The sequence below is a fragment of the Cavia porcellus genome, unplaced genomic scaffold (assembly GCF_034190915.1).
Source record: "Cavia porcellus strain 051 isolate PalLab524CR breed Dunkin Hartley unplaced genomic scaffold, mCavPor4.1 scaffold_15, whole genome shotgun sequence".
Lineage (NCBI taxonomy): Eukaryota > Metazoa > Chordata > Mammalia > Rodentia > Caviidae > Cavia > Cavia porcellus.
Window position 1 is genome coordinate 53502258 of NW_026947498.1, and position 543251 is coordinate 54045508.

The window sequence follows — 543251 nt, forward strand, 5'->3', positions numbered from 1 at the left end:
CTTTTCCTCTCTTTTGTACAATGACTATTACACATTTTGGGTTTCATTGCTCCCACGGTTCTTATTGCTTTTTTGGAAGAGAGTAAAACCAAATGAGACATAACAAAACAGAATCGGTCAAGTCAAAAGGGTGGACATAATAGATAATATAAAAACATAATACAAAGTGATCAACAATGGTTACCATAATGCCTCCCGCTATCTCTAATAGAATTGCCTATATCATTAGTTATAATACAATTGAACAAAACAGTAAAGAACAAAACCGATAAAACCAAAACATTGGAGACATTGTAGGTCTTCAAAAGTAGATAAAAGTCAATGAGAATGGGCGTTATAATGAATCTCATTATCTTCACAGCTGATGCCTAAACTTTCGAACCAGCAAAACAGAATAGGGGAACATCAGTCAAAAACAAGATGGTGAGAGTAATACAGGGCTTCAAATCGAGATAATAGAAAGTCAAAGTGGGTTACTATATTATATCCTGCTATTTTTTTCCCTTTAATTAAACGGATAAAAATAAAAAAGTAAATAATGGAGTGGAGATTGAGAAAAAAGAGGGCATAACAGCGAAACAGCGCAGATCAAAACATAACCATTTAAGCAGAATACTGTTTCACCACCAGATAATTCCGACCCAAAAGAAGCTACTGACAGAAAAAGAGCTCAACAGAAATGAGACAGAGAAGATTGGATGATAGGAACAGCTATTTTGGAGAAAATGACATCTTAATAGGTAATACTGATTTAGTATCATCTTGTTTTGAAGTCTCATCTAGCTTTTGTTCTTCTGTCTCCAATGGTCTAAACAGGTTGTATCTTATTGGATTTTATTATGTACGATAGTATAAGCAAAAACCTTTTAAAGACAAGGAGATTATACAGAAACCATTGTTCATTTTCTGTTAGTCGATTCTAAATACTCTGTAATGCTGTCATTCTCTTAAATGGTTTTACATTGTTTTGATATACTTAATGCTACAGTATACGAAGTTGTACTCAAGGACTTCAAGGAAAGAGTCAACATTTAGTATTTTATCTCACTCCATCAACTATAAAGAATTCCAGACAAATAATGAATCAAGTGACAAACCAAATACAAAAGCTCAGACCAACTCTTGATTCCCCCATTCAATGATAGTGTGAGAAGTATAAGACCTGGTATGAAACTCCCCTCTTGGCTTGGGCATTCAACCAATACCCCATCTGCAACAGCTATTTGCCAGCCTTTAATTGTGTACTTTATAAATAAGCAACAATGAAAAAGGATTTGGAAGGAATCAGGAAGGATAAGTTTAAGATCAATAATTTAGTTCAGTTAGGAATACTTATACGAATAGACATAGTCTCTAAGGGTGTTCTGTTTATTTAAAAACAACATTCATCAATGTTTATTGAAATCTGACTTTATGCCAGGAACTAGCTGAGTGAGGCATGAACAGATAGAGGTGAAAGCCACCAGTTCTATCCTGAAGGATAAACACACTTTTAAACAGTGTCCTTTCCACTTGCCAATTATGTTAGCCTGTTGCTTAGATTTAAATCTTAAAAATCCACATGTCTCATGTGAAACTTTTTGTTTTTACAGACTACATCTTAGGTCCCATTTAGAAGGAAAAATTTGCTATTCCTAAAAATTTTAAGGTTAAATCTTTATGCCAGAAGCATTTGACTTTTTCTGTATTACTCTGTACTCCAAAAGAAAAGGACTATGCTTTGAAACTTCAATTGTAAATCTTTGATTTACAACTCGCAATGCATATCACAAGGAAATAATATTAGAGTTGGATTTTTGCCCACCCATAAAAGCTGATTGAACTGTAGTACCTGAAATAATGGTGTTACTGAAATTACAGAGGCAAGCTTCTGTGTGTTCCCATGCCAAAGTATATTCTGAGAATTAGCTGCAAAGGCAATAGGCCTGATAGCTGGATTAGGGCATTTATACGTACGTTGAAAATACTATAAAAGGCAGTACCTCTTCAGATAATTTAATCAAAAGTGATTGCTAGAAATTTTCTCCATTTCTCAGATATATTTTAGCTCCTAAGAATCTGGTCAAAATTGGAAAGGCTCTTGACAGAACTTTTCCAATCTTTTCCTTTAGTCAAGAATTACATGTATTTATAGATGCTTTATAGATGATGTTCCTAGCTCTCATCTAGGATAGGAAAAGAAAGGCATGATGTTGTGGCCAGATGAATCTGATTCTTTCCACTAATTGTATCAGAAAGGTTGTTCTCATAGGCCACTATCCTGATGGAAGATGTGACAGATCTTTCAGATACCAGGAAATCGAAATGTGGGTGCCACTCTCACTTATAGTGACCCTCAGTCAGCTTATGCTTGCCTAATATAAAGATAATAATTGCTTGACTTACAAGCTGTAATTGGATCACAGGCAGCTGTGACATAGTTATTTGTTGCTAGAGAAATATTAATGAAATCATGCCTATGGCAGCCCAATTAGAGGAGTACTAACAGTGACCCAGCTGGCATTTTCAATATGTTATCCCAGAAGTAGAATCAAAAGATAAATCAGAGCTGACTTAATGAAGTTTCTGATCGGAGGCTGCTGTGAAGACGATGAAATATTGAAGGAGACAAAGAGGAGCTGATGACTAGTAAATTTATACAAGAAATCAGAAAACAACAAAAATCAATGGAAATTATTAGATTCAACTTAGTGCAAGTGATGGCAATAGAGATTTTCTCCTAAGCAGCAAGATCTCAAAGTCATAAAAGATTACTCATGAAAAGAAACTTAAATTTTATCAGTACAGTAATAATTCAACTGGAAGAATCCCTGAACCCAGCTTTTTAGGATCATCATGGATTGGGAGATGTCCTTCCTTATTTAAGAATGATGACAATAAGGGTCACATAATGTAGAGATGAAAAAGAAGCACTTAAATGTTGGATATGGGTACTATGTGACTCACTAGGTATGTGATCTTACTGGATTTCCTAAGTTCTCTGAGTCAATTTTCTTGTCTCTGCATGAGAGATAATTATAGACTGTAACACAGAGTTATGTGCAAGCATGAAGGAAGAAAAATGCTTAGCTCAGCACCTGACACATAGTACAAAGTTCCATGTACTACTCTGTCTACTACCACTACTACTATTACTGCTGCCACAACTACTACTGAAGAGACTTGGCAGCAGCTGTAAGTATGCAGTGTTGATGCAGGTCCAAAGAAAGCTGGTCCAAATCACTGAGGAAGAACCTGACCAGAAGTGCAAGTGATTTACCTAAACTTACCCATCCTGTAAGAGTCTGGACCAGGCTCCAGAAGGTAGATTTCATGTCCTTTAGACTACACCAAATCCTTGAATTCTAAACAGCTAAAACAATAGCTAGATACAGAGGAAAATGCACTGCTCTAGAATTCCAAGGTCCATTCTACTATACCTCTCCCACTCTGAGTACTATCTCTAATATTCTGCAAAGGGGTAATGATAGTAGACATTCTTGTCTCGTCCCAGATTTTAGAGAAAAAGTTTACTGTCATTCCCCATTTAATGTGATGTTGGCAGTAGGTTTTCATATTGGCTTAAAACAGATTGAAATAAGGTCCTTCTGTATCTATTTTGTTTGCTTTTTTAATCATGAGTGGATGTTAAATTTCATCAAAAGCTTTTTCTGAATCTATTTAGATGACCATGTGCTTTTGTCCTTACTTCTATTTATGTATGTAATGAATTAAATTTATTAGTTTGCATATGTGAAACCTTCCTTCTATAGAATGAAGCTCATTTGATCATGATAGTGATTTGTTACATTTTCATTGCTAGTATCTTCTTGAGGAACTTTTTCATTTATTTTCATTAAAGAGATTGGTCCATAGGTTTTGTTTTAGTTGAGTCCTTGTCTGGTTTTAGAATCAAAGTAATGCTAGCTCCTAGGAATGAGTATACCAGTATTCCTCCCCTGTCAATTTCGTTAAAGAATTTGAGGGGTACTGGCATTTGATCTTCCTTGGAGTTCTTGTACAACTCAGTAGTAAATCCATCAGATCCTGGGCTTTTCTTAAATGGTAGGTTTTTCACTACTGCCTCAATTGCATTGACAGTTATTGGACTATTGTGAGGTTCTTATATGCCCTTGGTTCAATTTTGATATTTTCTATGTAACCAGAAATTGATCCAATTCTTCTGGATTCTCCAATTTATTGTAGTGTAAGATTTGATGTACATACTAATAATCTAAATTTTGGTGATGCTTATTGGGATTTTGTCTTTTTCATAGACTTGCATTGATTAGGCTCTTTTGCTTACCTTTTTTTCTTTTTTTTTTTTTGCTACAATTAGCTTATTTAATCTTTAACAAACATCTCTTTGCTACACTGAGTCTTTGTATTTTTTTTGTACCAGGGATTGAACTCACAACCTCATGCTTGCCAGGCAGGTGCTTATTATAAGCCACTGAGCTAAATCCCGGCCCTTGTATTGTGTATTTTTAATCTCCATGTGTTTTCATAATTTTTGTTATTTATTTTGCTGTTTGACTTTGAGTTTTATTGTGCTATATGTAATAATATGCATGGGGTAATTTCAATTATTTCATATTTATTTAACCATGTTTTATGAGTTAATATGTGGCCTATTTTGAAGACAGTTCTTTGTGCTCCTGAAACGAATTCATATTCTGTTGTTGGGTGGGACACTATAGATGTCCATTGGGTTCCTTTGTTTGATGTTGTGGTTCAACTCTGATATTTCTTTGTTGATTTTGTCTAGTTGCTATGGCACTTGTGATCATGTCGAATTAATATCCCCAACTATAATTGTATTGATCTTTGTCTGACTTCTTTTATGTCCAGTAGATTTTGTTGCATGTAGTTGGGTATACAGATAGACGTTCAGTACATATGTCTATTTATAACTATTATAGTTTCCTTTTAAATTGTTCCCTTAACCAATATGTTATGAATCTCTTTGACTTTTCTGAACAGTTTTAGCTTGAAGTTCACTTTGTTTGAAATTCTCAGTAATTCATTAACAGAAAATAAAATTAAGGTAGTAGTAAAAAAATCCAGGATCTGATGGATTTGTTATTGAATTTTACAAGAACATTAGGACTTAATTACCAGCTGTCTTCAAATTCTTTATAAAAATTGAAATAGTAACATTCAACGCTTCTTTGCTTCTGGTAAAAGCTTTGAATGGTTTCTCTATGTTACAGTATTTTTAAAAGTTGAAAAGATATATAGAATGTGCAATAACTTTTATAAGTTTTAAAAGGTAATGATAACACTGCAAAACCTGTCATTCAAGAGAACAACACAGTTTGACAAGAAACATGTATTAATATCTTTAACATAAAACCTAGTGTACCACTCTTAACCTGTTTTACTTCTTGCCATGATCTTTAAAGCATTCCTCTTTCCCCATTACTTTTCTTGAGTTTTTGATAAAGTGTTATTGTTTCTATAGCTGGGTTTTCCCCACCTTTTTCCTCTTTATCTTTCCATATGTTTCTATGTCTCTTCTGCTGCCATGATTTACATAAACATATGATTTATGTAGCCTGATGGATGATTCTTGTCAGAGATCAGAAACTGAAGATGTTGATAGGGATATACACAATAAAAACCAGGGCTAGGAGGTTCAGTTTGGAACAAGGACTGATTTGAACTTTAGGCCATGTGTATTGCACTCTGATAGAAAATTTATCTACACTGTGCCCATGTACTGATAATTTGTGGGATACTGAGATTAAGGGCAGGAGACTAATTAATATAGTGAAAGAAATTTCAAGATGGTGCAATGTTAAGATTGTCGCATGAGTACTACTGACTGCTTTTTGCCAGACCTAGAATGAGAATCTAGAGAAAATGACAGTTAAATGATTTTAAAGTTCACAGTTTCACCAGAAAAAAAAAGCATCTGCACAGTTGGGACAAAGGAAATCATATTGCTGAAAAGATCAGCGTTACAAAGAAGCCAGGTACTTGGCAAAGAGTCAACAAGATAGATGCCTTGAGAGCATCTCAGAAATCACCAACACATTATATTTTGAAGGATGAAAAATTGTAAATTTTTCATTTAGAAGACATCCATAATCTTCTTGTTCAAGCAGAGGCAGAAGAGGAAGTACATCCTCAAAAACAATCATCCAGACATTCAGAGGCCTCTGCAGCCATTATGCAAAGACTCAGCTCAAGCTGGCACAGACCTTGGTCTCATTCATGTGGTGCTGGTTTTTCAGGCATGATGCAGAATGTAAAAGCCAGGGGAGCATAGAGACTTATACCTAGATTTCAGAGGAAATCCCGGCAAAAATATATGATCCCAGATAGAACCACTGAGGGAGGGCAACACACAAAGCCATGAGAATGGGGAGGCCAAAGATGCAGTGGATATACCAGCAAATTGGAGATATCAGGAACATTGACCATCTGCTAAGGAAAGCTTGGCAGTGAGTAGAGTCAATCTAAGTGAGAAGCTATGTTTGATGAAACTCCCAATGCCATAGGAGGTGGTGTACCCTGAGGGTTCACATCTTACCACAAATTGCCCCAGGTACTAGACATGGAACTACAATTCAATGTCTGTCTTACTATGTTTTGTCTTGATTTGGTCTGATTGCTTTCTATCCTCTTTTTCCTTCCTTTAGCAATGTGAGTATTTATACTGTGGCTCTGTGTGTTGGAAGTATTTAACTTTCTTTTTTGTTTTTACAAGAGCCCACAGCTAAGAGTTTGCCTTGAGTCTCAGGGGATACTTAAGCTCTTTAGCAATGCTGGAACTATTAAGACTTTGACAACTCTTAGAGATAGACTAAATGCATTTTGCATAATGAAATGGACATGAGCCTTTTACAGACCAAGACCAGAGTGCTATGGCATAGAACTAAAATGGTCCCCCAAAGGCTCACATTTGGAAGTCTGGCCTGGACAAAATGAGCAGGTAATGGGAGGTGGGGTAACATGGAAGGGTATATGCTTCTTCCTCTCCCTTCCCCGTGCTTTCTTCCATTCCCAACACTTTCTTCCCCTCCTTTCTCTTCCCTTTCCTTTTCATCCATCCCATCCCATTCCATCTATTCTCTCTGTTCCCTAGCCATCACCCAGTGAACAGCTTTTCTCCAGGATGCTGTTCTGTCATGCCATTTCTGCCTTGGAGCCAGTCAGACTTAGACTGAATGCGCTCAAACTGTGAGCCGAAATAAACCTCTATTCCTTTGAGTTACAGTTTTGTCCTAGTAACTGGAAAATAACTAATACACTCAACTTCTTCCTTCTATCTTAATTTTTCTCAGGATATGTGTAGCTGTTTTGTTCACTTATGTCCTCATATACCAGTCAAGATCATATGTAATTGTCTTTCCTCTTTCCCTCCCACTCATTTCCCCTCAAAGGAACTTTCAGTGCTCAGACTACCTTTTGCAGGCTGATTCTCTGTAGTGATCCTTGGCTTCCTGTTTCAAATTCCTCTTGTGTTTACTATTGCATCCATTTCCAAATCCTTATCCTCAGATCCTAATTTCTATGTCCAAATCAGGACAGCAACCACAATTCATTGTCTGTTCATCTTCTTTATATGCTGTACAAATGTATATGTCTGATCCTAGAACATAGCTTCTCTGTAAGGAAGGAGTCCACCTCTTGTGAGTTTTCAAATAGGCACTAATCACTTGATTTTTTTTTTGCCATTTTATCTAACCTATTCTTCTCATACTTCATTTCTTTTCTTTTTTCCTCTCCATTCTATTTTTTCCCATGGAATTTATCATATATAGAATAAAATTTTACTATAAATTTTATTTTGTGTGATGGAGATACTTGAAATATTCTTTAGTCTGAATTTCAAAAGCAAGTGAGTCAAACAATCTTCAGTTTAGTGAGGGAGAAAATCTTCAGCTGTAATTGTTTTTACTTATTGCTACTTTTCTTATAGTCTCTTGAGTTAAGAAAGAACTCTTCAACCTGGTAAAATACATGAAAATGGGTCTTAATATAATATTTTTCTTTTATTTGCTTTAATATTCTGGCCCCTTTGTGGTTTCAAACAAATTAATTGTTTTAATTTCTAAAGAAATATCAAAGTTTTGGGATTGTTAGTTCATTGAAAATGATTGTTAGAATAAGTATGTTTTACAAAACACTGCTTATAACTCTGTCACCTGTGACAATGAAATATAAGAAATTCGAGAATAACACAGACATAATTATACAAAATTTCAGAATATTTGTAAATTGTCTAATCTGAGACAAGATATCTTGTGAAACTCCATTTTATGCTGTTTTAAAAAATGAAACTATGTTGAACTTACACAATAGTAAAATTAATTTCAATTTATTTATAACTGTGGGAATATTACACAACTAAATAGCCTAAGGAAGACTGAAAATGTAAATATTCAATTCATTTTTATACCTGCAAATGAAGCAAAGAACTAGGTAGTCTCAAATTCATTTCTCTTTCACTTTATTAAAATAAGCTCAGCTCAAAGACAAATGGAATTTTTAATCAGGAATGAAATTTGCCCAGCCAAGTATTCTGGTGCCTCATTAACTGAAAGTGCAGAATATTCTTTCGGGGCATAAAGACTTGTGTCAACATGGTGAACCTGAATTACTTGTGATTCTCTTCCATATTGTGTTCTTCTGAAATCCCTAAATGAGTAAGCATTTTGAAAATTATTACCATACAAAACTCCTCAATTCTAGGTGTTTCTCTTAAACAGATACTTCTCTTTTAAAAGGACATAAAAATGTTATGTCTTTCTCCCCCTCTATAGATATTAATCATTTTCATGTGCCAAATCAACCCCAACTCCAATGAAAACCAAAGTTGAGCAAGGAATTTCCAGCTTCTTACTTCTATTATCTGTGGTTTATTTTGTCATGTTTTTTAAAAATACTAATTTTAATTAAAATCTTAGTTATATAATGTAACATTTTGATACATGTATACAATGTAAAATGATTAAATCAAGCTATGTGACAATCCATCATCTCACTTACTTATCATGTTTTGTGGTAAGACATTTGAAATCATGTGCTATGTTTATCCTTGGTTTTGACTGACAGCTTTGTTTTGCCATATTTGACTTTATTCTCTCTCCCCCCCCCAAAAAAAGTAATAAGAACTAAGGAGTAATAAAATTCAAAATGTGTAAATTTTGTTGTAAAAAAGAGAGGGAGGAAAAAAAAAGAGCTCTAACGGATATAACAGCAAGTGTGTTTAGGGGTGTTAAATAGCTGACTATATTAATGTTTTTGGATCATTGAACACAGCTGTTTGCAGTCTCTCTGTTTGAATGTCTACTTTGTATTCTTTGATACTGTGATGTGAGCAACTATTTCCAAGATGATAATATGTAATCTATTAATAGGTGATTTCTGTTATGTTTTTTTTGTAGTTCTGTATTATGTATAACCTTACACCACTTTGTTTTGTTTTGTGTTTTTCTCTTTTTCCTCTTAAATAAAATTTAAAAAAAGAAAGAAATTTGCCCTGTAAGTTATTTTAAGTCACAATGTCCTCACGATACTTCTATTTTTGAGAAACTTCCATGCTTTTCTATAACTTACTAACTCACAATCCTACTAGCAGTATACTAGGGTCCCAGTCTCTACATCTTTGTCATCAGTTATTTTTTGTCTCTGACAAGAATGAATCTAACATGTGTGAGGTGGTATCTCCTTGTTCTAAAGTGATATTTAATTTGCATTTCTCAGATGACTAATGATGCTGAACATTTTTCATATACATTTAGGCCATGTATAATTCCTCTTTTGAGAAAAGTGTGTTTAGGTTCTTTGCTCATTTTTAAACTGAGTAACATATATTTTACTATGGAGTTTTTTATATTAAGCCTTTATTAGATGCATGATTTGCATTATATGAAATAAAAACTATTTTCATTCTGCTGACAGTACCCTGTCTCACCATGTTCTTAGGTGATTTCTTTATAATTATCACTGATAGTTTATATATGACAGGTAACATGCTAAGTTCTTGGTAATGACCTGAAGAGTAAAACAGGATTTTCTTGTTGTCTGCTGTTCATCAATTCGTTTATTTATTTTTCTAGAGATCCTTAGCCAAATCATGTTAGGTCTGAGAAGCAAAACGAGCATATGTACTACATAGGCATCATTGTCCTAACAGTCCCCATTTCCATGTTAGCAGACTGAAATATATACAAACCTACATCAAATAAGATTATAGCATCTTATCAAGTAAATACTCAACTAGCAGGACGACATCCATAAGTGCTGCCCTGTATGTTAATCTTCCAGTTAAGCAGGTATTAGTGTCTAGCCCTAGAGATATATATGCAAATGGATCTCAGATCACTCAGATTATTCATTCTAGAAGAGAATCATGCTTAAAGATTTATTCTAGACTTATTATCCTTTTCTCCTGTTACTAAATAAAAGTGTTCTCTATCACAGGAAGATTAATGACACATGCTGTGAAATTCATCTTCTCCACTTTTCTGGAATCTCCCCCCACTGGGTAATATCCTTTATCTCTTACATAACTTCAACCTTTCCTCCTTTAATGGACCCTTTTCACTATCATCTAAATGCACTATCATCTCTCCTATCTTAATGAAAGAAAAATACCTCAATTTTACTGAGCAATAAATCTTCAGTACAGTATTTTTATTCTCCCAATTGTAAAATATATCGCTGTAGTTTCAGTTTCTACTGCTTTATCCTATTGACTGCTCACATGTAGCTTTTATCACCTAAATTATCTCACCAATAATCTGTATATTGCCATATTCATTGGTCTCTTATCATCTTTTGCACACAGATTTCCTCTTCTCCCCTCCAATAACAGTCTCTTTCCTCATTTCACGTCTTCTCATGACTCAACGCTTAGCTCATTTTATTCTACAAGGCTGTCAATCACCTTCGTGGACTTCTTTTCATGTGGGCCTTCTTCTAGCTCTCTCCACTTTCTCTCCCAAAATGATCTCATCTATTCTTGTGTCTTCAAGCACTATATATAGTCAAAGTTTTCACAAGTGTATCTCCAGTCCTGAGCACTTTTCTGAGTAACAGACACATAGGTCCAAATGTTTACAAAATCTCCAAATGCCACACTTTAAAGCATTAAGAATCTCTAATAGAGGATGCTCCAAAATCAACTTAACATCTGTAACCAGCTTTCTTGAAAACTTTTTTTTTCCAAATTTTGCCCTACCTAGTAAATGATACCAATATCCTCTCAGGTGCTCCATCCAAGTCTGTCCTTCATTCAGTGCTCCCTTTAATGAGAGAAAAAGAGAGACAGAGAGAAGCAGACACAGAGAGAGACAGAAAGAGAAAGAGAAAATGTACCTGATCCTGCCTCCTAAATTAATGTTCTTTGATTTTCAGTCACTACTACCTGTCACTTAGACCACTCAATTCACTTTTCCACTAATTTTTCTTACGTCTACCCATCTTTCACATACCAATGAAGATAATCATTTAAAATGTAGATCTGACCAAATAAACTTTATATTTAAGTCATCAAATGACTTCTCAATAGTAAAATCCAAAATCCTCCTTTTAATTTCTTGAGCAAAACAAGCTCTTTCTTGCCTCAGACATTATATATGCCTTTGCCAAAAATGCTATTTCCTTCACACTGTGTACAGTTAGCTCTTACTCATCTTTCAGGTATGAGCTTAATTACTACTTTCTTAAGGAAATCTCTCCTGGTTTATTAGAAATAGTATTAGCTTCCCTTTTGACTTTGATATCATCCTGTGACTTTCAATTATAGGACCTGTCACCATAGTAGTTAAATCCTACTTGTGTGATATTTAGTAAGAGACACCCTAACTATGAGGGTAGGGATTGGGTAAAATTCGCTCACTGATGTGTTCTGAATGGCATCAATGAATTGTAGAAGGCAATTGATAGATTCTTAATCCAATCCCAAGGTGTTTCTGGTGCTGCAGTGATGACAACATTGCTGTGTGGGACCTACACAGCCAGACGCTAGTGAAGTAAGTCCAGGGACACACAGATGAAGCCAGCTGTATTGACATTTCTAATGATGGTGCCAAGCTCTGGACAGGTGATTTGGACAACGTGGGACCTTCATGAGGGGCAGCAGCTGGAGCAACATGATTTCATTTTGCAGATCTTCTTCCTGGGCTACTGCCCACCCAGGGAGTAGCTACTATCCAACCAGGGAGAAGGAGTCTGACAAGCATCAACTGCATATCCATGAGACCTGCATGCTCTCCCTAGAATTTGTTGATTGTGGTAGATTGTGAGTACAAACGGCCCCTGCTGGAGCCAGTGTATTCTAGCCCGAAGAGTCCTGTGTTCTTACCTGTGACATCTCTATAGATGATAAGTTCATAGCCACCAGCTCAGGCAACAAAAAGGTTATTCAGTCTTAAGAATCCATATATGAAAAATATTATATGGCTTAACATTTATAAATGAATTGGGCCAAAGCATTTTGAATTTATGTAAAGTGAGAAGTTATAACTTCCAAATCTGTAATTGTGAGATTAAGTCAGAAAAAAAGTTGAAGCATGACACTTCAAAAAATACAAGTGCTGAAAGGTCACTCTATATCCCTGAGGTCTGCTGGCAAAACATTTGAGAATAAAATGATTAATGTGTAATAAGAGACTACAAGGAGGAAACCCTACTAAAGAGGAAGAAGTCTGATGAAGACATAAATTCTGAGAAACTATCAATGATTCTGATTTAGTGACATAAAAATATTATTGCAGACAGAAGAGGACTAAATAGAGCAAATTCTCAAAACTAAGTCTCTTGACATTTTTCACTGGGTAATTCTTTATTGCATGGGGATAATCCTGTGTGTTGCAGGATATTTAAGAAAATCTCAGGTCATTATCCAAGAAATCCCTTGGGTTCAATACCCAGGGCTGCAAAACAAAATTACCTAAAAGATGCTAACAGTAAGTACACTCAGCCACCTACCCTCAAAATAGTGATACTCATAAATTTCTCCAGGCATTACTAAATGATCCTAGGGAAAGGGATAAAATTTTCCCTGATTTAAAGCCACTAAATTGAGGAATGTCTAAGAGACCTGTGAATTAAAAAAAAACAGATTTTATATCATTCAGTGATTTATTGATCCTATATATTTATTCATTTATTTAACCAGCCAGAGTATGCAGTACACATTCTAAAAATGAGAAGAGCATAGTTTCCATTAGGAAAGCCTACTAAGAGATAGGTCATTGCCTTAGAATATATTTGATGGACATGCAGTCATGTGAAATTTAGGTTTTAATGCATAATCAAAATTAACCTCTAAAACTCTTAACCTGACTTAAAATTCTCAGTGTGCCGGGTTATAATGGAATTGCATTCAGCATCCAATTCAACTTCCTGAGTGCCTTCCTAACCAGTATCAGTTGTGGATAAAGAACTACTTTTTCCAGAATTTCTTGTTGCCAGATTTCTGGGGCAGGGGTGTGCCAGTCATTTAGTTGAATTTTCTTGAAGTTGAGTCCACAAGTGTGGACAAGTCCATCTCCTTGCTATTCGTTGCTCCTGGGGATTTTGGTTTTTCCTAGCAGTGTCCAGTGTCTAGCCTCAAGCTCTGTGGAAGGCCAGCGATAAGAACAGTGCAGGTAGTGGCTCCTGTACAGAGTGGTAGCCATGTCACTGTACTGTTAAACTCAATAGGTGAGTCATGCACTTCTAATTCTATCCTTCTTTGAAAAGAGAGCAGTACTTTGCCTCTAAAATATCTTCTGAAAGATTCAGTCTCAAATATCTAGTTTTCTGAAGAACTTCATTGGGCCTAATTTTGTGCATTATAGTTCATCCTGCTTAAATTATCTAGAATCAGACCTGTTGTTTTGCAAACTGAGCCCTGCGATTTTATACAACAAACTGTAACAGTTCAGTGAATCTCTTACACACAGTGTGATCTTACACTTGCAGCATAGAAATCGATCATAGTTTCCTCAGTTAAGCATCAGATGAAGAATTTGGCTCCTATGTAGGGGCCATGCTGCATGAGAAATCTGTTTGCTTTTGTTTGTGTGTTGTTGAATCTATGCAAGTAAAAATATAAGATTGCATTCTAAGTGCAGTGCCAGAAATATGCACAAGGTGCAATATGGAGTTGGAATACAGTCAGAGAAGATTGTCTAGAGAAGTGATGTCTGAGCTGAGTCTTGCAGTACAAGTAGGAGTGATCCAGGAAAATTCACTTTAGGGTGGGGAAAGGAAAAAAGCAGACTAAGCAGAGGATGTCTTTACATACAAAAAGTTCAGAAAGTGATGTATATCTGGAGGTGAAAATTGTTCAGAGGAACTGGATTATACAATGAAAAGCAGAGTATATGGAAAGATCATTCACAAAGCAGAGACCAGATCAGGGAAGAAGGAAGGTAATGCAACTTCCACATTTTCTGGAGTCTCAGAACATTGTTGATAAGTGACACCACCTATTTTTCTAAGAGTTTTCAAGGGAAAAACAGAAGCAGTACACTAAATATACACACTTCTTTTAAAATTAAAGTATTAAACCTACTGTTTTTATGACTTAAATCAGAACTTGCTTCTAAAACTTCTTATATAGAATGCATAGAGATTATTTTTCTTCACTGTTGGTCATTTCTATTATATTTAGCTTTTCACTGGTGCCTGTGGTCTTGAATTTTTAAAAGATTGACAGTATATTTTAAGCCATATCAAAAATATATTAGGGCTTCTTCCTCTTCATTTCCTACTTGGTTAAATTCAGTGGGGTTTTTTTTCTGTGATCAAACTACAGATTACTACACATCAAATAGATTTTCTTAAAAATTAGCCAGAAATTTTTGATGTTGATATTCCATAGATGAAGAGTTGTCCTCTGTGAAAATACAAATAAATTTTAAAAACATTAGCTTCTCTGTTTTGAAGTCTCTGGGGCTGGGTTTGGACCTCAGCAGTAGAGTGTTTATCTACCAGGAGCAGCACCCTAACTCAATCCCCAGTGGGAGAGGGTGCAAGGATGAGGAAGCTAATGATCTGTTGCAAGAGATCTGGTAAATTCAACATCTTTAACAAATTGTCTAGTACATGACAGCCCATTTTTTTACAGAATTTATTTTTTATCTCAATATCACATCATAATACATCCTTGGGCAGAGATTCTATGCAAAAAATTAGCAACCCAAATTTAAGTTTTAGTTTGATCCCATAGAGGCAATGAAAAAACTTAGCTATAAAGTACCAAGAGCATGAAGAGCTACCCCACTGCACAGTTTACTTATCTACTCAAGAAATGACAACTGTCAGAATTGTACACCTCTTTTCTCTGCCTGGAAACTGTAAAATTATTTTGGCTGTAAGGATTTTCCTGTCCTCAGCAATCGTCAAATGTATGGGAAAAGATTTCTGGAAATTATGTTCTGGAAAAAAGCCATGTGCACATAAAAACAAAAAGTAAAAATTAAAAATTTAAAAATCCCTCCCATTCTTTTTCTTTCAAATCAGGAAATATGGAAGTGGGTAAGGCTAATAGGCAGATGGTTTAGCTTGAGAGACAGTAGTAGAAAAGGAAGAAAAGACAGCTATTTGCTTTTATAGAAGGGATGATTTTATTTTAAAAAATGTAGCAGGCAAATGACTAACCAAGGGACACTTGCATATGCAAATAATATGTCATTCCTTCAATCTCTAAAACATATCTAATGTCCATTTGAATTATTACCCTACTAAATTTTTTTCTACTTTAAACTATCTTCATTCACTTTGAACATTTAACCTACAGAATTGTGTTGCCCTACGTAACTAGTTTTAAATTTTCCTTTGCATAACTCATTCTTATCTTCAGATTTCTGCTCTTGCTTCTTCATGTCCCTAAAATGACATAAAGAACATTCAAGGACCATGTTATGTTATAACATAGACCACAAAGCTCTCTTCTCATTAATTTTTCCATGTGTGTTTTATATAACATGTAAGGTTGCTATGCAGTAGGCCATGCAGTGACATGAATCACGTGTACTTATGTTCCATTGGCCAGAAACCATTTATATGCATACACAGTCAAGGAGGCTGACAACTGTAGCCTGGATGTATCTCAGTGGAAAAACTAATGAGAAGAAAGCTTTGTGGTCTATATTATAAACAAATGAGAACCTTTCTGATACTGAGAAGAAACACCAAACTCTGAATTCTCTAAGCCCCATATTTTAATATTCTAAGGTCTTAATCTTCTAAACTATTGCCTTACTAAAAGCCTTATTTTGAAGCTTAGATGCTGATAGTAACCCTCTTTCTTTGAATTTATGATGTACTAAATGTAATCCTACACAGTAACCTTCTCTAAAGTAAGTTGAATTGCAAAAATTAAAGCACATTAATACTTTCAAAATACTCTCCTTTATTTAAAATTTGTTGCACTTAATATTGCTTCTAAGACCTCCAATGACACCCAAAAAAGCTGCAGAACTGAACTTATACCTGAAGGAAGCTAAAAATCTGTCTTCATATTCCACATAATAAATTAGTTTGCAAACAGAGCCTGAACTCAGCTCCAAGGCCATCTCAATACTAATCAAGTGGATCCTCTTTATCTACCAATCTTTTGTCATATCCAGATTATCCCTACCTCAGGCCTTAGAGTAGTACTTGCAGGACTTGCTAAGATTTTAGATTTCTACCCCCACAATCTACATGAAGAGTTGCAAAATCATATATACATTTTTGGGAAATTTAGAGAGTGGAGGCTTGAATTCAGGTACAGAGTTGATGGCAGTGATTCATTCAAGAATAAAAAACGAAAGTTATAATTCTGTTAGTAATGAAGTATATGTATTAGATGAGTTGAGTATGAGAAAAGGGAAAAGACCATGAGGATGACTTTAGATTGCCAAATCAAAAGACTAGGACAATGGAGTTAATATTCTTCAAAATATCAGGCAAGTAAACTGAAAATAAAGAAATATGATGAATTCAATAGTAGTGAAATGTCTGTGGTATATCAAAGAGAAGATGTTCATTGGGCACTTTGCTATGTAGACATGGAGCTTAGAACTGGTCCAAGCAAATAGAATGGATTTAAGAATCTTTAAAATATTAATAGTAGTCAATGTTATGAGAGTAGAAGAGGTCAGCCCACCAAAGATGTGTAAAATTAAAAGGAGAATAAGGAGTACTTAAAGAAAAGTTAAAAGAATGTGCACAGAATAGGAAGCAAAGACTAGCAATCAATATTCCAAAGAGTAAGGAGATAGAGAATCAAAGAAGAAACAAATGTCATTGAGTTATCAACTAAGATCTCTATTCTGATTTTTTAAAAAAAGAAGCAAATAAGGGGGCATGTTTCATATCATCCCCACATGTGGGGTCTTGGGGACCTTGAGCTGATTTCAGATTTGCTATTTCTCTAATCTGGTCCTAGTTCTCAAAGAATCTTTCTTCTTGAATAGATGTTGAAAACTAGTAGAAAGAGGAATATGCTCACTTAGTGAGATTGGACTGATATTGGGTTCCATCAAAGTCTTGCATATTCTGGAAAGTCACTGTCAAAGGCAGAGCTTGGACCAAAAGAAATCCCTACTAGCTTCCAAAGGAAACCAGAAAAGTTCTGGGATAGGACTCCCAGAACTCCCCTCTGCTAAAGCCCTAGAATCTTTGACAATGCATCCCAGTGCTCCTTTTCTGAGGCCATTCTCATGCCTGGCTGGAATGGCCCTTTGTGGTCCAGCTATCCCATAGCTTCCTTACCCATTTCAATATCTCCATCTTCAGTACATGTTAGGAGAGATGTAGTTTCTTTTGAGAAGTCAGGGAAAACAGCCTTGCTTTCCGTAGTGACGTGTCCACGAAGGAACCATTGGATTTTGTAGAAGAAAAGAACTTTGGGTTTCTCTTTCCCATCTTGTCACGTTCTTCCCCTGAGGTACAGAGCTAAAAGGATTTATGTGCTTGAATTAAGAGTGAGAGAGAATGCTAAAGGTAAAAAAAAGGGAACTAAAATATTCAATCAGTGGGAAAAAATCTTTTACTATATAAAGGATAGATTTACTCACACACAAAACTTAGTGTGTTTAAAAAATGACACTTGGACATAGTACAGTAAAAACACTTTGACAAAAAGATAAAATGGCAAGACCAATAGGGGTATAAAATACTTCCACCTTTTCCTCTGAAAAAGCAATCAGAAAACTGGATACAGATAAGTATTAATTCTTAAAGAGATGGATATTTCCAGAATCAAACCTTCCCTGCCCATACATCTCAAAATTCACAGCTTCACATAAGACACTGGCTCTGAGCTTCATGGCATACTTTAGAATGAAAGAGTCAGGCTGTAGATGTAAATGTCTTATCAGTCGTTATGGACCAGTTTCACATTACTACTTCTAACAACATGGCTGTTGATTTTTTTTTTTCCTGAGAGATACTATTTCTCCTTAGTTTCAAGCAGAACAACTGAGCAGGGCCACAAGTGCATAACTTACAAGAGTGAAAGTACCATCTACCAAAACTATCCCTGACTCTGACCTCATTACACACAAACTGCTAGAATCCTTCTCACAAGAAGACATTGGGGGTGATCAAAGAATTCCTTATATGTCATAATGTACATGTTTTTAAACATGTGCCTTCCTACTTTATCATAAGTTTTTACCAATGATATTTTTCCCACGTCATTACTTTATGTTTCAGAGGATCAGAAATACTAATCTATATCAGAAGGGAAATATTCTGAAATACAGAAATTGGGGGTAAATCTCATTTTCCTAGTAGGATTCTCTTAATTAGAAGCAATTGTGTATCAAGATCTGTAGAATCACATTGGTTGAATTGAGAACACAAAATTACAGCTCTATGACTTTGAACATGTTACTTAGCCTCTCTAGGTCTCAATTTCCTCCTCTGAAAATTTAGAAATAAGGCCTAACACTATTGCTAAAACACCAAATCTCTTATAACACTGCTTGTCATGTGGTAAGAACTTGGGCTATTTTATCAGCTGACCAGTATTTTATACTCTTCGAAAGCTTTCAGTGTGTTACCTTAATTTTATCTTAGTAATTCCTTTAATACTAAAGAAAATAACTAGTCATTGGTAATGATGATAATTCAAATGATGAAAGTGAATTTAAATAAGACCAAAGGAGGGCTTAGGCTTTTGGTTTTGAGTCACCTAAACATCTTGAGAAATGTATTGTTGGAGAATCTAACACCTTTCCTGACAAACTAGCAGACAAAAAAGAATTCAGTGTTTATAAGAATAACACTAGCTCTCAATAACCTATTTGAGTCACATTTTAATTAGCTCAAACAATCTTATCACGTAATAGTTTGCCACAAAAATATTTCAGCAGCTAACGAATGGTGTAATTTGTCATAATATAACATACTAATTTGATGTACTTTCATAACAAGATAAGAAACCAATTGACCCAACAAATGCAGTAACAAATTCATTAAAATAAAAAGTGAAATTAGTATTAATCTGATATCACAAAATAATTTTTTCTGAAGCATTTTTACAGTGTCTACAGAGAGTAAAAATGGACTAGACAACTAAGTCCAGTATTGGAGATTAAGGTCAGGGTGCTGCTTTAATGAAATTTTTATTATAAATGAAGAAATATGTAAGATTTTTAATACACAGGAACAGCCACTCTGACACTTAAGCTCAAAAGGCTAAAGATAAATATCCTTACATTAACCTAACATGGTGCTCTCATTACTCCTTTAGTCATTGTAATCCTTAGCTATTAGCTGACATATAGATTTTTATACATGAGGATATTACTCTCCTTGTGAAATAAATGCCTTTAGAAACATTACAGATAATTTATTATAAAAGCTTTTTGGTGCTGCTCGGGGGTAGTGGTAAGAATGTGGAAATAGAGCGAATGCTATTTTTAAGATTCTGAAATGACTTTTTGATGTGAAATATAAAATAGCCTAATTTGAACCTGAAATTTCCAGAAGGATTTCTTGTTGAGACGGGGTTATATTCTCTCTTGAGGAATTCCATATTTAAATTAAAATATCAAGTTACTGGATAAAATCAAGGTGTGTGATAAACCCTGCACATATACACACACATAAAACATGTATATGTTTGTGCATATGTGTTACACGTGTCCATGAATTGTAGCTGTGTGTACATGCTGTGGTGAGCCACTCAGATCCACCCTTCATAGCCCAGCTGCACATTTTTTCAGCTTCTAGGAAACCTGGTTGCAGACCTCCCACAGTCCAGGTCTCTCTAGCAGCTGTCTTTTAAAAAAGGAGATGATTTAGTAAGGTTTGTGCCCATTGCCAGGACAGCCCACATCCAGAGACTAACCAAAGCGGCCGGGGGAAAGCTGCACACCTTGGCCCGGATTCAGAACAAGTCTAAAGGACTGTAACAAGCTGAGGACTCCCTCTGACTGGAGCTCAGGCCCTTCTTGCGTCTACATGGCTTTCCTCACTCTCTCACAGGCTTGTTCTGAAAAGCACAGCACAGTGAACTTCCTGAACACAAATCTCCACCACAGAGTCTGTGTCCCAAGGGCCCAAACTAAATAGTAAGCATTTATTATTTAGCATTATTTTTAGCAAAAGGTTAATTTATTGACTTATAGATGTTGAAGGGAGATGAAGAGTAGATCAAATTACTCACAGACAGATTTACGGTAGAAAATGAAGAGGTAAGATGGTGGGATTTTTGTTAGTCTGTATTCTTATAGGTCTTCTCTCAGTATAGATCCCTAGATAATTATCTAAATCACTACAAAACAAAGACTTTCAATCTAGTTATGATCATTACCCCTCCAACCACTTATACTTTCAAAGAGATAGTAGCACCACTGCCTTTCAAAAGACAGCAGTATAGGGATTGAATGACCCTTTGAGAGTAGCAGAGTTTAAATTAGGAATAAGCAGATAATGCTGCAAGGAAGAATAGTTTAGATTTTTTAAATAAAAGAGTTGTAACTGTCCAACACAGTGATGCACAATATGTGATACTTTAAACAAGCAATTAATGACAAAGAATTCCAATAAGATGTTATCAAATAGTATCAGTCATTAAATCTAAATTGAGAGCCTACAAGGTGTCTTGCCCTCTGGGTAAATGATTTGGAGGTGACAATGCACAATGTATGTACCATTGTTGCCCCTTGGTTGACGTGTTTTGAAATTTTGTTGTAGTTTTTTTTTTTTTTTTTTTTTGTCTTTTTCATTTTTATTGGTACCAGGGACCGAACTCACAACTGCCTGCTTGCAAGGCAGGCGCTTATGCCGCTGAGCTAAATCCCCAGCCCCTTGTTGTAGTTTTTTTTTCCTCTTCTTCTTTTTTCTTTTCTTTCTTTATATCCATGAAATAAAATGGATTTGGAAAACAAAAACAAATTGAGAGCATGCACAACTTACCAGACAAGCAGCTTATATCAAAGATATCTAGAAGCAATACAAACATAGATCTCAAGTACAGAGCTAAATTCCAAACGTGGTATATAAATGAATGGCTTAGGATTAAGTTTTAGTGAGAGAATAAGTATCTAAAAGAAGCCACCACTTGAGTCTCTCCAAAGTTCTTCAATAATGTGGTCTTCTACCATTCTCTCAAAGCATCCTCATCATAGCCATGATCAGAAATTTTTTAAATACTAACAATTAAGAATTTCTGAAGAATGAGAGCCCACTTCTATAGATCTACCTGTTTAGATGCTCGAACTGGAGCACAGGCTGGCAGATTTCTCTTGAACAAGACAGAGCCTGGTTGTCAAAACACATGCGCAGATAGCAAGAGTAAATATATCTTAATCAAATTCTTTTCTGTAAGAATAAGATTGATGATTAATCTCAGACCCTGAGCCAGGGTAGAATCTCCGGGTGTAAATCATATAATCCCAGCTGTGGAAAAAGGAAGCATATGAGAATGAGCCAGGAAAAATATCACACAAGGACAAAAACAAGACCTGTAATAGTAAGCAATTGCCAAATATTAAAGGGTACTGTGGACTGGATGTTTCTGTACTCTCCAACTTCATACTGTAAAATGTAGTCACCAATATGATATTAGGAGGTTCAGCCTTTGGAGGTGATTAGAAATGGGATTAGAACTTTTGTGAAGGAGATGCAAAGAGCTGTCCTTGCCTTCCCACCACGTGATGGCACAGTAAAAGCACTATATAGTTATGCATAGAGGAGGCTTTTGCCACAGTTCATGTCTACAGGTTCCCTGATCCTGGACTTTACAAAATTCAGAATGGTAGTAAATAAATTTGTTCATAGCTATCCAGGTTATGGTATTTTATTAAACAGCCCAAAATAAACTAATACAAACAGAAAGGAACTATTTTGAAAAAGGGAAAAAAAGGTATTGTTGCAAAGCAACTTTGAAAATTTTCTTAAAAAAGAGACTTTATGCACAGCAGGAAATTAGAATGCATGCATTCCACTTACTGCTTATGAAAGATAACTTTGCTCACAGGCAAAGCAGGCATCATTTCTCATATTCAAACCGCTGAAGGTTTTCACTACTGATTTGTTCTCTGTATTTATTCACCACCCTAAAGAAATTTAAACTCATTGGTTCTGCCTCACCCGTGGTTCTGCTAAAACCAAAAAATTTTGTTGCACTTAATCTTCATTGCTCTAAACATTTTAAAAGATGAACTCTGAAGATAACGGTGGTGGCACCTTATATGTGTTTTATACTTGATAAAACTGATCATACATCATTTGAAGCATGTGTACTGCTATCATTATTTTATAGATGTGGAAAACTGAAGTTTAAAGTGATATTATCAGCAGACATCTTGCAAGGAATGTATTGGAACCAAGACAAAACAGAGGTAGGTCTCAGGACTCCTAAATTAATTCTCATCACACAGTTCTCTAGAACTTCTCTAAATCTATAACACCAAGGCAGAGTCAGATACACCATGAGCAGTCAATAAATGTTAATTAAAGTAACGCTTTGTGGTTAATATTGTTTACCTGTACCATGATATTTTCTGCCACCTAGTGGTTTGCTACACCTAAACATGTGAGTTTACCTTTCAGGATTCAGGATCCAAATTATAATCTTTAAAAAAGTCAGAACAAGTATGTTCTAATATTATTTTCAGGTATAAAATCTAAAGGACTTCATCTCTACACTTTACCATCTGTAAGTGTATAGAGGTGTAGGGGTGTGTGTGTTGGTACAAAAGATTATTGAGATTTTTTTAAAATTTTATTTAAGGAGAAAAAAAAGCAGAGAAAGGGCACAAGTTATACAGATTTACAGAAACAAATAAACAGTAGGAAATCACTAGTTAATGGATTACATAGTGTCATCTTAGAAATAATTGTTCAAGTTACAAAATTAAAGCTTATAAAGTGGACATTCCAACAGTGAGACTGCAAACAGTTCTGTTCAATGATCCAACAAAACTCAGTAATATCATTATCTATCTTATACACTTAAATATACATGCAGTTATATCGTTTAGAGCACTTTCTTTTCCTCTCTTTTGTACAATGACAATTACACATTTTGGGTTTTGTTGCTCCCACAGTTCTTATTACTTTTTTGGAAGAGAGTAGAACCAAATGTGACATAACAGAACTGAGTCAGTCAAATCAAAAGGGTGGACATAATAGATAATGTAAAAACAAAATACAAGGTGATCAATAATGGTTACCATAATGCCTCCCGCTATCTCTAATAGAATTGCCTATATCATCAGTTATAATAAAATTGAACAAAACAGTAAAGAACAAAACCAACAAAACCAAAACATTGGAGACATTATAGATCTTCAAAAGTAGATAATAGTCAACCAGAATGGGCATCATAATGAATCCCACTATCTTCACAGCTGTTGCCTAAACTTTCGAACCTGGTACTATCAAGCAAAACAGAATAGAGGAACATCAGTCAAAACAAGATGGTGAGAGCAATACAGGGCTTTAAATCAAGATAATGGAAAGTCAAAGTGGGTTACTATAATATATCCTGCTATTTTTTTTATTTTTCCCTTAATTAAAAGGATAAAAATAAAAAAGTAAATAATAAAATGGAGATTGAGATAAAAGAGGGCATAACAGCAAAACAGCGCAGATCAAAACATAACCATTTAAGCAAAATAGTGTTGCACCACAAGATAATCCCAACATAAAAGTAGTTACCATATTGTCTCTTTCCTTGAAATCTTTGAGTATAGCTTCGTATACTGTAGCATCAAATATATCAAAACAATGTAAAACCATTTAAGAGAATGACAGTATTACAGGTTATTTAGAATCAACTAACAGAAAATGAACAATGGTTTCTGTATAATCTCCTTGTCTATAAAAGTTTTTGCTTATACTATCATATATAATAAAATCCAATAAGATACAACCTGTTTAGACCAATGGAGACAGAATAACAAAAGCTTGATAAAACTTCAAAGCAAGATGATACTAAATCAGTATTACCTATTAAGATGTCATTTTCTCCAAAACAGCTGTTCCTATCATCCAATCTTCTCTGCCTTATTTCTGTTGAGCTCTTTTTCTGTCATTAGTTGTCAGTTTGTCTTAGTTACTCTTCAGATGCACTTTCATATTTTGAGAGAAATGTGAGTTCTGACAGGTTAAAATATGTTTCTATTGAATTAAACAGAAATCCTCCTCTGTTCTTAAGGGATACTTGATGATTAAACCCTGGCTACACTTCTTATACCAATAGTTATTTTGTCTCCTATGAATTTTCTATTCCTATGTATGCTTAGAGGCATATGTAGTTAATATAACTTTCTAGTCCTAGTTAAAAAGGTTTATCTCATATGACTGTTAGTAATATGTCACCTACCTATACTGATACAAACTATGGAATGGAGTTTAAGGCAATTAAAGTGCATCTAAATTTGTATTTGTAAGTCTAATTGTTCATAAGTGGAATTACTCTTAATTACAATGATATATGTATAAATATATGACATATAAAACACCTGGCTCATATCATTTTATAGCTTACTGCTTTCATGTGCACCCACGGAACATTTTGTGCAACATTTATGTGACCTTTAAAGTCATCCCCACACACTTCATTCCTAGGCTATTGAGTGGCTCTTTTTGTCATAAATTCTTTCCTGTGATATGTTACAAATACAGCCCACAAATTTTAGAAATAGCCTACTACCCAAAATATCCCACCCCAATTTTTCTACAAATCTAAAAGTGCAGACTAATAAGTGACCTTAGTTATGTTAAGTGTCTAAAATTCCAAAGTAATCTGGAACCATTTGAAGCCTAAGCCATTTTTCTTCATTAAAAATCAGATGAACAATCAGAATCATTTGGCTGAATCTCTTTACCTGGGAGTACCATGAAATCTTAGTTCTGAAAGAGATTTCAGAAAATTGTTAATTTAGATTAGCTGTGTCTATTTAATTGTTGCTGTTTGTCTCTGCTAATGAAAAGTGTATTCATTCCTACAAATCACTTGATAGAGTGAAGGGAGAAATGTTTAAGAAAATAGTCCTATTTGTTCCTGAGTTTTTGCTCCTTCTGAAATTACGACTGATGTTCAGTCTACGAATTACTGCTCAGACTAACTGTTCAATGTCATTTCATTTTCACATGCCTTATTTTCCTTGTTTATATATTTGCTGGTTTTTTTCCCTTTCCAAATGTCACCTACCATTATTTTATCTTATTTTCATAGATTCTTTGATTTAATTTTTTACTAATGAAGTCCTGATAATTTATGAAGAAAGCTTTTACTAAAAATAATATATTATTCCATGTTTGAAACTTTATCAATTACATTTCCTTAATTATTTACTTTTTCTGAATTTACTCATGAGTTTATGGAGTTTTATTTTAATTTATGCTAATAGTTTCATAATCTGATTTTTATCTTACTTCTACTTCACTTTCTTTGTTTTCTTCTATTGATTTTTCTCTATGATTTATTTAATCAATAGAGGCCAAATAGAACAAGTTCTTTGCTGCAGTTTACCTAATTGATATATAATAATGTAGAAGAATAGTACATTTATAAGACTAAATGATAAATTTCCTACAGCCCATTTTATAAAGTCCTAAAAACATAAAAATAAATGTTGTAATGTCTTTCTAAATGTTAAAATTAGCATGTAATTTAAACTTCCATTTGTGTAGGCATTTGAACAAATCTAAAAGCTCAAGAAATACTGAGATACAAATAGATGGCTTTCATAGTATAACAAAGAATTATTTGACTGTTTTGCTTAGTCATAATTGAGTTGAATTTCTCTATGATGTTATAAACAGGGACAAGACACCATTATGACATACACATACGTATATAAATATTTATACATATTTATAAATGAATTGCTGTATTAGATTAATTCTTCTAAGAATGCCTCAGAAATTTGTGGGAAATTCTTGAGGAATCAAAACATTTAAAAATAAAGATAGTTAGGTGAGAAATTTAATCCTTCAAGCAATATAGAAGTTACAAAAATTGACTGCAAGGTTTTTAACTTTTTTTTCTGACTAAAGTATTTCAAGAGACTTTTTGATTTGATAAATTCTGGTAGTAGAGTTCAATGCACTTATTTTAAAATAGACAGTAGATACAATTGAAACTACTTAGTAGAAAATATCTTTTCCATATATTTCTGGAAAATAAACTGACAGACGCCACTGGGCAAATGAATTTCCTAAGATAGATCTAAAAGACAAATACTTCCAACTGCTCTGGATATATACTTCTGGAAACATCTTATCATAAATTTCCCTTCCTATCTATATCAAAATTCAGCAATCAGAATAAAACAAGACAAATCAAATTAAACCTCGACTAAGAGTCCTATGGAGATATGAACACAAGAGGTAGTTGAAGTGAAAATTCAGTGTAACATCCTATCTTCTCTTTGGCTCCCTTTGACCCTGACCTTATTTAATCTGGTCTGTGGGTAATTCCTCACGTGTATGTTTATACAATTTAATGCCATATCCCCAAAGGCTAATCTTTGATAATCAGAGTAGATAAGCTTACATTTTATTTCCCAAAATGATCTTGACAGGACTATGGATTTGTGATGCTATGGTTTGTGCATAGAGTTAAGATCTATTTTATCACCAAACCAGGCTATTTTTGAGAGTATAATTGGGCTCAGTATGACTAGTTACTGCATCAGTTACCTATTTCTGCTTAAACAAATTACCACAACATTATAGAAACTTAAAACAATAAAAAAGTATTATGTTACAGTTGTAAAGGTCAAAAGTCTAAATCAGTCTCACTGACCCAAGTCATGGTATCTGTAGGGCTACTTTTTCTGAAGGTTCTGAAGTGAGAATCTGTTCCTTTGCTTTTTTTGGCTTCTGGTGCTGCCTGCATAATTTGGCTTGTGGCTTCTTCTGTCATTCTAATCTCATGTTGCCATTATCACATCTCCTATTGCTTTTTTCAAAAGCATTCTGGTGATTACACTAACCCACTCAGATAATCCCACATAACCTCCTTAGTTTACAATCCTTATTTCTATCAGAATTGTGTGATCCCTTTTACTGTAAGTAAACTGTAAATAAAGTAACAAACTTACAGTTTCCAGGGACTTCACTAAGGGATATTATTTTACCTATTATAACTGTCATAGGTCAGAAGGTATAAACTGGAACAATCCAAACAGGATTGGGATATGGGGTCACTCTTTCTAATGAAAGGTCAGATGGGACATCAGCAAGATGATGAAGTAGGATATCTCAGCCTTGAAGTCCTCCCCTGAAAAAAATGATAAAAGAAGGACAAGATTAGAACAAAGCTTGGTAAATAAAGAGGGAAAGGGGTTGAAGGGAGAGGAGGGAATTGGAAGAAAATAGGACTCAGGATATATCATGTACAAGTACAAGTTTCCTATGATGAATATACCGTTATATATATCTAAATTGCACCAATAAAATTAATTTTTAAAAACTGGAAGTACCCAGCTGTCCAATTAATGAACTGCAACAGCACAGCAGAGCAAAAATCTCAAGAAAAAAGGCATAAATAGGGAAAACAATTTCATTTTGCCTGTATCACACTATTCCCATGCCCAACACCATCAGTGCTAAGAATGAACTTTCAGCCCGTGAACTCCCCTCATATGAAAAAGAAAAACAGAATAAATGAACAGTTTCCCCAAACTTTCACAGCACTGCTTGAAGAACCCACCTTGTGGGCTAGGGATGTAGCTCAGTGGTAGAATACTTGCCTAGCACACACAAGACCCTGAGTTCAACCCCTTATAACACACACACACACACACACACACACACACACACACACACACGAAGCCACCTTGGTTATACTCCACGCAGATCACTAGGAAGACTAGCATAGCTAAGGTATCTGAAGATAGGAATAAAGAAGTTCATTAGTATTAGCCATGCGTCAGGTAACATCACTGTCCTCAGAGAACTGCTCTGCAGATAACCCTGCAGCCCACACTGCTAGGACTTTAGCAGTCCTAAAAGCTGCTGCTGACTCTTTGAGCTTTTACTATTGAGAGCCCTCAGAATACGCTATCATGGACGCTGTCAGTCTATTCCAGTGAAGACCTCAGCTGGCTTTGAGACCACAGTCTCTACAGACTCCAACAACTCAGCTGCCATCCCACTCATCCTGCCCAGAGCTGACTTCTTGTGGTCAGACATGTACACCTTGCCAGCCCCAGCCAGCAGCTGCATAGGCACTGGTAGCTGGTCCCCACTGCCACCCATCTTAACTTTCACCAGCATGCATTTGCCTACAACCAATCCTTTCACCGCGCACACGTCTCCAGCTAGTCCCCGCAGTCAAGTGCATGTACATCACTGTCTCTTCTTCACTGCTACCTGTACTGGTCCTTACTGCTGATCTGAAAGTTCTGAGGAGGAACCCAACAGCCCTCGCAGCCACTATGAACACTTTATAGCTCTCATAGGGATCATAGTTGTCATTGTTGTAGAACCAGCTTTCTAAATAGACATCATACCTCCTAAAGCCAAGGCTTTAAATGTCCCAACACACTGATCTGTCCTACTAGACTGAATAGCAAAGCATACTCCATTATGCCCCCATCCCACTCATGAATATCTTTCCTTATCAAAAAATAGTCTGCAAAGTCTAGTAAAAAAAAAAATCACTGTTCTTTACAAATACGCAGACAACTACAAAAAGCTACAAGAACAGAGAATCATGAAAACACACCACCAGCAAAGGAACATAATAAGCTTTCAATAACCAATTTCAAAAATTTAAGAAGTAAATGAATTGTTTGACAAAGAATTCAAAATAATATTCTGAAAAGACTCAATGAGCTATAAGAAGACCCAGATAAATTATTCAACAGTGCTAGAAAAATAATCAAGAATATAATGAAAATTTTGACAAAAATATGAAAAAAAAAACTAAGAATACAATGGCTGGACTAAAAATGCCACAGTTTATATAGTAGACTTGATCAAACAAGAGGAAAAGTTCCACAAACTTAAGGAAAGTGATTTGAAATCAGAGAAATAAAAAGAAAAAGAGTAAAAAGAAATGAAGGAAGTCTGTGGGGTGTGTGTGATGCCAGCAAGGAGCTAACCCATCAATTATTAGAGTTCTACGAGAAGCGAGAGAGGGAGCAGGGACAGAAGGATTGTTTAAAAGAAATAATGGAGCCAGGTTTGGTGGTTCACATCTGTAATCCTACACTCTGGGAGACTGAGGCAGGAAGATCATAAATTTGAGCCCAGGCTGGGCAACTTAGTGACTTAGCAAGACTGTCTCAAAATGAAAAATGAAAACAGGTTTAGAGATGTAATTCAGTGGACATACCCAAGTATAATCCCCAGAAGAAAAAAAAAACACGTAAGGAGAGACATGGATATCCAAGCACATGAAATTCAAGTGTCCAAATAGATTTGACCCAAAGAAGGCCTCACTGAAACACAAGAAATCAAAAACAGAGAATTTTGAAATTAACAAGAGAAAGGTTTTTACACATACAAGGCAGCCCTCAAAAGACCATCCAAAGATTTCTCAGTAAAAATCTAAATTCTAAGAGACTAACAGAGCCAATGTTCAGAAAGAAAGAAAATCTACCAACCAACAATACTTTACCTACAAAGCTGTCCTTCAGAAATGAGAAAAGATAAACACTTTCCCAGACAAATAAAAGCTGGAAGAGTTCATTGTCAAATCTCTGACTTATTAGAAATAGCAAAAGGCTTTCTTAAAAAAAAAGATTCTAATTATTAATATATGAAATATATAAAAATATAAAGCTCAATAGCAAAGGTAATTATATAGTTAAATTCTGAATACTTTAATATAGTGTGGTAGTCTGTAGGTTACTTATAACTTTAGTGTAAAGGTCAAAAGACAACAGTATTTTTTTTTTTGTCTTTTTCGTTTTTATCGGTACCAGGGATCGAACTCACAACTGCCTGTGTGCAAGGCAGGCGTTCATGCCACTGAGCTAAATCCCCAGCCCCAAAAGACAACAGTATTAAGAATAGCTTTAGCTATCTGTTATTGGATACCAATAGAAAATTATTTTAATTATAACATCAGAAAATATGCAATGTGGAGGGACAGTAAAAGTGTAGAGAGCATTTGTATGTGACTGACATTGCCAGCTAGAAACTTATTATTGTAACTGTATTATATTTTGCATGTCTCTAATAACCACAGAACAAAAACCTATAGATGAAGAGAAAGGAAGGAAAGCATGGCCCTACAGAAAAATCAAATCACAAAGGAGGAGAGAAAGATGAAGAAAAGAACAAAGGACCCACAAGACAGCCTGAAAATAGGCAGAAAATGGCAATAGTCACTTCACGCCTATCTGTTATTACTTTAAGTCTAATTGTAGGTCAGAGAAAATGCATGGTCTGAGCACCTGTTTCCAGCTTCCCTCCACGTTCTTGCTCCATACCACTGCCAAGTTATGAATGCCCTCCTTCCCACCCAGAACTCCATCTCTGGACCACTTCCTACTGTCCCAGGTCCCTTCCAAAAGCTAGCTCTGCCATGTGAACTACCCCGTCGAGCTCAAAATTACTTCTCTCTTCCTTGCTCATTTTACAGCAAGAACTTATACCATCTCCTACTGTATTTGTCACTATCTGCTTAATTTAATATAAATATTTTGAGAATTGCTCTCTTCTTCCCTTCCACAAGTGAGCTCTTGATGGCATGGACAGTAAGTTACGACAAACGATAGCTGCAAATAGCACGCTGTATTCAGCATCTGCCATGGAAATACGCCCTCAACGTTTCCCAGGCTTGTGCTATGAGGGCAGCCGCTCCAAGCCAAATTCCTATCAGTTTATCTTGTCATCTAACCATGTACAGGAGTCATTTGACACACTGGACAACTGAAGAGAGATTTCTACACTCTGAACAGAATTTTTCACTAGAAACTTCCTTCAGACTGCATTAAAGCCAATATTTTGATAAAGTGACTTTAATCAGCAAGATTCTGCCACTCATATCAGATATCCTGGTTCTTCCTCACACAAACAACAACAATGGGCATTTTGAGCAATTTATTTATAAACCAATTATTTTCACATGTGTATCAACAAAACTCAGTAGCATTATTTTCTTGGGTTTTTTTAAATGATAAAGGATAAAATTTAAGTCATTTATCAAAGGAAATGGCACAAACTGTTAGAAATTTATTTAGTCAGGAATTTCTCTGGAAAGTATGTGTAACAGTACGGATGATAGTGGAAACCAAAAAGAATTATGCTTATTTGATGGCCCCCAACCAAGTAACCTCACATACTGAAATAACCAGAAGTAGCCCCCAGATAGTTGCCTCATCAGATAATCTACAGCACAAACTCACAACACTTTATTACGCCATATACAAGTGTACCAGAAACCGGGGAAGTAGTAGACATTGCATAATTACTTATTAGGAAAATAGCTTGGAAGTAATTCAGACCACTTTTTTTTCTTTCCCAGGTTAATTAATCATTCTTGGGCTCACTCACAATCCAGGAAAGGAACGATCAAAGTTAACCACCAAATCATCCCATTGTGGAACAGCAGCTTCTGGTACATGAAGACAAGCAGACAGTTGGAACTCCAAATGCAGACAGTAAGCAGACATTAAATTTAAATAGTAATCATGCTAATCACCATTTTTTAGCAGATGTGTTTCACTTTGTACCTTCAAAGCACTGTATCATTAATTAATTAATTAGCTGTAATCATGATTGGAGGGGCACAAAGTTGTATGCAAGATTAACAAAAGAATCATTTAATATAAAGGGCAGTGAATGAGTTAGGTTTTCTCTTTTTACTCTTACTGTCTTTTAAATTTGTTTGCTTCTTTTTCTATTGAACAGGTCTCTTGCTCTTCCGCCTGAATTGATCCTGCTCCTTCTAGCTATAGCATTGTCAGATAACTGCTGTTAATCTGTTAGATATCATCATACACATTCATTTCTCCTAGAGAAAGTTCTCTAGCCCAATTGAGTTATTTTAGGGACTCCTCTGCTCCCCTCTCACTCAACCTTGCACTCTCTGTGAAATTTCCTGTTTAATTGTGTAATACACACAGTAAACTGCGGGTTCCTTGAGAGCAGAGGCCATGTTAACTTGTTCACCATTCATTCCATCCTTAGCACAGTGCCTGACAATAAGTATTACACAATAAGTGTTTCTTAAACAGTTAAGAAAAGCTCTCTCATAAGCTTTCCCTCATTGGGATGAGAAAAATAAAGAGAGTCAATTTTTTTCTAACATGAGGTCTCATTCTAGAAAAATTAGTCTGCTCAGACTGTTTGATCTCATTTGATGCTCAGCGTGTTCCTTTTAGGTATGAACAAGTTCCTCTGTTTCATGTAAACAATCTCACAGAACATCAACATCAAGCAAGGACATTCAGAGACCATTATGAAGTGAGACAGAACAAGGACACATCATTATTTTGACTAAGCACTGACCGAAATATGGTTGCCTTGAAAATTCCACAAGATACCAAACACACCCCTCTCTTGGTTGATATGAGCTCCTCTGCTTATTTACCAAGTATAGTTTTATATTTGTCCTAATTTGCCTTCTCCATTGATTTGTTGAGAAAGTCATGAAGCTGCCCTCCCTGATTGACAGCAATCACGTAGAGGAAACTTTTCTTCCTTAGAACCTTCTCAAAGTCATCCATCCAAAGCCCAAATTCTTTAATAAGTGTTTTCAAACATCCTCTTACTGAAGCCTTTCATAGGTCCCACAATGTGTATTTTCCCTTGCTGCAGTTAGAAACTTTTATGCAACCACAGAATGTTCCCAGTGTTTTCTGACTGGCAGTGAGCTATAGAAGACAATTCACTGGATTAGAAAAGTAAAATGTGAGAGTCTTTACAGTTTTTCCATAAAAGAGTAAGAAACACTCAACATACTATATAAACATTCATCCCTCCACCTGTGAGTTGGCAAAGTAACAAATAAGATGACAGAATAACTAGAGGGTGACAAGGGAAAACATATGAGTCTATTTATGTGCAATATCTAGAATAGTCAAAATCATGGAAACAGACTGAATAGTAGTTTCCTAGGCTGGAGGGAAGATCAAATGGGAAGATGTTACATAAATTCAGAGTTTTGGTTTTATAAGATGAGAAAGTTCTAGAGAGTTTTGTACAAATGTAATTATAAATAATAATGCTATACATATATGCATTACAATGGCTATGATAGTAATTTTCATATTTTACAATTTTAAAACACTAGAAAAAAATTATGATTCTAGAAATGAAAGGATTTATCAGAACAGCCATCATCTTTAGTTCACTCCTGGATACTGCAACACACTGCAGTTGACTTGTGCCCCACAGCAAAGTGTGTAGTTTATGCAATTAGTCACTTATAGCACCCCATAACAACTGAAATTTGAACCATGTTTTGGGGTTACTTGTGTGTTCACTTTTATGAAATTCATTTGACTCATTCACCAGCATTACACTCAAAGAATCCAGTAGTATGTACTATGTTCCAGAAAACATACACAAGAAGGGCAAAGTGCCTCACTTCAACACATTTACAGTTTAATGCAAGCCAGAAATCTCTTTCAACGATGATGCAAAAGTTCACAGATGAGTAACATGCGTGCCCTTAGTCAAGGGACTAAAAATGAGATAATAAAACCAATAGCATGGGGGACAAACATTTTAGTTATTCTAATGGTTATACGACTTTCAATCAAAATTTTAAAATTATGTTTGATTTTTCCTGTTTTTCAAATGTCATTTCTTCCTGTTATAAAAAACATAATGATGAATAACTCTACATTTGGGGTAACTTTGAAATAAAATAACTGGACAAAGTGGTATGAAGATTTTTAAAGGTCTTGGTCCATGCTCCTGGCAGTAAGGTGTTGATTTTCAAATAAGACAAGGTTCAGGCTCTGCTTTTGGCCCCTTAGTGAAAGGTAATTTCACTCACCTTTGAGCTTTTATAGAATCTTTGATGTTATATTATTCTATATCTAAAATGTGGGAACAATACATACAAAGTATTAGGGACCCATTTTCTGGAGAGTCAAATTGGAGAAAGCACAAATTACTTACTGAATGTCAACAATAAAAGTTGTTGCAGAGAACAACAGTCCAACAAATGATTATTCAAACATTCTAGGATGACAATCCACATGGAAAAATTAACAATATTGGTGAAATATTTAATAGCTCAGGAACATTTTGTTATTTCAAGAACTAGAAAAATCTTGTGGCGTTTCAAGGAAAGAAATTAATAAAGAAACATAATCGACCTATGATGGTTTATATCTAGATGCTTTCCCAAAGCCTCATGAACTCATGAACATGATGGGTTTGGGGGAGGTGAGTAGATCATGGAGGTGTGATTCTCATCAGTGGTTTAGTTCACTGATGAGTTTATAGCTAAATGTGATGTTGGGAGGTGAAGCCTGGTCAAACAGTGCGGTCATGGTCAGGGGAAGGGTGTACCTCCAACCCGCATCTCTCTCTCTCTCTCTGATTCCCATCACTGAACCATTAGCTCTTTCTCCTCTAACATCATGCCCTGCCTTGGATCCAGCTGACTACAAACTATGAGCCAAAATAAACCTTTCCTCTTTTCGGTTATGGGTGTTGGATATTGTGTCTCAGCATGATGAAGCAAATAAGACAAACCTTGTGGGTTTTTCTTTTATAATCAGAGTTCCACACGGCTAACACTAAGGGCTTTAGAAAAGAGTCAGGGTATACATTGTGCAGGGTAGCCTTTAGTGATGCTTGAGGTTGTATCTACCTTCACATCTTATGACTTCACAAGTGCTATAGTCTGAATAAAATTAATGAATTGGGAACTTAACCTTCAGTGCAACACATTGGGCGGTGGGGCCTATTTAGGTATTTAGATCATGAGGACTCCATCCTCATGAATGGAGAGTGTTTGCTCCATTTTTGCCCTTCTGCTCTCTGCCATGTGAGGATGCAACATTCCTCTCTTCTAGAGCATTGGCTCCCCACTCCCCCAGACACACATGCCTGAGCCTCTGGTTTAGAACCCAGAAATGCAAAACAAAACAAAAGTGTTATTGGAAAAGAAATATGCAGCCAGACAGCAAAGCCTGCTGGCCCTTGAGCTTCCCAGCCTCCAGAACTGTGAGAAATAAACTCCTGTTCCTTATAAATTAGCAAGTCTATGGCATTCAGTTTTAGCAGTGCCAAGAGAATAAGAAAAAACAAAACAGAATTTAAGGTAATAATGATTGAGATTTTTCCCAAAATAATGTCTTAAATCATACTACAGAGCCATGAAATTCAAAGAACACCAAGAAAGATAAATGCCAATATAAAATTTTAAAAAACAAGCCTGGCATGCACACCTGTAATCTCAGCACACAAAGGAATAATAAATTCTAGGCAAGTCTAGGAAACTTATATAGATCCTGTCTCAAAATAAAAACAAAAAAGGGATGGAGTTGGAGCTCAATGGTAGCCACCCCTTGGTTTGACCATCAAAAACAGCAAACAAACTGTATGCGGACATACCATATTGAAACTTCAGAAAATCAAAGATAATGAAATGTATTTTGAAAAAAGCCAAAAGGAAATTATTAAAACTCCTCACCTGCATAGGTGAAAAGAAGAATTCATTGAACTTCTCCTCAAAAAACAGGCAAATGAGAAGTTAAATGAAATATTTAAAGCACTAAGAGAAATAAAGCACCAATCCAGAATTCTGCACCCTGAAGAATTCGCCTTTAACAGTGAACAAGTGTTCCCTTCTGATGTGACGCTGAAAGGGGGCAGTCTGTGCATGTGTACAGACAGAAAATAGATGAGATCTCTTTGTATTTCCTGTTCAATCATGCTGTGCAACTAAAACTTCTATTAAACTGAAAGGATTGAAAGTATTGGATTTAGTAAAGTGTCTACTACTGAAAAGAGTAAGTGTCAATATAGGAGACATCAAGGCTATAGAGTAAAAACCAAGAGAAAATGGTGAGTTCTGTTAACAGCTACAGTGCAAAGTAAGAATACTAACTCATTGTAGAGCTTGTCGTATGAAAAAAATAGTCCTAACATGTCTGGAAATGTAAAGTTTGGGATCTTGAAAAGCCAGTAAAGCCTCTGTGGGACTAGAACTCATAAGTACAATGCCAGTGTAAACTGGCACCACTTATATACTTGGTACAGAACACAGAGATAAGTAAAACTGATATAAATTTTCATCAAAGCATTTATAATTCCACTGGGATGTATTTGGACATTGATACAAAACCTAATAGGGAAATATTTCATTTTCAAGAGAACTTTTAAACAGACTTTAAACTGAATAGAGCTGTATAGTGCTGCTACTCCAAAAATTAGTTTCTCTTCACAGTTGGTGAAACTTTCAGAGGTCTACAGATTCCCTTAAGACTTTGTAGTTTCTGGCTTCTTCAGAAGAACTATAATCTAGGTATTTTCAGAAGACAATACTACAAATCAGCATGGCTACGTTCTGTTTAACTTGGTTTCAATTAGTCAAAATAAATGATGAATTAGCCCCTGAGCATCAACACTGCTAATGGTTGTTGAATATTTAAAATATCAAGTCTAAATATAGATGCCATGTCAACTTTCACTTTTTAAGTAACAGTTTGGTCCTCTGTAATTACCTTTTGATGTTTGTGTCTTTATTTCCTCTGTTAGTTAATGAATACATACACACCCATACACACACACACACACACACACACACACACACACACACACCCTCCAAAGCTTACTGCTTAAAGTGTAAAAAAATCATTTTATTTTTATTACTAATATATTCATTCCAAAATCTATTAATGCTCTTTCTGATTTAGGTAATATATTAATTACTGACCAAAAAAAGATAAGTTTTGTTACGTGGTCTTCTTATCTACACTGCATGTGGACAGTTTCGCTTGTCTCAACAGCAACAGAACGGATTAACAGCTACTTGGCCACTGAACATGGCAACTGACAGTCATAGGAAACATCATCCTGCTTCTTGTCTGTTCAAATTTGCTACTTGCCAATGAATTCCAAATGTAATAACATACTTCTTTTTTCTCTCCCCAGTGTTGCCAAATCTTTTTCTTACTCTCCTGAGTCCTCATCATAAGTAACTGCTGGTCAGCAGGCAGCAGGCATGTATCCCTCCAGGTATGTGACTCAATCGGAGAAGCAGAAAACGCTTGCTGAAGGGACTTTCCCATCCAAAAAAACGACACCTTCACAAAACTCCTAGAGTTCTGGCACGTTAGTTAGCTATCACTTAGTCACTGAAATACTGCCACCTTCAGGAAGAAATGTGGGAATCTACAATCGCATTTTCAGGGGTACCCTTAACGTCCAAACTCCATTTCCTACTCTTTCTTTAAGTGTAGCTGTGAATTTACCTGTTATTTTTCTATGTATCTAAAATCAGTAATCTATTTCTGTAGATGTTTTCACCTAACTAATTTTCTATTTCCAAACAACTAGATACTACAGGGAAAAGTTGTCCCTAAATATTAACAGGAAGAAAACTCACTATTATCAATCAGATGAAATTATAAGCATGAAAAATAAGCTTTAAAATACTTTCTGTGCTCAAATAACAAGTTACATTAGGAAATTCAGGGACACTGCTTTAAAAAATAACCAATACCAATTTAGACATTTTGCAAGAAAAGTATTTTAATAAATAAGTTAAATTAAGAATTGTAAAATACCCTTTCCTCCTTTTCATGTTAGACCTTCCCAATAGCTCTGTGCTAACTTTCTGATGTTTGGTTGATTGTTTCAGTTTATATTTAAAATACCTTCTATCTCTCTTTCTCTCTGGTGTTTTTGTTTACATTCAGCTTGTATTCTATAACATGTTCTTTATCTAATATTATTACTTTTCTTCCCCCCCCCCATCTTCTTTCCAAGCTCCTCTTCTTCTGTTTTCTTTTCTTTTATATAGAGTCAAATTGCCTGTTCCTTTTATGTCCTATGATCAATGTACTCCATGTTCTTTGTGCTTTTTTAAAATTTAGAGTCTGTTTGCCTCTATCAAAAATACCAACGCATACTTTTCAAAAACAAGAGATTTTTTTCAAAGCATCCTCACCGTGAAATGTCACAAAAATTTTTCAAAATCTAATCATACGGTGTGACTGGAAACGATATATGCACAAAACCTTATTTTAATCCTCTAAAGCAGTTTGACAGTTAAAGATATCAGAACATTTCACACTAATTTTTAAATTGTATAAATCAAAATCCCATTGTGATAATTTTTAGAAAAAAGCAAAACCTTATGAAATAATATGAACATTAACCTGCAAGTATCTACTGGAAATAGTAATCACTAAAAATCCAGTTTCTGGGGAAAATATTATTATAGTGCACTGTATACCACAGTATCAGATATTAAAGTATATAAAAAATTATGAAAACTACTTGGACACGATGCCTGCAATGAGGAATACAGCAGAAAGTGATCCTATATATTTATGAATTTAGTGGATGCTAAAGATACATTTTTTAAAATGTCAAATATTTGGGATGAAATACAATTATAAATTCTACTTCATAAATAAGCCAAAATGAATCCTAGAAAAGCTTGAATAAACTATTTTTAAATAAGGTCTTTTTAAAAAATTTACTTTATTACAATATAGATGAGGATAATACAATAAATTAAAAAGATATATTAAAATAGAAATTAAAAGAATCCAAATTGGGATTGATGGACCTGCCTGTAATCCCTGCACTCTCAGAAAATGAGGCAGTAGGATCTCAGATACCATATTTAGTCTGTCTCAAATAAATAAATAAATAAATAACAAAAAAGCACTGTAGCACCCTGGGTTAAATCTTCAGTACCATAAGATTAACCAAGTAAATAAATAAACAATAAATAAACTATGTTTAAAACATCACATATTAAAAAATAAATTGTAAACTTGGAAAACTATTTTCAACAGCAGTGCCAGGTAAAAGTTTGATATCCTTACATCTAAAAACAAACAGTAGCATAAACACCTACACATTAAAAAGTGAGCAAAGGTCATGAACAGACAATTCAAAAGAAATATTCTTGTCTAATAATTGTTTTTTCATGGAAATCTCACTAGTAACCAAAAAAGAAATTAAAATAGTAAGTTTTCCCTTGAAATTGGTGAGCTTTTTTAAAATTATAATACTCAGTTTCAACAAGGTTACTACAAAACTGGCACTCATGTATTCCCTTTGTAGGTGACAATTTAACAACAAATATCCAAAGTCTTAATGACCTTACCAAGACTCAGCAATTTCCCAAGACACAGTACTATATGTTCAAGGGAAATAACTAAGATGTAAAAGAAATATATATTCAAGTAAAACAGATTTGAGATTAGTAAAATAAATGGTTTGTGCATATAATGGAATGCTAGTCGGTTATTTGGTTAGTTTTTTAAAATAATAAGAATTTATTAAGTGACTAGCACTTAAACTATATTACAGAGTAGTAATAGTATACAAAATAATCATAAGACATACTGATACAAAGAAACAAGATATCAAAAGCAAATTGTTAGCTCATTTTTAAGTGAGAAGACCATACTTAATTTCTGTACTTTTTAAAAATACTTTTTTGTTTGTTTTCTGATTTTCTACAATAATGTGACATTTTTAGCAGAAGAATACTTGTCTTTAAACCACTGAATATTCACTTAATTCCACTTTTAAATCAACTTATAATAATGGGACAGCAGCAATGCCATACGTAACATACATTTAAAAAACTGATTCCTTTATCCAAATACACAGAATATCCAATATCAAGAATAAACCCTAATGTAATCCAAGATGTCAGTGTAGATTCACCAGTTGTAACAAATGTACGGCTCTGATGTGGGAGGCTGGCAGTGAGGGAGACTGGACATGTGTGGGAATGGGTGTATGCAGGAACTTTATTGTTCAATTATGCTATAAACCTAACACAGCTCTAAAAAATAAAAGTTAAAAATCTCCCAGAATGCAAACTGGATGTAAGGTTGATCTGGTATTGCATAACACATAAATACAAAAACAATACTGATTTAGTAAAGAAGCTTTTGAAGTAGGCTGAACTGGTTCCTAAAAATCTGGGTGCTATCAACTGCTCTGAGCAAATATATATTTCATAATGATTATAAAAGTATGATACAATATTTTTTATTTGCCTTCTTATCCTTTAGAAGAAAGGTGTTCTTACAAAAGCACTAAGAGAAATATAAAAGGCACTTATGTAATTTTAAATTATCAAGAAGCCAACGTTTAAAACAAAGGAATTGAACAAAATCAATATTAATAATATATTTCATTTAACTTACTATATCTAAGTATAATACTTTCAATATGTAATCAGCATTCAAATAACATATTTTATCATTTTTATCATGTTAAATCATTGAAATATAATGGGAATTTGACATGTCCATATTTCAAAAAGTTTTCTAAATTTTCATTAGAAATGCTTGATTAGTATACAGATTTTATAAAATTTACTGTGGCAAATTTTTCTAAACATATGCTTTCTATTAATTAATTATAAATTTGTTTTTATATTTAACCATTTACCAATCCAATTATTTAAATACAGGATGATCAAAAACAGCATTTTTCATTAATTATTATAAGACAATATGGCAGAAATAGTAAGAAGGCAATTTTATCAAATGTATTAAATATAAGAATCGAGTGGCAGAAATGACACCTGCCTGAGCAAGGCTCAGGAATAGTCAGCATGTAAACAAATGGGCTGCCCAAGTGATGCTTGAGGTAAACTGTTAAGTGGTTAAATGGAAACAAATTAAAATTAAATAAAATTAAAAATCGAGAGTCTCAGGCTGGTGGTGTAGTCCACTGGTACAGTACTCCCTAGCATGTGTGAGGTGTAGGATTCAAAGCCAGTACTACAAAAGAAAAAATGATTCTCAGCTGTATTATCCACAATTTAGGGGCAGTCAGAGCCTATCATATTGGTCATGGATCCTCTTCAAAGGGATTAGCGCTGAAATATTGACTACTTCTTACAGAATCCACTTACTACACAGTCAGTTCCAGTCTAAATTTTATTCACGCAAAAATGTAAATTGTGTATCATTACCTACTTCCATGGCTTCTATTTACTGTCCTGAATAAAATGTATATTAGGTTATTCTCAGCAAATTCATGTACAAAAAACTAGTATCTCACACTGAAAATGAGGTATTGCTCTCAGTAATCAGTTGGTTGAACAATTTCTCTTTCCCTTGCTGGATTAGATGATTCTGCTACTATACACTATCTAATGTAAAGAACAGAGCGTAAAAAGCAAACAACATAGGCATATTTCTATTTATCGTAGATGAATTTGTGACTTCACTGGCAACAGATTTTGTCACAAATTTAAGAGGTCTTGCATGGCCCAAAAAGTAGAACTAATGAAGTTCCCAAAGCTCAGGTGTGTTTTTAGCTTATCCATACAAATTGGACAAGCCCATTATGGTTAGAACCCATTCCTCTGATGGTGCTAATGACTGCAATATTTTAAATCCACTGCAAACTGGACTTAAATTATTATACAAGGGTATGTGAAATTGTATCCTGAACACTAGTAATAGAATAGATACAATGGAACTCACATGAGCCTAACCGCCAATGAAGTTTGATGTTTAGGAAAATTATAACATGCCATGACCAATGTCCAATGCCTTCTTCTGAATAAATATATCCCCTTAAAGGCCATTGTCCTACTTAGTAAGATAAGCAAAAAGTAAAGTGTACTAGGATATAATATATACCATAAAAATGTACATAAACTACTAATTTTTAGATGTTAATCAATCACTGAGAAACTAGCTGTACCTTGTGCAGGGCACTTTAGCAGTTATCAAGAAACAACTATATAAATGGTATAGCTTATAATAAGGGAGATTAGGTCTATGGACAGCAGAAGACAACTAATAATGTAAGACAGCATGCAGTTAAATTACCAACAACTGATCCAAATACAATTCTAAGACTAGGCCCTGGTTCCCTGACACTTGGGGATTCCGTGAAGTTAAAGCTATTTTCATTAAACAAGATGTCACTGCTTTCTTGCTTTGTTAATGTTTTCACTGATAATAGATAAAACTGCCTATTTCAGCACAATGTAAGGTAGAGGTATCAAAATATATTACTATAGTAGCTCCCCCATTCACAGGGTATATGTTTTAAGACCTCCTATTTAATACATGAAACTCTGAATAGTATCAGATCTTCTACTTGCCATAGTTTAATATATACAAAGGTAAAATTTATAAAATAGACACATAAGAGATCAACATTACTAAATGATAATTCCAATATACAGTATATTAAGGTGAACTACGTTTTCAATTTAAGAACCACTTTGAGGATTAGTAAGCACACTTCTGGGTACAGGTGATGGAGGTGTAACTTTGGGTATTATATCTGGTCCTGGCCTCTTGTCTAGGCTGTTCTGCTCTGCTTCCTGGCTACCAGGAACGAAGCAGCTTTGCTCCACCATTCTCCACCACAATGTTTCTATCTTGCATCTGATCAACCATAAACATAACCTTCCAAAAACCATAAGCCAAATAAGCCTCTCCTTTAAATTGTCAGTGTCAAGTATGTTGTACCAGCCACAGAAAAGCTGATCAATACACAGTATAATGTACTGCAATAAAAGTGGTATGAATATGTTCTCTCTTTCAAAATGCCTTACTGTACACTTGTGCTTGTTATGTGAGATGAAACGATGACTACATACATTGATAAAGTGAGGTGATGAGGTAGGTTTGTGGCATAGCATCGCACTGCTAGTACATAAGGGTTACTTAAACACAAATACTCCAGTACTGAAACAATACATGACTAGTCAGTGATTAACAGCTAGGTAGTTTACTCGGTGTGGATACACCGGACAGAAAAGTGACTCATGTTTCAGGTAGGACGGGACAGACTGACACAAAATTACATCGCGCTATTCAGAACAACACACATTATGAAACTTATGAATTGTTTATTTCTGGAGTTTTCCATTTAATATTTTCAGACCACAGCTGACCTTAAGTAACCAAAACCACAGAAAGCAAAACTTCAGAAAATAAAACCACAGATAAAGGAGTACTGTGTAGTACCTGGTTTTTCATTAACACACATTTTCAGTAACAAAAAAGCAGCCAGTTTTATTCAAGAACGTGATTGACAAAGCAATAAAGATAACTAATTTTATCAAATCTTAATGATCCTCACTCCACTCAGGGAACATCTTTTTAATATTCTGTGGGATAAAATAAATTGTTTCTGCTATACAAAACTATGACAGTTGTCTAAGGAAAGGGCTGGTACAGTCAAGCTCAAGTTTAACTATTCACTATTTTATAGAACATAATTTTTGTTTGAAAGAACTGATTGACAGACAAACTATGGCTATTCAGCTTTGAATATGTGGCAGATATTTTCTCAGAAATAAACAAAGTGAGCCTGTTCCTTCAAGGAAAACAACTGCCAATACTTTATACTAATAATTAAAATTTTAACTTATGGGCAGGCAAAAATGAGAATATTGGAAAATTTGTATTATCCTAATATGTAAAAATTTTCCTAATGAAAATTATATTTTTAATAATGTGCGGTGAATCACACAGCATTTTGAAAGATAAGCCTAATTCAGTAAACCGATAATTTCCAAATGATCAATGTGTGCAAATGATCAATGTATTCCAAATGATCAATGGATTATAAACAGTGCCTGGACGAGAGATACAGTCAATGAACCACTGGCTTTTAACCTAAAAAAGTATGAAAAGTTTACTGATGTAAATTAAACTCCCATATTGCAACAAGTTTTTTTAAATTACCACTTGGAGGATTTGGGAGTAACATCAAAGACTTTTCACTATTAGGTGAAAGAGCTATTTAAATATTCCTTCCTTTTCAACTGTATATCCTTTGAGACCAGATCTTTTTCATATACTTCAGTCTACACAACATACCACAATATACAGAAGACAGGCACAAATACAGTAATGCAGTTGCCTCTGGTAAATCAGATGTTAGAGAGATTTGTAAACGGAAAATGACATTTGCTATAGTTTGTATTAAAATGTTCCCTCAAAATGTCATTTGTTTTGAAGTCTTGGTTGCTGGTGGGTTTTTGTTTGTTTGCGTCTTAATCATCTCTTCCCTTTTCCTTACCTTTCCCTCCATCTCCTGGTCCCTTTCCCATTTGTAAACACCTATTTCTCTGTATTCTATCATCTATCTTTTATTTTTCTCTTTATTTGTATTTTGGGTTTCTCCTATAAGAGATACCACTCACTATGTAAGCTCGTGTGCCTGGTTTATTTCTTTTGGGAAGTGATTGTATTATGAAGCCCTTAACTTCATCAATTACATTAATGTGTTGCTAAGATTATAATTTGATGGTATTACTGGGAGGAAATGGAGAAGTGAGGCATGGAGGCATTACCCTGGGGATAACTTCTGGTCCCTACCTATTGAGATTTTTTCTGTTCTCTTTCTACTTCCTGACTACCATAAGGAGAGTAGCTTTCGTCTACCACGTCCTGGCGCCATGATGTTTCTGCCTTATCACAGGCCTAAAAGCAATTGGGCAGCTGACCACGGAAACTCTGAGCCAAAATAAACCTTTCTTCCTTTCAAGTCATTTATGTCAAGTACTTTGTCAGCGCAATGAAAAGTGAACACAATATTTTTTTCAACTGGGGGAGTGAACATAGTTATTTTTCATAAAACATGGCCTTTTATTAATATGTAATAAGCTTATTATAACTAAATAAATATGTTAAACATTTTTAGAATTTTAATTTCTAATGTAGATAAAATCCACATAAATCCCTAAGCAAAATCTGCATTGGATTCTAAAATGCAATATTTAAGAATCACCTGCCCAGAGAAAACATAGCAATCAGGTAGTGCTAGCAACACTGTATCCTATTGCTTGATTTCCAAACTCCATCCCTATATAACTCCAAATGCAGGTAATTTAAATTTGACAAATTTACACTAGTGCTCTTCACATAACAATGTGTTGTGTTTGTAAAAATACAATATAAAATTCCCAACCACAACAAAAATCCTTTATATGTAGAGATCTTCTATTTAGAGGCAAAACTAACATACAGGATAACTATCGTAATTGATTTTTCCATGTATCAGTGTTTCCTTTTCAGGTCCAAAGTCTCCCCTTTAATATTTAATATCATTTTTATAAACCTTCCATGGGTCTAATATAATTAAAAATAATTGTCTAACAAACAAACTACATTTTTTTCAAGTAACAATTTTTTTCATATTTTAGATTGACTGCATAGCTCTTTATATAATAGGCAAAGCAAAATATAGAATCTCTGCATACAGTAATCGTACTGTTTCTGTTTAGATTTCTGAAAATTTAGAATAAGTGGAATCCTTCCTACCTCAATAATACTTCCTAAACCTTTTTATACAGAAACTCAGAGTTGGAATCCTCTATGGCATGGAAGAGTTTTGTCCCATTTTTTTAACTTGGTCGTAGACTCTTCAAATAAAAATAAGTTTATTTTTGTTCAGTCACTAGACTTCTGAGAATACAAAAGCTGCTCCCCAATACAAGGATACATTCCAATGTTAGGATAGTGTAAAAGGCCTGGGCTTTAGAAGAAGAAAATGCAAATTTAGCAAAGCAGCTTAAACTCTCAGAACCTCTATAAAACAATATCTTCCTTATGTGTGGCACAAGAAATGATAGCAATTATGACTAACAGAAGCCACACTGTGTTATAAAACAAGATATTTCTTTGCACGTTGAAATTACTGACAATTCCTGTTATTGCCAATTGGTGGCAAATTTTTTTTAAGGAAAACATTTGTGGTGGGTACTTTGGTAGAGTCTTGCCCCTGTAAAACATAGACTAAAATACCCACATGCTCAGCATGCAATTGCTTATAGGCAGTGTTGGTCCATGGCAAATTTAATTACTATTCAGGTTTATCTTTAGGTACAAAGAGCAGTCTGCATTCTCAGATCCTACTTAGAGCCCTAGCCGAGGCGTCAGGGGCTGCAGGGCTGTCCACAGGAGCAGCTGCACCTCTGGTTTCTCCCATGCATTTGAGCCCAACTTGGAAATCCTCTCACTTGGATTTACTCAGAGGTCACTCCCCTACCTGGACCACAGGCTAATCTTTTCCTCATCTTCTGTTTTTCTCCTGGTCCCTCTTAAATATTTTTCCTACAAATTGCTACTGCCTTACTTGTAGTATTATTTAGGAAAGGTCTGTAATCTTACATCCTGTTAGAAACCTCCTGTGTTAATGAAATTTCTGACAAATATGTTCTCAAAGTCTTCCTTTGGTTGTATTTCTAAAATTGCTGCATTTCTAAAATTGATTAGAGTATCAGAAAAATTACATTAAAATTAGACATCATCAATGTTTTGTTCATCATTGTAATAAAATATAATCACCACGGTGTCATAGTGTTACAAATTCTGTAATTACAGAATGATTCTTCCCTTTACTTCCAAAGGTATTTCAAGGATTAATTAGGTTTTTTAATTGTACATGAGATTTATAGAAGAAAGGCACAATCTTGCCTCTTACATACTTTTTCATTTGGATAATTTAACAGTTACCATTTTTCAAAGCTATTTAGAGACGACTGTACTAGTCTCTAAATTTTTACAAGAGATTTTTCTTTATAAAATATTGCCCTAGTAAAATAATTTAAGAGTCGGAGGGAAAAGTGCTCATTTTGAGGAAATGTGGATTTGGAGAAGATGCATATAATGTGTCTTCCACAACTGAGAGCACTCAGTGTTCTGGCATACCAAACGCGGGAGGTTACAGGAAGATCCAGCGCCCTAGCAATGTGTCTGGGTCGAAACCAATCGGCGCTGCCCCAGCTCCGAGCTCCGGAACCGGCTGCACCACCGACGCTTTGCTGCGCTTGCTCCCGGGCAGAACTGGCTTCATCCGCCCAGTTTCCACTTTCGAAATGCCTCGGGATCCTTCCCACGGTGATCCAAGGACTCCCGGATCAGAAGTTCCCAAGTACTTCTAAAGAGATAAGATAGACGCCCTTCAAAATTCAACACAATTTAACATATTTCCACTATCACCATCCGTACAGACTGTGCTGGCTGTGATTTAGGATTAAAAAAAAAAAAAAACTCTAGTTGATTGTTATATTTTATTAATGACAGCATTTACATACCTCTGAATTTTTGCTGTACGCTAAGTTTACAGGCGCTGGTAGGTGCATAGATGGCTTGGCCCATTCCTGGCTCAAGGAAACCCAAGGTCGCAAGGTCAAGGTTGTGCAGCTGCTGCTGTGCACCTCGAGACTGTAGGTCTGGCTTTCCACCCTAAACCTTCAGGGTAGCCCGATCACCAGGGCCAGCAGGGCGCTGTTCCTGTACGTCGCCGGCTGCTGCCCCCTTTCGGCTGAGAGAACAATAACCCGAACCCAGTTAGAATCCCCTGGCAGAGGCCTCTTGAATAAGAGAATGTTCCAGTCGCTAGAGGACTCCCAGGGAGCCTGTTCCAGGCAGTCAGCGCCGACTACCTCGTTTGAATGCGGTTGTCCGCAACTGACGTTAAAGATGTTGGACCAGAAAGAATCTAACTCTGTCTCAGGGGGGAGAGGACTAAGACACCGGGGTCCAGTTTGTTTTCCATGCTCCTGTGCAGCACCCTACCTCAGCCTTGGGAGAAGCGCCTGCTAACCCCGCGGGTGGGGACGTTCATCAGAGCACAGTGCTTTCCAAGCAGCCCCACGGGCTAGGCTACCTGTCGTCACACCCTCGGTAGCTGTGCATGGGTGACCTCGGTTCAGAGGTGACAAAGCCCCCTCACCGAGCCCGGCTCCGGTTTGTGCAGAAACAACCTTCTGGCCCTGCTGCCTCTCTGGTTCCTTTACTAGAAATGCGAGTATACTTCAGAAAAGTCAAACACATGCTGAGACGAAAGCTCTCGTCTACTCTGCCACCACCAATGCATGTACATAGGAGAATTTCTCCTGGACCAAACATTCAAAAATCGCCTCTACTTGGGCAAAGCCGAGACCGCCCGCAAGCCAGGAACACCGCGTGCGTGCTTGTGTGTCTGTTTACACTCGGGCATGTCTAATTTCATTTTCATTATTTTCTCCCACTTCATTACCACTCCTTCCCCCCACACAGTCTTGGCAGGATCCTAACTTGTTCGTTCTTGCCTACGTTTGCCTTGGAGTTTTTGGGAAGAAGGGGCAGATAAGCGGAGGTGATGGAAGAAGGGAGGGCGGGGAAGAGCAGAATGGGCTTGCAGGGCAGGCTGCGTGAGCCGGAGTGGGACACGGGTCTCCGGGTGGACAACGGAAAGGCGCCCGCAGCGCAAGCGCAGGAGCCCCCCAGTATGCTGGTGGCAGCTGGAGATCCGGGACCCCCGAGGTCCCCGCCGGTCCGCGACGGTTCTTCCCGCGTGGCCGCCAGTCTGGGGAGGAGGAGGCTAGCCGGCGCTGCTCGCCCTCCCAGCCCGCAGCACAGCAATCCCTGGCCAAGTCCCGCTCCCGCTCCCCGGTGGCCGCAGGTGCCCAAGGGGCGCGTTCCGAACGGGAGCGGAAAGCGGGGCTAGCCAAGCCTCCCCACATCCAGCCCGGAGGCTCGGCCCCTCGGCCAGGGCCACGGTGGGGCGCTCCGGGTTTCCGCACGTCGTGGGCGCGGCACGCAGGGACGCGGGCGGGCGGCGGTGGCTCCGGGCGGAAGGCGCGGCTCACCAGGATCAGGGCAGCCGCCGGGTCTCGGGCGGAAGCGAGGGCCGAGGGGAGGCGCTCGGCCCCGAGAGGCGCCCGCCCGTGCAGGACCGTGGGCCTGGCCGAGCTCCAGCAGGTTCAGCCCGCGACTTGCAGCTAGCGCGAGGCCAGAGCCCACGCGCGGCTGCTGGCTGTGCGTGTGCCACTTGCGCTCGCTGAGCCAGTTCGCATCCGCGAGGCCCGCGCTGCAAATCTGCCCCCTCTGGGACTGGAGCGGCTAGACCCAGCCTCCCCGCCAGCCGTGACTTCCCGGATGGGGCCAGGCTTTTCTTCCAGGACAATCGGGGCTCCTCCCCTCGCAGCGATCTTTCTAGGAGGCCACCCTCCAGAGATTCCGAGGCGATTTTCTCCCTGCCCCTGCTAACTGGTGACTGCTCTCACTAAAAACGCCCAGGAGAGTCAGGAGCTGAGTACACCATTGGGCGACGTGCCACCAGCGCCGGGGGAGTGGGGAGGACACGCTTCAATCTATGTGGATTGTTTTGATCATGGGGGATAGAAGTTCGCTTCTTTTTTTTTTTTTTTTTTTTTTTTTTTTTTTTTTTTTTTTTTTTTTTGCTAGCTTGATTCAAGCTAGCTTTTTAAAAGTTACGTTGTTCTGTTTTCTGCTTGATCAACAACACGGAAAATGGAATATTGCTTTTGTGTATGTGCTTCAAAATCAATCGTAATGACAGTGACTGAGAATTTCACGCATCTTGTGAGATAAAATGGAGCTGTGCAGGTAGGGGATGAGAGTCATCCTGTGACACGGGCCTCTGGACTGACTAACGGACTGCCTCCCTGGATCGCTCGCTGTCCTCACTCTAGAGGGAGTTTATCATTTAATTATTGTTTAATTATCGTGTGGCTCACAGTCTCAGGGTAAGCACAAGGCAGAGATTGAGCACTGAATTTAAACAGTTCTCCCCATTTTATCTTTCTTGGGGAAGTAATTCTTGAGAAAACAGAATTTCAGATTTGAAAACAAGAAAAAGTTAGCTTTAAAAAAACCTTAAATTATTTATTCAGCTGATAGTAATGGAACCTGTCCCTTGTACCAAAGTCTACCTATTATGATCTACATGAAATTAATAACATAACATCTGTTGAATGCTTGTATGTGACAGTCGTGTTACGTGGTTTTTTTTTTTTTTGTCTTTTTCCTTTAAAAACATTATATATTTTACTCTTGCAGATACAATAGGAAGAAGATACTGTTAATCCTGCTATACAAAAGAGACAAATGAGATATTGGAGATTTGAAATAATTTGAAATAAATTGAAATAAATTATCCAAACGAAGTAGAAGGACAGGGATTAAACTCAGACAACCTGAGTAAAGTCCTACCTCATCCAGTACCTTATAACCCAGTCAGATCTGGGCAGTTATAGTTTAAAAGCTACCTCAGGTGAATGTGATATACCCATAAAACTTGAGGAGCACTGATACAATCACACTTCCTCCTCATTCTCCTGAACAGAAAACACCAAATATATGGCTGAAGGAAATGAAATTATATCAAAGAGTTCCATGTTTTTTTGCAGCAAATATTCACAGTAACCAATATATGGAATCAATCTAGGTGTCCATCAACAGATAAATGAGTAAGGCAAATGTAGTATACATTCACAATAGAATATTAGCCATAAAAAAGAAATCCTGTCAACTATAAGAGTATGAAAGTTTCCAACACAGAAATGATTAACGTTTGAGGAAATGAAAATGTTTATTACTCTGACTTTATCATTTTACATTGTACATATGTGCTGAATTATAGTATACTCCCAAAAGACATACAAATATTATGTCAGAATTTTAAAATTATAATAGAAAGACAACTCCAAGAAGCAGTTTGTCCTAAGACATGCAGTGCAGAATGAGACTTAACAGCCACCTCCCAGTCCCTTAGCAGTGTCCTTTAGTGCATCTGACCACGTTATCAGTCCAAGAGGAGTCAAAGCATGTAAGGAAGCCAGAAGTTATAATAAATGTGTAGTCAAATCTGGAGTATCCTTTGCTTCGTCTTCTAATTGCTTTCCTTCTGGATATTTGGCTGGTATAAAATCTCTCTCCCTCTGGGAGAGAAACCTAGTGAAACTCAATTATTTCCTTTCTGCTAGTGTTAACTGGTTAGGAATTCTAAAAGGATGGGGGCTGGTACCAGAGAGGGTTGGTGGCAGAAATGGCTAGAGTAATTTCCTAAAATAAGGTCTGGTTTTGGTTTTCCAAAGATTTTGGTTTTCCAGGGTACCAGGAGCCTATAGTTACAGTGAAGGCTGGACGTGACACCACCATACTCCTCATCCTGTGCTGCATTCCTCCACCCTTCTCCTGCCTGCCCATCCTCTCATAGTGTTGATACCTGAGAAGCAGGTAAAAGAAGAAGAAAATAAGTGAAAGGAATGTGACAACTTACTCTAGAATGGTTTATCCCCTTGTTTTGGAGAGTAAAAGAGGTATAATACCGGGAAAGAAGTCATGCTGAAGTTCCTACAGCTTCAGCCTTAAGGACTGAGTATGGATAATCATTATGTCAGGATTAAGCAATAGATTTACCTGGCTTTTAACAGTCCTACTTCTATTTTTCACTGTTTTTAAAAACTTACTTGAACAGATAGATGTTGAAAGTCTGTGCAAAAATCTTAGGGACAGTATACTGCCTTTCCTCAACAACTCCCACCAAATTAATTCCTCTGCTTAAAATTATTTGCTGTTTCCACACAAACTCTGCAAGGTAAAATTTAACTTATTAATAAGATGGACAAAATATTCATGATCTTATCCCTACTTTTCATCACCTACAATTCTGTCTCATTGAAATTTACGAGCAACAGTAAACAAGCTATAGTCCTCTGAACATACAACACTGTGCCATTGTGATTTTGGACCATGCCCATCTTTCACCTAGAATTTCTTTCCCACCTGTCTTGTTGGTAAATACCCAAGGATGGCCCACGAGCCTTGCTCAGAGAGCAGCACACCTGTGGATTCTTTCCTTGGTGTCTTAGTTACTTTTCTCATTGCTGAGACAAAATACCCAACAACCAAAGTTAAAGGAGGAAAGGTTTATTTCACTTATGGGTGTAGAGGCCCATAGTCACCTGGCCCCAGGGCAAGAAGGCCAGGCAGAGGCGGGTCACACAGAGACAGTTCACGGTACATAGAAGACAGGAAGGCGCAAATCAGCCAACTGATGAGAAAGCAGGCAACAAGCAGTGACCATTTTTGTGTCCATTTTTATATCTTATCCAGGATACCTTAGGGTAATATTCACACATGAGGTGGGTCAGCTTTAATCCTAGCATCAGACCATGAATCAATTCCAGCATTACATCCTTGATTCCAGCATCACAAACCCTAGATCAAGTCACCTCTGAAAAGCCCCACCAATGACTGCATGAGGTTTTGGAAGGGTAAGTAGATACCACCCGTTAACATTGAAGCCTCTACCACATCCCTGGCTAGTAACCTCTCACTGGTGTTGGAGGCTATTTCTGTTCCTTATCTAGTCCTATTACAATTCTTAGTCTCTGTGATGATTTTCTTCCATATTGTTCTCTTCTGCTAGACTGAGTTCCTTGGGAACCTGAGTATGTAAACTTTGTTGTCTGTATATAAAAAGTTAGGGAAAAATATAAAAAGTTAGGAAGCATACGGTAAACTTATTTTTAAATAGAATATTCATTACATCTTTAAAATAATGTAATCAGTATATTTAAATAATAGGTCCATTTTCTATACATTGCAGGATATCTTAAATATAAGGAAAGAGAAGAAAACCATTTATTTATTATGCTTTTTCACACTATCCTACTTTTAAATTCAGAGACACTTAATCTTAAAAGTTTTCTGGAGATTGAAGAAAAACATCAAATGATTATTTCAAAATATAACTAAAATACTGTTGAAATATAAATTATGCCCTATTTTCTTATTTTGAGAAAGACAGCCCGTTGTCCTGGCATCCTACACTGTGGCGTATTGGGTTATTCTAAACGAAAATCAGCAGCCAGTTGAAATATCCATTTGCAAGGGGCTTCGAGTTCTAATTCACTGCTATTGCATCTTCTGTCTTTTTTTGATGAGCTCTTATCAGCTTCAGTCCTGTTGTCACTCACCCTTCTGCTTTCTGTCTTTCAGTATGTGTGGATGCTTTTGGCTAAATTATAATTACTCACTTTCTTTTAAATTTATTAATGAAGTAAGTCCCCCAGAATTTCCACTAGTGACATAAGTTACTGTGGAATGGAGAAAGTACTGGTCCAGATAAGACTTCCACATTAGCCAGTGGAACATTAATTCACTTATTCAACGAATACTTTTTCTGGAGTTCATTATAACAGATGATGGCTTTCCTGATGTGCGGAGGAGTGCTGTTTTATCCAACATCTCAAATTGTACTTCTTGCAGAATTTTCTACTGCCACAAAATTTCTGTAATGCAATGCTCTCTGTGTCACCTGTGACCACAAGGGTTTGCCACAGCCCACCAGTTGAAGTACAGGTTTTGCATGGATAAATTTTCCATGTCAGGTTACTCATTAGTGAATAAAGAAATTTGTGTGTAGTTATACAGAAGTCAAAAATAATTGGAAATATTTAACATTTTAAAATACTTAATAGTACCTCTGGAGCACAAATGCTTTTACCACAGGCCACTTCCCTGAAAAATGGTCTCATATTAAACAATCAGTCTCTTATAAGAGATCTACATCTCCAGACTTCATTTAGCATTGGATACAATACTGTCTATCTTATATAGTTGTTTATTTAAATAGACATAATATTCATAGAATGCAGATAATTAATTAGGAATAAAGCCTGGAAGATGATATGTACAGTGTCATTTTTTAACATCATTAAATGAGATCTTGAATATCACTAGGAAAGAAGATCTGTAACTTTGGGTTCTTTAGTCCTGAAGAAATTAATGTGAGATGTGGCAAGCTATGAAGAATTAATGAAGTCTGTATTTCTGAGAAAAGATTATATTCTCTAGTAAAAACATTTTGGGAAATACTGTTTCAAGAAACATATCTTTACATATTTGAAAAATAATGGTTATATAATTTTCATTTTTCAGAAATATAATTTGGGATTATTTTTTCTCAGCAATACTCAGGTTATGTTTCAAGTTACAAAGCAAGTTACAAACCCCTTCAATTGTCTGAGTACTTGGGTACTCATATAAACAGTTTAAATTCCCTCACAGTTACCACCATGATAATTATGTCAGCTTAAAGTAGGAGGAAACAGAATATACTGGCACTATTTGGACCCAGATGTTCTGGGTTCAAATTCTGACTTCCCCATGTATCAACTCCTGAACCTATCATGTCTTCTTTTCTATTTTGGTTAGCTCCTTTGTAGGACAGGTATATTTCTATTTCCCTGCCTACTCTTGGAAGGGCTGTGTGAATCCAACAAGATTCTAGATCTGAGACAGCACTGTGAACTGCATAGCATTTCAAATATATGTTTCTGATATAGAAATTTTCAATTAAGAAAATTTTCAATTAAGAGAAATATTCTTTAAAATATAATAGAAGAAATATCCAAATTTATTCTTGGAATCACACACAGAATATAATTTTCTGAATTAGATACCAAAAAAGCATTTTCTCAAATATTTGTTTATTTGGTTTTGATTTATACTACGTCAGTAAAGCGAGTCCTAATACTGCTACAGCTACTACTAATCTTTACCATAAACTAGTGAAGAAAGCACCCATTTAGTGACAAAAATTATCAATGACTTTTTTGCCAGTTTACAGGATTTATTTTAATGTGAGTTTACATAACTTTTGTTAGTGTCCTGGATTTATTATTAATATTTATGCGTTAGCCTTCCAAAAAATTTATAGGGGAAATAGATGTAGGTCAAAGGGTACAAGTTTATAGTTATGTTGGATGGATAAGTCTAGAGATCTAATGTATATCATAAAGTTAGTAATTATAGTTAATAATATGTACTGTAAATTTGTTAAAGAAGCAGAGTTTAGGTGCATTAATCACACTCATAAAACACACAAAAGTAATCAGATAATGGATGATATGTAGTTTGTTTGACTCTGGGAATCCTTTCACTGTGTGTGTGTGTGTGTGTGTGTGTGTGTGTGTGTGTGCATAAAAATTCACGTTGAATACTCTAGATAAATACAATAAAAAATTTATAAATTCTGCTGCCATTTATCTAAACTTTTGGGGAGGGCAACTCCTGTTTCTGAATTTCTGTGGAAGGCAGGGGAAGAAAACTAAGGAGCAAAAAAATTTTCTTTTCCTAGATTGTCACATTTGATTATAAAATCCTTTTTCTAAATAAAAATTATGAATTCATAAGTTTTAACTAGTGCTGTTCAAACTGGAAGTGAAAGATATATAGACATACTTTATACATTATATCAAGCAACAAAGGGACCACAACTCAACAACACTCATTTCCTTCAGTTAAGTCTCCTTAAACAAGACTTGTCTGCCTCATATCCCTCCTCCGCCTTCCCATATCATCTTGGCGATTAATGATTGAGATGAAAGTCCTTTTCATAACAGCTGCATTAACATGGCCTTCCTGTTCATCCTACCTAACTACTATAGTGAACACAGGAAGAATTATTAAAATATGAAAATGTTTTTAAGGACTAAATATTTTTCTGTTGTCATTTATCTTGGGTCAAGAAAAAGAAAATTTAAGCTCTATAGCCCCAAATGAATTGCATTAAGAATTATACATAAAACTCACTTCCCTACTGTTTCTTAAACCCCATGAAGTCATGTCTATCCTGAGTGAGTTACTGGATAGAGCCCCTCCATAGCAAGTGAAGAACCCAGGTTTGAGATGATTCTGGATAACCCTGCACTGGTGAAGACAATAACTGGAAAGTCCTGTTTCTTTGCAAATAAGAAGCAGTGTTCTCTGGAGGTTTCCCCGAAAAGTCTGAGAAATGCGTAATACATTGTGCCTGGGTTGCAAAGGTGTGCAGGGGTTTATGAGTCTCTGTCTACGTGGGCATGTTAAAGAAATTCTTCAATGGCTAATGTTCAAGAACCCTTGAAAAAACACCCACTGAAATTACTGATGCCTCTTCAGTTTCACGATCATATTTTTCTGATTAGCTTGGTAAATTAAACTGTCTTTTCATGGAAAGAATAAAAGATATGTATGTGTCTACACAAGAGTATTACATATGACAAAAGAAGAGGCCTCAAGATACAGTGTCAATTAGTGAATTTCATGAGGAGAATCAATTTCTGTATCACAGGAAAAGAAAGATGAGGAGGAGACAAACCCTCCAACCACTCCACAGCGCCTATTCATTTATAAGCTTATGTTTCTAGTCTTCTTTGAAGAATAGGGAGCTTGATTTCATATTTTTTTCTACTTCGGTCCTCTATGCCATTTGGAAGATGGGTTTGTCCACAAGAGCCCTATTATCCACTTGTTGAATAGAATTCAACAGTGTCACCAGAACCTGGAAAAGATGGACTTTATTATGTAACTCCTTGGAACCATGCATCTTTTTCCTCATAAATGTGGCTTCAGACTTCTCTTCTGGTGCTGGTGACGAAAATCTACACGATGTATCTTTTAGTACATGATTTCAAATGCTGTACAAAATTTACACCTTCTGGGTGTGATGGAGCATGCCTATAATCTCAGCATTTGACAGGTTGAGCAGGTGGAACACCATGTGAGGCCAGCTTGGGCTGAGTGAGTTCAAGGCCAACCTAAAATATAGAGTGAGACCTTATCTCAAAAACAAAAAAATTTCTAAAGTTTACATTTCCCTGGCTCTCTAGAAAAGTTCTAACCATATCTCTGAATAACTAGCTACTCTACCTTCAAAGAATTTCTCTATAGCATATGAATTAATAATCAGTAAAATTTAGTAATAGTAAAATTTTGCTGAGCAGTTAAAACTTAGTTAATGCTATTCAATATTTTTTCAATGATGAATTCATTTAACAACAAATTCCTGGAACACTGCTTTCTGTCAGGCACTAGTCTAGGCCCTGAAAGTATAGAACTGAATGATAGGACAAGCATGCAGAAAGACAGGAGCTATTGCAGCAGTCACCGTTAGAGGTGACGGCAGCCAGGGCTGTAGTCGAGGGAGGGATAGGTGGCCTATGTATCTTGAAATAGAGCTCACAGTGAATAGCATGGATATGGGGTGTAAAAGAATGGGATGATTTTAAGCAAGCAACAAATATCCCTGACTTGGGGCCTGAAGAACTGAAAAGCTTAGTTATCACCATTTGAATTGAGAAAGTATACATGAGGAGCAGGTTTGGACTAGAAACTAAAAGAATTTTAAGTGTATACTGGGTAAGGAATTGGATACCCAAATCTAGTGTTTGGGGGAAAGTCTGAGGTGGGATATGCATTGAGGGGTTTATTTAATGCACTGAACACAACTGCAAAGTTTCTATTTAAAGCATTTAACAGCCAGTGCAGTAATGGATCTAACCAATCTATGGGTTGCATGTTAATCTTTTAGAAACAAGACCTTGGGTGTAACAGAGAGTCCCAGAGTGACACAGTAGTAGAGTGGGCACAGAAAGATGTGCAGAACAGCACTTTATTACCCCAGTGAAAGAGTTTTGACAGCTCATCAGGCAGTGTAGCAGGCCAGGCTACAGCAGTCAGAAACTAACACCAAAGGATCAAAGGGAAGAACAAAGGTAGACAATATTTCAAAACCGCTAGAAGGATCTAAAGATTCCCAACATGTAGAAATGATAAATTTCAATTACTCTGATTTGATCTTTATACACTATATACTTGTACCAAATTATCAAATTGTGTCCCAGACATATTCACACGTAATATTTGTCAGTTAAAATGTTTAACTAATGATGGAGAAATTTTCACCAAATGGGTAGAAAAAGAAGTAAAAGATTAAGTCTAAGGACCAAGCCTTAGGTCAGGCCAATATTTAGAGTCTGTGGAGAAGGGATGGCCAACAAAGAAGACTAAAAAGGGATAGGGACAGAGACAGGGAAACAACAGGTCATTGTGGTGTCTAGAACAGGAACTATTTGGGCCGGTTTGCCCAAGACAGTCCAAGTTGATGTCTGTGTTTCAGTATAATTAGTAGTAGAGCCAATCGTTCACTCTCAGATATGTCTATTCTAATGATAAATTATATGGTTTCTTTACATAGAAGCCAAGTAAAGAACGTGGTTTAAGTGGAAAGCATGAAAGTACTTAACCATGATGTTGCTAACGGAGTAAGAGGCGGGCTGAGGACTAGTTACTGGTGTTACTGCCGTGGAGGTCACTGGGCAGCTATCACTGTTACAGCAGCATGCAAACCCAAGGAGACGGGAAACGGGAGAAGAGCTGATGACTCATCTTTTAAGTAGTTTTGCAATACAAGAAAGGCAGAAAATTGATGGGGAGAGGGTGCTGGAAAAGAAGGCAAATCAAGACAGACTTTAGGTTAGATGGAAGAAGTGTGTGGCAAGCTTGCCGAGGAGGGATGACCAAAGGGAAGGAGGAAAGTGATTCTGAAAGAGAAAAAAGGCAGCAGCAATGTTCTGTGTGAGCCCTGGCGACTTGTCATTATGGGCTCCTTCCTCCACAAGATAAATAAGTAAAAATACGCTTTTTGACTGTGATATGCAAAAATGAATGTATCATATCCTATGCTTTGTGTTTTCATTTATCAATCTATCAGGTTGATAGATTTATCAATCAGTTAGCACTTTCATAATTGTTTATGTATATCCACTTTATTTTCATTGCTTTTTTTTTTTTTTTTTTGTCTTTTTTCTTTTTATTGGTACCAGGGATCGAACTCACGACTGCCTGCTTGCAAGGCAGGCGCTTATGCCACTGAGCTAAATCTCCAGCCCCTTTCATTGCTTTTTTTAGAAATATAAATGGACTCCCAATTGAACTCTGTGAAAAATTTTCTAGATACATTTACAGCGATGGATTTAATGTGAAATTAATGTAGCTCAATTTCACAGATCTTTTCCAGGGATGCTAGGTAATGGTTAGCAATTGGTTCTCATGTCATAGTATTTTGTAAAATTTGCAAGAGTAAGATACTTCAAACACAATTGGTAAAGACTGCAGTTTATTTCCAAATATACATACCACTTTCTCTGCTTTTACATGCCGTTAGGGAAGCTGCAAAGCATTCAAAAATAAATATTCATTTCTAACTTAATTCATTTCTCAACAAATATGCATTTTCATAACTAATTTTGTATTTTTTTTTTCTTAAGGAAGGGCTTCAAACTTGAATAAACTTGAAGACCTGTAAAATTTGGATGTATCCCAACAGGTTTATCAATTGTCGTGTAATGATTTATTTCTTCAGGATGTCTTAACTTTAGGCTACTTGTGGCTGCCCTAAACATCTGTTACTAAATCATACAGCAAAGGTTTCTCTTTCCCTTTTCGCCACCCGTGACCTCTTGAGAGTCAAAAGCCAAAGGTGACCAGGGCACTATAATTTTCCTGCATGTCATGCCCTGTAGACCCAAAGCAAATTATTATGGCATCAGTCCTGTATACCAACTTGTATAAATTTATGAAATCTCAAATTGACTTTGGGTAGTTACAAAAATTTGCTAACAACTCCAATGGCTTCCAACAGGTCTAGTTGGGGATATTTATTTCTATCATTGTTGCGTTAATCTCTATATCAAATCAGATAATTAGTAAATCACAGTTTTAGAGATTTAGAGATCACTTGAACCTATACTCTCATTTTATAGCTTTGAGAGCTCAGGCACAAAATAGAAAGACCTTTATCTGTTTATAATAATAAGGGAAAAGATAATAATTTCCTAAAGAAGGACCCTGTCCACTGTTAAGAGTAAGGTGAATAGATCAAGTGAGGCAGGTCCCAGCTTGGAGACATGAAGCTGCTCACTGCATAGTGTTATAAAATTCAAACACATTCTTCTTGCTAACATGCACTAATGACTATAATAAATGAAAGAGGGTTTAGTTAGGCAATAAACAATTACAGTTGACACAGGGTGTAAGCTTAATGTCCTAATTAACATATTAACCAATGGATCTCTGGAGGTTAAGAACTCTGGTCTCAATTCAGCCATAATATACAGTTATTTTTAATATGTACAAGGACAGAAACATATACAGTCTTTAAATAACAGTCGCACAGAGCACAATATTAGGAAGACAGAGAGGCTCAGAGTAAACTCAAGTTTTGTCACACTTTCCTCTAAGAGTGATGATACTTTGACTTATTTTATAGTATTAGGAAGATTAACAAGATTATGCCTCTAAGTAGTCTAAACTCTCTGGATTTAAAAACTGAAGTTGAATGCCAATAACATTTTCTTTATGTCTTGTCTGTGTGGTTCATTTTGTAATGAGATATAACTATAAAGTAAAGAGACTAATCTTAAACAAGTATATCCTGTCATGAGGCATGTTTCCAAACCTGCTTTGTCTTGACATGTGGTTACATTGGAGACTGTTTATTCTGATGGGGCTGCCATTGTTTATTTTCTGAATTGCTCTTTAGGAACTGCCTTGGAGCCAGATTATAAAACACAAGAGAAAAATAGCATTTTAAAGTTTAGGGAAGTTATGGAAGTATATAGTAGTCTTTAAAAATAACATCAATTGATCTGCTGAGGAGTTCTATGTATCTAACAAAAAAAGCATTTGCATAAGAAGACACACGCAAGATTAAAATTCCTATTAAGCTATTACAAGGATCATCAGAAACACTTTTACGCATGTCTATGTTTGTGACATTCTCCTGGAAAACAGGAAAAACAGACTTTTATTAGTATAAAAAGGCATGTAATGTTCTATTACTTGACAAGTCATACATTGGCCAATGATTTTAGTAAGTCTGACTATCTCAGTACTACATTAGAACTGTTAAAACATGTATATTGGTTCATTTTATATTCACAACAATCCAAAGGTATTACAAAGATATTATCACCTTTATTTTGCTTATATAAAAATGAAAGCTCAAAAAATGAAAAAACGAGACCAGGTTGATGCAGTTAGTAAGCAATCTGCTCTCAGACCCATTCCTCTAATTTGTCACCCTGCGTGCCTTCAACATAAAAACTAGTATTAGAATTCTAAAGTATATCATGAAAAATTCTAGGATCCTGATGTGGTCCTTTAGTGTTCTAAAAATATATCTACAAATTCTGTGATATTAGTCTCTTCAAAGTTAGAGCCTAATAAGGAGAGAGGCCTATGTAACCTAATCCTCCTCTTCTTGTGTTTAGGATAGATTTAGTGACTTGTTGGTAAAAGTGATGCATATGACTTCTGAGATAGGTGATGGCAGGCACTAAAACTTTCTCCCTGCTCTTTATATCATTTCTTCTTGGGGAAGGTAGCTACCATGTCATGAGGCTATTTGAAGAGGCCTTCTCCCCATAGTTATGTGAGTACACCATCTTGAAAAAGATGTTTCAGACATGGTCAAATGTGGAGCACCATCTGATACCTTCGTTACAATCTGAGGAGAAACTCTGATGCACAATCACATAGCTAAGCCACTTTCAGATTCCTGCTTCTCAGAAAGTGTGTAAGAGGATAAATATTTGCTGTTTTAAGTCAATAAATTTGGAATAATTTATTTTTCAGTAATAGGTAATACATCCCTCAAAGAAAGTGTTCTATGGTCAATTAAGTAAGGGAAAACTTTGTACAATCAGCCTTCCATATTCATGAGCTCTACATACATGAATTCAACCAATTGTAGGTGGAAAACATTTTGTTAAAATGTTGTCTGCACTGAACATGCACAGACTTTTTGCTTTGTCAGTATTCCTTAAACAGTATAGTATCATAATTATTTGTATAGAATTCACATTGTGTTTAGCATCTTAAGTAACTTACCAATTATTTAAAATGTAAGAGAAGGTATGTGCCAGTTATACACAAGTACTACACTATTTTGTATAAGGGATTTGAACATACCTGGATTTTGGCATCCATAGGGGGTTTGTGTCTAATTTCCCATGGAAAACCCACAGGTAACTGTATTCTGTAATGCTTTTAAAGATGAATAACCCTTACTAGTGTGTAAAGGCTCTTGAGAAGCCCTGCAGCAAAGAAATTTTTGTTTATAATATAGCTCCAAGTCCTCTATAATGAACAACTGTCATTCATATCCCCTTAGAACTGGCTTGGTTGCAATAGTTAATCAAATGCTAGCAATTTAGTTACATATTTCTAAGTGAATATTTAGAAAAAATATCAAAAATTGTACTACAAATTTGGTATATGTTTGGGTTTCATTGGATATTCTACAAAGCAATAACTTGGCTTCTTTTAAAATGTCAGTGTTGTCAAGGATTTAGCTCCAGTGACATAAGCTTTTGCCTGGCAAGTGGCAAGGTCTTGAGTTCAACATCTGGTACCTTAAAAACAAAAAGAAAGAAAGAGAAAGAAAGAAAGAAAGAAAGAACCAACAAAATTGTAAAATGAAGTGTCAATGTCATGAGAGACAAAAAAAAAAAGTTTGGCAAAACTATTACAGGTAAGGGCCAGGGATTTAGCTCAGTTGTCTAAGTGCCTGCCTGACAAGCACAAGGTCATGACTTTGATCCCCAGTACCAAAAAATAACAATAATAATAATATAGCTGAGTAATAGTCCGTTGTATAAAAACTATTACAGGTAAAAGACTAAAAAGTCAAGTCAAATAAATATATCTTGATGTTTGATTGGATTCTGGATTCGAAAAAAATAGAATATATATGTAGAAGCCATGAAAAATTTTGAGGAACTTAAAATACTAACTATAATCAGACAATAGTATAGTATTAATGTCAAATTAGCTGAATATAATAACTGTACCATGACACCACAGAAAAATGTTCTTTTTCTTAGGTGATACATATGCTAAGATTTATAAAGCTAAAATGTCATAATATGTGTAACTGTCAAATGACTCAGTAAAAAGCATGTTGGGGGAAGGTTGGGCAGAAATGAGAAAATATTTGAGCCTGTATATAGAAGTACAGCTATACAGATAAAATATGCTATAGACTATAAAGTCCCTCATCCTAATGGCTGAATTTTGGGGTCTCCGCTTAGCGACAGCCCTGGCAAAGAGATGAAGGAAGTCAAATGCCTCTCGTTGACTCTTCCCCTGGCTGAATCCTCAATCAGGATAAAGCATAAACCTTTCTACCTGACCACCCCAGTATGGGCTTCTCAGGTACTCCTATTCACAAGCACCCTGAAAATCTTACACTTTCTCAGTTTTAAATTTCAAGTATTATTGTTCATACTTTGTTGTTAATCTTTTTCTACTCAACTCTGTTATTTAGGAACATGAGTCATATCTCTCTTATTTACCATTCTCTTTGTTCCAAAGTTTGGCTCATAATACTCCCTCACAATATTTTTAGAGTAAATTCATGTCCTTTTCACCCTTTCTTTCCTTTATAGTAGTCATACTGAAGACACACACACACACACACACCAGTGTTACTGTCTCACATGATATGATTACTTGTCTCACTACTAGATTTTCCCTAGAAGTTAGCTGACTACCTAATCTTAATCTAGCTCCAATATATGGTATACTAGGTTGAATCGTCTCTCACAGAAATGTATGTCCTCCTAGAACCCCAAAATACAATATTACTTGGAAATGTAATATTTTCATATTAGCTAAGCTAAAATGTGGGCATACTGGATTAGGAAATGTTTATAAAAGCAAAGAAAACAGAGACCTGAACACAAGGGAAGACTGCTGTGGGAAGATGAGGCCAGTGACTGCAGCACTGCAGCTGCAAGATGGGGAACACCAAAGAGTCCTGGCATCCACCTGAAGCTAGGAACAGACAAGCAGCAATCCTTCCTGGATGTCACAAGAGCATGGTCCTGCTGACGTCTTAATTTCAGACTTCTAGACTCCAGAACTAAACAATAACATTGTTCTAAACCATTCAGTTTGTGGTGATTTGTTATAGAGGCCTACGCAATGAATGCAGATGATTTGTATTTTATAAAACTCTACCAATATGCCAGGTGTGTACCTTCAGGTAAACTTCCACTGTAAACCTGTAAACCTACCGCAGTAACTGGCCCTATGAGTCAACTGCACAGCAACAATGGAAAGGGTTTGATCACAAATCCCAGCCTACTGAGTTGTTAAATAGGGGTTGACAATTTATTTGTCATCCTTTCAGAATATTTGCATTTTAATAAGATACTTAGTCACTCAGTATTCATGGGTTTATTTGCTCACAAGGATTTACTGAGTGCCCACTATGTCAGGCATTGTTACAGGTCAGCCAGAGAAGTATTTCAGGAGGCAGAAGCAACTTTCTCTGAAGGCTTCAAATCACACCCTAGACATCTCCACCTACTCAGTGAACTCAGGGAACTTACTAGATATTTTTCCTATGGAATACAATGACATGTATATTTTTTACTGAAGTAATGTTCTACATAAGCACACTCTGAAAAGACATAAACAAGAAGCAAAGAGGGAGAAAAGTAAGCAATGATACAACCAGTCAAGCAAAGGCCAGTTAAGGCTAGAGAATGCAAGTGACACTCTCCTGCATCTGCTTCTAGTTCTCTGTCCCCTGGTTCTTTACGTCCTCAGATGTTTACCCACCTCTGTTTATCCTGCAGATTTCTATGTTCACTTCCATTTTGTCAATTTGTCTTCTCTTCCACATACTCTCCCTGGATTTTGCATCTGATTGTACTGGTCTCAATTACCAGCCAGTATATAAGCTGATGTCTCCCAATCTTTTATTTTAAACCCAAACTTCCTGTTAAACTTCACACCATTAAACCCAACTGCTTCCTGGACACTTCCCTTGGATGTTCCACAAATATCTCAAATTCAACATTTCAAAAACCCAACCCATTGACTTCATTATCAGTCTTGCCTTTCTATCAGTATTAACCAAGTTACTTATGTGGAAAAACTATAGTGTAATAAGCTTAATAATGTTCATAATATATTTTCTTTATTTTTCATAAATTTAGTTATTGAGAGGTCTTCAAGGAGAATTGTAATTTAGGTATCTCTGATTTTGTAAATATGTTTTTGTTTACCATTATTGATCCATTACTTTTTCCTTTGACACTCTGAAGGCTGTAATAATAATTTTGGTCTTCTAAGGAGCAATCTTGTAGTCAAGGGTTGTGAGGAGAACAATTAGAATCAGGACACATAATTTATTTTATTATTTTATGATGATCACCCAGAGTTTAACACAAGAAAGTGCAGGAAATCTATCCACAACACTAAGACAGAATATTCAGCCAAGATCTGAATCCCACAGCAATGTCTTGCATGAATCCAGATGTAAACCTAAAGCCCATGACAATGTCTCCCATAAGTCCAACTGGAGGTCTAGAGCCCAGGAGAAGAACACACGCCAGTCTATTTTATGGATCTATGCTGGGAAGGCCCAAAGATCATCGGTGGAAGTTAGAAAGTCTATGCCAGCAGGGTGAAGGAGCTGTGCTGATAGGCTGAGGGTTCTACACTGGAGCAGAGAAATCAAGCTCATGATAAAGACCAGGGTTGTCCTGAAAAGCACCACAGCCATCCTCAGCGACACGGTAGTACTGAGCTCCTCCAACTATAAGAACAGTCAAGCTCACGTCAGAAATCTAGCAGGGTTGAGGATTTAGCTCAGTGACATAAGCACCTGCCTTGCAAGCAGGCAGTCGTGAGTTCGATCCCCAGTACCGATAAAAAGGAAAAAGACAAAAAAAAAAAAAAAAGAAATCTAGCATGACAAGTTTGTCCCGAAGATTAAGCAGCACATATCTTCCCCTCCGGGGCCAGGAAGCTGTGCTCGATGTAAGGACCAGAGCTCCCCCAAAGTGAACCACAGCCATTCTCACCAACAAGGTCCCGCGCTCCTCCAATGACAATGGTTGAACTCACACTGGGGAAGCTAGTCATGATGAGCTCCTTGGGAGAACCAACAGCTCAAACAGCAACACTTAGAGAAATACACAACACTTAGCTTCTCCTTCTCCACATCTCTATTTACCTAGCAACTTTCCTCAGGTGGAACGTCTATGCTTAGTACCATGCTAATTTAATTCAGCTGGTGTTAAGCTGACCACCAATTTTTTAATCCCTAACAAATCTAAATATCTAACAATAGAGTTCTGGTTACCAAAATTATTACACCTCAATATGATGAAGTATTACAAACAAAGTTCTACACTAATATTTAGTATTCTAAGACATATTTATGATTTAACATTATAAAAAGAGAATTTAAAAACTATGTAGAACAAGGTAATGACTTCTGCCTCAACAATATCAACATTGTATGACCATGATAACCACATAAATATTGCAGACTTACATTTACATTTACTCCTTCTAAAACCCCACCAAAAGTAAAATTGCATGAAAAAAATGAAGGTGATAAGCAATCATAACTGTAGGTTGTAACTTTGAAAATGCAGTCAGGGAAGATTTCTCTTTGACAATAGGAGGTCTGTCCTCTAAAGCTTTAAAATAAGCTGCTGAATGAAAAATTGGAGAGAAGGATACGAGAATTGGCAAAGGACTTCTAGTTTTTGAAAAAGGAAGATCAAGAAAAGCCTTTCATAGGTTTCAAGCTAGAGAGAGACATGATATGAATTATGGTTTGATCTCCTACATGGTAAAAAATTCTACTGGAGCTTAGTAAGAAAAGAAGTAAGAAGCTGGTAAACTCACCCCTATGAGGTGAGAGATGATGGTGCAGGTGAAGGGTGATGTAGTTTGGACTAAGGGGAGTTGAGATGAAATATCGAGATCCTTTTGCCAGTGTATTTTGATGAAATACTGAGATGTTTAATGACATATCAGATATGTGTTGGTAATCTATCCTACTTGGGTAATAGCATTTGAATTTGGATGTTGAACAAAAAGAAGTCATATAGATCTTTACAGTCAGCAATGTGATGAGGACGATGCCACTTATTAGGATGGCATCTTTATATTCATGGACTCTATTATGATGGAGCAGCAAGGAAATATCCCTTTGTGGGAGTAGGAAAGTTTCTTCCTAGCTACACTTTGGGCAGAAAACTACTATCTAGAATAAAGAAATCCAAAAAATAGATCCCCCAAAATAAAAGACCCAATCAAACAATAGGTCACTTAAATGAATAGACATTTCTCAGAAGTGCAAATGGCCAATAAATACATGAAAAAATGGTCAACATCTTTGAGTTTGAGAGAAATGCAAATTAAAACAGCACTGAGATTTTGTCTTACACTAGCAAAAATGGCTATCATCAAGACATCAAGTAAGGTGAATACTGGCAAGGCTACGGGGAAAAAAACCATTTCTACATTGTTGGTGGATATGTAAACTACTATAATCATTATGGAAATAAGTGTGGAGATTCTTCACAAAACTAAAAATAGACATTCCATTAAACCCAGCTATTTCTCCTCTAGGTATCTTCCCAAAAAAGTTGAAGATATCATACTATAATGATACATGCATTCCCCACGCCTATAGAAACACAAATCATAAGAGCTAAATCTTGGAAGCAACCTATATGACTATCAACAGATTGGATGCATAAAGAAAGTGTGATATTTATCCCAATAGGGAAGGATAGATTTGAGTCATTTGTAGAAAACTCAATGCGCTTTGAATCTATCATGTTACGTAAGATAAATCAGACATGTAAGTTTAAACATCATATGGATTCTTTTATATGAGAAACCTAAAGTATAAATAACTTAAAAAGCACAATGTTGATAGGAAACAGGGTGACAGATCTTTTGCAAATGGGAAGCAGATGAAGAGATGGGGGAATGGGAGGGGAAAGAGATACAAAATAAAGATGTGCTGTGTATATGTTCCAACTTCACACAATGTGTATAAAACTATATACTTAAGCATGTACTAATAAAAATAAAAATTTGACAAAGAAAATTACATCACTCACTCATATCTAGAAGTATAAAATATCCATTACTTGCAAAAAAAAGTCTTTCAGTTTAGCTGGTATGGAAGCACAGTGCAGTAACTGTAGCTCTTGGGAGGCTCAGGCAGGAGAATCACAAGTTCAAAGCCGACTTGAATACACAGTAAAACCTTCTCAAAAACAGTAGAAAAACAAATAAAATAAAATCCTCCCATTCAGTTAAAAAAGTGCTTGGAAGAGAATTCCTAGTTATATACAGAACTAACCATATACATAGCTTTAAAAGGAGGTGCAATAATGTCTAAAAAGTATTGTATCATAATTTGCCTCATTACTTTATAAGAACTTGTCCTTAGAAGCAGATAGATTGAGTTGCAGAAGTCCAAATTTAAGTGGCAAAGGGACCCATTAATGGGCCTCTGCTCTGCTCCCCAAGATGCAAAGTCAAGTAGACTCTGAAGGGTGGACAGCTGGTGCTGCCTAAGAATCAGGAGCTGAAACTGTCAAGTAGGTCCCTGAACCAGCCTTGAAGAAACAGCAGCTCTCAACAGTGTGACTATGGCTAGCCATGATGACACAGTGACATATTTAGGGTTGGCTGTGGTGAACAATAACAGAATATCTGATTAGAACTAAGGTTATAATTTCAAACTCCAACATTACAGTCACATTGTTGGATGACAGACATCCAGCCCAGCGAGAGCATCACACAGAGAAAACAAGTATCTGTTGCATTTTGTGAACAGCGTTCAACAGTGACATAGTGTAACAGCTGGAGGTGATTGTTCAAGAATGACCCTAGGTACCAGCTGAAGACGGCAATCTTAAAGCAGTTGGTCATCCCAGATCTCTTTATATCCAGCACTGGGATCAGGAATGACTCTGCCCATCACTCCATCCTCTACACTGAGTAACTCTATCCCAGTATCCTTGAGGAACTGGATAAAACAGAGAAAAGGGAATTGACAAGGTTAGTGGAGAGGCTCTAGAGGGATGTTTTAGACTTCCTGATAACTTAGCAGCTTGAGTTTGTTTCACAAATAAATAAGAGATGCACACAAACATTTATACTCAAGATTGTAGGACAAATTATTCTAGCTTTACACATATGAGTGGTATATAAGTGTATGTATGTGTTTAAATTCCAAAACTATTAAAACCCTGTTAGGCCACGAGGGCTCTTCCATCCTGAATAAGACCTTATAAAAGAAATTTCCCACTTCACCTGCCCTTCTGCACACTGCCATGTGAAACACAATACAGAAATAAGGCCCTGTGCAGGAAGCAGAGAACGGCCTTCACCAAACAACCAAGTCTGTGATGTCTGGATCATAGTCTTACTCGCCTCCAGAAGTGGGAGAAGTAAACTTATTTTCTATACAAATTATGTAGCCTGTGGAATTTTGTTATCACAGAACAAACAGACTGCGATAGTTCCCTAGATATACTCATGTCAAACAGTTTCAAATCCACTTAGAGCAGCCTCCCTTCGTGTGGTACATAGGCCCCCATGTCAGCCTTTCTAGAAAAGTCGTGGCAAAAGCCTTAACTCCTGCATATGCTGCATCAAATGGAGGTCTTTGGATTCTAGAATCTTAGTGATGAGTTTTTAATTCACTTTAAACAATTTTAACTACAAACTATAAGCACTATCTCATCATCAAAAGTTTCCTAACATCTATCCTTTTTCGTAAGAAAAGTAGGTCCTTTTTCCAGGAAAGACAGAAAAGTTATTTTGCAATAATGCATGGCATGAGTCATGAAAAGAGCTTGAATAATTTGTAGATATGTTGCTATTGAGTCATCATAAATGATACAGGACCACTAGAATACTGATGAAGTTAAATCCTTTATAATCACAAAAAATACATTTACTGCTACTTATTTTATTTTACAATACTTGATTTCAGTTTTACCCTAATGAGATATTGGAACTAGATATCACTGGTTCTTATTCATCAAGGAGGAAACATTATCTAAGAAGTTAAGTAGTATCTTAACCTGAGAGGAAGAATTTGAGGTATAATATGAAGTTTAATATACATATTACCTTCCCCAGTCCAAAAGATTCCTTCCTTTGTAATAAGTGAAATATTGCATTCAAAAGCAAACTGCTCCTTTTGTGGTTAACATACTCAAAGATCTCAGGATTCTAAAAGTTTTAAGCAATATGACTGACAGTATTTGATGGGTACATTGGAATGCCCATGATTGATTATATAATTTAAGTGCCCATCTGTGCAGTTGGGCAAAAACATAGCTGATGAAAATATCAGCTGTCCAGCTGTTTTCTCTGCTCCATAGAGGTCATGAAGATTGCTTTTCTGGCTGCCTTCACCACTCTAGCAACCTGTCATAAGAATCCTTCATTCCATACTCTCCTGAAAAAGCAAGGGCAGAAACATTGGTGTTTAATCCAAAGAAGATTCCAGCTATTTTCTGGGCTAGTTGCAAATTAATGAGCCTTGTCACTGATTAAATAAATCATTCTTTCAAACTTTGTGTCATACTACCTTGTCTGCCAGATAGCTAGCTTAGAACATGGAAGAGTTGTGATCTGACCTAGTCTCTTAGGTTAATTTTCTGGTTCTTTACATTTGCCTTTTGGCACTTAAAAAAAAAAAAAGAAAAGAAATTATGCAACACCAAAACCAGGCAACACAACATTACCTTCTGCATTAGTCAGGGCACTCCAGACAGACAGAACCAATAGGTGACAAATAGATATATGAAAGGAGAGTTATTAAGAAAATTGGCTCACACAATTATGGAGGCTGAAAAGTTCTGTGGCAGGTTATCTGTGAGCTAGAGCTCATAAGATGCTAATAGCATGACTGAGTCCAAGTCAGAGGCCTTAGAACCAGGGAAGCCAATGGTGTAACTTAATCCAAGGTTAAGCCTGAGAGATAATCCAGGAGCTACCAATTTCAGTCCTAGAGAGTAAAGGCCAAGGATCTTTGAGCACTGGTTTCCAAGAACAGAGGGGAAGAGTGTATCCCAGCTCCCACAAATATATACACAAATACATTTGCCTTCTCTGTTTTTGTGCTCTTTGGGAACTCGCTGACTGGATACTGTTCACACTGAGTATTGATCTTACCTGCTTAGTTCATTCAGGCCTATATGCTGCTGTCCTCTGGGAATGATCTCACAGACACACCCTGAAAAATTGTCAGGTTTCTATGTATAATTTAAGGCAGTCAGGCTGACTATCACACCTTCCCACTTTCTAGGAACCTTGTCTGTTCCCCAGGGCTCTGAGGCTTTTGACAGTTCTATAGGAACTGAAGTAGCAAACAATAATAATTTCATATGGGTCTTATTGTTCTAATACAATTTGCTTGAACCATGTGGTTGTTAGAACCTTATTTACTGATAGCTGCTCACCAAGTATCAGGTATATATATATATGGTAAGTACACAGGATATAGGTGTAATCACGAGAGAAAGGTAAACAAGACAATAGGTTGTTGTTGACTGGTTAAATAACGCCAGAAGAAAGAATTACAAATATATGTTATTTATTTAAATATGTCACAGGTGTAGTGATATTCAGACTTCTTAACACAGTAACTTGGACACACACTTGATAATGGAGGAGCTATGATCAGGCTGACATTGATTTCACAGCCATTGGCCCTTTTAGATGTCTGTTCACAATCATATATAGCAATTCTGATCTGAGTGCCAACAGCCCAATAGTATCCTCAAATCAGTTGGGAAAGGAAGTGTCTTTATCTTGGCCTCTGACCTCCTATGCCATCACCTGCTCTGGCTGTCAGGAGTAGCCCATGCTCCAAGCCTAATTTGCCACTTTAACTACACAGCCAGAGGAGGCCAAATAGGAAGTGGTTCAAGAGTGAGCCAAGTCTTTAAAATCATTACGCAAAAATAGAAGAGCCTTTTCAATGTCAGTCACATAGGAAGAGGTCCAGTTATTTCACTGAGTTTTTGGGTTCTGAATTTTACCCTGCAATTCTAATGCCTTAAGAACAGCCTCTAAGTGCTATGCATATTACAAAGTATTTAACTTTTTAAAAAGAACAGACTCTATAAACTAGGCAAGCAGGATTTCTTCAACATTGAAATTCATTCCTGTTAATCATATAAATTGTTAATGATTAAAGTTCTTCTAGGTAACTTGGAACAAACATATACCCCTAGGATGGTAAGACTTAAGTAAAGCCAAGCAACAGAAGACAGTTCACTTATATCAGGAATATTTTACACTGATTCTCTGAACTTGAGAGACTCTTACTTTGGAGGGAATGACACAGTTCTGGAAGCTTCTCTTCAAATTGCCCTTTAGCCTATCACAAAAATGATAAATAACATTTGAATGGCACTTTACAATTTACAAGGAATTTTAATATTTATTTGTTCATTCTTACTCCACTAATAAAGATGCTACTGCTCCCTTTTTACAGATGATCGGACAAAGGTTGAGAAATGCAGGTATACCAATGGTCACCACCCAAATCCCAACTTCTTTCCAGCATCTCCTGAGGCTGTTTAGGTTCTTTCACTTTAATTTCTGGCAAGTCTTTTACTTAGACAGTAAATTCTTAGGTAGGCAATTGTAAGTTCAATACTTCATAAGCAATACCAATACAATTAATTAAAAATAAGCTCATAATTACTTATTTTTTCTTGCTCACAGGCTTGAATCTTATGCATATAATTACTCAAAGCAAAATTATGGGCATGAAAAGGAAACATGTGTAGCCCTATTTGTTTCCAGTGACCTAAAATTCTACAGCCTTGACGTATCAAGCATGTCAATAATGTAGGAAGATCACTGCTAGCGAGTGAATAGTGTTTCTCCTCCCCTAAATTAACATATCGAAGTTCTCAACCTCATTACCTCAGAGCATGACTGTATTTTGATAAGATCTTAAATAGATAACTAAGTTACAGTGAGTTCATTGGAGTGAATCTTACGTGACTGATGTTTAAATAAGAGAAAATTTGAACATAAACATGTACAGAGGGAAGATCTGATGAAAACATAAGGACAAGATGCCCCTTTATAAATCAGTAAGAGAGACCTCAGAAGAAAGCAACCCCTTAGACACTGGGATCTCATAATTGTACCCTCCAGAACCATGAGAAAATAAATGTCAGTGCCTGTTACACAGCCCCACCAAACTAACACTATAGCTAAGACCGAGTCCTTGTGTAGGTTAGTTAATGTAACTCATTTTCAAGATAATATATGAGAGTTAAAATGCCACTATCCTAATTTTTTATTAGTACATACTGTTTGCATTCCTTCTGTGGAGTGGTACATATACATAACATATTTTAATTCCTTGTTTCATCTCCTTTCCCTTCACTCTTCCCTCTCTCTCCATCTCTTGATTCTTTCCCTATGTGAGAAAGATCTATCTCCCTACATATCAATTTCTATTTTTTATTTTGCTGTTTATAATTTGAGTTTCTCAAGAGAAATCACGCAACATTGCAGCTTGTGTGTCTGATTTATTTTATTTAACATTATGGTATCAAAGTATATCTGTTTTCCTATAAATGATTCAAGTTCATCTTTATGTACAGCAGAATAGTACTCTATTGTGTATAAATACCACATTTTCTTTATTCATGCATCTGTTGATGGACATGTAAGCCACTTCCAAGATTTAGTAATTATGAATTGTGCTGCTATAAACATGGGTGCCTTAATTATCAGCATGTTTATTGTGTTTTTATCAGTGGCATTATCCAATAGCAATCATAATTATTTGTATGCAAGTTAAAAGAACATACATGATGTTAAGATTGAACTGGCATCCATATTTTCAGGAGATGAAGTCTATACAGGCTGTAAGACTTTTCACTAACGTGACATATTTATACTGCACATTAAGAATTGATAAGGTTCTAGCCAAGTTTGATAGCGCACATCAATAATCCCAGCACTCAGGATGTGGAGGCCAGAGGATTAGGAGTTCAAGACCAGAGTGGGATATGTAGTGAGTTCCAGGCCAACCTGGACCACATATCGAATTCCTGTCTCAAGAAAAAAGAAAAAGAAAAAATCAAAACAAAGAATAATGATAATATAAGTAGCTAAGGAAAGAGCAAGGAAGAGATAATGAAAATGAAAAATCATACATGACTCTAAATGGGCCAATTTGGCTGAAGCAAAAGTGAGGAAACTAAATCAACTAGGCTTCTGGGAAGACAGAATTGCAAAGACTGAAGGATAATCACATGGTGACAGTAGGAGCTAGTCACATCCACCAGGTTCCACTCAGGAACCAGCTGTTAGCCTAGTTATAAAGAACAACCTGCTGGGGACCAAAGGACCCATCCCAGGTCTGCTCAAGCATTCAGTGAATTCTTTACCAGAGACACCCAGAGAAATAGATGCTTCTTCCTATGGTAGTGTGGCTCTCAGAAATACAGGAGGGAGTCTTTAACCATTGTCGCTATCCTAGACATAGTGAAACAGAATCTCTCTGATAGTATTTCACCTGAGTAACTTTAATAAATTGTGATACCTAGATTACAATCAAAACCAACTAAATCTGACTTACTGGTGGTAGACACGAGACATCTGCATTTTTTAAAGCTCCTTAGGTAATTTCAGTGGGTAGCCAAGTCGGAGACCAACTGCTACAGGAAATAAGGCCCTGATATTTGTGCTTTCAGTGGGCTTTCCAAGTGATTCTACCCATGAAATCCATGAAAAACATTTGATCCTTAGCACTGAAGTATCCATTTTCTATTGCTTGGTTAGCTTTCTCCAATGCCCTAAGAAAAAATAAACATGTTTTTTCTCTTATTTCTCTTTTTTTCTTGATAAGAGCTTCATCCTCATTTAGCTAAACTTATTTCTTAATTTAGCAGCATAAAAGGAGTGTTATACACACAGCCCAGAATCACAATTTAGGAATAGGTATGACAATGGTCTTGATATCAAGTCCTTTATCAGCTATACTATGAAACAATAAGTTTAGAATGTAGTATATTATAGTAAAATAGACATGAGCCAGATTGTAGACAACTAGTTTTTCAACTACAGAGTCAACTGCCTTGAAAAAATCAGCAAGATCAATACATTTTTTAAGAAAATCATAAAGAAGAGAGCAACGGAACAGAATAATGTGTGTTATGGTTTGTGTCTAGATGTCCCCCCAAAGACTCATGCAGTCATGGGGGTGGGCTTTTCAGAGTTGGTAGAATCTATAGTTTGTGGTTAATTCACGGTCCCATGCTTGGACTAAGGGTATGAGTGCTGTACCCGTCCTAGGGCTAGTGACCTGAACACAATATAAAGGACAGAAAGAGGCTTTCTCTCTCTCTCTCTCTCTCTCTCTCGCTCTCTCTCTCTCTCTCTCTCTCTCTCGCTCTCTCTCTCTCTCTCTCTCTCTCTCTCTCTCTCTCTCTCTCCATCCCTCCCTCTCTGCTTTTGCTGTCTTCTGCTGTTGCTCCTCTACCATGTGCCACTCTGTCTTGGAGTCAGCTGATTATGGACTGAAACTTCTACAAACTGTGAACTAAATAAATCTTTTCTCCCTTTAACTTTGAGTGTCAAAGTAACCCAGCAATGAAAGAAGTGTAACCAAGATGATATAAAAGACAATGTAAAGAAAACAATTGAACTTGACTGAAAAATTAGGTATGTGCAAAAGGTATAAGGGGAACTAAAGATGTAAGTCTGAAGTTGTAGGCCTGAGTAAGAGAAAAAAGTTACAAAATCAGGAAGTGAAGAGAAGGGGCTAAATTTCCTAGGGGGAAAAGTGAAGAAGGAAAGAGGTCTGAACTGTGCTTCACACTTGTCTAAGAAAATGTGGCATTTAGAAAATAAGGCCAGTCTAGAGAAAGAGATTTGGCATTGTTGTACTCAGAGTTTAAAAGGGATAATTTAATACAGGACACATGATTTATAGGATTATTTTATAATATTCATCCAAAAAGTCAAATGCAGTAAGGTATCAGAGATCTGTCCACACACTAGAAACCCAAATGATGCAGCTGAGGGCCTATAGCAATATTCTCTACAAGTCCAGCTGGAGGTCTAGAGCCCATGACATGGGCTCATGAAAGTCTATATCTAGGATCTGCCCTGGGAAGGCCAGAGGTCACTGGTGGAAGCCAGAAAGTCTGTACCAGTGGAAGAATAATCTGTGCCAATAATCCAGTGCCGAGGGATCTGCACTGGGTCCAAGAAGCGACACTCAAAGTAAGGACCAGAGCTCCCCTGCAAAGAACCAGAGTCATCCTTAGTGACAGTGAGGACCCTGAGTTCCTCCAACGATGAGAACAGCTGAGTTCATATTAAGATAAACCAGAGTGACAAGCTTCTCCAGGAAGATGCACAGTGCACCATCTCTCTTTCAGTTCTCTCTTTCTGCTGTTGGCAGCAATCGAAGGTGGGCTTTTCATCCCCCAAACCACACTGATTGAGTTCAGTTGAGTGTTACAAGTTGATCACTAGTTAATCTACCATAGGTATCTTTTGCCAAGGAATCCCACTTTTAGATGAGAATTATCAGGAAAGGTGCAAATAGAACAAAAGACAGCACTTTGGGAAACAGAAGGAAAGTAAGTGGAGCCAATGAAGCCAAAAAGATGCATCTTTTAGAGAGACAGCAAGAGAACCTGGATAAAGTCACAGAACAAGAGAAAAGGAGAAGGAAAGTGATCAATGGGGAAGGTGGGCTGGGATGAGAGACGTAATTATTGTAGTTTGTTTATCTAATTTTTTTATTTTATGAAAAAATAAACAAATGTTCATAACCAAATCATAAGATAACATCAATAGTTAAAATACAGTATACTGTTATCATCAAAGTAGTTATCAGTGGAAGACATAAAAAATTCTGACAAAACGGATAATAACACAAACTTTCTATTCAACAAAGAAAGATAAACTGTAAGTATACATGAAGCTAATTGGCATATTCTGTCTTACCATTGCTCATTTCATAGCAAGGCCCAAGAGCCATCATTGACTTTCCATTACACGCAGGTTACTATTAGCCTCACGGGAAAAGACCTTATAAATTATGCTCTACTATATCTCAGTCATGCTTTATCTCCTAGCCTCACTGAGCTACCTAACATTCTCCATACTAGTATGTTCTTTTGGGCTTTTTTGTACATGCTGCTTTCTTTGCCTGGCAAAATTGTACTTATTCTTCAAGATCCAAATCATACTGCTAATTTCGCTGTGAATCCAGGTATCCACATCATCTCTAGCCAAACACCATATCCTGAATGCTTTCTCAATGCCACCACTTCAGTTGCATGTACCTTATGGCAGCACTGACCACAGGGTGTCCTTTTATCCATCTATTTCAGTTATCCATTTCTGTGTAACAGACCACTTCAAAACACAGTGCATTAAACAATAACTAATTCATCATCTCTAAAGTCTTTGGTTTGACTGAGATTAGATGTGTAGTTTTAGCTCCATATTTTGTCAGCTGTAGGGACTGATGAGGCTAGAACTTGCGAGATGATTCACTTCGGAGTCTGTGCTATTGTTAGGATAGCTACAGAGCTGGGCTCTTGCTGGAAATCTGGGAAAGCTGAGCTGCTTCTGATCACAAGGTCTTTCCTCATGCTCCCTTCACATGGTCAAGATGGTCCACCTTCTTATGCAGCATTTTAGGGTTTGCAATGAATGACTCTGCAAAAGGAAAGAACCAGAAACTGCCAGTTCTTTAAAGTACAAGCCATCTACTGCTGACACAGAGACCACTAAAAAGCACGGAGACCAGGCATGGTTCCATGGGGACCACCCTTGGAGCACTCTTCTTTACTAATCCGTTACTTGCTTGCAGGGAAAAGATGGTGTTTTTTTCATCCCATAACCCTGGTATCTGTTACGGAACCTAACATATCCCAAGCTGTCATTAAATGAGGGGTGACTGAGAGAGTTGAGGTTGAACTGGAGGTCTGAGACACAGGCTAAGTTAAGATCAGTCAGCGCCAATGGAAAGTAAATCTTCTGTGAGGTCCAAATGAGACCACATATTCTGCCATAAGTTTTGAATCTGAATTAAAAATATTGAGTGTACACATTTAAAATAAATCATATTTGTGAAATTTTGTTTAGCATTTCTGTATTTTTAATACAAAAGCATCCTGAACTTTTCCAGGCAGCTGAGTTCCCAGCAATAACCACTGTTAAGATGTGTGTAAGGTAGCAACCTTTAAATTGTGTTGCTAAAAGACACCCGGAGGGACCAGTGGAACTCCCTTGGGGACCACTTTAGAGGGGATGAGAGAGAACGGACTGAGCTGGTTCCAGCACAACCTCATCCCTACCTAACCAGGAAACCTTTTATTGATTTCATTTTTTGACAACAAATAAGGTTTTACTGATGAAATAAATAAAAGTGGACTTGTGCTCCCCCTCCTAAATGAATTGTCAAACTTACATGCTAGGAAAAAAGCGATAAATTAACACTATTAACCCTGAAGATTTAGCTGAAGCTGGACACCCTACATCGGGGGTTGGGCAGATCGGCACAGTCTTTTTTGGCAATTTAGAGGAGATTAAAGTGACCAGGGAGGCTGGGGAGAGAGAATGTGGGAGGAGGAGTGTTGCGTACTTTGAGGATAGAGCCCAAATGTTATTGCAGATTTGTTACTAACTGGCTCTCTAACCTTGGGTTGGACACGTAATCTCTGTGAGGTTAATCTTAACCTCAAATTTCCTCATTTGCAAAACAAAGCCATCTGTTGAACAGCTTCTAAAGTTGGGTTTTCTGTACTAAAGCTATAAGACTCCAGAGAGGTGATGAAATAATGTAATGACTGACAGTGATTTCCAGGTTGTAGCTGTTCTTCAGTAGGGTCAAAAGAAGCTCATTATTTTCAGGTGAGAACCAGAAGGGAGAGAGAAAAGGTTTAGGAGTTCGATGTTGGAGTATAGAGTACATATCTCATATTTTACCTAAATATTCATTAAGAACTGATACTGTAGAAAACACTCTGCTTATAACACAGCATTTAATTCTCAAAGCATCTCTATCAGATAAGTACAATTATTTCCATTTTTAAAATAAGGAAATGAAGTTAAGAGATTGTCATCTGCTTATGGTCATACAACGAACAAGAGACAGAGCTGGGATTCAAGTCTGGCCACTTAAATGCATATTTCTATCCTTCTCTATTCATATAAAGTGCATCCATATTGCATTATAAAGCTCATCCATGCTATCATATAAAGCCTGCTGACATTATATTGGAAAGTCCTAGAGAAGAAGGCTTGTTATCAGCTTAACTTACTTTGTATAATCATAGCACATGGTTTTAGAAATATAGGCACTAGCAGGCATCTTTTTATAATGATTACCCTTGCCAGGAGTGGTTGCACATGCCTATAACCCAACGCACTAGGGCACTGAGGCAGGGCATCATCAAGAGGCAGGACACTTGAAGCCAACCTGGGCTACATAGTGAATTCAAGTCTAGCCTGAACTACATAGCAAGAACCTTGTCTCAAAAAAAAAAAAAAGGGATCATCCCAGTAATACTGACAAAATTAGTGCTAATGAAGGATTTATCTTTAAAATGAAAATTAATGAACCAAATCTAGAATTTTAATGTATTTTAGGAACCACACTGCTCCCAAGTAATTCTATAAAAAGTTTTACTGCTTAAAAGTAACTATATAGGGGCTGGGGATTTAGCTCAGTGGCATAATCGCCTGCCTTGCAAGCAGGCAGTCATGAGTTTGATCCCTGGTACCGATAAAAAGGAAAAAGATAAAAGAAAAAAAAAAGTAACCATATAAGAATGGAAGCATTTTCAGAAAAGCTCAAATACTTTGGATTCTTCTCTATGAATTAAGTATAAATGTTAGGTCACAGAACTGTCAAAAATACTTAAAATATTAGGAAATTATAAAATAGGTATAAAAATAGAATAATAACACCTAATATTTGTAAAACATTTAACAGACCACAGAGCTCTCTCACAGATACTCTGTTAATTGTCACATACCCATGAATATTATTATCCCCGTTTTAGAATTTAAAAACTGAGACTTATTAAGATTAAATTTTTTTTTGCCCAGGATGATACAGCTGGTAGCAGAAGTGAGCTTTAATCTTCAGATTTCAAGTCCAGTGCATTTTCATCACAATACCAGCTACTTTATGAAAATGCACCTATCACAACCAAATAAAATAGAGCTGGTAATACCCGGTAGAATAGAATTGACTATTTCGCCCCCTAGAGGAGGAAATTATATCCTTTCCTGAAATTTGGTTACTGGAGGCAATAACTTGCAGTTAAAAGTGTTAATACTATGATAATGTTTAAAAATGTGGCTGACACTTTAAAAGAAGTGAATATAAATGAACATCAGATACATATTTTTTAAAAATTAAAACAACAGAGAGGCACTGCATACTACTCAGTATATAGGATTGGTTTATCTATTATTATTTTAATAACCTTGTGATTCTAAATTTACCCACTATAAAAATTAGTCAAAAGTGTCAATATTTATCATTGGACTTTAAGCCACTGGTGCTTTTATTACTTAAGGAGCTTAATTTTCTTGATCTCAGTATGAAAGACTATATACAGCACGTTCTTTAAACCCAAGCAAATCTGGGATTTCTTCTAACTCTACTGTTAACTATCTATGTGACCTTGAGGAAAAAGAATTAACCTCTGACTCTAAGTTTCCTCAGCTGCACAATTCCTATATCACTAGATTGATCTGAAAATTAAGCATGAAAGTGTAAACAAAGCATATAGCAAAGGCTATGACACTCCAAACAATATAAGTTCTTTACTATTAAAGAAGGTTTTCCTTACAAGATAGGCAAATGTTTGTATATTAGGCTTCACATGTCTGCTAAAACAAAACACACACACACACACACACACACACACACACACACACACACACAAACTTCCCCCCTCCCCAAAGAAACCCTTCACCTCCACTTATATCTGACAGTAAGAATGAGCTATTTAGAATCCCTCTTTATATCTGTCTCTCAGGCAGGGACTTGGTAGGCATCTAAGAAGTATTAGCTGAGTTAAACTGAAATCAAATTACTCAACCCTCTGGGGTCTCACACGTTCATAGAAACCCACCATTGCCCACGGCTCATTGGCCAGTGTTCGGTTAACATACAAAAGGATGTTGTTCTTGAAACATTCCTTCTTGGTTTCTGGGTCCTGCCTTTTTGTCATGGTTCATTCCAGCTGAACTAAAATTTCCCCAAACATGACTGAAGCAATGGGCCGAATCTAACAAGATTAAGTTTAATAGGGATAAATGTAAAGACTTATACTTCAGTCCAAAAAGAATCCTGCACAAATGCTAGATGAGGAATATGGGGATTAGCAGCAACGTGTGTGAAAAAGACTTAGAGGTTTTAGTTGATATTAAGCTCAATTACTCAACACTGCTTTCACTAACAAGAAAGTTTAAGAGAACTGAACCCCAGTCTTGGGATTACACTAGTACACTAGTTCTTAGATGTGAGATTTAACAGAAGCACCCAGAAGGCTCCTTCCCATTGCATCACAGATTACAGCTCCAACTCCAGAGTTTCTGATTCAGCGCTGCTGGGGCCCGACCTCAGAATGTGCATTCCTAATGAGTTCCCAGGCCTGGGCCAGGGATACTGGCCTTGGGATCATGCTCTGGGTACAACTGCCCTCTGATATCCTGCCTGCTTGGGTGCACAGTAATGCCAGTTGCTTGGGAGTCGGAAGGATAGTGGAAATGTAAGAGGGACAGGAGAAGAGGAGTTATGTGCTGTCATACTATTAGAACAATTAATCATAACTAACATTTGTTGAGGCTTTACTGTGGGTTAGAAATTCCAATGAACGTATCACATGGAATTTATAATGGAATAATAACATTACCCACTAACCACACAGCATTTACTGTGTCGAGCTTTGTGCTATGCACTTCACATAGTTAACCCTTTTAGTATCAGTATCCTAAAGCACATTTGCTACTAAGTACGAGGAAACTGCAGCCCTAAGAAGATACCCACAAAGACCACATTCACCCAGCGACGAGAGACATGACTGGGATCTGAACACACATGTACTGGCTACATTACTCCTGTGGCATGAAGAATGTAAAAATGTAGTTTGGCTTAAAGCAGAGACGACTAAAGAATATAAAGCTTGATGGTGGATGAATCAATAAGCAGGATATAGTTTATCCATGAGATTGCATACTAACCAGCAACAAAATGAGACAACTCATAAGCTATGCAACGAAAGGAAGGAATTTTTAAATAATTCTGGTGACTGAAAGGAGGCAGGACGCCCCCACACACAAAGAAAATTTAGAGAATGTTAACTAATCGATAATGACAGAAAGCAGATCACTGGTTGCTCCAGGATGACAGAAAGGGTAGTTGAGAAGAGGCGGAAGAGATAAGCAGTACAAGGAAACTTCTGAGAGTAATAAATGTGTTCATTACCCTGAATATGCAGATGCTTTTGAGGATTTCTAAATATGTCAAAATGTATTCTACATTTAAAATATGCACAATATATTTTATGTTGTCATTCAAAGCATCTATTAAAAACACATTTGCACTAAGCATCCACAAATCCTATGTAGACCAGTGTTGTTATTCTATTAATAACTGATTAAAAATTTTATTTGCTATAAATTCATATCTATAAAACAGGTAACATTGATAAGTGATCCTTTCATTACATCTAGCATACAATCAATTATGTCTCACCTATTTCCAAATAGAAATATCAACTAAATAATAACTTAGATCTCAGTAGAATGTTTATTACTAAATTACAGCTTATTAAAAAAAACAACTTGTTCTTACATGGTCAAGGATTCCAAAAACTAAAATAATATTTAAATATATTTACAATACGGAAATAACAGTAATAAGATAAGGAACACTAATGCCTTCTAAATTCCCCATTTTAAAAAAATTTCTGCTGGGTATGGTGGTGCATTCTGTGAACCCAATTACTCTAGAGGCTGAGACAGGAGGATCACAAGCCTGATGTAACTCTGGGTATTGAATGGAGAGCCTCTTTAAAAAAAAGTTTAAAGGGTTGGGTCTCTAGTTCAGTGGTAAAATATTCCTGAGTTCCATCCCCAGTATCAAAAAATATTTTCTATAAAATTCATAAGAGGATAGATAAAATTACCCCCATTGAATAGCTATTAAAATTTAAACTGTCAAAAAGTGCCTTCTTCACAACTTTTTTCGTAACTGCTTTGGTAACAAGAATTATATCTGAAAACCTGTTCAGCATCATAACATAAAACTCAATCGAATGTTCTCATTTGTAACAGGAAATCACCAATGAACATAATAGACAGTGCAGCTTGCTTTGCTGTGTTTCACAGTACCAGGAACTGAACTCAGGCCTTCACACTGAGCTGCATTCTCAGCCCCTACCCTTTTTGTAAAATTATGAGACAGGCTGGGCATGAATGTACCATCCTGCTTCAGCCTCCCAAAGTGGTGAGACTATGTTTGTGTGCCACCATGCCCAGCTGACAATGCTTTTCAAAGTCACTGAATTAGAAAAATTACAGAAAAAATAATTCACACAATGTATGCATTTTCAGGGTTTAAAATAAGTATGATGTCAGTATGCAAAGAATTCTAATCAAGTCTGAAGACACTCCTACAGAACTATTCAGGTATGTAGGTGCACTGTAATCGAAGCTTCTTGGTAGTTTGAGGTAGGAAGATAGCAAATTTGAGGCCTACCTGGACCACTTAGCAAGATCTCAGGTGAGAGTTGTAGGGGGAGTTACCCTTGGGGTTTCTCGGGATTATTTGTGCATGCTGTTCTCAAATTACTTGCAAATTAGTAGATGAAAAAAAATAAGAAATAAAGAAAAGAAAAGAAAAAAAGACCTGTCTCAGTATTGCAAAACCGAGTCTTTCAGCATAAGTAGGTTGCATACCCACAACATAATGATTCTCACTTCAAGAGAAAATCTAAATTGTCCTATCCCCTAACCATATTCCCAGATAGAATAAAATGATTTAAGTCAAGGATAAATTATAGGATAGAGCTGCAAGATAAGGAAAGGAGCAGGGAAGAGGAGTGAAAACCAGGTTCAGCGACTCAAACAGAACTACCCTTCTCCCTCTGCCGCCCAGAGGGTCCCGCAGAGGAGGAGGCCAGAGGCCTTCTGTAGACTACGCAGACCTGCCTAGAGGGAGGCACTGAAGTAAAATTAGGAGCTACAGCTTCTGTTCCCGCAAGGGGGAGAGAGCACTGAGCGACATGTAGGGAGGGCAGTGGTGAAATAATAATGTGGCTGCATTGCCACTCCTTCCTCGTTCTCAAACACCACGGGGTGGTTGAAACCTCAGGATTTCAGGACTGGGGTCTTGGCTCTAACTACTGACAATCAATTAGGAAAGAATGCAAAAATATCCTCCCAGGGTTAATTAGTGAAGTACTACTAAAACTGTGCCCTAACCCCCAAATCTCTGATGTTTCCCATTGTGGTTTGGGGAGATATTCTGACGTATTAAGAAATCACAAGCCAATTGGGTACTGTGTTGAAAACATAGTCTCAGGTACTTAGGAGGATAAAACAGGAAAATCACAAGTTAGAAACCAGGCTGGGCAACTTAGGGAGACCCTGTTTCAGAAATTTAAAAACATAAAATAAAATCCTAAGTACTGCAAAAAGAAAAAAATCAACAACACATTTAGATAGTTCCTTTTCTGTTGCTATTATAGAGCACGTGAAATTGGATTATTTATAAACGTAGGTATATTTTGGTTTATAGTTCTGGAGACTTTGGTCCAGAGTTCTAGGGAGTCACATCTGACAAGAGCTCACGCTTTTTCAGCTTGCAGCAGAATGCAAAAAAGTCAAGGAGACATATTGGGAAGAGGCAAAACACTAGCGCTGTTTCACTTTTTGTTTTTGTTTTGTTTTGTTTTGTTTTTGGTACCAAGGATCAAACTCATGACCTTGGGCTTGCCAGACAGGTGCCTATGCCACTGAGCTAAGTCCCCAGCCCTTGGGGTTGTTTCACTTCACAATAACCTGCCCTCATGGTGACTCATTCATGGTGACTCATGAGGGCAAGAACATAGTCTTCTGAGAAAGCCGTAAGTCCACTGGTGAGGGCACTGTCCCCATGATCCCAATACCTCCACATACTACTAACCCCCACCTCCCAACACTGCCCTGGTAAGAAATTTAGGTTTTCAACCCATTATATTTTGGGGAACACACTGAAAATATGGAAAGGTTCAATCTAAGTTTAGAAACTTAAAAGTTCTAATTCTTCCAGGGGCATTTCACTTAGTCAAGAACCATTAAGAATCAAGCTGGTGGGGAAGGCTCACGATAAAAGGGAGATAGAGGCCTGGATTCCCAGGCACAGGACTCATACAGGTGCACACCCCACCACCACCACCTAGGCTTAATGCTCTACTATGCTGAAAAAAATTCTTAAAGGGACAGGGGGGTGTTAATGTGGTATAAAATAATTGCTAGCATGTGCAAGGACCTGGGTTTGATCCCCAGCACCAAAATAAATCTAACAAACTTTGATAAAAGAGTTGTGCGTTTCCATACTGCATTCGGCAGCACATGATGTACCAGTTAATGAAGGTAACAACGTGAGATCCGGATCACTGATCTCTCCCTGTTGGTCGATTATCTTCTGCCTGGACATCTTATTTCTAACTGCCATATTTGTCAGATAATTTTCAAAACAGAACGTCATTCAAAGCTACTGCTCCTCCCTTATGAGCCATGTGTTCTATTGTTGTTTAATAATAATTTTTAAAACTTTACAGGGTTCAATGTTTTCTAGTCCAAATTTTATTTTACATGAGAAGAGTGCTAGAAGCATAGTCCCGTGAGTATTGTTTCACGCTTTTCCTCTGTGTACATCTGCACTATCTCTGCGTTCCTTTCAGGACAGTAAGTGCATCTGAATCGCAGCTATATTCACAAGACCCCCCAGTCGCAGTCATATGCCCAGTCTATTCAAAAGTATTCAACTGATTTTTATCTTATCATGTAAAACTATACAAATACTTTGATCATCTAAGAAGAAAAGATCTCCACTTACAAGTACATACTGACCCCTAATTTGTCCCTTCTTAGCTGCCAACAGCATTGGCAGAGGAAACTCCAATGTTTTTCCCCAGAGGACAAGGTTGAAGGGAAATTCTGACCTATTAGGACTTATTGATGATTAAAGTAAAACTGAAATTCCAAACACAGAAAGTCGCTTCATAAAAATGATACGAGTGGGTCCAGGCCTGTACAACATGAATTTTTTTTTTCCTACAATCGTTTTTGTGCTATTTTGCTTCCTTTAGCTAAGCTAACTTTAAAAGGGTTGTCTACAGCAGCTTAGGGAACACACACAGCTGTGTCCGATACAGTGAATTAGATTTTCTGGATGCAGGAAAAGTTACAAGATCTGTAGATGACTTCTTTGCAGGGAAGAGATGGAGAGTTAAATGTGAATAAATGCTGAAGCAGAAGTGGTGGGGAAAACGAAAACTAAAAGAAGCTGGAGGATGGAAACTGCTGCCCCCCGAAAGAAAGAAAGAAAGAAAGAAAGAAAGAAAGCAATATGATTGAACTCAGTTTACCTTTCTGTAGTGGGCACAGAAATAAGTAGTATAAATATGATTATTGAAAAATAAACAAATTATATTTTAAAACATTTAAAGCACCCTGGGGAACTTTATAACTCTTGGCTTTATTAAAACATATTTTTCAATTTGAGCACATACTGTGTGTAAGACACCAGGTGAGGGGCTTTTTTTTTTTTTTTATAAAGAAATGTAAATAATCAAAGACCTGTCTTCAGGAAGCTTAGAGACCAAGAGATGAAACAAGACAGGAATATGAAACATGACTCTAAATGCCAGACAACTTGAAAAGTATGGAACGAAGGTTATAGATAACCTGCTCTGTATTCAGGGCAGCGCTCCTAAGGTATCATTTGGTCATAGCTCTGCTGCAGATCTACTGCATTGAAATTTTTAACTTTTTCCTTAAGTACTAGTACTACATACAGATGTTTCTCTTTTTTTTTTAAAGATATTTCTCTTTATTGAAACATTTTCATTTATCTTTAGATGTTGAGCACCAACTTCAAGTAAGTGATTGTATGAGGCATTGAAAGAAATACACTGGTGTTAACCATTTTCCCCAATGAATATTTCTCAAGCTAAATGAAATTCTAATGAGAAAAGTCAAAGCAGCATGTTACAAAGGCAATGTGTTACCTTGGGTTCCCCTAGAAGCTGACCCCAAGATAAGGATGTCATCATAATTGGCTTACTTTGGAGGTGATCCCAAAAAGCACCAGGAGGGGAGTAGCAAAGTGAGACAAGCAAGTAAAGTAGCTGGTAATAAAATGAGCATTGCTGAGTGTATTCCTGTTGTGAGCGACTTGGTCCAGTCCTGCCGGGGGAATTTTGGGACACTGCACAAAATGGCTCAGTTAGGCACCTGATGAGTGAAGGCACCGGGGTTTTTAATCCTCCGATTTGCTTTCTTCATTGCTCAATGGCTACTCCAGAGGAATTAAAACTCCTGGCACTTGTGGCTGTTCTTTCCAGTTGGAAAGGAAAGTCCTCAGCCAGCTGTTCATAGCTGGAAGCCCAACTGTGTGCCTGGAAAAGATATTCCTCAGGAGAAAAGGGCACCATGCTAATAGTGTCAGCTATAGAAAGGTGAAATATGATCCAGATAGGATCCTTAAAGAATGTTGTGTAAGAGGTGGTATTTCAAAAGAAAGCAGACAGACGGAGGTGTGGAGCAATGATGATTCTGATAGGAGGGATCATAGGCCCCAAAGCATGGAGATGGGGAAGGGCGTGCTATCGTCACTCAAAGTATAAAACCTGGAGAACAGCATGTAGGATTCACGAGAGGCAGAAACAGAGGGAATACAGCTAAAAATATAAACCGTAACCAGGATAAGGCTGTATGTCCTATGATCCTGGAAGAATCAGAGCTACTAAATAGATTTGATTACTATACATGACCAAGTACTTATTTTAGCAAGATTGCTCTAGAAATTTCTGAATGCTCAGGATGGCCCAGAGCGAGTGAACAGTGTGAAATATATTTGGCTGTGGTACAAGGATACCAACAGAACACAGAAGCAATATAGACCTGGGCACTTTGAACAAGACTCCCAGGCCTGACGACCAGAGAGATAAGGAGAAGTTTGGATCTGTTGAATTGGGTGTGGGCTTTTATTCTGGAGAAACCCAGCATCCCATTTTAGAAAGCTTTGTCTGGAGCCTCAAGAGAGAGCTGGGGCCAAAGGGACACATTTGGGATTCCTTACAAGGAAGATGATAAAATGAGACTAACATAGGTTGGCATTCAGAGCCAGTGATGTTTTCCTGAAAATATAATTAGTAATAATCATTTCTGGATGTTCACTAATCAAGAATTTGCCTTCCAAAGTTTTTTTTTTTTTAATGTGGCAGTAAAAGACTTATAGGGCTATAAAATGTAGTCTTTTCTTTTTTAATATAATTTATGTCTATGAATCAGGATATAGAAATTATACGTGTAGGTTGAGGATAAGCTACAGATGCATTGTTTGGGTCTTTGAAAGCACCTAATCACTGTATCCTGACAGCAGTGATTGACTGATTCCAGAAATACTCCAGTTGTGTTCCAGGAGGAGGGCCCTAATTTTAAAGTATTAAATAAAGCGGTTATCCAATTCATAGACGCCAAGTTCCTCTGATTCAATTCTCCTTTCCATATCCACACCTGCAGATGCTCTGCAGAGTATTTCTTGAGCAACTTTAGGCTACCTTTCTGCTATTTTCTTTACTAAACTCTAGCAGAAAATTCATATGAGGAAGATATGTGTTGAAGTTTGTGGAGCCTTAATAAATAACAGATCTGCTTTCTTGAGATTTGACTCAAAGGACATTAGACCAACAGAGAACAACACAGCACCTTTTTCACTGTCGTCATCATCATCACTATCACCATCGTCATGAGAAAGGCCAACTTAGAGGCTGTGGTTTTTAGGGAACAACGATGAATATCCTAATGCTGAGTCTGAGTTAGCTTTATCAGCCAAGTCACCTGCAGACGTGGGCAGCCACATTCTCCCACTGTGGGAACCCACCCTGAAAAACAAACTTGAGGGATGGAAAAGCCAACCAGAACTCATGCTCCCAGAGGTTTATTCTCAAAGGAATAAGAAAAGAAAAAGGGCAGAGCCATTATTTCTAGTTCCTTACCCCAGATCAACAAATTACCTGGATATTCCACTGGCTGAAAACACAAATCTTTTTGAAGACATTTTTGCCTTCTTTTGTCAACTCATTGCCTTTGACAGAATCCCACAGTCCAAAGGCTGAAGAAGAGTTAGAAATGAAACACAGTTACAAAGTTCACAGTCTGACCCACAGGGCAAACAAGTGAAGTGACTTGCCCAAGGTCACACAGTTAGAGGAACATCTTAAGTTACTATCCCTTAAATTCTAAAAAAGAGATCTGGGAACTATGCTTTTATGTTATTCTGTAATTTTGTATTTAACTCAAAGGTGCCTTTGAGTAGAAACATTAGCCAGATGGTGATACAGTTTTCAAAAACTCGCTAACCCAGAGAGGGAACTTAATGAAGCAGCAGACTTTCACACGGCCCCTATTTATCCTGATCTGAGCAACGCATTCTGAGGTCACTGTGTGTTTCTTCTTTTATTCTGGAAAGCACAGGTCTTTCAGAAAAATTGCAAAAACCTGATTCTATTCATTTGCTTGTGTGGAACCATCTCTCTAGTAGTACAGGAGCTGACATTAACAGATATTCACAAAAGGATCAATGATGAGTAAATAGAGGAATAAACAAATAACAATATTTCATTTCCTTTCATAAAGACATAGGGGATGAAAAAAATCAGTGCTCCTCCAATTATGGCAATCAAAAACACAATAAAGAAATGCATCAACTTACTAAACTGTCAAAAATATTTTCTAAACTTTTTGCCCTGAAATGAATCCAACTATTAATAATTATCATTCATGTTGATTTATTTGGAAAGAATGAAAAGAATCATCAGGAAAGACCCAAATTTTTAAAAAATATATAAGTACTTGGGATTGCCTCATTCTTTTTGAGGGACAATCCTAACCATCACACAAATTTCAAAAGAACGGTGAGCACTAGACAAAGTTTATTCCTAAACAAAATGCATTTCTTATGAATTCCAACTCCAGAACAGTTAAAATTTATATTTATGCTAGGAACTTTACATATCCTATTCTCTTTTAAACATCGCCACTCTGTAAAATAGGTATTATAGACTCTAACCTATGAGAACATTATGCTCAGTGAAATGAGCCAGACACGGAGAGAAAAATAGTGTGAGCCCACTAATGCATGTGCACAGGTTTGAATGTCCCATTCAAAACACGCTGCAATTGAATTGTCATTGTGACGGCATAAAAGATGGAACCTTTAGGAGGTCATCAATACTGCCATGGTAGGAATAGTTTAGTTATTTGGAGAGAGGTTTTGTTATGAGTTGAGCTTCCTCTTGCCTCTCTGTCTCACCACGAAATGGCTTCAGTTGTATTGTGGGGTAGAAAAAAGGTCTTCATCAAATGATGAGCAGTTGCATGCATGCCATGCCCTTGAACTTCCCAGTCTCCACAATGGGGACCAAATAAACTTCTGTTCTCTACAGTTGCCCAGTCTCATGCATTCCGTTACAGCAGCAAAAAACAAAGAAACTAAAGTTTTTTTTTTTTTTTTTTTAAAGTCAGGTTTATAGAGATAGAGAATCAAACAGAGGCTACAGAGACAGAATAAAACAGAAGCTACAGATTAGAATAAAGCAGAGGGAGGCCAGGAAAGAGGCAGGTGTAGGGTAGAGGATACAACACGGCAGATCTGTAAGGTTAACAAGTCTGGAGATCTAATGTACAACACGAGAATTATAGAGAATAAAATTGAACTGTATTTGGTATATCTGCTAGATGTAAAGATTTTAGCTGTTCCTGTTCCTGCCATACAACAAAGAGATAACCGTGAGTGATGGGTATGTTAATTTGCTTCACTGTAATAATCATTTTACTATCAGTATGACTCCAATAATGTCATCTTGTATACGATAGAAATGCACAATAAACCCTATTCTAAGAAAAAAATTTCATCAGAAACTACGTTATATATTTTCACAAGTGTTAAATTATTAAACACTAAATTTATATAAGCTTTCTTCTTTCCCCTTTAGTTAAAACGCTTTGCTCTTATATATTCACACATCAACGCATTAATTTAGAAAGGATTTATTGAACAATAGGTGGGTGGGCCAGATGTCATAATGCATTATAATCCCTGCATTCTGGGAAGCTGAGGCAGTTTTCTGGAGAGGAGTGCAAGTTTGAATCCAGGATGGCAACTTAGCAACACGGCAAGACACAGTCTCAAAATAAAAAATACTTAGCCGAGCATGGTAGCTCACACTTGTAATCCCAGCAATCAGGAGGCTGAGGCAGGAGGATCTTTGTGAGTTCAAGACCAGCCTGGGCTACAAAGTGAGTTCAAGGCCATCCTGAACTGCATAGAGAGACCCTGTCTCAAAAAGAAAAAAAAAATCACTTAAAATAAAAGGTCTGGGAATGTAGCTCAGTATGACAGCCTTATCTCTAATACTGCAAAAATAGGTGAGCTAATTATATATATATATATATATATATATATATATATATATATATAATATGAATTTGATGATGCTATTCATTAATGAAATTAAAATAAAATCAAAATAGCATCACAAGAAAAAAACACTAGAGAATAAATTTGACAAAAGCAGTTCAAGACTTAGACACCAGAAATCACAACAGCAACCTAAAGAAGATCTTAGTAAATGGAGAGAAAGTTCATGTTTATGGAATGGAGGACACAATATTATTTATGTAACCATTCTCTTGAAAAATTGGTCTCTGGATTTCATTTAAATTTCAGTGTGCTTTTTTTGAGGAAATTGACAAACAGATCCAAACATTTATATGGAAATTAAAAGCACCTGGAACAGCTAAAACAAATTTTTAAAAACCACAAAGTTAGAGGACTTTCACTTACTGATTTAACGTCTTACTATAAAGTTAGTTATCAAGACAGTGTGCACTGGCATGAGGATAGACGGAGAGATCAGAGGAACTGGACTGAGAGTCCTAATATAAATTACTATATGCGTATTTGACTGAGTTTTGGCAAAGGTGCCAAGGTAATTTATTGAGAAAAGGATTCTGTTCAACAAATGAAGCTGGGAAAACCACATACCCACATGCAGGGTAGATAAATGTAAACCCTTACTTCACAATATATATAAAAAATGGAACAAAGATTTAAATGTAAGAGCTAAAGATAGAACTTTTAGCATAAAACAAAGGAGAAAACCTTCAAGACCTAGGGTTAGGCAAAGATTTCTTAGCTATGACATCAAGCCAGCCCATACAAGAAACTAAATGGGACTAGCCACGATGGTGCACATCTCTAACCCCAGTACCCAGGGGGCTGAGGTAGGAGAGTCCTGTGAGTTTGAGGCCAGCCTGCATTACATAGTAAGTCCAAAGTCAGCCCGAACAATATGGTAAGACCATGTCTCGAAAAAATAACACCCAAAAAATAAAACAAACAAGACTCACCAAAATTTAAAATATTTGCAATTAGAAATGCATCATTAAAAATGAAAAGATAAAAAAAAAGCTACAGATTGGGGAGAAAATGTTCATAAAAGTCATATTAAAGTAAAGCCTTTGTGAAGAACTGACACAGCTCAAAAAAAAAGGCAAGAAAACAAAAAAAAATCAAAACATGCAAAAAGGATGAAGAGTTATAGACAGCCCTTTCACCAAAGATACATGAATAACTCTTCAACACATGAAAAGGTATCTTTATTCATTAGGCTAATAACAAATGAAAACCACAATGAGCTACCATTGCATATCCATCAGAGTGTTTAGAAGACAGACAATAACAACTGATGAAGATGTGTATCCTTGCTGGTAAGAATGTAAATGGCAAGGCTACTTTTGGGGAAAAAAAAAAATGGGCCGTTTCTCAGAAACTTATTCTTAGGTATACCACCAAGACCAATGGAAACATATATCCAAATGAAGACCCGAAGCAGAATGTTCATACCAGCAAACACTGGGAAAAATTCAAATATCCACCAGTTTGTATATATAGACAAATTACAGTTTACCAATATAACAGAATAACATTTAGCAATGGAAAAGGACAGACATGCTACATGGAGGATGGGCTTCAAAACCATATGAAGTAAAGTAAGCCAGACAATGAAGATTCAGAGTATGTGAATCTTTATTCATATGTAATATATATGCTATATATACATATAATATGTATAATGTATGTATATATTACATATATGATATGATATATAATATGATATGTATATATAATATATACATATTACATATGGAAATTTTTAGAGAAAGAAACCATATCAAGGATTGCCTGGTAGTTAAGGTCTGAGCTGGAACTAATTGTAAATGAATATGGGGAATCTAATTTGAGGGACAAAAATGTTCTATAGATGACTGACAGTGAGAGTTGTACCACTCAGTTAAGTTACCAAAAATCACTAAAGCTGAGCGAGGGATGCATGCTTGTAATCCCAGCGCTCTGGAAGGCTGAGGCAGGAGAATCACAAATGACAGCCAACCTGGGCAACTTAGTCGTAGGCGCTGTTTTATTTATTTATTTATTTATTTATACCAGGTAACTCATGCTTGCCAGGTAGGTGATGCACCACTGAGCTAAATCCCTGGTCCCAAGAACCTGTTTTAAAATAAAAAATAAAAAAAGAATTTTGTTACAGTTCAGTGGTAAGACCCTCGATTCAATCTCTAATACCAGAGGAAAAAACATTGGACTGTCTGTTTTTAAAAGGTAAATGATATATAAAAACAATCACCATAAAGTTGTGCAAAAATACTTAATGTTAAAACAAATTAGTAAAAGTTAATGCATCTTTTGATGCTAGATATGTTTATTATTTGCTCAAGCTCAAACCTTCAGTCATTATTGAAATATTCCTAGTCTTTGGGCCATTATAGACCAGACAGCAAGGCTTTTATTCATCAGGTAAATGCTATTACAATGAATTCATTTTTAAAATTTCCTTTCTAATGCTATCTCCCTAATACAGGTTTTCTTTCCTTTTCTTACTTAATTTTGTTACAATTCCAGATGTTTGCTCTAACTCTACTTACTTCCTCATTAATTAATTACTAGATTAGTAGTCTGGTTACTTTGGCTTCATCAGGCTACACTCTACTCAAATTTTCTCGCTGCAGGCGGGACACTGTGTGGTGCTTAATTTTAGGTATCCACTTGACTATGTTAAGGTACACTCGGCTGGTAAAACATTATTCATTAGCATGTCCTTGAGGGTGTTTCTAGAAGCTTCTGAATCAGTAGACTATGATGACACATCTTCACCCATATGGGCAGACATCACCAATCTACTGAGAATGTACACAAAACAAAAATGATAACTTTTATCATCTGGCATATCCATCTCCCATTGCCTTTGAATATTGGGGCTCTCCTGGTTCTTAGTTAGCTTTAGGCCTGGGCATAAGAAGTATACTACTGACTCCCTAATTCTCGAGCTTGCAGACAGGAGATTGTGAGAAAACATGAACTCCAAAGTCAAGTGAACCAATTCCCACAATAAATTCCTTTGCATTCCATTTGACCCAGATAGTCCTCTTCTAGGTGTTTTCCAGAAAGAGTTAAAGATGTATTACAATGATATCTGCATACCCATGTTTACAGTAGCATAATTCATAAAGCAGCCTATGATTATCAACAGATGAATAAAGAAAATGTTTTATTTATACTATTCTGCCATAAAAAAGGATAACTTGAGCCATTCGTGGGAAAATAGATGTACCCTGAGAACATAACGTTAAGTGAAATTAATCAAACATATAAGTTTAAATATTGCATAATTTCTCTTAAATGAGAAACTCAAATTCTAAATAAAGAGCAAAATAAAAAGATAACAGAAAGCAGGGAACTAGATCTTTTCAAATAGGAAGGGGACCAAGAGACAGAGAGAGAAGAAAGGGAGGGAGAGGAGATGAAAAAAACAAATTCAGATGTGTTATATCCATGTGTCAATTCCATATAAGGAATGCCAACATTAAGTACTGCAAACATACACAAAAACAATAAAAAGTAAATTCTTTCTTGCGGATTTCTTTATATAACTTTTGGTTCTGTTTCTCTGGAGAACTTTAATACACTGTTTGGACCCAACTTGGAGTTACAATTTTATTTTTCTCTCTGGTTACAATTTCTTTTACTGCTTTGTTTCCTTGTTGTCTCCTGTGTTAGTTTCTAAAGGCCGCTATAACAAATTGCCACAAATCATGTGGCTTAAAACAACATGTGCTGTTCTCTTAAATTGTGGTGGGAGGAAGCCTAAAATCAGCAGGTCTCTGTAATTCCTACAGCATGGACCCTCTATTGTGACACCACATCATGCCAATCTCTGCTTCTGTCTTCACAAGACATTTTTCGTTCTCTCTTCTCTTCCAAGGCTGCTTGTCATTGGATACAGGTCCCACCTTAATCCTCTTACATCTGGAGTTCAATTTCCTTCTCAATGAAACTTCCAAATTAGATTACCTTTGCAGGTCTCCAGTGGACATGTTTTTGGGGAGAGAATCAGCCTTCAATCCACTACCTTCCCCTTGGGCATGTTATTTCCACATTTGAAGTTTCTCTTCCATTTTCTTTTCAAAGCCTGCTCAGTTTCAGTGGCCAGCCTCTGATAAGCTGAACACTGTATTCATTTCTTCTTCTGAACTCCTATGGCACCCCCTGTATTGTTAATTTGTGCATTGTTTATGCCTGCGCGTGTGGGTCCTGTTTGCCAAACAGATTTTAATCTCTTGCAAGAGAATCTCAAACTCCAAAGCAGAAGTTTCTCAACTTTGGCTACATATCTGAATCATTTAGAGATCTTTAAACTACTCAAAGAGGTTTTAATTTAAGTAGTCTAGTGGTGAAGGGGTGTCCCAACATTAGTATTCTTTAGGAGTTTTGAGTTCATTTTGATGTGCTGTCCAAGTTGAAACTCCACTAATTTAAAGCATGCTTTCTCAACCAGAAAGGACAAAATTGTTTCTTAGTGGGGAGGGTATGCAAAAATCTTTGATCGTGGTTTGTCCTCTTTTAAATGGCCAAGTACATAAAATGATATATAGTACCACATATGTAATAGTATTAAAATTTCATGAGAGCACTTAGGGAAAAATATCTAAAATAGCTCCTTAGGGGGGCAATAATGAAAAATAGTCTGAGAAATACTGCTCTAAAGTATATCAAAATCACCTGTGGAGCTTGATAAAATGCATCCGACTAAGCTCTCAGGGATTCTGAGTTAAGAGTTTCAGTTATGCCCCTGAATTCAGTATAATTAATAAGAACTAACATTTATCACATGCTTACTATATGCAAAGTACTGTACTGAGTGCACCCATGTTTCGTCTTCACGTTCATTGCAGACACAAAGAAACAGAAGCACAGACACCAATTTGCCCAAATTTGGCCAGCTCATAAGTGGCAAAGAAAGAGTTGAGCACGGGCATTCATATTTATGTAATTAATCCCTAATCATTGGCCTTGAATATCAAAGCTTGAAAGTTACTGTCCCGCTTTGAATATATCTCAAAGTTCTCTTGCTTTCTACAAATAGTAGAATGCTTCATACAGAATCAGTGACCAGGATATAAGGAAAGGACCAGGGAACTGCCAATTTAGACAAGAGCAGAGCTACAGGGTACATAACATTGACTTCACCAGCCAGGACCAAAGGAGTTAGATTACATGGGCTGTCAGGTTATTAAATACATGAAAATGAAGAAGCCTATATCCGTGGTCTAAGAGGTGTAGGCAGTACTTTGGAAGCTTCCAGTGTTTTAATGGTAATGATTAACAGAGTTAAACCAACCAAAATCGCAAAATATTCATCGTTCCACAAACCACTGGATTTGGGGTGCCTTTGAAATGAGTGTTTCAAAGGTTTTCAGTACTTCATGTTTGTTTGTGTGTTTGTTTATTAGTACTCCATGTTGATCTCAGGGGTTTCCTGCCAGTGAGTATAGCTCCAGTCCTTTTTATTTTGAGACAGAATCTTACCGAAATATGCAAACTGGCTTCAGATTTGTAGCCCTCCTGCCCCACCCGCTGGAGAGCAGGGATTACAAACATGCACCACCACACCAACAGGGTTAACTTTTCCTAAAGTCCACAGAATTCTTCAGAAATCCTATCTGAAGTCATATAATATATAATTAGAAAACAATCTGAGAAAGGTGAGCTTTATCTGCTCAGAATATTTCTCAATGTATATAATCAACTTATAGGATACAAAGGTAACCACCTAGATTGATTTAGTTATTAAAATAATTCTAAAATGTGTGGTAGGGTAATAAACTGTGTTTTTATTAACATTTTTAAAGATCTAGTGACAAATCTAAAAACAACTTAATCTGAAGTTGTGATGAATGTAAATGGTATTTCAAGCTATTCATAACAACTAAAATGTGATAACTGAAATATCTGTGATTTCCATCGGTGACAGAATCATAGGTACTGCTAACACTAATCTGACTTGTTGCCAAATCATAGCAGACAGAAATGCTAATTTGCAATTAGAGATTAGTGAAAACAAAATGCAAATTTTTCCCACGCTTGAGCACCTTGTTGGGATGTATGGACCTGTGGATACCTGGTTAAAAAATCCATTTATGGCACGAAGAACCCTAACAGCTTAGTCCTATCTGCTTAACACTGTCCAATTTGGCCCATCTTGACTTAAAGTAACTCCTTAGATAAGCCCCAGAACTTGGTGTATCTTTGGCTAAGATTTCTCCAGTTCAGGACAGTCTCTTGACACTGCAGTACTTTGGACACGTTGACCCATATAATGACAACAATTAAGCTGGGTTGTGGGAATTAGTTAGGAAAATGTTTCTGGTTAAGAAAGCAGCTTTCATGTTTCTTTTGCTTAACAATCAACTGAAGATTGTATAAAAAATGTAGCTTCTCGGATTCTGCCCCACCTACCCCTACCCACGCCCTGCTCAGAGCTGCCGCTCTCAGTGTGTTTGCGGCAGGGCCCAGCAATCTGCACCCTAAATGTTTATGCAGAAGATTAAGCAGCTGCTGCTCACTTACATTGGCCTAGCACTGAGCTCACGGGAGACCTCTTCTGAGAGCAGTGTGTGTTTCTGAGTGTGAGAGAATTTAACAAGCAGCCCAGCCTTCCAGAGCCTTTCCCAACAGTTATCAGGTTACCCCGGCAGGTAGATGGTCTGCGGCTGCTGCAGCTTAAATCTGAGGACTCATTTTGAGGGCAGAGAAGTTCATGGTTCCCATTCTCCATAAAATCTTTGGAGAGAAATTTCCTCTTTTGTAAGGAATATTCTCCCTCCTCTTCTTTCCCGCCTCTTGTCTTCTCCACCACACACTGACCCCATAGGCTGCAAAGATGAAGAAGAATACCATCATTCACAGTGAGCCTTGAATCCTCAACAAAGCTGACAGATAAATTGATGTTTCAAAAACCCTGTCATTTGGAGTCCTTACCCTATGGTAAGGACTTCTCTGACTTGAGAGGCCTCCTCTCACAGTGTATGGAATAACTCCCCCTAACCTACCTGTACAGACTCTGGAAGATAACTTCAGACTGTTAGAGGACAATGACATAAGCCTCTCTCATCATTCGACCCTTGACCTTTCCTGGAAAAGAAACACAGGAGGGAGATGTGTGGCTTCCTGATCCTTTTATATTTTTAGACTCTCCAGTCAAGACTTTACCAGAAACTTAACTAAACATCTCTGGCAGCCAGGCAAGGGTCTTCATCTAGGACTGAATGTATCTAAACTGACAGGTTGAAACTGTAGTTCTTGAGTGTTCACAAAGAAACAAAGTTTCTTAACATATTAAATATATTTTTTACGTAACATTATGCTAAATTACATTTCTTAGCAATTATATTGTGATTTATTTTCCCCCTCTTGTAAGGCTATTTATAGCTCTTGGCAGTTAATTTCTCAGTGTTTTAAGTTTTTAAAGCTTCCTATTTAATAGATGATTGGTCAGTGAAATACATAGATTATAAACCTGTCTCTAAGTGTTCCATATACCTTTCACAAATAACAATAGCACTAGTTTTGTAGGTGTTTTGTCTTTCCCCAATATCTCACCAGTGTTTAGAACAAAATCTGACACAGACAACATTTATTGAAGAAATTTTCTGCCAGACACTGTACCTATTACCTTACTGTAGTTAATCTCATTTAATCTGATTAATTAAATCATCCTCAGCAAATTCTATGAGGCAAATTAGAATTATTATCACATTCCCATTTTATAAACTAGAAAACATGAGTCTAAAAAATCCTGAACGTATTTCCAAAGTCTCAGGAAATCACTAGAAGGCCTACCGTGAACACTGGATGTTGGTGAGGCCTACAGGTTTACACTGCATAGTCCAGGGGTCAGCATCTTGAAGCCAAGGTTAAATTTGGGCCATCACTTGTTTTATTGGACCTCAACTCATTTACATATATTATAAACGAATGTCTTTTTCAGTGCTTTTACACCCAAGGACAGAGCTGAGAAACTCTGTTGGAAGACACTAATAGTCCACAAAAGATACAGTAGTTACAACCAACCCTTTTACAAAATGTTTGTCAGCTCCTGGAAAAGGCCACTCTGCAAGATGATCTGAAACAAGAATATTATGAATTCCAAATCCTTGTTTTTTAAACAATAAAGAATAAATAAAATGTTTGGTATCCTTTGTATGCTAACAGTATTTTACTAGATAGATGGTATTATGTTAATAAATAGAGGGTTTTATTTTTTCAGTTGTAAGGCTCAAATTTAGAGCCAGGTAGATAGCAGGCAAGTACTGTCACTGAGCTAAATTCCCAATCCTAATTCATTTTTTAATGCTCTGTCCTGATGTTTAAGGATCACTTAATTTTAAGAAACAAAAACACTCTGGAGAAAGCTTAATTGAAAACCAAATCCAAGGAAATTGTAGAATCAAGGGCAGAAAGAATCACTGAGTCTCATAGTTGTGGACTGAAAATGACAAAGCTTTTTGTACTCACTGCCAGTTATTTCTCTATGTTTTCCTCTTTCCAATAACACTCATCTCTGTGGGCTCTCTGCCTGCTTATCAAACACATGCGACCACAATTCATGCCCCTTGCTGAAGACCTCTGTTGCTGTATGACCTACTGGACCAAATTTCTGGTTCAAGCAGCTAATGCACTTATGGTTAAAGGAGTAGGTGGACAAAGGTCTTTCTCGATACTGTGGACGTCCAATATTCTAAGTAACTATGTGAAGGAGAATAAATGTTATCAATATTAACATCTCTAATTGCAATGATTCTCAAAGTGTGAGTAGGTATCTTCAGGATAACTTCTGTAATGACTGCTATTACTCATGGAAGCATATTGTATCCCTCAATGTTGGTTATATAGGTAAAATGTAGAAAACTACACTCTTGTGTGACTTATAATAATTTACCAGGCTAACAAAAACTACATACATTTGGAGCTATGATAAATGTTGTTAAATACCAACTAATAATTAAATAGAGTTGTTGAGATGATAATTAGCATTACTTTGATATGCTGTAAATGTAATTTTCTTTGGCTTCTTAATCTGACCTACATATTTGCTTACTTTCTGCTTACTGTTTGTAATATTTATGCTGAGTAAAACAAGAATGTCAGTAAGTGCCACAACTTTATTATGTTTACCTTTCCACACAATATCTAGTCTGTTGGTGGTCTTTAATGATGTAATAGTATCTCTATTTCAGTACACCTTGCATTGATTTTCCAGCGCATTCCTGGGATCATATTTACAATGCAGATTAACCCACTTGCACTCACATCTGACATTATAATGTTGATCTGCAAAATTAACAGTATATTTGGGCTATTCACTTAATCACTAAATATAATTGTTCTGATGCACGTACTTTCTTCTATATGTAGAAATGACAATCCTTTTCCAAATGAACTTACACTTGAATTGTTTCCTTTAGGAAAAAGGATTCACATTTTTAAGTCAAGTAATCCAGATTGATAGTGTTTTCCAAATCAAAGAATGGTGTCTTCATCTATAATATTTTAGTTTATTCTGGAGTGAGACTGCAATTTTAGACTATGAATTATCAGGTAAACATTTCCTTAACACTTGTAAAGTTAAAATCATTGGGCTAGAAATTCAGGGTACAAAATGGGTAAGATGGTTACTGTCCTCAAAGAGCTTCCATTTTTTAGGAACCAAGCACCTCAACATTAATTGTGTTGTTATGATTATTTGTCACTTTGTTATAATAGGCTACAGGGATTAAGAAATGTCATGTGACAACACAAGAGGAGCCTATTTTATTTTTGGGAGAAAGACAGGAAATTTTCCTTTGATATAATCTTTGAATTTGGTTTTGAATAAAAAAAGAAAATTCTAGACAAAAGAGGAAAACATGAAAAAATATGTGGAGCTAGGGCAAAATAATTACATTAGCAACAGAATTAACTATGATGGCTACCATACACCAAGTAAAGATGTTAAAAATAAGACTGGATAAATTCAATGAGATTATAATATAAAGGCTTTAACTGGGCATAGTAACACATGTCTGTAATCCTAGCAATCTGAGGCAGGAGGATCATGAGTTCAACATCAGTGTAGTCTACATAGCAAGACTATCTCAAACACAAACAAACAAAACAAAATAACAACAACAAAAAAAGACCCCAAAAAGTTACCACAAAGCCTTATATGCCACTGTAGAACAATGAAATGAATGATAAAAACAATGGAAAACTATTGAACATTTACTCTGGGGATTTACAAAAGCATATTTGTGTTTTTAAAAGATAATACACGTGTCAGTATGGAGGTCTCGATCAAATAGCAATTGTTTCCATCAGTGTTTATTGAGAATCGGTTTCATTTTCTCACTGGACAACTAATATGTTATTATATTTATTTACCAACTCACTCATTTCACAACTCTCACTTGCTAAGAATCCTATTTCGAGCTCCTACAACCAAGTCTGTATCAGTTACCCACCTTAAACTCTTCAGGCTGTGCCTGTCCCATTCTGTCGCTCATCTCTCGCTGCAGGCCCAATGTGACGTGTATCTAATCCTCCATTCAATGTCTCTTCACATTTTCTTTACTTTTAATAATTTATCTCTTCACAAGCTTATAACTCTGTACTACATTTTGCATAATTTTCAATTCTATCTTCCAATTTACAATTTCTGACTTCAAAAGTATCTAATCTGCTTTTAAATCAACCTATTAAATTTTTTGAAGAATTAGAATTTTCAGGTCTAGAGGTTCTATTCGACTCATTTCCCAATCATCTTGGCCTTGTTTTAGTCTTCCGTTGTTTTTAAACTTATATTAAACACACCAATTATCCTGATAATTCAGATAATCAAAATTTTTGCAAATTTATTTATTTTTTTGCTCACTGTGGCCTGGATCCTTTTGTGATTTGTGATGGTGACCTGGTAATTGTTGGCATTTATCTGAAGCCTGGATTGAAGGCACCTTTCCTCTATGAGAATGTGTTAACTTTTTCCAAACCCTGCAGGAACACTACAAACCTGGCATTACTTTGAACTTAATTTCACCTTGAAGTTTTCCAGACCATGTGGGTGGTGTAAGTTCAGGCTGTAAGCCTCCACTGGTTGATTGCTTATGGTTATAAATTTTGAGCAGAGGAATTTCCTCCTTCAGTCAGTGCCAAAATGTAAACCCTGCAATTTTCTTGGAGTTTTAGGAAATGGGGAGTAAGGTGGGTTTATTTGTCATCCTAAGTAAGTATACAGATTTATCCTCAGTGTCTGGTTTACTTTCACATTGAGTATGCAAGACTTAATGAAGTGTAAGAATCCTTGATTAGAGAAGACCTTGGAATTAATCTTTAGTCTCCTGTACTCTAAAAGACCCCAAAGTAAGAGTTTAAATTCCTATTATATGACAAATACTATCAAAATGAAAGACTTCTTCAAAGTTCAAGTTATGCTTTCACTTAGTTATGGCATCTTAAATATGCATATTCCTTACTTTCCTGCCATATTGCTAAAGCATTTAAAAACAAGTTTCAAGGGGTTGGGGATTTAGCTCAGCAGCATAAACACCTGCCTTACAAGCAGGAGGTTGCGAGTTCGATCCCTGGTACCGATAAAAAGTTTAAAAAAAAAAAAAAACAAGTTTCAAACAGATAGATAGATAGACAGATAGATAGATCTGGGACACTTGGTTTTGTGTTGTTGTTTGTTTTATAGTGCAAATGGACATGTTAGTCTGGTTATCTCATGTATCATGCTGCCTGATACAGAAGTCCTTTTTATGTCTTTTCTTGTATTCCCACTGGCTAGATCACTCTCAACACTGTGCCATTTATCAACTTACTGCCTCAGTTCCAAATCCACTGCTTGCTGTGTAAAATGCAGCTGGCCTTTTAAATAGTTTTTATATGCCACCTGACATGATGCTAACATCTCTTCCTTGAGGGCAGTAAAATGATCCTGCAGGAGGCAGGTTTCCCCTTCTTCCTCCTCATTCTGGTGTGTTTCACAAGCAGCTTCTCCAGCTCTAGGTTCCTCCCGTGCACATGGCTGTCCAGGCGCTCACCTCTTGGCCTGCGGGTGGCTCCTAACAGGCTCCTATTGCTCAGCAGCTTGTCTAGTGCAGGGTGTCAGCAGAAACAAGGAGCAGGCAGCGGCTTCCCCAGACACAGGCTTGGGCTGTTTCCCAGTAGTGCTCTCTGCAAACAGCTTTCCTGCACCCCAGGAGGTGCGCTTCCAGGATTCCACACAGCAACTTTCCAGCCATTGAGGGAGGCATAGCTGTAACCTCTTCCTCAAGGACTCAGACTGTGGCAGAAGGGTAAGGAGCTCTTCCTCGCGTGTTTTATCTTAGTGCTAGGGCCACTCCACAGCTGAGTCATATCTGCGATTTCCCCGTGCTTTAGAATTCCGCTTTCTTCTTGCTAGCCAATCCCTTGTCAGTAAAACCTTACCATAGTTAATCATTCTTTACGTTTTCTCTGTTTAATTTACTGTTTTGTCTCTTGATTTTAGACAAACACCTTTTCCTGACAACCTCCTTTTTCATCAACACTCACCTCACTGTTACCATCATTTGGGTTTGGGTGTATTAAAATGAATCATATGAAAATGTCATTTTTGTAAGTTAAAAAATAGCGCAATATTGGCAATTTCAAGTGCCTCAAATTAATATTTTCTGTGTAGTTCCTACTTCATACCTCTACCCGCCCTCATTTCAGCACTGACTGAACTGAAAATATCAATTCTTGAAACAATGTCACCTACTATAAGATCTCAAAGTCTTGGGAACAATTTTTAATCTTTTATACCTAATGCCTAGTCCAATTCATAATTAATTTCTATATGCTCAAAAACGTCCTTGTTGAACTGAATGAATACTGGAAAGTCATTTAGTCTCTCTAATCTTCAATTTCTTCCTCTTCTTACTGGGATCATTAACACTTCTAAATTCTTTTAAGTGGACTAAATGAATATTTATTTCTAATTCCTTAGAACAGTTGAAGGCAGACTATGCTACCAAATGTGCTATTTTACGTGGGCAAAATAACTGAAGAGCTGGAGATTTAGCTTAGCAACGTAAGCGCTCACTGGGCAAGTGTCAGGACATGAGTTCAATCCCCGGTACAAAAAACAAACAAACAAACAAACAAAACCCCCAACCAAATACCATATATAGAGCCGGGGATTTAGCTCAGTGGCGTTAAGTGCCTGCTTGACAAGCACAAGGTCATGATTTCAATCCCTGGTACAAAAAAAAAAAGAAGAAGAAAGAAGAAAGAAGAAGAAGAAGAAGAAGAAGAAACTTTTAATATCAAGGATCGATTTTCAAATACAATCAATTGTAGGATTACTTGAAAGACACACAAACTAAAATTAATATTATTCAAAAATCTATTAGCTACATATAAAACTATTACCATTTTCACATAATTATTTCTAACGTTTTTGTGCACATTGTAAAAAGCTAAGGTTGTTGAAAAATCTTTATATATAGTTTTTTGTCCTGTTTTTTCCATTCAGTAAAATTAGGCGAGCATTCTCCTCTATCACTGAATACTCTTTGAAAAACATAGCTTTAATATTTTAATTTTTTACAACTGTAACAGTATTAACATAAATATTCTTATAAATACTTATGTACATTTCTCATTATTTCCTTAAAAGAAATACACTAAAGGATATACTTGATCAAAGCATAAAAATATCTCCATGGTGTTTTTCAACCATTTACCAAATTTCCTTCTAGAAACCATGCACTAATTTGCACTACAACATGAGAACAGCATTTCTGTGCATACTCAACAATAAAATGATTTGGGTAAAAAATACCAATTTGCTTGTTAAGAATACCATTTAATTTCATTTGTATTTCTTTTAATTTTGGTAACTATTATGCATGTTTTCTTGTTAACTGACCTCTGTATTTCTTCTGAAGTATCTATATGCACCTGCTTTTAAAAACTGTGATCAATATATTTTACTTTTTAAAACTTCTTTATATACTATAGCTATTGACAAATTTTTCACATATGTGGAATTTTTTCTTATTTTTATTTGAAGTTTTGATAAGTTTGTGAAGGTTTTTTATTTTTGTATAGTGGACTTTCAGGAGTATGTTTTGATATGCAATCAATTTTTTTCCTACTGTTTCTTGGGCTGACTTTTTTCTTTTTTTAATCTTTTTATCAGTACCGGGGATCAAACTCACAACTGCCTGCTTGCAAGGCAGTCCTGATGCCAGAGTCATCTCTAGTCTATGCTTTGCTCTCTGGTCTTACAGATTTTACTATTTCAGTTTTGGTATATCACATTTTAAAAAATATAATAATTATTATTTCATATTCTGAAAGTTAGTAAACTTGTAAAATCTTTGAAAATACTGTCATTTTTGAAGGGATAGAGATTTGGAGAAGTTGAATCATATGCCTCAGAATTAGTAATAAATATGATTTTGCTTATTTGTTTTATGATTGCCTGATAAAATTTATAATGTCCATAAATATCTAGTCTTTAGAAGTCTTTTATTATTTATGATTTTTATTAAAGAGGTGATTCTTTTCAACATGAGTGGATCTGTCTGCTAAAGTGAAATTTCCTAGCTGATAAATGTTAGGCATGTTAATAATCAACTATCTTTTGTATTTGAAATATCGTCTTTCTGGTGTATGTGTGTTAATATGAGGCAGTAATTCCAATGTACAGTAGGAAATGATAACTTTTCAAAATGCCCCTTCCTATCTCATTCTTATGGCTTCCAATATACTTTCATTTTGTTGCTTGCCACAAAAGATGACTAAAAAGATTATACTTTTGTCCTCTCAACTAGCATCCTACACATCCAGGGTTTTTGGTGGGTTGTATAGGGACAAAGGAGGTTATAAATTGTTCTTCTTAGGTTTAATATATACCGTCAAGTGATGCATTAGAAGACCCCAGGAAATTTTTGGACCTTCCCTACCATCCTAGGAGTCTACTGTACACTTCTCAATCAATTATCCTTAGGATTCTTTGAAAATATAGAATAAAGTTTTTATTAGAAGAAACAAACTGCCTCTCTAGCTAAATTACTCACAAAAGTAATTTAATTTTTAATTTTAAAAGCTAGTTTCATGATATAATTGCCACTGCATACCACTCCACCAGGATGGATTATGAATGGTCTCTGACTCTTCCTGACTTTGACTTAGAGTCCAGAGGAAGTAAATCTGATTGGTGGAATTTATATCACAAATTCATAGCTGCAAGGGAGGTTTGCAGAGTAAGTCTGCTTTTTGTTGGGGTGCCTAAGACTAGAGTTGCTCATTTTATGAGCAGCAGATTTGGATGTTAGACTGACATAAAGAAGTGAGTGTCCATTTTCTAGACTGATATTGATGAACATCAGGTGCTTTTATAAGAATCAGATTTTAGGTAACCAGAATTCTCAGAGAGATTGACAGTATTGCTACATACCATTTTAACTGTTTATTTAACAAATATTTATTAATAGAAATACAACATATGCAAAGCAGCACTCAGATACTAATGGAAATGATACAATGTATAAGAAACTCTTATGATGTTCAAGTAACCACAATTAGTTGTGGAAGCAAGACTAATAACAATCAGACCTTGAAACATTGATTTAACTAAAATATAAGGGCAATCCAAAGCACTGCAAGCTTGTGGTGATACTTTGAGCTTCTCCCAAAGCAGAAATTTTACAAGACATCAGGGTGTAAAACTTGGTAAGTTTGGCTATGCTGAAGGGCATTGTGCCCCCATGGTTCAGTTATATTCTATTTCATGTCATACAGTGACACTGCACTGGGGTTATACCACTTAGACATCTTTCAAATGTTTGTCACCTCAAAATATTTCCTTAATGAAAGTGGTTTCAGAGTACTATAACTTCTGATAAACTTAACAGTGATTAGTTTTAAAGTCCTATATATTGAAAACTCAGGCTCTGATTCTGATAAAATAAGCTATCACTGCTGAATAAAAGAGGTGATATATTTTTCCCTCTGAATTTTCATAGCCGCTTTAAAGCACCTGTAAAATAAAAATAAAGAAATGTCTCTGTATTTAGGAGCCAAAAATTATGTCAATTTATACACTGAATAAAGTGTTTCTAATCTTAATGTAAATGTAGGTTTATTCAGTCATATTGTTTTATCTCACTTATTGCAATAAATAAAATCTAATTACATTGGAAGAAATGAGTATCCATTTCTCTAAAAGTATATATGACATTTACTTTACCTAAACCAGAGTTCCATGCTCCCTTCTTATTTTAAACAAGGGAATTCTGAATTCAAAGTAACTCACGTGTGAATCCCTCTGACATAAGGCCATCTGGTGCCCCCTTCCCACTCTCACACTCACACTGAAATGGGACTCCGCACTCCACTTTTTTCCACTGGAGCAACCTGTCTGTGGAGGTTGCTCAAACTAGTACCTGGCCTCATCTGATGACAGCACAGAAAGGCACGAAAATTCCATGTCCTGAAGCACACTGCTCCTTCCCCCTTATCTTTCTCAGGTCAGTGATGGCCCCATGGAATTCTGTTCTTCTCCCCTAATTCCTTTCTCTTTCATAAGCAGGTGACAGTTCATTCCCCGAGAGAACTGCTTTTGGGTAAAGGTCCTTTTAGATGCCCTTCTGCTTTTGTTGGCTTTTCTGACTTTTGACAGATTTTTCAGTAAAATCCCTACCTCTCCGCTCCACGAAAGGAGGTAATGTTCTTTAGTGTAAATCGTAAACTGTAAAAGTAATATACAAATGCAGTTTATTGTTATCATTCATGATCTCTCCAGATAACCCAACTCAGGCCTGCTGGGGAGTGCTCCCAGTATGTCTTTCCAGAAAAAAAGACAAGTTCATGGTTTCATAAATAAAGTTTCCTTTCTCATTATAAAATTACACATACTAATTGAGCAATTTAAAAATCTGTAAAAATAGAAAATAGCCTAATCTGACCATCAAAATGCAGAGAGTTACCTTGCTTTCTTCCTCCTGTCTTTTTAGCTATAGATATTTTCTTGCAGATATGGTCATATTCTGTCTATAATTTTGTAGTCTATCTTTTAAAATAAAATTACATAAAACATTTTATGTTATTATGTGTTCCATAATATCATATAAAAATATTTTATTAAAATTTTATATAACAGAAGTTCCAGCATCATTAACCTCTAAGCCTTTGAAGACATTTACAAGTCTCATTGTAAAAACCTATAAATTTCTTTAGCTAAATATACCCTCTGATTAAAACCTCTATTCAAATTCATTATTAAAAATAAACATTGTACATTAAATAGATTAATTGTATGATACGAAACTTTTGTCTTAGTACAGTTTTTATTTTTAAAATACAATAAAGTCATACATAAACTTAAATATTTCAGTTTCTCTTATATGAGAAGCTCAAGCTAAAAATAAAGAGCAAAATAAAAGATAATAGTAAACAGGGAATGAAGAGATGGAGGTGGAGGAAGTAAAAACAATTAAAATGTGGTAGATACATGTTAACAATCCCCCACAATGACTATAATCACTATGGATGCCAAATATATCCTAATAAAGTTTTTAAAAATTTAAAATACAGGGCCAGGGATTTAGCTCAGCAGGCTCAACGCTTGCCTGTTAAGCATGAGGTTGTGAGTTCATCCCTGGTACCAAAAAACCAGTCAACCAACCAACCAAACAAAAATCCCCCAAATTTAAAATACAATAAAAAACAAATATGGATGCATATTCTGTTCAACATGATTATATATTTAATGACTTCATACTGAAGCAGAATGATTTATTGAAATATTATTTTGTGTTTTGGGCCTATGCATTTTCTGTCTTTAATCCCAAATGTTAGCTTCAAGATTTTGTATTTCCCTTTTTCAGAGATATTTATATGTCCAATAAGTGTGACTTTTGCAACCACTGTGGAAATCAATGTGGAGATTCTTCAAAAAACAAAAACTAGAGGTTCCATTTGACTCAGCTACCATCCTTCTTGATATCTTCCCAAAAGAATTAAAAGCATCATACCACAGTAATATATGCACACACACATGTTTACAGATACACAGATTGTAATAGCCAAATCTTGGAAACAACCCAAATGCCCATCAACCAAGGAATGAATAAAGAAGATTTGAGGGTTTTTTTTTTTTTAAACAATGTAGTACTACTCAGCCATAAAGAAGGACCTGAGACTTTTCTAGGTAAATGGATGCACCTTGAGACCATACTCTTAAGTAAAATAAATGGACACACATGTGTAAATGTTGCACTGTCTGGTGTAAGAAACTGAAAGTGTAAATAAGGACCAAAATGTATGATAGATATTGTGAAATAGGAAGAAAATGTTCAAATGGGAAGAGGAAGTAGACAGGTTAGGAAGGAAACAAGGAAGGGAAAAGGAAAAAATGGGAATAGAAAGATAAATGCAAATAAAACTTTTGAAAATAAGGAAAGGAAGAGGAGTTCAAGGGAGGAGAGGAGAATGGGAAAAAAAATCAAAATATATCAGGTACAGGTACAAATTCCCTACAATGAATGTAACTATTATGTATATCTAAAACATACCAATAAACTTAATTATTTTTAAAAAAAAGCTACATGAAGTAAATTTTCTCTCAATTCGGATAAAAACTTAAATTCAGCAAAGAGTTAGTGCAAACCATCCCAGAGCATGACAAGAAAAAAAGATATTTTACAGATTGTAAGGGGGAAAATGAAGGTTGTCGTCTATCCTGGGTAGAAGTTAAGGATAGAGGAGGAGCAGAACTTGGGCATATGTGGCCCTGGATTGGGATGCAGTACAGGACTGAGTCCCAGGCCCACACATAACCAGTCTCAACTCCCACTGAGCTAAATCCCCAGCCCCGGTCTCACCTCAGTTTGCCTTGTGTGAGTAGTACCACCTAAGCACTGACCCCAGAACCACTTCATGGGCTGGTAGCTTCCAGGAGAAACCTGGGTTGGCTCTAGGGTAACCAGAGTGGTTTCCCAGGAGCTTTATGATTTTAAGAGAATCTGGAAAGTTTACATGAATTTGCTCTCAGATGAGGAATTCCAATAATCACAGACCAAACATGCTACCAATCCAAAGGAACACTACTGTGGACCCAGGACAGAAAGAAATGCCATTGTTTTTACTAAGGATTTTCATATTAAGTATGAGTTCTGCAATCATATAGGTTGTAATTATTTTGTAAACATCACCTCATTGATGATTTTACTAATTAAATTTTAAAACGAAGACACTGTCCCTAACGATGGAGTAGTATTGATACATTTTAAATCTGGAAGGGATCTTGAAGATCTAGTTCAACTCTTTCATTTTACAGATTAAACACTTGAACCTTTAGAAGGTGAGGTGAATTCTTCAGAGTCACAGAGTTGAGCTTAGCTAGGTAGCGTAAAATTTGGAGTCATGACATTAAAGTACTTGTAAGTACTTGGATGAGTTATCTAGTCCTTTTGGCAGGCTTGTAGTTGTCTACTCAATGCATACAGCTACTAGGCCACATAATCATCACATGAAGCTTTGTGATAAAGCTTGTCTTTATTGCAATACATGAGGATCATGGCCTTTCAAGTTTGTAGAGTTCATCAGAAGAATGTTATTGCTAACCAAACTGCACATCTACCATAGCACTTCTTCACACAACAGAAGGAAACAACTGCCATCATTTTATACACCATATTTTAAAAATACCTTATTCTTTTATGTGCTCCCAGCACTTCTACAGTGACATAGTAAAGACATATTTTGACCTACAGTTTTATTCTTTCCATAACATGGCAGTGATGTAATTCAGAAGAACCAACAGAAATAAAAACAAAAGATGAAAAGGGTCAGAGATATTGTGAAACCAAAGGCATGACACATTGTGCAATGGTTAGTTTTACATAAGGATATGTACTAACATGAAAGATTAAAATGCAGTAGATGTTTTCCTTTGTTTTATGCTGGTTGGAAAAATCGGTATGGAGTGGTATGTGTATAGTTTATTGTGACATATGCAGAACTATTCTCCTTCTTGTTATCCTTTGCCTGCTGGTTAAATATTTGTTACAAATTTTATAACCATTTAAGTACTTTTCTTACTCACTAACTTAGAAGCAATTGAAGCAATTTTAAATTCCAAATCTGGGAAAATTACACATGTTTACTGTGATTTATTCCTATCTATACATATTAATTCAAACATATTTTTCTGATTATCCTTTTGTTCAATAATTGTTAATATACCGTATGCTTTTTGTTGAAGAAATCAAATATAATCATTATTTAGTAATGTTACTATATTTTATATCATGGGGTTTATTTTTTCTGGTTTTCTGTATGATAGTGGTTTTTCTCATCATGAAAATAGAAATGTGTTAACAGTTCTCTTTAGCAAACAGATCATTTTATGAAATTACTAGACTACAAATGCTGAAAATAAATCTTGGTAAACAGGGACATCAGAACCAGGTAGTCAACCAGTTACCTTGGTCAAGACCTCATTAAGGTCAAAAGATCTTTGAGAAATTTCCTCAGCTCAGAACTAGTTCTTGAGAATTGTATTATCAGTAACACGATTTTCTTAATGTACCCAGATTTGGTCAATTCAAAGAAGTAACTCATGTTGTTAAATTCTGAGGGGACCGATCTATAAACCTGATGCAGATTTACTCCAGTGTAGTGATAAGATAAACTTGTGCTACAAAGTCAGCAGAACTGGGTCTGAATCAGGTTAACTTATTACTTACTCCAAGGGAAACTTGCTGAATTTCCTTTGAGACAGAGTCTTTATATCTGTCAAGTGCACCTATATTAAGGGTTATAAGAAACATGTAAAATACCTAGCACACAACCTACTGAATGGTGAGGAGGCCCTTGGTGATAACACAAAGGAGGAGGAGGAGGAAGACAGCAAAGGGAAAAAGGAGGCTGCCAGAATCACAGGAATAAAAGACTTGTGCTGATATCCGTTGGATTTTCCAACTTTCCAGGGTCTTCAACCCACTTTTATCTTCAGTCTCAGAGCTTAATGCACTGCCCGCTCAAAGGTTCACAGCCTGGCCTCCCAGGCCTTCTTGTGAACTTTAGTAGACATCTTCCTGACCTCACAACTCTTGCATTTGCATAACTGTAAAACCAGCATCGTGTAGATGTTGTCAAGATCTGCTGCCAGCTCCTGCAGTAGCCAGGCCCAATTGGGCCAAGTTAGGCCATAGCTCCAGAGGCCTCAAAATGCCTGGAGGACTTAGCACTATGAAGCATATCCTTGTAAACAACTCCCTAGGCTGTTGTTCTGGAAAGCAGTTCCCTGGGATTCTCTTCCCAAAACAAAGTCTTTCACTTTTGCAATTTTGAACCTGCAGAGGTTGGACTCTTGCTGATTATTGATTTTCTCATAAGTCATTTTTTAAAATTTTCCTGATCCAAGTGCTTGGCTTCTCTTTTTTAGTTTTTATCATTTTTATTTATGGTACATAATGATTACACACATTGTGGGGAGTTGGTTCATAAACATAGCACATCTTAATTCTTTACATCCCTCATCCCCTTCTTCTTCTCCCTTTCCTCCATGTCTTGGTCCTCTTTCCACTTGCAAAAGATCTCCCTGTTTTGTATTAACTGTTGTTTATTTTACTCTTTAATGTATATATATTTATAGGTCATGTTTCTCATAGAAACTATGAGATATATAAATTTGTGTCTGATTTATTTCACTTTACATTATGATCTCAAAGTGCATCCATTTTCCTATGAATGACTCAAATCTATCTTTCTTTATACCAGAGTAGTGTTATATTGTATATAAACACCACATTTTCTTCACCTATTCATCTATTGAGATATTATGCTAATCTTTTCAGCAACCAAATTTCCTCTGCTCCATCTTTGCAGGTGAAGTCTTTCTGACAAAATCGGAAACTTTAAAATGAATGTTTGTTCCTGATTTTCAGTATAAACATAGCTAAAATCTCTCAACAGTCTCCATGCCATATCCCCAATATTGGGCTGTCTTAAAATTTACAATACCAGATTAATTAGTCCATTTCCCATAGTCTTAGTTTCCTGCAGTGTCTCAAAATATAAGCAAAATACATACAAATTTTATTCCAAAACACACATAGTCTCAAGTCTAGTTGTCTTTCTTTTCAACTGCAACCTCCTGAGCCTGGTCTTTACTGTCATATTAGTATTCTGATCTTTAAAGTCTGACCAGAATTTCCCATCACTCAGCCTCTAGTATTCTAGGGTTTCTCTAATCAGCAACTCTAGATCTTTCCAAACTCCTTCAAACCACTTCCAAAGGCTTTTGAACTACACAGTCACATAGTTTTATAGCAAAGATCTCACTTCTCTGATACAAACATCTATTTTAACCACTTTTCTCCCCACTGGACAAAATATCTGACACATTGTAACTTGAAGGAGGAGAGATTTATTTTGGCTCATATGTTAGAAATTTCAGTCCTTGCATGGTTACCTGGTTCTAGGAAGACGTGGCATGGTAGAAGGGTCTGTGGAAGGAAATTTCTCACTTCATGGCAGACAAGAAATAGGAAGAGTGAAAGAAAAAGCTGGTAAAGCAGATATATTCCAGGTCATGCATGCAGTGATCTACTTTGTCTGACCAGATCCCATTTCCTAACACAAATCAGATATAACACCCCACTGTTCAATCACTTTCCAACAGCCCTGCCTATGACTGCATAAGGTTTTGGGGGATATCTAGATATGAACCATAACAGAGAATCATAGTGGTTTTTCTTTTCTTCACTGAACATTGACTGATACAGGTCTTGGAAACTACTGCTTTGACATGAAAAACATGTCTCCTTTCTCTTTACTCTATTCTTCTTATTCTCAGTTCAAGTATCTTCTTTTCTAGGAAACTTTCCCCAACCCATCAGCTAAGGTGAGGGCTTTTATTCCTATTCCTTTCTGTTACCTTTCCAGTCATAACTGTATGATGGCAGTGTCTACTACTACCTAGTAACTGTCAATTATTTGTCAATTCAAGGATACTAATAAAGCTACAGTTTTCCAGTAAGTTGTTCCAGGTATGTGCAGCATAAAGATTGTGGAGTGAATGAATGAAAAAAGCATGGGAATAATAAATAAAAATGTGTAATAAACCCACAAAGGATGTTATATTAATAGCATGAAAAAAGATGTGTAGTTTTCTTGCAAAATGGTACTATGAACAAATATATGTAAAATAAGGTTCCCATGAGTCTAGATCAAAGATCAACATTTTTTTTCTGTAAAGGGGCAGAGAGCAAACATTTTAGGATTTTGGAATGCTACGTTCTATATCACAACTACTCAACTTATCCATTATCATGAGAAAGCAGTTTTACATATACAATAGATACTATTATAAATAATGAATGTAGCCATGTTCAAAAAAAGTATCTCTGAACATTCAACTTTGTATTTAATATAATCTTCATATGTCACAAATATTCCTCTTCTGATTTTTTCAATAGTAAAAAAAATCTCAAAATCATTTAAAAACACAAGACAGGGAAAGAAGGCAAAACAGGCAGATGTGGCCTACAGGCAGTGATTTGTCAACTCTCAGTTTAGAAGATTAAGTAAAAGTTTGGATTTACAGTGTAGAGTGGTTGTTTTAGTAAATGAACTTTGCATTTCAATTTTTACCATATAAAGATTAGAGCACATTACTTATAACATATTGCTAATATAATTAAATCTGATATAACAATAGTAATGACAAAAAGGGCCTGAGAAATGGAGGACAGGTCTGGCTCAACTATAAGTCTCTGTAAATTCATCAGTACTGAAATATTTTAAGTGTTTGACAGGCTAACATCTGATGGCACATCCTTGAAGTTCCAAAAATGAAATGAAAAAAACTGCTGATGAGCAATAATATGTGGTAAGAATACTACATTATCCCCTTCATTTATGGCATGAAAGGTAAAAACAATAACATATTGAAGATTATCACTCTATTTTTGTGCCTATGCAAAAGTGGACAAATCACATTTATTCCAGTTATTAATAAAATAGAGGTCAAGATACTATTGCTGTACACATTATACCTGCCTCTACAAAAAGATTTTCTTGTAGTTTTTTCAAAGACTCATGAAATAGAATTAGAAGGAATATCTAACATCTCAAATTCTTGGTTGAGAAAGTCAGGGGCATAGAAATGTCTAATGACAGTGGCAGGGCTAGGGCTAGACCCTGTCTTCAATCCCACTGCAGTATTCTTTCAAATTAATCAAGTTTTAAAAAACTTTTTACATAAAATTTCCCAAGATTAAATTTAATCATATTTTATTAGTCAGCTTTCCTGTACCTATAACATAATAACTGATTCTTACAACTTAATAGAGCAGGGGTTTTATTTGGCTCACAGTTGCATGGGATTCAGTCCATGGTTGGCTTGCTCTAAGATGAGGATATCATCGTAGGCATGGCACCACAACACTGCTCCATTCATAGAAGCTGAGAAGCAGACCAGAACAACTGTGCCAGAAAAAAAACAGTGAAGGACTAGATATAGACCCCAAGGTCACACCTCCATAACTTACCCAGACACACCCAAAAATGTGCTTTACTAATCTCCTAGGCCAGTGGTGGTGAACCTATGGCATGTGTGCCACAGAAGGCTGCTTGTATCATTGAAAGCTTTATTATTGTGTGTATTTTTCTACTGAACTAGTTTTTTTTCCTAAACTAAAATCATAGTATTTAGGTTTAATTGTAGGATTGGCAGTTTGCAATACATAAGTAGGTTTTGGGTGAGTTTAGGCCCTTGGTCTCCAAACAGTTCACCACAACTGCTCTAGCAGTTCCCAAGTCAATCAAATTGACACAATTAAGCTTAACTGCCACACATGGACTTAAATTTACATCACATATGTCTGATTTACAAAGCATTTTAACTTTATGATAGAGAAGACATAGTTTTATGTTATTTAAATTACATGTTACAAAACACATGGAGATAGATTATAAGTAGCTCTAATTCCTCATCTTTTACTAAACACATTCCCTATCACCCAAAGTACTGATATGTGAAAACCCAAGTGGGTAAGAGTTGAACATTTTCTAACTTTAAACAATGGAGAAAAATGAGGTCAGAAAGAGAAAATCAAACAGAAAATGGTTATTACCATTTCATGTCCAAGCACTACCAAGATCCTTCTTGCTGCATCCCACTTGCATTTGAAAAATTAAGGAATGATTACTCAGTGATTTTAGGTATTCTAGCTTCCCTCTTTTACCTAAAATTGCCAAGATAAACTAAAGTCTGTACATCTTCACCAGAAAGCATTTCCCATGTCCCTTTAACAATTAAGGAGGTCTAGCCTGACTGTCTTATTTGTAATTGGAACACCTTTACACCCATACCCCATGTTATGGTTTAGATCTAAACTGTCCCTCTAAAAGTCTCATGTTTAGAGGTAGGGCTTTTTGAGGGTAGCTGATACTCAGGATGCAATAATCATTAGAGGATTATTTATTGATAAGTTCACAACTGAATATGCTGTTAGGAGTTGGGGTCTGGTTGAAGGAGGTGGGCCACTACAGGCATGTCTTTGAAGGGTCTCTCTCCCCATCATCTTATTTTTTAAATTAATTTTATTGGTACATTCATACATACATAAAGATCACACTCATCATAGGAAATCTATACCCATAAATAATGTATCTTAATTCTTTTATCCCATTTCCTTCCATTTCCAAAGGTAGATCTCTTGCTCTGGATATTGATATTATTCTGCTTCCTGATTGCCACAGATTTAGCAGCTTTCCTCTACAACACCCACTAGCCATGCAATTTCTATCTTGGATCCAATTGACCATGGATGGACTAAAACATTTAAAACCATGAGCCAAATCAGCTTCTCTTTCTAAAACAAAAATCAGTACCAGAAACAGGGTTATTGCTGTGACTACACCTGATCATGTGGTTCAGAAATCTTTGGAACTGGCAAGAGTTTTGAAACATTTGGAGAATCAGGCTAGAAAAAAGTACTAGCAATCTATAAATTGAGATTAATGGGTAATGCTTGTCTTTTTGCAATGATGTAAGACTTTTTTTTTTTTGCAATGATGTAAGATGCCATATGCACCTGAATTTAAAGGTGGCAGACTATTTTGGCAGAGGAAATTTGGAGGTAGTTCAATGTTCAAGTAGTGGCATGGATACTACTGCTGCCTACTTCCAATAGATTTTCAGTGAGAATCAGGACCAAACAGAAAAGTCAAAGGACTGGAAAATTTTTAGTTTGATGAAAAAGGAGGCACATGTAAAGGTAGGGTCATAGAAAGTGTGGTTGCTAAACAGATTGACACCACTAAAAGAAGCTAAGTATTATGCAATAGTACAATAAAAAAAGATGGCTTAAGGGATTTCTGGAATTGGTCAACCCCCACCCATCACAAATTCAAGGAGATAAAAAGAAAAATTCCTTTTAAGAAGAGAACCCAAGGCTGGGGATATAGCTCAGTGACACAGCACCTCTCTGGTAAGCACCAGATCCTGAGTTTGATTCCTGGAATTAAAAAAAAAAATCATGAAGAAGAAAACTCAAGGTTGACAGATCAATTAGGAATATCAGGGAATTTTCCCCCAAATTCACCTATGCAGGTGCTCAGAGGCTACTGCCACTGTGCTTCCATGGTGTCTGGCTGTTTCTTGAGCTGTTTCTTGAAATTGTTCATGTGATGGTAGTTTTTGCAGGCGTGCAGAGTACAAGAGCTGTAGGGTCATGGAGGCTTCTACCCAGATATCAAGGGAGGATTTGGAGGTTAGGAAAAGTGCCCATGAGAAGAAAGTACAGAAAGTTGTTAAAATAAAGCCAAATGTGCAATAAAGATTCAAAAAGTTTGGAGATCCCAGGAGCATAGATCATCTAATCAGGAAATACATAGGCTTTGAGTGGAGTCAGTCCAAGAGAGGAACTGCATGGGCTGCAACTAGAAAAGCCATGAGGTGGGGCTGCCCGAGCCCTCTGGAGCTCATATCCTACTATAATGTGCTGTGTATGCTCCAGGGATGGGGCTCTAGGAATTAATATTTGCTCTGATAAGTTTCAGTGTTGCTTTGGTCCAATTCTTTACAATTTTCCTATTTCTCCTTTTTGGAATAGGAATGTTTACTCTGTGCCATTATATGTTAGTAGAATTTAACTTTTATTTTTATAAGATCTTATAACTAAGAGTTTGCCTTGAGTCTTAGAGAAGACTTTTTACATAGAATTTTAAGTAATGCTTAACTTTTTTAACTCTGAGAGATGAACCAAATGCTTTCTGCATAACATGGACACAAGACTTTGGGGGACTAGGGTTGGAAATGTTATCATTTAAATCTAATATGTCCCCCAAATTCTCAAGTGTTCAGAGGTAGGCCTTTGGAAAGTGACTGAACCATGGGGGCACCACACTTCCAAGTGTGTTAATCTGTTGATGAGTTCGTAGTCTAATACGGTATTAGGAAGTGGAACTTGGCTATAAGTGGTGACCACTAGGGCTACACCTTTGGAAGGTGCATCTCTTGTTTTGGCTCTTGATCTGACTCTGCTTCCTGGCTCCCATGTATTAGACAGTTTTCCTCTGTCATACACTTTATTCTGCCTTTTATGTTCTGAAGCCAGCTAAAACCAGGAGCTAAAACAAATCTCTCCTCATTAAATTGCAGGTATCAGCTATTTTGTACCAGTTATGAGAAATTTGACTAATATACTATGTCTCCATAATTTTATTTTCTAATAATAATCCCACTTTGCATGCTGCAAAATTAATTTGTTTACTTTGTTGTCTATTATATTTTTCCTCTCCACTAGAATGTGAACTCTATGACAGGAAGGATTTTTGCCTGGTTTGTTCTCTTATTTAGAAATGTAGAATGGTGTTTTACATGTAGACACTCAGGAAGTATTTGTTAAATTAGTAAATCTGAGCAAATAAAGAATATTAGGATCATTTTGATATATTACAGGCTTAATTTTGAAAAAGAATTATTTAGACAAGATTGTGACTATAGAATCATAATATGACAAAGGAGAAGAAAACATTGAATGCCGGTATAGGGACAGCAGGGACAGCAGTAAGGGCCTTATATCTATTATCACATTTTTCTCACCAGTTATTATTGTTGTTTAAAGATTATGAGACTCAAGTCCAAGTTCAAACTAATAAGAGTTGGAGCCAGAGTAAAACACTCCACCACCCATATTTGTGAGCAACATTGCTCTGGAATATATTATTTAGAGCCACCTCTGTGACCCAGTGAGTACAGTGGGAGTCATCACAGCATAGAGTCCATTTTACTAAAGTTGCCACCTGGATGGGCATCTTTTGTGGGACTTGTGTAGTTTTACACTGAAGAAATTTTGCTTTCCTGAGTTGTAATCTCCATACTTAGAACATAAAGAATGTTGCTTTCATTGAAGCAAGAAGTCTCCCCCAAAAATGGCTTTAATGAAAAGCAAATTAGCAATGTTACACTCACAAATCAATCCTCAAACCATGAAACTTTAAATATAAAATTTTGTTTTTTTGCATGGGCAGAAAAAATAAATTTAACAAGCTACATACAGGTAGATTCAACATATTGGAACAGTAGGTATTATCTCTCTGTCTCTTTATCTGTATCTATTTAAGGCTAGCAACATAAAAGCGGAGATTTTTTTCTCTGAATTTATAGGTGTCTTTAACTTTCTCCTCCATTCACTCATGTTGATACTTCCCCACATATATTTTCTCTATTTATAAATTATAATATGGAAATATAAATTTAGAAATATAAGAAATATAAGCTAATAAATTTTTTATAATTATAAATTTCTAGAAGCAGAGAATATAGCAATCACAGATAAAAATGGGTTTGGGAAGTAGAATCAGGACAGAAATGTCCAAGCGTAATATAGGTTGGAATGTAAGGGAATATATGCCAGGGATGTATGAATTTTAGACATTAGAGAGAAGCAGCAGTTTTACCAAGCTGAATCTTGGAAAGGTATGCACTCACCAGGGAATCTCTATGGATCTCAATATACAACTTTTCATTTTTTTTTTTTTTTGTCTTTTTCCTTTTTATCGGTACCAGGGATCAAACTCATGACTGTCTGCTTGCAAGGCAGGCGCTTATGCCACTGAGCTAAATCCCCAGCCCCACATTTCATTTTAACCCACCTCCACCTTTACTTTTTAACTAACAAGACAAGTGAACAGTTTAGCTTCCATAATCAGCAGTGGAAGACAATTGTTTCTGAAGACTCTGAAGAGAAAGTAAATCATTATTTTTTAAGTGATTTAGAATTGATAAGACATAAAGAACAAAGAGTTTTATGTCCTATGAAGGTATCAGTGTGTTCACATAAATATTTCATACAAGTCACCATTTAAATAATAAGCACAACCTGTCAGAGATCCTAGGGATTACAGTTTATTTGTGGAACCCTATTAGTCATATGATCTAGTGATAAATTCACACATTCATAAAAACAGTCAGGTTGTGGGGGTAGAATACAGCTTGGTGGTAAATGTTATTGTTAGCTTCTGTAAAACCCTGAGTTCCATCACCACATTGAAAAATCAGAAGCTGGCTATGGTGGTGCACACACATAGTTCTAGCTACTCAGGAGGTTGAGGCAGAAAGATCACCAGTTCAATGTAAGGCTGTACTACACAAAAAGCTACACAGAAAAAGCCTATCTCAAGACACACACACACACACACACACACACACACACACACACGTCAAATTGGGTACTTATTTAAAATTCAGAAATTTCCTCAGGTGCCAGTGCTAAGAATCTGAATTTTTTTTAACAACTTAACTGGTTGATTCTGATGAACTATGCTTTGAAAAACATTATCATTAGATAGGAGAACTCTAAGGCTGTAATGGAGGCTCGGCGCTAAAATTGAGTTCTGATCTACTGTAGACACGAAAGCTAAGTGCTTCAAATAAGTACATAAAAATGTTAGAATTCATCGTTACCTAAATAATTAGGAACACTATTGTATTTTGTAAAGAAAACAAAATAAAATACACTGTTCATCCCATCCATTATAGTCACTTTGCAACCATATTAAAGTTTAATAGTTGTCTTAATTTTCTTTTGTTGCTGGAACAAAATGCCTGACAACCAAAATTAAGGGAGAAAAGGTTTATTTCGATCACAGTTTGTGGAGGTTTCAGTCCATAATCAGCTGGCTCCAAGGTAGGGAGGCATGGCACAAGGGCAACAGTTCAAGGTGGTAACAGATAACAAAGTAGCAAGAGCAAAAGTGGGAAAGTAAGTCTGTTTTTCTCCCTCATCTTGCAAACATGCTACCATATATCTCCAGACTGATGGTGTAGCCACACCATTTCCAAGCCCTCCTATTGCATAGAATGAGGATGTTTACAAAGTGAGGATGCTGGTCCCCTACTGAATTCTTCAAACCTCTAAATTTCTCAAGTTTTTACAATGTATCAACCATTACAATACACCCCTTGTCAACTTGGCAACCAGACATATTTCTTTAAATTAGTTTCCAAACACATAGACATGCTTGTAATTATGCCTAACATGTTGTAACTATCCTGCATACAAACATTTTGTAATTATGCTGAATACAAACTAATTTCCTCACCAGAATAGACTGTAAGTTTTCCTTAGGTGATGCTTATTCTTATCATTTTACAACTTGAACATTATGACACAGTTTAACAATCCTTAAGAACCAGTATTAAGTCTAACATTATATTACATTAAACTATTAAATCAAACATTTCCCCACTACCTCCCCGAAGAAGCATGCACATCCCTTTATACAAAAGGCAATTAGTCCATCACAAGAGTTGCCAAAGTCCTAAACAATTTCAGTACTACTGAAAAGTCCAAGTACCAAGTTTCCTCCAAGATATAAGGCAAACCCTTAGCTGCAAAGGACTGTACAAATAAAAACAAAGTTAAACACTTGTAACATTCAATGGCACAAGGTAAACACTTGCATTCCAAAAGTTACAAAGGGGAAATACAAAGGATTGGGACCAAAATAAGTCCAAAATCCAGTTGGGCAAACATTAAGTCCTGGAATTCCTTGTCCAGCATCTGAAGCAATCTGTGGCAATTGTGAGCTCCAAGGGCTTGAGTGACTCTACCCCTGTGGTACTTCTGGTGGTTACAGTTCCTATGGCTTCTCTGTTAGGCCTACTTTGTCCTCGCCTTAGAGCTTTCCTTAGACAATCCATGTTTCTGGTTTTTCTAAACCAATGCACCTTTGGCTTCACCCTCTCAGATTCACACATTGCCCTCTCAGGATCACATCGCCTGGTCTCCCAGGCCATCTGAAATCTTGGTGGAAGCCTTTTTAACTCCAAGACTCTTGCATTTTCTATGAACCTAAAACCAGCACTACAGGATAATGTCAATGACGGTTGCCAGCTGGCACAGCAGCCAGGCTTTCCTCTCTTTTGGCTGTAGGGCTTTAGTGCCTGGATTGCTGGGCACGATGAATCCAATTCTGAGGGAACAAATTTTCTATGCTGCAACCATTCTGGAACCTGCTGTAGCCACTGCCATTTTGGAATATGATACTCTGTGGCTTTCTCCTCAAAGCAAAGTCTTTCACTTTTGCATTTTTGAGGCTGAAAAGGGTGGAGATTTGCTATTCCTTGTGATGCTCTCAGACCATCTTTTATATTGTCCTGTTCCTTCTTAGCAGTCAAGATCTCCTTAGCTCTATCTTTACAGTCCACAGCTTTAATGGAGCTTCCATTATGGGAAAACTCACAACATTTTAAATCACCCTGCTGGGCTCTTTGGTCTTGATTCTCAACGTAAATCTGGCTGAAAGCCCTCAACAATAGCCAAGCTATCACCTCAGCTTTAGACTGCCTTGAAATTTCTTCTGCCAGGCTAATTAATCTGCCACCCTTAATTTCAGTTTCAGACAAAGTCCCTGGATGGAAGCAAAATGCTGACAAACTTTCTGTCAAACCATAACACACACTATGTGGAGTCCAACAACTGATACAGTCCTTCTTCCTAGCAGAAACTTCCTAAACCTGGCCTTCAGTGGCAGGAGCTCTACCAAACTTGTGGTCTTCTGAGCTCTGAACAGCATCTGCCATACAAGCAACTCAAGGCATTCCAGCACTACTCTTTCAAGTGACATCTCCAAACCTTTCCAATCTCTTCCCACAAGCCATGCTCTTGAGCCTTCCCTCAAGGCTCTTAAAACACATGGTCAGTAATAGTCACAACAGTGACACCACTTCTAGAACCACATTCTGCCTTGGTTACTTTTGCTCACTGCTGAAACAAAATACCTAACCCTCAAATTAAGGATGGAAAGGTTTATTTAGCTCATAGTTTGTGATGGTTTCAGTCTGCAATCAGCTGGCTCTAAGGCAGGATGTCATAGTGGGAAACAGTTCAAGGTGGCAGAAAGGAGGAAGAAGTCTCTTTGCCTCCCTTCTATTGTAAGAATGTTACCCCCTCCCACCAGGGCAGGTGTAGCACTCATACCATTTCTGTGCCTTTCTTTTGAGGATGTTTACCAAGTGTGTACCCTGGCCCCCTGCTGAACTGTTTAAACTTCTAAAATTGCTACAATGTATCAACCATTATAATAGTCTTCAAAGAATGCTAACCCTCCCAAAAACTCTTAAGTATTTTAAGCTTAACCTTAGTTGGAAGATAAAATTTCTATTTATTGTCCAAAGGTCCATATCACTAGACACTAACATAATTCTATAAATAACAAGTGACTCATACGAGTTATTTACTGTTAAGAACTGTTTTTATATGCATGATATTATTTAATATGATATTAATCCTTAGAAATAAGAATCATTATATCACACATTTTATAGTTTAGGAAACTGAGGCCTAAGATTTGGCAGGGTTAAGAAGCTTGTTGAAGGTCTCATAATTAGTAAATAGCAGGGCCAGTTTTGGAATTCAGATCTTTCTCACTCCAAAAGTACAAGTTCTTAAGCTTTAAACAATTCTGTCTCCATTGGGAGCCTTAGTTCACCCACACTCCATGAACACGCAGAGATAAAGTGAATATCAATACAAACCACATAGCTTATGGAGGAGACACAATCCCAGTAGAATAACAGGTCTGTTCCATAAGAAATGACATAAAATCAAAATGTAATTATGCCTCTCCAAAATATAAACTAAAATCTACTTTGATATCTAGTGTTTGTCATTCTTTCCAGACATGCTTTAACTATGGAAATGGTCATTCTTATGCCATCATGTAAACTATTTTGTTCTGTGTAGCTTCCACTTGAAATCTCCAGTGTGTAATATTTATGTGTGTAATATGCATATCTCCTCATAATACTTATACTTTATTTTTTGCTGAAACTGCTAATACATTTAGCCTGTTAAGTAGAATTTTGGGGGCAACTGAAATAATCTCTTTCAATCATTCAGTACTATGCACAAATCTGAGTTTAAAAAAAATAATAATGGCCACACAAATCATAAAACAAGATGTCCTGAAGCGACATTTTCTTTTACTTAGAATATAGAACCAACCTAAAAATCTAAAGATCTCATCTAGTCTTTTACCTTAGCCAACTAAGGAAATGCTCTCTTCTCTTTAAAACTAAACTTTTAGCACCCTTGAGGGTTGGTCTTGTGCTTTTATATTCCTCCAGTGTTGTAAGTTGTCATGCTCTGCCTCCATCCTGTTTTTTGTTTGTTTGTTTGTTTGTTTGGCACTGGGGACAAACTCACAACCTTGTACTTGCCAGGCAGGAAATTATGTCGCTGAGCTAAATCCCAGGTCCATCCTGATTCTTAAGCGCAATCTGCATTAGGTCACATGTTACAGCTGACTCTGCCGCTGGACCACAAGGTCCATTAGCACAGGGATCAAACATGTTTGGGGTCTTTTGCAACAACTACAGTAGCTGGCATAGAGAAGCGTCTCAATAAATGTTGTTGAGTGAATTAATGAACAAGTGACCCATGAAATAGTGGTTTCTGGAGCTCAGTTTTCTTCCTCCCTAGGGAAGTAGCTTGAACTTTATTTACTGGGTGTCAGAAAACCCTAACCCTGTTAGGGTTAGCATTAAAAAGTCATGAGCTTCTCAGCTGATCACAAAGACTTTTGATCAACTCTTTATGAACTACGTTGAGATCCTTGAATTGTTAACTCTACTTCTTTGTAAGTGCCACAGGAAATGTCAGTCTATGAAGGCCGAGAAGGCAGATTCGGCCTCCCAGTTAGCATGAGAAGCCTAGGTGGGGCGAGGGCTTTCTGTTACCTGCTTTTCTTCTCTTAACAATAATTTTAAAAAAGATAGGAATGGAGAGGAGGAGGAGGAGGAGGAGGAGGAAAAATGAGACTCTGTTCAGAAATTAAGATTTAGAAAGAAGAACACACATTTAAGCGACAAGGACTAAAAGAGGACTTGACTAGATTTGGTTATGTCTAGAACACAAGAGGATTTAAAAGGCAGGCAGCAGAACCCTTATTCCTCCAACTGCTGAAAATGCTTCAGGAATCTTGTCCCTTCTCCTAGCTCAGATTTATCTATTAAGGCAAAGGTTTCTTCTCCACTGCACCCTCCCCCTTTCCTCCTCTAGTCAGGCCACATTCCTCTTTCCTCCTTACTTTATCCCTTATATTGTGACAAGTAAAACGACTTAGTTCATTCATCCTTCCCCCAGCAGCAAGGGCCACAGTCAGCACCTCAACAGAACTGTGACAGACAATCTGATATTTGGGAAGAGAACTGTAAGTAAAACAAAAAGTTAGAAAGTTCTGTTTTTAAAAGAAAAAGAAAATGGGATTTTAAGAAAAACAGTGGAGTAACAGATAGCTAACCATCCTTCATTGTAAGGAGAGTTCAGACTAATTTCAGAAATGGTACCTAAAACCTTTTTTGATACTGTCACATTCTTATTTAAATTTGCTTGTTTGATTGAGACAAGGTCTCACCATGCAGTTCAGGTAGCCTTAAACTCCCTACATAGTCCAAGTTGGTCTCAAATTTGTGGGAATCCTCAGTCTTCTAAGTCCTGGGATTACTGACACAGGCCACCTCGTCTAGCAACATTCTTTTTAAAACTGTCCTTTCTGGTAGGCCAGCTTCAATATACAGCGTTATCTCAGTTCACAAACTTAATCTGCTCTGCAGTTTTGTAAAAGATCAACACATTTGTGCTTGTGTGAGAGAGATGGCTGTGTTCATGTTTGTGACCCGATACAGAGATTGCAAATTAAAACAAAATTTTGCCAAATGTTTCTGTTGCAAACCAAATTGTTTGCAAATAAAAGTGTTCACAAACTAAGATACCACCGTATTTGCTATTTGTCATGAACATTATAATATATGATGGCAATGAGCCTAAGAGGTGAGTCTACACAAAAATCATCATTTAAGATCATCTCTCCACCTTTAGTTTTAGGTCTTCCACCTCAAAACATCAGTTTGCCTCAAAACACTCTGTGGCTGAGGCAGGAGGACTGCAAGTCTTACCAGCAGTGGTAATTTGGTGGAAACCTTGTCTCAAACATTAAATAGATAAAAGCTAGGGATATAGTTCAGTGCAAAGGCATTGGGTTCAACCCCTACTACCACAAAACAAAAACAGAAGCAAACATTATTGTTCTTGTAACTTCTCAATTATATGTGTCTCCCGAAAACTATAGGAAAATACTGCCTGTCTAGCTAGTTGTAATTCTGTATTGCAATTACACATTCAGACATACTCCTGGTTTATCATGTATCTCTGAGACTTGATAATTTTACTTCATGTGGGGTTCCAGTTATAGATTTCTGTTAGTGTGTTCCTTGCAGTAACATTACCTATGTAGAGTTTCTAATAACTCTTTTTTGTTGTTGTTGGATAGTTTGAGAGGATTGCTGTGGAATGTAACAGGAAGTAAACAATACGCAAAACCAAACACATTTTTGAAACTTAGATACAATAAATGAGTTCAGGCTTCTTAGATCCATTGACTAATACCTGACAGTCTTGGCAAAAAGTATGTTTAAGACTGGATTGCTGAATACCAATAGAAATGTTTTCTAGAAGCACTCAAAGAACAGAACAAACATAAAAATATTTTATTTCTGAGTAGCTGCAGGTGTAAGGTCAGGTTGTAAATATTCTGAATGATTATAGCTAAATGTCTTGGAGTTGGGGGAGAGAAGTAAATTATAGGTTGCTAATTGAGACGTGGAGTCTAGGTAAGATTCTAGAAGGTGGTGCACTCACCACATTCTTCCATTTTTATGGTTACTTTTCAGGACTATGACATACAAACATCAAAACAGCAGCTCTTCCTCACAAGTGAATCCTTGCTTTTTACCTGGTGACACTGAGGGGCTGTGCTTTTGTTTCCATGTTTGATTATCCTTAATGTCCTTGAGTTTTGTAAAACACTGCAACTGTGGTACAATTAGTTTTTTTTTTTTTATTGAGCTTATCTGAATGGCTTTATGATCACTGAAACTAAATATGTCTAGACGGACAAATGGAACAAAGATCTGTGCCAAAGACAAAGTAATGGCCAGCTTGGCATAACCAAGACTAGCCCAAACCTATTTTTCTTTTGTAACAGGGTTAATAAACTAATGCCTCAGTTGTACTGTGGCTACTGGAGATGGTACAGAACTCTTGTTTTTATCTGTTCAATATTCTTTTGCCTTCTCTTGGTAGCACTGTTTTACATTGGGAGCCAAAAAGACTTCCTTGCATATTGTCTTTTTTCCATTGTTTTTCTTAAAGATCCATTTTATTTTTAAATTATGTTTGGTATATATCATAATGTACCATTTATTTAAGGTATGAAATGAATGCTTGAGAGCCCAATACATCATACCATCTAAATATGTATGTTCTCACTCTCCTGTCTTTTCTGCCATTGGCCCTCTTCCCTACACTAAGTAACTACACAGTCTTAGTGGGAGGATCAAAAAAAAATGTCTTCTTTACCTTACTTAAAAACATACCACCTTGGAGAGGTTAATTAGACTTACTCATTTTTCTCTTTTTAATGTTGTGGAGAAAAGATGGAAAAGAGTTGGAGTAACTACACTGAAATGAAGGAATTGTAATCTAAAATGATTTCAATAACTAGGGATAGCAGTGTTCCAGGGTGTTTTAAGACTTGGTTCTCTCTGTATCTCTAAGAGCTATCTCGTATCCCACCATAATAACTCTATTTTCATTTAGCCAGCACTGTTCTACTCCCATTTCCAAACGACTTCTCTTTTATAACGTTAGTAAATGCAAATTTCATAACATCTTTTGATAAAACTACTCAAGTATTTTTATGAGTGGGATAAAAAATATGTATAGGATGAGAATGAAATTAGAAAATAATGGTCTCAGGAGGATTAGAACAAGAGTGAGGTTAACTGATTCTGCAGTATTTTCTTTCTTATAAGGAAACTGTGGCAATACAACTAGATGTAATAAAGCTCTTAGTTGATCACTACCTCATATTATTCTCTATAAATTTCTTTTGGTAAATAACAAAAATTTAGGGGGAAAAAAAACCCCGGCTCCATGATAGGCTTAATAACTCTTACCATAGGAAAGCTGATTAGCAGATGAATGTTAACTTACTAGGAAGCATCTACTTTGGGTTCTATTTTGGACAATGCTCCAAAAAAATTACTTAGAAAAATGTGAAAAGACAAGATATCTGTGAATAAATCAAAGATAGTGAGATTAATAGCAAGTGCTGAATGAACTAGTAAGCATATGAAATAATGCTGTCGAAGTACATTCTGGACTGAATCTCATCAGGAAAAAGAAAACAAAATGCTACCATTGATGTTATGTTTATTATATGACAAGCAGTATGCATATACATATACTATTATAAAATATATTACATATTATTTTATTTAGCCCTATAAGTTTTATGAAACAAATCCTTTTTTCTTTTATACTGTATGTACATGAGAAATGGAAGCAAACAGAGGTAATAGAATTTGTCCATGTCCACCAAGTTAGTGTTTTTATAAATCCAGATTCTTTTTTTTTTTTTTTTTTTTGGTACCAGGGATCGAACTCAGGACCATGCAATTGCAAGGCAGGCACTTAAGCCACTGAGCTAAATCCCCAGCTGAATCCAGATATTTAACCCTTAATACTATACAACATTAGGCTCATGCCTCAGTTTCTTCCCAATAAACTATACAATGTAGAATGGAGAAGAAACATGGCTGACTAGTTCATGCTCCTCCAAAAAATAACTTTTTTGATACTAAGTACAATACTAGTAAGCAGAGACTGTCAAAAATTTAAACTCTCTCCGGTTGCACTACAAGAAACAGTACATCAGGAGCCTCTGTAATGCTGCTGTACACACAGCACCCGCCACACTCATCTCCATATCTCCCTTGAAGAGCACATCCACAAAGACCACTGGCAGGATTGTGAGAGAACAAGGGTCAAGAATGATGTTCTAGGGGGCTGGGGATTTAGCTCAGCGGCATAAGCACCTGCCTTGCAAGCAGGCAGTTGTGAGTTCGATCCCTGGTACCGATAAAAACGAAAAAGACAAAAAAAAAAAAAAAAAAAAGAATGATGTTCTAAATGAATAAAATAAAAGAGAGGTGATGAGAAACAAGACATTGAACTTTTGGAAACAATAATGGGAATCGGGAAGGGAGAGGCAAAGGTAGGGGGATTGAGGGATCTAAAATGATCAAGGTATGTCACATGCGTGTATTAATTCCTCAAAATGAACATCACTATTCTGTAGTACAAACATATGCTAATAATAAGAGAAAAAGAAAAAAAATTTACTTTAGAAATAAATGTGTTAAGGAACTGGAAGAGATACAACTCAGCACAGAATGGTCACCGTAGCTGTCTTCACATCTTTCAAGGATCAGCTAAAAGGATTGACATGCTCTATACGCTCCTAAGGAGCAGCAGGAAAAATTAAAACAAAAATAATGGGTAAAAATTAAAAGAAGAGAAGTTGCATTAAGTGTTGGCATAGTTAGTGATCAAAAGTGTCAAGATGACTGTTCCCTCTGGGGGAGAGGGGATCCCCAGGAACTGGATGCTACATGCGGAAGTTCCTTACCAGAGATGTTGAAGTTCTTAATGTGATAATGACTTAAAAGACTTCTTTGCTACTGTTAAAGCTAATGATCAGCTCATTGTGTAGAGACTTCTACAGTCCATTGTTGTATTTCTTTTTTCTCCCCCACTCCCAAAGAGAAACAGAACCAGGAGGTCTAGAACCTTTGTACTAACCCCAGCTCTGCCAGCTTGGCTACTGGCTGAATGTTGAAAGAATAATTTAAAGTTTGTCTGTTTCAAAGTTTTCATCTTTTAAAAAGAGGTCTAGCTGTCTTACTACCTAATGTGGGTTTTAGTGATCACATTAGCTTTAATTTAAAATGATTAAGAAATTAAAGCATATGTGCATCTACAACTTATGACGGCTATACTGCAAGTCCTATTTACTATTTATCTGAGAACTAAACCTTTTTTTGACATTTCTTGTCCCTGGATTCCTTTTCAGCTTGCTTAGAATTTATGGTATTTTTTTGTTTTTGGGTTTTGCTTGTTTTATTTATTTTACAAAATACAGGCAATTTTATTTTACATAATACAGGTAATGTGCTAGCTGCTGTTATCATCACTGTTGGAAAACAGAATGTGGAAGGAGATAACATTTTTCTCAAGGAGTTTGTTGTCACTTAAAGATATCTGTCATTATATCAATAATGTAATGCAAGACCAAGTATTTGAATGCCTTAAGAGTACTTCAGATAAAATCCTTATAGAAGACCACAGGACAGTGAGAATTCCAAAATATTTCCAAGTTACGAAAGCAGGGTGGTCGTCTTTCTTATTCCCAACTCTGCTGGGACTCCATACAAGCTAGTTTATGAATCTGTGAACTGGTGTTGAGATGTGGTTTATTTGTACAAAGTCCAATTTTTAGCCCATATTCATTAGACCTAAGAAAAATAGTATGATCTTCCCCTATTTTTTTCTTACAGAGGAAGAAAAAAGTGAAACTCGGAAAGGTCAAGTACAAGTCATAAACTGTTATGTAAGACACTGTAGCTACCTAGAGTTGAATGTGTAAAACAAGGCTTATTTCAAAAAATGACTTATTGTCATGGTTGGTTTTCTAGGTGTTTAACAATGACTACCTAATACACTGTTTGCTGTACTGTGGGATGAGGCCGATACTCTTTTCTTGCAGAGGTGTTGGAGCTGGTAGAGTGTAGGCTAAGGGGCAATTGCAAACACTAAGTAATAAATTGCAACAGGTCCCATAAACTCTATTGATGTGACAGTTAAGACTTACAAAGCAGCTGTCATTGACTTGTATGTATTAAAGACAAATAAAAATAACACTGATTGACTGTTTAGTATGTTCTAGGCTTACCATTTTATATGTATTATTGAATGTATTATTACTTTTATTATCTCCATTTTGCACACAAGGAAACTGAGTCTTAGAATGATTAAGAAAATTTTCCAAGTTTATAAAATATGAAGTAGTAAAGTCATTATCTACACTAGGATTGGATAATAAAGTAAAATAGAAATCATGAAATTACAGATACATACCCAAATGATATACACACATATATACATGTTCACACACATTTAAATTTGCCAAAATTATTTTATGTAGCTTACTATAGGGGACTCTAAGATTAAGAAAATAGACAAGGCATGTTAATGATGTAAATTCAACTTCTGCTGATCATCAAATGGGAAAACAAAAGACCACTCTTCTTTTTTTTGGTACTGGGATTAAATCTCTAAGGCCTTCACACTGAGCCACATTGCCAGCCCTTTGTTTTATTTTTCATTTTGAGACAGGTTCTTGCTAAGTTGCTATGACTGAGCTTGAACTTGTGATCCTTTTGTCTCAGTTTCCCAGAGTGCTAGGATTACAGGATTGCACATTATGCCCGGCTGTGTTGGCTTTTTTCAGTGTCATTTTACCCAGGTAACCAAGAGTTGCTTCTATTTTCATAACCGTACATTACAAAAATTAAGCTCTGTGCAAACTATGACTTTTAATTTTTGAGCACCAAAAATGGAATTTAAAGTTTCTTGATAGTTATTCTCAAATGAAATATACAAATAAAAAAGTATTTCTAAAGTGGTAAAATATTACATTAAAGTTAGCTCTAAGCCCTTTTTTTGTTCACTTACTTAGTCCTGAGGCCCTATCACACATGAGACTGGAATTCTTTTGATTCACCCAGGAGTAGGTAATTTTCCTTTTCTAGCATTTGGTATGCATAAGTGCCTAGCACATAGAATAAATTTCAGCAAAAGAATACTGAATAGGCCTCAAATGTAACATGATACTCAATACAAATGTACCATCGTATGCAATATGTATTTTTTTTAAGTGTCATTTTTCCAACTTTCAAGGTTCTGTAGACATGCCAGTTTGTCAGTGAGTTACCTCAATGTAGTTATGTGCTTGTGTGTCAGTTCTGGTAAGGTAGCAACCCACACCATCACACATCTACAAACTAAAATGAAAAACCTGGGGTATGATGTGCTAAGACTAAGTCACAGACATCCACACTCAAGTGGACTCTGGAAGAAATTAAATCCCATAATTTTCATCAATTTCATTTTTCTTTCATGACTATATGCTTTATAATAATATATCTACACAGTATGCATAAATATACATACACTAAGGCTATGTGTTCATTTTACTGATAACAGTAAGTAATTTAAAATTTCAAGTTTGTAGCCCTAAATAATTCTGTTAAGCTAAGCATAATTTGACAAAAATATTTTTGCAACCATAATAAAATAAAATGTGCTTTTTTTGGGTGCGGTTTTGGGATCCAAGGCGGAGTACTAGTATATAATTCACAATCTTCACCCAGGAATATAGCAACTCTTGTTGATTTTTTTTCTCTTTAACAAGGAGCATGTGAAATCCTAAGAAAGTTTTTCCTCCATCTGCCTCTTATCCCTGAAGTTTTTAATTTGGAAGGAAGGGCTGTCAAGTTACTTAGAACACGTGCTGGGTATTAAAAGTTCTAGGTTTAAGTTTCTTCTTTACTGGTATTGTGTAATATCAAGCAGCTTATCTAGATTGGTTCCTCCATCATTTCTCTTATGAGTAAGAGAGAAATAATAATACTTATCAACTACTTTAGAGCAACGTAGTGTGGATAAAGGACACTCTGTTCTTTCTATAAACTAAACGCAGAAGACTGTAAATTTTTATACTGTTTCTTTCAAAAATTATTTTCCTTTTTTTAAAAAAACCAAAAACTCATCCCATTTCTAAACACTACTTTGTTTTCTAAACTTCAAAAACTCAGATTTTCTGTGTATTTGTTTCTCTTTTCCACTCTTTAACAAATACATACGCAAATACTCATTTGATAGCTTTACGGTGTGAGAGAAAAATCTTAAGATCCATCAAGGAAATAAAAGGAGACTAGAAGTAAGTTTTTGTATTCAGTTTTAAGTTTTAAAAGCTATGCACCTAGGTTATTAAATCATAGTGTTTGTTTAATCTTCAAAATGTTCATTTTTAAGAATAACTCACTGCTAAAAATAAAGGACCCTAGGAAAACATTTGGGTTCTCAGATAATGGCTGGCACATAGTAGATGTTGAGTAAACATTTAATGAAGTGACTCTGGGAAAATTTTATTCTAATCTTAAAACAAAAACTAAAATTAACTCTAATCATTTAAAGAAACTAAATTATGTGCTAAACTACTGAGAATTGAGTCTAAAATGTATTCCCTCTAATATCCAGTTTTTGCTTTTTCCCAGCAACCTGTTGACTTATTTATATCAGACATTAAACATAATGTACTAATGATGCATCATAAAAAAGCTTTAAAACCAGGTATCAGATCAGTGTCTCAAAAATTCACCCAACGTAATATTCACAAATGATGGGCGATATGTATATATGGACATATGCTCATATCCATACATACTATAAAAATATAAATCTTGCACATATTGAACCAGAAGGCCTATTTTTAAGGCAAAGTGTCAACAGTTAACGTTCCATGACTTACTCTACATTACGGTACAGTTTGCATACCCACACAGGTGATCTCGGGCCTCTGACTAGCTAAAAGTAGACTATTTTAGCGAAGTGTTTATCTTTGTTTCTGTCTGAGGTATTGATTTTCTGAATTTACCTACGAATGGGGGATTAACAACCTCAATGCATTATAGTCCTAATAAACTTATCATGCACTATTTTGGCCTAAGTGATAGCTAACCCACTGACAAAAGAAATCCAAGCTGATAAAACCTTTCTTAGCCACTTGTTAGCCAAGCCAGTCTGTAAAATCATAATACAATGAACGCCTCTTTCAAGGGGCACCATAAGGCAGCGATCAAAAAACCCCCTTACTTCCATATCCAGTGGAGTTGTAGTTTATTACCATAACCCTCCCAAGTCAAAAGGACACCAGATCCAAGCCTGGCAACTTGGCGCAGACAGGGTTTCATCTCTTTCCTCCACTCTGTTGGGCCTCTCTACCTGTCCTCTTCGTACTGTCTACAGGTCCCGAACATTAAAAAATAGAAAATGTGATGATCTTTGTGTGTCTCTGTAAAATGTGTGTATGTGTGCGTGTGTTTGGGTGTAACGGGCCTTCTGTTTGGCTGCGCGGCCTGCCCGTCACGGCGAGGGCCAATGGCAGGCTGCCTTATATAAAATGAGTGTTTTCAGTCTCTCCGGGTTGCATGTACTGTATGTGGAGCAGTGTACAGTGAAGCGGAGGCAGAGCGGCTCCGCGAGCTCCTCTCCACTTTCCCATAGAGAAACCCTGACTGGCCGCCGAGGGTGAGCCACTCACACGCCCTCACGCCCGGCGAGCCCGCGAGGTAGGCGCCCCCCATCCGCAGCCCTCCGCGGGCGCTCTCCTCGCACTTTCTGTTTTCCTACTCACTTGCGAGCAGCCGGGCTGCAGCCCCAAGGACTCCGCGGTAGGAGCAGCGGCGGCAGCCGGTAGGGTGGACTTGAGGAAGACGGAGGGAACCCCGCGCGTCCTGAGCCGCCGCCGCCAGCCGGCCCGCGCCGGGGCACTTTCCCCCGCCGCCAAAACTTTGGGTCCGAGCGAGAGGTCGGGGCGAGGGTCGCGGCCGCGCGGCGGGCCCGGGGGCGGGGGCGCGGAGGCAGTGCCCCGCGAGCGCGAGGCTGGGGGCCGGGCTGGGGAGGAGTAGGCCAGCCGGTGCCAGGCTGCGTTTGCAGGCAGCACCTCTCGGCGCCCGGGCAGCGCCGCCCGAGGGGGCACGGGGCTGGGGCGCGGGCTGAGCGCCCGCCTGAGGAAAACAACAACAGCCCTCCCGCCGGCGGCAGCTCGTGGCCGCCCGGGGAGCCCCAAACTTCATCTCGGCGAAAGTACGTGAAGCCCAGCCCGGGCTCGGCTGCCGGGGAGGTGGGGCCTGGGGCGCAGGGGCAGCGGAGGAAGGTACGCGGAGCAGCCCTCTCGGGCTCGTGCAACGCTTCGTGCACGGTGGTGACCGCGAGCAGCAGCCCGGCGGCTCTTTCATCTGGAGAGTTGGGATTTGGGTGTTCCGGCCCCGCGGATCGGTGCCCTCTCACCCCCACCCTAACCAAATGCGCGGCGAGTAGAGAAAGTGCTGTTTTAGTGCCAGAATAGCCTGGAGGAAGAACTGGAGAGAAGGGGAAGAGGGTGAGAGAGAAGGGGAGAGAGGGGAGGGAGGTAAGGGGGGGGGCGAGAGAGAGAGAGAGAGAGAGAGAGAGAGAGAGAGAGAGAGAGAGAGAACGGGAGGGAAGAGAGAGGAGGGGGAAGAGGAGGAGGGAGGCTGTGTCAGGATTTTGCTTGAATGTGGGATTATGTTGTGTCAATAAGTTTAAGGTGGAGAGAGCCAGGCTGGGGGTGGTGGTGGAGGGGAGGAGGAAGGCCTTGGATGTTTAAAGTCTCATTTCTGAAGGTAAGTTATGGCATTGCTTAGTCGCGATGACAGAAAACTTGCAGATCCTTTATCCGGGGATGGGGTCGATCCCTCTAGAAAGAGCTCCCAGCCCTCTGAAGCTCCACTCGTGTTACACTGTTATTTGCTGCGATCCGGGTCGCCTAGTAAATTACAGAAATCAAGACTCGAGGTTTCTTTTCCTCCACCTAGTCTTGCTCACTCACCCTCAGAAATGTTATTTATTTTTTTAAAATTATTTGGGGGTTATTGGATGAAACTTAACTGAGCTCAAACTCAAGTCCTGTAATTTACAAGGACCCTTGAATTCAAGAATCTGGAACACGTTTATGTGTGAAATATCCGCGATCATTTCTGCTAAATGAGGAAGGTAAAACGAAACGATGCAAAAGCTAAGACACAACATGTACGACAGGGAGGGGGGAGGGAGAGACAGAGAGAAGCTATTTTTTGCTTTCCTTTCTGTAGAAAGGAAAATAAAGCGTGCAATCCCTTCTTTCCCAGTGTGTAGGGTCTAGTCAATATTTTAACTGTCGGAGGACAAATTAGTCCAGGTGGATCTTGTTGAAAAGTTTCGCGAGGTGGGGTGGAGGTGGCGGGGACCGAGAGGGAGGTGGGTGGAGGTTGTGGGGGATGGGGACAGAGCGAGCTCTGCCTCGGCTAATGGTCATTGGCCTGGGGCTTTGAAACCATTGCCTGTCCTGCTAATGACACGTCCAGTTCTCGTCTCCCCGCCACGGACGCCGGGCTGCTGTTCCCGGGGTTGGCGGACGGGGACCAGGGTACTTTCCCCGCGCGGAGAGGGGCGCTCTTCGCCATCCCCAGGGGCTGCCCACTCGCGGCGTGGGGCCTCCCCACGCGCGCCTTCTCTGCTGCGCGCCGCCGCCACCTCTGCTTGCTTGACTTTCGTAGCCAGGCGGCGGTCTGGGGTGCAGGGGTCCCCGGCGCGGACGTCCCCGCGAGGCCACCCGGCGCCTAGCCCCACGCGTGCCGCGCCGCGCCGCACGGTCCGACCCCGGAATGGTAGCGCCGGGCCGGGCGGCGGCGGTGTCTCCCTTGGGGGGCAGCGGAGGTTGAGGCAGTGGCGGCGGGATCTTCGCCGGGCCCGCGGGAGGAGTGGAGGAGGAGGAGGAGAAGGAACAGGAGGAGGAGGAACAGGAGAAGGAGGAGGGGAAGGAGGAGGAAGAGGAGGGAGGGAGGCGTTTTCTGCCCAGACCGCCGCCAGTTCGGGCGGGCACCGGCACGGGGACACCCCACTCGTTGCTCCTCCGTTGTGGAAAGGTGTTTAGTTGACTTTTACGCCCGGAGTGTGGGATTTGCACTTCATTCTTTCTCTGCCTCCTCTTCCCCAAAGCAAGATGGACTCTATTGCCTTTCTCTTTCTCTCTCGGTCTCTGTCTTGTCAGCCCTTAAGATCGACATTTTGTACTAAGATGCAAAGTTGATGGTGACCAGCAACAAAGCCAGGGTGGGATCCCTCGCTCCCTTCTTTCCTCCCCGTTTCTTAGCTCCCCCCACCCCACCCCGACCTCGCAGACCTGGTGGCCCTGCGCTTGCTTGTAGCCGTGGGCTCTGGCGAATGTTTTCCCCGTCGGTCGGTTCCGATCTCCTATCTCAGGGTTGTGACCTGGCCAGGCTTTTGGGAGATGGCTGCGGGCCGCCGGGGTCTGCAAGGCTGAGGACTGCAACACCTGGACCCGCAGGCAGCAGGGCACCTCTGCGGGTCCTGGGCGAGGCAAGGCTGGGGCTCCCTCTGGATGCTATGATTTGGTTACTGGTATATCCGTCCAAGGGGTGGTGATCACTTACGCAAGTTGATAAATGAGCGCTGTGTGGGTTTTGCATTTGCAGAATAGATGAACTTTCTGCCTTATACTGACAAGGGAATAGGAAGTAAGGGTGCCAGAGATATCCTGGAATGCCAGCCTGGCTGCCTCTCATCCTCTGCCCTTGGAGTAGGGGCCGCCACTTTCCCTTTCCTGCCCCTAAGGCTGGGCTCTTGCCTGGGGGAAGGTGGAAAACAGAGGAGGGATTGGTAAGACGCTGGAGTTCTGAATTTTGGTGTCCTTTCTTCATAGGTGGTACAGGACTTGGAACTCTGCTATCCTAAAGCCATATCATACTGATGTTCCTTTATTTGATACTTTATAGGTCACTATCATATGACAGAGGCTTTGCTGCAGGTCATCTTCCTCCCTGTGTACTGCCATTTACCTTCCTGGGTAAGTATGTTAACTCTTCATACAGGAAAGTTCAATGACTATTGGTAATGACATGAGAGTCCTTATTGTTCACATAGCAAGATGCTTTATTGAGGTTAAAATACCTCAGAAATCTTATCTGGATGAGTTTCTTACAGCAGGAGTGAGTTGATGATTCTTAGTCTTTAAGAGTTCAACTGTAGGTTACTATTATTTTAAGATCATTTAAATGTTCATTTCCTATTTATCTGCGAGCATCATTTAAAAACTTATTTTTAAAGCAATGTCTTAATTAATAATGAAATTTTATATGAAGTTGAAGGCCTGGTGAATTTGTTGGACAATACTATAAAAACCCAGTGATGAAGTGTTGTGCAAAAGGCCTCTCTAATTGTAGTGATTGATGTTTGATTCTTTTCTTCTAAGTTCTCTTCTTGACTAATCTGTTTTTAACACTTACTGTTGAGTTAGGAAAGGTTAGATTGAACAATGTAGAGAACTGGTACTTAGTGCACTTGATTCAAAATTGACCATTATTTCCTTCAAAATATATGTATTCGGAGAAATTAGGAACATATTGAATAATTAGCAAATTTGAGATCTGTTAAGTGCCTTTTTCCAATAATGTATATGCCTCCAAAATGAAAAAATAAATGAAATACACATAGAACAGACAAACTTTCAACTTTGATTCTCCATTGTGAAGAAACTTCAGATATTCTTGGTTGCTGATATATTAAGAAAATCATTTTATAAATCAGCTGTGGTGTTTTGTGACATTATCATAGTGAATTTAGAAATTGTGTTTTGTGAATGGAAATGAACTTGTATTCAGTTTTCCATGGAGTAAAATTCAGAGATCATATTTTTTTTTCCTAGCTTGTGTACATTAGTAAAATGTCTTAGTATTAAGGGAAATTTGAATAACAGTCCTTAGTAATAGTCTCCATCCTGCTAAAATATGCTTTGATATTAATGGGGACTTTAGATAATCTGTATAAGTCCTGTGTCCAACATTTTTTATAGAATGTCCATGTTAAATTATTATTCATGATTAGATAGTTGATTCAATTAGAGATCTCATGTCACATGTTTAACAAACCAGTAGGACGGTTGGGATGAGGTTGTTCTATAGGATGAATTTAGTGTACACCAAAATACATAGATTTTAATGCTTTTGATTTTTTTTTAACACTCGTTTGGAAGAAAAGTTTTTCGTGTTTGAACATAGGGTAATAATATTCAAAATGCATTCTTAATTACTAAAGAATACCACTACACTTATATATATATATAAGGCATATTATTTTGTTCACTACAGCAAAGTTTTAATGTTCTTTCTTTCCCATGGAAATATATTTGATCAGTTCAGACATTTATATGGGAATCAGTATCAGAATAAAAGCATTCCAATGAGCTCTTGCCAGTTCTTCAAGATATCAAATGACTGCCTCATTAAAACTATTTTCAAAAACAGTATTAGTCTTTGAAGTCAGTGAGGTAGTTTTGAGAGTGTAAAACTCTTTAAAAGTCACCTTGCCAGTGAAGTAGCAGTTATTTTTGTCTCAAATGTATTTACTAGATATAAAGCTTACTTATCAAAATAAGAATTTAAAGTTTTTGCTTCATCAAGAGTTTCAGTTTATTCTGCGTATCTATTCTAAAACTGAGGTTTTAATTTGAATTTCAAATTTAATGCTAGCTATTAGAAAGATGGCTCACCTATAGTTTCCTAATGTTGAATCTTTGGAGGTACTGGAGTAATTTTGGGAGGAACTTTCTATTAGAGAGATTTAGATATTTTGAAAAATTTGCAGTCTGTAGACTTAAAGTATGTATCTTGTTCTTTGCATGCATTTTTTAAAAGTGTCAGATATAAGAGCTTGTGAGATGTCTTGGCCTTTAATATACAAAGACCAATAGGTCCGAAAGTAATGGTCCTCTTATTAGCTAAATTATAATGAAGCTGTATTTTTCAGTATAATTACAGTACTTATTAGTTGTTAACTAGCATAAAGTATCTTTTCCTATGTTTCACAAATCACATGATTAAAAATTATTTAGCTCTTGCGCTGACCGTCAGTTATTTTTATACTATAAGTCCCGTAGTACCGCTATTAAAGTAATAATGGTTTCACAGCTCAATTCTATTATAAAAAAATTTCTTCCATATTTTTTTTTTTTCGTATCAGGAATTGAACTCATAACCTTGCACTTGCCAGGCAGACACTGTGCCTGCTGAGCTTTATCCCCATCCTAAAAACACTCTTTGGAAATGATCTCATTACAGATGTGCCTTTCTTTCAAGAAATCCCTGACATTACTATTAGTTTCTCACAAAAGTGCAGACAGTGTTTATAGTTGTGATATTCAAATTAGTGTAGGCAGTTACTGCATTATCACCAAGCAGAGTACCTGAAATTTAAGATACAAACTTAAGCGGGTGCTTGATTTAAGACAGAGACATCATTTGAACTTGTAACTTGAAGTCTACCTCACTTCCTAACATTTTCTCAGCAAGAGCAGCTGTTAAAATAGGTCTGAGTAGTACCTCGATATTTTTAGTGAGATTGTTTTTTCTTACTATGAAAAGAAAACGAATCCAACATTGGTGAAATATATATGATTTCACCGCATCATTTGTAATACGTGGCCTCCGTAAGTCAGATATGGGTCCTCAGGCTACACTTGGAGAAGCACTGCATGGGAGGAAGTAGGGGCCAAGGCTAAGACTCTGGAGCTTCTTCTGGCCTGAAGATTTTGTGACCATTATTCAGTCAGTTCATTTGTATTACCCCAAGGGCAGTTATCACGTACTGTCTCGAACTGCAGATATTTCTATATTTTTAAGTCACACCTGAGGAAAGTGCTCTGTACAGTTTTACTCAGTATTCATAAGTCATCACATTATCCTTTAGAAGGCAATTACAGTTCCCTGCACTACCTATACACTGTACATCATTTTAAAATTACAGACATACAGCTAGAAAATCCTCGTATGTTAAAGGGGATTGTTTTCATTTTTTTTTCAAAGGGAAAAGATATGGTCGGTTAAGTGCCAGTTACACAAGGGAATGCCAAAGAAAGCAAGCCAGTAAGCAGTTCAGCAGTTCTATCTGAAAGTATGTTAACAGAAGAAGAAAGAATGAAGGAATGAAACACTTAAACATTAAATACCATGAAGCATTGACATGCCTACGAGAATATAAAGTTAAATTATATGAATCAGTTCAGAGACGTTAGAGGTGAAGTAATATCATGTTAGAGGTGAAGTGAGGAGATTGTGTAAAAAAGTAAAAATAACAAATTGAATTTTTGAAATCTTAGAAAAATGTAAAATACTGTAAAATGTTGGTTAGATAATTAAACCAATGGGTAAGCATGGTCTTTAGGTGAAAAGTTCAGGAAGCACAACAGAAACTTTTGGAATAGAATAAATAAGATCCTATACATACAAAGTTGTATTTTATAAAATGAATAGTTAAGTTTTTAAAAAGGTAACTTATTTAAAAGGACAAATGAGAATAAAAATAGTCTTAAGTATATTTTACTGAGATGTATGGTAACCACCTTTTATATCCCAACCCTGAAACAAGTTTCCTGAAACAGCATAAAGCATAGTGCCCTCTAATATTTTCTACTCCTGCATAATCATAATTTGAATCTGTTCCAAGCCATTCTTTTAAATAAAAAGTACTATCATCTGCTAAATTGAACTTAATACTTACAGTTTGAAAAACATCTACCTAGAGTAACACTGGAGGTCTGTAGGCCCCATCTCCAGATCCTGGGTCCAGGAAATTATATTTTAGCTAGTGAAGCAGGTAGGAGTTTAGAGTGTGACATACTTTGAGAAACTTATGTAAGGGAAAGATGGCTAAAGATTGGATGGAAATCATGCTGCGTTCGTTGACTGCTGAGGTCTCTTCCAGTTTCACTCTTCTGTGGCTGTATTTCAGCCAGCATAGTTACAACGTGGAGAGAGTCATCAGCACCTTCTGCAGAGATTGCCATAATAGCAAGTATAGAACAGAGAGTAGAATGCTAGATTCTACTTCTTCCTCAGGGACTTTGAGCCTGTCACTTCATGGCTCTGAAACTTCCGTTATTGTGTGTGTAAAGTAATGTGAGAATTAACATAAGCCAATAGTATAAGTAATGATACTTATCCATAGTCACACTTAGTACACTGTATATACTGTCTGGCTGTGTAGTTAGTAACTCAGATTCGCCCGGCCCCCAGTGTCTGAAATTTGTACAAGCTCTGCTTTTTCACTTTTATTTTTTCAACTTAGGTATCAGAAGAGACCGGTGCTTTTTCTTTTTTTAGCCTGATGTGAGGTTCTGGATAAGTAGTTAGAGAAGGAAACAAGAAGAACTTGGCGGAAAGCACAGTGGGAGCATATCCTATGAAAGTACAGTTGCTCCTTCAGGTGAGGGGCGTGGCTTTCCCACCTCTTTAAAAAAATCCCAAGCACAAGGCAGGAAACAACTTTTTATGTTTCAAAGTGGTTAGCTGACAGCACTGATTGTTTTCTGTGGTGACTGTGATCCATACTGGGGTGGCTTAGAACATCAGTTCTCAAAAGTCCATCCGTCAAGATGTACACGACTGATGCTTACACATTCCTAAGGATTTTAAATACGGGATTGTGATGCTATTATATCCTTGGTCCACAGAGTGAATTTTATCTGATATTCCCACCCATTTAACCTGATGAAAATTTTTGCTAATTTTGATCATTGCTCATCTGAATATTTTGAATTCATTGATAACCAGCAAATTCCAGAAGAATTTTAAAAACAATCCTTCAGCTGAATCTATTGAAACCCAGTGGCTCCAAATATGAGTTTGAGACTTAAAAGTCAGCTAAACAAAAAAAGTAGTTAACATCATTTGTGTCCACTAAATTGAGCAGAGTGAAAGTCTCCTGGATAAGGAAAGCTTAAACACACACACAAAAGCTGAGGCCCGCATTTAAATAAGCCTTAGATATTCTGTTTTGGCACTGTGATTCCTTAGTTACAGCTTTTAGTCATATCTACAAATCCATGTAACATTCAAAATCTCTGCCATATGATATTGGGCAAAATTCAGGCTACTCTTTTTATAACTTGTATTAGAGGCTTTAGGAGAGGGTGATATTTCCTCTATTGTATTGCCACTTGTGTGCATTTCTGTACATCTATCAGAAAAATAAAATTAAGAAGTGATTTTTGCAAATTTAATTCTCAGATGAGGATGTTTTTGGTTTGTATTATTTTATGTTCTTTTTTTCAACAATTAAGTAGACAATCTTGCCTTTGACTTTAAATTTGCTTTAAAATCACCATAGAAAATTGAAAAGAATGTTGTGAGGAAGAGTATATACACCACTGTAGCAGCAAAATAATAGTTCTATCTGATTGTCATTATGGTGAGACTTTAATCAGTCTTCTTTTGATATATAATTAAATTGTTAATGCTAAAGAATCATGTTGATACAACTTTCATAATTTATTGACATGATTACCTTCCTTGGTCTAAGAACTCTGGAGGTTGGCTAATTCCAGAGAAGTCTTAGTAACAATTTAATATTAAGAGTTGCTGAGGTAGTTGTTTGCAGCTCTGGTGTACCACTTGAAACTTTCCCAAGTGTAGAGATCTGATTGACTTGATGGGTAATAGATGGAGCATAGAACAAAATGCTAATATAAATCTTAAATCCATCCTTGAGTATCTTAAAATCTTAAACTGTGATTATCTTTTAAGTTGCTGAAACTTGTTTTCTTTCTTCCTTCCTTCCCTTTCTCCCTCTCATCTTTGCATTTCTCCCTAAAGTCTCTCCCTAACCTCCTTCCTCTTAACCTGCTGTGTTCATATCTGTGATAATGCCTGTAAATATTTTAGAATGGGAAGGGGGATTTGTAACTTTTATTTGACTTTAACAATTTGTAGTTTTCGAGTCCTTTTAGTGTTTAGCATTACCCATATAATAAATTTTTGATAAATGAGTCTGAGATTTATAAATTCCCAACATATGTCAATTAGGAAGGTATTATGACGGAATTGTTAGTAGGGCTGTGTAAAGACACTTGTTTTCCTGAAATAAATTGAACTAAATTCCTTGCCCTATCCCTATCTAATGATTTTGAGATGACAGAATAACTATACAGTTTCATTCATACTTAAGGGACAGTTGAATGTGATGGGGAATGAGTCTCAGGTTAAATCACTGTCTAAGGTCACACATTTAGTAACTGATCTTGCCAGGCTGGCTGTCTGCATTGCCATCGTCAGCTGGGTTTTTTTTTTTTTTTTCTTCTGGATTTACTTATCATTAGGACTGTGCTTTAGGAAGTTAAAAATGAAAGATTGGGCAACTGTTAGCCAAGAATCCCTCTCCATTTATCTTTTTCTTAAGAAAAATCTTCACTTTGACTGTTCTTATCATTTTTAAGGGATTTACATGTGAAAGTCTGATCCAGAATCTGTTGTCAGTTGTCATCTGTGAGGTCACTGTCAAATGCTAAAGGATCTCTGTACTTTGTTTACAAATTTATCTTCACTTGTTTATTTTCAGTGTATCTTACATGTTAATATCAATATCAATTGTTAGTTTGGTATTTAGTAATTCTTCTGATAAATTAGTAGAAGTCCTTTGTTCTTTCATGAGTTTTCCTAGCTAAATAATCTATGACTTATTGTGAATATATTTCACATGAGAACTTTAGTGATATAACATGAATAGTATTTTAAAACAGTTGTCTAAGGTTTACTTGAAAAGGAATTTCAGTATTAGTAGAAAAATTAATAAATAGATTTACTGTGGCCTTCATAGTATCTGATGATCAAACATAAATTAGATATAGGGATCAGTCAAACGTTCTAGTTTACCATTCCAGAGACTAGTTTAAGGATATACACATTCAATTTATTTTACTTAAACTTTCATTGTGCTAAGTACAATAGATTTTATAAATTTTACCCTTGTAAGAGGTAGCAAATCAATTAGAAAATACAAAGTAGCAAGTTGCTTTTTGATACTGAGTCTTTTTCATCTGAAGCTAATTTTTTATCTTTGTAAATTCAGCAAAGTTAGAGCCTAGTTCAGATGCAAACGATTTAAAGGTGTTTTTTTTTGTTTGTTTTTTTTGTTTTAATTACCTTTTCCTGCATCCTCATCCATGGAAGTATGTTAGAGTATGTTAGCAAAGTGTAGTGTTTAAGGATCATGATTTTGTTATAAAATTGCTCCACTTGTGTTATAGCCAAAAATGCTTTATAAAATGTGCTGGATTTACATTTATTTTGTTTCATTCCCTCAAAGTAAACCTCTTTTGTATTGTTCTCATTCAAGTAGGTTGGTAATTTGAGTTAGCTTAAGTTTTGTGGATATCTGACAGCTTTCTTTCATCTTGTTTTCTTGAGTTTGAGCGACATTTTCCAAATTAAATAATTTAATCAAATGCTAGTGAGACTCAAGAAGCAAAAAACAGTATCAGTTTATTTTTATTTTTTAATTTTGGTAAAAAGGAAAAAAGAATTTATTCAAAGCCAACTCCAAGGAGCTGGAGGGACCCGTTTGCCTTACTGTCTTACTGGGTAAAGGTGTGTTAGGGTCTTTTACGGAAAGAAGCAGTGGCGAGGGGAGCACAGTGAAACGATAGACTTGTTCAGGCTTATTTCATCCCTTTCTGGACCCAGACCTCTCCTTCTCTTGCCTGAGGAAATGAAATTGGGCTTGACCTCCTGGTGCCAGCATCTGAGTGTTCTTACTCAAGTCTGATTCTCTGGGCTGAGACGAGGTAGGGGTAGCTGTTTGTGCCCTAGGCCTGCGAAAGTTTGCAGAAACCATGTTCCTCGAAGGGAGAAAATCTTAACTGGTACCAGTTACAGCTGCTCCTTTGCTTTAGTCCAGCACTCAGTCTTGAGGGCTTTGGGGTACCGTATTAGCTGGCTGGCTGTCTCGTGTTGGAGTGGACATAGACTCCACCAAAGGTAGCTGGAGCATAAGCAGAGTGGAGCCAGGTACTTGAGTTTGAAAAGGTATCATAAAGATTGTGAGATCAAATATAAAAGAAAGCCAGATTCAGGAGCTACCTAACTATAAACTTTTTGCTTTGAGGCAATCATGTATAAAGGACCTTCTTTCATAATCTCTGTAGCTCTACTTATTTTTGGTAGGATTGACATACAGGTAAAAACTGTTAAATTTAATTCATCAGTCATAGATTGAGGGTCTACAGGGTGTTTATGCTTAACCTAGATTTTGGGACATAAGGTGAATATTGAATAACCCTTATAGCAACCATTCTACTGGCTCAAAAAAGCTAGTAAATATAAATACCATCATGTGCGTTAACCTGAGCTCATTGTTCTAATAAATATGGCTTAAATATAGTGAGTAAACAGCAGTGAAAAATAGGCCATTTAGAGCATAGGAGCTGGACACTGACATATGGGGGGGATCTTTTACTGAAGCATTATGTTTGTCCAAACTGCTATTAAGATTATAAAAGTAGCTGGATATGGTGATGGATGCCTGTAATCTAAGCTATGTGAGAGAATGAGTTGTAAGTTCAAGGCCAGTCTGAGTAGTTTTGAGACCTTCTCTCAGAAAGGATGAGAAAAAAAGATCTGGGCATGTTGCTGAGTAGTAACAGCACCCAGGTGCAGTGTTCAGTACTGCCAAAGTAAGACAGGATTATAAAGCTAGTTTGGTGAATGAATCAGTTTTTAAAATCATAATTTTAACTCTAAATTTGCTTTTACTTAAACATTAGTGCATGTTTTTGGCTTTTCATGTATTTATGAGGCCACTGACAATTGTTGATAAAGCTTTTAGTTTATGTTAAGGTTATATTTCCCTGAAATCTTTTGGACTTCCTTTTTATTTATTACTGTTAATGTAACAATTTGTAATAACACTAACCAAAGGGGGGAAGTATTGGCATATATAACATCTCAGAGAGGATTTTGCATATACTAAATAATGTTAAAAGCATTTTTAATAGAATAATAAGTTTGAACTATGTGTAAAGGAGTCCAAACACCTGCCAGTACAAATGTTACACACTCCTGTAGCTAATGCTTCTTTTTACTTAAATTGTATTCATTAGGAATATATTATTAATAAAACTTCCAGTACAAGTATTATCATGGGATTCTGAGGAGGTGAAAATGTGTTTTTTGTTTTATCCATGAAGGGTGATAAATTATGCTTAATACTTCATCAAACAGTTTTTAAGTTTTCTAGCATGTTTTCAACCTATCCTTAATGGTCTCTCTCTTGGTTTACAAAGCCTTGCCATGGTCTGAACAGCTCTTAGGAGTTTGATACTTTTTATTTATGCATGGTGAGCAGGGTCTAGTCTTTTAATTATGATTTGTGTTCGTTACACCTCAGATTTTATATATTTTCACTCAGCTTTATTTGCAGTGCTGTTTTGGCTGGTTACTTGTGAATATCAATGCAGGGTAGATTAAAACTTTGTTTCTAAAATACTGTGCTCAGTGTTCCAGTTGCCAATCCAGGGTACTTCAGTAACAAACACTTTCATAAGTCAAATCATGAAGAAGAACTTGACCTGAGAAAAGATTTCTTGGTAAGTTTACAGCATGGATAATGATCCTACTATTTACATTAAAGTAGCAAAGAGGAGCAGAGATAACAGATTAATAATTTGTAAATCTTTCTTCCATTACGTGTCTTGGGGCTGTTTGTTTGGATCTAGTTATTTACCAGTCCTCATGGCAGTAATGAATTTCCTTTCAAGTTTCATATGTGAATGTGCATTTTTATCTCATTTGAGGCAGTGTAAGCTTAGACCCAGACAGACAGCGTGTTCAGATTTATTGTAAGACCTGTTTTTTTTTCACATTAATGATTTCTTACATATAATCTCTGTATAACAAATGCAAATCTGTGCAAATTTTCTCTAGCTTGAAAGCTTCTGAGGAACAGGATCACACTTGAGCACTGAGGACCTGGTATCACACAGTGATGAGTTTATTGCACAAAGAATTATGATTCTGAATCAGTTGTTAGTATTTTCCTTTTCTTTAATTTTCTTAAATATGATCTTATGTGTCATTTCCAGCATGTATTTCAAATGCAGCTAGCTGGCTTTTAAAAAATAATATACAGATCTCAGGAATCAGGAAGATTTGCACTTTTCTTCATTAAGTAGATTTTTTTCTTAAAAAGTTTTGACTTCGTTTTTCAAAATGGAACTGCATTTTTATTGACATTATATTTTGGTAATACTTCATATTTCATGTTTATCTTCAATCAGTGGCTATTGATTTTACTGATTGAAGTTTTACTATTCCCAACTTCTTGGATTAATCAATGATTTGCACGTATATATATATGGAGCTGTGTAAATGAACATGTATTAATTATTTTGTGAAGAACAATTTTGGGTGAAGCAAATAATTTCCCTTTATTGTATCTATCTGATAACTCTAGGTTCATACATTGAGTTACCTTTATTTTATGCACAGTGTATTTATTGAGTAGTGATAATGCATAAAGCTGGATTAAGAATTTTGTAGTTTGCAGAATAGAAACACAATGTCTCTGATCTCAGGATATTTCTAGTACAGTAATGACACACAGTTACCAAATGAGAAATAGAAAGTAAAGGTGCCATAATATTCATGAGATATAGGGCTGGTCAATATATGGCAATAGAAGATGATGAGGAGAAATTGAAATGGCCTTGAACTTTGAATTTTAGTTGTAGACATCTTCTCAAAATGCTTAATCTGAAAATGGCTTGAGTGCGGGACTCAGGCTAACCCTCCCTGGGTCAAATACCTCACCTGAAATGTATGATCATGTAAGCCATTGGTCTCTTTATTTTTAACATGTTATTCTCTTCAGTAAAAGAATTTAAGCATTTGTTCTCATTACATATAGATTTACTTATACTTTATGTATACTAAACTATTAATATGTTTATAATATACAAATAGATTAGAAGTGTACTAAGATAAGATGTATTGAATACGAAGAAGAATTTTAATACTTACCTTTCATCTACTTCAAATGTATTATCTTGTTTGCATTTTGGGGTTTGAGAATCTGGTCAGAGTCTGGCATTGTCATCCTAAGTTTAGATAAGTTCTTTCAGATCAGAAACTTTGTTATTGCTGTAACCCAGCGCCTGGAATGGTGGGGTCAGATCTTTGGCATGCATTCTGCAGCAGGCTGTTTGTATCATTGAAAGCTCTAAAAGGTTCCTTGTCCCTGACCTAGAACATGCTAAGAGCTCAGTTGATACTGTTGGGTGAATATGCAGAATTCATCTGGCTAATAAAGATGTTTAGCTTAGCATAAGGAATCAGGTAAGAATAAGAACATTTTTTATTCATTGCTCTACCTCTTATGTGTAAAAAAGTAGGCACTCAGTAAACATTAAGGGGATGCATGTATGTGTTGTTCAGCCTAAGGGGTCTGGAAGAGACCATGGATCTGTGGACATGAAAAACTATGTTCCAGGAGATTTCCTAAGGCAAAGTAGTATATAGAGATAGGATGACTAGAGGTGGATTAGCCTATGGGGGTCAGAGTATTAGCAAGAACATCTCTGAGGAGTGTCTTTAGTGACCTTTGTGCTTAAAGCACTTACACTTTAAGTGGTGACATATGGATCTTACTCATCTTTGTACCCATGTATAGTGGACCTTTGATGAATTTTTTGTTGAATTACTTAATCGAGTCCACAAGAGTAGATCAAAGTCAGAATTAGGCCTAAGAATGAGTCCTTACCTGAGTGAAACAAAGCTAGATGGTTTTTTGTTTTGGTACTAGAAGAGATCAAACCTGTTAAGCAAGTGTTGTACCGCTGAGCTACGGGCTCAGCTCTTTTAAAATTTTGAGACAGAATTTTTCTAAGTTGCCCTTGTCGGCCTCAAACTTAGAGTCCTCCTGCAGCCTCCTTTGTAACTGGGATTACAGGCCTGTGCCTCTACCCCCACTTACATATTTGATTTTAAGGCCCTGGCAGTGTTGCCTGTACAAACAGAGGAGCTCTAGTGATCAAAACTGCTATTACCCTATTCCTTCTTCTCATCACTAAAGCTGGGATATGTTATAGAGCATCCCAGCCTTACACCCTGTTATAGTTAGGACTGAATTTAAGTATAAATCAATCAAAGGAGGTGTTTTACATTTTATCTCCCCCTTTTCCACCCATTTTAAATTTAGGTAGTAGGAATTATAGTTTTATGGTCATCAAATACGTTTGTCTTGTTGTATTGAACATCATCAGAGTCGGAGGCAGGAAACTTTCTGAGAAGCAGCTGTGGTGTTAACTCTTTTAGAAGCTAGCTACGTGGAGGCATCTTTCTTTAGTGATGCCACACTGGCCAAGATTGCGACATGTTTACCTAAAGCAATTTCACATTTGCATAACTAATAAATTTCTGTATTCTAACTTTTTTATGCCTTGTAAATGTGGGAACTTACCTTTGTCTTTACCTTACAATGTAAACTCTGCCCAAGCTTCCCACAATTAAATGAAAATTAAATTTTCTAGTAGAACCTTCATACACCTTTGCCATAGTCTCCAAATAAAGGCTTGAAAGAGCCAAGACATTTTAGCTCTCATTTTGTTAGTCATTAAGTCCTGAGATCTTTATTGTAAGGCTGTGACTAATATTGTAGAGTAGTAATAATATCTTGCACTCTTTATTGCATCTTAGAGTTTGCATTGTGATTTCTTTGAATTGTCTTATTTGATCTTTATAACTGTGCTGTAAGGATGTCATTGTTTCCATTTTTCATGTGAAGATACAGGCTCAGAGTTAAATAGCTCAACTGAGTGTTCAATGGGTTTTCTGAAACCAGAACCTACAGATTCTGGCTGTCAGTCTAGGAAGCTGCCCTGGTGCAGCACAGAATTTACCTTTTTAAAGTTCACATTTATTGTTTCCTTTTAGTCATTTTCAACTTGTTAGATTATTGTAAATACTTGGGACAGTGGTGATTTAGAAGATTTGTTTAATTTGTTCATACTCTCTGGGCTATAAAATTTGAATGAAATCAGCTCAAAATGCCTCATAGACTTAGAACTGTTACATATTTAAATAAGTCTTCTAAGATCATATGGAAAATCTATCTGTTTGGCTTAACTTTTTTTAAAAACACTTGTGGTGGAACATTACCTGTATGGGAACCTCGCACTTACAAAGAATGTACTTTGAAGTATATAATTGAGATTTTGATTGTGGTACTAGGATAATTTGTTTCTCCATGAGATTTTCTAAAATTGCAATAAAAATTAACTGGAAAATGCAATTTGATATCTATATATTTGACCTGTTCTTATTTCCAAAACATGTTCTTTTTGTAATATGATATAGACTGATGTTTTCAAGGAAGGTAAGACAAGTGATAGTGCTCTTTCTTTTTAAATTTAAAATGCATTTTAATTTGGCAGTTTGTAAAAGGAAAGGTTTCATAGACTACAGAATCTAATACAGTTCTACCAACTATAAAAGGGAAGGCATTTGTGTCTAAAAGTTATCTCAGAATCAATTATTCAGTAACATTCTATATAATACAGAGCTTTTATTTCTTAGGATTTTATCTTTTAAGTTCCCCAACAGCATAAAGAGATCTAGTAATTATTTTTCTATGGGAACATGATAAAAGATTGACTTCATTAGAATTATAGAAGTTTTAAATTTAAATACTTAAAGTTTTGCACATTATTTAGGATGTTTGTTTATACAGGTTTCCTTCAACTAATTTTGAGAAGCTATTATTTCAGTACTTATGCTGTCATTAGGACATGGTATGATAGTGACTAAAGAAGTTTCTGGAGAAATTATAATTTGATAATTTGAGAAAGCCAAAGCATGTGTTTATTGAAGAAGGTTTATAATATTGAAAGGGAGTGAAACCAAGAACTTTCTCTTTAGCTGGACCTTTCCTTTAAAATGGAGTATGAGCGTAAAAGTCATGAGGATAGTTAGGCAGAGTTCTTCCCTAGCCTGTTTCTAAGCAGTGTTGTGTAGACCATGAAATCAGCGCTCCTACTCCTCTTTCTGGCTTACAGCTAACTGAAGTAGAAACTATTATCTCCATTTTAGAAGCAGGAACTGAGCCTCAGACTTGCTAACTGGCCCAAGGTCATTCTCCCGTGTAGTGATGCTGGCCTCCCATCCCAGCGCGTTCTGCATACTGAGGTGACACTCAGGGCACTCATGACCTTATCCTGCCTCTTGTGCTTACCACATGGCTTTTGCACTGTTCCGTGGTGTGTGGGTCTATCTGGATACCACTGAATTGTGATCCCTCATGGGCTTAAAGCATGGCTTTCCAACTCACCATAAAATGGTCTTTTCACTGTTTTTGTTTTTACAATATCAACTAAATTGCCATATACAGAACTGTTCCCTGGCAACTTTTCTGTCCCTGTCCTCTCCTCCTCTCTCTCCTTTTCTTTCTTCCTCTTCCTTTCTCTGTCTTTCCCCTTTCTCCTTCTCTTTCTTCTTTCCTTCCTTTTATTTATTATTTTTTTCTTTTATGATACTGGGGATTGAACTCAGGGCTTTCACACAAAGCTAATCCCCAGTCCTTTTTTATTTTTAATAATTTTTTAAAATTTAAAAATTTTAAATTTAAAAAGGTCATGATAAATCACTGAGTTGATTAGGCTGGGCTTAAACTTCCAATCCTCCTGCCTCAGCCTCCCAGCTGTTGGGATTACGGGCGTGTACCACCACACCTAACTAGCAATTGTTTCTTGGATAATTCCAAGCATAAAGTAACTTCTCAAGTGAAAACAAAACAAAACAAAAAGTGAGTACTATATACAGATGAAATAGCTGTCATTTAAAAAATAAACATGTCACTATATAAAAGAGAAAAAAAAAAGTAGCTTTAGAATCAGTAACTTTAAAGAGAGTCAAATAACCATAATTCTAAGTGGGATATTCAGATGATCTCAGAGTAATACAATCTATTGGTTTAAGTTTGAAGCAGTCAAGCCCCTGACGAAGGAACTGGAAACCCAGGCTAAATGACAGAACTGAGTCTAAAACACGAGACTTCTTGGTTTGGTGTTTTCCTATAGAAGAAATCTGCTTAATTCAAAATGATGCAAACAACATTTTTAGCCAATTTATGATACTAGCTACATGGCTGGAATATATGACTTACTGTTTATAAATAGTTAAAAAGATTGAAGAACTAAAATGTGTATTGTTAGAATGAAGCTGTATGTAATACATTATTTTTATTACCTTAAAGCCTATCTTAAGGATTGATTTCTAATTTACTTAGTGGTGTAATATGATTTTGGTAGCTAACACATAGTAAATTGGAACATGGCTTTGGTGAAGCTCCCTGAGTCCTGTGAAAACAGAGCAAGAATTTGCAAAACAATAGCATTGCTAAATGACATGCTAGTTTATCAAGAGGCCCTAAGTTTATTACAGTCTGATATCAGGAAAAAACCATCCCAGCCTCATAGCAGCTCACCCTAATCTTAAGCAAAAGAGCTTTAAAAAGCTCTTTTGTTCTAGGGCTATTAGGTTTGTTCTATTCAAGAAAGTTATTATAAGAGGGAGTGAGTTCACTGATTTGTGTGTTTTGCCTCATTGTGGCCATATTAAGAAACTGCTGTAATGAGATCTAGCGACCTTGTCATTGTGACTGAATCTGTTTACATATATATGGGCTGGACTATTGGTGAGTTAAGACCCCAGAGAATATTTTTAAGGTTAGTATTTTTGTAAGTTTCATTTGGCAGAAAATAACCTGTGCCCTGTAATTCAGAGCTGCTTGGTGTCCTCGTCCGACAGAGTGCTGTCCTGGGAATTCACAAGGGAGAAACCATCGTTCAGTCCTGAGCTCCCAGAGTTGGAGGTATGTAGCTTTGGCAGCTGCTGTCTTACTCTGTTTCTTAGAGTATATTAGAAAAAGGGACACTTAATTGAGATGCTTTATTTCCAAATGTTAGACAATTCTCATAATACTGTGGACTGATTTTCTTAGAGTAAGACACTGTACTGCCTTCTGGCAGGAGGTTGTCATGGGAAATATGCAGACTTACCTCTCAGATGTGAGTGGTGCCTCCTTGGTTTGTACGTAGCACAGCTTGCGTGGGTGTGTACGTAGACCCTGAAGACAGTTATATCTGAGGAAAGCACGTGTGTACACATCAGATAGTGAAACACCGTATCCAAAATCTATAAATATGTTATAGTACTTGAATATGAAATGCTTGTTATTTATGAAAATTTAGAAAATTTAAACATTTTAAACCTAAGAGATAATAAGACAATAAGAAGTGAAGACATTACTTCTGCAATTCATTACTGACAGCAGGCTCTACATTCTATTACACATCTCGTGGAACACCTGGTATTATGTATTTTCAAAGTTAGTCTATCTTTTACAGTATGATTAAAGAAGAAAATTTTCTGACCTTTGTAAAGGAATTTTCCTTTATTAGATGGGTGGTGTAATAGAATGCAGAATGACTTTAAGCATCTACCTCTTTTATCCATCATTAACAGTTAATTGTCACATCATGTAAGTGCAACTTGATGGAGTTTTTAACATACCCAGAAATTGGCAACCTGTGATGAAGAAAGTATGCTCTGTGAGGATTTGAGCTAAAAGAATGAAAGAAAAAAATGAACCTTTTTAAATCTTAAGTAGCAGCTACATGGAAATAAAAGCTTTTAACTTTTGTGGGAGAATGGTGATAGCAGATCAATACCTTACATTTAGTTGGAAGCAGAGGCTTCAGACTGTTGCCTGTCTCACTCTAGGGTGGCTGTTTCGGCAACTGAAGACTCTACAGAAGTAATTCCTTGTATGTTGGGAAAGATAGTATTGTCATCCTTGGTGCTAGGCCGTGGATATTTTTTAATTTTTAAAATTAAAATTTTTTTTGCTGTACTACAAATTGGGCACAAGGCTTCATACATGGTAGGCAAGTGTTCTGCTGTTTAGCTGCATGCCCAAACCTTTGAAGTTCTTTTCTTTTTTTAGGCCTTGCTAAGTGTCCTAGCTGGTCTGGAACTTGCCTTTCTCTTTTTCAGCCTCCCAAGTAGCTGGGAATAAAGGCATATGCCTTTAATTATTTTCTTAACAAGGGCAATAATTACGTTTCTAAGTCTTTAAAGGCTGGCAATTGGTAGGATATTCAGCAGGAAATCCATTACCCTGTCTGTGGCTGGGGTAGTTTGTGCACTTCCCTGGTCAGGTTTGGACCTTGCTACATAGGTAGTGATGCTGTGTTAAGTGGTTAAAACCATAGATTTACTGTTCTGCTGGGGCTTTCACTAACTCAGTGACATGGTTATAAAACACAGGGCAAAGATTTTGAAGTGGTGCTCTTTTACCAGTTTTCACACAATTTGGTAGAAAGGGCAATAAAATGTTGCTGGTTTGTTAAAAAAAAAAAAAAAAAAAAGTCTGCTTGTGCCCAATAGTTTAAAGGTGCTAATAGTTTCTAGTAGGAATATCACATGTGAAAACCCTGTACATTACTTTTATTTCAGTCCCTTAGCTAATGATCACTTTTCCTGCCCTGTAATACCTAACCTATCTTCAGCTTTCTCATCATCTTCCTACTCTCAGCAGACTGATAATGTTTGTTTGAATCAGCACACTCTTCTACACCTTTTGAAAATCTAGGTCTAGGACCTAGAGCTACTGAACATCCTTATTTTGATATTTAACTCAGAATTTGTTAGGATGATAACTCTTCTCTAAATGCTCTTGCATGTAATTATGCTAGTAGTTAGCTGCTTGCTTTTGGCTATATAAAACTTAGGATTTTTAAGATTCATGATACACAGGGCTAAATGTTTAAATAAAGCATTATCAAGTGATTTTACGGACAATTGTTTTTTGGCACGTCTTATTTTACATGAGACAGGACTTCCATAAGAAACTTGTACCAGAAACTTTTCTTGAAGTTTTATTACCTTTTTATTTCATAGAAAGGGTTGAAACTGCTGAGTTAAATACCAAAAAACCTATTTAAAAAACCCCCATAGTAATTATGATGTTAGTCCAATGTTAATTCAAGAAAAATATTTTTGTTAAATATAAATTAGATGTATAAATTAGATATTTGATCGTAGCATTTGGGACCTGAAAAACTATTACATATAAGTGTACACACACACACACACACACACACACACACACATATATTTATGTATACATTTATGTTTTGGGGTTTTTTTTTGTACCTAAAAGTGATACTTGGATCCTTTATCCATCCCAATTATTACTTTGTTTTCTTTTCTTTTTTTTTTTTTTATCGGTACCGGGAATCGAACTCATGACTGCCTGCTTGCAAGGCAGGTGCTTATGCCGCTGAGCTAAATCCCCAGCCCTATTACTTTGTTTTTAAAAGGTAATTATATTGATTTGCTGAGTAATTTCTTACCCAACCAGCTTCTGTTATGGTTTGTTAACATTACTGCTCTGCTAGTTGATTTATTCTGACTTGAGAGTAATGAGTATTTTAGGTAAGCTTCATAATGTTCAAGATAGCTTGAAAGATTAATCAATACTTGTTTTTTGCTTTAAAAATGTGTATCAGTTATTCAATTAACAATTACCTAAGCAAGTTGTTTTTCATTATAATCAGATAATACAAGAAAGTATTTCCCCAGAGAGTATGAAACAAAGCACAAACATTGTGAAGATTTATAGCTTTGAATCTTAACTACAGGTTAGGATGATGGCATAAATCATAATATACTGCATAATTACAAAAAAAACTGGAAAGAATTTATGATGATTCTAAAAGATTATCCTTAGTAAATTAATGGTCTTGGTGGCCATTCACTAAATACCTATTCAGTAAATGAAATTATCTTAGTTGTAGAGGTGATGATTGTATCTACCTGGCTTGCCAGTACCTAATGAAGTACCTGTTAAGTAAATGGGCATTCATGGGTGAAAGAAATACAAGACAGAATTTAGTTGTGTAGATTCTTTGAGCATAATTTTAATGTCCAATCAGAACTCTCCTAGATTCCTATGAAACCTATCACAGTTGTTTTTATGTCTGTCCTACCTTTCAAGAAATGTGTAAAATATGATTCTAAATTTGTTATTACTACTTATTTGTATACTAGGCCCTCTTTGTATACTTTTAAATATTCCATCTTATTAAAGATCCTGACAAATATTAGTACTAGCCATAATCTATCCAGCCTCCTCTCCTCTCATCTCCTGTATTCTGTTTGCTGTGTTCTTGTACACGTTTGAGCCTGAGGCCCTAGGAGGATGAGCTGCTTATCTGGAACCACACTGAAAAGGCTGGCACTCATCTAAATCCAACACCACCTGGCTTTCCACTGTCCTTGCTTACCTAGCAACTTGTATACCTAGACTCTTTGAATATCTAATTTCTGAGGCAGTTGCTTATTTTCCCCGTTTGCTTGACTTTTTTTTTGAGTTTTGTAAAAGTTTTGAATTTGACCATACTCTTAGAAATCTAATTAGGTTGGACTTTTAAGTATCTACCCGTGATGCAGTGCATGCTTCAGACCACTCCTATTTTAATGTCATCTATGCCAACTCTTACAGCTGTGTGAGTATTTGGACGAAACATTTTAACTTCTTCATATTCTAGTTTCTTTGTCTATAAACAGAAAATAGTAGTTGCCTTTTGAAATGATTTTGAAGACAGATACAACCCATGAAAAACATTCAAATGCCTTGCCTTATATAGTGCTTAGCATTATAATAGAAATAAATATATAATATCAATTATAAATGTATGTAAGGCTTAGCATGATAATATAAATAAATATGAATACATATTTCTTGTAGAAATGACTCGTATCATGTTAGATAGATGTGTTAGATGTATTGCTGTCTACTCAGAAGTGTAATATATGATCTTACAATTTTGAATGAAGAAAACTAGATTCAGAAAACAAGTAGTTTTTTGCATGGTGAAAATAGGTAGTAGAATACCTATAAAGAAAATAGTCAAAATTACTGAAATAGTAAAATAATTATAGCATTTATTCATCAGCCATTACTGTGAGCTAATCTTTGTTCTACTGTCTAAGTCTGTGGTAATAATAAGGTGGTTAAAAAAGTTGTCCTTATGGAGTATACTTTCTAGTGCAGGAAAAAATAGTCTATATATAAGTAAGCTGTGCGGTATGTTAGGTGGTTATATGTTACAGAAAAAAAAATGAAAGTAGGTAAGGAAGAAAAAAGAGTGGCGGTATTTTGTGATCAGATAGGGTCCTACACTGTATGGAATTGTACAAGTCCAGGAGAGGTGTGTCCAAAGGTGGTAACCGTGGTGCTGACCTCAGAGATGTCCTGTCCTCCTTTGAGATCTGCTTGTGTTTTTCTTTCTTTCCTTCTTTTTTTAATCAGTACTCCGGACTGCATGCTTGCAAGGCAGGTGCTTATGCCACTGAGCTAAATCCCCAGCCCCCTGCATGTCTTTTTCTACACAGATTTTAGAGTACTTCTGGCTCTTTTGGAGACGTTCATGTTCAGTCTGAAATGTAGTGCCAAAATTGTTCCTGGTGGCAGGCTTTGGTAATGCATTGTTACATTTGGAAATGGATGCTTGGTACTCTGGATTACTTTCTATATAGTTGGTAGAATTAGGGGCAAATCATGTGCATTTATTTCTTGCAGCTAGCTACTCAATTCTTTTGTTGTTTTGTTTTGTTTTTTTGTTTTTGGAATTCATGATTGCAGTCAAGTGAGCACTAAGTAGGCCTTCTGAACTGAAAAGCATCTTAAGTAAGTGTGCTGTTCTTAATTGCCTCTTTTTTAAAAAAAATTATTACATGAGTAGAAAGATACATTTAAATTTTAAATAATCTACAAAGAGCCAGGACAAAGGAGAGGCAGATTAGTGTTGAACTAATATGTTCTTTTCAGAAATCCTTATGGAAATAAGTATTCTGTTTCTTATCTCCCATTCATTCATTTATAGATTAATCTGTTAATTCTTTTTCAGCATATGTTTATTGAGTGTCTACTGTGTTCTAGGCACTGTGAATGTTACAGAGCAGATAAGCATAAGTAAGGTACACCCTTGTGCACAAGGAGTGTATAGAGTAGTAAGGCAGAATTAGTACAGGAATAATTTTGTTGGGAGATCTTAATGAGATACAAGGGGAAAAATCTAGCACATGTACGCCTATAGTAGATGCTCAATGTCTGCGCACACTTGTGTTGACTCTTGGATAAAATAGTCATTTAAGAGATGTAGGGGACAGTATGGTAAAGCTCAGGTGTAGAATCCGGAAACGTTTGATGTTACTACAGCAAGGGCCTCATGGAGACTTGAAAACAAGCTTTGAAGATGAAATAGGATTTGAGCACTGTGTTGGTTACATTTCTGTCACTGCTGAGACAAAATATCTGATGCCCAAGAGTAGGGAGGGAGAAGTTTATTAAGTTTGTGGAGGTTTCAGTCCATAATCAGCTGGCCCCAAGGCAACCTGGCTTCAAATAGGGGCGACAGTTCATGGTGGCAAAGACAGCAAATGCACCAAGAGCACAAAGGGAGGAGCTTGAGAGCAAGCTTATTTTCCTCCAGCATGTTGTAGACAGGCTCCCTGTCTTAGCGTGGGTGTAGTATTCATACCCTTAATCCCAGCACTAGACAATGAGTCTGTCACAAACTCTGGATTTATCTGCCTTCAAAAAGCATACCTCCATGACTGCATGAGGCTGTGGGGGACATCCAGAAACAAACCACAGTAAGTGTGTTCTCCTGGGTATGGGGAGATGAATTGATTCAGTTTTGCATGTTTTCCAGGCAGTACTGATAGGCTATCCATCCTTGTTACATGAGGGTCAGATCATGGGGGTCATAATTGCCAGGCTGAATAGTGGCGGGTCTAGCTTGCACTGGTGATATTGCGGCAGGGATGGTTGGCAGCATCCTCAGAGGAGGAGACTATTACTGTATCAGAGCTGGAAGTAATTAGGAACTCATCTCAGGTGGCCACAGGGACTCAAGAAGCATGTTTTGAGCCAAGTGGTATTTTAGAAGCTGAATTGACAGCATGCTAAAGTACTTCAACTGTAGTTCAGTGGAATGATTTTAAATGCCTTCTTTTGCTATAGGAACTCTTTTCGAGAAAATGAAAGCATCAGATCAAATCTACTGGAACAACTTTTCTGAGAGTTTAGCACTGCCTAACTCATTCTCCCAAGGGTCCTTATAAACATTATGAAAGAAAAAAACGTTAAGTAAAGTTGTTATATCAATGTTTAGGTAATTTACTGCAGAGTTCAATTTTTATATACTATAAATATATTTTTATAGTGCATTTGGTCCTTTTATATATTCTGTGTTGTACAACACACACACACACGAAACACACACACATATACTAGAAAAGGTAAGAAGAAATACAGAAGTAACTACATAGTAGTTACTTATTTGATGCTGCATCTTGGATAAGTAATGAAGCCCAATGATAACATTTTGTTGATTTTTAGTGAAAATTATTTGTGACCATTAATCTTGTAAAGCGGTTTCCCAGAAGCTGAAATACTTTTTTTCTTTTAAAGAAACATTTAGAATCACTATGTTGTTTAAACTTTATTTAGTACAGTAGATTTTTGAGCATCGACTGTATTCTAGGCGCTGTGAATGTTAAAGCGTATAAGGGTAGGTAAGGTATGTTCCTGTGCGCAAGGAGTGTGTGTGTAAAACAGGAAGGGAGAGGAAGTACAGGAATAACTTTGTTAGGAGACTTAAGGAGAAACAAAGGAAGAATGTAGCGCAAAACATTCTGCCAAAAAAATCTTAGTTTGTGCCTTTACATCTAGTAGAAATCCTATATTGTCAGAAGAGACAATATAGGAATACAATGTATATGATCCTTTCCAGTATCGCAAATCTCAATATGATCATGTGTAATAGTATATAATTCTGAAAATTTATAAGCTCAAATTCTGTATAGGGCTTTTGTAATACTGAAGTACCTTGTGCCAGACATCTTATTCAGCAGAACTCAGTTTCCCCCTCTGTAATAGTTCAGCTTGGCAGTGATCAGGCATGTCCCCTCAGAAGTAATTTCCTGAAAGTGCCCCATCAGAATCACAAGGAGAGGAAGCTCCCATGAGCACAGACAAATTGTCATGTCAAATTCAAATGATTTGGTATTCTTCACAGATTCTGAGTTGTGTTTTCTTTCATGTGGGAAGGTGAAAGACTCCATGTTTACTTTAGTTGTGGGGCTTGAGCTTTTCTAAGCAGAGCTTACAATGCATGGAAGATACCCCAGTAAATAGTTGCTGGGCTTGTCTCTGGTGAGACACAGGTTAGTATGCTAGTATGCTCTTGGATTTGGTCTGATCCAGTGCTCATGTGTGAGAAGCAGTTGAAACAACTCTTACTGCGTTCAGAAGTAAAATCTTGAATGGGTGACCATAAAGTCCATTATATTCACTGAATGAACATTTAGTGAAATCCTACCCTTTGCCTGGAAAGCATGGTCATATAAAGCCGTAAGAGTAAAGTAAATTAAAATAGGTAGGCCTACCCCTACCAACTTCTATTACAGTAGGAAAAAAAAGGCATCAGAGCCTTGCTACTCCGGTATTACAGATGGAAAAATCTGAAATCAATGTTAAATCATTTTTGAAACTAAAATTATATTTTTTAAAATGTCCAAATCAGTAACAGTACTTGAAAAAACTAAGATAATAGGACTCATTCCAGATTTCCAGATTTCCCTTAACTAAAGGTTATTGCTCTTGAGATAAGATGATGAATTCTCATCTGGTTTCTTCTTATTTTCCTTGTTCAGGTCTGAATAACAGGGACATTTCATCTAGTCTCAACAATCATGATGAGAGTCAGAGAGATAGGTAATTCTAAGGATATTGCAGCTCTAGTTACAGAGGGATTTATAGCTTAAAGCCATCTTTATTGAGGTAACAAAGGCTTGCCTACCCTTTAAGTGCTGTACTTCATAAGGAAAAAAAACTTGACTTCAGAAATTTTATTTTGGATAAAAAAGTGAGATCATATTCTTAGGGGTCTGCTAAATTGCTAAATTTGCTGCATTTGTACTGAATAGCAGTCTGATTACTTAGAGAAGTTTGGCATATTTGGTGTTTGGATGTGCCATTCTCATTGGATTATGGTGATGAATTTAATCATTTTTAATAAATTTTCTATATTAGTGTATCTATCATTATGTCCCAGACTGTATAATAGATACTTCAAGTCATTTGATTTAAATTTATAGTAAGATTATGATGGGAAATAATGTTCATGTATCTGATTTCTATGTTTCAGGATTTCAGTTCTAGTTGTTCTGACTCTGGACTCTTAAGTCAGTGACGAGTTTGCACTTTTCCTCCTGTGCCAAGAAGTTGTGGCTAAAATCTAGGTCTGTAGTTTTCAATGCATCAACTGAAGGACAGATTGAATAGTCGAGAGATGTATCTGTGAGGGCAGCATGTAGGAAGAGAGATGCAGAAGCTGAGGCAAGCCAAGAAATGTCAGCAAGTTAGAGAGTCCAAGTCAGCAGTAGAAAGATACTGTGTCTACCCTGAAGTACAGATTAACAGAGGAAGCCTTCCGGTTAGCTGTGAATCCCGACTACTACCTCTAAGGTCTGTTCCTGAACAAATAGAATTTTCAGAGAGTGCAGTTTTAAAGTCTTGCATTGTTGCTGATATGAAGCAAATGCGCATAGGAAACCAAATACGCCTGTAAAAAGGGGAAAGTGGATGAAATGGGATTTGGTACCTAAACCCTGGAGTACTGGGTTTGTGGGGGTCTGTTCCTGGTTTCTTCTTATTTTCTCATTGCCTACTGAATCAAGGACTGAAGATCAAGGACTGAAACAGACAATAAAGCAGAGAGACTATTGATTAGCGAGTCAGGTGTTAGTTATTATTAATTTTTAAACCTTTTTCCTGGCTGATGTGAAAAATATATTCATCTTTTTCTTTCACATTTTCTGTATATAAAATTTTAAAGGACCTAGTATCTAAAGAAATTTTGTTGTAAATAAGGCTGATGTCATTGATTCTAAGCAGAAAGGTTACTGGTTTAACTTATACATATTCTATTAATTCTTCAAATTATTTATTCTATTTAATTTGGATTTTAAATTCCTGAGTGCAGTCAGCCTTCCTTATCCTCATTTCCCATCCATAAATTCAGTTAACTATAGATGTACAAAATTTAGGAAAACATTGTATGTGTACTGAACATATAGTCATTTTTTGAATGTTGTTATTCCCTAAACAATAATAGTATAATGATTATTTATATTGTATTAAGTATTGCAAGTAATCTGGAGGTGTTTAAAGTACATGAGTATATTTGTGTAGATTATATGGAAATACATAAGGGATTTCAACATCCATGAGTTTAGTATCCTCAGGGTCGGGAAGATATTCTAGAACCAGTTCCCTGCCGGTAGCACATTGATGCTATTTAGCCGCTGACCTTGAGTCAGCACCATTTCACTGAACAAACTTTGAGACCTTCTCCCTGCAGGGTAGTATTGAATAAAAATGCTAGGTATAGTACAGCTTTATATATATATATATATATGGTAATTTTTTGCAGTTATTTCTTTAATTAACAGAACCAATGGGGCTGTCCCATTAGGGCTACTGTGATTGTGGTGATTCTGTTTTCATTTTTTTTTTTAAAGATTGTTTGAGGAAATGTGTGCTAAAGCATAGATTATCTTATGTGATAATCCTTCCTGCTCACTTTTTAAAGTGAATTTCCAAAGAAGGCTCAGTTTGCATAAAATAACCAATGAAAATGTTGGAAAAACTTTCAGGACCCATTATCTTTGGATAGATTCTGAAACTGTCACTTATGTAGATGTGGAATGGATCATCAGAAGGATTTTTGACTTGCTTAGTATTGTACTTCTCAAAATTCTCTTCTAAAGTACCTGGATGGCAGAGTTCTCAGAAGTAAACTCATATTCTTATGAACTTTGGGGGTGGTATCCTGTATTTTGCTAACAGAAGCTCAGACTTGTTGAAGTTTCCACAATACTTTACCATAAAAGTTCATTTGAATGTTATATCCTAGTCCATAATATATACTTCATTTTTCTTCATGTTAAAGTAAAATTGTCATATGGTAAAATACACATAGTAAATATACAGTTACACTATACATGTTTTAATGTAGAAATAGTGTTTGAAATTGTTTTCCGTCAAGAAAATTTAGGTCCTAGAAATATTTCCTTTATTCATTTTGTGGCTTCTGCTGGCTTAGCCACTCTAGATTCCTCAGAGTTGTCACTGGACAATGGCATTATTATTCCATTTTGAGAAATGTTGGCTTCAACAAGATAGCTGTGCAAAATGACTAGACATCTTAATGGCATTTCTTTAACTAAAGTCACATACCTATTTCTTTAATTGCAAATTGTTTACCAAGTCAAGAAATAGATGTGTAATCAGGAAAACTCATTGACATTCTTGACTCACTGTTTCTAGTAAAGAGTTATTTACATATGTGGGATCTGCTGTTTATTTCTTTTAAAGTGCTTTCCAAGATAAAAGAGACACTTTTCCTTTCTAGTACTCACCCTTTAGGAGCCCCATTAACAATCCATTCCCAGCTTTCACTGCATTTCCTGACCTCTTCTTTCACGCTGACTACAGCAACTGTGAGTACTTACCTTCTGTTCTCCAGAATTTTTCAGGAAGCAAACAGTAAGCTCCATTTCAATAAAGACTCAAGTGTTAGTTATAACATGTGCGTAATATTTTACATTCAGTAGATTGACTTCAAAGTTGATTACAAGATTGACCCTGTGTTCAAGGAAAGTAGGTAATACTGAGTGAACTATTGGTAATCACTAATATTTATGAAAAGCCTTTTCTCTGTCACATATTACTCAAAGCTTGTTACAATATTACCTGATTTTTCGATCTATAATAATCATGTAAGTAGTGATGAACCCTTTTTTACATTAAGAAGCTGTGTGTCTTAGGTTTCCTAGAAGCAGAGCCTGAGATGCAAATTCTCTTGCAAGTGGTTTATGAAGACAGGGTTCTCAGGAGCTGGGTGGTGAGGGCAGAAGCCTTGAGCATCGCCTGTCAGAGTCACATTCTCAGCTCTTAGGTCAGCACCCACAGTCTGAAACTCAGGGTGCGAGCGGGGCTGGATGGCAGCCTATGATGTGATAAGTCTAGCAGGTTATTGTGATTGATGCTAAACTGAGAACCTCATTGGAGGAATTAGAGGAAGGAGTGGGCAGGGATGTGGATTCTACTTAGTTTCATCAAGATCCATTAGGGATCTTTGGGACCTGTATGATACCATACAGGTACTGTTGGAGAAGTGGGTCACCTTGCCACTCTGTCACACAATGACTGTGGGGAGCTTTCTTGAGAGGCAGAAATATGACTTCTCAGATTTTCTGACCAAAGTGGCCCGTGTGCAGCTGTCAGTATCCAGCACTGACAGCAGCTGGCATCAGGGGTACGTTGGCTAGATCTGGGTAGGGCATCACAATGTCCATCACTGAGGTCTGAAACAGTTACAGAGCTTGTTCAAAGTCCTGTGGCTAAGAATGGGGTTTGAATACAGGAGTCACCTTCCTAATTATTAGCCTTACTGTCATGTTGTTTGAAAAAATCACAGCAGTAACAAAATGGTCATGGGTAAAACAGAGTATTCAGAGGAGGGATTTGCTTCTGACTTGGAAAAAACAGAGGTTGTGAAAGTGGTGTCATATGATTTTTCCTTAAAAAAGATCCTGAGAAAAGGCATAGTGATATGTATGGATTTGTATGTAAGAAAGCTGGTCATTGTGTTGGCTTTGATTTGATTTATGAGTAACTTTCTTTGGAGGTGTTTAGCATTGGTTTGAAGCCAAGTCATGGATATCCGTAGATGCTAGGACAGTGAAGACTTCTACCCCAGTGATGACATAGAACTATAGTCGAGGAAACAATGTGACAGTGAATGTGTAGGATGAAATTTAGGAAGAGAAGCTAGGGATAAGCAGAAGAGAGATATGTCTGAAAGCAGTCAAAACAGGAGAAACTAGGACCTGCTGTGACAGTTAAACTGGCAAAGAAGACGCATTAAAAAGGCGCTCTAGGAGAAGCAGTACAGGAGGCGGGGAACCAAGTCTGCAGAAACCACTGCCTATGTTGCCTGAGGAGGTGCCAGACCTTCGTACATGGGCAGAACTTCTGAGGCAGAGAGCTGAGGAAGGGACAGAAGCACTGCATTTCAGGTTCAGGAGTGGAGTTTCTCCAGGAGCATTCCACATCAGGGAGCTAGAAAAGCCGAACGCATCTCAGAGCTGATAAAGATTGGATGTGTAGGTTTAGAAGACTTCACTGTGCGTACCTGTGATCCCAGCACTCTGGGAAGCTGAGGGAAAAGGATTGATAATTGGAGCTCACCAGGGCAGTTTAGTGACTAAATGATCCCGTTGTAACATGCGCGCACACACACACACACACACACACACACACACACTCTGATTACATTGGAAGCCACCAGGGCTGATAACACAGTTGCCAACGATGAAATGTGTCAGTATCAGGATTCAAATTTTTTGATCTCTTAAACTTCGTATTCAGTTTTTTTACTCACTGACTCACATGGCCTCCAAATGGATACTGTACGTATACTTTGTATTCTAAATTGATGGAAAGTTAACCTCTGCTTTCTAATGCAGTGTGGAAAATAAAGGGAAAATTAAAAAAACGAAAAATCTTCTCAGAAAAGTGAAAGCAAACATGTATCTTTTCAGCTTTTCCTAGGTGGTATGTTGACATTTTTTCTCCTATCCTTTCTTGCCAAAAGAGACAATTAAGTGATTTGGCTTTAAAAATCTTTTCTTTTTCTTGCTAGGCTTAGATTTATAAATAAAAGAAATGGCAAAAATGTCAGTGTACACACCTAAGTCAAGAAAGTGAGGAAGTCAGAGTGAGATTTCTGACCAGCAGTGAGATTTGAATTTTCTTGTGTTTCCAGTTTAGGTATGTTACTTAAGAAAAGACAGCTGGTAAATATTCTGAACCGTGGGGATACAGAGTAGCTTTAGCTATTGTGTTTCATTCTCCTTCTGGATCCAGCTATTTGTGATGCCCAAAATTACTTCCTAAAGTTACTACTTATTGTCTAAATAATGATTTCATAGGCCAAATGTTTCTGGCATTTATACTTGACCAAGGAAGAAATGTGAATTTTTGTCTCTTGTGATGCTACAACAAGCAGGTAGGTATTTTGTTCTTCAAAAAAAAAATAAAGCTTTGTAAATAAGGAGAGGAAGAGGGGTTGAAAGGAGAGGAGAGGAATGGGAAAAAAGAGGAAAAGATATATTATGTATGGGTACAAATTCCGCATAGTGAATGTGATCATTATGTATATCTAAACTGTACCAATAAATAATTAGAAAAATAACATTGAGGAAGATGGATTTTGGGTATTGGGTCAAGCTGGGAGATTTGTTCTCCTGAGCAGTGAGGAAATAAAAAATGTAGCAGAGTCTTTGAGAGGGGAAACTTACGATTTATATCTAATGTCCCTTGTGATCTGATCCTCTTGTGCTCAGACTGGGTCTTACGGAAGGGGAATGGAAAATTGGGGGCCATATGTTTGTTGGGGGTGTGTGGCCTGCAAGGGTTTATCTTCCTCCCTGGTTCTTCCCTTTTTTTCTCTGCTTCCTGGTTACTGTGATGTGAGCAGGTCGTCTTCTACCACCTCATCCTGCTTGAAGCCAGCCAACCATGCCAGGAGTGAGACCAAGCTGAAAGTGGGATGATACTGGTTCATACTGCGGATATGGTATTGCCATTTGGTTTGGATAATCTTTTGTTGTTGGAGGCTGTCCTTTGCACTGTAGAACATTTAGTGGCAAACTAGTGTTAATACAATAAAAAATGTCTCCAGATGTTGATAAATGTCTCCTCGGGGGCAAAATCACTTCTAGTTGAGACCCACTGTGGTAACTGACTAACCTAGTAAGGTATATCAAGACATGAAAGTCAGTCTAAATAGACTGTGTCTTGGACGTTGTAAGATGTAAAGTTTATGAATTTTTTGCCATTTAAAGAATCAAGTCCTTGAACATTACTTGGGACAATTTGCATTCCAAATCAGAGTACAAATTGAGACAATCACTTACAGCAACAGTTCACAAATGAAAAAGCTGAAAAATAGGACAATTCCACATGTAGTTATCTACACTTGAGAAACACACTCTGCACATGGATATATGTGCACATGGATATTCATAATAGAATTATTTTGTGATGGAAAACTGGAAATAGCATCAGTGACTACCAGTTAGCAAACAAGGTAAATTATGATGTATTCACATGATAGGATAAATACGTAGCAGTCAAAATGAATAAATAGTATGGATCAGTCTTAAGAACAGTGGTGGTGGAAAACAGGCAAAGTTGGGAATAAATTTTTCTTGTTCTTCTGAACGTGTTTTAAAAAACATCCCAAGTAATGCTATACATGTATAATGATTACTCAGATTTATGACCGTATCTGTTTCTTCAGAAGAAGGAATGGAGATGAGTGGAACCAAGGAAGAAAAGATAGAGGACGTCAATTTACTGAATTAATTAACTTAAAGATGTCAAATGTATTGCTATAAATGTTTCTTCAGTTTCCGTGTTAGGTGCAATTATGCAGGTTATTCTTCAAGTTGATTTTTTTACACTTCCATTAATTTTTACATAATGGAAGCATTTTAAGATTTGACATTGTAAGTCGATGCCTTTGATTGCATTGTGAATATATTGAATTGACCTTTTCTTGAATTATCTTTCAGCTATATATTTAGTTTTCAGTTATATGTTTGAAGAAAATGATTGTGCCCTGTGTTATTCCTATTCACATTTCCATGTACTACACCATGGTTTCATGATTCATCTTGCACAGATGTGTAGATCTGGATTCTCACACGTTGAAATAAATGCAGCTGTGTTTATTTCAGTGTGATTACATTCAAATAAACACACATGCGATCCTTTATGAGCATGAACTCGTAAAACACTTGTTGATTTGATTCTGAAATTGTATGTTCAAATAAACACACTTGTTTTAAGGGAAGTTTCGCTTTACTGAAGTGTTCATGCCTTGAACATGTGTTTTATAGAAGGCAGATGTGGAGTGTCTTAAAAGAATAATAGCTCTTTAAAGCCTGAGTCATTGCTTTAGATAAATGCAGAATTCTTTAGTGGGCAATTTTTTAATATGTGTAATACAGATAATCTTTGAGTAAGACAATATAGTGTTTATATTTTCAAAACATTAACTGGATGAAACAATGTTTAACAAGTTAAATTTATAAAATGTATTTGTGAATATATTTTAAAGAAATACTAGTGATAAAATAAGCAAAGAAGCTTCTTTAACTTTGGGAAGTTCTTAATCAGATTTATCAATGTATGTTTTTATACTTAAGATTTTAGAATGAAAATAGAGAAAAGTTTCATATCAGGAAGGGCACTGTTCACATTTTTATTTCTGCAGAAATAATTACATGTAGTCTGAAAAGAAATGTGGTAACACACCTCAGCTTTCTATAGACTATTTTAATAAAATAGAATGTATCTTTCAAAGTACCCATATTTGAAATTATCCTGCCTTACCAAGTGAACTGGAAAGTGTAGCGGTCAGCGGGACTTTTTTCTCACCAAAAATACGGGGAAAATTTGTGTTACGTTATGAAAATGTTTAGGAAGTAGACATGCTGACGCTGCTTCTGACCTGAAGCCTGAGAGTTTACCTTTTTGTCCACTTAAGCTTCTTCGATTTAAAAGTGTTGCTAGGCCCAGAGCAGTAGGCTGTGCGGCTTCTGCTCCCTGATGTGTGGGAGGAGCTCGGGCAAGGGTTTCTGTGTGTGGGAAGAGGGAGGGTAGAAGCTTGTTAAGGAAGGACCGTTTTCAGTTTCCTTTACCCTTTGAGGGCTTGAGTATTTGTGGTCTGGGGGCTCTTTCCTGCTCTGCCTTCTCAAGACCCATGGGATTCCTTCACCATCTCTTTGAAGCCCAGTGTGGCTTCATCTCACAGGCACTAGACAGAGGGTGCAGTTTTAGAAACTCCCATTTTCAGCGCATTCCAGTAATCTCAGCACTGAGGAGGCACAGCCAAGAGGACTGAGTTCGAGACCAGTCTAGGCTACATAGGAAGACTTTAATCTCAAAAAAACCAAAACATTTTAAAAAATTTAACTTTTTTGTTTCATAGACAACGCATGAACACCTTTTTCCTTTGTCAAGCCACCAATACATTTCAGAATAAAAATAATACTCTAGTATTAACTAACTTTTGAAATTGTTTTAAAGTACAAAGTATTTTAATTATTTGCTTGTTCACATGTTACAGATTTCCTCTCCCAGAAAGAAGTTTCATGATAAAGGACCTTTGTTTTGGTCACTTTTCATGACTATTGCTTACTACAGGGGCTGGCGTGTATTAAAAGTTAATAAATGTTTGTGAATGAGTGCTGGATGAATAAAAGAATAAATCTTTTAACTTTGATTTCTAATTTTAATGTTTTGCCACCGTCACAACTCGAGGCTAGCGGCTTTGTCAGTTAAATATATTTCTAAAACTTTCAGTACATTTATTTATATATATGTTTCCGCAATAAAAAGCAGAGAATAGGTACTATTTTCCTACATGTTTACAAAAGTTGGTATTGTCAAACTGTTTAAATTTTTCTAAATCTGGTTTGTATACACTAGTATCTTGCTTTCCTTTGAGTTTGAGTTTACCGGAAGGCTGAGATTGAGCACTGTTTTATCTCTTTGTTGGCTAATTTTCTCCACCCAGAAATTACCTGCTTCTGTCTCTTGCCTGATTTACTATTGAGCATTCTTTGCCTCACTTCTTTTTCCTGGCATTGTTTTTGATTGAGGTTTTCCCATATAATCTGTACATTATTTTCCTATATATATATGTGTGCATGTTAGATGGTCTATTACACTTATTTTGAAATTCTTAACAATTTTCACTTTGGTTTTCTGTTTAACCCACACGTTTCCTAGAAATGCCATTTAAATTTTCCAGTTAAATACATGTTGGCTATGGTTTTATTATAGATTCCTCATGCTACTGTGTTTAGGTTAGTGAATGTGGGCTGCAGGATAGCAGTAGTTAGGAGTTTGATAATGTTTCCTTGCTGTGTGACCCATATCTGTATTTTACATAAAAATGCAGTTTCTTTTTATACAGTGTCCCATGTGCTATATACTCGTATCTTTTAGGTTAATATTATGTTTGTTACTTTAATTTGAATGTGTTAGTCCTGTTCTTCATAAAATTTACTTTTAATTTAATCATTATTTTTGAGAAAGGTATTCTAAAATCTCCCAATCTGATTATGATTTATTAATTATGTATTTTCTCTGTATATATTTCAAAACTATATTGACAAATCGATCAGTGACTGTTATTCACTAATGGACACATTATTTTTGGCAGTGCAAATATTTCCTTATACCGTTACCGTGTTATGATCTTTTTTCTTTATTCTGTTTTCTCAGTTGTCTGTATTTCTACACCTACTTTCTCTTTCCATTTGCCTGCTCTTTAATTTCACATCCCTGAGTTAAACTTTTGCATGCAATTTTGCTTTACTTTAAAAAACATCATAGTACTGGGTATTGAATCAAAAGCTGTGTGTATGCTAGACAGGCGCTGTATCCCTGAGAGATATCCCCAGCACTCCCTGTAATCCTTAATTTTTGTCCCTTCATTTTGAGACTTACTTTTGCCACGTTGCCTATGCTAGGCTGTGCTGTGTCATGGTGTCCTCCTGCCTCAGCCTCTGAAACAGCTGGGATTACAAGTGTGTGCGAGCACGCCCAGTTTATGTTTAATTTTTTGTGGATATAGGTACAAGATTTTAGTTTTTATTTCTTAAATTTACTGGAACATGATTCTGAATAGGTGTATTTATATTTATTGTGACTTCAGTATAGTAATTCTTTTTATGGTCACTTTTCAGAATTTGGAATAATAAGGTTTTGTTTTTTGTCTTTAAGTTTACTGTATGTGCTGTGTGGTTTAAACAGCATGCATTTCTTTCCTATTTTATGGTTACTTCTGTATTTTTAACAAATATATTTAAGCATGTTTTCCTAACAGTGGCTGAAGATAGAGATGTGCATGGCTTCTCTGTAAACAGGAGAGGTATGGAGCGTGCTCTTATTTTCCTCCGTTCTGTAGGCTGCTCAGGACAGAAAATCTGCCCTGTATGGCTAAAAGAGAAAGTTTGATTTCTCTCTTGTTTTCCTTGACAATTTTAAAGATTTTCTGTTATCTTTGTTACTCAGAATTTTCCTTTGGTATATCTTAAACGATTTTGTTTTCAGTTTATTCCAGTTGGCACTCTGGCTTTTTAAAAATGTGACTCATATTCTTCAATTATATCGGATTCTCTAACGTGCCGTTTCAGGATATTGCTTTTCCTCCAGTCTCTTCTCACCTCTCGGAATTGCTACTAGGTGAATAGAAGATAGAATTGTCTTGCTCTTATCCACATTTCTCTTCCTACCTTTTCTTTAACTTTTCCCTTTTCTACCTTTTATTTATTTATTTTTGCTTTGCTTTGGAATCTAAAAAAAATCCTTGGTAAGGTTTCACTCACTGTTTCATTTTTCAGGGGTATTTTTTCAGTGGCAGAGTATATTCTATTCAGTCTTTTAGTTTAGTAAATAATATTTCCATTTCCAAACTTTCTAGAGTCTGATTTTGAGGGTAGAAAGGTTTTCTTCTACCCTCAGAGGATGCAGAAATGTATGTGTGATCCAGGCTTTCAGGCTCTGCGGCTCCCACAGAGCCGCATTCAGATCTCGCTTCCCTTCTGCTTAACTGTGTTAGAGCTGGTTACTTGATGCCTATGTTTGATCTTCAGTATTCAGCAAAATTTTGGTAAAAAGACCACTCTGATAGATTGTTTTAAGGATGAAATTCTGTAGTTCTAACAATACTAAACCTGGTTTCACTCAGATATTTCGTGGCTGCAGTCCTAAGAGTATGTCCTTGATAGTTTCTTGGTATCTTATTCCCTTCAAAACAGTTAGTTATTGGAAGTTATGTTGAAAGAAAACCTTCAGTCACTGGATTTACTGTTTTCTCAAACTTAACCAAGTTAATGGTATTTTCAAGAAAGGTGTTTTTAGGTCTGGGGGATATAGCTCGGTGGCACATTGCCTGCCTTCCAAGTGAGAGGACGTGAGTTTCAGCCCTGGTAACAAAACAAAACAAACCCCAGGCGTTTTTGGATTACCTTTGTATTTCTCATTTAGAAATTTGTCTTTTATGCATTTTTTTCCTGCTTGCGTGTGTGCATGTGTGCATGTGCAGGAGTTTTAATCCACCTGTTGGAATTCATTGGATGAGCCACATGCCATTGGTTTTGTTTGCCAGTCACCACAGGGGATTTACTTTTTCTGAAACGATAGTGTGCTTATTTTATGAAGAAATCATTTAACAACGTAATGTGAAAGAGTAGGTAGAAGTTATGGGAAATGATATCGTTAAACTGAGAGACCGAAGACCTTACCCAGAAAGCACATTACTTCCTTAAAGTACCTAGGATAGTATATAGTGATTACTGAGCAGAGCCATTGTGTGCCTGCAACCGCACCTGACACTGGCTCCTGAATGTCTCCCAGCTGCAATATTCCAATGACCCTTTCTTTAATTCTCAGAAATTCATAGTAAATTTGTATTTTTCTATTTAATACCTTGTTTTTAGACAGTTGATGCCTATTAAGGGGTTATTATACCAGGATCATCATCCTTTAGAGAAATAAAAAAAATCTGAAGTGAATGGGGAATTCTCATATATTAAAAGTAATTGTATGTTAGCCCTTATATCTAATGCTCCATAATTACAAGTATATTCTCAACATGTTGCTTTCCTTCTTTTTAACCTTCTGATCATTAGTATGTTTAGAAATTCTTTTAGAAAAAGGTTAAAATTAACATCAATATGGTATAATCATTTCAACTTTTAATATCCAGGTATATAAACAAACTGATGTAAAATGTATTTAAATTATCAACCATTCAAATAAAAATTATATCTTTTGAAGTTGACTTGGGAAGATAATCTTTTTTCCCTACATATGCTGATTCACCTCTGTTGTCACATTAAAACTCTTACTTTACAGACTGTAAAACAACCAAAAAAATTCCATTAAACAATGTTAAATGAGTCACCCTATTTGTTAATTTTGTCATTGAAGGAAGTTTTAAGCCTTACAGTAGCAGTTTGTTTATTTTCTGGACTGCATAAGAATGTGAAGTGAGTTTGCAATTAATATATTTTTAATATTATATCAACTTAGTAGTAAACAGATTAACCAAGTAAAAATGATTGTCTTACATTTGTAAGAGAATGAATAATTAACCTACATTAACGCAACTATTTTAGTTTTTCAAAATTATGATCCTTTTAATGTGTACAAAGATTAAACCTAACATCAAGAAAGAAGTTAATATTTAATGGAGATTAAGTATTATTAAAGATTTAGTTAAATCATTTGATATTTCTTCATACTATATATCAGAATTCCTTTAGGTATGAAAATAAATTATGTAAATATTACATAGCCTTTAACATAGAGTAAGCACAGTCATAGTTTTGTTAAATATTTTCCATAGATTTTATAAGAAATATGTAGTTTTGGTCTTTATTTATTTATTTATTTTGTCTTTTTGGGTTTTTATCGGTACCAGGGATCGAACCCACGACCGCCTGCTTTCAAGGCAGGCGCTTATGCCGCTGAGCTAAATCCCTAGCTCCAGTTTTGGTCTTTCTTAATGGGTCCTGATTTAAAATCTTTCTCATTTTCTTTATAAATATACTTATATTCACATTTTTCATACCGTGTCTCCAGTTTTGTTCTGAAAAATATAAATAATCAAAAATCTAAGTAGTTCATTTATTGAATGCTCACTATAAAGCTTGGTGGTTCGTGGTTGACACTATGTATGACTAAGAATCTTTCAAGGGTATATCACTTATTTTTCTGAAAAACTACAATAATTATAAACAACCTTATTTTATAAATGAGAAAGTTGAGATCCAGAAAGATTAACTAATGAGAATCACACACCTAATAAAGGACTCCAGATTTAAAGCTAGCATCCTCTTTCTCCAAGTTTAATATTGTGTTGACTTATATTTGACTATTGGTCCTTTCATTGTTTCTGTAATGTAACAGTTTTACGTTGACCTGTCAAGAAACATAATTTGAAGGAATACATATCCTTAATGCTTATCTATTCAGATGATTGTTTGAAAATTATGAGGGAGAAAGACCATGTATATATTTTGTTATATAAAAATCAGTATCTCGGTCTGTGATATGTACAGTAATACATGCTAATTATTTGTTGAAGTACGGGAAAGTGTTCACTAGGAGCTTTATAAATAAATGGAGGAAAATGTATCCAACAGTATTTAAAAATCTAGATTTTAAATTACAATTATTAGTCTGATTTGAATATTAAAATGAATGCTGAACACTATCTTTTTGCCCTTTGTCCAGTGTTCTTTCATATTTCCAAAATAGGTTTATTTTTCAAAAGAAATGACCAAGGGCTGTAGAGGGCAGTGTAAGCCAATTGAAGAATACAGTTCTGACTCAGTAAGTTGGTTCAGTTGTTGCTGTTGTCCAAATGTCCAGTAGGTTTGACACTCAAGTATCTGACCGCTGCGTATTAGCAAACTTTAAAGCAGAATAAAATGAAAGGTGTATTGGATCAAGGGATCACACAAAACATGAAGAAACTGGCAGGTAAACAAAAGCTGTTTCTGATCTTACAAACTGCAGTGGCATAACCAAGACCTTTACTAGCATAAGTTTCTTCTAAAAACATTTTATCTTAATGGGCTTGAGCAAATTTCTTAGTAGAGAATTTTCTCTATTTTTGAATGCATTATTTGCATTAAAAATAGCAAAGTCCTCCATTGTTCTCCCCTTCTCTCACTACTTCATTAAGACAAGGATAACAATTTGTGAGCTGTTACTGAATTTAGAAAAATTGAAAATAATATCAGTTTAAGATTTATTTGACACTCTTTCATTTGGTTGCTAGAATTCGTGGGCACTTTGGTTACCTAGGATTTGCTTGATTTTATTACTTTTCTGGTGAATAAGATAATTATTTTACACTAGGTGACATAGGTTTTTATTAGAAAAGAAAACAATCTTGTAGAAAACTAGCTTGAAAACACCTCAGTATCTGGCAAAATTATCGTTTTTTGATAGGGTAGAAAGTATTTGCTCTTAAATAATTAAAATACAGAGTAATGCCAGTTACAATAATTTTTATTAAAATGCCCTATCATCAAGCCATTTCTTTCAGGTTTTAGGATTTAGATAATTACCCTTTCCAAGAAAGAAAAGTTTCTTAAATAAAAATTATATCTTTGGTATGATGGGGCATGCATGTAATTCCAGCACTCTGGAAGCTGAGTTAGGAGAATCAAAAGTTTAGCTGCAGCCTGGGTGACTTGGCAAGACCCTACCTCAAAATAAAAATAGGACTGGGGATGTAGCTCAGTGTGAAGAATCTGGGTTCAATTCCTTGTCTCCCTCACATACTACTTATAGGTAAACATGAGTAAATATATCACACATATAATATCTGTATCATATAATAAGATATCTATCATAGGCACATGTTATAAATATACCACAGATATTTATCAGATATGGAAAAAAATACCGTAGATGTAGATATACATGAATATAGATGTAGCATAGATATATATCATAAATAAATCAAGTATAGCATAAATATATATATTATAAATATAGGTATATGATAGTGAAATATAGATATATCATAGACATAGATACAGCATTGATAAATGTCACAGATATACATTATAGATAAATCATATCTGAGGCAGTGGTATGCTGCTGTCGTCTCAAGTTCTTGGAGTCTTAGGCAAGAGAATCGTTTGAGCCGAGGAGTTTGGAACTAATCTGGGCATCACAGTGAGTCTGTTTTAAAAAATCTTGTCTTCAATATATGTTAGTGTAATACTGGTCATAAATTTGCTGAGTGAAGGGTGCCGACTCTGAGTCTTGTATGTTAGCAATTTAAATGTGATGAGAAAAAAAAATGTGATGTGAACCAAGGAAAACAAAGTTAGTTCAGAAAAAGAATAAAATCATTTGATCCATATTTTCTTTTGGTTTTCACAACAACCTGTAGGCAGCCAGACTGCCATTATTGTCTGCCTAGATTCGGGAAGACTGAGGCTCCGGCACTACCAGTGAAGCTGAGGTGATTAATAAACTTTAACGTAACGGAACATCAGTACTGCCTAAGTTCTGCCTACACTGTTTGCTTAGAATTAAGTGACTTTTATGATTTTGTTGCCATGAACATAAGTGTTTTCTTCATTATATTTAGGAATAAGAACCAAACACTACCTGTATTTTGTTGAATGAATATCTGATTTTTAAAAAAAAAAAATTTAGACCAGAGAATATGTTATCAAAAGATACTTAAATGAATATGCTCAATTTGTTGAGCTCACTAATTCTCTGACTTTGCGACAATTTCTAATTTTCAGTTTTGCCTTAGAGATCTTTTTATGACCTAAAGTATAATTAACCTTGTTTGTGTAATATGTGTATTGAAATGAAACTTGTTCAAGATTTGTGGAATTATGAACAAGGGAACATTAACTGGACTAATTTGTAAACTGAATAAATTTGATACAAATTTACTTTCTGACTTTCAGTATTGTTAAAGTACCTGTCACTGTTCTAAGGCTTGATTGAACAATTATCTAGTTACTTTCTTTCCTTGTGATTTTTGTTTAGCCAGGAGTGCTTGTCTTTGGCTGCAAGGAAGTGAGCACTCCCAACGGTCTGTCTAAACATTAAATGACAAGAGGATCTATGTCAGTGTATCTGTAGCCACTTGGGTATCTCTGTCATCTGTTTTACTGCATTTGTTAGCATAAACCTCGTGAAAACACTGATGTGGCTCCCTAATACACCTACCCTTCGCTAAAGATGGGGTGGCCCAATGTACTGTACTGTCGTTATGAGTGTGGAGCACAGGGTGATTCACCTAGCTAGAGGTAAATGCATATTTTGTTTATTTGCAAAAATATCATGTACAAAGGGGAAAAAGTGTGGAAATAGAAGAAAGGATCGGAATGTGAAGTTTTTCTGCTACTGTCTTCCTAGAGGAGGAATTTGGGTCACACAGTAAAGGGTGTTTGACTTTAGGAAAGTTACTTAAACTGTCTCAGTGTCTTCACCTTTAAAGTGCATGGCTCCTGAGAGGGGTTAAGGAGTAGCAAAATAAGGTGTATAAATGACTTCGCTACATCTTGGCACATGGTATTCTTTAAATAATTGATAATAAAATTAGTAGGTCTCATTGCTGTAATCTTAAATGAAAATTAATGCCTGAAGTTTAGTGGAAGCAAAGAGAGCAGAAAAGAAAGATCAGTTAGGAGAAAAGTAGCTAACTAGAGTCAGTTTAGGCTGAGTGGCTAATATGATGAGGGTGTTGTGAATAAGGAGCCCCACATAGCTGAGATGGTTCAAAGATAAGGGCCGTTAATGTTTACTGTTATCTCAAGAAAGTGGGATGTTTAAAGGCGTACCGGTGAGATATAGAGGCAGGTTTAAAACAAACAAGCCAAAAAACCCTCTTTGGAGAGTAACTTCTGCTCCATTTGACACATGCTTGAATGATTTTGTGCCTAAGATTCACCGATGTAAATGCTTTTGGGTTCTGTTGCCTAAGAAATTCAAGTTTTCAGTGCTAATTGGCTGATCAGTGTTGGGTCTAACCAGTTAAATGGCAAATTTCTGCCATTGCTCTGTACTAAAGCACCCCCCCAAGGTAAACAATATCTAGAAGCATGGCCAGGTACATTCACTGCACTGTCAAGAGGGAAGCATGGGGGAACAGTCAGGAAGCATGTAGGTGGGAAGGGTTTCCTGTTTCCAGGCAACAGCGCGGAGCTGGAGGGAAAGCAACTTGAATATAAATTCATTCGGGAGAGGACATTTTGCCACACTGACTTCTAGACTGTGGGGACGCGTCTTGACTCTGGAAGATAGAGGGGTGGGCTTAAACTTCGCTTGTCAACGGATAAAGTTGCTAGAAATGCATTTCTCATGACATCTTGTGTGCACAGAAATTTCGCATGCCAGAGGCCAGCTTAGAATTTCCAGTGTTTTAAAAACAGTGATGTTTGCCTTCCTTCTCAGGTTCCAGGAGCACGGGCGCTGTGTGGCTGCGTTTTCCGTCTGTGTGTGTGTGGTAGAGAGCAGAGGCGGCTCCGGCCGGGAGCAGGTCCTTACCCTGTCAGACTCCATCTGCAGGAAGGAGGGGGAAGCACAGCACCGCCGGCGGCGAGGGAGACGCTTGCCGGCCCCCTGAAGAGGCTGCTCCGAGGTTCGCGGGGCAGGTACCTAGCGGATCCCCTCCCTTCCTCTGGGTCGTGCAGTCGGCAGGCTTGTCCCCTGTTGGTGGCATTTGTCCTGTCTCACGTAGGCAAAAGGGTGGTGGACTTGGAAGAGTGGAAACAGGCATTTGCAGGTGGCAGCTACTTAATCGAGGTGGGCTAATCCCTAGGCTTTAGAGATGCTGCACGAGGTGGTGGTTTAAATCTTGACACCTCCCCCCACACACAATTTTTTAAGCGATGTAGGATTCCACGTGCCCCGAAGGACCCTTTCATTTTGTGCTGTATCCTGTGAGGGATTACACGTACTAAGAAGGGTAGCGTAGAATGCATACATTCTCTTTTCTCACTTTCAGATTGTGCTTTCTCTAGAATTGTTGAGAGAGCTGCTTTTCTTTTGAAATCTACGTTTTATTGATTTTCACTGGCTGTATGTTTCAGGAGTTTTTCTCTAAATCAAAGTGAGATGGTAAGTCCTGTGAAGGACACTGGTGACTGTGCTAGGATTTGTTCTCCCATCACACATGGGAGGAGGAGAGCCGCTGTTACTTGAGGGTCACCTTGGACCAGTCGCGTTTTATCACTCTGTCTGGGGACACCTTAGTCACTTATCCTGAGACCGGCTAGTTACAGAGCACTGAAGAGCTGCCCAGATGCTTAAGCAAACACACAGGCTCCGTCCCAGCCCCTGTCCTGAGCGCCTCTCCCCATGCTTCCTGGGATGAATCACTCCGTGAAGGGGCTAATCTGTCTCCTTATTGTCCTGTTGGGAAAGGGTCCCATTATTTAAGTGTAACTCCTGAGAGCTTGGCAGGTCTTTTCAAACAAATGTTGATGGATGCCCTGTAGTCCCTCCCACCCTAACAGATTCCTTTATGCTTCTTTTTACGTAGACACTTAACCTATGTTTAGGGTGCCCCTTTTATTACCGGAGATAAAAAGTTAAAAAGAGTTTAATATCCTCACTGTTTATGTGGTTTGCTCTTCCTCAGTTTGTGCACAGCTTCCCCCTTGGCCTTCGTTCCCATTACGTACATCCTTTCTGTCCTGTTTGTGGCTGTTAAGAAAATACCTAGGGTTGAGTGAGAACTGTTAGTGGGACTGTTGTTTTCTGTGAGTTTTAAAATCTAGTTTTACAAACACCAGTTGGCAAGCTCAGAGTGTTTCTGTTAATTATATAATTATATATTTATGGCTTGGGGTCCCCCGTCCCCCGCCACAGCTTTGGATTGTACGAGCAAAGCTCATTTTAAAACAGGCCAGTCGACTTTTAAAACTGATAATCTTTTGGTAAAAATTGAGTTACTTACAGTGTTATGTAGGCAGTAGAGTTTAGATAATTTTAATCATGATATCAGCTATAGAGTGCTTTTAGCTATAGGAATTATGAAAGATTAATATAATAGACTATATGCATCAGGCTTTTAAAAAACAAATAAAGAGTTTTGCTCACCAAGAATTCATTGCCTATTTATCTGATTTTTAAATATATTATTTCTGTTGTGCTAATTTTTTTTGCTTGGTTTTTTTTTTTTTTTTTTGGTGCTGGCAGTTAAACTTAGGACCTTGCACTTGCCAGGCAGGCGCTGTGCCACTGAGCTGTCTCCCTGTCCTTGTTGGGCTTATGTTTTGGACAGAGATTGAACTTTAAATTTTTTGGTACCAGGGATTGAACTCATGACCTTGCGTTTGCCAGGGAGGCGCTTCCTCCACTAAACCAAACCCCTGACTCCAATAGATGCTTTTTGTTGTTAATTTTTTAATTGTTACTCTCCTTCAACATTATCATCATCCTTATATTGACAGTTTTGTTTTACTACACATTCAAATATAAGGTTCCATGTAGGATTTAATTAGTAAAAGAAATTTTATTTTATTTCACTTTAGTTTAATTCTTGATTTATTTACCAATGATATGACTGGCATATAAGTATGCTGTCAGGAAAAATAGCCCATGATTAAAACATATTAGGAAGTCAATATTTTGAGTAAGAATAGATTTCATGATTTGATTCTTCTGTAGTTACACAAATAAATATTTAAACGTGGAAAATCTAAAGTCTCTTGAATATGTTTTCTGAATCTAACATTTAAAAGTTATTATTCACAAATTATTTGACTTTTTTTTTTTTTTTTTATCGGTACCAGTGATTGAACTCACGACGGACTGCTTTGCAAGGCAGGCACTTATGCCGCTGAGCTAAATCCCCAGCCCCTACTGGGGTTTGTTTAAAGATAGATAGTCTGTTTCACTAAAAGCAATAGAGTAAGTTTCAGATTTTTCAAAGAAGTTAGTAGTTTTGCCATAAAATATCTTCAGTCATTTTTTTGGTTTTTGTTTTGGAGACAGGGTCTCTGTAGTTCAACCTGGCTTGAAACTTGTGGTCCTCCTGCCTCAGCCTCTCAAGTGGTGGGATTACAAGCATGTGCCACCATGCCTGGCCTTTAATCGTATTTTTGTAGAGTAATTATACTTATTATATACTTATTATTGTGTGTTATGATTGCACATAATAATGTATTATAATTGTGGGCAGCTGTCTGGGGAGTGCAGGGTGGATAAGAGAAATTTAGCATCCTTTTATCCCCTGTGCTGTAGGAAAGGAATGGCCTTTCTTTTTTCCCTTGAATCCTTGTGGTGACAGAAGCCAGTGTTTTTTATGATACTTAAACTTTGGAATTCTTTCTTTGACCTTTCATGGGTACCTTGCTCCTATGAACTCCAAAGTGGAAGTTTCATATTTTCTTCATTATTTTGTCTTCAGTGGTTCAGAGTGCTTTGCACATACTAAATAGCTAATTGTGGAATTAAGCAGAGAGTTTTTTAAAAGTAGCTTTGAGAATAGAATTGTATGCCAAATTATAATTAGTGGTTTGGTAATTGGTCTCTTCTGTTATGGGCATGTGCTGATGGTCCTTTGGTTTTTATGGTTATTTAGTATCTTCATTTAGTGTCTTGAGTTACTTAGGGTTTATTTTTTTGTTCCTGTTTTTTGGTTTCTCTGGTTGGTTTTTTTTACATTGCCAACAGGAATTAAAAATGAGTTTGAGTTACACTTAAAGAAATAATGGATTAACAGAAGGACTGAATCTGTCAAATCTCTTAACCATATTCTGTGTCCTCCAAGAAAATTTGTGATATATTTGTAGAAATAAATTATATTATTAGTGCTATTATTAAAATTTTTAAAAATACAAGTTAGATTGCCTTTATACTGTGTTACTATATCTGTAGTGGTATAAGATGAACCATAATATATTTTTACTTACAAAGCTTTTGCAACTTTAAAAAATGTTTTTTGCCAAAGATTTAGACATAAACAATCATTCATTTCCTCTTAAGTGTTTGGGCACCAGATATTTTGCCAAACTTTCTTTTTAATAAAATATTTGTATATAACTGGTGGAAGTGTTTTTTTTTTTTTTAAAGTATTTTTTTTAAAGTATTTTAGCTAAGTAACATTAGCTAAGTAGCTAATGTTGAGCAAAATTGTAATGTTGAACAAAGTTTTAAACATATTTGGGAAAAAAATTGTGTACTTTTTAGCTTAAGAATTTTGAGCACACACACATTTTGTGTGGGAACTTTTTAACCTATTATTTTTTTCTATTTTGTTTTTAAGTCTTATATTCACATAATGTTTATAAACTAAAATTTCTTAAGTATTATTTTTTTTAACAAAAATATTGCAGTTATCTTCCTATGGTTGTGAGATTGTCTTGGTCTTTGTAAAGCTAATGTTCAGCCTAGTGCAGTAATGCATGTTGATAACCTCAGCTACAGGGGAGTCTGGTCACGAAGATCTCAAGTTTGAGTCCAGTGTGGGCAGCTCAGAAAGACCTTGTCTCAAAAAAAAAAATTTAAAAAAAAGATTTGGAAATATAGTTTAGTGATAGAGCATTTGCCTAGCATGTACAAGGCCCTGGGATACATTCCCAGTACCTCTGAATGAATGAATGAATGAAAAGAAATAAGGAACAAAAGCCCACCTCTTACTAACAAGTAACACTAATTTTAAGGCAGCTTCTAGGCATACATTTTTTATCAGAAAACTTTATAGACTTCCTTAGTAACTAACAGTGCAGGGCAATTAGATTTTGGAGTAATTAATGTTACATTTATCATTTTAAGAACAAATTGAGTCACTGGAAGTATTTTTAAGATGTTCACTCAGATTTAAGAAGAGGTTAGCTAAGTGATAAAGCTCTTACTTAGCATATATAGTGTCCTGTTGTCAGTCCCCAGCACTAGAAAACAAAACAAAAAAATATATTCCTATGTGTTTATAACTGTCTTTAGTATAGTCTTTACTTGAACTTGAGTGGGTCAGAGATCCTGTGTTTTCATTTTGGGAGTAATTTTTACAGGGTTGTTTTGTTTAAAAGTCCAATTATTTTAATATTCAGGATGAATTACATGTTATACACAGTATCTCTAGTTCTTTAGAGCTTCATTCATCTAAATTTGCATTTGGTTTGTTTTTAACATCTGAATCAAATTACTGAAATGATTTTTTCTTTTTTAGTTTCTGACACCTGTTACAGGCAGTGACTCATTATCAATTCAGTCTGTAAAACTTACTCATTCTGATATTCATTTGTAGACAGCTATGTGCTGGTAGAGCTGACATTTTAGTGAAAGCGTCAGATAATTAAATGTGCAACTGTTTTACAAATTCACATAAATACTTGTAAGCAGAAGAATAGGACAGCAGGAGAATTGTTTTGAAAATGGCCAAAAGTGTACACGGTATAGGGACAGGGAGAGCTTCTTTGAGGAAGTGATGTCTCAGTTGGCATGTTTAGAATCAGTGACCCTTGGGAGATAAAGACACGGGAAAGTATGGGAACAGAGATTAGAGACAGATAGAAGGGCATAAATCCAGTACAGGGCCGAAGAACTGACAGGGGTAAGAGAGAAAGCAGCAAAATGTCCTGTCAGTAGCCCACATGGAGCGTATAGCATGACAAGGAGGTGAACCCACCCGTGCATTTAGCAATGTGGAGCCCATCGTGGAGAAGTAGACAGTGGATGGGGAAACCCACAATGCAGTGCACTGTGAGGAGAGTAAGGGGGTGGTGGCTGTTGGCAAATGTTTTAAAACTTTTGTTGAGAAAGGGTGGGGGGAAAAAGTGTAGTGCTGGAGATAAATTTGGGAAGACTGGTTATTTATGGTAAGATAAACATGATATCCCCTAAATAGGAAAAAAGTAATCTGGAAGCTAATGAAAGCTTACCTTCTCAAGTAGTTTGTGGTATATGTGAAAACAAGTGTAGTTAAAAAGTGTTTAAGTTATTCCTTTGTGTAGTTTTTGGGTTTTGTTGTTGTTGTTTTTGTTTTTTGGTCTTTTTGAGACAAGGTCTCACTATGCCTAGTTTCTAGCTGGCATTGAACGCACTTCGTAGCCCAGGCTGGTCTTGAACTTGGAACAGTTCTCCTGCCTTCTGAGTGCTGGGATTATAGGCATGCACCACCATGCCCTGTTTGTTTTTGTAGTTCTGATGTAAGTAAGAGTCTTTTTTCCCAATTATGAAGCCTTTAACTCAGTATACCAAAAAATTGTCCTACTTGTTTTATCAAATTTTATAATTTCTAATGATACTAAATTAGCATGGTCCATTTGAAGTAATAGAAATATTTTCCAAGTATATATAGTGAGATATATGTAGTTATATGTGTAGCTATATATCATGACATATATAACAATACATGAGATACATGTATATAGTGAGATATATATATAAATTTATATGTGAAATTTAGAGAACCAAAAAGTAACCTTATTTTAATTCTACTATTAAAGCATAGTAGGGGAATGCAAGAGAACAAGATATTTGGTTATTTTTATTTCACAAGAGTGTAATGACTTCTAAACTAAGAGTCTAGAAACTTCAGATTTTACTCTATTAATTTTGATTAGGGTTACACTTTATTTATAATTTTTAGATACTTTCATAAGCAAACAAGATCGTTTTCTAATGCTCTTTCATAAAACTGTGCTATTAAAGATTCTCATTTAATTTTTACTGAATTGAGTTTTTGGGTTTTTTTTTTGTTTTGGTACTGGGGATCGAATTCATGACCGTGCACTGGCAAGGCAGGCGCTTATGCTGCTGAGCTAAATTCCTGGCTCAATTGTTTTGAGACAAGGTCTTGCTGTGTGTCTCAGGCTGGCCTTAAACTCATGATTCTTCTGCCTCAGCCTCCTAAGTGCTAGAATTACAGGTGTGTATCACCACTTCTGAGTTACCATTCTCATTTCAAAAGCCCAATTAAAAATGTAATGTTAATGAACAGTCAGTAGTTATTTAGCTAGTTAATCCACCTAATTCTCTTAATAACAGGAATCTATTTTAAATAGTGTATTGTATTCTTTTTAATAAGTAACTTGTCCTTCAGACACCCATGACTGATATAGGCAGAGAAATTTAAATAAAAAGTTCAAGAAGCTTTAGTGTTTGAATGTTAAGGTTGAACTTTTATTGTGTGCAGTTTATTGTACATATATATAAGTTCATATCACAAATTAATATTCATTTCGTGGAGATACTCTTTACTGTGTTTTTTAGATGTGAATTTCTTAAACTTGGATAACGCAGATAACCTTAAAAGTCAATTAGTTCTTAATTAGAATTAAAACGTACTTTTCAGTGTTTCATTTCGATGACCAATATAAAAGAAATAGTTAGTGCTGTCTGGGTGGTCTGATTAGGTTATAATTGAGCATTGCTGTTGGGTCTTCACAAAGTTTGCATAAAAGAAATAGTTAGTGCTGTCTGGGTGGTCTGATTAGGTTATAATTGAGCATTGCTGTTGGGTCTTCACAAAGTTTGCATTTATGTTTATGTAGGCAGTTAAGCCTGTACCTAAAGAGAATATTTAATATTGAGACCATGTTTGTTATCTTTAGCATTGTCTGTAAATTTCTTTTTATTATCAAGGCTAAACAGGTTTGAGAAACAGTGTACTTAATGATAGTTTGTGATTATTGTGATGATATAAGCACATTTTTCAGTTTTCAGTCTTATTTAAAAATATCCACTTTGGGGCTGGGGATTTAGCTCAGCGGCATAAGCACCTGCCTTACAAGCAGGTGGTCATGGGTTCGATCCCCGGTACCGATAAAAAATGAAAAAGACAAAAAAAAAAAAAAAGTCCACTTTACTGGGGATTTAGCTTAGTGGCATAAGCACCTGCCTGGCAAGCACGAGGTTGTGAGTTACATCCCTGGTACCAAAGTAAGTAAATAAATAAATAGTATTCACTTCTTTTCAATATTTTAAAAATTAAGATTTTAAAAATACAAATAAAATCACTTTTGGTAAGCAATTATGAATTAATCTTATGTTGTAAATATTTGTGTCTTACAATTTTAGGTAATCTGTACTAGAAATTGCTTATCTCATAATGCTGAAGGAAGTACTTACTTATCACAAAGTTTCTCATCTTGCTATCTACTGTTAGTTATTAACTTTTGAGTGACTGCTCCATAGCAGAATGTGTCTGGAGGACAGATGCTTGCAGAAAGAGCCAGTGTGCTTGATTCCTTGGTAAGAGGGTAGGAAATACAAGGGGTCAGGGGTCATCATTTACGTGGCAATGAAGGATACACCTAAAATCACTCATGTTCATCTTCACCTTTGTTTAGCATACCAAACCAACACGATTTGCAGGCGTAAGGGTGTTGCTCTGGGAATTAACGACCTCTTTGGAGGTAGCAAAACTTACAGATAAAATGGCTTAGTCACAGCATGGAGCAGTTGACCATCCATCCTTCCTCTGCATTTATTTATGTGTGAACTCACTCATCATTGAGGCATATCTGTTATACACTAAGCTTTGGACTTAAGAATCTCTGCCTTCATAAGTTCAGTTTTGTGGTAAGTTGGCTGCGAATAACCAAAAAATGAGTAAATGTGCAGAATTGACTTGTTTGCATAGTGTTTTTCAGTGAAAGGAATTATCTTTGATTTTTTTAAAACTTACCTCCTTTTCTCCTGTGAAGGTAGACACTTTATCTGTTTTATTCCCCTTTTTCTTCTGGTAGCCAGAATAGTACTTGGTACAAAGAATAGGTAATCATTGAGTGGTTTGAATGAACGAAGGTTCTTTATGTCAGATAAGATTTTTTAAAACTTTTTTGCTTTTTTTTGTTGTTGTTGTTGTTAGTACATGTTTGCAGTGTACAGTGAATATACTGTGCATATCACATCTAAGGCTTTTTGGAGCAGAGAAGACATGAGCTAGATCTTCAAGGATGGTTGGACCTTAATAAGTTAGCTGGGAGAAAGTGCGTACAGGTACTGACAGCTGTATGAACAAGAATGATTACAAAGTTCAGGCAGGAGCCTGGAGCAGGGCGGTGGTAGGACGGAGGGAAGGGTAGCAGGTGGGAAGTCCCGTAGGGAAGCCAACCTGGTTGAGTTGCCATTTCACGTTGTAGATAAGATGTAGGTGGAATTGTGCTCAGAGAGTCAATTGATTACTATTGTGAGATCTAGAATGACATATTTTAGATCCTTTCTCGTATTTCAGAAGTATGGGGTCAGCTTAGCAGTTTGCCATCTATAAGCTGGGTAACTGTTTTCAACATGTTTAACTTTTCTACCTGAGTTCCCTAATCCAGATCTATAGTTCAGTCATTAAGAGTATGTTCATTAATATTTTTAATAACATGGAGAAATGCTTATTCTGTTTTCCCTAAAATTAATGTAAGTAAATAACAAGAGAGGTAGGGTAGTTATTTTTATTTTTATTTTGGGGGAGTAAATACTGAACATATAGCATGATTTCAAAGTAGAGTTCCAGTTAATGTGCCAAGGGATGGGGTTACCAAGCAAAAATACTTGAAGCCAAAATGTCATCAGTGATGTGATTATAGGTAGTATTTGTTTAATAAAAATCATGTATTATCAACTCATGAATCTTATAAATATAAGAAGCTAAATCTCAAGATCGATAGAACAATAATAGCAAATTATGTTTGCAAACCAGATCTGTATTGTCAAAATTAGGGGTGTCATGTCTCAGTTACTTATTTTCATATCTACTGTTTAACCTGCGTTATGAAGCTTCCATGTAGCTTTTTTACATACTGCATTAGAATCTTTAGGTATCATTTATTTTATTTTGAGTGCAAGGTAGACTTCAGTGGAGAAAAAAACCAAGAAGCTATTTATTATTTGAGTTTGTTAAGTATATTCAGAACATACAGGACAGTACATCTTTTGAAACATCTATTTGATCATCATCTTTTTGTTGAGTTCTTAGGAAGATAAATAAGTATACGTGGTTTTTCACTGTCCAAAAGATTAATAAAAGAACTTAGAATAAAACGATGTTAGTGAAAAAATAGAGGACAATTGAAGTTAAAATACTTTAATCCTAATTATGGATTATCAACTTTTTGTTCTGTTGGTCTTTCCTTTGTTCTACATTGCCTTTTTGATCAGATTATTTGGTCTTCCCAGATAAAATTATTTGAAAACAAAAATGTAACAGAGAAATGATCACTAATTCACATGTTCTAGCTGCTTCTAGCTGAGCAGCATGGTTCAGATCATCAAATGATTCTATTTGTCACTGCTTCAGGAAGTTCAACCCATGGAAACACAAAAGTCTGTCTTTGACTTGGTTTTTGAGCAGTGCCAGTGTATAGTCGCAGTAAAAGTCACAGCTTTGCTGTAGTAGTGCCTGAAACTTAAGTTACTAACCTTTCATGTGTTACTTCCCTAACACAGCTCAGAATACCTCTACTTTCTTTCTGTACATTATCCACTCTTGAGAATCAGCTTATTTTTTTTAGAGTTTAATGCCATACCAAATAGATTTTCCAGATAGTCTTAAGGATAGAATTATAGATTACAAAATTGTACTATTTTTCAAGGTAAGATACTTCATTGGTGCTTTACATTTTAAAGAAAACCTTCTTTTTTTTTTTTTTTTTTTTTTTTTTTTTTTTACTGCAATACTCTCCTGAAGAAAAAAGTAAATTTTGATAATTTTTCAATAGTCCCTTTGTAGTCTGTGGTCTTCACAGAACAATGATTAAAGTCATATAAAAATCATCAGAGTAAAAGAAATCAAAACTATGAACAGAGAGTTCAGGGAAGCAGTGCAAGTCCATTCAAAGAAGCTTATAAGGGCTTGGTTTAGGATGCATAAATGGTCAAGAAGCTGCTTAAAGGGAAATAAGAAGTAAAGGAGGCCTTTTCAAAGCATGTAAAATTTCTTCCAGTCTACATAGTTGTGCTGCACTGATAAGCTTAAAAAAAAAAAAAAAAAGACAAAACCAACTCTCTAGTACTGCTATGTGTTTAAAAATACCTGATTTTTGTGTAAGAAAACCCAGTTTAAATTTTGACCTTTCAGCTTAATGGGACAAAGTACTTGACGTCTGGGTTTTTGTGACTTTCTCTATAAAATAGAAGTGATAATATTTACTTCATTAGTTTTCTCTGAAGTTAGAATGTTCCTAAAATATGTTTGCTACACTTATGTCTGTGAACATTTTAATATAAATAGATTGGTCTTTAAAAAAGTCTGCATACTTGAAAAGGGGCTTGCTGAAACATTTTCAAGTTGCAATTTTTCAAATATGGAACTTGTTAGAGAAAAAATATTAAGATATATCGCATAGTATAAGTAAGCTTTTTTTTGGAGGGAGTGATTACCAGATTAAAAAACACCATGCAAATAGATGATAGGTATAATCTGATTTGGGAGACTATATTTTTACCCAGTATTTTATTTTTATTTTGTATGGAACTATAAAAATAAAGGAATTGTTAATAATGGTAGAAACTTACAAGAAAGATTCAAGTCCTGTACTAAAATGATGTTTATTTTAAAAGGTCTAGAATAATAGAAATATTTCCTTGAGGCAGAGTACCATATGTGATTGAAATACATAATGTGATTTCATGGAAGTTAAAAGGGAAATATTGGAAAGTATGTAATACATGGAGTCTATAACTTATCAGTTTATTTAGGTTGAAGAGCTTTTATACTGTTATGGTATATAATTGTTTTTAAAATTTTTGGCATTGTATATATAGCTTATTTTATAGTTAGCTATGTCTATAGCTTTATATTAGGAGATTAACCCCATTAAGAAGTTAATAGTCTTCTAAATAAGTATAACTTTTATGTTTGGGAATATGTGAAAATGTATAAAGCCAAAAATTGTAATCTATGTACTTCTCTTATTTTTTCTTAATATTTTGATATTTTTTAAAAAGTGCATTGATTATACATTTGTGAGATTGCTGATTATTAAAATATTTGAAACTGATTTTTAATATATTCCAGCCTTAGTATTAAACAGAATGCATCCTTAGTATTGAACAGAATGTTCAATCTTAGTGTTTCTTGGAGCCCAACAATACAATAAAGTTTGAGGGAAACTTAAAAATATAAAATTAGATATTTGTGTACAGTCTAAAGTTTAAACTTAAGGCTTGTGTATTTACCTACTTTGCTGCCTTTATCAGTACACCCAAACTCAGGGTTTATTGATGAGAAGGGCACATGCAGTTTTTAGGAGTCTCAGAGTAATTTTTTCAAGTAGATATATTTGGATTAGTAAAAATCAGACATGAAGAGTTTCAGGATCATGAGCTGACGATTGTGCCTCCTTTCCCCTTCTACAAACTCCCATGGATGGAGCAGTTTGGAGTTGGACCATCTAGCTTAGGATTTTTTTTTCTTAAGGTAAAAGTTTTCCTTAGTTGTACATTTTTCAGAGATTTTTGCTTTAAAAAGAGGTATGGTTTTCCAATCATCTGACTATAAATAATTATTGTAATTTTATAATCTTAAAGGGCTAATTATCTGATACAAGAGACATCATGGTGTCTTGCTACACCTTTTAACCCTGTTATTACTAGTTCAAGGATAATCTACATTTGGCCTGTGGAAGGTCGAATAGCAGCAGTCAATTAATCAACTCCTATGAAAATGTCTGAAACTGACCGTGTGCTTAGCCACTTTACTGGGTATCTGTGGAATAAACAGAAGTCCCCTGAGCTTAGCTAATAAATTGTAAATGATCATAATCCTAAGGTATATCTTTTGTCTGAAAACTGATTTCTGTGTGTATATTTATCGTAGTGAATTCCGAAACATCCACCCAAGGGGTCTCCATTTTCATTTTCCAACCAATTACCTGATTCATTAAATCTCCATCACTGTAGGTGATCTGAGATTACCACTGTTTAACCAAGTAGGCTCCTAGAGTAACTTCAGTGCAAAAGAAACCCTGAAGGAGTCAGAAAATGCCTTGAAAACTTTGAAATAATCTTTCTTCCAACATTTACTGGGTGCAGCACAGAGTATAGGGAACCAAGTGCTGTGGGTGTAAAGATAAACAAAACCCCTTTTGTGAAATGATGTGGTTTAATGGGGAAACCAGATCTATCCTCACAAATACAGTAAGAGTCACCAGCCCTCTAACAATAGTACGTGCAGAGCATTTGGGAGCATAGAGGATGCAGCCTAAATCTGCTGGGGGAAAATGGGCATTCCATGTTTACCTCCAGTCTCTTTAAATGGAAAAAAAATAGGCTTTGGATTTTTATAGTAGCCACAGAGGAAATTAATGGATTAAAAGCATAAACACAGATATTTAAAGGAACCCAGAAATAATTTTGTATGAGCATATGATTTAAAATTTGCCAAAGAAATGGAATTATAGTCGAGAGATGGTTTGTTGGATTCTAATCATTTAAGAGGTACATGCCTTTCATTGTGCTTGTATAAGATCATCAAAGACAGTTGATTAAAATTATTACATTTATCTCCCCAGAATCAGAGAACAGTTATTGAACAGGCAAGGATTAGACCTCAAATTACAACACAAGTTGGCTTTTGCTATTTTTCTTTTTATTTTAAGCATTTACTGTACCATAGGATTGTTAGGAGAACTAAATGAATTCAGACATGTCACATATGAAGAGCTTTATGGATTAGTTTATTTGGCAATTTAAATTTTTAACTTGCACAGTCTAAGAATACTGTCTGTTATAGTCAGGAGAACAATTACGTACAGGACACAGAATTTAAAATACTATTTTATGATGGATCAGCCAGAGTTAAATACAAAAAGTAGGAAATTCTGTCCACAACTCTAAAGACCTAGAAAATCCAGCCTGGATCCCACAGTATTGTCCTGCATGAGTCCAGTTGAAGACCTAGAGCCCATGGCAGTGCCTCCCAAGAGTCCACCTGGAGGTCTAGAACCCACAACAATGAGTCATGAAAAATTTTTAAAAACATTTTTTTTATTTAAATGGATCTGCTCTGGGAAGGCCCCAAAGGTCAGTGGTGGAAGCTAGAAATTCTATCCAGTGGAGTGAAGGATCTGTGCCAGTAGGTTGAGGGTTCTGCAGTGGAGCCAAGAAGTGACACTCAAAATAAGGATCAGCCTCCCTGAAAAGTACTACAGCCATCCCCAGCGACAGTGAGGTCCAGAGTTCCTCACGATGAGAACGTTCAAGTACATGTCAGGAAGCCAGCATGACAAGCTTCTCCTAGAGATCAGAGAAAACACACCTTTTCTGCTGGAGCCTGGAATGGAAGCTCAACTAAGGATCACAGCTTTCCTGAAGTGAACCGAAGCCATCCTTTAGTGACAAAGTCCTGAGCTTCTCCCATGACAACAGCTGAATTCATATGGGGAAGCTAGCCATGACAGACTCCTCCAGGAGAACCAATGGTTTTAAACAACGAGACCTTGGGAGAACCCTCAGCGCTTCATTCTTTCTCCCCACGTCTCCTTTTATGCTGGCTGTACTCATCAGGTGGGCCACCTATACTCAACACCGTGCTGATTTAATTCAGCTGGTGTTAACTTGACCACCAGTTTTGAATCCATAACACTAGTGCTGTCATTACCTTGTCTGAGGAAATTGAGTTAAATAACTTGTTAAATAACTTGCCCACAGTTACAAGACATGATAAAAATACATAGATAAATTTCAAAAATTTATTATAATTGAAGACACCTTACTATTAATCCTTTTCAAACTGGACATGTCACACATTTGTAATCCCAGCCCTTTGGCAGTTTGAGGCAGGAGGATCACAGGTTTGATCACAGCCTTGTCAGCTTTGTGACTTACCAAGACCCTGTATTAAAATGAAAATTGAAAAACGGGTGGAAGCTAACCTCAGTGTGAAGGGTCTAGGTTGAATTCCCAGGGTCCCCCATGCACACATACACACACTCCTCGGAGTACTTCTCTTCACCTTGAATTCCCATGTACCATCGCTCTTGCCACTTTCAGAAGCAGTTCTGGGAGAAGCAGGTTGGCTCCAGTGTTTTTAAAAGGTACGATCAAAAAGACTGAATCTTGTTGCCAAGTGCTATCAAACAGAAAGGCTGGCTCATAAAAACACTACGGTGTGTCTTCATCCACCTTATTCACTGGATCTGGTGCTGTGTGACTTGTGGCTCTTTTCTAAAATTAAGATGACTGAAAAGTAAATATTCTGAATTGATTTAGGATATTGAAGCAGTGCAACAGTGCAACTAGAGACATTCATGAAAGAGGACTGCAGAACTGCTTTAGAAAGCAGAAAGAACAGTGGGATAATTGTGTTCTCTGTGTGTGCGTGTGTCAGTTTTGGAGGGATTCGCAATGTGTCTTTTATATAATAAATTTTTTAAAAAAATTAAACACTTTTTCAATTAAAACTTACACATTTTCTGGATTCAAACCTGTATCTCTGTAACTTTATTTTATTTTACTCTGTAACTTTGGAATGCTGCCCATGACTAAAATGAGCCTCCGAAGCACTGAAGACCAGAGCAGGAGTGTGGCTGCGGTTTCTTGCTGCATGATGTTTGTTGATGGTAACAGCTGCTTCACTGGAGTCAGGAGGTATACTAGGGAACTTTTCTGGACTATGCATCTGGAGGCTTGCGTTCTTATTCTGCCTTTTATCCTCTGCCCTTGTGATGTAGAGCAGTTCACTTACATACATTGAAGACTGAGATTCATGATCTATAACCTAGAAATAATCATAGGGTTGTATTAGAGGATCAAATGAGAATACCATGCTAACCACATAATAGTGGAAGAGAATAAGATTCCTGGTTTACTATGTGAATATTTCAGATACACAAAATAGATAATATAACTTTTAAAGCTTCATCTTTCCTCTGATATTATTTGAATTTTACTTGCTACTTTTTGAAAGTTAAAGGTTTTTTTGTGGATTTTTGAATGAATTTGACATTTTAGGGGAGTGAGTAAAACAAGAGCTTGGAAACTTTGGAAGCTTTGGATTTATCTAACACCATAATAACCAAAAACATTTAGTGAGCAGATTAACAAGTAATATAGACCCCTGTGGGTGATTGGGAAGGGAATTTGTTTTGTCTAAGTTACTTTTCTCTCATTGCTGAGACAAAATACCTGATACCCAGGTATATGAAGGAAGGAAAGTTTTATTTAGCTTACAGTTTGTTGAGGTTTCAGTCCATACTCAGCAACTCCAAGGTGGGGTGTTGTGGCTAAGGCAGCATTGCAGCTACCAGAAGCAACAAGCACTAAAAGAGGCAAAAGGGAAGAGCAAGCTGCTTTTCCCCCCTTAAATCATATGCAGGCTACCTGCCCTCGGGCGGGTGCAGCACTCAAACCCCCATTTGGAGGATGAATCAGTCACAAACTGTAGAAGCCTGCCTCTGAAAAGCATGCCTCCAAGACTGCATGAGGCTTTGGGGGGACATCTAGACACAAAGCATAACTGGAATTGATACTGAAATGAAGGAGAATCACAATTTGAAAAGATAGGTCTCTACTTTCTGTGAATCTTTCGTTATATTAGAAGAGATTTGAGGTTTGGAGTAGGCACATGCAGTTAGATCTTTCTGTATATTAGCAGTCAGCATTCAAAACTATATTACTTCTGAAATAAAAAGAATTGATATAGTTTATAGATGACACACTGCTTATTTTTACTAGAATTAAAGATCTAACTTTTAGACTGATTTCAAGGCTATTTAAATTATTTAATAATTAGATGGAGGGGAAGGTGGGGAGATTTCCTACAGGCACTTAGTGAGAAGCAATAGAGAGAAACTGACCAAAAGGAACATAGTAAGTTTTCTTGATATGGAATCTCTAACAATATTAATGTCCATGAATTCTTTAATTTTGTGAGATAGATTAAGAAGGTGAGCTTAGTAACTGCTGTTTATAATGAAAAAAATTAGAGCTCATAAGCTTCAATGCCCCTCTCAGTTGAAAGCATATCAGGAGCCAGAAATTGAACCTGTTCATGAGGGTCCACATTCGAGCAGAATGTAGAGCTGAAAAGGAGGCTCATATTTTTGAGGAACATGATCTGTGAATGCTCACCAGGATTAGTGTGACTAATAATTGCCTGGAAAATACTAATAAAGGTTAAATCATAGTGATGTAGTCCAATTAAAATGAGAAAAAAATCACCCATTTTGCAAAATTTTTCTTCTAAGATAATTTAAAATTGGAAAACAAAACTGGTGTTCAACTGGAAAAATTAATTGCTCAAAGTGGCTCATTTCCTGAGTGTTTAGATTGCTTTTTTTTTTACTCTTGAGAGGTATTTTTGAATTGAAGGGAGGGTAAACCAGTGAGGGAGTTTTTAAACTTTTTGTTCCCATAAAAGAATTAGGAAAATATGTATTTCCTTTTGTATTTCTTAATTGATATCTAAATTTAAATTATTTGCTAATGATATACTTATTGTATTATAAGGCTTGAATTTAATAAAATTATGTCCTTATTAAATATATTCATTTTAATCAAATGCTTTAGCTTTATACTAACTTCCACTATCCATTTACAAATTATCCTTTAGTAGTCTGTAATTTTAATCTTAATTTTCTCCTTTAGCTATTTATTATACTTTTATCAACAGATTTTATTCTTATATGTTGTTTTTATCACTTTTTCATATTTCATATTTCTGTGATTAAAATTTAATAACAAGTTTATCATCATGCCTGGTGAAGTGGCTCACTTCTGAAACCCCAGCCCTAGAGGGAATAGGACAGAACGATCATGTTTTTGAGGCCAGTCTTTCTACTTAGTGACTTACAGGCCAGCCTAAAATGTAGGGATACCCTGTCTTGACCACTCCCCACCATAGTTAAGTAGAGTTATGATTAGAACACAATTCTCAGATTACCATGCTTGAAATTAACAACTTTGACAAATAAAATTAGAGATAAAAATACAGCCTTATTACCGTGTGTCTTCCAATTAGCTCATAATCAGTAGATTAATATTTTTCATTTGAAAGAGTTTAGCATATTTTAATTTTTTAAAAATATACATAGACTTTTTTTAGACATTTTGTTTATATAGATAAGTTGAAGAAAATTAGTATAAATTTAGCAGTGTCACTCATTTTTGGACTTCTGAATTATTTTCAAAATCACAGTGATCCATCATTTAAAATTATCTTTAATGATTTATTAACTGATGATTCAATTAGGCCTTTCTCCAGTTTTATTCTAAGCACAGAATTGGCAAAGCCACCTGAATTACAAAAGAGTGATTAGATTAGGTCCATTCACTTTTTCATCTATTTGTAATAGTCCCCTTGTGTCTTGCCTAGAGTTTTTTCTCCCCTTACTCCAAAGAGTACTCCAGAATGAGATTTGTGGTGGATAAACTGCGTTCCTCGATTTTTGTAATGTGGGACAAGGGGATGGTTGGAAACAGGAAACAGGAAAGACTGACTCAAGGGGCATCCTAAATCAGGCCAGTTTTAGGAAAAGTTGATTTGAGTTGCCACTTATTTCCAGGAGTTGCATGTGTATTATTCTAGTAACCAGTGTATTATGGGCTTAGAGGATTTTTTTTTTTTTTTAATTTCTGGTATATACATCTTTTAAATTTACAACACTGCTGACCTCAGTGATAGTTTATGGTGTGTGGGATAATGTCATGGGTCTTAATTGTCTTCCCTGGGTGCATCTTCCTAATTCTAATTCCCTATAATTTTCCAAAATGGAAAGATTAGCGCTTGAGCTGCCCATGACTTCTCCCTGGGTATTTTATGCTAGATTTTCTCACATCAGCTTGTACTTTGATAAAGCATATTTTAAGTAGCTACTATAAGGAATTACTTGCAATTTTGAGTAAAAAGCAAACAGTTTGGCCACAACCAGGTTAGCTTTTGCCTCCTAGCTTAATTCTTTTAGGTGTCAGTTAAAAAAATTACAGTGTTATAGGATATTTCAGATATAATTGGTGTTCATTCTTTAATTTTACAAAGTGGTTAAGCCAGTAGTCCTAGGTCAAGGAGGTGGTAGAAGAAAAGTAGAACCTGTGTTTTTTGGCTCCTGGTATCACATCACACCTTTGCTGCCTTTTGCTAAATTGCATTCCTCACCTCAGTTCTATTTAATATTATTTGTCCTGGGGACTGACTAGTAGTTTTGGTAATTCAGCATTATTTTTTAAATAGAAAGGCATTTACTTTCTCATTGCAGACTTACTAAAATACTCCCTATCCCTTGGCAAATACTTTCTGCTTCCTAGTAGGGCACAGCCAGGCAAGTCTGGGGCCCATCAGCCCCAGGGCAGTGGCCCAGGGCGAGGGAGGGGACCTTAACCGGTCAGAGTGGAGGTGGATTGGCAGAGCGGGGCTGGTGGGAGGTGGGAAGCTTACATCATTTCCCTGCTACTGGGCTCTGGCAGGGCTGTAAGGCCTTACTTTCCCCTGCGTAATAGTCAGAGATTTGTAAAAGCAAAGAAAGATATGGCAGGGTGGATGCTGACGGTGTTCACAAATCTCTGCTATTAGATGAAACTGTCAATAAGTAACTAGAAACAACCAGGACTGTCTGTGCTTCGCTCCCCCCCAGCTCAGTTCCTTTCTGCTCCGCCCCATCCCTGCTCTCTCTGCTGCTCAGATCAGCTTCCTGCTTCTCTGAAAGCTGTTCTCCTATAAAGCTGGTCTGCTTTCACTGAAAGCATTATATTCATAAGACAGGCAGGTTTTGTGGAAGTATTGTTGGTTTGTTTTTCTTTGGGGGATGGAGGCTGAGGAAGGAAATTTTTAAACAAGGAAAGGGCAGGCTAAAAAGGCAAAATCATCATGAATTTTGTTGTTACATCGTGCCGGTGTTATAACCAGCTCTGTAGACTGCTGCATTGAAAACATTTCTGTGAGAGGTATGTGCTTGAAAAATGGAAAGGTGACTGTCGGCTGTGGAGCAAGCTGCTCGTCCAGCTGCTTCTCAAATGGCTGAAAGGTCATCATTCCTTCTAGCGTTCCTATGTGGAAGGGGCAATCATTGCTTGAAACAAAGTGCATTTAGCCAGCTTATTATTAAAAAGAAGTGTTGACTCTGCTTCATCCCCACATCAAGACTCTTGACATGCTCGTTCAGGCAGAATACGTCTAGTCAAATCCATGATGTTATTCTGGGCTCTTTTGGTGGAAGTTGTCTGTAAACAAAATGATGATCTTTAATAAGTCTATCATTATTTATGAACCACATGACAAAGATTAATGAGAGAGATGAAGTAGTCCAGAAGAAGCTTCAGATTCATTAGGAGCTTTTTGCACTAACAGATGGCAAAAGTAAAAAGAAGTGGTTGGTGTTTTACTGTAATCTAAAGTGAAAGTTTTAGTTTCCACATCTAAGTGGAAAATTCTGGAGGAACTGCTGTATTTTAGAAGCAGAGACCACTACTATTGATACCTGACCTACCCACTATTAAGGCTAGAAAACTTTTGAATACGTGTGAATGTGTCTTAGGAAATCTGTGTAAATGTTTTTATTCAGTAGTCTCAGGAAAGAAGAACAAGATTATAAACAGCACCAAAGGATACACAGAGAACTGTGTATTGATTACTACAAATCTAGGCTACACTGTTATAGAATGCTTTAGAAATTACAAGTAGGAAAATACAAAAAATATTTTTATCGTGTACACTAGAGGTAGACACTGAAATTATAAAGCATTTTTTTGCTTGATTTTTAATTACTTTATCATGGAAGAAATTGGAAAACACTTGAATGTTAACATGTTCTAAATTTATTTTACAAAAAACTTTGGAAGTAAATTGTGTAAGTATTTGCATATGAAGGTGATGACAATGTCCTTTTCAGTGGAGTGTAAGTTTTTGAAATCTCTTACTTATGGATGTAACATGCTAAGTAATATAACTCAGCCTATAGTCTTCCCTGTAAGAGAGTGTTCTTTCCTTTAAATGAAATTTAAACTTCATTTCTTCCCAGACGTTTGCAAAGAGGAGTTAATCATCATGGAAGAAAATGCTGAGTTTGAGATGTTACAAATATAGATGGTTCTAGGGCTGGCAGTGTAGATCAGTGGTATTGTGCTTACTAACATGCCCAAGATCCTCAGCAATGTAAAATAAAAAAAATTTTTTTTAAATGAAAAGTAAATTAATATTAAAGAAGGAAAAGTCTGAGAAATAAACTTAATGTAAGCCTCCAGAAAGGAATCTTGTCTGCCGCACACCAACAGGGGGCCATCTTGATTGTATTTACCTTGGTTATTGTCAAGTAGACACACATTAGGAACCCAGGGAGAGCTTTTATTACTTCACCTTGCCCAGGCCCTCACCCAGAGATTCTAATTTAATTAGTTGGAGGCGGACCAAGGGAATTGATCCTTTAAAAATCATTCCCAGGTATTTGTAGCATTGTTAGAGGTGACAACAGTAGTATACTGTTGAGGTGACAACCTTAATATACTGGTGCTAATTCTATTTTATGTACTATATGTATTAACACTAATTCAAGGTGGACATGTGTCCTTTTAGGGGCTACACTTCTCTGTCACATAGCAGCTTATCAGATGTTTATCTCTCTCCTAAGGCAACTTCTCCAGGGTAGATAGTATAAGTTCCTTCAATCTTTAAGACACATTTTCTAGGTTCTTCACCATTCTGGTCACTTGCCTTCCGGGCATTCCTCTCATTTGTCAATATCATTCCTAAATGGGTGACCTTGGGGCTGAGCTCATTCTGGACATGTGGTGTCCAGCAGAGAACTCAGTAAAGCTATAACTCCCTTGTTCTGGACACTACACTTCTGTTTTTGGTGGCTAAGATTACGTTAGCTTTTTTGGCAGTCGTGTCACACTATTGACTCATGTGGAGCTTGAAGTCAGCTAAAGCTCTAAGCTCTTTTTTACATGAACTGTACATATCAGGCCTCAACTATCCCATACTTAGAGATTTTTTGTCACTGTGGCTCCAGGATTTACATTGGTGCTTGAAAAACACAGAGCGTGAGGGACATTAATTAATCAGTTATTCCAGAGAGAGAGAGACAGACAGAGAGAGAGACAGAGACAGAGAGAAGACAGAGAGAGAGAGAGAGAGAGAGAGAGAGAGAGAAGAGAGAGAGAGAGAGAGAGAGAGAGAGAGAGACAGAGAGACCCAAACTAATGTCAGAAGTCTGTTATATGCATATAGCAGCAATTTTAAAAGAAATTTGTGGGTTTATTTGAATCCACAGTGAAGTTTAATCTTGTTTCCTCCTTCCATTTCTCAGTGTTTCTTCTAATTCATTATTCAAAATTTGCTTTTTAGGGTTAACAACCCATCTGACTTACAGCCTGTTTTAATGTAAGCATTCAGTGCTTGGTTCTTGATGTTCAGCTTTTCTAGAATCAAAAATATATCAAAGACATTCTCCTGGACTAATGGTCTAAATCTTCTTTTGAAGGGAAATGTGTTGCATTTGTCATAATATCTTTGGTCAAAGACAGAAAGAGAAGGAAATGCTTTGCCAATGATCAGGTGACTTTATTAAGATCACTTAGTTCACTCCTGCTGGGCTGGGACCAAAATCCAGTTGACACTCAGTTTGTCACTCAGTTAAAACTTAGAGAAAATTGAAAGGAAAAACTTTCTTGAGTTCTTCACTTTTTAATATTTAATATTTTAACCCATTTTAACATATAACCGAACTATTAATTTGTTTTTCATTTAGTCTCCTGCTCAAAGTAGTAAAAAAAGTTGAAAAAAATCTAGATAATATACCAAAGGTAATTGCAGAGCATAGCTTCCGTAGGTATTTGGGCGTCTTGACCTTTTAGGGAGAGTTGGATGTCCTCCTGTATTTCTTTGTCACTGACTCTACACTGGCTTTCATACTCGTGTGCATTCACACACACACAGTTGATAGCATAATACCACTTTGCTCTTAATGAATCATCATCTGAATTTGTGTACATCAAGGGGGAGTTAGATGTGACCAGTCTGTAGATGAAGAAACAGGCACAGGCAGGAAAGGCTTGTTGTAGTCAATATCTTTACTAGAGCACTTACTACATAAAACATACATGTGAAACGTAATTTAATGTACCTGGATATTCCCCAGCCTTCTTTAATACTCTTTTCTCTTCACAGAGGAATTGGATTTTACCTTTCTGATTCCCAAGCTTTGCCTTTGGGCATTCATTGCTTCAGTAGTATTGAAAATGAACAGATCTTTCAAGAATACCTAGTACTTTAGAAAAGCTCCAGTGGTACAGTAAAAGCTTAGATAATCAGGTTTATTTTTCATACTTTTGACTTATAGGAAAATAAGCTCCTTTTCTTCCTTCAAAAATTGATTTTAAACAGTATAGTAGAGAAGGAGGAGAAGGAGAAGAAGTTTCCAAAGAATGAATGACTTGGAGCCAATCCATGTACATCTCATCCAAATGTCCACATCTTTAGTGAGATCCAGTGAAAATTGATGTGCACAGGCCAATTCTTAATATCTGATAAGACCCATGGTCAACAGTAGGAAATTTAATTACATTCGCTATGCTCTAGTTTCTAAAACAGCAAAATATAGCTTAATACATTTTAGAAAGGTTTTCAGTAGCAGTTGTTTACAATAATATAGTCAATTAGGCTAGAGTACTCCACCAGCCTCCTGATTATTACAGGTTTGATTGTGTATGCTCTTTCACAATCTGGAAATCTCTGGTATTATTAATCCAGAAATAGTGTAGTATCAACAGTAATATCTTGCAAAGCTGCAGTTTTAGAGTAGTATCCTTTGCTTTCTCTGTACTGTATCTTAAAATTATTAGTTTTATATTTTTCTGTTGCTTTCCCAGTTTTAGAGTATCCTTTTTTTTCCCTTGTACCATATTTTAACATTATTAGTTTTACAATTTTATGTGGTTTTTCTTTTTACCTTATCTTGTAATACATTTCTATGGTCCATTCATTATTTTCAACTTTTAATAAAGGTGCTTTTAACCAGATATTTTTTAAACAGAAAATGGAGATTAAATGTATATAGAACCACAAACCATGGACATAAACCATAAATAGTAAATAGATAAAGGTCAGATTATTAGTAGAATTAGTTAATTCCTGAGGTCCTATTTAGTACGAAATATCCATATTTAATTTGAAACCAGAAGTGAGATACCGAGAAAAAAGAAACCCACGAGATAGGGAAGTAGCAAGTACTTTTTGTTGTAGAATTCTAAAGTGTAAAAATGTAACACAGTGATAATGTGGCCATGTTGATTATGCTTCTGTGTCAGTTAAGGGTGAGAAAAAATGTAAAGATTTAGATTTTTTTTTTTTTTTTTTTTTTGTCTTCATTTTTTGAGACAGGGTCTCACTTTATAGCCCAGGCTGGCCTGGAACTCGCAGCAGTCCTGCTGCCTCAGTATCTCATGGCTTGTATCTAGATGCTCCTCAAAAGGCTCATGCAGGCATTGTTGGGGCTTTTTTCAGGGATGGCTGGATCTAGAGTGTATGAATGATTCATGGTGTAATGCTAGGATTAAGGGTGGGTGATTACTAAATCAGTCTATTAATTGATTTAGTACCATCCTAATCCTGGTAGCCTAGATGAGAATATAAAAGGGACATTAAAAGGCAGCGAAGGTCCCTTGCTTGCTTTGCTGCCTTCTGCCCACCACGAACTGTTTCTCCTCTGTGATGCCTGTCTGCCATGCCACCCTGTCTTGGAGTCAGGCAATTATAAACTGAAACCTCTAAAAACTATGTGTTAAATAAACCTTTCCCCCTGTAATGCTGAGTTGGGTATTTTTTCTCAGCAAGAAGTAACTAAGATACTCAAGCCTCCCAGATGCTGGGTTTACAGCTATGCACCAGCACGCCTACCAAATTTTAGAATTCTGACCTCCCTAAGTTACTCTTTAGAGTGCGTGTATCAAAAGCTGCAAAGAAATTACTTCTCTTATGTGATACATTTTACAGTAATTTTCCTGTGGGTTTTTAAAAAAATTGTTTTCATTATTAAAAAGGATTCCATAGAGCTTATCTCACTGGATAGCTAAACTTTCATGGTCAATGGTGAATTTAAAATTTAAAAAAATAGTTTGGATGGGTGGATGAAGACACGTATATTTTCCCCTAAAGCTTACTAACCAGCCAAGGATTGTAAGAAAGTAGTGTGTTAGTTCCTAAAATATTCAAAATAAATAATAGTCTTAGTTCAAACTTGAATGACAAAGCCTTTTGCTTAGCATTAATACTATTGTACTTCATATTAGAGATATGGATGTTAAGTACCTACCAGACAGGCTTACATTGCTCAAAACACCAAATCTAATGTATATATTGGAATATATTAATTTTGACTTTAAATATTTTCTTTATGTGAATCTTATAATTATTTGGTTATTTTATATTTAAATGCTTTAGTGTGGGTGTTCTTGAAGTTGTATAGATATCCCTTTCACTATTTAACAAGGATCTACCCTAGTCTGAGGGCACAGGAGAACTACCTTAGAGGAGACAAAGAATAAACTAAGATCTGACAGTAGATATTAGGTAGTTTGGGCTTGGACTGGGTATAAAAAAACGCAAAAACTTTGAAGTGAGAGCAGCAGGATGCCTTGGAGAAACTAGAAATCTTATTATGGCTGGAGTTTAAAAATGACCAAAAAGAAGGGCATTTGTAAAGGGAAAACAGAATATAGGAATTATGTGCGTAGATTAGGATTATGTTTAGCCTAGTTGTTTTTTGGTAGAGGGTAGAATGTATTGGGATTTTCATTTTGTAAACAAATGGTTTGCTATAAGAGGAATGCTTTTGAAGGGGTTGCAGAAATCAGGGCTGCAGAAATCAGGAGGCTGTTAGAGGAGTGATTCAAACAGGTGGTATCACTGGGGATGGGAAAGTGGACTGATGGGCTATGAATTTAACAGCCTGAATTAAGTTTTTGTGATTGAATATGTACAAAACAGAGTAAACCACATACTAATTTAAATATTTGAACATCTGGATGCATCAGATGGTACAATTGCTATTTTAGTTCATTCAGGTGGCTATAATGAGTTATCATTGTCTGGCCAGTGTATAGAATAGAAATTTAGGTTTCACATAAATAAATTTCATAATAGGAACTTTACATTTTACTTCTCTGGAGGTTAGGAAGTTTAGGCTCTGGGTAGTAAAGGTGTCTGATGGAGAGGAGACCATTTCCTGCTTCATAGAAAGTACCTTCTCCCCGTGTTCTTATGGACAGAGCAAGACAGCTCTTTAGGTCTTCCTTTATTGGGGCACTAATCCCCTTCAGACCTAGCCATGCCCTTCCAACACAAAAGATACTTCTAAAACTGTAACCCTGTTAGGTAGGATTTCAACATATGAATTTTAGAGGGATATAAACATACATACCGTAGCAAGTGGAACAGAAAAAGCCCCAGAAGAAAACAAATTTAGGGGCTATAAGGGGGGAAAAACAGTTACGTTTAGAATTGAAGTGCCCTGTGAGATTTCCAAGTTGTGATACACATTTGCAGTTAAAATATATCTGGACTTTAGAAGAGAGGAGAGGCTTGAAATACAAATTTGCACATCCCTTTCCTAGGGTACTCAGTGAAGGGAGTCAAATAAGGAAAGCGTAGGGTAGAGTAAAGCTAACTTAGTAACTGACCCAAGGACCTGCAAAAGAGACCACTCACCTGCAGAGCGCGAGCATGAGGGAGAAGCACACACACGACTGCTCAGCTCCTTCGTGTTTGGTCTTTTAATAATAGTATTCCTTTGTAATAATTTGAGATATTATAGATGACCATGCAGTTATCAGAAATCATACAGAGAGATCCTATGTCCCGTTCATCCAAGATTCTCCAGGGATAACTTCTTATAAAATAATAAGTAATGTGACAGCCAAGGTCTTGACATCACTCTAGGGGTCCCTTCTCTTGCTTATTTTATAGCCGAATCTACTTTCTCTTTGCTCTGTCCTTTTTATAACACCTTGTAAGCATTCATTTGTTTTCATTTTTATGTTTTGTTATTTCAAGAATGTTTTAGAAATAGTTATATAGAGCGTGTAGTCTTTTGAGTTTGGCTTTTTGTGCTTAGCATAATGCTCTGGAAATTCATGCAGGTTGTGTGTATTCTTTTCAGTTGCATTGTTGTTGCTTTTAGTGGTACAACTGAATAGGTATCTGCTCTAGGATTAAAGCCCTCTCACCTCACTCCTCAGCAGTTCTTTTTATTGCTTAGTAATAGTCTGGACATAACATTTAAGACATCTGGGTTGTTTCCAGTTAGGGACAATCATGAACGAAGCTGTTATGAACATTTAGGTATGTGTTTCTGTGCAAATAAGTTTTCTTTCCTCTGTGATAAATGTGTGGATGTGCAGTTGCTGCTTGTGTGCTAGTTGTATGTTTGGGCTTTTTTTTTTTTTTTCCTTTTAAATTGTCCAGTGGCTTTCTAGAGTAGCTGTATTATTTGTCATTTTGACCAGCAATATAGGAATGATTCAGCTTATCTGCCTGCTTGACAATATTTAATATTGTCCTTTATTTTTTTTCTGGTACTTGTGATTGAACCTAGGGTCTTCACATTGAGGTATATCTCTTCTTTTTTTGTCTTGGTTTTTTTTTAGACAGGCTCTTGCTATGTTTTCAGGCAGCTAAATTTAAACTTGGGATTCTCCCTGCCTCAGTCTTGCTAAGTGCTGGCTCTATAGGTGTATGCTACCATTACTATCTGTTATTTTTGAAAGCTGTTGTCATAGACATGTAGTGATATTATTGTGGCTTCAATTGCCATCAATTCTATGATGGCTAACAATACTGAACATCATTGGTTTACTGTTTACCTCCTTTGTTGAGTTGTCTGATGTATTTGTGTATTAGGTTATTTCTCTGCTGAGTTTTAAGAGTTCTTCCTATATTATAGACACTAGTACTTTTCCAGATATGTGGTTTGTGTGTATTTTTTCTGTTTAGCTTGCCTTTTCATCATCTTTATAGGTTTTTGGCAGAGCAAAACTTAAATTTTACTGAAGTAAGTTTGTTCCCTGTTATGCATTATAGCTTTGGTGTCAAGCCCAAGAACTTAAATTTAAATGGTTCTAGATTCTGGGAATGTTTGAAAAGTTTTGTGGTTTTTTTAATTACATATTTAAATCCATGGTCCATTTGAAGTAATTTTTGTACTAATTGTCTCAAAGTGAAGTTTCTGCTTCTTTGTTTATTGATATGCATTTGCTTTGACACCATTTGTTAGAAAGAAAGGCTCTTCTTGTTCCATTGAATCACTTCTGCATCTTTGTTTTTAAAAATAAGATGGACATAGTGGTTTGAGTCTATTTCTAGCCTCTGTTTCATTGATGTGTATGTCTCATTCTCCACTGATGCCACACATTCTTGATTATTATAGCTATATAAATGTTGTAATCAGGTATTTCTTATACCTCTTCCCTTTTAAAACTATTTTACGTTTTTTTTCACTCCTTTGCCTTTCCATATACAATTTAGAATAATCTTGTCTTTACAGCAAAATTTACAAAATTTTGCTGTGGTTTGCTAAAAATTATGTTTAAATGTATATATTAACAAGGAATTTTATTATCTTTGCTATGTTTAGTTTTCTAGTTGTAGTAGGTCTTCATTTATATGTTACTTGATTTTATCCATTAGTATTATTTAGCATTCAGCATACTTATTCTGAGCATGTTTTATTAGATTTAAATTTTGCTGTTTCATTTTTAAGCTATTGCAAATGATATTGTAATTTTCATTTATTTGTCTGCGTGTTCATTGCTAGTAGGTAAAAGTTTTAATTTTGATGTTTATGTGTTCATTATTCATGAAAAAACAATTGACTTTTATATATTTATTCATTTCTTTGACTTTACTAAACTTATTTTAGAAGGGTTTCTTAGCATGTTCCTCTGGATTTTTTATATAAATACTTAAGTCATTTGCAAAAATAGTGGTTTTGTTTCTTCCTTCAGGTCTGTATGCCTTTTATTTCCTTTCCATGGGCTATGGCAGTGGCTGGAACTTCAGCACTGTGGATGAGAGAAATGAGAGCAAATGTCCTTGTGCTGTTCTCAGGAGAAAAAAAGACAGTATTTTAACATTACAGCATTAGGGTACTTTAAGATGCTATTTATCAATATGTAGAAGTCTTGGTTACTAAACTGATGAAAATTTTATAATAAATGAGAATTTACTTTAATATTTCTGAATCATTTGATGTGATCATAATATTTTTCTTCTTTAACCTGTTATGGTGGGTTGTACTGGTTGATTTTTGTATATTGAATCATCCTTGCATTTCTGAAATAAATCCTTGCTCATTTTGTATAATTGTTTTTATATATTCCTGAATTATATTTGCTTGCCTTTTGTTAAGAGTTTTTGTTTGCTTGTTTATTTTCTGTTTTGATGGTGCCAGAGATTGAACTCAGGGTCTCACATGTGAGGCAAGGTTGTAACCATTGAGGTTTATCCCTATAGGCATTGTTAGAGATTTTTCTATCTGTTCTCATAAGGAATGTTTGCATCTTTACGATGAGGAGTGCTAGTATGTGTTTTTTGTGTGGTTTTGTATTCTTTTTGGTTTTGGTAGCATAGTAATACCAAAGTCATACCTTTATTACTTCTATAATTTCTAGTTATTTTGGATTTATTTTTATCTTTTCATAGGTTCTTGAGATGGGAATTTAAATTATTGACATACACGATTTCCTCTTTTCAAAATAAAATTATCTTTGGTATTACAAATTCTTTGAACACTGAGTTAGCTATATGCTATGAATTTTGATATGTTACATTTTCATTGAGTTTAGCATTTTATCTCCCCTTGTGCTCCTTGTGTTATTATAAATATTTTTTTAAATTTCCAAGTGTTAAGGAGTTCTTCTGGAACTTTCAGTTATTGATTTATAATTTTATTTTACTGTACATACCACCTGTATGATTTCAGTCCTTTTAATTTTTAAAAATTATTTATTTTATAGCTTAGCATATAATCTATCTTGGTATTTATTCTTTGGCACTTGTGTCTGCTTTGCTGTTGTTGGTTCATGTATTCTGTAAGTGTCAATATTGATGATATTGTTGTTCTTCTGTAGCCTTTCTGATTTTCTACTTAAATGCTCTATCAGCTGCTGAGAGATGGTGTTGTTTCTCATTGTGATTGTGAATTTTTCTGTTACTCCTTTTGGTTCTATGCATACTTGTATATTTTGTAACTGTATTAGTGATAAAAACACATTTCAGATTGAAGTACCTTCTAGGTGTTATGGTCCTTAAATCATGATGTTATGTCCCTCTTTGTTTTTATTTTCTTGGTTGTGCAGTCTGTTTTTCTGGCTAATTCAGCAGTTGCGATAGCTTTTGTTGCTGTGACAAATACCAGAGAAAATCAATCTGAAGAAGGAAGGCTTTGTGCAGGCTCACAGTTTCAGTGGTGCCAGTCCACAGTCACTGAGCCCGTTGTTTGGGAGCCCGTGGTGAGGCAGAAAGTCATAAAGGAGAACACACAGTGGATGGAGCAGAGTAGCTCACCTTGTGGTAGAGAAGAAATAGAAAGAGCCTGGGAGAAAGGAACGTAAGGACAAGGTGAACTTTGCAAAGCACACATCCCTAGTGATGCACTTCCTCCTGCTAGGCCCGCTTCCTCTCAGCCCAGGCAGGTGTGTGCTCATCAGCGTGTTAATCCATCGATGAAGTTCCCACCCTGATGGTCCAGTCACTTCTGTAGGCCCCATGTCTGCAAATGGCTGCACTCAGGAATCAGGCCCTCTGGACTTGTTTACCATAGTTTTTTTTGTCTTGCTATTTTAAAGTTTGTTTGGTTGGTTGGTTGGTTGCTTTTGTCTTTTGTTTTTTCTTTCTGTTATTGAATTTCTTTAGCTAGTCTTTTTCAGGTGAGTCTGCTGCTGAAAATTTTGGGGTCCTCCCCTTCTGAGAGTGTCTTTTTCTTCTTCATTCCTGAAGGATATTTTTCGTAGGTATGGAAGCTAGATTTGTAGTGTATTTTTTTTTTTCTTCAGTACTTGAAATGCACCGTTCCTCTGGCCTTTGGTTTCTGATGAGAAATTACGAAAGAATTATTATTCTTTGTAGATTCCTATGTAAATGTATGTTATTTCTATGCTTGTTTTCTTTTCCTGCTTTTAATATTTGAGAGGCAGGAAAGATGATTTTTCAGAAGTTTGACTGAGATATATTTTGCTGTATGGTGTGTTGTCAGATTATGGATGTTTTCAGCCATTATTTGAGTACATTGTGAGTTCTGTCCCTCTGTCTACTAAGAAGTAGATTGTAGTTTCATAGCTTTCAAATCTTTTATTATTGTTCCACTGGTTCCTTGTTATGATTGATACATTGTGTCAACTTGAGAAGTTTAGAAATTTAACTTAGACCCTTAGAAGGGAGCCAGGATCCTTACTTTGTATAGCCCGTGCAAGAGGAGGGCACAGAGGTGATGTGGGTGCCGTACCTGTCCTAGGAGGGTGGGGAGTATCCTGCTTACAGTGTAAGAAAGGAGAAAGAGGCTTGTTCTCCAGGCTTTTGTTTTGGCTGTTTCTGCTTGCTGCTGCCTTGAAGTGTTGCCCCTGTGCAATGCCACCCTGCCTTGAAGCCAACTGATTATGGGCTGAAACCTCCGCAGAGTGAGCTTCATAAACCTTTCCTTCATTTTGAGTGTCAGGTATTTTGTCTCAGCTATGAGCAAAAAGTAATCAAGACATCCCTTAAGGGTTTGCTTAGTTTTTTCAATTTGTTTTTTGGATAATTACTATTGTTTTATCTATGTTTCAGCTATTGAGCCTGTTCATTTTTGTTTTTTGTTTGTTATATTTTGCAGTTCCAAAATTTCCAATATTTTTTTCATTTTAAAAAGAAGAAAAAGTAAGCAGAATTTCAAAACAGTAGGAGAATAAAGGTAATTAATACATTGCATAGTATTATCTTTGGGGTAATTTGGTTTTTCATTATAAAATTTTTGATTTCTTTTTTGAGACATTTCATGTTCTCATCTGTTTCAGCCATTTTCACAGTTGCTTACAGAAACATTTCTGTGATGGTTCCTTTATTTTTCAAATAATAATAATTTTCAAATCGTTATTTTGTCAAATTTGCTGTTTTTCATTCAAGTGACAGTATGAGAAGTGATTGAAACCTGGATATCTGGGCTATTATGTTATGTGACTATGGTTCTTATGGAAATCTTCTGTTTTAGCTGCATTCTTTGACACTGCTCTAATGGTATGAAGAAATAGCTTCATTTTGTTGATGAGACATCTTATCTGCTGTCTGGCCTCCATTAATATCTTAGGGAGAAAGGGACTTAATATTGGACAGAGATGAGTTCCTGCCCCCACTAGGCTTCTGCAGATACCACCCTAATTAGGAGGGTGATAGAGCGTCGTTACTTTTCTTAATGGCCTCCTTTGGTACACCTGCCAAGGGGTACGGAAAAAGGGTGTCCTTACTACTGCTGGGCAGTGGACAGCGTCCTGATGTCCAGTAGACCTTCTGTGACCCTGTCTAAGTGGGGAAAGAAGAAAGCACTAGTGCTGGATAAGTAGCTACAGTTCTGTGTCCCCATATGATCCCCACTGACCATGTTTGTGAGCAGCAGCACAGAGTCCTCTGCCACCACCCACTATTTTACATCCTGACAAGTGTACAAGTACAGATTCTGTGCTTGGTTTTAGCCAGTAATGTTAGGTGTGGAGCCACATTTTTTTTCTGTGATGTTCAATTCTTGCAGAACACTTATTCTAAAAATTTTTTTTTGTCTTTTTGTGCTGGCTCTTTCCAAGTCGTGCTGGCTTTTGTTGAGATTTGTTGTTGTTGTTTGTTTGTTCCTGTTGACATTTCTGGATGGCCACCTTCTTCAGTCTCAAATATGGGACATAAAAGGGAAAAGAGAGAACCCAGGAAATTTACTAGTGATGTTCTGTGGGTCCTGAATTTCCTAGCAAATAGCCTGTTTTCTACCTTTCTGTCTTTTAGGATTGTTTTATTTATAATGTAATACATTTTTAATTGTACTTTGTGAGGGAACATGCCATGTACATCAGTTCCATCTTTTCACAAGTGTGATTCCCTCACATCCTTTTCAAAGACAAGAAAAACTACTGTAGATATTGTGTTATAGAGATTGTAGGTTAGAATTCCAGGTGGAATTACTAATATTGGAATGAATGTTTCAAAGACAGATTCTCATCTTAGCTAATTTAGATATCATTCAGCTTGAAGACCTTAGTTGCTGCCTGGTGACAGGCAGTGAGTGACATAATGTTCTTTGATTTTCTTCCCATGTACTATTTTGGTCTTGATTTTGGATATACAGTAGAAAAGGAAGCATATATGTGAGGGATACACATATCTAAGTCATTTTCAGTCCTGGTACAGTTCAGTGCAGTTCAATGCAATGAGCTGAATGCTTTTTAATCAACTGATACAGCTCATTTCTTATAAATGCTTTTATTTATAATTATGCCAGCAGTTTATTCTTCTAGTTTTAAAAAAATACTTTAGACTTAAAATTTTATAGTTTTAGAATAGCTGGCAGTATACCTGGCTTTTTGTCTTTATGGCTTTGTGAATTTTAAAAGGTATAGATTATGTGTAAAATTTAAATAATAAAGAGGTTTTTTTGTTGTTGTCTTTTTTTTGTGTGTAAAGTTCCATTACCTCCCAAATTCTCACACTCACACCCTTGTCCAAGCCCCAATTTCTGATAGCCAGTATCTTCTTTATTAGTATGATTTTATCTTTTGGAATATGTCATATAAATAGAATCATAAGGTATATAACCTTTGATACTAGCTTCTTTCACTTCATATAATGTCCATGACTTACCTAAGTTTTTGCTTATATCAATAGTCCATTCTTTTTGTGAGTGTGTTGAACACACATTCATGCATGCACACTCTACAATATATACATTTACCTGTCCAGTTGTTTCTAACTTACGATAATTGTGACTGAAGCCACTATAAGCATTTTTATATAGATTTGTATGGACATATGCTTTGATTTTTCTGGTGTTAGTATCTAGGCATGGGATTGTATGGTTATTTAGTGATACACAAGGAATAGCCAGACTTTTCTAGAGCACTGGTATCATTTTCTATTTAATCATAAGTCATATTTTCCCATACTTTTCAAGTGTGTTGGCCCTTACTTGTTAGAACATTCTTATAACTCTTTTCAAATATTCATCAGATATCTATGTTTTCAGATTGGTGTCTATTGATTATCTTTTTCTATGCAAATTGAGAGTTTTCTGCTAATATGTTGATTAATTTTGCATTTCATTGTGAACATTTTGATTGTTAGCAAATTCTGGGTCTTTCTTACACCATATAAAAAATATTGCATTTGTGTTTCAGTAGGCCGATAATTCAGTTAAGTCAGGATACAAATTCCAACCTGCCCCCTGAGAATTTTGGTTCCTGTCTGTTCAGTTTTCAAAGACTTTTTGTTGTTTCTTGTGTTTGTTCCATTTACTTGCCACCCAGTGGCCAGTCTGGGAATAGGACAGTGTTCCATTCTGTTGTTCAGTTCTGCCTGTCTATGTAGGCATCTCTTAGCAGTCAACTGTTTTGAAAATCATCAAGTTTGGTACTGGCTGTGGGTTTTTTTTTTTTTTTAATTTTAAAGAGGGTAAAATTAAACAGAACAAAACAGATCATAAGGAAACCATTTTAAGAAACACAGATTTCAAAGCAAGACTACTGGAGATCTTCACTGTCTTTCATATTGTCTCTTGTTTTCTTCCAAATAGATGTCCACATCTTCACACATAGTGAATACATACTGAACATTATAGTACTGAACTAATCAGAACAGAATGATGAAGGCTTTTTAGGTCTTCAAGACCAGACATTAGGGAAGTCAACAATGGCTGCCATAGTATCTCTTGTTCTCTTCAAAGTAGCTGTCCATGTCTTTATGTATGCTGAAATTAAACGTGGGATTAGACTAATATCACTCTGAACAGTGAATAATAGGATTACTAGATTTTATATCATAATGGTAATTATTAGCACTGGGTATCTTAGTGTTTCTTTCTTCAGAGTATCTGTTCATTACATCATGCATTATATAATCTGTTCCGCAAACTGCTTAGAAATTCTACACATGTGTGAATCTTTACATGTATACCTATCCTTTCTGTATTATAGGGAAAAACAGATCAGAACAAGACAACAAAACAAATTCCTAGAAAAGCATGAAACGAAAAAGACATATAAAACCATAATATTAGGTGATCTACAGTAGTTACTATACTGTCTCTTATTTTCAATAGAATTGTCTACATCATCAGACATACTATAATTGAACATAGCATTACATAGAAATTTTAATAAAAACACAACATTGGAGACATTGTAGGACTTCAAAAGCAGTTAATAATCTAACCAGAATGGGTGTCTTTTTACATCTTGTCATCTTCAGAGTAGTTGCCTCTACTCTTAGACTTGATACTATCAAGCATACCAAATTTGAATAAAATTAATCAAGAAAAAACAGTGGTCTAACAAAGCAGATTCAAATAAGATCAGTCATAGTAAGACAATGTAAGTAATACAGGGCCTCAGTTTAAATTAATAGGGAATTAAGGGTATTTACCGCAGTATATCCTGCTATTTTGGGGACAGCTGTCTGTACCCTTAAATCTAGTATGAGTAGACAGACTGGAACCAAATAAAATCAAACTAAACAGAGCAATAAGACTAATGTGGCTTTTAAATCCTGATACACTGTTAACAATGTCCTCTGCCTTCCTTTTTTAGACAATTCCTCCCCTTTCCCTTTCTCAGGGTGCTTTGTATATTTTGGGTACCACTAACTCCTTTTAGTTTTTAGATTAGGGGGGCAACCCATTATCTAAGTGGTGTTGAACCTTTTTACCCCTGAGCTTGCTCTTGAGCTGTATTCTTTACTTACTAAAGTCTCAAGGTTTTCCTTCCTTATAGCTGAGTAGTTCTCCACTGCACAAAAGTGTTATGACTTTCCAACTTATCTGCAGCTGCTGGATGAGTTGTCCCTATTTGTTTCTGGTTCCCTGTCACATAGAGCATTGTTTCTCATCTTTGACTTTCCATTTATTAATCCTCTTTCAGGTTGAGTATATTTCCTATTCAGAGCATCTCTATGGATCCTGCCTCCTAATCTACTTTGCCTGTGTTTCTTTTTGTTACTGTATCAAGGCCATCTATGTTAGAGATTAGAGCCCATCTTCTCTGTCTTATCTCTGCTATTCTATTTTTCTGCTATTTTTTGTCCTCTTTTCTCCTTCATTCCACTGTCTGCCCCATTCATTGTGGCCTCTCTGCCACTGTTGCTGGAATCCTGGTATTTTTTTTTTTTTTATTTCTCTAGAATGTCCTTCGGTATTTTTTTTTTTTTTTTGTAGGGATGGACTGGTGACCACTAACTCCCACAGTTCCTCCTTGTCTTGGAAACATCTTGTTTCTCCATTAATTTTGAGAGAGAATTTTTCAGGTTACATCAATCTGGGTTGGAGGTTATTTTCTTTCAGGGCTTGGAGTACTTCATTCCAGGCTCTTCTTGTTTTGATAGTTTGTGTTGAGAAGTCTGTTGTTATTTTGATGGATTTTCCTTTATAGGTAATCTGCTTCTTTTTTCTACTGCTTTTAATATTCTGTTATTGTGGTGAATTTCTGGGATCTTGATTATTATATGCCTGGGTGTAGATCTGTTTTGGTTGTAGGTGGCTGGAGTTCTGTATGCCTCATTTATCTGGATATCATTTCTTTTTCCTATGCTTGGGAAGTTTTCCTTAATTCTTTCTGTGAATAGGCTTTGTAATTCGTTTGTGGTTACACCTGCTTCTTCACTCACGGTTTTTATTCCTAAGTGATAGATTCTCTTGTCATCTTCTAGCCTTTGTATTGTTACTTCCTGGTTCTTTGTTATTTTTAAGAGGTCTTTTCTTTCACGCACACATTGCAAATCTCTCTTCAAATTTTCAAAGGCTAACTTTAGTTTCTGTCAAGGCATTTTGCCAGCTTTCAATGGAGTTTTTAATTTCCTGGTAATCTCTTTGGATCTGTTTCATGTATTCTAGAGTTTGTTTATATTCTCCATCAAGGGTGTTTCTCCTTTTTCTGGGTTCCTCCATTTTTCTATCTGTGTCTTCTTGAGAGTTGCTTAGCATTTCTTTTATTAATCTTTTTATATCTTGCCTCACTTGGATTAGAATTTCAGTTTTAAGTTTGTCTATGAAGTCACGAACATATTTCTTTATGTCCGCTGATGTTGTGGCCAATGTTGCATGATTGCTGCACTGGATCTCTTCTGTATTTCCCTCTCCTGGACTTATTTCTCCCAGCGTCAGTGGCTGGAGGCTTTTTCTTATTTCTTTCTCTTGTCATGTTTCTGGTTTCTTTCAGACAGGTGTATGGTGGAGGTCTCAGGCTGTCTCCACATTGCTTACAGTTTTTCTAAAGCATGCTGGCTGGGGACTTGCTGCCTTCTCCAGTATGCTGTTATCTGAGGTACATGCAGGGACTGTGGGCTGGCCCCTCTTTGAGCCAGTCAACCCGTGAGTGCCTTCAGCACCTTAGTCTGTGCTTTGTGGATGTCACAGGTTCAGGACAGTTTCGTCCCTGGCTATTGGGTCCTGACCAGGGGCGTAACTCAGCCCAAGCAGGTCCCACCAGTCCTCTTGGGGCCAGGGGCAGCTGACTGATGCCACTGCAGTTCCGGGTTCAGGCCTATCCTGCTCAACTCCCGTATGTCCTCCAGCCGGCTCCATCACCGCAGGACCTAATTACCAGCACTCACAATGAATTAATGCATGTCTCCACCTTGGCTCCACGCTACACTGCGCCGCATCCTCCCACAAAGGGCCCGGGACTCACCAACTCCTGTTTTCTGCGGCCAGGGCTTCAGTGTGACCGTGAATAGTCCGACTCCACAGCTTGCCCAGCATAGCACGGGACTGGTCCCAGTGAGCACGTCTGGTTCCAACCTTTCATCCACGTTTTTCCTTCCTTTTTTTCTTTTTCTTTTTCCTCAGTTTATTCCTGGGTCGTGGAAATCCCTCTCCTTTCATCTGGTCTTCTCCATGATATTAAATTCTAGTGTCTGTGTTTTTTTTTTCTCAGAGAGGCTCTCTACCTAGCTACCTATCAAGCTATCTTCAGAACTCTCGATGGCTGTGTTTTGACCCAAAAATGCTGTTCCAATACTCTGTTTGGTATTCATCAGGCAAGTTAGAACTTGTTTGTGTCTTTTGCTTTTTGATGGACCACCCTTTCCAGATAAAATATTTGTTTGGTATTAGTCAATGTTGGTGCCCTCCGTGCCTACCAGACCTACTAACAACAAACACTGAAGTACCTTCTACCTTTATACCTTCTAGAATCAGACTCACAGTTACGTAGTGTGGGATGGGAGCAAGAGTTATGAATAATTTGAGTAACTTTCCTGAGCTCTTTCTGTCCTGCCATCTTCCAAATAGTTTGTTTTTGGTTCTCTGGTTAGAAAGCAGGTTCTTTAGTTAGTATACTTTTCCAAACAGTTACCATGATTGTGCCCTTGTCTAGGAACAAACAGTGTGACTGGAGAGAAAAAAGGGAAGAAAGAAAAGCAACGGGGATTTTCCCCACTCTTCAGACCTGTGTTCCACCAGTCAGAAATGAAGGTTCCCCTCCATCAGACTTTTTGTTCCTTTCCTTCCTGTGGGATCTAGTTTTGCTGCCTTCTCCTGACACCACAGGAAAACTTCTGATCCAGCACATAAAAGAATTTTAAAAAAATGGTACTTCAGGTTTTATTTTTTATACTGTTTCTCTACTGCTTTTAGCCACCATGTGCATTCTGCCAAGGTAAAATGTGCTTGTCCCTCTTACTCAGAAGTGTGGCCTGCTGGGCTTGCTTTAGTGTTGAAATAATTAATGGGAAGAACAGAAGTAGATCCAGGTTGTATGGATCTGAAAGTCATATAATTTAGAGGACTTTTTAAGAAAAGTTATGTAGATTTTAAATTAAGTACAAGTTTGAAAGGGGCTGGAGAGCACTGAAGTTTTAAGTTTCATTGGTTCTAATATAAACCTGCTTTTGTGGAAAAGATAAAACTTATGTTAAAACTTATACTGATAGATTAGACACAAGGGTGTTTGTTATTCATATGTTTATAATCAGAAAATACAGCATATGTGCCTCCCTAGCAAAGGCATGAGAAGACTAGCAAAGGCATGAGAAGACATTTAGAATAGATAGAAATAGAGAATTGTATTTTAATACTCAAGTGTACTAAACTAAAATATATCACCTTATGACTACTGTTGTAATCAGGGTTTTACAGGGAGGAGATTTTTTTTTTTTTTTTCCTTTTTCCTTTTTATTGGTACCGGGGATTGAACTCATGACTGCCTGCTTTCAAGGCAGGCGCTTATGCCGCTGAGCTAAACCCCCAGCCCCCAGGGAGGAGATTTAATACAGGACACATAATTTATAGAATTATTTTGTAGTATTCACCAGAAGAGTCAAATGCAAAAAGTGTGGGAGATCTTTCCAAACAACAGAGATGCAAAGAGTCTAGCCGAGGATCTGGATTTCAAATATGGTAGCGTCCTGCAAAAGTCCAGCTGAAGACCTAGAGCCCACCACAATATCTAATGCAAGTCAGTGTCAAGAATCTGTACTGTGAAGGCCCAGAGATCAGTGATGGAAGCTATAAAGCCTATGCCAGTAGCTGAAGGATCTGTGCCATCAGGCTGAGGGATCTACATTGGAGCAAGAAAACGTTGCTCAAGGTAAGGACCAGAGCTCTCCTCACAGAAAACTGCAGTCATTCTCAGTGACAGGACCCAACAGTGACAACAGGAGAGTTCTTATCAGGAAAACCAGTGTGACAAGATTCTCCAGGAGAATCAACAGCACACCGTCTTCCCCTTCAATTCTCTTTTTATGCTGTTGGCATACATCCAGGTGGTCCTCAGGGTGCCTTGTACCCTCCAGAACCACACTGATTCAGTTCAGCTGGATATTATATTATTATTTGCAAATGACATGATACTCTACATAGAAAACTCCAAAAACTCCACTAAAAAACTGCTCGGTTTAATAAGCAAAATCAGTAGCATAGCTGGATGAAAAGTCAACACTCAAATGCTATACGTGAATGACAAACTCCCAAAGAGAAAAATCAAAGAAACGCGAAACGCCTTTCACAATAGCATCCAACAAAATGAAATACCTAGGAATCAATCTAATAACGGATGTAAAAGACCTCTACTTTGAAAACTACAGTATTCTGAAAAAGGAGATTGAAGAGGGTATCAGAAAGTGGAAAGATATCCCTTGCTCTTGGGTTGGAAGAACCAGTACAGTGAAAATGACCATACTACCAAAAGTGTTATACAGATTTAATGCAATTTCAATCAAAATCCCAACAGTATATATCCCATGGAATGGGAGAAAACAATCCTAAAACTCATCTGGAACCAGGAGACACGTAAACTAGCAAAGGCGATTATGGGCAGCAAAGACAAGGTTGGGAAGGGGCATCACCATCCCTGATTTGAAATTATACTATAAAGCTACTGTGATAAAAACAGCATGACATTGGCAAAAATCAGACCTGAAGATTAATGAAACAGGTTAGAAGATGCAAAAATAACTCCAGGCATACTAGGCCACCTTACCTTTGATAAAGATGCTCAGCACATTCTCTGGAAGAAAGATAGCCCCTTTAGTAAATGGTCCTGGAAAAAAACTGGCTTTTACATGCTGAAGATTAAAATTGGATCCATATTTTTCACTATGCACTAACCTAAATTTGAAACGGCTCAAAGATATACATATTAAAACAAATATATAATCTGCTACAGTATAGAATAGGTAGAACTCTCGAAGATATTGGTATAGGCAGAGACTATGAATCAAATCCTGATCACACAGGAGCTATCACAAAGAATCAACAATTGGGATCTCATGTTATTAAGAGAAACCACCAATACAGTGAAGAGACAATCCACAATATGGGAAAAAATGTTTGCTAGGCGTTCTTCAGACAAAGGATTCTATCAATGAGAACATATAAAGAACTCAAATAAATCAGTCCTCCAAAATTTAAAGACCAAGTCCGAAAATGGGCATCTGAGATCAATACACACTTCTCAGATGAAGAAATGCAAACAGCAAATGAATATATGAAAAAGGGTTCAACATCGCTGGTCGTTTGAGTGATGGAAATGCAGACAACACTGAGATTTCATGTCACCCCAGAAAGAATGGCTGTTATCAAGAAATCTACCAATAACAAATACTGGCAGGGCTACGGGAAGTAGGAAGTCGTCTCCACTGTTGGTGAGAGTGTTGCTGGTGGGTACAGCCACAGTGGAAATCAGTGTGGAGATACCTCAAAAAAACTAGGATTGGAGGTCCTATTTGACACAGCCATTCCCCTGCTGAGTATCTTTGTAGAAGAATGGTAAACATCATATCCCAGTGATACATGTGTTCTCATGTTACAGCTATAGAATTTGTAGTAATTGGATCTTAGAAACACTCCAAATGCCAATCAATTGAGGAATGGATTAAAACGCTGTGATCTTTTATACAATGGAGTACTAATCAGGCATAAAGAAAGATAAATTTGAGGCTTTTATAGGTATATGGATACAATTTATAGGCAGGGGTGAGATAAATTTGAGCCTTTTGTAGGTAAATGGGTGCAGTTTATAGGCAGAGGGTGAAATAGGCCAGACACACAGGTCAACACTGTGTTGTCTCCCTAGTGGGAGAAGCTGAAAGAGTAAATAAGATCCATCATGTGCAATAGATACAGTTAAAATAGGAAGAAACTTCAAAAGGAAAGAGGAATTTGGATGGGGGAAAGGGAGAAAAGGAAAGAAAAGGCAAAAAATAAAAAATATATCTATATAAAAGATACTATTAATTTCTCTTAATCCATTGAAAAGAATGATTTGTAAAAATACTGTTTGGACAATTAAATGTCGATATCTTGTACTGTAACTAATTTAAAGACAATACACAATGTATTAACCATTGTTACTCTTATTGTTTTGAAATTTTTTAAAGTAAAATTTTAAAAAATAAGTTTTAAAAAGCTGATTAACTTTTTCCTTATCTCTATATATCTGTAAAATGAAGATGACAGGACCCATCTCATGACATTATTGTGGTCAATATAAAGAATTTAGAATTAATTTTGGCATATAGTAAATCCTTTTTATCCATCATGAACAATAATAATCTTAGGTAAATTAATGCAGACTTTACATGCTGTGTTTTTGGCGCTTCTTTAGCTCCTAAAACATTATAAGAAGAGAGGATTTTTCATTTACTCGCAAAAGATTTTTATTGTATTACAGACTTGGAACTTGAGATCTGATTATTGCTTACATAGGCTACATGTGATACAGTCAGTAGCGTGTTTGTTTTTTGCCAAGAATTTTTTAAAAATGAAGTTTTGGAACACCAGTATGTTTTAACAAGCAAAGCTAGACGAAACATTTTATATGGGTTCTGAAAATCTGCACTGGTAAAGGTTAAGTGTTTTGGTGAAATGGCCAAAGAACAGAGAAAGCCAGAAAAATTAAACAGACAAAAATATTCTTGTTGTAAATAGTCTTAAAAAAGTCCCAGGCTGTTCTGTAAAGTCAAGTTTTCTCCTTCACAATTTCATTTTCCATGGTTTTGGTTATTCACTGTCACCTGCAATCTGAAAATACTAATTGGAAAATTTTAAGAGTAAATGTATCATAAACTATATGCACTGAGGAATAATGAAATCTCATGCTGTCCTACTTTGTCCGGCCGAGCATGTAAACATTTCCTTTGTCCAGTGTGTTCACAATGTAGGTACTGCCTGTCCACTGTGATCTGGTAGCCATCTCGATTAGCAGATTGGCTGTGATGGCATTGTGGCACTTAAGTTCAAATAACCCCTATTTTACTTAATAATGTCTCCAGTGTTTAAGAGTAGTGCTACTGGCAATTTGGATATGTCAACAAGAGGTTATAAAATGTTTTTTTAAAGTGAAAAAGTAAAAGTGTAATAAGATATTTTGAGGGAGATGGAAACTTCCATAAAACATTTATTATAGTACATTATTATAATTTTACTACTGTACTATGTCATTGTTAATTTCTTATGAATTAAATGTTGCCATTTAATTCTTGTGAATTAAATATTACATTCATGTTAAATGTATGTATAGGGATCAGTACTATCCATGGTTTCAAATATCCACTTGAGGGTCTTGGACATACTCCCCTTTGAATAGGGAGTGACTACTGCTGTAATTACCTCTTGAAGTATAACTGGTTGCCAGGAAACTAAAATAATGAACATTTACCGTCTCCATAGTCTCTGTGGGTCAAGAATTGGGAGTCGCTTAGCCCAGTGATTCTGACCTGGTTTGTCTCCTGGGGTTAGGGTCAAGGTGTCTGCCTCAGTTGCATTCTTATGAATCCTTGCCTGGGGCTGAAGGGGAACACACTGAGGTGGTTGTGTCTGGCTTACAGAAATTGTGCCTTGTCTTGGTGAAAGGCTCCTGAGGGCCTCATCCACTTACCTTTCCACAGAACTTGTTAGGTGTGCTGATAGGCATCCCCCAAAGGAAGCAGTCCAACAGGGATCAAGGAGGAAGTCTTTTTTTGTTTTTTTTTTCCTTTTGCTGCAGTAGGGGTTGAAACGAGGGCCCTATCACTGAACTACGTTACTAGCTCATTTTAAAAAATTTTACTATAGGAACTCACAAACTCTAAATTGCCCAGGTTAGATTGAAAATTGTGATAGTTCTGCCTCAGCCTCCCAGAGTGGTAGGATTACTTACAGGTGTGTGGGACCATGCCAGCTCACTGTTTTTTATCATCTAGCCTCAAAACTTCTCATGGTCTTTTCTGCAATATCCTGTTGGCTATTGGGTCACCTTTACTTAGTGTGGGAGGTAGAAATCAGTGATAACCATCTGGAGACTGGTTACCATCTTATGTGATTGTGTTAACAATTAAATGCAATTTGTCCAGTAAAGGCTTCTGTGACCTAGAAGACTCCCAAGGCAATATCTGTTTAGTTTTTTATTTACCCTACTGTACAGTAAAAATCAGTTTCTGGTTGCCTGCCCAAATGCAAAGGATGTTTATGTGAGTGCATGAGGAAGAAGTGACACTAATCACTGAAGAGGTTTTCAGAGCCTTGAGATTGTTCTTATAAATGTTGGTTTGTTCAGAGGCATGGTTGGTTACTATTTAACTGTAGAATTAGAATTGGAGGCAATAATATTGATAAATGCTATGAGCCACAATTTTTACCCATTCTGAGCTCATTTGATTTACTACTTAATATATCATAATTGAGGAAGAATGATATATTTCTAGTCTGGTACATGGATTTTTAAAAATTTTGTGGTTAAATAAGTCTTAGCCTTTTCTACTTTCTCTGAGATTAAATATTCAAAATGTTTTTCTTTTTGTAAATAGAGTACCAGTGTTAGCTAGAAGTAACTGAGCTAGTAACTTAGAGAATGTTTTATTTGTCTCATGGTTTGATTTTAGAGGTTCTGGTTTGTGATTAGTTTGCCCTCTTTCGGGGGCCATGATGCCATCTCTTTGTGGGACAGCAAAACTGCTAACCTCCTGCCTGGAAGGGAAGAAAAAGAGACAGAGAAAGAGACCAAATTCTGCAGTCCCGTTTGAGCATACATCTGCAGTGACCCTGAAGTCCTCTCTCTGGGCCCTACCTCGTAAAGTGTCCATCAGCTCTCAGTAGGGCCGAGGGGACCATCTTTAATGTGCCTTTGGAGTACGGTCCAGTTCCAAAATAATCACAGGATCTTACTACTCATAGTGGTGTAAGTTGATACCTTTTGAAGAGGATAGTTATTAAATTATTTAAATAATACTTAGGCGTATACAACAGTTTAGTTGTTGTAAGTTTTCTTAATGTAAGTTTTTGTTTTGATATCTTTGTTCTATAATATCTGAAAAAGTATTCTTTTTCTGTAGAACTTCAATTGTAAGGATTTAAATAATAAAGGTACTGATGCATTGGAAAGTGCCTATTATTTTATAACACCTGGAATCTGATTATATCCGGCTAACATGAACAAAATTAATTAAAGCATTTTTCTCTAAATATAGAATAAAAAGTAGTCCATAAGGAAATAATATATAGTACTGTCAGTAGACTTAACCATGACTTATAGAAATTGGTAAGTATTGACCACTGGAGGGCTCCATATTTTAAGAAATTATATCAAACATATAAATGCTCACTGTACTAATTTTAAACAATGTTTAAAGATATAAAAGATCCCATATTATTGAATAAAAATGCTAATAAGTAAAGAAACTGAATTAAATACTGGCTGATTATAAATGAAAAATATATGCATGTGCAAATAAAGTATTTAAATGTTTGCTTCATCTGCTTTTATTGGAATGAAAATAAAATTTATTACCTAATGTCTTTATAAAATATCCAACTAGATATCAAAATATGAAACCAATGTCTTAAAATTTCTTAGTATTGAAAGAAGTTGAGACAGTAAATGAGTATATTTTTCTTCCTATCTTTCTTACATGTACAATTTTTGGAAAAGGGAACTTCTTTTTTTAACAGAAGGGTTCATTGAGGTTATTATTTCCATCTAATTTAACAAGCTCGCCAGTTATCTCAGTGACATGGTAGTACTATAAGTTTCACAGAACATTAGGACGTGTGTTTTAAATTGATGCAGAACCAAAAATAAGATGTGGAAGCTTCTGAATTTTAGGGTTTTTAAATTCTTAATGTTAGCATTTCTCTGTAGTTGATGCTGTTTTTCTCTAAACACTAGCCTCCTGAGCTTTTCTTTATCAAAGTAAAATAACATAAGGATGAAGGATTTAGAAACTTAACATATATTAATACCTGAAGAAGGTGGCTTTTTGTCTAGAAGAATTATAAGTAGGGAACTATCTTGTACCTCAAAAACAGCATTTTTATTTCCTTGATCTTTCCTACTTGTAAGAAGTGTTTTGATTTCTTTTTAATTGTGAAGTGTTTACTTTTTAAATGTTTGATCTGAGCTCCAGGAAGCCTGCAATTGCTAGGGTAGGTAATCATTTTTTTTTTTCTTTTCCCTGGTAAGATTTTTGTCTCTTTGTACTAAGCTTGAAGAGCTGAAGGTGTATGGTTTGGTTATGTGAGTAAAGTTCCCTGTTGTTCAGTAGCTTTGTCCTTTTAACAGCTCTTCACAAAAGGAAGTTGAAATGACAATTAATTGTGATTGAGGTGTAAACCAACCAACAAAAAATAATACTGATCATTTGAAAATTCCTAGGGTTTATGATTATATGAATGCCTTCTTATTTCTGCATATCAGGGCTAACAACTAAAATACGGACAAAAATACCGAAGGATCATGAGAGAGAGCAATTCCTAAGTTAGTACTAATCACGCATATTTGGACAGCAAAGTGGAATGAATTTTCTTTTTAAACTATTAAATAAATTGGTTAGCCAATTTATAACCTTCTTTTACCTGTCACACATACTGTTTCATACTATGTTAGAAATAATAATGTCATTTTGTGCACAGAGTGCATTTATCTTTCTGGAAACACTGTTTAGTGTCTAATGTGTTCTGCTTATTTAATAATGATCATGGCATATTTTGCCTTTCTCTTGCAGAAACAGAATGCTTCCTTATTGTTTAGCCATGTTGCAAAATTGTATTTAGCTATAAAATATGGTAGCAGACATAGGTAGAGCATTGCTGAGACACTCAATAGCATCTCTCCATGTGATTTTGTAGATGTGAAAATGACTCTACATTGCTTGTATTAAGAGACTTTATTTCAACATTTTCTCTACATAGATCTATTCATATGTAGACCGTACATTGGTGAGGTGCCTGTCATGGTAGAGTGTCTTGTCATGAAAAAGAATTAATTCCAGCTGGTGTCACTCAGTCTTACCTGTGACCATTTTAACCCTGTGTTTTAATCTGAGCTCATCAGCCACAATCACTGTTGATTTTTAGCACTTAATATTTTTAACACTTAAATCCTTTCTGTACCTTGAATCTGTAGTGCTTCTGAAGCTTGGTGTTGTACCTTACTTTCATTTTATGAATATATGAGACCAACTTTAGAAATTATTCTAATTTAATTGGCTTAGGGTAGGAAGGACATGGACATCTGCATTTTAATGTGGCCTCTGTGCTTGTATTTTGTAGTATAAGTGGAACGTGGTTAACTGAGAAGAAAATGGTTTTGTGACAAATTTTTGATGCCCCTATAAATTCTCATTAAATGTTTCAGAGTAAGTACAGTTACTCAATATTTTCTTTCCCTAGTTGTTATATTCCTGGGGTGGAGGTGGCATTGGGAGTAGGACAGTCTGGTATTACTCTGGTTGCCAATGTTGTCTAAATAATCTTAGCTTAACTACTTATATGTCTAGGATGAGCAGTAGAGCAGCTGATGTTAGGTTTTCAGATAGGGCTTGCACTAACCCGACTAGCTAGCCATCTCTGTTGCCCATCAACGCAATCAGCTAATCTTTTATTTTTAAATCCAATTGTAAGAGAAAATAGGATATGAGATGTTCAAGGGAACATAATTCAGCATGTGAAGTATGCTGCCAAGTGTAAAGGTCTTTTGAAACATGGGAAAGTAAATGGAAGGAAAAGTTGTATGTATAGAAGGGAGAGAGAACTTTAGGATAAGCGTGCCCTGACAACAGATCATACCAGTTTCTAGAAATACTCCACAGTGAGAGTTGTGGGCCAGGATGATGCTTTTTCATGTTTTTCTGCTTTTATCACAATGATTAAAAAAAAAAAAAAAGTCTGACATAGGCAAGGCTATGGAAGTTCCCTGAGATTTCGGTCCTTGGACTCCTGCTTTCCCCTTTCTTGTTAGAGGAAGACACTGGAGAACATCTCGCCCTTGTCGATTTGACCTGTGTGTGCTTGAATGACTTAAAAATCCTGCTCTTGGCTCAGCTCTTTGTTGTTCATCCCATGTAGTGCATACCATGTAAAAGAGATCTCAAACTGCATCCCTGCTGACGAGAAAAATGGCCTCCTCACTCCTCGCCAGCAGTGCAGTGAGTTTCTCATCACAGGAAGGTAACACCACCTTAGTGTCATCTGCCCAAGTCTCTGAGCGCTTGGGCTTACTCTGGGCATGGCCCTGATTGCAGCACATTAGATTATTGCCTAATCAAATACTGTTCACCAAGTGCCCCACACAGGCACTTGGATGAAGACACTAAAATTTTATATTAAAAGGAGAAATTTACTATCGATCTCTGTGGTGGGAGAACTTATAATGTTAGAGGAGAAGAAAACCCAAATTCCAAATAAATGTCCTAGTTTGGACATCTAGAAGATTTTAACAGTATATTTGTGTTTGATAAGGTCATAGTATAATTTTATTTTGTGTATTTAGGTTAAAATCATTTTCTTTCTTTAAGAAAATGCTGAAAAGAAGAACTAATAACTTCTAACAAATTTATGGGGGTATCTTACATATAAGTTTAGTATATACATTTTTTTTTTTTTTTTTTTTTTAGTATCTGTGGATTTTCCAGAATAAACTGGTTACGCTTCAATCCCACACCAGGTTTTTTTTTTGTTTGTTTGTTTTTGTTTTTTAGTTACTAGAGACTTACCTTTTTTCCAGTTGCTACTTTTTTTGTTGTGTATCAGAAATATATAACATAAAAAATATGTAGTTCCTTAAAATTTGATATATTTAAAAATTTAGCAAGTTATTTTGGTGTATATTAGATCATTTTAATAAAATTCATTTTGGGAAGGAAAGGATATTCCAAAGTGAATTAAAAATAGTCTTAAGAATACTTTTATCAAGATCCTGTCCATTAGTAGTGGCAATCAGTAGCTGGCTATTAGGTTCCAATTTCAGATCCTGATGGCAATCATTAGTGGAATCATAAAAATGCATGTTTGTACTTGTTTACTAGTGCCTTTCAGCTTTTGAAAGTGTCTAGGTGTGTCTACTCATAATTTTTTAAAGTTAATTCTTGTAGAGAAAATGGGATTTTTAAAATTAGAATTGTGGCTGAACTTTTTTTGCATTTCTGCCAGATATTGGTGTGGTTTTCAGAGAAAGGCTTACATAAAAATGTGTGGTTGGTATGCGTAGCTGAACCCATTGTGTGTCACTATGGTTATCTCTATAGTGAAATTTTAACTGAAAGGGAATTTCCTTTGGCAGCAGAAAACATGACAGTATCCCTGAGGAAGTCTTTTATTAGGAGTGCTAATCCTCCCAAGGTGTTAACCTCTTCTATTCTGGGGTGTATTCTGTACCTTGAAAGTTCAGCTAAGAATATCCTGAAAGGAAAAATTCAAAAGGTAGTGAAATAAAGATGTGCGCCTAGATATGAAAGCTATAAATTAGAAAATAAAATGCTTTGTCACGTGTATTTGATGTTCTTTGGTAATTAGTAGCCTATATACTTTGAGGATGTTAATGAAACATTGATTTAAAAAAAAAAACTTCTCAAGAATATAGAAGAACCTTGTGGTTGAAGGATTTATGCATCTAATAATTTTTACAATAGACATTTTTTTGTGTGTATGTTTGGTGAGTATAGCTGTAGCTACCGGTGAATCTTCTTAATATATAAAATAGAAAAAAAAAACCTTCTATGTTACAATAATTTTTGATAGACTTCTTTGAATTCCAAAGAGCAGTTTTGTGAAAATAGGTAATAATTCCATTGACTTTCAGTTTCTTCCATTAATCCAGTTTTAGTTCAGTGTAACAGTGTGAGCATAAGCTTAATGATATTATGTTAAATATTTTGATTATATGAGAAGTTCAGTACTATCTTTTAATTGGAAACTAGCATATGGTCAGCTTCCAATTTCTTAAATAATTTGACTAACACTAATATTAGTTATGATTTAAAATGCAAATAATCTGAGCCATCCTTTGATGATTAGTGCAGGAACGTCTTTGGTACAGAGCAAAGGAATGGTGCTGTGGTCTCGGGCATCGTGACTGCCAGACACAGTAGGTTTTCGGACTCCTGGTTTGAATGCTGTTTTGTGTGCTGAAGAAAAACCTGAAGGCCTCAGTGCCCTTTGTATATTCCCATATGATAAATTCTCACCCTTTTCCTGAACATCCCCATTTAGAAAGGAAGTACTTTAGAGGAACACATTTCTTTTTTGGACAGACACAGTTGTTAAAATATATTTCCTTCTAGTAAAACCGACAAACTGCCTTTCATAAACATCTGCTAGTGGATTTGTTTAAACTCTGAAATTATTCTTAAAAATGAAGTAACCATTTTAATGTCTGATGCCTCTTTATTCTGAGACCATAAATGTGTATGAAAAGTTCTTTTGCAGAAGAATATTTTCGTGCTCTCCAACCATTCCTCTCCTAGCAATATTGCTTAGCATCTGTCTACAACCTCTCAATGATTTGGTCTGAAGAGTATCTTCAGGTTCTTTCAGACAGATATTGAGTGGTCTTTTGTCTATTTCTGCTGTACAGGATATTTCTGTTACCTGTAATACAGTTTTGGATGCCACACAGTGATCACTCATTTTATTATATCATCTTACATGCATTTTAGTTAAGGTAGGCCTCCCTGTCTTCTATTTTTGGACTTTTATTCATTCCTTTTGGTGCTAAGTGTAGATTATATATGGTAGCTTTCAGGGATGTTAACAGATAAAAGATTAATCTGTGGGTGTGCTTGTAACTCCGAGTGTGCTTACATGCTACCTGCTCTTGTTATTACACAGTTGAAGATTTTTAACTCGGATATAGTGTCTGTAGCATGCCTTGAGTTCTTATGCTGAAACTTCAAAAGTGAAACCTTGTACTCAGTGTTAATAGCATCTGTCCTGCCCTCCACTTTTGTTTTCCGATGTATCATTCTCAGTTTTGTATAAAATTAGCCCACATGTAAAATAATGAGTAAGCTTATTAAAAGAGTTGCTTCAGAGAGAGAAAGGGTAATGGGAGTGGGTTATGGGATAAAGAGAATTAAGGAGTTAATTGCAATTAACTTTTTTTAACAGCATTGTTGAAGGCTTTATGTTAAACTGTTAGACTTCTTTCTGAATGCACTACAATTTGATTAACTGTTTATGTCATACATTATTAGCTCTCTATGCTTGTTCGTCCCACCTACCTGCTAATTTGTATTTTCTGACAAATGTTTCTCCATTTCCTTTCTCTTTCTGTGCCTATGGTAACTACTCTTTTATACTTATATAAAAGTATTAAGTATTATTATACTTACTGCTTTATTTTTTCATTTCTGGCATGGAATACCTGATACCCACAAGTTGAAAGGGAAAAGATATATTTCATCTCACAGTTTATAGAGGTTTCCATCCATAGTCAGCTGGCTCCAACGCAGGGCAGCATTCATGGTAGAGCAGGTGAGAGGCCGTGAGCAGCAGAAGCAGCAGCAAGCCCGCCTTCCCTCTCTCCCTTTGTGTCCCATCCAGGCTGTAAACCTATTGATTGAGGCCACCCGCATCCAGGGAGGACTTTCCCATTATCCACACCTAGAACTACGCTAAACCATTCAGTGGACTAATTTAGTACCTCACACTCAATCTTAATATCACACACTCTAGATCAAACTAGCTACAAAAAGCCCCACCTATGGATGCCTGAGGCTTCGGAGGGGGGAGCAACTACATACAAGTCATAACATTATTTTTAATTTTTATTAGTGCACGTTTGTGGTACATAGTGATTACATTCATTGTGGGGAGTTTATACATGAACATAACACATCTTCATTCTTTTTTATGTCTCCTACCCTCTCTGTTTTACCTCTCTCTTCATCTCTTGATCCCGTTCTTATTTCCAAAAGATCTATCTCCCTGTTTCTAGTATTATCTATCATTTATCCTGCTCTTCGATTTCCTTGACTTTGACTTTCTTATATAAGGGAAAACATGCAATATTTCAGCTCATGTGTTCTCTATTGATTTCTCTTAACATTATCTCAAAGTGGATCCATGTTTCTACACATGGTTCAAATTTATCCTTCTTTATTCATTCATCTACTAGACTTAAGCTGTTTCCAGGATTTAGCTGTTATGAATTGTGCTGTTGTAAACATGAGTGTGTATGATCACTGTAATGTAATATCTTTAACTCTTTGAAGGAGATATATAGAAGAGAAATTGCAGAGTCAAATAGAATTTCTACTTTTTTTAAAAAAATTGCCTACTGATTGTTTACAGTGGTTGTACCAGCTTACATTCCACCAGCAGTGTAGAAGGGTTCTTTTTTCCTGCCTTATTGCTAGAATTTATTACTTGATTTCCTGGTGATAGACATTCTTTTATGGAGTAGGAGGGAATCTCAGTGTACTTTTAATTGGTGTTTCTCTGGTGGTAGTGATGTCAAACTTTTTTCATATATTTATTTGCCATTTGTATTTCTGGGAAGTGTGTTTATTTCAGTTGCCTATTTTTGATTAGCAATTAAACTTAAATTTCAAGCTTAGGTCTATCTCAGGCTGTGTTGTGTAAATTCCAAATTTGTTATATGATTTGTTTTTCTTTTTTAGTACTGGGGATTAAACCTAGGGCCCTCACACTTACTACATCCTCAGATCTTCTTTATTTTTCATTTTGAGACAAGATCTTGGCAAGTTGCTAAGTTGCCCAGGCTGGACTTGAACTTACAATCCTCTTGACCCAGCCTCCACACCCAGGTCATTATATGAAACTCTTTTATTTATTTACTTATTTTTTATTTTTAAGAGAATAAAACCAAACAAAATAAAACAGAATGAAACCAATCAAACCAAACAATGAAAGTGATATAAGACTTCAAAGCAAGATAATAGGAAATTCAACAATGGCTACTGTAATGCCTCATTACCTTCAAAATAGCTACCCATACCATGAGATGTGATAAAATCAAACAAAGCAGAACAGAACAAAACCAATCAAAACAAAACAGTGAAAGTGATACAGGAGTTAAATACATGACATTGGTGCAGACCAGATTCACTGAAGGCTGTGGACTACATGCCAGATGGGATGCAGGGCACATAACTGTTGCTGCTGTTGATGCTGTTACTGTTCACTTCCAGAGTACAATAATTAAAGTTTAGTTATAAGTGTGTTGTCAAAGCAGAGTTTGGCATTTTTCAGAACACCATGAAATCCTTATTGAGGTAGCTAATATTTGGAAATAAATCCTAAGCCCGAATTATATTTAATGATACTATCTCCAAAAATAATAGAAAAGTAATTATAGTATTGCTTTTATGTAAGAGCAAGCACTGCCTCTGGAATCTGAGTTATCATAGAGCTCAGTGGTTTGAAGTTTGGTTTTTGGTTGTGTTTGGATGTTCATTTGCAACTGCATTATGTATATTGCATTTTTATGAAAAAGACCTAGATCAAGAAATCTGATGCAAAGGATCTATTGAAGAAAATTGTTCTCATATATGTTTTATCATAACAATTGTTTACTTTTTTTGTTTTGTTTTGATACCGGGGATTGAACTCACGACCTAGCACTTGTCAGGCCGGCACTTGTGCCACTGAGCTAAATCTCCAGCTCCCATCAACTGTCTCTTTATGACTATTAACATGTATAAGAGTAACTCAAATATTATAAGTGCTTTTTTCAAGCTTTGTTTTACTTTAAAAATTCATTCAAGAATAGTTCTAATATTGATATACTTTGTTTTATTTTAACCCCTAAGAAATTGGCTATTTTCTAGAGTTAATGTATGATATTTCTTATCAAAGCAAAACACTATATTCCCAGCTATTTCATGTTTTTGTTATGTTTTGTTTCTCCCCAGTATAAGGAAAAATAATTTCAGGCTATAACTGTGCATGGAGAATGAATTGTATGTCATTGTGTACTTAAGTGTACCACCAAACATAGCAAACTTCAGTACATTAGAAATGCCCTTGGAATTGCCTTCAAAGTCAAATTAATATTTGCAGGATTTTCAATGTTTTTGTTGAAACTTCTCCTTAGAGGAAATATAAATTGAAAGATAAGTTAACTGTACCAGGAATAGAGATATAAAATTTAAACATCTTGAATTATTGCATATCATAATGTGCCAGAAACTTTGAATACATATGTTGAAATTAGAATTTGAAATTGAGTAAAATAAATTAGTTTCCCTTTCATTATTTTCTCCCATTTATTTTTTTCCCAGCAGGGAGATACCTGGTTTAGTACTTTTTGTTCTTTTGTTTCAACAAAACTACAAGCCATTCTTGTTTTCTTTTCTCCCCTTTCCTTAGGCATTGGAAATAATACAGTATAACATATCTGTTATTAATTTTGCAACGTGTACCATGATTTTTCACCCAGTTGTAATGTCCAAGAGATAGAATAAGCTGATTGGCTGAGACTGGGTGATAACTCTATCCCAGAAGCTTGCATAGAGGTAGGTCAGTCCCACTCAAGGTACATGAATTTTTTTCCCTTAGAAAAGACGTGTACATTTAAAGCATGTGAAATGTTTTCTCAAAAATCAAAGTGCTTCTACCAAAAAACAGGGCAGGGTAGGCTAGCAGGCAAAAACGTGTATGTCTATTATTTTCTGCTTGAGAAAAGCCAGTGTAAAAAACATACTTTTGTAGCCAGTTATTCTCCTGTTTAAACCAGACTTCTATTTTAAGCTGTCTTTTTAACTTGAAAAATGTAAAACCTGACTTTGTTAATGATAATAATGAAATTTTTAGTATGTATATTAGCAGTATTAAGAGCCAGTACTGTTAAGGTTATTAGGCTGCTTCAGGTGAGCCTTTTTCCTTTGTCTTTTCCTTGTAATTGCTGACCCCTGGGGTTGTATAGCCATGATTTCTATGGGTTACTATGCTGGAATTAGTGATAAAGGATAAATCTTTATCTGTGTATGGGAATAATTAGAAAATGTTTTCTTAGATATTTTAAATCAGCTTAATTCGAGATAAATGTTATATTTTTCCTTAAATATTGACTGCTATTGAGTACCAGTAACTAACACGGAAGGCATGTTTTGAATATTAATTTCTGATGGAGCGTTTGCATTGTAGAGAGGCTGTTGTATGAAATGTACTTAGTTTTAATGTAGACCTAATTAGTAATAGGTGTTTCTTGTGGGGTGAGCATTTAAGGGAGAAATACTGATCACATTCTCAATTGACATTAGCTTGTTATTCTCTAGTCAGTACATAGTTTTAATCTTAGAATGAAGTAAATTGACATTAACTTTTCTTTAATAGAATTTTTTAAACAGCAGTTTTAGATTCATAGTACAGTTGAGTGAAAATGTGTATACCCTCTGTCCAAACACATGCATGACTGATAATTGACGTTTTATTAAAGGTATTTATAAGAATATTTAGAAAGAAAAATAAACATTTTGCATGTTCACTTCTGCACTAAAATATGTCTTTCCCTGCCTTCATGTACAAAGGGAAATGTGCTCCAGACCTGAGAGCATTCTCCAATTCCCGAGAGTAAAGCTAAGGCCTGGTTAGTAGTACTTTCTCATTTGAACATTGCTACTCCCAAGGACCACAGGAAGAATGGAGATGTGATGCAGCGTGGTCTGTGGGTGGCAAACTGCAGATCAGACTGATTGATGGTACTCCAGAAGAGCGCTGCGGCATGGGGAGGACAAAGGTTGTGGATGTGGCAGGAGACCTGTGTTCTGGTGTGCTCTTGGCTCTCCTTTGCTGAGTGATTAGAGGAGCTGAAGTGAGCGACTTTTAACTCTTGGGTACCTCCAGCAGTCTGTCATTCCAGTTTCACAGTAACTCTGACAGTGAGGAACATTGTCCCTGCCCGGGCAGCAGTGTGGAATAATGAGCACAGCACTGTGAAGAACTGGGATGTAGTCTCAGCGTGCTCACAGACCAGCTGAGGATCTTTCAACCAGTCCACAAGCTTCATGGTTCTTGCTTGGTTTCAGCCATGAAAATGTTGTGCTTGGATTTTCCTGATGCCCCCTGAAGAAAGTTTCTTGGAGTTTTCTAATTTAAAGAAACTAATCAGAATATGTGGTATTACATTTCCTAGAAATCACTTATTTGTAAGTAACTTCAGAAGGGAGTATATTGGCACATCATAGGTCCTTTTTGAACAGAATCCATGTGTCTCTATGTCAGAAGTTCATTTGCAGTTAGTTTATCTCAAATAAGTGTCTTTTTACCAGTAAGCTGTTTGAACTACCTGAGGTATACCTAAAAAAGACAGCAATTCTTTCCGGATAGTAGAATTTTTTGTTATTTTAAAAATAACATAAGAGGGTAGATGCAGCTCAGTGATAAAGTGTTTGCCTAGCATTTGTGTAGACCTTTGGTTACATGCCCAGCATCATGCCCCCAAAATATGTATATATGCATATATATATATATAATTTTTAATAGAAATATACTTTTATTAAACAACATACACTTCAGAATGTTGTTTATTTATTTATGTACTAGGGATCGAACTCACGACCTTGTGCTTACCAGGCAGCCTCTTGTGCCATTGAGCTGAATCTCCGGCTCTAGAATTATAAGTTTATATTTTTAAAAACTGTTTGTATAACTTAAAATAGTAATTAAGGAAACAAGAGCAAAGAACAACGTCTTTTACTTTGTGGAACTGAATATTTCCCATGGAAGATGATGTAAATTACTGATTGCTTACGTCTTTATCAGGAAACTCTGGATTTTTTTTTTTTTTTTTTACATCTTGTAAATTATTGATAATGTGGATGAAGCCAGAGCTTTCTTCAGAGGACAAGGTGGTCTTCAGGTTTCTCTGGTGCATTTGCATAACCCCTTCCCGAGAGTACAGGCCAGCTCCAAAAATGTGTAGTTTCAGAGGAGTTCCCCTGAGGCTGAGGCAGTCCTGTTTGCTTTCCAGCTTAGTGCTCAGTGGCTTGATGCAGCTAATGAATCTTCACAGAGTACCTGAGGTTCCATCATTGTTCCTCACATAGCTGCTGACAAGCATATTTTTATTCTCTTTTTCAGAGTGAAACTCCTTCTGCTTTAAATGTGCAATTTTCTCTGCCTGAGAGGTCAAAGGCACATTTACATAGTTCATGGGAGCATAAAAGAGGCATTCAGTGCCTCTCTGCCAAGCCATCTGACTGGACTAATGCCTACTCATTTTCCACCTCTACTTACGAAAATGGCAGAAATTCATGGTTCTTCTATGCTCCTTGAAGCACCGATCTTACAGCAAATGGTCATTATAATAAAATACCCATATTATCAAATCAGCTAATGTGCATTGAGTAAAAAGTGGTTTCTCAGACTGCCAGAATTAAACATATATTATGGCTGCCTAAATTTAAATAAAATCTACAGTGAAACACTATTTGAGAGATTAGCAATTCATTCTGCATCCAAATTTTGAGAATATTCAAGGCAAACTTCTGTGTGTTCACAGCATAATTTTATTCACTTAGTTTTAATTCTAATAAAATTAATAACATTGAGCACCTGTTATATGCAAAGCACTTAGCATTTATATTGTCTTCTAGTAACTGTTAGGGCAACCCTTTCTAATGTATGGATTATTAACTCAATTTTGTAAGTAGAGGCTCCGAGAGGCTTAGGAATTCACCCACAATTTCCAGGATAGTACCTGCTAAGGGAAATAGGCTTGGACTAGTATGCTGCTAACCTTATTCTGCACTTTGTGAGAGTGTGGACACAAAAAAGAGCAAACGACATTTTTTCATTTGCCTGTATTTTGTGTTCCTTTTCCGTGTGACGTTTGTGCTTCAGCCAGATCAATCTTCTGTTCCTCCTCTGCCTCTGCATACTTGTGGTAAGCAATACTTGTTCCCATTTGGACCTTTGTTCCTACTGTGTCTGTGCCTCTCACACCATTTTCCATCCTGTGTGTCCTCAAATCATCCATACTTTAAATTTCAGCTCTAATGCATTTCCTGCAAAATGTTTGCTTTATGCATTCTAACTTAAAAATCCTTTACTTATAATTTTAACATGACTATGTATTACTTTGTTGCGATATAATTTTTTCTTATATATGATTATTCAACTAGATCATTAGCATCAAAAAGTAGCACTACTATTATGATACTTTCATGGTTGTATATCAACACATTAATTTCTTAACTAATTAAAAGTTAAATCATTTGCACTGCTGTTCTATTTGTATATATTAGATGTTAGATAAGTTTTTAAAATATAATTTCATGTTTTACAGTATTGAGTATTAAAAGGGAGGGGACTTTCAATTCTTTTGTCTTCCTGTTTTTTTATATATTTTTTTGTCTTTTTTATTTTTATTGGTACCGGGGATCGAACTCATGACTGCCTGCTTGCAAGGCAGGTGCTTATGCCGCTGAGCTAAATCCCCAGCCCCTGTCTTCCTATTTTATGAGACTAATATGAGAAAATAAATACTAGAATTTTCTATCTTTGCTATCTGGTGTTTTCAGACACCTTATTGGAGGGTCCAAAGAAATGAACAAATCTATAATTATTTATTATTTATTTGTATAATTATATAATTATTTAGTATTTACTTTGGCTTACTGCTAGATATCAAAGGAACTCCTAAGACAGTGTTTCCTTTATTACACTTAATGATTCTTAACTGAAAAGCTGTGGGCCCTGAGGAAGTGCAGAAAGGTGAGAATGGGAAGGTGACAAAGTGGTAATTCAGACTTACATTTTACTTTGAAGATTTGCATCATCAGTATAGCTGATATTTGTAATTTCAGTTAAAATATTGGTGCCTGGGCAGAAATGCTTAAGAAATTGTTTTAATTTAAGCTTCAACTATAGAAGACAAGTGAGTGATTTTAACAAATAATACTGTTTTTGTTCATGCTTTAAGTTGTCATTTTCACACACATTATGCACAGGCATGCTCACACAGATGTATTCTCAAGGAATGATCTTTATCTCTATGAAGGTATTTTAGTTCAGTAAATAATTTGGTTAGAAATCAGATTGTCATTTTTGGACCTGGCCTGTGGTGGGCCACAATGACCTGAGGCATGTCATTCATTGGCTAAAATTGCAAAACAGCTTGTATAACAGCATCATTTACAATATTGTAAATTGTACAGTGTATCTGAAGGGACTGTTGAGGAGTGACTGTAAACATGACAGTATTTTTAATGTGATTACATTACATAAGAGAGCTTGGAGTTTGTTTCTCATTTATAAACATGTTTATATAGAAGAGTGAATTAAAGGGAAATGTAAGTATTGGATTCATATGAAGTTTTAAAATAGGAAATATTTTTGTAAGAAAACTTTTGCATTTAAGTTCATTTGTAGTATAAATATGTAGTATATATACATATAAAAGAATGAGTTAAGGGAAAACATAAGAATTATGTTCATATAAAGAAGTTTTAAAGCAAGTATTTTTGTAAGGAAACAGGCATTGTAAAGTACAAATGGGCACACACATTATTGGAAAGATGGAAGAGGCTAGAGGAAAAGTGAACGGAACTGTAGACACTAGCACCTCCAGAGTGTAATCTGGGCTTGCTATGGCTCACAAAGGTAATACTGACTCTTAGGTTAGAAATTCAGCTCCGTTCAAAGAATACACATCATTGGGAGTAAAAATATAAAAATTCACTTTCTCAGGTCACTCCTTTTTTGAGATGTGAAAGTGTCAGTATTCTATTTTCAGGAGAAAAAGGAAGAAAATTTATTTACTAGCAATATGGTTATTTTGTTATTGTTCTTGTACTTTAAACAAAGAAATGTCTATATTATATGTATTATATTATGCTCATCAGTTTTTTTCATTTGAATGTAATTGTTCCTTGTCAAATAATTGTAGGCCAGAATGACTTTTTAGTGAGCTTTATTAAATTAGGAGTATGTATGAAAATGAGTTAAAGCTTAATGTATTACCTAGAGAACTGATAAAAACATCAGAAAAGCAGTCTTTTGGGAAGATTAAATACGCTTCCATGTAAATAAGATATGGTTACCTTGGAATCCCTTCTGCACTGATCAGGTGGTAGTGATAAGAGTATAAGACATAGTTTTGGCATAGAAGGGGATTTTACCAAGGTGTGCCTTTGATACAAGGGATAGTAACATGGGTTAGGAGTCTGCTTCACTGTAAGGAATAACACCTACATTTTATTTTATTTTTTACTATAATGAGCATTTCAAAATATTGCACCCCAAAGAGGCTTTGTGAGCTGTGCCAGATAGCCGTTTGTTTCAAAATATTTTAGAGGTTGCTTAGGGCACATCTTTAAGATTGATTTTTCAGGTGCTGAATCAGATGCCCTACTTGTGACAACAGGCAAGTCGTGGGTTTTAATGGATGGCTGTCACACTTCCCATTATGAAAGTTTTCAGAAGGAATACTGAGCTGTACCAAGTGTCCAGGCTGGCCGGGACTACGGAAAACAGTGTTACAAGTGGGAAGCAGGGACCTTGAAAAGGGAAAGGGAAGTTTTTAATGCGAATAGAGTAAGATAATCACGAAGAGTTCGATTCTGGGGCTGTTGGGATAAGGATTGAGAAGAAACCAGTGTGCAGGGAAGTACTCTGAGAACACAGGCAGGCAACAAGTGGTGACGGGGTGGGTTTGTCCAGCTGACCTTGTTACATCTCTGGTAACAACACAGTTCAATCAAAGCAGAAATTTTGTGAAATGCTAGTAATTTAAATCAGAATAACGTTGAAATTGCTTTTCTGAAGCGGCTCATAGGCATTTAGAATAGACTGATAAAACTTCAAGTCTCTAGATTTGGCTGTCAGTTAACTCAAAAGGGAGTCTGTCTCAGGCAGCATCTTCAGCATGGGTAGTGACTTCTGCTTTGTGGCTGATCTCACTTTCTTAAATCTCCCATGATTTCTTTGTTTTCTTAAGAGAATTTAAAAAACCACATTAGCCACAGCAGAGCTGGTCTGTTTCCTCCTTTCCCATTTTAATGCACACATAGCTGTATCATAGATTATAGATCACTGAACAGTATCAAAATGAAGTATTATTATGGTCTTTTTTGATATGTTTTTCCATTATAGAAATAAATGTATGAGGTTATCTGAAGATCAATAAGAATTATCTGAGCTCCTTGTAGATCTTTATATATAGGAAAAATATTTTTTATTTCTTGAATGTCATTTGCTCACTTCTTGTACTAAAGGGTCAACAGATCTTTAAACCAAAAGAATTAAACTCATGCTGTCAAAATTAATGGTCAACTCTTCTCTTCTAATTTTGGCTCTTCAAATTGTATTTGTCTTTGTAATTTTGTTTGAAAGGCCTCGTGTCTCCCCATAATAACTGCTTTGCTATGGGTCTTTCACAGAATCCTGCTGCATCACAGAGGCTGGAGGTTCTGATATTCCATTGAAACACAATGGAAAGTCTTGACTTGACTGGTAAGAACTGCGCTGAGGTGCATCTTCCTTACTTACCTAGAAGAAGTGAGGCAGGCAGGAACTATGTGCTGTCCGAGCTGATCTCAGCATTTTCCCATGTGATGGATTCATCTTCCACACTGGTCAAGGAAGTGTGAAATTTGTATATTTTTTTCTCAGCAGTTTTAAGTGAAATTTTAATCTTCATCTTCAAGTAAGTTAAATCTTCTAAAACCATGACATTTTAAAAATTAACTTTCCAAAATGTCGGATTTGGTTTTTCATAGAAGTATATATTAGTGAAAGTAAATTTATTAGTCTTGGGTAAAGGTTACATAAAAATATTTAGCTGGTTAATTTTCTCAGAAGCAAATTTTGTACAATGATTAGCTTTAATTGAAAAAATCAATTGATATCAATGTATTAGGGAGTTTTTCTAACCTACTAAAAATAATGAAAGTGTTTTTAACTATATAAACCACTTATAATATGAAAACGTTAAAATGAAGAAAAAGTTGAGGTTTTAAAACATATACAAGTGAAAAATTATTAAAAACTCTAGAATTGGGGCTGGGGATTTAGCTCAGCGGCATAAGCACCTGCCTTGCAAGCAGGCAGTCGTGAGTTCGATCCCTGGTACTGATAAAAAGGAAAAGGGCAAAAAAAACAAAAAACAAAAAACAAACTAGAATTCACTCTGTCCTTTTATGTCTGTTGTTTTTAAAATTGTTGCTCTAGGAAAAAACTCTTTTTATCTGTGTTAAAGTATAACTATAACATTTAAAATTAGTTTTAGTACTAGTTGCTTAAATGCATACTTTTCCCAGTGTTGGAATAAAATGTATGATTGGTATACTGATATATAAATGCTTTCATGGTGAACTGGTGATTTATAAGACTAAAGACGTGGTGTGAATTAAAGTGAGCAAATTTATATAATATTTATTGCAGTTTTTGGGAAAGCAACTTGTTCCTTAGTTTAACTTTCCAATTAAATGTAAATTAATCTGAAATGTATCTCAACTAAGTAGTCATTTGATCTGTGATTTCTGAATGTTAATCTGATTATTGTAATAAAATTCATTTTATTGCTTATAAACAGAAATTGAGATAAATTCAAATTGTTGAAAAATTTTAAAGTGAAAGCTTAGTTGAAGATGGTTAAGATTATGTGCTTCTACTATATAGTGGCTGTTAAACTCATCAACTTAATTTGTTCTCAGATTTTGGAAAAGATGAACACATGTATGTTTGTGGGGGAAAGATGACTGTGAATGTGTTTGTTGCCTGATGCATGATTTGCAAACAAAAAATTGTGAAACTTCTGTTTGTGAATCACATTGTTTGCAAACAAAAGCATTCCTGAACTGAGGTACTGCTGTATTCAGAAATGGAAAAGATGCTCTAAAATACCAACTGCAATTTAGGAACTAATTCCTGGAAGACATTACTTGATGAAAAGGTACCAGGGTCTATTAAATCTAGGAAACGTGTTATATCAGTTAGCTTAGGCAAAGTTACACTTTATTATCATGCAAGTCCCCAAATCTTAATTATACAGTATAGGTCAGAAGAAGTTTCTCATTTTTGTTCCTGTTTCTGATGAGTCAGCTGTGTCTGGGCTCGTGTCCTCTTAATTTAACATTTTTGGAATGCTAAAGTTTTAAAGGAGAAAAAAAAGCAGTAGTGGAACCATAGATCTTAAAATGGCTGCTTAGAAGTGACACATGTGGCTGCTTCTCGTATTTCACTGTCCAAAGAGAGTCCCTTGTGCTTTAGGATGGAAGGGGCCTTGAAGTGGGGTGGGATAGAGAAAGGCTGGTAGGAAGGGACAATGTGTATTTTAACTCTAATATACACAGAATACCATCTACTGTTCTTAGAGACACTGAGTACACATAAAATGCATAAAGATTCCAAGAAGTTTTGCAGTAAATTAATCTGCTTAACATGTAAAATTACTTGATCATGACTTGTTTCGATATTGTTATATGGAACACTTATCTGCGACAAGTTTTAAGGAGGGAGGAGTGGATAGTTTCTGGATATTTTATAAGTTTCTAGTATAAATTTTAGAAACAGTATTGTTTAATAAGTAGTTTTTTAAATGAATGAAAATTCCTATGCAGTAGACCCTCACTGCAGTATGTTTAGAGTTCGAGAAAGGAACCATGATACTCACAATAATTTATTCCCTATGTATAATAGGTTACAGAACTTCAGATTTCTGTAGCTTATTATAGTATAGAAGAAATTACTATACTACCTAATTGATATAAGAAATAGATGCTTTGCTTCTCTACAATAATACAATAATTTTACCTGATAAAATGGTAGCCAGATGCCTTTGTCTGCTTAAGTGCAGTTTTAAGAATCATTTTAGAGATAAAGAATGCAGACATTTTAATATGTCAGCAATGCTTTTTATATTATTATAGTTTATAATTCCCAAAGATTGAGAGAGGAGAACATGGTTAGACAGTGTTTTCTTTTAAAAAATGTATATATGTTTGTGTGTATGCATGTGTGTCCCACAGATCCAATCAAATGTATAATGTTTACATTTTAAAAAATTTGTTACTGTAAAAGACACATTGCCATTAAGCCTCCTCAAAATACTTTCCTTCACTTTGAACACATTAACCCCATTATTCTCTCCACTTTCTGGAGCAATTCTCCAAGTCCTTTTCTGTAAGTGTCTCTATGAGACGCAATAAAAATGACAATGATTGCTGCTGCGAAGTGTCATGTAATGGAAAGGCAGCCCGGATAGTGCAATGCGCACACACACACACAACACACATATATGTATGTTATATGAAGGTTAGAATACAAGACAGCATAGTTTTTATTACTGCAGCTTTTATTAATTTGGAGAAATTTGAATTTAAAAAGTTTTTAATTAGAATAATTGGGTGATTAGTAGACCTCTCGGAAACTTTGTTTTCTTATCTTAATATAACAGTAATCATCTTTAATTTGTAAGATTGTGAGAACTAAATGAAGTCATTATGTCAAGTGCTGATGCAGTGCCTCGCTAAAACACATAAGCAAATGTGTAAATTTTTCTCACCTCAAAGAAATGATAGAGTTAGGTATGCTTACTCTGATTGAAGCATCGTATAATGTATATGTATATCAAAACATGACATGTACCCCATAAATTCAATCTTTGATGTTTCATTAAGAACTTTAAAAACTTTGGTTAAAGCTCAAGAATCTTGGTACTAATAAAAACACCTGTTAGATATCTGCCACTTTTTGTCTATCTAAAGTATGTTTGTGTACAGTATTTATATGTAAACAACCTTCTTTGCAAAGAATTTTTTTAAATATCCTGAATGTATAAGAACTCATGCATTCATCTGTAGTTTTACTAAAAATTGAAAGTGGCTTTATTTTACCACTGAACACTGCATCCTTTAAAAATGTTAATCACTCTGTAATGTAATAATTTACTTCTGCTAGTGAAAATTTAGAAGCCAATAGACAGGATGATGGCTAAAAGTAGATATGTAGGATATGTTTACAGTCAATAAAAATGAAGTTCACATCAAGTTGCAAAAAAAAATTCAAATTTTATATAATTTTGAGGCAAGGTTAAAAACACAGACATACCAATGAAATTGTCCTTATCAAGTAGAGCAGATGCTTCTTGGTTTCAAAAAGCAGTCGTTTTGAAGAATACTTTTCTGCTTCAAGATTTTTGTGACTATTCTTTAATGACAGTTTAATTAATTTGGACTCCTTAGAGAACTTCTCTGTTGACATCGCCCACTGTACTCTTGGAATGAGGTACTACATAGTAATATAATGTTATGCCCTTTCTAAAGTGACAGTTTCATTTGCTTTATTTAAAAGAACAGAGGTATATAGAAGTGATAGAGGAAGTGAGTTTTCTTCAGATTGTTTTAGGCTCCTCTTTTTATAAATGGAACATCTTGGTTACTATCAGATACTTAGCTATATATCAGTAGAGTGAAACTATTCCATAAATATAAGTGCTCCATCATTAGAAATTGCTTTAGCCTGCATAGGCTACTGTAATAGACTGCAACTGGGGTTGTTTCGTCAACATACATTTATCACAGTTTTGGAGGTTAGAAGGCCTCAAGGTGCTGGCCACTTCAGTTTCTCGCAAGGCTCCTTTCCTGGCATGTACATGCTTCCTTTCTTGCGGTGTCTTCAAATGGCCCTTCTCTGCATCACACAGATGAGCTCTTTCTCACTTCTAAATCTCAGCAGCTCTGCAGCTTTAAGGTCCCATCCTCTTACCTCACTAATTTTTATTCCCTCATTATTGATCCTCTATACCTTGTCACTTGGGAAATTTGGCCTTCAATCTGTAGATTTTAGGAGAATATGATTCTGTCTATAAAAAAGGTAGCTGTTTTTCTTTACCAAAGAATAAAGTTGAGATTTTTTTTAAGTGTATTGTGAATCATTTACTGTATAATCAAGCAATCTGGTTTGTTCTAGTCCAAGATTCCAAAAATATCTATGGTACCACTGAGGTGGGAAGCATTTGAAATTACTGATTTGTATTTCTTCCATTTTGAATTCACCCCATATGAAAAAAGATATTTTTATAAGAAAAGGAATCAAGTGTAATAACTTTAAAGTCAGGTGCTTTTATAATGGAAGAATTACATTGTAAAATTTGACTTCCATGTGTAATCATTATTTAGAAATGGGATGTATCTGAAAATTAGGTGGGGGAATTTGACAGCTCATTTTGGAGTTATATCAATTTTGTTTACTATCTTACCAAACCAATTCGCATTTTGAAGTTTCTTTTCTTTTACTCTGAATCAGTTAAGAATGGAAATGGAAATATTTAAGACTAGAGGGGAAAGGACTGTGTATTTGAAATCCAGCAGAAGTCAAGGAGCCATAAACTTGATATGTTTACCTATTTATTGTCCTATTTCTCCATCTTCCTTTCTTCTTTTTTCCTTTTTCTCCTCTGATACCAGTTCTTAAGTTAGATAGTAGTTGAGGTTCTTAAATATAGTATAAATGTAGTTTATTGAGTATCTGTATAGTGCTTCTTTACTTAATACAATAGTATTCTTTTCCTATTAAGCATGTCAATTGCTAAGTCTTCAGGATTAGTGATAAGTAAATAGTGCATTTAATTGTTGGAGGTTGATGGTGACTCAAATTAGTGTTCTTTGTTTTACTATTGGTTGATTGTGTTTCTGTCTGTGTCACTAGAATAATTTCACTTTCCAATGATTTGACATCTTTTTAAAACAATATATAGGGAAATAAATCTTTGAGACTTAAATACTTTTGTGTAAAAACTTTTAAATTTGTCAAATTTATCATTTACCTCTGTATTTATTGACTGCAGGATCAGTAATTAATTTTGTAGATACTAGTTTAATTCATTAAAAGATGTTTTAATTATTGTCCACGTTTAATTTGACTCTTAAAAGCTGTTACTGAAAACTCAAATTCAAAAACATATATGAATTTTGACAGTGTACTTTTCCTTAACTCTAGTATCAAGTTACAGATTATAAAATTCACTAGGCAAGAACAGCATAAATATATTTGAGCATGACTTTTCTTCATACATTTAATGCCACTCTGAAAGATGTTGAACAAATTTCATATTTTTATGTTAAAGTCTGTACTGTCTCATCCTCTATTATAGGGAAATATACTTCCTCAGGAAAATAAATGAATCTAATAGGAGGTGTGTATGTCAGCCTCCCATCACTGTGACAAATACCTGAGATGATCAATTTTTAAAGAGACCATGTTTATTTTTGCTTGTGGTTTTAAAAGTTGTAGGTCCCCACTGTGGAAATCAGTGTGGAGATTCCTCAAAAAACTAGGATTGGAAGTTCCATTCAATCCAGCTATTCCTCTCCTGGGTATTTCGCCAGAAAAATTGAAAAGGTCATGTCACAGCAATATATGTGCACCCATGTTTAGAGCAGCACAATTTGTAATAGTTAAATCTTGGAAACAACCAAAATGCCATTCAACTGCAGAATGGATGAAAAAGATGTAGTATTGTTGTACAGTGGAATATTACTCAGCTTTAAAAGGGGATGATCTTGAAGCTTTTATAGGTAAATGGGGGCATCTTGAGAGTATCCTCATAAGTGAAATAAATCAGACTCACATTTACAAATATATTGTTTCTCTAGTAAAAAATAATAATAATAAACTGAAAGTAATAAGATCCCAAATGTATACTAGCTATTATAATAATGACAAAGGAAGAAAGTGCTTGAAAGGAAGGAATAACCTGTAAGTATACACATGTAACTGAACATATGTTTAAGGGTAGATTGTTTAAGTGTAGCAAGATAGATAATACACTACTAAGTTTTTGTTAGTTCAGAAAACAGAATAGTTTGTGCTGCCATTGTTCAATTGTCTGTTCATTTTTATGCTTTGATTTTGTACCTGGAATAATTACTTCTGAGATAACAATGTAATCAACTAGTGATGATTTCTTAATGTTATTTTTTCTTAATGTTAATTTTTTAAAAATTCTGTAGCGCTTCTACCCTTTTTTTTTTTTTTTTTTTTTTGCTTTCTTTTTTTAATTAAAAAAAAGTTGTAGTTCATGATCAGGCAAACTTAATGATTTTAGGACAGGGTGATGGTGCCTGATGGCACTGGTAGGAGCACATGTCAGAGAGTGTGTAATAGAACAAAACCACTCACCTCTGGCTGGGGAGGGACAGGGAAACTGGCTTCTTGAGTGACTCAAAGACCTCCTTCCAGGGCCCATCTCTTAAGGTTTGTACCACCTCCTTTAACGTGTGAGCTTTTGAAAGACATTCCAGATCCAAATTATAGCAAGAGTGAGATTGTTCTTAACATTTATCTCTTTAAGAATCTCTGTGCATTTTAGTGTGAAATACATATTGCATTTAATGAATATTGTATATATTCCCATCAGTATATATATATGAGTATACAGCTTTCTCATAGAACCTTTTCTAGATGCTAAGGAACTTAAAGTTACACTAGCAAATCCCAAAATTTACAGTGTCAGGCAGGTGTAGTGTGCATGATAAACATTAGGTGGATTAGTATTATAGAAATTATACAAATTCACATTTCATTAATGTTTTATGTTGAACTTGGTGTTAATTAGCTTCCTCTGGTTATATGGAGATAATTATTTTTTCCAGATTGAATTCAGGAAGAAAAGTGTTCAAAATCAAAGGTCTCTCCATACCTTGGAGTTTGCAGTTATTCTTATATTCAATAAATATTAGTGGGCCTGAGAACTTAAAATGAACATCAAACTAATTTGGGGTACTTGTTGATTCATTTTTCATGTACACTTAATTAGCAAGTGTTTCTTATAACTTATTAGCCTCCAAACAAATGCTTCTCTAGCTTTATCAGGGACTCTGTGGGTGGAGCCTTTGTGAAGCTTGTGAGCTTTAAAGAGAGGCAAATTGAACCCGGATTCAGTTGATATATATGAGAAAAGTTTGCTGAAGTCCACTTTTAGGTGTTTTATTCTAGGAGATATTTTTAGATTTTCTGTGTATTCAGTTGGATTTATGAAATTGATAATTAAAATTGCATTTTGGTTTTATATTTTTCGGCTATAACCTGCTTAGTTTAATTTGCAGTTGTTCTACCTCTGGTAGGCCTATATTAATTACTATCCTTAAAAAATAGATGAATTAAGTAATTATTTCACTGTTCCTAACATTTATACAAAGTTACTTATTACCAAATATGTCCTCATGGCAGAAGTATTCCGTTTCAGTGGTGTCTAAAGTTCGCAGCTTTACCATAGACACTTACACTTGCACAGCTTTCTTGAGAGCCTGCCAGATACAGGGAACCGGTTCCATCAGTGCTGTGGATTGAAACCAGTACTTCATGCACGGAAAACAAGCACTTGATCACTGAACTACATTCTCAACCCAGGAACTGGCTTTTCAGTATAGGCTTTGATACCCCTTACATGGTGAACATTGTTCTGATAAATTACGCTACACAAATTCCAATGAGGATTGGACCATGACACAGTAAAATCTACAAAATGGGAGGTGCAGGTGTAGAGTAGTACACAGCACTTTCCAGCCAAGCAGCACTCAAATGAACATGTCCAAGAAGTTTGCCTTGCGCTCACCAGAGTTTTTGAATACCAATGATGTTTTCAGCATTTTTAGTGTTACTAAATCATCAAAAGAGGTGAATTATAAAAATACGAGTAGAGAAAAGTTTGAAATCTGCAGCCACTATCAGAACTCCATATATTCCAAATCCCTTTCTACAGCTGTTATTTTGTCAGGCCATTTGAAGGATAGCAGAATACAGAGCATCTTTCACCTGATCTGGTAAAATGAATATTTAAATGAATGATAAACTTTTTCAGGTTTGATAATTTAGTTGTTCCTGTTAAAATAATGAGTGTTGCCTTTCTTTATTATTCACTTTGAGTTTCACTTTTTAGAGAACACAAGATAACCCTTTCTGGTAGGGTTATTATAATGTATCTTGTTGATAGTAATGGTATTCTGGTCCTACTACTCTTTATGAGTCTTTATTTAATCATCAAATTGTAGAATTTTTTTCCTAATTATTTCTATTTCTAGTTATTCATATTTATTTCCTAATTATTTCTAATGTAGGGTACTTCATACACTATAGTTTATAATGTGCCCCTGAAAAAAATTTTACAGGTTTTACTTCCTAATGCTTGCAAGTATGTGTATTGCATCTAGATTTTCAACTGCATAATGCTTACTGTTGCTTCCTGAAGATTAATCAGAAAGGCAGAAACTTACAGGTTTCCTTGTAAAAGATACATTTAAATGGACTACTTTTTCATTTGAGCTGTAGGATGGTCTTTTAAAATCATGTACAGTCAGAACCACTCATGGCTTTAAGTACTGCAAATATACACTGATAAAAAATTCTTTTAAACGAAGAAAATAAGAACAGTCAGTTAACTTTATTTGAAATAGTAATGGGAGGGTTGAGGAGGATTGATGGCATTTTCTCCTTTACTGCAATTTTTAAAAAAAAAAAATTTAACAACAGCAACAAAAAAGGACCCATGTCTAAACCTGAATAATAAGATTTCAGAGGAAGGAGTTGTAGATAACAGAACTTGCCTAGTGTGTTTGAGGCCCTTGGTTTTATTCTTAGCACTATGCACCCCCCGCAACACACACATACAAAAAAGAGTTCTGAGGAAGATCTAAGTCCTAGTTATGGATGTCAAGGAAGACTACACAGAAGAGGAAATGCAGAAAAAAATCTGTAAAGTCAAAATAAAATCCTTTTGTGGGTTGAATGTGGTATGTGTAAAGTTAAATTGGGAAACTGGTGAAAAGACAAATGTAAAGGAGTCTTAAGTTATCAGGATGACATTATTCTTTTCCTCTCTCCAAAGGGAGGTGAACTACTGGATAATTTTGAGCAGATGATATAAATGGGATGGACTGGAAAAGAAAAATGGTAGGCATTGAAAAAGTTAGTTTATGAGGCTTTAGCACTATCCTAGGTAAGGAGAAATGCATTCATTCTTCTAGTAGGGTGTTGACAGTTGTAAATGGGACTGTGTGAGAGCTACTAAAATGTTTTGGATTGGAGGTATTCAGCTCACAAAATCACATAAGGACTTTGCCAATTCACAGGGCAAAAATAAAAGGATATTTTAGGGACTTCTCTGAAGAGTTCCTGAAGCATTTGATGCCTGCTGTTATTTAGCCTCTGTACATGTGTTTTATTATTATGAATTGAGCTTTCATCATGTTTTTCAAAGAATGTGGATTTCAGGTATCTAACATTGAGCCACTTTTAGTACCAAGTTCGAAAGTATGGGCAACAACTGTAAAGACAATAAGATTCATTATGACGCCCATTCCAGTTGACTATTATCTTCTTTTAAAGTCCTGTAATATCTCCAATGTTTTGGTTTTATTCTTTACTGTTTTGTTCAATTTTATTATAATTGATGATATAGCCAATTCTTTTTAAGATAGCAAGAGGCAGTATGGTAACCATTGTTGATCACCTAGTATTTTGTTTTTACATTTTCTATTATGTCCATCCTTTTGATTTGACTGACTCTGTTCTGTTATGTCACATTTGGTTTTACTCTCTTGAAAAAAAAGTAGTAAGAACTGTGGGAGTAATAAAACCCAAAATGTGTAATTGTCATTGTACAAAAGAAAGGAAAAGAAAGTGCTCTAAAGAATATAACTGCATATACATTTAAGTGTATAAGATAGATAACCATATTACTGAGTTTTGTTGGATCATTGAACAGAACTGTTTGCAGTCTCACTGTTTGAAAGTCACTTTATATGCTTTAATTTTGTAACTTGAACAACTATTTCTAAGATAACAATATGTAATCTATTAACTAGTGATTTCCTATTGTTTACTTTTTCTGAAATTCTGTATAACTTGTACCTTTTTTTTTTTTCTTTTTCTCCTTAAAAAAAAAAAAACCTTCTAAAAACTACTAGTCTACAGACTTTGGCAATAGACTGAACTTACTTTAGAGGTATAGAAGAACAATAGAAGGGAACTAAATAATGTTGTTGAACAGGAATCAAATGTATCCTTGTGATTTAGGTGTGAGTGTTCAGAAGAATGCCAGTGTTATCATCAAATGTAAGGCAATAGTCAGGCATGGTGGCATATGTCTGTCATCCTAGCACTTGGGAGGCTGAAGGAGGAGGATTATTGCAAGTTCGAGGACAGTATGGGCTATATCATTCAAGGGCAGCCTTAACTACATAACAAATCAAAACAAACAAATAATAAAGAAGTAAGGCCTTTGTAGCTGAAACTGATTTATGGAGGGATGAATTTAGGGATGGACTGGATTTAAATCTTCGAGGAGATACCCATGTGATTATATTTAGGATGTACTACTAAATTTAAGATGAGTGTAGAAGAGATTTGGGCTGAGTGTAAATTATTGCTTCAGGGAGAGGTAGAGCCAAAACATTGAAAATTGGTGACAGTAGATAATAATCCTATGATTATAATTTTTGACTAATACCTGCCTACTTGTTGAATAAAATCTGAAAGAAAGAAAATCAGATCACTGATGGGAAAAATAACACATATATTGCTGGAGAAGGTAGGGAAGAATTGCACCATCAATAATGCTGAAAAGCTGAAAGACATCAAAATGCCTTGAAAAAAAGTTTTTAGGTTATTGATTCATTTGGCAAAAACAATTTTCCTAACATACTTAAGGCAGAAACCATATTATGTGTTGTTTCCAATATCCCTCCTTTCAGTGCCAAGTTTTTGCTTCTCTTTTCAGCTGGAACTCTTTGTTTAGTCACTGTCTTCATGGAGTAATCCATAATGATTCACAAATCCATTCCTGGAAGCATAGGATTCATCATCTATAAATATAGTTGTAATACTGTATTCTTTTCTGGAAATATGCTACCTCCAGCTGTTTCGAATCAAAGCTTATCCAGGTAATAATAACATTTTCTGAAATGCACTGAAATGATTTTCTTTAAAATGTCATCAGCAAGCGTACTTCCTGAATGCTTCATGCATAGGACTTACATTTATTATAATTGGCATTACAGAGGAATGAGTAATGAGATCCTCCTTATGACCAGCTCTTCTCTTACATCAAGTGTAGTGGGTTTTTATAGAAGTGTACTTTATCTTTTAATAAAAATCCTTGAAAAACTTCTTTGGAGCGGCTGGGCCACCTGCATGTGCAATTTGTAAGGCAAGGTAGTTAGGTGTAGCCCCTTCTGTTTTTGTCTGCCCAGAATGCTGGGATAGGGTATATAAGACTCAGCCTACATGATAATAAAGTGGTTTTGATGAGCATTGCCACTGTTATTTGCATTTTATGGGCTTATTTCTCTCTTTGTATATGTATAGTTGCAGTTTAAATAAGTTGTCTGAGCTTCTTGACTGATTTGAAAAAATGAGATGGGATTTTAATCCAGCTCTTTCTTTCTTTACATGGCCCATGCAGTTTTATTATTTATTTAACATTTGAACTGTAACACCTTTAGGCATTGTTCACCCCAGTATAGGTGCTCAGTACCTCATTACTGGCTCTTTTCTATCACATTGGGAAGAATATATCATACTTTTCATTTGCAGAAATAAGCTTATGGCCATATGCTGTTGTATTGAATCAGCACTCACTATTCTTTATATTTGATTTTCACATCAACCTAATGAAAGCTAGGTACATTTTTCTTCAGCATTTTCTTATGAAACACTTATACTTACCACCTAGATTTAGCATTAATATTCTACTCTATTTATTATGTATCTGTCATTTTTCTGTCCCTTGTAAACTTGTTAAGTTTTCAGGCAGTTGAAAATAAATTCTAAGCATCACTATTCTCTAAATACTTCAGCATGTATATAATAGACTAGAGTTTGGCATCTAAATTTAGATTTTTTTCTTATTTAAAATTACATTTCATGAAATGCACAAATCTTAAAAGAGCACATTCTCTGAGTTTTGATAAATGTATATACCAGTGTGACCAAAATACCTGTCAAGATGCAACACGTTACTGTTGGTGAGTGCCTTTTTTTATTCCCCTTTTTAGATGAGAGAACTGAAGCATAGAGAGGTTAAATAATCTGCTTCAGGTTACATTGCTAATACGTGGCAGAGCTGGAATTCAAACTGGCAGTCTGTCTGTAGGGTTTGTATTCCTAACCAGAACCTCATACTGCCTGTAGATTATCTTCTCATATTTGGGTGCACAAATATAATATCTGTGTTTAACCAAAACGTGGAGACATGAAAGTGGTATCTTGGGTTTAGTCAGAGTAGAAATACTGTACTAGAAATGGCCGTTCCTCATAGGAGGTTTATGGCAGGAGAAATTAACGGAGATAGCTCATTGTTACAAAGAAGCTACTTTCCTTGAAGTACTAGAGTAAATTAATAAATAATATCTTAACTGGCATCCTTGATTATTTCCACACATATTGGTAATATGACAATGAATTCACTAATGTATAACTCTGAAACTCAGGAAAATCCTAAAATGCCATTTGAATAATTAAGGGTTAATTATATTCAGTATAGTTTTGAATTAATCATTTTTTGCTTTATGCTAATTGGTAGAAAATTATTCGCTTATGTGTGGTATACATGGTGACATTCATTTTGGTATCCTAGATTCTAAAATGGAAGCAACTAATTTATGATTTATTAAGAAATTTAAGGTTTATTAAAAAATTTATACACAAAAGAAAGAATATAAAAATTTAAGAATTGAAGCAAATTAAAAAGACTTGTTTGTTGTTTATAATAGGTGAGTCATGCCCATAAAAATAAATTATTACTCTCCAGTATTGTTCCTATTGTTTTCCACTACTGAAAGGATGAACAGCTATCGTGCAGTTCTTTGGATTTTTTTTTTTTTTAATAAAGGGTTTTTTTGTTTGTTTTTTATTTTTTAATTCCAATTTATTATAGTTAGCACAATATAGTCACTAGAGGGCAGAGTAGTACTGTACTTTGGACCATATTTGAAAATTTCTGTTTAAAAAATGCTCAACATAATGGAAAATATCAACGCACATATGATAGAAATTTCTCTGCATCATATTGTCTTGCTGTGAAATCCAATAATATGCTTTACACTTGTGTCAAAGGAGCTTTTCTGGCAATTACATTGATTGCTTCCAAAAGGGCATGATTATTTACAAGAGTGTAAGTAACCCTCAAGAGAAAATACTAATACTTACAAAGAGTGGTGCATTAAATCATTTCTACTTTATGAAGTACACTAAAATGGTATGGCAGTATCGACAGTAGGTTAGACATGAGAGAGCAAGTAACTTTGAGACCAGTTCTTTACTGGTACTTAACTCTGAGCACTCATTGAAAGTCATTTCATTTTTCTGGCCAGCTCAATGTATTAGATCAAGATTTTGAAATTATAAAGTTGTAAAAACAAATTATTTCCTTTTTTAGATGTTAAAATTGATCTAGTGATTATTTAATTTTTATTCTAAATTTACTATTATTCTGATAAATTTTATGATTTATTTATATATTTAAAATATTCTAGAAACAAGTAGGTCAGAAAAAATTTTATTCTATACTATGAGCAGTTTGAATTTATAAAAAAGTTAAGGTTTATATTATATCTGACCTATTAGGGTCAACGTAGGATCCCAGAAAAAGCAATGGCTTTTGGAATCAGAAGATTTGAGGCCCCAGTGATCATTTGTTTGCTTGTAACCTTGAGCAGGTTACTTAGTTCTGTGACTTACATTTTTGAAATTGGAAAAAACATGTCCTTGTTTACAACTGGTTGTTTTGACAATTGTGTATGTCTTTGTGCGTATCTTCAAAAAGAAAGCCTGATAATGATAAATTTTAATAGATGTAAGTTTAGGAAAACTTGAGCAATCACATTGGAATGATTGATTGTATCAGAAATCTAATAACATGAGGGCATTTAAAACATGTGCAGTAGAACCAAAAATGCGGTTTCAAAATAGAAACCCGAGATTGCCAGTGTCTTCTCTGTCTCTGAGTTTCCCTGACTGCTTAATCTCTGTAAGTCCTGAATCCTGCGCTCCTGTCAGCTCTATTTCTATCCTCTGGTTATTTCCACGTTTTCTCTCTCTGTGTTTCTCCTGACTGTCTTTGGTCTCTCTCTGTGTTTTTCTGTCCCAGGCACCCACAGGAAGATCCCAAGCCTCTAGCAGTACCTCGTATCATCTCCAGCATGTTGTAGATGTGGAGGATTCACTGGGATATTGAGAAATACCAGAGGCGAATTGTTCCACTGTAGTAAGTCACTCAGCATTTATAAAATGACTACTATTTGTAAAGTACAGTCTACTTTGAGGCAAAAGAATGAGAGAGGGCCCAGTGCAAAAGAAATAAACTTGTATATTCTTCATACTGGCTCTGCATACACATCCAAATGAAAATAACAAAAAATTTAAAGGAGACAAATATATAAGTCAGTTGTGTTGTATGTATGTTGAAGGGATCAGAGCTAATAGAGTATAAAAAGCCAGGTTTCCTGTAGGAGTTTCAAATTAGGTTTTGAAATATGATTGGAGAAGAGAGAGGGTGAATGTAAGTAATTTCTGTGGGGCTTTGCAAGCCTATTCACTTGCCTTGGAGTGAAACCCTGATTAGGAGAGTTGTGATACTACAGTGCCAAATTTCAGCTTTTCATCACTTAATTTTCCTTAAGCTTCCAGCCTTAGAAAAATTGAGTACAACCAAGCTATAATGTTCTATAACATAATTGGTATCTGTTGCCAACTTTAGAATATCTTATAGAATTTAATGGTAAATTATGATGAAGTAATAGAATTGTTATGACAAAATTAATACAAAGTATGTGAACATTTTAAATGCCAAGATGACTTAGAATAGTAACTGTAGTATAATGTCTGTTTAGTAATTGTGTTGGAAATTTGTTTTGTGTTGTGTTTTTACCAATCCTCCCTTGGAAGTTTTACCCAACCTCCACCATGATTTTTAGACTTTGTTATCAGAGTTTGCTAAGAATGGAATCCCAGTGCTTCTAGCAGTGTGACATTGAACCAAGGATTAAAATGTTTACCTCAAAGTGTTGTACGAATTAAATAATTTTATTAAGTTCTTAATATATGCTAGTACTTGTTACTTGCAGACACTTAGAAATACCTTTGAAATAGTTTGTTAAATACAGGATTATTTCTGGCAGTCTTTTAAAAATAGAAGAAATCTCATAGTATCTAGAAAATGCTGTATATACAAAGAATATTTATAACGAGCTAAAGTACTAAGAATATTAACATGAACAACTGAGTACCAACCCATCTTGGTATCTTTCTAGCTCACTGTGTGCTCATGCCAGATCCTCTTGGCCTCTTCACCATTCCTAAATCATGAGCTTGTTACTTAGAGGTTTTTCTTTATAGTTTTTCATTTACTTACTCCCTGTGTTAAATTTTGCTTACTACTGAATTCCATATAAATAATATAACACTTTATGTTTTTTCCTGCAGCCCTGATTTCTTTTTGTTACTGCATCACATTTATCACGAGTCATCTCTGCTTATAGTTGTAATTCATGACTGAAGCTGTTTGTCGTGTTTCACTGTATGAAAATACCATAGTTTACTTTCTTTTGGGGCTCTTTAGGCTGTTTCTTCTCAATCTCTTTTTCTCTGTCTGTCTGTGTGTCTGTCTGTCTCTCTCCCTCTCTTTCTCTGCCTCTCTTCTATTAAAAATATGCTTCAGAGTACAAATTCTTACGAGTCCTACACACGTTCTCTTTATTAGTTCCCTAGGATTTATGCTGAAGAGTAGAATGCTAGGTCAAAGGTATGCCATTAGCAGTGTTAAAGTGTTCCCTATTTTTCCTATTGTTTAAAATTATTAGATTTCTGTTTAACATATTTATACCTTTATGAATGGTCCTCTGTGAACATTACCCTATCTGGGCAGACATTTAAAAGTAGAAAAGATTTTTAAAAGTACTTACGATCTCAGTAATAATTTGGATAACCCTCATTTTTTTAAAGTTAGTTTTATTCTTTGCAGCAGCTACTGTTATTTCTCAGTTTTCCAGTTGTCATTCACACTTTTTCTCAGACTCAGTTAAGTCTAGACATCCTGAAATAGCTGGATTTATTTGTTCACTGTTTCTTCCTCCAGAAAACCATGTCATATTAATACATTGTTCTCTGATGATGAGTTAAAAATGTCTGCTCTTTCTAATTTCAAAAGGCTGCTCCGCAGAGAAACGTACGTATCTTTTAGTGATTTCTTTTTTCTCCTTAATCCAAATTGAGATAGAGAGAGAGTGACCCACAGAGGACTGTTTGCAAGCTGCAGCAATTTGATCAGCCCATGTTTTCTTTGGCACTGAAAAAATTATAAGCACCTGAGTACATTCTCAAGTTGTATTTGCCACTCTTGGCCCTTTTTATGTCCTTTACCCACTCTTTCTTAGCTAGTAATTCTTTTGTTAACTGATGATACTTACATACTTTGTTTCAATTCTAGTATCAAAAATTCCTTCTTACCTCATAATGGGTACTTGGGATCCCCAATTTTAACATGACAGATCTCAGTATTTTGTCTGTTGTCAAGCTTGTTGCCTATATTCAATACATCCATTTTCTGAGGTCTTCTGAGGAAAGAGAGTACGATTTAACCTATTGCTTAGCATTTAACTATTTAATAAATGTTTATTAAATATAGACAGAAAGATATAAATGCAGTAAGCCCTGTTGTGCCCTTCCTCTGCTCAGTGACAGTAATTTTCCTAAAAGCACTGGGCAAAAATGTCATGAATATTATAAATAATTATACTAGCAAGTGGCCTTATTAATCCATAAACGGTTCATTTCTTGATCTTCACTCTGCTTTTTTAGTGAAATGAGAATGGTATATTTTGTGTTCTTTTAAATCAAACGAAAAATAGTTTCTCACTATTGGAAACCACGTAATACTTTAGGCCTATAATTGTATCATAGCGACTTGCTGCTATTGTCTCCCGTGACCACAGCAAATAAGGCATACATTGAACTTTGCTTCCTCTGTTTGTTATTTAGGGTTGATTTGTTATAGAGAAAGAATACATTCATCCTTAATAATGCATAATGAGTGACTTTGGCTTCCCAATTTCATTCATGGAGCAGCCCAGACATTGTTGAGTACTAAGCTCAGCTTCTCGCCTCTTGTTTCTCCTTCTCTTCCCCAACCCTACAGCTGTGAGCAGGGCAGCTTGTCACACTCTTTGTTGTTTGAATTACAACTTCACCCCATGTCTTTTCTCATATTCCAGTATCTTCTTAAAAGAGGCAGTGTTGGTTTCTATGTGCTGGGCTTTTCCTTGAAGTCAAGAGATTAGCTTTATCTGGTGCTCAAAGTGAGCTGTCCCTTACTTTCTAGTTCCTCTGCTAGGAGCTCGCCTCCAGACGAGTTCCTTTCCTTACTGTTTCCTTACTGTCTTTCTACTGTCATTGCAAAAACTTCCCCATAACTGTATGTACCACGCGTTACTTTCAAGGGTAACTCCTCAGATTCCCACATATTTCCTAGTACCTCCCTTGTCCAGGCTTCATTTTGTGAATGCCTCAACTCTGTGCCAAAGGCGGGAGTGCCAAAGGTTGGAATGCAAAAGGTAGAGAACACAACTGTATCTTAACTCTGCTTATAAACACAGGTCTGTCACTCCTGAGATCCATGGTTTTGCCTTAGGCAAAGTCAGGTACGTTCTTCCTGACCTTTGCTCAGGGTCTCAAAATTATCTAGCCTTATGTTATTGTTATGCTTGATGAAAATAAAGTCTGACAAACGTTATGGTAAAGAAGAAAATGGTGTAGAAGAATTTTGTCTCTAAAAGAGAAGAAACCCTTGTGTAATGAAGGCTGCATTTCTAATAATAATCACTTAATTCTAAATCAAATTTGGAATTCTAAGTCACCTTAGATTTTTTAAAATCTTAAGTTACTTATTATTTAAAGGCTCATTGTTATCTTCCCACTTCTAAACTTTCATACATTGGAGGCATGAGAGAATCACTGGCCTGTACAGCTCTGAGGAGTAAGAAGCCAGACTGACAGTTCACCTCTCCTGTCTTAGTCACCGTCAGGACAAAATACCTGACACCAACAATTTAAAAGTGGAGTGAGTTTTTTTGACTCGCAGTTTCGGTTCATACTTGGCTGGCTCCAAGGCAGGAAAGGTCTGGCGGAAGACAGCTGCTCACTTGAGTCATGGCAGCCAGGAAGCAGGAAGAGGAGGGAGGAGCTGGGGACGGTGATTAAGCACAACTTTCATATTATGCCCTCACCGCCCACCTCTAAAGTGACAGAAAGTCAGCAGTAGTGCCCTGATCTAATCAGCTTCCAAAAAATTCCAACTATGAACACATGAAGCTTTTGGGGGACATTCCAGATCTAAAGCGTTACACTGCCAAACTGCTTACTTGTTAAAACTCTTGAGAAACCATCCTGCACCAAATGTTTAGTTCTTTACAGAAGCAGTATCAGCCTAGCACAAGAAGAACACATTACTTTTAGCTCCTCAGGAATGCAAGAAGTAGCATGTTTCTATGCTTCATAAGAGGAAAAGGAGAAAAATTATCTGACATGAAAACTTTACTGATACAAAAATAGTTCCTCCAGCCACTCTAAAAATTATCTCTGATTAATGTAAAAAAGGTTCAACCTGCTAAGTATTCACATCAGTACTTTTAAATTATCAGTGATAAAAGTTTCTTTTGTAGTATTAATTTATTTAGTATTTTATTAATATAGTCAGATTTGAAAGTGCTCCACCAAACTCATTTAATATTCTTACTTTGTTTTCTGAAAGTGATCTGCATGTTCAGATTTAAATGAAACAAACACAAAGCTAAAATATAGTGTCTTTAAATATAATAGAAAAATTTATAAACATGATACAAAATTTTATTTCTGAGGTTCTACAAATGCATTTGTGACAAGTTCTTCATTCGAAGTGCCTAACTTGGAAAACATTTTAAATGCTAAATTAAGAATGAATTTTAATTATATATTTATCTTTTACTCTTAGTTTGCATCTGTTATACAGCAAAGCTGGTGATAAATATGAAAGTAACCTGAAAGTTGGTGTTTATATAGTCAAATAATTACACAAAAATAGATTTATCTATATCATTAAAAAGCACTTTATTCAGAGAGTTTCACACAGCTTTATTCAAATTTAAATGTTGCTAGAATGACAATATTCATTCAGGTTCATATATGAATAAGAAAGTAGTAAAATGTTCAAATTGTTCTATAAATTCTGAGGAAATAGAAGTGAACAATGAATCTGGTTTCCTGAAGTTAATTTGCTAGTATATTGTGCTCATCATAGCTATAAAATTGAAATTTCTAGAAGACTAGCTTTTATTAAATCTAGAATTTAAGTTGCAGAGGTTTTTTTTTTTTTTTAAAGAATAGAAAGTAACAGATGTATCTTAATATTGATACAGTATTTGTTTTGAGGAATTCTTGTCCTCTAAGAAGCTCAGCAGTGTATTATAACGAAAGATGACAATACCATTTTTGTTCTACCTATGTGCCCAACTGTGTCCTCCTGCCAGGTCTTACCATGAGTCTGTGCCTTTTGTGCTTAGCCATTGGACACCTCCCTTCCTTTCCTTATGCTTGTTAAACACCGTATCTTGTTTGAGTGATGGCATCATTGCCTTTAGATTAAGGTCTGTTTTGAGCTTAGAGGAATCTTGGCTGCCCTTCCTATCATTTTTATAGTTATTTTCTGGTATTTAACCTATACTCAGCCTTTGAACATGCACGCTATAACTGTGTAGGTAGAAGTGGTTTTCTGTGAGCCTCGAGCTGCCCAGTAAACATGGAGTTTGCATTTTCATCACTTAGTAACCTACCAACTGCTAAGAATCTTAAGGACTCAGGGCAGTTGGTGCTCTAGAACTCTGAGTCAGAGCGAGTCTGGATCTCAGTGCCAAGGAAGTTATGGACCTGGTTTTCACAGGCGGTAATCAGTCATCCACTGACTTCTTTTTTTGGGATTGATGCTCATCAAGACAGCTTTTCTTCTACTGTTAGTGGACTGTTTTCAGTATGTCTGATTTTCTTTCAAATTTTTTTAAAAAGTTAAAGATTTCTGTTGACTTGTTTGAAAATACTTGCTTCTAAAATGGCTTCTTAAGATACTACTTAGCACAGTTGGTGAAACTGTGATGGAACTGTGTTTTCTTTTGATGCTTTTGTAAGCACTTCAGAGACCAGTAAGTGATATTTGTGCTTCTCCACCTATCTTCTGAATTAAGAGGTTACAGTTGTAGAAAGGAGGACCCATGAACAAATGTAACTGACAGTGGGGACTTGATATCTTAGACTCAATGTAACTGAACAGCTACTGATGATGTTTTGGATAATATGGATTAGCGATACTATAGATGGTTAAAAATTATAGAATCACACGATCATTTGAGGCAGTAATAGAAGGGGGGGCTCAGCAGTTTCTGCCTTATGGTATAGGAAATTAAGAAATATGGAGGAAGATAGGGCTGGGGTGTAGCAAAGACAAGGCAAATTGGGAGCCAAATTTTGAGTGGGTGTTGGAGGTGAAGTGACAAGCCGTAAGTACTGTCTGAAATACGTTCATTGACTGAGCTGAGTGTATAGTTACCCAACAAAAAGTATTTGAGTTTTGTGTGGTATAACAAAGTCAAACATTCAGGTTAAATTCTGGCTGCTATAATAAGAGACTTGGTTTATAAGTGAGGTCTTGAAATCCACATATAGTGTGTTTCCTAAGTTGAAATTTGAACAGATTGGAGCCTATACATTGTTGAGACTTAAAAAGAGATCTTAAGTGACAAAGCTCAGTATTTTTTGAAAAAAAAAAATTTTTTTTTTGTTTTCCTCATACCAGCACTGACTTTCTCAATATTATACCTCAGTATTTTCACTAGACAAGGAAAAGATTGTGGTCATACGCACGTGTGTATTTAATTTAGTGAAAAGCAATGAATGTTGTAGTTCACCAAAGAAAATCAATTCAAAGAATGAAATGAATAAGGCCAGAAATATATTGAGAATGATGGCCCAACAGACTTTTAGGAACTATAAAATTGTATGTAAAACTATTCACACATTTTATTAAATTCATATAAACTGCAGACTGATTATCTCCTACAGAGACCACTACTGTAAATATTTAGGGAGTGATAGAGTGTTAAATCTACCGTACAACTAAATATTCACAATGGAATAATGAATTAAAATAATAAATATTATACCTAGAAATACAGGATAATTTTTAAATACTATTTTCTGAGATGCTTCTTGAAATTTTTAATGCCTTACCAGTGATACCTACAGAAAGATTAATATGCTTGAAAAGTCTTAAAAATCACATCCTGACTACTGATAAAAAATCAGTATTAAAACATGGAAAATTAACACCAGGTATGGTAGCACATGCTTGTAATCCCAGCCCTTGGGAGATCAAGGCAGGAGGATTGCTGCGAGTTCAAGGCCAGCCTGAACTGCTCAGTGAAATCTTGTCTCCAAAAAAAACAAACAAAAAAAGAAGAAAAGGAAAATTTGATAGTTTTTCAAGTGTGGTATAATCTCATGACTCAACTATTGAATCGAGAATTAAATTTGATGTCTCAAATTCACTTGTGTGAGACCTTGAAGATCTCTTTACTTTAGCTTCCAAATTGTAAAATTGCATTAATTGTATTATATAAAACTTGTAGCACAGATTTTTAAGAAAGATCGTTCTTATGTTCAAGTCATAATCTGAAAAGTAAGTATTGGGAGAATTTAACCTACTAGTAGGGCCAGCTCTTTTAAAGGCACAAAATGAAGTAGTATTTTTAAATGAAAGATGATCAAAGATAATGACTAAACTGTGGACTGTTTTTTATTGTGTTATAGTCCATTAGAGTAGTGTACCAAGTTAATTATACTTTTCCAGGAGAATCCTCATTTACTGATTTGCCTTTTCTTTTCTCCTTTTCTCCTACTTGTGGATTGGGTATGTATCTGGAATTTGAAAGAGTGTAGTTAATCATCTTCTTGTGACTTTTCATGAAGTTTAATTTTTATACTTTGTGAAAAGAGTTAATGATTTACTTTTTAAAATACTGAATTTCATTTGCTTTTAAACATGTCACTTGGGTTTCCGCAATGATAAATGAGAAGGTAACAGCAGAGATCACTCTGTAATAGCCCCGACTTTTCTGTTTGAACAAATTTTGGGATATTGAGTAAATTTTCTTAATTTTGATCAGAATTTCTTTTTTTTTCATTGAGGGAATTAAATTGGATGATCTCTAAAGTACATTCTAATTTTTCTCATTCTGTGACTTCAAATCAAGAATAAAATAGGAATTTTAATCTGTTTTGTGTTGCTGTAACAATACCAGATTAGATAATGTGTAAGGAAATTTATTTCTCCCAGTTCCTGGAGGCTGGAAAAGTTGCTATCAAGGTGCTGGTGTCTGGCAGAGAAAGGCCTTCTTGAGTCATGCCAGCGTAGCACGTGGAGGGGCGGGAGAGTGTGTACGCTTGGAGGAGCTAGAGAGGACCGGCTGCCTGGGGCTTTACAGCAGATTCCCTTTCAGGGAGCCACTCACGCTGTCAGTGATTCGGACCCAGGCGTGCCAGAGCAGCGTCCGCTGACAAAGCCTTTTCTTACACCTCTCACACTTGCATTGGGAATTAAGTTTCTAACACATTCAGACCATCACAGAGTTCAAACATGAGTAGAAGTATTATTAAATCAAGTTAGGAAAAGTGTTTCCTGTTAAGGTGTGTGGGTGTTTTTGTTTGTTTGTGGTACATGGGATTTAACTGAGGACCTTCACATTGAGTGACACCCCCAGCTCCTTTTTTAACTTTTAAATTCTGAGACAGTCTTGATAAGTTACCAGGTTGCCCAGGCTGGGCTCAAACTTGAGATCATCCTGCCTCAACTTCCCAGAGTGATGAGATTACAGTCATGTATTATCACTGCTGCTTTGAGTTAAGTTCTTAGCAGATACTTGATGAAGAGTAAAAATAAAATAAATTGTAGAGAAAGCATTCCTAATTGAACTGATATGTGGAATTGGAGGGTAGCAAAACCTTGTTTGATTGTAGTAAGTATTTCTTAGGGAATGATAGCAGATTTTCCATTCTGCATATAAAAAAGCTCTATTTCTGACAAAAATGGCCATTTAATATCTATTTTTAATAAAGCTTTATATTTTTTAAATAGCAATTTTTGTTTTAGTACCCACCCCCAGAATCATTATTTCCTATTTAATAATTATATACATTTTTCACAAAATGGAGAACTCAAGCAAAAGTAAGAAATCCTCAAGCTGTTGAAGAATATACTGATTGCAAGTTTATCTGTCTTGTAATCAGCATTTCCTTTTTATGAATTGCTATTGATAAGAGACAGTAGATTATTAGAACTATTTCAAAGTTTTCTTAGAAATATTTCTGATTCTGGATAATATTTGTCTACTGTGAGTGCTTTGAAAATCAGCATAACATACCTATGTAGAATCTTTTTTAAAATGAGTATATCTGTTAGAAATGCATATTTAAAGTCCAAACTTATCTTTTCTACATGTGAAGGTTTCTTTTCATTTAAAAGATTCAGAACCATTTATATAAAAAAGAGCTGTATCCAGTGACAGTCTTCAAATACTTCATTTATGTAAGTAGACAAGCATGACCACAAATTATCAAGTTAATTACTCTCCTTTAGGAAAAAATACATTCACACTTGTTTACGATATAATTTTACTCTAACAATAAGTCTCATGATGTTTTTTTCAGGAGAAGCCTGGGGCTAATATGTAAAATAATCTTTAGTCTTTGAACAGTTAGAAATAAGAGTCAGAAGAGCTTAGGAATTAGTTGTAGACCTGTAAATATCTCTGAAAATTATCTTGCTATATGACTAGTATTAGAAACTTTGCCTTTTATTTGTTTGGTAGGGAAGAGGGGTGATACTGTGGATTACCTGAAGGGCTTTTGTATTAAGCTACACTTTCCCTTTTAATTTAACTTCATTTAAATTCTTGAGACACTTTCTTGCTGAGTGCCCTGGGTTTGATCTTGTGATTCTTCTGCCTCAGCCTCCCAAGTGATAAGATTATGGGTGAACATCACCAGGCACAGCCATTTGATTCTTTTAACAAGTGCCAATGTTGCCTTTGATCTAGCAAGATATGTCTGAATATTTAACACACAAATCTGTAATTCCTAAGTCATTTTCTCACTACTTTTTAAAATTTTCACAGATAATTCCAAGCTTATAACAGTTACATTAAAAGATCTCCTTTGCACTGATTTTAAATGTTTGTGTCTCTCTAAAAGTTTAGTACAGGAAACTTTTACTCTAGTAATGACTTTGGAACTCTGGACATTTAACTGGATGACTGATCCCAGTGTATTGCTGCCAAGTGAGGGGAAGACATTGAGCGGTGCGACGTAGAATCGCTTTGACTCATCCCTTTCCTCTGGCAGCGGTTGCAGGCTGGCGGCAACAGTACAAAATCTGTGTACTTGCACATTTCAAAGCTGCTTTTCTTAGGCTCCCAGAGCATTTTGTATAGAGGAGGAGCCAAAGTAAGATGTCTACAGAGACTTTCTCAAAAGCAATTCACATATAACCTACAAAGAAGCCCTTTTAGTCTCGGTCCTATCGCTGCACTCCTCAGATTTCTGTGAAAGCCTTGGCGGAAGTACTGCTAAGGAAGGGCCTCGTGAGCTTTGCCGGGCTGAAATCTGCTGTAGTGCTTTCAGCTTAGGAGAGTTGAGAGTTGGAAGGTATCTCTGGAGCCAGGCGGGGCAAGCGTGAGATGCAGAACTAGGTAATGTAGCTGGTGGATTCCCTGCCTAGGGTCAGTATTTGCACGCAGATTTGTGGACTTTCATTTCAGTATTTACTGTGTCAGAATATGATTCTACGAGGAGTAAAACATAAACTGTAAAATAAAGACAAAAGGGCCAGGGATTTAGCTCAGTGGCACAGTGCCTGACTGGCAAGCAAGAGGTGATGAGTTCAATCCCTGGTACAAAAAAAAAAAAAAAAAAAAAAAAAAGATAAAGATACTTCAACCAGAATTTGAATATTAAACACGACTTTCACCTGTCCCAAATCTGATAGACCCAGATAAAACTGGAGTTTGGAATTGGCTTGGAGCTGAAAGTCTGTGTCATATGTTTATTTTTGCTCTGGGAGATGATGGAAAGGTACTAGAAGGCAGTTTTCAAGAGAAGTCAGAGCTTTTCTCCTCAGCTCTCTAGACTTAACCTGTGAACTTCTGTTATTGGCCACCATCACTTTTGCGAGTCTAGTGCAGAGATGCTGGTGCTCCTTCAGCTCCAGCAAACTTAAGGACAGTGCAGGCAGAGGCAGGAACACTCCCTTTTGCCCTCTCGGTGAAGAAGTTTCCCCACTTTAGTAAGCAGCCAGTTTGTCCCCTGGTCTCTTACTCCTCCCACCCAATGCACTGCTCTGTGTGGCTCGTTTCTCAGTGTTTTCTCTGAAGAGGACACTCTCAGGTGAAACACCTTCTTTGCCTTTTTGACACACCTAGGAAGCAGTTCCTTTGGAAGCCTTAAAGGTTAAAAATGAAACTGTAGTACCCTAAGTTTTATTTATAAAATTTTCCAGTAGCAATATTCCATTTCTGTCTGGAAAAGAATAAACAGGCATGTGATACAGCAGAAACAATTCTGTTTTTATCACTGAGCCCTGATCTTAAGTCTGCCAGTAATTGGCTTTGTGAATTTGAGCTAGCCTCAGACTCCTGTAGATCATCTTTTCCTTGTTTATAAATCAGGACAATATGGTACCCAAGAGCTGGATTTGCAGTTATACCATAAAGATTTTCATTTTTAGAAAATTAGCTCCTTAAATGGAAATTATCCTGTATCCTATACATTAAGTACAACCGGAAGCAGCAGTAACAAATGCAGAATATCCTAAGGAAGCTACTTCGCTGCAGACAACTCTCAGCGTAAAGAATTTTCATCAATAAATAAGATGCTTTTCAAATAGATTGTTATTTTTTTTACAATGCAAAAGGCCAGAAATATCTAGAAAATTAAATGCTTTAACAAAATTTATAGATCTGTTTTCAGTGCCAAAGAATAGTGAATGAATACCTAGGATAATTTAGATAGGTAATGATTTTTCTTACCTAATGGAAAAGTCATGTATTATTACAGATTAATACTTTAAACGTTTGGTTAACCATCTCAACCTTATATTTTGTCTTGATTATGTGTTTATATTATGCTCATTGTTTGCATTTGTGTCTTTCTACTTTTCATGATTCTGTTCTTGCCCCCTGTATGTATGCACCACTGTGCACATCTTGGGACACAGTACTTCTTTTAAGGCCTTACTAGAAACCTGACTGAGTTGTAGATATCAGGAGCTCCTTTAGACAAGTGAATCTGTTCCCATGTATCATGGAACAGCAACAGCAGTAGTTACTGTCCTGATACAGTAATGCTATTCTTTATTAACAGTAGCTGAACTAAGAGCAGTTCGTTAAATTGGCTCTTCTTATGGACTTGCTTGCAGGATTTTATAGGTTCTGAACCTATAACTGCTGTATTTTGTATTTTTTGTGCTGGCGTCATAGGTTCAACTTTAGATTTAAAAATCAAAATTACCAGTCAAAAGAGTGTAAGTGCTGAGGAGATGCCATTACAGGTAGCTGTTGACTTGTGCAGAGTAGCTTTTTAGATTATTTTACAAAGATTTAAGTGTAAATGGACTAAAAACTTTTATACAACATCCACTAGATGGCACCTTATAATTGTGTTTAGAATCAGCTTGCAGCATTCTTGACTAGAAGCTATAATTGAAACAGAAATATTTCTTTCTAGTGAAGTTGGTTGCTCATGAATATATGAACTCAGAAGCTTAAAAATTGCATTAGAGATTGAAAAGGTTTTTATCGGTTGTGTTGCTCACTCATTATAGAGAACATCATTATAATATCTCTGGCATATTGAACACAGCATGAGATTTGTAATCTGAATTAGTAATGTTTTGGGAAACTTGCTTTCCTAACCATGTAAGTTTTAAAAATTTTACAAAAATTGGAAATTAGAAAACTTGCTCAGACTAAGCAGTAGAGATTTTTTTAAAAACCAGGATCAAACTCACAACCTCACGCTTGCCAGACAAGCACTCTGCCACTGAGCTATATCCCTGGCCCTAGAGAAATTTTTGATTCTGCCAAGTGTAGGATGCGTTGTTTTGTAGCAGAGGTATAGGTTATACTTTTCATTTAATTTCAAAATTATAAGTTATGATTCTATGATTCATTGGGCTGAGCCTATGAAAACTGTCTTAGGATGTTTTCCTTTTCCAAATAATTATTAGCAAGCCAAAATGTCTTATTTTTAGTGCTGGTTGTAAATTTATAAATGGTTAATCTGTTTAATCTCTTAATATTTTAAGGACTGTAAGTTTATGGAAGCTTTATGTATACTCAGATGTTTTCTTTTTTGATTTTAGAATTATTTCAAGTTAAACAACAGCTAGAAAATAAAATTGTCAAAAAATTTGAAAATCACCTGTGATTGAGTCACCCATTGACGAGATCCCGGAATCACCTGGCTTCTGTTAGCTCTGCTTTGGCATTGTTGCTCTAGAAAAAGGGAAAATAAAACAAATGAGCAAATGAAAACAAAGCCATATTAATGCAGTACAGGGCTGGGGATATAACTCAGGGCAAGCACCTGCCTAGCAAGGTCAAGGTCCTAAGTTCAATTCCCAGTGCCAAAACAAAAAAAAAAAAATCTAATTTAGTACAGGCTTTCTCTTCCGAGCTTGCTGTGGGGTCTCCATAAAAACCCTTCTCACTTAATGTGATAGTGTTTAAAATGTCTCCATGAAGGATGGTAAAGATTGCTGTTTCCCTAAAACCTTATTTTTAAGTGAGCATTAATTTATTGTATTGTTTGGAACCTGTGTCCTTGGGAATGCTAAGTCTATGACAGCCTGAGGAATCAGAACTGGCATCTCTAGTGCACCTTTAACAACTTCAGTAAGAAAGTATAGTCTGAGTCCCTAGGATGAGACAAGTCTGGGAGGAACAAATGTACAGCAGAAGCAGAATTAAAGGATTTCAGTTGCTTCCTGCTTAGTCTCTAAGAATTACAATGGCCAGAAGGTAGTCAGACACTGATGAAGAAGTCCTGTTGTTGGGTGATGGAGGAATGAAGAGGCCACCCCTTTACTGGCCACGTGGGACTGTTGGGTTTTTAGGAAGGTCTGGAAAAGCTATTCACAGAGCAGAGGGAAGTGTAGCGTAAAGAGAACCGCTGGCTTTCCTGTTTTATCTAAAGCTACTTCTGGGTACTCATTTACCATCTCTGATTCTGTGTCTTCCCAAGGCACAGTACTCCAAACTCCAGGAGCCCAAGATTTCTAAAAAGAGTTCAGTGACTACAATTGGTAATAGACACAATAAAGTGGTTTTCCAAGTAAAATTAAAATGTTAATTGGGCTGAAACTGGTGAGAGAGCTGAATTACGAAGACATTAGCACTTACTGTACCTGACAGTATAATAACACTGTTGGAAGAAGGAGCAGAAGGAGGGCAGGTTTTTAGTGAAAAACCACTAAAACTACTATTTATATAATAGTTAGAGGACACCAATTGTGATTCTGTTGAATTACTAGGTCTTATGCCAGGTTTTCAAAAGCCTCTTGAGTTGTCAACAGGTCTGTGAGGGCATGGTGCATGTGTATATAAGGAGCTCTCAAGTTTCAACTTTCACACTAAGGGATTATAAAATTCTTATAATTAAAAAAGTAAAGATTTCCAATTGCAGATAATTTTCCATTAATTGAAGAAGGTAGATCTTTGTTGCTCTTTTGCAAGACAGAATGGCACTTCAGGTTTTTGAAATGACTCATCAGCTTTTCAGTGCTTTGCTGACCAGAGACCCTAAACTTGGTGTAAATAGCATTCCCTCTGTCTATGCTGGGTAGTACAGTGGCCTAGCATAGGGAGAACAGTGATTCATTTACTTCCCAGAATACTTTTTAACTTGATACCTGAAAAGCAGAAACCCTCACAGTAATAAAAATAATCAACACAAGTAAATATACTCTAACACAGACATTTTGTGACATCAGTGATAACTAATCAGAGGATAGTTAAATAATATTCAGGATGCCTTACTATAGTACAGTGATGGTGAGCCTTTCAGAGTTGAGTACCCAAACTGCAGCCCAAAACCACTTACTTAATCACGAAGTGCCACTGGTGAATGCTGGTTCTAGTTTAGGAAAAACAACTCATACATCACCATCTTTTGTCTTAAAAGAAAAACAGTAATAGAGTTTTCAGTGATACACACTGCTTTTTATGGAAAGATAGAAGTTTGCATTTGGTGTGTTTTTATAATTAAGGTGACCTTTGCTGTTGTGTGCATGCTGATAATTTGTCAAATCTTGGCTGGGGCGATGCAGCTCCTGGACCCACAGACAGGGCTTCGTGTGCTGCTGCAGCCCACCTGGTGTAGTTCGCCACCACTGATACAGTAGATAAGCCCTATATATGCCTGAGAAAAGCTGGGGAAAATGTAGTAAAATGTTGTCATTGAGGGAAAGTCTCAATGAAGCTTGATTTTTTTTTTTTTTAAAAGGAGTCTTTATTTTCAGAATTGGAATTTTTAATATAGTAGGTTAATTTGGAGCCGTGATTCTCAGCCATGGCTTCTACCACCCCCCAAAGAGTGCCGATAAATCTGTGGGATGTTACATGAAAATAAATAATCTTTGGTACCTTTATTCACTTGCCTAATTAAGTGTAAGTTTTACTTCTCCATGTCAGACCCAAACTAACACTAGGAGAAATTAGATATAAATCCCCCAAATCTAATGTCTACCACTCATACAAGTCTATCTAGGTCATGGAGGAGGCTACACCTGTAATTGCATCTGTTTTGTTCTCCACAGCTGCATATACTAACATGCAATTTAACATGACATAAAATGATGACATACATTCAGCAGCATAACTGTGCACCATAATAAAATGCAGAGGATAACATAATTAGAGAGGAAAAATAGGGTTTGTAAGTGTACCATACATAAAACTAATTTTATTCTTTAAGAAAAATGTTGAATAAATTCATGATAGTGTTAGAAATGGGTAGATGATTGAGGCTGGAGGAAGAAAAGAAAGCCTTAAGTTTCTGGAAACCTTTCTTCAGGAAGGATCATTTAATAGTTTCTTTTTCTGTGTTATTAAAGTTATAGATAATTCACTATGATTTCTTAAGCCATTTTTGATAATCTATCCCAAGTTTAGTTATTTTCTAGGATAGTCAAATTTATTGTTCCCTTATTGTCTGCTTTCTTTATAAATAGGTATGCTTCTATTAAGTATGGAAGGAAGAAAAACCTGAAAACAAAACAGTTTCTATCTGGAGTGATAATGTCATAGTAGCTGTGTGAATGTAATGCCCATGGGCCCAAGGAAACTCATTCTCACAGTCCAGCTCTGGTCTCCAGTCATACTCAGGAGATCACTTAAGTTACCTGGCTGTGAGAAGTAACAATATTTGTGCTCTCCTAGTAGATCACAGAACATTGGCTGATAAGCTATCATGACTAGAGTAGACAATAGAATGTAAGGATATAATCTCAGAAAAAAAACATACATTCTCAGGATATGTTCTTTTCTGTTTCTGTGGATATAGTCAAATAAGTGGCTGTTACTTTTTAATCCTTAAATTGTAAAGTCTTTCATAAGAACTGAATTACATACAAAAAGGTCCATTGCTGTAATTGCAGTAATTAGGTAGTAAAGCCTTTAGTTTTGAGCAAGTGTGAAAAAAATGTCACCTGATCACAGCAGGAATCCTGAAGAGAAAGTAACTTTACATTGCAGCCTATTGATTTGGTGTTTCAGGCTTTAAGGCTGAGATATATATGTGAACACTTTAGTGTTTATTCATCTGATACCTTTCTAGTCTTTTTTGCAGTTTACTTTCTGTTTAATTCTAATCATGTTAATGTAATGCATTTAGGGAAAAGTACTTCACTATTTATGTTGACCTCAAATGCCTACACCCAGTTTTCTTCCTGTTTTAGTGTTTTATTTGTATTCCACAAAAATTCTCGGATTAAGATTGTGATGTGATGGGAACTTACGTATTTAGGAAGTAGTTACTTCCTAATATGTTCCTATATATCCATATGGTCACTGTCATTTAATAAGGATGGGAGACAGACTTTTTTTTTTGGAGGAAAGAAAATAGCTATTTTGTTTGAGAAGAGAAATTTAAGAGTCTTACAAGGATTTATGTATTATTACAATTTACCTTGACATTATGACATACACATTACTTTTTTGATTATCATTAATTCTGATTTCTAGAAGCTTGGTGCATATGCTCTTGAATCATTGTGTGTTCATGTACTTAAGTGCTATAATGGTATCAGTCAAGAATATACTGAGGGCAGACAATAATGAATCTCTTAAGTTAGATTTGGCTGTAGGATATTGTTCAAACAAAACTATTTTATAAGAGCTAGTAATACTTTACCATTCAGGTACAGTCAGCAGTTTTCCAGTGGCAGTTGATTTATCAACTTTGTTTCGTAAGTGTGTATGGTTGTGCATGCGCACGTGTTAATCTTAACATGCACAGACATTAAGCTTAAAAATGTTGTTTTCCATGAAAGGTGTGCTTCTGTTGTTTACTCAGAAAGATTCTATTGAAGGAATAGGGACTTTTAACCAAGGCTTAAAAATTATTTTGACTTTTCAGTTAGGTCCTACTTTTTCTTTTTACAAACTGAACTTTAAGAATTGTTAGCTAACAAAAGGAAGAGATTCTGTTATTGTACTATGCCCATGTCTATTGTTTCATGTTTCCCCTTGTAAAGACCATTTCCCCTCTGCAATGCAAAACTGTCCTGTGTGGAATTCTTAAAAGTAATAGCTGCCCTCAGATAAGAAAATACTTTTGAAGAGAAATGTATTTATCTTCTCTAATTGTTTAAAGTGTACCATATGGATGCCAGAAATATTTTTACTGTCTTAAACTTGTTTTGTTATTGAACCTATATATCATCATTAGATTTTGGCTTTGATAGAAAGGATGAAATGTTAAAAATACATTCCATTTTTAAATATGAAACTTAAACTCTGTTTAGGTTTAAGACTCTCAAAATTTTTCTTACAGTTGTGCTACTTTTACTGAGACGACAGTCTCTGTTCAAGGAGAAACTAAATGATTTTCCAACACCTGAAGCAAAAACCTTAAGCAGAAACACTGGTCTCCAATGTAGTCAGATGGATCCTATTCCTATGGCAGGCTTTTATGTCACCAAAGCTGGCAGAAACATCCCAGGAAGCAGCATTGGCACAGCAGATACTTTCTAGCCTGATACCTAAAAACCAGTAACCCACATTATTGAATTTCAGAGAACATTTGTCCCATAGTTGGAAGTAAGATGCTATTGAAACACCATGTTAGCAATGAACTGAGAAAAATCCTTTTGTAAGATCAAAGACAGAACTTTGTAGTTACAAATACCCGTTTACCTGCCAGCATGTTGTCATGTCATCAAAGGAGAACTACTTGTTGATAGTTGAGTCTCTTTCTAACTTTCGTCTCTATTTTTTTTTCTTTCTCATTAGAGATCGGAACGAAGGAAGCAACACCATAGAAACAGTGGTCCTTTTTAATGAGTCTTTAAAAACATGGACAACTGAATTAGGTGTTTAAGGGAGTAGTGGCATTGCAGTCTAAGGTTTTCGTAGGGTCACCACCAGCGGCCTCCGTATGACTTCTGCCGAATCAGTAGCAAAGGTCAACAGTGTAATCAGTAGAGATATTTGAGAATGGAAAATAGGAATTTATAATCTCAGAACCACAGTGTTATATAGACTGACAGGAGACTCCCAGAGTCGAGAAGCAAGTTTTAAGGAAATAGGAAATCCATCTGACAGGAGACAGTACCTAACAATGTGAAGACACTGATTTGTCAGTTTGACAGATAATTGTTCTTGGAACTAACGTAAAGCTAGCTTGATCCACTTAACCTGGGGGTGTTGCATAAGGTGCTTTCTGTAAGGAATGTTGAGGGCAGTAATTTTGTCTAACATGAGGCTAGTTGCAAAGTCACACTTGAACAACCTAACCAAAGTGATTTTTGTAAGTGAAATCAAGGAAGGGAAGGAGAAAACTCAGCCACAATTGAAATTCGTAGAAAGTTTGCTGAAGATTGCGTGTAAAAGAATCACCATTCCCTTTCTTTTTCTGTCTTCATTTTTCTTCATCAGCTCTTGCCAGTGATGCCTCTGTAAGTGGGATAATGCAGGTTTTTCTGCCATGACTAATGGACCCTGATTCCCATTTCTCTGATTGCTTACTAGCTGCTCTAGGTAATGCCTCACAGACATTCTCCTTGTGTCCTAAAGCATTTTGACTAATACTGTGTTTGGGCAAAAGTCCCAATAACCACACTTTCTTTCATTCAGCTTTTCTGATTTCTGTCTTCATTGATTTTCAGTTAAAATTTTCAGTGCTGATTTTTACTCCTATATTTTATAACCACAGATTTTCTTGTTTATGTATCTCTTTTTTCGAGATATTTAGTCATACACTAAAAAGCTTTAGAATTTTAAATTACCTTCAAGTGGGTAATTTCTTGTCTGCTGCATTTTGCTGTGACTTTTCTCATTAGGATGATAGAGTAAAGTTGCTTTTAGGAGCTTTTCCCATATTGATCCAGTTCATTTTAGAGGCTGCAAATAAAGAAGAAACTAAGAATGCTTTCTGTCATATAATGGTAAGTAAACTTGGCATTTTGACTTTTAAAAACAGCAGTATATCCATTTGGGTCTTACAATAGTACAAATTCACAGTGCAGTCAGGTTCATAATTTAGTACGATAAGAATATGTGTATAAAGCAAACTGTTTATTCCAAAGATACCCAAACTTTATGCCAGTGCAGACAGTAAGAATGTTTAATAACTTAATGACCTGTGATCAAGTTTTACAGATATTTAAATTGGTGACACTTGTGCTATGACTTCTAAGGTCTCCTTCAATTCCTATGTTGTGCAGTTTTATTTGCAAATCCAAGTGTGTATTTCATAGAAGCCAAAAACTAGATATAATCATAAGAGTAAATTTTGGCTTTCCTCTCTTTAAGCAGTGGTAGATTCTGACTTTTAAGACAAGAATTTTTCTCTTTTAGTGTTTTCAGAGCAGTTCGGTGTTTCTTGGTGTTAGGCAACTGACCAGTCATTTTGACTGTAGTATTCTAGGAGACATTCCGAACAGGTCTTGAGCTAACTAGTGGTAATAACTGAGGTTCTTTATCAGCCAGGCAGTTATCACTCCCACATCTCCTCCCCATTCCCATTCTTCACCGCCTTCCCCCATCATATTCTTCATTCCACCCAGTATGTGATGTTTGTAGTCGTAGTAAAGAAGAAATTGTACTTTAGGTTTCAGTATGACTATTTGGTAGTAGTGAAAGGACCAAGATGAATCTTCAGAATTTTTAAAAGTAGCTATAATACGGACACCAGGATATTCGAGGAATAAATAAAACAATCTTAGTAGTGAAATACTTCACTTTTTATGCTAGCTTTATATACTTACATTAATTTTTTTATCGGTCAAGGAATGAAAAACTCACCCAACAAAATATCAAGATTGTGTTAATATTTACTTGTTACAGAAAAATCGTTAAATACACTTAAGGGTTATTTAATTATGTAACTTTTCTTTTTGATTTAAAGAAAAAAAAAGGGTAGTAATAATACATAATTTCAAAAAAATAAACAGTAAGAAATCACTAATTTATAATTATATATTGTCTTCTTAGAAACAGTTGTTAAAAAAGTAAAGCATACAGTGTGGACATTCAAACAGCGAGACTGCAAACAGTTCTGTTCAATGATCCAATAAAAATTTACTAATATGGTTATCAATCCTATACACTTAAACATACATGCTGTTATATCTTTTAGAGCACTTTCTTTTCCTCTCGTTTTTACAATAGCAATTACACATTTTGGGTTTTATTACTCCTAAATTTCTTACTACTTTTTACACTAGAGACACAATGCGATATTTATTTATTTCACTAATGAGGATAGCCTCAAGTTGTCTCCATTTGCCTATGAAGGCTTCAAGATCATCCTTTTTATAGCTGAATAATATTCCATTGTATAAAAATACCACATCTTTTCATCCACTCTGCAGTTGATGGGCATCTTGGTTGTTTCTAAGATTTAGCTATTACAAATTGTGCTGCTATGAATATGGGTGCCCACATAATGCTGTGATAGACTTTTTCAGTTTTTCTGGGAAAATACCCAGGAGAGGAGTAGTTGAGTTGAATGGAACTTCCAATTGTAGTCTGAAAATCTTCCATACTGATTTCCATAGTGGTTGCACCAGTCTACACTCCCACCAACAGGGGAGCAGTGTCGTACCCCCCCAACATTTGTTATCAGTTGATTTATTGACGGCAGCTATTTTTTAGTTAGATGAAATCTCAGTGCCGTTTTAATTTGCATTTCTCGAATGACCAGTGATGGTGAACATTTCTTCATGTATATATTTGCCATTTGTATATCTCCATCTGAGAACTGTGTGTTTATCTCAGATGCCCATTTTTGGAGAGGGTCTTTGAATTTGAGAGCTTGATGCTTTTCAGTTCTTTATATGTTCTGGATATAAGTCCTTTTTCGGAGGGGTTGCTGGCTAAAATTCTTCCCCATTTTGTGGGTTTTCTTTTCACTCTGTTGGTGATTTTTTTTGAGGTTCAGAAACTTTTCAATAATGTGAGATCCCATTTGTTGATGCTTGAAGCGTTTCCTGTGCAGTTTGTGTTGTGTTCATGAATTCTCTGCTTATGCCTATGTCTCCAAGACTTCTACCTATCTTGTCTTCCAGTAGATTTAATGTTTCTCTTTTAATATTTAGGTCTTCGATCCATTTAGACTTTAGTTTTGTGCATGGTGATAGGCATGGGTCTAGTTTCAGTCTTTGGCATGTAGAGAGCCAATTTTTCCAACACCATTTATTTAAGGCTATTCTTCCAGTGAATATGTTTAGCCCTTTTTTCAAATATCCAGTGGCTGAGTAACTTTGTAGTTGTGCTTGCATCTTCTAATCTGTTCCAGTGATCCTCAGGTCTACTTCTTTGCCAGTACCATGCTGATTTTTATCACTGTGGCTTTGTAGTATAGTTTCAATTGAGGAATTGAGATACCTTCTGCCTTGCCTTTGTTGCCCAGAATTAACTTTGCTATTCTAGGTTTCTTCTGTTTCCAAATTAATTTTAGGAGTGTTTTCTCTAGATCTGTGAGTATGTTAATGGTATTTTGATTGGGATTTTGTTTAATGTGTATAACAGTTTGGGAAGTATAGCCATTTGCAAATGTTGGCTCTTCCTAACCAAGAGCAAGGAGTATCCTTCCATTTTCTAATATCCTCTTCAAGCTCCTTTTTAAGCATAGCATAATTTTCAGCATATAGGTCTTTTACATTCTTAGGTTGATTCCTAAGCATTTCATTTAAGATGCTATTGTGAAGGATGATACTTCCATAATTTCTCTCTCAGTGAGTTTTTTGTTTGTGTACAGGAATGCTGTTGATTTTTGAGTGTTGACTTTGTATCCAGCTACCCTGCTAAATTTATTACTTCTAGTAGTCTTTTAATGGAGTTTTTTGGATCTTCAATATAGAGTATCATGTCATCTGCAAATAGTGATAATTTAACTTATTCTTTTCCTATCTTTATTCCTTTTATTTCTCTCTCTTATCTGATTGCTCAGGCTAGTGTTTCCAGAACTATGTTGAATAGGAGTGGTGATAATGGACATCCTTGTCTTGTTCCTGATTTTAAAGTGAAAGCTTTCAGTTTTTGTTCATTTAGTTAGTTATGTCATAATGTTTTAATGACATTTAAGTCATAATGTTAAGCCGTTGGTTTGTCATAGATAGCCTTTATAAGATTGAGGTAGACACCGTGAATTCTGAGTTTCTGATGGGTTTTTATCATGAACATATGTTGGACCTTATCGAAAGCTTTTTCTGTATCTATTGAGATGATCATATGGATTTTGTTTTTGGCTCTGTTGATGTGGTGTATTACATTTACTGATTTGCATATATTAAACCATCCTTGTATTCCTGGGATGAATCCCATTTGGTCATGATGTATAATCTTCTTGATGATTTGCTGCATTCTATTTGCCAGTATTTTGTTGAGAATCTTTGCATCAATGTTCATTAGTGAGATTGGCCTATAGTTCTCGTTTTTGGTTGGGTCTTTCTCTGGTTTTGGTATCAGCGTAATACTTGCCTTCAGGAATGATTCAGGGAGGATTGCTTCCTTTTCAATTTCATTGAAGAGTTTAAGGAATATTGGCATCAAATCTTCTCTTAAATTTCTTGTAGAATTCAGCCGTGAATCCATCAGAACTTGGACTTTTCTTTGTTGGTAAGTTTTTAATTACATTTTCAATTTCAGTAGCTGATATTGGGTTATTCAAAATTGCTTTATCGTCTTGGTTGAGCTTTGGTAGTTCATATGTTTCTAGAAATCTGTCCATTTCCTCTGTTTTCCACTCCATGTGAGTAGAGATTTTCAAAGAAGGAATTCATGATCTTTTGAATTTCCATGGCATCTGTAGTAATTTCCCCCTGTCCTTATTGCATGAATTTGGGCTTTTTCTTTTTCTTTATAAGTTTAGCTAGAGGTTTGTCAATTTTGTTTATTCTCTCAAAAAAATCAGTTTTTTGATTCATTAATTCCATTTATTTATTTATTTATTTATTTTTTAGTCTCAATTGCATTGGTTTCTGTTCTAATCTTTACAATTTCCTGTCTTCTATGAGCTTTGGGTTTAACTTGTTCTTCTTTTTCTAGAGTCTTAAGATGAAGCATGAGGTTGTTTATTTGTGCTCATTCTGTTTTCTTGGTATGACAATTTATCGCTATATATTTCCCTCTTAAGACTGCTTTCATTGCATCCCACAGGTTAGTGTGTTGTTTCTGCATTTTTATTGAATTTTAGGTATTGCTTTATTTCTTCTTTAATTTCATCTGTAGCCCACTGGTTGTTCAAAAGCTTGCTGATAATTTCTATATATTTATGTAGGTTTTGCCATTTCTCCTGCCATTAATTTCCAATTTCAGTGCTCTATGGTCAGATATTCCGTGGATAGTTTCAATACCTTTGCAGTTACTTAAGGATATTTCATGGGATAATATATGGTCTGTTTTGGAGAATGTCCCCTGTGCAGCTGAGAAAAACGTGTATTCTGATGTGTTTGGGTGGGACACTCTATAAACATCTACTAAGTCCAGTTGCTCGTAGGTATGATTCAGTTCTATTATTTCTTTGCTGACTTTTTATCTAGTTGATCTATCTCTTTGTGACAGTGGGATGGTTTTTCATGTCCGTTAGTATCTGTCTTATATAGTTGGGTGCTCTTGTATTTGGTGCATATATATTTATAATTGTTAGTTATTCCTCTTGAATTTTTCCATTAATGAGTAGGTAGTGACCTTCTTTATCTGTTTTAATCATTTTAGGTTTGAAGTTCACATTGTCTGCAAATAGAATAGTTACCCCTGCTTTTTTCTGGGTTCCTGTTGCATGAAATCCTTTGACTTTTAATGTATGAGTTTCCTTTTCTTTATGTGTTTCTTGTGTACAGCATATTTCTTGATCCAGTCTGTCAACCTATTTCTTTTGATAGGTGAATTGAGGCCATTTACATTTATGAGTATCACTGATACGTACTGGCTCCACTTTGCCACGTATGTTCTAGCTGTTTGCTTTCTGCTTTTTCCTATTGTTTGTTTGTCCTATCTGGTGGTTTCTTCCTGTTGTTGTTCTGGGGATTGTGGTCATTTTTATCTCTATCTAGTATGTCTTTCAGTACTCTTTCTAGGGTTGGTTTGGTGGATGTGAATTTCTTCAGTTGTTCTTTGTCATGGAAGTATCTTGTTTCTCCATTAAATTTAAAAGACAGTTTTTCTGGGTACATCAGTCTGCGTTGAAAATTGTTTTCTTTCAGGGCTCGAGATACCTCACTCCAGGCTCAAATGATTTGGTTTGTGCTGAAAAATCTGCTGTGATTCTAATGGGCTTTTCTTGATAGGTAAGTTGTGTCTGTTTTCTAACAGCTTTTAGTGTTCTGTTTTGTGCTGTAATTCTGCAATCTTAATTATTATATGTCTGGGTGTAAATTTATGTTGGTTGTGACTATTTGGTGTTCTATATGCCTCACTTATCTGCATATCAGATTTTTCCCCATGTTTGGGAATTTTTCTGCTATTACTTCTGTGAATATTTTAGTTATGCCATTTGCATTGATATAGACATCTTCACTGATGCCTGTTAATCTTATTGTTACTCTTGGCATCATCTTGAAGCTGCTGGATTGTCATTTCATGCTGCTTTGTTATTTTTAAAAGTTCTATCCTTTCATGATCACCAATTGTGATCCTGTCCTCAAGATCCGAAATCCTATCCTCAGCTTCATTCAAACAGTTTTGCCAGCTTTGAAAAGAATTTTTTATTTCTTGGATGTCTCTTTGAGTTTGCTTCTTGAATATTGTTTGTTTTCCATATTGTTAATTCAAGGTTTCAATCAGTTTCCCATTCTCCTGTACTTTTTTCTTCATTTCTTCTTTAGCTGTGCTCAACAACCCCTTTACTAAGGTTGTTTTTTCTATCTTTACATGGGAGAGTACTTCTAATTTGATTTCGTCTATAGCCTCATGGAGTTGTTTTTTTATTTCACTCGCTATCTTTTCAGAGATTTCCATGTGTTATTTTGAAGTCCTCCTTGTCTTCTGTACTTGTTCCTGGTGGACTAAATGTTTAAGACTGCATTTTGCTTTTTTGTTTTGCCATTTTCCCCTTTTGAGTTAATATTTGGTCCTTCACTCCCACTAGTGTCAACTGTTGGTAGTGTGTATCTTGGGGTCCTAATGTAAGGTTGATGTTTGTCCAATTGCTGCATCCCTCAATAAAGAGGTGGGCCAGTCACCTGACTTCCCACTGCATGGCCTGTTGGGTGAGTCCTGTATTCTTCCTGCGTTGTCAAGCCTAGCAGTATTGATGTAGGTCAACTTTTAGTTCCTGCTATTACTTTATCTTCAGGTTATTCCACGTCACCAAATCTGCCTGGCTATAGTGTTTGTGTTGGTTGAGGCCCTATTGTGTCTCTATTGTGTGCCTGTGTGTCTCTTTTTGATTTTCTCCAAGTTGGGGGAGTCCTTACTGGCACACTCTTCACCCTGCCTGATGTTCTCTGTGTGCAGGAAGGGGTCACCCACACTCTTGCCAGACTCACCAAGGTCTTACAGTTAGTTGGAGAGAGCTTTACTACTGGCCCTATTTACCCACTGCACACATCTATTTGAGGGCATACTCACCACACTGACTGGAGCCTGCTGAAATTTTCTGTTTGGGTGAGGCAGTTACTGAATCTCCCTTCAAGCTAGCACAGTTAATCCACTGTAGTCCAAGGTTCTGGGAGAAAGGGTGGGAGCTGAAGATCAACCAAAGTATTAGGTCCAGGAGGTAGGGAGTGTCCTGAGGGGCCAGCAGATATCCTGGATCTGGACATCTGCTGGGGGAGGCGGGGCAAGGTCCCAGGGCAGCGTGACATTCCTTAGTGCTGACTGGAGTCACGCAGGAAGTGGGTGGCTGTGCAGGCCAAGGTCTGAGAGCAGCACACGCTCCCCAGGGCTGGCGGGGGTCATGCAGGAAGCCCGTAGCAGTGCAGGCCAAGATCCCAGGGCAGTGTGGAGTTCCTCAGTGCTATCTGGAGTTGCACCTATTTCCAGGTTTTGAGTGATGTTTCAAAGCTTCCTCGGTGCACTGGGAATCACCTGGCCCACCTTTGGCTCCTGGGGCAGACTGCTGACAACTGCTTGCCACTTGGAGCTTGCTGGATGTGGGCCAGTTGGGCCCACCGGGACTCTGTGTGTCCTCTGGTGATTTCAGGCACAGGTCATGGTCTTGCCTCTTGGGAGCAAAGTTCTAAGGCTTCCCTGCGCACTGGAATTCAACCCAAATACAGTCAAGGCCCAATCGGGCCTTGCTTGCTGCTTGGAGTTCGCTGGGCCTGGCCCGGGTAGGCCTGCAGTACCTCCCATGCGTCTTAGGGTGATTTGAGATGCAGTGCATGGTCTTAGGACCTGAGAACAAAGTACCAACTTTCCCCCACGCGCTGGAATTCAAGCCATGTGTGGGGTCAGGGCCCGGGTATGCAACCTTTCTAAATGCTTAATCAGTTTACAACTATGATTTTATTTTAGTTCAAGTTCATAATGGTAACTAAAGTCAATTGAGCTATACTAGTCACTATAGGTACACATGGTGCCCATCACTTGAAGAAGAAAAATCACAGATTAAAAGTGCCAGTTGTGTTTACCCTCAGCCCCTAATCTTTGAAGGGTTTATGGAAACCTTTGTTATTTAATCCTGTTTGTTTAAGTATCGTAGTGATTGCCAAGGTTACAATGCCCTGAAATGTTTCCAAATCCACTTACACATGGACAGGTATTAAACATCTGTGAGTATTATGGATTGGCCCCCTGGATCTGAATCCAGGTTATTCTGTGTTCCAACTTTCCTAGCTGTGTTACCTTGAGGCAAGTTCTCTTTTGCTTCAATTTCCGTTTCTGTAAAATGTAGCCCATTTTGTTGTTTTTTGTTTCATTTTGTTTTGCTTTGTTTGTCTTTTTGAGACAGTCTCTCCCCATGCAGTTCAGGCTGGCCTTGAGCTCAGTTTGTAACCCAAGCTGATCTTAAACTCCAACTATCCCCCTGCCCCAGCCTCCCAAGTGCTGGGATTACAGTTGTTCACCACAATGCCTGGCTCTAGTGTTGTTCTGAGGATTAAATGAATTAGTGATTGTAAAGAATTAGAGTACTACCTGGTGTATAGTTAACTTAAGAAAAGAATTCTTTCTTTGTCATACACAAGAATTTGAATTTCAGTTTTGAAGTACAGGATTACCCTTATTTCCATTAAAAATATAATTTAGTAAGCTGAAAATTTAAAAATGTTAAAAGTTCTGAAATGAACGTTAGTTTTTGTATAGTATTTAAATGTGTTGTGACTCAACCTCTAATACCATAAACCTTTGGTGATTCTCGGTAGAAAAGTTTTTTTAAACTATTTGAAAAATAGTTATTAAAGGAAGCAACAGTATTTTTTATAGCCCTAGCATTCTTGGTACTTTAGCTGTAGCACTTGCAGGGATGAAGGAGAGACCTCTTGGTCTACCATTCACCTGTGGGGGCATCTATAATTCCATTAGCTCCTTCATTATGAAGGCTCCTTCAGGGTTCCTCTTTTGAATCATGAATGGGTTGAGTTGGTGTCAGGAGGGCTAAGACATCTGCAGCCTAGATTTGGCCACAGTTTTTACCTGTCTGAACGACATATTGTGAGATTCACGTTTTCCAGAGTCATGGGCAGAATTTTGTTTCAGATGTGGTTAGTGCAACAATAGGACTGAGGAGTTTAGTACCAACCAATTATAGATTTGACTCATTGTTTCTGAAAGTGTGACTTTATCATAATAGATCATATACTGAATTATGTGTAAAAGTAATATTTATTGAAGATGTCCATGACTTTACTCTGAAGACATTAGAAATTTATTTTTAAGGGAAAGATGCTTTTCTATACACTTTCTAAATAGATATTAGCAAGCTTATTTTGTTGTTGTTTCATTTTTTGAGATGAGATCTCTCTGTGTTGCTCAGACTGGTTTTGAACTCCTGTGTTCAAATGATCCTCCTGCCAGTCTCCCAAATAACTGGAATTACAGGCACATGCCAGTGCACCTGGCTTGAGAAGTCATATTTAAAACTTGGAGGAGATATTGTTTCCTTTGAGCAGAATCTAAAAAGCACAAAAGAAGTGTTTAAAATATAAGTAATTTAAAAGCAAGTTAGTGAAGATGCACACAATGCATTATTATCACCAACTTTCAAATTATAGAACTCAGTGTTAAGGAAACTATGAAAAAAACACAAATATAGTGGGGCAGATATACAAAATAACAACTGCAATTTTTAAAAAAGATGAACATAAAAATTTTTATCTGTGCAAAATCTACATGAGGGGCTCTATATCTGGTTCACTGTGAGTTTATTTTCCCAGTATAGTGGCGGGAGGGGAGTGGAAGGCCTTGTGTCCATGGAAGGGGAAATTCTGCCCTGCAGCCTGGTTTCAGCCGGGGATAATGAGGTAAAATCATAGTTTAGAGTGATAACAGTGAGACTTCAGTGTCATCTGGACCAACCATACCTGAAGACCTTCTACTGTTTTCTGCCTCATCAGTTAGTAATTCTGTCGTGAATAGACCTGCTACTAGATTTTTTCCTCTTGTGAAGAGAAAACCAGAACTGGATGCTACGATCCTACTCTCAGTCTAGCACTATTGTTGAGCCCATTGTTTCCTGCCTCTGTGCAGAAAAGAATTCTTTAAGGAAGAGAAAACAATATCGGGAAGCACAAAATGTGATTACACTTTATGTGTTCTCAGATCGTTTTTGACCATTCTGTGAATGCCAAGCAAAAATTTGAATTCTGTGTATTCCCCTTATGCATGACTTTCCTGTGAACACACGGGCCATCTGTCTGCCCACTTTCTTTCCTCTTTTGTCTTCTTATCATCTTTTGTTTCCTTTCCTTTTTTCCCCCCCTTTAGGGAAAAGTATTGGGGATTAAATCTAGGGACTTCATACTGATCTAGATCCCAGCCTTTTTTTTTTTTTTTTTTTTTTTTTTTTTTTGAGATAGGGTCTGGCTAAGTGGTTCAGGCTACCCTGGAACTTGGAATATTCCTACTTCGGCCCCCTAGCGTGCAGGAACTACAAGCATGCACTAAGGTGCCCAACTCACAGAGCCAGTTCTTAAGTCAAGGCTGAGATTTCTGGAATGGCCAGTCACTTGACTCCCTGCCAGTTATCTCAAACCTTAGAAAGTTGCAGAACCTACTCCAGTGTTAAATAACACAGCAAGGACCTAAACAGTTGTTTTCAGAGTTATTTTGGTTGGTTTCCAGAATAAAAGAAGTTAGGTCAAACATGGCAAAGTTTATGTATCAGGAAGTTCCTGTAACTTGGGGTTAACCCTGATTTGCCTTCATGTGTGTAAGTTCAGCCATTAGCTAAATCGGCATTGTTAAAGGAAATAAAGACAATTGTGTGCATTCTCCTGTGGCTTTTTAAAGTTCCAAATGTCTGGATACAGCAGATGCCAGGAATGTCCTCTATTGCATTATATACTTTCTGTTTCCTAATGGTTTGTACCACATTTGTTGCGCTCTGTTACATGCTATCTAGTTCCCAAATGGTTTCATTATCATATAGATTTTATCTTACCAACAAGTTCTATATTGGTCCAACTCATCTTTCATGATCAGTGCCATCTCTGTTAATGCAAGTCCACTAAATTAATAGGTCCTCAGAAGGGTTATTTGGAATCAGGAGTTCTCCTACAGAAGCTGTGTCAAGGCTGCAGAAAGAATGTGCTCACCTCCCAAGTACAGATTTGACAGTCAGCAAGGCTAAATAGCTGGGAAAGGTTGGGAACAGAATTCTCCTCGACTCCTCTTTGAACCTTACTTCCACATTGAGAAAAGCTATACCATGATACAAAATGTGTCTGACATTTGCTGTTAGATTGTGGTTTTTGAATACATGACAGTGACAGGTTTTATTTATTTTTTCCTAGAACCAGGATGTTAAGTGTATTTTTTTTATGCTCCACTTGGTTCTTTTTCAAATCTTGACACAAGCTTTTATTCTTAAGCAGTGTTTTAGTACACATTTTTAAACCCAGTAAATACTTGGGCATATGTGAGAACCATTTTTTCCCCACAAAATATGTTGTGAATTTTTTTCTTATACTTAAAAATATTTTCAATAAACACAGGAAATTGCAAATTGCTCGTGATTATATGGCAGGTTTATAGAGTGCCCTTCAGTTGGGCACAATGATGTTGTTATGGAAATGACAAAGTTTCATGGTATCTGTTAAAGTGTAACATGCTTGTTGTGTTCAGTGTAGGACGATGAATTTAATTAAAGTGTTGAGAACTCATGTTGTTTGTTCCATTCCTGCCTCTCAGAAAAATTAGATGGAGATGTATGTGCCCTCCATCAATAAAGCATATTTGTTTTGAAAGATGCAGTACTTGTGGGCTGTCAGTCATAACCACTTCTGAGAGTACTTTAGGAGCAGTGATATCAATATTTACAAAATGCAAAATGAAGAAAAGTACAGAGAGTCACAGATACTTGTTCTGTTTCCTAATTCCTTCCCTTCTGAGTATTTAGTGTGACCAAATCTTTATGAAGGGCTTTTGAGATTAGAAATAGGAAAATTCTCTAAACACTGATGGACACTAAATGACATTCCAAAAAAGGCTTGTAAAATGGAGTTACTTTTCGTTCTAAAGTAAATTATCATTTAAAAATGTAAGTCATTATCATAATTGGATGGAAGAATGTGTCTATATTTGGGGTTCAACGTTGAGAACACTTAGGCTGTGCTCTTAGTATGGACACAGTGCCATTGGAAAGATTATTATATAAGCCTTTCTCAGGCCCGTCTTGCTAGACTGTAAGTTAGGTGTGATACCCACTTTACAGAGTTGTATGATTGGTACCCATAAATCTGTGCAATAAATACCTTATCAGTTACATAGGATTGTGTAATGGGAAAGTAACAAGTAACACTGAGGATTTTATTATCAGCAGTACTGTTTCTCTGTGTTAGAATATATGTGGAACTTAATGAAATGTAACCAACTTCCAGATTCTAAAGTACTTCATTAAAAGTAAAGCATGGAATTTCTTAGATGTGTGTGAAAAATGATTCATTACTATATTATAACCCACTTTTCAAAAGGAAAGCGAGGTAAATTAGGACAGTCTGAGCTCACTGGCCAGCACCACGGTCCCTGCTATCAGTTAAGTATTCTGTGGTTCATGCTTGTGGCCTTGAGAAATGAGTGTCTGAGTGAGAAGTTTCACACCCTCCACTGGTCTCATGGACAGAATGCCATCAGGGAACTGTGGAAAGGTTTGGTTAGTGAGACACTCATTACAATAAGTATTGCGGAGATGCCAGGTAGAAAGGAATTGAATTAATGAGAAATGGTCTTAGTAGAATTAAAAATCTCACTTAGGGGAGGCATGGTATTAAATTTGAAAATTTCTGTATTTAACTCAGTACTTGGATGATTGCTTCTCCCTAAAATCAGTTAACACCACACCTTAATAATTCACAAGAGCCTGTTAAGAGTTTTTCCAGATTTATATGGTTTATAATTGTTTTATGGAGGAGGTTTGTATCAGAAAGCATTACCTCTGTGTTTAATAGGATGATAGAAATAAAAGTTTGGCCAGCAGAGGGAGCAAATTTATGTAAATTGGGCTGTAAGAAAAATATACACGCCAAAATGCCAGATTACAGTTTAGCCAGAGGGGTCTCAGAGAAGCTTACATAACCTGTGTCTTAGAGCATTGCAGCATTCTTAAACCACGCACTGAGAGAAAACAGCAAGAATGAATTTTGGACCCTGTTAAAATTTGTAACTTTTTATATTCTCACTTGGATAGTTTTTAAAAAGAAAAAAAAATAAGGAAATACAAAATAGGAACTGTTTTTCTATTAATTCTATGAAGTAAAGGCTCTGTTTTAAACAAAAGGCATAAATTTAATAAATTTAGTAAATTAAAACAAACTTGTAGTACTTGAACTTGGAGTACGTGAACATTCATTCATTCATTCATTCAGCCCTAATAGGACTGTAACAGGAAAGATATATAGAGAAGGAGTTATTAATGAAAGGATGCTGTTGAGACTGTGAATCATGAAAAGCACTTGTATATTGTGTCATATATATTGAATACATATTGTGTCTTGTATATTAAATCAGGAAGTTGAAATACATTTAAGGAAAAAGTTTTCACACCAGTTTGAAGCAAGTATAGAATGATTTTCTGCTTAACTTTACTTAAAATAGAAAGGAATCATAGTGTCCTAGGCAACCTAATTTCCTTCATAAATGTACAGGCAGACATGAAATTGTTAAATTCACATATTTCAAGCATTTAGAAAGAAAATACCTATATATTATATTCAGGACAATATTCCAAGCATTTGAGAATATAAAGATAAGCTACTCATTACCTTCATATAATTTAAAATCTGGTAAAAGATGAGTTAATTCTATTGTGTCAAAGAATAAAGCAGGCAAATATTGCAGAAGCTTAAGATAAACTTCTTTAATAAAAACTGTATCACTGAAAAAAGAAACAGCAAATTTTTTATGCTTGAAAAAATATGTTTTGCAACCATTAAGCCTGAGAAGTTTTGCTTTTATAGAATGGAATAAGTTTAAATTATTGGCCTTTCTTGTTTGAGTAAAGAACAATAGCTTAGGAAAAAGATTCCAATTGTTGATACAGATTGTTGATTCTTAACTGAAGAATTGTTGCTTTTTGTTTTTCTTTTTTAAGTTATAGTTGGAGATCAGGATAATGAGAAAACAGATTTTTCAAATTACTTTTAAAATTGAGAAACAACTAAGTCATATAGAAGAAAAATGATCCCTTTAAGCATTGGGCATTTTAGGTGAAATTTTGATGTATCTGCTATTTGAAAAATACATGTAATCACTTTTCCCAGTACTGATGATTGAATCTAGAATCTTCATACTGAACTATGTCCTCAACCATTCATTCCTTTAGTCTTCCTTCCTTTCTTTTTATCTTTTCTTTTTTCTTTTCATTTCTTTTCTGTCCTTTCTTCCTTCCTTCCTGCCTTCCTTCAAGACAGAATCTCTATAAGTTGCTCCAGCTGGCCATAAATTTTTCATCCTCCTGTCTCAGCCTCCTAAGTAGCTACAATTACAAACATATGCTGCCACACCTGTCAGTTTATGCTCACACTTAAAATTCAAAGGGTTACATGTAAGCTGGAGCATAGAAAATTAAGTAATCAGTGTTCATTGGTGGGTATGGGAGAAGAAGTGGATAATTATTTCTCTTATGAAGTCAAAATTATTCATTAAGAATCTCTTATCACATCTTCTGCATCAAAACTATATTCAAATGAGTAATATCACCAGGTGTTGTAGTCTGGTAGTTTGAGTAGATGCTAGGAATTTCTGACAGGGAGAGTCAGAAAGCAGTGTATGATGAGGCTGAATTAACAAAGAAGCAGAAGTAAATGAGGAGAAAGAATGAGATCAATGGGAATAGAGTACAGGGAATAGTCCAGGAACTCAGTCACTTGATAAACATTTGCCTATAGCATACCTGGTTCTGTGGCAAGCCACATGACCTGAATGACACCATTATAAATAATATATATGTGCGAGCTCTTGTTTTCTGTCACAGGTCAGGTGTGTGATGTAAGGAAAGAAACAGACCTTTCCAATGTGATCTGTAAGTGCAGGATGCTATGTAGGCAGATAAGTACATTTCCCAGACTAGAAAGGTCCTGCAGAGGCTTGGGGTGTGCTCCAAGCTAAACCATGAAGCACGGACGAGAGTTCAGCTGGGAGGAAATAGTGGGGCAGATGTCCGGAGGCCAGAGCTCAGGACAGGTAAAAGGTAATGGTGTCTGACTGTAGAGCTCTGAGAGTGAGAATTGAGTAAAGAAACATCAGCTATAAGAACAAGCAAGGAACTGTTGCTTAAGAACAGTCTCTTGTATGCTATCTGAAGGACAGAGTTTAAACTTTTTCTTTTTGAATATATTGAGGGATCATTAAGTCGATTCCATGGTAGTACAGATCTGTAATTCTTCAGCAAGCTGACGGAGGAGAATTGCAAGTTCCAGGTCTTAGCAACTTAGGCAGACACCGTCATGAAATAAAGTAAAATAAAAGAAAATGATTATAGTGTAGTTCAATGCACCTTGGATTTAATCTTTAGACACACACATACACACACACACAGCCCCATATAGAAAGATATGAAGAGATATTTGTAGTTTGCAGAATTGATGACCACAGAGTAATGGCTAAACAGACAAGACTGCTCAGCAAGTGCAGAGGGATTAGAAAGCCTGTGAGAATTACATGAGAAATTAGATGTTGGAGCAAGCAACCAGTTGCAATTATTTGAGACTGTGGAGAGAACATAGAACAGATACATGTTTTATGTGTGTGTGAGGGTAAGGAATTCTCTTCACTGTCTCTGGCATAGCACTCCATGGATGTGGCAGAGTCAGAGGACTGACCTAGACACACTGTTTCTCTGAGAGTCTGAAAAACAAAGATACAAGTGTGAATCATAGTGAAGTGGAAAAGTCAGAGCCTGTGAGGTATGGCTAGAGCAAGGTATACATGCTCTCTAGGAAAGTATTCATGGGGTTTAAAACCAAAATTAGGACACACGTTAGTGAAGTACAAGGTGGGAGCTATGAACAAATAACTGTAGTAGACAGGCCAGTTCTTGGGTGCCAGCTGCATGGCTTGGGGCGGAGCAGTTTCTTGCTCTGAGAGCAGCATAACTAATTTGTGCACTGAGGGAAGACTAGCAAAACAGGTTAGGGATCAGAGTAGGCATTATACTTGACATTGTGTATAGACTGAAGGAGAGTACATTAGTGTGGAAGGAACTGTTGGCAGTTTATCAAAGAAGCAAAGACTAGTGGATGAGGTTAGCAATAAAAGGAAGATGCAAAACACTGCTCGGGATGAGAGGAGGGAAAGAACTTGAATCTCTGTCTTTGAGAAGAGACAGACATAAAAAGGAAATATGTTTTTAAATTGGTAGTGAGGTAAGAATCTGGGAGGCTCAGGAAGTTATCACCACTGGTTAACAAAGACACAAAGCTGTGTATTTTTTAGGACACCTCAGATTGTGCTGTAAAGGACAGTACTGAAGCTCAGGCTGTAGGGTCCAGAAACCTTGTTGGCACAGTGACCTTGGATATGTTGCTCAAGCTCCATCATCTTAAATTACTTTATGTTTTAAATGTGATTGTTGTAGTACCTTTTCTCAAGTCTTAATATTGAGGATTAAAGAAATTAATTCATGAAAAGTGCTTAGCAAATGTTCAACAAACTTTGCTGTTCTTATGAACCAATACTGTAAAATAGTTAAGAACCAGATTTTTTTAAAGCCAGACGCCTGTGTTCAAAAATTGGATCCACCAATTATGCACTAGTGGCATGATTTAGAAACATCATTCACAGCTCACCAAGTGGTCTGTAAATATGTATTCAACTGCACTGACAATAAATGAGACTCTATGAACTTATCCTCTCATATCACCACTTCTTGTTGTGACATTTATGTCTCACCCACATGACAAATGTATATAGGAAATCCTTTGTTAACTTGCAAACTAAAGAGTACAAAATAGATGCAATCTGTGCCACAATTTTCTCATTTGTAGAAAGACGATAATCATAGTGCCTGTCTGTTAGACTTGTGAGTTAAAAGATAAGCATGAGCTCCGAGTGTCTGACACATAGGAAGCACATATTTGATTAGCTATCATTATCATCATTATTAATAGTCCTCATCATTAATAAGAGTTGAGGAACAATTTCTAGTGGACATCGTGAGATTGGAATGTGACCGAACAAGACCAGTACAATAGGTGACTGGTGAGCTCTGAAGACCATCCTGAGAATGGAAATTTTTATGGCCATGTCAGACGCCAGTAACAACCAGAAAAATTCATGACCAACCTAAAGGAGTAGAGTGGGCCTCAATAACAGGTCAGTTATTAAAGGAAGAGACAGTCGTGAGCTGAAGGAATGATGGTGCTAATTAGAGAATAATGAAAATCACTGACAGTAACCAGAGAAGAAAACAAAGCTTCTGGAACATGTTTTTCCGACCAGTATTAACAGCTACAGAAGTGACTTTGTTGTTGTGCTTCTTAAATTGTCTTGTCAGTTTGTTTCTTTTATTTTAATCCTCTCTTCCTAAATAACTCTTACAGGTCTCTTCTTATTTTCTTTTTCTGCATATTTTCTTTTCATGCTTTGTGTCTCTCCTGCCTTCTTGAATAACAGCATAAAAGCATAATCAAATAAAAAACGAGTATTGTTCTTATGCTTACTTTGCATATACTGACTGAGCATCTGCTCTCTGTCTTCACAGAAATCATTGCTCTAATAGACATCCCCCCCCAAAAAAAATGTCGAGCATGCTAGCGTGTTCTTTATCCTCAAAGAAAATGAGCGAAGTTCTAGGAAAATGGTAATTGTCATGAAATCAGTTGTCAAAAAATACAGCAGAGCCATTAGGTGTTGTAGTTGATTGGAAAAGGTGACCAGGAAGGAAAATAGCATGAACAGCATAAAATATAGCGTGTTAGAAATGCGATGTCAGGGTGAAATAGAGGTGAAAACAGGAGTGTGGGGCATGGTATGCGAGACCAGGAGAGCAGAGAACTGTGGAGCCACCTGGCTGGTGGGAAACAAGGCAGATCCTAGGTTGGCAGGAGAGCAGGGGAGAGGACACTTACCTTCCACAGTATGTCGCCCACCACATGGTTAGTCTATATACATGTCCAGCTGCAAGGATGGTGACAGGAGGCAGCTTTGTATGAGCTTCATTTCTTGGGCTTCACCGTCTTGTCAGTGCAATAAAACTATGCCCTATCCAGGCAACAAATGGCTTGTAATAAAAACCTTCGTTAATTTATAAACTAAAAAAGGCAAATACTTTTTTGCTTGGCCTGTTGAAGAGTCAGGATTTGTTGACACCTGATTGAGTGTAAACACATTTACAAAATTACAGAAAAAAAGAAGGTTGCCATTTTTAGGGGGAAAAGTGGGAATTATGTCCTATCCTGTTGTTGAAGTCTCTGTAAATAGCTTTTCCTCTCTAAGCCACCTCTTTTGGTGCCTTATCTCGTTCAAGGTAACTGTGTCTCTGTAGCTTAGAGCAACATTTTATACGGAAGACCACGTGAAGCTGTTCCAAGGCTGAATGTCATCCAGTGCGAGTACTAAAACATCTTAAAAATACATATTCTTTCATGAGGCTTGGACAGAGAGACCAGAAAGGCCAGACTGCTAAGCCCATCTTTGAATAGTAGGTACCTTACTCGTGTTCATAAAGAGCACATAGATAACATCTCGACAGTTTCCATTTCAACATGAAGAGCTGCTTACAGTTTTTCATTAAGAACATATTTCAAGACACTGTCTTATAAATGGTGACTGAATTGCTTATAAAATGAGAATATCACCTTATTTGCATGAGCTTTTTTTTTGCCTTATCTGTCTACAATTTTAAATTGTCATTAGAATTACAATAAATAATAATGCTTAGCACTTTTAGATTTTATCTCCAAAGAGGTTTCATCTGATTTTCTCTTGGAGTCAGCAGAGATAGATATTTGCCTTTCTGTCACGAAGCCCTACATGTGTTGCCTGTGAACCACTTGGAGCTCTGTTTCAGTATTTCCATGACCTGTAGACCTACAGAAAATGCTCTGAGTTGGAGTGGAAAGGCTTTATGTTAGAGCTTCTTTTCCTGGGTACTCTTGAGTTTTTGTGCTCTTGGTTCCTTGAGTTTTGTGCGCTTGTGTTAGGCTTCTTGGTTCCTTCCTAGGTCCTCTACTTGCTGTGTAACTCTAGGCAAGTTCCTTAACCTTCTACCTTCAACTAGAGTTCACAGAAGGGTCTGCCTTAAAGGAATCCTGTGAGGATTAAATGAGATGATGAATGTCATTTATGCAGCAATTAAACGTTGCAATTAAATTTGAGTACAGTATTTAATAAATGTTAGTTGTGTATTGTATTATTTTAAAAATCATTAGGAGCTTGACATTCTACACAGTTGGAGCTGGTTAAGTACTAATGAGGAAATTATAAGCCATTAATACCTTTCTGGGGACTACTGTGTGCCAGGCTCAGGACCAGACATTGGGACAGAAAAGGGAACCATGGCATTTGCCCTGTGAAAGGTTACTACCTCTGACAGGCATGGGGCGTGGGGTTGGTTGTACAACACTGTGTTGACCTGACAAGGTCAAGTACAGTGGTACTTTTTTCCCCTGGGAAATATGTTCCAAAACCCAGGTTTTAATGCCTGAAACCACGGATAGTACCAAATTTATGTTCTTTTCTGATACATATGCACATCTGATAAATTTTAATGTGTAAATTAGACAGAGTAAGAGATTAATAATAAAACTAGACAATTACGTAAAATATATAATTATGAAAGTAATGAGTGTTTTAATACACTGTTAAAAGATGTTTTTAGATGCAATATAAGTGCATCAAAAGGTGATCTAAAGATGCAGCAGTTTTTTCATTGGCAGATGCAGATTTTTCAGTTTAAACTTACTCCTGAACCTGTGTAACTATCCCGTGTTTGATGTCACTTGCTTCAGGGTTTTCCATGCCGAAGTCTTCTGTAAGCTCAGTACTTTTTGGTGCAGCAAGTTACTACCATCATTTGGAATATGTTTTCTGCTCATATCTCCCTCCCATATGTTTAATGGCTTTTCTGTCTGAACTAAGTGCTTATCATATACTGCAGCTGTAACTTTTGCAGTCTGATGTGCAACAGTAAAACTAGCATGAATTTCTTTTATCATCTTCACACTTTCTTGCTCAGATTCGTTGTTGGCATGGATATCAGCTGCCTCTGCATGTAATTTGTTTTTTATCTTTACTAAGTTGAGACTTTTCACCTTTTCAGTTCAAGGAAGTCTTTGTGGCCTCTCTTTGGCACATCCCTGGCATACTTGAATTTCCAGCATTATTACTCTTGTACTTTGTGTAGCCGTTAATAAATGTCAATTGAACACAAGCACTGTGGTAGTGATACTATTCAATGATTGAGATCATTACAGTGACAAGTAGGCAGGTGGTATATACAATGTGGATACTGTAGAAAAAAATGACATGAAATTCTTGTGCTTAAAATTTAAGAATTATTTCTGTATTTTTTTTCCCACATAATGTTTTCAGACTGGCTGATCATGGGTATCTGAAAACACTGAAAAGAAGAGACTGCTGTAAAACCAAAGCTTACAGCAGAGTGGTAGACTTTGGTTTGGGACAGTCACAGAAGGCAATAAAGGATAGTTGACCTGTGCCTTTAAAGCTAGGCAACTGCTTCAACAGAACCTAGGGTTTTAGTGTAAGAAGAAGCAAGTTCTGAAAGTTGGAATGTTTGCTTTCCTCTGTGACAGCAGGACTCACTTGAAAGATTGAAAGCAATTGAGCCCAGTTTGTGTGGAAGTAGGACAGGAGGTGCCACTTTTTCATAAGCTAGTCATAAGCTTTTTCATAAGCTAGTCTTTCCCCTGGAGAAGTTGTGAATCTGTGCAGTCCTGGCTAGGGCTACAAGGCGCCTTTCTTACAATGAGAATGGATAACAGAGATATTTCATGGGCCTCCCTTACCTTCCCTGTTTCATTGAATATGAATTTCCATTCCCAGAATGTAGTGGGTTTTCATTGGATATTTAGGAAACAGCTTAGACTCCAAGTTACTCCTGTCCCACAAAGTTAAATTTACACTAGGATTTTGAAGACTGAGAGGCACTGATAGTCTTAAGTTGTAAGACAGGATGATAGATTGAGAAGGTCCTACTCACAAAATTTATGAGCATGCCAAGGCACTGTCTTTATGTTATTCAAAGAAAGGGAAAAATCTCTTTTCAGTTTCTAAGGCTGAAGATTATATCATCTAGGAAGCTTTTAGACTGGTAAAGGGGAGATGTGTGTTCCTCCCTAGAGACTTAGACTGTGTGCCAGCAAACCATACTGCCTGTTAAAACCATGCTCACTGCAAGAGGGGTGGCTATTGCCAACACTGAAAAAGAACCATCTATGCACTGGGCATTATTGAGGTTCTCATACTATTTGGTTTTAACATAATGTCAGGTCAGAGTGATGAATAACTTTTCAAAAAGTAGTTAGTGGTAGAGGGAACATTCTAGGCAAGGCCTATTGGGCCCTGATGTCCATTTTTATTTTCTTATCCTAAATGTAATGTTTGCTTTGCTCTGTTTTCTTTTTACCATCTTTCTTTAAATTTCTTATGGACTTTGGCCATAGAAAATGTCTTAATGGATGGGCTAACTACGTTTGATGAATATAATTAAATGAAGTTGAGGTTTATCCCAGTTAGCAAGGTGATTGACATTGAACTCAGTACAGTGAATATCTGTTTAGAGACATTCATCCTGGTATAGAAAGGGACCCACACTTGTTGCTTTGTTTTTACAAGATAAGCGAATATTCAGTGTTTTGAATAGGGTCCTTCATATTATTTGACAGTCTCTCAATTTAATATTGTTGAGTTAAGTATAGAGTCCATTGATACTTAAACCAGTTTGTTATCATAGAGTTGTGTAGAATGGAAGAATGACCCCTTTTGAATAAATCCACCAGTTGCTTCATTTATCTGCATTAGATTGTTAGTTTAATTTGCTCTTGTTCAAGAAAAAGCCAAACTTTAAAATATATGGATTTCTTAGTGGCAAAATAATTACAAGATTCATCATTTGTCATGGTCAAAGTTAACAAATTTCCCTACTTCTCAGTGTTGATGAATGAGTGTTGTCATAAAATTCTGCTTTCTTTCCTATTTTCTCTTTTCATCTTTGTTTCTTTTTTTCTTTCTTTCTCATTACTTCTGAATTATAATCAGGAATGTCATCCCTCCTCTTGCACTGTCTTTTTTTTTTTTAACACAGTTTGAAAATAGACCCATGGGAAATTAAAAACTGCTTAGATCAGAAAGCTACAAATTATCCAAGTGTCCAATTTATAGATTAAAATATTTCATAGTCATTAGATTATACTTGTCCTGATCATTTTAAGTGACCAAGAAAGAATGTCTGAATCTGGGCAATAAGCAAGATGGTGAATAATTTTGATTTGTATGGCCACTTGATACAACCCTTAAAGCTAACTCATCTTGGTGATACTCCAGTGTGCCAGATACTGCTAAGCATAATAAGATAGTCACAATAAAGCAATAAAGTCACAATAAAGCAAAAGACCTGGCAAAAGAGATTGGATACACTAAAATAATTTTAATTCAAGGGAAACAGGGTAAGTTACATTCTAGTGTGTTTCTAGATAAGGGAGATTAATTTCTGGAGTGTCAGAGAAACACTGTAGCCAAGGTGGCAGGTGGACTAGATGGAAAGAATTAGAGCAGGGAATGAAGGTCAGGAGTAAATGTCAACCTCATAGCCACATACACCACCCATTGATTTGATTCTTGATCCTATTTTTACTTTAAATGTTGAAATTATTTATGCAAAAGTACATGTATACCATGGGTCCTCTGTATCCAGGTGATCCATATCCTCACATTCAGTCAGCTTTGAATAGAAAATATTCAGGGAAAAGATTGCATCCTTGCAAACTTCTTTCCCCTGTGACTAGCTGCTAAGCAATAGAGTATAATAGCCATTCACATAGCATTTACATTGTATGAGATATCACAGGTAATTTATGAACAATTTAAAGTATATGGCAAGATGCATAAATATGTTAATATTCTGTTGCTGTCATCAAATGCCTCAGATAAGAAGGTGTGAAGAGGACAGATTTATCTTGCTTTGTTCTATCACAGGTTTCAGTGCAGCATGATTACTTGGTCTGTTATTTTGGCAGCACAGTACGTCATGTCACAGAGCGTGTGGTGAAGGAAAATGCTCATCTTGTGGCAGCCAGAAGTAAAGAGGGGAAGGAAAGGCCTGGGGCCCCAGGATCCCCTTCAAGGCCTGCCCCTAGTGACCTAACTTCCTTCTGCTAGGTCCCACTTGCTAAAGGTTCCCCACCCTCCCGGCAGTGCCATCGGGTAGAGACCAAGGCTTCAACACATGGGCCTTTGAGAGACATTCAAGGTCCTCTTTACAGTCAGTTACATGCCAGTATTACATCATTTTATAGAGGACCTGGCATCCTAGGATTTTGGTATCCACAAGGGATCTTGAAGCCAAATCCTTCAAAGGGACAAATTTGTGTGTGTGTGTGTACGCGTGCGTTTTATGTGCGAGTGTATGTAAGTCAAACAGCATAATACACATAAAATTAAATAGCATAATTTTATTGTAAAATCTTGGGGCTAGAAATACATTTTCCTTTAGGTATTAACAATTACCCACTCCACTTAATAAATGCTGCTTTGATTTCATTGATTTCATATACTACTTAAAAATTGTGTGCTTTACTGAAGTATTGGGTTGCCAGTATTGGTTTAACTAACACTAAAACAAATTATCCTAAATTGACTAATAAACCACAAAAATAACCATGTTTTTTCCTCTCTGTGTATCCTTGGTATTTGTGGAAACTGGATTGTCTGTGCCAAGTTTATTTGCAGATGGAATGGAAATTGTTAAACAGTTTATCAATTTACAAGAAACCTTTGTTCCTTTACTAAGAGCACACCAGCTAGTTTCATTTAGAGTTTTCAACAACTTCTTGTACTCTTGAGGCAGCCACACGAGTCATATAATTGATTTGATATTCAGAAGTTTCTTTTTTAAAAAAGCTGTAAGAACACATTTTCCTTTTTCCATTTGCTCTTTCTTTACCTCTGATGTTTTGGGGAGGGCACATCTGGCCATGTCTTCTAATAGATTAATGAGGATTTTATCAAATTGAAGGTGGCTTAAATGATTTTATTAAAACAGTTTTTTAATTGCATCCCTCAAAATAATCTGAATGTCTATTAATGATAAACAGATTACGCTATGATACATAATATATGTTGTAAGATTTTATACAGTTACTGCAAAATGAAAATGATCATAGTGTTTTGACCTAGAGAGACATGTGACATATACAACTAAAAACATTTAAATGGCTACTTACTAATGTATTTTCATATTTTAGGATAATGACACAATTCTTCCTAAGACTGGTTAAAGGTTAGGCAAGCAGTTAGAGAGGGTTTTTATTTAACAGGAAAATCAACAACAGACTCATACATGGTTATTTAGTATAAAAATGGCATTCCAAAGTAATAGGGGAAAGCTAGATTATTTGAGAAATGGTGGTGTTATGTTTGGCCAGCTGTTGAAGAAAAAAAATAAACTAAATCCTTGATTCTTCATATCAAAATGAGTTCCAGATTATTCAACTATGTGTGATGAAGTCTTGGAAGTACAAGAGAAAATATTAGTGATTTTTTTGGTTTTGTTTTGAAGTGAGGAAGACTTTACCCCTAGCTCAGAAATAATTAAGGAAAATGTTTAGAAGCCTTGAGAATTAAAAGAATCTTGATGTTATATGTTCATGGACCCTATTTTTGTTTTTATATGGCATTACTACTGTTAATACTATTAACAATTTAATAGTATTAATATGGTGTTAATTTAATCACGTTACTTTGCAGGTATTACTTTGCATGGACTATTGCATACATTGAACAATGATAGCAGCAATTGCGTGTTTATAATTGTCAGCATCATTTTATGAGCGATTAATGTCATTTAACTATTGTTGAATTTTTGCATAACCATATATAATAGTAATTCCTATATTTATTTTGCCTCAATTGAATAAATGAATGAGAAGTAACAAATCAGAAAAGTGAGAAAGCATGGACATGTAGTTCTAAGCATGGAGAGAGCAAACCTCATTTTGTGTTATTATCACCTGCATAATATAAATGTCCATTTATTTTATGGTCAAGAATAAGTTTTAAATCATTTAAAGGTAATTTAGAATTTTGAGCTTCTAAGCTCAGAAGTGTCACAGTTACAGCATAGTTCTTTCTTAGCTATTTCACCTAACCACCCATTTTTTAAAAATCCCCAGAAGCAACAATTTTTTACCAGTTTGCTAGTACTATGCATATAATGGAAAGACATACAGCTGTTTTTGCTGTGCTTTGTGATGGTGGGCACAGTGAGCATCATGCAACGAGTCCTCAGAGACAGTACAATTTTTGGAAATCGTGTCATTAAGATATGGTTTCATTTCAAGTCCCAACCTTTTATTCTTAGAAATTGCTCATTTTATTTCATCATATCACAAGCACAGTTTATTCTGTAGAATGCAGAATTCACCTGGAGTGCTGCAGTGAGCCGGGGGAAGCCTGGCAGTCTCCTCTGGGAGCGCCCTCGCCCCTCCCTTGGCCCTGTCACTGTTCCTGTGATGGGAAACCAGAAACCTCGCCTGAGCAAATTGGCCAGGTGAGGGCACCTGGTAACCATCCTGAAACTTTCTTGGGTTTTGAGTTTTGAAATTATGGAGTAGAAGGAAGAAAGCCTCATAAAAGGGAAATATTATCAGCTTTGTTTATTTGCAATGAATGCTGGATGGTGCATTTTGGATTTTCACTGAATCTAGTATGTAAATGCCTGAGCTGTTAGGTAGTCACTAAAATTATAATCCAATTAAAGTGGAGAGAGCAAAATAATTCTAATCAAATTTACTTTGCTGTCTGTCTCTTTTCTTATTACAGGGCACAGTAATGAAAGGCAGTAATCGAAATAAAGATCACTCAGCAGAAGGAGAAGTGGCTGGAAAACGACCAAAACGGAAGTGTCTTCAGTGGCATCCACTGCTGGCAAACAAACTTCTTGACTTTTCGGAAGAGGAGGAAGAGGAAGACGAAGAGGAGGATATTGATAAAGTAAGTCTTTAACATCCTGCAGAAGGTCCTAGTATATTTGAGCACTCACGCTCCTCTAGAAACGCTTATGAACATGCACAGTATGAAAGATGCTCCTAAAAGTCTGTATAACTTGAACCCTATGTACACACCTGGTGTACATGTTTACTTGATTGCTCTTCAGCATCCCTGTCTACTGGCGTCTTGTAAGTACCAGTGAAAGCAGTGCAGTGGGAATGTTTCCTCAGCACCTGACTGCTCTCTTGAGCTTCACTACTGTGGCCTTCACGGCATCTGGCTGCTTTTGTCCCACCAAACCTTTGTGGTCGCTGTTTTCCAGGTCCCTTTCTCCGACCTCATATATAAGCAAGTGGCATTCCTTTTTTTTTTCTTTTTTAAAGAGAAAAAATGACAAAATGTCAAAACAAGATAATAGGATAACAATGCTAAATACATTGCATACTGTTATCTTTGAATTAGTTACTTAGAATGCAAAACATCAGCATTTAATTGTCCAAACAATATTAGCACAAACCTTTCTTTTCAATGAACTAAAAAATTACTATAACTATCTTAACTATCATATATATACATGTACACATATGTATGTATATATATGTATATGTATGTATATGTATATATACATATATTATCTTTTCCCTTCCTTTCCTTCTTTTCTCCATTCCCCCATCCTAGTTTCTCTTTTCCTTTTGAAGGTTCTTTCCATTTCACAGTTGTGCAGTTACTCTTCCAGCTTCTCATACTAGGAGACAATCTGTTTACGCATGAACATCTGATTTATTTCACTTATGAGTATGGTCTTGAGTTACACTCATTTACCAATAAAAGTCTCAAGTTTATCCTTCTTTATGGCTGAGTCCTACTTCATTGTATAAAAAGACCACATCTTTTTGTCCATTCCTCCGTCGATGGACACTTGGATTATTTACAAGATCCTGTTACTACAAAACATGTTACTATGAACATGGGTGCTCATATATCACTGTGATATGATGTTTTTAATTCTTCTGGGGAAATACCCAGAAGGAAAATAGTTGGGTCAAAGGGGACCTCCAGGCCTACTTTTTTGAGGAATCTCCACACTTGATTTTCGCAGTGGTGGTGCCAGTCTACATTCCCGCCAACAGTGGAGGAGTCCTTTTTCCTCACAGCCCCACAGGCATTTGTTATTGGCTGATTTCTTGATAACAGCCATTCTTTCTGGGGTGAGATGAAATCTCAGTATTGTTTTCATTTGTATCTCTTGAATGACTAGTGATATTGAACACTTTTTCACATACTTATTTGCTGTTTCTATTTCTTCATCTGAGAAGTGTACATTGATCTCAGATGCCTTTTTTGGATTGGGTCTTTAAATTTGTGAGATCTGTTATTTTTGAGTTCTTTATATGTTCTTGATATAGTAATCCTTTGTCTGAGAAACAGCTGGCAGACTTTTTCCCATATTGTGGGTTGTCTTTTACTGTGTTGGTAGTTTCTCTGCGTGCAAAAACCTTTTAATAACATGAGATACTAGTTGTTGAGGTTCTTTGTGATGGTTCCTGTGCAGTCAGGGTTTTATTCATAAAATCATTGCCTACATCATTGTCTTCAAGAATTTTACCTATTCTGTCTTCTAGCAGACTCAGTGTTTCTGTTTTAATATTTATATCTTTGATCCATTATGAATCTAGTTTAGTGCATGGTGAAAAATATGTGTCCAATTTTAATCTATGACATATGCAGAGCTAGTTTTTCCAGCATCATTCCAGCATCATTAAAGAAACTATCTTTGTTTCAGTGAATGTGTTGGGCACCTTTGTCAAAGATAGGGTGGCTTAATATGTGTGGAGTTGTTTCTGCATCTTCTAATCTGTTCCATGGTTTATGTCTGTGGCCCCCAGGCCTCATGAGTTTGCATTGTGCATTTGTGATGGTTCATTGTCGAATGCTTGGATTGATGGTGTCAGTGCTCCACCCACATAGAGGTGGAGCCAGGATGTGATATAATGGCAGGAAGAAGGTGTGTCTTGCTCTTTGCTGGTACCTGCTTGCTATTTGCAACTGCCATAAACTGCGGCCTAGCCATGCCCTCCTGCCTTGGAGCCATCTGAGTGTAGAGTAAAACCTCCAAAAATTGTAAGAAATAAACCTTTCCTTTCCCAACTTGAGCTTCAGGTATTTTGTCTCAGCAACGAGTAAAAAGTAACCAAGACATCCATTAATCTTCAGATCTGTTTTTTTTTTTTTTTTTTTTTTTACCAGTACCATGCTGTTTTTATCACAGTAGCTTTATGGTGTAATTTCAAGTCATGGATTGTGATGCCCCTGCCTTGCATTTGTTGCTCAGAATTGCTTTTGCTATTTTAGATCTTTCCTGGTTCCAGATGAATTTTAGGATTGTTTTCTCTCATTCTGTGAGATATGGTATTGGAATTTTGATTGCAGTTACATTAAATCCGTGTAACAGTTTTTGGAAGTATGACTATTTTCACTGTATTGGGATGTCTTTCATTTTCAGATACCCTCTTCAGTCTCCTTTTTCAGAGCATTGTAGTTTTCAACATATAGGTCTTTTACATCCTTTGTTAGATTGATTCCTAAGTTTTTCTCTTCCTTTTTTTTTTGGATGCTATTGTGAAAAGTGTTGTTTCCCTCATTTCTCTCTTAGTGAGTTTATTATTTGAGTTCAGGAAGACTGTTGATTTTTTATTCTTAATTTTGTATCCAGCTATTCAACTGAATTTGCTTGCTTATTAAACCTAGCAGGTTTTTAGTGTTTTGGGACTCTTCTATGTAAAGTATCATATCATCTGAAAATACTAATTTAACTTCTTTTCCTATTGTTATCCCTTTTCTTTCTTTCTCTTGTCTAATTACTCCGGCTAATGTTTTGTTGGCGTTTGTTTAGAAAGGGACAGAGCGATGCAGGTGGCCTAAAGTCAAACATCCCTCCAGCTCCTGCCATCACGGGCATCTCGACACCATCCAGGTTTTAGCACAATAATTACCTCCTGACGGAGACCCGCCTCGTCATCTCCAAGCTCTCTTCAGCTGACTCATCCCAGGCTACAGAACTTCCTTCTGAGCACTTGTTGGCATTGTCTCTGTGTTTAGCTCTGCATTCATTTGTGTCTGTCCTTTCAGATAAGAGAGAGTTTACAGCCCTTGTCCTCTCTTCTCTTCAGAACCAAACATGGTGCCTGCCATACAGTATTAAGTGGATGTGTGCTGAGTGGAAAAACAAATTAGTTCATATTTTGTGTCACTTTACAAATTTTACAAATGTTCTCAATATTTGTTAGGCCTTTAGTATTTATTTAGGCCCTTTTTTGTTTTGGTTTGGTTTGGTTTGGTTTGAATTGCTTTGGTTTTGGTCAACTTCTTGACCCCATCTCAGCAAGAATTAAAAACAATTTTCCTATTTTTTAGTCATTATCTCTGGATACCTTTAGTTCCTTTTCCTAGAACATTTCTACAGAGATGGGAGAGCACAAGAAATTACCCCTTCGGCTTCCTCTCCGTGCACACCAGTGCACTCATCTCACTGTGAACGCTGCCTGCCTCTCCTGTGAGAAACGTGCCGTGTCTGTTCTCAGCCGAGTCTCTCGTCTGTTGGTATAACAGAATGTCACACACTGAGTGGATTATGGACAGTGGACGTTTATTTGGCTCACAGTTCTAGAAGCTGGGAAGACCAGGATCCAGAGGCCACGTCTGCTGAGAGCCTCTAGCTGTATCATAACACAGCAGAAGGCATCATGTGGAGAGGAAGTGTACACGTCAGAGCACGACAAAGCTAGCTGACACCTTTTAAAAAATTAAGTTCATTGGTATATTTCAGTTATATGTAGTGATCAGATTCATTGCAGGGAATTTCTTCTGCATGATATAACTACACATGATGTAATTTAATTCTCTTTTTTTCCCCATGCCCCTACCCTCCCTTCAACCCTTCTTCTCCTCAATTACAAAAGCTTTGTTTCAGTTGTTTCTTTACTTTCTCATCATTTTTTTTTCCTTTTCCCTTCCTTCCTTTACCCTTCCTTCCTCTGTAGTTCCCCTTCACATTTGAACATTTTCTTATTATTTGACAATATCTGTTACACATTTTGGTTCTTATTTACACTTTTGGTTTCTCACACCAGAGAAACAGTGTAGTGTTTACACATGTGTTTGTTACTTCACTTAAGGTGTGGCTTAAGGTGCTTCCATTTACCTAGAATTGTCTCAGAGTTGTCCTTCTTTATGGCAGAGTAGTACTCCATTATGTATTTAGAAAACCACATCTGTTTATCCCTTCATCAGTTAATGGGCATTTGGGCTGTTTCCAAGATTTACCTGTTGCAGACTGTGCATTGTAAACATTGGTGTGCATATATTGCTGTGATATGATGCTTTTAATTCTTTCTGGAAGAGGAATAGCTGAGTTAAATGAAACTCTGGTCTTAGTTTGTTGAGGAATCTCCGTGCTGATTTCCACAGTGGTTACAACCATCAGCAGTCCTAGCACCAATGGAGAAGAGATCTATTCCAGCCCATGCCTCTTTCTTTAGGAAATGAGTATTAAACCCAGGGCCTTTACTTTGAGCTATGTTCTGAGCACTTTTTTATTTTTATAAAATTTGTTTATTTTTTTGAGACAGAGTCTTAATTGCTCAGGCTATTCTTAAACTTGCCACCCTCCATCATTCTGCTTCAGCCTCCCAGAGTGCCCAGAGTACAGGTATGTACCACTACACCTGGTCGGAATGTTTCGTTTTACCCAGAGGCCGTCCAATAACAGCTACACGCCGTGTGATAATGACATGAGTGTAGCGCTTCATGGCCTAAGGGTCTCTTAAAGGCTCTACCTGTTAATACTGTTGAGTGGCAATTTAGTTTCAAGATGAGGATTGAAGGAGACATTTAAAGCACGGCAGTACTATTGATATAGTTAAGTTTATACTTCATCTGATTTTTCCGTTGATCAGTTAGTCCTTGAGGTTGACTCCTGATGGAATTCACTTCTACTTTTCTTCCTACCTTCCTTTCCTTCCTAGTTTCTTTCAGATGATGTCCCTCTACTAGCCTGTCCTCTAAAGTTCTAATCTTAACTTGTGTCTCCATCCTGGACTTTTCTCCTTACTCTGAATCCACATTTCAAAACATCTACTTAACGTTGCCACTTACATGTAGACTAGGAATCTCATTTTCAGTCTGTTCAAAACTAAGCTTTTAATTGTTTCCTTCAACTTTTTTTCCTGTATCTTCAGTAGCAACTGCAACAGTCTAGCTGGTCAAACCCAGAACATTACAGCTCACGCTTAGCATAGTTATTTTACTCAAGCCTCCTGCCATCTACTGATCAGCCAAGTCCATAGTTACACCTTCCAAATACACACTGAATTTGACCCTTTCCTAGTATTTCTCACCACCTTGCTGCAAGGCATTTCTAGCACAGATTTTATACTCTTTTTTTTCCCTGCCTCTGCCCTTGATCTGTAGCCTGCGCTTGGCAAAGCAGCCAAAGGAATCCTTGCCGAATGTGTGGCGGACCCTGTTTCTTCCCACACGGACGGGGACCTGTGTGCTGACTGCATCACCTGGGACAGTGTGTGCCCGGGAACAGATGTTGAGTGAAACACTGAGGTCAGAAGATTCTGTCTTCGCATTCTGTTCAGTGTTTCATTCACACCTTTAGTCTTTTAATCTTACTGCCTTCTATACACTAGTGTCTGAATCGTCATCTTGGACTTGGGTAGCCATGGAGCAGATCCTCTTAAACATGCAGCCTGCCTGCACTGTCCTTCTGGTCCTCACAGAACTCAGCCCCCTCATTTGACCAGAATGTTGCTGTATGTGAAGAAACTTGCCATGCAAGTTAATAGTGCTTAGTTTTTTGAACCTTCAAATTCAATTAGATACCAAACAACCTGTTTTGATATCACCATTTCTATTACTGTTGCTTGAATTTCAGCTCTGTTTTGTTTGGACAGCTGGAATATACTTCAAACTAGAAAATAGTTTTGAATATATGACTCTGATAATGTCTTCCCTGTGTTGTAAAAAGAAAAATAAAAAAATACTCCAAATATAGGTACCATTATTATTTTATTAAAATCTTTTACTGGACCCTTGATGAAAATGAAATCCAGATAGCTTTTCATCTTTATTTTGTTACTTATTTCTGTTTATTCACTTATTTTTTAGAAAACTTAATTAAGTAGCACTAGATAGCAGCTTAAACTGTTTTTGACAGCTGTATTTAGCTAACTTAAAAGTTGGCAATCTAAGTCAAACTAAATGTTTTTTATTGACCCATGAAGTCTAAAACCACTGGTCTGCAGGATTAAATGAATGATTCTTTGCATGGCAGAGCACATTCTTTATGAACTGGCCCGTGTTTCCTACAGCCTCATTTTTAAAATCCTGTTTTCATCTTTTATATACCAACCTTGTGGAACTTCATTTTGATGTACAAATAAACCTTCAAGCTTTAATCCCTGTTAGTTCTCTGTATCCCTCCACTGACTATCTGACATACTCCAACTCATCTTTGAAAATTTAGCTCTGACAGTGCCTTTTCTAGGAAATATTTTGTGCTTCTACCTATCCACTAGTGCTTCATTATCTCACTGGTTCTTTGTTGGACTCTTCACACCCTTTTTAATGTATATGTACTTCAGCTTCCCAAAACAGTAAACTCTTTCCAGCTTCTAGCTTGAGTTTTATAGTTTAGTAACTGAATTGTTACTTTTCTCTGAAGGGAAAATATAATTACTTCCTAATATTTTCTTAGCTTCAAATGCCAAATAGATACTCCTTGAAAATGTAAACCGTTAGTAGTGCTTATATACATAGTAAGGGAGAGAAATCTCCCAATAATAATTCTGTCAAATAGCTGTGACTCTTAAGATTTTTTTTCTGTTCAAAGATAGTTGATGGCTAATTGACTCCATTTGTACTATTTACTTAAATACTTCTTAAATATCCCAAATTGAACTAAGCAAATGGTTTATTCTAAAGCAAGTATGTCCAACCTTTTGTGTGCCCATCTGATTGAAAATAAATTGTATACACATGGGTAATCTTTAATTTTTCCTACTTACTATAATTTAAAAGAGCAACAGAGAGTGCAAGCAGCTGGCATGCTCCAGGTTGGCACCCCTGTAGAGTATCCACTTCTTACAGATGCCTGATAAACATCGTATGAACTGAACATGGGCACCTTATAATTGTTTTCAAAAATGTGACCCTTACACCAGCAGCATTAGCACTCCCTTGGAACTACTTAGAAATATAGATTCTGGGAACTTACTCCAGACCTACAAAAACAGAAACTTTGAGACTAGAACCTAACAACCTGTGTTTTAATAGAATCTTCAGGGACTCCTGCCACATTTGAGTTTAAGAATTACATCCCTGATGCATAATACAAACCAATGACTACTTCAATCATTCTGTATTTTTTAACTCTAAAACAAGGCATTAAAGAAGTAGTCTTGTCTTGGTAAGCATTCTGGATTTCTGATCATGGTTTCAAAAGTCATTTCCAAAAAAAATCATAGAATCATATTTTAGCTTGAGAAGATATTTTATAATCCTAATACTCTATTTTTTGGGATTCTGTGATCAAAAATGTGCTTTAAGAAACTTAATCCAGCAGCTATAAGCAGTAAGTGGTATAGAGAAGATTAAAAACAGAAAGATTAGGCTATAGGCCAAAGTGGTACAGGGCAGTGGCAAAGACAATTACACCAGTCCAGAGTTTTATAGAAGTCTTTCAACAAAGTACGTAGGAAAATTCAAAATTAAATTTGAAGGTATAAGCTTAGGGGAATTTATTCTTATCACGATAGTATTTCACTAGACAAGACAGCTTGATAACTTAAAGAGCTACTGTGTACTTCTATCAAATAATGATGTTTTGTGTTTATTTTGATAATGTATGAGACAATTCCATTTGTGATGTATATAAAAATACTGAGTATCTATATTAGCTTTTTATAGTCTACTTTTTTGTTATACATCCTTGTATTATTTGCTGAAGAAAAGCATTTCCTAAAGAGGAGAAAAAGCTAGTATTGATTGTTTTATATGAATAGTTTTGAGAACCATAATCATAAAATAAGTTTATTAATCACCACTTATTTATTAACATTACAACATACAAGTTAGGTTTTGTGGGTTATAAAGGTAAATAAAGCAGTTTTTGTCCTCAAAGATCTCTTTACCTAGAGGATATAAGCAGTTACAACATAATGTAATAGAAATGCTGTAATAGAAATATGCACAGGTTACAATCAAAACTAAGTAGAATGCATCCCTAAATTAGTTACCAACCACCAACAGTGATTGATGATTTAAAATTTTTTTTAATTCATTAGATGTCTAAATATATCTAAGAAAAAATACAGTGTACAAACCAAAACTAATTGTTAAATCAGAATTCTTCTAGATATGTTAAACGTTTGGCTTTTGTTTGATAATAGGTTCAACTTCTTGGGGCCGATGGCCTTGAACAAGATGTTGGTGAGGCCGATGATGATGAATCACCAGAACAGCGAGCCCGTAGACCAATGAATGCATTTCTTTTATTTTGCAAACGCCATCGCTCCCTTGTCCGTCAAGAACACCCCAAGCTTGATAACCGAGGTGCTACCAAGATACTAGCTGATTGGTGGGCTGTTCTGGATCCAAAGGAAAAACAGAAGTATACAGACATGGCCAAGGAGGTAGGTTGCAATCACAAAGTGTTACCGTGGCAATGAGCAGCCAGTCTTAAACTCCCTCTCAGCAAATGTAGAGCACCTGTTGAAGTTCTAGCAATGACAAGATGAATCCTGACTCTCTGGTGTTCAGTAAAAATGTAAGAACTTTCTTTTTTTCTCTTCCAAAGGGCTTCAAGTCCACTTTGAAAATGTTAGTGAAGATTCCAAGTACAATTTATTACCAAAAAATGTTTCTTAATTTTGTTTCGTGATAGGGGATTAAATGGTGTACTGTAAATGATGATTTATTATAATTGGTGATTTTTTTCTTCTACATTTTTTCTAGGAACTCAGCTTTTTCTCTCAGAAAATGCCCATGGTAAAGATAACACTTTAGGTTACCCTAATTCTGTCATGGAAAAATCTTGATCTAGTTGTGATGCTAAATGTTCTGTGACCATGTTTGTGCGTGTGCATGTGTGTATGTGTGTGTGTATGTTTGAAATTCTGGGGCTCAGCTTTTTTTTTAATGTTACTAAAATGAAATAGAACAAAGATTTATATGCCTACTAGCTCCAACATTTCTGTTTTGATAATTAATATAATTATCAAGAGATATGGTACAGCATATTTAAAACCAATAAATGAATGACAGTAGAATAGGATATACAATGATATTTGCATGTATGTAAACACTGTAAGCTGTAGTTGGTGAGAAACATTTTCATGCAGCAAGGCTATTCGGAGGTGTGACATTAATCACTTCCAAAATGGTGGTAATTACTAAATTTCTTCAAAAATTATACTGGCTCTGTTTCTAAATTATTGTGAGACTATTGTACATTTAAGTATATTATGAATGGATTTATTTCCAAGTAAGATATGTAGGCAAAGCAATTTTGTCATTGTTAAACCTGAAAGGAGTAGTTTTAACATTTTTCAGCTGCAGCATGGAAAAGATGTTGATTTCTGAAAACCTCTGCCACCCAAACATTTGATTTAACATTTGTGAAAAATGAATCAGCAGAGAATAAAATATGTAATTCAAGATATTTTATTAGACACCTCAGTATGCAGAAGAATAATACTTTCAGTTGCCGTGGTGCTATTGAGTTGTCTAATAAGCTAGCATGCAGCATAAAAATGTCTTGTGAAATGTTCAGAGAAATTTGAATCCAGAGTAATAGTTGCTCTATATAGTTGCTGAGTATAGTTGCTCTGTAACTAATAGATTGTACAAGGCTCCAGGAATTAGCTACTGTTAAAGATAGAATTTTAACTTTGTAGGCCATCTGGAAAATTTAAAATCAATTGTAGCAGCCTCTGTGATTTTAAATGTTTCAATAGATTTCCACAAGCATCACAGTAATTAACAGTAAAGCTTTCTCATTAAATAGCCTTATGTCCTTTCATAGTCATGCTTATATAGTAAAATAAACAATTATCTGAAACCTCACAGGGAACTGCATAAGTTTCCTATAATTAAACACGAGAGTTTGTTTTTAGCTAACAGGCAGCATATCACCAGTATATTATTTGCCTTTTCTTAAATACTGCTAATTTACAAACCCAATAGGTGGCCACTTTAAGAGGAGGTAATATTTTTATACAGGAAATCCCTTGCTAATTACTTAATTAGGTTCACAATGTTCGCTCTCGTGGTACTATAATGAAACCTGTTAAGAGGGTGCCCTGCAATCAAAAAGTGGAGACCATAATGTCACACAGTACAGCTCTCCTTGTTTATGGCTGTTCCTAGGAAAAGTTGCCTTGCTTCTACCACGAAGTGTAGACCATTCAGCTACTTGAAATTATTGCACAGTTGGTCTCCAGTCAGGCTTCATACTTCTTGTAAGTTACTAAATGATTTCACAACTGAAGTGTGTAATTGTTTTGGTGCTTTTTATTAATTGGTGCTTTAACTATAATGTTAGTTCAATCAATAAATACCTGAGTGGCTTCAGTATGCCAGGTTTTGCGGGATTGTTACTGATACGCAGCCAGTACTATATATGGTTTCATTACTCAACCACTTCCCATCCTTTTAAAACTTAGAGTTTTAAAAGCCAGCTTTTACTACTAAACCCCCAACTTTAAATACTCTGTGTTAGACATAAGACATACTCTTTTAGTATAGTGCATGTGTAACTGTGAATGCTTACATGTATGCAACATTGTCTATCCTGTGATTATTTGAGTGAAAAATTATAATCATACATGTCAAGAATTGCTTAACAATATTCTGAGAAATCTGTCATGAGACAACTGGGTAATTTTGCAAACATCACCCGTTTATGATACTGCTAAGCAATAATAATCTTATGGGACTGCTATTGTGTATGCAGTATGTAACAGACCAAAACAGTGTTACGCAATTTAGTCCCTTCTCTTTTTTATTTTAAAAGAAGCCTATTTTAAAAACCAGAGTAAGTAATAATTAATGGAGGGATTCTTTTTTTAAACCTGTTAGTCCATGAAAATTTCCTCTTTTCTTCTGATTTTGTTACATTGGTATATTTTAGTAAGCTGAAATGCCAATTCCTGGATTTGTCATTTTCTTTAACTGTTGCTCAGTTCTGATTTGCCTTGTTGGTGGAGGAAACTGGTTGAATAAAGGATGCGTACCATGAAAACAATAATTGGTCCTAAGTAATCTTTGATATAAGAATATTGCTGGAATAATTGGTTATAAGTATATGATCATAATTAGCCAATTGACAGTAAGTTTAAAGGATCAAATATCTTGACTTCACCTAGAATGCAGTGCAAAGAGGAAGGGAGGATCTGGGAAGCTTAGACACTTTAAGGTGAATTTTATAGAGCCCCACCCCCGCTTTTTTAGTGTCGGGGCATAAGACAGAATGCGTGCACTGATTGGTTGGTTCTTTCCTTGCTCAGTGTTTTAAGTAGGAAAAACCATGTAAAGTCAGTTATGACTCTCTCTTTTCTTCAGAGCAGAAATCTAAGGGTAAAGGAGTTAGTATTATGAACATGTTTTGTGAACAAATGGTAGAGCAGGGACATTTCTTTACATGTGACTTTGGTGCCCTTTTAATATATTGTTATCCTACCTACTTTAGATGCTTGAAAGATAAGTAGGTTTTGGTATTACAGGATCACTAATGAAAATGTGCTGAGCCTTATAAGAAAACTCTTCTTGTGCTAAGAAGGGAGGTAGGAATGGATGAGGAAAGGGTATTATAAAGTTCTTGGTTTGGGTATAAGAGTCAAAGAGAAAGCAAAGGCCATGTAGAAAATTGAGATCAGTTTTGGGAATCAGCAAGTTCATTTGAACTGGACCCTAGTCTGTTTAGTTGTAGCAGAATCCTGGGAGATGATGATATAAAAGTAGAATATTGACAACAGATTCCAGCATTTACAAAGCACCAGGGTGGTTACTTTCAAGCTTCATTTTACTGCATTTAATTGTGTAACTATTTTACTGGCATGGAACTGAACTACCAAGCTTTTTAGTTTTTCTTATTTTTATACTTGACTCCTCCCTTCTCATTTTTTAAGATTTTCACATCTGTAAAATGGTACTAAAGATGCCAGCCTTCCCAGGATAGCTATAAAATGCAAGTGAAGAAATGTACATCCAAACGTGTTTAATACTGTACCAGTGGTAATGAACCTATAGCATGGGTGCTATAGCAAACTCTTCCTATCTTTGAAAGCTGTAAAAGGTTCACCATCACTGCTCTATACAAATACTAGTTTTAGAGTATTATTTGATAATAACTTTGTTTCTAATTGATACTTCCCTACCTAATGATTAACTGATCTTTTCATTATAAGCTTTCAATACATTGAAAGGCTAATAAAATGCAAAATTAGTCTTTGAAACGTAAGATGAACAAAAATCAATAAAATTAAATGTATCATTTATTCAGCTTGACAATTCATACTCACTCTGATTGATGGCCTCTCACAAGATAGATATTAAATTAAATTAACTATTTGAGTTAGGAATATTAGTTTGTTTGCAAATTGTTGAGAAAATTGTAGGGTGAGTCTTGTGAATTCAGTAAGTCAACCACCCAGACATACCCAAAACTGTTAGATTGTTTCTTATTCAAGTTGACACCTCAATTAGCTGTCACAGGACTCAGACTCAAATATGTAAGATGTTGCTATAGGAATTCCTGGCTTTGGATCTTGTGATCAAATTCAAGGGAATGTAAGTAAAAGTTAATTTTGGACCATTTGAAAAATATGCAAATTCTTGCTATAAACTGTATTTATGGAATAAATTTAAAGTGTTTAAGGAAATTGTTAAACCAAAGTGAACATATTTTTAAGATAACATAAGCATTTTAAAAATCAAATTAGTCAACTATGAATTGCGTATGTTATAATACATTTTCAGAAAGGACTGTTGCTAAGTTTTTTTTACCCAAATCTCTATTTAAAAAAAAAAATTAAATTTCAAGGAAATTTTACATTTTGATGTTTTTTCCTCCACTCAGATTCTATTGGTACATTTCAGTAGAGAGTTTGGACCTGTACATGATATAACTTGGTTCTTCCCCCCCCCCCCCATTTCCCTAACCACCTTTCAGCCTCTCTTCCCCATTTACAAAAGCTTTGTTTCAAATTTTTCCAGCTTTTCTCTGTTTTTTTTTTTAACTTTACCCTTTCCTTTCCTCTTCCCCACTCTCTTATTTCCCTTCCTAATTGACCATTTTTTTTCCCTATTTCACAACACAGTATGTATCATACATTTTGGTTCTTATTTATACCTTTGGTTTCTCACACCAGAGAAACAATGCAGTATTTACGTGTGTGTCCAGTTTAGGTCACTTAAGAGTATGCTCAAGATACATCCATTTACCTGGAAATGTCTCAAGCTTATCCTTCTTTATGGTAGAGTAGTAGTACTCCACTGTGTAAAAGCATCCACATCCTCCTTATCTATTCACCAGTTGAAGGACATTTGGGCTTTTTCCAAGATTTGCTTATTATGAATTCTGCTGCTATAAACATTGATGTATGCATATCACTACGATATGATGTTTTTTGTTCTTTTGGGAAGATAACTAGAAGAGGAATAGCTGGATTGAATAGAACCTCTAGTTTTTTTAGGAAATTTTGATGTTTTAAATTAATATAAAATTATTAAACTTACTTTTCCCCTAATTATCAAAACTGAATAGTAAAATTGTACCCTAAAAATATGTGTAAAAGCAAATTGCAGTAGTCACAGTGATCCTCACCTTTACACAATTTAAGTCAACCACCTCTTTTCTACTGTTTCTTTTTTCTCACAGAGAACAACCAAACAATTCCTTGATCACAATATTCAGCTCACTTTACAAGTATAAATTTCTTTTGCAATAGCTTTGTCATAGAAGTTTTTTAGGTTAATGTAAATCAGTAAAAACCACACACACATTATTGAGTGACCTATCAGATGAAAGTCTCATTTTCTTTCTGTTAAAAATACTACCACTAGGTGTTGTGGACACACCTATTATCCCAACCATCAAGAGCCTGAGGCGGAATGATTGCTGCAAGTTTGAGTTATAGTGAGTTCAAAGACATCCTGAACTCTGCCGACCAAGACCTTGTCTCAGAAATATAAAAACAAAAATAAAACTAGGAAGAATAACTCATACTACATAGTGTACTAAGTTTTATTATCCTAATGATAATTTTTAAATGTTTGTGAAGGAAAGATTAGTGCCACTTCTCAAGTATCTCCCAATGCTTATCCCTTCCTGTGTACTGTGATTTGTGTTTGTCCATGGGAGGGTTTGCAGCTGTCTCCAAAGTTATGCTAGAGATTCGTTTCCCCCCTGTAGAGTATAAGACTATAAAATAAATGTTATAACTTTTTTTAAAAAATCAGATTATTTCTTATCTAATTTCTTAGAATTTTGGTCGGTTTTACTTCATGATAATATTTCACACATTTACACCAGAGTCATCTGTCTTTAGTTCTACAGATGTTGTCTTTTTCATTTTTATCGGTACCAGGGATCGAACTCACGACTGCCTGCTGCATGCAAGGCAGGCGTTGATGCCGCTGAGCTAAATCCCCAGCCCCTCAGATGTTGTCAATATTCGTTTGTTACTATATTTCACCATGGATTGGCATTTTTCTGTCCCTTTGTTGATAAGATATAAACTGTAATAATTAATAATAACTAGAAATGATGGGTTTTATCAGTTTAACACTACCAACCTTAATTAAAAACACACAGTTGGAAGACAGTGGCTAAGTATATCTTTCATTAATGCTAAGTTGCTTTGTAGATCAAATGTTCATTTATGTAAATGATTTGAGAAACCATTTAATGTTGAGACCTCATTTTTTAAAAAGTGATACAATAGGTTATTGTCTTTTGTATTATGATAATGTCATTGTCAAATAGATAATGTCATTGCCAAATATAAAAGAAGCAGAAAACTATAAAAAAGGGTATATATTTAATACCAATTTTGAATGACAAAAGAATCAGTAACTGAATTGCTGGTTTATTACTATTGATAATGAAATACAGTGATTTTTGCAGTTCCAAAGAAGGGAATTAGTATTACCAAGTGTCTATTGTATACAAGTCAGGAATGGTGTCTGCAAGCAGGTTTCACATAGGCTGTCTAATTGGTTGAAATTTGTAGAATGAAGTTGGAGACTATGAGGTGAATATTTGTTTTTAATAGGACAATTTTGAAAATTAGTATTTTAACAAGGCCACTGTTGGCCTCTACCCTTCTGCCTCCCTATAAGTTTTTATATGAATTTATGGCATCTCCTTTGAACTTTAAACTCAAGGACAATATATTCTTAACCCTTCTGTTTAATGTGTCCTTGTTTGGGGACCCACAGGTGTGGTTCAGGGATAAGAGTGCATGTGTAGTATGTTTGAGGCCATGGACTCAATCTCCAGCACAAACTTGCATGCACATCCACACAATTGATTGAACAAACATTTGGTTTATATTATATATATATATATATATATATATATATATATATATATTATATGAAGTTTTATAATTTATTTTGAGTTTATATTGATTTGAAGATACGCAGAATTGATCTATGATAATAGTTCCACAGTGCTGGCTCACATAATAAGTTCCCAGTTACCATTTTCTGTAAACCCCTCTGTATTCCAGGACTTTTTCTTGCCTTCTGTTATTGCACTTATGGATAGCTTTCCCTTTGCAGATCATTGCAAAACCTGACTCAGGGCAAAGCATAAAGACTGTATGTAAAATAATAATAATGATAATAATGTGTGGTTAATTGTGAATTGTAGCCAATATGAAGGCAGAGACTCTTAATACATGCTCTTTTTTGTCCTGAGTGCCTAATAAGTACCTATTATCTAGGCAGCAACCGTGGAATATTTTCAGTGAGAGTAGGTAGAATATGTACAAAAGGAAAAAACACAGTGTGGTAATTGTAACTACTTTAGGTAGTCTTCAGTATGAGCACCCCACCATAAATTAGTATAAGCTAGTTGTCCTTTATTAGTATCATCAGTTATACTCTAAAAATAGTTGCTCCTGGGCTGGAGATACAGCTTGATAGTATAGTGCTTGCGTAATCATTCACCAAGTTCAAACTCCCAATCTCTAGGGAAAAAAAAAAATTTATGCTGACAATAATTCATTTATAAGGATGTTCGTCTTATCATTTCCATTACTCTTACTGATTTTCCTGAAATGAATTAATAAATGATTCTTAGCAGAATAGAACGTCTTACTGGGAAAGAGCCTATCTGGCAAGTGAACATGGGAGGAGGAAAAGGGGCATCTCAGAAATGAGAAGTTTGAGTGCTCTTGACATCATCTAGCATCTCTCACAACTATAACTTTCTTTAAAAATTTAAACTGACAAAAAGAATAATTTTATTTCTGATGACAAATGTGTTAATAAATTTGTTTGAAAGTCTTGTCACTGTGTAAAATAGTGACCTTTGTCCGAATGACTGTTCATTTGACAAATCAGCCCATGAGCCTCTTACTGGGACTCAACAGTGATGCATGTGTCTGCTGCTTCCGTTTTCAGCTCATATTACTGTTTGTCACTTTCCACCTCCAGACAGCAGGCAAGGCTGTTTGACTGCCTCAGCCTAATATGCACATCCCCTGCATGGGAACGTGCTGTGGTGGTATATCTCTTGTGTCACGTTTGATGCCCCCAAATATTTTCTGGTATGTGCTAATAAATTCTAGTTTGATTCTGGCCTTGTGTTCCATTTTAATTATTTTAGTAAGAAAAGTGGCATTGTTTCTTGGATTGTGTGTGTGTGTGTGTGTGTGTGTGTGTGTGTTTGCCTTCCATGTATCAAGAGGTAAACTTGTATGCTACAGGAACAAAGGAAAATCATTCAGAAAATTTCATTTAATTTTGGGATGATTCTTTTTCTACATTATTATCAGATAACATTGTGCAATTATCTACATTACAGTTTTCTTTCTTTCTTTCTGTCTGTCTGTCTGTCTGTCTGTCTGTCTTTCTGTCTTTCTTTCTTTCTTCTTTATGGGACCGGGGGTCGAACTCACGACCATGCACTTGCAAGGCAGGGCACTTATGCCACTGAGCTACATCCCCAGCCCACAGTTTTCATACATACATAATCTAAAATGAAGTAATGTGAAAAACTTCAGATTACATATTCTTTCTTTATGTCAAGGTTGATAGGGTCTTTTTTTTCTATTGAGTTAAATTAAAAGCTCTTTTGAAGCTTATACCAAATTCGTTAATGTCAGATACCCCGTGACCATTCCAACAGACAGTCTTATAAGACTGCAAGAAATGAATAAATTTAATAAAATAATAGTTACAACAGATAATTGAAAAATATGTGAAATACATGTTTTCCAGATAACACAACTTGGCAACATACAATGAACATGAATAATGTATTTAATGTTACTCTCTTGATAGAAAGAGGTAACAGGATTGGGAGAGTGATAGAAAAAAGCCTCAGAGCATTGAAGGAGAAAGAAAGATATGAGTGGAGGTTTAAGACTTGAAGTTTGTGATGGGTTAGCTGCAGTGTCTCACGTGGAAGCTGTTCATATATCCCGTCACTTGTGCTCATTACAAAACGCTGGCAGGTGCAATTACACTTTCTAGATGGAGAAATTGAGACTGAGGAAGGGTAGACAACATGAGGTTCACAGGTGCATTTTGAGCCCAGGCTGTTAAACTCTGTTTCCAGTTCTCTTTTCTCTGTGACTTAAGTAACCTGCTGTGTGAGTCGGTTGTGCTGGTACCCTTTTCATACTCTTGATCTTGGTTCCTTTATCCCATAATTGAGTATTTTGTTCTGTGAAGTGTTGCCTGCATTTGTCTTACTGGAACATCAAAGCATAGATTTAATCTTTCATTACTATATTTGGCAAATTAATTAGCAAGCAGACACTGGTACCAATGCTGGTGTTAAGTCACACTCTGCAACGTGTACCTGAAGCTCACTCGTGCTATGCACACCGTTGGCAGTGTTGACAAGGCACAGCTGATACTGCTCTGTTTTTGTACTCTAGGTTGAAGCATAGAGCGGTCACTTTCTCTGCCTGTGGTTTCCGTACCATATGGCGGAAGTGCAAGGTTTGATCCTTGCCTTCTGGCTGCAGAGCTTTGGCTCTTACCATTACAACTCCATTTCCCCACCTGTATCAGACCGTGTTTTGACACCGCAAGAGAAATAGATGATTAAGAGATACAAAGTGTGCATTCATTTGTACCCTCGTTGCACAGATGAACTTTGTGGTTAATAACCACACATCAGGTCTCGATAGCCCTGTGGTGATACTGTCATTTTTCTATAAGGAAAGCCACAAAAGTCATTGAAAGTATTTTTCTTACTCATTCTTCAAATGGGGGAGTAGGATAAATGCTATTACACGTTTTTTTTTTAGTCTCTGCGTTAATTGAAATCTGCTGTTCTTTTATTTATAGTATAAAGATGCATTTATGAAAGCAAATCCTGGATACAAATGGTGTCCTACCACAAACAAGCCTGTGAAATCACCAACACCCACTGTCAATTCACGAAAGAAACTTTGGGCCTTCCCCTCTGACTCTTCAAGAGACTTACCAAGCCCCAAGAAAGCAAAGACCGAAGAAATGCCTCAGCTTAACTTTGGCATGGCCGGTGAGTTTAGGTGCTCTTTCTGCTGGTTCTTTTAAGTACAGAGAAATACATTTAGTCTGCATTTTTAATAAGTAACACTGAGTTGAGGAGCAAATTTATGACCAGTATGAATTAATTGCAAGTATGTAGAATATTTTAAAGCACTAGAGGATGACATACAGAGATTTATATATAATTAGAGAAAGGAGATATAGTCTGATTTATAAAAACATGAGAAATTCTGCACTATGGAAAAGAAGGCAGCAATACGGAGAGTGTCACGTGCATAGGAAATTTTGTAACATGAACAAAACAGCTTATACACACTAAATTGTGCCATCAAGCACCTTAGTTATCATGATGTTTAAATGGACATATAGATCATGTGAGTATCTTTGGAGTACAGAAACATAAACAACTCCATCATACATCTGAGATAAATCCGGAAGTTTTTTACAGAGCATTCTCATTCTGTTCCCTCTTCCCATCCAGATTCCTGTACAGGACAAACTAATTTAAAATCCTAGATGATCCCATTTAATATGGGACCTTAAATATTCTTTGGGTGGTATAAAATGTTAACACCTTTATTACCATGAAATAAAGTGTATATATATATATTCACCTTATAAAGGACTTTATCTTCTCTAGCTTTTGCAGTACAGTAATCAGAAGAGGAATTTGGCTGGGTGTGATGGTGTCTTTCTGTAATACCAGCTACTCAGATGGCTGAGGCAAGAGGATAGCGAGTTCACAGCTATCCTGGGCAACTCAGCAGGACCCTGTCTCAATAAAATGAGCTAAGAAGGCAGCTTAGTGCTCAAAAAAGAGAACTTTGTCAGGATCAAATGGAGACTGGGCAGGATAGAATCCGTGAAGTTGGTATTGAGCCATAGGGTTCTTCTTTCGTATTATGGGAAAATTTTCTTTAAAATTAGAATGCTCAATTATTTGCAAAAATTGGGAAAGGATGTTGTCTAGTACTATGACGACACATATTTTTCCAAATAGCCAGTAGACCTAGCAAAGACTTAATAGTTTAGGGTGTGATATATAGTATAAAAAGTTTGTCAGTGTTTTTACATAAATGGCAGAAAATGTAATTTCAATGCAATGTTTAGGTGATTGTTCTGTTAATGTATGAGGTATAATCCCAGGTAAGGTCCTGAACAATCAAAACATAGAAATCTGCTGTCGTTTTAGCTTCAACTCACGTTTACTAGATAGGCTTACTGAGCTCCCTGGATTTCCGAGATGCTTCATTTGGAAAATTTTCTAAAATATTCTATTATCACCTTCATAAAGTGGTATGCAGATAACAAACTTTTTAACTGAATTCCTTTTTTTGATCATCATTTAGTATCTCTTGCTTTGTTTCTTTCAATTCTAAATCTAGGTTAGTATATGTAGGGTATTTTGTATACAGCTGTTTGTACACTAGGTAATAATTATAGGTAAACTACAGAAGGCTATAAAAATATCTTTTTTATAATCTTGCTTCTGACACTTTTTTAATCTACATTTCATCTATAAAATGAAAGTAGAACCTAGACTTCAACCAATATGTTTATAGGTCAACTTTTAAAAACAATGCTCTTTAAAGAAAAGTACAGGAAAGAAAAAAAACAGTTTCCAAGTGTTATAGAATTTAAGTCATTATGTAATGTTCTGTGTCATATTTCAGAAATCTATAATCAGACATATTCTTCAGCTTGTATATAGTGGAGATGTCTAATACTTTTTCTACAAAGTGAAAGTGAATTAATTGCCTTTAGTTTAAACTTGGTGTTTAGCTGTCTCAAATCTAAAGATACCAGCAGTATTATGAAGGTCTGTTTTGAAGTTTTTCTCAATATGCAATCTCTGGTTTGGTTTGGTTTGGTTTAGTTTGGTTTGCTCTGTGGTCCTTGTCACTTGATATTTTTATATTTCAGAATAGTCATCAAATGTAAGTTTTAGTATATTTTAGTACAGTTTAGTATACTTTCCCAGTAAAGGAAAAGTATGAAAGTATATTATGTATATGAATATATTTTTAACAGTTCTAAAACAATGCTAATTTCTTGGACTGATTTTTGTAGTCACATTGGTATATAACTTAAGATATCATATAATCATATTTCTATTTTCCTTTATAATTTGAACTAACAAACTTACATCTTAAGAAAGCTGTCCCACCCAGGGATTTAGCTCAGTAGCATAAGTACCTGCCTGGCAGGTGTGAGGTTGTAAGTTTGATCCCAGGTACCGAAAAAAGAAAAAGAAAGAAAGCTAGCTCTCATCCAGTCCCTCTGGTTTCTAGGATGATAGCTACATGTCAGAGTCAAAGAGCAAAACTAAACTTTTAGTTCCTGCTTAGTTAATTTCCCCATCATTTTTTATTTTTAAATACATATAAGTATATATTTAGCAGTCACAATAATTCTTAAACTTAATGCTTAATTAAAATTGGAATCATAACACTCAAGAATGTTATTTCATTAATTCAGCCCATAATTGCTTATAAAGTGTGTCTTACTAATTCATTGTCTTCCAACATTGAACTACTTATACAACTAATCATGTGGTGTATCTTTGCCTTTAGTAAACTCATAACCTTCATCCATCCATCTATTTCTTTCTTTATGTTTAACTTCCACCTCAGAACCTTTTTGAAATTCTTAAAAATATATACATAGAATATCAAATTTGCCTCATGAATTCTTAAAATAGGTTATATAAGAGGTCATACTTTTAATATTAAGAAAGGAAAACAACTGAGTATCTTCAGACATTACAACTGAACAATCCTTGTTTTCAATTATAAAGAGACTCCTTAAATATGCATTTATTGTCCTGTGTACACTAGGACAGACACTGAGGCATTTTTGCACATGTTCTTTCATTGCAGTGCTGAATTTTCATTTATTTAAACAACCTTAAAGAATGTAAGTGTCCTATTAGTTGTTACACTTTCTTTGTTTAGTTACCACTTTGCTGTTTTTGTCTTTCTGTTGGTTATTGAAAGAAAGAGAACAAAGATCTTAGGTAACATGAAGAAAGTTATTTTAAATTCTGAAGTTATTATGAGCAAGAGTCTGACTTCCCCTAAGATTTAAAATGTCTGAAGCGCATCACATTATTTAAATTTATTTTAAAAATTTAAAGAAGTATTATTGAAAAAAAACTACTAGGTTTTGGAGGCCAATTTGAAAAAAGTTCCCTTTCTTCTCTAGTTTTCTGTTTTCCTGCTTCTTTATTAGTCTTGCTTGCAATTGTAAAGAGACTCCTTCAATATACATTTATTTTCCTGTGTACACAAAATTTGAGATTAACAACCTCATTCTTTTTAAAAGATAAACACAAGTATCCTTTTGCTTAAAAGCAGTCCCATCTAAACTGCATGAAAACTTCAGGTTCAGAGATCATTCGTGTTATGAACGGCTGTGGCATTGAAGAAAACACTCTTTTGGAATGCTGCGACAACAGTGGTATTGCAAAGCTCACAAAAGTATAAGCACTAAGTATATATATGCCAGTTTATTTGATGTAAAGAGTTTTGAAAGATTTCCATTAAAGTTACATGTGGTTCTGTTCGATTTCTGTCCTTCTGAATAGTTTTTTTGGCTCTTTGTGGATTATGCATACTTCATACTGATAAGTTGGTGATTCATGTATTTTTGACTTGTTTAGATCCTACTCAAATGGGAGGTCTGAGCATGCTGCTGTTGGCTGGAGAACATGCTCTTGGCACACCAGAGGTAAGCCAATCTCTCACTCCTCTCCACCTCCTCATGCTGGGCTTCAGAACCCAGACATTTGTGTTTGTTCCTAGTATCATTTCTGCAGCTCCACTGATTTTATAGGTCATGCACTGACTTCCCTGACAGTTTTTTCCATTGTGCTCTGTCTTTGCTTTTGGTGTGCTGAGGGTAACAGAAATTGTGTAAATAAATCCAAGAGGATACAAACAAAAATCTAACACAGATTTTGAGCTTCTCTAAATCTAGGAGTAGGGAATGCAATGTACAGATAATTAACATTTACCATGACCATGTGACGGGTGTGTAGACTACATCCTCTAATTCATTCACTCTATTCAAAACATTTCCTGCTTTATAATATCCCATTTAGACTGTCTAGGGGCAAGATGATAGTAAGAACATGAAACTGCTGATCTTTAGTATTCACATAATTGTAAACTCCTACTTTGAATATCTGGAAACATGGCACTGCAAGATTGCTTTATTGTTTAAAATGTAAAAGGAAAGATATTTGGGCCCTTAAGACCTTGGTTTCATAATCTACTTATTGGACTGCTATTACTAAACATTTATAGCTGTGACTTTGGTGGGCAGTTAACCACATGTAGCTTGTTGGCATTTGTAAAATCTTCTGTTTTCTAGGCTCACTTAACAGAGGCCAGTCATTAACCATTAAAGATTGTATTATTTTACTACATTCAAGTCTTTGATATGGAAATTTTCAGTTCTCAACCAGAATAGCAGTTTAGGAAAAGATAGCAGCTCAATATTATTGCAGATCTGTATTTTTTACTTTTTTTTGAAAAATTACAGGTATGTTATATAGATTACAGTTTTAGCCTATTCAGATATATAGGCTACACGTAATATAAGGCTTTTATTATTTATAGTTTATATCTGGGATCCACAGTTGTTGACTAATCTTTAACCAAAAAAATACACATCACGTTCTTCCATGGCATTCTCTTTATTATGTTTGTATTTCCTAACAACATTGTCAGGCATCATTTCACTTTCTAATGCATATTGCTGCCTAATGATAATCAGATTAACTTACTTGAGTTTAGAGTATTGTAAGCAGGTTCCAAAGGCAAATGTTAAAATAACATGTACTTAGCCTTTTAACAGAGTCCAACTCACATGATGGCTAAGAATGCATTGTATTGTGTAAGTTGGCACTATGGCTCTTGATAGGTTAGATTATAATGATGTTTCATACCCAACATCTTTCACTGTTCTTGTTAGCTTTCCAGTATAATTATATAATAAATCAGCATCTGTAGAATTTCTAGATGTTAGATAAAGGAAAGGAGAATCTGTTTTTCTCTTCCCCACCACCTTAAAGTTTTACATGTTGGGTTTTTCATTAGAAAGGTCTGCTACTGCCTTTTAAGACATAGTTTTGATATAAGCAATTTAAACTGTGAGCAACAGAAAATGATTTTGGCTCAACAGAAGAAAGGATGTTTTGGGGGAGATGGAAAATAAGATAAGTTAGATGGAGTAATCATAGCTGCTGATAAAGTTTTGAGAGATCAGTGTCTGTTCAGTTGAATGACTGAAACCAAACTTTTCAGTGTATGGAAGTGCCATAGACTTTGAATTTTTGATTTTTAGAAAGCCTGTGTTTTGAGGAACAGATAAAACATTAAAATTTTGATAAGCACTTTTTTGCTTTACCTTCTAGCTGTGAATTTGGAGCTAATAATAATATTTGTGCTCATATAACTCCCAAGACCACTATACAGATTAATTAAATAAAGCACTTTTAACTGTCCTGAAAAGAATTCTTGTAGATATAATATTATTACCACAAGTTATTCTAAGCACTTCATACTTTGAAGCTTGCATTACATTAGGCATTGCATCCACAGGCTGTAAGGTATCTCACTGGCAGCATGTGCATGGCATGCACTGCAGACACAGTCCTTGTCCGTGGAAGCCTTTATATTTGTAATTCATTTTATCACCAGGTGCGTAAGAAGGAGATAGCTATTTGGTATCTGGGAAATAGAAATATAGGAAGTACAACTTCAGCAGTTCAACAGAGTTGCTAATTAGCATCAAAATTAGTGAAGAAGGTCCTAGCCAATTGCATCATTCCTCCTTTGTGGACCTCTTTGGAATAAGGTCATGTTACATAAAAAGTGAACATGTACAGAATTTTATCAAATCCTTTCTATATGTGCAGCACTTAAGGAACAAACTCTGCTTCCATGTGGCAAAGAGTGTCTTGAGGTTCCAGTTTTTAGAAGTAACAAATTCTTCACCTGGACTTTTAGCTTCAAGGAGAATTGCACTGATTTTCATTTGTTGACCACTATTTGCCTAATGAAAATTGTTTTTAAAAGTCTTATGTCCAAGTTTCCATGTGATTGAAATTTGAAAATAATGTATTTTGTTTCCTAAGTTTGTAATATCTTTCACTTCTTTCAGGAAGGCCTTTATGATTTCTTGAGCTAAATTAGATTCCGCCTCTTCCCAATCCTTAATACATTATTGCACTTGATTATATTTAGTTTTATATTTTATGAACTCTATAACGAAGGTCTTATACTTTAAAATTTTTTCTCATTGTACTTTGTCTAAGTACTAATGCTGCGAGACTGTAAGCAACTTCAGATCAGGAACAAAGACAAGATTTAAATAGTGCAGTGTTTCTCACTTGCCTGCAGAGTAGTTATTACAATTAACCTTCCTTGAGCTCTGCTTCTATTGAAAGCGCTGTTTTCAAGTGTACTATGTAAGAGTGACTTACTCCTCCTAACAATGAGTTATGAATTACATCTTTTCTACCGTATAAGTAAATTTTAAATCATCCAGTAAGGAAACAGACCGAAGAGGGTTAGGTAAACTACCCGTGATGATGCAGCTACAAAGTGGCAGAACTGAGATTTGAGCCCAGTCTTCATGTAGCATCCAGCGGCTGTGTGGTTTGAGTTCTGCTTGCCCCACGGTTCTGGGGTCACCACTGTGATATGCTGTGCTGACTGTACCTTTGCTGAAGCACAAACAGGCAAACAGACACATGTCGTGAGTGCTTTCAGCACTAGGCAGTGTTCTCACTGATAATCTTATTCTTCTTCCCAAGGACCTTATGCTGTCAGTTTATGGTTTATTATGTCCTCATTCTCCAAGATCATAGAGCACGGAAGTCCTAACTAGGATTTAAGGCCATGCGTTTTCCACTAAATGATGAGACAGCCAGAAATCTGATGAGATAGTCACAGTGATTACTCCACAGGCCAGTGATAAAGCAGTTGAATATTTGTAGAATGAATGATTTACATACACAACTTAAAGGCAGTTTCAAAATTAAAACAAATATTGACTTATGTAAGTGAACTTAAAGTAAAAATAATTTTTACCTTTTTGTTATAGTTTACTTTTAGTTTACCGTTTTTGTTAGAATTTCTGACATGAGTGAAATGAGAAGAACTTTCCTGCCCCAGTACAATTTAGTAGGATGTATGCCTATCTTAGGCCACTGTGTTTGACTACTTTAGAATACTTAATCCACTGATTCCCTGACTCCGCACTTGTAGCTCATAGCCCTATTCCCATCAAACCTTTTATTTCCTTCTCACAAATTTATAGCTTTTAAACACATTTTGTGAAGAAATATACTGAGTTCTATATTGAAAAGGAAATGGGTACTCTGCACTCTTTTTCCTAGGCATTTAGAGGCTCCCCCATTTCATGTCACTGGTCACTGCCCCTTTTAGCGGAAGCTGCCTCTCCACCCGTAGCACCTAGCCTCCTCTTTCTCTCAGCAGTGGAGTTTAAAGGCTAGAGCATTCCATACTTTTCTGCAGCCTGATTAACAGTCTGAAGTCCTTTGTGAGTTCCAGGCTGCGTTGATAAGCTTATTCCTTGATCTCTCAGAGATGATGGGAAGGGGCGCTGTGGAAAGTGGTCATCAGCAAGAGTGCTGTGATGAGAAGGTAGACAGAGCGTGAAAGAGGCCTAACTGCCAAGAGAAAGTTATTGTTGCTGATTTCTATATTAAATGTTTATATATACTTTGCTCTTTCTTTTCTCACATTGTCCTGTGAAGGCAGCAAGAATGCATTGTGTCCTGCTTAAACAGATGAAGAACTGAGGCAGAAAGATGCTGTTAGTTGTCTGCAGTCATTTGTAGAACTGGCTGGGAGACTGTCAGGACTCTGTTAGTACTGTTGTGTTCCCGCATGATTATCATGGTAGGCAAATTTTACCCATGGAGTCAAGTCCACACTTCGTAGGTCTAATGCTCTTGAGTAAAAAAAAGGTCTATTCTTTTAGGTGGGTGACTTAATACATTGCTATGGTTTGTATATAGTTGCCCCCCCACACACACACACACTGGTTAGGGGAGCTCTCTAGGGCTGGGTAGATGTAGAGTGTACGATATTGAGATTAAGGGTGTAAAGTAGTCCATTGATTGGAGTTTACAAATTCTGAGTGGCAGAATAGATTTACTGAAAATAGAAGCCCTGCCCTGGGTGTGGATGACACCACTCAAAAGGATTATAGTCCTAGTAGAAAAGGGGGAAAATGGAAGACAGGCGCTGCTGCTTCTGCTGCTTCTGGTGCTGGTGCTGGTGCTGGTGCTGGTGCTGGTGCTGGTGCTGGTGCTGGTGTCTTCTACTTTGCCTGCCTTGCCGTGGCTGCTGTTTCTCCTCTGTTACGCCCATCTGACTTAGAGTCATTCAACTTGGGATTGAATCCTCTATAAACTGTGAGCCAAAATAACCTTTCTGCTTTAATTTGTGGGCATTGGGTATTTTGTTTCAGCGACAAGAAAAGCAATTAATAAGGCACACATACTCTAATTTAAGAGAGAGCAATCTCTGGGTGTGTTCAACTTGCTCCCCACAGTAGCCCAAGACCTTTCTAAATGTAGTGTACTGCAGTGTCAGATACCCAGGTGTAGTGTTTGGGTCTCAGATTCTCCTGGAATCCTCAGATGGCATCTGTCACCCCCAAACTGTCTCTTCTCCTGAAAGTCACTCCCTGCCCCAGACCAAGCCTCCTCCCTTCTTTCAGATCCTCGCATTCAGTGTGACTTATTTTAGAGACAGTGGCTTTGTGGGACGCTTCCCCTCTGCTCTAACATCCTTCCAGACAGTTACCAAGGGCTAGCAAGTACTGGCTCTGATTTAATTGGGGCCTGACTTCTCTGCCGCTTTATTTCCTCGGCCTTCTAATTGGTCTCCTATCTCTAGTCACTCCCCAGCCCAGGTCATCCTCACACCTCTGACATAATTATCTAACTGCATCTCTCATCATGCTGGTCCTCTGACTAGAAATCTTAGCGCCATTTCCTCCAGCCTAATTTTCAGCCTTGTTAACCATAGAATTCCAGTTCCTGTCAGTCTGATTTCTCTCCCACGTCAGGGTCATTGTATCTTATTCTTTACCCATACTGGCAAAGTCAGTTTCTCAAAAACCCAGGCCACGTATTTGCTTACATATTTTACCACCTGCTACTATTATGTCATTTTCACACTTACTCTGGCTTTCCTCCTAGGGATAGCTCAGATATTACCTGATTGTTTTCCACCCACAAATTGACATTTATTTCTCTCTTCTGAGGACCCTGTAATATTCCTGTGTTAGCATTTAGATAATGTAACTGTCATCTGTGTTTGAATTGCAAGGAGCCTAAGGGGCAGGTACATTAGGCAAGGAGCCTAAGTTCAGTGTCATCGTTTCATTTCCCACCATATACTAGACATGAGTGGAATTTGAGCTGAAAAGTAGCATTCTCCATGGCTGGTACATAATAAGTGTTTATTGAATGAGTGAGTAACAAATTTGTTTGAATTAACAAGAGTATAAATATGTAACTGAGCCACAAGGAGTGCATGTCCTGTGTGTAACTGTGAGTCTTGAGCCTTGCAAGTAGGAATAGGTTCTTGATAATCTGTGGCTTCCCCTGTCACTTAGGGTATGTAACTGGCTTGATATTATTTTATATGAAGAGGCTGAGATCAGTTCTCTATGTCTAGAATTTTCACAATGTGAATTGTTCCTGTGGAAAAAAATTACTTCATCATAATTCTTAATTATACTAATCAGTTCCCTTCCTTGGTTATTGAAAATTATAGTTAAATCAAAGGGAATTTTTAGTTTAAAGAAAGTTGAATATGTGGTTAGCAAAAAATTCCTTCAGCTATTTTCGTTTTTGGGGATATAGCAACACCTAGTGGCTTTATGAGTTACTTCACAGACTATTTCTAGAAATAACTTTTTGTGCTCCCTCCATTTACTTAACCACTGTGTATTTAGTATCTTTTCTTCCTCTGTTAAGGAAAAAATATGGTTGACTTGCTATATTATGTTATTTTTATGAAGTAAGCTGCCTTTAACATAGGAATGAATGTTGAGAAATTGATGCATAATCCACCTTATAAAAATAAGAAATTTAATGTATTTTGAACACAGCAAGGTAGTATAGCACAGCACAATATTTTATATATTTCACTAAGTCTAGGGCCCTTTGACTAATGGTAGTGTTGAGGTAGGCTTTTGCAGAAAAAAAAATTCTTGTTTCATATAGATAGAATTCTGTATTTCTTAACAAATGTGTACATTGCATGCACAAATATACATATCTTTATTGAATGGCTTATTTATTAAGCAGTCAAATGAAATTTGCTATGTCATTGAACCATTTTTACATTTTCAGATTTTTAGACAGAAATTTATCTAACCTGTTTCAAATTCATTTCTACCTTCTTTATAAAACTATATATCCTAGTTATTCCTGACAGTTTAGAATCAGTTACAAATAATTACTGCATTGAATGGATGCCTTTAGGAGAAATTTTGGGATTCTTTCCCTACCTTAATTTGTTTAGATAAGCTACTTTGCTTTATGAAACATTTGTATATGGTCTTTATACTGTTTGTTTCTTCTTCTTCTGTCTTGTCTAGTCCTACTACTCACGTTGTTTGTTCCCTTTTAAACTCTTTTTTTGGTTTTAGTTTTGTTTTGAAAAAGAGTCTTGTCATGTAGTGCAAGGCAACCTTGAACTCATTATGTAGCATAGGCTGGCCTCCGTGATCCTTCTGCCTCAGCCTCCCCAGTGCTGTGATTACTGGTATGCACTGACCACACCCAGCTATAACCTTTATTATTGTTCCCACTTTTGGCCCCTTTTTTTGCCCCTCCTGATTTGCTAACTTTATTGTGCTGTGAATTAGAGAATCAGGTAACCAAGTCAGGTAACTATATAGCTTAGTAGATCCCTGCCCTCCTGGCTCTTAATTTTGTGCTGCTGTCATACAACACTGAAGATACATGCTAAATCTGTGCTTCTTTAGAGTAGTAAGTAGCCAGATTTTGAGGATGAACATAGTCCACTAGAATCAGAAGCTTTAGTGATTCCATACATGTTCCATAAGCCATTGGACTTCGTGGCCAGGTCCCTGAGCCTCTTTGTATTCCTACACACATGGAGAGAATCAAGTCTGTCAGAAGATACCCCTCTGCTCTCTCAGGTGCCGGTGAGCACAGACACACTGTTACAGATCCCTTTCATAAGCAGGATTGGAGAGGCCTTGATAGTTACTTATATCTGTATCTTTCATTCAAATTTCACGACATGATACATTATTGTGGCTAAATAATCTGCACTCTTAACCGTGGGGCAGTTTACTTCATCACAAATGGTACTTCTCACACTTAATAACATCTGAAATAAGAAATACGGTCATGCACTGCATAATGATCTAGTAACATTCCAATCAGCAACAGACTGCTTCTGTACTATGGTCACGTAAGGTTGTAGCTATCCTCATCTGTGTAAATATGCTCTACGATGGCTGCCTAATGGTGAGATCATTCAACAGTGCAGTTCTTAGAACACATCCCTCTCATAAAGCAGTGTATAACTATTTACACAGCATTTATGCAGTGCATTTACCTTAAATAATATTTTATTCCAAATATCTTGCATAAATTTGATACATGTACAACCTCTTTTATTAAATTTTTATAAAGACATTTTATCTTTTTCATTCAGTTCCAACCTGGATTGTAAGTCATATTTTGATTATTTACCAAAATATCTAGGAGCCAAACACATAGGATTTCTTTATAAACCAAGGAAGTGATATAAATTATAAAGATTTTTTTTCCAACAAAGGACTGTCCAAACCTTTGTGTCTTCTAATTTCAGGATTTGTTAACATTCCTTTGAGTGCATTTTGTGTGTCCATCGTAGGGCATTTGGCATAACACACCAAATAGCCAAGTGACAACAAGGGAGTCAAGTTTTGCAGCCAAACTTCAGGTAGCAAATTAATTAAAGATTCTGTACCTTATCTGTGATGCTTGTCACTATGAAAAGCTGGTCATTAAGAATCCAGAGATGACAATTAAAATTTTAAATGCTTGCTCCCATTCAGTGACCTATGACATTGCTAGAAAAACACATCCCCAGTGCTTAATGAAAGTTCAACTGAGAACTGTTTTCAGGAGCATAACTGGCAACTCCTCCTGTAGAATTCAGCCACCTGATAAAATCACATATAGCTATTAAAATTAAAAGGCTTAAAAATGAGCATTCATACTATACTGCAATATTTATTTTCATGAAAACATTATCTACATATATAACCGAGGATACATATTTACAGCTCAATCCTATTAGCTTGTATTTGGTAAATAACATTGTAGGAGTATTTCTTCTCCTTTTCAAGAATTTGCATGGATACTTTTAGTTAGAAAACAAGTTATTTAAATGTGGTTTTAGCAAAATGAAAGACAGCTATTTCCCTGCAGACAGTCCAACTTCATCATTCAGAAAAGTAGGGAAACAACATACTGATTTGGGATTTAGAAAACCTGTTGTCCACTTTCATTAGTTCATTTAACATATACTTATTAAATATCTACATTGTCCCAGAGAGTGGTACAAAACTCCTGGACCTGGATGTCCATAAACAAATACTTACTTTTGTATTTGTACCACTGACTAGTAGGGAGGGCGTCACCTAGTTCTCTGGTCCTAAATTCCTCCATCTGTAAAATGAGAGATTATTGAATCAGAAAGTTAATTAAATCTTTGACTTTGTAATATTTTGTGCCTCCTGTGTCTTTTGTATGACAGTTAACTAAGTGATTATGTCATCCAAATACAGAAATGGGCTAGTTCTACGTGTGGAGATAAAGGAGGAAATGTATATTCTATCCTGAGAAGACTTGATTAATAGAATTTTTTAAAGTTCTGTCTTAATGACTGTTGTAAATAATTAAGATATAATTACGATAGGCTAAATATTTACCCAGTAGCAAACAAGACATAAACAGTAAATAATAGAAAATACATAATACAAGAGAAATTGCTCTTAAGTAAATAAGTCCTTCTTGAGATTAGGACTTGTGTTATAAGTACATGAAAACCCTGATAACAAGAATTTGAATTTAGTTTTATGTTCTCAGAAGAGTACTGTCAGGTCTCGCCATGTTTAATAGCCAGGCTGAACACTTTCGGTGTCGTGGCAGAAAGCCAAATGATAAAATTACATCTTTGTAGACATTTTCTTTAAGGAAGGTACTGTCCATCACTTTTTTTTTGGCATTAGTCACTTGTATTTTTGTTACAGTTTTGCTTCAGCCTAGAAACAAGCCATTGTTTTGTTAAGATTAAATTTTTTAGGTGGCATTTGCCTTCTGCTGCCTTTCAGAAGCTCTTCCCGGGATGCCTCATCCACCTTTCTCTGTTTCAGATATCCTCTGGTGCTTGCAGGCCTGACATTTCCGAATCTCCTGAATTGCGTCAGAAGTCACCATTGTTTCAGTTTGCCGAGGTATCGTAGTTTTTTCCTAATCTTGAGGGAATTGTAAAGGAAGCTTAAATTTGAGCTGATGACAGGACAATGAAGAATTCAACTTAGCTCAGTTAGCCATACATCAGAAAATAGTCAAATCTTAGAAAAGATTACTTAGAATTCCAAAGTTCTTAACTAAGGAATAACTGTGTGTGAAATCTTGTTATTAAATTATACTAAATATTTCTGCACTGCAACCTAGGATACAAATGAATTATTAGATATTTATTACATATTTGTTTGATACATAGGGAGACAGAATTGGCACATAGCTGTTGCCTATTCATTTCTTTTTATGAAAAGTACATTTCCCTCCTCTCTTTCTTGTAACTATAGCATGACGTAGCAGTTGTAGAAAGTCTTTTGGTACAGGACAGACCTGTTCACCTCAGTATGCCTCTTAGAACTGGTTCAGAGATTAATGTAGTTATCCTTGATATCAGAGGTTGAAACACTTCCCAAAATACCTTTGCTCGTCCTGGAACTCTATATGAGCTCTCATGACTTTCTTTTTTTAAAGCTTAGACCACCTGGTCTCCTCTTGCTTACTTGAATTGTCTGTCACTGTATATATTCTCTTTCTGTGTCTGCCTTCGTAGCATTTGCCCATCTCTCACAGTTTTATAATGAGGATCGTGTTTTTAGTATTGGATTTTTTGGTCCTGGCACATTAGGCCAGTCCTTTGAGACTGTTTACAGTATTCCCAAATGCCTTGATGATAGCACCAGAATCTCACACTATGTATTTACTCACAATATTCATAATCTGGCTCTTTCTGCCTCTATGTGAAATCTGCCATGACGTGCAATTTTTTACATTTGTTGTTTTATTGTTTCTTTTGTGGAGGCTTAGTGGGAATATCTGAAGGAAGACCTTCCCAGTTTATACTTCCTAGTACTTCGGGAAAATTCCCCTGGGTACATATGTGTACACTTTAATAGCTGCATATGATATCCTCAGGAAATTACTGTGTATGTATGCAGTTTGAACAAGTAGACTAATGCAATTCCACTTTTTTTTTTTTTTTAAATTCATGGCACTGGGAATTGAGCTCCATCCCTACCCCATTCCCCTTTTTGAAATTTTTATTTTGAGGCAGAGTTTTCCTAAAACACTGAGTTGTCAATCCGGGTTCAAAATTATAATCCTCCCTCCCAGAGTCCTAGCATTACAGGCACATAGCCCCTTTAATTTCACTCTTAAATATCTTCAAATCACTTGGTCAAATTTCTCTTCATGATGATTTGTTTATAATTTGCTATTCTAAGAATGATTATTTGTCTAATTCAAAAGAAATAATTAAAATTTTCCAAATGATGTCAGCAGTAAATAAAATCAATATTTTGGTTTTACTAATAATTTTTTGTCATCCCTAAATATCTCTCTGATACTGTATTACTACATGGTCCATAGTTTTTCTAATTTTTCTAGAAGTCACTTTCCTGAAGAATGCCTTTTTAATTTTAGTGTTAGGATTAAGGTTCTTGTATTGTCTAGTAGGCTTATTTTTTTCTCATCATAATTTTATAAAATGAGAAATAGCAATTTACATTTGGGAAAAATAAATCTCAAAAAGTTTTGCTCAGCTGCCAAGGTCATGCAGCAGAGCTAAGGTGTAGTCTCAAGTACCAGGACCCATGTCCGTATGCTTCTCTTGTGGTGCTTCACAGCTGCCTCTGGCAGAGAACAGCTTGGAAGGAATTAGGTGGAAGGAGAGAGAATGACTGACCTTACTTACAGCCTCCAGCTTTAAATAATATATATCTTTAAAAAGTAATTGAAACAAGGAAATTCATTTTAACAGGTCTCCTTAACTGCTATTTGATACATACCCGATCTCCTTACAAGGGTCATGGCAGACAAGCCTAACTCTTTTTCTTCTTTCCAACCATCTGTTTTAGACCGGGCCTTTGTTTTGCATTATCATTTATACTCCTTCTAAAAGGGATTCAAGGTGATGACTCATGTCTTAATCTTCATCAGTTTCTATAGTAAAAACATGGCAGAATCTAGTAGCCTGATAAGGAAAATGTCCTTGAACATTAAAAATTACTTGTTTCCTTTCAGATATCTTCAAGTACATCCCACCCTGATGCGCCTACGAAACAGTGTCAAGCATCGGCCTTGTTTCAGTTTGCAGAGGTAAACAGCCCCCTACTTGCCTTTAATGCATATTAATGTCAGGAAACTTGAGTTTAGGAAATGCTGAAATGGAGTTTAAATGATGTGCAGGGAACTTTAGGCATGACTCTTGCCATTACTGACTCAGTACACAGAATATTCATGGCTTTTTGCTGACTGGTGTAGTTGTAGCCAAATCAACTCTAGATTTTATACCCATTTTATAAGCATTTGTTAAGGTTTCATTCAGAATAGACACTTGCCAGTAATTTATTTCAACTTACCTTGTTTTTAGTTTAAAAACTTGGAAAAACCACTGACAACATGAAAAACAGAGGATCTTAATTTTTTAAATGTTTCCACTACCAAAATGAGATGCAATAATTCGTGAATAACTCTTCCCAAAACAGATGCAGGGGTAAATAAAATCTGTTAAATCATCGGCACTTAGCTTTCAATGTGATGTAGCTCCAACTAGTGTTTTTATTAGTGTTTAATTATAGTCTAAGTCCAGTCAGTTCTTGCAGGATCCCGGATTTCTTTGGTTTGCCAGCCAGAGACTGCATGTGCGTGTGCATGCATTCACACACACACACACACACACGCACACACACATGCATGCACACACACGCACGCGTGTATGTGAAGTATTTTTTTTTTTTTGGTAGATTGCTAAAGAGGAAAACCTGATATGCTTGATCTTACCACAAAAGCCCTGACCTCAACCCTCATTTTGAATAACAAATTGTATGTAGTTTATGAAGATGTCACTTGCTTTAGGTCTTTCTCCCTTTTCCTTTTTATTAATTCCAGCCAAAAGTATATTATCAGAAACTAAGCAATGTTTTATAAGATTGAGAGTAAATGACAAGCAGGCCTACTCTGTTTAATATTGATGAATTGAATCACTTTGATTCATTTGAATACAGAGTACTGCATAAACATTTTAAAATGATATCCTTTTGGTAGGAGAAAACCTAGCATCTTTGAAAATGAGAAAAAATTACTTTCAGCTCTTACGTCAAAAATATAAAAAATAAAGTAGCAATATTAATTCTGCTTCCTTTTGGGACAGTTGTGTCAGCCACTGACTTTGTACTATCAGTTGACCTACTTATGATTTAGGCATCTCTATCACAGATGCTGAGGGCCTTGCTGTAAAACTAAGAAAAACAGATAATGTTATCACTTTGCAAAGAATAAGTTGCTTGATGAATCAGAATAAATTAAGATTTTTATCATAATCTTCCATTCTGATAAACAGGCTGTTATTTTCACTGTTTGAGAAAACAGTTTTACATAACACCTTTTGTTTTTCTTCACTGTTGCTACCAACTTATTTGATTCTAGTAAACGTCAGGGGTTAAAAATGAATTTTGATGTGTTGATTATTTATTTTTAATATTGATGTCTGAGCCAGGCCCATCTAACTTGGCAGAAACATTTCCTTTGAAACAATTTATTTGCCTATATTCTTTTGGATTAAATTCTTCACTGTGTAGCATGAATATTACAAAGGTATAATGGCTCATCTTTGACACACCTGATATTTGCATATGTATTAACTACTAAGAGTATTGAACCTAATGTAAAATGTCAGCATGGAACATTTCGGCTGGAGTTGGTGCATGTCTAACAGCATGATTAATTAAGTGTTATTTAAGAGATGCCGTCATCAGATTCATTAGAAGGCCCCAGAGTCCTGAGGCATCTCTGAGGGAACAGTTTGATGATGTAATAACTGCCATCTGCCGAATGAGATTCTGTGCCTCTCTTAAATGAAATAGTTTGTTCTTGATGCCCAGTAGACTCCTCAAAGGAGGAGAAGGTTTGATCCTTGTCTCTTTGTTAAGCTTTTTTTCTCCTACGGAAGAAAAGAACTTCCTTCTTGGGAGAGACTCATAAATGGAGACGTCTCTAGACGCTTCCGGTGTTGTCCCCACAGCTCAACAGCACCTGTCTCTAGGGACTCTGGGTTTTTGACATGAAGTGTATGTAGGTTTTGAGGAAGCTTAACATGGTTAATGTAAAAACTTATTCATTGTTTCAAAGGGTTAAAACAGGTATGATGATGGAATACCAAAATAAAGTGATACTTTAAAAAAGTGTAATTTTATTGCACCTTAGAATTCAGTGTAATCCTTTCCCTCCAGCTCTCAGGATACTGCTTTTCATAGCTATGTTTTGCATGATTTTTAAGCAAATTAAAGTAGGTTATTATTTAATTGTGAATTTTATGTGTCTTACAATTGAGAAATTTATAGTTCTCTAACGATATATGTAGTAGTCATTTTTTTTCTCATATGTCAAACAGAACCCCAAGTCTCAATATCTGATGTCTTATAATCTGACCATATTTTCAATCTAATATTGGACTGGTTTACCTAAGTCTAAATAAGAGCCAACTAGATGAACCAATAAAATCATCTACTAAAGTCTGCAAAAGCATAAATATTGCAGTAGAGATAGAATAAGCTATAATTATTGAGATGATATTCCTAAAGCTCTTACAATTATTTCATAAAACACCATCACCTTTGAGAAAACAAAACCTTATGACTTTTTTTTTTTTCTGATTAGGCTACAGCAAAGGTTCTCAAAGTTTAAAAAACATCAGAATTCAACTAAAAAGTTGATTCAAACTCAGATTTCTGGGTCCTACTCCCAGAATTTGATTTATTAAGCCTGAGGTTGGGTCTTAGAATTTGTATTTACAAGTGTTCTTTTAGGGAACCACAGTTTAAGACAAACGTTCTAAAGCCAGTGTGGTGGTGCACACCTCTAATTCCAGCACTTGGAAGACTGAGGCAGCATTGGCCGTGAGCTCAAGGCCAGCCTGGGATGCGTAGTGAGCTCAAGGCCAGCCTGAATTACATAGTGAGGCCCTGTCTCAAGAAACAAAGCAAGAAAAAACCAGCAAAAATTAACACTCTTATAGTTATTTTTCACCCCCAAATTATTACATTATTATTGTTGTTACTTTTCTCATATCTCTGTGGCCTCAAGGGGAAAGGGCAGATAAAAGGAAGACGTGGGTTACATACTTGAAAATAACCCAATGGACTGCTGTATATCCCTGTCCCTTTTAAGGGGGAGGGGGTGTCCTGGCCCTATCATCACCTGTTTAGAGAGAAGTAAATGTTCTTATAATTTAGGAAACAGTTCACTTTTTTAGAATGTGTTTCATTTTGTATCATTTTTAAGACTAGGTTTGCAAGATGCTTAGAAACCATTCCTGTTAATTTTATTTAAAAATCTTAGGAAGAAACTTAGATATCTTCCTTTAGAAATTAGGTCATTTATGTAATACATTTATTCAAGAAACACACTTTTTAGAAAACAATAAGACCTGAGCATTTCCTTAGGTTGAATTTTTTTTCTTTTATATAAAGCATTTGTGTCTCTGTGTTTGTAAACTGAGAAGAGTATTTTTTTCTTCTAATCAAATCTTATCATTTTAAAGTCCATTCAAGTGAACCTGTATGGAACCATGAAACTCAATAAAACGCATTTTGTTGATGCTTCCTTATGAATGTTTATATTAAAGGGAAGAAAGTAATATATCTGCTTTATAGGATCTGGAAGGAAATATAATGCAGAGACTACCTCCTGCCTCATTTCAGCCTGTCTCCCATTTCTTATTGATAGTCATATTTCATCCATATATAACTGGGACCACCAATTTGCTATCACTCTATATTCCCAGGCTCTGATTCATTAAGTTAGTCAGAATGAGCTTCCTATCTACATCTTTCGTTGTTTACAGGTAGAGTGACACATCAGTCACTTTTTAGATTTAGTTCACTGAAAACTGATGACTAAATATAATGCCGGAAGGGAGCTATTGTTTCCCATTACTTCTTAGGTCTAAAGGCCATGACAAAGCCACATATTCCTTTCTCTGCTATGTGACTTACTCTTAAACCTGGAGTATATCTGTGTATTAAATAATTATATATTTATTTTAAAGACACAGTAAATCTAGATGATTTAGATAAATAAAATTGGAAATTAAAACTTTCCTTAGGAGATGGTTACCTTGGCAGTACAAGTACCACGATGATCTTAAAAAATTAGAAGTTTGGTCACAATTGGATATGAACAGTAAGTCCAGATTTAAAACTTCCATTGTTGTGGTGAAATGCTCAATATTTTACAGAATACTAACTTGATAAAAACACCATATACTTACACAGAGACTAGTCAGCAAACATACTACAGTATATGTTTTATTGGTAGCATTGAGACTTCTTTAAAATTAAGATCAGTCATCCTTATATTGTTCATTTGTTCTCTGATTATTTTATTAATTCAACAATTATGTGTCATTTTCTCCCAAGTTACAATGTTTATAATGCCCCTCATAATTGGAAAAGACTTTCACCATTACCTAAGTTGATTCTGATTTATACCACCTGTTGGGGTGTTCCTGTCCCTTAGGCAGCATTAAAGTTAGCACTTCCCATCCAGAGTGATGATTTTTCTTAGCACTTTTGCTGTGGCTGGTGTACTGTTTCACCATTGTTTTGCTAACCTGTATGGGTGAATACTGTTTATTTGAACAGTACACAATCCTCAAAATAGAGACCATAGAGAAATTAACAGATTGCTTAGCACTGTCCAGTTATAAGAAAATGAAAAATACATAGCCATGAATAAACATTTACAAGAACGCTACTGAAGAACAACCAGAAAAAGACAATAACAAAGAGTGACCTGAGAAGTAGGGTCCTGCAGTAATAGAATTGTAGGGAAGAGTTTCCCAAAAGAAAGATAGCAATGTCACATGCTCTAGAGAAATCCAGATGGGGATTGGGCCATCAGAATTAACATATGTCCAATTTCCCACCAACTACCCCACTCTAAAAAGGAGTCAAAAGACATTTTTAAGGAACAGATCTCACCACTAAGACATTCCATGAAAATGTTATAGTTAGGAGATTCTGAAATGTTGGACTGCTGAGGTATGTTGAACCTCCCCACGAAGTCAGGCTTCCTGCAGTCTTCAGCATGGAGAAGCCTGCACCTATAAATAGGTAAAAATCCTCCCAGAGGCAACGAGGAAATTTGTTCTTCGGAATATATGAGTTCCGCCTGAAAGCCTAGAAACCGTCCTGTGCCTCCACTCAGGCAGCTGTGTGTTAACCTGGAGTTAGATAATACATCTATGTTGTCTGTGTTTGTTCACTGAGCTTCTTGGATTCCATGCATTGCATTAGATACAAGATAATATGATTTAAAAAAATCAGCTTGGGTGACCCATGAGACCCATCCTCAAAAACAAACAAACAAAAGATAATATGGTGGTGAGCAAACACAGAATCAAGGAGCAGAAACCTACCCCTCAAAAACAACAGCAGAGGGAGCCAGTGAGAGAGCTAGACAAACAGTAGGGAGCATGTGTGGCAGTGCCAGCCAATTGCTGTCCTTAAATAAGTTCTGATTTTGCAACAAGTTTAGTAGTCTTCAAGTCACTGAATTTAATAAATATTATCCTCAGATATTTTAATTTTTAATTCTGTTCAACTTCAGTGTGTTAGGAATTCTAAGGCTTTGTGTTAGAAGTCACCAGTACTAATTGTACCATAATCGAATGCATGTATGACCTGAGCATTGTCTTCCTTACTATCATGAAGACTAATCCTCACAATGTAATACGGCATAGGTATTGTTTGTATGTTATAAGTAAATGAGACTCACAGTCTAGATTATTTGTGTAAGTCAACACAGCATGAAGTACTGAAGTTAAGTTTGTCTGGCAAGAAGGCCATTTCTCTTCTAATGTACAGTCCAATGTCAGTTTAAAGGACTGGCATTTATGTTCAGTATTTCATTCCATAAGTCACTAAGTCAGTGATATTAATATGCTTGTTTTCTTTTATTCTAGTGATAAGGCGAGTTATTGAATTCAACTTGTCTAGAAGAAGTAGTAATAGTATTTATCAGTGAAAATAACCCAAAATTTAGAAAGGTTGAACTCTGTAAATTGTCATCTAAGGAAAAAAAAAATGAATGGGAATTGATTCTGTTAAAACTGATAGCACCTACAGTGAGAGAGTCCTCATAATTTTCTTAGCATAGAACCTTTATGATGGCTTCTGTAGCTTATTAAATATATGTTCCATCAAGGCCTCGTATTCAGCAGGTGTTGTAGGGAGAGTTTACACTAGTGGAGAGCACCCAGTTTCTCCCTGAGCTGATGATTCCATAAAATCCCTGTGGGACCTAGGAGAGTGACCTATGAAGAATAGCCACCAGGCAAGGTTGCCTCCTAAACTAAGTTGAAAGATAGCTCTTTTGAAAATGAGGAAGAATTCAGAAGCACAAAGACCATTTAAAAAAACTTAGAAAATAGCCACTGTAATAATGACAGAACCTTTTCTAGGACTCTTGAATATCTTTAAGAGTGTGTGTCCTGCTGGGTATGGAACTGCTCATCTGCATTCTCAGCTCTTCATAGGCTGAGATAGGAAGATTAATGTATAGCAAAATCCTGTCACAAAACAAAACAAAAAAAAAAAAAAAATAGAGAACGTGTCCATCTCAGCTGTTACTGAAGCTAGAAATCAAAAAAGGCTCTTTCATTCAAAGATGAGAAAGCACAGTGCTATTTATTTTATCAGTGCCCAGTGTTTATCCATTTTACAGAAGAGTGTGCAGTATATGTCTGAGCAACGTACCACAGTGTTCATTATTTCATTCCTTAAGTCACTGAGTCAGTGTACAATATTTACAGTGACGGTAAAATATGTTACATCTAGTGAGTCAGCATAGGTCTCTACCTATACAATTTTCCTTTGTTTTCTTCATATTTTCAGAGTCAGGGTCCGTGTTTTATATAGAGCCTCTCAGTTTCCCCAGCTTCTGTCATTGTACACACACATAAAGGACTCTCAAAAAAAATAAAATCCGGACTTCTTGTTATCCTTCCAGAGAGATCTCGTGCAAAATGACTCTAAATCTTTCTTTATTTGGCCAGTTGATGAACTAGTACTCCAATAGGAATGCAAATATACATCTTGCTTTAAGATTACAGACCTAAACTTTAAAGCCTGGAATAGGCTTCCAGGCCACACCTGTTTTTTGTTTTTTTGTTTTTTTTTTTTTTTCTTCTTTTTCGTTCTTTTTTTTCTTTCTTTCTTTTTTTAAGCTGCAGAAAATGATTATCAAAGTGATCATCCCAAGTATGACATGTTTAAAGTTATTTGGTCCTTGGAAGCAATGATATTCTCACAAACCAAGGAGAATTCCTAAATATGTATGAATGATAAAGAGTCTGGTATTGCAAGTTAATATTCTTTATATGAATTGTTTTCGACATAGATCTCTTCAAACACTTCGAAGTTGGGTGGTGCTGAACCTGTGAAACGCTGTGGGAAGTCTGCACTCTTTCAACTGGCAGAGGCAAGTTACTAAGAATATATGGAGATAAGATCTTCAGAGATGGAAGTCACACAATAATTGTGTTCCTTAAACTGTGCCATTTCATCTTTGACTGTAAAATATATCTAATTTTCAAATATGAGAGGGTAAACCTTTATTTTAAGAAAAAGAAATTTTGCCACTAAACATCATTAGGCATGGGAAAAGGTTACTCTGTGAAATTGCAAAATCTTTTTCACAGATAGTATATTAAAATAAGATCTGTGTTAGTCTCAGGTTGGTTAAGTAAGCCCAGCCTGAGCACGGAAGAGTAGCCTAGATTGTTTTCTGCTTTTCAGATCCTCCCACTATCTTTATATCTCTAGAAGGCATTGCCTTTAAATTGGGGTTTTTGAGGTTTGATTTCATGGCTTTAGTCAGCTGTGTGTTTGATGTGGCCTGGATGTTAAATGCTGCTGTTGCACACCAAAGGGTGGGGCTGAATTCTGGAGGAAGGTGCCTGAAGCAGCTGCTGCTGAGGTGGCAGAAGCAGTGGCTTTCCCTGCCAGGCTGTGACTGCCTCAGGGGGATGTGTGGAAGGAAAGTCCTCTGCACCAGACGAGCACCGAAGCCCTTTTCTCAGCAGAAACAGTAAATGAGGAAATACAAAGAGAAGGACTCTAAACCTCTTCCAGTAAACTTTCTGTTTTCTCATTTTTCTGTCTTGTCTTCGAGTTTCCTCAGATCTGTTATGAGTGATACTGATACAGGGGAAGGAAACTCCCCACCTACTAGTATGTCCGGTATGAGTTTGTGTTCTCCAAAATCAAAGAATGAATTTTAGGAACAATGGACGTTAAGAGCAGAATATATTTATTGAGAGAAAAAAAGCTTCTATCTGAGAGAGGCAGAGTCCCGAGAGGGTTGCCTAAGACTGTCTTTCTAGGAACTTCATGGGATGAGATGGGTTCAAGGTGGGGAAAACTGGGAACTTGCAAGGTAGATGGGACAGAACTGTGGTTAACCAATAAGATTAATTCAGGTAAAATTGATTAAATTAGAGACAAATGGGGAAGGAAGTCATGTGGAAAGCGGGCAATCTTACAGAGCAGTGATTCTTCCCATGGGGGTTGGGATGGTGACTCCTGCTTCCTCAGAGTGACAGAGAACTATCCAGAATACCAATCCATAGGCTATGGGTGCATTTGTTTGATCTGTTATCTTGAGGTCTGGCCCATAGCTGGAGGTATCTGTCTCCCCCACAATTTCAAGTTATCTGTGCTTCTGCACTGGCCCCTTTGAGTACTTAGCCCTGTCTCATTGCCTGTAATATTTCTAACTAACTCACCGGCCTATAGCAATACTGCCCTTTAATAAATTCTTTGTAATTTATCAAGTTTAATAAGATGAACTTGCTGTTTGCTAAAATTTCTAAATTTTATGATAGTTCATGTCTTAAAGATTTGGGACTTTTAAATATTTGTTATCTTTATCCTTTTAAAACTCAGTCAGATCTAAATTAGAAATATAAAAAATAGACCTAAAGTAGTAATGTACATACACAGTGGAACAAACTAACCCATTATTGTCTGATGCTAAGCTGACACACTTCTCAAGTAAGGCAAAATCAGACCCAAATGGAGGGCTACACACAACCAGTGAACTCTAAGAAAAACTTAAGAAGACAGCAAGTAGTAGCTCCAGAAAGAACTGTGTGAGTCAGTCTGAATTACTACTTCAGACTGAAGCCCTGGTAACCTGACAGACAGTGCCTTGGAAGAGAAATCTTAGTAAACAGACCGATGTCAAGAATTTTCTAGAATATGTAGACTATAAGATAGTTGGTTTCACAGACACAACTTTTTCTTGGATAATATGAATGTATGAGCCCTCTACATTTTTTGGTTATATAATGTGTGTGTGCAGACATGCACGTGTACACATATACAAATATACATATGGTTACTTAAATATGAAACAGCATTAAATTATAAAACTTACTATGTAGTATTTATCTTTGTTAAACCTTTTTTTAGAAATGTGTGAACCTTTGGGATATTTTGGTGTGAGGAGTACTAAAAAGATAAATTTGTCCTTTCAGTTTCTTTCAGTCATAAAAAAGGATTCCTTATTAAATCGGAACTGATTAAAAAAGAACATTCTTCTAATTTGTAGGGATGCATCCCAAATATGAAACAGATGCTATGATTTAACAGATGTTTGAATGTTGGTCTCATAATTTTAAGGGGGTAGAATGAAAGAAATAAGCCTATTCCAATCTTAGCAAATCAGCTTATACTCAGACTTAGTTTTTTATAACATTTGCGTAAAAATATATGTTTTGATGAATCAGGGCTGCTAAAAAGTAATTTGCCAAGAACATTTTCTCCCATTATTATTTGTGCTACATGACATCAATAGAATGTGTTCCGGCATAATACCCTAAAGACTTTGCAGTTTTTGTTTTCACTTTGTTATTTTTTTAGACAGTGTCTCTATATAGTTCAGGTGGCCCTAAATTCATTATGGCTGGACTGAAACTTGAGATCCTCCTGCCTCACTGTATAGGTGTACTGCATGGTGCTTGGCTCTTCAGAGTTTCTAATTAAGTGTAAATATGTGCATAGTAGATTAACTGACATCACCAAATAATCACCAGTCAGTAAATGCTTCCTTAATTTTTCTAATCCCATGTGTATTTTGATACACATTTTTCTTTAACTAGAATATTTATTTCTATTACCTCTTTTAAAAAACAAATATAATAGACTTGAAAATCTTTCCTGTTCCCTAGAACTAATACTGTTGTTGAACCTTACTGTTGTTGTCTCTTTCAAGAGACAGCTTTAAAGGTACACATCCCAAAGAGAAAGGGATAGAAAATATTTCTAATATGGGTTGGACCCCTCTCTTAGGATTTCTAATACAATGGCTACCTGCTATATAAACTTCAAGAAACATCTTAACCCACCCAGAACCCCAGATCTTAACTGATGGGCTGTCAAGGCTCATCAGGAACATCTCTCCTCTCAGTCTTGAGGAGGAAGCATAAAAGTACTGATATGGTGAATGAAACTCCCAACCTACATGTCCACAAGTTCGTGTTCTCTAAAATCGAAGAATGAATTTTAGGAACCATGGAGGTTAAGAGTAGAATATATTTATTGAGAGAATGAGAGAGACAGAAGGGGTCCAGAGCAGGTTGCCAAGGACTCTGTCTTTTCCAGGGACTTTTATAGAGCAAAATCATGGGGCGAGATGAGCTCAAGGTGGGGGAAAACTGGAAACCCACAAAGTAATTGGGCAAAAGGGGTGGCCATAACTATAGTTAACCAGTAAGATTAATAGTTGAGGTAAAACGGATTAAATTGGGGACAAATGGTGAAGCAAGTCAGTTGAAAGCAGGCCTTCTTAGAGAGTAGTGACTTCCCCAGGGGGATGGGATGGTAATTCCTGACTTTTTCAGGGTGATAGGGAATTAATTAGAATATCAGTCTTTAGGATGTGAATGCATTTGTCTGATCCTTTGTCTTGGGGCCTGGCCCACAGCAGGAGGTGTCTGTCTCCCCCACAGTTGTGAGGTATCTGCACTGGCTTCATCAAGGACCTAGCCCTGTCTGACTGCCTGTAATATTTCTAACTAACTCAGCTGCCTGCAACAGTACCTTCCATTCTTTACTCCTGTCTCATTAAGGGAAGCAGAGACAGCTTCCTGGGGGAACTACTCTTACGAATTAAGAAAGGAACATGCGAGAATTATCTTGTTCTTTGACAAAAAACAGGGAATATTTTGGGCATAAATGTATTGCATCATCCTTCACTTAATCTGACCAAGTGTAAAGAGAACTGAAGAAAGTAGGTAACAAGGAAAGACTTGGACTGGCCTGTTACCTTCTAAATTTTGACCATTTTAAGTTTTGTTTCACAAGGGCCAAGTGAATAAATAGAAAGTAGGTCAATTTGATCAGGCAAGAGGCCACTAAACAATAATATGAACAGAAGACAGACCTGGACTCTCTGTCTCTCCTGTCAGGAAATATAGTGGAGACAAGCTCCCATAGACAAGAGTGACATTTGGCTGGTTTACATCTGTATTTATTCTTGTAATCCACAAATGAGCCCCCCAAAGCCCAAACTCAAGTTCAGAAATGGGCAAGACATGTTTTTAAAAAGCAGTGCTGATTGATTTTATCCTGGGCCCAGCAACACAGTGTAGTGGGAGTTTGCAAAAGCTGTGTGTCCCCCCTCAAAACTTGCAGCCTTTTGTAGATATCACAGTTTACAAAGTAAGGGGTTAATGGAGTGGATCAAGAAATCTTCTAAGGAAATGTTTTCCTTAGCAGAGTAGTCTAGCAATAATTAACAATCCTTTGTCAGCTTATTTTAGCACCACATCTGTTATTTGTAGAGGAACAATGGTTAACATACCAATTAGGTTAGGTTCCCAGGGATTTACAATTCTTTACAGAGGGGAACATTGATTAACATATTAATTAGGTCACCCAGAGGGAAAAAAAAAGCATACAGAACAGTAGGCAGCGTTACAGGTTATAGGTACTTTGGCATAATACAAACATAACGAAGTTCTTTTTGCTAGTGTACAGCATATATGTCTTTGGAAAACATTGAAATACTGCCTATTAGTAAAAATCTTGTGATTCAACCTTCTAGGTGTGTTGTAGCAATTGTTTTAGCATTCCTAAGCTCTCCGGATCCCCCCTGCAGCTGTGGGGTATGGCAGGAGACCTGTAGGACTCTGTTTCTAAGGCCAAATCCCTTCAGATCAGTTGGCACCTCCTCCTCTTATATACAATATTTTAAATATCATTCCTGCCTGTGGCATCCCCTGAGATGTCATTCATTGACTCTTTGTTAGAGTTAGGGATAAAGAAAAAAAAAAAAAAAAAAGACATACCCATGAGCAGTTAGTTTTACCTCCACCATCTAGCTTCTGTGTCTAAACCAGAGGCTCAAGGCCAGGAATCATGGGGTGGAAAGGGAGGGATGAATGAGTAGATCTCCCCAAAATAGGGTTGTTTCTTGAAAGAAATGCCTTCTTGGTGAGAAGCAAGAAATATTTTATGCATGTACTGTTTACCACCCTTCTGTGCACCTACCTAACCAGGCAAAACACCCCCCACAAAAAAAGAGGAAGTTGGTAATAGGAACAAACTTGAATTAGGCTGCACTCTTAGTTTTAGTATTGTAAGATCTTTCTTCCTTGCCTGTGGCTCTGGTGCCAGGAAATGCCCTGGGGAAGACCCTGATTCAGGCATATGCTTGGCATTTTAATGGGTAGACTTTTATTAGCTGAAATTTGACCTGAAATTCTGGAATTTGTTCCAGGTATTTGTAAGGGATCTATCTAGCCAGAAAGGGAGATTTCTGCTGCTGTCAAGAAGTTGAGAAAAATACAGTGCTTTTCGTTTGAACTTTTGTGAGGTGTATACTGTTCAGTTAGTTACTTTAGTTCAGTACTGTAATGTACTGTGTTTCCATTCATTTTGAGATTAATCAGTCAAGGTCATATTAAGAACAACAGAGCATGCTTCCTGGAGTGATCATTGGGTATTACAGTCGCTGTAGTTGGGTACCCTGAAGAAGAGCTGGATATAGATTTATCTGTACATTTCAGAGAGATTCTATGCTTGACAACTTCTAGTGCCAACATCGTTTAATTAACAAGTAGAGAAGTTTATTCATTTATTATAACATATTAATTATTAAATATGTACTCCATGTCAGTAGCAGTAGAGCTGCACACATTTTTAGTACTGTGAGAACTAAACCTAAGAATTATTCAAGATCACTGGTATACGAATACCTTAACCTTCAAGTTCAGTGTTGGTGTTTTGGTTTATCACTAGAAGCTGAACACAAACCTCATAGTACTGTTTTTCAGTCTACCTGTAGTTTTTCTGTTATAATTTTTAATATTCTTTAAGGAGACTTTATAATTGATTTTTATACATGTAAGTTTTGGTATCTAACGTAGGATAATAATGATTAATATTTGAAAATCAACTGTGTGTTAAGCACAATTTTAAATACAGTTTATATACTGATTTAATACATAAAACTCCTCTGAGTCAAATGTTATCATTCCTATTTATACATTAGGAAATGTGCAGATAAATCTATATCCAGCTCTTCTTCAGGGTACCCAACTACAGCGACTGTAATACCCAATGATCACTCCAGGAAGCATGCTCTGTTGTTCTTAATATGACCTTGACTGATTAATCTCAAAATGAATGGAAACACAGTACATTACAGTATTGAACTAAAGGACACAAACCAAAGGACACAAAAGTTAGGTAACTTGCATATGGTCATGTGAACAGTAAGTGTTAGAGCTTAGGTAGGAACCAAGATGGTCTGTCTCCATAGGTTGTGTTCTTAAAACTCTGGGCTGTAATATCATCCTGTATGAGATGAATATAAAAGACTGTACATTTCTTGTTATAGGCATGTGAGTGTTATAGAAGTCTCGTGAAAGACAACTCACTCCTACACATATGTGTGGCTGAATACGATGACAGATGTTCAAGAGTGCTGTCAAAGAAGGAGAGCTTATATTTCCTTTTTGGAAAATGTCTATACTTTTGAAACTGCCAAGATACATCTTACATCCTTATAAAAATGCCTATTCATAAATGTGCTTGGGAAGATAGTATAAGGTTTATAAGAAATTATGAAATACAACTCTTGTCCTCAAAAAGCTGAGTCTCTAGTTGCAAAGAGATCAGATATTGAAGGTTAAGAAATACGAAAGAAAAATAATGCAGGTGATTTTAATGAATTACCCAATGACATGATGAAATTCTACTTGTGTGAAGAATGATACCTGTAGTGAATGCATGAAAGTAAGAAACGGGGAGACCAAACACAGGGCAGACAGCATGAACAAATGTTCATGGAATTGTTTAGGAAAATTAGGAGTTGGAAACTAGCAAACTTAGGGCCACCTTCCCACGAGAGAAATACTTTATTTGGCCGACATTTTGTTTTTCTGTGTCATCTTTTACATTTCAATTAGTGCCCAAATATTTTAAAACTAGATTTCAAATAAATGCAGCATTGTAACTGCTCCTGAATGTTTAAGAGATTCTGAATGCTGTGGGTCAGCCTTCCTCTGTGCTGATTAGTGACTCCCAAGCGTCACTGTTCTCCTTCTCATGCTGAGCCCTGGCTCTGAGGCCAACAGTGACTGCCATCACTAACCTGCACTTAGCTTCTTCCCTCCTTTACACCTCCCCACCCACCTCCAGTAGAGATTGTGACTTACGTGTAATGAAATGGAGAGATGAAAGAGAGAAAGCAAAGAGACAAAGCAAGCAGTGAAGGCAGGTAGACGCTGTGAGTAAATCAAGTTGGCAGGGATGGAGGTCTGTGCTGAGACTTGTGAAAGATTCAGAGTGCGTCTTTGAGTCAGATGGGAGAGCGTTTAGTGGACAGCAAAGAAACTTGTACTTGCAAGTGAGAAGGGGCTGTGGAAGACTTGGGACAGGTGGAGAGACACCGTTGATATCTGTGCATGGGGTGGGGTGAAAGCCCTCTGGGAAACCACATGCCAGAAGGTAAGAATCAGGGCAAGAGAATCTGATAGTCAGAAGGGGAGGCAGAACCAGATGCTCTACCCGACAGGTTTTGGAAGGTTCCAGTAATTTGATGATTTAGTTGATATGAGAGACAAAGAAAAAGGAGAGTCAGAGCTGAGTCTTTCTGAACCTGACTGCTGAGGAAAGGATGACTTCCAGAACTTTGACCCTGCTCCTAGAACCTACGTTAGGAACGTAGAAAAGAAGAGATGAAAGATGCCGAGGGGAAAGAGACAGGTGAGGAAATCTCAGACCCGAAGAATCAAAAAGTAATTGAGTTAGGACAGTCACTGTAGAGATGCTGAGTGTGGTCTGTGATCTCTCTGTGTTACATGTATCTCTCTTTCAGTTTATCAACCTGGTTGAAGAAAGAGGATGCTAGATGTCTCCAGATATACTCATAGACAAAGGCAAAATTATGAATCTAATGGCTTCCAGGGAATTGGAAAGCTGCCATTATATTCTCATTTGATAAAACCATTTAAAATCAAGTAGATGGATAAAGATGAATTTATCCTAATATGTGTGAAAATTAAATTGTATGGAAATTATGAATCACTTAAGAAAAGCTGCATTAAAATTACAGAAGTTATATACAATGTGGAAAGCAGTAGGAAACCCTGGAGACAACCTTACCTGATTGTGTTGGCTCCACTCACTTTAACACTTCTCTCCAATTACTGGCAGTACATGATTGAAATACGACTTATTTTAAGTTGTCTCTTGTGTCCTTATATATTATCGATGTGTATTATCCCCCAGGTACCTTAAACAAGAACATACACCTGAAATTCTCACCACAGTTTCTCCTACACTATCATCATCTAAATCAGTTGTAATACCTAAGCCACATGGAAGGGGACCTTTTATTTGAAAGTTGTTTGTTTCTTACCTTTTTATGCAAAGTTGTGGGTCTTTTTTAGAAAATACCTAGAATTTTTCATCCCTTTCCCAATTACACCAACTTGTCAGAGGAACTAAAACATAGAAGTACATTTAATGACTGACTATAATGTCTCTGAGGGAGAATTAGCAGATGGCCCTGTGGATCAAGCACCACTCCATCCAGAATCTTTAAAAATTATGTAATTTGTGAAGAAATAGTAAATAAGGATAAATGCTTCATCCACCTCATGTGGCCCAATGATTTGAGCAAATCAAGTAGGAAATTACTTAACATGCCAAGATTTTAGTGTTGAGAGATGCTGAGACCACTGTTTTGTGATCAGTTATTTTTTATCATAAAGATAATTTAATTTCCTTAGTAGCAACACCATGGTTTAGTCTCAGAAACTGTCAACCAAGGTGATTTTTTTATAGCTAAACATTCTAGTTTTATTTAATTATAGGAAAAATGCTCGTCTTGGGAAACATTGCTAAATGCCATTCTAGGGTTATGTCTATACTGTTTTAGCAGATCATAAACCAGTACAAAGTGATTGTAAATATATCTTAGCTGCAAAACATTTGTTTTGTACTAAAAAGCAAAGATTTTGCCATCGAAACTTCCTAATTAATATCAGTAGGTATGTTTTCATACTGCCCCATTTTTAACCTATGTGATGCCTTTGTAATAGACAATGAAAAACGAAGTATAATGAATAGCAAAATAATAAGGTACCCTTTAGCATGATTTCTCATTTCTTAATACCTACCTGTTAAATGGCTTCTGCTGTGGTATTATTTCTTATTTAGTATACATGATTATTTTCACTTCTTGTTTCTCTAAATCTTGCAAAAGCAGGACACATTAAAGAATGAATTAATATCTTAACATTTGTAAAAAAGGAATACATTTTTACTGTTTCTGACTCAGAGAGAGAAAAACTTGATGCAGCACGGGTTTTTCATGTCTTTAAAGAAAAGACCTCTACAAACCCTGAGCCTAATATGTGCGGTCTTACCTGAACTTAATTTGGCAGCTACTCTGAACCTGAGGTTGTGAAACTGAATCCTCCTGGTGCACATTCTGCCTCATTCCTACATTGTTCCTGTTTTTGCTTTGTAATTCATTGGAAAATAACTTTTTGCATTGATCTAATAGGTATACCTTTAAGACCATGCACAGTGTCATTTTGAGAATAAGTCATGTTTTTTTTTCCCCAGTACATCACCATCAGGCCTTTTTGGCTACACAAAACAATGAGAAATCTCAGTGTGGTGTCTGTCACAGATGTAAAATCAAGGTATTTGTAGTTGATTTTCGCTAGTGCTCTTGGGAGGCGTAACTAAGGACATTGATTGCTGATCTAGGGCTGACAGTAGCTTGCTCTTAATTATAATTGTTTTTATAGACCCATAACATACTCTTTCCTGATTTGAATCAGAAATACATTTTGAAATTCATCAATTACCTGAGAATTTAATGAACCATTCAATTTAACACAATTATCTGTTGAATGCTTTCTTTTTAAGAGGTATGAGGATATTCTTGGAGGAGAGTACAAAGATGAACAGAATACATTTTATGCACTGGGTTAATTATAAAAGTAGAGTAGTTGAGGGAACAGATAATAAATATCAAATATTTATGCCCATCATTTGGTTTAAAACATTTACATTTTAACTAATTTGAATATAAGCCATGGAAATTCTATCCATGGAAGGTGTCCTAATGATTTTCTGCTCTCACTTTTATTTTTGAATGTAAAGCAATAATAGAAGAATAAATTGTCATTTACTATAAATGACTATTTTAAGACCTGATTATCAATCAGCCTTTTATTAAAAGGCATTTTAATGAATAATAGACATTAATTCCATGTTTTCCACAATGCACTTTTTTATTTTAAAGAGAAAAAAAAGATACACAATATCAAAAACAAGAAAATGGGAAATTAACAATGGTTAGTATATTGCATGCTACCTTCAAAGTAGTTGCTCAAATTACAGGATATATTCATGTATAATTGATCAAACAATATAAGTACAAACCGCTCTCTTCAATGAACTAAAAGAGATCAGTAGTATAATTACCTTAGCTACCTTTTGTGTACATATTTTTTCCTTTTCTATTCCTTCTTGTATCCACAATGCACTTTTATTCCTTTGAGCTCACCTTGATTTGTGTCCTTTTATGTCTGTTGTGTGATTGTCTTTGCACATGACCATGTATGAGTGGATAATGTAGTTTGTGTGCACGTTCATAAGTTCCACTTGATTGTGAATATGTGCACACAAGATAAATGCAAATGGAAATAGGCTTACTTGTGTGTTTTTGATTTGAGATCTTTCTGAATGTCATTTTGCTATGTGTTTTTGTTTTTTGCTACTATAAAATCATTTAACCCCAGAAAATTACTGCAAAGCAGTCTACAAAGCATAGAGTATATTGTATGATAATACTAATATTTCTGTACTATGAAAAATAATGATATTCCTGCAATTCCAGTACTTGAGAGGCTGAAGCAAGAGGATCACTATGAGTTTGAGGCCAGCCTGAATTACATGCAAATACCTTATCTTAAACTAACAAAAGAATATTCATACTGCCATTATTCTGATATTTATTCTTCTGCCCCAGGACCCCAGCAGGGGAATTATCACAATATATTATCTTTATTCTCTGTCTTGGTTACTTTTCTTTCATTGTTGAGACAAAATACCTGATGCCAGGGCCGGGGATATAGCTCAGTGGCATAAGCACCTGCCTTGCAAATGCAAGATTGTGAGTTTGATCCTCCGGTACCAAAAAATAAAAAATAGCTGACACCCAAAATTAGGGAAGGAAAAGTTTATTTATCTTACAGTTTTGGAAGTTTCAGTCCATACTCAGCTGGCTCCAAGGCAGGATGGTGTGGCACAGGGGTAGCTGTTCATGGTGGCCACAAACAATAAGAGCAAAAGGACAAAAGAGGAAGAAACTCAGCTTCTTCCCTCCTTTACACTGTATGCCAGCTCCGCCCTTGGGTAGGTGCAGCACTCACACCACTAATCCCAGCGCTAGACAACAAACCAATCACAAACACTAGATTCAGCCACCTCCATGAATCCATGAGGCTTGGGGCACCGTCTAGACACAAACCATAACATTCTGTACTGCACAGTATTTCAAGTCCTATTCATGTGCACTCACGTCACAGTAAAGCAAAAAATATCAACATACCTGTTTTATAGATTGGAAAACTGAGGCACAGGAAGGTATAAGGAAGTCTCATAAATAATCTTGTTGGTAGTGACTGTCCCAACCAAAATAGCCAAACAGTGGCAGGGCCCATCTTTAGGTTCTGTACAATCTGGCATCACTTCCTGATAGTATCACTGCCTTTTCAAACTACATCTCAATATAGAATCTGCCTACCTCCAAGGGTAAGGCATCTTGTTAGAGTTACTCTCCCATAACTGTCCCCGGATTCTGTTTGTGTCTTGTGAAAATGCTTAATGTGGCTGGAGGAATCAAGTATCAAAAACAGAAATCATGGAGACTATCCACAGTGTTTTTTGTTATGACAGATAGAAAACTGAAATGCTTGTAAGAAGATGCTCAGAATGAGGATATATTAGAATGGGAAAACCTGGAGTTGAATATATTCTTTAGACTTAAGGAAAAGTGAGATTCAAATTTGGGAACTGCACATGTAAATAGGCCCTAAAATAAAGCCTGTGATCTCAATCAATCTCTCTTCTTACACACACACCCTTCAGTAGAAGAATAGAAAATGTATTTTCAAATTGTGCTCACCTATACGGTATACTAATTCAATCATTGTAAAAGAATATGAAACTTGTATTATGAATAAGGAATGTGAAATAGTGGTACCAAATAGCAGGAAGAATATTCTAAATTCCGGTATGAATTATATTTGGCAAAACCAAACAAAAAACCTTAAGGCTATCTTTTAACTATTTAAAACTAAAGATAGAAGAAAACTGGCTACATCTAGATGAGAGCCATTTAATAAGCCTTACAAAAACAAAACAGAAGACAAAACTGTATAATCAATGTCATCACAGGCCACCATTATGGGGTAGGGGTAAGAAAAATTATGTTCAAACCAGCAAGTATAAGTGAAAAAAAGCAAATATGTGTTAATCAGTAAAAAAAAGTTAGGGTTAACATGGTCTGTGTATATTAATTCAGGTTTTCTACAGCAGAAAAATTAGGTTGTAGGATACTACAAAACCTTGCAAATGAGATTTGTCTCACTTTTTGTAATCTTTGACAGGTTGCAGAAATAGAATCAATAAGAATAAAAAGAAATACTCTAATTTTCAAAAAGAATAAACATTTCCAAAATGTAGACTATTAATTCCTGGAAACATTTTAAATCATTCTAATAATGTTTGAACCATAAAAAAAAAAAAAGATGAAAACAGGGAATTTCCAGTTTGTCTGATAAATGCCATTGTTGCATGTGCTGGCCCAGAATCCATTTGCCCAGCTCGCTGCCTTACGTCCCAAATGGCTGCACACTGCCTTTCCTCTGCCCCTGTGTTTCCAGAATCCACCTGGATTCAGCCTGTGGGAGGCAGAGGTAAGATTATGGGATGGCAGAGAAAGAGGTGAGGGTGCATCAAGAAGGGTGAGGAGGTGTCAGGGTAAAGCAAACGCAGCAGCAACTCTTCCGTGTTCCAGCGGCTTGCAGAACGCACCCCACCACCCCCCTCCATCTTCTGCTAGGGACGTGGCCCCAGGCTTCAGGAGCGGTTCTTTGTGTGTTTGCTTCATGCTCTTGCTAATCCCTGCTTTGCCTCCCCACTTCCCATTAGTTCACGACCTGTGCAGAAAACCTACTCCTGACATTAAACTCCTGCGGGAGTTAGGTTGTAAGTTGTTTCTCTTGCTTAGTTGGGCCCGACTGGTGTCCAAGCCAGCCTCCTTTTCTCTTTAATGTAGTTGTGAATGGCTATAAAATAGACTTAAGAGAATGCTGCCAGCCTACCATATCTACATTCTAGCAAGAGTTTTGATTTTATAATAATCTTATAATGTCTGTGAGCAGGTTAGAAAGAATGTAGACTGGATTATAAAGCAGTCCTAGATTGCTGAAATATATTAATATTGAAAAACTGCCTGGTGAAGACCTAGAAGTTTTCCAGAAGGCTTTCTCCTTGGCCATGTCTTACTCAGCAGACTACCAAAGACGTAGACAAAGACATAAAAAGTAGCTCTATTAAATGTATATGTGTTCACCCAGCAAGCTGGAAAAGAACTTAATTCAGATTTGAAAGATAAACTTTGTAAGGAAAAACGGAAAGTCTTGGGATTTACCTTAATGGCATAAGTGCCTGCCTGGCAAGCACAAAGTCATGAGTTCGATCACCGGTACCAAAAACCAAAAAAAAAAAAAAAAGGAAAGTCTTGCTGTAGATTTAAATTACAAAAATATAAAGGTGGAGAGACCAAACTTCCCACCATGTTATGTGGTAAAGAAATCTAAAATTTTAATTGATTGTAACCCCAATACAAGCTGAAGTGTGATAGGTTTTTTTTTTAAATTATTCATCTCTGTGTCCCATTAAAACATACCTAACATCCCTACAGATAGTTCAACCACTTTTCATCTGGTATATTACAAGAGGGATAGGAATATAATTTAAGAAAGATACTGTTCCACTAAAGCATCAGGTTCCCCAGCTCTTATAAAACCTTGTATCATTTACAAGTTATACTTGCACACATTTGTTCACTTTGGCCTCAAAAAAACAAAACAAAAAAAACAGTAGAGGTTGGACTGTTATCCCATTGCTTGGCACAGGTTTCTCCTGTGGACTCATTTGGTTCATTCTCGCTACATGATATTAGTCAAGCTTTTCTCACTTTCAGAACTAAGACAAATGTGTAGTGATCAAGTTTTTGTTCAATATTTTAAAAGGTTAAAACACAGCTGCCTTGTAATAGAATAACAGGTTCACAGTGCAAAAGCTGGTTAACTAATTCCCCTAAACACTGTAGTAGAGCAAATTCCTGCATGAGGAAGGTTATATCAGACACCCCTCTAGAGTAACAAAAGACTCTGGTTTGATTTTTGGTTAGTGAACAGATTTGTGATTTATAGTTTTTCATTCAGACATATTTACTTTTATAATTTCATCTCTAGCAATATAATTGTTTTTCTTATAATTTAGGATTAACATGCTCTATTTATGAAAAAACTTTTAAGAGCTGAAATGAAGTAAAGCATCACTAGTGTTTGGTGTAATTACCTACAGGAGAAATATTATGCTATTTCCCAGAATATGTCCCCAGAGTGAATATTTGCGTGTGTTCCATTTCATTCCTAGCTATGAAATCCTATCAGGGGTGATGAGAAGAATCATTCTGAAGTATATTGAAGCAGAGAATAGAGTTTGCAAAGTATTATTAGGTTTGCTAAGTTGAACCTTTAGGAATCAAGCTGTTGGCATACTGCTGTAAAAACCAGTGCCTAAATGATAAAAGGTCCCTGAAATGACCTATTAAAGGCCACTGGAATGACAGTGGTTGAAAAATCATAAAATTTACCTTGAGGATACCTTTTTGGCCTTCTTTTCTAGAACTAATATAATATCTACTCCGCCCACATGGAATAGTTGTTCATATAAGTGTAGGATATTTGAAGAGGGAAAATAAAAATTATTTCAGAATCTATACAGAAACAGCAAATTCCCCCAAAAGATTAAAACATACAGAAAAGATGAAATATGTCACTGTTTGAGAATTAGTTTAAGATAACATTTTAAATTTATTTCTGGTTAGCTTTAATAAAGGGAATTTCTTGGTCTTCATAGCCTCTTGCTTACATGAATTCCTGAAAAAGTTAGCTATGCTGTGAAACCTCAGTATTGTGAATCTTTTGTACGAATGATCTGAAAGTCTGGGCACTCTTGTCACGTTCATCTTTTAAAACTTGCACTTATTGCCTCCCATACCCCTTCTCCATTTTTTTCCCGTCTCACTAATCACAACATACGTCTCCCAGAAAGCTTTGTGATGCATTGAAAGTACTAAGGAAAAAGTGAGGCAGAAAGACATCTGATAGCTGACTCAATCTATTACCTATTTTTAAAATGTGTTTTGTAAATGTTAGCAATCCTGGCAGCTTGCCATTTGGTATGATTGTGATTTTTAAAAAGCTTTCTAGTTTCCTGCCCATGTGCTTGATTTTTTGTACTGGCTCTGCCAGCCCCAGTACATTTTCACCTCTTAAGTTGTTAATGCAGAGTAAATAAAAGAAGTCATAGTGAAGACTTCCTATGCTGCTCTTGATCAAAGCAGCAGCATCAACCTCTTGATAAATAGCTCAAGGTTAGAAACCTGGCCCTATTGATTTCTGTTTCTTTAGTTGTGCCCCATCGGCCTGGCACCTGGAAAGTTGTAGTTGATTTTTCATGATTGAAAACCTAGGTACTGAAAATTCATTTTACAATAAACTTCCGTTTCCCCACTCAGAGAATAGCCTTAGATTGAAATTTTAAAGTACCTGGAAGTTGGAAAAGAAGATGGCAGTTTTCCTCTTGAATGTCCTATATGTGAAATTTTGGGACTTTTGATGAATTTTAAAACTTAACCATGTTGAGACTATATATGTTTCTGTATTCAGAGTTTTTCAGATTCTAAAAAATGATACACTAGATACATCTTACTCTGTGTAATTTTTCCACTATATATTCAAATACATGAATATTTTGATAGCAAAGCATATAGTCACTAAGATAAAGTGTTTAAGTCATTAAATAGGATCAGGTCAGAATCTGAATCTGAGTAAGTTCAGATTAGATCAAATTTGCCACTAGCAAGTTAAAACCAAACAAAACTTACCTATTACAAAGTGTGCTGCTATAAACATGGGTATGAAATCAAGAAGGACCTGGGTCAGATGGGACCTCTTGTCCTAGTTTTTGAGGAACATCCACACTGATTTCTACAGTGGTTGCATCAGTCTGTACTCCCACCAACAGTGGAAAAGGGTTCCTTCTTCCTTACAGCCCCAGCAGCATTTGTTACTCATTTCTGATAATAGTCATTCTTTCTGCAGTGAGATGAAATCTCAGCATTGTGTTAATTTGCATCTTTCAAATGACCAGTAATGTTGAACATTTTATCATATAGTAATTTGCTATTTGTACTTCTTCATGTGGGAAGTGTCTGTTCATTTCAGATGCCCATTTTTTAATTGGGTCTTTAAATTTGGGTAAGGGTGTATTTTTTTGAGTTCATTATATATTCTAGATATTAGTTCTTTGTAATTTTTTATACAATGGTGTATTACTCATCCATAAAGCATAAAGAAGGATGAACTAGAGAGATTTCTAGGTAAGTGAATGCACCTTGAGACTCACTCGTAAGTGAAATAACTCAGCCACTCATGGATAAATTTTACATTGTATCTCTGCTGTGAGAAACCAAAAGGGTAAATAAGGGCCAAGACGTGTGATAGATATTGTGAAGTACAAGGAAAATTTCCAAATGGGAAGGGGATGAGAAATGAAGAAGAAAATGGAAATAAAGCTTCTGTAAATAAGGAGAGGAAGAAGGCGAAAGGAAGGCGAGAGGAGTGGGAAAAAGGATCAAGATAGCATGTATGATACAAATTCTCTATGATGAACATGATCATTGTATGTATCTAAAATGTACCAATAATCTTAATTAACAGAAAAAACAACAAAAAAATAAGACATGAACAAAAACCTCTTTGTTTCTAGCGCTTTTGTGGTTTTATGGTTGTCAGCATTTGTAGATTGGTTTTGTCTGTATTTGTTTAATGAGTCATCTTCGCCATTTCTGTTTACAAGTGGTTAAGTGAAAGTTACTGTTGCTTTCCTCATTCCTTCCCCTCCCTGAGACAGTGCGGAATCCAAACAGAATTCAGATAGTTAGGTGTGACCGTAGTACATCATCTTATTTAGTCCTCACAAATTATCTGAGATTGGATCATTTCCATTTCATGAAGGTCACAGGGAAGTGAGGAGCACAGTGGCTCAATCTGTGCTGCAGAGTTACTAAGCCAACTGACTATTTTCTACCCTGGATCCCATCCTCATTCTGTTAAATCATATTTTCCTAGGAAAAGCTTCTGCTGAAGCTGAAAAATTGTCTCAGATGTTTGTCTAGAGTTTAATGAATATGTCCCATTGCATACAGCTTTTTACTAATTTGAATCATTTAGATTTGGCAGAAGTGAGTTATACACTTTGGCATTCATTCTGATTATTTGTAAAAGGGATATAATTGAAAAGTTTAATTTTAATTATGGAATAATAAAGATATTTCATGTTTTTCTCCCATTTATATGTTAAATATTTAGATGTGCCTGGCATCAGAGGGGGTGAAAATGGAAGAAACAAAGCTAATAAAGACAAAAGAATCAGATAGTGGAAGAATTAAAGAATTGGAGAAGGGAAAGGAAGAAAGAGAAATAAAAGTGGAGAAAACAGATACAACTGGGTCGCAGGAGGAGGAAGAGTTTGAAAAACTAGCCAAGGAAAATTTAAGAGAGTCTAAGGAATTAAGAAATCTTGAGGAGCTACAAATGGATGATGTAATGTCTATAAAAATGGAAGACTCTAAAGAAATTAGAAAGGAAGAATTAGAGGAAGATCAAAAATATAGTCATTTCCCTGATTTTTCTTACTCTGCTAGTAGCAAGATAATAATTAGTGATGTTCCCAATCGAAAAGATCACATGTGCCATCCTCATGGAATTATGATCATTGAGGATCCCAGTGCATTAAACAAACCAGAAAAACTAAAAAAGAAGAAAAAGAAAAGCAAAATGGATCGACATGGAAATGATAAGTCCACACCCAAGAAGTCATGCAAGAAGAGGCAGTCCTCAGAATCTGACATTGAAAGCGTCATATATACCATTGAAGCTGTCGCTAAAGGAGACTGGGGTGTTGACAAGCTTGGAGAAACCCCTCGAAAGAAGATCCGCACATCTTCAAGTGGCAAGGGAAACCTTTTGGATGCCAAGCCACCAAAGAAAAAAGTGAAATCAAGAGAAAAGAAAATGTCAAAAGAGAAGTCCTCAGACATTACCAAAGAGTCCAGACCTCCAGATTTCATTAGTATTTCTACCAGCAAGAACATTTCTGGTGAGGTGCCAGAGGGTATAAAAGCAGAACCCCTGACCCCCACGGAGGATGCACTACCACCTAGCCTATCAGGACAGGCCAAGCCTGAGGACAGTGAATGTCACAGAAAAATAGAAACCTGTGGCTCCAGGAAATCTGAGAGGTCTTGCAAAGGTGCTCTTTATAAAACCCTGGTGTCTGAGGGCATGCTGACCTCTCTGCGAGCTAATGTGGACAGAGGTAAGTGACTTGCACTGACCTCTAGAGAACACAGAAACCAAGCAGAATCTTTCCTTTGGGCCTATTGAAAAGAACCTCTATAAAGAATAATGTGACTCCCACATAATGTCTCACATCTGCATGGTTCCTTATGGTTTATATATCACAGCCCTTTGTGATTTTTGCCTACATGTGTTCTAACATCTTTAAGGAGTTTGTATCATTTAGTGGCTACTTCTCCAGGATATAAGTATTGAAAGTAGCTAAACTTTTTGTTTTACTGGTTTGACTTAACTCTTTGTTTTGAGGATCAGTACTAAATGGAACTTTTGGGTTGGTCTTTAATGGAATTTCCTGAATGAGGCAAATGCATTTAGCAGTCTTGACCTGAAGGCTCCAGAAATGAATACCCTCTCCTTCTGTCTCCATTAGGTAGTCAGAACTGTAAGTGAAGTGTTCTTTAAAACATGATAGCATCCCCAAACTATTCAGTGTATATACCTTTGTTCCTTGAAATATTTTATATAAATTTATCTATTTTAAAATACAGCATCTCGCTAGGGAATGCTGCCACAAGCTGTATCCTAACAAGAGATGTATGAGTGTTAGATTGAATAAACTGTGAATGAAGATATTGGAGAGTTACATAGTTCTTCAGTGATGTCATCGCAGTGAGTTGAATTAGTAGAGTCTATCAGCTATGGGCACCCACACTTTAGCTAGTTCTCAAATAGAAAACATAGGAGTAGTTGTCTGTCTCTTAAGTTCTGTGATACCTATTAAATTATGACAAGACAAACTCAGAGGTTTTAAGTCACTGTTTTGCACATTCTGTTACTAAAGATAGCCCAGCATACATTACTTCAAGGACTCTGTAACCTACAGTACTCTTCCCAACCCTAGGAGACTGAGCACATCTTGTTTCCTGAACTCCATTAGGTAAACGAAGCTCGGGAAAAGGAAACTCCTCTGATCATGAAGGGTGTTGGGGTGATGAAAGCTGGACATTTAACCAATGTGGGACCAGTGGGAACAAGAAGTTCAAGAAAACAAAGCCAAAAGAAGACTGTCTCCTTGGGTAAGTGCCTGTGAGCACATCCACTTGCACTACGCACAGCCCAGCGTGGTAGGGTTTTCACTGATTGCTCATTCTTGACTTTTCATTTAATACTTAAACTTTAATCTGAAAAGTTGCCTAGTAAACACAAATCAAATGTGTCTCATGTTTCCTGCAGTTAACATAGTCATGTGAATGATAATATCATTCACATTTTAGGCAGAGTAGAAATTATACACATTTTAAACTGTAGGTTGAGTTTGAATTGAGGTCCACCATGTAGCATGGTGTGATCTTGTAAATCTGTTAATATTACTAGCACCAGTTTTCCTACATGAAACTTAGAATGGATATTATTAATAGGTTTAGATTTTGTACACTTTACATACTATATTTATATTTATGGAACTATATTTATATTCATTTAATATTTTTAACTGTATGTACATGTGTTTATAAAATAATATGACAGCTGGAATATGTGAGGTAAATAAAATTATGCTTGTACCTCTAACTTTGATTTGTTTAAACTATCTTCTATTGCTCTAAGATAAAAATATTATGTTGCATATCATACAGAGTACATTGAATACATTAACTATGCATTGAAATGTACAAATTAAACAGTGGCATACAGTAACATAAAATCATTAAGAATTACTTCATATTTAAGATTATACAAATTCTCTTAGAAAACTTAATATAAAACATTTTGTTAGTAAGCTAGGAGATACAATATTATATATTGATGAGAAAAGTATCTGCATATTCAGTTATACTGTTTTGAAAATCCTGTGAGATTTCTCATTAGCCCAAATTTAAAAAGAATACACTGAATGAAAATAATTTTGCATATTTTATGTGTGTTTAAAGGTATGCAGATTTTATGCACTGTGTGTATTACATTTGTTTTATTCATAATATTTGCATTTCTACTTGTGAATAATGTAATAGTTTTCTTTGGAAATCACAGTGCTTTTAACGTATGGTTAGTTTTACAACTCTAGGTCATCATCAAGTGACAAGGTAGAAATTATTTTTCATGATACTAGCTCCTCAAATTTATTTATATTGAAATAATACATTCTTAACTTTATATATTTTATTTCTAATGTGTTTTTCAGTTTATATTTTTATTAGTGCATGCATGCTGTACATTATTACATTCCTTGTGAGGTGTTCATACTTGTTCAAAACACATCTCAATTCCTTTTTCATCCCTTTCCTCTCCCCTCCTCTTCTTAATCCCATTAAAAGTTCAAATACTTTAAATTAGGTTTACTTATATTATGCTTAAATAATGATATGAAAATCATACCATTTGCCATTGTTAAATGATACTTTCAAATGTGGAATTACCTAAAAAATAAGTGATGATCCTTGAATATTTAGAGCAATGCTCTGTCTCCTTTGAAAGAACTTTCAGTGCCTTGTGAATCTGGACTACAAGAGAGAAGCAGGTCTCATGCAGAAGTGCTAGGAAATAGCAAACAGAGCTGTCTCCAACTTCCGTTAGAAACCAAGGAGTTACAAGACAGGTATTTTCACCAGTCTGTAAGAACCAGAATAAGTGCCCCAGACATTTGAAAAGCCCTGAGATTGGTGAGAGGTACATGTATGTACTTTACTCATTTCTGATGAAGTCACATGTGAAAGTTGGGAATCTGGTTTAAATCAGCAGTAAATTCAGTGTTCTTTCTTCCTTTGCCTCTTTAAATATTGACGTATCAGGATCAGATAGACCAGTGGTGGCAAACCTACTGCACTCACGCCACATAGCCAGCTGTTTATTATCACTGAAAGCTCTAAACGGTTCACCAGGCTGGACATGGCGATGTGCTTCTGTAATCCTAGCAGTTGGGAGGCTGAGGCAAGAGGGTCACTGTGAGCTTGAGGCCAGCTTAGACTACAAAGTGAGTTAATGTCAGCCTGAACTGCATGAGACTCTGTCCTGAAAAGACAGACAGACAGACACTCACCATCACTGAGATAGACTGGGTTTGCTTCATTTAGAACATACCAATATAGTGTCTGAGCAGAGGAAAATATGGTTCCTGTGGGTCTGCTCAGCGATTTATAGATGAGAATTTTTAAACATTTTAATCTTAGAAAATATCCTGCTTAGTTGGCATGGCCAGGAAAATTCACTTCAGTATTGGCAGTTCTAATTGTGTATACTTCTTCAGGTAACACATAGATTATTTTCGTTATCTCTTTACAAACAACAAAGGAAGACAATCTAAAGGAACCTTCTGAGTTCATCATGCATTTTCACAGGTTTTCTTTTGAATATTAGAGTAGCTGAAAAACTCATAACATTTATTTATATATATTATATATATTAAGCCCTTTGATAGCTTCTCTTTAGTACCAGATTTTCTATAGATACTAATTTTTTTAGAAACTAATTTTTTTAGCTGAGTGAGAAAAGATGACTTTATTAGAGGAGGAGCATCACTCTTTGAAAGAACCTAGCAATGACCATCTTATTTTGACTCTTCATCTGAGCCTTTTTCCTGTTTCCCAACTCTTGTGCTGTGTGTTCCTCCAAAACAGAATGGCTTTAGGTGGGAATATCTCAAGTACATGCTGGAGTTAGAAACCTAATCCATCAGCTCCTCTCAGCTGCACCAAAGTGACTCTCTTCTTCCACCCCTCTTTCCACTTCTGCCCCAGCAGGCACAGCAGTTGTCTCACAGCTTCCCTTGTCTGTCTGGAGGGTGCATTAGTCAGTAAGTCTTACTAAATGAAAGCAAGAAGCCAGCCTAGGATCCAGCAGGCATGCTGCCATTGCTGGGGTTGTGGGGTTGCAGACAGTCAGAGTGAGCCCCACAATTCCCAGCTTTGCCAGTGGCGTTTTGGTTTAAGTTCAAGTGATGTCACCTCACTGCCAGTAGTATGCTCATTGGCTTTTCTTTGCTCATTGTATGTTTTAGCCTCATCTGACCAACTCTCCAGATTTTTTTTTCTAATAACAGGATTTTTTGTTTTTTATTTGTGTGTTTTAATTGCTAGTCAAGCACTAGTTTTTAAAAACATCCATCTACCAACGTATTTTATCAATAAGCTTGCTAATGTATGTTCATATATATAATCTTTAGAATGAAGATCTGCCTAAATAGAGTATGCTTTGTACTGAATGTTATGAAAAAGTCTCATGTCAATTTAATGGCAAATTCCCCATGTCAAGTATAGTCTAATATTTTAAATGATGTTTCGACTTTTCTAAGATAATATGGTAACTTGTACTGTTGAGTTTACTAGGAAAATTGTGTAAGTCTCCTCAGGTATTTCTGAAAAGGTATTTTTTTCTTGCACAGAACTTACTTAAAATGTCTTAATTTCCAGCAGCTCTGTTTTCAAATGAAATATCTTAAAATTTATTTTGTATCATTTTCTGTTCAGATATTTGATCTTGTACTGATTGATTTCCCTCTCTCTCTACTTTTAATAGCTCAGCAAAGTTGGATGAAGAATTTGAAAAGAAATTCAACAGCCTTCCTCAGTATAGTCCTGTTACTTTTGACCGGAAAGGCATACCTGTCCCGAGAAAAAAGAAGAAGACTGGAAACGTGTCCTCAGAACTGACTAAAACCAGCAAAGGTTAGGTGTGACCTGTGCCTTCTTACAATATGATCAGAATCTCACCTACTCCTTGGCTATGCTTCTAAAGCTCCCACTAGATAAATCAATAATTGGGTTTAAAAGGTAGGCAGGAAGGAATCAGAATGTCAGACTGTTTCCCAAGATTATCTTGGTTCCTGCCTCCCTTGTCCCTTTTTTCCTTCTGAATTCTCCTTAACCTCTGTTGTTTGGCATCTCGGAATACACATTTGGTCTTAAAGATGTAGGAAAGCTTTTTCAAAAGTATTGCACATGGTCTTTGACCTTCTGCTTTCTAGAACTCTAATTTGAGGTGTTGGGCTCTTCTTGAGCAGAAACTGCTGAGTCTGGTTCTTCTGTTCCTGAGTCTACTGTGGATTCACTGTAGAAGTAAAATCATTCTATTTGCCTGAGAAGCAGACACTATTCTTACTAATAGTGTGGATGAAATGAAAATAAATATACCTATAATGCTCCAGTACTATATTTTTATTGATTTTATTAAATTTTAGCAAAATGCTTTGTTTACTATATTTATTTTCAAAAATGTCAGCTTCTCCCTCCCTACATATCTCAGGGAATCTCTTAAAATTACTGACATGCCTTGGGTGGATCTCAGCACTCCTCAGGGGCGGTAGTCCCATCCAGAAGGGGACGTAAAAGAATATGAGGCATTTTTAGTGGTCTCACCACCTGGTAACACTGTTTTATGGCGCAGAGACTGGAATGCCAATGCCGCCCTCCTACTCATGACATTCAACCTCAAGGAATGACCGATCTTCTATCACGACAATCATGATGTCGTTGAGAACATTGTCTTCCAATTTTACTTTACTTCTAAAGATTGTTGGGGAAATATTCCACTTATTCCTCACAGATATGAAAGACTAGCTGTCCTTTGATGACAGGATATGGCAATATGAACAGTTGATATACCAAGCTGTAGTTACTTTTTCAGGATTGATTTGATCGAAAAGTTCTTAGAAGTATCTTGGTAAAAGTAGCCACCCATTCCCTGTTTTGTGTCAAATCAGATTATTTTCCTTCTTGCATATAGTTTGGAATGGATATGAATATTAATGAAGACACAGTTTCATGGATTTTGAGGGAATATTTAAAGCATGTAGATTAGTAAAAATTATGATTTCTTCAGAGAAGAGACTTAATTTCCCCCCCCTCGAGACTAGCCCTTTGTACCCTGGAACTGCTACAGCCAGAAGGGCCTGTTGAGAGCTGTGTCTCTGAACATCATTGAAAAGCAGATGAAAATTCACCTGTTAGTGATTAATGGTATATGAAAGTCATTTGAGAATTAGCAGTTTTTCTCTCTGGTTAATAAAACTAAGTCTAATGAATACGGAATGGAAAAAGTGCTGCATCACCAGTTTTGCTCATCTAGAAAAAAAAACCAGTGTTTTATAAAGATCTTGCAGGATACATATGTGAAGAAATAAAAGAGACTCATTGACAATTAGGTAACTGAGTACCAGAATGGATTTCCAAACTAAATACAATAATAGTCTTCATGTCCTGGAGATATTTAGGAATAGGTAGAATAGTCCATGAGTCCTTTGGTACCAGCTACCTTGAGCTCCTGTAATTCTTGGATATGAAGTTGCTGATAAATCTCCAACCGGTAAAGTAGAATTTTATTTGACCAGTGTACTGGATGCATTTCTTATCCCACTTGTCACAGTTAGAACTTCCATTTTAAAGGCATGAAAATGATTGAATAGCTTAACTCTTATTATGCCTGTAAAGCCACAAAGCCACAGGTTCTTATAGAGTATACTAATTAATTACCTAAGTGGGGAGTTTTACAGTTTAAATTTTGTGCTCCACATTGTTTCATAGAGCAAAATGCAATTGAAATAATGCAGAAATTGAATAATATATTCTCTGTTTAGCAAACTAAAGAAATAGTATTTATGCCTGATTGTAATTTGGCATTAGCAGCACCAGTATACTAGACTACAAGTTATTAATGAAATTATCATACCAGCTGTGCCATAATTGCCTGATCTTTAGCAGATAGAGGAGATTGTTTTCTTAGACTCTAGACCCTTTGCATCTTTGCATAATGAATCATTCAAGCAAACACTGTGTATGAGATCATTAGTTCATTAGTAAAAGTGCATGTGTCCATTGGAAACTCATTTTTCCCCACAATTTGCCATTTGTCTGTTTTTATCTTCTGCTATATCTGTTGCCATTCAGCATTCATTATGTTTTTCCCTAACTAATACTTAGCACCTTTTTTCGGTGCTTCAGGCTATATAAAACATGTAGGTTTTTTTTTTTTTTTTCTGAAGTGTAGTTTCTAGCAGCAGTGATTAGTTACACCTCTATACTGTTACGTATTTCAGAGTCACAGTACTCACTTCATTTATTCCTCTACCTTCCCATTGGTCTCCCGTCTCCTCTGCTTTTCCATATCATCTCTGCTTCTTTCCCATTGTCTTTCCGTTCCTTTCACCCTATTCCTTATGTTTGTGTAATGGGTTTTATGAAAAGCTCTATTATAAAGGGGATGAAAATAGCTAAGTGCTGCATTCTGCCAGCTGCACTCAGCCTGTGTTCTAAGGGAACAGAGGACGATGACTTAGGAATAGCATTTCCCTTGGCTTTTAAGAACAAGTTATCCAGTAAATTATAATCATTCTAACTTTCAATGACGTTCAGCTGAGCTAACCCAGTCTGACATTTTTTTCCACAGATTATCTGTTATTTGTGTTTTTAAATGAAAGCTTTAAGTTATAAGTCTAACTGAAATGCCTTAAGATACTTGTTTTGACACATTATCTTATGTATACTACTGATGTTTTTGAAGCATTATTTACAAAAGCAGCAAAAGTCAGAGTTCTCTGCAAAACAGTAATTTTCTAATGGAAGTAGGGTCTTGGAGTAAAAGCAAATTGAATTCAATTTAGAGTGTTTTAGAGTATTTATGCCTCATCTTGGCACTTGACTTCACTTCTCCTCTTTTATTCTGTGTTTACATAGTTTTGGGGCTCTTACCAAACATGCTGTTGTTTCTTTTTTTTTTCTAATTAACACTTACATTTTAAGTTTGAAATTTAAAATGATTAAACATTTTAGGCTTTCATTCCAGTGGTAATAAAAGAAGTAGGGTCACAGAATTAGAAGTTGAAGCAGACACACATGTTGGGATTGAGCCATCCTGAGTATACTTTGAGTCTGAAAAAGCTGAGGCCCGTTGATAGTCTGGCCAGCCCCACCCGGGGAGGAGGTTAGAGCTTCCAGTTTAGGCTCAGCGCGGTATTGTGCCCTAGTATTGTTTGAGAATCTTCCTTGCCACCACACTTTTTCAGGAACATAATGAGTATCTCTTTGCAGAGCATTTACTGATAGAATCAATCGTAAACTACTTACCCAAGCCTGCATGTGCAGCAAAGGAGGAAATGCCTGCCCCTTAATGAATCTTAACTTGGTTGTGGCTGATAGACTTATTGATACACTTACTCTTGTCGACATATCCACATGCCCAGAGCTGGGAGCCCTCTGCTATAAATTATTGCAAAGGAATAATAATTTCCCATGCTTACATATCCAGCAGAAAAATGCCGGCCTATTCTTGAGACTCAATTTTTTCTTTTTGATCTTAAAAACACAAAACCGTAGGATCTGCATGAAAAGCAACTACCACTGGAGTTATGCTTGACATTTGTGTCTAGAAACAATTTTAGAGAGAGGGCTGTCACTTCATCCACCCACTGACCTTGAAAAATTATTATATCACACTAATACTGAAATGGCTTTATGTCACTATAGTTTTTTTGGGGGGGGTAGGGGTACCAGGGATCAAACTCATGACTTTGTGCTTGCAAGGCAGGCGCCTATGCTGCTGATCCAATTCGCCAGCCCCATATGTCACTATAGCTTTTTATCCTAAAAAAACGTTAATTTTTTTTTTTTTTAGAGAACCTCAAATGTTTTAGAAATGTTATTGTTAACATCTCTATAGAAACTTAGCCTTTTTTTTTTTATGGTATGGTATGGTATGGTACAGAATGTAGGATTAAACTCCATTGTACTCTATCATAGAACACAGCACCAGTATCCACACCCCCATTACTTAAATTTTGATGCAGGGTCTGGCTAAATGGCCCGGGCTGCTAGTATGCTCCTGCCTCAGCCTCCTACATATCTGGAATTATAGGTGTGTGCCACTCCACCTGACTCTGTGGGAATCCTGGCATCCTCTTAGCTTGTATTTGGCCCTTTTATTTTCTGCACAACTGTGGAATACAAAGAGATTATTACTTCACAATATAGACCATCCTGCCCAAAAACTTCACTGGAAGTCTAAGGCACTGTATGTACCAGCAGTGAGTGATCTGGTCATAAAGAAGCTAAAGTTGATGCAAATGTTCTCTCAAGAAATGTAGTAAAGAAAGAGAGGGGACAGAATCTTAAGAGCAGTATAGAGCAGTGACAATGGCAAACCTTTTAGAGCTTTCAGTGACAGCAGCTAGCTGGCTGCAGCCTGCGTGCCATGGCTTCAGCACCACCAGTACAGAGTGAAGAACAAGTCTTGATTCTTTGTTCAGCTGTTGATTTTGTTTTCTAAATGACTCCTTCTAAAGCTTTTTTCTGTGCTTTCCACTCCGTACCTTCCTCCTCACCTAGGAATACTTCTGTGTTTTTTGTAACAAATAAGAAAAGATAGTAGTAAATTTTCTTATATTTGCCATGTAGTACAAATACGACTTTTATTTTATTTAGAAAACATGTTAAATGTTGTCATGTACCATATTTGTGAGCAGAAATTAAAGTGTTCACTTCTTTGACTCCCAAATTGCAACTTTTCAATGACTAGAATAAAGATCTTATATACTTTATTTTCAATTTTTTTCATTTTCTTTGAAAGAGTTGTCATTTGCTTATTTTATAGTTGTACTTTGGGAGGTGATTGGAGCAGAGAATTTAAAGATTAAATTCTGTTGAAGCTCTTCCATGTACAGAACCTCTCTAGAATTTTTTTTATTTATTCATTTTTGTTTTTGTGTTTAATATTAATATAAGTTCTGTCTTAGGTTTGTTCTTAATGGGTACTTCTTAGGTTTTTCTGAGTATGTTTGGGTCTGAAAAGAGATACCCTTCTCTTTTTTTCCTTTTCTTTCCATACACCAAATCAGTTTGTTTCTGTGAACTGTTTTTTTATTGTCTCTGTGAGCCAATGTATTATCAAATTATTTTCCTACCTGTAAATCACTGTGATCTCCGTGATTCTGAGAAATTCCAAAATTTTTTCCTTCTTGCTTCTGTTTTCCATGATTACCATTGTGTTGTTTTGATTCTGCAGCCAAGGTTTTGTAAATACATGAGGTGGTGATTGCAAACCAAAATAGAGAGAACACCTATAATACTAGTGTAGTATCAATGCATGATATTTTCTTTGCACTTGTTAAATGAATTTTGTTTTCTCTTGTTCTCTTTTTACCAAAGAAGCAAGCAAGGAGGCATTCTGTGTTTCCATTTCAGGGTACTGCCAGCAAATCCAGAGGTGTTTACTATTGCTTATTTTAGAAGGATGCCTTGGTGTAGTCATCTAAAAATACTTGCATAGGTTTATGATATCAGTAGTATTAGCAGATGTCATTTTTGCATACTTTGTACCAAGTGAGTTTTTTTTGTGTGTGTGAGCTTTACTTATTCATGAAACAAAATTTAGAACCTGCCATATACTAAGCACTACTGTACTCATTTAGATCATATCTGTGAATGAAAGCAAAGAAGTCCTCTGCTATGGAGGTTACATTATACTGTGGATACAAGTCAATAAATAAGCCTAAAATAAGGAAAGCATATTTTAAAAAGGAGATGTGCTGCGTAAAAAAAGAGTGGTTTAGAAGATCAACAGGGAAAAAGAAGATTTAAGGAACACTATAAACCAACTAGAACTAGGTGGTGTATATAAACTCTGCCCAGTAACAGCACAATGCATACCCTTTTCAGGTACATGGGAAAAGTATCCAAAAATGGCTGTTGCTGAGCAGTAAAATAATTTTGTGATGATTTTTAAATTTTTTACAGTACATATGTACAGTACATAATGATCACATTCCTCACAGAGAGTCGGTCCATGTACATAGCATATCTCAGTTCTTTTTTTTACTGTTTACTCCCCCCCCCACCCCCGTTTACCCTCTCCCTTTCTCCATTTCTTGGTCCCCTGCTCATTTGCAAAAGGTTTCTCTCCAACATTCTATTATCTGTTCTTTGGGTTTTTTATTAGTTGGTTGGGATTTGTTTTTTGGTTTGGTTTTTTGTTTATTTTGTTTTTGTTTTTGTGGGGGTTTTTGGTGTTTCGAGACAGGATCTTGCAGTATAGCCCAGGCCGGCCTTAAACTCACAGCAATCTTTCTGCCTAGCCTACGTGCTAGGATTACTGGTGTGTGCCACCATGCCTGGCTCTATCCTTTCTTTTGTGCTGGATTTATATTTTGAGTTTTTTGTATAAGAGAAACACTATGCAATGGTGGTGTCTGATTTATTTCATTTAACATTATAGTTGTCAGGTGCCTCCATTTTCCTGCAGATGACTCTAATTTATTCTTTATGACAGAGTAGTACTTTGTTGTATGTAAATACATTTTCTTTAGCCATTCCTCTCATGGACATACAGTCTGCTCCCAAGATTCAGGTATTGTGAATTGTGTTGCTATAAGTGTGGGTACACATGTATTGCTGTAATATGATGTCTTTAATTCCTTTGGTAAGGAACCCAGAAGGGGAATAGTTGGGTTGAATGAAATTTCTAGTTGCGGTTCTTGAGGAATTTGCATACTGATTTCCATAATAGATGCACTAGTTTACATTGCCAACAATAATGTATAAGGCTTGCTTTTCCCCCACAGCCTTTCCAGTGATTTTTTTGAGACAGTTTCACTATGCAGTTCAGGCTGCCCTTAAACTCACTTTGTAGCCAAGGCTGGCCTCGAACTCATGGCAATCCTCCTCAGAAATTACTTGCCTATTCTCATGTCTGCAAAAATTACCATTGAGATCTTTGGTCCATTTTTTTGACTTTAATACATTGTGAGAAGTGTGGGTTTAAGATTCAGTCTTCTGCATGTAAATAACCAGTTTTCCCAGCACCATTTATTAATGAGGCTATGTTTCCTCCAGTATGTTTTTAATGCTTTTGTCAAATCAGATATTTGAATGTGTCTGGATTTGTTCCTGCATCCTGTATCCTGTTCCATTGATTCACATGTCTGTTTTTGTGCCAGCATCACACTGTTTTTATGTCTGTAGCTTTTCAGTAATGTGTAATATCTGAAATTGTGATGCTTTCTCATGATCATCTCAGTAGATGCTGAAAAGCCTTTGACAAAATCCAGCATCCGTTCATGATTTTTTAAAAAACTGAAGAAAATAAGTATAGAAGGACTTATCTTGACATGATAAAGAAAAAAAAGACTTACTGACATCTTGTTAAATAGGGAAAAATTGAAAACTTTCTCTCTAAAATCAGGAGCAAAACAAAAATGTCCATAACCACTTCTTTTCAATATAGTACTCAAAACATTAGCCAGAGCAATCAGGCAAGACAAAAAATAAAACAGTTGTGTAGAGAAAGGAAGAAGTCAAATTGCTATTATTTGCAGGTGATATCCTCTATAGAGGAGACACAAAAATTTCAACAAAAGTCTTCTAGGATTAATAACCAAAATCAGTAATGTGGCAGGAATATTTAGGAATTGTTAACCAAGGAAGGGAAAGACCTCTATGACAAAAAATTATAGTACTGTGAGGTTGATGAGCACATCAGAAAATGGAAAGATATCCCCTGTTCCTAGACAAGCAGAAACATTATTGTCGAAACAGCCATACTTCCAAAATTGATACACAGTTAAATCCTAATTAAAATAGTAGCAGCATTCCTCACAGAACTGAAGAAAATAATCCTAAAATTCATATGAAACCAAAAGAGACAAACATTAGCAAAGCAATCCTGGGTAACAATAACAAACTGATAAATTTAAAAGGATTAAAATAAAACTATCTTTTCTGGCTATAGAGGAGTGAATTTAAAAATCAGTAATAGGAGAAAACTTGGGAATTTCACAAATATGTGGAAGTAGAACAACACATACACAACAAAAGGATCTCAAAAAAGAAAGGAAAATCATAAAGAACTTTGACTGGATAAAAGTAAAGAAACAGCATGTGAAATTTTAAGGGAAGTAACTAAAGCAATGCTCAGAGAGAAATGTATAGTTCTGAATGTCTATACTTGAAAAAAAGAAAACTCTCAAATCAACTTAACTACCTTTCACCCTAAGACAGTGACCAAAAAAAAAAACAAACAAAAAAGAAATACTTAAACCCAAAGGTTTAAGAAAAGAAATAATAGAGGTTAAAGGGGAAATTACTAAACTGCAACTTACTAAATAATGATAGAAAAGTAGAGAAAAGCAATGATATCAGAAGGTACTCTTTGAAAATATCAATTTAGAAATGTTTAGCTGGATTGGGATCAAAGGGGAAAAAAGGTTCAAATTATTAGAATCAGAAAAGAAATAGAAGACATTATATCAACTCTGCAGAAATGACCAAAAATTTTAAAGGAATACTATAAACAACTACATAGCAATGAATTAGAGATGCTAGATAAAATGAAGACTTCGTGGAAAGACAAATTACCAAAATCAGCTTAAGAAAAATCTGAACCGGCTGTAATTAGTAAAAGAGTTTGAATAGCAATCAAACTTTGCCCAGGGGTGGGGAGGAAAAACAAACAAACAAACAAACAAATCCAGGCCCAGGTGGCTTTACTGCTGGACTGTACAAAAACTTTTAAAGAATAAATGCCAGTGTTTCACAAATGACTCCAAAACATTTGCAGAGGAGTAAATACTTCCAAACGCTCTTATGACTCATAATGTTAAACTAGACAAATAAAAAGTGAAAATAGACTGATATCATGTAAATATGGACACAAAAATCCTCAAATACCACCAAACCAAATTAGCAAAAAACAACTATTATATCCCATAACTAAGTAGTATTTTATTCTAGGATTCCAAGAATGGCTTCACACTCAAAAATCAATTAATGTCATATTACCCAAAACCACATGATCATCTTGGTAGATGTAAATAAAGCATTTGATAAAGTCCAGTCTTCTTTTTTAAATGAAAGCAGTCATCAAATTTATGAATAGAAAGGCGTTACATAAACCTGATAGAGCATCTACAGTAAATACACAGCTAATGTTATACTTCATGACGAAAGATTAGATGTTTTCCCTGTAAACACAGGAACAAGACAAGAATGTCCTCTCTTGCCAAGAGTTCATTATTCTGTTAGACAAGAGGAAGAAGGCATTATGATTGGAAAGGAAGAAGTAAAACTACATCATTCTCAAATGACATGATTGTCCTAGTCACTTCCTTATTCTGGAACATAGTACTAAACATTCACCCTATAAGGAAGGGGAAGTTTATTTGGCTCACAGTTTGTAATCTCTGTAGTGCGCTGGATTCAAAGCAGGACTGCATGGCAGAGATGCATAGGAGAAAAGAAACCAACATTGTGGGAAGAAATTAGAGCGGAAGGAACAAGGGAGGGAGATAAACTCCTCCAGGACATGCCCCCAGTAATCCAGACCTGCTCTTAACAATAAGCCAGCTACAGACTCCCATATCCAGGCACCTTCCGAAAGCCCATCCATCTACGACCACCTGAGACTTTGGAGAGACATCTAGAAGACTCATGCATGTGTAGAAAAACCCTAAGATATCGAGTAAAATCTTTTATAGCTAATAAATGATTTTAGTAGGGATGAAAGATACAGTAATATAAAAATTATGTTTTTATATATTTGCAATGAGCAATCTAGAATTGAAATTAGAACAATTCCCCTTCCAGTGGCACTCCCCTCAAAAAAAAGTACTTAGGAATAAGTTTAACAAAGGAAGTGCTACATAAACCAGGTGTAGTGGTGCATACCTAATGGTCCCAGCACTCTAAGAGGCTAAGGCAAGAAAATTGCAAATTCAACCCTAGCCTGAACAACTAGCAAGACCCTATCTCAAAATAATAAATTAAAAACAATGGATGGAGAGCAGTATGAAAGCCCTGGGCTCAATCCCTAGTACCAGAAAAAAAAAAAGAAAAATCCTGTACAACATTGTTTAAAGAGTAATAGGAATAAATGGGAAATAGCCCATGTTCGTGGATTAGAGTATTTAACATTGTTAAAATGGAACTATGTCCCTAAATTTATCCATAAGTTCAACCCAGTGCCTCTTAGAATCTTAGGTGATTTCTTTTTAAAATTAACAAATGAGCCTAAGATTAATGTGGAATGGTAAGAGCTTCAGAGTAATTTACATAGTCCTGGAAAAAAAGAAACAAATAGTTGGTTTCAGAACTATGAAACCATAGTAATGAAGAGTGTTGTATTGGCACAAAAATAGACCTATTGATCAGTGGCACAGAATTGAGGGTCATAAATAAACCCAAACGTTTTTGGTCAGCTGATTTTCAACAATAGTGAACAGTACTCAGTAGGAAAAATGTAATCTTTTCCAAAAATGGTGTGTAAAACAGCTGGATATCTACAAGCAAAAGAAAAACTGGACTCTTACTGCTTCATCCAGTATACTTCAACTTTAAATGGATTGAAGACTTAAGTGTAAAACATACAACTTTTCAAAGAAAATATAGGAATGCATATTTATGATCTCACATTGGCAATGGATCCTTAGATATAACATCAAAAGCTCAAGTACCGAGCCAAAATAGATAAATTATATGACTATATCAAAATTAAAACCTTTTGTGCTTTAAAGGACATTGACAAGAAAGTGAAAAGACATCTCACAGAATGGGTGTTGTACTCAGTGTTTTCCAAAGGAGTAGATTTAATACAGGACACATAACTTATAGGATTAGTTTATAATATTCACCCAAAATGTCAAATGTAGAGGAGTGCAAGAGATCTGTCCATACACTACAGACCCAAAGAATCTTTCTGAGCCTCTGGATCCCACAACAATGTTCTGCACAAGTCTGGCTGGAGGCCTAGTGCTCACAACATGCAAATCCTTATCAAGATTCTGCAGGAATCCAGGAAGGCCCAAAGACCGGTGATGCAGTGGTGAAAGTTAGGAAGTCTGAGTCATTGACATGAAGGATCTGTGCCAGAAGCTGAGTGAGAGATCTCTGCACTGGAGTCCGTAAGTGACACTCAAGACTAAGATCAGAGGACCCCCAAACAGAATACCAGCCATCCCAGGTGACAGCAAGCACTCAAGCTCCTCCTCCAACAAGAAAAGCCATGTTTGTATCAGGAAAACTCCCAGTACAAAAAAACAGGAAAACCAGCCATGGCAAGCTTTTTCAGGAAATCAACAGCATGCATAGTTCCCCTCCTGCTATCGTTTTTATGTCATTCCGGCAATGATCCTGAGGTAGATCTTTTGCCACGCAGAACCATGCTGACTCAGTTCAGGTGGGTGTTCCCACTTAAGCTGATCATTAATTCTCCACACTGGAATAAAGTATTTGCAAATCACATACCCAATATGATACATAAAGAACTCTTAACAATTGAATAGTAAAAAAATTAAAGATGCACAAGTTATCTCATAAGCATTTTCTATGAAAAAAGATACACAAAGAGTGAATAAATACATTAAAAAGATGCTTGACATTGTCAGCTCTAGGAGAAATGCAGATCAAAACTCCAGTGAGAATGACACAATTCCACATCCTTAAAATGGCAGTATCAAACAGACAGACAAATGTGGGTGAGGATGTGGAGGAACCGAAGCCTTTATACATTGTTAGTAAAAACATAAAATGGTGCTGCTTCATTAAATAGTCCAATTGTTCCTCAGAAGCTAAACATAAGAGGTACCATATGCTTCAGAGAGAGACATACATCCACACAAATGCCTGTATTTGAATGTTGATAAAAGCATTATTCGTAATAGCCAAAAGGTGGTAGCAGTCCAAATATCCATCAGCTGTTGAGTGGATAAACAAAATGTGTTACATCCTTATAGTGAAATATTATTCATCATGCTGGTGTACTACACGGTGTGGATAGACTTTGAAAACATGCTAAATCAAAACAGTCAAAAACCACTTACATGATTCCATTTATATGAAGTGTCCTTAATGGGCAAATCTATAGAGACAGACAGTGGATTAGTGAGTGCTTAGGAATGGGAGGAATGCTGCAGGTATAATAGTGGTAGTAATGAAAAGGTGTGGGATGTATTTTGGAGGTAATGAAATTTTCTAAAAATTGGTGATTGTTGCAGATATCCCTGAATATACAAACTTTCTGATCAGTTAAAATAATAGGCTGTAAGAGCAATGACGATCACAGTTGATAGAATGGGGTTGAGCAGCAGCTCTACATAGAGTGCTCTGGAGACACGTGAGGAAAGCCTCAAAGGATTGGAGACAGTTAGCCCTGAAGCTGTCGGAAGAGGGGAAGGCAGACAGGAAGGTGCTAAGGCAGGAGTGAGGATTTGTGTACCGGCAAAGCCAGGAGGCTAGAGCAGCTAGAGAGAAGTGAAGAAGGAAATGAAGCTCAGTCATCAGCTTCCTAGAAGCCCTCGTAAGCTACTGTAAGCTGGCTGGCTTTTCTTTTTTTAATGATTGCATTCGTTGTGGGGAGTAGAAACATGTATATAAAGCATCTTAGTTCTTTTTCTATCCCCCACATCTCTTGCTCACCTTTCACCAAAATGCTAGCTCCCTGTAGCCTATTAATCTGTCTTGTCTTTTGCTGTCTTTTCAAATATGGGGTGGAATGGTCTGCATATGATGACCGTGGAGTCATCAGTTTATAGCTGTTCGTTAAGCCTTGAGATTAGAGTGATCAGCAGAGGAGTGAAAAAAAGACAACCTCTGAGTCCAGAGCATTACAAAATTAAGACATCTAGGAAGAGGAGGAAGCAAAGGAGACAGAGAGAGAAAGATCAGTGAGGGAAGAGAAGAAACAAGACAGTGTTCTACAGTCTCACGTAAAGCACTCAAGGGAGATGGTGTGCCTGCAATAGCCCTGTCCGGAGCTGTGGGTATGCCGGAGCAGGGAAGGCTGCACCACTGCCTTCCTAGCATCAGGTCTAATCAGAAGAGGTGTGCTGGGTGCTGGGTGGAAGGAGAGAGATTGCGGGCTGTGAGTGTGGGCAGGAGAGTTGCTGTAGGGGGAAGCAAAAAATTGGGGCAGTGACTGACAGAGAAGTTTGGACAGAAGCCTTTTTCCTTGAATTTGGGAGAAATAATGTTTGTAACGCCGATGGAACAGATCACTAGAGAGGAGGGTGGGGCCAGCTCACTGCCGTAAGGCAGACTGCAGTGCTGAGGCTGGTAGACAGGAGATGTAGCAGGACTCAAGGTGCTGTGTCTTTTAATCACACCAGCCCTGTGACTTAGGCACTGTGTGATCCCCATTATGGATGTAGAAACATTCTGCAGTGTAACATTGTTCACATAGGAATAGCCACAGAGTGTAGGAAATGAACTACTCTGGGTGGTAAACATTGTTGTGGGCATTTCTGATTAACTGAAAAACCTTTGTTCTGTTTTCATCTCAGCCAAGTGAATAGAATCTGATGTGTCTCCCCTCTTACCCAGAAAAAGTTTTTTATCAACTATTTTTCTGTTTTAAAAATCATTTTATCTACCTACGATAGCCTCAGAAAGCTACCTGACCGGCTCAGCAGTCATCCTGAAAGTGCTGTTCTTACTGTAAACGTCATAGTCCTAGGAGAGATAAAATGTACATTGCCATCCATTTCTTCATGGTATTTAGGAGCCCAAAGTGAAACTTTCTATTACAGATATTGCCACGCTGCCATTATGGTTGCAGTCTATTTTTATTCACTGAAACTGCAGTGAGACTTGTAGGCCTAATGGACGCCTTTACCGAATACATTTCCAAGGAGAACCTTCCTGGATTTAAAACAAGCTTAAAGAATGGGGCTTAGCACCAGCAAGATAAGTGAAGATGCAAAATGACATTTCTTGCAACTCACTATTTACTTAATGCACAGGAGGGAGGGTGTAATTGCTTAAAAACACATTATTTTGTGAAACATTGGAAGTTTAAAATATTTATATTAATATTGTCTGTAGGTCCTTTCCAGTCTCAGAAAAAGAACTTATTCCACAAAATTGTCAGCAAATATAAGCACAAAAAGGAGAAGCCTAATGTTCCAGAAAAAGGTATTGATGCCTTCCATCCTCCATTAAGGGTTTTGGTCGCCGCCATTGCAAACTCATCCTTGAGTGATGCTTCTGTGCACTGCCTTGGCCTTTTCCTCGCCTGTGCTTGCTTCAGTGCCATCAGCTGCTGGTGTGAGCAGTTTCATCCTTTCTGGACTCTGCAGCTAATCGCAAATCCCCTTCACTTGGACGCTACTCAGACCCACACATATTGAGAGTTCCATTTGAGTCCTATAATGGCTTTTCATCTACATTTTCATGCATTTTATAATTTAATCTTCTGGAGCTTTTATGCATTTATTTTCTTGAGCTATTCTTGTTTTTCTCATGTTTTGCAACCTTTCATATCATGGCTACATTTTTCTATTCCCTGAAATCTTACCAGTTTCACATTCATGTGAAATCTCCAACATTCTGTACTTCCTTTCACACTTGGGGGTTCATATGGACTTTTTTGTTCTGTACTGAGTTGTAACTCACCTCTTTTCTACCAATCTTTATACCTCGTTGGTTGGACTCTTCTGCCTCCTTCTTTAGTCACATTACTGGCATTTTCAGTGGGCACTAGAATTGTTTGCACTCTACCCCTCCTTTTCTGTGAGCATCTCTTGTTAGGATCTTGATGGGCCTTGGAACATCTCTGGAGCTCACCTTAGGATCTCTTTCTTCTCGTGGTTTAGAGAAATCTTGCTAGTGTAGCCATGTATCCTGCAGTTTGGGCTTGCATGTCAGTGTCGCAACTACCATAAACCTCTTAATTTGATGCCCATTTGCTCTTACTTGCATGGCTGGATATAAAGCAGTTCATGTTTCTTGAAGAGGCTTTAAATGTGATTACTTTCTATCTGTAGTGTATGTGCCTGGGTATTTTATAAGGGACCTTTAATTTGGGTTTTCACCTCCACTTTAGTGTCTTTTTTTAATATGTTGATATTATTTTTCCTCTGTTTCCAGTAAAGAAGCATTATTCTTTAGGTAAAATGTTAGCTTTTGTCATTTCCTTTTTATTGATCTTCAAATTATGATGACTAAAGCCCAAGTGTGGTGGTGCACACCTGTAATCCCAGCACTTGGGAGACTGAGGCAGGAGCATCACTGTGAGTTCGAGGCCAGACCGGACTACAAAGTGAGTTCAAGGCCAGCCTGAACTGCATAGTGAAACCTTGCCTAAAAAAAAACTATCTTGACTAAAGGCACCGAAATCCCAACAGTACATTTCATAAAAGACAAAAATTTATTTTTATCCATTTTCTGTTTAGCAGTGTTACTTTGGTTGGCAAATTCAATTTTGAGAATAAAATAATTGAAATAAAATTGTTTCATTTGTGTGATATTTCACATTTAAGTCATTTTGTATATTGCCTTGTTTTGTGTCTATACAAATTACAGAGTTTCATTTTCCTTTTCTGTTATTATTTTTAGGAAGTGGGGATAAATGGTCAAACAAGCAACTGTTCTTGGATGCCATTCACCCTACAGAAGGTAAAAAGAAGCAAATATATTTATTGTTTATAAAAGGCATAATTTATATAGGGTCAACTAATAGCATTCAAATTGTGTTTTCCTAGTTAGGTTATTTTTGATCAAATCAAAACTAGTATTTTGAGGGTTCCTGAGATAGGGCCACATGGATATTTAGTTTGTTAAAGAAAGACACATAACCCTTGAGTCACATTACTGATCGATTTAAATTTTCCATAATTAAACATCACAGTTGCAGGCTGGGGATTTAGCTCCATGGCATAAGCACCTGCCCTGCAAGCAGGCGGTCATGAGTTCGATCCCCGGTACCGATTAAAAAAAACAAAACATCACAGTTGCATGGTCCCAAGCATATGCCTCTGTTCGTGGGAGTCAAAGAGGGTACACTGAGGTTCGCTGATCTGCTGGGCACGAGAAGGCCTGTGGAAGTCATTTCTGATCTTGGTGTTTTCCATTGTCCATTTCTCAGTACCTCTGTGTTCAAAATGAATGCCCTGAGGCCTACTTACAGCAAAAGAAAAATTCAGTATTCATCAGTTACGTTTAAAATTTTAGGGCAGATTGTATTTTGAAGTTTTCCACAGCCGTATTTACTTGTGGCTTGAATTACTGTTAAATATTTAACTGTCATGAGTGCTGCTTTCTCTGATACTTAAGGGGCCTTTCTTCCCATTGGTTCCATCTTTGTGTTGTAAATACCTTAAAAGACTTGAACATTTTCATAGTGTTTAACTAGAAAAGTACTTCATTGGAAAACTAAAAGGGATCTTAGCATTCATCCAGGTTTTTTTTTTTTTTTTTTTTTTTCTTTACTGGGAATTGAACTCAACCACGTGCTTGCCAGGCAGGTGCTTACATCGCTGAGCTAAATCCCCATTTCATTCATCCAGTTTAGACTCCCTTGATTTATTTACACCCAGATAGAAAACTTAATGACCAATCCCACATCTCTTGTCTCCCAAGTACACTTTCATTTCTTTACTGGAAAGAAGGAAAAAAAATACACATTTGATCTAGGTTATTTATCAGAAATATATATATTTTTAAGATGGTTATCAAAAATATTTTTAAGTTAATATTAATCATTTATGGCACAGTTCATGTCAACCACATCTACATTTATTATGGTTTTATTTAAACAGAAACTGCCAATAGTATGTTTTTACTTCTACAGAAAGTGCCAGAAGTATGTCTGTTTTCCATCCTGCTTTTTTACATTTACAACCTCTGTGATGTATTATTTCTGCCTAAGTGCAGGAAAAATGAATTTTAAATTGTGATGTTCCCAACATTAAATCCTAACACTCCCAAATTGAAATATTAGCACTTGTGTATTTTAAAAACACATTCTGCACGGGTTTGGTAACAGATAAACTGTCAGAGGAATCTAAAGGGACTTAAGCACTACGAAAATGTTGAAGTCTTAAGTCCTTTTAGAAATCTAAAGGGATTTAGACTTAAGACCATCACCTATTTGAAATGACACCACTGTAAATACTTTTTGATTTTTAAACACTGAAAGCCGAACATGTTAAATGTGATAGAAAGAGCACTTAGCTACAAATTAGGAGATTTGGGTCTCACATCTGCCACTCATTAGCATTTTCAGTAGGATAAATTGTTTAACCTTACTAGGATTTACTCTCCATATTTGCGACAAGTGCATGTGTGGCTCATTTGATTGAGTGAATGATGAGTTGCAGTAATACATAAATCAAAAATTCCATTTACCCTCTGTGGTAACTTGAATGGGTTATGTACTACTAGGAACACCTTATTGGGCAGCCCTGATTCTCTACCTAATTCTACTTTGGGCAGAAGAAAACTAATCAAATTTGCATCTTAAAGGTAGTCTTAAAAGTTTAATAGAAACAGAATTATTTTTGGTGATGTTTAATTATAAATATCGTTAATGTATCTGGAACAAAACTTTAGAGAAGATGTCCTGAAAAAACGCATGTCCTTTATTGAGAGCATACTCATTTTATGTGGCCAGGATCAAAAGGAATCAATATGAGTATCATGAAATTACTAGTAATTCAAAGTGACCTTCTCTACTTATTTTCATACCATCCCCAGCATTTACTTGTTCAGGTGGTAACTGTAAGCTTAGTAAATTATCTAGGCTGTTCATGACATCCTCTTTCTCACCCATGAAAACTTTGAAAACTTATGAAACTTATGAAAACTTATGAAAACTTTGCCTTGGGGATTATAAATCCACAGGTACATAAAATGAAACATAACACAGAATAATTTTAACATGTATAAGCCATTCTCACAAAGGTTAGATAGGAAGTGGTTGTAGCTAGTGTTTATAATAGAAAAGTTGATTAAACCAAGACTCTGCAGCTATTCCTACTTCTGTTAAAGTGAATGATTTAAAGTTCACTCTGCCTTCCCTATAACACTCTGTCTATAAATGCCTTTGCATTTTTTCCCAAAAAGTATCAGAAATCTTTAGATGTTTAGCAGTACATCTGAAGTTTAAATTCTGAGCTTTTAATTTGTGTCGAATATTTTTCCCTATGCTTTCAAAATTCAAAATGGTGAAACGATTTCCTAAAACTTTTCAGATTCCTTATGGCCTAATATTAAAGGTAAAGCTTTTTCTGCCAAGCTGTGTGATATGGTATCATATGCTCATATCTAAGCTAAATGTTTCTAACTGCATTATTAATGGTGATATCATGATGATATTTAGTATCATTTTATAGTCTACAAAAAACTTTCACACACATGTATGTTTGTGTGTGTGTTTTAATTTTATCCTAATATCAGCCCCATTGAATTAAAGAGCACTTACTAACCTAAACACTTGGAAAGAAATTGAAACCTGATCAATGCAAGCAGAAGGGAAGAAAACAGAATTTTTACCACTGACTCTCTTTGGCTGATTCAGTTTTCAAATCTCTTAGGAATGTTTGTAGACTTTCAGCTTTCATTTGGTTTAAATGTTGAAAATATAATTGGTATCTTATCAAAAAAATAAAAATTTAAAATATTTTTACCTCAAACTAGGCATCTTCATTAGATAGTTTTTGTTTGTTTCAGTATATAAATGAGATCATGGAGACTGAGTGGGAGACTGGTTTATACGTTGATTTTCAAACATGATCCATAGTGATCATTCTAATGTGATCCCTTCTCAAGTTTAAAATGACTGCTATGTAACTTCAGAACAATGTCTCAGGACTTAAGGCTTATTTTGATTCTTTATCCTTTGTCCTGTTCAGCATGACTGCTGGCTGTTTTAGCTCATGAAAGACCAACCAAAAGCAAGGAGATTTCACATCTAGCTGTTACAATTTCAGTGCAAGTTTGAACCTCCCCGTTAAAAAGTAAAGTCTTGATTGGGGGCCTGCTAGGGTACATTCTAAGTGCACTGCTGTTTCCTGACTAAAATTTATTCCACGTTATGGGAGTAGTGTTTGAAAAACAAGACAGTCTCTTAATGCGACATTCCTAACATAGCGCCAGGAGTTATCCCTCAGATGGGATGTGCCAAGTGTGGTATGGTGATTATTGACTGTCAAAAGTAACCTTGTGGGCTCATTCCACAGTGCTTGGGTAGTTTGGTGTGTTCAATTTAAAGCCAAAAGAGAAATGACTAATTAGCTGTTGGATGACAGAACTTTTCTCACATTTACACTAGATAAGGGAGCAGTTTTTTATCTCCTGTCTCGCATCACCTAGCTTTCTGTTTGCTTTGGCATTGCCTTTAAACTCAGATCCGCTGCTTTGTCACAGACAACAGCTTTCCCACAAGCTAGCTCAGCCTTGCCTGTCTACCCTGATTCCCAGTTTCGGAAGCCCCTCCTGGGGGCTGACCCTGGAGACTGTGCTGGTACACCTTCAAGACAGTAACTTCTGGAACTGACATCTGGGTCATCGCATGGGGCAGGACCCTTAGCTCTTTTCCGTATTCTAGCAGGGTCATGTGTCTTACCTTTTTCAAAAACGAATCATAATAGTTAGACAAGACTTCTTCTGGGAAGTGACATCGCCTCTCTTGGGATGGCTTATGAGTACTTCCAGTGTATGTTTTTGTGTGTGTGTGTGTGTGTGTGTGTGTGTGTGTGTGTGTGTGTCTTCCATGTTGTCTGCAACCCGATTCTATCCTTTATTGCGTCCAAACATACTGATATCTTTGACTTGTTTGTATTTATGTGTTTTGTCCTTCCAAAGGATCTTTGACCGCCTGTCTGCTGATTTCTGAATTTTTCCAAGTCCCAGGCTGCCTCTGGGTCTGAACAGTACCTTTTCTGCTATGCTGTGGTTTTCTTATTGTGTTTTTACCATTTCATCAGGAACAAACTAGAAAAGCACAAAAACTGAATAGAAATGAAACTATTTGAAAGCTCACCAATTAAACAAAACAATCACAGTGCTGGTTAAGGGAATAATGTTCCCCAGTCATGGGACTCTGGGCCTGACTGGAGGCTCCTTTTCCCTGGCCAGAAGGATGACTCTGTGGCAAAACTGACATTATTTGGGAGCTGAATGGTATCATTAGAGCTAATCATTTCAGTTTCCATGTTTACATGAGGACACTGAGACCTGTAGTCCTAAAATCAATAAATTGCAAAGTTAAGGATAGAATCCATAACGTTCCTTTCATTACCCTCATAGTGTCTCTGTAGAAATAGTCATCTTTCCCAGCCCACTTCTCCTTTTCTGGTATTCATGCCTTTTATTTCCTTGTCTGTTTTTTCTATAAGCTATTTTTTCTGATGTAGTACCTTCAGCTTCAGAACCCTGTTTATACCCTTCCTCTGCAGTTGTGGATTTCTCTGGGAAGAGGAAACAAAAGGGAAAGGTTAATATTCTTTGTAATATGTACAGTAATATATACAGTAACGATACTCAGGAGCTCTTTAGCAAGACTGCCTCTGTAATCAGAGGAGACAACTGTTTGATCTGGACAGGAAACTAGAACTGTTGGCACTTCTGAGTATGTAATAAGATTTATTTAATATTCGTCATAAAAATCACATTTTGACTTCTGTGTGTTTGTAGGGCACTTTGCATTTTAAGCCTAATATAGAGTTGTGAAACTTCTTTGGAATATTGCTAACCACGTTGTCTTTTATTTTGCTTGATGCTTTTGTTGAATTTCAAGTTTTCAAACATTTTAATATGCTTCCTCTGGTCTATGTTAAGCTAAGTATCAAAGCATAAATGTTGTAAGAATAAGTAAATGACATTACCAAAATTACATCACCATTGTGGTAGATCTGTCTTACCTGGATATAAGTCTATAACTTAAAGCAAACCTTTTTCTTGATTTTGATTACTTACTTAAAAATGGTATTTAGATACATTGCCAAATAGTAGGGTTTTTTAAACGTAATTATTATCTTAAGTGTTGTCTCCATACAACTGTCTGTTATGTAATACTGAGATAAAACTAAGCCACAAATCATGATTCATGTAATATGTTTCCCGTACTTTCTTTTTATAAAATTGAAATTATTTCTCACTTGTTTTAGGATGTAAATCTGTAACCAGCCTTTTCTTTCAGGCATCTTTCAAAGATAAGGTGCCATGATTTCCAGAGCTAAGTACTAATTCATAGCTCTTCTTTCCTGTGTACACACCTTAACTCATTAGAAAGATTAAAAATTTCAAATGAGGCTTACACAAGTATTTATACCAAAAGTTGTAATTTTCATGCCCTTAGTTATTGTTGCTCTATTTTTCCCCATCTGGTTTTTAGCTTTATATGTGTGTGTGTGTGTGTGTGTGTGTGTGTGTGTGTGTATGTGTGTATATATGTTATATATATATAGCCAGTGTCTACTTCAGACTTACCTTGAAATAAGCATCTTCAGTTATCCTTCAAGTTTAGTTTGCCTGGAGTTTGTCGTGTCAGACTTTGATTTTCCCATCTGCATGCCCCTCTTCTTTGTCAAAAATGATTTCTATGCCTGTCCTAAGAGATTGAAAAAATTATAAAAGTGCTTCTTTTTCCTGCTAAAAACCCTTCAGCCACTTGGGGGAGAGGGGGTCTTAATCATGAATGTTGATTACATGTTTATCCTCATAAATGTGTATTAAACTCCTGTCAATATAATATTCTTTTAAATTGAAGAGGTAGGAGGATGAAATCCTAAAAAAATAAGTATGTAAGATACAAACATTCTCATTGTATTTAAACCCAACGTGAAACTATTAATGACAAATACCTTACTCTTGATGAAGTAACTCAGGATAAAAGCGTGTGTGCTGTTAGTGAGGTCTGGTGATTCACACCTGTAATCCCCACTCAGGAAGCCTCAGGCAAGAGGATCACCATGAATTCAAAGCCATTCTGAACTACATAGCAAGACTCTGTCTCAAAAAAAACAAAAAAAAAGAAGAAGAAAGAAAAGAAAAGTGAAGTGTGCTGTTAAACAGTTGATTGGTTTTGCAATTAGGCTACATAAAGCTGCTTTTTCTTTGAGCCATGCCAACATGTAAAACTTCATTAAGTTTTCTCACTAAGCACATTTACTTTGTTCCAGAAGTCAGGGAATGGCAGAGTTTCATGTGTGTGCTGACCTCATCAGTGTTTGACCTGTCCTTACTGAGCAGTCACAATACAGGCAAGAATGTCAGGCCTCATCATTTCCTTTTTAATCAGTCCAGCCTGGTGCTTGAAGGCAGATCTCCCTATAGTCAATGTAAATTTAAGAAACAGTACTTATTCTCAGGGTTCTAAGCGGAGAAAAACTTCTTTATACCATTCTGCCCAGATTGACTAGCCAAAAAAGTCTTAGATGGAACCCTGGTCACAACTGGAACTTGAGGTCTGATGGGATATATAGTAGCTCCTTCAAATTTATGTTCATTAGCTTCCCACCAACCCACAATCTCCAAAGACTTAGGAAATGTTGAGAGAGAATATTAATCCTCTTTACATAATTTACTAAAACAAATACAGATAAATAGTTAGCAAATTATGAGAACATTTCATGTTTCTGTCATTATTTTGAAAATTCTGAATGTAAATTATCCATTCAGATGGGTCATAAAGAAACATTTCCTTCCAAAAGCAATGTTGGTGCATGTGTTTTTGTGTGTAATTATATATGGTTTGTCCTATTTCAGCCATATTTTCAGAAGACAAAAACACCACAGAGCCTGCTTATAAGGTTAAAAATGCCCTATCCATTCCCAACACTCCAGAACCAACAATGCAAGAACCTCTGGTGGGCAGCCAAAAGCGAAAAGCAAGGAAAACCAAGATCACACACCTTGTCAGGACAGCAGATGGCCGGGTATCACCAGCAGGAGGTACTCTGGGTAAGAAGAGGGAGTTTTACGAAGAGATAACTAGAGCAAGCAGGTGACCATCATGGCCATGTTGACCAGTGAATGATTGCAAGCTGACTGTGTTCCTCATTCAACAGTGGTTCTGTTCTGTTCTGTAGCTTTCTAGAGACTTCCACACATGGTTTATTCCATGTTTTAAAATTGTAGATATTTTTCCAAGAGCATATCTAGATTTCTAGAAAGGAAAGATAATTTTAGAATCCTCAGCTCTTTTTCTCGGTATACACAAAGCAGTCTTAAGTAAATTTCCAGAAGAGCTCAGACTTTTAAAGATACTTGATAAATCCATTTCTCCATAGTTTACTATTCATGCCATTAAAACCTAGATTATCAGGTATTCAGAGAAGCGGATTAAGGAAGCTTAGGGTTAAAATGCATCCAGCACTACTACAGGGCTGGTATAGACTGCTGCTTGGGAGCCCAAGAATGTGTCTAGATTCTTGAGTTCTGTGTTCTAATTTAACCAAATGGTAAATTTCCCCATTTTCAGTCATGAGTTGTAACCTGCTTGTTGTTTCCAGTGGACTTTCTTCATGACAAAATTGCCCTAGGAATCCTTATGTAAGAGATTTGGCAGTGAGTGATACTAAGCATTCCCCCAAAAAACATCTTGGGATGTTATACCAGATGGGCATTAGCTATTGCTTTTCAGCATCTCCAGCATTTAATTTTATATGATTTGGGATAACTTAGGTGTTTGTAGGAGATGGATTGTTTGCTGAGTTAGAATTAGAAGACAATTAGTTAATTTTATGTGCTTTCCATGTAGTCTGCATATATAATTAGAACCATAAGGCATATTAAAGTCCCTGAATTGAATCCTTATATAAGAAATGAAACTTAAAAGAAGAGGAATTTTGTGTTGTTTAATAAATTAAGTAGAAGTAGAGTAAGGACCGAAATCTTGATGTCCTTTTGTTTACTTCAGTAGTCTTCTCCCTCATTTCCTTTCCAATCCGAATTCTGTTCTGTGACTTTCATTTTGTAGATTGTCATATCCTTGTTCATTTATTTTCTCATTCATTTCCATTTGCAGTAAAAATTAAATATTCTAGAAAATAATCAGTTTATGTAGGAAAATACTATACCACTTTTATGTCCCAATTTGCATCTTTTATCACTTGTTTGCTATATTTATAATATTTTAAAATCCATGATTAGAACTCCCCCTTCACTTAAATGTCTGAATAACAAAGTATTCTCATTTCCAGTATTCTATTTACATAGCATTTCATTCACCTCTTCATAAATATCAGAGGGCCCTTTGTATTCTTGCCAAGTAGATCTTCAGAATAAAACAACGTGGGATTGCATTAGGCTTGGTTAATCTGATGATCAGCCTATCTTATGTGGTCATAACCCAGAATGCAAAATGTCTATATTGCTATATTAGGGTATACAGAGCTTTATGAGAATTTTTAAGAAATGTGTTTCGGCTTTGCAAGGGCCCACCTGCACAAGTACCTTCGGTTTTATTTTGACCAAGGCCTACTTTTCCTTCTTCCTCCAAGACTGACCTTTTCTTTGACCTTGGATAACACGCAGCTTCTCCTTGGCTCAGCTCCAGGACAACGCTGACCACTGCTGCAGGTTGCAATTGAGCTTAATAAAAATGCTTTGTTATTATAGAAGAAGACTTTTTGCAAAAGCCTTAGTATTTGATGGATAGCAAAATCACACAATGAAGAACGTTAGTTCTTTTCACATTGTCTGACATAGAGTTTTCTCAGCATTCCTTCCCTGGAGAGCAGAGTGATCCTCTGGTGATGGATTTCTCTTCTGTTAAAGATGACAAACCAAAGGAGCAACTGCAGAGGAGTCTCCCTAAAGCGAGCCAGCCAGACTGCAGTGACGAATGTGCACACACCACCGAGGTGGAGGAAGTGCGGAGCAGTACTCCAGAGATACCTGCCGTGTCTGCATTCTTCAGCCTCGCCGCACTGGCCGAAGTGGCAGCCATGGAAAATGTGCACAGGTCAGTGGTGGGACATGGATGGTGAAGGCTATGCAAAAATCATACCAATCTTTCTGACACCACTTTTGGCATTTTTCTTAAGGTATTGGTGTTCAGACTTTGTTCAGGGTTATTATTTATATGAGATGTTATAAAAGTTCAAATGCTGATTAATAGTGTGGGAAAATTTAAGGGAGTAGGTCAGCTAAGGCTTGTTTTCCTTATATTTTTGAATATATTATCTTAGGGCTAATCTTGATTTGCATCTTTAAAAAATCTGATAATAAGAAGGCAGCATCCTCTAATCATAAAGTGTGGTAGCAGACGTGGGTTTAACTCCTAGATCAGCCACCTGAAAACCAAATATCTTGAGCAGTATCATTAAACTTCTCTACCCTCAGCTTTTTCTTTTATAAAGAAAGTAGGTGGCACTCATTCCGTAGAGACATTGTGTGGAATGACTGTGACCTTCCAGTGCTCACCTGGGAATGCTCCCATCTGAGGGTAGTGCTAGTGGCACGGTGGGAGCAGCTGTCTGAACAGTGGTTCAGGAGAAGAGGTTTTTTGGCATCTGACTCATGACAGGCAGGAGGCTGGGTTTTGTTTTTTGGTTTTTTTTTTTATCAACTCTCTGTGATTTATTACAAAGTAATTTTATTTCTCTGAAGCTCAGGTGTCTCATCTTCCATTAAGCATACTGATACCCCCCCCAAAAAAATCACTAAATTGTAAGGATCAGATGAGATCATAGTTGTGAAAACCCTTTGAAGTCAATGAAGCCCCGTAGAAAGTGTATTAAGTTCTAAGCGTGTAAGTGGATGTTCTGCTATATGATGGATCCTTTAGGAAGCCGAACGGGCCATTTGTAAATTTGGGTATTTTATATTTTTATTCAAAGTGGATTGCCCGTGAGCTAGTTCCTTCTTAGGCTTTCTGTCTTGTGTAAAAGCACTTGAAGCGTTGCACAGCTCACATAGCCTCCTGTAGGGCTTCCTACTCCTTTTCCACATCCAGATACACCCCGAGGCCTCATGTGAGCTTTGTTTACTCCTTGCTCCTTCCCTGTTCCAGTGCTTTCTCACAGATACCTTCTAGATACCCCAGAAAGTCCAATTCCTTTTCATGTGTGCCCTGCAAGTTCCTATTAATTAGCAAGTGAATGCTGACAGACGTTGTTTTAAGTCTGCCAGAGTCTCTGAGGCAGGTAATACACAACTACTTCTCCACTTGTAGAATTTTTTTACAGTACAGTGTAGAAGACAAACACATGACATGAAAAGAAATGTAGAATAGCTCCTCGAATGTTACTGTGAATTGTGGAAATCAGAGGTGGTGTAAAAATTCAGAAGAGGGTCATAATACAGGCCCTGAAAAGGCCACCGTACAGTGACTCTCACTGTCCCCTTGCACTCTGTAAACATGACTGTGGTCACGTCTTCTCTCTGATAACCAGCCTCCCTTGACTCTCAGTTTGCGACAGCGGATAACAGGCATCTCCCTGCTTGCTCCCCAGCCCTCAGGCCCGCACAAGCGCACTGGTCCTCCCCAGATCAAGTTCTCGCCTCTGTGCAGCATTTTCTGAGGTGAACTGCTGTTGCTGCTCCCACCCTGAGGCCTGGTCCTCCTTTCTCCTCTGCTCCTCCTGCTGCCCCAGGCTGTGTGTACTGCTGGAGACCACTTGCCACACCTGGCAGTAATGATTTGTTGGTGGCTCTGTGTCCTTCTTGCGTAATTTGAAAGTAAAGCGCTGGTTTTATTTTTCATGTCCCAGCTTGCTTAGACAATGCCTGTTAAAATCAGCAGATAAGATAAAACAGAAACAAAGGAATGAGTGAAGTAAGTAAAGAACATGAGATAGTTCTTGAAGTGTAACTACCTAAGTTAGGTAGCAGGCACAGAAAACATGAAGTGTAAAGATTCCTTTCTTTACTTCTCATTCAAAAGACAATACTAAATACTAAAATTTTACCATCAACCTAGCACATAATGTTCTTAATATCTATTGCCACAGATCACTCTAGGAAGCTTTCATTTTAAATTTAACCCTTACTTGTTAAAGTAGCCCCATCAGGCTTAATGCAGTTATATCTGGGTTGTACCCCCATTTAATCATTATGTAAGCATCTGTTACATGGTTCATGCTTTAGAGGGTAAGTTGTGGAATTAATAGAAACTAGGTGCAAGAGTGAAGTAATGTATTTGAAAAATATAACCGTGATCTACTCAGTAAATCTGTGTTTAGATTCTGGAGACAGTTTTACAAATGCAAAATATAGAAAGTTTGAACAAATCTTTAAGAGGAGGTTTATGTACTAGTTTTTAAGAAAGAAAGTTCATTAAGTATAATCTTTTAGCTCTCTCAGATGGGTCTTTTTAGTCTTGTTCAAATGATGGTGCAGGTGATTTAATAAGTTGTCAAGAGCAGACAACTAATCTTTGCCTGAGACAGGATTTGAACTGAGGTCCTTAACCAGAGCCTCAGCAAGTGCTAGTAATGCAGAACACGAAGCACCTCACAGACTGACCTTCCTCTGGAGCTAGATCCGTCCGTTGGTTGGTTTCTGTCACACTTGTAACTCCTCTCCTTTGTTATTTTTTAAGCTGGACTTTCACCCCAATTTCTGTCCACCTCTTTGCTTTCACATTATACTTTTCATTTTTTGCTGTTACTTCTTTTCTAATAATACTAAATTCTTTTGGATCTTTTAATATCAAATAATCTTAAAGGTATCAAATAGCATTTTCATTTCATCTTTCCTAAATATTGAACAGTTGGTACTTGTAGCAGATACACATGAATGAACAGATTAATCCAGAGTTTGATTCTAACCTGTTTTTCTAGAATCCTAAGTATCTTGCACTATTCAGTGACCATTAATTTTATCTGTTTTTCTTTTTATAAATCAAGACACTGGTGTATAGTTTTGGGGCATATATTGCCTGAATCTTTAAGGAATTCTTTTGTTCTGTTAGCTATGGAGAAGAACACTGTACTGAAAGACCAAACCAGTGAAACGTTAGTTACTGCTGTTCCACCTCTTTCCCACACAGCTGTGCCACAGACCAGCGTAGGAACAGAGCACTAGGGTGCCTTGGTGAGGTGTAGCAGGCACATACAGGAGGTGGCCAGGCCTGTCTTTGTAGTAATTGCCTAGAATTTTGAACAGTTTTCTCATAACTGTAAGATAAATTGCATTATTTATTACTAGTTGTGCAAAGGAGACATTGCTTTTGTGTACCTGTAGTTTTCACTTTTGGTCATGATTGATTTTTTTGTTTGTTTGTTTTTTGCAGTACTAGGGTTAACCCAAGACCACATACACACTAAGCAAATGCTCTACCTGCGAGCTATATTCCTAGCCCATTTACGTTTTTATTTTGAAACAGGGTTTTGCTAAGTTTCTGGGTTGGCTTCAGACTTGCATTCCTCTCTCCTTGTACTCCCATAGCTGGGTATATAGATGTACGCCGCCACCCCTGGCTGGCCTTAAATTTTAAATTGGGTGCATTCTGTAGTCTAAGAAATAAGGCTAGAGATTACCAATCATTATAGGGGTATTTTCTTTTGGGGCAAGGCAAGGAAAGGGATTTGTTATTATCAGTGGATCAAGAAGAAGGTTGTTGTCAGGACCTTAGTTCTTGATTGAAAGTTTTCCATTTCTTAGGAAGTTTCCCCAAATCTGTGGATGCTTCAGATTTCATCTCTAAAAATAAGAGAGGTGATTGGTTGTTTGGAGCTTTAGCTTAAAGAGCATGCTGTTGAACTGTGTGAGGGGAACTGAAATAAACAAATATATATATATATATATATATATTACAATGAACAGCATAAGTAGCAATAGCTGTTAAACAAGATATTGGAAAACTTATTTATCATCATCTTCTATTGCTAATAAACTCTGATTAAGTGATTTTTTCCCCTCTTGTTTTACAGAGGTCAGAGGTCAACTCCACTCACCCACGACGGACAGCCAAAAGAAATGCCGCAGGCTCCCGTACTTATTTCTTGCGCTGACCAGTGAAGCGCCCTTTAATTGTAAAACATTGTGCTTTACCTACTACCCTAGCCTTGTCTTTACCAAGGGATGCCTGTGAGTCCAATTGGTGGAAAATACAGACTGCACACAAGTGCTTGTTGCCCTGCACAGCCCAGATTCACTTGAAGCAGAAGTTAGCATCCTGGGCCAGTTTGTTCTTTTGGAACCCAGAATCTTTGAGGGTATTGTCGTCTTTCTGATACTGAGCAGAAACAGAATGAGTCTCGAGCTTTGCTTTCCATTGAAGGCTTTTGACAGTAAATGGTGATAACTTGGTAAAAGACTGCCTTTACTGTAGCTCATCCAGCATCTCTTTTACCAACCAGAGAGTGTGAAACTAGTTTCATATATTGCCTAGTTATCCTTTCAAAACAAAACAAAACAAAACAAAAAAACTGACGCACTGCACTAGTTATTGTTAGATATTCTTAGTCTTTTTTGTACATGGAGATTTAAGTTCTAAGATGGTTTATATAATAGCTTATACCTACATTTATATTGTAGAATAAATATTAAAAAGCCTGTTCCAGAGACTCTCAAGCAGCATGGGCAGGCAGATGTACCATTGTTAGCGGTGTATGCTCGGCCTCGTGGTCCATATATTCTGCACTTTTATATTTGCCACCAGAGTGTAGTTTGCTGGCAAAAGAGAGAGGGAGACAGAGAGAGAGAGAGAGAGAGAGAAAGCGAGAGAGAGAGAGAGAAACCTACAATTCTTACAATCTGAATTTTTTTTCTTAGCCTTGAGTGACCAAGAAGAATTTGCTTGGGGCAAATTGTGGCAAATATTTTCCCAGACAAGGGAAGAGTCCTGCAGATGACAGATTACTGATGTTTTCATGCCTTGAGGATTCTTTTATTTTTACACAGTGGTCTAAGTGACCAATGGATCGTTCATACAAACAAACAAAAAAGACAAAAATATTATTCAGAAGTGACCTTAGTATTACTTCGCTATCCTAAACACACTGAAGACACTCACTTCATGTGGACTTGGAGCTATAGATCTTTTACATCCATCAAGTACAGACTGGACGGGTTGCAATTGCTATGCACAGCCAAGTTGGCCCTGCAGGTTTTAGAGCCATTACAAGTTCATGTTGAGTAGGACGTGTTGAGTAAATGACGAGGGGAGGGATGCCTGAGGTGGGCCTCTCCGTTGTAGATCCACCTGCAAGGTTCTCTGTTTTCTTTTTGTGTTTTTTTGCTTTTAAACATAAAAGTCAACCTTACATAGGCCAGTGCCAAGTGGATTAACTGGCTTAGAACATTCAGCATATTGACTTAAACCACCTGATGTTCACAGTGTCTTGTTTCCTAGCAACAGATACAAAGTGATAAATCAAAATTAGTCTGAGGCTACAGATTTTACAGGGTATTTGTTCCATAGCACAAAGTATTTCCCCACTCTTGCATCACAGCACAAACTACCAAATTTTAATTAGATTCCAGCAATAATTTTTAGTGATTTTCAAACTGGCAGAGTTTTGATAGTGCTAGTTCAAGTTTGAAGCTTTTGAATTAGATCTCTAAATGGTGACAGTTTACATGGTTTTATCTAGCTTTCTTATTTATACTTGACTGAATTATAATGATGATTTTTTTCTAATTGTAATTTGACCTAATAGCCATATAAAAAATGACTCTATTAATACTGACTAGGTTTAGCTTCTCACGGTTGTAGATATTACTTCAGTTTCGGTGCTGGAAAATATGTACAACATACTAACAAGATTGCAAAAATACATAGAAAGTTTCTTTTTTTCTTTTCCCCAAAAGCAGGTAAAAGAGGGCAGCAAAGCGGTGTCCTCAAAAATGCATATTCATTGTGAGGATGGAGGAAGTAGAACTTCATAAAAGGTTGATCAGTGGTTATAGCTTAATCCCATTCACATAGAAATAAATCTAGTGAACAGCCCCGGATTTTAGTATACTTTTACTACGATGCTATTTTAATAGTATTTTCTAAATTCCAAAACAAAAATATGAATGTTTGAAAATTGCTGGGTCCTGATGTTGGTGGCTGTTGGAGTTTTGGACCACTTGCTAGCAGTGATTTTAAAATTATAATTAACTAACAGTTTTTTAAAAACCAGAAACAAAGAACCAACAACAAAAATTGTACGGTGCAGAACATGCATCTTGACAATGGTACTAACTTGTTACTCTAGAGAACATGTTAGAATAGATCCCTCCTTCCGTCCTCTGATTACATTTCACTAGAGTTCCTTATGAGATTGCTGTACATTCATGGGACTTTTTTTAAAAAACAAAACAAAAAAATTACTTTTTTCTATGTGATTAATATCTTACTTGATCTGCTTTTCCTAAACCTCAGTGGCTTTTCCCTTAGGCAGGGGTGCGGGTGGGAGGGCAACTTCCTGGATATGACTGTTTTCAGATACTTTAAAACAAACCTTTTTGTAGAAATGCTTAATTTTTAAGCGGTTAGGCACTGAGAGTAGCAGAAATCCTGCAAAGCTTTATAGTTCTTTAGGCACATGCCCTGTCGTTTCTCTGAGCAAAGTCTTTATTTCAGTAATAGTGCTTCTCATGCCCTGAATCTGCTGGCGAAGGGGGTGTTGGTATTTTCAGGTAACATTTGTTAGCACAAATATTTCAGACCAATATATAGCACTCCTTCATTACCATTTTCATTTCATTTTTCTCATTCTTTCTTATTTTGGAAAATCATACTGCTATGGTGCATATTTTAATCTGCCCGCAGATCTCATCTACACTAACATTTGTCCCACAGCACCCTCAAGAAAAATGTTGTTGCACCTTATGTATATCTCAAGCAAACCAAAATACGATGCTCTTCTGCTTTGTTTTATTCTAAATTGTTGTATCATATCTTTCTGAAACAATTCTGAATTTAGTTGAAATTATCAATATTTATGCTTTTAACCTTAATTTCTGGATTCAAACCTGTATATAAATCTTTTGAAAAATATTGTCCTAGCCCTTCTCTGCAATGCTAGAAGTGGAAGATTTCGTCTCAGATGGAGACGTAGTATTGTTCCAGTTTTCTTTAGGCTTTTTTATTTATTTAGTTATTCTGGGTATTTCCTATGTAATTTTGAAACATGTAGAGTATATTATAATAACTGAAAATGCAGCTCTAAGAAGCTGAGTGAAAGAAAAAAATACTGTAAGACATCCTTGAAGTTTTTGTTTGTTTGGGTACTGTATATGACATTGGGAAAGGAAAAATGGCCCACAAGCACATTGGAAAGACAGGTTCTTGCCCCCAAATTAGGTTATTGCCCAGATTTGGGCCAAAACTCTTAATAGAGTAAACCATTTTTGAAGGTTACCATTGGAATTCCGACAGTCTTTTTCCCATAAAATGAGAAATTATTCATTAATTCTGTTACATGTTCCCAGAGCCATGCTGAAATAATTCCCATCTAGTTCCTGCCATTTATAACTGCTGGAGAAAAAAAAAAAAAAATGATGGAACACTATGAACAAAAAAGTTGCATCTGAAGTGGTCTGCTTGTTGAGAACCCGACATCTTCAATCCCTGTCATGTTCTTATTAAGTCAGATGCTATTCTGAGTCATAAAAATTTATTTGCACTCTGCAGTCTTTGGCCATTGTATAAAAGTGTTTGCACCTATGTAAACTCTCAAGCAAATTATAAATTGCTACAGATAGATGTTAGCCGAAAACTGAAGGACATGTTTTGTGTATGAAGTGGGCTGGGGTGGGTTGGGGAATACTAAATAGCTCTGTTCCAAGCTTGGCATTTGGCATTAATGTGAAGCAGTGGAACCATGCTGCCTGCTAAACTACTGTATGAATCGTAAGTGTTCCGAAGACCGGCAGCTGGAGGCTGGAAGACAGCATCCACACAACAAGGAGAGAAGCATCACCGCTGCATCGGAGACAAGGAAGGAAATCGGGAAGGCCAGGGGTCGTCATTTGTGAAGGGAATATTGGGGTGTACATGATGTTATTAAGGAGATTCACTTTGATTGCACTGCTCCACAGAGTCCTCATATAAGGCCAATCCCAATGGGCTACCTCGGCTTTCAAGGTTAATTTCAGTAAGTCCTGTTTCAAAACTTTGTCTTTTTTTTTTTGGCTTCTACTTCAGTGCCACTATTTTCCACTGCAGTGTTTTGACTTCACACTGGTTTCTCCAGTGTATTGCTGAAAATGGGAAGTAGAAGCAAATGCTATTGTTACATTTGACCTATAAAGTATTCAGAGTAACTGCTAGGTGGAAATTAAAATTTAGCTTTTCTCCACATAGATCCTTATTTTGCACCTTATACAAAGTGTACTAATTGTTAATTAGATGTTGCTTTTGTCTGTACAAGCATTCCCAAAGAGTTAGATTTGAATTTTGTTGTATTTTAGTTTGGGGACTTTATAAACTACTTTATTAGATTTACTAACAGCATATGTATAATGAAAAAAAGAGGCAGTTTTTCATTTCATCTTACCAGATGTGTCTGGTAAAGTATTCAGGGTTCGATGGACTGCTTTTCTTTAATTTGGAAGTGATCAAGTTTATTATACTCCATATTAAATGGCTTCGTCCTTTTCATGTAGGACATTATCTTCGTACATTTCAGAACAAGGGTGAATAACAAGACATATACATTTGACTTACACATCCCCTTCTGTCTGTATTACACTTACTTCAAATATAGAAATATACATTTTCTTTTTTAAAAAAATTCTTTCTGGCCAAATTTTATCTCTGGTGGTGTGATCTATACTAATAAGTTGAGAGAAGGAACCTTATAGTTAAAAGTTCTGTGACTGGTTTTCTTTGTTGTTTTTTTGTCGGTCAGTGGTCAAAAGTGATCATACCCTGAAACTGATTTTTCTACACAGAACTAGTGATCCTAAACATTAATCCTCTTTCCAAAGATTTCCTGATAACTTGGGCCAGAACTGGTTACTGAGTAACAAGGCTCTAATTCAATGCCTCTAAACCTTTCTATGCGCAATGCAAATCTTACCTCACAGCTGTAACCTAAATCACAGAGATAAGTGTGTCTCATGAATTGTCACTGATTCTCTTTGTGGCCCACCAGGGGTGAGCCCAAGTCCCCTCACATTTGTGCCTCGGCTCAAAGAGCAGCAGATCCGAGGGTAGGGAACGTTTGCTAGAGTTCAGTATCTTGCTTGACAGCATTTTTTTCATTTCACTATCAACAAGTCTCTTGCTCTCAGGAATTTATCAAGAAAAGAAAAGAAAACACCTGAGACTCCACCCACTAGATTTTGACCTTTTCTCATAGGTTTGAATTACTTACTCAAATGTCATAAATTAACCATAGTTTCATTTGACCACCAGGTCTTAAATCTGTTCACGGTTTCAGCATAACTGAATCGCTCTTTTTTTTCTTTCAGAAATTGGCTTGGTTCTCTTTAGAGTTGGTGTAAACATGCCATGTAATAAATGATTTCCACTTAATGGTACAACAGAATATTGCTTTCTTAGATGTATGTGTAGTAAAAGTCAATATACACATTTATATCATTTCTTTCTTCAAAATCTTATACCTAATTTGATATTTCTAAAAATTGCACATGTAAGTCATGTGTATAACATGCTAAAATACTTTAACTGTGATCTTAAACTGAATAAAAATATTTAATAAAAATTTGAAGTATTTTAAAGATATTATTCAAATACATTTGTTTATGTTCAAACTATCAGCCATAGAGTATGTGCCTTCAGTTTACTAATATCCACCAAAAACAGGAAAATTATAAAGGTAAGCTATCCCAGGTATTTCAGAACACTGAAGGATGGTGTCCCCTAAAACTGTTTGCCTGATATTCCCATTTCCCGTTAAGTTTTGGACATTGAAACTTAGCTATAGGGTGGCATTGAATCCAACGGAAGAAAGGAAATACAGTACAGGCTTCAGTCTGCCTCTTGAGAGCCTTTGGGATGCCACTTGGGGAAGAGTTCTGAATGTACTGTCTTTCCCTGAGCTGTAACTATGGAAATAATATCAGTAAACCCATAAGCAAAACTCCAACCTCACATTTGCTAAATATGGTGTTCCTGATTCATAAAGGGTTTTTTTTTAATCCTTTGGAAACTACACATGTGCACTGTATATTCATTGTGAAGCTGGTTTGCATTCAAACAGACTTGCTCCAGGTTCTGGTGCCACCCATTTTGCCATTGATTTTTTTAAAGAGAAAAAAATGATACAGAATTTCAAAACAAGATAGCAAAATGACAACGGTGATTGTATTGCATATTAAGTTTTTAACCTTCCTGAAGCACATGTGAGTCAGTAACAGTGGTGGAACTTTCTCATACTATTACGTGGAGTTGAGAGGGGAAAACAGGAGGAAAGCAGGGCCTGTAATGTAAATGCTCATTAAATGCTAACTATTGATTCTATTTTGTATTCCAAGTATAAAGTAAGCTTGTTTCTTAAACATATTCAAGAGACAGTCTGAGCCTAACTTTTCAAAATAAATTCAAAAATAGCCTGTTTCAGGAGATATGATAGGCTAGAAAACTCCCAATAGGTTAAATTTTATATCATTTAGTTCAAGGTTTTATATGAGAATACTCCCACTACTGAGAATAAAACTCGGAGGGGCATCCATGTTAGTAAAACTGTTAAAAGTGTTAGCACACATGTGTGCTTATATGGTCCTTCATGTATGTATGTCTATCCTTTTAAATAGAATATGAAATGTTTTGCCAACAGTGAGCTGAAACTAATTTTTACTCCATTCAGTACGTATTACAAAGATCTTTACTTGGAGAAGCCAACTTAAAATTTATCATAAATCTCTTACCTTTTTGAAATTGTGGCAACTTCTAAATAAATGCAAAAAGTAAAGAGATAAGTGTTTCAATCCAGGTATCCATCATATGGCTTCAACAAATACCTGTATTTTCTCAATGCCAGCTTTATCTATGATTCCAGGCATAGACAAATTTTCATTTTTTATGCATTGTCCTCATGATTCAAAAAATGTTTGTTTTCTGAAGTAAAAGAAATCTGTGAGCCCAAACAGAAGTGCTGGAATGAAATTTGTTGGAAATGTATGCTATATTTGCCTTCCCAATCCATAATTTCCAAAGGATTTTAACTTACTGATCAAAGAGAGCCCTTTTCTTAAGGTGTCTTTTCCCCCCTCATTTTTATGATCATTTTTTCCCAGACTTAATGACTTAAAAGGTCCACAGACTAAAAATAAAACTTGTCTCTCTGTACCAGTATACCCTTACACTTTATCCCAACCCTGTTCCTACTGCATTTTCTATCTTCTCTACACTTAATCTGTAAAAGACATAGAAATAAAATTTTCCATGACTTTCTGGAAGACAAATCAACAAAAGAATTCAAAAGTCAGGCCAGAAATTAGAACTTACATAAACTGAAGTCTTTTGTTGCAGGGCTGTTGTATATGGAAAGTCCAGAGTGAAGCTGGAAGCACAGCTCAGGTAAACTTCAGGTGCTTTGCCTTCAAAATTAAAATGGTTCTAAAGCCAACATGAAATATGACCAAGAAACGTGCTCTAGTGTATTATTTTCCTGATCTTTCCTGTCATTATGGGTGATGATGAAAGATCAGTTGAGCAAACAATTCACATCTTGATGAGAAGCATGAAAGCACTAAGAAATATATACTAACAGTAAAAATGATAGTAGATAAAAAATAGGTAATGATTTGCCATATACTTTGCAGCTTTTTATTGAAACAAAAAAGGTAACAGAATTTTCTATTCAACAACTTTCCCTTACATGATAATTTAAAAATCTCAAATTCTCCCATATCATATCTTAGCTTGGGTATTTGACAGTATTAATATATTTGAGCATTATCTGAACATGAGTCCTTGAATGTCTAAAACATTCTTATAAATACATAGTATTTAGCCATTGATGCTAATCGTACCTGCATTAAAAACTATTGTATGTCAGTCAAAATAAAAACGATTAAAATTGGTTAAAAATATTGCTTCGTGCCCAGCCTACAAGCTCACGGAAAATTATTTGGACTCACATGTTCTTGTCTAGAAGAGTTCTCCGTTACCCCACAACTCATGTCCATCAAATTGGTGTTTCATACTCCCATGATGTAAATCCAGTCAGCCAATCTGCACCTGGAAATACCAACAAGACAGTCCACCTAGGATTGTGGGTAAATCTGAACTCTGGAAGAAATGATGCAGGCTCATGGGGGAAAAATTTTTTTGAAGACTTAAAAGATGAGTATGTGTTAGTGTTCTGCTGTAAAAGGATCATTTTTAATGCTTTCAGAGAAAAGAACTTGGCAAAAACGAAGGACATGCAAAGACAAGCCACAGAGCTAGAGAGAAATGTGATGAAAGCCTTTGGGGAAGACCCATGATGCAGATTGTTCCTTGGTGTGTGCCCTAGTGCATGGAGCCTCATAGCTGCTGATTTTAAGCAGGTTATCGGGGCTAGGATGCCACATCATGGTAACCCCAGAAATACTGGAAGCCCAAGGTTGAGGCAGTGCAGTTTTTACCTTGAAATTAAAGAGGTCATTCTAGCAGCCAGGTAGAACAATTCTCTGCCTTCTTCCTTTGCTTTACTCATTTCCTTATTATTGTCTCAACTCTTGAATGTTGCTAAAATTTAATACTAGATTTCAGCACAGCACCTCTCAAAAATACTATTTTAGTCGTCACCTTTTTCTCCATGGAGTATATTGTTTGATGGCTAGGTAAATGACTCCAGAAATCCTTTCCCCTAGGTTGGTCCTGGAGCAAGAGGGAACTGTCATGGTACAGTCTCCGTGATGTGTGTTTCCCTGTTTCATTTGGGTCTTAAGTTGGGCATGTGAGCTTTCTATTGCTAATACCCTTAAAGGGCTTTTTGCTACAGAATGTACCTGTTCTTTCTACGACTGCAGGTTGCTTCCCTTTTGGAATCATTGAAGACTGCTGCTTAAATATTCACCTCAGGATGATCACATCAAAATCCCTTCTTTGGGGACTGATAGTTAAGGGCTTCTTCCTTTTTAACTCCAAAAACATCTGCTTTGATAAGCAGATCATTTCTCCTAGATATGCAAACTGCACTATAATTTATGCATGCATTCATAAAAGGTTTTAGAAATTTTAAGGATTTAATTTGAGGTTCATCAGGCACCTGTCCATGGCTCCTCAAGGATTTGGCAAATAAAATCTGTGTTGCCAAAAGCTTTTCTTTGGGCTTGTTCTCCCCAAAGATCTGACTTCAAATGACAGTTTGGAGCAATGCTTCCTGGTGACTTCTCATGTGCAGAGGACTGCGGCAAAGCAACAGGTAAATGTCTTAAAATACCTCCATTGGCCACCTGGATCTGGCCCCTAAAGTTCTACCCAGCATGTACCATGCTTGGCTTTTAATTATACTGCATTCTTCTATAGGACAGTTGGAAATTGGAATCGAATCAAGATTTTTTTCTTCTGTAGATGGGCATGTATCCATGTGAATTACTTTTTTGGGTTCCTCTTTCACTCCTACCCACACATCCAATATTCCATATGCCTTCTTTTAAAAAAACAAATGGTTTTCTGGTCTGAGTGTGCACTTTTCCTTTTCTGAGTTTTGTGTGACATTCTAGCCTGCCACCACCACCGCCTGCTCTTCAGCCAAAGATCTATTTTAGATTAAATCTGCCCCAGCTTTCCAGCCTACTGCAGGGAGCAGTAATTGGTGGTGGCAAGATGAACTAAGTTGTAAATTAGCTGATGAATAGTCTCTCCTAGGAAGTAGTAGGACTCTGCCTGTCTTCAGAGGTAAGGCAGGACCAACCACGTTGCAAGATTCCACAGTAGGCAGGATCCTGGAAATCAGCATTTCCCTCTGATGGTTCCCCTTGCTCTGCAAGGGAGCACTGCTGTCCTTACAGCTGCCAGGATTTGGAACAGAGCTGAGAGATCCACAATTAAACCGAGGATAACGATTCACACCTCGCCAACTCCCTTTTTCTTTTCCTGTATTTTTATTTTGAGGTCAAAACTTTAATTTGAATGTTAGCTTTATCTGAATTAGTCTTTACCATTGTACCTTCTAAGCCATCCACACACAGTTCTGAGTTGGAAAATCAGGCAAAGAAGAAATCCATTTTCACAGAACTACTGATCTCTATCTTTGGTATGGTAATCCTGTCTTGTCTGCAAGTTCACTTTCTACAGTGTCAGTTACCCAAGGCTAACTGATGTCTAAAATATTATTAGAAATTATCAGAAATAACTTACAAATTTTAAAAATGCTTCATTATAATATAGTTATAAGCATCTTATTGTTAATCTCTGTGCCTAATGAATTTTATTATATATATAGAAAAAAATAAAGTATGAAGGTTCATCCTTTCAGGCATCTGTGGAATATGGTGGAACATATACATACAGAGTAAAAGCTAAGAAATGAGCATTTCCCTCTTACTCCTTACCTCTGTTTTTAAAAATAAATAAATAAAGCTAGCATTTTAAAAAATTTATGTTGCACTGATTACCCAAGATATTTACATAGAAAATGTATCTCAAATTCACATAGTAATCTCATCCATATTTTCCAGTTTTAAAATGTTTCTTCATGCACATTTATCCATAAGCTACCCGTAGTACTAAGCAATCACCGCTACAGGGTTGTATAAACCTAATTGTGTTCATTTCTACTGAGCCTCTTTTCCTTGGATGGCCCTGCACATGTGACTCATTTTGTGAATCATTCGCAAAGGGTGTCTCCACTCAGCCTCCTTGCATTTCTTATGCAGCCATGGAGGGCTGTTTCTCCTCACTGTTAAGAGTTGTAAGTCTGGCCTCCTTCCAGATCAATAGGTGCACTGTTGCCTTGCAACACAGCCTCAAGGGAGCTAGAGAGGAAGCAGATCCTGGTGGCTTCAGTTCATTTGTTCCTTCCACTTGCTATGATTATCAGCCAGAGAATATTCTCCTGAGATGGCTGAGACCAGGGCTATTTCAAATGACTTCAAAAGGACAACGCTCTCATTGCATATTTGAGGAAATTGCAGGCTGTCTGGGGGGGGGGGGTGAGAGCCACGTTCTTAAATGTGAGTGAAGCATAACTGTAAATTTAAGCAATTTAAATGTATTACTGAACAAAAACCATCAGCCCAATGAGCATAACCTTACTGAAGAAGGGCACTGTTCCCAGATCACTTCTCTAAGTTGGGAGGAGATTTTTACTGGACAGGCTTTGAGTGGCATTAGAGCAGTTTGCAACTGAAACATATTATCAAGAAGTCAGATTCTTCCACTGGTGTAAACAGCTCCATTGGAATTACTGTGACATTTTTGCAAGCAGGGAAGCCAATAACAACTGGTATCATCAGAACCAGGCAATTTTGCTTTCTGAAAGAAGGGTTGTCAGCTTTTGACTACTCCTCTCAGATTATCCTCAGTGGTGCCAAGTTCCAGTGATGTCACCCACGCCATTAACCACTCAGGTAGTCTCTGGATTGCTAAGGCTGTCTAATTCATCTGAGTCAGCAAGAAATAGAAGACTAATCTCTAGGCCCTGGAAAGCTGCCAAACTAAGACCTCAGTGATGGTTTAGACAGGCAGGACCTGGGCATCCAAGTGGGTACAGTGGTGTGCAAAGAGTCTGTGCAACTTCTCAGCACAAACACATGTTCAGGCATGCATCCCTCTCCCTGGAACGTGAAGGTGATGATCACCAGCTCTCAGTGAGTGTGTTCAGAAAGGAGCCAAAATGCATACTCTCGTTGTATGGGAGGCTTTTGCTTTTGTTTTGGTATTTTTCTTTCATTTCTGTTTGTTTCATTATATGTACCAAAAGAGGCATGAGAATTTCTAAGACAGTCATCTCAGACTCTGAAGTAGCATTTTTTAAAAAAAATTTGTGGGGCTTTTGGAGGGTTTAGGGGGGATTTTTTGGATTTTTTTTTTTTTTTTTTTTTTTTTTTTTTTTTGGTACCAGGGATCAAACTCACAATCTCATGCTTGCCAAGCAGGTGCTTATGCCACTGAGCTAAATCCTAGGCCTGTGTTTGTGTTTTCTTAGTACTCTCATTTTTAATTGGCACATCAAAATGTTACATATTTATGGGGCATTCAGTACCTGATATGGGGAAACTGGCATAGTCATCACCTTAAATTTGTTTTATTTCTTTGCATTGTGAACACACAGTTCTCTAATCCTCTAATAGCTTACTAGCTTGGGGTAGGGGACAGTATGGGACTGAACTCAGGGCCTTCATCCCCAGCCTTTTTTTTTTTTTTTTTTTTTTGAGATATTAGTCACTAGTTGCCTAGGCTTAGCTCAAACTCATGATCCTCCTGTATCAGCTTCTCAAAATTCTAGCTATTTCAAAATACACAGTCATCACCAAGCATACTATTCCTCTTATCTCAAGATATCTGCTCCCCAGTGGGACCCAGACCATAGCACCCCAAGATGGCAGCTGAGAAGTGGTTGGAGGGAATCACCCCACCTGGGGAATGTGGAGTGATGAAGAGCCTGGTGTGGGATCTTGGAAAACCAGGACAGATTCTCAGCACACACAGGCAGACAAGAAACATTCCTCAGGTCTGAGAGCCAAACTAGAAAGGGGAGACATATCTTCAGCTCTACAGCACACACCCAGCGCAGTGCCAGTGCGCAACAGGTGATGGAAAAAAGCCTCTCTCAGGCAAGCCATTTGTGAGAACCAAGACATTTCATTTTTGTGTTACCAGCATTAAATCATCTTTCCTCTTGTTTCCATATGTCTCATGTGTGCCTAGTAGTATATATCTTCACAGGTCATTTTGAGATGATTATTTCATCAAATTTTGTAAACTTTGAAGTGCTGTATACAATGTAATGGTTACAAATTTAAGAAAATAAAAAGGCAAGCCAGGGACTAAAATATATGCAAAGACATATATCTGATAACAGACTTGTATCCAAAATACACACACACACACAACTCCTCAAAATACTCAATAGTTAGAAAAATACAGTTAAAAAGTGGGTGAAAGTTCTGAACAGACACATCATGAAAGAAAATTTGCAGGTGACAAGGAGGCTAAAAATAGTCAACATCAAATGTCAGGAACTTACAAATTAGCACACTGAAATACCGCTGATGATGCCAGGTGCTGGAGAGGGTGTGGAGCAACTAGAACTCTTATTCATTGCTGGTAGAAATGAAAAATGATACTGCCACTTTGCAAGACTGTGGCAGTTTCTTCCAAAGCTAAACATAGACTTACTGCATGATGCAAGAATTGTCTCTTACATGTACACCCAAGTGAACTAAAATGTACATCCACCAAAAATCTGCACATCTTCGTAACCAATTTATTCATAATTGTCAAAATCTGGAAGCAAAAAAGATATCCAGACAGTAGAATATTATTTGGTAATGAAATGAGCTATCAAACTACAAGAAGACTTGAAGAAAATTTAAAAGCATAATAGTAAGCCAATCTTATGTTAACTATATGACATTCTGGACAAAATTAGAGAGGGAGTAAAATTATCAGTGTTTGGCAAAGGTTTGGGTTGAGGAAAGTGTGAATAGGTGAAGCACAAAGGATTTTAGAGGAGCAGAACAATTATGTACGGCAGTGAGTAGTGGATACATGTCAAAACCCACAAATGTGCAACAGAAAGTGAACGCTCATGACAGCTATAGACGTTAGTAAATAATAATACTAGGTCACCCATTGTAACAAATGCATCACACTAATAGAAGATGCTAGTGATAAGGATAACTGTAGGGGCAGAGGAAAGATGAAAGAAATAGGGATATTAGGTATTCTTTATACTTGGCTCATTTTTTTTTGTAACTCTAACACCCTCTTAAAATAGTCTATTAATTAAACAATACTATTCAAATATCACCAAAGAGGAATCACTTAGGTACTGAATTTCCTGAAAACTGTTGGAAGGTCAGAGAGATAAGAATTATGATTATTGCGATGTAAAATAATACTGTGTCCAATGCCTTTGGAATACGGTGAAAGAAACTGTTCCACGGTGAAGGAAACTGTTCCCTTTGCCTCAGGGAGCCAGGAAGGCTTCCCAGAGGAGGGAACTAATTAGCCTGCAATTAGACTGAATCACTTGAGAATTACCCAGCACCCAGAGAATCAAGAGGGAGGTTGCAGACCAATGCCTCTTTCACTGTTGGACCAAGGCAGCCTGTTGGTCTCCTGTAAGCAACAGAGAGACCCTGACACATACACAGAGAGAGAAAAGGCCTGGGTGGATTTCCAGAGAAGCACAGACATTACAATACTTGATAATTTAATCACCTTTTCTTTACAATGTTTTAGACTGTATTATGCAGTGTTTTTGGTGAAACCTGAATCATTTGTATTTAATTAGATTTTTGTAATGAAATTATTTGTAATCTTCAGTAACACTAAATTAAAAATTGTAATTAAGTCTTTGAATTTTTATTTTTAAAGGGTACTGATGGTTTTGTCCTTTCCTATCCCCATTCTGGGCTCCTTTGTTGTCAGTGGCCAACTGTACTCTGGTATTTTAGTGCTGGTTTCACAATCCTGAGCAGATGCTCTCACCTGGGAAACCTAAGGCCTGGTCTACTGGACAAACTCGACCTCATTTGAGGCACTGGATATGCAAGGAAAAGCTCAGCATATTCTTAAGACATCAACAAAACTGCACCACAGAAGGAATTTTTTTTTTCTGGTACTGGTGATCGAACTCATGACCTCCTGCTTGCCAGGCAGGCACTTATGCCACTGAGCTAAATCCCCAGCCCTAGAAGGAAATATTTTTGAAATAATGTAATTTGATACATGATATTGTGGAGTAGCAAAAATCAGTTTTTTACTACCCATCCTCATTTCTGGTTGAGTCCCTAATAGCAAAGGACAGATTATAAAAGAAAAGAATACAAGTTTATTTAGTATTTTACATGGCACCTTCATGAGGAAATGCAGACCCAAAGACAAAACCCTGTGGGGTTTTATGATGGATTTGAGAACAAGTGGACAGTCGTGGGAACATATGATAGGTCCGAAAGGATGTCAAGTGATGACCAAGCTACGGCTCAGATTCCTGTCTCTGATCCTTCACCTTCAGCGTTAAGGTGTTTCTTCTCTCCAGGTATCAGAAGGGCCCATTTTACAGGAGGATCTTATGACCTGTTTCACGACAAGGGAAGGTGACAATGACATTCCTCCTTCTATAATTTTCTCAAATTCCTTCAGTTTAAAACAGTCACTGTGCCAAGATGCCATATTTGGGATGTTGTGTCCTGAACCCCATCATTGTTGTATTAGTAAGGCCAGAAGGAAATAGCACCATTGCACTGGGAAAATTTGATAAAGGAACTACCAAGGTATAGAAGGCCACTACAAAAGAGAACACAACATCTTCAAAACATTAGGCTGAGTCACTGCCAGGCCTGAAAGGTCTGGGTCAAGGAAACTCAAAGGTAGGCGCACAGTACGGGTAATGGGCATACCTCATGGTGACACTGACCTCACGCTCCTCTCTTCCTCCGGCTCCTACTGTACCAAACCCAACTGGAAGCCAGAGAGCAAGAGAACTTGCTGAAACAGTCTGTTTATTCAGCCTCCTTGGACTTTAAGCAGGATGGAGAGAAGTGGAGACCAGGACAGGATGGCCATCAGAAGATATCCAGCATAGAATACAGTCCTTGGTGGCAATGAAATAACCTGAGATATTTTAGACCAGTATAATGGAAGAGACACAGGAGGCAGGGCTTTCCCTCATGCCTCCACATTGGGTATCTGACTTACAATAAGGAAGTTATAATTCAGCGTTCATCAGTCAGCTCCATCCCGGATTATTCAAGGCTCCCAGGATGGATCATACATTTTGCTCATCCTTAGAACATTGGGCTTTGACCTTGAGAGGGCTCTGCTGCTGTCCTTCAGGGAAGAGCAGGGTACAGCTCTAACCTGTTGACCCCACCACATATTGGCACTGCCACCAACAACCCCCGACCTTGGGTCTATCCAATAACAGCGAAAGACTGCAACCTGTCAGAATTGGAGATCTGCACACTTCAAGAGGCAAGCCATCCCACTAGAGAGAAGACAGGAGGAAAACACAGCAAGTCAACACACAGCCAATTTAAAAAATAATCGGGGTCAGTACACAGCACCCCAGTGGAATTTTCCAGGGGAAAATGTTTGTGTTATTTAATACTGTTGATATCTCTCACTAGCTCTCAGCAATGACAAGCAGCAAAGCATTTTCTTCTGTATTCACTACAAAACACACCATTTGTATTTAAATATTTGAGTTAAACATATCTTGTGTTTGCAGAGCATTAACGCTGTTGACATTGTTCCATAGCTGTACTCTTTAGGGAGTTGGAATCTGCCTTCGATATTAGTCAACAAACCTTCAAAAACACCTTAATGGAAATCAGGACTGTGTAAGCTACTAAAGGGCCCTTGAATTAGAAAATGGAGATTAACTCCGGCAGCGGTATAGTTGGAGGCAAAGATCTTAGGGAAAGGCTGTCTGCTGCTTTTGTGCTGTTTATTTCAATCTAGAGAATGTACATTTGCCCTTGGTATGGGACACAGACTGCCTGCCACTGGTTGTTCTCCAGAGTGATGCCCTCCCTCTTTCTGCCTGCTGAATGTCTACCTTGAATTCCCAGGAGATCCATCTCTAGTTTCTTGATTTGGTCCTCACACACTTGATTCCCCTTCCTTATGCTTAGCCTGGCTGTAAATCCAGAAACCAGGTAGTGGCCAGCAGGGACCTGAGCTATCAAGCAAGCAGTGTGACTGCAGTGAGCTGCCCTCTGTGTCCAAGGTATGCTCCTGTGTCTGTCCTGTCCCCATCTTACTTATTTATATGCCAGGGGGCCTGTCTGCCAGCCTGTCCTATAAGGAAGCAGCTACAATCATCAGAATCAACAGAAGAGAGGAATTAATTCTCCATCTTTTCCTTTTCTGTTTTAAGAGCTCAAGTTTCAAGAGTGCTTAATTTAATCAGCCTCCTGTGGGTTAAGAAGGCAATTCAAGAACCAACTGAGAGCTGCAGGCTTTCATCAGTGACTGGGCCTGACCTGGGGCATTTGTGTCACTGAGAAGCTCAAAGTGATCCATGATGGCAGTGAGGGTTTAGAGTTAAGGTGCTGAAACAGATGGCACCAATATTACACACACCCGCCCTGCTTTCTGAATTCCCAGTGCCTTACCCCTCACCCAGAGCAGAACCTGGGGCAACAGACTGCTGCTTTATGCAGAGGAAGAAAGGAAAATGGCAGTGCACTTTCATACCAGGGACCAGTGGAGAGGTCCATGCGTTCCTTCAAGAATATGTGCATGGCACAGCCCCAGTGCTCAGCCAAAATGGGAATGAGGCAAATGCCACTATGATGCTTGAACTGAATGTTTGGAGAGGTTGTGTTCCTATCACTCACTGGAGTGCAGAGCTGTGTACCTTATCTAACTGCTGTCTGCAGAAGAGGTGTGTTGGTTAGAGCAGAGACACAAACATGTCTCAAGCAATCACATAGCCCTGGGCTACCCAACACCTCTTGAATATTTCCCAAGGGACTCTGACACACACTCCTTCTTAGTCTCAGAAGGCTCTAGAGACCCAGAAGCCAATCTCGTCTCCCTGATCTGTTGCATTTTAAAGATTAACTTCCATCAGCAATGCTGTTCCTAAAGCCTTTGGAGTTGTGACCTCAAGGGTCACTGCTCTTGACATGCAGCTGTCTCATCAACTGACCCCTCTACCTTAACAGCTTTTTTTCCCCTTAACATCCCTGACCTTCCATAAGGTGGACTTATCCTTTGTCCCTGGCTAAGCCCACTCTGTCACCTTCACAATTCCCAGTAGGCCTTTTGGTCACGAACTAGTTCCACCACATCAGTGTCTGAGGCTGCTGCATAATCATCTCCTTCCTTGATTAGAGCATCATAATTATGCTCTAGGAATTTGCTTAAACAGATTAATCATTCTTGAGGACAAATTTAGAAGCTGTGCTTGCTGAGGGACCCGCTCTGAATGTCCCCCAGGAAATTCTGATTATACCTGCCATTTGGGCCCCTGCCAGGGCCCTGAGTGCATCAGAGACTCAGACCCTGGTCTGGAGGCTGACTGCCACCACTGCAGGCTTCTCTTTGCACCTCTGAATCCCTGAATTGGAGCTCTGATTCCTAATTGTGAACTGTGGCTGGCATGTGAGATTGGAGCAGCCCAGGGCCTTTCTGTGTCTTTCGTGTCTTCTCTTCAGTGAAAATAAAATCCAGGAAGTCCACTGATTTGTGGCAGCCTGGAAGTCACAGTGGTTCTCATTGGAATCTGTAGCTTTTAAAAATTATTGATATTGGAACTTCACGTCAGGACAACTTAATCAAAATCTCCAGGGTTGGGCATCTCTGCTTTGCAAACGCAGCTAAAAGACTGCATGAAGTAGTTCTAAAATATATTCTACTCTAGGAATCATTGGGAAATCTGAACTCTATCAGCATTCACTTCTGTGCCAGAAAATGTGGGAGGCAGCTGAGAGTCCTTTAGCTCTGAGATTAGATTTGGCACTAATGGAAAACTTGCAGCCTTGAGGCCGAGGGAGGTAACTGTTTTATGTTGGTTCAGACTATTTGGATTTCACGCTGTTTCATCGTTCACTAGCTCTGTGACCATGGAAAATTAACCTGTTTGAGCCCGACTTCTTGGAAAGACTGTACCCACCACTTAGAATTGTAGATGTTGAATCAGAATGTACACATGCAGCACTTAGAACTGGGCTGGCATGTACTAAGCCCTCAATAAAAGCCAGCTAGCACCATCCCCTTCTCTGCTCCTCAACATCATCATTTGACTCAAAGATGAAACCAGATGTTCATAAGAGTTCGAGTCAGGAGATTGTTCCCTGTAGCAGCTTGACGAGGTTCAACCTGGGACGAATCAATGAGACTCAACCATTCTTGTGCTCATGGGCTCCCTAAGTGAGGAATAACCAAAAATCAGAATGTTTTCCTCTCAGGATTTATATTCATATGAAGAATCAAATGTGTCTATTATTTGAAGATTGTCTTTTGGAAACCTTTTAATAGTTTGGAGGAGAATTAAAACCACGCAAAGATAGTCTAAAGAGTGAATTCAATCACAAATATGAATACTGGTCCTCAGCACAGCCCACCTGTTTTTCAAGTCATCATTACTCTGGTTAAATAAAGCCTTTAAGTACAAAGAACTGCTAAAATTCCATGGTAGTCCTGGCGAGTAGAAAGCACTATCCTGTGGTAGACACCAGGCCGGAGAATGTGGGGTGGCTTTGGAGAAGCCTCGGCTCAGGCCGGCTGGGAGCAGGGCAGCCCACAAAGGGGCCCAGTGAGACAGGGGGGAGGTGACACACCCCAAGTCTCGCGCAGTACAGTGCAGGCTCCAGACGCTCATTCATTATGCAGAAGAGGAATACAGAAGCAGTTTGTAAACAGACTTGAGGGAAAGAAAGATTAGAAACAGAGAAACATGATCAGGAAACATGTTTAATCAGAGAAGTAGACATATGTGAAATATTTAGACATTTTTGGAATTGTTCTTAAAGCATTCATGTCTTTAGAAAGAAAATATAAGTGATTCAAAGTTTTGTTAACTATCTAAGCTGTTTCTTGGCACCTGCAACTGTATGCTAAATAAGGCCATACATTTGAAAGAAATTGTATTTCTCTTCTTTTCCTCCTTTTATGCAACTCTGGAGATTTAACCTAGGTCTTATGTGGGCTGTATCACTAAACTATATTGCTAGTTCAGGAATTACATTTCTAGATTGAGATAGTTTTCCTTTCTCTTTGTTCACCTTTGTGCTTTTGTAGGCAGAAAATGCTTAACAGAATGATATTTAGAGTCTATCATACTTGAATAACAACTGTTTTGTAAATCTCAGTACTGTTACATATGCTTCATACTATAGGAAATTTTCATCTAAATCAAATACCCTAGTGAGGAAAGCCAGGCAAGACAAGTGAACAATCCATCATGTAGAGAGAACCAGCATGCAAAGCCCATACATTAGACACAAAGTGGAACACCTACAAGATCTTACAAGCCTGTGGCGTTAGAGAGAGGTAGAAAGAGAATAGATTTGGTATCAGGCTCAAGTCTTCATTCCAATCAAGGATTGGCATTGCCAACCCTGGGCTAGTTTGGGTTTTTCATTTTCAACTTTCTCTTCTATAAGGAGCTAAAATATGTGGGCCGAGTACTTCTGCAGCCTGCTTCTTTTGGTCCCAGTATAGAAAACTTTATATTTGTCTCAGTGAAACCTCATTTTGGTAGCAATTTTCAAATATGTGAAAGGTTACTGTACTTGTGGAGGGATTAGACATGGTCTGTGTGGCCCGGGGTGAGTGGCAAGACAGATATGGGCAATAGAAAGATTGATAAAGGGTCAATATGAGAAAGTCATTTTCTAACTTTCAGGACAAAAATAGAATACATCCTTGGCGTCAGGAGAGGTGATTTCATGTCACCAGAGGTGATCAGTCACAGGCTGGAGACAACTGGAGAGGGACACATTTGAGAGAATGCAAGCATCGGATGATACCTTTGCCCGACACAAAGTGGAATTTAAAACGGCACTGAATACAATCTCATCCACATGCCATGAAAGCTAATGAGAAGATTTCAATTTAGGCAGCTTTCACTGCAGTGAGCTGATAGTGCATCTGAAACATTTTTTCTTACTCTTTTCTGAGACATTTCTATTTTAAATAACTCGATATATATTTTACTGGGTGTAAATACATGTAAGGCCTCCTTTCTGAAGGAAGGGATTTCAGTGGAAAGTTATTTAGCCCTTTAGTGCCAAAGGTAAGATTGAGAATACTAAATAATTTTAAAATAAATTTGTATTGACCTCTAGGAATGGATAGATAGGTGCATAATGGGAGTGACTGATAGATATAGACACATATTTATTTATCTATGTGTGTACAGATAAGAATAAGTACAAATATCTTTGTTCATTCATTTATTTTTAGAGCTCTCAAACATTTAGCTATCATAGGAACTAAACTATAAGGAAAATTGAATGTTTTTTATTTGTTAATCCATTGTACTATAAAAGGTATAGCAAAAAGTATCAATTGTAGATAATGTAAGCTATCAAACTAACTCAAATCAGCTTTTTCCATGTGCCTTTTATCATCCTCATAAGGGCTCACCAGTGAGGCAGTCGCTTTTGGAATAACTGCAGAAAATAATGTATTCAATTCAAGCTGAGTATTTGATGAAGTGAAAGCATTTGTTACTTTGTCATAATTATATATATGTGTGTGTGTGTGTGTGTGTGTGTGTGTGTGTGTGTGTGTCAGTATCCAGAATGTCTCAGGTTGGTCTCATATTTATGATCCTCCTGCCTCAGCCTCTTGAGTGCTGGGAATTACAGGCATGTACTACCTCACCAGCTTTTTTTTAAATATATGTTTTTAGGACAAAGTCTCATGCTACTCAGACTGGCCTTGAATTGGCAGAAGATCCTCCTGCCTCCCCCTCCCAGGTAGCTGCAATTACGGGTCTGTGTCACACTGAGCCTAACAAATTAAGTTCTCTTACAGACAACCTTTTGGGATGTTTACTCCAGTGGAATTTATGTCCATGTCCATGAAGTCTCAGATTCACCTATTTGATCTTAAAAGCTCTCAGTAGAGGCAGAACTTCCTACATGTGAAGCATTCGACTAGCCCTCCTTATCACATAGGCTGCGTCCCCCAGAGACAGCCACATCCATCTAGTGTGACCTCAGCCAGCTTCCCTGACTGGCTTTCTTCAGAGAAGTACGTTTGAGATGTAAGAGGCAGCTCTGCTATAAATGGGTGTTTTATGTGAGTTTCTGTTCCAGCGATTTCTTTTTTTTAATGCCTCTGAAATACTACCCTAGTGACTCCAAATCTTGGATGCATATTTTAATGTCTGAAAGTTTTGACAAATATGAGTTCAGAGACTGAGAGCAGTAGTTCGCAGAGCTCAGCCTGGAAAGTAAAACAAACAGGGCCAAGGATCTTCCCAGAGTGATGATTCAGAAGACCTGGTAGAGTGCCTGACATTTTGTGTTTCTAACAAGTTCTCAACAAACACTGAAGTTCCCGGTATCAGTGAGATTTTATGTTGCTGGAGAAAATACTTGACATCCACCACTTAAAGGAGGGAAGGTTTGATTTGGCTCAAAGTTTCAGTCTGTGGTCAGCTGGCTTCAAGATAGGTGTGTCATGGCAGGTTGGACATGGGAGAAAAAAGCTGCCCCCTTCCTGGTGGCTGGGCAACAGGACACACAGAAGATGAATCTTCCAAAGTCACACCCCAGGGATCCTCTCCAAACAGCATGATCAGCTATGCACATCAGTGGGGTAACTCCCTGGAAGTGGAGGAACCCCAAGATCCAGCGCTCTCTTCAAGAATCTTTTCAAGCAGTCATTATGAAATAAAGTTTGACCATCACATAGTCAAGGACCACACTTTGAGAAACGCAGACTTACCAAATCTGAAGCTTACATGTCTCCCAATAATTATGAGGAAGTTGTTCCAGAACTGCCTACTCTCCTGGGACATCAAAATCTGTGGATGTTTCAGTGCCTCATATAAAATGACATAATATTTCCACAGAACTTACACATGTGCTCTAAATCCTTTCCCAGTTAATATAAGTACAGTGTGAATGCTTGTCCTATTGTCGTTTAGGGAATAATGACAAAAATTTAAAATTGTTTCATATTCATTATAGATGCAATTAAAAATATTTACAATCTGGATGTAGAAGTGATGGGTGTGGAGGGATGCCTGTAATTGGTCTTACAGGGAATCTGGGCATTTATAGTTTAAAAAGTACTCCAGGTGATCCTAATGTGCAATTAGGACAGGAAATGACTACTAAATCTGATGGACTTCATTCTTTAAAATATGTATCTGTATTTTTATATTAAGGCTAGGTAATGTGAGAAATCTTATCTGAACCCAAAGGCAGCAAAACACCAACCACTGCCTGCTTAGTTACCTAATTTTAAATGCCTGTATTGACTTGAGTGTCACCTCAACAATAACTCAAGTTATTAGCACCTATAGTGCTTATAAGACAATGACTATCTCCTTAAAATAATTCTTACTGACTACTTAAAAAGTAGCAAATAGGCTCATTGAACTCACCATTATGTTTTGATTTGTTCTACTCAGACCTCATTTAGATACTAATGCTCACAGTGTTCAACAAACATGGAGATGCTAACCAAACAAATGTACTATTGATTATAACATGGAGGAATACAAAGCCTTCCAGACAAAATGGCCCGTTTTAAATTAATATCATCCTGCAAGAGCTTATAAAACTTTGATTCAAAATTAGACCATACACTGTTATCTTGTATCACACAAGATCAATTATGATAGAGTAAACACAACAATTTGCACAACTTTTAAAATTAATAAGCCACTGAAATAAAGTATGGGGTAGATGTCTTTAAAGGCCCATAGGTGCATTGCTTCTTCTGTAACCCTGTGTCAGAGTTTACCTTTGGGGATTACAAAAGGCTCCAGTGGACGTAATACTAGGGAAGAAAATTCACCTTTTTTCTCGGTGCTGGGGATAGAACCCAGAGTCTTAGGCATGCCAGGCACACATTCTACTACTGAATCAGGCCTAGATCGTTTTTATCAGCGTGCTGGGAGTTCTGGTTAGCACATAATCTTCCCTGCCAGGAATCATCACAACTCCAGGGTGACTAATTTATGATTTCATACAATAGATGTGCACTCTGAATGGAGTTAGATATGATTGAGATGATATGATGGAGTTAGAATGGAGACAGATATGATTAGAATTGTGAACAAGGAAAATCTTTGAAAAATAAGTGGCATTCAAATTTTCGGCATTGTTGTTGTTTTTGACGGAGGGCCTCACTGAGTAGCCCTTGCTGGCCTTGAGCTCACTGTGTAGCCCAGACTAGCCTCAAACTCATGGCAATCCTGCCTCAGCCTCCTGAGTGCTGGGATTAGAGGCATGCATCACCACACTTTGAAAATGGCATCTATTTTGAAAAAACAAATACATAATGTGAATAGATACTTCCTCATGAAAGCTTTCTAGCTACCTGAAACTGCAGATGGATTTTGGCGAAGGTAACAGCTAATGCTTGCAGTACTTTTCAGTGTTCAAAGCATTTCAGCAAGTGTTACTCATAGGATCCAAGCTTCATTTAAGACAGCATCATTTTAAGAAATCATCCTTAGAAAGTAGAAAACGCTTTTCTTGCTTTTATTCAATGTAATTTTTCCATGAACAGAGTATGTTTGGTAGCAGCCGAAGCCCAAGTGGAGGGGAGCCACAAGCAGCGGGGATTAATAGAAGAGGAGGAAGGGCGAGGGGCAGAGCTGTTGGCCGCCGACGTGTGAGTGAAAGTCTCTTGCCTTGGCAGCTTCCTGGGATGCTCAGCTCCAGCCCTGGGTGAATCCAGAGGCTTCGCAGGACAGAGCTCAACAAATACAGAATTAGGGCAGAATGCCCACATCATCATCCAAAAAGGAGTCTACAGCCAGAGAGGTGACACTGGGCACAAGGAGATTCGAGATGAAGGATGACATAGATAGAAGCAGTCAAGACACAGAAAGCACAAAATGAAACAGAACAGACAAAACAAGAAGACTGAGAAAAGGAAAGAGCATAGAAAAGGGCATCTCAGACAGAGGAGCCCTCGGCACCCAGCAGCAGGTGGCCAGGCCCGATGTGACCGTCTCTGCGGCTCCCTGCATCCCTTCCTCCTGTGACATGTCCAACAACATACCCAACAGCTTTCTCAGGATGGAGGAAGCAGCATCACACTATCAAGCTTAAGCTTTCCCAGGCTTTTGCCTTGATTTGATGAGTGAGACCGTGGTTGGGTAACAGTTTCTTTTAAGTAGGCAATGGCTCCATTCTTTAATGTTTTCTTATATCAGAATAATGGACCATCAACTTAGGTTATTCTTATTTATTCATTTATTTTTAGGAGAAAAAAACATGGAAAAGAAAAACAAAAATTAAAAGACATAAACAAGCAACAACAGTAAACCCAAAACAGTAACAGTATAAGTTTTCAAAACAAGATGATAGGAATTTAGCAATGGTTGCATAGTGCATATTGTTACCTTCAAGTGGGTTGCTTGGATTATGAGATATAGACATGTAAAATTGATTTAACCATATGAGTATTAACTGTTCTTTTACAAGAACTAACACAATTAGAGTACAGTTATGAAAGCTATTATACACACACACACACACACACACACACACACATTTATGTCTTTTTTCTCTCCCTTCTTTTCTCTTTCCCCACCCCAGTTGCTTTTCCCCTTTGAGCACAACATTTATTGTAGATTTTGAATCATATGTGCTCTTACACAACATTTGAATCATATGTGCCCCTTACACAACATTTATTGTAGATTTTGAATCATATGTGCTCTTCAGTTTCTTATACTAGGGAGACAACATGGTATTTACACATGTGAGTTTGATTTATTTCACTTATGAGTATGGTGTCATGTCACCTCCATTTACTTATATAAGCCTCGATGCAATCTTTCTTTTTAGCTGAGTAATACTCCATTGTATAAAAATACCACATCTTTTCTATCCATTCCTCAATTGATGGGCACTTGGATTGTTGCCTAGATTTGGCTATTACAAATTGTGCTGCTATAAACATGAGTACACATATATCAATGTGGTATGATGTTTTCAATCCTTCTGGGAAAATGCCCAGAAGCAGGATAGTTGGGTCAAATGGAACCTCCTGATCCTACTTTTTGAGGAATCTCCACACTGATCTTACTGTGGCATTAGTCTATACTCCCACCAGCAGTGCAGAAGAGTTCCCTTTTCCCCAAAGCCTCTCCGCTTTTCTTATTTGTTGATTTCTTGATCTTGGCCTTTCTTTCTGGAGGGAGATGAAACCTCAGTGCTGTTTCAATTTGCATTTCTCGAGTGACCAATGGTGCTGAAAATTTTTTGTATATTTATTTACTATTTGTGTTTCTTTATCTGAGGAGTCTGTATTCATCTCAGATGCTGATTTTTGGATTGGGTCTTTGAATTTTGGAGGCCTGATTTTTAAAAATTCTTTATATATTCTATATAGAAGTCCTATGTCTGAGGCACAGTTGGCTAAGATATTTTCCCAGTTCATCGGTTTTCTTTTCACTCTGTTGGAGAGTTCTTTTAAAATGCAAAAAATTTTAATAAGATGAGGTCCCAGTTGTTGATTCTGGGGAGCATTTCTCATGCAGTTTGATTTTTGTTCACGGACTCTCTGCCTACTCCTGTGTTGTCAAGATTTCTACGTACTTTGTCTTTCAGAAGACTTAGTGTTTCTGTTTTAATATTTAGATCTTTGATTCATTTTGACTTTAGTTTAGTGAATGGTGATAGGCATGGGTCTGGTTTTAATTTTCAGCATATGAAAAGCCAGTTTTACCAGCACGATTTATTAAAGAGGCTATCTTTCTACCAGTGAACATTTTTGGTCCCTATTTCAAAGATGAAATGACTGAATGTGTTTGTAGTTGTGGCTGTATCTTCTAATCTATTCCATTTATCTTCAGGTCTGTTTTTATTGCAATACCATGCTGATTATATCACAGTAGCTTTGTAGTATAATTTCAAGTCAGGGATTGTGATACCTCCTGCCTAACCTGTGTTGCCCAGAATTGCCTTTGCAATTCTAAGTCTCTTCTAGTTTGAGATGACTTTTAGGAATGATTTCTCTCGATCTGTGAGGTATGCAAATTTTTATTGGAACTGCATTAAATCTGTATAACAATTTTGAGAGAATAACCATTTTCACAATGTTTGTTCTTCCTGTCTATGAACAAGGAGTATCTTTCCATTTTCTGAAATTCTTTTTAATTGCTTTTTTCAGAGTACTATAATTTTTAGTGTATAGGTCTTTTACTTCATTTGTTAGATTGATTCCTAAGTATTTCATTTTTTTTGGATGGTATAATGAAGGGTGTTGTTTCCCTTATTTCTCTCTCAGTGAGTCTTTTTGTTTTTGTACAGAAACGTTATTGATTTTTGAGTGTTGACCTTGTGTCCAGCTACATTACTGAATTTGGTTATTACATCTAGAAGGAGTTACATCTTTCGGAGTTTTGGGAGTCTTCTGTGGACAGTATCATATAATAATGCAAATAATGATAATTTAATTTCTGCCTTTCCTATCATTATGCCTTTCATTTCTCTTTCTTGTCTAATTGCTCTGGGTAATACTTCAGAATGATATTGAATAGTAGTGGTGATAATGATCATTCTTGTCTTGTTACTGATTTTAGGTTGAAAGTTTTCAGTTTTTGTCCATTTAATAAGATGTTGGCTGTTGATTTATCATATATAGCTTTTATCAGATTGAAGTAAAGACCATGTATTGTGATTTTCTGTGGGTTTTTTTTTTTTATCATGAATGAGTGTTGGATTTTGTCAAAAGTTTTTTTCTGCATATATTGAGATGATCATGTGATTCTTATCTTTGGTTCTGTTGACACAGTGTATTACATTTATTGATTTGCATATGTTGAACTAGCCCTACATTCCTAGGATGAACCATTTGATCATGGTGTACAATCTTCTTGATGATTTGTTGCATTCTATTTGCCAGTATTTTATTAAGGATTTTTGCATCTGTATTCATTAGGGAGACTGGCCTGTAGTTCTCTTTTTTGGTTGGGCCTTCCTCTGGTTTTGATATTAGCATAATAATTATTTCCAGGAATGAGTTAGAGAGACTTGATTCCCTTTCAATTTCATTGAAAAGTTTGAGGAGTGTTGGCATTAAGTCTTCCCTAAATTTCTTGTAGAAGTCAGGAGTGAATCCACCAGGACCTGGGCTTTTCTTTGTTGGGAAACTTCTAATTACATATTCAATGTCATTAGCTGTAATTGGATTATTCAGAAGCTTTATATCTACTTGATTCAGCTTTGGTAACTCATATGTTTCTAGGAATCTGTCCATTTCTTCCGTGTTATTGAATCTATGAGAGTAAAGGTTTTTGAGGTAGGTACTGATGATTTTCTGTATTTCCACAAAGTCTGTAGTGATTTCATCCTTTTCATTCCTTATTGCATGAATTTCAGTTTTTTCTTTCCTCTTTTTGATAATATTGGCTAGGAGTTTATCAATTTTATTTATTCTTTCAAAGATCCAACTCTTCAATTCATTAATTCTTTGTATTATTTTCTTAGTTTCAATTGCATTAATTTCTGTTCTGATCTTTATAATTTCCTTCCTTCTTTTGGCTTTGGGCTTAACTTGCTCTTCTTTTTCTAAATGTTTGAGGTGCAGCATTAGATTGTTTATTTGTGTTCATTTCATTTTCCTGATGTGGGAGTTTAGTGCTCCAAATTTCCCTCTGAGAACTGATTGCATTGCATCCTACAGGTTCTGATAAGTTGTATTTGCATTTTCATTTACTTGTAAATGATATTGTTTACTTTCTTCTTTAATTTGTTCTGTGGCTTATTGGTTGGTTAGGAGAGTGTTATTTAATTTCCATGTATTTATGGGTTCTTGTGTGTTTTATTGTCATTAATTTCCAATTTTATTGTACTATGGTCAGATAATATGCATAGGGTTATTTCAATTTCTTTGCACTTACATAAGCATGTTCTATGAGCTAGTATATATGATCTATTTTAGACAATGACCCATGTGCAGCTGAGAAGAGTGTGTATTCTGATGTCATTGTGTGGAACAGTCTGTATGAGGTCTATTTGTTCACAAATTTGATTAAGTTCAGTTATTTCTTCGCTGATTTGTCATTTCGTTGATCTGTTTCTTTGTGACAACATGGTGTTAAGGTCCCCCAATATAAGTGTATTATTGCTTATTTGATTTTTCATGTTTATTAAGATTTGTCTTACATAGTTGGGCCTTCCCATATTTGGTGCCTCTCTATATTTATGATTATAATCTCTTCCTCTCAGGTTTTCCCCTAACAAGTATGTAGTTACCTTTTTTTGTATCTCTTTTGATCATTCTTGGTTTGGAGTTCACATTGTCTGCAAACAGAATAGTTAGCCCTAATTTTATCTGGTTTCCTATTGCATGGAGTATTGTTTTCCATCCTTTAACTTTTAGTCTATGGATTTCCTTTTGAGTATTTCTTATACACAGTATATTGTTGGATTTTATATTTTAATCCACTCTGCCTGCCTGTTTTTTTTTATTGGTGAGTTGAGACCATTTACATTGATGGATATAACTGGTATGTACTGACTCATCCTGTCATGTTACCTTTCTGTTGTTGGTTTTCTACTTTTTCTGTTTAATTGTTTGTACTGTTTAGTGGTTTCCTAACCACTGTTGTTCTTGAATTGTAGCCATCTTTATCTCTTTCTAAAGTATCTTTCAGTACTCTTTGTAGTGTTGGTTTGGTGGTCATGAATTTCTTCAGTTGCTCTTTATCATGGAAGTATCCTATTTCTTTATCAGTTTTGAAAGATAGTTTTGTAGGATACATCAATGTGGTTTGAAAGTTGTTTTCTTTCAGGATTTGAAATACTTCACTCTAATATCTCCTTGACTTGAAGGCTTGTGTTAAGAAGTCTGCTGTGATTCTGATAGGCTTTCCTTTGTAGGTGATCTGTTTCTTTTCTCTGACACATTTTAGTATTCTGTTCTTGTGCTGAATTTCTGAGATCCTAATTATTATATGTCTGGGTGAAGATTTATTTTGGCTATGGCTAATTGGGACTCAATATACCTCCCTCATTTGTATATCAGATTCTTTTCCCATGTTTGGAAAATTTTCTGCTATTATTTCTGTAAATAGTTTGTCATTTGTGTTGACCCCTGCTTTTTTGTTGACACCTATCAACCTTATATTGTTTCTCTTTGCATCATCTTGCAGCTGTTAAATTGTTGTTTTCTGATTCCTTGATATTTTAAAGAAATCTTTCCTTTATGATCATAAGCTTCCATCCTGTTTTCAAGGTTTGAGAGTGTATCTTCAGCTTCATTCAAGTGGTTCTGCTAGCTTTCAATGGAATTTTTAATTTCCTGAATATCTCTTTGAATCTATTTCATGTATTCTAGTTGTTTTATATTGTTCATTTAAGATTTCCATCATTTTCTTATGTTCCTCTATTTTTTATCCAGATCTTCTTTAGATACACTCTACATTTCTTTCAATGTTTTTCATTTTTTCTTACCTGTGAGATTATTTCTGATTTGATTTCCTCTCTAGCTTCATGGAGCTGTTTCTTTACTTCAGTTGCTACCATTTCAGAAAGTTCAGTTGTGTAGTTTCTAATGTCTTCCATTTCAGTGTCTCCTGGGTTTGTTCTTGGTAGGTTGGAGATCTCAGATTGTGTGTTGCTCTTTCATTTTCCTCTGGGACCCATGTGGCTAGGCAGGCACCCTCCTGATTACACTGGAATGCTGCACGAGACAGCGTTTTGATCCACTGAAATCCACATGCCTAGCCAGGGCACACCCCCAAACTATGGCAACAAAGCCTTGCTCTGTGATGGACAGAGCTCAAAATCTTCAGGACCTGTTGGTTAGGCTGGTCACTCTCTGATGGATGACGATGCAACTCTAGGCTGGGCAGAGCTTGCTGTTTCAGTGACCTGTGAGGCTGGCTGGGTGTTCTTTGAATCGGGTTGCACCACGATGCTGGGCCAGGCAGATCTTGGATCTTCTGTGCAGCTAGCAGGGATGCACCCCAGGAGTGTCACACTGCTGGGGTCTTGCATCTAGATGGAAGGAGTTCAGAACCTCTGGATCGTGTGATTAGCCTGGACGCACCTCTGGAATATGGCGCCAGGACCCAGGTTATTTTTATATACTTAAATTATATCAACTCAAAAAATTAGGAAATCTTTTCCCCCATAGTTTTTATGTAATAAGAAGACAACCCAGGTTGATTTATATCCTTTCCTGCTGCTTTAGAAAATAATAAAAAGAGCCTATGTAGTCCTGAAAGCACATTTTTAATCCTTTTCATTACTAAACCAGGAAGGGTGTCACTTCTCTTCTTTGAAGATGTACAGTAATGAGTCCCAGGAATGACTCCTTATCATCCATCCTTTCCTGTGCTCTAAGAGGTTTACCAACCCTGACCTGTGCCAGGTGTCTCAGCTCCAAGCTCCTCCTGCAAAAATAAAAGTCTGACACTGATTCCTCTTTGCAAGACCTATCCCTTCCCCCATTTGAGAGAGTCACACTTGTTATCTATGTTGTCACAGATGCTGATTCAACAAATGCATATTCAGTTGTGCCCTCCCCTTCATCTCACACAGCAGCAGGAGTGGAGCTGGGATGAAGGTTGCATTTAGACTTTTGTGCTGCAAAGCCTTTGCAGGGATCTTAAAGAGCCCACTAGATATATGGGTATCTGTGTCTCTGTGACAGTTATGTTTTGATAAAGAAGTATCTGGTGAATAGCTGGCTTTTCTTGACCCACAGGCTGGCTGTTTCCCTGCAGCTGTATTCTCAGTGTGGGCAGAGCCTGAGCAGTCTCTTTAAGACTGTGCTTATGAGAATACACTCTGGAGATTCTGAACACAGACCAACATCGTGTTACCAGCTGATCTCAGCCTGCTGCAGATAGCAAGCCTGAGAAGTAGCAAGTGGGAATTAAGAGGACCTGGTGGGAATGAGGAGTGCCAATTCTGGGCTTACCCATGGACCTGCCACTGTGTGGAACAGGTGCTAGGAGTGGAGCTGGATGCCGTAGAGGGTTTGGGGAGTGAGGTGGGGAAGAGGGCCAGCAGGAAGGGCTCAGGCACGGGGTCCAAGGCCCAGGCAAGTCTCAGCCAGAGTCTGGAACTGCAAACTGAAGCAGCAGGGCATCCTTATGGATGAGCTGGACCCACCAACAGGGATTCAGACAGGTCCTTCAGGGGCAAGTGGGTGCAGCACTTGGGACCAGCTTCTAGGGAGTAGGGACTGTGCAGGCATGCAGGGCACTGAGCTTGATCAAACAGTTACTGGTTGCCAGCTAGAAATTCTTAGTAATTCTTTAACAAGGGTTTTGGAATTTTTCATTTTTCACTGGGCCTGTCCTGTAAAACAGGGCTTGAGGGAGAGAAGGAATGGCAATATTTCTCAGAGTCAGGGCAGGACTTCACCCTACTCTACGACCTCCACCATCCTTACTCTGCTTGATGACTCCGCTCCCTGAGATTCTGGTATTTATTGTGTGCTTGTGGTTTGAATGTGCGCTCCTCAGTTCATGTGTTGGAAATCTAAGCCCCAAAGCTTAAGTTGCAATGTGGGACCCTTCAGAGGAGGTTAGCTATAAGGGGTTTGATCTTGTGCATGGCTTAACACCATTGTCTCAGGAGTAAGTGCAAGATGACAAACTAAGTCTGCCCACTTCCCTTTTCGTCTTACCCATGATCCTTTCTGCCATGGAATGTTGCAGCACAAAGTCCCTACCAGGAGTAGCCTTGATCTAGGGCTTTCAGCTTCCAGAGCCATGAGCCAAATACATTTACATTCCTCTAAATTAACCTGTTTGTGATATTCTGTAATATAAGCATAACACAGAAGAAGACATGATCTGTCTCCCCTTTTCCCATAAGAGGCAACAATTTGGCCTATCTGATTTATTCTAGCTGCTACAAAAGTGCTTGACACATTGTGTGCTAAATGAATGACTCCATCCAGACCTGGGGAAGGCAGGGTCCTTGGATTCCCAGAGGAATCACTAGACCCATAGGGATGTGTGCAGGCTTGGAAGAAATTCAGTTCTCTGAGCAAGGCTCAGAGACTGGACCAGGAGAGGAGTTCTGTGTCCTGAGCCTTGTGTCTCAGGAGAGATTTGCAGCAAGGGCAAGATTGGTTTTTACGCTGCATGTGTAAATCCTCCTTCAAGCTGTCTGGGATCTGGGAGACAGGAAGCAGGCTGCAGGTGGGAGAATCTGAGGCAGGTGAAGACAGCTTAAATAAGATTGGAGGTTGATGACAAACAAAGAATTTAATTACCTAAGGGCAATGTCCAAATTGGCAAATGGTTCACCATTCTAAGTTGGCCTGTGTCCCAAAGGTTTAACTGAAATGAAAAAGTACTGAATTGTTCTCACCAAGGCAGTGAGGAAGCAACTTCAAAATTTCACAAAAGCTTTTTCTTTTTCTCCCCTTGCTGTGTGACGATCTTCAGTCATCATAAATGACGCAGTAACCAAGCAGACCAGGAAGTTCGTGACCAGCCAACTGTTTCAAGGGAAATAAGTAGGCATTGATGTCTTTCACCCCAGGGAAGCAACAATACCTAACACAAAAACAAGGAAAAACTCTCCAAAATATACAAGACCACACCAGATGTTATTTTGTATTTGTATTTAGAATCCATTTTTGGTGGTGGCAAGACAACTGGTTTTGGCATTATTTGTGATTCCTTGGATTATGCAAAGAAAAATGAACCCAAACACAGGCTTGCAAAATATGGCTTGTATGAGAAGAAAAAAGACCTCAAAAAAACAGTGAAAAGAACACAAGAGCAGAATGCAGAACTCAAGGGACTGCAAAGGCCAATGTTAGGGCTGTAAAAAGCCAAAAGGGTGAAGCTTCTGCAATGCTTGTCTGCCGTGACTTTGCAAATTTTTCATGAAAAGATTAATAAAAATAAAAATTTCCATGTGGAAACCCCCCCCCCACACACACACACACATCCACTGACTGTAATTGCCTGTGGGACTAAATTTAACACCCCACTAATGAGGGCACCTTGCAATGTTTAGGATTGCCGTAAACTAGCTTTTGTCAATGTATTTCTCATTATCTGTAAGTGCCCCATGCCCGTGAGGCCCTGCACCCATGACTGCAAACTTTTGAAAGGTTGACCTGACCCTTGGATTGTCTCAGACCCAGGGGTGACAGCACTGGTCCTTTTGAATCATTTGCAAAATGTTCCAAAATGAAACAGCTTTTTCTCCTGCCACAGCCCTTCCCCAGCTCTGCATCCCTACTGCCTTCCCCGACTCACAGAATGGACAAAGTTTGGTAGCATGAGCTCAGTGAGTGATCACTTGTGTTCCTTTAGCAAATCCTGCTATGTTTGAAGGCCTTAGACAGAAAAAAATCAAGTTCCAATTAGTCTGAAAGTCATGTTAATAAGTTAGTTAAAACCTTTGAACCCTGCCAAACCTGCTACTATCCCCAGGATTTTTGCCCTTCCTTGTCCCAGGTTAGCTAGATAAACATTTTGCTTTGCTGGTTATGCTGGCACCAATGAATGCAGGTAAGGAACCATCAATGAAAAGAGACCGCTGGGTTTATCATTTGGGCAGAATGTGAGTTTCATTTAATAAGGAAGAAATTATTTTCTTAAGTGTGTCAACTTCTTCAGATTTATTGAAGTATAACTGACAAATACTAATTGTATGTAATTAGGTTGTACAGTGTGATGTTTTAGTATAAGTACATATTGTGAAATGATTGCCAAAATCTAGCTATTCAACATCATGTCACATAGTTTGTGCATGTGTATGAGCATTGAAGTGAGAACATTAAAGATGTTTTTTCAAAATTCAAGCACATAGTACAGCATTATTGACTTAGTGAAATGTGTTAAATATGTATATTAGATTTCTAGAATTTGTTCTTTTTTACTTTTAAATTGGGGATTGAATCAAGGGACACTCTACCATGGAGTTAAATACCCAATACTTTTTAATTTTTATTTTGAGAAAGGCTTCACTAAGTTGCCAGGCTGGCTTCAAACTTTTGATCCTCCTGCATCAGCCTCACCAATAGCTAGATTACATGCATGAGCCATCTCACCTGACTAGAAATGTTCATTGTGTCTAACTGAAATTTTGTAATCTTTCACTAGCATCTGCCCATCCCTGGCCCTTGACAACCATCTGCTTCTATGAGTTTAACTTTTTTATTCTACATGTAAACAAGATTATACATCTAGCTTGTACATAGCTTTCTTTTACTTAGAATAATGTCCTCCAGGTTCATTTTTGTTGTCTCAAATGATAGGAGTTTGACTGCATAGTATTCCATTGTACATATAGACTATACTTTCTTCACCCACTCATTATGGATGGACATTTAGCTTGTTTCTGTATCTTGGCTATTGTGAACAATGTAACAATGAGCAGAGATTTAGATGTCTTTTCTAGATAGTGACTTTGTTTCCTCTGGATATATACACAGATGTGAAGTTGCTACAGTATTAAGTGCTTTATTTTTATATTTCCTACACAATAGTGGTTAAATTAAAGCCAATATATTTGGGTTCAAATTCCATCTCTGACATTTGTTATTTCTCTAACCTTTAGCAAATTGCTTAATTTCTCTGTGCCTCAGTGTGCTTATCTGAAAAATGAATTAACTGCTTTATTGATTAAGATTCAGTGAATTCAGAGATATAAAACACTTAGAATGGTGCTCTGTGTGTCCTAGTTTCAAGGCATGTTGGTTATTCTTGTTACCATCTCGACCAGCCAATCTTTTCTGATGAAGAAATCAATTTTTATTCTCTCTTTTTATTCCCTTACCTATTTGGATTTGAAACTCTTGAGGCCAAAGCATGGGTTGACTTTTATGGGACTTCTCATTTATTAATCCACCATTTAATCAATCATTAAAGGTCTCTTCAATTTACAAAGTGGCACTGTTAGCATAGGAAAGGAATGAGTGCTAATCCTGATCTCTGAGGGCCTGACCTGATAATCAGTGTCAGGGTTGAGATTTTGGTCTGTTAAACACAAGTTCAGTGAGGTCACCAAAATATACTATGTGATAACAAAGAACGATAGACTACCAGGATGAATTATATCATTTATAATGCTATTTTAGGATTTCCCAGAACTACACCAAGTATAGATTCTCTGGAAAAAAGAGAAACCGAAATCCAACCCATTATCAGAGTGGAACATCTCTTTCCCATGCACCTTGTAAAACCAGGCATAACTCCAATTCATGGGATCTGCAAAACAGAGATAATTGCACCTGTTTGCTCCATGTTGCACAGAGACAGGCGAGGATTAATTAAATAATGACTGCCAAGAACATCGCATTCCTTTGAGATAAACCCTCTACAAATGCAATCTTAGGTGATTATTCAGAATTTCTTTCTGTAAATATCAAGGCAGACCAGCTTATGAGACCAAGTTCATACAGACCAACATCTGAGCTGCTGAAATTCCCCCAGAGGGTGGGAAGTATGTCTGGAAAATTCCTGACCAGAAAACTAACACAATACTAGAGAATTTTTGTTTTCTACAGTCACACTAACCTGACAGGTACTTTCATAGCTGTTATCAGAGCCTAACACCTCTGGCACTTGCATATGGAGTCTTATCTTCAGAAGTAACATTGCTCCTTTCCAAAAGAACACCTGTTCCATGACAAGTATCTCATGCTGCTGAGCCCATTTCATGTGACTTTATCCCCAACACCAACCATCTGAATTCTCCTTGTATGCAAGACTTTCAATGCTAAAACTGGAATAGTGCCATGGTTTATGTCGGTGGCCCCCAGGCCTCATGCATTTACATGATGTATCTGTGATTGGTTCATTGTATAGTGCTTGGATTGATGGTGCCAGTGCTACGCTCACATAGGGGTGGAGCCAGGATGTGATGTAATGGCAGGAAGAAGGTGTATTTTGCTCTCTTGCCAGTTTCTGCCTTGCTGTTTGCAGCCGCCATGAACTGCAGCCCTGCCAGGTCTCCCTGCCTTGGAGGCAACTGAGTATGGACTAAAACCTCCAAAAACTGTGAGAAATAAACCTTTCCTTTCCCAACTTTGGTCATCAGGTATTTTGTGCCAGCGACGAGTAAAAAGTAACTAAGACAGATAGTGTTGGAAAAACTAGATCAGTTGGAAACTTTGACATACTCCTTGGTAATAATGATGTTAAATTCTGTCATGGCTAGAGAATTTACTTCCAAGTGGTAAGCTGTTGTATAAGATACTGGGACTGTAACTGACAATAATATGAAGGTATTTTGTTCATGTCACAGTTTTAAGTGCTTTCTGCTTGATACTCACCATCACTCCTACAGGAAGCCAAGATTATTATTTTTATATCCATTTAACAGAGCCCTGCAGTTCAACTGCCAATGCAGTCAGCATTCTGGTCTTCTGAGCTCTGATTAGGATCCCACAATGAGCTTGGCTTACAGCATTCTAGAGCTACTTCTTCAGTCAGCATCTCTACACCTATCCAAAATCTTTCTGTAAGCCAGTTCAAAAGGCTACTGAACCACAAGGTCAGGTACAGCCACAGTGATGACCCTACTTTTCTGTTACCCAAATTTATCTTACTTTCTCATTGCTGGGACAAAATATCCAATATCCACAAGTTAAAGGAGAGTTTATTTTAGATGATGATTTGTTGAGGTTTCAGTTCTGAGTTGATTGCCTCCAGGCAGGCAGTGTGCCCGAGGAGGAAGAGCTCATGGCAAGGCAGGCAGGAAGCAGCAGCCTTCCTTCTTCTTTCCCTTTTTATTCTACCCATGCTGCAAGCTGATTGGTTGGTGCCACTCACACTCACTGTGGGTCTTTCCTCTTTAGGAGATTCATTCCATTTAGCCAGTACTATGCTAAACTAACCAGTGAACCAATTCAGTATTTCACACCCATGATCCAGTATTACATATCCATGAGCCAGACACTTTCCAAAGCCCCTCCAAGCCCATAAGGCTTTTAGATCCAGATATAAACCATAACAACTGATTGAGGTTCCCACCAGGTGACCAGGTACCAGCCCATCTTCTTAAGCACCATGCAAAACTTCTTTCCTAAAGAAATTTCACCAACTCAGAGTTGATCATTTTCATGTAAAAAGACTACATGTGTCTGTATTTTTATTATTACAACAACTCAACATGCCAAAGTTACAAATCCAGGTTCATAAAAGCACTTCTCTTTCTCTGTAATTAAAAAACACAAACCAACTTAGGACCATCTCTGCCCAGTGAGTAGTAAATCTATCTCCATTGTGACTTCTCTTCTGCCAGTGAACTGTCCCATGCTGCAGGCTACACAGGACACCAAAAGAAGTGGCCACATTTAATTGTAGGTGCCCTGGAGTCTTCCACTGTCATTGCTGCCCCTGCCTTTTACTGCTGCCAGCTGCCTCTGCCAGCCCACAGGCCATTTGCACTCGGCTGAGTCATCCCTGGCTCAGACTTCATCTTTCTAAGACACTTTCTCAGTGTCAGTGGTGACTAGAGAAGACACCACTTGCTTTGCTTGCTGAAACTCAGCTTTCTATGCCCTGGGTCAGAATCCAGTTACCTACCTGTTTTCAAACGGATGAAGACCATTCTCTTCTCTACTCCTCGAAGACTCAGATATCTTGGGGTCTGGTTAGTTTTTCTTTTTCATACCTCAAGCAAAAGACACTCTAGCTATCTGCTCACTGGCTAAAAGGCAGCTATATTAATCAGGCTAGGATCCTATAACAAAATACTAGATGGTATACATGATATAGGGTTCTTTTTTCTTGATTTTAGAGTCTGGAAGTTCAAAGTGAGGGTGCTATGTGACTGAGTTCCTGGAGAGAATTATCTTCCTGGCTTACATTTGTCCTCTAACTGTGTGTGTGTGTGTGTGTGTGTGTGTGTGTGTGTGTGTGTGTGTATTTGTGTTTGTGTAAGAGAGAGATAGAGACAGAGACAGACAGACAGAAACACAGAAAGAAAGAGAGAAAGAGATAGACAGACAGACTGATTGTTGACTCTAATGTCTCTTCCTTTCTTTATAAAGACACTAATCCTGTAGTGAGGATTTAGATGAAATCTTTATGATTTCATCTAAATCTAATGGGCTTCTAAAGATTCTGTCTCTACATGCCATCACATTAGGGGATTATGGATGCAACATATAAATTTTGAGGGGGACATATCTCAGTCCATATCAAAAGATAATCTGTTACCCTACCACCTCCTATAGCAGGAGAACTAACTGGGTTAACTGGGTAACAATTTAATTTCCTTATGTCCAAGCCAAAGTAAAATTCTGATTTATTGTTTCTACACAGAGAGAGAGAGAGAGAGAGAGAGAGAGAGAGAGAGAGAGAGACAGACAGACAGACAGACACAGAGAGACAGAGACAGAGAGAGAGAGAGAACAAAAGGCATCTGTGCTACCTGTGAAAAACAGCATCAGAATTCTGTTTTAACTTACCTAGTTTAGGGATCAGTGATTTAAAGTAGTTCCAAGTATCTTGTATCATAGCTATACTTTAATCTTTGATTTTGAATTCAAAATTAAGGTTAAATTGGCTCAATCAAAAGCAAAGTACTATCTTTTCCCCATTCTACAATTAACCATCACCACTAGCTGGATACTAATTCCTGTTCACAACACCACTGAGTTCTTTGGCATGTGCAGAATTGCTTGCATGAATCAGGGAGCAGAAAACAGATATCATGTAAAATGCAGGGGAAATGACTGAATTGTTGAGCCAGAAAGATTGGGCCATCTGGACAATGGTCTCTGATTAACTCTGAATACCTACTGATTGGAGGTGCTCTGTACATTGAAACACTGCACCGGTGCTTTTCACATGCCCTTTGTTTGTTTTCCTCCCCATAGCCCAGGCATCCCTCTACTCTAGTGTCATGTCATGGGAAAAAAGAAAACATGTATTTAAAACCTTGAAGTACTTTTCTGGTTCCACCATACCATCCTGCAAACACATTAGTATTTAGTTTTCTTAGGAGTGTAAAAAAAGACACAGAAGTTAGTTATAGGATCATATGCCAGAAGGGTAGTTCCATTTTTTTCTACTTTTAGTTGAATGCCTTGTCTTAGGATTATTGCAAGAATTAAATGAAATGATTTTTGTATGTAAAGCAGTTAGCATTCAGTAAATTTTAGTTCATTTTCTTACTTTTGTTATCTTGTGGGAAAACATTACTTTTCCTTACCAAAGACAGCCAACTGAATGGACATTTGGTGAATGAAGATTATCTAGACCAATGGTTTCCAGACTTTTGGATTTCAAGGCCCATTAAAACTTTAAAAAAGAAATTGGGATTGATATGGGGCCTCTCACTTTTTAGTTTTCCAAGCTAAGACTGGTGAAAATTAATTTCCATCTACCAGCAAGAACGTGGCATTTCAAACACAAACGGGTGCCTTAGAGATATAATATTTAATTAAAATGGAATAAATTTAACTTATGGAAAAAACATATCTATTGCTTGCATTTTTCTCATTTTGCTGAGGAATGGTAGAAGCCCGGCAGCCTGGTGTGGGACATGAACTTTCATTTAAAAATCACTGATCCTGCTCAAACCTTTGCTTTCATAAACCATAATAGCCGAGTGGTTGTCACTCCTGATTTCAGAGATTTTTTAGGGATCTTTAGGGATTTCTTTTCAGAGATCATAGTTATTTCACAGTACTCTTGGCAGCTTGCTCCAAAGTTTAATCACACTAAGTTATATCTAAGCCACCGAAGGACTGAATCCAACCAGTAGGAAAAGCCAGCCTGATCTGCCTGCCTTTTGGAAGGGCTGTGTCTTTAGGAGTATTTAAATTTATAGTCAAATCTCTTCATGGTCATTCAGATTTGAAGACAAGCCCTGCTTACAGAAACAACCTTTGAGTTAAGAAAACAAAAAGGTAAGCATTATATGACTCTCACTGATGCCCCCCCCCACCGCCATTCTCTCTAGGAACACAGAAGTACTCTGGAAGTATTTTAATATATAATTGATATTCCAGATCTCTAGCATCTAAATCCAAGGATTCACTAAAGATCAGAAATAATAATAATAAAACATTGCATCTGTACTGAAAATGTACAGTTATTTTTCTTGTTATTCTTAAGCAACATCATTTAACAACTAATTGCAAACCATTTGTACTGTATTAAGTATTATAAATAATGTACAGATGATTTAAAGTTCATAGGAGGATTTACATAGGTTATGTGCAAATACCACACTATTTCATATAAGGGACTTAAGCACCTGCAACTTTGGGTATCCATGGGGGATCCTGGAACCAACCTCCCGCCCCATGGACACTGATAGATGACTGCAATAATCCCTATGTCAAGTTGTGAGATCTCTAATTAGAGTAAACAGAGAATCGATTTCTCACTCTCAGGGCTGAGGGTTCCTCCACATGATCTCCAAGCAGCAACTTGAGCCACTGAAAATTATCATCCAAATTCTTGGGAATCATAGAAAGCCTTTACTTAGTTAACATAGTTAAAAGAAAATAAAATCAGACTATTTCTAATTGACATTTATAGCAGTGCAAAAATTTGAAGGTTATTGCCATTCAAAAATTTTAATAACTTAGGAGGGTCTACATTCCCTGCAGGGTGACTTTTCCTTCTAGAATTATTTTTATTTGTTAAGGAGCTCAATTCATACTAGAAATGAGCCCCACAATGGGGCTGAATTTTAATTTTAAAAAATGTAATCATATTACTAAAAATCTACCATTTTAAATAGTTGGATCTACACAAGACAGCTATTTAATGAATATGCTTCATAATTTGCATGCATTTGGTGTCTACATATAGCTTCAGAAGGGTTAGATTATATCACAAATTTAACTTGCAATAAATTTAGAGGGTAGTCAAGAGATTGATTTGCTTCAAAATTCTAGTATAAAAAGTATTTTGAAATAAAGACTGGAATGAGGCTTTCTTTTTTTTTTTTTTTTTTTTTTTTTGTCTTTTTCGTTTTTATCGGTACCAGGGATCGAACTCACGACTGCCTGCTTACAAGGCAGGCGCTTATGCCGCTGAGCTAAATCCCCAGCCCTGGAATGAGGCTTTCTTAGATGATATCTTTTTTTTTTTATTTTTAACTATTTTTTAAAAACTTTTTATCAGTACCAGGGATCGAACTCACGATTGCCTGCTTGCAAGGCAAGTGCTTATGCTGCTAAGCTAAATCCCCAGCCCGGTGATATCTTTTTATTATGCCTTACAATTATTCTCTCTTCAGTCCTTACCTAAGATGATATCTTTTTTATATCTTGAAATCAAGAAAAATGATCAAATAACAGAATTTTGATTACCTGAGAAAACCTCAGGCTGTGGGGTTGCTATATATTAACATGAGCATAAAAATGACCATGAAATATCACACTGTAGTCTCAATGATTGAGATATTAATTTCTATGTTATAATTTTTTAACAAAACCTAAGATGAATCAAATGAACTTTTATGGACACAAATAGGCCCACCCATTCACGCTGTGAACCAGAGAGCTGCCCCCAAACACTTTTCTCTTTGTTACCAAGTGCTACTACTGCACTAAATATTTTTTTTTTGTTCTGGATCAATAAAGGAAGGTTTATGTTAGCGGAAAAGTGCTCCCCAGAACCCAGCAGGCTGTTTAAAAAATCAGAAATATGTCAGCTTTATTCAACATGCACTATGTTAAGTGAAAGCATCATTCCTCAGAAAGGGAGTGTGCTTGGGGGAAGGTGAAATGCTTTGTTCTGCAGGGGAATTCTCGCCATCCAGGTGATGCTGCATTAATTTCTGAAAACTAAAATTACCCAATAAATGGACTTCCTCCATGATATGAGAGTGTTTCAAATAAAAACGTGAATTGTACCCTTGAATCTTTTCCCTCAAAAATCAAAATATATTTAAAAAGAGAAAACAGCAAAGGATCCGAGACTGTGAGAATTTATTCCATAGAATTTTTGCCAAAAGGAAGATATTTCACTGTTAAAATAGAAATATAAATGACTGTAGTAGACTTTTACAATCCAATGCCTCTGCTCTTTGCAAGTGCTTAAAACTAGAACATTACTAGTTTCATAGACTATCAAAGGATTATGATTTGAATACAAGGCATAGGCTGGGCTGCATGAAGGACACTGGAGAGGGTCACACAAACACTCTGCAGGGGAATGGTGGCAGGGTTTAAAGGAAGCCTTCGTTGGAGTGAGTAGAAGGCGAGGCCATGTGAGGATACACATACCAGGACATGTTTACATTACTGTCCTCAAAGGTGCAACTACCCACGTGCGAATGAACCACATCTCCACAATGCTGTCAGTCCTCCCTAATGTATTGCAGCATCAGGACTATTTATAATCAACAAAATTACAAATGCTGTGATCATGCAAGCTTGGTGATAGTAATTATGACAGAATAAGTAGCCGTCAGGATGCCTTTGCTGTAGCTATTGATGTTGGTGGCAAACAGCCAAGGAAGATTTAAAAAAATTTTTTTTCCTTTCTTTTTAGGGACTCTGTCCAAGAGGGTGGAACCTGCCAGTGTTTGCCAGGAGAAATGTTTTATGTACCACTTAAAAATAGACTTCCTACAAGATGTCAGGAAGGTGCATTGCCTCTTTGAATGACTAGGATTTATGAATAGTTAGCCTGCTTTAAAAAATAATCACATATGCATTTGTATAAATCACAAATGCAAACATATGTTCCCTAGTTCCCCTCTGGGGAAGGCGGAGGCTAATCCAAGTTTGGCGTGGCCCCACCAGAGTGAGATCACACTGCCATCCCACCAAAGTCTGGGTGCTACAGAGCTACTTTTGCACCACTCCGTACAGTTACTTACACATCTCTTGCCACTGATGTTGGGTAAAAAAATAAAATCCAGAGACTTACCTATAATTAAGAGCTTCAGTAGTACAAGTGATATAAAGACTGAGCTGTTTGAGAAGCAGACATTTTATCTTGAGGTTGGTTTTATTTCCTTGTGGCTTAAATTATGAGTGAATATTTTTCTTATTTCTTACTTTCTCCATAAAATTATTATTCATTCTTAATAACTACCAGGCAATAAAATGAGATGTCTATTTGGGAGACAGTGGGTGTGCATTCCAATTACTCCATTCATCAGGATTTCAGAAGAGCAAAAGGCAATGATTTCCTGGGCCTCTGGAGGGGATAACTTAAAAGACTACAGGAAGTTAGTATCCCTGTCCATGCTTTGCTTCAGTTCATGATAGCTCTGAGATTGAATAGGCAAAAGCAAGTAAAATAAATGAAATCACAATCAAATCAAATCAAGTCCTTTCTTACAGTAGGAAGCTCTGTTAAACAGAACATTGTTTTAGCGGGGGGGCTTGTTTTTAAGCCCATGCCCTTTGACTCAGCAACGTACATTTCTAGCCATATATCTTAGGACCCTCAGGCATGGCAGACATGCACACTAAAGGACACCTTCTGTGACTTTGACCATAATCCTTAGTTTGCTTGATAGCCAGGGAGCAAGACTTGGGCGTTTTATGTTCAAGATGATCCCGGGGTGCAGGACGGGAACAAGAGGGAGGCTGAGACTGAGGCTTTGGGCAGCTAGGCTCACTCTGCGGCACCCTCCTGAGGTCCCTTGAAGGCCTCCTGAAGTTTTCTTCTGGAAGGATAGGAAGCTGGAGAATTTATTCTCCAGTTCTGGTTTTTAATGGTTGAAGGTGCTTAGAGGCAGGAGGATGACACTCCTCTTCTGGGCTTTGAAAACTTTTAGCATTGCCTCTCTGAATGACTAAGATTTGTGAATAGTTATCCTACTTCAAAAATAAACACATAAACATTTGTATAAATCACACGTGCAAACAGTTCCCCTTACAGAAAGCTTGAAACAGGCTGGTGGCACCAGGCAAGACAGATTTCTCATGACACTTTCCGTTGCAGCTGTCGCTGAAACCAGAGATGGGCTGAGGTGTTCCTGGGGGCCAGGGACTTTCAGAGCATCCCAAGTTGATAACTTCCCAAAGACACACTGATAAAAAACTATCTTGTAAACAATTATTACCTAGTTATACAACAGATAACTGTACTATAAGAATTGTGTCTATATTTATTTATGGTCCTAATGAGGCATGTGCCAATCAAAAAGCAGGTTACAAAGCAGTATTTACACGATGAGTATATTTTTGTTTAAAAAAAACCTATAGGGGCTGGGGATATAGCTCAGCGGCACAGAGCTTACTCAGCAGGTATGAGGTCCTGAGTTCAATTTCCGGTACTGAAAAAAAATCTGTAAATGTAGAGCTGTTACAGAGGTTATAGAACAAACTTATTTATGCAAATCACATCATAAGACACCTAATATAATTTAGAGACAGGGACCCTTTCGCATTCCATGTGGAACACAGGGCAGCCGAGTGCGGGGCAGTCAGAGTTCAGCAGCAGCCCCCAACTGGTTCATTGTTGCCAACTGCCTCTGTTACCAACTGTGATCTCCCTGCGTCAGCCACAGTCATTTGTTGTGGTTTGTGTCATTCTCCTTTGCTGTGTTCTAATTGTGACTGGAAAGTAGTGATAAGGACAGAAGCTAGCAGTCTACTTGAAGGTGTCAGTGGAAAAATACAGCATTCCTAGTACAGAGTTTGTGCTCGTCGTGGGTGGTTGAATAGCTTTCAAGATCTTGTCTTTTTCCTTTTTTTCTTAAATCACTATAGAAGAAATGATAATATGGCAAATGGTGATACAAGAGGAGCAGAAGAAAATCTACAGCATTTCAATGTATATGTAACGTGATTTGCTCACGACCTTTGAAAACCAGATGATTACATAAATTGGCACAGCCCTGTACTCCCTAGGAAAAGTGGTTTCCTCTGGATGGCAGAATTTCCAATTATGTTCCTTTGTTGGGTTTCTCCCAATAAATCTCCAAAAATTATGCTGGTTGAGTAAGAAGCACGATGCTGAAGGAGACAGGGACGAAAGATAGAACATCTTCATAGCCACTTGCAGTTTTTGTGGCAAGTTTCCATTCATGAATGCTAGCAAAGACGCAGTTTCATAACATCTCCGTAGGAATCTGTTGAAACAAATAGGCTATTTCATAGCACTTTATAGAATATTAAAACAGCATCAGGGTCAACTGTCTATCCACTGAAAGTGAGGGAGAGTCTCTAATTAAGATTACGGCCAAAACTTACCTGCCCACATGCCCACCAATCCCTGCGGTCTTCCCTGCCTGCCATAACATGTGGTGCCTAGGTGACCTGCCGAGTGACAGGAATCTAGACTGGGATCTTACCTCTTTGTCCAATAGTACAAAAGCAGCTCTGACCTCACAGTTGAGCAAAGCCAGCACCATGTACTGTGGCCAGAACAGATTTTTTGAAAAACCCTTCCCTCCCTCTAAGAAAGCTGGCCAGTTAAATTGGTTCAGCTGGTGAGTCTGCAGATGTGAACAACTGCTTTTCTGCATGCAACAATGCCAGATGTGTTCAGTTGATCAGACCTGTGCAGACCTGTTGAGTGTGGAGCTTTGCGCTAGATACTTGTGTTTTTGCATTACTTTATTAAGCAGTACCTTACGGCTTTAAAATCAAAGTGCAGTTATTTGCTAATCATTTCAAATGATGCTGTTTTAAATGTGTTACTTATTTTTAAAACGTTTATGTTCCATGGCTGACTGTGATTACAATAAATTCTATAAATTGAAGTTAATAAATATTTAGGCTTTCAATGCATAAAAAGATAAAGATTGATGGGCACAGAGGAAAACAGGGACATTATTTAAATTTCATGCATTTTAATGGAGGAAGTGGTTCAGTCTTTGTCTTCCCTTTCTTCCAAGCAATGACTTTCAGGCGTGGATTTTCAGCAGCACCCCATGGTCTCCCCAATTATCCCAAGGGAGGCCTCAGAATTGCCATCGCCTGTGTTCAGCTCATTGCATTTATTGATTTAATAGGTCCACCTGGACATTTTTCAAAGACAGTAATTGAAAATGCAAGCTGACAGGTTAGCAGCAGAGGCAGAGCCTGGGAGCAGAGAAGGTGGGGGAGGCTGGCTGCTTGCTCATCAGCCCCTCCAGCAGGCGCATGGGACGTGGGCACTGAAGATGCTGACCTGAAGACTAGAGGGCAGAAGACAGGCGTGTTCCTGCAGCATTTCAGCCTCAGACAAGGAGATAGGCGAGGACAAGTGGCAGGAGAATCACATGACAAAGCTAAGCTGCTTGCCATGAAGACAAGGTTCAAAAACAAGCATGTCGCAGAGACCATCTGCAATCCTTTCTCTTTCCTCATTACTTGAATTCTATTTTATTTTTTGTATGTGGACTGTTTCATACGCAACCACTCCTGATCTATTTCCATATATCCATTCTTATTATTGGTGGGAGTAGCAGGATTTTAAAATATTAACTCTTATGAAATATTAACTGAGCTTTCCACCCCCGTCAGCATTTCTTTCTGTCGTCTCTGTCCCTTCAGGTGTCGAGGCAGTTCTGTGCTCATTATCTCAAGGGAGGATGTGGCTGTGGAGGCAGAAGTGAGGAGCCTGAGTAAGCTCAGCTCAAGGCCTCAGGGGAAGGATGAGGGCTTTGAGGAAAAGTAGAGTTTAGGGGAAGAAGGATGTGATAAGGGATTATAAGGAAACTGGGGCTTCTCTGGGAATTGGGAGGGATGTCCCCAGTCAGGGTAACAGAGCAGAGAGCACAGAACAGATGTTTTCTTCCCTTTAGTAACCAGTTAGCCTACAACAGCATCTTAATATCAAGTGATAGATGAGAAACTGACTGAGCCCAGGGACAGGAAGACAAGAGACAGAGAATTCTTAAGAAGAGGTGTTAAGGCACCAAAAGTGGGGGACAATCCCACTTCTTCAATGAGGCACAGAAACAGCAGGGGTTGGCACCGCTTGGATAGAACCAAATGGCACTGGCCTCTCATGGGGGCTGACAGCTGCGGGAAGGGAAACCCAGGAGACACCCTCATGGGAGAACATCCACGGCAGCACGGCACCCCCATTCCTCTCACACCCACACACTAGTGCTCTGTGAATCCCCAGAACTCTATAGGGATGAAACACAGTGACTGAGATTGAATTTCTAGGCTTGAAATAGACATGAAGGTTACTGGTAAAAAAGAAAATATGTTTTTATACATCTGAATTGTGAACAAGATTTATGTTGCCTATTGCAGCGGTCCCCCAAATTTCCTGGCACCAGTGACCAGTTTTGTGGAAGACAATTTTTCCACAGTGGCAGTTTGGGAATGACTCAAGCACATTTCATTGATTGTGTATTTTACTTTTATCATTTTATAGTATATTATATAATGGTATAATTATACACTTTGCCATAATGAAGAATTAGTGGAACTTCTGAACCTGATTTTCTGGAACTAGACAGCTGTACCTGGAGGTGACAGGAGACACTGACACCTAAGATGTGTTGCTTACGTCTGTTTTAATCTTGTTTTGGTTGCTGCTGTTGCAGAAAAGGAAAGAAATGAGAGTAGGCTTTTCAGTGCCTTTGTGGCTATCACAGGATATTCTGCCTTGGCTTTAATCAGACTGTATGGAGGGTTTAAGTTGTCTCAAACATGCACTTATTTATTTAAAAAAGAAAACAGAACAATCAAGAGGCAAACAAACCTAAAAAACAATAACAAAAGAAAAATGACAATAACAAAAAAAATCAACAATAGTTATATAGATTTTTCAAAACAAGATGATAGGAATTTAGCAGTGGTTGTTATACTGCATATTGTTATCTTCAAATAGCTCCTCAGGTTACCAGACACAGGAATAAAACAAAACAATAAAATGGAATGATACATTGGATTTCAAAAACAAGACAGCAGAAGATCCCCTATAGTTGCTACAAAACACACTGCCATCTTCCAAATAGATGCCCAGACCACCAGCCCCCGGCCTGCAAAGTCAATCAAACAGTACAGGCACCAAGTTATTCCTTTCACCTCAGTTGCTGTCATCTCATGCTGGGTCCTCTGAATCAGCCAGTTGCTTGGAGGTGGGGTGGGATGCTCCTGTGATTTCCCAGCCCACGCACCAGCTGGCTCACAGGAAGGCGTGGTTTGTCTTCTTGCTGAGTGTCTTAGCGATTCCCATGGCACAGCCTGGCTCATAAGAAGGCCTCAAATATGATTTTAAAGGCATCATCATTTGTAATCTCAAGCAGCTGACCTTTTTCTAGCACATACACAGTCAATTCACATGGCTTGTTCCTGAATCAGCTGCAGATTCACTCCTTCCCAGTTCAGAGGTCTTTTGTAGATAGAAAATGGTGCTCAAACTCTTGAAAACTGAGAAAAGTCATCAGCTGGGAGAAGAATGGCCTTGGCTCAGTTTCTTTTAAAATATTCTGCTAATGTTTGAAACATGTCAACAATTCCAAATGTTAACTCAAGGGCCCCATAATTCCATTTTGGCTTTTTTTCTTTTTTCTTTTGGTACCAGGGATTGAACTCACAACCTTGCGCTTGCCAGGCAGGCACTCACACGGCTGAGCTAAATCCCCAGCCCCTCCAGTTTGGCTTTGAATGAAACCACTTTATCTGCTGATCTGAACAGAGTTTTCACTCACACCTGAAGTAACAGATGCACTTCCTTGAGTGTGATGGTTATGTCACATGCATAAACAATGGGTTTTGTGATCCATTCTGTGTCACTGAAATGTGCTGTCAGTGGTGACTGTTTTGCTAAAAGAAATCTCTGGAGTACTCACAACTCAAAACTCTGGCCGATGATCTACATTTGGAAATTCAGCTCACTTGTGTGTATAAAAGAAGACATGTGCTTTCTGTTCATCTCACAGAGCTGTACAAACAGGAGTCAGCTAAGGGCATATACTTTAATGTGGTTGACAATTTTAATTACACCCTGCAAAACATTGCTAAGTTAAGGTGACATTTTGGGGCTAGCTAACACTTCTCTGTGAATGACACAGTGTGTTGACTCACATTCAGAAGTGACCTCCTTGGGGCTGGGGATTTAGCTCAGCAGTATAAGTACCTGCCTTGCAAGCAGGCGGTCGTGAGTTCAATCCCCAGTACTGATAAAAAGAAAAAAAAAAAAGCATATGTCAGAAGTGACCTCCTTGACCTGAGTAGTGAAAGTGGAAATCTGACTATCATGGGAGCCGCTCCATGTATCATGTATCAGTATAAAATGAGCCAGTTCCGTTATGTACTAATTCAAGAGGTGAATATGTCTACCACTGTGGTACTGGTTGGTAACAGAAGTTCGTACAACATACGCTCATGCACATCATCCTAAAAATCTATTGCATAAAAGACAAGCATTGTCACCTTGTCAACACCAGTTGACTTGTCAAACCTGGATTGAGTCAATCTGGGTTGTTGGTCCTACCTAACAATTGTGCCTCAATATCTTCTGCTGTTTCATCAATTGGTCTAATTTATAATGCTAGCCAAAAGAGAAATGTGTCTAGCTTTTGAACTGCGTCCTTCCCTGAAAGTTCATGACAAATGTCCTTAGCAGCAGGAAGGGCCAAGTGTTTAGCAATAGTAAAGGATGCCTTAGCTTTAGTACCTGTTTGAAAGCGTTTCTGCAAAGTTGGGAAAAAAATCAATCTGCTCCAAAAATGTGTGTGGTAGACAAAAAAAGGGGTTATCCCTGTACAATAGATGAGGGCTGAGATCACACACCTGACACATCCAATCTCACCGGATCAGTGCTTCTCAACCTTTTCCAGTCCATCTCATCACTGTATTCTTCTAGCAACTTTTCCCTCAGTCATTAAAACTGAGTAATGTATTTACAGGTTAGGGATATAGCTGAGTGGCACAGTGTCTGCCTGGCAAGTGCGAGGTCCTAAGTTGGATTCCTAGTACCAAAATAATAATAATAATGATAATAATAATAATAATATTTAAAAAGAAAGAAATCAATGGGACAAAAACTGTGTTGCTTTTAAGCTCTGTCCCAGTACTGTTATTGTTTTTAAATATTTCTGCTTTAGTAAACTCTTTTGTTTTGCACCAGAGCCTTGCTCTGAATTTTAGACTGGAACTCACTATGTAGCCCAAGCTGGCCTTGAACTTGTAGTGATCTCATGCCTCAGCCTCCCTAGTGCTTGGATTACAGGCACGCACCACCTTGCCCATCCGGCATTAGTAAGCTTTGCAAGGAAAAGTTCACCTCTTATTCATTCTTTACTATGTTCTGCGTGGAGTGCAGTCAGGAAGTCATCCTGATTGGTGCATCCATTACAAAGTTGTTGGGCAACCCAGGCTGCAGGTACCTACAAAGCAGGGCCAAGAAGAGCTGGGGGACCACTGGCTACCACCCCTCTCTAACTATAATGGGAAACGGAACCATTTTTCAAGGTCAAAAGTTGAGTGGTATAAAAATTTTTTTTTTCCTGTCTAATGTTCTTTCCCAAACACTATATCAGTTTGCTTGAGAAAAAAAAAGTTTAAGCGTTGAAGAATTTAATAGCATTCCCTAAACCCCACTTGTAAAACATAGCCCTTGAGCCAGAAAAAAATTTTTTTTTGTCTTTTGGCATATAATGCTCTCCTTACTTGAGATGCTTTAAAATTTTGCTTCTATAGAAGAAAAGTAGTCACAGTAAATTTCTCATATTGAAAATGTCAAATTCCTATTTGTTACATGATGATGTAAGTGACTATAAAATACAAATTTCTGGTTGAGTATATAAACTCTACAAAGATTTGGATTCCAATATCTCTAGCGATATGAGTAATAACTACAAAGTTGCTTTTTGTGAGTTGTTTTAAAATAGTTGTTATGACTGCCATTGTTCACAGTACGTCTGTTATATGCATGTCTGAAAGAGAGATTGCAGTTGCTGATATTTGTACTCATATTTGTCATTGTCTCCAAACTCCAGAGCGGATATTGCCAAAGAATCTCATTCTCTTGCAAGAGAGTGTGGCCAACAACAGGAAGGACAGACACCAATGCTTGCTGAGTTTCTACTGTGCTTAAGAACAGTGTTTGAAGATGGGAGTCTTCCACTTCTGCAGAGTACTGGCTGGTCTGCAGAGGCTGGAACACACTACAAACTCACACGTTGTCTATTGATGCATTCACTTCAGATACAGTATATAAATATGCAGTGGGCTCCCAGAGAATTACAGGTGGGGGATACAGCAGTGAAAAGGAGACAAATCTAATGCTCTTCTAGAGCTCATAGTCCAGAGAGGGACAAGATAATAAAAAGTGGGCAAATAATACTCTCTGCACTATGCTAAGCATTTCATTGCACTATAACTTTTAATTATCAAAACAAATCATGTGAGTACTTCATTTAATGTGAACTGAGTAAAATAAAGGATAAAGAGGGTAAATAACTCTATCCAATATCTCAAAGTCTGTGAGTGACAAGCGTAAAATACTAACCTAGGAAATTTTATTTTAGGGCTCATTTTTCTATATCACTATAAAATCACAGAAGACTACACAATTGTGTCTCCCAAAATTTGTAGGTTAAAATCCCCTTCTCAGTGTAATGGTATTAGGAGGGGTGGTTTAGGAGGTGATTAGATTATGAAGTTAGACCCCTCATGAGTGGAATTAGTGCCTTAGTGAAAGAGGCTCCAGAAAGTTCCCTTGTCGGAAGTTCTGTTTTTTGCTCTAAAGGTAATGGGAAGCTATTGCTTGATTTTAAGAGTTTAGTATGATCCACTCGCATTTTAAATAACTCCCTTTGGATTCCTAGTCCATCTGGCTTTTGACAGAAGTTGCCTGTCTTCTTTTCCTTCTCTGTAGCCCCCAGCTGCTAGGAACAGTCCACTCCAGGTCCTCAGTGCTCAGCTTAAATGCCCCCTCCCCCCCGGGAACATGTGCTGCTACTTGAAATGGATTTTCATCTGGTTTAAGGACAGAAAGCAGCTAGCTAGAAGGGAGTATGGTCTGAAAATATTCTGGATGTTGGATCTTTTCCTGCTCCCACCTTTACCACACAGGGTGCAAACCTTGAAACTAACAAGGTGAAATTCACACAATTTCATTGCATCCTCTCAGGGCTCCTCAGCTCATCATCAATATTAAAGCCTTGTGGACACAGCAGAGTTGGGGTGGGGGCCTTGGTGAGAATATGAGCCAATAGCTAGGGTTTGTTTTCTGGCTTCTCTCTGCTTAAGAAGAAAGTTTTGAAGTGTGGGGGAACCTTGAAACTTTGAAGTGAGATCAAATTGGATTCAAATTCTCCCTGGGAATGCACAAATTAAATGGTAACATACAAACTTCATTTTCATTCTTTTAAAATAAATGAGGAGTGGAGGTGGCGATAAGACACAGATATGTTTTACTTTGTGTGCTGTATGAACTGTGGCAGGATATTCAGAAACTGATAAATGGTATAGGGGTTGGGGAAATAATAATTGATAGGAGAAGAAAATTATACTACATATTTTTCATTCCTGGAATCAAAGAATTAAATTATTCTTTCACAAGATATCTCATGTCTAAAAAGTTATAAATATGACTACCGATTACATTGTATTGGGAACTGAAATAAACTATGTGAAATTATAGACAACTGAAGTATACAGATGAAAGAGGTATCTCAGTGTGTGTATGTGGTATTAAAGGAAAATAAACCTAGGAATTTATTTCTATTTGGTCACAGTGCAGTAGGGATAAGATGGTACCAGGAGAAGCGTACTGGCTCAGTGACCCGGAATCACGCCTACCAGTCGACAGTCACTTGTTTCAATTTCTACCTGTTGCATGGAGAAGCACCACATTGTTTCCAAATGGGAAAAAATTTAATATTTTCATTTTAAAAATCTACAACTAAAAAATTCTAATTAAATGATCTAAAAGTACGTGATATAATCACTTTCAAATCCCAGACATTTTGGTTTATATAACAAAAACTATTTCAAAGCTTTATGGTTGAATTGAAAACAGATATATGCCAGAGTTGGATATATAGGGTCTGTGATGGTTAAGCTTAACTATCAATTTGATTGGCTTAAGAGCTGCTAGGATATTAGAGAAGCCTGTTTCTGTGTGTGTCTGGGTGGGGAATAGGGGTATGACTTTGGGTACTCTATCTGGTCCCTGGCTTCTTCCTGTCTGACACTGTTTCTTTGCTCTGCTTCATGGCTGCCAAGAACTAAGTAGCTTTACTCCATCATGCTTTTCCTCCATGATGTTTCTAGCCAACCATGGACTGAAACCTTGGAAACTGTTAAATAAACTATTTCCTCTTTTAAATTGGGTTTTGGGTATTGGTCCCAGCAATGGAAAACTAATCCAGGGTATTATTGATTCAAGACAAGACTTGCAAGATTATTTGAAATCATGCTAAAAGATAATTAACAGCCACCATGATGCATGCATTTCAGCTTGACTTAACCCTTGCTTTAAGTTTCAATTTAACAAATATTTATGGAAGGCTCCCTAGGTTTTAGATGTTGAATGAGAAGAAATACTGTATGTAATTCAGTCCCTATTTGATGTTTTCCTTTTGACAAAACTATACAAAGCAGCAGATGAGTCTGTACTTATATATTATAATACACCAGAACACCGGAAGATATCTCTGATAGATGTGTGGTCACGGAGAGGTGGATCTTCAGATGAACTTGGAAGGATTAGGCTCCCAGGATGTGAGAAGACACCAGTATGAATTATTTTCAGTAATAACAATAATCTCAATTTCTTCACAGCCAGACAGGCTCAAATGTTAATTGTACTTTGCACTGGAAAAATTAAACAGTGAATATAAAGCCATGCAAACATGAGCACGACTGAATCTTTCTGCTCAACCATTTGCTCCTTGTTAAATCACCTTCTTATTGATATAAGAAAACGAGGGGCGGAAACTGGCTTCTGAAAACTGCAAAATAAACTCTCTGAAGTGTGAAAATGAAACCTCCTTCTCTCCTCAGTTTGGGGCTGTTGCTTTGCTGGGTACTGGCCACGGTTCATCATAAGCACTCTTGGAAGAGCTTGAAAAATGAGCTAAACAGTGTGTGGTGGTGGTGGACATTGATTTGAACACTCAGTATTATGGAAATTATAAATTGAATGGAAGTTCTTACAAAATTTCTACGTTTCCTGACAATAATGTCTTTTTTTTTTTTTTTTTTTTTTTTTTTTTTGTCTTTTTCATTTTTATCGGTACCAGGGATCGAACTCACGACTGCCTGCTTGCAACGCAGGCACTTATGCCGCTGAGCTAAATCCCCAGCCCCCAGTGATGTCTTTTAATTTAAAAGTATACATATAAATATGGATATACATACCTATACACATCTATGTTCAAATGTTTCATGATATTAAAATAATCATCCACGGATTAACCTGCCACAAAATATGAAGAGGCCACAACTGACAGCACAATGGATACTTTTCCTTCCCGGCTGTCCTCTAGGTAGTGGGCACCTGGGCTGTCCACAGTTCCTATGAGAAACGTGAAGCAGAGGTGTATTGCAGGCACCACTGATGGTCATGTCTTTGTTGAGTGCATTTCTGCCTTTGCACTACAAGGGATTATCTTTAATGCTAGAAGTCCAGGGCAAAGCTTTCGAATTATAACAGTGGTCACCACAGTGGCTCCAATAAAGTTAATGAAATGACTAATTAGATGCAGAATATTATGCTATTGTTACAGTCCACGGAAGAGGAAAAAACGTGACAGTCTCTGCTTAAGAAGCTTATGGCCCAAAGGAAATACAAACAGACCTCAATTTCCTTTTTTCTCACTTGAGTGAATATATCTTACACTGTTCTATCAAATCAGAAAGGCTCTGTTAGGGAGAATAAGCTCCTTTTAATATGTATGCAGAGAAAAACCTGAAGAGTTAGAGCAGGGCGGCAAGTCACCTTTTCCACGGTGTAGTCATGGTTCATTCTGAGAAACAGCCTTGGCGTAAAGATTGCAAATCCTCTCATTCCTAGTCTTAAATCCAAGGCATGCATCAGCCACTGAAAACTCTGCAGAACAATATCTCCTAAAGGCAGAAAATGAATAGTTGTGAACCCTCTTAAAAGGATGTTTTATCTCACTTACGTAAATTACTATTATTGTCATTGCAAAATCATGGTCTTTCATATCTGCTGACTTAATGCTGTGATGCTCTGTGTACCTGAAAAGAGGCTCCAGGTACCCAAGAAGCTGTATCTGGTGGTTAGAAATGTAAACTTTGCTGCTTCTTTCTCAGGGAAACCCTCTAATTTCAGCAAAAACTATCTGCATGGTGCTTTTATGTGAGTGACTCAGAATGATGGGCTAAAAATCACAAATGAAAGAATTAAAATATTTCTGAGATGAAACTCATTATCTACAAATTGTTTTTGAGTAAAAATTTGAAGGTATTTGTTTGAGAATTCTATGCAGTTATTTGTGTAAATAGATTCCTTCTTTCCTTCCCCTACCAGGTCATTTTCCTGAAGTCAAAGACCACAGCATATGACCTGTTTTTGGATTGGTACTAAATGTGTTTAACAAAAGAAGGGATACATTAGAACAAAGCATGTCTTCCCAGATCCTCCTACTGGTATAGTAGGGCATAGGACAAGGTGATGATAGAGGACCTCAATGATCCCAATACATAAGGGAAATACAACTCCTGACCTATTAGATGTCTGATACACCAAAATCAAAAAATGAATTCTAGGAACAACAGAGGCTAAGAATAGGAAGTATTTATTGAGGGAAAGAAAGCGTCTGTCTAAGAGGGACAAAAGGGAGTCCCGAGTGGGTGATCAGCCACCCCACTTCTTAAGGGTGTTTTATTCCATGGCAAAGCCATGGAATGAGGTGAGTTTAAGGCGGGACAAAACTAAACTAATAAGATTACAAGTAGAGTTGCTTAGGTAATATTGATCTAAGCGAAAGTCACAAGGTGGGTGTGAGGTGGGATAAAACTATGGTCAGCCAATAAGATTACAAGCATAGTCACTTGTATGGGGATTAAATAGCTAAGTAAGTCATGTAGCAACTGTCCAAGCAATGAACAAGGATTTTCCAGGAAGGAATGGGCTAGGAGGATTTGGTCCTTCACCCAAGGTGACTGATGGCTATTTAGAGTATCAACCACTGCTGTTCATCCCTTGGGAAGCAGGCAGGCAGTCAGTCCCCTTTTGCTTGATCCTGGCCTTCACTGAGTTGCCTCATCAAAGTTGTCTTCTATAGTGTTTATAACCAGCTTAGCTGTGTAATAATACTAGCAGGCCAGGTGGACTACCACAAGGCAAAGGCACTCTCAGACCAATAACACCTCAAAATCAACTAGGAGACCCTGAATTATCTCACAGGAACCTTGGCCTTTCCTGGGACTCAATGACGCCCAGGGTTTCCCCTTCTGCTTTGATCTCTGAATCACCTTTTTTTCCAGACCAATGAAACTCTTTTCTTTTTTCTTTCCAAATCTGCTGATTGGGGGAGGTCAGCTTGTTTTGTCTCCTTTTATGTCTCAGCTACACACTTTGTTCCGCATCAGTTTGTACTCTGAAAGGCCTCAATTTTGTAACTTTAAAAGTCTTCAATTTTATAACTGGGGGGAAATGCAGTGTTCCCAGAGTGGGGAGCCTGCTCTGGCCACCACAGTGTGACTCAGGTCACTGCCACAGCTGGCAGATGGGTTGGGACCATTCCCTTTTGGTCCCTGGCAGCAGTACATTTCAGGAACCTGGTGCTCCAGTAGGTGTTAGTCTAAAGAAAGGAAGCATAATAAAATGTTTGCTGAGGAAAACACTGAAAGGTTCTTACACTCTAGTATAAATTACTGTGCAGTTATGGCGGTGGTCTAACGTGGCAAAAAGCCAAAGCAGGAATACTTACCACTTCCTGCTTTTTCCTCAGCCTTAATGGCAACTCCCCTTCCTGTTTGTGCATGAAGAAAACTCCAATCAGCTCCTTGTATGTCATCAAGGCCCACCCTAAGCACCACCCCTGGTCAGAGGTTATATATATATCCCACAGCCCATGTTCCAGTCAGAGGGACCCAGGCTGTGTATGGTCATGGGCTCCTGTCCACATCCTTGGGATAAAGGCTATTTTTACTTTATATTCTCTCTCTTTTATCATGGAGAAAACTCTTTCATAATGGTGCCCTGTGACTTGGATGGCAGAGTGTGTTAGCTTCTAAAACATCCCTCCCAGCTGCGGCTCCCCTGCCTAAGAATCACGTTTTTTTTCCCCTCCAGGACTGTTTATTTGCTGCTGCTAATCTGCATGCAGCAGTGACCTTGCTCACTGATCACAGGTGAGCTACCATCCCAGTTTTTCTGTTTCTGTTTCTAAAATTCACAAGCTTGCATCAGAAAACCTATGCTGCCGTCCCTGAACAGGGACACCAGTTTTCATGCTCTTTAGGCTGTACGGCCTGAGGCAAAACTGTTATTTTTGTTCCCTGGGACCCCACCCTGCACTCTTCTGTGACCAGCATAGGAGAATGGGTGTTGGGACTTTCCGTGTCACACTTTCAAAACTGGTGACAACCTCTTTTGATAGGTGTGACCCACGACAGTTCCCACATTTCTTGAGGGGAGCTAAAGCTCTTACGCCTGGAGGTGAAGTTGTTCTCTAAGCTCACTTATAATTCGGTCATGGGGACCACTTCCTGTCCCCTGAAAAACACACCTCTGGGGTGCCTGGTTCATAACCTTGGTGCTCTTGGCCTCAAGAAGGCTATAAAAACCAAAAAAGCTGATCTTTTATTTATGCTTTTGTCACAATGGAGACAAGTTGGAAGAAATCCTTCATCTTTTCACTTTGAGAATGTGTCTTTCTCTCCCTCTGTCTTCTGTGACGGCCCAGATACTTCTGGCTTGCTCTGCTCCACCAGGATCTCTCCCTCCCTCCCCACAGACCCCTTTAGATGATGCGACTCCTGTCTTTACAGCCCCTCCCCTGTATCTCTCATACCAAATCTCACAGCTTTCTTAGCCAGAGGTTTCTTTGCCCCTGCGCCATCCTCTCCCCCTTTCTCACCCACAGTGGCCTCTAATCCTTCCCTTAGTTTCTCTCCCCAGTCTCCAATTTCTTAATCCCCTCCACCTGAGCTATCTATTCCATCAGACGGTTCTTTTTTTTTTTTTTCTTGTATTTTGTATTTATCCAAAAGCCACAAGAAGGGAAGGAAGATACAGAACATCATCAGATTTTATTTTTCAAACATTAATTCAGCCACAGACATTTAAAAAAACAATTGGGGACTACTGCTATGATAATGCAAACAGAGATGTTGGATGCATGCTTAATTTTCTTTTTTTCTTTTTTTTATTTAAAAAAAGATTAAGATAAAAGAGAACATAACAAAACAGGTCAGAGCAGAACAATTTAAGCAACATAATGTTTCACCACAAGACAATCTGACATAACAGTAGCTACCATAGTGTCTCTTTCCTTGAAATATTTGAGTATACCTTCATATACTATAATATCAAACATAAAAAGACAGTGTAAAACTATTCAAGAGAATGAAAGTAGTACAGGGTATTCAGAAAATGAACAAAGGTTACTATATTATCTCCTTGTCTATAAAATATTTTATTTATACTATCATATATAATAAAATCCAATAAGATCCAACATGATAAAACCGATAGAAACGTAAGAACAAAAGCTTGGTAGAGCTTCAAAACAAGATGATATTAAATCATCACTAGTTATTATAATGTCTTGTTTTCTTCAAAATAGCTGTTAATATCATCACAGACAATAAAATCAAACAACCCAGAATAAAACCACTCCACTTAATGAATGAAAACATTAAAAGTCTTCAAAGCAATATATGGGGAATCATGATTACCACATACTTTTATGTATTCTTACCATTTCTTCCACTATGGAAACTATTCCATATTTATACATGTGAGTTTGATTTATTTTGCTTATGAGTATGTCTCAAGCTGCATCCATTTATTTATAAATATCTCAATGTGACCATTCTTTATAGGTGAGTAGTACTTCATTGTATAAAAGTACCACAACTTTTTTATCCATTCCTCAGTTGATGGACACTTAGGTTGTTTCCAAGATCTGGATAATACAAATTGTGCTGCTATAAACGTGGGTGCACATATATTACTGTGGTATGATGCTTTCAGTTCTTCTGGGAATATGCCTAGCAGTGGAATAGCTGAAACAAATCGGACTTCCAATCCCAGCTTTTTGAGAAATCTCCAGACTGAACTCCACAATGGCTGCACTAGTCTACACTCCCACCAACAGTACAGGAGAGTTCCTTTTTCCCCACAGCCTGTCCAGTATTTGTTGTTAGTAGTTTTCTTGATCCTGGCCATTCTTTCTGGACTGAGATAGAATCTCAGTGTGGCTTTAATTTGCATTTCTCTAATGATTAATGCTGAACATTTTTTCATGTATTTAATTGCTTTTGTATTTCTTCATCTGAGAATTGTGTATTCATCTCAGATGCCCATTTTTTTTTTTTAATTTTTATTTAAGGAGAAAAGAAAAGAAAGAAAAAAAAACAGTGAAGGGGTACAAGTTATACAGATTTACAGAATAAAAAAATGCGCAGTAGGAAATCACTAGTTAATGGATTACATATTGTCATCTTAGAAATAATTGTTCAAGTCACAAAATTAAAGCTTGTAGAGTGGACATTCCACCAATGATACTGCAAACAGTTCTGTTCAATGATCCAATAAAACTCTGTGATATAATTTTCTATCTTATACTTTTAAATATACATGCAGTTATATAGTTTAGAGCACTTTCTTTTTCTCTCTTTTGTACAGTGACTATTACACATTTTGGGTTTCATTGCTCCCACGGTTCTTGTTGCTTTTTTGGAAGAGAGTAGAACCAAATGTGACATAACAGAACAGAATCGGTCAAGTCAAAAGGGTGGACATAATAGATAATATAAAAACATAATACAAGGTGATCAACAATGGTTACCCTAATGCCTCCCGCTATTTCTAATAGAATTGCCTATATCATTAGTTGTAATACAATTGAACAAAACCGTAAAGAATAAAACCGACAAAACCACAACATTGGAGACATTGTAGGTCTTCAAAAGTAGATAAAAGTCAACGAGAATGGGCGTTATAATGAATCTCATTATCTTCTCAGCTGATGCCTAAACTTTCGAACCTGATACTATCCAGCAAAACAGAATATAGGAACCTCAGTCAAAAACAAGATGGTGAGAGTAATACAGGGCTTCAAATCGAGATAATAGAAAGTCAAAGTGGGTTACTATATTATATCCTGCTATATTTTTCCCTGTAATTAAATGGATAAAAATAAAAAAGTAAATAATGGAGTGGAGATTGAGAAAAAAAGAGGGCATAACAGCGAAACAGGGCAGATCAAAACATAACCATTTAAGCAGAATAGTGTTTCACCACCAGCTAATCCTGACCCAAAAATAGTTACCATATTGACTCCCTCCCTGAAGTCCTTGAGTACAACTTCATATACTGTAGCATTAAGTATATCAAAACAATGTAAATCCATTTAAGAGAATGACAGCATTATAGAGTATTTAGAATCGACTAACAGAAAATGAACAATGGTCTCTGTATAATCTCCTTGTCTTTAAAAGGTTTTTTCTTATACTATCGTACATAGTAAAATCCAATAAGATACAACCTGTTTAGACCATTGGAGACAGAAGAACAAAAGCTAGATGAGACTTCAAAACAAGATGGTACTAAATCAGCATTACCTATTAAGATGTCATTTTCTCCAAAAAAAGCTGTTCCTATCATCCAATCTTCTCTGTCTCTTTTCTGTTGAGCTCTTTTTCTGTCAGTAGCTGTCAGTTTGTCTTCTTCGTTTTGTTCTCTGCTCTATTCGTTGTGGCCTCCCCGCCCCTATTTCTGGGTTCTTTGTATTTTTCTTTTTTTAGAATATCCTGCAATACTTTCTGTAGGGTTGAATTGGTGGTTGCAAATTCCCCCAGTTCCTCTTTATCTTGGAAGCACCTCGTTTTTCCATCAATTTCCAGGGACAGTTGTGCAGGATATCTCAATCTTGGCTGTAGATTATTATCTTTCAAAGCTTGAATTATTTCTCCCCATGCTCTTCGTGATTTGATGGTTTGTGAAGAGAAATCTGCTGTAATTTTGATGGGTCTTCCCTTGTAAGTGATCTGTTTCTTGTCTCTTACAGCTTTTAATATTCTGTTCTTGTATTGAATTTCTGGAATTTTTATTATTATATGCCTGGGTGTTTCTCTGTTAGGGTTGTAGGTAGCTGGGGTCCTGTATGCCTCATACATTTGAGTATCTTTACCTTTTGCTAAATTAGGAAAATTCTCCTGGATTATTTCTGTGAGTAGCTTTTGTAGTTCACTTGTTTGTGTCCCTACTTCTTCTTTTATGTTCTTAATCCTTAAGTTATGGCTCCTCTTATCATCTTCTTGTCTTTGTATTATTGCTGTGTGTTTCTTTGTTATTTTTAAGAAGTTTTTCATTTCATTCTCCCATGTTTCAAGTCTGCCCTTGAATTCAGATAGTCTGTCCTTAGTTTCTTTCATGCTGTTATGCCAGTCTTGGGTAGACTTCTTGATTTCTTGATAATCCCTTTGCACCTGCTTCACATACTCAATGCTTTCTCTGTTTTCTCCATCAAGCAATTCTCCCCTCTTTTTCTGTTCTTCCACTCCACCATCTGCTTTTTCCTGGGTGGTGCTTAGCATTTCTCTAACTATTCTGCATACTTCTAGCTTCAGGTCATTGATAACTTCATTCCTGAATTGGTCTATGAGGCTCTTTAAATGGCGCTTAATGTATATTGGTACAGTGTCCACTATTGCCTGATTCTCAGGATTGGGGGTCGAGGAGCCTTTTTTGTTGCTTCCCTTCCCCATATTTTCTGTTCCTTATAAAATGTAATCTTACACAGGAGGCCCGGCTTCCCTGCCTGTCAGCTACAGCTTGATCGAATTGCGCTGGCTAGTTGTTCCAGCTCACCGCTGCGCCCCAGGGAGTTGCGGAGGAGGCAGCCTACGCGGAAGTCGGTCGCTCCTCCGGGCCACCGTCAGGCTCTGGGATCTGGGCTAGGCCAGCCTAGGGAGTCCGCGAGCAGCGTCCCTCCGGCCAGGCACCTTTCACCAATCCCGTCCGAGAGGGAAATGCGCGGCTGCAGTTGCCACCGCGCCCTGCTCTTACAGGACTGCCCGCGCCCAGAAAATCCTCCGCTGGAGTCAGACTGCGGTAGGGAGTCAGTTCCTCGCTCACCTCGCCACCAGTCAGCCTTCCTTCCTGTCCGTCGCGTTTCCGACTCCGTTCCCAGACGCCCGTTCCCAGAGCTCGGCGGTCGCGTCTCTCCTTGCTGAGCCGCTGTGGAGGTAGCCGGCCGCCGCGCGGCGGGAAATCCAAACCGCGGTTTCCAATGGCGCGGAGTCGAGCCTCCCCACCGAGATTTTTCTGTTCCTATTTTAGCACCAGGACTGTATTCCAAGTTGGATTCTCTCAGCCCAGTTCGTTCCTGAGTCAGCAGAGCATATCTCTACTGGTTCGTATCTCCTTAGTCCGCATCATTCCTGGCCTCTGAGCCGAGCCTTTAGAGAGCGTTCAGTAGTTGCTGTTGTCTGTCCGCCATGTTCTCCAGAGTCCTCCAGATGCCCATTTTTGGATTGGATCCTTAAATTTTGGGGGTCTGATTATTTTAATTCTTTATATGTTTTAGACAGTTCTTTGGGGGACAGTTCACTAAGATTGTTTCCCAGTTTGTAGGTTTTCTCATGACTATGCTAGAGATTTCTTTTGATGTGCAGAAACTTTTTAATAAGGCATGATCCCAGTTGTTGATTCTGGGAAGTATTTCCCATGTGGTTTGAGTCCTGTTCATGAATTCTCTACCTACCTACCCCTATGTTTTCAATGTTTTTACCCTACTTGTCTTTCAATAGATTTAGTGTTTCTGTTTTACTATTCAGATCTTTGATCCATTTAGATTTTAATTTAGTACATGGCGATAGGCATGGGTCCAGTCTTAGTTTTTGGCATACTGAGAGCCAGTTTTTCCAACACCATTTATTAAAGAGACTGTCATTCTTTCAGTGAACATGTTTGGCTCTATCAAAGATAAGGTGGTTGAGTGTGTTTGTAGTTGTGATTGTATCTTCTATTCTATTCCGTTGATCTTCAGCTGTGTTTTTATTCCAGTACCATGTTGATTTTACTACAGTTGCTTTGTAGTATAACTTCAAGTCAGGGATTGTGATGTCTCCTGCCTTGTCTTTGCTGCTTAGAATTGTCTTTGCTATTCTAGGTCTCTTCTTGCTCCAGATGAATTTTAGGAGTGATTTCTCTAGATCTATTAGGTATGTTGATAGTATTTTTATTGGGATTGCATTGAATCTGTATAACAGTTTTGGGAGAATGGCCATTTTCACTATATTTATTATTCTTATCCATGAGCAAAAGATGTCATCCCATTTTCTGAGGTCCTCTTCAATTTCTTTTTTCAGTGTATTATAATTTTCCCTATGTAGATCTTTCACTTCTTCCGTGAGAATAATTCCTAAATATTTCATTTTTTTGGTTGCTAGTGTGAAGGGTGTGGATTCTTATTTCTCTCTCTGTGATCTTGTTGTTAGTGTATATAAATGCTACTGATTTTTGAGTATTGATTTTTTATCCAGCTACATTGCTGAATTTATTTGTTATATCTAGGAGTCTTTCAATGGAATTTTGGGGATCTTCTATGTAGGGTATCATGTCATCTGCAAAAAATGATAATTTAACTTCTTCTTTTCCTATCTTTACCCCTTTTATTTCTCTCTCTAGTCTAATTGCTCTGGCTAGTATTTCCAGTACTATATTAAATAGGAGCAGTGATAAGGGACATCCTTGTCTTGTGCCTGATTTCAAGGTAAAGGCCTTTAGTTTTTGGCCATTTAGCATGATACTGGCTGTTGGTGTGTCATAGATGGCCTTTATCATATTGAGGTAAAGACCATCTATTCTAATTTTCTGTAAGGTTTTCATCATGAATGAATGTTGGACCTTATCAAAAGCTTTTTCTGCATGTATAGAAATGATCATGTGATTCTTACTTTTGGTTTTATTGATATGGTGGATTACATTTATTGATTTACATATGTTGAACTATCCCTGCATGCCTGGGATGAATCCCACTTGTTCATGGTGTATACTCTTCTTGATGATTTGCTGCATCCTATTTGCCAATATTTTATTGAGGATTTTTGCATCTGTGTTCATGAGGGAGACTGGCCTGTAGTTCTCTTATTTAGTTAGGTCTTTCTCAGGTTTTGCTACTAGAGTAATACTTGCTTCCAGGAATGACTTAGGAAGGATTGCTTCCCTTTCAATTTCATTGAAATTTTGAGGAGTGTTGACATTAAGACTTCTTCATATTTCTTGTAGAATTCCACAGTGAATCCATCTGGGCCTGGGCTCTTCTTTGTAAGTAAGGACTTAATTACATTTTTTATTTCATTAATAGAAATTAGGTTACTCAGCAGTTTTACATCTCCTTGACCTAGCTTTGGTACTTCGTATGTTTTTAGGAATCTATTAATCTCTTCTATATTATCAAACCTATGAGATTTTCAAAATAGGTGTTGATGATCTTCTGTATTTCTAGAGTCTATAGTGATTTTGCCTTTTTCACTCCTTATTGCATGAATTTGAGCTTTGTCTTCTGTTTTTTAAATAAGGTTGGCTAGGGGCTTATCAATTTTATTTATTCTTTCAAAGAACCAACTCTTTGATTCATTGATTCTTTGGATTGTTTTCTTAGTCTCTATTGCATTAATTTCTGCTCTGATTTTTATAATTTCCTCCCTTCTTTTGGATTTGGGCTTGACTTGCTCTTTTTTTCTAGATGTTTGAAGTGTAGTATCAGGTTATTTATTTGTATTTGTTCTGTTTTCCTGATGTGGGAACTCAGTGCAATAAATTTTCCTCTGAGGACAGCTTTCATTACAACCCACAGATTCCAGTAAGTTGTATTTGTATTTTTGTTTGCTTGTAGGTATTGTTTAATTTCTTCTTTAACTTCTCCTGTGACCCACTGATTATTCAAGGGTGTGTTATTCAGTTTCCAAGTATTTGTGGAATTTTGCAGTATCTTTTATCATTAATTTCTAGTTTCATGGTGCTATAATCTGACAATATGCATGGGATAATTTCAACTCTTTTGCATTTATTTAAATATGTTCCGTGGGCTAGTATATGGTCTGTTTTAGAGAATGACCTATGTACTGCTGAGAAGAATGTGTATTCTGATGTTGTTGGACAGAACACTCTGTATATGTCTATCAATTCCATTTGTTCACAGGTGTGATTCAGTTCTGTTATTTCTTTGCTGATTTTCTGTTTGGTTGATCTGTCCCTAAGTGCCAATGATGTATTAAGGTCTCCTGTTATAATTGTATTACTGCTAATTTGGTTTTTTATTTCTGTTAATACTTGCTTTATATAACTGGGTGCTCTGGAATTTGGTGCATATATATTTAAGATTGTTATGTCTTCCTTTTGAAGTTTTCCCCTAACTAGTATATAATGACCTTCTTTATCTCTTCTGATCATTGTTGGTTTAAAGTTCACATTGTCTGCAAACAGAATAGCTACCCTCGCTTTTTTTTTTTTTTTTTTTTTTTTTTTTTTTTTTTTTTTTTTTTTTAGGTTCCTGTTGCATGGAGAATTGTTTTCCATCCTTTGACTTTCAATCTGTGTGTATCTTTTTGGGTTAGAGGGGTTTCTTGTAGACAGCATATGGTTGGATTTTATTTCTTGATCCATTCTGCCAGTCTGTTTCTTTTAATAGTGCATTGAGACCATTTACATAAATAATTATAAGTGTTACATGTTGGTTTATTGTTGACATGTTATCTTTCTGCTGTTGCATCTTTATCTTTCCATTCCATTTAATTGTCTGCTTTGCTTAGTGATTTTTTTCCTAAGTGTATCTAATCTGTCTTTCAGTATTCTTTGCAGGGTTAGCTTGGTGATCATGAAGTTTTTCAGCTGTTTTTTGTCATGGAAGTATCTTATTTCTCCACTGATTTTGAAGGACAGTTTTATAGGGTACATAAGTCTAGGTTGGAAATCATTTTGCTTTATGATCTGGAATACTTCACTCCATGCTCCTCTTAACTTTATTGTTTGTGCTGAGAAGTCTGTTGTGATTATGATAGGTTTTCCTTTATAAGTGATTTGTCTTTTCTCTCGGACAGCTTTTAATATTCTATTCTTATGTTGGATTTCTGAGATGCTGATTATTATATGTCTAGGTGTAGTTTTATTTTGGTTATGGCTATTTGGAGTTCTATATGCTTCACTGATTCTGATGTCAGTTTCCAGTCTCATGTTTGGGAAATTTTCAGCTATTACTTCTCTAAATATCCTCTTGACATCCTTTATGTTGTCCCCTTCTTTTTCATTTATCCTTATCAATCTTATGTTGTTTTTCTTTGCATCATCTTGCAGCTGTTGAATTGTTATTTCCTGATTCCTTATTTTTAAAAGATCTTTCCATTCCTGTTCACTAGCTGCAATCTTATCTTCAAGGTCTGAAATTCTATCTTCACTTTCATGAAGCAGTTTTTACAACTTTCAATGGAATTTTTGATTTCCTGTATATCTCTTTGCATCTGCTTTATGTATTCTCTTTGTTTCTTATATTGTTCATCCAGAGATTCTACCTTTTTGTTTAGTTCCTCCAATTTTTTAACCGTGTCTTCTTTAGATATGTTCAGCCTCTCATTTCTTTTATCATTTCTTGTTTTACTTGGGAGATTATTTCTAGTTTGAATTCCTTTAAAGCTTCCTGGAGTTGTTTCTTTATTTCAGTTGCTATTATTTCAGGTATTTCAGGTGTATGGCATATATTTTCTTCTGTGTACATAGCTCTTAAGGTTTCTTGGGATAGGATGGAGGTTTGAGATTGTATTTTGGTCTTCAGTTTTGTCATTTTCCTATATTTCCGTGTTTCAAGTGTTATTCCAAGGCTTCCCCAGGGCCTGTTGGAAATCCTCTTCTATGCTCTCAGCTCCTAGGACTCTGGCTGCCCAGTTTCCTGGATTAAGAGAGGGTCACTGGGGTTGGTGCAGGCAGGCCCAAGCCCTAAGGTGCTGGTTCAGTGTGGCAGGAAGCTGTGAAGTTCCTTGGCTGGTGGGAGCAATGATCCCAAACTCCCTGGTTTGGGATGGTGCAGGGACACTCACCACAGGCTGCCCAGTTTCCAGAATTTAGGGCACCAGGAAGTCCAAAACCCCAGAGTCCGCCAAGCATGGCAGGGAGCAGGGCAGTTGGTGCAGGTGGGCTCATGACCCGCTGAGCTGGTCCAGTGCAGCAGGAAACTGCAGTGTTCCCTGGCTGGAGCCTGAGCAAGGATCCCAAACTCTCTGGGCTGGGGGGATGGTGTGGGGACACTCACCACAGGCCTCCCAGCCTCTGGAACTGAGGGCACCAGCAGGCCCAGAACCCAGAGTCCACCAAGTATAGCAGGGAGCAGGGCAGTTAGTCCATCAGACAGTTCTTTGTCCACTTTCCCTGCCTCTCCATTTCCCCACAGGCTCACCATACACAGTCTCATGCATTTCAGCCTTCCAGCAGGCCACATAGTTGTAAACAGCCATCTCAGTGCAGCTCATGTGGAGGATGGCAGCCATGTTGCAGCCCTCTGCCATGTGGCAAGGTGCACCAATCTTGCAAAGGGTCTCAGGGTCAATGGCTGTCCCCTTGTTGCCCCTCGTGGCCCCTTGCTACTGCTGAGAGACCCTGCTGTGGGTCACATGATGACCAGTTGCCATCTTGTGCTCCCTCACTGTGTCACAAAGTAATCCACCAACAGCCTGTGTTTCCTTGTTGTGTGGTGATGAGCAGCCATTTTATAGCCAATCATCAGGTAATTGTCCACACATGTCCACACATGGCTATCCACTCCATAGCCTTCTCAGCCTCAATCTCTACACCTGCTTCAGGAACAGGCTGGCCCAAGAGATTAGTTAATATTCATGTTCCTTTTTTCCTTTCTGACCTATCTCATATTAGCCACAAATTAGGTTCTTTTTCTGGTATTTTTATTTCAAGAGATCTCTATTAATTATCTATAAAAATATTCACCCTAGTCAATTTATTACAGTTCAAATTGGCCATATATATATATATATATATATATATATATATATATTTAAAATTTTATTTACAGAAAGACTAAACAAAACACAAAATGGGTAGAAATAATACATACTTTCAAACATAAAAAAACAGTAAGAAATCACTAGTTGATGATTACATATTGTCCTCATACAAATAGTTGTTCAAGATACAAAAGTGAAACATACAAAATGGGAATTCAAACAGTGAGACTGCCAATGGTTCTATTCAGCTATCCAACAAAAACTTAGTAATGTGGTTATCAATCCTATACAATTAAACATATATGCAGTTATCCATATTTTCATTTATGTTGAGATTAAATAAACCATAGCAGGCTAAAACCACTCTGAACAAAGAATAGTACTATTGCTGGATTTCACATCATGACACTACAGGATCAGCACTGGGTACTATAGTGTCTCTTTTTCTTCAAAGTATTTGTTCATAGGCTGGGGATTTAGCTTAGCGGCATAAGCACCTGCTTTGCAAGCACATGGTCGTGAGTTCCATCCCCGGTACTGATAAAAAAAAAGTATTTGTTCATTTCATCATGCATTATAAGATCAGTTCTCAGTTCTCTTTATAGGTCCTATGCATACATGAGTCTTAGCATGTATTTCTATCCTTTCTATATTAGAGGGAGAAACAAAACAAAGCAAGGCAAAACAAAACCTATTCCTATAAATACAGGAAATGAAAAAGACATATAAAATCACTGTTCGAGGAGTTCTACAATGGTTACTGTATTGTCTCTTGTTATCTTCAATAGAATTATCTATATCATCAGACAGTATAATTAAATATAGCAGCACATAACAATATCAATAAAAACAAAACATTGTGGATAGTGTAAAACTTCAAAAACAGGTAATAATCAAACCAAAATGGGTATCATAGTGTATCTTGTCATCTTCAGTGTAGTTGCTTATACTCTCAGACTTGATACTATCAATCATAACAGTTTTGAATAAAATCTGCTGATACCAAACAGTAATTAAATAAACCATATATAACTAAGATCAGTCATGATAACAGTGTAAGTTATACATGGCTCCAGATTGAGTTGATAGAAATCAAAGATGATTACTGTACTATATCCTGTTATTTTTGGGATAGCAGTCTGTATCCTCAGATCTAGTGCAAGTAGACAAACTGGGACAGAGTAAAATCTATCTAAAAGCAGGGTGAGTAATATGGGTTTTAAATCCTGATACACTATTAACAATAACCTTGCCATCTTTTTAAAGACTATTCCTCCCCTTTCACTCCCCCAAGGGTGTACTGTGCATTTTTGGATCTTACCAACAACCTTAGTTTTTAGATTGGGAGGGGCAACCTGCTACTTACCTAAATGGTTCTGAACCTTCTCCCTCCTGGACTTGATCTCTAGTTGTATTCCTTTACCTATTAAAGCATGTCTTTCCAACCTATCTACAAATACTGGTCGAGTTGCCCCTGCTACTCTCTGGTTCCATGTTACATAGAGCATTGTTTTCTCATATTTGATTTTTGGTCCATAAATCCTTTTTCAGGTTAATTATATTTCCTATAAAGAGCATCTCAGTGGACCCTACCTCCTGATCTACTCTGCCTGTGTTTATCTTTTTCTTTTTTAGTGTATCAAGGCTATATTAGAGATTATAGCCTACCTTCTCTGCCTCATTTCTGATGTGCTCTTTTTCTGCCATTAGTTGTCTATTTTTCTTCTTCATTCCAATTTCTGCTCCATTCATTGAGGCCTCTCTGCCACTGTTCCTGGAATACTGGTACTTCTCTCTCTCTAGAATGTCCTTCAGTATTTTCTGTAGAGTTGGATTGGTGGTCATGAATTCCCCCAGTTCCTCTTTGTCTTGGAAGCATCTTGTTTCTCCATTAATTTCTAGAGAAAGTTTTTCAGGGTACATCAATCTGGGCTGGAGATTATTTTCTTTCAGGGCTTGGAATATTTTGCTCCAAGATCTTCTTGATTTGATGGTCTGTGTTGAGAAGCCTGCCATGATTTTGATGGGTTTTCCTTGATGGGTAATGTGTTTCTTTTCTCTGACAGCTTTTAATATTCTGTTCTTATATTGAATTTCTGGGATCTTGATTATTACATGCTTGGGTGTAGCTCTGTTTTGGTTGTAGGTGGCTGGAGTTCTGTATGCCTCATATATCTGAGTATCATTTCCTTTTCCTATGCTTGGGCAATTTTCCTTAATTATTTCTGTGAATAGCTTTTGTGATTCTTTTGTTTGTACCTCTGCTTCTTCATTTACATTCTTTATTCTTAAGTTACAGATCCTCTTGTTGTCTTCTAGCCTTTGTATTGTTACTGCTTGTTTCCTTGTTATTTTTAAGAATTTTTTCTTTTCTTGATCCCACATTGCAAATGTGTCCTCCAGTTTGGATAATCTATCCTTAGTTTCTTTTAAGCAGTTTTGCCAGCTTTAAATGGAGTTTTTTATTCCCTGGTAATCTCTTTGAACCTGCTTCATGTATTCTATGTTTTCTTTATATTCTTCATCAAACATCTCTCTCCTTTTTTTGTGCTCCTTGATTCTTCTGTCTGTGTCTTTTTGAGAGATGCTTAGCGTTTCTCTTATTCATATACTTATATCTTGCTTTACTTGGTTAATATTTCACTTTTGAACTCATCTATGAGGTCCCGAAGATATCTCTTTATGTCCACTGATGCTGTGTCTGATATTGCATGTCTGCTGCCTCAGTCTCTTTTGTATTTACCTCACCTGGATCAATGTTCCTAGGGTCGGGGGCTGGGAGCTTTTTCTTGTTGCTTCTTCTCATATTTTTTGTTTTTTCCATACAATCATATAGAGGAGGTCCCAGTTCCTTTCCTTGTTGGTTACGGTTCTTCTGAAGCATGCTGGCTAGGTGATCCTGCCCACTCCAGTCTGTTATCAAAGTACAAAGAGGAGTGGCATATGCTGGCTCCTCCCCTCCAGGTCAGTCAACCTGCTGAGGCCTTCACTATGTTAGAGCGCACTGCATAGGGAATTGGTTTGGGACAGCTTATTGAGTCTCAGCCAGGGATGTGACCCAGGCCAAGCACACCCTACCAATCTTATTTGGGAAGGGAACACTTGACTGAAATCACTGCTGTTCCTTGTTTTTGCCAGTCCTACCCAATTCCAATATGTTATCACATTGGTGCCCCTTTCCCATAGAAGGGTTTTATTCCTGGCACTCATCGCGGGTCCCTTGCTGGCTCTGTTCTCCATTGGGCTCACCAACCTCCATCTTCAGTGTGAAAGCAGTTCCAGTGAGTCAAAGTAGCAGGAATTCAGGCACACGAGAGCACAGAATATTAGCTGCCTCAATAATAGCCCTGGAACTGCATATTTGACTGATTCTTTTGCTTTAGTTTCTTCCTGGGTCAAGAGGATTCATCTCCCTCTGTCTGGGACTCCCCATGTTGTGTTATTTTGGCATCTGAGTTGTCTGTCTCAGGGAGCCTCTGTAATCTGCCCTTATCTATGCTCCATCTTTACCAGAAGCTCAGGCAAATATATTTGAGTGCACTCTGATTTTATATGATGATTGTCAGTCTATGTATCTATTTGTCTGTTTGTCCATTTGCCTGCTCTGTAAACAGTTGTTCCTTTTTATTTGAACTCAACAATTGTTTCCTCCTCCTTCAACATTTTTTTTTAACATTTTCATGTCATTTAATCAAGGTTTACTTGGGTTATAGATTTAAAAACCATGCTTCCACCTAGGTTGTCAGCTGGTCAAAATGATGCTAGAATTGTTTAAACAAAATCCCTTGGAGTGAGGAGACATTGGACAGGACTTCAATTAATGAATAAGAAAGTGGCCACCTAGTAACTTTAACCAGCTCTTGTTCATTAATCAGAGGCCCCAATAATCTCCATAACTTTATGGGAGACACCTCAACTAAAGTTCATATGACTAAGACAATTCATTGTTGCTGATCTGATGGTATATTCATGCTTTCAAACATAAAATTAGGATTGTTTATGATGAAAAATGTTTTTGTTTTTCAGATCCAGACATTTGCCTTTTTCTTGTGCTCCAGCCAGGAGATTCAGGTCAGACCAACATGAGGTCACTAGTCAAATAATAATTTTTAAGTAAAAATTTATATAATGTATATGGTATACTCAGAGATGCTTGAATAGTGAACAGTCCAAACAATGTCACAAATTTCTTCAGTGGTCAAATGTTAAAACACCTATGATTAGTAGAAAATAATAGTTCCATTTAATGTTTTACATTAAGCTTACTGCCTCTACTGCACTGCACTGTTATCAATCTTCTGGATGTTCAACAACTAAAATTAAAAGATAATTATAAATTCCATTTGGATTCCTTTTGCTGGGATCCACCAGATCTTTTACAGAAAAAGGTTATATGATGCATATTGGGGCCATAATTAACTATGTTCAACTGGTGCTAAATGACACTGCAGTTGATCTCTTTCCTAAATAAAAAGATAAAATTAATAAAACAGGGCATTCTCCAAAAATCAGATGGCATTAGAGACTGTAACAGCACAGGAGGTACTTATACAATTGTAAAATCTAAATGTGTGTATGACAAATGAATGACATATCAGTTTCTAAAATTCCCTGAATGTTATCCTTATTCTCCTTATGGAAAGCCATTACTAAAGTTATAATTATAAATACCCTGTTGATTGTATTATTTGGCTCCTGCATACTTAATTGATTCTTTGCCTTTGTCTCCTTTAGACTTAAACCTGTGCACCCACCCAAGATAAAAACCAGATGTCTTGTGACTGTGGAGGAGACATACCTTCCACTGTGGGCCAGATCCCAAGACAAAAGGCTAAAGTTGACCCTCAAGCCCCACAGGGAAACTTTTTAATATGACTTTTCATGTTTTCAACAACAGAGATAAAAATTATTTTAAAAAACCAATATAATCTTTAGCAGTGACACTTGGAGCTCTGAGACAGGTAAACAGAGACAAAGTGGAGCTACCTAAGCCCCTCCTGGATCATGCTTCAAGTGCAACAAAGAAGGACATTGGGCAAGAGAGTACTCCAACCCTGGCATTCCTCTGGGGCTTTGCTCATATTGCAATCTCAAGGGCCATTGGAAGAGCAACTGTCCTAGCCACCAGAGAGTGGGCAAGCCATCCTCTAACTCGTTGCCCTCATAGGAGATCTCATCACCACTGGATTCATCACTGACTGATCTACTTGGACTTGTTCCTGAAGATTGATGGAGCTTGGGGCCCACAGCCCTTCATTAAGGTATCCTTTTAAGAGCCCCAAGTCCCACTGGAGGTCTCAGGTAAGATATTCTCTTTACTTGTGGACATAGAGGCCATATATGGTGTTCTTTATGAGTTTTTAGGCCATTGTATTAAGTCCTCAGTCTCTATAGTGGGTGTTGATGGCCAACCTGTGCAGCCTTTACAGACAGGGCCTACTCCACGCAGGTTCCAAACTCTCTTTTTTACCCATAGCTTCCTAACAACTCCAATATGTCCCACATCCCTTTTAGGTAGAGATCTTCTTCAAAAGCTTAACTTCTCCATTACTTTCTTTCTCCTCACAGCTCACTGTCCTCCAGCCACCCTCACAGTGTCCCACAAAACCATCCCCTCCCCTCCCTTCTTCTTTGGTTGATCCCATAGTTTGAGATACCTCTAATCCCACCCATGCTACCTATCCCATGCCTATTTTAATTCTTCTCGAGGATCCTTCAATTTTTCCTTGCATTACCCAATATCCCATAGCTCCCAAACACTTACAGGGACTTAAACCTATAATCAAGTGCCCTTTAGACAATGGTTTTCTTAAACCTACCCACTCACCCTGTAATACTCCTGTTCTCCCAGTATTCAAGCCTGATGGGTCTTACTGTCTACTGCAGGACCTTGGGGTAATCATTAATGCCATTATCTCAATTCACCTAGTGATGCCAAAGCCTCATACCATGCTCTCTCATATCCTTCCCTCCACCACTGACTTTACAGTTATAGATCTTAAAAATGCCCTTTTTAAAAAAATTCCTTTGTGTTTATGCAGACTGACCCAGACACTCTAAGGTCTCAACAATTTACACCTGTCATCTCTATAGTAAAACCTCTCCCCAGGGACTTGTAGCACCTCCTTCCTTTCCTATTCATCTATTTCATGGACACAATCCTGGCCAGGCCTGGCAAGTAGATTTTATACACATGTCCTGCCACAAAATTCTCAAATATCTTCTCACCTTTGTTTGTACTTTTTCATGGTGGATAAAAGCTTTTCCCACAACCAGGGAGACTGCTGATGTAGTTACTAAAGTCCTGTTACAGAAAATCATCCTAAGGACTACAACTAAAATGGAGTGGTCCCTACCCGGTCTTTCTCAGAACTTCAATGATGATCAAGGTTAGCTAGAGTGTCATCCTGGTTCCACATTATTCAAGCTAAGTGGTGCCCTCCTAACCCTAACTCCCCTGACCCTACACATTCTGAGAGGCCATCTCATCTTCTATCTCCCACCCATGTCCATCTCACCAAGACCTTCCAGCCACAACCCTCAGGCTAAGTCATGTTTTGTTATCTAATTTGGTTCCTAATCCCTTATATTATATTAATTGATTTTTTTTACAACAAGACTCTTGACAGTCTTTCCAAAAGACTTGTGCAAGAGTCCTACATCATGTGTAAAATCATCTTCATGTTGTTCTATGTAACAACTGTGTTAGTTCTTTCTACCCTCAGCTGTTCAGTCAAATGTGAGATACCTATGGGCCTAGGCTCTTATCTCCCTTATAGTGACACAGCCATGGCCCTCCCCACCCCTCTTATTCTTCCCAGCTCAACTCCTGGACCAGAACTTTTCCCTTTCACATGGGTAAATAATCCCCTCTCATAACTTCACCCCTCCTAACCCCACACTTATTTTTCAGAAGTCTACCTCACAGTGGTCCTGATGGAATGGCATATTTAAATCAAAGACACCTTTCCTTCTACCTTTCCTGAGTCCTTAAATATGACAGTGGCCTGCCTCCTCATAGCACCTTGTCTCTTTGTTTTTCCAGTCTAAGATGAGGGCATTCACCAATGATGAAGTTGTCCTGGCTAAAACACCTGGTACCAGCTTCTGCATGGGCATCAACCATCATGCCATTAACCTTTCTGAACCCAAATATGGTGCCCCCCCTTTCAGCAGGAAGTAGTAAGACAGAGATTTTGTCCTTTTCCTAACAATACAAAGATAGGAATGAAAGATTTTTACCCTAGTATAAACTACTGTATGATTATGGCAGTGGTCTAACGTGGTGGAAGGCCAAAGCAGGAATGTCTACCACTTCCTGCTTCTTCCTCAGCCTTAGTTGCAACTCCCCTTCCTGTTTGTGTACAAAGAAAACTCCAATCATCTCCTCACACATCATCATTGCCCACCCTAAGCACCACCCCTGGTCAGAGGTTGTATATATATCCCATACCCCACGTTCCAGTCAGAGGGACCCAGGCTGTCTATGGTCATGGATTCCTCTCCACATCCTTGGAATAAAGGCTATTTTTACTTTATATTCTCTCTCTCTTATTGCGCCAATACCTCTTTCAAATACTTTTTAAAAACTTGAAAACATTCAAGGTATAGGATATAAATTTCTTTATTATCATAAAGGGTGAATGTGACAGAAAATATGATGTGTAACCAACCTCTAGCTGTTCACGTGTTATAGAATTAATGAAATTTAAAGGCTTGTTTGGTTAAAAAGAAAATAAGAAAGAAAGAAAGAAAGAAAGAAAGAAAGAAAGAAAGAAAGAAAAATGTCTCCCTAGTGGCTTGTCATTGCATCTGAAAAATTTACATTTTCATGTCCAGAAGGGCGCCACTCACATGCAGCCATCTTTTCTGGGAGGTACACATACAAATGATCATCATCAACCTATTAGATGTAACAAGTGATTCTGTGTCCTAGCAGAACAGGACCTGAAAAATAAAACATGGAGAAACAGTGCTTAAATGCAGAGTGAGCTGAGAACATTTCAGAGCTGCGCTATCCAATATGACGGACATGGGTTCTTTATGGCTGCTTAAACTTCAATTAAAATAAAATAATAAAATAACTTAGTTCCTCAGTCACACTTGATACACTTGGAGGGCTCAGCAGCCAGTGACACCATATCAGGCAGTGCAGATACAGAGCACTTCCTTTATTGCACAGTTCTGGTCTGGAATATGTAGGACTTAATGGAGAAAGCATGCCTGAATTGACTCTTTCTATGTTGTACCTAACGTCCAGAAAATAGTAAAGAAAGTATCAGAAAAGAGGCAGGGGAGGGGAGGAGCTCTAACAGAAAAATGATATCACACAAAGTAGGGGTGGCAGAGAGACCAGAGATGAGCATTGCCTGCTTCACTGTTTTATCTGGCATCTTCTGTTCACGTAGTCCATTAAGAAAAGGCAGGCGGGGCCGGGATTTAGCTCGGTGGCATAAGCGCTTGCATGAGTCTGGCCTGATTATGTCTGGCATATGCTAGGTCATGAGTTTGATCCCAGTACACACACACACACACACACACACACACACACACACACGACACAGGCCTCCCAGCAAGTCATGCCAGGGATCAAATTCTGGGTCCATCAAATACTAGCTAAGTGCCTGTGGGCAATCTAACCCTTTCTAATCTTTCCTTATCTATGGAATTGAGGTTGTGATTTCTACCTTGTATCATTTCCTGAAGATTAAATATAACACACTTGGTACATTATAGATGTTCAACAAATTGGATCTGTGATCTCACGGAGCCTATTACCTGCCTGGGACCACTGACATCTTTGTATCTGTCTCTGTACTTAACATGGAGGAGGCATTCCATAAATACTAAAATTGGATTTGATTGAACTGGAGTATTCCCATTACGCTTCTTTACATTCTAAATTTCAGTATGAATCAAGCCTCAGTGGAAGATGCTGTGAGAACTCTGTTATTAGCATAGCTGGAGTAATTAACATGAAATAGGATCAGAAGACAACAATCCCTTAGAAGCTAATCCTTTTAAGTTAATGGAATTGAAATATTATAATTCATGCAATAGCACTTAAAGAATATTGCTTGGACAGTTACAGCTTACTATTTATATTTGTTGAATTTTAAAAATTATATCCTTCACAGATTTGCTTGAGGGCACAAGTACAAAGAATTAATACATTAATTATCATAAATGATTCATCAAACAGCAACAGTATTAAACAGCTTGAACTAATACCTTTAAAACAAAACAGAACAAGCCAGTGCTTCTCCACTGAGAAAAGCTGGCCCTGAGAGCAGCCCACTGGCAGAATGCTGAAGGGAAGGAGGGAGCCCGGTGGCTTGGTCCACTGCCTTCATATTTAAACCAGGTAGACAGAATCTACTCGCCGTGTACCTCTTAGGAAGACGTTTAACAGGTTTTCTTGGGCCTGCAGTCATCACTGTGCCTTGCCTTTTGCCTTGCCTGGCCTCTTTTTTCTCTTCTTTTTTCTTTATAGATATCTCAAAAGACTGTTAATCTGGTCCGAGGCACTGATGGGCAGCAGCTGCCCATCAGTGCATCCCTTTCAGATAAAAAGTTTTCAAATGTGGCTCCACATTGTCCAGAATCACTCAGGGTCACGGAGAACAGAAAGCACACACAAGAGCAGGTGTAGACCTGATTCACTATTTCCCCAGCCCTAACACTCCCTTCCTAGCAATAGTTAAGAAAGCACAGCATACTTTTACATATTTAATATGTTGTTTGAATTAGGTTTGAAGAAAAGTCTCCAACAATATAAATACTGTGAATATTTCTTTCTTGACCTTTGCTGCCAGCTTTTAACCCCACTATCAGCTTCAATGACTTTCTGGGAAAGACATATTTAAAGAAAAATATCCATAGAGGATCTTAACTTGCACTTAGGGTTGGTTTCTGTTCGTCTAACTGTATCTCTCTCTTTTTAGGTAGAAATGAGTAGGGGTTGAATCTCTTGTCTTTCTACAAGAGAACTAAGATTTGTCCAGAAGAATTAGTGTTCAGGAAGACTATTTGATTCTTTCCATTTGCCTGATAAACCAGCACTGTCTCTTTAGTACTCACCAAGAATCATTGCTGTGACTCTCAAACAATTTTACTTCATCATTTCACGCTCCTGGCTTCTGTTATCAAGAAAACAGTCTCATTTAATGAAGGCGACTTATTTTAGTAAAACTGTAAGTGCTCAAATATAGATTGGGCACAACTTACAGAATTAAGATGGATACGTAAGTGGTAGAGTATATTTGGCTCACATGGGTGATTTTTTGGGGAGACAATATGGAGCCTGTTTTTGTGCCTTGCACTCAGTAGTTCCCGAAGAATGAACTGCTGTCACAGCAAGAACCTAGACATAATTCTACCCATGTGCTTCAAAACGTGTAAACCCTCGGTTGCAGCTGCATGTCACACACTTTGCGCTGGGTGTTTGCCATTAAGGTAAAACCAAGATCAGTTAATAAGGTCAGCATTCCAGTGTCTTTTTCTTACCACCTTTCAGCTCCAGGAAAGTGCTGAGTTGGTAAACAGCGAACAGCGGTTGAACAAAGGAACAGATCCCACCTTCTTTTTTGAACAGAGGAGGCAGCTTTGGTATGGGGGACTGAGTTGGAGGAAACAGACTCTGCTCACTTCCTCGAGTCTTTCCTTCTTCCCTCTAGCCTCCTTTCTTCTTTTCCTTGCCCCCCTTTTTGTTTCCAAACATACAAGGAAGAAAAAGAAAGAAAGAAAAGAAAATCGTAAGTATCCATACACCTTCACTTAGCATGATCAAATCTTAACACCAGCATTTATTTTAAGAAACAGACGTTTCCCAAATAGAGTTGAAGCTACCTGTGTGATGACGCTTCCTTTAACCATACACTGTGTTCAGTGGTTCGCAGCTCCACACTAGAATAACCAAGAGGTTTAAAATTCACATTGCCTGGGGCTCTTCTCATACTAATTAAATCAGAAGGTCTGCAGAGGCAGCCATTAGTATTTTTTAAACTCTCCATGATATTATTATAACTTGTAGAGTTGGAAAAACACTGCTCTACTCCAAAAGTAACTGCCACACTCACTATATTTGATGTTTATGTTTCTGCTATATGTGTTCATACACAATATAGTTTTGCATGTTTTAAAAATATATAAATTGTCTAATACTCTATGTGATCTCTTACCTTTTATATTTAACACTACCTTTGAGTTTTATACATATCAATGTATGTAGCTATAGTTTGTTCATTCTAATTTTTTATATTCAACTTATAAGTAAACCAAAGCACAGAATTAGTTCATCTTCTTATTGGTAGATATTGATAATGTGACTTTCTAATTATAAATTTAGTTCATTTCTTCATTTATTTAGGTGATTCTTTTTATATCTTGGTAAAGATCTTGTATATCTTGTGTTGGCTTTCTTCCTACATATTGTAAGGGATGTCCTTATATCATGTTTTGTTTGTTGTTAGTTCAAAATAAAATTAATGTCACTGGGTTGATTTTCTGTCCAACTACATTGCTGAATTTTCTTTATTAACTTTAGGAGATTTTTGTGTAGGTTCTTTTAGATCCCATTTGGAGTCAATTACATCACCTGTAAATAGTGATAGTTTTTCTTTTTTTGGTCTTTATGAATGTCTTGCCTTTCTTTTATCTTACATATGTTTATAACCTTTATCATATTTAATAAAATATGTCGGAGAAATCCTTAGCATCTCTTTGACTACAAAAAAAATACTTGTGATATTTTAAGGAGTATGCTTGCAATAGGTTTTTATGAGAGAGCCTCTTATAAGCTTAGAAAGTTGTCTTATTGTGCTGAGTTTTTATCATGAAAAGATGCTAAATTTTATCATGTACTTTTAAAAATCAGAATCATGTTATACAACTAGTATTATAATGCCAAGTACTTGTTACCTGCTTCACAGTCCAATTTCTGAGACAATCATTTCCAATTATTTTACCTATTTCTCCTGGTATTTATCTCTCTTTTAAAATAAATACAAGTATATGTGCATATTTTTGTGCCAAAATCTGCTTTGTTTGAAATCAATACAAGTCACCAGTTTTCTTTTGATTAGCATTAGTGTGGTTTATTTTTCTTTATTGTTTTACTTTTATGTTAGTTTTTATATTTAGAGTAGTCTTACTGAAATATGTAGTTGGAGTTTTTAGTTAATCTACTTTGCAATTTATCTTTTAATTATTGCATTTATATACTTACATTTAAATATTAATTGACTGCTATTGGATTTAAGTAGGATATTTGTAAAGTTTTCTGTCGGTTGCTCTTTTTTTTATTCGCATTTATTCTTTTCCCACTTATTTTTCTTCCTTCTCTAGTTTTAATTGAATATTTAATGATTCCATTTTCTGTTAGCATAAGAACTGTATTTTTTAGAAACCCACTTTTCAGTAATTTCTCTTGAATTTGCAACATACATTTACAGATAACTCAAGCTATTTCATATCATACTGTATCATTTCATGAATAGTACAAGGACTTTATAAAAATATTAACACTGTTTCTGTCCTACATCTTTATAAAATTGCTATTGATTTCAGTTATTGATTGCTATAAATACCTAATATTGCTGTCCCTTGGAATCCAAGGGGAATTGGTTCTAGGACTCTGTGGATATAAAAATCTGCAGATGCTCAAGCTCCTTATATAAAATGGCATTGATTTTGTATAAGCCTAAACATAACCTCCTGTATACTTTAAATCATTACTAGATCACTTATAATACCAAATACAATGTAAATGCAAATGTTATGTAAGTGATCATTATACATATTGTTGGAGAAATAATAACAAGAAAAAAAAATCTGTACAAGTTTAGTACTGATACATTTTCCCCCAGATATTTTTCATCCACGTTGGTGGGATCCATAGATATAGAGGGCTCACTGTATATTGGTAATAGTATTGTTTTCAACAGTTCATTGTGCTAGTCAGCTTTCTGTTGCTGGTACAAAATATTTGACAGATATAACTTAGGAGATTTAATTTGGCTTGCAGTTTCAGAGTATTTAGTACATGGTCCCAACTCAGGAGCATTGTGGCAGATGGGAGTGGTGGGCATTTCACAGTGGGCAGCAGACAGAACAGGGAAAAAGTGCCAAAGAGAGATACATCCTCCAGAGGCACGCCCCAGCCACCCATTTTAAATCGGGCCCTATCTCCTAATAGCGCATTGGGCTGTAAGCATCTTGGGTTAGTTCACCAATGAATATAAGATTCCCACAGGCCAGTCACCTCTGTAGGAGCTTCCCGATCCAGTCAAATTGCAAGTAAGATTAACCATTACACAGGCCTTAGATCAATTAATAATATAAAATACTTTAGCTTACTTTTATCTATTATTTCTCTGAAGATTTTGTTTTTTTCCTAACAACCTAAATTTCTGACCTACATCATTTTCTGTCTGAAGCATTTTTCAACTTTTTTGTGGGACACACAATAGATTCCCTCAGGTTTTACAGAGATGTATTTATTTCTTTCTCAATTCTCAAAGGTTTTACCGGGTAAAGAATTCAAGGTTGGTGACATTTTCTTTTCAATACTAATTGAAATCTCTTACTCCACTCTTTCTATTTGCCCAGTATTCAGACAGAAGTCTTTTACTGCTTTTATCTGTGTTCCTCTGTACGTAAGACTTCGTTCTGGCTTTTAATGTTTTTTCTTTGTTTTTGGTTTCCTGCAGTTTAAATGATACACCAATGTTATTTTTGCTTACTGTTTTTACTATTTATCATACCTGGTGCTCTCTTATCTTCTAGAATTTGTTTTTTGTTTGTTTGCTTGTTTTTTGGAACTGGAAATTGAACTGAGGGCCTCGCACTTGCCAGGCAAGCTCCTGTGTTGCTGAGCTATATTCTTGTCATCTAGAATCCGTGATTTGGTGGCTTTAAAAGAATTCTTAGCTATTATTACTTCAGCTATTTCTTTTCTCTGTCTTCTTTTTTTCCTGATATTTTAATTACACATATTTATCACCTTTGCAGCTTTCCACAATTACTTTTGGATGTTTCACTGTTTTAAAGTCCTTTTTCTCTCTGCGTTTCAGTTTAGGAAATTTCATTTTTTCTTCCTTAGCTTTATCAAGATTACTGTTGAGCAAATCAAAGTTATTCTTAATTGCAAATCAAAGGGAGTATGGAATTTTTGACATCTATCATTTTTTTCTAGTTCTTTCCTAAAATTTCTGTTTCTGCTTAGCTTGGTGTCTGTTTTTATATGCAGTCCATTCTTTCCATTAGTGCTTTTAGCATATTAACCATAGTTTTTTTCAATTCACTGTCTTACAATTCCAACATTTTTTCATCTCTGAAGCTGGTTCTGGTTCTGATGATTGCTTTGTCTGTTCAGATTTCTCTTGCTTTATTTGTCTTTTGGCATACTCATAATCTTTTCTGAAAGGTGCAAATATGTCTGATAATAGGAGTTTAAGTAGTAGGCCTGCACGAGGATTTATGTGAATTTGGCTTAGCAGTTGGACTGCACTATGGTTTGAATGTCTATGTATCCCTGCTCCCAATCTCCACACATTAGTATAGAAACAAGGTCTTCAGAAGGTGATTAGATCCTTGAGCTGAGCCCTCATGAATGGGATTAGTACCCTTTGAAAGAGGCCCAGGTGTCCTTATTCCTCTGTTCTGATACACAGCGAGAAGATACCATCTTGGAAGCAGAAAACCACCCTTTCCTACACACTGAATTTACTGATGCTTTGCCTTTGGACTTCTCAGGCCCAAGAGCTGTGGGCAATACATTTCTATTGTTCATGAATTACTTAGCCTAAAATAGTTTTTTACAGTCTTCTGAAGAAACCAGGCTAAGTTGTATTTAAAGATTTCTGTAGCCATGGGCATCAAGTTCCTCTAGTGTCCTTGTTTTTGTCCCTCCCTTCTTTGGGCTTCATTAGTGCTCCTCAGGGACTGTCTGTGCCTTACAGCACCTTTAGCAGTTTTCAGGGCTGTGCCAGAGCTCTGCCGTGTCACGCTGAAGCATGTGGGAGGGAAGCATTCCAGAACTTTCCAATTAAATTCCATCTCAGTGCATTTGTCAGCCTATATCCCATGTCCTTTGCCTTCAGAAGTATTTCACCCGCTGGTGAAATACAGCTTTTCTCTTCTCTCCTCTCCTCCTCTTCCTGGCCGCAATATTTCCAGCTTAATTCCTCAGAGCTCTGACTTCTACTGAGGAATTTGCCACTCCTCTCTTACCTAAGTCAGGGAGATTAAAGGAGGCTGGAGTTGAAGGAATCTCCTTCCCTAGCTGGGATAAAGCTCTGGCAAAGTCTTTGCTTTGGAGAGGAGCACTTTGAGTGTATTTCACAATGATTCCTCATGTCCTTCCCTGGAGAACTGTAAGGGAATCTCTCTTAGATCTTCATTGATAGAATTCGTAGAGATAAAGACTATGAAGATGTGCCCTGTCCCTGACCCCAGACTGTGTCCCCTAGGAGTTTCTCACCTTCAAATGACTTCACGTTCAGCTTCAGCAATTCATCATAATTGTTATTTAAGTATTTCTTAGGGCAGGTTCTGTTGCAGGTCAAAAGACCTCAGCTAGGACTCTGAGGAGGCGCCTGCCTCCCATATCAAAGACAGTGCTTTTTACCCTGTAAGCGCAGGTCTGTGATAGGTCCAAGACATTTCCTTGGCTTTCAGTTGACCTGGTTTTAGCTTGTTAAGCTGTTTACATGTCCAAAGAGAAAGCAAAGTCTTGACTCTGATATTTCATTGTCCCTTGCAGGGATCCTGAATTCCTGTGTAAGAAGCATACACAGGAAATGGAGACAGGCCCTATTCCATTTACACAGCTGCCCCCAAATCACTTTGTATAACACATTTCTAAGTTTCAATTTTTGTTTTGGTCCTGTCGGAATTTTCTTTGCTTTCAAGTATCCTCAGCTCTAAGTTTGTAAGTACATGCATTTATGTATATCTGGCTTTTCTAGGTGCTTTGTAGCTGTAGAGTATTCAGTCTATAATACTACTGAAACTAGTCCCTAACCAATTTTGCACTGAAATAGAGAGTTTAACCTGAAACCCAGAAATAAAATTTTTAGGGGGGACCCATGACTCCTGAAATCTCACTGACCCAAGCAAAGTACATGCTGCTTGGTCCTGACTACCATAATGGGATAAACTCAAGGATCCCTTCGGCATCAGTCAAGTCATGGGGTCCACAGGAAGATAACAATGGTGTAGAGCTTCCAAAGATTTTACAAGCTCTTTGCCCAAACTTCTCCTATGTGTGATCCAGATAGTACTTCTGTGCTCAAGACCATAACCTTCACTTTGGGATTTCGTTTGGGCTCCTTCTGTTGCACTTGTCAACTCCATCCTAAGCAACACTGGCCTAGATTTTGACTGAGTTAGATTAGCTTCCCCCTCCTCTCATTCATCCCCCCGCCTTATCCTAAGCCTCCAGTTTATGACTTTTCCTCCAGAGAAGGGATTTCACAAATCCTATCTCCTTCTTGGTGTATAGTTTGTTCTTTTTTAATATACAGCTTTGACCCAGAGACATATTGAAGTTAAATCTGTACAATTACTTTGAAGAACTACGGGATACCCAAATAGTCAATCCCAAGGACTGAATTTACCCAGAGGCCCTAAAACCTATGGCAGAGAGAAAGTACCTATGAAGAATTAAAGGATTTCATTAAATATTCTACATTATTGCATTTAGTAACTGGAAGAAGAAATGGACAGATACGTCCTTTTACAACTTCTGAGGACAAAATCTTGAGTGCTGGCATATAAAGGCCTAATACTTGAGTATTTTTTAAAAAATGCTTTATTTTTTGAGTGTCTCTTTTCTCTTGAGATAAGAATATTAAAACTTTAATTTCTGGGCTTCAGGTCAAATCCCATAGCAGGCACTGTGGTGGTGTGGTCGCTGGTTCACACAGTAGCTGCTCATCAGGACTCATCAAAGTCCTTTGAAACCAAAGCCACCGTAGAGGTCATCGAGGAGGAGCTAAGGTTGCTCATACAGGAGTTGGTTAACTTAACTTCAAATCAAACCGAAAAGCAACAGCAGTGCTTCAAGTTCCTAAGATCCACAGTGCGGAATCATTTTTCCCTTAGAAGGCCTTAAGCAGGCCGGCTTCAAGAAATTTTGCAAGTCTCAAGTTTGTAAGAGCATATTTCCATGTAAACATGGTAGAGTGGTTAGTGATAAGAAGAAAAGCAACTCTTCAGTAGGGAAAGAGAAAAACATTTAAATATGATGTCATATCCCGTACAGAATCTCAGTGTCAACTTGACAAAACTCTGGAGAGATTTACATTTCTTTAAATCTGCGAAAATAGTAAGTGTTCGTTTCTTCTTTTTATTATTTGTTGGAAACAAAAGCTTTCTTGTTTGTACCTCTTACTTTGTTGCACCTTTCAAAACAGATTGATTTAGAAACCAAGTACTCAACACTAGATGGAGACCATGGTCTTGTGACTAGTGAATGACTTGTTCTTAGGCAAAAGAATTTCCTGGACTCAACAGTTAAGATGTGTGGACATGGGTGGCTTCAAATCTTTGGTAGAAACTTGAGATTTCATTATAAAGAAAACAGACCTTTCACCCTCCTATTTGAGACCTCACAGGCTCTCATTTATGTTTCATTTTCAGTGATCTCCTGGAGACGCTGTACAGCTAACTCCTAACCACAAATTCAGCATCAGATGGACTTCACCTGCCCAAGGAATTGACCTTGATTTTTCTTTCCCTTCTCCCATTTTCTGCTTCAGGCCTCGTTTTCTGAGTTTCTCTGTCTGTCTCTCTGCCCATCTGTCTGTCTTGCTCTCATTCAGTATTATTTAAGATCACATCCTTGAAAGCTCATCTCCCTTTCAAGGCTATAAGTTCCTAGAGTGTAAAAATTTATCTTAGTACAATATTGGGGTCTGTGCCTAGATTCCCCATCTCTCAAACGAGTACACAGCAAAGGTCCAAACAAATGAGAGGAGTGGTAGGATCTTTAGGGCTGCAGCAGAACCAAAACTGCAGAGTTCTTAACTCTGGTGGCTGAGACAGACAATGTCTCTGGGAAGTTCGTGTTTATTTAGTATTCAAACAAGCAAGGGATTAGTGTGGAAAATGCAGGAAACTTGAGCAGGACTTTGGGAGGGGTTCAAGGATCCCTCCAAGCAACAGACGGTGCTAATTAAGGAGAACTAGCCTAGGACAAAGTCTCCAGGGGTCTTCAGCTGTGGCCTAGCTGGCCTCCTGAGGAGTCTCCTCGTTTGCAGTTCAGTCATGCCATGGCCCTGCAGATGTATTCAGCTTCAGTGGCCCCAACAATTCCCTTCAATTATAAATAAAATAAAAAATACCCAGTACACAACAAATTGAGTTTTTATGTAGTTTTACTAAACATTATGCATTATAGAAATGTATATGAGTCATACTTGTACAGTTCAGTTAATTTTCTGACAGTGAACACACCCAGGCAACCAGCACCAGGTCAGGAATGGAACACTGACAGGATCCCAACATTTTCCCTGGAGTTCCTCAATCTTGCTTGCTCCCCTAAAACTAACACCAGTCCTGAATTCGAATGCTGAGAATTAGTGTTGCTTGTTTTGGGACTTTATATAAATGAAATAATACAATCTGCATTCTTTTTGTTTGTTTCTTTGGTAAAGCATTATGTTTGTAAAATACTAAAGTATTTTGGGGTATGTCACCGTAGTTAATTTTCTAGCTTGATAGTATTCTACTATATAAATATACCACAATCTGTTCAATTCACTCTTGTTGGGTATTTCAGTTTTCAATCTGAGGCTGAGATAAGTTTTCTTACATAAATACATGATGAATAGCACTGAGATGAGCTTTCTTGCACACTACATGATATTAAGAAATGAAGCTAGATTCATTAATTTTGTTTTTTTTCTACTACAGGGCCCAGGGCCTTCTTACTGAGCTCCGTTCCTACCAGTTACTTTTAATTTGAGACAGAATCTTGTAAATTCCTGAAATTGCTTAGGCTGGGCTCAAACTTATAATCCTCCTGCCTCAACTTTTTAGAGTGCTAGAATTAATGGCCTGTACTACCATATCTCCATTTTTAATTTTTTTTTTTTTTTGCAGGTTCTGGGAATCAAACTCTGGATCTCATGCTTGCCAAGAAGGTGCTGCCCCTCTGAGCCATAGCCCCAGCCCCAAGTACTTCACAGTTGTGATTTGTTTTTTTTTTCAAATTTAGAACCTCACACTTGTCAGGCAGGCACTCTGCAGCTGAGCTACATTCCCAGTCCACACATTTTTAAAGAGTTTATTTGAACAGACAACAATTCATGAATTAGGCAGCTCTAGACTGCTCTGAGAAAGCTCAAGGAGAAAACATTTATCTTTGCTCTCTAAAATGAAGTGAAGAAAGTATATGTGATCGGTCAAAGTCAAAAGACCCTAGTTAGAGGTTAGTTTGGTGGTTTTTCTTTGTTTAAACTTAAGCTTCAATTCACTGTTTGCATCAGAGTCTTGGTTCACTTATTTGGGAATCCAAGTTATGGGAACCATCTCAGCCATGTGACTCTCCAATTGTTTTTTTTAACACTATATTTTGGTGTGTGTGTGTGTGTGTATATATATATATATATATATGTGCATTTCTAAGATAAAAACTGATATATTGTATTATAGGTTTCCTATATTTTCAGCTTTCATAAAAATCACCAGATTTCCAAAGTGGTTGTGCCAATTTTCTCTTCCATCAATAGTATATGAGAGTTCAATGAATGTGTTTTGAATCCACTAATAAATAAGTAAAGGAATTAAAAGTGTTTGTTTCCTTTTTAAGTCTATGTTTTAAATAGGACAGTCTTCCTGGAAATTTGAAAAAAAAAAGGCTTTTATTCTTTTTAAGAATTTTTCCTTATATTTATAAATGAGTGACTTAAATTAGGGCAAAATGGGAATGTATATAAATGTTACCTATGAGAGAATTCCCAAGTCATTAAAATAAAGCCATGATATGTACATTTCCCTTCCTGTTTTTTTATTGTAGATACTAAGTACCAGTGTGGGAACCACTAGCTTTGCTGGAATATCACTTTGTGAATAATTCCCAGAGTAAATTTAATGTTTTAAACCCATGTGAATAATAGATACCTTCCTTTGTGGGATCACTTCGAGTCTTCTCTTGCCATAAACATATCCTAATCAAAAGTAATTGTGAATTTGCACAGCAGAGACCAACTAAAACGCAGTTAGGTTTGCTGTGTGTGTTCACCAGTGTGAACGCCCTCTCTGCAGCGGGAGGCTGACCTGGGCAGCCACAAGACATTATCTGCGCTGCGCATAATGTCTTGAGAGAATGAGAAGTCTCAGAGAATGAGAAGAATGGAGTCAAGAGGATAAAACTAAGTGTTGCAAAGAGGGGAGGGCACTGATTCAGGAATTAGCCCTGTGCCCTGAGATTGCTACTTAACTGGCTTTCCCTCCGGAATGACTATGTAATTTGCTGAAGGGCAACTTCCATTTTAGCAGAGAATCAAGGGAGGATAGACGTGCAGTTTAGTACATTTTCACTTATTCATGGGGTCTCCTCTCTGATGTGTACCAGGGGACCCAATTGAGCAGCCTCCTGTGCAGCCCTGCACTGGGACTTGTCAAAAGTTGCTACCACTGCAGTACCGTACTAATAGTTAGGAGGAAAAGCGGAGGTAGTCTTGCCTCACATCACCGCGTCTCTGCAGCTCAGCTCACACCCTGGCCTGAAACCCTGGTGAAAGTGGAACTGACTAAAGCTCAGCGGCTTAGTTTCAAAGATTAGAGAAAATTTAGTGGTCACATAGAAAGGTTTTAAATCTTTGAGCTTTTTGCCATGCTTCAAATGCTTCTGACATGCAGGCCTGCTTAGGGGAGGAGGAATGGTGTACTTTTTGCCTGTTGACATCAATAGGATAAAAATACTCCGTTCCTGCACTGTGCTTTCTAATATAAATAGTTCCTGTAAGTGGTGAGATGCGGGCTGAATTAAACAGGCCAGAGTTTCATTGTCTTTAAATTGGCTCTTGGTGGACTCATGGAATTCAATTCAACTGGTACTTACTTAAAACCCAGTGTGGATGAGGCAAATAGAAAATTTCTGCCTCTGTCTAGCTTTTAATCCCATATTATAGCGACATAAAACAGGTACTCATGACACCTATTGTGTCTGTATCACTGTTCCCTGGGAAGTAAGGCTTTTCTACCTTGCCTCCCAGGATAGGACCAGTCCAGAGGACTGTACAGCCCACAGACATGTCCCTGGGATTAAGACCTCCACATAACAAGCAAGCGTCAAAGACCACTGTGTATTCCCTGGGGAGCGTGCGCACTATAGCTAACTTTAAGGCCATTTTCCCTTTCTCGACACAAAGCTGGAAAAAGTGATATGTCAGGTGGGACCAGCAGTCTTTTTCCTTCTCCTCTCTTACGTTAGAAAGTGAGTGCCTGAAAATTTAGCTAATGAAAGAGATTAGTAGGAAAAATGGCATGTAATTTTTATTAATATTTTATATGCATAGGAGTTCACAGAAAAGTGAAGTTCAAAGAAATGGTTAGACTCAAAAGTTTACATTCCCTTTTTGTCAAAAGAAAGACAGTCTGGGCTCTAGGGCTGGAGACCGAACAGAACATGAAGGCTATTTTAGTAAGGTCCAGGTCTACCCAGCTGTCAGTCTCTATTTTCCAGAACAACAGTGACTTTTCCTGGGATAGAGTGAGGGCACCTTTCTTAAGGAGGAACTCACACCTTATTTTTGGGTAAACAGGGAAAGACAGAACTCTTGTCCAACATCTGTTAGTTTTCTATTGCTGTCAATTGAAAAAACTCCTTTTATCTGTGTGTGGTGGCACACATCCATCATCCAAATGCTCTGGGAGGCTGAGGCAGAAGGATTGCAGTTGCAAACTCAGCACTTCAGTGACTTAAAGAAACCCTGTCTCAAGTTAAAAAAAAATTAAAAAGAAAGGCAAATTTAACTCCATGTGAAAGTCCTGGGTTCAATCCCCAGTACTACCACAAAAACATCTTTGCAAAGGAGCGTATTTGGGGGTGGCACACTGTGATCCTTCCAGATGGAAGGGTACTGGCCCTGTGTTTGGAAGTGTAGTGGGCAGCTTCCTGGAAATCTCTGGAGTATCTTGTCTTACAAACATTCCCCAGAAGGAGCAGAACAGATGGCATGGAATACTAGGAAGCATACACTTTCCCTTGTGGGTTGGCCTCCTGGGGGCCATGCAGAGGTCCCCGGAAGCCTAGGCAGTGAAAGGTGACCTGACATGGAAGACAGAGTGGGTGGGGGTAGGAACAGCTGACCCTGGCTATGGCCTGGACAGCGGTTCAAAGGCATCCTTCAAAAGCCCCAGCACAGGAGGACAAGGAGGCCAGGAATTTTTTCTAATGAAGACATTGTCTTAGTACGAGGAGTTGAATTTAATAAAAGTGAAGTCCTAAGAAAGCTGAATAAGGATTTAGTGTATGAAGTAGAAATCAGTGTTATTTGTTTTTGAGATAGGGTCTCACTATGTAACCTAAGTTTGCCTCAAATTTTTTATTCTCCTGCCTCAGCCTCCCAAGTGCTAGGATTATGACATGTACCACTGTACCTGGCCCAATCTTCTATTTATACTGACAACAGCTGGGTTCTTAGTAACTGGATCAGATTTCAATGCATACTATGATGTAATATAACATTTTCCTTTCATAGGTATTTGGAAACTGAAGACATTTTTCCTTCTAACTGGGGCAAAAAGTCTGTTCGTCTATATAATGTGATCACGTGACAAGCAATTTCCTTGTCAAATTCCTTCTGATGTATAGTAGAATGGAAGAAGATGAAGAAAATGTACACTGGTTTTCAATAAAATGTAAAAACAGACTTTGAAAATAGTCACGGTTATTGTTGATCAGCAAGGATCTTTATGCTGTCCTTTTCCTGCGTGTCTCTAAGATCCAAATGATCAAAGTGACCAGAATATTTGGGCAGTATAGGAAATGCTTACTGGAATTTGAATTACAAGTTCCTTTTATTGGTCACATAATGTTGGGTAACTCATTTGGCTTTTAGAATAAATATCTTGTAAGTCTGTTGAAAAAATAGTACATCTGAATTGCTTTTTGCAAATGTTGGAAAATGCATACAAATAGAAGGAAGATATTATGTGAACAATTTGAACTAAAATCAATGATTGCCACATCCTTAAGGTGGTTATCATAAAAAACGTAAGTGCTGAAGAGGGTGCACACACTGGAACACACTGCTAGTAGAAACGTAAATGTTACCAGCACTTTGGAAACTGTCTGACAGGCTGTGAAAAAGTTAAACATAAGTTGAACACATCACCCAGCAGTTCTGCTCCTGAGCATATGCCTCAGAGACAAGAGCACACGCATCCACACAAAGTCTTGTACATGAACAATTACAACATTATTCACCATAGCTAAAGGGTAGAAAACCATACAAATGTTCATTAGCTGATGAACAGGTAAACAAAATATGGTGCGTCACATACAAAAGGACCGTGTTTGAAAATAGCAAAGAAATGAGGCACTGATGCACGCCACCATATGATTATGACCCGAAAACATTATGTTAGCTAAGGGGAGCCAGTCACAAAAGATCACAGACTCCACTTGATCTTAGCCAAAAGGCTGAGAAGGGATAAAGATCACATATTGTACAATTCCATTTTTATGAAATGTCTGGCATAGGAGACTCTATAGAAACAGAAAGTAGGTTAGCGGCTGCCTGGAGCTGAGAATGGGGTGGGGAGACTGAAGAGGGCCTGCTAATGGATATTAGGTCTATTTTGGGGGTGATAAAAATGTAAGAAAATTGATTGTGGTGATGGCTGCAAAACTCTGTGAATATCCTACAAATCACTCAATTGAATCACACTTAAAAGTCAACCATTTCTAATTCCGGGAGCAAAACCAATGCATCACTAAATTGATTAACAAGAAAAAGAGAATTAAGTAATGATACAAAAATTATATGCTTAAATAAGGATATTGAATTATTTTTTAATTATTTTCCTAGGGTTAAGTTTTTGAACCTCCGGAGTTACTGGAACAGAAAGCTTTATGCAGCTTTTATGACGCACCAGGTAGTGTATTTCATAGACCAAGCGCTCTCTCTCACCTTCTCTGAGCCTCTGTCCCTTGAGGACGGTGATTCTTTCCGGTTGCCCCTTTAGATCTGCCTAACAAGACAAAACATGATGACCAGCTTAGCCCACGGGCATGTGCTGATTACTAATGATAAATATTGGTAGTTACAATTTTGTGGAGTGGCATACTATAATTAAGGTGTGTATATCAGTGCCTTCTGATGTTAATGTAAATCAGCCTTCTATAACCCAATCACCTTGGAGTACACTCATATGAACTGAATTCCTAGGTGTGCCATCTAACAAGTAACAGATAAATTCTGGAAGGTTTTGCTACTCCGGTCTGCCTTAGAGTGAACTTCTACACACAGTCCTTTAAGTATTCAACTCGCATCTGATTACAAATTGTTATTTGTAATGATCACTGCTGTTGAGTACCAAAGAAAGAATTTTCCCTTTACAGAATGAAAATATCAACTCTCCAGAAACAATGAAAATTCTGAACTCTTACAGTAAATTTTATTTTATGTTCTATAATAAATAGAATGATTCCTAATTTTTGGAGCATTAATGGATCCTCCATACCCTGATTTTTTAGTTGTTTTTTTTTTTTTTTTTTTTTACTTTTGTCAACTTAATTGATAGTAGCAAGAGCAATAACTAACAGTATGTGCTCATTTAGGGCTAGACAAATTGTTCAAGAACTAAAAATGTAATCAATACATAACAGCTTCACTTGTTTCTTGAAGTCAGGTTATTGAGGTAAAATTTGCAGATAGTAAAACTTACCCTTAAGTGCACAGTTTTTAAAATTTCTAGATATTGAGAATTGAATGCAGGGGATGCTGGGTTACATCCCTAGCCCTTTTTATTTTTATTTATTTATTTATTTATTTAGAGTCAGACTGTCACTAAACTGCCCAAGCTGGCCTGGAACTTGCTGTTTTAATCACTTTCTTTGTTGCTGAGACACAATACCTGAGACCTACAACTTAAAAGTGGAAGTCTATTTTGGTTCCTAATTATGATCCCTAGTGAGGTGGCTCCAAAGCAAAAAACGGCACGGTGGCAAGGTGGCGGGGGGCGGGGGGAGGCTACCCACACCAGGGCAGCCAGGAAGCCAAGGGAGAAGGGGGAGGAGGCCAGGAGGGAGATCTGCTCCTTCAGGTTATGCCCCTGGTGACCCGTCTCTAAGCTGGGCCCACCTGCACTAAATCAGCAGTAGCGCCTCCATAAAACATCACCTTCCACAGCTCTGTCTCTGAGTACCTGGGGCTTTGGGGACTTTTTAGACCAAACCATAACACCTGTGATCCTCCTGCCTCAGCCAAGTAGCTGGGATTACAGGTGTGCACCACCACGCCCAAACTTAAGTACAGAGTTCCTGTGTTTTGACAAATATAATCACCTGTAATCACTGCCCATTCAAAATATAGAATTTTTTGTCACTCTCAAAAGTTCATTTGTGACCCTTTGTGGTTAGTCTTCTGTCCCCACCTCTAGACTATGACATCATGGAACTGTTTTGGATCCTGACAGTTTTTGCCTTTTCCAAAATGATGATTAAATGGAATCATATAGTATGTAACCTTTTGAACTCAGTTTTTTTAATGGACCATAATGCTTTCCATTATGTTTATCCATGTTACTGGATGTGTCAATTTATTTCTTTTTATTGCTGAGTAGGATTTCATAGTGTAAATGTGTCCCATTTTATTTAGCCATTCAATACTTGTGGACATTTGGGAGTTATTTCTAGTTTTGGGGCAATAATAAAGAAAGATGCAAAAACTTGTGTGTAGGTTTTGAATGGTAGACTTATTCATTTCTTTTGGGTAAATATCTAAAGTGACACTCTCAAGTTCCCTGACAAAGAATTTTAAATATATTGTGGCACTGCTCACAAGCAATCATTTGTGGACAGTATCACTGTTAGTTTCTTTTAGAGATGAAAACTATGACCACTAGAGCTTATGTCACTGCTTAACATTACGTGGCCAGTGGGGACAAACCCAGGAATCCTACTGCAGAGCTGAGGTCCCAACTCTTTATTCTTCCATGGCTACAGCTAACTCAGCCCTAGCTAATGGACTCACGTTGGAAAGCAAAGTAAAACCTGTGACTCCATCGCAGGAGATACAGCACAATAAAGGCTTGATTTCCAAAAGAGACATAAATAGCTTAGAACATAACATGAAAATCTTTATAAAATTAATTTGACAAAATTGGAGTGAATCACAAAGAAGACAATGCAAGGCAATTAAAACCCATTTCAAAGATGAGTTCTGATCTTTACTTTTTTATCCAGCTCAAATAGTATAGGATCATGACAACCTCTATCATCGAAACAGTTCTGATAGATGTTTCCTCATAAGGCTCCTTTGCTGCTAATGCATACCAAATACCATGTTCCCACTAAACCCATCATAAACAATATAGCCCCTCAAACACATATGTACATTTGTAAATTTCTAATGCTCTTTTGTCACAATAATAATAGTAATAACTTTAATATATGAATAATTAACATCTTTAATAGTTGCATTTTCTATTCCAGAATATATTGCCTTGAATTCCAAAATGATATTCATAATATGAACAAAAGAGAAATTGTAGCAAAGATTAACCTCTAAAATATATTGTGGAGATTCTGGAGCACTTTCATAGAAGTGAAAATAATGGAAACTTGACAGTGAAGAATAAAAGTGGATCATGAATAGTTAATATCCAATTCTTCTGTGATGTGGGAATTAAAATTAAAAACTAAAAGTCATCCTAGTGACAATTTAAGACAAATTTGTCATCCCCCAGTGCCTAGTGCAAGGACTTGCATTTATTATGTACTGAATAAACATTTGCTGTGTTGAATTTAATTTTTCCAAGATAAATGTTTACAGCAATAGTAAAATAATTGTGGCAACTACTCTGTATAAATTCTATGGGTTTAACACTGATAAAGACAATGTATTTTTGTCTTCCTACAGAACTAAAAGCTTATGTAAATGGTACTATCATGGTAACCAGTTTCTTCAAGAAAATCCAAACTGAGAGGGCCTGTTGATGGCTGTGACATGCTCAGCTCTTGAACACTAGTGTATTCTTTCCTCATAGGCTTTGGGTGCTGAGGGCTGGAGTTACAGCTCAGTGGTAAATCATGTGCTCAGCATGTGCTAGGACCTGGGCTCAATTCCCAGAACTGAAAAAAAATTCTCATAAAGTTCTTTTGATGATAATTTACAGGAGACTCAAGCAGAATAAAAGCAAACACACACAAACAACAACAATAACAACAACAAATCCAGCACCTGGAATGTTCCACCTTGTAGGGCAGAGCTCACCTCCCAACCTGGAGATGCAAAGGCAGACAAAAACTTTCTCCTTCTTCTCCATAAGCTAGAGTAGTCTCTGCAAGCCAGGACATAGGCTCTGTCTCCAGGATGCACTGGGCTCTGTTTGAAATAGACTTTGATGACTTTGAAAAGGGAGAAGTCTACAGAACCTACGCTGGTAAGTCTAGGGCAGAGACTGGATAATATCCAGTTCCAGAAATTGCAATGGCTAAGTTCTAAAGGCTTCGGTGGCCTGAATTATTAGCAGTATATGTGCCAGTCTCTACATACATTGTTAGCAGCAGGGGTGTCTTCATGGGACAGATTTTATGGGTAATGTTGGATGTTGTTCAAGGATGCTTATCCTTTTAATCTGGAACTATTAATTGATAGGTGAGCCTTAATTGATAGGTGAGCATTTTCAAAAAAATAACTGGAAATAGCCAACACACACAAAATATTCTTGAAGAATAAAGTAAATTGAGGCATACTTTTAAAAGTTTAATTTTAAAGGGAATAAAACCATAAAATGAGTTGAAGCAGTGATAAGACAGTAAGAAATCTACATTAGTTACTATATTGCATATTGTTGTCCTCTAGATAATTGCTCGATTTTAGGCTTGCAAAATCAGTCAAACAGTTCAGTTCCTCCAAATCAACGGGTTTGGGGGAAGGAGTGGCTGTTCTCCCCTGCAGACCACAGCCCTCGTGGGCTTCTCAGGCAGGGGCTTAGCTTCCATCTTGGCTCTCCTCTGTCCATGCTCTTGCTGGCTCATAGGTAGGGCTTAGCTTCTTTCTTGATATACTGTTTATTTCTGAGGAACACAGGGTAAGGAGAGATAAGGATAGATGGAAAGTTGGGACTAGAATCAATGGGGAAGAAGAAAAAAATTAGTGTTGATAGTGCAAAAGAAACCAGGTGCTGTGATACACTCTAATCCCAGCACTCCAGCAGGGTGAGACAGGAGGATCGCAAGTCCAAACCCAACTGGGGCAGTTTAGTGATTTAGACAGAACTTGTCTCAAAAACAGAAAGACTGGGGTGTAGCTCAATGTCCTGGGTTCAATCCCCAGGTACCCCCATCCCAGTGTGCAATGGGTTCCTATTGGTTGTAAAATAAGGGTGAAGCATAGGTGGCTTCATGGACCTAAGGACAGCATTTTGCACAGCCTGTCTCCTGGGTCCTTACACTAACTCAACTGCATAGAAAAACAGAGGCAATGAGACTATTTCAAAGTTTTACTTTGCCTGGAAGTACACATTATTCCATTTTACAAAGGGAAAATACATTAATGTGAACTTGATGTGGAAATGTGTGGGTTGGCTCTCAGGATTCATTCTCTTTAGTCCCTTATACTGATTGGGTATTGCTCATCCCACAGCAGCTGTAGCCCCTAGACCTAGGGGCTGGGATAGCATTATGGTGGATCTCATGGAGTGGAGATGACTGACGGAGATCAGCTGAGGAAGAAAATTATCCTCGCTGTCACAAATGATATAAAAACATACTCTCTCCTCTTGGTTGTGAATAAAGAAGCAATAGCTGCTGTTGGTCTTGTGACCATGTTGCTATCTTGAAGCCTGACAGCTATAAGGCTCACCTGCTGCTGGAGAAGACTGAGTAGAGACACAGAAGGAAAGGGCGCCCTGGAGCATCACTGAACTGCTGGACCACGCTTTGCCCAAGTGTTCATTCAGGTCTCTCGCTGAGCAGAAAGCAGTAATGGGATTGCCAGAGTCCACATTTCATTGGTATCAGACCTGTGAAAGAGTAAGAGGAAGCTTAAGGGCAGGCTTTTAGACCGTGAGGCAGAACTGACACCCATGAAAACAAAGGCTAAAGAAGCAGGATTAGGCAGGGAGAGGCTCAGACTGCCGGAGTTTACAGTCTAGGCCAACCCCAAAGGGAGCTCCAGCTCCTGGAGCGCTACAGGCTGGAGGAGTCTTACACTGCGCAGAAATGCCCACATATTAGTATTCCAGCTGTGCTTGGTGACCGGGGCTAGGGATTTAGCTCAGCGGCATAAGCACCTGCCTTGCAAGTGTGTGGTCGTGAGTTTGATCCCCAGTACCGATTTAAAAAAAAATAAAAGAAAAAGACAGAAAGCCCCACTGTGACCCAGGTCAGTACTGTGGGGAATCTGAATGCCCAGAGGCTGGTGGCGGTCAGTTACCTGCATGCCTCACAGCTGGACAGTGCCTTCTTTTCTGAAGGAAGATCTAAGCGGTGCTCCTCTCCTACCCCTGGACTCCTTAAATTACTTGACCCACCAAGATCATTTATTATGATCAGTTTTGTGGTTACTACAATCATTAAAATAATTGGACTTCAGGTTTCTGTTACTTGTGATGGAAGGAATTTGACTAGTATCTGAAGTAATAATTTTAGATCTTTGTAAAGATTATTAATTCAGTTCAGCACACACTGAACAAGATGCTTCAGTTACATTATCTCTTATCTTAAAAAATAAACTCAGCATATATCACAGGACTGACATACATATAATTGGTACATTAGTGGTAGCTGTTATGATTTAGTTCCATTAAAGCACTTCAGCATTTATTAATTTTAGTGTCCATAAGGTACTGCGCTTTTTTTTTTTACACAGAAGTTAGTATTTATAGTTTGTATTAAAATTCAACTGATGAGAGATATAAATTTTATAACCTAATTTTATAAGCCTTTACTTTTTACTCACTAATCTTGTTAGTATGTTTATAAATCTAATAATTTTGTGTTACAATTTTAAAAACTTTATTTTTTATTTAATTAATGCTCAATTAGCTTATCAATTTGATGGATCAAATTCCTTAGTCATTAAAACTGTGTAGAAACTTTATTCACTAAATTTTCTTAGATATTTCAAACCATAATTACCAATTTAATAACTTAGTTCTTTCAAGTATTTCAAACACCAAATATTTCAAACTTATAAATCTAACATGCAAGATATTTGCAATCTTTATGAAACTCTCATAAATTTAATATCATACTTATAAATTTAATAAAGCAGATTCTCTTATCCATTTCAAGTATTTTAAAATAGAGCGTACATGAAGCAACATTAATTATAAAACAGTTTACGTAAAGACCAACTCTATTTAAATTTTTATCTTCCTGAGGTTGCATATCACTGCCCATCTTAGCGGAGCAGACTGCCATTGCAAACCTGCTGTAATTACTTGGTCAGGAACTTGGAACTGTATGAGAAGGTGGTTAACTCAGGTTATGATAAGGAGCATAGCCTAGGAACAGTACCTACATGCAATATAGGTACATGCAATATACTCAGAGAGCCAAATAGCAACCTCCTTTCATAACTGGGTTTTAGCCCTGTTATTCTTGGCAGACTCTTTGCTTGTAATTTTCAATTGGGGCCAAATTCATTTTCACAACTCAACATATCACGTGATTCTTTGTGTGTCTTTCAAGTTTTTCTGTTAACCAGATTTCAGCCCTGTAATACTTGATTTTCACTGACAGAATTCTAAATCTCTTGCCTAAATTGCAACGTATGTCTCTGTTGCCTGATTTGGCATAATTAATTTAACACCTTCTCTATGTTTTACTTTTTCATTCATCTGAGTTATATACCAAAGTAATTTTTTTGAGAAAGAAAATATGTCTGTTCTTAGAGAGTTTTCTTTTAGAATTAGCTAAGAAGTGTACATAAACCATCTATAAGAAAAGGCAAAAATGAAGACTATTATGAATTATTGTAAGCACATTTCTGTAAGATTATTATGGTGGTTAGAATTCTAAGATGGTTTCTAGGCATTTTGCTCCCTGGCGCTACTCAAAATTATATTACTTTCTCTGGATGTAAGTAAGGTTACTAATCAGTTTATCTTAATACAGGCCTGCCAAGACATCTGACTTATAGAATTGTGAGCTAGTAAGTGGAGATGGTTTTATATTGCTCATTTGTTCTAATTTTCAGGGCAGCAATAGAAAATAAATGCAATCACATAAGTACACTTTCTACTAATGCCTGCAAACTCAACTTCATTAAATGCTAAGAAACATATATACTTTTATGCATGAAAGTACCTTAAAGGTGGGAAATCTCAGATTCTAAAATCTAGGGCTTTCTGGATGAACTAGCTGATCAAACAGGAAAATCAAGACTTGGCTGATTTAGGAAGGGCTTAGGAATGTGTGAAGAAGGCCTCACTAGAGAAGTTTCCCTCTATAGACCTTGGTGGAAACGTCTATGCAGTTCTGTTTTTAGCGTGAAGCTTTAAGATGAGATGCATTCTAGATTGGGTAACACATTTGTTATTCTCCACGGAAAATGTTTTTAGATTAGATGATTTATCTGGTTGACAGACAGCAAGACTCTGAGAGGCCTGAATTCAGAGCAAGTAAAAGCAAATATGGAAAGATGGAAAAAGAAAAGGCAAAGACAACCAGGTGTTCTTTGGGAGGCAGTTCTAGGCGAGGAGTCTGCTGGAACCACATAGGTGAGAGGGATCAACACTACAGGGGAGGATCCACACAGGAACCAAGATAAACCAGACAGGAATGTGTGACCACACGCTCACTTTGTGCTTAGTGTTGAAAGAAACATGAGAACAAACCCCATCTGCCTTTTATTTTTCCCCATGAAAGCTCATGTACAAAGAAATGGAAAGAAAGTTCTAAAACAGCCACTTTTATGTTGTATATACTTCTCCTCTTTATCCTTTCTGAGAAGTAATAATGACCTACAATGCCTTTAACTCATAGGGCACTTTAACTTTTTCAAAGCACAGCCTGTACAACAATCTTTCATTTCCTGACTGGTCATGAAGATGAAGTTTATAGTCTTTTTACTGCTACTATTTTGACATTTTTATATACTTTTCCCTACACAGCATAGAATGTGTTACCCCTATAATTGCTTTTATATACTACTTGACTTAAAGATTGTTTCAAACCTTCTTGCTCCTAAATCATTTTTATTTTTAGGCAGTTAGAACAAAGGCTAGATGATTTTTAAAAAGTACCCCAGTTCTCAAGTTGAATTTATTGTTTTTTCTGCTTTCTTATGTTTGCCTATCTAAAATGATACCAATTTCAGAAATTTTAGAAAAAAAAAAAAGAAAATATGGTATTATTAAATTAACATTTGGGCCTTTGCCTTATTTATGCCTGATTGTTTATAAGTGTGTGCATATGTGTATGCATGTGTGTGTTAGCTTCCATATATAAAATTAAGATTTATATTGAAAAATACATCTGATGTTCTCATCACTGGTATTTATGAGTGATAGCAATTTACATCTGCGAGATGCGTTTTGTATACTAAGACCTTACAGAGTCTGTAACATGGCCAATTTTTACTTACAATCTAATTCATAGACATAATATTCTATGGTTTATCACTTTTAAGGATGAGAAAATACTTTTCCAAAATATTTTATCCCCCAACATTTTAAGTTTGTCACCTACTAAATTTCACTTCATAATTTGTTTTCTTAGACAGGGCCTCACTGTGCAGCCCAGGCTGGCCTCAAACTCATGAGCCTCCTGCTGCAGCTTCCCGGGGACTGGGATTACAGGTATGTACCTGGCTTATTTCAGAATTTTTAAAATTAAAATTTCTATCCATGTTTATTTTAATATTATTTTGTTATAAAAAAAAAAAACCCTAAGAGATAGCCGGGCATGGTAGCACACAGCTGTAATACCAGCACTTGGGAGGCTGAGACAGGATTCGATACCAGACTGATAAAGTAAGTTTAAGGTCATCCTGAACTGTATAGTGAGACCCTGTTTCAAAAACAAAAACAAAACAAAACCCTAAGAGATGGTTGTAACATACGATTTTCCTGATAGAAATTTAAGTCTCCAGACATCAGGTACGCAACATGTTGGTTTCTCAGCACACCGAAATGATTTCTCAGGTCCACAGTCTCTGCCTTTAGGGTTTCAAACTGAGAAAATCTTTGTACTCATTATATTGCTAAGGATTATGAACATACTCTTCTTACATACAGCTGTCTACTGAAATACAAGATACAGGGGGCTGGGGATTTAGCTCAGCGGCATAAGTGCCTGCCTTGTAAGCAGGCAGTCATGAGTTTGATCCCCGGTACCGATAAAAAGGAAAAAGACAAAACAACAACAACAACAACAAAAAAAAAAAAAAAAAAAAAAAAAACAAAAAACAAAAAAACAAGACAAGATACAGTTTAATAAACAAAACAAACCAAGTTCTTTACATATGTCAAAGAGGGAGGGGTCTGGGAGAGGAGGAAGAGTGGGCTCACCCTGGCACTGACTTTATTAAAGAGACTTGGACATCCTGTTTCTTTATGTTTCTGAACTTCCAGTTCCTCATTGGTAGCAATAATAACTGGTGTTGTTACTATAACAAGACAGCAATACAATCATTATATTTAGGAAAGACTTGAATCAAACATCTCATTCTCTATCTCTCGATCTGATAATGCAGACTGAGGGACAAATGTGTTTTGATCTAATTTGTTGTCCAAATGTCTTAAAATAAAGATTAATAGTAATTAGATCTGTAAGCACAAACAGGTTTGTGACCCACTTAAGTGGAGCAAAAGGAGGAAACCCATTTCAAATGTTATTGCTTATCACGGTATATTGATCTTTTATTTTTGAGTGGTGTATCGGTCAGTGTGCAATAGAGAAACAGATACAGTGTCAAGATATAGAAATATATAAGAATTTATAGGTTAGCTTATGATGATCATCTACAGAGTCAGGTGTGGAAGAGTGTGAGGGGTCTGTCTGTGCAATGGAGACCTGAAGGATCCAGTCAAAGTTCCGGAGCCTTGTGTAGGTTCTGGTGTGCGTCTGTATCAGGAGACCAAAGGGTCTGTGCTGGAAACCAAGAGATGACGTCCCAGGTGAAAGCAAAGCCTGGAGCTCCTCTGAAGGAGACAAGCAATCCTACCTTCTTAACTTTCCTTTTATAACATTCTGGCAACAATTCTCCCTAGGGTAGGTCTTACACACCTGCAACTATGCTGAGCCAATTTAGTTGGGTGTGTATTTACTCAGTTGACACAATCAGTCCACTGTCATTGGGGGACTGCTGGGAATTGAATCCAGGGCCTTGTATCAGGCAGGTACTTTACCAATGAGCTACACTTCTCTCTCCTCCTAGCTCTGAAGTTTTCTAAACCAGAAGTTAAACAGAACTTCTGGCCTATAATATCCATTGCTATTTTGAATGACTTGGGTGGTGAATAATAGGTGCCCAACCTAGCAATAACTTAATCAATAATTAACTGATTATTTTAGATATCACTGATTTGAAGGCAGATAGTTCCAAGTTTGATCTAGTGACTCAATCATACACCTTTCCATCCCTTCACATTATCATTAACATATCTCATTGTGCCCTCAATTTGTAAGGTGTAGGTCACAGGATTGCCACGTTATCTAGGTGTAAGTTCCCCAAACCAGCATTTTTATTTTTTTTATTTTTTTTATTATTATTTTTTTTTATTTAAAGAAAAGGAAACGAAAAAAAAATACATGGAGATTAAAGAATAAAAGGGTAGAAAAATAATACTAAATTACAGACAAACAAAAGGTAAGAAATTGCCAGTTGATAAGTTACAAATTGTCTTCTTCGAAATGGCTGTTTAGGTTATAGAATTAAAGTATTTAGAATGACATTCAAAAAAGTGACCCTACAAACCATTCTGCTCTATGGCCGAACAAAAGCTCCGTAATATGATTATCAGTCCCACCTATTTGTTTTACATCTCTAAGAGGATAAGGTTAACCATATCAAAACAGAACAGAACATTTAAAAAAAAAATAAAAAACAATTTAAAGAAATACAGATTTCAAAGCAAGTCCACTGGAGATCTACCTTATCTAACTGTCTCTAGCTTCTTACAGATAGTTGTCCCTAACTTCACCCACTTTCTATACTTATTGCATATTATAGAACTAATCAAATCATTACAGGATGATGGAGTCTTTTTAGGTCCTCAAGTTCCAAATTAGGGAAGACATTTCCAACTACCATCGCATCTCTCATTCTCTTTGTGATAGCCGTCCCCATCTCTGCATATGCTGAAGTTGAGCTGAAGAAACCAGTCCAGAGTCATTTTAATCAGCAGGCAATAGATTGCTAGAATTTATATTATAATGCTACAAAATAAGCCTCGGGTTTTTCAGGTCTCTTCCTCAGAGTATTTGTTCCTATCCTCTCTGTATTATAGGGGAAACCAATTCATAACAAGACAGCGAAACAATTTCCTAGATAAACATGCAATGGATAAGACTTACAAAACTATAATATAAATGATCTTCCGTAGCTACTATGTTTTCTCTTGTTATTTTCAATAGATTTGTCGACAACACTGGCTTATTATAGTTAAATATACTATCATCTATTTTTATAAAAACTTATCTTTGACTGCATTGTAGTATTTGAGAGCTGTTACTGATTCATACCAGTATGGATATCCTTTACATCCTGTCATGCTCAGAGTAGTTTCCTCTACTTTTAGGGTTGATTCTAACACGCATACGGATTTCAAATAGGATCAGTCAAGGCCAACCAATAGTCTTATGATTCAGATACAATTAAGATCAGTCATAGTAAGACAATGTAAGTAATACAGGATTTCAGCTTAAGTCAATAGGAAAGTAAGGATGGTTACCATGGTATAACCTGCTATTTTTGGTTCTAGAGGTCTGTGTCCTCAAATCTGATATGAGTGGACAGACCAGAACAAATTTAATTCAATCTAAATATGGCACTAGGACTACTGTGTCTTTTAAATCGTTATACACCATTAGCAATGACCTCTGCTTTTTTTTTTTTTTTTTAAATATAGTTTCAGAGCTGTCTCTACCAAAGACTAGCTTACCGTCTCTGCCTCATGTCTGCTACTCCACTTTTCTGCTATAATTTGTCCACCTTATTCCCTCATTCCATGGTCTGCCCCGTACACTGAGGCCTCTCTGCCACTGTAGCTGTAATCCTGATATCTCTTCCTCTCTTTCTCTGTAATGTCCTTCAGCGCTCTCTGTAGGGTTGGATTGGTGGCCACGAACTCCCACAGTTCCTCCTTGTCTTGAAAGTATCTTATTTCTTCATTAATTTTTAGGGAGAGTTTTGATGGATATATGAACTTAGGTTGCATATTTTTTTCCTTCAGGACTTGGAATATTTCTCCCCACTCCCTTCTTGACTTAAGAGTTTGTGTTGATAAGTCTGCCGTTATTTTGATAGATTTCCCGTTATAGGTAACCTGCATCTTTTCTCTGGCTGCTTTTAATATTCTGTTTTTTTGGTGGATTTCTGGGATCTCGATTATTATATGCCTAGGCGTAGATCTGTTTTGGTTGTAGGTAGCTGGCGTTCTGTATGCTTCTTTTATCTGGATATCATTTCTTTTTGCTATACATGGGAAATTTTGCTTTAATATCTCTGTGAATATTTTTTGTATTTCATTTTTGGATGTTCCTGCTTCCTCACTCACATTCTTTATTCTTAGGTTATGCATCTTTTTATCATCTTCCAGTTTTAGAATTGCTTCTTTCTGGTTCCTTGTTATTTTTAAGAGGCTTTTTCTTTCACGTTCATAAGCCCTAAATCTCTCTTCAAGTTTCAGAAGGTTGTCTTTAGTTTCTGTCAAGGCATTTTGCCAATATTCAATGGAGTTTTTAATTTCCTGATTTTCTCTTTGGATCTGTTTCATGTATTCTAAGTTATGCTTAAATTCTTCAGATGCTTCTCTTTCTTTCTGATTTCCTCAGTTCTTCCATCTGTGTTCTCTTGGGCAGGGCTTGTCATTTCTTTAATTAATCTCTTTATATCTTGCCTCACTTGGATCAGGAGTACATCTTTAAATTCCTCTATGAGATCGTGTAAATACTTTTTAATTTCGGCTGATGCTGAGTCGAGCAATGGATGGTTACTGTGCTTGTTCTCTTCAGTGTTTAGTTCTCTTGGGTTTAATTTCTCCTGTTGAACAGCTGGAGATTTTTTTTTATTTTTATCTCTTGTCATGTTTCTGGTTTCTTTCAGACTGTCCTGGAGTTCTCTGGCCCTCTCCGAATTGCTTAGGGCCTTTCAGAAGCGTGCCGGCTTGAGTTTTTGCTGTCCTCCCCAATTTGCTGTTATCTGGGGTAGGCTGGGATGCAGGGGCGGTACAGTCTAGTCTCTAGCCTCTGTGTCAGTTAGTTCATAAATTAGGCTGTACTTTCTGGTTGTCACTGAGTTGTGACCATTCTGCATCCGCCCATTGGGCCCCAAGCAGAGGCCTGATCTAGCCCCAACAGCTCCTGCCAGTTCTCCCTGAATCAGAAGCAGCTGGGTAATGGCACAGGATTCTGCCCAGGTCCCAGCCGTTCTCTTCCAAACCTCTCTGTGATAGGAGCTCTAGAAAAGCAGATCTGCCCAAAACCAAGATGGCTCCCACTAAGTTCTCTGTGCGGAGCTGAAGCCAGCAAGCAATCAGACTCTGCCAGGACTCAAGATGTCTTCCACCAGCCCTCCCTACAGGGGGTCCTGGTGATGTCACCAAGCTGCGATTTCTGCCGCCAGGCTAATATGTCTGCACCAGATTCTGTGTTATTGATTTCCCCGTGGTGGCGGGCCAGCTGTTCTCTGGCCAAACCCAGCCGCCGCGGGGTTTTCTATACTCACCAGAGTCCGGTGCAAGTCCTCGTTCCGGGACCGCCACACACCAAGCCGTCCACTTTTCCCCACCTCGCGGCTCAGCGCTGACTGGTCAGATTTCTGTGCACCGTTTAGATTCGAAACGCCAGAGCTCTGTACATCTGCTCTGGTGCAGCGGTGCAGAACTGGCTGCCGCCTGGAGTCTCGATCTGGGTCTCAGTTTCCGCAGTCCCCAAAAGCAACTCAGCTTTTCGTGTTGGGTCCACGAGTCTGTTCGTTGATTTAAGGGCGCGGGATTTGTAGCCTCCGGTCTCAGCACGACTTTAAATCCTCCAGCTGTACTGTCCCCTTCTCCTGCGCACGGGTCAGCTTCTTCTGCACATTGCTGGCGATCTTCCCCGCCGTCACCCCCTTGCTGCCCATTTCTGCCATCGCGGCCATGAATCAGTTTCTGATCAAAGCGCAGCCCGACGATCCCGAGTCGCAGATGGCCTGCCACGTTTTCCAAACCAGCATTTTTAAATGAGAAGTAATGTGCAGAAGCAGGTGACTTTTGTCCTTTATACTTCAGGGGTGGGAGCAGGGGAAGCTTTCTAGAAAACTTTTTTTTAAGGATCATTAACTAGGTTTGTGTTATTTGAATAGCCCTGCTTTTTTTTTTTTTTTTTTGGTACTAGGGATGGGACTCACAACCTCGCGCTTGCCAGGGAAGTGCTTACTCTGCTAAGCTAAATCTCCAGCCCTAACGTCCCTACCTTTTATGATTTATTTCTGGGTGCACCCCCAAAATTTCATGAGGTCATGGAAGTGGGCTTTTTTGGAGGTGGCTGGATCCAGTTTGTGATTGACACACGATCTAAGGCTGGGATGAAGGGTATGTGTGCTACATTCACTCTAGGTTGGGTAGACTGGATGCACTATAAGGGACAGAGAGAGTTCCCTCTGTCTCTCTCTCTCTCTTCCTCTCTCTCTCTCTCTCTTTCTTCCTCTCTCTCTCTCTTCCTGTCTCTCTTCCTCTCTCTCTCTCTCTCTCTCTCTTCCTCTCTCTCTCTCTTCCTCTCTCTCTCTCTCTCTGCTTTTGCTGTCTTCTTCCATCATGAAAGGTTGCCCCTCTGCCATGTGTCATCCTGCTTTGGAGTCAGTGGATTATGGACTAAAACTTCTACAAACTGTGAGCTAAATAGATTCCCTCAGGAATGTTGTCTCAACAATGAGATAAGTAACTAAGACTACATGAAAGAGAAACTAGGAAAAAAATAATCCTACTTTTCTAGCCTTTACAGTAGAAAATAGGTATAGGAAAATGGGAGCGCAGAATAGCCTGCATGAGTCAAATAAGTGTGATACTTACTACATAAGATTAGGGCAGAAATAAAGACTCTTTAGAAACTGCTGGACATTTGGTCTAACAGCATAGAAGATTTGTTGCCTCAAGTTTTGGACATTATGGCACCAAAATGACCAGAAATATAATGTCACTGGGAGAAACAGGCAGAGTTTTAAACGTTGCTTTGTCTTCCAGGCTTGTTTCAAAATCATGCGGATGATAACAATTCAGTATGATTAAAAGCCTGTTGCAGAACAGGGTTCGGATGTTTCCCGGGAGTTTCCTAACTCCCCCACCTCTTATGAACTTACTGCTCAACAAAAATACATCCACAGGCTCATCATAATTACCCCTACAAGAAATTCTGGAATCTTCTCTCAGAAAAAAAAAACACTACAATGAAAAAATACAATGACAGTCATGTACTCGATTACATGGCATCTCAAAAGCTCTCGGAGCCTTACTGTACCTGAAGCAGAGGAAGAGCAAAGAGACCACCTGGGCAGGCTTTGTGCAACGGTCTGAGTCTAAGATAGTCAGCAGCAAGCTGGGAGAGCCACAGCTTCCTCAGGGGAAGGTGATTGGCAGGTGCTGGGAATGGTTACAGGTTGATCTGAGGTGTCCTGCCTCAAGTAGTCTGCGGGTAGCCCGGCTCCTACTAACAGCTGGCCTGGATGCCCTGGGTCTTTCAGGAGCCCAGGGGTGGGGCAGCTGCACCCGGAGTTCCCTGGGAACCAGAGGGTGGAGGAGGTGGAAATGGGGTTTGTGGGGTGGGGGTGGGGTGAGGGTGAAGGTGAGGGTGGGGGTTGTGGGTGGGTCGGTGGGTGTTAGGACCTGGGTTCTGCCTTGCCTTTCCCTCCAGGCATGACGCCTATTTTTGTTCTCTAGCATCTATTTGATTACCATCAAATAATGTCATTGTAAAAGTTACTTTCACTAAACATTTAAAGAAAAAAAAAAACCTTTTACCTTTGGAGCTATAATTGAGTGGTTATGATTAAAGAAATTACGACTCAGCCCCTGGGATTAATGATACCTGTGGAGCATAGTAACCACGTCAAGAACAACGAGGTATTTGATTCATGGGGATTTTTGGTGCTCTGACATTTTTCCTTCCTGTTGTTCATAACGAGACCGACTGCACATGCATTTATTTTGCTCTTTGTAAATCGGAAGTACTGAACTAACATTCTCCTAAACCTGTGAAAGCTTTGAGTTGAGAGGTTACTTTGTGTAAAGGGGCATTATGGGTTCTCCTCTTTAATTCTGAAAGAATCTTACATTTTCTAAGCAAAAAATTTGCTGAGACGGAATGCAGGATGCAGTAATGCTGAAACCTGCATCCTCTCCCTGGCCCTCTATCTGCTTTGTCTTGAATCTCATGCTATGCTATGATGCCTGGACCTAAGTGCTGTTGAACAATCCCTTCCCTCTGTGTGGGCACTAGCTTATTTTCACAGCCAAACACAGTTACTGTTATCAACACACCACAGCAGGGCCTGTTTGCCCTTCACCTCCAAAAAAGCATTAATGAAATGTGATAAACCAGAGTCAATCATAATTCACCTCTGGAAAGTTTAATAGATATGGGTTGCACAAATATCAGAACAACAGTTAGCCTAACACTTAAGCGTAGACATTCTTTAGGATTTTAACCTTGAGTCCTGAAAGAAGTTAGATAAGACAAGATGCCTAAGATTTTCATATGAAAGAGTAGGTGCATATTTTCTTTATAACCTTTGAAAACAACCAAGTTCTACTTTATTATTCATATTGTTCTGTAACTAGCCGGCAGGGTGAGACTGTGCATTACTCAGATCTCTATGGCAGTAGTTCTCAAACTTTAACATACATCAGATTCACCTGGAAAGCTTGTTCAAACATGTGACTGGGTACAACTCCGAAGTTGTGATTTAGGAGGTCTGGAGTAGGAGCCTGAGAGTTTTTATTTCCTTACTATTTCTCACTCTTTAAAAAATTAACAAATAAAAGTATATGGATTTTTTTTATGTACAACATTTTGTTTTCAAATATGTATACCTGAGAATTTTCCTTTGAAGTTCCCATTAGTGCCCATGCTACTGATCCAGGGACCACCCTTTGAGAATTACCATATTAAGGAAATGGTATGAAATTCTGGCTGTTTGCATATCATACTCTTCTGGTTAAATTTCACTTACTAAAGCATTATGTGATGTGGACTGCATTGAAGATGCTTTTTATTGTGAGTTGGCACTGGTGTAAACAGCACTGGAAATGACATTGGCTCCATTGACATCAACACTGATAAACTTAAGGGCTCCATTTGTCCCTGTAGGAAACCTGGATAAACCAAGACAGAAAGGCTTGATTCTACAGAGGCTGCAGGTATGTGGCATGTTTGTGTTCTTATTGGATGACAGAGGTGTCATATAAATCCCTTCCTTAGCTCTTAGATAAGAGAATCTGTTTCCCTTGCACAGTGGTAAGGCTTTCCTTCACATTTTTGTTTGGGGTTTGTATGAGACATGGCAGGCACCTAGGGAGGTCTTGCTGTCTGTGTGCTCTCATAGATGCAGCAAATTACACATTTCCACAGGCTCGATTGACTCGACTTGAGGGGGGGCTGCATTTCCACACAGTGTGCTATGCTTTCCTGGGCATAGAAACAGCTCTGTACACCTCCCACTTTTTAGTTTTTGTAAGAGGAGATTGATTTCCCTGTGAGTGTGTGTGTGTTTAAGAAAAATCTCCAACACCTTAATTGCAGGTTCCTTAATGACATTGTATGAAAACACTTGTAGCTTACAAGCATTTTGAGATGTAGGTCCTTCGAGTATCTCTTATACAGGAAGGTTTCCAGCCCTTTCTCATTTACTCTGCTTAACTCAGATGCAATTCATTTCCCATCTGTGCTACAAGTTTCCTGTTGAAGTGTCTAAAAATTTCTGGATGAAAAAAACATAGTAAGACTATGTGTTCAGCTGTACTGATGTTCTGTGATATGCACATTTTATTTTTATGTCTGGAGCACTATGTGGAGAGGGCACACTTATTAAAAGAGCTCACTTGATAGTATAGAGATATAAAATGATAGAGGTTTATTATTTAGAAGTCAGTGAAGGACCAACTCACAAATCTGAAGTTCAAGGGCATTATTTATACTCTTCCAGTCTTCACAGCCCAGCTCCTCTCCTCTGATATGTTTGAAGGAGGGCATGGATCTGCCATTATGTTTTTGAGGGCTGCAGATGTCTCCTCCACACACGTGTGATTTCCCTTAGTAACCAAGGAGCATATCATCACCAGGCACAATGACTGACATAGAATAGGTGACTTAGAGTGATTTATCAATGAGCAAATAAGTATCATCCAAAAATGTAGTTGAGCCCTTCCTTTTTTTAAATTTTATTTTGAAAGTGGTAAAATACAACAGAACAAGACAGAATAAAGCCAACTAAGATCGTACAGTGAAATTGGTACAGAACTTCACTGCAGGTTACTGGGATAACAGTAATAGGTATCGCAGTATATTTCGTTATCTTTATAATAGTTGTTCTTTCAATCACGTATATCAAAATGAGATGAACTACAGAACATTATAGAACTTATCAAAACAGAATATTGAATACAGCAGTACCATTAATCAGAATAGAGCAAAACAGTAATAAAAATATTTGCCTTCAAAGAGATGGTAGAAGGAAATCCCCCTTATTTGCTATGGTCAACCTCCCAGGAGATGCTCAGATTTCTGGTTCCCATTTGCTAATGCGGGGGGGGGGGGGGCAGGATAAGGGGGCTGGAGGAAGTGGGATGTTTGACTCTAGGCCGTGCAGCAGTAGGTTCACTATTGCTTAGCAGGGAGGCAGGCTGATTGCTTGGTTTCCTAGCTTCGTAAGTTCCAACATGGTGTGGATCTCAGAAGACACTGGTGGTTCTCCTCCTGGAGGGGCCATAGTGTGCCACACTGCAGCCACTTACCAGGGAGGGGAGCAGCTTGCTTGGTTTCCCAGTGTCCTAAGTTCCAACATGGCGTGGATCTCAGGAGCTGCTGGTGGTTCTCCCCCTGGAGGGGCGGCAGTTTGCCACACTGCCACTGCTTACAAGGGAGAGGAGGTGCTTGCTTTAGTTGAGCCCTTCTTAAACTTAGAAATATATTCAATCTCTTATACTATGTGTTCATGTGAGATTCATAAATTTATTTCCTGCACTGGAAATACTATTTCCTCACTTTTTGCATTAAACTTGTCTAGAGGATTGCAGAAAGGAAGGAAACTTATTTCTAGTATGATACAAGTTGAAGTCAGTGCCTTTGATAGTTATCTTTTGTTACTTCACAGGATTTTTCAAAGTCAAGAACCCCGTAACTCCTTAATGAGATGAATTTGGCTCAGATTTCTTAGCGATTTTCAGTCAAAATGTTCTAGATGCTGTAGTCCTCTATAGGCTTGCCCAAGCTTCCGAGCATATGGACACCATTGGTGGGACACCAAATATTCACCACGTGGGCCTCTATGAGAGGAATATGAATCCCACTTCAGACACAGAAGACAGCCAGCATCACACAAGTGACTTCTAGGGTCTAAACAGAGTGACTTCTAGGCTCTAAACTTCTAAACAGTGAAATTATGTCAGCACCTCTAAATTTTTTAGAAGCAAGTCACAAATTCTAACCCACATTCAAGGGGAGGAAGAGAGAGAGGGAGAGAAAGAGAGAGACAGAGAGAGGGAGAGAGAGAAAGGGAGAGAGAGAGATTAAGATTAAGCATTACCTTTTAAAAGGACTACTAAAGAATTTGTGTACCTATTATAAAATCACTATAAGAAATGATAGAATTGAGAAGTAGCATAATTTTTTTAGCACACTTAGTACCTTAAGAATCAAGAAGTAGCAACAATTTTATAGGACTCTGCCACTGTTGTGTAGACACTGAAGGTGTCTTACACAGTGTATGTGTTGGCGGGATTGTAACAAGACATTTTGAAGTTCTGAAAGGTCTTGTTGGCAAACACATGTTCATGTGAAAGCACTTTTAGACTACACATGTAGTCAACATTTGAATTCCCTTCCACCAGCCTCTTCTTGAACACAGAGAAGGAAAATGTTCTGCTTCCTCGAGCAACCCAGTATATTCTGTCTGAAAAAATCTTTAAGCATATTTATTCACTCATTGCACCTACAATGTGTCAAGCAATCCTAAATCTTTGATATATAGAGATGAACGTGACATGATTTATGTTTCAGAGAGAATAGAATCTAATTTTGGATGGGGGAGAGTCATGTAAAAAGAAATCACTAGCATGTTTTTCTTCATTTAGAAGGCTCTGTAGGGACATAGGAGTGGGAGGTAGCAACTCTTTCTTGGGTGGCAGCTGGAGAGAGAGGGGAGAAAAGGATCAGAGAAAATATGATGGAATAATTTTTGAGTTGAGTCTTGAAAGGTAAGAAAGAGTCTCTTATGGATAGGATAGGTAAAAAGCTCCCGAGAGCTGTGCTGTATGATAGGATGCAGAGACGTGGAGCCTGGTATGTCCATCTAAGAACACTGAGCTCTGTGCCCTCAAAGGAGTGAGCATAGAGGAATGGGATATGGGGCTAGAAAGGCACTGTATTGCCAGTGATAAAAGGCCTTGTGCATTATGGAATTTGGACTTTATTACCAGGAATCCCCAAAGTAGGATTTTAAAAAATCTACCCTAAATAATTATCTACGAGGCAGCAGGAGGAAAATGTGAGTATGTCTCTTGATACTTTTTTGGTCAACACTTAAGAAAGCAGTGAAATTTTGCTATGCATATCATATAAATTGAGAGTTAGTGTGCCAGGCAAAAGTGTTCTTTTTAATAGATTGTTATGGTTTATATTTGGATGTCCCTCCAAATCCTCATGCAGTCGTGGAGGTGGCTGAATCTAGCATTTGTGATTGGTCATTGTCTAGCCCTAGGATTGGCAATATGAGTGCTGCATTCACCCAGGGAAAGATTGCTGGCATATAGTATGAGGGAAGGAAAGAGGCACACTTTTCTCTTTTGTCCCTTTTTTGTTCTTGTAGCTTGTGGCCACCATGAATAATTGCTTCTTAGCCATGCCACCCTGCCTTGGAGCAGGCAGAGTGTGAACTGAAACTTCCAAAAATAAGCCTTCCTTTCTTCACTTTGGGTGTCAAGTATTTCGTCTCAGCAATGAGAGAAATGTAACCAAGACACAATTTGGTACCAGAAGATTGGGGTTGTTGCTGTGACGGTACCTGACCATGTGGTTTAAAAGCCTTTGGAAATAGCTTGTGGGAAGAGTTTGGAAAGGCTCAGTGATATTACCTGAAAGTAATAGGGTGGGGAAAAGCTTAGGCTGTTCTGTATGGGAAATTCTGGTCAGACCTCAGAAGATCAGAAAACCAGTAAAGACCAGTTTTGGGAAGTTTCTGCTGGAAACAAGAGCTCTATAGGATTTTGGGCTCCAAATGATGTGTATTATGGGCTTGGCAGAAAGTTTGTCTGCATTTTGCTCACATCCAGGGACTTTGCTTGAGACTGAGATTAAGGGCAGTGGACTAATTAATCTGGCAGTCTAATGTTAAGACAGTGGCATGGCTATTTTTTTTTTTTTGTACCAGGGATTGAACTCATGACTTTGTGCTTGCCAGACAGGCACTTATACCAATCCCTCGTCCTCAGCATGGCTATTATTGATGGCTTTTAGCCAGAGCTATGTTGAGAATCAAGAGTAAAGAGCCCAACAGTATGATTTAAGACATTGTGGTTTGGCCAGAAAGGTAGCTCCAAAAAAGCTGTGAACTGCAAAAATAGAACTGACAAAATCTCAATTGCTGAGAAGAAACAGGAAAATAGAAAAGATGGTCTGGAGGCATCACAGGAAGCACTCTTTGCAGCATCAAAAGTGCAAAAGTGAAAACCTGCTCTGAGGCCAAAGCTGCAGAGCACCATGTCCCAGAATGGTAGCAGTCACACTATGTTCCAGAATGGAGGCAGCAGCTGTACCAAGTTTCAAAATGGTGGCAGTTACACCAGGTTCCAGAAAAGTGGTGACATAGAGAATTTGTTCCTCACAATTAGGTTCAGAGATCCAGGAACTTGATCCTTACAACCAAGAGAGAAGAAAGCCTGGCTACTGCTCCAACAGAAGCTGACTTTAACATCATCCTCTTGGTGCTGAGATTAGGCCCATGCAGAATGTAAGAGTTCTGATGTTAAGGCAGTTTCCATCCCAATTTCAGAAGGCCTAGAAGGCCAGGCAATGTGCCCCTCATAGGACAGTATGTGAAGCTGTGATGGTGAAGCCAAAGGTGCAATGGAGTACCCAGAAGTTTGGAAAAGCCAGGAGCGTGGATAGCCTAAAGAAAACTACAAGAATGGAGTGAAGCCAACCCAAGAAAGAAGCCATGGGAGCTACAACCACCAGAAGTGCCATAGAAGTGGAGCCGTGCAAGCCTTTGGAGCTCACAATTTGCCATAGATTGCTTCAGATGTTTCACATGGAACGGTAGGACTTAATGTTTGCCCTGATGGATTTTAGACTTGCTTTAGTCTGATTTTTTTGTATCCCCATTTGTACCTTTGGAATGGAAATTTTTATCTTGTGCCACTGAATTTTGGGAGTTTTGACTATGCTTTCATTTGTACAGGGGCTCACAGCTAAGAGTTTGCCATAAACTCAGAGGAGACTGCATTTGGGCCTTTCAGCAATGCTGAAACTGTTAAGACTTTGGCAACTCTTGGAGATAGTTTGAGTCTGGATGTTCTCCCCAAAGCCTCATGTAGTCAAGGAGGTGGGCTTCTAAAGTTTGTGAATGACACATGCTGGGATGGAATGTCCAATGCTGGGATTATGGGTATGAGTGCCACACCCAAATGGTTGTGGCCTACTTACAATAAAAAGGACAGAAAGTCTTATCTCCATGCCTTTTGCTCTGATCGCTTGTGCTGTTTTCTACCACCATAAACTGTTGCCCTCTGCCATGTGCCACTTTACCTTGGAGCCAGCTGATTATGGACTAAAACCTCCACAAACTGTGAGCTAAACAAAACCTTTCTTCCTTAACTTTGGGTATTGGATAGTTTGTCTCAGAAATGACAGAAAAGTAACCAAGTATAGATATTCTTATACAGAAATGCAGTACAGATCCTTCTATTGCCAAACAGCCTAGGGTTCTTTTGATTGACTCAGATGAAAATTGTGAATCGGCAAAGTGCAGTTCAGTTAGCAGTCCTGATGTCACCAGGTAGTGCTGGGTAACAACTGTTGACTCAGCCAGCTCCTGGCATCACCATCCTATCCTGGCTTGCTAGTCTTCACTGGTTGCTATGTTTGGAGTTCTTTGGTGTTAACACCTTTGAGTGTTTATGTTCTTTTGAAATGAGCACTCTCTCTGTATTACTCAAGATTAAAACCCCAAATAGATTTAGAGGACTTTCAGGGCTCATGTTACCTGAAAAGTAAATCATAAGCAGGCTTACAGGAAAAACAAAGTGAGTCTTTAACAGGACCTGTGTTGTAGCACAAGGGGGTCAGCTACATTGTAGAAAGAGAGAGCACTGCTACACTAAAACCTCAAGAAGTGCTGGGGGAGGGCTGCTTATGTAGCAGCTGCAAACCTATTCCTGTAAAGGGCAGGGCTGAAGGCTTGCTATAAATGTTGGGTATGCAAATAAGGAGCCTGGATCCCTTACTTCCTGATCCTGGCTATTTCAGGTTGCCTCTCCTTTCTTCAAAAAGACAACAGTATGAGCTTAAGTAGGGGGAGTGAGGGAGAGGCAACCCACTGCCTATCTGACAGCAATCATATTTAAGTGATAAATTACAGTTTGATAGGCTGGTAAAAAATGAAGCAAATTGTTCCAGTTCCTGGTGGGGGTGGGCAACGAGGGGCAAACGGAAGGGTGCATTAGGTTCAGGCCAAGCCATGTTCCTTCCTCCAATAGGCACAGGGAAAGATGCAGGTATTTCTCTTTTGTCTCACTTGTAAGATAAAATAGACAGAACTCAGTGCCTAAGTAAGTACAACAATGTTGAAATATCTTAGCATCTTACTTTCCATTGCTGAGACAAACTACCTGACACCTGCAATTTAAAGCAGGAAAGTTTTATTTTGACTTACAGTTTGTAGACATTTCAGTGTAATAATCAGCTGGCTCTAAGGCAGGGTGGCATGGCAGGGTGGCATGGCAGGGAGGCATCACAGAGGAAAAAAGTTCATGGTGTGGCAGGAGAAATAGCAGTGGCAGCAACACCTCCTTTCCCTTTTTAGCTCATTTATTCAGAGCCATGAGGAGACCAAAATGACCAGGGGAAGGTTTCGGCTTCCAATGTAATGGAATTATTGTTGTGCTTTCCAGTAAATGCCTCCCCCTTCCTGAAGTTAAGTTTGCAGAGTATGTTTGCAGGAACAGGAAACAAAAATTTGCTAGTGAATCACTAGAGGTAATTGTGAGTGGGAGATACAGTACCATATTCTAGATGCTGATTCAAAGCATATACAATCCTTTGAAGATCTTTGCCCCACTTCTGGTACCAAAATCTTATCAGTGCTTACAAGAAAAACAGGTTTAATACAAGATATATAAAGGTATTTACATGATAGGCTTACAATGACCACCTTTGAGTTAGTTACGGAAGAGTGCAAGAGCATTCTTTGCACTGGAGATCTGAAGGATCCATTCAAAGGTCAAAAGCGTAAAGTTCAGTGTCGTGTCCTGTGTGTCTGTATCAGGAGGCTGAAGAGTCTGGGCTGGAAGCCGGGAGACCATGTCCAAAGTGAAGGTAAAGACTGGAGCTCCTCGAAAGAAACAGAAGCTAGCTTTTCTTCTTTGTTTTCCTTTTTTTGCATTCAGACTACAAATTTATAGGTTGGTACCACTCATACCCTGGGTGGGTCTACTGTTTTCAGTAAACTCCTCCAGCCACACCCAGAACTATGCTAATCCTGTTTATTTGGATGTTTCTTACTCAAACTGACACAATCAGTTACCTATGTCAGCAGGGGACAGAACCCAGAGTCTTCCCACTGAGCTACTTCCCAACCCTTTTCAGACTGATTTTCACAAAGTTGCTGTTACCCAGTGTGCACCCTACACAAAATCTCCCGCAGAGGGGTAGTGTGGAGGACAAGAGTCTTCCTTAAGTGCTCTTGTGCACTTTCCTGCAGGGCTGAGCCACCTTAGGGAAGTATAACCTTTCCGTCATTCACCAAAGGCAGGCATGTACCATTGGGATAGAGACTGAGGAGGAGCGGGTTGGGATTTTGGGGAAAATCTGGGGTTTTATTTTAGGCATGTCATTTTTGCATTTTTGTGGACATTTGGCTGGAAAAGCAAGTTGACAATGGGGAACCTGGATCTAGCCCTCAGAAAAAGGATGGTGGGAAGAGCAAAAATCAGAGAATAGGTGATAATTGAAGTTATTGTCATGGTTAGTGTCATCAAAGTGGGCATGTAGGATAAGAGACAAGGATGACCTAACTCAGTGATGGCAAACATTTTAGAGGAGAGCACCCAAACTGCAACCCAAAACCCATTTATTTATCACAAAATGCCAACACTATAATTAAACTGAATACCGAGGCTTTAGTTTTGGGTGAAAAATAACATCTTTTGTATTAAAAGAAATAACATCTTTTGTATTAAAAGAAAAACAAATAAGACACATGCCAGCACTGACTGGAGAGGACAGTAAAGGAAAAGGGGCCGGTGGAGAAGCAAGAAATAGCTCAAGACAGAAAGAAAACCAAAGTTGGACAGCAACACAGGGAAGAGAGAATTTCAAGAAGGGAATGGTTGATGGAGAAAAAACAAGCAAATGAGATGAAAACTTCTCTGTTTGATTTGCAATTAGGAAATCATTAATCTTCATAGAAAGAATTATTTTAGTAGAGTGTGGGTATTTGATTGAATGACTGAAGAATGAAATAGAGGTAAGAAAACCAAATTTAGAATTGGAAAACATGTATTTTGCTAAAGAATTTGTATCAAAAGGGAAGGATAGAGATTAAGGCCATATGGATGCTTTCAGTACCCCTTGGAATTTCATTGAACAAATGTTGAGTTCCTCTTAGCCGAATGTTCCAGATTTGTCTCTTCTGATGTGTGAATCAGGCCTTCTGTCCTTCCCGTTTATTCCCTCATTCAGCTGCTTCATTGCACTTCTTCTTGCCCAAAATTGAAGCAGTTTTCCAGATGTGCACACAACGTGATTTTGCGCAAAGGTTGAAGACTATTTTCCATTTTGTTTCTAGTTTTCATTTTAATGATAACCAGAACTTATTTCCTCTTTTGGTTTCAGCAACACTTTACCTGCACATCTTTGGGATGCTTTATAATGCAGTGTCATCTTCTCCCGAGTTTGCATACATGTATTTTGTACATAAAAGACACTGAATATTTGTTATTTTGACAAATCATGCTGGAGGCTACAAATTTGTAGGCAAGTTTTGTTGTTTTTTCTTTCAGTGCATTTCCTATATTATCTGTCTTGAAGTCAAATGTCACATGTCCCACACAAACTCAATTGTTAGAATCAGTACACCATAAAACTACCTGCAATTCCAATGCCTTTGCAACCCAAGAGGTATTTATTTTTTCTTTTTATTTTATAATATTTCCTCTTCCCACCACTGTTGAGTGGTCCTTTTTTTCTGAAGATTGTGCTGCTTATGAATATTTACTCAGTAAAGCACTTATTTGCCCCTAAATTTTGATTTTTCTCAAAATCATTATCACTCAGTGAATGAAATATTTCCTTCAGATAAGCCCCACCCCAACCCAGGTTGACAATGTTTAATATTAACTTTGAAGTAGAATTTTGTTGAAGGTTTTTAAAGAATGGAAATAAGGTGAGTTCCTTGTAAGCTCATGTTTTTACACCCACCATCTTCATCCAAGCAGTGGTGACTCTATCAGGTGACTCTTAAGAAATTTTAATGTTGTATTTATGATATGTGCTGAAATGTTGAGTGATTCTACAGTTTATGGCATTAAAATTTGCTCAGTTTTCTGAGGTCTGTCTGCCAGGGATCTCGTAGACTGTGGCAGGATGCCTGTTTTGTTCAATATGTACACAATTCCAGATATAAATTCCCTCAAAATGCTTGGAGGGGTGCCCATGATTTATTTATTTCCATTTGCCAATTAGACTAGAGAGTCATGCTAATAGACTCCCTAGGAAAAAGGCAGAAAGAATTTTGAAGGGAAAGAGCTGGAGGAAAAAAAGGAAACCTTTCTGCACTCTAAATTTAGAGTATGTCAATTACCATTTTTGTTTTACCTCAATTAACTTTATCTTCCAGAATTCATCTATTCTCCAAAGAAATCTTGTAGCCTGCAGAAATCTTCCATTAGTCTGGACTTTCAAAGTTCTTGTGAAATACATCTTCCATGTGATGGGGGATCTGAGCATATTGGTAGCTCATTATTATGATGGCGCTTGTGGGCGTCGGTAAGGATAATGTCTGTATTTAATGGTATTTGTAGCTTGCCCCTGGCTTGCAATTACCTGCCAAATGTAGTGGCTGGATTGAAAGCATGATTGCAGGAGCCCATTTTAAGAGATCTCCTACTGGCTTCTTGATGATAATTTGACCTAACGTATTATGTGTGTGGTGTATCTCTCTCTCTCTCTCTCTCTCTCTCTCTCTCTCTCTCTCTCTCTCTCTTTCTCTGTGTGTGTGTCTCTCTGTCTCTCTGTCTCTCTCTGTCTCTCTCTCTCTCTCTCTCTCACACACACACACACACACACACAAGCATATACACAGTACCATTTCCTCATTCTCCCTAAGCAGTAAAAGGAACTTCCCAGGATCTAAACAATTCACTTTATAAATTTCTTCAGTATTAGCTTTGTTCAGTCAGGTGAATATTCTTGATAAAGCAGCCACTGACCTTGACCACCGTGAGCCCATACCCTGGACACGAGACCCCTGGCCTGTGGAGAACATGCTGAGTTTACAAGTGGCCATGGCAGCACAAGACCTGTCTTAGGAGAGGTTTCTGTCCACGGGGCTGAGAGTCTGACAGGTGCAGCTGCAGATTCAGTCATTTGGCATTGACTGAATGGGGCCTCAGGCACCATCTTCTTAGACCCTTTTAAAAATCCCACAGTGCACAGGTTGGAGAACACCAGAAAAATTGTGCACACCATTGAAAGCTGAAATACTGATATTGCATTTACAAGGTTGACTGTGAACAAAGCACTATGTATGACAAGACTTTAGGATTCCACTGCCATGCGAATAGAGAGGGAAAAATAATAGCAGCAAAGTCTCATGGAAATATATAAACCTCAATCCAAAAAAAAAACTATGTTTCTGAATGAAGAAATAGAAAGCTTATGAACATTGTTCTCTGATGTGTTGCTTTAACAGTTTTAGTTGTTTTATTTCCATTTAGGGTAAAAATTAATTAAAATCTGTGCCAGTTATGAACCATTCATATATTACAAAGGCTTTTACTTGATTTTATATAGCTATTATAAAATGAATGTGTATTCACTGTACAAAAAATTACAAAGCAGGAATAAGCAAAAAAAAAAAGAATATTATACAAAATTTATATTGCTTCTGCTGCATACTGGGCACTGTCATAAATGACTCCATATTTTAGGTCATTTAATTTGCAGGGCACTCTTAAGAGATAGGTTGCTACTCACCTTCATTTTACTGATGAGGAAACTGAAGCACAGAGAAGTTAGATAGCTTGACAAAGGTTCAAAAACAGTCTGGCTTCATGGTCTGCTGTTCACCCTGTTGTGTTATTTCTCTCTTCACTAGCTATAATATCCTTCACTCAGGGTTCATCTACATTCACCTGAGTGGATAGCATTCCAGATCTTTTTGCTGTTCTTATAAAAAAAAATGAATGTATGGTTCACTTGTATATGATATGTATTATTTGCTATAGCTGTCGACATAGGCACTTCAATTTTTGTCTATGAGGGAACGAACTTAGAAGGGCTGGGTTATTTACCCCAAATCTCATGGTTTTGGTGATATGTAAAACTGTTTTCCAGTATAGAATCTCTGTCAGCAGAAGTCTTTTCTTTCCACTAAGCTGCCTCATTTGCCTTTCAGTTTTGATTCTGAAGCGAGCAGGTCACTTTGTCTTTGTGTGATGTGTCCCCAGGCTGATTGTGACCAGAAGGAACAGTGATACTTTAAATGCACCCCACCCAAGGTCAGCCTTAGCCGTGGATGCCCCTGTCACCCACATCTGAGGTGCAAAGGACCACATCTGGCTCTTCTCTAAGTCACTGCCTTATATCACCCATCTTGGAGTCTGAACCTAAAAAACCAAACTCAGGACACAGTGGGAGCTTGGATGCTGAAAACATAACAACGTGTGGCACAAAATCAGCATCCACACTGAGGCCAGAGCTACCTCCTGGAGCCCTACCACCATTTTTTATGATTTTTAGCTATAAAGTGTGCCTTGGATAGGTACAGATATTTTTCTTCCAAAAAGACCTGTGATCACTTCTTGGCCTTTTGGCTAAGATCAAGTCCAAAAAAGACCTGTGACTATTTTTTTTCAAAATATTTTATTAAAATATTTTGTTAAGATGATGTACATGAACCAAAGGAAGTCTCCAAAACCATTTCACACATTTAATTCAGGTTCATTTCTCATGTTTCCTTATTTCCAAGCTTTAATGCTTTTCTATTTCAAATCAATTACTTTCTATTCATTCTTTAAGCACACATATTTCAGAGTTATAACAGAAGAATAGCTCTGAATAACTACCTTGCCTTCTTTAATTTCGCAGTGCCTCCCATCCGCCTTCCATCTTCCTGCTGAAATTTCCTTTGTTCCATCACCATAATTTTACGGTTAGCTTTCGCCTACCAACTTCTGGTACATCTAGTTATTAAAGCATTCCGTGTTGTAGGCATCTCACTGTGTCACTTTTCTAAATGAACACTTCACTTCTGCCAACCTTTCTTCGTTTCATATGTATGGACAAAGTCACAAAATTAACTGATTCTTGAATAGAGTCACCATCATCATTAATAACTCTGGCTTCCTGAGAGTTGCTGGTAGACTATTAAGTAGAAAAGGACCTGGAAATGTTTGGGTACTACTGTAATTTTTCAGAAGTAAAGTACGTGACCATGCACTTTAATTGTATTTGATTCTGAATTTCTATTCCCATTCCCTTTCCGGTGAATTCATCATCTTTTATTTATATCAGTGCAAAAGCCTCTGAACTGATTTGCCTGTCTTCCCCCTCATCTCAATCTACCCATCCTCTAAAGGGCTAGTAGGAAAACCTTGTTAAACCTCATTCTCACCATAGCACGGCCATGTTTGAAAACCCTCCCCTGCCTCTCCATCACCTATAGAACACCGTCCTGGAAACACTTTAAACCAATGAGGGCAACCCTTGTTATCTTATTACAGTAAAAGAACAAATAAGATCTCGGGTTCACCCATCTTCTCACCTTCAATACCATCTCATTACAAGGACCCAAGAGGAATATGTGGAAACATCTATCTTATAATCATCTAGTCTCCACTTCCAAATATTTGCCTCTTGACTATTCTCGGGATTAGGGATGTCTTAGTCATTTTCCTTGTCATTGGGCCAAAATATCCGACACTCACAATTTAAGGAGGAAAGGTTTAGTTTGGCTGCTATGGAAGTGTCAGTCCAAGTTTGGCAGGCGTACAGAACAATATGGTAGAAGGCACTGGGTGGGGGAAAGGCTCTCACATTATGGTGGAAACGAAATAGAATGAAGCCAAGAGCCAGGAAGGGAGACACCCCTCTTTCAGGTCATGCCCTAGTGACTCAGCTTTTGTGCCCATCTCCTAACAGCAGTTATAATGCTTCCATAATTCAGTCACCTTCCAAATACACGAGGCTTGGTGGGCCATTTTAAGATCAAAATTAGAATAAGGGAAAGTGAGTGTTCGCATTATTGAACTTTTTATTTAAGTAAGAAACATAGGTTTTCATATGAATCTGTTAAATTTGAACTAGTGACAACTAATTAAAATAATAAGGAAAACCACTACTGCCAAAAATCAAGCTCCATTGTGGTTTCAATTTGGTCTGCATATGTTTTAATCGAGGCTGGCCCATACCTGCTTCTGTGGCTCTGTGGATCTTCACCTTCTTCACACAGAGATTACCTCCCCGTGAAACCTTCCTGGGTCACCCTACCCTCCTCCTCCTCCTCTTCTTTCTTCTCCCCTGTTACCTCTTCATTCTCTTCTTACCTCTCCTCTTTCCCTTCTTTCCCTTCCTTCCCATCCTTTCCCTCTTTCTTACCTCCCTCTCCCTCTTGATTTATTGACACAGGGGTCTCACTCACGATATTCCTGCCCCAAATGCTGAGATCACAGGTGTGTCCCACCATGTCTGGCTGCACTGTTCTTTCTCCAAAATGTTCCAGTACTTATGATCCTGCTAATCTGACACCACTTGGAATTCTCTTTTTGTATCTCTTTTTGAATCTTTGCCAAGGAGGGGTGCTGCACTTTTTTGTTTATCCCATAGAACCTACTATACTCACATGGTAGATAAGAATAAATGAATATTTGTTAAATCAAAAATAAATTAAAACAATATTTTATAAAACTTTAAAAGTGGGCATACCTCATAACAAAAAAATTAATTTCTAGAAATTTCTCCTAGGGGAAAAGATCATAGATTGTGTAAAAATGGGTACATACAACAAAATATTTGTTATAGTACTACTTGTTAAAATGGCAAGTTGGGACCAGCATTAAGAATTTGTCAGAGGAGCTAAAGTAAAATAAAATTGTAATATACAGTGTGATTGGTTGAATGTCTTTTAAATCATTTTCATCCATAGTTTCTTCCTCCATCTCTTATCTCTTATTGTTGTTTGTTTTGCAAAGAAAATGGGATGTTTGTATCATAATTTCTCGGCATCTGGGTTTTGCTGAGTGAATCTTGATGGCATTTAACATGTTCCTCTGCCCTGATATTTCCTGTAACTGGTGGTTATGAAGACTCACTCAGAACAGCACTGGTATTTTTGGCAAGACTGTGCACTTCACAACTGAACCTTCTAAATCTCAGTGAGCTACTGCAGCCAGTGCTCTTTCTTGCTCATGAGGTTGGCAGCTCAGCCCTAGCTCTGCTGTGGGGCCATGGGTTGTGCTCAGGTCTCCTCTATGGGTCCTCTCAATGTGGGGCTGAATGTAAGGAAGCAGACACTTCATGATCAAGGACAAAAGCTGAAGGAGGGCAGAGCCAAATTACACAGCTGTATTTAAAGCTTTTCTTTGAAAGTGACACATGCCAGGCTTGATCACAGTCCAAAGGTCATCTTCTAGCCATGTTCAGAGTCAGCAGAATACATCAAGACAGCGCAGCAGAGTTGGAGAGGAGCTGAATCACTACGAGCAAAATGATACTGAGTAGTTTATTTTCTTCTTTTCTGTTCTTGGCTACAAGATGGTGGCCTATCATTTTCCTATTTTTACAAGCTGGAACATTAAATAAAGATAATCTTTGCTATGTAAACTATTTGTATCTTAAGACACAGTTTAGGAAGGAAACCAAGGTGAATACTTGATATTTTTCCCTAATTTCTCGTTACCAAAATTAGTAATTTTATTCTTTTGAAGTGACACACAAGTACTTTGAAGTGCGTAAGTTATTGTGAAAAACATGGATTTATACATACTTGATATATTTTAATCCATTGAAGTTATCCTTTTTGATGTTAAATAACTACATTTTGATGAATAAGAACAAACTCAAATTCTTGAATCCTTTTGATATGTTCTTGAACACTTTGCTTTTGCTTCTTGATATAAAATTCCCAGGTTTATCTTGTTTATTTCATGGACCGGATCTGGAACTTGACATTTCTCTATAAAACCCTATGTCTTCATAGTAGAATGTGGTCTTGAGTGTCTGATGCTGGCTGAAAACGTGTTCTTTGCTACCAGGCTAATCCTTGTTTCTAGGCCTTTTCAATGTACAGAGCTTAAAAAGAATGTTTCTATTTTTGTTATGGATAAAACTAAGTTGGTATCAACTTTATGTGTTCATATCTCTTGTGAGTTAATATTAATAATTCCCATTTAAACTCAGAATTTTTTGCCTAATCTCTCATATATCAAAATTCTGGTCTTAATTCCTATGGCTAAAAAAAATTCCCACAGATAACCTGGGAAAGATAAACAGTGATTGCATATTTGATGATATTATTGAATTATTAATAATTTTTCAGAGGTGGTAATACCAGGTATGATCATATTATATGATGAATATTTAAAGTTTTAAAAAATTATAGTAAAAAACATTACCTTTTACCTCTCTTAAAATACTTCTCCTCACTTTGAACACATAGCCCACCATACCTACCATTTCCCAAAGCAGTTCTGGAAATCCTCTTTCACAGATGTCTTTGATGGTGCTGTTGTGGCTGCTTCAAATGTCCCGAATACATTTTTTAAATGTATCTTTCACGGTCACTTCGACTTTGGGGAAGAGTTAAAAGTTGCACGGTACCAGATCTGGTAAATAAGGTGAATTAGGACATACCATGATTTTACAAACCTGCCTTTCCATTGGCTGCTCCACTGGTGCCATTTTTGCTTTTGGCCTTTTTTCTTTTCTTTCTTTCTTTCTTTCTTTCTTTCTTTCTTTCTTTCTTTCTTTCTTTCTTTCTTTTTTCTTCCTTTTGGTCACACTTCATAAAGACTGAAAGGACTTTTAGAACTACTTCACAAAGTGGCAACAATGACCAATGGCGGAGTATGTTGAGTGAGGAGGATTAATGGTAATGTGTTTGTCTTAGTTACTTTCCTCCTTGCTGAGACAAAATATCCAGTGCCAACAAGGTAAGAGAGAAAAGGTTTATTTAGCTCACCATTTATAGAGGTTTAAGTCCATAATCAACTGGCTTCAGGGTGGCTCAGCAGACAGGCATTGCAGAGGAGAAACAGTTTATGGCGGGTAGAAGGCAGCAGAACATCAAAGGAAAATCACAGCTCTTTCTATCCTTCATATTTTATTCAGGCTACTTATGGCAGGTAGCACTCACACTGAATCCTAGTGCTCTGTGCCATGAATCAACTCCAGTGTCACCCACTGTAGATTCAGCTACCTCTGAAAAAGCCCCCTCTATGACTGCCTGAGTCTGTGGGTACATCTAGGCACAAGCCGTAACAGTCTAGTCTTTTACTGTAGTGAATTTTTAAAAATTTAAACATTCACTGTTTAATTTGATCACATCTCATATTATTAGAACTATATTCCTGAGAAGAATCCCACATCTTATAGAGATAAATGTAAAGTGAAATATTTATAGATACAATTTCATGGTACCTGGGATTTGCTTCAAAATTCTCCAAGGACGGACGTAGAGAGAGTATAGGTAAAAGAGAGTCGGCTGTGAGTTGATAATCGTTGAATATGAGTAGTGACCACATGAACTTCATTAATCTAGTCTTTATTTTTATATGTTTGGAATACTTCATGATATTTTTTAAAAAGATGCACTAGAAGAACATTAAGTCACAAGGAATTATGTTCACATTATATAGTTAAATGAAAAGGTAGGTATGCTATTTCTACAAAACAGGCCCAAATTTGTAAAATAAAAGAGATATAAGTTATATGGATAAGACATCAAGAACTAATAACCCAAGACGATGAATAATGCTCTTACAGATTATTGCATTTTAGTCTTTGTGTGTATTCCAAATATTCAATAGTCAAAAATATAAACGGTATTGACTGAGTGACTTTAAAGCAGGGACTGCTCCTCCTCTTCCTTGTTTATCTGCTTTTATGATAATGCCACCTTCCATTTTGCAGCTATCGCCGAGCAATGCCGCACCGGAGCTGCGGCGAAGTTTGTGCACTTTTTTCTTCTCTGCCGTTTGTCTTCCTGCCGCACCTGCCCTTGATTCCCCCCTCTTCCTCCCACTGCAGAAGTCCAAAGTCACGAACAGCAAGACCCCAACTCAACAACTCAAAGTGGAGAAGAATACTACTCCCTGTTTAATGTGTCTTCTGTGTTCCTTGACTGATTTAATGAAAACATTTTTAGTTTTCTTCCTTAGAGTTTAGCTTTTATTAATAATATTAATAAGAATACATGATATGCATACAGCTTCTGCTGTTAGGTACTTTGCTAATTACTTGACATACATGCACTTTTCTGGCCCTCAAAGCAGCCTCAGGATTTAAGAACTATGTCTTATCCTTATAAGAAATTGCAGCAGACTGATTTCTACACATGCTGGAAGGGTACAGCTCAGGGACTGCACAGCAAGGCCAGCCACACTTCAAGTATGCGGTGAAGTTGGTTCAAAATTCTGTCTGTTTGGGTCCAAAGTTCATGGTTTTTCCCACTATGACCTTTTGTCTTCTTTAAAGAGAAAAGAAGGGGGAAAATCACAAGTTACCCTAAAGCAGAAATCTGTAAAATTTTCTACAAGAGTTAAGAAGGGATTGCACTGTATCTTATTCTGTGTATTTCACATTAGCCCTACAAACTAGTTCTATTGTTCTTGGGTTCATTCTCATTAAAGTAGAATTCAAAATGCATGATAATAAAACTTGAAGCTAAAGAGTCTTATGAGGAAAGACACAGAACCAACTTTTTTTTTTTTTTTTTTTTTTTTTTTGCAGTACCGGGGATTGAACTCAAGACCTTGCACTTGCCACGCAGGCGCTTATAGCGCTGAGCTAAATGCCTGGCCCCAGAGAACCAACTTTTAAAGGTCCTCTGGCAGAAGGGATTGAATCCCAAGTGCAGTGAACATGAACAGGGAGGGAAGAATAAGGAGAAAAGAATTAAATTCCAGGGGGAAAGGAAACCCTCAGGCCCCAGGGCTTTGCCTGTATCAGGAATTCTAGCCTGGCTTGCGTGACACCACTGACTTAGACCCAGTAGGTGAGTCCAACACAGGTCCCAGCGCCTGGAGGTGCACCCTAGTGGTGTACCTTCAGTAGGTTGACCTGGAGGGGTGGCCCAGCAGAGGCTGCCCAGGTCTGTGTCTCCCTATTACACTGCAGTGGGTGGGAACACCTAGCCGGCGCAATTCAAACAATCTATAACCGGAAAAAAAACAGAAAAAAATTGGGCCTCCTACATTCGCTTGTATGGAAGGAACAAAAAGTATGGGAAGAGGAAGGAACAAGAAAGGGTCCTCAGTCCCCAATCCTGAGAACACTGATCCAGGAAAGGGAAACGCAAAGGAAGACAGAAAACATACAGTATCAGACACGGCACCAACAGACATAAAGCAATATCTCACGAGTCTCATAGACGAGTTTAAAAATGAAGTATTTAACGAAATAAAGCAAGAGATAAGTAGAATAGTTAGAGAAATGCTAAGCACCGCCCAAGAAAAAAACAGATGGTGGAATGAAAGAACAGAAAAAAGGGGGAGCATTGTTTGATGGAGAAAATAGAGAAAACATAGAATACATGAAGCAGGTTCAAAGGGATTACCAAGAAACTAGAAGCTCTATCGAAAACTGGCATAACAGCTTGAAAGAAACTAAGGATACATTATCTGAATTGGAGGGCAGACTTGTAATATGGGAGCATGAAATGAAAAACTTCTTAAAAATAACAAGAAAACAAACAGCAATAATACAAAGACTAGAAGATAATAAGAGGATCTACAACCTAAGAATTAAGAACATAAAAGAAGAAGTAGGGACACAAACAAATGGACTACAAAAGCTATTCACAAAAATAATCCAAGAGAATTTCCCTAATTTAGCAAAAGGTAAAGATACTCAGATGTATGAGGCATACAGGACCCCAGCCACCTACAACCCAAACAGAGCTACACCCAGGCATACAATAATCAAAATTCCAGAAATCCAATATAAGAACAGAATACTAAAAGCCGTCAGAGACAAGAAACAGATCACTTACAAGGGAACACCCATCAGAATTACAGCAGACTTCTTGGCACGAACCATCAAATCACAAAGAGCATGGGGGGAAATAATTCAAGCTTTGAAAGATAACAACCTCCAGCCAAGATTGATATATCCTACACAACTGTCCCTAGAAATTGATGGAAAAACAAGGTGCTTCCAGGATAAAGAGGAACTAGGGGAATTTGCAACTCTACAGAGAATACTGCAGGATATTCTAAAAAAGGAAAATACCAAGACTTCAGAAACAGTGGAAGAGAGGCCGCAATGAATGGAGCAGAAAGTGAAATGAAGAAGACAGACTGACAACAAATGACAGAAAAAGAGCTCAACAGAAATGAGGCAGAGAAGATTGGATGGTAGGAACAGTTATTTTGGAGAAAACAAGACATCATAATAGCTAGTGCTGATTTAGTATCATCTTGCTTTGAAGTCACATCAAGCTTTTATTCTTCTGTCTTCATCCGTCTTAACGTGTTGTATCTTACTGGATTTTATTATATGTGATAATATAAGCAAAAACTTTTATAGACAAGGAGATTATACAGAAACCGTTGTTCATTTTCTGATAGTTGGTTCTGAATACCCTGTAATACTGTCATTCTTTTCAATGGTTTTACATTGTCTTGATATGTTTGGTGCTACAATATACGAAGTTATGCTCAAAGACTTCAAGGAAAGAGACATTATGGTAACTACTTTTATGTTGGGATGTCTTGTGGTGAAACACTATTTTGCTTAAATGGTTATGTTTTGATCTGTGCTGTTTTGTTGTTATGCCCTCTTTTATCTCAGTCTGCTTTTTTTAATTATTTACTTTTTTTCTTTTTAATTAAGGGAAAAATAAAAAAGCAGGATACATTATAGTAACCCACTTTGATTTCCTATTAACTTGATCTGAAACCCTGTATAGCCGTCACCATCTTGCTTTGACTGATTTTCCTCTATTCTGCTTTGCTTGATAGTACCAAGTTCAAAAGTATAGGCAACAACTGTGAAGACAATAAGATTCATTATGACGCCCATTCCAGTTGACTATTATCTTCTTTTAAAGCCTTGTAATGTCTCCAGTGTTTTGGTTTTATTCTTTACAGTTTTGTTCAATTTTATTATAACTGATGATATAGGCAATTCTTTTTAAGATAGCAAGAGGCAGTATGGTAACCATTGTTAATCACCTTGTATTTTGTTTTTACATTATCTATTATGTCCATCCTTTTGATTTGATTGACTCTGTTCTGTTATGTCACATTTGGTTTTACTCTCTTCAAAAAAAAGTAATAAGAACTGCAGGAGTAATAAAACCCAAAATGTGTAATTGTCATTGTACAAAAGATAGGAAAAGAAAGTGCTCTAAAGAATATAACCACATATATATTTAAGTGTATACGATAGATAACCATATTACTGAGTTTTGTTGGATCATAGAACAAAACTGTTTCCAGTCTCACTGTTTGAAAGTCCACTTTATATACCTTAATTTTGTAACTTGAACAACTATTTCTAAGATAACAATATGTAATCTATTAACTAGTGATTTCCTATTGTTTATTTTTTCTGAAATTCTGTATAACATGTACCCTATTTCTGCTTTTTTTTTCTTTTTCTCCTTAATAAAAATAAAAATAAAAATAAAAATAAAAGCACACAGAGGGACTAAAATACACCCTTTCCAAGGCAATGTCATCAACTTTAACATCCCGAGGAAGGTCATCTTTGGCATAGTATTCTTTCATGAAAACATGCTCTCCCAAGTTATAAAAATAAATACAAAGTCCCTCCAAAACACATAAAACAGGCTTTGTAAAAATTAAAACCTATAATACCGTGTCTTTTGAAAGCCCTTTGGCAGCAAGTTGAATTTATCTGTGTTTCCTTTTTTCATCCTTTGAGAGTCTGCCTTCCATCTGAAGTCTCAGTACCTCCATGATCCCATTGTCCGTGGCCAGCCCATCTGCAGCCCCCTTCCTGGGATGCAGGGAACCCGCTGGGCAGAAAGGGTTTTCTTTCTCATCGCATTACACCTTTCCTTCATAGACAATTCGGGGCCCTGTTGCCATATTCCCTCAAAAGGGAATCTAATGAACCATGGGGACTTTGCCCTTGAGTTAACTTGCCTAGGGAAAATATTTGCATGTGTACAAAGAGTCTTTGGGAGAAACACTTTAAGTCAAGATTAAGTATTTAGTCATGGAAGTATCAGAGTTCAGGAAAAGTTAAAGCAATGATTTTTTGGGGTTATGGACAGTTTCGTGTACTCATCAAATCACACTGACTATGAAGCAGATAAGTGGTCAGGCTACCATATTCCATTGCTTGGGCCACTTCCCCTGTGGAGCATCTGTGCCCACACTTACTTACAACTTTAATGTTACTCTTCCTCCAGGAATGAGGAATCTAGTCCGCCCCTTCATCAGCCCCTCTGGGACAGACAGCCTCTCTTTTTAATTTCGCTCAAGACCAATGATTGTTTCTTGAATACATTTCTTTATGTTTCTCCTGTACCAAATAGCCACCAGCCTTCCAGGAGGCTAAATCCTTAAGCAGTACTGAAAAGAAGCTAGAGAAAAGGGACCCGGGATCTCCTCCCAGTATTCGGAAGGTCAGGATCTCACAGGATGCATGGGAAATATTACAAAGGATCTAATTCTGTGTTATTTATAGCCCATTATGCACCTAGTGAATTGTGGACAATTCATTTCATTGTACTGATTCAGTCACTGTCAGCTTTCCTTTCCTTTTCTTTCTTTCTTTCTTTCTTTTTATCTGCTTTCATTGAGTTTCAGGAAAACTGTCTTCAACTATAATAAAGGAGAGCTGGGTAGACCACCCCTTCCTCTACTGCCACACTTCACCGATTCTTGTTTGTAATAAAAATTCTAGATCCCAGAATGTGCAGAGACAATGAACAGTAGCATCCTATTCTCTGGAAGGCAACTAGATAAGGCACATTCCTAGTGAAGTGCCCCATCTTTCTCTACCTATGACAAGGTAGGACAGGACAGGCCCCTATTACTCACATTTAACTGCTTTCACATGTCCACATCAGCAAGAAATAAGATCTGCTCGGGGAATGGTGTTCTGACTGAAGAGATGGGCTAGTTTCATAGAGAAATGGAAAACACATGCCACGGCCTTCTAAATCTCTAACTTATTGTTGGTGTGGGAGTTACGGTGTGCTGAGCAACTAAGGAAAGCCCATCTATGTGGCTTTATACCAGAGTCATGTCCTCTACTTCAAAATGAGCTGTTTCAGAAACCTGCAGCTAAACAGCCATGACCATTCCTTCCTGTAACAAGTGTGAGCATTGCCTAACCCCACACCCAACTAGCATAAGGATGGTTACATCACAAGCCTGAAAGAGGGAAAGGACACATGGCCTTATCTTATTCTAACATTCCTTCTCATGTCCTTGGGTCCAATCCACCCCCTCCTTCCAACCTACACTTTCCACTTTAAAAGCAGCACTGTCCCTGCTCCCCATGCAGACCTTCTTTGTGTCTCCCCACTGCTTTACAGGATACTCACTGGAATTTCTTTTCTGTGCTTTGCTTTGAACACAGTGCATTCTGTCTCTGCCTGTGCTATCAGCCTCTGCTACTCCACATTTCATGGCAAGGATGGAATCCACACTGCAGTCCAATTTATGTAACCCAGTGTCATAATTTTTCTCCTGGCTTTCATGCATTAAGTGTATTCAGGGCCAATTGTTGGCAAAACAAGAAGAGGAAGTTTTTTTTCCATATCTTCTTTAATCCTTTTTCCCCTTAATCCTACACCAAATCCCACAAACCCTTTTTGTTTCCTTTTCCATATCTGAACTCTAGTAAAGTATTTTAGATCTAGTCACCATATAGTAAAAATGGCTGATGATGGGTGAAACTTCTTGGCTATCTGTGCAGGGAGAGAAGGGGAAGTGGAACGTGATATAGATGGTGCACAGGCTCTTCAAATATCACCGCATTAAAGGAGGTTCGTGGAGAAGGGGGATGACCACAGTGATTGTTCCCCAATTCCTGTGATCTGTCTCTTCTCACTCTATTCTCTGATATACTTCTAGGAACATGGCACTGTACTGTACAATATCCCAGAAGTGCTCATTATAGCCAGGAAAACTATCATCTAACAGATGCCTACACTGTAGATCTATTATTCTGTATCCTCACAGTAACTAGATTAGGCTCAGAGAGAGTATAGAGTTTGCTCAAGTTCCCATAGCTGGGGGTGCTGAATAGGGAATCAAGGCCAGACATGAATGCGTTTCCACTAGACACAAACCACTTGTCCAGAAAGACAAAGCCATTATCAGCTAGCTTTGAGCCACGGGATTTTTGGTAATCATAGTCTCTTTGAGTTAAGGTTTCTAGCTATCTGGAGGCTTAGAACTTTCCTTGTGTATTTTATAGCAATTTTAAGTAGTCTCTGCATTTTTGTTAAGAAATGCATACACAAAAGAAAATAAAGCAGAAACCACAGAAAATTTCCACATTACTTCATGAGTTGCATTTCATTAAAACTCAGTTTGCATTTTATTTCAAAGTCCCTTGCTATACTTACAGTATTCTTACCTAAAGCATTTCTAAAGATCAACAATATTTAGAATTTAGCAAGTAGTAAATAACAATGGTCCAAACTGCATCATGTTTTGGGGGTCCTAGGATCTCCTTTTAGGGGTGATTTCTAGATCCTTTCTTTTCTTGAAGGAAACAAGAATAAATGGTTGCAAAGTTTCACTGTATTAAAAATAGGGGAAAACCCCCACAAAAGGGCAAGGGAAATATGGGCTTCTCAGAGCAAGTATTGGGCCGTGGAAAAAGTAAAAATAAAGATACAGTGTGGGGTGGGCTATTGTGAAGAGGTAGTGCTGATGTTTCTTTTTTTTTTTTTTTTTTTGTCTTTATCTTTTCATCGGTACCGGGGATTGAACTGACAACCACACACTGGCAAGGCAGGCGCTTATGCCACTGAACTAAATCCCCAGCCCAAAGTAGTAGTGCTGACAAGGATCTCTTCTTCCTACCCTGATGCCACGTCTAGGTCATCCTATCAAAAACTTGTTCGAGTTCTCAAGAGAAGTTCACATGCAAGTTCCCGAGAATTTCCTGCTGTGTCCTGGGGTCTCGTCCTGCCTCCTTTCCAGCTGGTTTTAGCCTCACTTTAACCACACCCTATCTTCCTGTCTCACCATGAAGCATCTAGGTGTATCTCACTTCTTGAAATGGTTAATGATCTCTGGTTAATGGGAAAGTTTGCATTGTGCCTGAATTTGTGAATACTATGTGATCAGCATTTTAGATTTTTGACTATGCATCCCTAAGCTGTGAGGCTGCTTAGCAATTAAGCATGAGGGAATTGTAAATTTTGTTTCAGGTGAGAGAGAGAAGGTTAAACCACGGAGATTAGATGAAAATATTATTTAATTTTATTTTCAGTGCTGGGAATCGAGCACAGGACATCACGCTTGCCTTGTATGTTGCTGTTGAGATACATCCCTGACCACTTACTTAATTTTAAAAGTCAGTATGTAAAATTTTTCACGTGAAGGCCAGTTGTAGAGATGGCAATTATAGGTGGTTTTCTATTTCCCTTGAGGCTATAGCTGAAGATTGTTGTTCAAAATTTCAGCTAGTCATGAAATAGAGCAATGGTCAGCAACATTTTTTGTAAAGGGCCAGAATAAATGTTCCAGCCTTTGCAGCTACTCAGCTATGTCATTTTAACAGGAAAACAGGCACAGGCAATGCACAAATAAATGATTGCTGTGTTCACTGTGTTCCACTAAAACCTTATTTGCAAAAATATACAGTGGATCTGTAGGCTGTACTTTGCTAACTGCTGGTATAGAGCATTGTATTTATCAGTTATCCCTTGCTACAACAAAATACTTGAGACTGGGTGAAATACGGAGAAAAGGGATTTATTTAGCTTGTAGTTTTGGAGGTTCAAGGGTATGGCACTGGCATTGGGTGAGCTCTACATAAGGACCTTATGCTCGATATCACAGTGGGAGCATCACACGCAAGAAGGAGGGATCACTTGGCAACACAGGAAGCTAGAGAGAGACTGGGATTGGGGGGAATCAGTCTCAAGAACTAAGTGGGATTCCATGAGACTACTCACTTCATTCTGAAGACAGAATCCCTAATGATCTCCTCTTAGGTTCCATCTCTTACAATGCCTAGGGTCCCTTCACATCATAACACTGAGAACCAAGCTCCTAACTCATGAACTTTTGGGGCCATACTCTAATCATATCCAAGCCACAGCATGTATCCAGGGGAAAAAGTTATTTAAACATTGGAACAGGTAGTTGAGATGCTTCATCGTGGGAGTCTTTTAAAAATAAAGGCTGCTACCTTTTAAAAATATAGGCTGCTACCTATACTTACGCTTTTACCAGTGGTAAAGCTTTAATTCAGAAAACTCTGCCCTACCTATGGTAATTCTTATAGGACACAGTGGTGCCTCTGACACACAGGACAGGATCTTATGTCAAGTACTGTCATACGGCTAACAGTCACTAAAATTTCTTTCCTTTGCACGTCGTTCAAACACCAGGAAAATAATTTTCATCATGTTTTTCCCATCTTCTAACCTGGACTGCATCTGACAGCTATGGGAGACATGGCCACGAGAGTAGGAGGATCTGAGCCTTTAAACCCTTTAGTAAGACAAATGCAAATTAATTTAACTCATCAAATATTTTCACTCAGCAAAAATTAAATAAATTCTTTTTTTTTTTTTTTTTTTATCGGTACTGGGGATCAAACTCACAACCCCATGCTGCAAGGCAGGTACTTATGCTGCTGAGCTAAATCCCCAGCCCCTATGAAATAGAATATTGAAGAAAATATTCTCTGCCAGTAGACCTGAATGTCCACTTCTTTCTGTGTTTCACCTAATCTATGATCCAGCAGGGCTTGTGAATCATGTTGCATCCATAACATTTGCACATGGTGACTTAGAAACACCTTGCAGTATATTAAATGGTTCTAATAACATTTAAGTGTGTAGGTAAGTATAAATGTATATATGTAGGTCTAGACCTAATATGCAAGAATCATGACAACGATTCACACTGGCAATCAGATATCAAACATTAGAATTGTGAATATTTTACTATAAATGCATTTGATAAAAGATAATTACATTTTTTAAACAAATAATTTTTGCTCCATATACATTTTTGTTTAAAATGTGTTGTACGTTGTATAAATTATATCTGCCTTTTAATTTCAATAGATATTTTTTAATATATTTGAGAAAAAATGTTTTGGAACACACATAAAAAACTTTTGATTTACTAATATTTCATATGAACTTTCTATATTTTTAATGAGTAAACATTCAGAGTTGTAACCCATTGCTAATTGCTATCAATTATGTGTCAATTCACTCACAATATAAATTGTATTTTTCTACATTGTTATTAAATTTTATGAATCAAGTAAATGATTTGTGAATTATATATGTCTTGATTTTATTTCTCTTCCATTGATAATAGCTGATCATACACATGTGGTCATATTTTTCAAATTTTTCATTATAGAAGCTTTACTTTTAAAGGTGGGAGAGAGAATATATTTATTGAACAGTTTGTGTATAGCAGTAGATCTCCATTTCACTCTTGCTCCAGTCTCTAGAATCATTTAGTTATGCCTAATCACTGTGTCTCAAATAATTATCTTTCACAGTAATAAAGGTTGTTTTGGTTGTTTGGATTAATTGAGAGATGACTCCAAACTTCTCTTTTTTCTTTCCTTTGGTTAAAAATTGTTTTATATAATAACTTCACAATTGTAATTTCAAACTCCCCAAGTCTCTGGGAAAAATGTTTCCTTTGTTAAAAAAAAAAAAAAAAAAAAAAAAAAAAAAAGGATTCTGTGCCAAATTCATTGGGTAGCAAAACCTGGTGGGTTCAGTACAAAGTTATCTGTAGCTTTTCTGCCTATCATCTATATCAAATATTCACTTAGTGATATTAATGAGTTTGACTCTGGGGTCTGGCCCAGACCCTGCTTGGGGGGTTAATTAGTATTATGTTACCTTTATAAAATCTGAAAATGTATGACTCTGAAGCATATCATGTCCAAAAGTTTGTATACTTTAGAAGAGAAAAATTAAAAAAAAATACATTTTCTTTGATAACACAGGAGACTATCATAGAACAGAAACATAGTATAAACAGTAATTCTTATTATTTATACCACAGAGAACTTTCTGCTAAAGGTGTGCACAACATGATCATTTTTTAATGGGAAGTCCTAAACCAACTTATTTTCATTTAACTTGACATTTTTCATAAACCTGAGCTTGCAAAATAATTACAGTCAGTTGACATAACTATTGAACTGATTCTAATATACTCTGACTTTTTATCAATTTTTTGTGGCTCTTTTCTTGATACAGGGTATTTTTATGTATTTTGAGTTGACCTTGAATCACTATATAGCTCAGGATGGCCTCAGACTCTCAGTAATCCTTTGCTTCAGCCTCCCAAGTGCTGGCATTATATATGTTGTACCTGCTTGATTTTCATCATACTGGGCTTTCTAGGATTGAGACATACACTGTTTCATGTTGTTTTTGCTGTCATTGTTGAAAGCCAGAGGCATCTGAAAGACCCAGACCAAGGCATTTTCTATAGTACATTACTGTCTGAATGTTAGGCCAGAGGACCCTTTCGAAATTCTTTGCGGGAACCCACATGAGCTTATTCCAGGGAAGGAAAGAACCTAGTTCTGAAATTTGGGTGGTTACAGCTGTAAGTAAGGCAAGACTGACTGAAATCTTTTAGTTTTATGGGGAAAACTACAAAGTTCAGAGAATTACAACAATTCCAGCAGTGACAAGTTTCTAGAGCTCAGCTCAGGTCAGTTGCATCAGAATCTCCCAGAGGTTTGTATTAGTCCTGTGAGATTACTATGACAAAATACATTAGTCTGGGTAATTTGCAAACAATATACATTTGTTACTTACAGTTGTGGAGGCTGGGAAGTTAAGGTCAATGTGATAGTGCATTTGGTGTCTAGGAAGAACATACTCTCTGTTTTAAAGATTATGTCCTCTAGCTGTGTTCTTACAACAGAAAAAGAGCAAAAGAAGACCACAGACCTTTTTTATGGAGGCACTGAGTTAGTCAGGTTTTTATCATTGTGACAAGCACTTGATGATAACAAGTTAAATGTGAAAGATTGATTTGGGCTCATGCTTTCGGAGATGTCAGTCCTTGGTCACTTGTTTCCATTGTTGTAGGTCTAGAGGGAGGCAGAAACATTCTGGCAGAAAGTGGTAGAAGAAAACTTCTCACCTCATGGCCACCAGGAAGCATTTGAAAAGGAAAGAGTCAGATAGAAAGGGTTGGGGACCAGATATAGTCCCCAAGGTTATGGCTTTACAATCCTCTCCCTTTAGCTAGGTCCCAACTCCTGTTTTTGTCATCTCCTACTAATGCCATCAAATTATGATCTCATCAATAAATTAATCAGCTTGATGAAGTTAGAGTCCTCATTATCCAATCACCTTCTCCAAAGCCCCTGAGCAACAAAGCCTTTAACACAATGAACATTTTGGGGGACAGATCATATTCAAGAGTTAATAGGCATTAATCCCATTCAAAGCCATTAAAATCTAACATCTCCCAAAGGACCCCCTCCTGATACTACTGCACTTAGGATTAGGTCTCAATATACAATTCTGGTAGCCATAAAAGTTCAGACTATTGAAGTATTCAGATGTATACGCCAGGGATAAGACTCATTGCTCTAGATCAGTGATTCTAAAAATGTGGTCCCTGAACCAGTGCTGTGAGCACTATTTGGGAATTTGGAGGTTCTTTTCTTTCCTTGAAATAAGATTTCAGACATATAAACCATGAAAATGACTTTGGAAGAACTCAGGTGTCAGCATTTTCCTGAAACTCAAAAATCTTAAATCACTTGTTCTTAAAAAAAAAAAATAAGATGAGTTCATTTTTGTTTCTTATTTGGTTGTAATATCTCCTTTCTTATTTGTAAACATTTTCTGCAGGTATACATATACACGCATGAAAATAGACACCCTCCCACACACACACACTTTTTTTTTTGCTGTGAATACAGCAGAAGATGTCAAAGGTTAGGAAGAAGTCCGGGCAATGAGTAGGATGATTTATTGTATTGTAGAGAAAATATAACTATTTATATTCTTCTTTATCTAATTCTATTAAAATTTTTACATTCATACATATTTCATGTGAAATATAAAGGAAGTTTGCATCATTTATAAATATTAAGGGTATATAATTGGATATTTGGATGTAAAATAATCATCTATATGGATGTACAATTAAAAATTTAAAAAATTATTGCCCTAAAACATGAACTCACAGGGAAAAGCAAATTACTTTTTCATGTTTTTTTCCTCCTATAAGCACTTGCCTACCCTTAGTTGGTATTAGAACGAATATTTCGGTTTACTACTATATTTTGAGGAAGCACAGCTAAAATTTCAATCCTAAGAAGAGACTTACAACTGCCAGTGCTTTAACATCAACCCTGAGCCACGGGCGAATATTTGCCTATCGCCACACAAAAAATCTTTCTGCTTTTACTGTAAAGCAGCAGCCATTCTTGACCTTGAGTTTTTTCAGTGTCATATAAATAATCATTTCTCTTCACTTCAGATTTTATTCAAGCCTCTATATGCCGAAACCCTTAGTGAATTCACTTTTGAATTCAGCATTTCTGTAAGTCATTCTTCCCACACTGGTGCTCATCTGTGGAAAAACAGCAAATGCCCAGGGCATTCCTCCTAAAGCCTACTGAAAGTGAAGGCCAAACTACATACTAGCTTAGCAGCCTGACGATCAGGAAGTCAGTATAAAGACCTTCTAAAAGGCTGCTATGATTTCCAGCTTAGCTTCACCCTGCTAATTAAAACCACTTTTCCACACTTCCATATTGGATGGAGAACTTACATTTACAGTTAAACAAACACACACCTAAAATCTCCGATTGCAGTTCAACCATAAAAAGACAAGTGTCTTTTTTTTTTTTGGACCAAGGATCAAACGCATGACTGTGCTCTTGCAACTCTTGCAAGGCAGGTGCTTATGCTGCTGAGCTAAATCCCCAGCCCAAATATCTTATTTTTGAAATAAGATTCCAGTGACACCAAGTACACCCAGAGCCTTTATATTGGATTTTCATTATGTTCTTCAATGAAAGAAATTGGGGCTGTCACAGAAACATGATTCTAGAAGTGGGGCAAGGATTATTCTAGATAAACCTGACTCACCTTACAGTTCCAGAATAAAAGGAAATGAAAAAAAATACCCACAATGATGAGGATATACCAAGTGGACACAGGAGCTATAGCAAAAGCTGGAATGATTTGAGCAACAAAATAAATAAGAAAGTACTAGTCTATAACCCAAAGTATAAAATACTTAGTGAGTGCATACTATCCATAATGATATAAAGAAATGATTGAGGAAATAAATTAATGAGCAAATGCACAAATCTTCCATAAAGAAGTGTCAAAACAAATTTAGTACAATATTCTGCCTTGAAGAGGAATTAGTTCTCATCCACGAAGTGTGACATAATTTCTTACAAAAAGCATGATATGGAAAAAAAACAAACACAAGTTTTAGAGTTGGGGAGACTTGAAAAACATGACTATAGCCAAGTAGTTAAGGTCAGCATTAACTGTGATATCATATTGATAGCAAGTAGTCTCACATGGTTAGATCTCCCTCCAATCCTCCACAATCCCGTTCTAGTCATGTGAAAGAATCAGGCAAATGCCAACTGAGGTTCACTACATAAAATTTCTTCCCAGTATTCTTCAAAACTGTTGAGGGCATTAAAAACAAGGGAAGTCTGAGAAACTGATAGTCTAAAGGAACGCAGGAAATGTAGCAATTATATTTAATGTGACATCGTAGATGGGGTTTGGGGGTGAGATGGGAATAATATAAGGTACAAAAAGAAGAACTCAGGATACAGCATTAACTTAAATGTGTCAGTATTAGCTTATTAGCTATGACAAATGGGAAACTGGATCTGTGATATATAGAAATGCTTTGTAGAATCCTTGTGACTTTTCTGGAAGTCCAAGTTATTCTAAAAGATAAAGTTTGTGCTAGGGATATAGCTCGACAGCACAGCACCTGCCCAGTAAGTGCAAGGTCCTGAGTTTGATTCCCAGTCCCCCCCCCACCAAAAAAAAACAACAAAAAACAAAATACCCAACAAACAAACAAAAATAAATTTATTTAAAAAATGAACTATAGATTCTACCAGATAACAATAAAGACATATAAATGATAAGTATGTGAAAAGTTGTGTAACATTTTAGTTCTTAGGTTTTTTCAGCATAATAGAGAAACAAAAGGGAAAAAACTTGCCTTTAGTGAGGATGTGGAGAGGAGCACACCACTTGTGGGGTTTGACATTTCTCCTCTACTGGAAACAGAGGGAGTGGGGTGTGTGTGTGTGTGTATGTGACCTCTGATCAGAAGCAGCGCTGGGGTGGGCATTGGTGATGCATGAGGCACTGATGGGGACTCTCTTCACATGAATGGGAAAGGAAAGAGGAAGTTGTAATCAGGGCAGGAGGAGGAGGAGGAAGAAGTGGTCCTCGGGTAAGTGTTTTTGCTTTGGCCTTCTACCATATTAAACCACCATCATAATGTCCAGTAATTTATACTAGGGCAGAAATCTTTCATTAGTCAATAGGAAAATACAAGAAAAAGCCACAATGAGATAATAATGTTATAGACTGATGAAGCATGTTGGAAAAGACATGGGGAAACTGAGATTTTTATACATTTTCAATGAAAATGAAAAGTGGTACAGTTACTTGGGCATAATGTGGCAATTACATAAAGTTATGGATACATCATCATGTAACCCAATTAGTCTACTCTAGATATTTATCAAAGAGAAATGAGAGTATGCACCCACATAAAGGCTTGGATGTACAAGTTTATAGTATTTTCCTTTGTAACAGCCACTCCCTCCAGAAAAAGACAACCCAAAAATCCATCAATATGTGAAAAAGCAAACTGTGATATATCAATTATTGGAATGCTACTTAACAATGAAAGGAGGGAAACCACAAATTCACAATGATTAATTTTGCATACTCCTGTGGTTTGAGATTGTCCTATCACCATTCTGAGATTTCCTTCTTTCTCTTTAGAAGTGGGTCATCCTTTCCCACCCACTGAAACTAAAATTGATACCAGTAAATCTAAGGAACACTCCAGGGCAAGATCCTTCTTAGCGTAAGATTGCCTCTGCCCTCTTGTGTCATCCAATAATTCCCTTATTGATCAATAAATGCTGAGGTTCTGCTGTCTCATAGCCTTTTGTTCCTCATGAACAACTGGACATCACAGATCCCTGCTGTACCACCATTTTATCTCTTGTTCTTTCTTTCTCCCTTGCTGTGAACTGTAACACCTACAGATTGTACAATCTCTGCAGGGGTCCTCAATAAACCACAGAAACACCATGGATGAATCTCAGAGATACTACGGTTAGCCAGACATGAGAGAGAACATACTGTGTTATACTACTCGAATGAAAAAGTATTAGCAAATGTGGGCTATTAACTTCAAGGAACAGAAACCAGAGCAGTAGCAATGCTTAGCCACAGGAGCAACTGTTAAATTTAGAGAGGCAAGAGGGGGCTTCTTGGATAGATGAAATTGTTCAGTATCTTGATTGTGAGGATTGTGTGGGTGCATGCATTTGTTAATAATTATCAAATATATATTTGTATTGGTTTGTTTTATCTTTTGCAAATATACTTTAATAAAGTTGATTTGTTTAAATGCAAAGAGTCTTTGGCAATTTTGAAGATGGCTTTCTGAGATTCCTGAGGGTGACAGATTGCTCTGCTCTGCTCCTTGGCCTTCCACCATCCACTCTATCCCTACCACTCCCATTAATGTCCTGGGAGCCAGGGGACCCTATGATAGGTAACACTTTAAATTTGAGGCTTCCTGTAGAAAGCAGAAAGGTCCATGGGCTAATTTATGTCAGTGGGGGTCTCCTGCAATATGCCCAGAAAAGGGAGGCATAGGGGAACAAAACTCCCAATCTACTAGATGTTCTGTACAAGTTCGTGTTCTCTAAAATTGAACAATGAATTTTAGGAACAAGGGAGGTTAAGGGCAGAATATATTTATTGAGAGAAAGAAAGTTTCCATCTGAGAGAGAGAGAGACAGAAGGGGTCCTGAGTGGGTTGCCAAAGACTTTGTCTTTTCTAGGGAGCTTTATAGAGTAAAATCACAAGGTGAAACAGGTCCAAGATGTGGAAAACTGGGAATTCACAAGGTAGATGGGCACGAGGTGGGACAGAACTATGGTCAACCAATAAGATTAATTGTTCAGGTAAAACTGACCAAATCAGAGACAAATGGGGAAGTGGGTCATGTAGTAAGCAGGCATTCTTACAGAGCAGTAACTCTCCCTGTAGGATGGTGGCTCTTGGCTTCTTCAAGGTGACCCATACCCATTTAGAATATCAGTCTCTGATGTTTATACCTAGGTGTGGTTGCATTTGTTTTGTCTTCTGTCTTGAGATCTGGCCCACAGTAGGAAGTGTCTGTCTCTTCCACCATCACAAGATATCTGGTCCTCTGTGCTGGCTCCCTCAAAGGCCTAGCCCTGGCTGATTGCCTACAATATTTCTGTCTAACTCAGCTGCCTGTAACAAGGAGTCCTGCCTACTCCCGTCTCCATGACTCTTGAAGGACACAGGAGAGGACCCCAGGGAGCCCATGCTGGGAGCATGGGGACCAGGAAAGAGGTAGCAGGTACAGTATGCTGCATGAGGATTAAAGGGACACACAGGTGGTCCTCTGCAGGAAAGAAGTGCTATGTTAGGGGCTTCTTCTGAGTAAATATGGCCTCTGCTGCTAACCACAGCATCAGGTATAATGGAAATAAAGTGACATCAGGTCAGAGCTGGGTCACCTCCCTAGTACTCATGATTCCAGGCACAAAAAGATTCTTTCTCTTGCTTGCTGTAGTGGGAGTTACCAAACGTGAGTTAGACAGCATTAGTTCAGAGAAGGAAGCTTCAACTATGAAAAATGACAGCTAATAATATCGCATTTTGACAGAATATTCAACACAGAAAGCCTAAGACTTTAATAAGACTGAATAATGAAAATCAGTTGTCTACACCAAAGTTTACCAAAAAAATAGGATTAAAAAATGAGATGTATGCTTTGGACAGTCTAGAAGCTTCTAGAAAAACTTTTAGTTTTGAGAATAGAGCAAGCTTCATATAAAAGTATTTGCATTGATATATTTCAATCCAATGGTTATATTTATAGTATTTTTGATATAGTATTTCATAATGAGAAACACTGGCTTATGTATTGTATGCATTTGTGTATATAAGATATTGCCTTATAAAGCACAATATTTAATGTCTATACAACATTTCATCATGTGACTATATATTTTACTTAACTGGTAGCTTATTCTTGAATATAGTCTTTCATTCTTACAGTTTTGTAAGTCTGATGAAGAATCTTATGCATATGTTTTTTCATACACCTATAATTATTCCCCCATAAGATAATTCGCAGTTAAGGATTTGCTGGGAGATAAGGTGTTTGTGTTTTAAGGCCATTAACACTGCTTGGAAGGTGTGTACTAATATAAACTTCCACTAGAAATCAGCAGTCTTTAAAGGCTAATTGTCTATTTATGTACACCTCCATTCTGGCTCAACACGAAGTGAACTTGCTGAAAGAAGTCATAAATCCAAATCCATCTCATTATTATAGTATAGTTGGAGTGAATTTAGGTCTAGTAAAATTAGCAACACTGACAGTGTTATGAGTTTATTCTCAGTTTAACCACAGAAATGACCGTATCCAAGTAATGACACTTGTAATAGTGGAGGTAACCTCTTGCCATTATTATATGGCAAGAGGTATTTACAATGTTTTATAGATATTAACAGTTCTGAGGGATCAGTATCATTATTCTTTCCATTTTAAGGCAGCAGAACTTGTGTCACAGAAAGGGTAAATGCCTTGATGAATATAATTGTTCCATCTTAATATGTATCATCATAACCTGGGTTATTTCTGTAGTTTTGCACATGGTATTCCTTTTAATTAGCCTAAGGTCTTAAAGAGCTAATTTTCTCTCAGACGAACCAACAACTTGAAAAGAAACTTCTGCTCTGAATGTGAAATATTGTGCTTGGTTGGTTTGTGTATCATCTGTGAAAAAATCCTATAGATCCTGTCCCTGGTTTCATCTGATAAATGGAAATATATTACATCAAATTCCAAAGCACAGTGTTGTAACATAGTCTCCCAGTCAGTTGTGGAGTTTACCACAAATGATGTTGTAGGTAATAAAGTTCTTGAAGTTTGCAAATGGGCCATTTTTCTCATGAGTTGCAATGGATGTAGAATTATCTTTCTGCTAGGACCACGTCATCCCATAGGCTCTGATGTGAGACAAAGCTGGTGCAACCTCAGGGAAATACTGAGAAGGAGGGGCTGGGGATTTAGCTCAGCGGCATAAGCACCTGCCTTGCTAGCAGGCGGTCGTGAGTTCGATCCCTGGTACCAATAAAAATGAAAAAAGACAAAAAAAAAAAAAAAAAAAAAAGGAAATACTGAGAAGGCAGACAACATGCAACCCATCTTGTCTCTGCACTGGGGCTGTGCAAATCAGTGGCTTTTTTTTCAGGAAAAGCAGTGGCTTATAAATCAAGATGCAGAGATTTAAAAAATGCAGGAACAAAAGGAGATAAAACAATTACAATGACTGGAGGAAGGACCAGGCATGTTTACTTCAGCACAACTGAAAAAAAAAATTAAATATTTTCATTCCCAGTCTTCTTTCCCTAATTAGCACCCAAACCAACAACAACAGCAACAATAATAACAGTAGCAGCAGCAGCAGCAGAAAAGTTATTTGTGCCCATCAGAGAGAGAAGCAGAAAGCACCCAGTTTATGCCTCAGTATGTCAAAGGCTATCAAGATGACCAGGAAAAGAATGGGACTTCCAAAATCTTTGTTGTTGAAGAAATGTATTCTCATCAATGAACAGCTTGGTAACGCTAGATAAGCACATGAAAAGCAGAAATAATGCTCTTATGTGTTTATTCAGAGTGCTTAATAACTTATCTGCTTACAGTTTTTAGAAAAAAGTGCCATCTCTCTCCATTGACTGGTTGGGAAAAAATCCACCGTCTCCTACAGTAGTAAATTGTCCTTTTCTTTCCTAAGTCTGTAAGCCTTAGGCTATTAAAGTTCTTGCTTGTTGGTGAGCAGTTTAGGTCCCTGTCTGCTAATTAAGCCAATGAATCTAAGTCAGATAGGTAACTCACTGTATGTCACAGTTATAAACTGGATGCTAATTCTAGGGAGACAATCTCCAAAACTGAACGTCTCTGCTTAGGGCTAGCCACAGCCCAGCTTTCACTCCAGAAACAACTCAAAGTAGTGTCATTTCAGTGAGTACGCCGGTGTATGGATGATCAATGCTGGTTATTCTACAGTGCCAAAGAACAATCATTTTTCTCTTTGAAGGTAACCTGATCAGTAGTAGGTACAACTGTTCCATGCTTCCTATTTTTATGGCAGGCCCTTCTTGCTTTTCTGGACATGTTACTCCACATGATTTTTGTTGGGGATTAATATCAAGAAGGTTCCTGCCTAAATCTAAAAAACAAACCTCTAAATTTTGATTGGTATTTTCAGTGTGGAGGATTTTTGTCTGTTATCTTTTTTCTAGTATTCACATATTTTGGTGGCAGAACTACTGAAAATACAGAAAAATAGAAATAAACTTCCTTTAGTCAATGTGGGGAGAATTTGCTTCTTTCCCTTTCTTTTAATGATGGTAAAATATAACAAAACTGAACAAAGCAGCACAATTGGTACGGAACTTCAAAGCAGGATACTAGGAAAACAACAGCTATCATAGTACATCTTGTTATCTTCACAATAGCTGTCCATTCCATCAGGTATACAGAATAAAACCAAAACAGAATATTGAATAAATCAAAACAATCAGAACAAAGCAAAACAGTGAGGACAATGTTGGATTTCAAAGACAAGACAGAAGGAAATCCCC

General features: G+C 37.0%; 3 protein-coding genes, 1 long non-coding RNA gene and 1 pseudogene across 10 annotated transcripts; 3 read left to right on the plus strand and 2 right to left on the minus strand.

The window, feature by feature from the left end:
• Positions 1–97155: 97155 nt before the first annotated feature.
• LOC134470409 (nematocyst expressed protein 3-like) lies at positions 97156–136183 on the minus strand. Its single transcript, XM_063224419.1, has 3 exons — positions 135580–136183; positions 98718–98799; positions 97156–98540 (listed from the first exon to the last, which is right to left on the minus strand). Exons 1-2 carry the CDS (start codon positions 136181–136183, stop codon positions 98750–98752), a joined length of 654 nt encoding a protein of 217 aa, XP_063080489.1. The 3' UTR covers positions 97156–98540; positions 98718–98749.
• A 411-nt stretch (positions 136184–136594) lies between these two features.
• On the plus strand, positions 136595–255569 carry LOC134470481 (class E basic helix-loop-helix protein 22-like). Its single transcript, XM_063224903.1, has 6 exons — positions 136595–137869; positions 138740–138810; positions 154527–154655; positions 180012–180198; positions 240745–240817; positions 255453–255569. Exons 1-5 carry the CDS (start codon positions 137296–137298, stop codon positions 240807–240809), a joined length of 1026 nt encoding a protein of 341 aa, XP_063080973.1. The 5' UTR covers positions 136595–137295; the 3' UTR covers positions 240810–240817; positions 255453–255569.
• On the plus strand, positions 180095–400880 carry Bbx (BBX high mobility group box domain containing). 7 transcript variants are annotated; one of them, XM_063224901.1, is made up of 16 exons: positions 180095–180211; positions 300757–300927; positions 309381–309623; positions 319522–319717; positions 323369–323436; positions 333160–333240; positions 335330–335404; positions 342707–342787; positions 360573–361581; positions 362500–362638; positions 366072–366220; positions 380351–380440; positions 381863–381922; positions 389015–389209; positions 391028–391214; positions 395128–400880. In XM_063224901.1, the coding sequence occupies exons 2-16, from the start codon at positions 300766–300768 to the stop codon at positions 395213–395215; spliced, it is 2823 nt and encodes a 940-aa protein (XP_063080971.1). In that variant the 5' UTR covers positions 180095–180211; positions 300757–300765; the 3' UTR covers positions 395216–400880. The 7 variants fall into 7 exon arrangements, with proteins under 7 accessions (XP_063080971.1, XP_063080972.1, XP_063080970.1 ...); XM_063224902.1 differs by lacking the exon at positions 180095–180211 and adding an exon at positions 240839–241010; XM_063224900.1 differs by lacking the exon at positions 180095–180211 and adding an exon at positions 280426–280445.
• Positions 400881–419683: 18803 nt separating this feature from the next.
• On the plus strand, positions 419684–428778 carry LOC100727493 (small ribosomal subunit protein eS24-like; annotated as a pseudogene).
• A 63031-nt stretch (positions 428779–491809) lies between these two features.
• LOC134470482 (uncharacterized) lies at positions 491810–502450 on the minus strand. The gene is made up of 3 exons (XR_010039406.1): positions 501965–502450; positions 492932–493091; positions 491810–492144 (listed from the first exon to the last, which is right to left on the minus strand). It is a non-coding gene; the product is annotated as an uncharacterized LOC134470482 (long non-coding RNA).
• Between the last annotated feature and the right edge of the window lie 40801 nt (positions 502451–543251).

What these genes read in the sequence shown, in the direction of transcription:
- LOC134470409 (XM_063224419.1), bottom strand. Translation starts at nt 136,183, where the DNA reads ATGAAAGAGCCGCCGGGCTGCTGCTCGCGGTCACCACCGTGCACGAAG. An exon ending in TGCAGCCCGGCTGCTCGCAA is followed by an intron (nt 98,800 to 135,579) that starts GTGAGTAGGAAA and finishes TTTCTTTTCCAG; the next exon opens with GAAAGGTCAAGGGTCGAATG.
- Bbx (XM_063224901.1), top strand. Translation starts at nt 300,766, where the DNA reads ATGAAAGGCAGTAATCGAAATAAAGATCACTCAGCAGAAGGAGAAGTG. An exon ending in GCCTAATGTTCCAGAAAAAG is followed by an intron (nt 380,441 to 381,862) that starts GTATTGATGCCT and finishes TATTATTTTTAG; the next exon opens with GAAGTGGGGATAAATGGTCA. An exon ending in GCCATGGAAAATGTGCACAG is followed by an intron (nt 391,215 to 395,127) that starts GTCAGTGGTGGG and finishes CTTGTTTTACAG; the next exon opens with AGGTCAGAGGTCAACTCCAC.
- LOC134470481 (XM_063224903.1), top strand. Translation starts at nt 137,296, where the DNA reads ATGACACGTCCAGTTCTCGTCTCCCCGCCACGGACGCCGGGCTGCTGT. An exon ending in TGCTCCTCCGTTGTGGAAAG is followed by an intron (nt 137,870 to 138,739) that starts GTGTTTAGTTGA and finishes GATACTTTATAG; the next exon opens with GTCACTATCATATGACAGAG. An exon ending in ACTGCCATTTACCTTCCTGG is followed by an intron (nt 138,811 to 154,526) that starts GTAAGTATGTTA and finishes TATTTTTGTAAG; the next exon opens with TTTCATTTGGCAGAAAATAA.